Source organism: Candoia aspera, chromosome 9, assembly GCF_035149785.1.
Source record: "Candoia aspera isolate rCanAsp1 chromosome 9, rCanAsp1.hap2, whole genome shotgun sequence".
Lineage (NCBI taxonomy): Eukaryota > Metazoa > Chordata > Lepidosauria > Squamata > Boidae > Candoia > Candoia aspera.
The window spans coordinates 5,851,802-6,428,517 of record NC_086161.1 but is presented as its reverse complement, the minus strand read 5'-3'; the positions used below and the strand labels follow the sequence as shown (position 1 = coordinate 6,428,517).

The window sequence follows — 576,716 nt, the reverse complement described above, 5'->3', positions numbered from 1 at the left end:
CATCTGGGAAATGAGGAGTTAGCCCGTCAATGTTGCAGTCTGGGAAAAACAGCTCACTGAGACTCTGCCTTAATAAATTCACTCATAAGTGGAGGGGGAGTTCTGCTTATTCACTATCCAAGATTGTTCATCCTAATCCCTGATTTCTTGCCACTGAACCTGATTAATGAAATGCCATGTGAATCCTGCTTCCATGGTCGTGGTCTGCTGTTAGAGACAGAAGGATTTTTGGTAAGGGTTTCTCATTATTCGCTTCTCCTTTCTGCCTATGCAGAAATCTGAAAAAGTGGGCATCGTCTACACAGTTTAAAAAGTGCTACTTGGCACGTATGAACTGCATATGTCATGCCAATGAAGTGAGCATACCCATGCTGTGTGACTGGGCCTGCTAGTCACTCTGAGAAAACTTAGAATTCTGAAACTCCACCTACTGCCCATTAGAAATTTTCCACATTCCCCTCTGGGTTCGAGCTTCTGATTTTCTCGGAGCATTTTCACCTTTAAGCAACTCTTTGCAGCTACTGAGCCTAAGAGCTCATTAAGAAGAAAGACTTAACAAATAAGTGGGGTTCTGCAGCTTTTTTTCAGAGATTCCCTTAAGAATTAAGGACACACCACAGAGAGAGGGGACAAAAGTGAACTGATTAAGCCCTTAACTGAAAATGTGAGTAGTGTCCTCATAACTTCGTTGGAACGCAGCTTCCACTTCCCTCCACAGTCCTCCAGATTTTTCACTCTGACCCTCTTTCTAAACCGACCACTCAATAGTCCAGATATTGAGCAATTGCTTATATTTCACAGCAAGGCACCAGTAATACACCAGAGAAGATCCCTGGAGGTAGCACAGCCTGGAGTTGACTGCTAAAGCATTTCAATTATTTACATCTTTCACAGTGCCTCCTGTTCCTTCAGCTTCTATTCCTGTAAATCACGTTCTTCCTCCCTCCTCTCCTCTCCTCCCCCATCTCTTGGGCTGCCCTAAACAAGACATTTATGGGTCAAGTATGGATTGTTTCTCTCTCACGTCTACAGCGATGCAGTGAAAGACTGTCAAAGCACAAGTGACTTTTCTTTTTCTCTTCCTGGGTGAGACTTCCTGGCAATTTTGACAGCAAGGTCTGAAAAACTTTGAATGGTTTACTGCAAATGTTTTGGCAGAAGGATCCTCAGCTGCCACTCAAAAGGAAGAAGAAAAAGAAGATGGCCCTTACTCTTCAACATTTCACACATGAAACAAAGGCTCACTCTTGAGTAATTTTAACAGTCTCATTCTCACTCCACTGCCTGTGCTTGCTTCCTGATTTCCCACTTTGGTACGAATTACTGAACACTTTTGCTCATCTAACTGCAACACTTCCCAGTTTCTGCCTCTCCACTCCACCCACGGCCACAAGCTGAACTTTCCACGGAATGAGCCATCCGCTTGTTCTCCCTCCAGGATAAATTCAGCACAGTCAACAGCATAAGGGAGAAAGAGACTTGTGACATTTATTTATTTTGTTGATTGATTTGATTTCTATACCACCCATCTCAACAAGTGACTCTGGCAGCGCACAATCTTAAAAAAAATAGAACAATTGAAACAATACTAATATATATATATATATATATATATATATATATATATATATATATATAGTCGCTGACTAAACTATTGCCATAGATGCTAATATAGCCGAGGAACAGGGCCCTTAACACACTCGGGGCCCCAGGCCCTGGCACATAACCAGGTCTTCACAGTCTTATGGAAGACCAACAGGGTCAGAGTCATCCTGATCTTGGGAGGGAGAATGTTCCAGAGGGCAGGTGCTACGGTAGAGAAGGCATGCCTCCAAGACCCGTAGCATCTACCTAGTCTTCTTACATTAATGCACTATGTTCAGTCACCTTTAACTCAACAAAGTGTACCTTTGTTGTTGTTGTCGCTTCTCATACATAATGATTTTGGTGAATTCATGCATTCTCATCACTTACCTCCCTGAAGAGTAAGTCTTTCCCTGTGCCTGCACAGACAATTGTTAAAAGCAGAGGAGCACAGCTGATTAAACAAAAGTGGCAACCTTCATTCAAGCCCACTTTGTTGATGGCCTCACACTGGCTTGCCTTATATGTGACTTCCCCACCTATCCACCTACCCATATACCCAAGTAAAAGTGGCCCATTATTCAGATCCTCATTTCCTGTCTCTGTTACTTGGCTGGCTTTATCTACGGCTGAGTAATACTAAGCAAAATAAATTATTCACTGTGTTTGTCAATCAGTGGATAGACTATTCACAGATTACACCCCACTTATTCCATTTCTCCTGCTCATTTTTCTGAATGCAAAAGACTGAAGGAACAGCTCTCATTCTCTCAATTAAAAAAAGAAGAAGAAGATTAAATGGAACAAGCTCACCATTAAGAATGAAGGTTGTTTTCTGTCTACAAAGGAAGAGGTTTGATGATGCTGGATGTGTCAGGAATAAAACTTTCCCCATAACCCTGTTGAAAGGAGTGTTGTGAAGAATTTTCTCCTCCTCCCACCCTCTCCTCCAGTCTGAAGAAAGAGAAATTGGTTTTTGAAGTTTCCTTCAGAACAAAAGCAACTTTGGGTGAAGTCCACAGAAGAGAGGTATGGTGTTCCTGCACTTACTGAAGATAACTGATGGACTGAGGGAACTACTAATTCACTGTGGACCAGACTTGTTCTGTGTCTTGCTATTTACAGAAATGGAATCAGCTGTTTCTACCTTAACATAACCACTTCTTAACACGGATTACTTTGTAGGGCTGTAAAGGCCTTTCAAGGGGTACTTTGCTTTGAGAAAGCTTCAGAACAAACTGGCCATTGAAGCAAATGTTCTTGATACATTAAGGAGGTGGAATGACTCACTTCCATGGGGTATTTTTGTCACATCAAGGTGGAGTGGCAAAGCTGTACAAGGGAAAGCATCACATTGCACCAAATCAGCTGTGATCCACTTGGTTCTGGTATCTTCATAGCTATTTGTCCTCATTTAGTTTTATTACCATTAGTATTAGACACTATTGTTTTTTAAAAAAGTACTGGTTATGTTAAAGCTGAAGGGGGAGAGCAAAAGAAGAAAACAGCTATACAGGATGTTGTTGGCTATAAAAGAGATGGTGTGACCTAGGAGACACATGGGAGTAAGTTGCAGAAAATGGGAGAAAATTGGAGGAAACTGATTTTAGTTAACATGAAGAGAAATTCCCCGATGAACAGGTCAGCAAGGGAACTAGTGTGTGTGTGTGTGTGGGGGGTGACCTTAACTCTCTTTTGCTGGAGACTTTCAAGCAAAGATATGAAGGCCTGCCATGAGCTAAGTCTTCTGACTAGCCCTGGGTTGAATTGGTCATCTGTCTCTCTCAATCTCTGTGCCCATCTTTCCTTTTCTCTCAGTGTGAATAGAAACAGCCTGAGATCTAGGGATTTGCTGTACAAATCTAACTGCTTTTCTGTAGACATTTGCGGTAAATAAAGATTGTTTCCTCATGTAGTAATTCTCCGATGTTATTGGTATGCAATATATGACCTGACAAAACAAATCTTACCTCTACAGAAGTTCACTCAGTTTCTGAGTTCACAGAATGCATGTGTGTGACCAGCCCTGCAATATATGTGAAATTCAGAATGGGCAAGAGATGAGTTTTAGTGGTCAATAAAGTCACACAGGAGGGATGGGAGAAATAATAAGATTTGGAGAAGCAGCACTGCTTCGCAGAACCACATGGACTTTGATCGCTGTAGGGAAGTATTGCTCAGCTATGGACAAGTGAGGTGATTCGCCTCCATCATTCCAGCTGAAGTATCAAGAGGACCACTCTTCTTTCACTGAATCTCCCTCCCTCCCTCTCTCTCTCTCTCTCTCTCTCTCTCTCTTTTTAATGAAAATGCTGGATACCCAAGTTCTTTTCCAGCAGTCAGGAAGCTCTGCTGAGGCACCTAGTAGGCTGCTTTGCAAAACCACATCCAGATTTTGCATGGGCCTAATAAATAAACCACCCTTCCATAAAGGAAAACAACTTCAGCTGCCAGGGCAAGAAAATTTGTGGGCCTATCATTGTGGTGAACATTAGTGGATGCACATGAATGCATTTGACTGCAACATAGTACAAATATGGTTTTAAAGGAGAGAGGAAGCCTGGTCTAACAAAACAAATAGTGCACTTAGAAGGAACAAAAACCTATTGGAGGCTTAATCGCCATCTATTAAACATAAATCAACACAAAGGTAAACCACCAGGAAGAAGAAAGATACGTCAGTTTGGGGATTAAAGCACAAAAGGAATATAATATTTACTCAGTAAATTAAGGTACTTATACGGAATGAGTTATTACCATTCAAGTACTTCGCCTTACCCAGATCATTCATGTCATTGTTACACAGTTTGCACAATGCAAAAATCACTCCCATTTGCTAAATTAAGTGGACAATGGGTTCCCCCCCACCTTTTCCCCCCAAAGCACATCGAAGTGGGAACACATGCACCCCAATACTTTGTTTGTTGACTCCAAAATACAGTAATTTCACTGGGAGCTGGTAGGGCTTATTTCAGTTATTACAACCCGTGTATTTGTGAAGAACCTTCAATATTTTTGGCATTTCAGAGAGCCAAAGATTCATGAAAAGGGAAAATTGAGGGAGGTGAAAAGGAGGGAGAAATGGCAGCCACGCTTTCAGAGCATTAAGAGGAATAAGGACAAGTGTCCTCCAGGTCAGAGCAAATTCAGGCAAGACATGGTTCTCAGTATCTACAGGCTATAATGGTTCTGTATGAGTTCCAGGAAGCATCTCTTGATATCATTTGCTAAGAAATATGAAAGAGGTGCTCATGTTGTCTATGGGATCTTCCCACAGATATCAACTCAGCTGCAGTGGGAGCAGAATGATGGACTAGATAAACTAATTTGATCCATTTAGACCATGGTTGCTCAACCAGGTTCTGTGGAAGCCTAGGGTTCTGCAAGAGGTTACTAGGGGTAACCTGGAAGATCACAACTTGTTTAAAAAATTATTTCAGATTTGGGCATTCACATTAAAGAGGTCAGTTTCATTCTTTATTTTTAGTTTAAGAACACTGTTAGTGCATCTATACAGGCCTACCCATGAAACGAACATAATAATTTTGTACCTTCTGGCCTATATTTGACCCTGAATGTGCAGGGGTTCCCCAAGGCCTGAAAAATATTTCAAGGGTTCCTCCAGGATCAAAAGCTTGAGAAAGGCTGACTTAGACTGATCATATCTTCTACCTCAGTGTGCATCACTAGGATTCCACTGTCATTGGGACTATTCCCCTTCCCCACAGAAAAACTGGGCAAAAGTGTACAGTAAAAAGAATTTCAACACAATTTATAAACTCATATTTCATAGGCAGATGCTTCAAACATCTGGTGCCAGCATATGGGCACAGAAATATCAATCAGGAAAAAAAAGGTCAGACTGCACATTTTCTTAACAAAAGCCCACCATTTCCTTTGTTTAATATGATTCCTGTTTTCTTAACGTCAGGGCCAGTTTTCCCTCCCCAGGCTCACCCCCTTGGTGGATTTTTTCGATCCACACGCTTGTCACTTTTTGAGGTGACGGTAGTGTTCTTCTCAACTTTGCTAAGTCAAATTGCATTCCAATTTTGTTCTGCTGTACTAAATGTCGTTGCAATCAAAGAGCAAATATAATTTAACTGCCATTTGAGTCTTCCTACAGGTTCTCAGCTGTTCACTCTATAACCGCACCCCGGAAAGCTGCCTGCAAGTTGAGCTACAGTAGAAGAGAAAAACACAGTCACAGTACCAATCTCACTCACAAATGTTCTGCGGTCATGGTTCAAAGCAATTAGAATGTCACAATGAAAATATAGTGGGAGGAAATAGCAGACAAGCCAACTCTGTTGGGGAGAGAAAACTTACTGAATGATGGAGGGGAGAATTATGAAAGTGAAGTGAAACTTTGTTTCACAAAGCCCCAAAGTTCAATGACTCTGGCCTTTCAGACATTTATTATTTGCTTGTTTGCTTGCTTGCTTTTGGATCCTTGGTTAAACTAAGCAGACAGTTTAGCCTGAAGGTGACAACTGGGGAAGGCAATGGCAAACCACCCCAACATAGTCTGCCAAGAAAACGTCGTGAAAGCAGCATCTCCCCATAAGGTCAGACATGACTTGGTGCTTGCACAGGGGACCTTTCACTTTTTTTCACATGTGAGAATTTGATTTGATTTGATTTGATTTTTTTTGGAGTCACTTAACAAAGCTTCTATTGAGCATTTCACATGCTGGGTGAAAACTGGATGGATAAAAGAGTGGGGAAGGTTTCTCAGCACCTAAAGAGAACAAAAAATGGAGCACTTTCTTCTAATTCAGTTAATGGTGGACAGTATAATCACAATCTGATGGAATCTGTATTTTATTAGCCATTTTTGCCCACGGTGCTAAACCAGAATGTTGGCCAGCAGAGAAAGCTAGCCCACTACGTTTTGGTTTAAGCAAAGATTGCTCACTTCCAAAAGCTAGTGTTTCTCTCTGGCTTCACAGTTTATTCATTCATAGAAACATTTCTCAACCCCCATCAGATCTAACAAACCTTTCCCGAAATAGTTCGCAATGCACACTTAGTAAAATCATCAAAATAAAACTAATCTTAATAGAAGACAGAGATTGAGAAGCAATTGCAATAGCATAACTAAATATAATCAAAGTCCTGATCCCTTATAATAACTGCAATTATTGTTAAAATAAAGTCTGTTTTGTTGGGCAGCAGAGAAAGCTACCAGAGACTTCGACAAACACCAATAACCATGTAACTAACTGAAATAGTACCTAACGCGAGGGAATCAAGTTTTCTATTACAGCATGATTCCCTTGTGTTAGGTACTATTTCAAGGGGGGGGGGAAACAACTTAAGTAATAATTCATGGCTACTAACTTGTGTTATTTCTTTTATTGAAGAAGGAAAGAAGTTAAATTTCAATCTTTTCCTAGTTGAGGTAAAAGATGAGATCTGGCACCCTCTTGCTGTAGTAGAAGATGGGGGACAAAGGATGCAGCTTTCAAGTTGGCTGTTGACAGGGGCCATAATTTTTTTGCCTACCAGCAATACAGTTGTAGAACTGTCATTAAAAAAAAATCACAAAAAAGAAAAAAGAAAATAAAAATATATAGAAAAACATATTTTTGCACCAAACAAGAATTTGGTGTAATAGTGTAACAGTAGGACAAGAATCCAGCGATTCTCTGGTATTAACACGGTGCTTCCAGTACAGAAGTTGGCATTAACAAGCAGGTCATCTTCCAAATCTCCTAAGACTTTATAATGCCAAATATTCTCACCGAATGGAGTTCCAACTATTTGCATCTGGACACTTAGTGCTTTGCCAATCGGTTTTGAAACATTAGAGAGCCCCCAAGATTAAAGCATCTTTTCCCTCACAGAAAAAGAAAAGGTCTAGAAGGTTGTAAGTATGGGTCAGGATTTTTCTTAAAAAATATATTCTGGGTGACTTGTCTGAGATTCCAGATCACAACCTATGGTCTATCTAAAGCGGAGGAAGCAGAGGAATGAAATAATATTTTACCTGATGGTGACAGGCTAGGATAGTAAGCAGTGGTGAGTTTAAGTGAACAATACTCAAAAACCTACCATAGCATTTTTATCTGGATCTGTTTCCAAATATATTTAGTTCATATTTAATTTATACTTAGTTGATACAGCCCTCTAACAGATTCTCTGTCTTGCTTTCCATATAATGAGCTGCTCTACATATAATGTATTTTGTGTTATATGCAGAAGCCCCTGTGAGTCTGACCCAATTCTTATTCCTGGGAGCTCTTTTTTCTTCCTCCTCTTCCTGCACAATCAGGAACAGAAATAAACCATGATAAATGTATAGATGTCTTTACATACAGACCAGGAACTGGCCTTTAAAATGAACTCTAACTTTTTAAAAGATTTATAAACCATAGTTTGAAATTAGCTTATTTTCAATGGTTTGGTTCAGCTGACCTGAAGTCACCCATTTTCAGCATTCACACAATGCACTGAACCATAAACGAACCAAGCACCACAGAAAACGAACCAAGATGAATGCTAAACTTAGCCTGTTGGATATGTCAACAAGTGCCCCACCTGTTGTAACTCAGGCAGCTATTGGATAACAATTCACATATTTTGGGCTTTGTGGCTGCAACCTTCTTACGTTCCCCCCCTTTCCCTTTCTTTTGGATTGGTAGAACTGTCCATGCCATTTGGTGACATTCACCATCACTAAATAAACTTACAAATTAAACTTGAATGACAAGAGGACACAATCTCTTATTAATTGATTCCTGCTTACAGGCAGGTTTTCTCGAGCACAGTTGGAATTCTCCCTTGGTGGCTCAGTTGCTTGGATGACCCCAGGATCTTTGCTCAGAAGCTAATTGCTGAACTTCCTCACTGTTGCTTTTCCAACTTTCCCCTTACTTTCAACCAAACTACAGCTGTCTTAAGAAAGAAAAGAAGAAGTAAAGACCCCAGTACAATGCAATTGTTAAGGCAGAACTTTTTAAAAAGCCAGCTGAGATCTTTTCAGCAGGTCGCAGACACTGAAACACACTGTAGGTGTGTTTCATACAGCAGGAAATCAGATACAGCCAGTCTGATTTGCAGTTATACAACACTAAGGCGCTGTGCTCACCAGATATAATGCTAAGTGAAGGAACATGAAGAATCATTCCCAAGTTCCTGATCCCTTTTCTATATGGAGATGCAGATATCAGTTTCAGCAGCCAAGCAGACAGTGCAGCTACTGGGAACGGCTTGAATCAAGGGGAATCCTTAGTGCTGAATGGGGCAGTGTGTCTGTCACGTTCTGACTTTCTGGGAAAGTTTTTGCATAGTCAATGCTCCGAACAAACAGTCACATCTGTAATTCAAGGCTCAGCCAGTAGTCAACATTTTCAGTTTCCAGCAGGGAAGGAAATAGTTCCCCGCAGCTATGGATGAAAAGGCAATAGGTTTACACTGAAACACAATGTTGAGAGGAACCCCAGAAGATCATCGAGACTATGCAGGAAATCTGCTACTAGAATTCTCTTGATAGATGGCCATGCTGGCTCACGAGGAGCACTGCAAAATGGAGATTATCTTGCTCCAGGGCAAACTGTTTAGTTGAGAAACAGCTTGTTGGAAACAGATTATTCCTAATATTTATCCAGATTCTCCCCCTCCCCCCCTTTTCTTTTTGGTAATTTGATTGTAGTGTCTCAACTCTTATTTCAGGATTTCTAAACAACTGTTTTGATTCCCTCCCCAATCCCCCCTGCCAAATTTGCCCAAATTTGTGGGTGGGGTCTGGTGAGTGTCAAAGCCACTGTCCTGAATGAAATCCAGAGCATCCAGGCAGGAACTGCATACACTAGACGGCACAACCAAGTAGCTGGCACTGTGTACAGGAACATCTGCACAGCGTATGGGCTGGACAAGTCCAAGTCCAGATGGGAGATTCCACAGAAGGTCATGGGGAATAACGGGGGCTTCCAGATCCTGATGGACAGTCAGGTAGTGGACAATCAACCAGACGTTGTAGTAGACAAGGATGAGAGGACTGTGGTGGTGATAGATGTAGTGGTGCCAAGTGACAGCAGCATCAGGAAAAAGGAGGATGAGAAGCTGGAGAAGTGCCAGGGCTTGAAGGAGGAACTAGAGAGGATGTGGAAAGTGTGGGCCAAAGTGGTCCCAGGGGTGGTAGGGGCAGTTGGGGCTGTGACCCCCAAGCTGGGAGAGTGGGAGATCCTGGGAGCAACATCAGACTTCTCTGTCCAGAAGAGTGCAGTGCTAGGAACAGCCAAGATACTGTGCAGAACCCTCAAACAGGTAGAGGACCCGAGGTTGCAGAAGACACATGCCACCCATGTGTGTGTGTGTGTGTGTGTGTGTGTATGAATATATGATTGTAAGACCAAAATAGGGGTGAGGGAAGATGGATGGGTGGATGGATATTAGATTGTAAGATCAAGGATAGGGACTGCCCTCAACTTTTAAGATGCACAGGGACATAATAAGAGTCAAACAGAAAACCTTGGGAAACCCTCAAATTCTGAGAGTTCAAATTCATTATAAAGGGGGAAAACTATGCACTTCAATATGTAAAGATCTACTTTCCTAAACTGCATCCAAGTTGATAGATTTCTGATTAATCCATTTCTCTGCTGAACCTTTAATAAGTACCAGTCAAGTTCCCTGTTGCCTGCCAACCACCTCCAAAGGTTCCCAAGAAGCACTTTTTCTGAGTAGCAGATTAGAAACAGCACAGATGGCATCTCAGAAGCATGGCAGCATGTCCACCAGTCACGGCCTGGCACCCACCCGTTCTATGCAAATGTCATGCAAATTGTGTGGGTTGTGTATAAAGACATTATGCAAATCAACAGTTCCCCCCACCCCCAAACTCCAATTCATGATATATTTCTACTAATATGAACTCCTGGCTAGCAAAAGAGAAGCTTGTTAGAAGCTTGCTTTTGAAGCAGAAGTAAAAAAAAGAGAAAAGAAAAACTCTCCTTGGAGTTGGGCTCCTGGATACTTCCTGGATAATTACAGCTTTTCAGCAGCAATACAGAAGAGATTCGCCATCACTTTCTTCCAGGAGATAGATAGATGAACAGATAGATTTTCCAATCTATCCAACTTCCCATTCAAATACTAACCATGCCTGACTCTGCTTAGTTTCCAACTCCAGACAAGGTCCTCCAGATGCCACCCCCACATACTCCAAATGATCTTTCTTTCATGAAAGAAAGATCATTTGGATTATATGAACTTTGATTTACCGGGATATCGTGAAACCTGGGTATAAGGCAATATCCAATTATTTGGATTTCAAACGGTTCTGTGTCATTAATTAAGCTATGTTAAGTCCTGCCTAAATTTTCAAGTATAGGTTTTCACCATCCCAGCTCCAGCCAATTTTACTTGAAGCATATAGGTGAAGAATATAGACTATTAGTATGAATACGCACTTGGGTTTACTAATGCTGTGGTGTGGAATCTGCTTCCCACACTATTAGAAAAGGAGGCAGCATGTCAATGCTAAAAATCTGAGTTTCCATCCCAAGCATATTTCAGTCCAGAATTTTCATTTCATGTATTGATTTCCTAGTATATGCTTTTTAAAAATTACATCCTCATAAAAGGAAGCATTCAAATCCACCAAGCAAACAACACTGTTTCTAAAAGACAAACATTGAAATAAAATAAAACTTAGAAAATCTCAACAGTAGTAGCTGAAATAAGGGAATGAGGGTGGAAATAAAAATAAATAAAAGGAGGTGAAATAAAATCCATCACTATTGCTTAAGTTCCTCATTTTTTAAAATAAACAACAACAACAACAACAATAATAATAATAATTTCTCAGGCAGAGACAATCCCACACTCCCTGTAACTACTTCTGCTGTGACATATCTGAGTTTAACCATCAATGGGCTGCAACTCCTAATCAGCACCAGATTTTATTTATGCCAATTGTGAATGTGGCTTGGAAAATATGAATGAAAGTGGAGGATATATATGCATGGGCTGCCTAATTCCCAGCATTCCTGATCAGCTTGCCATGCCAAGTCGGGATGCTTTTGGCTCATGAGTATGCTTGCTCATCCCAACAGACTAGCCCCAGATCAAGTCGCACTGCTCAGGGTATTGATGCAGACTTGAACTCTGGTGTTTCTCTTTTTCTTTGCAAAGCAGAGTGTTGTTCTGTTCAACCAAATCCACCCCCAAGTCTCACTGTACGTCGGGGTCTGGGGAAAAACCAAAATGCAGACAGTTGCATTACTCACAGGGTGTTTGTTTCAGCTATAAATGTCCTAGCTTGAGCTACTCTGTGTTTTTATCTTCTCTGCCAAACCCAAACTTTCTTCTCTTTGATTTCAAAGCTTGAAGAGAAGGGCAATTCACAGCAAGTATTTTATGCACTTCTACAGTTTGGGGGATTCTGCTGTTCCTACCTGCTGTGGCTCTGTCTCACAGGAAGTCCACCTCTGCTTGCCCATCAGCTTGATGGGCCTCCTTCTCCCTCAATGGAGAATTCCTTTCTTTTTTTGCCATCTAGGAAACACTTCCTTTATAGAAAGTTCTGCTTTTAAATTAAACAGTCTCAATGTTAAACCAAACAGGGGCAATGATGGTGGTGGTTGTGATGGTGGTGAATGTAGGTCAAGAAGCAGCAGGGGTTCTCCTGATGAGAAGCAGATTATCTGTCCTTTTCCCCAGCTTCCATACAGCAGCTCTATTAGTGTGGTGGTGGGGGGGAGCATTCAGAACTAAATCTGATGATGGCTGAAATGGTCTAACTTCTGTCGTTATTTTGCCTGGCCAAGAATTCCATGCATCCCCCCCTCCCCAAATTGTGAACTTATCTCTTTACCACATTGTTCATCTCATGCTTTTGCTCCCTCTTGCTTGGGGGTGGGGGGTGGGTTTAACATCTTTTGGAAAACGTTGCTGTAAAACAGATTGAAAAATGGATCTGGAAACCAACTAAAATGCATTTTCTAAGGGCTGGCCTATGTCCAGATCCCGTAATTACATTTTGCTTTTCCCATTATTGCTCCACAGCTTCAGCAGGATAAATGCATGAGTCATTAATTTTTCAGACCTACTGTGTAAATGTAACAAACTCGATAGGAGTAGAGGATTTGTTTCCTCTTGGCTTCAGGCATCTGACAACAAAATTGAAATGGGCATAGCTTGGCCCTTCATTCCTTCACTGTGTTTTGTTTTGTTTTTCTTTTTTTCCTTGCAGCTGCATTTATTTGTTGTTGCTGGGAAGTGGCTTCCCTTGGAAATGTTTGGACAAGGTACCAAAACAAATAACATGTTGCATCACCCCCCCTGCAAATTTCTTCCTTTGCACCAGTGGTACATTCTTAGAAATTAGATCAAATTAAATGATAGGTTCAGCTCTAATTTTGCCCCTAATTTTGCCCCTAACTTTGCACGCTTCTTCAAGCATGAGAAGTGTGCTTAAGTGTGTAAGCCCCACTCCGTTTTGCTTCCTGCAAAGCCATCTAAAAATTGTGTTCAAAGGCTCCTTCCAACCTAGCTTCTTTATGCACAATGATCGCTGAGATTTAATTTCTTCCTGGCTTGGACTGGTGATCTACAGACCTTCTTTATGGATTGATACAGAACCAATAAAGGCATTTCATTCCAGTTTGACAAAACACTGCAATTCTTTAAAAGTTTGGTTTTGTGGGGGAGAAAGGAAAAAAATTCTAATTTAAAAAAAAAAAAAGTGTAGGATGTCTAAAGCTTCATTAAGAAGGCATCTGGGAGTAAAGGCAAAGGAAGAAAATGAAGCAAATGAAGTGGAGGCAGTAACCTTTACATAACCACACAGAGATCTGTCTTCATTCACACCCTTGCAGCAAGCCGTCTGCCAGGGAAATGGTTGTCTTGAATATATTCCATTTTGGGTGGCAGCCTTTGTCAGGTCTGGACGGATACTATTATTATTATTATTATTATTATTATTATTATTATTTCCTGAATTTCAAATTTAGTTCTACCCCATCACACTCCTAGCTTGACATAGCCCAGAAGTGGGGGAAGAAAAGTAAACACAAATACTGCAAAAGAATTCTCCCACCCTTATTCATCAGCTGAAGGCCATCCAGATTTAATTTATTTATTTATATATATATATATATGAAAGAAAGGGGCAGGGGCAGAGATATAAAAGAAAGAAATAATCACAATATGTTTAAATTATTCCTGGATTGTTGAAAAAATAGCTAAAGGTAGCAGTAACCCCTCTCCTTTTCTTTTTTTTTTAACTGATTGGTTGATTGATTACGCATCATCCAGTAGATATCAACTCTTAGTGACCACAAAGATTTAATTTAATTTATTCAATGGAGGCACACCCAACTCCAGACTAACTCTGCATGGTGTACAATAAAACCAAACAAGATAGGAAAATACAATATAATAGCATTGTTTAAAACAAAGGAATAAGAAAGGAGTAGAAAACAAGAACAGAGGGTGAGTTTGGCTAATCACACCCACACACCTAACCATGTTTGACAGCCCCAACCACCCTAACCCATCACTGGCCATATCACTGCATTCTTGACCTTCTCAAAGTTGATCTGTTCCCAACCTGGCCATTTAGGTCTTCCAACGATGCCACATCACCACTGTAATTGAGTCCACTTTGCTGGTGGTTGTCTTCTTCTCTTTACTGACACCTTTCCCAACATTATGCATTTCTCAGTGGAGCTGGGTATTCCAAAATATAATAATTTGAGCCTGATTGCTTGTACCTTGAGTGAGAATGCTGGATTGATTTGTTCTGTGATCCATTTAGTTTTTTTCTGGGTTGAACCATATATTCTCAAGAGTGTTCTCCAACACAAAGTTCAAAAGCATCAATATACTTTCCGGCTTCTTCAAAGTCCAATTTTTCCTTCCATAGAGTGACACTGAGAAAACCATTGACTACATAAATCTGATATTTGTAAATATAGACACATCACATCTTCTGAATATCTTTCCCAAGGCCCTCATTACTACTCTATCAAGAGCTGGTCTGTGGCGTATTTCTTGATGTCTGGTTCCTTTACTGTTGATAGTTGATCTCCACCATTTCATTATCTTCACTGTCACTTTTAAGGTTAGTTGCTGTACCTGCTGTCGTTAGTTTGGTCTCTTTTATACTAAATCTTCTTAGTCCCATTCGCTGTGTTCCTTGACTTTCATTACCACAGCTTGCAGATCATTTGCGTTTTCAGCTAGCAGAGTGCAGTCATAAACATAGTGCAAATGATTAATGTTTCTTCCTCCAGTTTTAAACCCACACTCACCTTCTTCCAATCCAGCCTCTCTCAATATATACTCAGCATATAGGCTGAAGAAATAGGGAAAGAACGTACAGCTTTGTCTCACTCCTTTGCCAAACTGAAGCCATGTTCTGAATGGACTGTGGCTTCTAATACTGCGGATACATTTTCAATGAGGACAATGAGATCTTCTAGGATTCCCATTTTCCTAGGGACGTTCCACAGCTTGACAAGGTTAACAGAACCGAATGCCCTTCTACAATAAATGAAGCACATATGGACTTCTTTTTGGTATTCTTTGGGTTTCTCAATTATCCAGCGTGGACGCGGTGGCGCTGTGGGTTAAACCGCTGAGCTGTCGATCGGAAGGTCGGCGGTTCGAAACCGCGCAGCCGGGTGAGCTCCCGTTGCTCGTCCCAGCTCCTGCACACCAAGCAGTTCGAAAACATGCAAATGTGAGTAGATTAATTGGTACCGCTTCGGCGGGAAGGTAACGGCGTTCCGTGAGTCATGCTGGCCACATGACCCGGAAGTGTCCTATGGACAACGCCGGCTCCAAGGCTTTGAAACGGAGATGAGCACCGCCCCCTAGAGTCGGACACGACTGGACTTTACGTCAAGGGAAACCTTTACCTTTACTACCAACAATAATGTCTTTTGTTTCTCAGCCTTTTCTAAAACCAGCTTGAACATCTGGCATCTCCCTTTCCATGTAATGTTCTAATCTGCATTAGATGATCCTAAACATTCCTTCACTAGCATGTGAAATTAAGGGCATTATACAATAGTTTGCATGCTCTGTTAAGTCTCTTTTCTTTGCTATTTGTATGTAGCTTGACCTCTTCCAATCTGTTGGCCTGGCCACTAATTCATCTTCCAGATTTGCTGGTATAATTTGGTTGAAGCTTTACTGATTCTTTTTCTGTTAATTGCTGTATTTCTGCAAATATTTTATCAATTTCTATAACCTTCCAACTTAGTAATGACTGGAGTGTTGGTCTAATTTCATCTTCTAGTACTAGAGGTTCTTGTATGTATGAAATAGCTTCTATAGTGTCTTGGATGTTGACATCTCTAGTATATAAAATTTCCATCTTTGTTTGATCTTGTTTTTGTTACTATCTGTCCACTGACATTCTTTAGCATATAGGTACGAGGCTGAAACCTCCTTCTGAGTTGAGATCTTTTGGAAGACTGTCCTTGTTTTTTTCATGTCCATTTCCCTCTTTGATGGTGTTATAGATATGGTTGTAATACTGCTTCTTCTCTCTTCTATCAGATCTCTGAAATTCTTTGTTAAGTTCCTTTCTGAGATATTTGTCTTTATTGGCTTTGGCTTCTTTTCTTGGCAATTCTACCATCTGTCCTGACATCCAGTTTGCTTTCTTCTGTTTCTTGGTCTTTGACAGTCTCTTTTCACATTCATCCATAACAGCTTATTTGGTTTTGTTTTCCATTAGGAAATGACAAAAGGGGAACTGCTGTGATATAGTTCATTCTATATCTTGGTCCAGGAACATCAGGAATTCTAGTTACATGAACAGACTAGCAACACAGATACTTCTTAAGCTAATGCCATCAATTTTAGATCCTTGACCAAAGAGTTGATAGAGGAAAAAGATATGGACTCAACCTTCCTACAGCATATGGACCTTTAGAGCAGCACAGGTTGGACCTCCATGACTGTAGCAGGGCCCATACTCTAAACCAGGGGTGCTCCTGAAAAAAATTGAATACTCTGCCCCCCAAGTCCTCCACACAATTGTCACCAAATACTTAATATTTCATTTAACATATTTTATTTACTTCTTATTGCCTTTCTCTTGAACACTCAAGGTGGGGGGGGTGGTGGTAGTAAGGTTTTCCTTTAATTTTATCTGCATAGCAGCAGCAGCAGGTCTGAGAGGTATGTTGAGTTGAAGGAGATTGTAACTGGCCCAAAGCCCCCCAGGGAATTCTGTGGTTGAGGACACATTTGAACCTGGATCCTTGGTTCAAGACCAACAGCTTAAAGAGAAGACTGAATAGTCTCATTAATTATAGTTAATTAAATGTAGATGTACATGAAATGAAATCAAATTTAGTTTCCCCCCTAGTTGCACACAATTTCCCAAGTGTACCTCTAATATACCATTCAAAAGCCAACAGTGTTTTTGCCTCAGAAAAGGTTCCATACCCTTGTTCTAAAATAAAATGAAAAAAAATAAATAAATACCAGAAAGAAATAGGGGAAGAATATTAAGGATGTACACTAAAACTAATGGGCAAAATGCAAATATCTGAAATGCTGAAAAAAAGAAAGGGGGGGAGCACTATCTAAAAGTCCAAAGTTACAGGGTTATAATATAATCCTACATACTATAATTATGGTATTAGCAGCCACAAAGTAGTTACATCTATTAAGAGTTGGTCTAACCTGGATGCCCGCTTGTTCTTTATTTCTAAAAAAAAAATTGTTGGAAAAGAAGGGGAAATGTTCAGAGGAAATTTATCGCATATAGATTCATGAGCTTCAATCATAAAATTTCTGGGATAATTTTTTTCATAACTATAGAAGAAATATCTTACATTCATCATCCTGAATTTGGTGTAAGGATCCCGTTTCCTAATGGAATGAGGCATTTATGCATAGAATTCATACAAAACACTCTTGACTCATTATTTTGGATTACGTGTCATTAGTATGCATTAACAAAGTCTTTCAATGGTTTTGTGAAGCCCTCTTATCCCTCTTTATTCCAGTTTTCTGATATTCCTCTGTATCAACATGTGGCAGTGTAATTTGAATGGAAAGGTTGTAGCTCCATAGTAGAATATTGCCTTTGCATGCAGAAGATCCAAAGTTAAATTTCCAGCACCTTCAGATAGGGTGAGAAAGCTCCATCTTGGATTCCTTAGGATCCATTATGGGTAGGGACTTGATTTCTCTTGGAAAGATGGACAATGGTCTGATAAGATGGACATGACAGTACAGCATGCCCCATTGGTTGTAGTATGCACGTACACATATTCCAACTACTGAAGTAGATCCAACATCCTTTGTTTTGGGGAAAAACTGTAATAAACTCTACTGCTCTATATCTAAAACATTAACTGATGACAATGCTGGTGGAGAATTTTGGGCGCTCTGGTTCCACCACACTGGGAAGTCCCAGTTTGGCCCAAAGTCTCTCACTTGATAAAGATAACTTTGATCTCCCTACAGTTCCAGCAGAAGCCAGTTAGAGTTCTGCATCTCTGAGAAGTCCTTGAAAATGCAAGATTCTAGATGAAAGAGAGAAAAGAGGCAACCCCACAGGGGGGAATCATCTGTGGTAGCAAACCTATGAAGTAGATAACAGCTCTTTGCCAATACAGGACTAGCTAGCTTACCAAAAAGAAAAGGTGTGTGTAGGGGCAGGTTGTCAGGAAAGGCTCTGGGTAAATAGTTGTGTTTTCCTGTGAAATTGCAGAAAGGTGACCAGCAGTATTTGCTGTGCCCACTTTTTAATAATAAAGGACAGCCTAAAACCATATTGTAAGTGACTACCAAGATTAGTAACTTCTTCCAATTTAAGGGACAAATGCCAAACTCAGTTGCAGATAAAGAATTGGTTAGACAACATTGGTATGCTCTGAGTCCCATCACTCAGTATCATCTGATGGGACCCAGGAAGCAGACCTTCTCCATCACTGTGCCTTCCCTCTGAAACTGCATCCCCCAAAAGATGTGTATGTCTCCTACCCTGCATTAATTGGAAAAGTTTGCTTAAAACATGGCTTTCCTCACAGGCCTTTGGTTAGAGTGAGTGGTGAGTCTCTTACAGTTTTTTTTTTCCCCTCCCCACATTGAGTTGGATGGTTTTCTCTTCCAGACATCTGCTGTAAGCTGCCCAGAGTCATCATGGATTTGGGCAGCCTTATGAATCAAATAAATAAATAACTGGAAAACAATATTGTCTATCAGACTTCCCCAACCTGACCACTCTTCAGTTGTGTGAGTTCAACTCCTAGAATTTCCCAAGAATGTATGGACCTTGCTGAGAATTCTAGGCATTGAATTCTCTACACACCAAAGAATATATGACTGAGGAAAGTTGATGTAGGTGAAAGACAAGGGAGACAATATTGATGGGGCAATATGTAGCATCCAAGACTGGTGAATCAAATGTGCTTTTCTCTTAAACATGCTGTGCCTCCTTCCTCCTTTCCCTTGGATTAAAAAAACACATACTCCTGTGGGCCTGTTTTTGGGCTCCTGCCAGGAGCTGTATTAACTCCCACTTAGGGAACAAATGAAAATCAAAAGTAAAAAATTCAACAGACAATACAGTTAAAAGAGGTATTGATTTGCAGTGGCTGGACGCATCAAAGATGGTGAGAAAGTTCAGCTTCCATGCTACTTCTTCCTCAAAGTAAGAACACTTTGACAGTGGAACCATTTATGAAGGGAGAAGTTGAACATCAGCACCAAAGGGAACTGTACTGAATGTGTACAAGTAGAGATCTGATAGGCATTTTTTGTGGATGCTCTAATTTTATCCCTGAGCTGAGCAGTGGATTAGACCCAGTGGCCTAAATGGGTTATTCCAACTCTAGGATTCTACACATGTGCTGAATTCACTCCTTAGTTGCCAATCATATAAATGTATGGGTGCTATTTAGTTTTGCAAGAGAAAGGAGCTGAGACTCATTGCATATACCCTGTGAATTTTGCTTCCTTCCTTCCTTCCTTCCTTCCTTCCTTCCTTCCTTCCTTCCTTCCTTCCTTCCTTCCTTCCTTCCTTCCTTCCTTCCTTCCTTCCTTCCTTCCTTCCTTCCTTCCTTCCTTCCTCATAGAATCCACACATTAGAAGAGAGCTTTTGGGCTGACACTTGAAGATCCATTTTTGCCCACTATGGAGAAAGGCTTCCCTTGTTGAACATGCCTGAGATTTGTAAGCTCTACATATTCATGCATGGGTAGAGCCTATGAAGGTAGCCTCAGTTCTGTGAACAATAATCCAGGAAAAAAATAAATGGAAATTCACCATGGGATTGAAGTCTGGGCAGTACAATGTTGTGCCTAAGGCAGATGTACTGTTCCTATGAACTTATCTGGGGATGACATAACAGGGCCATTCAGTTCTTTCAAACACCTATTCATACAACAGGCCAACACACCTCTTCTGGTACCATCTACAGCTGCCTGAAGTTGGGCAGTTGTTAGAATTCATACCAATATTTTTGAAATTATTTTTGAAGGTTACATACCAGTGGTGTGTGGTTTGACTGGTAAGAAAAGCACACAATTTTCTCTCTTTTTGTCATCTCAGCTTGTCTCCCACACTATCTTTTCTCACCCCCCTGTCTCTGCCAGTGGGTTGCTAAAGGGGGGAGAAATCACTCTTGCCAGAAAAAACTGGCCATATACAGAGGACTTTGAGTTTAAAACCTCTGTGAAATTTTGTTCAAGGCTGCTGGCCTCTTGAGGTGTATCTTGCCTTCTTCATTTTTATAATGGCTTTTTTTGTTATCAAAATGTTGGATATGTGCTTAAAAATTCTTCCAAACACCCTATAGAAGAGGCTTCTCTAGACTTTTTTGAGGCCAGTAAATACATGTAGAATTTCAGAACATTCTGTGTCCAGTCACTAAACGGCTGCCAGAAAGACAAACTTATGAAAGTGCTTTATATCTGCTTTCAGCTTCCCTCCATCCAGTATATTCTCAATAACCCATATTTATATTTTCAAGGCAGTGGGGCACACTTCTAAACAAAGTACTAATTTGCAGCCACCAACTATTTTCAAAGAATGTCTTATGGCAGTGTTTCTCAACCTTACCAACTTTAAGAGGTGTGGACTTCAACTCCTAGAATCCCCCAGCCAGCATTTCTCAGCCTGGCCTACAGGATGCCCAGAGGCATTCTTTGAAATAATACTAGAAGCTAGCTCTTTTTTTCACATATGCTAGCTCTATTGTTGTTGTTATTGAAGCAAGTAAATAAAATGTGGTGAGCCAAAGACCTACATAAGTGAAGTTCTTTCCAAGAAATCCTGGGAATTTCTATGTTCATCTTACATTATTCCATCACAACATGCTTCACCACATTGCTCTCAGAAATAGTTTGGAATTCTAACTTATGAAATTTCCTATTTAATGCCTTCCAACATTAAAACAATTAAGGGATTTTAGCAAGTATAGAAAAAAAAAAATCTTCCTTCCACTTGGTTAAACTTAAAAAAAACCCATAATCTTCAGAAGAAAGAGACTTTCAGGTATTCTGAACAGTAAAACTGGAATGACTCTTTAGTTTCTAATCTTCATGAATCTTTCCTCCTTCTGCTTTAGTTTTTGCAAGCAAATGTATACACTTCCTCCTTTTCTGATCTACAGTTGTGATCTACAAATGTGCCCACTTACAAAAGATGAAGCAACGACATTTAAAAGAATATGGAGAAAAACAACTTTGTTATAGAGATTCACAGAAGAGGTAGTTTCCCTAAACCTGAAAATTAGGTTTGCAATAAATTCCTGTCCCCATAAAACCTTAGAAGAACCCAGGCAAAACTTTCTTGGTGTTACTATAAAAGGCAGGGCACATGGAGGACTTGGGGTGAGATAGGAGCTGGAGAATGACTTAGTTGTAACATGCTGGATTTAAACTTAACTCAGCCAGCCTTTTATTAACTGTGGCCTTCTCCTTTGACTGATCATTAGCATAAGCCCCATTAATCAAATAATTATTCTCCTTTTCCAAAATAGGCAATACTTTACCTTTTGAAAGTGCTTAACTTTCCATTGAGAAGTCAATGGATCAAGGGGGAAATATAACCATGGTGGATTCTTAGCATCAAGGGTTTTGAGCAGCTCTACCCTTCCATGCATACAATGGCATCTAGCCCCATGTCAAGAGATCTTGAACACTTGATGTCCTCACCACTGAGACACCACCGTTAAGATAACCTTGCCAAGGGGGGATATTCCAGGAAGAAAAAACTGTTTGAAGAAAAAATTGTCTTCAACCAGGTCTGAAGACAGAAATATATGTTCTGCTTTTCCACCGACATATCAATAAATGTCTTTCAACTTTCAACCCAGTTTGTTGTAGTCTTTTAAAGAGACAGATTGATTTACCAGCCACAAGCTATTTCTTTGTTATTTATCTTGGGAGGATCGATGCCTCGTTACCCCCACCATCCAAAGCCACAAAAGGGATGGATCCCAATGGAGCTTGTAAGGCATCACTTCCAATTTATTATGCTTGATATTATCATTTTCTTTCCAGCACCACTAACTTAAGTAAAATAGAAATATAAAGGCAGGAATAAGATTTTTTTGTAAGGATGGGAAAAAAAGATGAGTTTTTTTTTTTTTTTCTTAAATAGTAATCCAAAGTGAAAAGTAGCCAATAGCATATGGAGCTATTCTGGGTAACGTCTCCATAGGAACAGTAATAATAGGAAGTTATTTAGAGGGTTATTGTTTAAAGTCAATTAATAGAGTAGGTTTAACCAATTAATTGGCTTAAATGTCTCCCTATTGAAGAATGCAGTCATACAGGGTTATGCATACCACAGTGATCAACAAATTAAATAAATGTGTATTTTACATGAAAGAAACCCAATGTTTGTACCATTAAAAGTTTAATATTTTAGTATTTGATTATTTTTCCTACTTTTTTATTTGTGTGTGGTGTGTGTTCCAGTGTAGACTCCTGGAAACTGCCTGGACAAGTCCCTGAAGTTTTCTTGGCAAAATTTTGGAAATCGCTTACCATTGCCTTCCTAAGGCTGAGAGAGAGGGACTGGCTCAAGGCCACCTAGCTGGCTTTGGGCCTAAGGTGGGACTCAACTCCTGATCTCCCAGTCTCTAACCTGACTCTCTTCACAACAAGCTTGCTCTCTTTGTATTGTCTTAGGGAATAGCAAAGCTGTACACAATGACTTCCTTCCTTCCTTCCTTCCTTCCTTCCTTCCTTCCTTCCTTCCTTCCTTCCTTCCTTCCTTCCTTCCTTCCTTCCTTCCTTCCTTCCTTCCTTCCTTCCTTCCTTCCTTCCTTCCTTCCTTCCTTCCTTCCTTCCTTCCTTCCTTCCTTCCTTCCTTCCTTCCTTCCTTCCTTCCTTCCTTCCTTCCTTCCTTCCTTCCTTCCTTCCTTCCTTCCTGTAATCCCTGGAAATCCTGGCACATTTTACCCTCCAGTGTCATTTTGAGACTCTCTTGGGTGTTCTTAGGGCTACCAAGCCTGAGCTGCAAAACGCAGAGATACGATTTTCCAAAAAGAAAAACAAAAGAAAAACAAGATTCTCAAGCTCCATCAAAATGCTCCAATTCCCTGACCAGCCCATTTTTTTCACACTCCCCCCATCTGTATTTCACTTTGCATAATGAAAAGATCATGCAGTATTTTTGTCACAGTGTTAGTAAAACATAAAGAATACTGTTTTCATGTAGCAGTTTATGGGAAGTGTATGTAGGTGGCAATGCTACTAGAAAAAACAATATATTTTGTTTTCTAAGCCTGTTATATCTTCAGAGTATCTCTGCTGAGCCTTTGACAGGATACAGAAATCTCAACACACTGAACAGCAGGTTCAGAGGGTACTTTAGTCACATTGCAAAGGACTGTAACATAGAGGGAGGGAGAGAGGGAGGGAGGGAGGGAGAGAGGGAGGGAGGGAGAGAGATTAGATAGATACATGAGATAGAAGGATAGGATGGACGGATGGACGGATGGATGGATGATAGAAAGATCTTTCACATGGTGTCACTGCACAGCTCCAGAATCAGCTCTGCATCTGGATGATATTAAAACTTCATCTGCCTTTGGCAGCTGAGCCAATTCACTTCTAATTCAGCTATGGGCATTTGGAACTATAGGAAATTTAGCCTTCATTTTTAAGAAAGCTGTGGTTCTGTTTGCAGCAGTTGATTTCCCCACTAGCAGGAATTCCTGTCTTGATTCATCTCCCAGCTCCTTGGCTTCAACTGCCTGGGACCAGCTACTCAGGTCTTCCAAGGGGAAAAAGGACTCATTGGCTTTGCAGGTCTCCCTCTTAGGAATTGCTTGGCTTTGTGGGGTACAGTTCAGACAGATGCATAAAATATGAAGCGTATGGTATGGTATGTGTGGAAGCAACTCATTTTATTTCCCCTTTGTGTGACATGGAGTTGAGGGAACCTTAGTTATTACAGGACCAACAGCAACTTGGAGCAGAACCGGGGTTTTGCTCCTTGTTCTCGGTGTTTCACAAATCATTTTCAAAGTGCTTTGGGAAAGAGAAGCAGTGGCGGGATAATGGTGCCCTATATTTCATTTCTTCTTTTGTAGTTAAATCAGATTCTGTAGCAAAATACCAGGCACACATGTAACCTTTGACTTTTCCTACCAGCTACTCCAGTGGCAAAGATCAACCAACTTACCAGCTTGCTACTGGAAATGCCAGACTCTTCCAGCAAGGTGACTGAATTAACTCTAATGTATTCAATTTCCAGGAAGACGTTTGACACAATTTTTCCGACAGCCACAGAGATTAATGCATCAGCCGACAGCAATTTTTTTACTGCAGCCAATAAGTCAGTCCTGATGCAATTTTGCTGCTTTTTCTTCCCTTTCCCCTCTTGCCCAAATTCTTAATATTCCTCAATGTCATTCTGTTCAAATAGCAAATCAGATAGTTAGCAGGCTCATCAGAGAAGAGTTACCTGGGGTGGGACAGGGGGAGAGGCATTGAACCTTCAATTCCTCAATTCTTTCTGGAAGCTGGGTTTAGAGATGTTCTTACTAAAAATTGACTGGGAGAAGCCAGATGAGAACAGCTAGTTAATTATGCTTCCATTTAACATCCCTGCCTTCACCCATGCCAGCTTTCACAGGCATCAAAAATCAAATTGAAATGCAGGTAAAATAATTTCATCTTCAGAAGCTATATATTCCTGTAAAATCTTCCTAATCCAGCTTTTGCTTCATAAGTGGGCTGGATGGAGGGGGAAAAGGAAATCACAATCTTAATAGAGTTAGCAAAACCATTAGATAGGAGTGGTTTTTAGAGGTCCAGGAAACATGAAGTGTGGGTGGTAGTGAGAGATCCAGGAAAGTGCTGGCTGGTACCCGGAACAGCACTTCATGATTTCTTGCTCCTTGTGGACAAAATGGGTAGCATTTAAGACTGCTTCTAGGCAAAAGCAACATGGGAAGTCCCAGAATTGGGATGTATAGAAGGGTTTACACCTCCATATCTCCTCCCCCTCCCCTCCCCTCCCCTCCCCACTACTCTGTTTTGTCACCTGCCCTGTGGAACACTATTCCCCAAATACCCACTTGGCCCCAACCTGTTGGCCTTTCATAAAGTGTTAAAGACCTGGATGTTCCATAGGTATTTGGTCTGGGTGGTTGAGTAAGCCCAGTTGGCTGTCTGGTTCGTTGGTTGTTAGTTGCTGTCTTAGCAATGGAAGTGGAATGTTTTTTCTTCTGACTTCAGGCATCAGGTATATTACTGTTTTTCTGTATATTGTTTAAGCTGCAGGTTATAATTTGGGGGGAGGGGTAGGGCAACCTCATAAATGGTTTCAATAAAGAAATGAATTTGCAATCAATGACAAGCTTACAATAAAATCTGCACCCTAAAAATGAATTATTGTATACATGACTTTATGCACTGCGAGTGATACTACCAGATTTTAAGCTTTTTTTTTTAATTAACTTTTGAGTCAATGTTGACTCCTGGCGACTGCCTAGACAAGTCCCTGCAGTTTTCTTGGCAAGATTTCAGAAGTGGTTTGCCATTGCCTCCTTCCTAGGGCTGAGAGGGAGGGACTGGCCCAAGGTCACCCAGCCAGCTTTCTTGCTTAAGGCGGGACTAGAACTCTCATACCACACCTGATTGGCTCTTGGGCTGAGAGAGGGGGACTGGCCCAAGGTCACCCAACTAACTTCTGTGCCTAAGGCAGGACTAGAACTCACAGTCTCTCGGTTTCTAGCCTGGTGCCTTCACCTGTACACTAAACAGCTTGATTGATGTTAATTCAAATTGCCTCTCTTAATTTGAAACAGTTTTAATAATCAAAATATGAAATATAAATTTGGGTGTTTTATTTGCCAAGTCTGAGACAAATAAAATATTCTGCAAACTTTAGAGTTCTTCCCCCCATTTGGAGGAGGAGGAGGAGGGTTTCCATGACATACAGACTATATTTACTTGCAATCTTGAAACAATGTGGAAGGATATGACAGATACTTAACCTAGGCTCTATCCAGTTCTGAAAAGATAATCCCTCTCCTCTTTTTTGAATGTGAAAGATGGTGTTGGATTGCTACAGTTGATTCTGAGACAACCAATTTGCACAGTGCACAGATGAAATAACACCAATAACACCGTTAGGGCCCTGCTCCGCACAATCTGGAGAGCCGTTCCGTTAAGACCTCTTGGCAATTGTTTTATTGCTTTTGATCACCTTCTTTAGTTTACTATCTTCTTGTGCTTTATATTTTACATGGTTTCGGGATTGTTCCAATGTGCAAATTGTTCTGGGGCTGCTTTGAAGAGAAAGGTGAGATATAGATTTTATTCTGAATAAATGAGATCCATCAGTTTACAGCACCTGCACTTCCTTTTTTCCCTGTGGTAAACTGAGCCTGAAGTAGCTCACAGCTTCAGCATGAACAACTGGAGGGTATAAAATATTTTAAAATATAACAAAAACAATTCTAAACAAAGCATGAGCAATTCTTTTCCAGGATGTATTAATAAAGAACTAAGTCAGCAAAGCAACTCTTTACAGCAAGATTGGTTTCCCTAAAGTGAGAGTTTGAGCTTTGCCAGCATTCTTGTCACAAGACTTATACCTCTTCTGATATCTCCAAAACCTCCCAAAAATTTATTTCCCTCCTCCTTCTACATTGTGCTAGCTTGGCATTGCTCTTAATGTTATTTAGAAAGGCCAAGGACCAGAGTGGGTGAGGTGGTGATGCAAAGTGGGCAGAGGTATGTCAAAAACAAAGGTAGAGCCAGAATCTTCCCCCTTTCCTTGAATTGGGGGGGGGGGAGAGAGAAAAGCCATTTTCCCTCTCCCTCTCCCTCTCCCTCCCTTCCTCCCTTCCTTCCTTCTCCCCCCTCCTCAACTTCTATTACAGCTTTCATGTTACCCACTTCAAACAATGCTGATTTTCAAGGTGAATCTTGAAACCTGCAAGAAAGGGAACTAGAGTCTCCTGTGATCTTGGGATCTCATCTTGCCTCCTCTGTTATAGTGGGTCTGACATCTCCAATAGTTATTAACCACTAGCTCCTAAAAGATACTGCAATCCATTAAACAATTAAGTTCAACTAAAGGGTAACTAGAGAAAGCATATATTTTTACCCAATGCAGTATAATACCGTTATGAAAACAGTATAATCTATGCTCCTGAACTTCATAGCCCACATAAGAGGTGTAGGTATTTATCTACGCATTCATCCATCCACTTATGCGTTCTGACAGGAGGAAAACATTATAATAATTGCCAACTCATTACTTTCTCACTGACATGATTGCAGAAATTCATTGTTTATGAAATAAAGAATGGGAAATACAGAAATGGAAAGTACAAACATACCTTTATTGCTCATCCCATCTTGATTTTCCTAGGTATCACATGAGTGATAAAGTTGAAGGGTTGTTTGCTTTGGATTGGATCTGGTAATGATCCTTCCAGAGTTGCTGGGAAAGATCTATCTATAGATCACTGAACTACTTACAAAGGCAACTCGAGGGGTTTCTGCCTTATATCGTACATCCCATATAAGATCCAGACTGAAGTATCTCAAAATAACTTCCATTGAAGATATACGAATATTTTATTTATTTATTTATTTTATTTTTAACCCACCTTTATTATTTTTATAAATAACTCAAGGCAGCAAATATACGTAATACTCCTTCCTCCTCCTCTTTTCCCCACAACAGCAACCCTGTGAGGTGAGTTGGGCTGAGAGGGAGGGACTGGCCCAAGGTCACCCAGCTGGCTTTCATGCCTAAGGCGGGACTAGAACTCTCCTACCACACCTGATTGGCTCTTGGGCTGAGAGGGAGGGACTGGCCCAAGGTCAACCAGCTGGCTTTCATGCCTAAGGCGGGACTAGAACTCTCCTACCACACCTGATTGGCTCTTGGGCTGAGAGGGAGGGACTGGCCCAAGGTCACCCAGCTGGCTTTCATGCCTAAGGCGGGACTAGAACTCTCATATCACACCTGATTGGCTCTTGGGCTGAGAGGGAGGGACCGGCCCAAGGTCACCCAGCCAGCATTCATGCCTAAGGCGGGACTAGAATTCCCAGTCTCCTGGTTTCTAGCCCAGCATCTTAACCACTAGACCAAACTGGCTCTAACTGAAATTCCTCTACAAATACAACTTCAAGAAAATGCAAGAGTGCTTCAAAAACAATGAGTAAGAAAATCTGAAATCTGCACAAGCAGCATGCCAACACTTCAATTCCTGTTTTGAAATTTTATTTAAACCTTGTTGATAATGTAAGACCATATTTAAAAATTGCTATATATTTCTGATCTTTGGTAGCTTCACCCTGGAGACAGATATTTGGTCAGCTAAACCACAGAAATAAGATCACCATTGATATAAAATCATCAACTATCAGGACCATCATGTCCATCTTTTCTAGGCTTTGGATTACAGATATGTTAGGTATACTGGCTAAGAATAAGAGAATTTAATATATCTTGAGGATGCCAGCTTGGGGAATGCTGCCCTACAGAGGCTGGCAATGGACCTCCAGATTTCAGACTCAAGCATTTCCCATTTACCAGGGAAAACTAGGGATTCATACTGGGACATTCTTAACCCCTATCTCTTGTTTCTTCTGTTTTGTCCATAATGAACTTTCTATGAGCTAGAAAAGTAGTTTTCATCTAAAAGAGGGTTGATCCAATAAAATGCTAAGTTCTTTTTCCTGTGAAGCCATGAAGAGGCTCTTCGTTCTTCCTGGGAGATACTTCTTAGTGCAAAGCCAAGGAATTGCAAGTGGGGTGGGGGGAGAAGCAGTGGGTGATGAAGACAGAGGAGGAGGTAGTTCAATTATTTAGAAGTGTCACATTGAATTTATTTATCCTGATGCTGCAAATAAAAAATAATGACAACGATGCCCAGACTGCTGATTTAATACAATACTGGTGAGTCTCCTAGCAGCTAGTGGCTGAGGAGTAGTTGGGGATCATCTGAGAATCTTAATTGGGTTAACTCTTTTTAGCACCACCACCAAACAACAGGAGAGAAAATAAATATGTAAATAAAAAAGGACCCCCTGACTTGCTTCCACACAGTTAAATCTCTTCTCTATAAAGGCATCTATTAGCAGCTGAGTTTCTCTTTGCACCTAGGATAAATCTGCTATCAAAAGGTGGAATCAAAATAGCTAGCATAGTAAATGAACTAACGCTGCAGGGGTGGATTAAGCTAGAATCCCCAGAGACAAACCCTTCCTTTTTTTAATGCCCAAACAGAACAAGCATGAATGGAGAAGGGAGAGAAGATACTGAACTATGAATAGGGACGATGTATTGTTGAGTTCCACTGAACATGGTTTAGATTCACGCTGAAACATATGAACCTCAAATAAGCAGCCATAAGTATATAGAGAAGACAGAAGACACTCAGAAAACTTAGGGAGCCTATTTTTTCTGAGGTAAACAATATAACCACCTGATCAAATTAGGCCAGTTCAAAATCATGCACAAAGAACCTTCTAGATTATCAGTTCTGGCAACTTCTAAGCAACTTCCACTCCCAGAATTCCCCAGCCAGCAGGCCGTATCTGAAAACTCTGGGAGTAGAAATTGCCAGGACTGAGAATCACTGCTCTAGAGAAAGTTTCTCAGTATGGGGTCAATCTGCACAGATTCAACAGGATTTTAAAAGTAAATTATAAGAAAGGGGTACCGATAGATAGACAGACAGACAGACAGACAGAACCTTATTTATGTTTCATTAGCAAGAAAATAGGATGTTCAAGTTGGGGACAAGTTTACAGACAATTAGAGGCATCAATTGGAGGGAATGACAAAATGGGTGTCACACTGTCATGTTGTGAACTCTGCCTCTTTTGTGCAAGCATCACAATGTTACATACAGTCATGAACACAAGGGACAGAGCTTACATTGTGAGGTCACAACACCCACTTCATCCTTTTGACAAAAATCACTGGATTCTGCAAATGCCTCTGTGGTCATGCACTTCTTAAGTAACGAGGTGGCCATGGTTTCTGTGTGAATTTCTGCCTTTCATTACACAATTCACCTCACTAAATCTCAAGGATAGACATCTCAAGGGAACTTTCTCCTGGGCTTTTTCAGAGAGTAGGTGTCTGAATACTTGTCACCAGGGTCTGATTTTATGATGTGATTGGAGAAATGTCCACCCAATTTCTCTGCCTGCTAATTTGGTGGCAAATTTTGAAAGGCCATTTGTACCAACACCTGAATCAGCATTGAAATTAGGAAGAACTGATTCATAGAAAGCAGTTGGTGCTGGTGATTGAGAGCTTAGGCCTCCTACAATCTTGATGAGACTTTGATGCTATATCTTGTTACAAATTCCTGACTTCACTCATATGCACAGCCTGGAGCTGAAAAGCATGGACTTTGGCCTTGAGATGTCCCCAGGCAAGCTGATCATATCTTTGTATCATCTAAAACCACTGTAGCAAGAGATACCCATTAGAGAGAAGCGTGTTGTAGACAATGAGTCTTTTTCACTAATGAATTATAGAGCTACCCACCCATCCTATGGTGCCACAAACACTGAGAAGTAGAGCTTCTCAGTGCAGAAATGCCAGTTTTATCAACCTCATCTGCCACCTTTCAGCAAAAGAGAAATGCAAAGCAAGGTGTCTATTAAGACATGAGAAAGGGAAAGAAAACTGTGCTGGCTTTAAATTGCAGTGGGTATGAGATAGAACTGCACTTCCATGTTAACAGAGGACAGTGAACTGCTTAAAGTGACTTAATTCTAGAATGCAATGAAGATGCTAATCAAGCCATGCTGTTGGCAGACAGCTGTGGCTCTGTTCCCATTTTCACTCAACCATGGTACAAAGATGAACTGGCACTATCTGTTTCAGCTATGTCCCCATGGTGTTGCCTTTATCTTGCTCCCAGCTCATGCATGGACAGGCTTAAGTCACCCTTGGCTCTAATGGTGTTAAAGTAGTTTTGTTTTTTGTTTTCCCTCTTATTCCAACACTGTCCAGGGCAACCTTGGAGTATGGAAAATCTGTTAGACTTTATCATCTAGCATCTTGGAGTGAAGGCAGGAAACTGCTAGTGATTGGAAGCGAAGGCAATAGAGACAGGGTGGGGATCATTAAGGAAACAGCTAGTAGTTTTGTGAAGTCCAAAGAACAGGCGGACAACACTGTAACTTGGTAGTATGGAAAAACTCAGTGAAAATGAGTTGATCACCATCAAGGATGCAGTGCAAGAGAAAAGAATAAACAGCAGCCCCCTTTCCCCCAAAACATATGTAACATGAAATAATAATTTTACTCACTATTGTATCTAACGTGCAATAAATTTAATGTAATTCCTAAAGGCCAACAGATTTCCTTTCATGCTATCTTCTTCTTCTTTTGTAATAAAAAAAGTCTTTTTACAGTTTGAGAATTATGCTTTAATTAGCATAACATTTAAATTAGCAAATGGAATCTTAATTAGCCGAGGAAATAGACTTTTGTTGGAGTAGCTTGCTAAAGCAAATAAATTATCTTCCCTCTTTCAAGAGCCATTTGCTTATGGCACGTTAAATGGCCTGGTATACCATAAACAATTTGAGACAAGGATAAGTAATTAAATTAGAGAACATGCTGGCAAAACTACCTGCTCTCAAATGATGCAGAGTGCAGCAGGAAACTGAAACCCCCTTGTGGAAGGGACTGAACCCTTTTCTTCTGCCATGATACAATATTATCTATATCAGATGTGCACAAGATGCAGTTCATGGACCCAAGCACAGCCAAATGGTAGCAGGCTGAGTGTGACAGCTGGCTCCAAGCAATCCACTTGATGCAGTCTGTCCCATCTTTACTAAAGAGATAAGGCTCCCTCCCTTTACACAGAAAGCACATTAGAAAGAAAAAAGCTTTCTGCCCTAATCTGCCTATATATAGCTTCTCATCTGAAAATAGAGTACTTGCTGGAATTCTTGTGTTAGTAGTGCAACTGTTCTGCTGCATTTTAATAAATCATACTAATCAGAACTACTTCAGCAAAGGATCATTACCTTGTCGTGGTGCTGGAGCTTGAGCACCTCAATGATGCCATGAGCTAAACCGTGAAGGGCCACCCAAGACGGGAAGGTCACGACAGAGAGGTCAGACTAAACGCGACCCCTGGGGAAGGTAATGGCAACCCACCCCAGTATTCTTGCCGTGAAAACTCAATGGATCAGTACAACCAGAGATATGTCGGTATACCATCGGAAGATGAGACCCCCAGGTTGGAAGATGGTCAAAATGCTACTGGGGAGGAACAGAGGATGAGCTCAACTAGCCCCAGATGTGATGACGCAGCTAGCTCAAAGCCGAAAGGACGGCTAGTGGCCGACGGTGCTGGTGGTGAATGGCGAATCCGATGTTCTAAGGATCAACACACCATTGGAACCTGGAATGTAAGATCTATGAGCCAGGGCAAATTGGATGTGGTTATTGGTGAGATGTCAACATTAAAGATAGACATTCTGGGCGTCAGTGAACCGAAATGGACTGGAATGGGCCACTTCACATCAAATGACCACCAGATCTACTACTGTGGACAAGAGGACCACAGAAGAAATGGAGTAGCCTTCATAATTAATAGTAAAGTAGCTAAAGCAGTGCTTGGATACAACCCAAAAAACGACAGAATGATCTCAATTCGAATTCAGGGCAAGCCATCTAACATCACAGTGATCCAAATATACGCCCCAACCACAAATGCTGAAGAAGCTGAAGTAGAGCAGTTCTATGAGGATCTGCAGCACCTACTGGACAACACGCCTAAAAGTGATGTTATTTTCATCACAGGAGACTGGAATGCTAAGGTGGGCAGTCAAATGACACCTCGAATTACAGGTAAGTATGGCCTGGGAGAACAAAATGAAGCAGGACATAGGCTGATAGAATTTTGCCAAGACAATTCACTCTGCATAACAAACACTCTCTTCCAACAACCTAAGAGACGGCTTTATACATGGACTTCACCAGATGGACAACACCGAAATCAGATTGATTACATCCTTTGCAGCCAAAGGTGGCGGACATCTGTATAGTCAGTAAAAACAAGACCCGGAGCTGACTGTAGTTCAGATCACGAACTTCTTGCACAATTTATGATCAGACTAAAGAGATTAGGGACGACCCACAGATCAGCTAGATATGAGCTCACTAATATTCCTAAGGAATATGCAGTGGAGGTGAAGAATAGATTTAAGGGACTGGACTTAGTAGATAGGGTCCTGGAAGAACTCTGGACAGAAGATTGCAACATTGTTCAGGAGGCGGCAACAAAGTACATCCCAAAGAAAGAGAAAACCAAGAAGGCAAAAAGGCTGCCTGCTGAGACACTAGAAGTAGCCCAAGAAAGAAGGAAAGCAAAAGGCAACAGTGATAGGGGGAGATATGCCCAATTAAATGCAAAATTCCAGAGGTTAGCCAGAAGAGATAAGGAATTATTTTTAAACAAGCAATGCGCGGAAGTGGAAGAAGACAATAGAATAGGAAGGACAAGAGACCTCTTCCAGAAAATTAGAAACATTGGAGGTAAATTCCAGGCCAAAATGGGTATGATCAAAAACAAAGATGGCAAGGACCTAACAGAAGAAGAAGAGATCAAGAAAATGTGGCAAGAATATACAGAAGACCTGTATAGGAAGGATAACAATATCGGGGATAGCTTTGACGGTGTGGTCGGTGAGCTAGAGCCAGACATCCTGAAGAGTGAGGTTGAGTGGGCCTTAAGAAGCATTGCTAATAACAAGGCAACAGGAGACGATGGCATCTCAGCTGAACTGTTCAAAATCTTGCAAGATGATGCTGTCAAGGTAATGCATGCTATATGCCAGCAAATTTGGAAAACACAAGAATGGCCATCAGATTGGAAAAAATCAACTTATATCCCCATACCAAAAAAGGGAAACACTAAAGAATGTTCAAACTATCGAACAGTGGCACTCATTTCACATGCCAGTAAGGTAATGCTCAAGATCCTGCAAGGTAGACTTCAGCAGTTCATGGAGCGAGAATTGCCAGATGTACAAGCTGGGTTTAAAAAAGGCAGAGGAACTAGAGACCAAATTGCCAATATCCGCTGGATAATGGAAAAAGCCAGGGAGTTTCAGAAAAACATCTATTTCTGCTTTATTGACTATTCTAAAGCCTTTGACTGTGTGGACCATAACAAATTGTGGCAAGTTCTTAGTGGTATGGGGATACCAAGTCATCTTGTCTGCCTCCTGAAGAATCTGTATAATGACCAAGTAGCAACAGTAAGAACAGACCACAGAACAACGGACTGGTTTAAGATTGGGAAAGGAGTACGGCAGGGCTGTATACTCTCACCCTACCTATTCAACTTGTACGCAGAACACATCATGTGACAAGCTGGCCTTGAGGAATCCAAGGCTGGAGTTAAAATCTCTGGAAGAAACATTAACAATCTCAGATATGCAGATGATACCACTTTGATGGCTGAAAGTGAAGAGGAACTGAAGAGCCTTATGACGAAGGTGAAAGAAGAAAGTGCAAAAGCTGGTTTGCAGCTAAACCTCAACAAAACCAAGATGATGGCAACCAGCTTGATTGATAACTGGCAAATAGAGGGAGAAAATGTAGAAGCAGTGAAAGACTTTGTATTCCTAGGTGCAAAGATTACTGCAGATGCTGACTGCAGTCAGGAAATCAGAAGACGCTTAATCCTTGGAAGAAGAGCAATGACAAATCTCGATAAAATAGTTAAGAGCAGAGACATCACACTGACAACAAAGGCCCGCATAGTTAAAGCAATGGTGTTCCCTGTAGTAACATATGGCTGCGAGAGCTGGACCATAAGGAAAGCTGAGCGAAGGAAGATCGATGCTTTTGAACTGTGGTGTTGGAGGAAAATTCTGAGAGTGCCTTGGACTGCAAGAAGATCAAACCAATCCATCCTCCAGGAAATAAAGCCAGACTGCTCACTTGAGGGAATGATATTAAAGGCAAAACTGAAATACTTTGGCCACATAATGAGAAGACAGGACACCCTGGAGAAGATGCTGATGCTAGGGAGAGTGGAAGGCAAAAGGAAGAGGGGCCGACCAAGGGCAAGATGGATGGATGATATTCTAGAGGTGACGGACTCGTCCCTGGGGGAGCTGGGGGTGTTGACGACCGATAGGAAGCTCTGGCGTGGGCTGGTCCATGAAGTCATGAAGAGTTGGAAGCGACTAAACGAATAAACAACAAAATCAGAACTGAGGGAGTCTTTTTTTTCCTGGTATTGACTATTTCTGGTCCAGGTTGCCACCATAATTCTGACATCAGATGCTTGGTTGTCTTCTGAGTTTGGTTGTCCCACTGGAAGCAAGAAAAGAAGTTTTCAGCTAAAACTTTGTTTGTGATACGCAATGCCCAGTGGAGAGATCCTCCTGCCTTTGTTCTAGCAATTTTCATTCCATTTCCTGAAAGGAAATTCAGAAATTCATTCAAAGGATACACACACACACACATACCAGAGCAATTTTTATGGTTGGAGCATGGTATTCTTCCACTTATTTTGTCCTGCTTTTCATGATGTTTTTTTCAGTAGCAATGTTGCTCTCACAACTAAAAGGCAGCCTTGTCCTTGAGAAATCATAGGAGAATTGATCTTTCTCCTGGAGAAAGTTGGTGAAATTATCTACTTGATTTCTCAAAAGATCCAGATGTGGTGGACATTTTCAAAACACCATTTGAGCATTATGCTCTTTGCATAATGAAGGGATATGATAATTTTTAGAGTATCAAAACAAATGTAGACCACTAGCCATGTCTTTTGGCCTTCCCAAGTGACCTCTCTGGCTTGCAGAGCCAGATTTATTGAGCACCTTACCTGGGTCAATCACATAAGGGTTAGGAACTCTGTTTAATTAGCCACATCATATGCATGACTACTGTCAAGCCAAATATTTTAATTACAATATTAAAGCAGCTTTCTCCAAACTTGGTACCCTTCAGATGTGCCTTCACATTCTGTCATTCTTAACAATGGTCATACTGGCTGAAAGATTCTGGAATTAGAAGTCCAGGCAACTGAAGAACAAGCACAAGGGGGAAAACTTTGTTACAGTGAAACAAGGGTACAGAGTGAGGGTGGGGCACTACCACATCAGTAAAATAGGTAAATATCAAGTCAGTCACTTGGTATAAAGTTATGGAATCATCCCTCACTCAACTGAGCATTGATTGTCTCAGTTTTCTGGCACCATTGCCTACTAAATCTTGTACTTAAAGAGTTGCCCTGCTAAGTAGCTATTGCTAGCCTGGCATGCTTCTGAATTCAGCTCTCTCTTCATGGTCTCTAGAAGCTTAATTTGTAAATATAGGTTAAATGTACTGTATATTGTCTCAAGTGCAACCATCAAAATGTGCCATTATTTCATACTCTGGAGATGCTGCAACATATACTATTCTGCAAAAACACATTTTCACAAACATGTATTTTTTTTAATCAGTAGAATGCAAAGTAATTCTTGAAACTAGTAGAGTAAATGCTTCCCTGCATTAAATGTAGTCATTCCAATTCTTGGACTCTTATGTGGTACTAACAGGTCTTTCCATATCTACTGGACACATCCAGGAAAGGGTTTAAATAAAAATGAAACTTTCCCTAGATGTTCTTTGTTGTTCTTGACAATAAAAAAATGGATCTGTAAAGCACTGCATGGACATACTGTAGTAATGAATTGAATAAAAGTCAACATACTGAAACTCAATCCAGGTGATGCCCAAATGAATGGTATTCGATCTACTTCCCCACTAAGGAATCAGGTTCGGAATTTCAGGATTTTCTTGCACTGAACACTTTTACTGGAAACATCAACATCACCTTTTATTACATTAGGCTGGTTTATCAAATTGGTCTGATCCATCAGTTTAATCTGAATCATCAATCCAGTTCAGAAAGTCAGTAATGGATATTTGATGGAGTCACTTTCCAGTTTTCAAATCAAAGCTTCACACAGCCACAATAATTGTATTGTGCTACAGGTTGTCCAACTACATAGTTTTTGGCCCAGTTCAAGGGGGTGGCATAGACCTTTAAAGTCCTGAATGATTTGGGCAGATTGCTTGAAATATGTCCCATGTTCTAAATCTACTTAGTGCTTAAGGTCCTCTTTGGAGGCCCTCATCCAGGGGTACTGGCCCAACTCTTTCCCAAAAAAAGTTGCTATAGAAAGGATCTTTTCAGTAATAACTTTCTCAGAAAGAGAGATCCCATAGTGTTCACCAACGGTCTTTTCAGTGCCATGTGGAGATCACTATACCTTCTCAAGATTCTATAATACTAACAGCATTAGTTGTTTTTAGATTCCTTGCACTTACATTAACACACATTATTTTTGTGTTTGTAGCTTGTTTTACTTTAAGTTTTAATGGTGATATGGTTTTTATTTTTCCTCCAATAGCCCAGAGAAACTTGGTCATTGGGTGGCGTATAAATAATGTAAATAAATAAATAAATGTCCAAGTGGATCAGGATTCAATACAGTCATAAAGCATTCAGGTTGGAAACTTAGCATTTACAGTGGCCATCTACTCTATTCTGTTCCAGCCAGGGAGCAATAAAATTTTAATGTCTCCCAGTGGATCGATTTGGAAAAGATGAAGATGCTATAAATCCAACACAGCGCTTATATGGAGCTTAAAAACAAACTATTCCAATCACACTTAGCAAAGCCATCCGGCCCTTTCACAAGACTGGGTGAGGTAGGGACAAATAGAAGGTGAAGAGGGAGGGGTGAGGGTAATCACTGGAGGAGGATAAAAGGGATAATCAAGAATACTTAACAAAGGTATGATGAATATAGTATCCATCCTTGCAATGAAACAGCAAAGCAATGCATTAATCCACAGTCAAACTGTTCAAGAAGGGCAATGCTGAAAAGCTGCACCAAATTTTCATTAAAATCCTGCTACATTATTGAATCAGACATTATATGTTTGTTTGTTTGTTTGTTTGTTTGTTTGTTCGTCCATCCATCCATCCAGCCAGCCAGCCAGCCAGCCAGCCAGCCAGCCAGCCAGCCAGCCAGTTTCGTCTTTCTGCCCCACTTTTTCCTTGGAGAGCTAAAGGCATCTTACAGGGGTCTTTCCTCATTTTATGCCCACAAAAACCCTGTGAGGTTTGACTGAGAGAAACCCATTCTGAGGCTCATTTTTTCTCACCATTTTTCTCACAATTTCTTATGTTTACTCAAAAGTTCTACTACTGTTGTTCTCTCTCTGTCTCTCTGTCTCTGTCATACACACCTAGATTTTGTTCACACATTGCACTAAGCCATACATGAGGCTTGCTGGCTTTTATTTAACATATTATGCAACTGAATCGTTATGACTTTAAACCATGGTTTAGGATGTGTGCACCCAGGCCACAATGGCTTATTCAAAAAGCTATAATTAAAAGAAGCTATTACCTAGCATAATGTATGAGCCAGTCATCGTGGCTTATTAAACAATAATTGTTAAACAAATCATGGCTTAATGTAATTGAGTTATAAATAAAAAGGTGGGATGATGATGATGATGATGATGATGATGATGATGATGATGATGATGATGATGATATAAAGGTAAAGATAACCACAAAAAGGAAAAAAAATTCTTGGGATTACAGTAACAATTGAGCAACACATCTCAACGGCAAAGAATATGGAGCTATTCAAAAAAAGGAAGAACAGCTAGCTAATTGTTTAGTCCACCACATTTTCTCATTCTTACTCTTATAGGTGATAATACACAACGTTCCAGAATTCTACACCTAAAATACTGTATGCAAAACAGCTGCACTTAAATAAAATGCAAAGGTTAATGTTTTATTTCCAGTGACTGTTTGGAATTAATCTGCCACAAATGTGAACAGACCTGAGGATTTTAACCACTCTTCAGGAGAATCTGTCCTCTGAATCCGATTATACTTGAATTACTATGCAACTCTTCCATACAAACACAAAATATTTAGAGGGTTCGTACTGAGATGATTACTATCATATTTACTAAGATTGTCCTCATCCAGACTCTTAATACTTAGACGCCAAATGTTATGTGTTAGTTGTATTCTCTAGGGTTGATTCTTATGAAATGTTTATGACTTTGAGAGAGAGCTTTCCATGAGCATGACGAAAACAAGGGGAAAATATTCTCATCAAATGACATTTTTGTCATTAATGACATTGCGTCCTCCAGACAGATGTGCTTTGGGGAAATCAAAACAATGAGCTATGAATGAATCAGAGAAGTAACAAGACCCTCTCTACAAAAGGTGTAGAGAGGACTAGGAAGACAGATTTTATTATTATTTATACAGCAATTTAAGGAAGACAATGGGACAGAAAGAAGGGGAGGACAGAAAACTTTAATTCTGACCATGGGAATTCATGCAAATTGCATTGTACTGCATCTGACCAATGGTCCAGATGAAATTCATTGGTTTGGTCCAGTGCTTTAGCTCACGGATTGACTATTTTGAATCTCCCACCCTTTTAAAGGTTTTGTTTTTAAAGGTTAACATGTATTTCTGCAAAGTTTCCCCATTAATATTTTATTCTTCTGGCTTGGTGGTGTTATGCTGGCTCTGTAAGCAACAGCATGCACAGTATGACTACCAGAAATTATTTGTCTCAACACCTGAATAATCACACCTTTTCTGCCCTGATTTATATACCCATCTTCTTGACATCCCGGGCCATGGTTTCAACAGTGGCAAAAGTTCTTGGAAAGCTTGCCTGGATTCTTAACACTTTCATCCAGAAGGCCTGATAGCATCTTCCTCATTTTCTACTTGCATAGCTGCTGAATTTGCTGACAAAAGGCTACTATGCATCAGCTCCTACTTGTCAATGATGGATATAGATATACTACTGGGGAAGGAAAAAATATTACATTCTAGTACAACAGCTCAGATTTTAGCAACAGATAATGCCCATCATCATATTATAGCAGCCTCACCTAATCCAGATTTATCTGAATTTCAGTCTTAAGATTTCCCTGGATGCTGTGCTGGCTGGGATTTCTGGAAGCCACAACTCTACACTTCTATGGGGTGTCAACCTGGCAATCATTTTACAGCATTCAGTATTTGCCAGCAAAAAGAGAAGCTTGTCAGCCTGCCACCTCACCAATGGACAGAAGATTGAAGAGAGCCAACTGCAATAGTATAGACTTCACAAGGATCTGGTTATGGCTGGAAAAGCCTCCTGCCTGAAATCTTGGAGAACCACTGCCTAATAGTGAGGAGAAGACATCTGCAAATTTTGTGGTCTCCAAATTTCTCAATCTACAAATCCTGCCAATCCAAACAAACATGGTCCATGGTCAGAGCTGATGAGATTTGTAAGCAAAAACAGGTTGAGGAAGACTGGTATAAATTGTGAGTCAATGCTGTGCCATAATATAAGAATGTGTTGCTGGTCACCCAAAACTCACCTGGGTTGAATCTGGTTAAGACTTGGATGGGAGACTACCAGGACCACAGGCTAGACTGAGAAATTAAGAAAAAGAATCCCAGAAGAAGGCAAAGTCAAACCATTTCCATATTGCTGCCAAGAAAAGTATATGGATGTGTCCAAAGTTAATCTTGACTTGAGTGAAACTTTTCTTTTACCTTTGGGTTCTCCTCTGCTGCCTTCAATGTTCTGGGTCATCTGTTTTAAGTATCATGACAGGCAACATTTCTCAAGGCCAACTTTCCTTATTCCACACTACACCATATTATCTGTGGTACCAGATGTTGGGTGGTGTGTTATTCAGTCCTTTCAAAATGATGAAGGAAGGAAGGAAGGAAGGAAGGAAGGAAGGAAGGAAGGAAGGAAGGAAGGAAGGAAGGAAGGAAGGAAGGAAGGACAACATTCACGCCAATATTTTAGCTGCAGAGGTTATATCCCAGTAGCTGCTGGAAGACTGAAATACAAAATCACCTTCCCCACTAGGGAGTTTGTAAATGAAAAGAAAAATGCTGTGTTCTATAGCAGAGAAACTATCTACATCTTGGTTTAGCCCAATTATCTCTGAGATACTGCTTGGTGTACGGGGGCAGAGCTGGGGCTTACTGTCACTCTGAATGGTCTATGTCCTGCTGCCCTAACCAGTAGAACTAGCTTTGGAATGTTGTCCTCCACTGGGCCAGTTCCTTTCTTGTTGCATTTACATGGTACATGTCTGGAACAAATTAAATGCCAACCAACTTATCTTCCTCTCCTGTAGCATTCCATCAACTGCAGAGACAAACATGACCCCTTTCACCCACCCCTCATCTCTCATTTTGATGGTGATGATGATGATGATGATGATGATGATGATGATGATTTCTTCTCCTCTTCTTCCTCTGCAAGAATGCATGGAATCTGTTCATTTTTGTTTTCAGTTCCTTATATATTAGCACTGCATGTGTCATGGATCTACCTATAAAACAGGGTAGGGAAACAGGTTTACAATTTTCATGAAACAGGTCACCTGCAATTATGCATCACATTCTGTTCAAACGATGGGCATCAGTGCAATTTTGAATCACAGCTGCACAGTGCAGATACCTTAATTGTGCATCACCCTTTCTTTTCAAGCATAAACCTGAATTAACAGAGTTCTGAAACGTAAATTGTGCATTGCATTTCAAATTAAGTCATTGCATTATTATTATTACTACTACTACTACTATTACAATTAGTATTATCACTGCTCCAGATTCAGCAATAACATCCCTGTTATGGAAAACGAATGTATAGTAGCAGATCATGTGTTTTTCATTTCAGGCATAGAACAATATTGATACTAGTGGAATCCCAACGTTTCCATCTCTTTAGGGGGTTTTCTTCTGCCTCTTTTTCTCTTTGACAGTTCAATTTCATTGCCTTTTTTTTCCCCCTTCTGTTCATGCCCAGAATATCATTTCTTCTTTTCTCTTCAGTACCATCACCCATCTTGCAGAGGGGAAAAATTCTTTGACTTGCAATTCCCTGCTGTCCACTGCACTTCGCAAGGCCCTCTAAAGGGCTGGATAATTAAGCAGATCTTTACAATCTTTGCTTGATTATTAATAGATCCCTGTATTTTTCTAGGAGTGGCAGCTGCATGTGCTGCAGAAAAAGGGAAGAACTGTAAGGGCAAACCAGTGCCCTCAGCATGTAATTTTAAGCAAGTAAATACATCCAAGACAGTCACTTAATATTAGGGAAACAGAGAGGAATAGATATTTAAGCATCCATCTATATATAACGGCTCTACATCAATTTGGCAAGTCTTTATTTAGTCCCAATTCTATCCCATCCAATTTCAGTACCATCTTCCATTTAAAAAAAAAATGAATCATGCAAATTTGCATGTGTTTTTCAGATGCAGTTTTTCCTAACATGTACTTTGTATTCATCTCTTCCTAATTTATCTATTTTTGTATATTTGAGCTGAAAACTGTGTCACAACATTCAGAGAGGAGTACAGTATAAAAGATAGCTCTATGACAGTCTACATATTAGTCTGGGAATTAATGCATATTAATCTGGGAACTAGAGGGGCAGGCAAAACAGAATTCTGCCTATTTTTTAGGAGAGAGGAAGCAGCAGAGAAATAAAACATTTTGCAAAACTGCTAGTTGGATATGATGTATTGCAAGGCAAGCCAGATTTGTTTAGCAGGCTAGAGAACTTTTAAAAAATGGAACACAACTGAAAGAGATTGGTCCCAGAGGATGAGTAACAGGCTATTTAAAATACCATAAGAAAAGAAAAAAGAAAATGCTGTGGAGGCATTGTTGCAGCTCAGTTTGCAAGCTGTACAAAAAGTTTAAGCATGGAAAGGAACAGCCTTGGATACTGCTCTGCTACGCATATAAGAAGCCAGCTATATCCAGAAGAAAAGGCAATGCTTCTGATGAGAAGGCTGAAATTTCAGGGTCTCACTTGCTGCAGAATGTCCAAGAAAGGAGGAGGAGAGATGAGGAGCAGAAAACAGAAACAAGCTTTTGAAAGGGAAATATAATCACTCATCATTTACCATCAATTGCAACAGGGGCTGACATCTAGCTCACCATGGCTGATCTCAAGAAAGCTAAGCAGAGTTGGACACAGTTCATATTTCAGGGAAAGCCTTCCAGGACATTCCAAAGACATAGCAAGAATGGAAATAAAACACACACACACCACAACCCTGGAGGAAGGCAATGGGAAACCACTTGAACATTTTTGCCAGAATGACAAGATGGCCATCACCCCAAAGTCACCAGGAATTAAGCTCACTCAAAGAGTTCACCTGTTATTATCATAAGGCTGTAGGTCAACCAGAACACAGTAAGCAGCTTCTGCTGCAGGAAGCATTGGTTCTGCAAGCCAATCTACTTTTTTTTTCTTTCCCTAACAGCAATTTTGCCATAGACTATTTCTACTAAAGCAGAGATGTTCCTTATATATGTAGGCAGGATATAAATACCTTGACTTTTAGAACACCAATGCTATTCTAGGTGGATCAGAAAATCTTAACAAATATTCTGCTGATGTGAAATAACCTCAACTAATTTTCTTGGCAGGCAACTGTAAAAAAAAAAAAAAAAAGATTCATGAGCTGACTGCAAAGCTGTCCAGAACAGAATTTCTCCCCATATGTTTCAGAAGGTTTTGACTCAAAGCAACTTTGGGGATAAGGAACCCCAATGAGTCAACCAGTATCAAGAAAGCCTTGTCATTCCTCACCCTTAGTTTGGGGAGTTTTCAACAGGGCCAACAAAGAGATTATTTAGAATAAAAATAAAGAATGACCCAAAAATGCAGTATAAGCAATTGAGTTCTACAAACACTTAAATCATCTTGATACCTATGAGATGTTAGTATATTTGATTATATCTGAATTCCTCCATAATCATCTTGGTACTCTGATAATCAGAGATGTGAAGGCCTGTTACTCACTATAGGTGATCAACATGATTACTCAATACAAATGTTGGAGTAATGCCTCAGAAAAGATTTGGGAATCAAGATGCTACTAAAACATATACATTAATAAAAAGGGGAAAGATTGGTATCTCCTCATTCCTCTTATTTTTATATAAATAGAACAAGAGCATGTGGGAATTATTTCTGGCAGACAGTGAAACTTGGAGGAGTTGGAGAACAGCAGTACATTTTTTTTAAAAAAAGAGAGAGAATTTACTCAACAATACAGAAGTCCACACCAATACTGACCCAATGGCTATAGAGCTGCATGAGTGATGATAAGAAAAATAGTTAGGAAAATTTAGTTACATTGGATTAGTGGGGAATGAATCTCCCCAGGTCCTTTCTTGAAAAAGTACAGTCTATATGCTACAGGCTGTTCTAATGAGAGGTAATAATTGAATTTGTTTCCATTTAATTTGGAGGGCCTTTAATTAAAAGCCAGGCCTGTGTGTGCAGAGAGATAAAGCTGAGCACACAAGACTGGGGGTAATTTGGGTGCCAAATGCAATAATTAATTGTAAATGTGGAAGTCAGGAGACAGGCCCTATCTCCCTACAATCAGCGAGCGGCACTGGCCATCCAAATGGAATAGGCTCACGAGCAACAGAAATGCTTAAGTGATTTTTGAAGCCTTAATAGCAATTATACAGTAGTGTGGAGGTTAATTTGCAGAGTTCATTAATCAGGGAAATAAACAAGTCAGCGATCGCAAAGTAAGAGGGGAGTCTGGCAAACTGAACTGCAGCGGGAGGGGGGAGAGAGAAGGAATTAGTGGTGGGTTCCACAGCGGTGACTAAGTGGAAACAGAACTGACAGAATTGATTTGCAGTCCTTACACTAGCGTCACTCAGATCATGTTTCAGGTCTCAATGCCTGCTAATTCCTTATATAGGAGCAGTGGATCTTAAATGTTTTAAGGAACTGGAGACTGATAATAAAGTGTGACAGATCCAGACTCCCCTTCCTGCTTATAAACCATTCCTCTACACCAGGGTTTCTCAACCAGGGTTCTGTGGCACCCTAGGGTTCCACCAGAGGTCACTAGGGGTTCCCTGGGAGATCACAATTTATTTAAAAAATTATTTCAAATTCGGGCAACTTCACATTAAAGAGGTAAGTTTCATTATTCTTAGTTTAAGAACACTGTCAATGCATGTATACAGGCCTATGCATGAAACAAATATATTAAGTTTGTAACTTCTGGCCTATATTTGAGCCTGAATGTGCAGGGTTCCCTGAGGCCTGAAAAATAGTTCAAAGGTTCCTTCAGGGTCAAAATGTTGAGAAAGGCTGCTCTAAACAAAGGACATTTGGATGTGGTAAAGCATGCCCAAGCCAAAATCTTCTTGCCTCCATAATCCCAGATTGATTTTCCTATGAATCATCTTTTTGCTAAATAGGTACTGTAGGAAGAATCACCTGGAAGATCCTTGGCTGGATCCCTCAAGGCTTTGACAGGCCTGCTTCCTTTCTTGAAAGTTACATCCCCTAGCACAGGGGTCCCCAACTCCCAGGCTGTGGACCGGTACCGGTCCTCGGCCTGTTAGGAACCGGGCCACACAGCAGGAGGTGAGCGGTGGGCAAGTGAACAAATTTATAGCCTGAGTATTTACAGCCGCTCCCCATCACTTACATGACCGCCTGAGCTCCGCCTCCTGTCAGAGGAAGCAAGCCCATTGGCTGCAATCTCCAAACAGCATGAAGAAAAAAGAATAAAAGGTCCGGAAAAAGAGGAAGTGCTTGAATCATCCTGAAACCATCCCTCCCCCCGACACCAGTCCATGGAAAAATTGTCTTCTACGAAACCGGTCCCTGGTGCCAAAAAGGTTGGGAACCGCTGCCCTAGCAAACTTCACTGAATGAACAGGCTTGGCTTTTGGGAGACTGGTGGGTAGTAAAGTATACAGTACCTTATTGTGAATTCCCTGAAATTGGCTAATAAGGATCTTCAAACCTCAGGATTCCTAATGAATTTGGGTTCCTAAGTCTGGTAACTTTTAGTTAGCCAAGTTTATGTTCTATTTTCTATTCTAAAGCCTTTGACTGTGTGGACCATAACAAATTGTGGCAAGTTCTTAGCAGTATGGGGATACCAAGTCATCTTGTCTGCCTCCTGAGGAATCTGTATAACAACCAAGTAGCAATGGTAAGAACAGACCACAGAACAACGGATTACTGCAGATGCTGACTGCAGTCAGGAAATCAGAAGACGCTTAATCCTTGGGAGAAGAGCAATGACAAATCTCGATAAAATAGTCAAGAGCAGAGACATCACACTGACAACAAAGGTCAGCATAGTTAAAGCAATGGTGTTCCCCATAGTAAGATATGGCTGCGAGAGCTGGACCATAACGAAGGCTGAGAGAAGGAAGATCGATGCTTTTGAACTGTGGTGTTGGAGGAAAATTCTGAGAGTGCCTTGGACTGCAAGAAGATCAAACCAGTCCATCCTCCAGGAAATAAAGCCAGACTGCTCACTTGAGGAAATGATATTAAAGGCAAAACTGAAATACTTTGGCCACATAATGAGAAGACAGGACACCCTGGAGAAGATGCTGATGCTAGGGAGAGTGGAAGGCAAAAGGAAGAGGGGCCGACCAAGGGCAAGATGGATGGATGATATTCTAGAGGTGATGGATTCATCCCTGGGGGAGCTGGGGGTGTTGACGACCAACAGGAAGCTCTGGCGTGGACTGTTCCATGAAGTCACAAAGAGTCAAAAGCGACTGGATGAATAAACAACCAAAAATGTTCTATTTTATTTTAAGGCCATTCTGACTCCTCTGTGCTGGATTCTTTAATAAATGTACAGCACTGGAAACTGGGGTTGACTGAATCTTTTCTGACTATCCTTGTAGTCAAAAAAGTGAGAGAGGCCCATGTGCTGGGTTGTTGGGTATGTATGCTTATCTGGTTCTTAAAGTGAGGAAAGGAACATTCAAGAAAAAAGATCTGTTCTTCTCTGGTGGTACAATCCTTAGTCCTGATGAAGTTTTTAAAGGTTAATAAAATAACTCCAAGCACCTAACAACAATCTTGCAAAGTAGAAGCATGAACCAAAAAGAAACTTGCACATTAAGCTTAATTACATTCAGAAAAGAATTCAGTCTTCACACAGTAGTTAGATGAAGAGGGGAGAAAAAAAAGTAGCTTACATTTATACAGTAGATCTGGATACAAGTAGCTTCATAGTAGAAAGCACTTATTCATCACTGGTTCTTCATAGACACTTTCTATGGAAATAGAAAGTCTGTGTGTAAGCGAGATGAGAGGACGAGAGCTGCATTCTGCAGCACCTCCTGCTTGCAGGTGTGCCCAAGAGGTAGTGGAGATTGTTAATCCCCAAACCCAAGGAGGAGGAGGAAGTGGAAATCAGGTGACCCATGTGACATCCCACAAGCACAATAGAGATGTGCTTACCAGAAAGACCCCCTTATGCTTATGAGACAATGCTGAGTTGACCCCTGATAATTCCAACAAGTCCTAGATGTTATGCTGAATTTTAATAATTGTTGTAAACCACAGGACCACTAGCAGCATATATATTGGGCCTCACAGTTTACCCTATCATGCAAGGAGTTAATGTTGGAGGTGCAGATTGTCCCCCATGTTGTTGCATAAAGCAAGTGTGGGGTATAGTGTAGCAAGTTGGCCTCGAAAACAGAGAACCCTGCCTTCACATCATTTCTCCTGCCATACTTGTTTTATACAATAAACCAGCAAAGTCTGCTATCTCATTAATTAGGGAAATCTTTTGAGCCAAAAGTTATTTTAATCAATTCAGTTAACTGATTAATCATCTAATCACTGCAACTGAGAAAAATCTTCTTTTTTGAAAAGGGAAAAAAAAGCTAAAAAGGGAAAATATATTTCTAAACACCTGCTGAGATTGATGTCTGGATTTGGATCCATGCACCCACCACCATCTTTTCCTTCTGGTGGCAGTTTTCTTATTTCTGGACTCAAAGCTCCACTTACAAAATCACAGAATGTAGATTTATGCATTGGATAGTTTGCTCTGTTGATTCAGAAAATAAGACCTCATCCAATGGGTAGGGAGGGAGGAGAAACATTATTTGTTTATTCATTTACTGAATTTGGAATTTCTGAAAAATGCAATTATCTGTTTGTATTCAGAATTGTTTTCTGAATGTTTACAATGATTGCAATGTCATCTTCAAATAAAATATATTAAAATCCACATATCAGGCAAATGGGATGAAACAAACAATGAGAAGCTAAGTAATTTCTCACAATCTTACTAAAAAGTTCAAATTCCCCCAAAAATTTCAGCTAAGCATTGAGAAGAATTTCCTTATGGCATTTTCTTGGAGGACAGCTCAAGAAAGTGCTCTTGAAGTAGGTCCAGAGATATGAAGATACATATTCACTTCCCATTAAAAAAAAAAACCATTTATGATGATCACTAGGTATATAGGAGCACAATTTTCTATTGACATGATCTCTGTCCCACTTCTAATTCACTGCCAAGTAACTTCTGAAATCTCAAAGATATATTTGAATATTTCTAATAGTCCTTTGATTTTTCCTCCTTGACCCTCCTTTTTAGGTTAACTCTTAATCTCTCTGTAGTCATCCCAAGGCAATAATGAAAATAACCAAAATAGATATGGGATAATTTTGCTGGCCCAGCTGAAGCCAACAAGTAATCACAGTTGTGGTCATACACTTAATCATGCCAGTAGAAGGTGTAGGGGCTGTATTCATATCACACCCTAAATTCAGTTCTGAACCTAGTTAGGTTGTGTGTAGATGTGCAAAAAGGTTTCAGATAATCTACCTTCTTCTAGAATGCGGTGAAGTTGGTCTACCACCACTGTCCCAACACCTCCCTGTCAAGTTGGAGACTGGGTGATAGTTATCAAAAACTGCTGGATTTAGCTGAATTTTCCAATGCTGAAATGTCATCTTTTTTTCCTTTGTAAGCATAGATTTTTATTTATTTATTTGTCACATTTGTATGGCTGCCTATCTCATGTAGTGACTCAGAGCAGCATACATAATAAAACAAGACAAATAAAAACCATTAAAAGCAACCAATTTTAATTAAAAAGCTAATAACAGAATAACAAAATAAAAGACACAATGGTGGAAAAGCATTCAGTTAACAATCATACAGCCATCTAGAAGGCTCCACTCTATCATGGGATCCCCAAGTTAGTTGGCAGAACCATGTTTTAAGGGCCTTCCAGAAGGCCAACAGGGTTGAAGCCAGCCTCACCTGGGGAGAAATGATGTTCCACAGGGTGGAGGCCACAGCAGAAAAGGCTTTCCTCCTAGGTTCCGCCTGACAAAATTCCCTGGCTGACAGGACCCACAACATGCCTCTCCTGCTGGACCCAATGGGGTGGGTAGATGTAACTGAGGAGAGGCAGTCCCTCAAAAAACCTGGTCCCATGCCATTTTCCCTTGTTTCTTCTGTATTATAACTGAAGTAAGGTTTCACTTAGCAACCTCCTCTCTCATAGTCGTAACTATCATATTGATATGGTTTACACCTTGTTCTAAAATCTGGTTAATTTAATCATAGTTTATTGAATAATCCAAAATTGGTTGGGATCACTTAACATGCTAAATTATAAGCACTGGCTAGCAGTCCAGAATAGCTGGGTTCACAGATCGTATTAAGCCATGATTTGGTTTGTTTGGGGCTTAGCATGTTGTATAAATGCATCCCCTATGTAATCTTTCTCTGTCTCCAGTTCTATAACAGTGTATCCTTCAAGGCACAAAACAGATTCTGTTCTTTCTCTTCTCACTCCATGTCTAGACATTGATAGCTCTCCTAGCCTTAAACTTTTCTGCCTACTTGAACTGTGCTTAATTAAACATTGTAATTAAGGCTTACAAGAATGATTGCACCTGTCAGCCTGTAAAAAGAAGGCTAATAGAAGTCCCATTTATCCAGTGCAATTTATCTGGTCCACATATGTATGGCTGGGTACTGTATGCTGACAGAAGCAATGGGCAGTTAGGTCCTTAGCTTACACATGACTTCAATTGGGTTTTGCAGACAGTGATATCCTACAAAAAGATATCAAGATTTGTCCAAGCTCAACTGGAAGCTTGAAATGAGGGGGTAATATATATTCAAGGGATGCAAAATTTGCACATACAGGTAGAGCATATAGGAAAAAGACATGCCTTAAAATGTTCTATGTAAGTAAGATAGCAACAGCAGGATTAAGTTATCCGATAAGACCTCATTAAAATTCCAATTTTACAGTCTGAAGAAATGGATTCTATTGAAACCAGAATGAATTTGTCCAATATAAAACCCACATACATCAGGAAGAAGTCAGGCCTTCTAAGAAAAGAAAGTTCTCAATTTTTTAATAAGCTAATGAGAAGAGGCCAGGCAGATTTGCCTCAGGTGTGAGTTTCATAGAGGAATAGGTTGAGAAATGACTAGACCAGACCAGGAAAGCTGGAAGATATTAAAAAGCCAACATAACCCCAAAACATTCTTGGAGGAATCGGGTACTGCTCATTGTCAACAAGTTCAATCACCTGAGCCCAGTAGTAGAGGAAAGGGTTGGTAGAAACCTGAAGTTGGATTGATCCATGTAGGCCATCAAGTTCAACCCCTGCTGAGTTCAGGAATCTAAATGAAGGAATCCTTGATAGATGACTTTCAAGCATCAACTTCAATGCTTGAAGTGAATGGAATTTGCTGCACAACTTCTCCCCCATCCCCAACAAACCTTTATAAATCATCATCAATCATCATCATCATCACCATCACTCTGACGTGCTGTGAATTCCCTGCTCAAACTCGGCCCAGTGCTTCATTTCCACAAATCTGCATTTGGCCTCACCCAAACCATTCAAATATTCATTGTTGAGGGAACCACCAGCTTTTCAGCATTTAATAACAATTGCAAGTTAAAATCCTATCACACCTTTTCTCTTGTTCTGAAGCCCTCTGAGAACAAAGCATTTGTTGCTGAGTAAAATATTTAACAACCTAAAGAATATGTATATTCACCTCAAGCTACATGAGCAGAGAAAGCAGACACAGAAATTTAGAACTGTTTTAATCAGAGCCTTGAACTGCAAATCCTGAGAGAGGGAAAACATATTTATTATTAAGAATTACTTGATAATTTATTTGTTTTAAATTCCTGGGATTTTTTAGAAATGTTTTTTCCTAAATATATTTAATTACTAATGTTAAGTGTCTCAGAAGAGAACAATTGGTAAGCCAGTGGGTCTGCAGGTACCTTTAAATGGGTCTTAAAATTTCATAACCATTTTTTTTCCTACTAGGAGAAAAGGAAGAATTTTGCTCTCCACAAATTCTGCTTCATGCAGGAGCTAAGCAGAAGGAAAGGGCCAGTTTTAGATGTAGGACAAATTCCTACATCTGCTTATCATTAGAACTTTCTCCTTGATGTGCTACATTTTCATGGGAACCATCATACAGAGCAGAATCTCCCCCCTCCCCCCGCTCAAGTTCCTCATTCAATTTGATGCAAGTGAATGTCATTTTGACTTTTCTATCCAAAGAGAATGTTGGTGAAATTCTCAGGGGTAGCTTGGGGTGATCTTGCCTGGGTTACAAAGTGACAAAGAGATATATGTGAAGGTCCTGCCTTTCACTGCCAAATCCTCTTTCCAGAAGTTTGCAGCCTCCCATCCTCTCATCCAGTTTCAGGGAAAGACTTCAGGAGGAAACAACTTCTCCCATCTTGCTCTCTCACATTTTCAAGTGAGAACAGGGATAGCCAGGGAGACCAGAAAATGATGGAGGGCTGTATCACAGCACACACTACCTCCAGCAGCAGCCCCATCTTTTCTCCCTTCCAGCCACAGTAATCACCAAATGAAATTCTCTAAGCAACCTGAGAATCAGGAAACAAGTCATCTGGAAATTGCACAGCAGATTTCAGCATACAGGTAGTCCTTGCTTAACAACCACAATCGAGACCAGAATTTTGCTTGCTAAGCAAAGTGGTCATTAAGCAAATCTGACCTGATTTGATGACCTTTTTTGAAGCAGTCGTTAAGTGAATCACCATGGGAGTTAAGCAAACCACATGGTTGTTAAGCGAGTCACATGGTTCCCCACTGATTTTGCTTGCCAGAAGTCAGTCGGGAAGATCAAAAATGGCAATCACACGACCACCAGACACTGCGATGGTCATAAATGCGAGCCGGTTGCCAAGTGCCCAGGTCGTGATCACGTGACCGCAGGGACACTATGACAGTTGTAAGTGTGGGTACCAGTCATAAGTCTGAACCATCACTAAACGAATGGCTGTTAAGAGAGGACTACCTGTAATATTATATTGAATATCTTACAAAGAGAGAATTTAAGCTTTTGAACCCCCATAGACAAATCAGGTCATACAATGGGTCCCCCAACCTTATTCAGAAGGTTTCTTCTGTGTTGGATTAGAATTGAGGAGAGAAGGGAACTCCATTTTATCCATGTGCTAACAACTGATGGAGCAGAGCTCTAGGACTAACCTACCTCTCTCTCTTGGCTCAAGCATCAGAGACAGGAGACAGCCCATTTATACACTAACAAATATATGCTTTTACGGCAAGTCCAGATTTTTTTTTACTTTGTTCCCAAGAAAGAATATAACCTCCTATGGTGAAGGATTTTTTTAGAACACACAAAAAGAAAAAGAAAGCTACTCGATATTTGGCAAAACGTCTATAGCAAGAATTCAGTGTACGAAGAAATGTTTTCTGCAACCACCAGGACTCATACCATGATACCCATAACCCCCAGTAGTGCCCCCATTGGGACCATTGCTGGAGGGCACCAGTGAGGAAAGTTGCAGCTGAAACTATTGCCTGCATGATGAAAAGTTTACTGCCCTGTCCTTCCTCTTATAGTCCAGATTTTACCAAGATATAAGTCCAGTTGCAAAATGTAGGCATAGAAATTTCAGCCTTGCTGAGCAAGATTGCAGGCTTGACTTCTCCATTAGCTTAAATAAAAGCAACCATTCAAAATTGCTTGAGACTCATTACAGTGTATGTTTAAATTCTTTACAACACATATATACACATTTTCCGAAACTATGGTTAGAATATATTTTTAACGACACTGAACAGAATCTATTTTCTTCTACTGAGCAGGGGGGAAAAAGAAAACTTGCTTTCTGAAAGGAAAAGGAAAGGGGAAAAATGAGCTATTGATTTTGCTTAGGGCCAGAATAAAATATTGTTGGAGTGGGTGTTGAAAATCCCCAGCCACAGATTATTTCTAGAGTGGCAGGCTTCAGTAAAGAAGCTGCATTTTTGCCCCTGGTGAAATAAAACAAAATAAATGAAAGATGGGGTTCATTTTTTATCTGCCTTGCTTTTTCCTTTATATTTCATCTCTATAGTGGATTTAGCCAGAATTTAACAAAAGTTCCTCCATCTCCTTCCCACCAGTTAGTGTCACCTAAGGGCCAAATTTTCTTCAGATGTCTTTATGTGATATATGAACTCAGCCTTTTGCACATGTATGTGAATTAAGGCTTGTTGAACTCAATGAAACTGCTAGTTCATAGCTGTGCACTGGAACACTAAAGAGTTCGTTTTTTTTAGAATTCACTCAAAGTGGAGTGAAGTCTCCTCCATAATTTACAAGGAGTTTTATCTTTAAAAAATAGTTTAGTTGCTGGAATTCATGTAACCCAACCCTTCTCATTTCAATAAATCTTGCTAAAGAGAACTCTATGAGATTATGCTTGGGAAAGAATCACTTTTGGCAGCTGCCAAAGAGCCTGATAGAAAACAAAACTGTATTTGGTCATGCTACTCAGAACTGTCCATCTTGACCAGCAGTGGAGTCAGGATTTCATACAACCATCTTTCTCAGTTTTACCTGAAAGTTGAAATCTTGATACTTTTTCTATGATATCTACCACTACCTAAGAATACAGCCTCAGTCCCATCAATTCTAGTGGAAAATTAACTTACCCTCTCTATTCACTGAGACTTCAAAGCAAATCTCTTTTGGCTGGAGTATGTTTAATGTTAAGAAAATCCTTTTCCAACTTGCCTTGCATTTATGAAGGTAGAGGAGCAGGATTTTATAGTTAACGTCCATGCTGTCTAGATGATTTGGATTTCCATCAACCCAGGCAAAGCATCAAATTGCAAAGGATTATAGGAGTTGAAGTTCACAGGGATAGAGTGGCCCATCGGGGATTCTATTCTAAACATGGCTACCAGATCTGGGCTGTGAAATTCCAGAATGTCGCTAAATGGCAGCAAAGAGTTATGAAATTTTCTGTATCTGACTGTTGCTATCTAGTGAACATCTGGATTTTGGCAGCCCAGATCTGATAATCATATCATTGATGGCCTAAGCAAAAGTGGAGAGCCAGCTTTGTGCAGCGGTTGAGGTGCCAGGATAGAAATTGGGAGACTGTTAGTTATACTCCAGCCTTAGGCATGAAGCCAACTGGGTGACCTTGGGCCAGTTGCTCTCTCTCAGCCCTAGGAAGGAGGCAAGGGCGAACCACTTGCAAAATCTTGCCAAGGAAACTTCAGGGACTTGTCCAGGTAGTTGCCCCAAGTCAACACTGACTTGAAGGCACACACACAAAAAGTGTCTCTACAGATCCAATTAACTATTTCAGGAATGTTAACAATGTGACAGTGGCGAAAATCTCCCTCTTGAGTCCTCCCAGAGCAATAGACTGAAGTGTAGAATGATTAAAAGAGCAAGATAATCCATTGCAGAAGACACTGCCAAAGTCTAGCAACAGGGGACATGCCTGCTGAACACTAATTGGCTGCAGCTCCTGAGCTATGCCCACCACTGCTTTCCTAGCCAGTGAGGAAGGGAATGTTGGCACAAAGAAGCCTTGGCACAACTCTCTTGGCATGAAGGCTTGTGGGATCTCATGCTGGGCTAGAAGCGAGCGTGAATTTTGTAATAGACTGATCTGAATTTGTTCAGGAGACTAATCTCAATCATCACCACCATCATCATCACCATCATGGTCCTTGACCTAGTTAGGCTGACCATAGGCTGTCCAATTTTGTTAGTGACTGACTAGAGCAAATGTGTTGTGTGAATCAGCCGTTGTGCCTTCAGTAAAGTAAATTTCCCCCCTCCCCTTGGAGCAGAAGACTCTTAGCCATATGGGTAGCTTTTAAACACAGGTTTAACCCAAGTAGCTTAGTTTCCAGGGCATTTGCCTTGGGCTTCAAAATACACAAGCCACAGAAATGTATTTATGGATCCAGGAGGTTATGGGAAAGAATGGCACAGCGTTCACACAAACCTATGAACATTCATCAAAAATACATTTCCTCTACCTGGGTTTAATCCTCCCTGCCCTATTATTAGCTGATAGACTGCACTTTATCAATGTGTCATGGTTTGTTGTATCTGTATAAGTTTCCAGATCCTTAATCATCTTTCCAAACAGTCAGAAAATTAATTGTCATTTAAATGCATAAGCAATTTCTTTCCAATTGCTTGCGTGTGCATTCTCTCCCCCCTCTCTCTCTCACTGCGCTTAGGCTGGTGAGCAAAAATAATATTTGCTTTAAACACAAATCATCTCTTTATAAATACAGAACAAGCAAGACTTTTTTCCCAACTGAATGAGAAGCCAGATGGCTTTTCTACCCCTGAAGGGGTTTCACTCTGCAACGTTATGTTTTGCAACTGAAACATGACACATTTGGACTCCAGCCACCCTAGGTACATGCCTTCTCCTATTTTTATTTCCAATTGCTTAGTTTTATGCCTATATTTAGACAATAACATCCCAAACAGGCTAAACCTCATCCAGACCACTTAACACATGGCACAATAAATACCTCCATCAGTAGCCTCACACCTGAATGAGAAGTAAAGAGGCATGCTGAAAGAATTCTTCAGCACAGAAGCCAAAGCAAAATCTGATTGCACATAGATCCAGAGGTGCATGAAGAAGACACCCTTATACAGGTAGTCCTCGACTTAACACCACAATTGGGACCAGAATTTCTGTTGTCAGTCACTGCAATCATTAGTTGAGTCACCATATGACCAGACCCGATTTTACAACTATTTTAACAATGGCTGTTAAGCAAATCACAGATCATTAAGCGAATCCAGCTTCCCCAATGGAAACCAGCAGAAAAGGTTGCAAATCATGATCACATGACCGCAGGATGCTGCAACTGGTCATAAATGTGAGCTGGTTGCCAAGCCCCTGAACTGCAATCATGTGACCACAGGGGTGGTACAGCGGTCATAACTGCAAGTACAGGTCATAAAACACTTTTCCTGAGGCTGTTGTAACTTTGAACTGTCAAACGAACAGTCGTAAGTCAAGGACTACCTGTACCTTTTTCCAAGTGACTTCTGCATTTAGTTCTTTACTTCCAAATGAAAATGAAAGAACCCAGTGCCTGCTCTGAATCCTTAATGTGACTAAATCTTCCTTGCTACTCAGTTTTAGTCATACACTGCTTAGAATTACAGATCTTTAATCCTCAAATCCTTCCCAGACCCCTCAACACATGCCAGCATGAGCGATCCATTGCTCTTGCATTAAAGACCTTTGGAGAATAGCCTCCACGGCATAACATCTCATTCCTTGCTTTTTTTTTTTAAAGGAACCCATCTTATGCTGGGTCAAAACTGTTGGGTCCTTCTAGTTCAGTGTCAACTCTGCTTAGAGAAGTCAATCTGATGCCCTCCAGATGTTTTGAACATCAATTCCAGTGAGCCCCAACCAATGGTAAGGAGCTGTGGGAAGCTGTAATCCTAAGCATCTGGAGAGCACTAAGTTTCCTATCCTTACTATACACATAACAGCAATACTTCACCAGAGTTTCAAATGAAAGCCTTTGCTTGTTCCCAAATCAATAGCTGCCACTTGTGCTATACTGATCAAAGACAGGCAAAGCTTTGAACAAAACTGGATTTCTCTTCTGGACAGCTATGCTTAGAACTTGGCATATATCCACCTTTTGTGTTTTTGATAGCACTTATAAACACTGGGCTAAAAGGCAGAAGGCCTGAAGGATAAAGCAAACTACTACCTGATTCTCTGAGTCATCTTTCTCAGCATCCAGTGGGCAGGAAAGAGTGATGTGATATGTTTTGTGAGGTTTTTACAATCCATCTACAGCATGACTCATCAAGGACAAAATAGGAAGCAAGAGGTGATGAGTCAAATCCAAGTTAACTTTGCCTCTGAGAAAGAAATTGGTTTCTCCTCCACGAAGCCCTTCATTATCCAAACACAGTGAGATCCAAGAAGATCACCCCTGCCTTGTGTCTCCTATACAGCAACAGGTAGTTGCTGCAGATTCCTGAAGGATATATTCTATATGTTGTGTTTTGTCTCCTGCACTTCATGCTTACCACCATATCAGATTTGCTAGAAGAGGTAAGGAAGGAAAGATCAGGATGACTGGGAACAAGTTTAACACCATTGCTTGACATGCTGAGATTCGGCTGGACCAAACCCAACCCATCCAATGTTAGTTAGTTGCTTGACATGCTAAGGCACATCTTTCCCCAACCTTGCAGCAATTGCCTGAGTTGGCAAGTACTTCTGGGAACTGAAGCCCACATATCTGCAGGTGTTACTGTACAGAGTGAGAGAAAGGGTCTAAAAATGTACTACAGCTTCTCAGCCAGCCCCACTCACAAGAGTGAGCACTCCAGAGCATAGCCACCCAGCTGGTCTCAGATATATTTACTAGGGGTAGCAAGAAGGAAGAATAAATGGAAGGAAATGCCTCTATTCCTCCAGAGCACAGGGAAGGCAAAGGTGACACTGAACTAAGTTGTAATGAGGCAACATGGCATCTTCAGAGGAACTGGCTCAACCAAGACAATCCTGAAACCCACCCCATGGTGGAAATCAGGCAAGAGTTGTGATCCATGGTGGAAATCAGGCAAGAGTTGTGATTGGCTGAGATGCTGGGAATTTGGGGACACCTTGAAGAGACAGCCAAGATGGGGAAAAAGAGATTGCGCCTAGGGGCCCAATAGCTACCAACTATAAATTCCAAGAGCAACTGTAATTCATTAGTTAAGATTGGCAGACTTTAGAGAGATGCTTAATTTTGGAATGTTTTGGTATCACTGCCAAACAGCCAGCACTGGACAGATCATGTTATGTTGAAGTTAAAAGTGCAAGTGAAATGCTTGTTGCAAATTGAGGCAGGAATGGAAAGAATAGGTGGAGGTCAGCTGTAACTCTGCTACTTGTGTTCACGATAAATAAAGCCTACTTCATCATCTTCAGTTGCCTCTCTTCTTTTCTCAGAAAAGGATGGGACCCAATTAACCACAGCAACAAGGGGCCAACCAGTGCTTTGCCAGGTTCTCCCAGTACCTGCTATACGTTGGCCATTTGGCTGCTGTTCTCTGGTATTGCCCAGCTCTGTCATCTCTCTCACCACTACTTATGGTCTCAGCAAAGAAAATAATCCTTAGTGCAGTAATTGAGGAGCTCAATTACCATCAGTAACTAGTTGGAACCAGATTCCACAGATCAATAAAAAACCTTCTGTAGAATCCAGACCCTGTGGTATTGGATGCCCCATTGGAAGACCTGAACGGACCAGGTTAGAGACAAATCATTCTGGAGAAATTCTACCTAAGTGGTCGCTAAGAGTCAACACCAAGTTGAGGTACGTAGGCATTATCCTAATCATCTGTGGCATCAGGCAAGTTCTGAGTCCTTTAGTACTTCTTCTGGCCTTTGCTTCTGGAACCTGGACTATATCAAAAACTGCCAATTGTCTCAAAGTAGACATCTGACCATCAGCCAATGTAGAGAATAAGGAAGATGACCTTGATGGAAATATGCAAGAACTGATACCAAAGTAAAAAGGGCTGAAAGATTTTATTTTAAGACAAAAGAAATGAGGTAACATTTTCAAGTGGCTCAGACAGACACCTCTCTAATTCACTGAACTATAAGAAGGAGGAGGAGGAACAGCACAATCAGACTTGCAAGATCCTGTTATTATAGCCAATCTAAATAAAAATCATTTTAGCCTTCCTGTGGAATTGATTTCCTGGTTCGGTCTACCTAGTGGAGCTGACAGCCAGCCGACCCTGCTTCTTCTTTTTTGAAGGAATCCCACTGATAGTTCAATAAATTGCAAAAGATCAGAAGAAGCCCATCTATGTTAGTATACATCATACACTCCCTAATAGCTTGCTAATAATAATGTATGTTATACCACAGCAAGGCTTTTAATCTGTTGTCTAGTCTGGGAGTCAGGTATATCTAATAAAGCTTAATCGATAGAAAATGATTGTGCAAAAACAACCCACACACACATACATACACATTTTTGGCTTCATAGAGGAATATGACACCGTCACTGCATGCACCCTGGGGGTTTGGGGGGAGAAATGCAAGTGTTGTCAACTATAATCAGGTAAGAGCATCATGATCTGCCCCTGGTGAATTCAAGATATAAACAGATAATCAGGACAATAAATAAGAGGGGAGCAAGAGAGCCTGGTAGAAGCCAAAGGACAGATAGAATTCACTGGCAGAAGAAGCCCTTGATTTTGCACGTTTCTGCAGGAGAAACATTATTTTCTCTCTTTCTGATCTCTTTTTTTTCCCCCATAGGGTTCCTCCCTCCCTGCAGATGGATTCCTCTCATTTTGTTCCTTCATTCTTCCCTCCAATATCAAACAGTACACAAATCTGTACCTACAACAGTTCAAGCTGTCAGGAGGACTACTGAGGTCACTAATCACCAGCAGGAACCTGGGCTATCTCTACCACGCAGCAGTGAAAGGGAAGAGAAACAACCTGGAATTGTGCGCAAAGACAGGATCCTCCCCCCAGTATGGCCTCTTCCAGGGAGCTGAGCTGCCGTGTTCAGAGCCTTCATCTCCTTCCCTCTATCCATCTTTCTCCATCTTCATTTGGTTAAGAAAATCAAAGACATCCGTTTCCAACTGAAATCTCAGGACTGATAAATCATGCCAGTTCCATTTTCCCCCAATTCCTGAGCTTTTGAAAATTTCAATCTTTTCATCTTGTTTAGGAAGAACTTTGGAAATTTTGCTCAGAAAACAAACTGAAATGAAATCTTCCCAAAGAGACCTTGAATTTCACTGAAGGTGACAGTGTAATGGCAAAATCCAACAGTCATTGTCATCCCTATAGACCAGTGTTTCTCAACCTTGGCAATTTTAAGATGTGTGGCTGGCTGGGGAATTCTGGCAGTTGAAGTCCACACATCTTAAAATTGCCAAGGTTGAGAAAAACTGCTATAGACAGCTGGTCCATTTTTTGTTTTGTTTTTTAAGCTTAATGTTTAGCTACTCTATCCCCTTTCATTCCTTATTCCAATACTGTAAACCTGTTGCTTCTTGGTTTTGTCTGATTAAACACCATAGGTGTGGACTTAAAGATATGGATTTGTGTGTGGGGTGCCTGCTTTCGTGTCACTCTTGACTTCTTACAACTGTGTGGTCAAGTCCACATCTTGGAAACATTTTCAGAAGTGGTTTAGCATTGCCTTCTGCCTAAAGCTGAGAGAGTGTATGTGTGTGTGTGTGACTGGCCCAAAGTCATCCAGATGGCTTCTGTGCCTAAACCAGGATTAGGACTCACCAACCCCACTTTTAATCTAGCATCTCTAACCAGCAGACCATACTGGCTTTTCTGAAGAAAAATACAACATGACAATTTAATAGGGCTGATGTACAAGCAGGATTTGGTAATTTCCTGTCCACCTACTGAGGGTCCCAATAAATCTGATTTGCCACCTGCAGCCTAACTACTTAGGCAGATGTTAATACTCTACTCCCTCTAAGCTGGGGTGGGGGGAAATGGCTGGTTTTAAAGAACTTGCAAGAGGTAATGAAAGAGTAAGGTTTCTCAGCTGTTGGTGCTATGAACTCAATTAAGCATACTTTGAGAGAAAGGGGTGTGTATATATTAGGTCTTAATTAAGTACTGTTAATTATAATCTATGTGATGTGCTTACTGCTTATCTGATAATTATGAGAAAGCCAATTTTGGCTGGTGGCTTGTGACTAATTAAGTAGAATTAGTAATAATAATTATAGATTTAATTTTTGTTTACAATTATGTGTGAAGAGGGCAAACTTGCTTAACTGGGTTGGGTGGGGTTGGGTGGGGCAGAACAAGAACACAAAAAGAGATCAGCTAAAAAAAAATCATTTGGAAAAGGCAGAACCACTTGGAAGTGGTGAGCATGGCTGGGTTTGCACAGCACACTGAACTTGGTTCCTCAGTTACCCCATTGTCACAGTTTGCACAATGCTTGGCATTACAAACTGTTTGGATTTGTACCATATGATAACCCACCCACCTCAAAATGTAACCAAAGATGAACAGTAACCAAGCTTAGCATATTGTGTGAATGAATCCCCAAGGTTTGTCATTGACTTGGGTGTTGTGTGAACACAGCCTGTATGTGCCTGTGCTTCTATCCATCCATCCACCATGATTACAGGCTAAGTCTCCTTCAAGCTGAACTGGAGTCTTGTGGTACACATGAACCCTACACACACACACCACACATTCATTCATTCATTCATTCATTCATTCATTCATTCATTCATATGGAAGCAGTTTGTTATAACTTCCTTCTGATATGTTTGACTTTCCAGTCTAGCCTGCACCCAGGAGTCTCCTAGTGGTCTCCCATTCTCCAGTTGTGCTTAGCCCTCATGCCAGAGACTCATATGTAACATTGATGCTCTTGCCATCCCATGATTTCTGCTACTATAACATATATGTTCTGTCAGTATGATTTACCCTACCCTGAAATAACATTTTCTAAACCTATGTTGTGCCATACAAGGTTATAATGGCACCATTTTCACTAGTAGTTGAAAGAAAACCCTATCCCACAATGTAAGGTGGTTCTGATCAACTTTGTGATAAATCTCAGAGTTTTAGACAATTTTTGGCAAAGGCAGAGGTGGAGATGTGATGGCAGTGCTTGGCCAGAGGTAGGAAAGAAAAAAGACATACGCATTGAGTAAAGCCCGTCTTTACAGTTGGCATTTACAATTTGTTTTAATGACAGCTAGCACTTGCTGATTCTAAAAAGCACTGCCTTTTTAAAAATGAGATTCCTATGTGCCTAGAAATCCTCAGAATTTCTTCTCCCCCGCTTTGTGTCACATTCCAGATGTGTGTAACCAGAGGCAAACAGAAAACTTATGTCAAGTTAGACTGTATATGCCAATCAAACCCTCTGAGGATATCAGGCAGTTTTCTTCTTAACCTTTGCAGCCGAAGACGCCAAGAACTGGCCTGAGATATCCTTGGTGGAATGCCGATGTTCTAGCTTTCCTCCCTGACTTCCAGATCTAAACTTCCTCAACCCCCCTCCAGCATGTACAATGCACACAGCCTAATTTTTAAGCAAACCAATAAAAAAATTGTCACAACCCTTTTCCACCTATCAGATTGCACTTTCCATGCAGAATCATTAAAGCATCCAGATGCACATTCCTCTGTTGAACGTAAACCCATTTCTTCATGCAAACTGTAACATACTAACCAAGGATGCTGCTAAAGGGTCTCTCCACTGGCAGTAACAGGAATCTTGCATGGCCAATGCTCAGAAGGAGGTCCAAGCTTGTATCTGTGTGATCTCTGTGTCTATGGAAACCCATCAATAACAAGTTTGACTAAGATGCCATCCTGGAATCAGCATTCTCCCCAGCTCCCCCATCGCTTGTATCCTGAAGCTGAATCTTCTTTTGATTTGTTGTAAACAGTAGCACTTCAATTTCTTTTAGGATGAAGCAGACAGTTTGCAGTTCCCAAGCAGAACTCACTGTGCTGTTTAAAATCAATAGCAAATATAGCAGTGGATCTAACAGCCATGGTTGGCCTTCGGTGCAGGCCTCTGACAGGCCCCCATACCCTGTTTTCCCAACTAAATAGAAAAAGACACCAATACACATGGTTATGACCTAAATGTGGTTTGTTTCTATATGTCTGTTGATGGCTGATTTGTTGGAATGCCAAGCTTCCAGGAAATCCCTAGCATTTATGGATTTAGCTTGTTCTAGAATGCTCACAGTTTCCCAACTGAAACCACGGCTGAGTCTGTCCAGGTGTTGTGAGATTAAGGAGTTTTCATTGTGCCTTTTGACTGCTAGTTGGTGTTCATGGATGCGCTCTGCTAGTCTTCTGCCTACCTGTCCTACATAGTGGCTGCTACAGTCCTTACACGGTATGTTGTAGATGACCCGTTTTTTTTTTCTTCAGTTTTTTTTTAAATATACTGTACAATTTTTCTTCAACACACAACGTAAGGACTGTAACAGCCTTACTACCAAATAAGAAAACAAGTAACCAACATAAGTAAACCAAGTAACTACCATGGAGAAACCCATACCCCCATCAACACTGGCAGGGCAAGCTACTATATATAAATGGGGAGCAAACTCCACACTCACCAGTGCTGATGATGTTACCTAGTTGGGTCATGAAACGTCTGCCAGCCAACCACCAAGCTCAGAGAGCACAAGGACTCCACAATTCCACTCTGAGCTACAGATATTCTCTTCTATTGGATACAGCAAGATGCTGACTTTTAGAGAAATCATTATTCCTTTCCTTAAAAAGCTGGAAACCATTCCATTTCAGCTTAAGGCCCAGTCTGATTATATTAGAGTTGTTGTTGTTGTTTTAAAGTGAATTATTTCATATTTCCAAGTCACAGTAGAGTAATGAGCATGGCAAATGTGGAAGGAGCGGATAGCATGGACTCTGAGCGGTTAGAAGGAATCCCAATTCCAATAACACTGCATGCATTCAAATTATAGCTACAGCAACTTTGCTTCTTTCCCCAAAGATATCCCGCTGGTGATGCCATTTCAGCCTGTATTCTAAAAGCACATTTGGTTGCATTATTTAAGAGCAGGGAGAAGCGGGACTCAGCAAATTAGCTGACTCATACATTTGTGGTGCTGGATTTATTTTCTCCCTTTCCCTCAACCCCAATTTAATTGTTTCACTTCCTATCCCATAGTACTCGAAGGATGAAAGGCACACGTATCAGTTTTATGCACAAAGCTGTTTCCTCCTTGACATTTGAGGCAGAAAAGCTCAGCCGGATGGACCCCACTCCTGACGTACAAAGGTGTTTGCTGTTGTTTTTTTTGAGGGAGGCAGTATCACCTCACTCTTATTAATGCTTAGAATCTGTACACTGAAGCATGAATCAAGTAATTCATCTTTAATGCACATGCTAATAGGTAAGTACATGCATATTTAAGTGTTGCCCTTCACCTCCCAAGGATGCTCAGTTCCACTTTGTTTCATGTATGCAGCAGGGTAATGTCTGCTGGACCATCAGCATTCACAGCCACTTATTATGGGAAGGGAGAAGATGCTGAAAGGGTTTAGAAACTTGGATTTTGTTGTTCCTTTCAACACTTTTGCAAGGCAGTCGGTTTGGGTTGCGTGGAGGGAAAATTCCTCTAACTCCTCTTCATCTGAATGTATTCCTGCCATCCTTGTGCATCAAGCATCAACACAGCATGCTGCACTTTGCCATGTAGCATAAACAAAAGCACAAAACACAGGAACCTGTCTGATTCACTTTCAACTGAAATTTTAGTAGGAGGAAAAAATACAGAGGAGAAAAAGAGAGGCGAGGATTACAAAAGGTGACAAGCAAATAATAAGGTTTGGTATTATTTATCTAATTAGTAAGTTGGATGGCTTTTTGGAGCCACTCTAGATTGACTAAACATTGTTCAGCATCAGAAAATCCCTAATGTACCATCTGCTATATAATGGTGTAACAGAACCAGAATACTGCAATTTTTCAGGGACTAAAAGAGATCTTCATTTCATGCGCAGCAGCCTGATGTAATAAATTATCAGAAATGTAGATCTGAGGAGCCTTGACTGCACTGAAATAAAAGGCTCACCAATATGTGCCAGTTAGTGAATCCACATAGCTAAGAAAAGGTATGAAAACTAGGGATGTGCAAACTGTTTTGGCCTGTGCAGGGAATCTTCTTAAGGAGCCAGTTATGTCTAGATGAATATTCAACACTCCAGTTTGGTGGTATTTCAGATGTCCAAATCCAATCAGATTAATTTTCTGAACTGATTTGAAGGTTTAGTTCAAAGTTGACCTGCCAACTTGATCTGGATGTGTGAATCTGACCCAATTCACATCCCGCTAACTATATCTTCCTGGTCCTTATGTGCTCCCCAGTTTGGATCCTTTCTTAGTTGCTCAGTTTTGAGTCTTGGCTCAGTTCTTGGCAGCAGTCTCTGAGAATTAGTCCACCAAATCTTACATTTTCTGACCTTCCCCATCCACAAACTGCAGACACCACTGGCTCTCATTAGGGCTATGCAGTGCTTTGGATTCAAGGGAAAAAGATCTGGAGATTTGACTTCAGAGTGAACAAGGGCACTCATGTAACACCTGGTTGCAGCTCCTTAAAGCAGCTGTGTCTTTTGTGTGATGTGTTTGGCTAAAGAGCTGCAGACCAGAAGTTATGTTTGTCCCTGGGCACTTTGAAGTACCTTCTGCCTTGAAAGTCAGAGTCCTGCAGTGTCCTATCTCTAGCTCTGTCACAGCCCTGACATGTTTAACTAATGCTGCACAAAGGGTCATGAAAGAAATATACATAATAGTGATGAGTGTTTCAGTTCCTAAATAGACAGACACACACACACAGTACCAGTTTCATAACTAACAATGATTAATTAATTGTGTGCCATCAAGTTGGTGTTGACTCTAAGTGACCACATAGATAGGTTTTCTCTAGGAGTACCTAACCCCAACTTCATCCTTCAGGTCTTCCAATGCTGCCCCCATCATCCCTGTAATTGAGTCCATGCACCTTGTTGCTGGTCATCCTCTTTTTCTCTTTCCTTCCACCTTTCCCAGCATCAGAGCCTTCTCTAGAAAGCTGGGTCTTTACATAATGAGTCCAAAGTAGGATCATTTGAGCCTGGTAATTTGTGCCTCAGGGGAGAACTCTTGACTGATTGATTTGGTGATACATTTGTTTGTTTTCTTGGCTATCCATGGTATTCTCAGGAGCCTCACAACTCACAAGTGTCTCCATCAGCTTCCTTGAGGTATGAATAAAGGATGTTGGAATTTTTCATTTTAACATGTTAAATGAAAAAAACCCAATTTGCTCTTTCCAGATTATGTGGGCTATAACATAACTGCCAAAGGCATTCAGAAGAGGGTCAAGGGATGAAATGTATGTCACAGTGCCACAACATGACCTCTGCCTCTTATGTGGGTACATCACTATGACACAAGTACAAAAGGGCAATGCATCTGTTGCAATGTCACAATGGATAATTTAACATTTTGGCTTTTGGGGAAGAAATAGTGAACTGAAGATGGCTCCGCTGAGAGCAGAGCCCATGACCGCAGTGGAATAGGGAGGGACCAGCTCTTCAGGATTCCTCTCTGGACAAGGAGAGGGTTTGGGATTGCCCACAAGTGACCTGAATAACTTTCCTATATTGGATTTACAAAAGAGGCTTGTTAAAATTTTGAAGAATTTTGTGAGAAGGGACAAAGAAAAAATGAAAAGAAATAAAGTTCTAGAGCATTATTTGAAAGGACTAAAGATCAAAATGGTTTAAAGTAAAAGGAAGGAATATAAAGCTGGTTTATTTCTTCAAGGTTAAAATAGATATGTTGTTATTTCTGGTAACCCTTAATGGACTTTTGCTGATCAGGACTAAACAACAAGTTTTTTAAGGATTTGTTTATAGATAAGAGATGAAACATGGGGAGATGAGATCATTTATTGTATTTTAAAAGAAGGTAATAAGTTACTAAAATTGTTTATACTTGTTGTTATGAAGGGTGAAGTCAGTTCTTTATATATTTCTTTTCTTTACTATATCCTTATTTTTTTCTTTTCTATTTTTCTTTCTATTTTTTATTCTTTTTATTTTCCTTAATTTGTATTAGTTTTTTTTTAATCTTTTAAATTGTAATCTTTAACAAAATTACTTTAAAAAATATTATTTATCATTTTGGCCCTACTTTTGTTAGGAACAGACACATATGAGAGATACTTTTTAGATTCCGTGCCTCTAGATTTTAGGAGAGGGACGCGGTGGCGCTGCGGGTTAAACCGCTGAGCTGTCGATCGGAAGGTCGGCGGTTCGAAACCGCGCGGCGGGGTGAGCTCCCGTTGCTCGTCCCAGCTTCTGCACACCAAGCAGTTCGAAAACATGCAAATGTGAGTAGATTAATTGGTACCGCTTCGGCGGGAAGGTAACGGCGTTCCGTGAGTCATGCTGGCCACATGACCCGGAAGTGTCCTATGGACAACGCCGGCTCCAAGGCTTTGAAACGGAGATGAGCACCGCCCCCTAGAGTCGGACACGACTGGACTTTACGTCAAGGGAAACCTTTACCTTTACCTTAGATTTTAGGATGCTGATTTCAGCTCAATAATCACATACAATGCAGTGCACATAAGGAAAGGATAACAAATGTATGCTTTGTTGCTGTTTTAGACACCATTAACAGACAGAGTGGATTTATGATGGACTAAACATAAAAAACAAATGCTTCAGTTAAGGCTCAAATGCCATATAATTCCTCCATAATGCCTTGCCAATCAAGGTGATCTTGCTTGCTTCATCTTGAAAAAGGTATGGGAGACACTTAGCATTTTTTTTTTTTTGCCCGGCTGTTTGCCCTGTACACTTAAAAGAAAAAACACACACACACACACATTCTCTCAAATTTTCAAAAGAGCTCAGTAGAATCTTTGGAGGTAAATATATTCTCTGCATTCATGTATATCCCTCACAGGACGTGGAGGAAAATATAGATTCTATCTAATTGCATCACATTGCTAAATGAGCCACAAGGAATTATTTGATTTGGAGGGGTGAGAGAAAATGCCCACGTCTTTAAGAAGAGAGCCACAGCATTGGAAGAGGCTAGGCTGATGTCTGCTTCACTTTCTTGGAAAGAGAAGGCTATCAGCTCAGAACAGCTGACACCTTTAGCTCAAATCCATTAATCCTCTTTATTAAACCTGGGTCACCTCTGAATCCCAGCAAATTAACCAGCATCTCCCCATTGCAAGTACATCTAGAAGAATCACCCTGTACAGTGCCGGTAATTTTCATGGACAAGGGCTTTGGGGTCAAAGGGCTTCCTCAACTCTATTCTCTGCTTTTGTCAATTTAAAAATGAACAACCACTTCCACTTGTATACATTACGAGAGAGACCGTACGGGGACCTGGCATGCAGCAGCATCTCTCAAACCTACAGAAGGGCACAGGGTTTGGCAGGCAGTTTTTTCTCATTAAAGATTTTGGCAGGTGCCAAACAGCAGAGCTGAAGTTCGGGAGGGCAAGAGGTTGAGAAACGAGGGAGAAAGGGAAGGCTGGGGTGACCCATTTATGGGCCTAGCCTCTGCATGGATCCAGGAGGAGCGGCCAAGATCAATCTCGCTCTTTAAATTCCTTCTGTCCCTTTAGATGAATCTGCCAGCAGCTCAAATGTTCAGCAGTGCCACCAAAGCCACCCTTTCCACGCCAGGAATGTCGCAGATGTTAGTAATGAGTTGCAAACACATAGCACTCAGCAGGGTGAGCATGGTATGGTCCCAGGTTTTTAAGTGTGGAGGAGAGCTTCAATCACACCATTGTGGCCACCATCTTGATTTTTGGGACCATTCCCTGTAGACAACCCTGGTGGTCTTTGAACCAGCACGAATGAGGGAGAGAGACAGGTGGCTCTTTGGCTGAGACTCACTGCCAGCTATCTCAATCTCCATTTGCTCAGCCCAATATCCATACCCTATATTTACAGTGAACATACGTCCTTTATTGTAAAGGACAGCCCTCGATTTCAGAAAGCTCTCCTTTAGATTTATCTGTTTTTTCAAAAACTCGCTTTTGTCCTTTATTTTGGTTATTTAACATTTGCCATACTACTTAATGCACAGTCTTTCACCTTCATGCAAAAAATATGGAAATCAAATTGTCTTTTTAAAATAAATGTACATGTCCTGTTTGATTTTAGATATTTTTTATTAGACTATGCGTTTTTGTAAAGTTTTTCTTTGTTTTGCTCTTGAATGTTCCTTTGTAAAGCAAAGTTATAAACATAAACAATGGAATTGCTTTATCCTTGTGCACCTCTTTCAGATTTGCCCCTTTTTCAGGTTTGTCCTTTATTTTTTCCAAGAAAATATAGTTACTGTACCTATATTCATACCATAACAAGAGTTGATTTGTAACAATAGAGAGACACACACATGCAGTATTAACATTTCCTGGACCGAGAGGCCCTTCAAACAGTCACTCATGCCCTGGTCATCTTCCATATAGACTACTGTAATGTGCTTTACGTGGGGCTACCCTTGAAGAGTATCTGGAAGCTTCAGGTGGTCCCAAGGTTTGCACACATAACACCTTTGTTGCATGAGCTGCACTGGGTCCCAGTCTGCTTCCAGGTCCAATTCAAGGTGTTGGTTATTACCTTTAAAGCCCTACATGGCATGGGACCAGGTTATCTGAGGAACTGTCTCGTCCCAATTGCATTGACCCGCCCCACCCAGCCCTGCAGGGAGGGCATGTTACGGACCCCATCCATAAAAGAATTCCATCTCGCGGGGTCCTGAAAGCGTGCCTTCTCCCAGTAGCTCCCGCCCTTTGGAACATCCTTCCCCCAGAGGTGAGACAGGCCCCCTCGCTCCTGGACTTCCGCAAAAGATTAAAGACCTGGTTTTGCCAGCAGACTTGGAATGGGAGGGGGAATAGCCATACCTGGGGATGGCTAGTGTCCTAGAGTGACTTCAGATGAACCTATTACACTCATGGACTGATAAGAACTCTAGGCCATCTAGATTCCATTACCTTCTTATTTTATTGTATTTATTGTAATTGTTTTGATTTTTAACTCTATTTTCTTGTAAACCACCCAGAGTCCCTCCTTGTGAGGGAGATGGGCGGTGATAAAATTTGATAAACAAACAAACAAACAACATCTGAAGGTTCAGATGGAGGTTTAGGGGAGGACAAGGGTTCTCCTCAGTCTGCAGCGCAGAAATGCTCAAACTAGCCCCCCCCCCACCCCCAAAATAAAATCTTGGGTGCAGCTTGCAAACCTCCAACAGTTGTCAGCAACTTTTAAGTGTAAATGTGGCAACAGGAGATACGTAGGAATCAAGCAGTTGCTGGGGGATGGTGGGGGCAGGATAATCATATTATATTTCACGTTAATTAAATGTTGATGGAATTGCAATCAAATGGGGCTTCAAGATGGGCCCCACCCAATAGTTTGGAGGGTGTGGACTCTAGCAAGTCATGCAAAGGAAGCATGGTCCTTAGACTGAGAAGGAGTTGTGGGCCCTGTTCTGATGCTATCTTTCTGTACCCTTTGGTGGGGGCTACTGCTGTACCAAAATCTGCCTTGCAATTTGTCAAACATTTTCTTTCCCTACCAAAGAGGTTTCCAGTTTGTCAGCCTCATTCTCAACTGCTTGAGAACTTCTTCTGTATTCCTCTTGGTGGGGTTTTTGAGCTGACTTGATTGTTAGAGGTAGAGAATCATGGTATTCTTGTTATTTTTGGTGACACGCTTCCCCATCTGAAAAAGACCCTTGGGAGATGTTTGCACCCAACATCTTCCCTTGGGATTGAAATGTGGGAAACCAAAGAAGCTGCAGATGGTTGGAGAGCTGCGTAGTGAATGACAGGATATTCACACATACCCTTGGGGCACCTCATCACTAAGTAATTTAATAAGTTCTCCTTTGGGGAAAAGTTAATGGTATATTCTCTTCATTAAAATGAATGAGAACCGGTAAGAAAAAAATGTTGAAGAAGATTGTAGCATGGCACTAGCTCAGATCACTGCAAGCTGTTCTTCGGTGGAAGAAGTTTTTGTCAGTGTCCCCCACCACCAGCAAAAAAATAATAATCCCCATTCCAATAAATTGGCTGCAGCAGGTAAGGAGTTCAGAATGGCTCAGCCCATCAGCTTTGCTGAGATACCATCTCTGGCTATTCCACTACTTCAAAAAGTTTTCAGTCCAATTTAATAGACGAATCTTGCCACTCTAGGAACCAGTATTCAGATGTTCTTGTTTTCCTTTCCCCTCCCCAGTGTTTTTCCCTCTGTGCATCTTTTTCAGTGACGTAATATCCGCTGCTGGGGGCAGCTTTTCAGCTGCATTTGTGGGTGGGTGATAATTCCTTTGAAGGACAATCTGTGATGGCTCCCTATTTATTGTCACCTTCTCTGCATGACTGCAGCAACCAATTTCAAGTTATAAATTTGGGGATCTGAGTTATTTCCAGTTCTATACCTGGTCAGATTTTCATTTTGCAATGCGGCAGCTTTGCAGAGTTTGTGTGAAGCTTAATTCCCACTGGGTGGGTGGGGAGACCCTCCCAGCTTCAAGGCAGAGCTGCAGCATCCTGATCTTAGTGCTCATCTATTTTGGAATATATTCCCTTCTCCTGCACTTCAGCAACCTGCCGTTAGAACAGCTGGAAAAGGCATCTGTTGAAAAAATACCAACATACTGTCATTTTCAAGAGTTTTGAAGTGCTGACCCAAAGGCATCCGTTTAGCCAAGAAGCCTTGTTTGTTTGTTTGTTTTGATTTGCTTTTTTTTCCTTTGGCAAATGGAAAGATAAGGGGGGGGGCATTAGCAATGTATTTTTCCCCTTTTTGTAGAGGGATGAAGAGCTCTGCTCCAAAATCTGGGGACCATTTCCCCAGTCAGTAAGAGGGTAAGCAATGATTATCTCGTAGGGAGTTCCTCTGTCAGCCTTGTGAGGTAGTCTAGACAAGAAGCACACCCAGGTGAACTAACTCTACTTTATTGTAAGGTTACATTAACAGAATCTTGCAAATCTGAAAGAACATCTCTCCCCCGTCACCTTTACAGCTCAAGAAACCAGGGAGGGTCCCTTCTGAGACACTTGCCACACCCACATTCCTTCTGTGATCTCAGCTGCTGCTTATCCAATAATTCCCCTGACTGTGGCTCTTTCCCCTGTCTCCCAAGGTCATTCCCACCTACTGTCATGTTCCCCGTTCAAACATTCTCAGAACATCTGATTGGACTTGCATGCATGAATGGAGTTAACACATGTTGGGACTTGTGAGTCAGCAGAACTGGGAGGGGGAACATGCCAGGAGTGTGAAAACATCTTGTTTGGATTATCGCTGGTATCCAAGGTCAAGCTGCTGAGCTGTTGAAGACACCTGAATGAAGCTTCTCGGCCTTTTGGCTAAGATCAAGTGTAGTGTGTGTGTTAGCAAATAAAGAACTGAAGTCTGGATGGATTGAGTCTTCATCATTCTTGGGCTGGCCCTGACAATTGTGTTGTTCACTTAAGGCAGCAAAATCTCTGAGACTGGCCCTTTTTGCATGGATGGGGAGAGATGCTAAGCTAAGCAAGCATGGCCACCACTAAACAAAAGTCTATTATAATGTGTATCTCTCATGAATCAATGTAATATTTTATATTAAATCAGTAAAACACAAAATATGATGTAATCTGGATATTGTATCAGGTGAGCATTTGCATGCATGCTCAGTTTTGCCAAAGCAAGAAAGTAATAACCACAACGCTTCAATAAGAGAATACACCGATAATATCAAAAGTAGGAACAGCCTCTAAGAACTTGTGGCACGCTGGGGAGCAAATTACCGCAACGTGCCATTCAACAGTCATCCATATCGTTTATTAATCTTTTCTTTTTCCTTGCCTATGAGTTATATACAGTAGATTTTATTGGGTTACAGGCGATGTATTTTGGGAACATAATTTATATTTCTCCCACTCATTTGAGTAGGATACTCTTGGCGGGGCAAAGTCTGAAGAACTGGACAGACAGACATAAATACACTCAGGGGTGTCTGGAGACGGGCAGTGAAAAAAGTCAAGGTGGTGACCACAATGGTGCAATTGAAGTTCCACTTGCATGGGTTGTGTGTGCAATGCACATAAAGAACAAGCAGAGCTTCAATCTCACCACAGTGCTTGCCCTCTGGACTTGGTTGACCACTCCCTGTGTACACTCCTCAATGCATTTTTAAAAATGTCCTTGGGGAAAAATAGAGTTTAAGAGAAGAGAGAGAAAGTATGGTTGAATATAGTTGTCACTTACTGACCACAACTGGGACCAGCAACTCCATCACTAAGCAACACAGTTGTAAAGTGAAACATCACAGGACTGCGCCAACTTACATCAGTTCTGGCTGTGGTTGTTAAGTGTGACGTCATATGACCGTGATTTGTGACTTCATGCCAGCTTCCCCATTGTCTTCGTTTGTTGGGAGCTGGCTGCCAAAGTCCCAAATGGCAATCATGTGAATGTGAGATGCTGTGAAAGTCATAAATGCATGCCAGTTGCCAAGCACCGGAATCACGATCACATGACTGCAGTGATGCTGTGATGGCCACAGGTTCGAGGACCAGTCATCAATCTCCTTTTTCAGCACTGTTGTAACTTCAAGACAGTAAAGCAGAAGGGGAGATTAGAAGAAGCTGTTCCCTTCCCTTCCACTGTCGCATTTCGTCCTCTCTCAGCTGCCATTTAGCAACTCCCCCAAAGTTTCTGGCAACTGGATATAAGTACAATAACTTTCAGGACCGTGCCTCAAATCCTACTGCCGGTCTTCCATTCCCCTCCCCTTTTCTTTGAATGTCACGCCATTTAGACTGTGAACTTAAAGGAAGGGAGTGCCAGGCGATGGATCTTGGTAAGCTTTTTCTGTTTGCTTGCTTGCTTGTTTGTTTTGTAAAGAGGTAGGCTAAAAACAAAAGCATGTGGAAAAAGACCAGGGTGGGGGGGAAAAAAAGGACTTAGAGTGTACACAAGCAAAACCAGCTAGAAAACAGAAGGTTCCCATCTCTCCGGAAGACCTTCAAACTTCTCTTTCAGCCCTTCAGTAAGGGCTAGAAAATTCCCCAATGCCTGGCATTTGCTTAACTGTCAAAGAACAAGCTTCCTGCTGATTTCTCTTACTCCGAGATAAATCACAAGGCTCTTTGCCTGCCGTCTTCTCTTCCCCAAGAAAGAGTGAAGTGGGAAAGGGAACGCAGGCTCCATTCTCCGTTCTCTGGGAAACTGACATAAGCTTAAAGCGGAATCATTTAAATCAGGGCATTAAGGAAGACACGCCCTGCATTCCGGACACACTGGCTTTTCTGCAAAGCCCAAAAGGCCTTGGTTGCAGGCATGTGGACTAGGGGCAGGAAGGCCTTCTCATCCTACTTGCTAAATCTCCCCTCTTCCTGTCAGCTTGTTTCACAGCTTCACTTTTCTTATCACTTTTGCTCTTTTGTGCAGTCTGAGTCCCACCGGGACCCTCTGGCCACAGCTGCTCAAGGCCCAGCCAGGTCACCAAGTTCCTCCCTCCACCAACCAGATAAAAGAACTGGCATCCGGCTCTGTGCCCTCATTTCCAATGGAAACGGTGTCTCCTTGGATGCAGGATGAAGGTCCGGGTGGGCCCTTCCTCTGCAAGCTGTGCAGCAAAGCCACCAACACCTCCCCACACCGAGGCCCAGAAGGGAGAGAATGAGCCAAAACCTGCATCGCCCTCTGTCTGCCTCAAAACAATTTCCACTCTTTTTAATTCAATTCATCTCCACCTGACCCTAGCAAGGTTGGGATTTGTAGATGCTTCTCTTCAAGCATAGCACCAATTACCAAGGTGTGAGAATGGAAGGGTTCCAATTTAGCAAGGCGAGCCAGGAAACGAAGAAGACTTGGCTGAACTCTCTTTCAAAGGCAGCCTCCTTTCAAACGAGCTGCAGTTCTGCCATACAATGATGGCAGAGTCCACTTGTGGAATTCCTAACAGTGGGGTGGCTTTATCAAAAGGAGGCAGGCTAATCCACGGAGGCTCTGGGCCATGGCAAGAAAAAAAATATTTATTTATTTATTTATATTTTTTATCCTGCCTTTATTATCTTTATAAATAACTCAAGGCGGCGAACATACTGAATACTCCTTCCTCCTCCTTTTTTCCCCACAACAGCAACCCTGTGAGGTGGGTTGGGCTGAGAGAGAGGGACTGGCCCCAGCTGGCTTTCATGCCTAAGGTGGGACTAGAACTCTCTTACTATGCCTGATTGGCTCCTGGGCTGAGAGAGAGGGACTGGCCCAAGGTCTCCCAGCTGGCTTACATGCCTAAGGTAGGACTATAACTCATAGACTCCTAGTTTCTAGCCCATTGCCTTAACCACTAGACCAAACCGGCTCTCCATCCATGAAATGAAATGAAATGAAATGAAGCATCCATGGTCAGGGGCAGGGTACCTGCAGCAGCAGAGGGTGGGGTCCTTTAATAAATCAGAAAGATTATTCTTTTCATTTTAAAGCCATGCTGCAATCTGCCTAGCACGTTCTCAAAAGTTCTCTTCCTTTGCAAAACTGGCTTCTGGTTGTGGTGGTTCTTTTCAGAGGGCATGGGAATTTCTTTCACATTTGGGGGGTCTGGGGGGTTTGGATTTCTATTGTTGGAGAAGGCAAAGGGGGCCACAGCTGGTCTTGCCCCATACTTCCCAACTGAAAAACTCCATGGCAGAAATGGTCTCTGAGGCTTTCCCTCTGGACTGAATGAAAACATGAGATTTTAGAAGCACCGGGGGCTGCCAGAAAGAGGAATGTTCAATGAAAGGCAGGAGATTCAAACCAACACCCTGGTCATCTCATCACTAAATAAGTACCACACAGCCCACCCTCCACCTTTGAGAATGTCCCCCAATCCTCTTCTCCTTGGCAAGACAGTTTGAAAGCAAATGAAAGGAGAACAGATGGAAAACCAACCAGAGTTGTTTTGAACCTGGGTGGTGCCAAAATTGAAATAAATAAACAAACACAAATAAATAAATACCATCCAGAGGAATTCATTTCTGCATGTCCACCCCTGAAAATCATCTGAAGGGTCACTTTTGGGGAAATAATGGTAGATCAGCTAAGCCTTGATATGTTTCAGAAGAACATCAAGTGGGTTGTGACGAAGGAGTTAGCCGAAGGAGAGAAACATCATGGACCGAAAAGTTCCATAATGGATTATTGGAAGGTTTTTCTCTGCATCTTTCTCATTGAAGGGCTTTTTTTTTTTAATGTAGAGTGAAGCCATCCAGGTACCCTTTGGCTGCCTTTTTAAACACATTCTGAAAAGTCTCCAAGGTGACTTTTAGGGTATAGTAAGAGATGGTGAGGGATGCGGTGGCACTGCAGGTTAAACCGCTGAGCTGCTGAGCTTGCTGATTGGAAGGTCGGCGGTTCGAATCCGCATGACGGGTGAGCTCCCATTGCTAGTCCCAGCTCCTGCCAACCTAGCAGTTCGAAAACATGCAAATGTGAGTAGATTAATAGGTACCGCTTCAGCGGGCAGGTAACGGCGTTCTGTTTAGTCATGCCAGCCACATGACCATGGAAGTGTCTACGGACAAACGCCGGCTCTTCGGCTTTGAAACAGAGATGAGCACCACCCCCTAGAGTTGGACATGGCTGGACTTAATGTCAAGGGAAACCTTTACCTTTACTAAGAGATGGTGATGGTGATGGTGATGGTGATGTTGCTGCTGCTGCTGCTGCTGCTGCTGCTGCTGATGATGATGATGATGAAGATGATGATTTTAGTATGAGTTTTTATGTATGTTTGCTGTTTTATGTAACTCTGTTGTTTTTCATCTCTCTGTTACAGTATTTTTATTACAAAGTGGGGTAGTACTGTTTTATTCTCTCAGCAGCCTTGTAATATAATGCAGTCTTTTTTTTTCCCATGGAAGTTTGGTAGAAGCCTATAAAATAATGCATTATTCTCCACACTATGAGTAGGAGGAGAAGAGACCCCGAATCCTGCCTCCAGCCACAGGATACCTTTGGATGAAAACAGCTGATTCACGAGTTGGTGTGTGAGCTGCATTTTGAGTTGCAACTGAGGACAAGAAGCTCATAGAAGGGGCTGCAAATCATAGAAAGGGCTGCAAATCCTTCCCCTCCCCCTGCACCATATGGAAAGTTGAAAGGATAATTTAGCATTTGCATTTTCAATTCCCTATATAGCAGACCTCAGGGTTCATCACATTTTCTACCTTATTGCATGGGGGGGGGGGGAAAGATTTATTAGTGAGAGATCATTCATATTTGAATGACACCTCTGTGCAGTTGTGTGTTTTAAATCCATGTGATACTAGGGTTCCTGAACTTCAGTATCTTTTTTTTATATTTCCCCTCTGTCCCATTTCTCTTTTGTTCATCCATTCTCACAAATACTTAACTAGGAGGAAAGTCCTTCTGAACTCTGCAGAATGTATTCCTGACTAAATACTGTATAGATAAAATTATACTGTTACTGGTTGTTGTACACAATAGTTTTGTTTTTGTTTTTTTGGTCTTCCTCCATATCCTGCCTTTCTGCCCATAGGACATTCAAGATTTTTGTTAATTGTTTCTAAAGTGCCATGAATCTGCATTGGTTCAGTAGAATGAATGAATGGATGGATGGATGGATGGATGGATGGATGGATGGATGAATGGATGAATGAATGGGCTAGAAGCTGACCTTTTACCTCTGGGGAGCTAAAGTCTGGAAGAAAGACAGGTGGGTCATCAAGCTATCTCCATTGTTCCTTGATTTAAAAATGCCATCAATTAATACAAAAAAAACCCCTCAATAAGGAAATAAAATGTGTCCTTACATACAACTAAACACTTACATTCTTTGCAACAGGGTTAGCAGCCCAAACCTTCTTCTGAAAATGGAGCAATAACATGCAAGCTGGACCTCAGCTTAAGGAGAACAGGGTACATTCTCCCCCTTGCTGCAGATGGTTGGATGCAGATAGGCCAGGCCAACAAGCAAAGGAAGCAGCTGGCCACAACTGGAGCTTCAATTAGAACCAAGCCCTATTTGTACAACCAAGCCATTTACTCTCCTTTTACAGCGTGACCTTCTTTCCTTGGGCAACTTGAAAGCTTCGATATTTCTTTTAATGGAACGAGTTATGGGCATACCTTTTATAAAAATGAAGATATCTACATTTTAAGGGCTAATCATCGTGACACCTCCTTTCTCCAGCCCAGTTGCAGCCCCAGCTTTCACCACCCACAATTGTTCTAACTTGGTAAACAGCCAGGTTTGTCCTCTCCATTGCTGAGATGCCTTTGACACTAATTGCTGTATGAAATGTGTGCACAACTGGCGACATCTTATTAAAAGTGAAATATATTAGGCTGTCTACTTATTGCTTCTTTATAAAGATGAACTATTCCAACTACACAGAAAGGCTGGCACAGAAATTGAGTAGCCAGCTTCCAAGCATCCATCCACCACCCTGACTCAAAAGTGAAGCTCATATTTGCTTAAGAGGACAAATGCTTTCACTTCATTAAATTGGATGGCACATCCTGCTCCTGAGCCTGGAGGCTGAGCGAAGATGGAGTTATGAGAGTTTCTTCTCTCCACCTCTTCCATGGATTTGTTTCTTTGGTTTGGACTCTCTCTCCTCCTTGGAAATTGTCTCTTGCCATAACAAGGAAGGATAGCCAGTAAAAACAAGAGTCTGCAAACTTTTCGGGCCAAGGGATATGTTTGGCTTTTGAGGGGCTTGCTGGCAAAACACAACACAACTTGTGCTTAGTTCCCAGCATCCACACTTGCTAAGCCCTTGGACTAAAGCCTGAACCAACAGATGGAGCTGGATCAGATCATCCTGGTACAGATGAACAAAACTCCCTTGAATAAAACATGCACCTTCTAGCAAGACTCTCATAAAAAAATTAAAAGTTGCCTCCATTCCACCAAACCAACCTCATGGTATTATTCTAGGTGGAACTCTGTTGCAACTCTAGTTGTTGCAAGCTTCTTGTAGCCCTGCTTCCTTGCTCTCCATTTATTCTCTGGATCCTGGATCCTGAAGTCCGCACACTCTTTCCCCAAACCAGGTTTGGTTCTTCCATAGGTGAAATGCCATTTTTTTCAATCAACTATGTTGCAGGAGGTATTAGCCACCCCCCACCCCATCTCCCAATGCTGTTTCCTATCTGGCATAACCTTTTTGTAAAGGAAAAAGAAAAGCGCTTTTATTCCTGAAAAAGCCAGCAGAATCCTGCCTAGATATTGTGCTGGAAGGTGTTTTATCAATGTAGGATGCTGGCTGTATGCTGATAGGATGCAGAAGGCCAGGTGAATGGGTGGGAAGAGACAGATAGAAAAATGCCACAAGGAGAAGAATGGCCTCCCTGACAGCTTTTGCTTTTTTTCCCCCTAGCTATCAAAGCTTCTTTGGCTTCAGGGTTCTGACATCTGATTAATTATATCAAGTTCACCCATTCAGTTCTAGCTTTTTATCCTCAGAATATGTTACCAATGAGCTAAGCCCTCTAAGGAGCTCAATCTGCAAAATAGCATTGCCTGGTTCTGGAGAACCAGAAGACAACAGAGGTAATGGTTACATACTATCATCACCATCATCATCACCATCATCGCCACTGCCACTACTAATCTGTCAGGCATCTTTACTAGTCCAGCAATACTAAATGGCTGAAGCCAAGTGACAATTTTGTGACCAAATTAAATTGGCCAACATAAAGACAAAATGTCACTGGTCTCCTTTGAAGCTATAGCATTCAGGTCTATGTGAATATGTGTATGGAAAGTAGATAACACCAATAGAATGGAAGCATCGGGAACCTGAATCTACTTCCTACATGTGATAGGGGTAGGTGAGCTATGTGCCATTGCCAAATTGTGAAATCCTAGAGTTGTAAGGCACTACTTAAGTCATCAAATCCAACTTTCTTTTCATTAATACAGTTTAGAGCATCTTGACAGAGGACAGACAACTCTTTTTGAACACATTGAAGGAAGGGTAGATCACCCTTTCTCTGGGGAGTTGGTTCTACCATTGTACTGCTCTTATGGTTTGGAACTATTTTTCATTTCCTACCAGTCAGTTGGAAACTTCCTTCTTGTAAATTGCACCCATTCTTACAAGTCCTTCACTCTGGAACAAGAGGTCCTGCCTTTCTTCTGCATGTTTCACCAAAAGAACATGTTCATGCTGTTAGGGTGTTTCAGAGATACTACCATCCACTTTCTGCACTTGAAACCATAACATAATTTGCAATAATATCTGTAGCTCAGGGTTGAAGTGGGGAGTCCTTGGTGCTCTCTGAGCTTTGTTGGTTGCTTGCGGATGTTTCATTACCCAACTAGATATCATCAGTGCAAGTGAGTGTGGGGTTTGCTGCCTGTTTATATATAGTAACTTGCCCTGCTAGTTTTGGCTTTTTTCCTCAGGAAACCACACTCCCATTCCCACTGATTCATAATATGGTCTATTTTGGGGCATAGCCTGATTTCTGAAACACAATACCTGGGTTTTCCAAACCCAACAATTTGCATTTTTTAAATGATGGATTGCATCACTCAATTAGAAAAAGATAGATCTTGGTGTATGACTAACATGCAGTTTGCATACAGGAAGTGAGAAATGTGTTAAAATACACACTGAACAAACTAAAGCCTGGTTTTCAGCTGTCATACAATCCCCATCATCAAGAATCACCAAGTCACTCTCTGGAGATTCCTACAGCTGTACCAAAGATGCTTCAACTCTGAGCCATGACAGCCAAACAGATCAGACATCTCTTTCAAACCTTTAATATGTAGTATTACCATGCTACCCCCTTTCTTCTTGGTAAGCCATCTTTATTGATCCTTAAATCACAGCCCAGACAGGTTTTGTAAATTTCTAAAAAATGCCTGGGAGTTTGCCATTCTGTCAATTTAAATTCTTGATCCTGACTGGGGGCATCAAAAGGAAAGTTCCCAGACCCTGTCTCCTCTCACTGGGGCTATCACTGCTCAACACTCTGGTGACCATCATTAGCATCATAGACAGAGAAGCTGGGCATAGGGCATGTGAGAAGATCCACATCCAGTCCTGGGCAGAGTTTCTCAGATCTGGAAGGGAGTTTGAAATAGTGCTCATTACCCAAGTTCCAGGGCTCCATATCCAGAAGCAAGATACATTTGTGTCTCAGTATGCTTATTATTCCTCATTTCTTATTGATTGATATTTGGTGTGGATGGCATCAAGTCCACTGCACATACACATACTTTATATGCTTACCTCTTATGCTCTATTAATGTGTATACTATATATACTATATGCCACATATTAATGCAATGTGAGGTTGTAGATACTGATATTATTATTATTTATAGCTCTCTGTATCTATTTCATACACACACACACACATACACACACACACACACACACACACATCCCTCTGAAGTGACCTATTTTGGGAAGGTTGAAATTTATTTATTTGTTTGTTTGTTTAAAACTTTTATATGGCTGCCCATCTAATACCAAACTGTGGGCAGCTCACAACCAAAAGATAAAACATCATCTATATAATAATTATAATTATACATACACACACACACACACACACACACACACCAGAAGTATTAAAACCAAAACAAAACAAAGCCTGGCACCAGAGCTAAACTTTCACATGCAGTGCAAAACAAGTTCCTTTCATCCATCTCACTCTGTCCCAGCACTTGGGGGAAAAGTCAGGTCTTAAGTGCTTTTCGGAAGGCCAGGAGAGTGGGGGCCCTCTGAACTTCAGGAGGAAGGGTGTTCCATAGGGCAGGAGCTCCCACGGAAAAGGCACGCTTCCTAAATCCCATAAGATGGCAGCATTTGAAGGTGGGGGCTAGGAGCATGCCCATCCTATCCAATCTGGGTAGGGTGGGCAGGCAGTGTCCTTAGGGAGAGGCAGTCCCACAGATAACCTGGTCCCATGCCATATAGGGCTTTAAAGGTAATAACTAGCACCTTGAATTGCACCTGGAAGGAAACTGGGAGCCAACAGGGATGTAACATGGGTAAACCTAGGGGGAATCCATCACTGTGTGTGCCACCGCGTTCTAGACCAGTTGCAACTTCTGGGTGGTCTTCAAGAGCAGCCCCATGTAAAGCGCATTGCAGTAATCCAAATGGGAAGTGACTGAGGCACAAGTGACCATGAGCAGGTAACCACGTTGGCGTAGATGCACACCCAATAATTCAAGCACTCCCCAGCTCATTGATTCCACTGTGGGAAGCCTTGTATAACTACAGTGACCATATTTTCTTGGAAAAAATAAAGGACAAGTCTGAGAAAGGGGCAAATCTGAAAGAGGTTCATAAGGATTAAAATATATGTGTATTGCTTATGTTTGTAACTTTGCTTTACAAAGGAATATTCAAGAACAAAACCAAGAAAAGAAATAATTGAGTAAATCTATGCATAACCCAATTTTATGTATATTGGCACTGGACCAATTGTCCCCAGAATGTGTGATGGAAGTTTACACACAGTGGAAGATGGGCTTTGTCTTCCTTATTTTCATTTTCTGCTGTGGAAGTTGAAGGAAAGCTTCTTCTGATGTTAGATGTTGCAGCATCTCATGGTGTTGCTCTGTAGTATTTGCCTATGTGAAAGACTACTTCATGTTGTATGCATCATGCACATTGCTGCACCTCTTGGACAGCAATGGAAATGTTTGCATAAGAAGTAAAGGTCCCTCTGGCCTTACGTAACTCAGGAAGCATAACTCAACATACCTTTTGCTCGTTTCTAACAGAACCTTCTCAGGGTCATGTGAGGAACATTGTTTTGGTTAAGTGAACCAACAAGACAAGATGCAAAAGGAACCAACAGGGTGGGGAAAAAACACAGAGGGGAGGAACATCCAAGCAATGAATCTACCACAGATCTCCTTAGAAAACCACTGACTTTATTACCCAGACAACTATTTGCATAGAGAAAAAAAGCCACCCTCGAAAGCCTTTGCAAGATCTTATTTATGACAAAGCAGATATGAAAGCCTGAAGAGTTCTCTCCCCTCCCTTTCCTCCTGTCAAATATTATAATCATCTTCTTGCCTGCTGTACAATCAAAGCCTGGCCTATATTCCCTGGCGCTCCTGCCATACGCTACATGCATAGCAACAAGTAAGAGAAACAAAAGGCCGAAGTAAACAGCCAAGGGAGAAGACAGAAATGGTTGGCAAGTGGACAACGGGGGAACGTTTCAAGGCAGTTGCAGACGGGGGCAGGTGGGGGGGGGAGTAAGGCCCCTCTTCCGCTTTGCCACTCACCCCATTTCTACTCCAACTTCTTTCTTGAACGCCCCGTGCAAAATGTTCCTTTTCTATCTCGCGGTGAAAACACTACCCAGATGCATGTACACACCAAAAGAAATTTGCTCTGGCAATTTTCCCAGTAGAAATGTCAATGGTTCTGCCTTTCCCTGCATTCTGCTGCCACAGAGCTTACAAACAGAGCCAACCCTGATTTTCTTGTTTGATAAGAAATATTTCATTTAGATTTTTTTTTCTTTAGCTTTGCAGCAGTGCTTTTGCTTCCAATGAACCATCCTGGCCTCCTGTTGTCATTGTTTGCTATAGCGTATTTATCTTATTTGTAAATTTGCTGCCGCTTTCGCAAAAAGAACCCATGAGAAGAGAACAGCCCCGTGTCCGTCCTCCATAGAGCTGATCCAATTCAAATTAGCCTTGACAAACTCAAGCTCCTGGACCTTGCAAAAAACTTGGGCATCTTATTTTCCTCTGCTGCTTTAACAGAGATCAATCATAGCTGGAGAACTGTGGATCAGTAAATATCCGATTACTAAATCCTCCTAATATGATCTAATACGATCCGGTTGATTTATTTGCAGTTTTTTTTTTAAAGTGTGAAAATGTTTTTTCCCTGTTTTTTCCTAACATAAGGAATTCCTTTATGTATCTTCTTTATGTATCTTCTTACAGTTTAGGAATCTCTCAGTGAAACTGCCCAGGAACCTCTTCTACATGATGCAAGTTCCCCAATTTCATCCATTGGCACATAGAATTTCCCTGATGCAGACTTCTTACAGGTAGCCTCATGGTAAAGTTGTAACTACTACTGTTTGTACAAACATCCAGTAATGTATCTCTTTTTCAGACGGTTTGTTAAATGATTTTTGTTATTGTTATTATTTGAGACTAGCTAGACTTTATTTGATGTTCGTGTTTGTTGCTGCAGGGATCCAGGGGGAGTGGAATGTCAAAATCCATTCAAAATGGAAGCCAGGCATGACATTTATTTTTAACATTTATTTTAACAAATAACTAACTGAAGTGAGAACTGTAACTGAATCAGCACAAGCTCCGGAAGGAGGAAGCTAAGTAGGCAACCTCAAGATTGCAACCAAATCAGGGCTCGCAATTTCAGCTGAATGGTTCCTTCTGCAGAGATCAAGCTTGGCTGATCTAAAAAGGCAAAGCAGTCTCAAATCTGGTTAATCCTGGGAAGGAAGGCTATCAAAAACTACCCGAGAGTTGTAAGCTGGTCTTGGAAATAGAAACATATACATATCCCAGAAGGTGGTAATGGCAATCCACTTGCATATTGCAGCCAAGAAAACTATACGATTGTGTCCATAAAGTCCTCCAGATTTGAGCTCAACTCAAATGAGGCTTTACCTTTTCCACTCGACCCTGTGAAAAAGATGCCAGTGACTTGTTGAATATTAAAATTCCATTTTCTCCTTTTCAGAAATGCAAGCTGCTAACCCTTTTTGTGGCTTGGTGGAATTGAATGTAAGCAAACAACTGAAAATGAAATCTTCACGCCAATTCTTTCTTTGTATTTGTATATATGAAAGTACCAGGACTCCGCCATGAGCTGACAAAAGCTTCTTTTTCATTTGTGAGAATAAAAGACTTTAGAATAAAAGCATTAAGTATATAGCACAATAAATTCAACATCCCCCTGACATCCACCATATTCATGAACATGACATATTAATTATATTAGTCACCTAAATATTTAAAGCGGCTTGTTCAGCCCACAGTCTATTTCTGCAAGTTGTCAATTCATGCAATTTTTCTGAAGTGCAGAAAAGTTTCTTCCAGTTTACCCCACCCCCGGTGAAAAACAAGTTCAGAACTTGAGGTCAGTTTTATGGTGGTCCAGATTTATCCCCATGAGAGCAGTTGGGACAACAATATTTTTCTAAGCTTATATACCAGACTTTAACAGAAGAGTCTGAGCCAGTTTGGTGCAGTGGTTAAGGCACCAGGCTAGAAACTGGGAGACTATGAGTTCTAGTCTTGCCTCAGGAACAAAGCCAGCTAGGTGACCTTGGGCCAGTCACTCTCTCTATCAAGAAGGAGGTAATGGCAAACCACTTCTGAAGAACATTGCCAAGAAAACTGTAGGGACTTGTCCAGGCAGTCTCCAAGTATCGGACATGATTGAACAGATTTAAAAAAAAAACAGCAGAGTTGCTTGCCCATTTTCTCAACACTAGAAGTTTCCAAGGAATGTCTGCATTGTAGACAGGAGAGTGGGCTTCATGTCCAATGCATTTCCTAAACTTTTAGAAAGGCATGGAAAAGCCCTTGAAGCCTGTCTTGTCTGTACCCAAAATGGAACAAACATGTTCCAGATACATATACATGGGTTTTGCACCTCCTCAGATGTCATGATATTCTGATACCCAGCAACTGATAAAAGAAGATGAATCTATGGAGCATGGGCAGGGATGAATATAATGTTGTCTTATTAACTACCAAAGGTAGTGTGACCAAAAAGAACTGATAACCCTGAAAGTGATGGCCTTTGCAAAATGTGCCCCAGAGCTGGTTAAGGTGGAATTGGTTTTTCATTTAACTAATGCTGTACCCAAAATGATGACACAAAATCAGAGCTGCATGTGTATCAAATACAATGTGTACTCTTCCCCTGAGTTACTTCAATATAAAATTCCCACCCTGACATTAGCATAAATATCTTATTTAGCAATGTTACTATTTACATGGTTACTGTAGCATTCAGCAAGGCCCCATTTCAGTTTCAGCACATCTACCTTTCGAGATCCTATAGCAGGTCCTAGGAAAAATCCTGAACAGCAACTGCCATGAGAAGAGATAACTCTGTGCTAGCTGAATGAATAGTCCTGCATGCAATAGATGTTTTTATGTACCAGGTAATGATGCATGTGCAAGTATGAATGAGAAAGAGGGGGGGGGGAGGGAGAGAGGGAGGGAGAGAGAAGGACCCATAATAACTTGATTAATCACCACGCTCAGAACATTTGTATGATCTCAAAACAACTCATAAACTCAAGGAACTAGTTTCTTAAGGGGAAAGGTGACAAGCATTGGAACCCAGGGGACTTGCCCTACTCAGAAGAATAATGGTAACACAGTAGACAGAAATCAGAGTTGAAGATCAGCCTTAGCATCTTCAAAGGGTGGCACAAACCACTAATTAATCCCAGCAAGGCGGGGGAAGCATTGTGGCAAAGTTGTGGGCTACGATTGTCACTGTGCCAATCAAAAGTGCTGCCACAGTGACAGCTGAGAGCATTTGCTTTTTCAGCTTCATGAGCTCACAAATCCCAAAACAACTAAGATGAAGCAGAAATCTTCTTGAAAAGGCATAAGCTGAATTCTCACAGGACCTGGATTTGACCTATAAAAGGAACCATCACTTGGGTCCTCCTATGTACTTTAGAGACATTCTCTGTCTCCCTGGTGTGTCATCAAACCTGTTATAATCACCTAAAGTATAGGCTCTACAGCATCTTTCCAGATGTGTTGGGACTGCAACTCCCAGATGTTGCCCATACTGATTGGGAATTCTGGGAGTTGCAGTCCCATCACATCTGGAAAGTAGCAGGTTGGAAAAGGCTGTTATTAAGTCAAGAAAAGCTTCCAGATGGGAAGGGATGCACATTTGAATGGGCCCACTCAGAATCAAGATTCCTCCTGCCTCTTAGGCGTCACCTGGAGAAGGCATGAAAATGCCAGTGGCATGGGAAGGGAGAGGATAGCTTTTCTGTGTGGCTAGGGCTTCTCAAATCACTCTGACTTTGGATGAGAGGTAGGAACAAAGTCCATGAGAGTCCCCATTCCCACGTGACAGAGATAGGCAGGCTGCCAAATCCATCTGTACCTTCTGCTTAGGAAGAAGAGCACATTTGGTCTCTTTGTAGCCTTTGCAAAGAAAATCGCTATGCTGATTTAATTCTTAGTTCAATGTTGAGTTTCAATGGGATGTTTCTTCTCCCAGATGAGATTTTCAAATTGGGGGCTCATATTAGCCCCAGCTGGCTGTTGATGATTGTTCCCCTTTTGTTACAGCTTAGTCAGAGAGCCATTGTAATGTAGAAGCTAAGAGATTAGATTATAACAGGTCCAGAAGCTTACTGCCTGACTTTAGGCCAATATCTATACTTCACCCCAATCTAGAACTCAGAACTGCTGTTATGAATGGAAAAAAAAAAAGATGTGTTATGTGTGCCATCTTGCAAGCCTGGAGGAAACACAGAATATAAATCTAATGAAAGATAGATAGATAGATAGATAGATAGATAGATAGATAGATAGATAGATAGATAGATAGATATGAATGATTGACCATGTGGATGTCAGTCTTACCAGATAGACCAGATGGGAAACATGACCAGATGAGCTAATTCTACCTTATTGTAAGGCTACATTAACAGAATATTGCAAGTCTGAAAGTACAATCCCCTCCCATCTCCTTTATTGCCTGAGAAACTAGGGAGGGTCCCTTCTGAGCCTCTTGCCCTGCCCACTATCCAGCTGTGGACTATCCCCTCTCTTATCTGACCATTCCCTAGGCAGCGTCTCTGGGCCCTGTCTCCCTAGGTCATTCCCACATGCCATTACAGTGGACATTGAAAATACAGAATAACTATTTAGTCCATCTTGGTCAAGCTGGCAATGATATTATGAAGACTATTACAGTGTGGATGTATTACTATTAAAATTCAGTTGTCCAGAGTAGAGTAACTAGTAGGAGACAGCTAGCAAGGTGCAAAGCAGTTTTCAAGAAAATCGTCACAAACATGCCTTTTACTAGAGGGGATAAGAGTTGCCACCACTGCTCAGATGTACATTTTCCGATGTTTGGGAAGCACCAACTAGGATCACACATCATTCTAAACCATAACTGTAGGTTGTCTGATGTGTGAAAACAGTTGCTATGGTTTGTTCCATAATCCCTATTTCAACTAAACTTCTGTTTGCTGTGATATGTGAAGCCAGCTACTCTGTCTAGTTAAGTTCTAGGAGAAATTTGACATCAGGGCCTTAGACTTTACTCCCCCAACGTTGCTGGGGCAGTTCTCAAAACTAAGCCCTTATTGGCCTTGCATTTTCTGTACTGCAGTGACATCTGCTTAATGGCCAAGAAGGGGACTGCACTTTATTAAGCTGGTTGGTCCAGGAGAAGGGTAGCTGACTCTGAAACATTGTTTTTCCTAGAGCATTTCTATACTAGGACTCTGTACATGTTTTGTATGCAACTCCAGGCTTCCATGATCTCAAGAGGTCAGCTGTGTTTGAGAGCGAAGTCAAATTATTTCTCGCTCAATTGCACTCATGTGTAAATGCAATAAAACAAGTTAGTTTGTTGAAATACCGCAGCTCACTAAAGCTGGTAGGTGATTCTTTTCTCCATTTGCAGGTTCCTGAACTTCAGGTCTTTGAAAAGGAAAGGTGGCTCCAGGAATGTCCTCAAAGTGTGGTCAGAAATGTCAAGATGGTTGCCATGATGATGCAATTGAAACTCCACCTGTTTTTTTATGTCCATCACACATTAAAAAAAACAACAACCAAGCAGAGCTTTGATCGCAGCATTGTGGCTATTTTGACCTTTTTTCTTTTTTCTTCTTACCATGCTCTGCAGACACCCCTAAGTGTCTTGATAACCTTTTAGTTGTCTTTCATAAAAAGCCATTTGGACTTTTTACACGTGACCCAACTAACGAATGCAACATGAAGTAAGGATGTGGCAGGGGAAGGAGAGGGGAGGAGGAAACATGCAATTTATTTTATTTCCTATTTGTGAGGAGTATAAATGAAGGGATTTCTATAATGGCACATTCTGCATTCCCTCAAGATAGAGAAGTGATTGGTTCGCTGCTTGTGCCAACATTTTGAGGTCTACACATTTGACAATGATCTCAGATGATCTTTAGCTTTTGAGGGGCTACGAAGTGGAAGTACTGGTGGTGTAGGAATTTCAGAGCTTGGTTTCCCAATTCAAGTAAATGGCCCTTGCAGGAAGGTATTGAACAGCTCTAGGTTATCTGTTCTAGAACATGACTTACCAACCTATTCTCAACAATTGTCACTTAATAAAGTCACTTCCAGACCTTGCTCAAGCAGCTCTTCGGAAGAGGGCAAAATGCTAAATAAATAGTTTGTTGTTCTGTATACAAGCTATCACACTACAAATTAAGACTATTCTCTGTATTCTAACCATGGTCTTTCAAGAAAGTTGTAGCATTTGAAACCTCAGTTATTGGAATTCTCTGCCTTTCCCTGGCATTAGTTCTGAACATATCGTTTGTAACTGTATGGCACTTTTTTCTGGATTTATCTGCACAACTGGGAATCTGTTGCTGATTATGGTGACATAAAAATAAAATCAATCAATCAGTTATAAAAATAAAGTAAAATAGAATGCCAAATGGGCTCGCACAATCTTTTCTTCCCAAAGGATGCTCTGTTGCTGTTTGTTGGTTTGTATCTGGAAGCTTTTTCTCTATATATTGAGGTAGAGAGAAGAATCTAAACCCAGTCCTTCCCCTGCACAGCAATAATGGTACATTCCAATAAAGGTTCTACTACATGTTTTTTTTTTTTTTTTCTGAAAGTCAAAGTGGCATTTGAAAAAGAGAGTTGAGTTGAATATCCACACCCAAGATCTGTATGAAGATCTGGGAGTGGCATATGACCTTCTGCTTACTATCTCCATCCCATCAGAGTTTAGCCTGCAAGCTTCCTTGAATAAGGACCTCTTTGCCCTGCTGTTATTTTTGCCTATGTTAACTCCAATGTTTTGCATCTCTGTAGCAGAATAGCACATTATTATTATGCCAGAAACAGATTTATAGCTGAAAGTGATTATTCTTCTCCAGATGACTTATGAAACAAACCACACCGACTCTGCAAAGGTAGGCCTTAAATGGGAAGTATTAGGAATCAACCTGGCTGGAGGGAGAATCCTTTCCTAACATCTGTTTGAGTATTACATGGCTGTACAGAAGAATTGTAAATCAACAGCAGAATGCAAATTAGGCCTAACTAAATGGACTCCCATTTTGCTGTCTCACTCATGAGTAGTGATGGGGTGGGGTGAGGATTGCTTTGAGGAAGTGTGTCAATGGATATTATACACCATCCAGTAATGCTTCTTGAACTCTTCATTTTTCTGGAGCCATGAAATGGATGGCTGAAGATAAGAGCAAAACAACTAACCTAATTCCATCTGCACATTCCTCTTCGTATTTGGCCAAAAATATGCATTAGAGAACTTTAAACCCATTGCAGGGTGCACTGTTTGCTTGCCAGAGGTTCCCAGTACAATCCTTGGTGTGTTCAGCCAAGGAGGATCAGCTAGCAAATGGTGGCAAAGAAAACCATGAAGGTACCCAAGGGTTGGCTCTGGATGTGTATTACCCTGAGTGTCCTTCTTTGCTGGAGTTCCTTGGTGTTACGTGTAGTGTTTGGAAGACATCTGAGGTTGTCACTGTAACATCCTGGGTCTATAAATGTGGGAGCCAGAAACCACTGAAATGTATATGTTTGAGCACTGGATCTCTCTATGTTTCTTGAAGCACCTTCACCACTGACAACTAGCTTGCTAAAGATACTGTCATTTCATATCCTGAACCAACCTCCTCCACTTTTCCAAATGGAAGAACCTGTCAACAACATACCTGCCTTGACAGGGTTTATCTCACTTACATATGGTACTGGAGAGATAAAACAAGAAAACTAGTTACAAGAGAGTCATCCCCTGGAATTATAAGGATTGAAGCTCAGATGTTCAGATTTTTGCCTTGTTCTCACAGCTTTGCTGCTCTTCACAAGTCCTTCTTTGCCTCTCCCGCCACCAGAAAGATTTCGCCTGGAAAAATCTCCTGCTGTAGCCATCTCTTTCCCTGAAAGATTTCTCAACAAGAAAAGATTTAGCCTCCGATTTTTCCAAGACAGAAACCTCTCTGCCTTCACAAACCTGCCGTGCAAGATGCTTCCTGTGACCAAGGAGGTTAAGGTTTCATTATTACATTAACCTTTCAGGTTTTTAGATTCTGCAGAAGTAAATTGTCAGAGAGAAAAAGATGAGGTCCTTTTGAAAGGTGGGGGGGGGAGTTAAAAACATCACCCAAACAGAAAAGGAAGATAATTAATAACCAAGGAATGACAAGGGGAGGGAAAGACCACAAAGATGCTGTTAAGGTTAACAATAATTTTGTGATGGTATTTTCTACCTGAAATGTCAGATTTCCTTCATTCTTTTTTTTAAAATCTATTTCCTTTTTACTTCATTCACCCCTACCAAACCTCCAGATGTGACTTAAGAAAAAAAGGAAAGATCAGTTGTTGAGTATCCTGTGGGAAGTTCACAACTAAGAGAAGACTTTCTCCAACCTGGCCCTTTCCAGAAGGCTGAGCATTCTGGGACCTCCAGTCCCAATACAATATGTGAGTGGAGAGAACTGTAGTTGTATCATGCTTGGGTGGCACCAGGTGCCAGAAAAGGTGACTCAGGACAGATTCTCTGAATCATACATTCTTCTAGATTGGCAGTAAGTAAGAGTTGGCTCTCCTACTAACTTTCTGTTTAAGATTACAAGTTTGCATTGACAAGAATGCTCCATTTGCAAGTTTGGAAGTATTCAAAAAGTATCAATAATGCAGTGATCCTGACAAACAGCCCTATAGAATTGGCTACTAATTTAATATCCCCCTCACTTTACAGAGGGAAGAGATGAGGCTGAAGCCATGGGGAATCCATGGTTGAAACAAGATTTGAATCAGCAGGTTTCCAGCTCATAGCTTCTACACATTGATCAGGCAAATACCAGGTGAATCTTCTATTTGCTATTGGTCAACATGCAAGTTAAAAAAGAGTTGAACCTTGCATTTCAAGATGCATATGTACATAGGTAAATCATGAAATAAATGTGATGCTGGGTAGAAAACACAGAAGTGAAAGAGTCCCAACAATTTCATTTATTCAATATTATTTTCCAGGATTCTAAAAGCAGCAGGTTGCAATTCTTCACCCAGGGCTACAAAGCCCCTCCTTCCAAATAATCATATTTTAAGATTGGGGTGGGGGAAGGAGGAAAATGCAGTTTTCAAAATCTCCTAAACCAGAGTTTTTCAGATGACTTGGATGGTCACAGAATTTCATTTACCTTCATGACACCAACCTTACAGGGCCTTTTGTGTGGTTTTTGAAATAGGATTACTCTGGTTTAGGAGAAGGCTTGTGATCAAGAGGGGAATAAGTCTTCAACGATATTCTATCATGCAAGAGTTGGGCTGTTTTGACCACAGCCAGTTGAAAAACTGGAAGGACCCCTTATGCCAAACCAAGTTCTCTTCATCTCCCCATTGGGACTTAAGTGCTGGGCAACATTTTTCTCAAAGAATAGATATAATGATTTAGAATACTAAATATATGTCTGTCCCAGTCCTGGGCTCTTATTCCTGCATTCTCATTGCCGGTGAGATCTCAATGTGTGGAGAAAGTTCTTATTTTCATTTGGTTTTAATCTGCTTTTACACATCCAGTCGATCGTTCATCTCATCCCTCCACACTCTGGTGAAAATCGTAAGGTACACAGATGGCACCTTTTTTACGGTCCTAACTCCATGTCTTATGTCCTCCCTCTGAGAACCACAAACACCGGGGTCCACTCTTGCGCCAAGAAGTCCCTATGGCGTTGAGCAAGACAGACAGACTAAGAAACATTATGGGAGTTTGTTTATGCATCTGTCTCAAAATGCAATGTGTATCAAGTTCCATATTGCCAAAGTGAGGATGGGAAGCAATCCGTGTCAGTCTGTTCAAGCTCCATGTTCCAGTTCCAAACTCCTGGGCAGACAGCCCTTTAAACACACTCAGCTTAGCAAGACCAAATGCAACTCCTTTCTGCCAACCAACCCTTTTGCCCACAACGACAACTCCCCCACCCCGTCCCATCCTACCCCACCCATTTTATATTGGGACAGATGTCCAGATGTGTATTCAACTCTGCACACTGCCTGCCTGTCCGTGGAAACTCCTAAAGACAGCCAGTTAGAGATGAGTTTACAATACACCAATCCAGACCCGGCTTTGCGGTAAAAGGGCTTCCAACAAGGCGAGCGAGGAAAGAGGAATGTCCTAAGGGCAAGGAAATCCAGACACTCGAGTTTGGATTTTGACGCTGCAGCCGCTGAGTCCCAGACAGGTTTCAGCATTCACCCATCCATTCTGGATGGCTTTGGGGGAGGGGGAGGGCGGCAGTGGAGGTTGGACCCCCTCTCCCCTGCTGCGGTCATCACTGTATCGAAGCCAAATGTTCGGGCATCCCCCGAGGAAGGAACCTTGTTTTCTTTTCTCTCTCTTTTTTTTAATATTAGGGAGCAAAAGAAGGAAATATGAGGGGGTTCTGAACTTAGGGAGCAGGGTGCTTTGCTAGGGAAGCTGGTGTTGAAACAGGAGGAGAAGGAAAAGAGAGAGCAGAGGTGTGATGGGGAGGGACTTCTCCCCCAAATCCTCTCTTTGCAGACCCACACAGACGAGTGTGACTGGAAAACATAAACCCAGGAAGAGGCACCTTCTTTCCTTTGCGCTACCTAGGAGCAGCTGCCGTCCAATGCCACCAAGGTTATGGTCCGCCCCCCCACCCCCGCCTGCCCCAAAGCAGAACCTGTGCAGGAAAAAGCAGCTGTCTTGAAACCACTGCCGCCACCAGAACTGGTCATCTCTCTGCGGTGATTTCCTCCCCCCACCCCCGCAAACCTGGCTGTCATCACGCACACATCTGGGCAAGAGCATCAGGTCCTCAGCAAAAAGGCTAAAGTGTTCCCTTTCGCATCACTCCCGGCTGGACCGTTTTTGCCCATCCCCTAGAGAGATCCACGGGTGGAGGCTCCCCTCTCTGCGTGACATACCTGGAAGGAAGAGCAGGGCAGTGGTGGCCGTGAAGACGATCCAGCAGACGGGCTGATACATCTTTGGGGAGGGGGGAGGGTGCCGAGCTGCAGTTGTCTGGAGCTGCCGGGCTCGCTGTTTTCCTCCGTGCTGAATTCTGAGTAGGTTTAAATCCAAGGTTTGCAGGGGGAGGGAGAGTGAGCGAGTTAGTGAGCTAGAAGGAGCGAAGGAGAGAGATGGGGACAGGCAACGTCTCTGATTTTTCTCCCCCCTCCCCTCTCTCTTTCCCCTCTCCCTCTCTTTCCACCCTGCACATAACACACTAGCAAGAGAAACCTTAGCCCCGGCATAACCAGGCTGTACGGGGGAAGCTGAGTAGACCTCCTACCAGGCATTCATTGGTTCCAATCTCTGAGTGACACGCTGGTTCTTGCAAGGTTTTGGACAGCCCTGAAAGTTCAACTCAAGGGAGCCAACGGCTCCTTGAATGGCCTCGCGGGTGCTCTTCTTCTTTTCAAAGTCCCCCACCCCACCCCCAAGCAGGGCTTCTCAAGGGAGTGACCCAATGGGGGGAGGGGTGTGCAAGGAAGACCAAATCTCTGGCCAGGATGGGTACTGAGGCCAGCAGCACTGAGGAAGGGAGGAAGGAAGGAAGGAAGGGAGGGAGGGAGGGAGGGAGGGAGGAAGGAAGGAAGGAAGGAAGGAAGGAAGGAAGGAAGGAAGGAAGGAAGGAAGGAAGGAAGGAAGGAAGGAAGGAAGGAAAGTGGGGCTGTGCATTGGATGGTTGTTTCTGCTTGTTCTCTCTCTCCCCCTACACACACACATTCAAACGCAGAGAGAGGATGCTGGAGATGCTGCTTCCAGTTAGATGTCACAGAAGAATGCAACTTGTTGAAGGTGCAAATGCGCTGCCAGGCATGTTTGGCTGCAGACTGCATGCCAGTTCCCTGTTTATTGGTCCAGCTTTTCATCATGCCCCTGGCAATGCAATCAAGATTATATTTTGCATGAAGCCCTTTGAAATTAGGAAAGGGTAGGCTCTATTGGGGGAAAAAAGATGCTCAAAGTCTCTACACATGGAGGAATGCGTGCCTCAATTTTGAAGGAACATGCAGATCCAGCACCAGAAAGAGGCTGCTTTCAATGCCTTCATCTGGACTCCATTTTCTCTCCATCTTTCTAAAATGGAGATACATTTGACCTAGAACTCTACTGGAGGAGATAATATTGATTGTACTCCAGATGATTCATTGCGATCCAATGCCTAGCCTGCTTGATCGCACCAACAATACACTTCAGTTGTTTTGTGTTCTGTTCCTTTCTATTGCGAAGACTGTGTCATCCAAATAAAACTGGTGATGAAAATGGGATGAACGGATGCTGAATATATTTGGTTGGATTAGGTTGGAAAATAACCCAAGTACAATTTGTACCATGGTTGTTGAGTAAGCCACAACTGACTGGGTTTTCACAACACACTTAGCCAAAAGAACAAGGAAAGAATCCAAATGTATTAGCTGTATTCATAAAACTTTATTCATCAGGCCAGTTAAAGACCTACTACCTCTTTTGCCTAACATGCTAAACTTGGTTCTTGTTAATCTTGGTGAGAAGGAAAGTGTTGAGTAAACCTAAGCCCCCTTGTGATTCAATGTATTATGTGAATCCAGAAAATGGATCAGTTCAGTAACCAGGTTAAATGTGCTGTTTGAAAAGTCTTTTTGGCTCACCCTGCTGTACAAATCCAGCCACTGTGCACAACCTGTTCCCTCCTGTTCCAAGTGGATTGGACCATCCAGCAACATCCATAGCAAATTGTAAAGCACCTCACGAGCAAGTTCATAAAGATGCCAGTCTGCAAACACCGCCATTGTATGGATCTTCCATGGTTTCAGCTTTCCTTCAGATGGTATTTTGTCAACAAGCCAAAATATGTTGGCTTCATTTGGGTTTAATAACTTATGTACACCTAGCCACCATGGTTTGAAAATCCTGATTTATGCCTTAGCATAATGCCTGAACCCAGCTAGTTATAGCTTATTCAGCAAATCATAGTTAAAACAAACAGTAGCAGGGCACGATATGTGTATCAAATGTCTGAAACAGACCATCCTTTTCACACATGTGGGTATAAACCAGAATTTTTACTACATGTTTTTTTAGAGTTAATAAAAGACTTATAGAAAGTTAAGACACAACACTTATGCTTATGTACTATTTCACTTTGCCATAATCAAGAAATATGGTCTATAAATATTTGTAAGAACTGGATTCCATTTTTTAAACTATATGAGGCATAAGCTGGAGAGCAGAATAGGAAAGTATTTAATTTGTTATAGAACTTCTAGATAATGCAGTGCTGAAATATTACCCTGTTACATTTCTATTGAGTGTTCATACAACTTATGCTAATATAAAATCAATTATTAAAACAGGAAAGCAGACAAAACAGTAACCCTATTTGATTTCTGTTTGGCATAGATCCTTTGAGCCCAATGAAGATATTACATGCTGTCTCCAGTTTGCAAACGATTGTCATAATTTAGTTTTTGACAGTTAGAGATATACCAGTTCTTCCTACCCAATGCTCCTGATCCAAGCTTAGCTAATTAGCAAAAAGCTTCCTTGAAAATGCAAAGTGCATCTGGAGCAAGGCTCATGATGGGCTGCACTGGAGAGAGACTCAAGCTGAGCTACAGGATGGAAAGAGAAAGCTCTTCAGAATCAGATTTAGGAGTGAGAGCCTTGCGTGGAGCCCAGCAGCCCTAATTATGCGCTCCTTTTGGGGGGGAAATGATATCATGATCATCTGAAGGGCTGCTATGAAAAATCCTTGTGATATCCCACCAACAAAACCACTCACATTCCAGAGGAGTTCAATATTGCCAATGGAGATGGACATTGGACTCCAGCTGGACATTGCCAGTGGAGATGACTGGGATTTCATTCTGTGAAGTGATCTAGGATCACTTTGAGCCTGTGAGCCATGAGGAAGCAGATAGGGTTCTCTGGAGAGTCAGTTCCACTATTTCTAATTGGATCCCTGTCCCTCATGATTGGATAAAGCCTTCCATAAGTTGATAGGAAGTTGGATTTAGGCTTCCTTGAATGAAAGGATGTTTTATTGCCTCTTGTATTAGTAAGTGGGGATAATCTTGGGAGATAGGGCAACAACACCCAACCGAGGGAACAGTCAGATAAAAGGCAGCTTAGCCTGCAGCAGGAATGTGGGCAGAGCAAGAGGCTCATAAGAGTCCCTCCCTAGTTTTGGGGCTGTAATGGGGGGAAGATTTGTACTTTCAGACTTGCAAGATGCTGTTAATGTAACCTTACAATAAAGTAGAATTAGCTAATCTGGTCATGTTTCCTGTCTGGTCTACCTTGTAAGGCTGACATCAGTCTGAAAGAGGTAGTAGTGTGCACTGTGCTGGAGAAGCCCTCATTTAATCTGACTGTTCTGGATAATTTTAAACCTGTCTCTAACATTCTGTTTTAAGGAAAGGATTTCAGTTATATTGACCACCAGTGCATGACCTGTTTCATCCTTATTGGAAATCATCAGATGTATGTACCCAGATCTTATTCTACATGGTTTAAACCCTCTACTGGGAGTTAAACTCATGGACCTTTGTGTTTTAGATGACTATATACAATGCATTAGTTTTAGGAGTTATTCAGATCCTAGTGCTTTTCCTGTTACAGGAAGAGATATATAGAATCTATCAGAATGGTATAAACAGTCCACCTTCCCTTAAGCTATTGGAGAGAAAGATTTATAAGTACTACAGGGTATTGTAATGTTCCAACTTAAAAAGAGAGAGAGAGAGAGAGAAGAAGCAGATATCAGGTGATAGGAAATGTCTCTGCCTGCAATCAGTTGAGTATTGGCTGGCTTCACACACATGACACTATGCCATGGTTTGTTTTATCATGGTTTCTTGAATTCACCCCAAATGCTAAGCCTGACTTAAATAAACTTTGTGGCTTAGGAGCTATATGGACCAGAGCAGAGGCTTTTGGATTTAATTTGTAGATTAGATAGATAGATAGATAGATAGATAGATAGATAGATAGATAGATGGAATGACAGCAAAAATGCTGTAAAGCTGTGATCCATTGTGGCTTAGCATGTTCCATGAATCAAGCTTACAGAACCAGGGTTGTGAAGCTGCTGTTTTGGATCAGCAGCTTAGAAAGACCATGGGTTATCAGGAAAGGCTTAGCCTTTGCAGGCGTCCTGTGGTCCTTGGAAGTGGCATTACCACTGGGAGTCAAAGGACAGAATTGGGTCACAAAGAGAGAGACACAATACCAAGCTTTGTGCTTGTGCACAGATACAGAGAAGGAGAAACTGAGGCTCATCTTGCTTGAGTTTTCTTTATTCTTTTGCTCTCTTCTTCCCATGTTAAATTGAGGTAAACCATCTTGACCCTCAGTTTCTTCTCAGCCTTTGAGAGAACCATTGCACAAGGAGATAGGAATTGGTTGCCAAGTGGCTTCATGGGCCACTCAAGATGTTGGTTATTATCACCCTGTTTTCCTCATCTCCCATGCTGCCAGGCACCCATACCATCAAAACTAGCATGTAACAGCCAAAGCATTTTATAGTCTAGAACGACAACAAAAGAACAATTATTATGCAACTTTAAACACTTACCAAACAATTTTATTTGATAAAATTTGCCGATCATCAAAAGTTCTATACTGTCAATCCATCACATCTCCAACAAGTGAGGTTTTTTTGTTTAAGGAAAAAAATCCAATGGAATTCCCTGCCACGTTATCTGCTGTAGCAACCGAAAGAGCTTTATATAGAGTCAGATACAGAGACCATATTGATCAATGATTTTAGTGACAGTAATTAAACAGAATTTCCATAATCAAAACTAGCATGCATTTGAATCCATGTTGCTGGAGAGGGACAAGATTGAAAGAATGAACTTTTCAACCCTTTTTCCAAGTTTCCCACAGGCATACAGTATATTGGTCATCCTTAGCATATTCTCACACTTCAAACCCAGGATTTTTTCTTTGTACCTGGAAAGAAACGCCTTCAGGAAGCAGCATGTTCATGGCCAAATTGATGTCCACAGAGAATCCCCTTTACATGTTTTCAAAAGACAGGAGGAGAGCTATAGGGATATATAATAATATGCATTTCACTGATGCAGCTTCATAGGACAATGGCAGCAGGAGATATTTGTTTTTGTTTTTGCTTTCCTAGAGGGAAAAGCATCCAAAATGCATATTTAATCTGATAGGCAGCCTCGGTTCTAAGATGGTCTGCTGAATACATTTTAATACAAGAAGGGTGGGGTTTTTTTTCCTTTCACTTTTTGCATGTATGCATGCATACACACGCACACACGGACACACTGCCCAGATGAATATTTACCAGTGGAATCATTTCAAGCTTTTGGGGAAAATGGCAGACAGTCTTAAGTCTTCTTGAAAGGAAGAGATACTTTTTTTATCCTTTCCAACCCAACAGAATTTTGGAAAGAAATTACGTAAAAGAGGCCCAGGACGCTCTCTGTCAGCAGGATAGTTTTCAGGAAACAGAGCAGGACTAAATATAGTTTTGGGGGTACAGGATGAGAGAAGCAACCAGAAAGATGGAGTTCCAAAATGGGCTGGATCCAGATAAGGGCTGCAAAGAAAAACATTTTTGGAAAAAAACAGTGCAGGAGGAGAAGCACTTGGATGGTGGTTCCAAATGCTACTGATTCTTCTGTTCTAAGCTCTTTCCCTCCTCCCCATTCCAGCCACATGGCCGAGAATATTCAAATGTTGTTCAGCTACTGCCCCCAGAATCAGCAATCTGGTGCACAGTCACAGCAATAACATTCAGCTAGTCCCCAAGTCCAACTGCCAAGAAATATGTTACCAATATCTCTAGGTGCAAGACACCAGCTTTGTCCATGGAGGCAGATGCAGGCTGAATAAACCAGGACACTCCAGCATGGTGTCTAGTCATAAGTAAAAGATGTAGAAACAACCATTGTCTCTAGCAAATAACAAAGAGCTCCTGTTACTTTCTCGCCTTTTCAAAGACCCCCTTTCTAGCTGCTCTGGTGATTGTTAATATAAAGACCACTACCCCTCTCAAGGTCCCCACCACTTAGTCTTTGGCTCAGCTGCTGCTCCAGCCTTCACTCTTCTGTTCCTCAAAGATGGCCCTCTCCAAGCCTGTTGCTCAGGACTAGGGGCCAGAGCTGAGGCGTTCGTGGGAAATGCAGGCCTCCAGACTGGGTCTCCCTTCAGTCAGTCTGAAATCGGCATTTCAACAGGGACTGCATCTTCGCTTTCAGATGGTGAAGGTGATGGGAGCTGGTGGCAATTGCAATGCAACAAAACCTTGAAAACCAGTTGCTCTGACTTGTGGAATATAGACCAAGGATCAGTAACTGACAGCCATTATAGACAACCGAATCCTTCCTGGCCTTCTCACTGCAAACCCAAATGGAATAAAAATGGGGAGATACCAGAGGCTGGCCAGAGGTTCTGGAGGCTGCAGTCTCAACGCATGTGGAAGCTGTTTGAGTCATTGCTGGGTTCCCAAGCAGTAAAAGTGGTAAATCTCATCTCTTTTGTGTTAGTCAAACAACAATAATTTAGAAACTATAATAATAACAACAGCAGCTCTTCAAATAATAGTATTTGAACAGTGATCAACCACTTACCCACTGAGGTCATCAGTTCTTGAGATAGGTTCATTCCTTCTCTCTCTTCACTTCTCTGCCCATCAGTGTGTCTGTCTCTCCTTCTCTTCGTGAAAAGCTACCCTTTTCTCCTTGGCGTCTTGTTAGAATGTGAATACAGCATCTATTGATTTGCATTTCATACGAGTCAAAGAAAAGCATCTTTTAAAAAAAAAAAAAAGGTTCTCCAATTTTTTAAAAAAAATCTTTTAAATCTTGTCCAATTCTTGGAGACTGCCTGGACAAGTCCCTGCAGTTTTCTTGGCAAGGTTTTGCAGAAGTGGTTTGCCATTGCCTCCTTCCTAGGGCTGAGAGGGAGGGACTGGCCCAAGGTGGCTTTGTGCCTAAGGTGAGACTAGAACTCACAGTCTCCCGGTTTCAGCCTGGTGCCTTCACCATGACATCAAATTGGCTCTTCTCCAAATTTACAAATTACCTGAAGGATAAATAGAACAAAGTGTGGGTGATGGCCGGGCAAGGCAGATGTGTTGCTACTCAGTTAGCAGGCCCCAGTCACTTCCAGTCAAACCATTGTTTGGGTAGGAAGCTTTTGAAAACAAGATGGGTTTGGGTAGGAAGCTTTTGCAAAAAATATGGGTTTGGGTAGGAAGCTTTTGCAAAAAAAAAAACACTGGTTGTGTTTTCAGAACACATCAAATCATGGTTTACATTAACCCACCTGATTGGCTTTGCATGCCACGTGGAACGATAAACTAACAGCCTGAGCACAACAGAGCCAAACAGATTGTAGGCTGGAGTGTTGTGTGTAAACATGAATACATACACAGAAAGGAAGAGTGCGTGCCTCAATTGCCATAACTGAAAGACTAACCTCTTGAACAATTCTAGAATTTCTAGCAGGCCTAGCAAAGGGGAGATCTGCATGCAGATTAATGCAAACAGATTAGACAAGAAGGAAATAAAAGCTCTAACCAGGATATAATGCTCTTAAACGCTTTCAATACTGGCACTCTGAGACATGAACAATATACTGAGGTGTATCTTCTCCTGCATTTCAACCTCCTTCTTTATCCTCTTCAGCTGCTAAAAAGTCCTTAATCCTTTCTTACAGTCAAATGACTTGTTCTCTGAGCAATATTTTTTCACTCTACAATGTGCCTCATTCCTTTTGCATTGAAGAATTTGGTTTGTGTTTTCTTGCTTTCTTTGCTTTGCCTCTTCACATGATATTATTTCCCTGCCAGCTTTCATTCAGCTAGAGGAAGAGAAAAGAATTACTTCAGAAAATAATTCAAAGGAGAAAAGAACTTTAGAGAAGCTCAAATGTATATAAGGTGGATTTTTACATTTATTTTGTTGCACGATGGATAAAGGATGCACACAAATGTCTTACAGCTGCATCTCTCCAATGGTCTGAAGCTGTTCAAGCTTGCCATACTTCCATTAAATTCCCAAGAAAAATATCAAATGGAACTTTTTCATAAGCAGCAGTAATGTTTCTGTTCAACAAGAGTGTTGCCCTGGAGAAATGGTTGGAAAGATTCTCCTTCCACTGTCAACATTCAGAAAAAAAAAATCATCCACCCAGTTCCTCTAGCCACAGCTTAGTTAAGAGTTTGGAAAGATCAGCTCTAAACTAGTTTTTGGGACTCCTTTCATCTTCTGGCATGGCTGTGCAAATCCTCTCAAGCTATAGTTGGTTAATTCATGAATAGGGTTAGATAGAGCAACCATGAGCCAAGGAAAAGAAGAGGAATTTTAGTTGAATGGGAGGGGGCCTTGCATTGTACATATGGACCAAGATTTTGATTTAAAGGTGCTGCTGAAGTTTCTTGGCAGACATGAACTCCCAGTGGAACAGCAAAGAATCTTATCCGGTTCATCAGATGAAGACAGAAGTTTTTTTTTTTTTTTGAAGCTATCATGATAGAAAGGAGAAATAAAGAGGGGGTTCTTGATGTGATGGAAACCTGTTTTCTCATGCCTGTTGCCTGTGAAGCTCACATCTTCATTCCAAATACCCAGAAAATAAGCAAAGTGAAAATTAATGATTGCAAAGTCTTTTGCAAAACCAGTTCTTGCAGGCCCTAGAACCCACAGTGTTACAACAGGAAGGAAGAACTTGAATTTCCTTGCAAATGGGCTACATTTTTCTCTCTCTCTAAACATAGAGAAAGAAAGAAAAACCTGTTTCACCCATCAAGCTTTATTGTGGTTTCTTTGTTTCCAGCTTTTGGCTTAGCATTATATGTAAACCACATCATCATGGCTTGTTCAGCCAATCATATTTTAAATCACCCTACTTAGTATGATGTGTGAATGCAGTCATTGTGTCTAAACGTAACTACAGCTTATTGAAGTGATGCAGCTTCAAACCAGTACCTTGAAGTAGTGCTTTAACAAGTATTTGAATGAGAGACCCCGGATTGATCCTAGATTCCAGAGGCATCTCTTTTGTTGTATAAACAGTTAACATGCTGGATCCCAAATCATATATCCCTTCCCTAAAACAACAACAAAACATTGGTATTTCTTTACTGGGAAGGTCCTTCTTTAGCACTTTAATGGTTGACTATCTTTTTCTAATTCCCTTAATAACCTTCTGCATCTCATCATCCAGCTTTATTTCTATAACTAGGCCTGAGTTCACCAACCATCTAGCATCAGCTGGCCAATTTATGGTTCAGTAGCCCTGTTCTCATGTCACACAGATTGTTTGGGGTGGGGGAAAGGGATAACGTGTAATTGAAGTCAATGATGATCCAGCTAGTTAACCTTATGGGTGTACGTTTTAGGTCCAAAGAAGCCCAGTCTTATCTCCTTGGAGAACCAAGGAGAAAACCACACCCCCACCAAAACTGCATGTAAACAGGGAGCAAACTCCACACTCTCACACACTGATGATGTTACCTAGTTGGGTAATGAAATGTCTGCAAGCAAACAGCCAACCCCACAGAGCACCAAGAACTCCACTGGGAAGTCAAAAAAAAAAAAAAAAAACATTCTGGAAAAAGGCAGTGGTAAACTACTTCCATAATGCAGCCAAAAAATTAAATGTCCTTGTCCATGAGGTCACCAGAAATTGATCTTGACTTGAAGAGGACTTTACCTTTGTGCTTCTTGCTTCTGCCCAGCAAGTATTTTTTCCATATGCTGCATGATCATCTCTTATATGGTACATCTCTTAATACATCTCTTAAAACGGTATTGCATGCTATTTAGAATGTGCTGTGCTGTGCCATGCCATCTGCTCCTACACTGCATGTTTCACACATTCTGGCCAATTGGGAGATCCTGTAATTTTATCTCTCCTTATATTTTATGTGTTATGTAATCAGGGCATGAAACAAAAATTGGAGCCAGTGAATTTTTTTTTAAAGGGGGGGGGGGTTATGTCTATGGGGTGGAGGAGAGGCAAGACGTTCAAAAGAGAGCACCAAGCTTTTGCTGGGTAACATTTTTTGAGAAGGAGCATATGAATGGCAGAGCAAGAATTCCTCAATTTTAATTAAATGGCAGTTTACTGTATAGTTTTCATATGTTGGCTGCTGCAGCAATGCCCTTGATTTTCAAGAGTTGTGCATGGAGGGCTGCAGGGGCATAAATAAATAAAAGGTGAAATATTGCAAATCCCTGACCTACAAAGAAAAGTTTTCTCATGAAATTGGATTGGCCAAGAAACAGAAAGTTATTCAGTATGGCCACATATGTGTTGGTGAATTTTCCAGTAAGAAAATTAAGTTTCTCCAACCAGACAAACTTCTGCATCAGGGTAAATGGGTTTCACTGACCTACTTAAAGTTTGCAAAAGGAATATTTATTAAGTACACCCAAACTGAAGAATTAACCCTTTCTAGTAAACTTTCCTTCCAACCCATGAATTCTGTAGTAAAATAATCTGGGCAGAATAAATTAGCACAGCTTTGGCACCCGAATCCATGGACTGGTGGTACAAAATGTGAGGCTGTTTCCTGGGTTCCAATATTCCTTTTCTCCCTGTAGGAGTACAACCAAGCTCTCTTCTCAGGTCCATTGGTGGCCAATTTCATTATCTCTCTTTGGACTGCCAATTTCCCCTGCATTGTAAAACAAACAAACATAATAAAGGTGGGAGAATATGAATGAATGAATGAATGAATGAATGAATGAATGAATGAATGAATGAAGAAAAGCCCTGATTGGAAAACCTCCCCCCTGCCAAAAAAAATAATTGAGCCCCTCCAGTCACCAATCAACTACAATTCCCAGCATACCTCACTGTTGTCTATGTGGGGTGGGATTGCTGGGAGTTGTTTAGAGGGTTCTGGCCTCCCCATTGCTCAAGAACTTCCCCAAGCTAGAAAATAGAAGCTGCAAACATCAGAGTCATGATAAAGATTTTATTTAGATCAGCTCAATTAACAAGTATGTGAGCAAAGCAGAAAGAATTTGTAATTACTATTGATTTTATGCTGGAGGTGGTAGTCTGAAGACTACTCTAATGGCCAACAACATAAAACCAATAGATAGATGGACTGCAGGGAACAGATACTCTGTTCACCAATTTACAATGACAGGCTTTCAGATGTTGAAAAATGAAGTTGGTTTGAAGGGATGAAAGGATTCCGAATATCAAACCCCAAAATTGGTAGGTCAAACTGGGTGACCTTGCACCAGTCCCTTTCTTGCACCCTGACCTACCTCACGAGATTGCTTTGGAGGCAAAACTAGGGAAGACACCCTTCACATACACCAAACTGAATTCCCAGAGGAGAGGTGACATTTAAATGCAATAAATAGATGAATAAACAAGATATGCTAAGAAGTAGTTAAAGCCAATGAGCTGTATAGCACAAATGTTTCAACTCATAGAAATGGTAAAGCTGTAGGCAACAACAACAAAAAAAGGTGATATTTTATTTTATTTTTACAGGGGAGAAGCTGGTAATCTCTTTATTGAATGTTGAAAATGTAAGCAAAATATTGATGTTCATTTCTACAACAGCTTCTAAGCACTGTAATATTTCTTTGGCAATTTATTTTTGTTTCTTATGAGCGGGGCAAAATGCTTACGAAGCAAACCGGCTGCTGCAGCAAAGAGTGTCCTGCTGGAATACAACAGCTACAGTGGAAAAAGGATACTTTAAAAAAAGTGTTTCATCCAAGGAGAGTTCCCATTAAAAATCACACAACCCAAAATAAATTCAGTCTGAAATCAATAGGAAGGGCTTTGCTCTTTATTCAGTATCTTATAAGGAAGCGCCTTGGACTGCAAGATCAAACCGGTCCATCCTCCAGGAAATAAAGCCAGACTGCTCACTTGAGGGAACAATATTAAAGGCAAAACTGAAATACTTTGGCCACATAATGAGAAGACAGGACACCCTGGAGAAGATGCTGATGCTAGGGAGAGTGGAGGGCAAAAGGAAGAGGGACCGACCAAGTGCAAGGTGGATGGATGACATTCTAGAGGTGACGGACTCGTCCCTGGGGGAGCTGGGGGTGTTGACGACCGACAGGAGGCTCTGGCGTGGGCTGGTCCATGAAGTCACAAAGAGTTGGAGGTGACTGAACGAATAAACAACAACAAAATTTTACAAGGAAAGGAAGGGGCTTCTGGTATACTGGGTTCACAGCTGCCCCTGCCCAATTTCCAGATCATCAGAATGGCATTTCTACTTATGAGCTTTCCACAAGTGCTGCTAGTGTCCTAAGATCAGTGATCTCCCCATTCCAGCAAACCTCTCTGCACTGTTAGAAGGGCTTATTGTCTTGATCTTCTACCTAACAAATCTAGGGATTCGGGTGAGGCTGTTAAACTTTTTTATTTCTAAGACTAATGGACAAAAGTGAGGACCCACTAGTTATTCTTCCTTTGAAATGTTGCCTAAGAACAACATCTAAAGAGGAGCAACAAGGTGTTTTGTTTTGTTCCCCTGTCAGTAAAACTTGGCTTATAAGTGGAGTTAATGTGAATCAGTTGGAAGAGTTGGCAGTTGAGACCCAATGAGTTAACAATTCAGGTTTATTTCCATTTCATTTCATTTCCCTTGGAATTAAGTCTTCTTCTCTGTGCTTTGTTAGCTTCCTCTGGAAAAATTAAACGGTAACCCCAGTTGAGATGCATAGCTATATACAAAGCAGTATGTACATAACACACAGATCATAAAACAAACAGAAGTAAACAAGCCTGGATATCATTTTCTAAAGCACAAAGCATCACAAGTGCATAATTGATCAAAGGGGAAAAAAATAAGGCTAGGTATACAAAATAAGTTTCTTTCTTTTGTTGCTTGATGTTCAAAGAACTTCTTTTGTTTGTTTGTTTCTATTGCTTCTAAAAAATATATTTTCCATCCCAAAGGAATTAGCATGCTTGATGAGACGACTAGCAAATTCAGTTTGTGATACAGAACTCTGCTGTGCAGCAGTCAGAATAGAACTTACTGAAAGTTTCTGAAGTTTTAGGATGACAAATGGAACAAAGTTTCAATGTTTTTCCTCAGCTTAACTTAATTTCCTCCAATTTCTATATTAGTGTGCACTTTTGTTCTGAGTTGCTGTGGAATGAACTACACTAGGGAAGAACAATCCATGCTACCTAAACCCAAATTTAGGTACAAATCCTAGAGTAGTAATGCTTATTGAAACAGAAGGGAAGTAGGAAGGAAAGTAATTATGTAGAGAGTTTAGCTTAGATAAATTCATTTCTAATTTTAATATAACTTTAAGAAAATATAAATTAATTTGATTTCATTTTGTCCAACTACCTTTGAAGTTCCTAGCATTCCACTCAAAGTTGAAGTATGATCCATAGATAGATAGATGATAGATGATAGATAGATAGATAGATAATGATCGATAGATGATCGATAGATGATCAATAGATGATCGATAGATAGAAAGATGATCGATAGATGATCGATAGATGATAGATAGATAGATAGATAGATAGATAGATAGATAGATAGATAGATAGATAGATAGATAGATAGATGATCGATAGATGATCATAGATGATAGATAGATAGATAGATAGATAGATAGATAGATAGATAGATAGATAGATAGATGGATGGATGGATGGATGGATGGATGGATGGATGGATGGATGGATGGATGGATGGATGATAGATAGAGTCTTGCTATATACTCTTACTTAATAAACATGCATAGGACTGAACTGTAATAAGCAAACAGTGAAGCAAGATCACTGCATCAAGAGGCAAGGTTCACACTGTCATAAGCCACAATGTAGTCTGTTTGATTTTGGCTTAGCATTTTTGTCAACCTTAACATATTGTGATTTATAAACTATAGTTGACTGCTTAGTATGTTGGGCAAATCCTGGCATGTGGAGTCTATTTATGGGGAAACAAGCTATGATGGAGTGATGTGTGATCCAGGATTATGAGTCCCTTGCTCTGAATAAGCCATATCCCTAATTCCATCTACTGGACAAAAACTAGCAGCTAACAGTTAAGCAGAGAGGTCATTACCAGCCAGATTTCACTGACCTTTCATACTTAGTTATTTTTCTCTCCAAGTTTATTACGGCTCCTGTCTCTGGTGCACTGCTTTTTAAAATTCTCTGCATAATTAGCCTGGCTTCAAACCTGGATGGAAAGCCTTGGAATTGAACGGCTGTTGCAAAGTTCACTGTTGTTCTGCCACTGATCTTATCAAGGCAGCAGTTGTCACCCAACTGCTTGAAAATTTCTATTTCCTTTGTAGCAAACACCTTACTTTCCACCACCACCTGTCAGGCCCAGCCCAAGAACGACGAAGAATCAATCCAGCCGCACTTCAATTTTTTATTTGCTCACACCGTATAGACAGAATCTTGCCAGACTGAAGCTGCTCTACTTAACTGGGGAGGAAATAATTTGGGAAGGCTCTAGGAAGGGGCTATTCTGAACCTCTTAGTTTTCTAACAATCACTTCCTGGACTGTGTCTCCTCTTATCTCTTCCGCCTTCTTGGAATGTGCTCCCTCCTTCTTGAGAACCAGCAGAACTACCAAAATCCACCACACCATTTCTTTCCCCAACATTAAAAAAAACAAAAATGCCTGGGAAACAACTGAAGGGAGATACCCTGCTAAACATACATTTTAATTTTTTTAATCTCCAGTAGTTCTAAGTGCGGAATATCACGGACAGAGCATCATTTTTTTATTGCTTTATTTAGAGACAGAAACGGAGAAGAAGTTCACTTGGCTAAATATTCTCACATTCTTGCCTGATGGATAGAAGGTTCTTAAAACTTGAATGCATGTAATGTTTTTATAAAAATTTTAGTGGTACTAAAAGAGCCTCAAGTTGATGTTGGATAAAATCTGCTCAGTGTTCATGTATCAACTTTCTTCCTGTGAATTTGCAAATAAATCAAGTATTGCAAACCCAGTGGATTATTCCAATGCAGTCTCAGCCCCCCAGGTAATCCATTGTTCCTGGAACTTCTCACTACTCAGGTTAATACAGAATATGCAACATATGCAATACATACATCCATGGAAAACTTCTGTTCCTGAACTATAAAACCCCCAACAACAGTTTCTTAACCTTTGATTTATAAACCAAAGCCTCTATACTTTCCAACTAGGATGAGAAAGAGGAATCAACTTGATACTTCCTTATCTTAAATAATAATAAGCTCAAACACCTACTCACATGGTAATCCAAAGAGATTCATTCTCCATAATTGTTCCTCAACTTCATGTACAGCTTGAGGAATAATGGCTGCACAAGTCCCATAAACATCTGATCACAATCTGTGAGTTACAGAGCAAACTCTCAGAGATAATTGTGCAGACTCAAAATGATAAACATGTCAAGATTATGATTTCTTCTCCTTAAAAAAAATGAAAAGAACATGCAATTGGAAAGGCTGTGCTTTGGGAGCCCCACTCATATTCCCATGATCAATCTTCTAAATTGGTTTAGAATTTGAATGTGTTCATATTTATGGGTACTATACTAAGCCAGGCGAGATGTAACAGCCTGGGATAACGCAGGCATTCTTTCTTTCATACTACAGTCTCTAGAAGTGTTTCCAAATTCACACAGAAGGCATTTTGCTTGAGAGAAATGTACAGTGAGTCTTAAAAAGGGTAGATTCCTATACACTTATTCCTGTGAATCACAGAAAAATAGCTTTCAACTTGGAAAAAGATTTTTGGACCTTCTGGAAATCCCTTAAAACTTAGTTATGTCAACAGGCCTGGGGATTGCAAGGGAAAGGTGGTTTGGTTAGATGGCTTCATCATTTATAATCTGATGCTCTCTCTTAGTCTTTTATAATAATATTAATTTTATGTACTTTTGAATGTTTTTAAAATTGTTTTTATGGTTGTTTTGTATGCTGCCTAGAGTCACATTGCATGAGATGGGCGGCCATATAAATATGACAAATGAAATACATACATACATACATACATACATACATATCCAAGTCCCAAATCTTTCAATGAGAATGTCTCTGATTATTGGCTCCCCACCTATTTAAAAATTTCCAACTTGACAGACACTTTCTTCCTAAAAGTTTTTTCCTCTTGAAACGTTAAACTGTTTCTCCTTGCACTGCATTTCGCTGAATATCGCCGCCCAGAGGCACTTGTTGAGATGCAAATTGAGTAAGTAAGTAAATAAATAAATAATGCAATAAATTGCTTCCTTGTAATTTCTCCTTATTCCAACCCGCTGTATGGGAGGTGCCCCCACCACAAAAAAAGTCCCTACTCTCAAAGACTTTGCTCTTGTAACCAAGGGGAAGATGAATCTGTGCATCATATCCCTTTGTTTTGCTTTGTTTTGATAAGGACTCTCAAGCCTTTATTATAACATCTATTTTAAGTAATTCCCCAAACAGGGAGATTGAATTTTATATCTGTTATCTTTCAGTGGATCAACATAAAAACTATATTCTGTGCTATTGCCCTTGGTTGTTAGAAGGTTGAGTAATTTTAAGAGCCTTTGGGGGCTGTCCTGTGGATGTAAGTATTGGTTGAATGTTTGCCATTCAATATAATTATGTATCTAATAATGGCTGCAGGTCAAAGGTCAGTAATCAACACATTACTTAGTTAACCATTTTAGTTTCATTATCTGCATTGCCAAAGGTTTGGTGAACCCTGTCCCTTTAGTAGCACTAGAACATAGTGAAATGCCTCCAATTCCGCAATTCCCATTACAGTACTTTTATCTTCATGCCAATATAAATTCCAGGGTTTTATTTCTTCAACCCTTATCAAGTTACAAGAGGGGAGCCAGTTGGACAATCCAGGTGAAGTACATAGTTGGATTCAGGAGTGTCCTTATGATCAAAAGTCAACATGATGGCCATCACCACGCAATCAAAGTCCCCCTTTTTACAAGTGTTTCATGTAAAAAAGGGTGAGCCTTCAATTGTGTGGTTGGGGCTGCCATCTTGATGTTTTTTTACCCCCCGCCCTCCAAGGATACCCCTGGGTGGCTTCTAATAAGTAGCTGGATGGACTTCTTGGTATACTGGAATCCAACCCTACCATCATATAACCTAGAGTGTCTAGGAACAAGAGAGGATAAACTTCAAATTGGGGGATTATTGAATGTTTTATATCAACATCTCTATTCTTACAATACTACATTCCAAATTCAGAACTCTTTGGCTTCTCTTGCACTCATTCCAGTGACACTTTATATCTAGGGAATAGTTATGAAACTGGGTTGTGCAACTTGCATGTTTTTCAGGCAAGAAAAAGTGTTGGTGAGAAGCACCTGATCCCTTCCACAACCCTACAGGGAACTCCCTATACTTATCCAAAAACTGTACCAACTGTTCATTGAGTGGAGGTACACAGATTTCTCTGTACAGTCCCACCAGTGGAGATGAGGACATGTGGATGCCATAGAAGCTATAGAAAAGGTAATTTGAATGGGCCTTAGGAGATACCCACAGGGGAAAAAGAATGGCAAAATATATTAGGTGGGCTTTCAGCATGTTGCTTTCACTGAGGCTTCCCTCCTTCCATCTTCTCCCCCTTCAGCCTGCAAGAATTCCCCAGAAGATTTCCAGGTGGAAGCCAAATTTGTTGAACTGTGAAAAGAAATAACGAGTCTGTGACAACTCAGTTCCCTGGGGAGCAAGAAAGGGGGCAAAGAAATTTATAGAAATAAATACTCCTTGTGAAATGAGCCTGAAACTGGAGTTCTCCATGTTTAGGTCATCACATCCCAGCATGCAGAGTTAGGTTCGGTTTCCTGCCATCATTACCATGCATGGGAGGACTTGATAAGCAAAGGATGTTTCATGTAGGTTTTGGTCATGGGGGAAAAAGACAGTGGGAGGAACCCCATCTTCAAGAGTATCTTGTAGAGCAAACAGAAAATCCTTTTCTAAGAACAATACACTTATATGGACCTTTGAATTCGCCCTAGGCTGACCCAGGATATTGCTATGTATAGTTTTTAGCATAGTTTCTAACCGGTTGTAACTCTCCAAGGTACTCAGTTGAGTTTCTTCTCAGCCCTGCTGGTTAAGATCTGTTTTTGACGTCAGATCTCAGGGACTGCTTGCAAACAGAGGCACAACATTTAAACAACAAGTCAAAAGGATTTAAGTATCCAATAGAAGTGAATACATACAGTATATATAGCTCAAGGTTGAACTGTGGAGTCCTTGGTGCTCTCTGAGCCTTGTTGTTTTCTTGCAGACATTTCATTACCTGGCTTGGTAACATCCTCAGGTGGAAATGTGGGACTGTATAAAGCAGCTGCACAGCTCCTGAAGATTATGTGGTGCTTTTGTTAGGAGTCTTGCTACTAGGAACTTTGTGAAGATGACAAGGAGGCTGTCCAGGTGCTCCAGTGGTGCAGGAAGAGACAGCTTCCCTGCCACATTCATTTTCTCCCATACAGCTTAGAGTAGCCCTTTCTGAATGGGAAATTCTTCCCGGATAGCCATGCATGCTCTCCCTTAGCAGCTTTGCAGGCAGTGGTGATTCAGAAAGAGGAAAAAGCATGAGAGCAAGTGAAAGAGAGATGGAGAGGACAAGACAGGAGGAGTGAGAGAAAAGGTGGGAACAGTGGAGCTCTGCATAATCTTCAGGGGCTTTGCAGCTGCTTCATATGGTACCACATTTCCACCTGATGGTGTTACCTAGTTGGGTAATGAAATGTCTGCAAGCAAACAACCAAGCTCAGAAAGCACCAAGGACTCCCCAGGATTTAAGTATGTCACCATTCATTCCAGAATTGAGGATTGCAGGATAAAGCTTATCACAACCAATTACAGCTATCTTTACAATTTCATATCCTTAAACAACTGTTATGCTAGTGTGCTTTATCATCTTACCTTTGGCAATTCTGGAGGGCACAGACTGTTAATGTACCTTTCTCCAAGCACCCCTGTTTTTGCCAAGGGGACAAAGAAGAGATGGTAGATGTCCTGCCCTACTCCTCTGATAGAGACATCCATCTCATTACATTATGCCTATTTTAATAAAAATGCCAGGGAGGCAAGATCAATTTTTCATATCTTTCCTTTTATCATTACCAACAGTTTCTCAAAAATTGGCCAAGTTGAGCACAACTGTTATCACTGCTTGCTAAAGTGAATTCATGTATTTTAACTCTTCTTTGTTGGATATATTAAATGTTTGTGTGTGTGTATTGTCTGTCTGGAGTACTCTAAGATTGTAATACTGTATTCATATAAACAAAGCTATACCACTGACCCTGTTTGCATAATAGGTTTAACTGAATTCAAATATAGTAGAAGCACTCTAGCAAACTCATTGCAAGGGAGGAGTGGGGAGAGAAAGTTAGTTTTCCAAGCTAAGCCCCAATCAGCTGTGTTGTATGAACAGACATGAGGGGTGTTGAAGGACTAACTTTCTCATCCAGCTGCCAAAACAGAGTTGAAGTCCTAGATTGGCCCTGGAAGATCTTCCATAGACACCCTGTCTTCTATTCATTTTTTGCTTTTCCCAGTCCCAGTCACGTGGGGTGTGGAAAATGAATGGGGTGAGTTAAACCCTCCCTAATTCTGTCAATGGGGTGCTGTCCCTTATTTGGCTACTTTTTTTCCCCCCTCTGGAGATGGAAAAGGAAGGAAGTGGTGGTCTCCCAGCTTCCTTTGTGGTGGTTGGAAGGACACAAAATGGAACTTGTCCTTGACCATAGTGTCCTTGATGGTGCATGAGACTGTTAAGGGAATTACCTAAGAGAGCAACTGACCTAGTCAATTGTATTGTACAGGACCCCAGAATGTCACCATTTTGCTGGAAGCAAAACCAGATTTCACAGCAGGGCAAAAACTAGCATCAAAATCCACTAGCATAAGTCTTTCTCCTTTAAAAATTGTCCCAGACACCAGCATTTAGAAGACCTTATCTTGGGGAAATCTGCATTTTAAAAGCCTGTAGCAAAGGACATTTCTCCTATGTAGAAATTTTAAATTTAACAAAATTTAGAGGCAACTCTGTACATCAGAACCTTTGAAATGTAACTTGGACAGGAGATGTCTCATAAAACTTTGTCCCCCTCTTCCGCAGATCCACAAGCAGCATTGCTTCAATGGAAACCCAGGTTCAGTTCTTGTGCATCCAAAGCATGAAAAATGATCTGTATGGTTTCACTTTTTTTTTCTTTTTCTTTTTCTTGTATAGATAATCACAAGGGGGATGCCTTGTCTCTTTAACCCCAATACAAATTCAATTATCTCAGCAAGAGGACTAATGAGAAGTCACCAGTTTTCCCCAGGATCCTCTACTGTGGCAACAGTCAGCCAACTCAGGTCAACATTCTGGAAGTTTTCAGCAAGAGCTATTTGGGGCAAAAAACAAGAGGTCTCTGCTCAGCTTTGGTATGTCATCTCCATAGATATGGTATTGTAAGAAAACCTCCAGCAGCAGGTTAAACTGTCTTAGGGGAAGTCAACTGTGGGACATCAGACTTGAATAGTGTACCATTTGTTTCTCTGCATCCTCTCCACAACCATCTATAACATTCAACCTCCTGTTGTCACTGGAGACTTGTCTTCTAGTTGGACACTATTGTGAACACAAGCAAGAACTATGTGCCAGCAAGCATGTGAGTGCCACACATGGGGAGTGGGGGGCAGTGTGCCAAGGCAACAGAAAGAGACCTGAGGACTCTTGTTCTGTCCAAGATCTACATCACACATTCTTTGATTCCACTGACACAGAGGGATCCTTTGTGCAACAGAATCACAGAAGGATTTTTATGCTTAACAGAAAACTAAGGCCTAGAAACAATCTCACCTCCCATTCAGGGCTTGTGAAAGACAAGCTTTCCCAAGGTTAGACAAAGCCAGGAAAAGAAACATTCAGGTTTGGCAGAGCCCTGCGAGTTTGAACTTTAAAAAAAAAAATGCCAACACTGGAGCCAACTGAAAGTCATCCAATACTCAGCTCACTTGAGAGTTTCATAAGTCTTGCTCAGGTGGGCTTTTAAACCAAACCAACCATACACTGCTCTCCCTCTAGAGAGAGTGAGAAAGGGAGAGGAGAGGAGAGAGGAACATGGCAGAGAAAAACAGCAGAGTCTGGAGGCTGAATTTACAGAGTTGGAGACAGTCAAAGAAGGAGTCAGGAATAATTCCAATATACAGAAGGAAGAGGCAGATTGAGGGAACAAAGGCACCAATAACCAGAGAGGCTTCTGCTCCTGAAAGATATTAAATGCTAGCAGACACCCTGGAGATCTGTCTTGACTCTTAATAGATATGGCATGAGCTTTGCTAAAGCTACTCTCCTCCTATTTCCTAGAAAAGATTTTTGCTCAAACATCCCCAGGCGGTTCAGGTTTGTGGGTGCTTGGAAGAGAGAAATGCATGGAGCAAGTCAAGTCAAAGGAAGCCAGATGCCAGCTATGGGCTACCTCAGGTTGGGTTTCATGGCCATGCAGCTGTGATGGGAGGCAAAGGGGAGGAATGTCATCTTTTAACATTGAAGAAGGGGAAAATATAAAAGCCTGCAACTAGGAGCAAGCATTACTCACCCTTCTGTGATCCATAAGCAAAATTGGTTTGCAGTCTGAGAAGCCCATACTGATAGGAGTTGCTCACCGTGAGACAGCCTGAAGGAATTTCAGCTTCAGTGTATGGTTTGTCCTTTTTCTTTAGGTGGTCGATAAGTGGGCATAGGAAAGAGGGGAAACTCTTGATGAAACCTGAATAGTTAGGGTGGAGAAGTATAGGTTTTCTACCACTGCAGCTTCAGCAGAGGGGTGCAACACAACAGACTCACTCCATATGGCTCCTGCTTGTAACTGCTTGTAGAAATTCCTACCAGTTGTAGTCCAAAGAAGAGTTGGAGAGAGAGTGTAGTAGAATGTGAGAACGACCTTGGAGGGCGGGGGCAGGGGGGAAAGGTGCTGCCTGAGGAGTGATCAGATAAAAAGGGGAGGAGCCCACAACCGAGTAACGGGCAGAGAAAGAAACTTAGAAAGGATCCGCCATAACTTTTCAGGTGGTAAAAAGAGGCGGTGGGAGATATGTACTTTCAGACTCGCACGACTGATGTTAGCCATCCCAGGTAACCCAGACAGACAGGAAACACGGCCAGATGAGCTACTTCTACTTTATTGTTAGGCTACATTAACAGAATCTTGCAAGTCTGAAAATACAAACTTGTATAGTGAGATGGGTGGTGTATACATTTGAATGAATAAATAAATAAATAAATTTACCCACAGAAAAGAGGGTAAAACTGTGAAAGTTAGTCAAAAGGAAAAAAAGACCTAACACTAGGTCATGCTGCCTCCAAAACAAGGAGCAGCTAGAAATTTTATCTCCCACCCAAAAGAGAGTTGCTTCTAGCTCTTCGTGTAGAGCAGGTGGGAGAAAGGGGCACAAGAAATGTGCCTCTCCAAGTCTTCTTTGGACTACAAAGAAGGGAGAGACCCTTGCATTGCCCAAACCAGACCAAACCCTATAAGCAAAGCCATGAAAACACCACATTTGTCAGAATCTTAAAACCCACTTCCTTCTCCCCCAAAGACACTTTGGTTCTTCTCAAGCTCAGAAGCAACCAAACATGGTTAAAAGGCCGAGGAAGGAGGAGGCAGGCTGGCTGGCTGGCTGGCTGGCTGGCTTTTTCCTCCCCCCCGCTCCCTCCCCCCCCCCCCAGAGGGCCCCCAATTGCCCCTAGCAGGTTGATCAGCAGCCTAGTTTGCCTGCCATGAGATGTAAAATACAGGCTTCACTTCCAGAGCAGATGCTGCTGCTAAGAAGCAGTTAGACACTTGAGCTGACAGCTTTGGAACTGGCATCCTTTTGAAAGGAAGTGGCACTTATCACACATACACACACACTGTCACACACACCCACTGGCCCTGATGGTTGCAATCTTTTTCTCTTATCCCTGTGTTTTATAGCTGCCTGCTTGGCAACACCTTGCAGAAATACGATCACATGGTTTGCCCAGAAGCTCTGCAACATGTTGGGGTAAAGTTGACATTCGAGGGATACAGAATAGAGGAACCCTTCTGACTTGCTCCAAAATTTACAGGCATCCTTTCTGTCTCCTGCAGTCTGAATGGCAGAAGCTGGGGACTCAGTGTGATAACTACCCCGTGCAAAATGCGTGGTCTGCATTGAGCTAAGGCCCTCTCCTTGCCAGTGGCAACTGGGAAGAAAAACACATTCACTTTTATCCCCAGGAATAAATCAATCTGAACTGAATGGGTCCTTTTGGCTTCTAGTTGGCTCCAGGTGACTTCTATTCAGCTCATGTTTCCATTTTAAAGCTGCTCCATATGCCAATGGATTTCATACCTTTTGTAGCTACCTAAATTATTCCAAAATGCTTCCTATTGATCAGTAAATGTAATCCCCTATTCACTACATCTGGTATTCATCCATGCACTGAGAACTGAATCACCCCCTCAACTTTGTTTTGAGGGCTATGAAGCCCATAGGATTTCAGGGAAAGTTTATTTAGATGGCCTGGTTTTGGGCTTCCCATCTAATAACTTGACTTCTTGGACTTTAGGATTTTATGAGACTGAATTTGCATATACTGTACCACAGCTACTGACTGCACAGATCTAGCTAACTAATACACAATCACCACAATGTTTTGTATCCATCATTTCTAGGGGTGTGCAAAAGCCCCTTTCCTTTCCTCTCCTCTCCTCTCCTTTCCTTCCAATCAAATTGGGAAAATCAAGTCACTCAATTTTCCAAATTGATATGGACTGCTGAAGTGGATTAATGATCCAAATTGAATCAGTGGGTTTGAATCAGATCAGAGCTGATTTGTACATTCTTGTTTATTTCTTCCTAAGACATCTTTGACATTTTCTGGATAAGAAGCTCCAAAATCAACTTGAAATTGCACCTGGACTCAAAGGTGTGATAGCAGTTCTTCATAGAAAGTAGCTGATCAAATTTAAAATTCACCTTTCCGTCTTCTTTCATGGATACCCTGCCCTACTTAGATTTGCCTAACCTTGCTGTGAATATGCAAATCTCATCCTATCCAACCAGATTTTCAGGAAGCCCTCCTTTTTTGTAGCTCAGAAACAGGATCAGCTGGCATTAGCAAAACTGTACCTTAGCAAAGATGGCTAAACAAAGGAGAACCCTGAAGGTTTAGAAGCAAACGCCTAGCATCCTGCTCTCAGCATGCCAATAAATCCACCTTTTAAGAGAAAATTCATTAATGTACAATTAGAGCAGAGGCTATCAACAGAATCCATAAGGCATAAGTCATATCCTTCTTCCCAGCCTCTTCTTCTCTCACGCAACCTGCTAACTAGTGTCACTTTTATGAGGACCTACAGGCATAGACTATTTGGTCAGCCCCTTTTTTGCACAGGAATGCAGGCAGAGATTTGCATACAGTATGGGTGCTGTGAAGCAGAGATGGAGCTGAGCAGATTTATAATGCTCCAAGAAGCAGCAACAGAAGAAGAGGAGGAGGAGAAGGGAAAGATTTCATAGCAGTCCAATTTCTGCAGCAGAGAGATTTCAACCAGGGCCATGAAGATGTACTGACTTTGTGTTACTGCTGGCGAAATTTGAAAGGTTATGGATGGATTAGCCATTTCATCTACTCATAGAAATGAAAGATGAATTGGAAAGCAGATCTTCTTCATCTCTACCTCATCCCCAAATCATCAAAAACTATTATTATCTTCCAGAGTTAGTATCTGGACTTGTATAGCTCCTCTTCCCTCCCCAGATTCATTGTAGGTAAATGTTTTAGCAACCCATGTTTGGCTGATGGGTAAGATTACATTGCTGCAAATAAATAAATCTATACATTGGCAGCATTCACATGAGATGTTAAACCCTGAACCCAGATTATCAAAACACAGCTGCTCTGTTCATATATAATCATAAGATATAATGCCCAAACCAATAAACCAAATTATGTATTAACATAATGACCCAATTCACACAGCATGCTCAGAGAATGGGAAGTATGTTAGAGCCAGTGTGGTACAGTGGTTATAGTGTTGGACTAGGACTTGGTAGACCCAGGTTCAAGTCCACCATAAACCATATGGTGACTTTGTGCTAATCACTTCTTCTCCACCCAGCCCATTTCACCAGCTTGTCATTGCAAGGAAAAGTTGGAAGGGAGGGTGTTCTACACACTACTTGAGTGGAAAGGCAAGATACAAATCTAATCTATAAATAACTCAACATACCCAACACCTTTTTTGGCCCCACCCATCGTAATGTGCAAACTCAATCCTAATGAGACAAAATTACATTACTATCTCAAGTCCTACCTAAGAAATATGTAGTAATCCCTCCCTGAGTCATGATATCTGCAGGCTATACATTTCCACATCTGCCATATCACTGGCTGCTGGCACTGGAAATAAAATGAACCACATGAACAGTTAAGTGTGGAGAAAGAATACATCTGCAAGGAAGAACATCAAGTCATGGCTGCCAATGCTGCTTTGGAGATCCAAGACCCTGCAGCTGCAGAAATAAGATTCTATGTGATGCTTACAAGTCAAATACCTGGTCAAGGGTTCTAAACTGTTCAGCACAGTTTAGGTCATTTCTTCTTCTTTTCAAGCATACAGCAATCATATCCACTGGAAAAAAATCTTTATGTAATTATACCCTTTTTGTGCCTTGTAGTTTTTGGTCCTCTGAACTCCCTCTTCCTCTGCTTTTTTCTTAAGCACTACAGATCTGTTGAGCCAAAAAAAAAAAAAAAAGCAGAAAGGAAAAATTGACAAGGAACTCAAAACTAAAGGCATTATTGACTGCAGATAAGTAATTCCAAGAATGTCAGGCACCCTTGTTCAAACTGTTTTGGGAGCATTGTTCTATAATTTTGATTACTTTCCCAGTCAATCATCAAATAGAGTTAGCTGTGAATACACAAGCTGAAGAACTTAAATGGGGCTTCAGTGTCTGCAAGAGGTAGCTAATCCACATGATGTGTTAATGCAGTTTTCCTCAATCAGATGTCCTCCAAATATGCTGGATTTCCACTCCTCCAATTCCCAGACAGCCAAAAAAAAAACTCTGCACATCTGGAGAGCAGCAGGTTGGGAAAGGCTAGTATAATGAAAATTTGGAACTGTGTAGAATGGAGATCTGGACCCAAGCAAACAGCGAACAGTGGTGTTCAAGTCTAAGAGAAGATATGACCAGAGAGAACCAACTGCATTTCAAGTTTCCAAGGATCATGTTCCATGCACCTCCCTTTTCAAGACTGACTGAGCTATTCAGCAGACTCCCTGGCTTGGGGCACATGTCACCGTAAGCCATATTTGACTTTGACTTAGACTGTTATGTGAACCCTGACATTGTGATTTAAAAACCATCATGGTTAAGTTCATTTTTGAGGCCAAGCGCCACACTTCATCTTTGAGTGCAATGCTGCATGAATCCTATAATCTCAGTTTGCCTATCTTTAGTTTCAGTTGATATGTGAACCCAGGCTTGTTCAATAAACAGTGGTTAGACAAGTTAGCATAGTGTATAAATCTAAAGAATTTGAGAGCAGTATCCCAATGCTGATATGGATATAACTGATGGATTAGAACAGAGGTGAAAAGGATGTGGGTTCTTGGATTTATTTGTATGTTTTATTAAAATCTAAGCATTCATCAAACCAGTGACAGATACAAATAGCATACATTTATAATTAAAGTACAGGGTACATATGAGTACATTCAGAGTCTACAGTTTTATTTTCAGTGCCAAGGTTAAAATGAGTTCCCAGGAGAATTAACAAGCCAACTTCTGCACCGCAGACATTAATGGGTATGCAGGGATTCAAATCCAGACCGTTTTAGGGTAAGCACTCAAAGCCTTCTACATGGATAGACTAACTTTTTTAAAAAAATTATTCTATATTCATTTTTTAAAAAATCAAAATCTCAGATTGGGTTTATGAAGAAGAGTATGGTAATTTTCTAGAATAGGAACCAAACCATGTTCTCATACTCTGATATCCTGCAGTCTCTTGGCTTAGCAGAATGTGGAACAAGATCTCTTAGACCACTAGAGAATAAATTGACCTAGGATGAGACATATCAAAAATGGGCATGATTTTATATTAGTGAAGGTTTATAGATACATGATAATGTTAATGAATGCAAGGAGCTAACACAAGCACACACCAAAAATCTGTGGTATAATGATACATAAACAATTCACCATATTTACTAATCCACATTCATGCAACATCACACCCCACATAAGATCCACTTTTCAAACACTTGAAAGGATGTAGAAGTATGAGCTATTTTAACAAGATACAGTCATCCCAAATGTATCAGTGTCAAATATATACTTCCTTATAAGTGATCTCTCTCTGTCTCTCTTTTTGATATATTTTCTTTTAGTAATGATGTTTTAAATATATATATATATATATATCACATCATTATGGAAAGAAAAGAAAAGACAGATGTAATTCAAGTAAAAAGCTCAGAAATCTCAAGGGTCTGAAAATAACTTAAAGCGAACCATGAATAAGGATCGGAGACAAAGCTCACAGTGATATCAGCAGGCATAAAGGATTCAAGATAAGAATCTAAATCCCTGCTTGTATCTTTGGACAATCATAAGGGGTGGGGTTGAGTAAAAATGGGGAGATTAGTGACAGTAAAGAATACATATAGCTTATCCTGTGGACAGACACTGTGTAACCACAAAGGTCACATACAGAAATATGCAGGCACTCACCAAAAGCATCTATTATGTCCTGTTCAATGAGCCTGTGCTGTGTGCCCATGAGATCTGATGAAAGAGTCTGTTAATTAAATAACTAACAGTATGGAGCTTTGCTTTTTTTTAAAAAAAAAACGGTTCCCTGCTTTTACCTGCACAGAAAAAAATACTCTGTATGAGATGAAGCAGGAAGCCACCTCATTTACTTATTTATTGATAAATAATTTCAACTTTTATGGCTGCCTGTTCATACAGGAGCCTGGGTGGCTAACAAGGGTTAAAAGCAGTATAAGAATTAAAACAAAAGTCCAACAGCCATACTGGGGCAGGTGGGGGAAAACATAATTCCACCTCCCTCACCTTTGCTGATGGGTGCCCCATGTTTAAGGCCAGTACTTGCAGAAAGAGCCAGACCTTCAGCATTCTTTTGAAGGTAGACTGGGTTGGGGCTGTGCAGTTCTTGGCAACGGGATAGTGGTGAATGTTGTTCCAGTGGGCATATCTCTTCCATACTGAAGACTTCTGGACTTTTCTTGTACAGCGATCTTTTCTGAATGTGAAGGAAGATTCCGTGATGCTTCCTCTACAGGCTTCCCTTCTCCACAAGGAAGAAGATTACCTGTCTCCTTAAATGAAGTCTCTTTCCCATCTTCTCCTACATGGAGAAGACAATTCCTATATTTCCATTTTCCATTTTCCCTCTAAGAATAAGAAATGAATCACCTAAAGCCAACCATCCCAGGAGCCTAACACCATGATTTTGGCACTGATTAATTATGAGGCTCGTAAGGTTGATAGCGGTTAAGGTGCTGGGCTAGAAACCAGGAGTCTGCGAGTTCTAGTCCCACCTTAGGCATGAAAACCAGCTGGGTGACCTTGGGCCAGTCACTGTTCTCAGCCCAACTTACCTCACAGGGTTGCTGTTGTGGGGAAAATAGGAAGAGGCAGGAGTATTAGCTATGGTGTCTGCCTTGAGTTATTTATAAAAATAATAAAAGTGGGATAAAAATAAAAAAATAAAAAATAAAGATGCACACATTCATCTTTTTAACTGGAAACTTGGTTAGTTGTTTGCTATTTTATAACCTCTCATTTATTTACAAATCATCGTTTTATGCTTTGACAGATAATCAGCTCACTTAGAAATAGAATCATCTCACACAGGCCATTATTCGGCTTGACTTATGACAGAGGTGAGCACAGCATGTTTGCTGAAAAAGATGTATATACAAACTGAACCTATAAGTGGACACTTGGTAACATTTATGGATTGTGATTCTAGCAATATGCAGAAAAATAAAAGATGATGATTGATGATGATGATGATGATGATTTAAACAGTAAGATTAGCTTGAATGACAACTCACCATGTTCAGTATAAATAAACCTTTTTCTAACAAAATGCATTATGGAAAAACGTATCTTTGGGTTTTCATCTTGATTCTAGAGAACCAGGGAAACAGCTTCATTGCAAGGTGATGTCATCAATGCTGCTCTCTTCAGCTCTGTACTGGGTCTTCTTTCATCATCTCTTAAAAGGAAAGGATAACAATCCTTAGGACAATGTCTTAGGGACAAATGATTTAGCAGACCTTTGTCTATCTAAGCAGGGTTCAAAACAGCGATATAACTATTGTAGTCGTATGGTGCACAGTATGGGCCTGTGTGAGGAACTGAACGCCAAGGCTAGTGAAGCAATGCAATTTCAAAACCTGCCTTGGAAGTAAAAAAAAAAGAAAGAAAAAGAGGGGGGAGTGATGTAAGAGCAGAAAGCTAATGTATCATTCTACACTAATGAGGAAGCAAAATCATAATCCTTCAGGGATGGAGAAGATGCTAATGGTAAGTTATGGACTTTTCCACAGTTATATTATCCCATTGCAAACCATTATTGAGTCATTAGGATGCACGTAATATTTCTGCTGCTGATATTTGGGTTAATAAACCTGCTTAGCTAAATGAAAAAGTATGGGTGAGGTTTCCTTGAATGGTATTGTCCATATAAAACTGGCAGCTTGTTTGGATAATAAAATTCATAAAATGTGATGTTTATTTTCCCCTGCCTGTACTCAGAACATCATTTCTTTTAAATGAGATCTTCCTCCTCCCCATCTCCTGCACACCTGTAATTTCTTACTTCTGATGTCTGTAACTCAGGAGCACATTTGCTTGTGCTCTGATGTGGAATCTCCCAAGTCATAAGATGAAAACCAACATCTAGAGACCAGATTTCTATTCATCAGGAAGCTGAATTTCCCTCTGTCTCTAGTTATTTCTACATGTAGTTTGCTACTTAGTTCCCTTTCATTTCTGTAGTGTGTGATAGGCATCTATGGAACCCCCCTGAGAAATGGTGCTGATTAAAAAAAAAATCAAAATGTTTTGCCATCTTGGAAATGACTTCCTCTGGGTTTACTCTGCAATTTCCTAGGCAGCAAGATTCAGTGACAGTATAAAAATACAGGAATGCTGAAATCTATAGGCTCTTAGATGAAAAGAGATTAACAGAAAAATGTAACTTGCTGGGAACCGTAAAGTTAGTAAGATGGCATAGCAAGAGTCCTCTGCCAAATTATTTACATGAGTAAACCAAGTTCAGTCTGAAATCATCATTTTTAGAAGCTTATCTTCCAGCATTAATGGCAGAACTAAAGGACAATTGCAGTGCTGCCCTTTGGTTATCCCATGCTAAAGATACCATAAAGGCCACCTGATCATTTTGTGTGAAGGATTTGATCGTTCCACAGATCTTTTCAGTGGGTTACTGGCCACCTTCAATACTCAAGTCTTTGAGGTCTTTGCTATCCTGTGAAGTCTGCCATAAAAAAGTTTTGTAGCTGAGGCAAACCTCAAATAATCCCATTACTCATATTCTCAAGATTTGGAATTCTTCTTTCCCAGTGTCATTATGTGATTGTGGCATTATGGATATATGGTCAGATCTCAACAGAGCGTGGAAATGTGACTGGATGAGTGTAGTTCAGACTGTGCAAGAGATGTGATATTTCTGGATCAGGATACAGGACAAATGTTTCACATGTGAGCGAGAAGGGGGAAATTTTGCTTACACAATATTTTTCTAGCTTCCTACCAGACACGCAAGTCACTTTTATATTCAGGTAACTTAATGCCTCTGCTACACACACATAGATTAGATCTTGTTCTTACTGGTATGGGACACTGCCTTTGAGAATATCAAAAGCAGCTCTAAGCCTGCAGTGCCTCTTCATCCTTAACCAAAAGGACAAAGATTGAGTGAAGTATGACAGAAAAGAAAGATATTTTCCTCCGACAAGGCAAGGGAATTATCTCCCTTAATAAACAGGGCAGCCAAGGAGAATATATAATAAGTCACTTTTATGTACATCCTTGAAATGAGCAGAGGAACTCCTGGGGAATGCAGGAAGACATTTTGAGAATGGTGGAATGGGAAGAAGCTGTAGACAAAGGGAAAATAAAGGCCTGCAGTGGCCATGGAAAATAATGTTAACTCTCTTCATTTTCAGGAAGATCCAGACCAAAATAGCAATGGGGGTGGTATGACCAGCCATCAGAATTGTTGGGGCCAAAGCAGGGCTTGCATGGTTGTAAGTGGGAGGAAAAAGGAAGAGGGACTGAGTGAAATACACAAGCCCTCCCCCCTTTTGAATCCTTTTGATCTTGCCTCCATTTTCCTTTTTACAAATACCAGCCAAGGGAGCATCCCAGAAGCTAAAGAGTTGAGGCCAACAAGCAAGAATTCCACAGATCTGACCACCATGTATAGTTGGCCACAGTCATTCATTAGATTCAGGTGACCCTGGAAACTGGAAAAGTGAATTTTTGCTTTCCGCTCCCGTGTACTATAAATATGCATTCATCCAGGTTCTGAACCAAGCTTCCGCCTCTAACCATGACTTTTTATTACACACAGGTTCACATGGGCTTTCTTCCAAGAAGTCCCTGGACTGCATGGTAAGGCAAATGAAGTAGCATAGCCACCACTCCAGTCTCAGGAGAATGCAGTAGGTCAATCTTGGTGAATTCTGTACAAAATGTTTGCTTTGGAGACAGCAGTAACAACTTCTGTTTTGGAAAGGGGCTCCTTGGAGTTCTAGTTCCTGCAAAACATCCTATGAGGACTGGAACTCAAGGGAAGTGATGTCTTGAAATAGAATGTGTAATTATCACTTGTGAGACTTGTCAAAATGCTCTTGAGCAGAGTCTTTGAAGAAGCACTCTTCCTGCAGACTACAGTATAAAATGGAGTTCCAATTTGACTATGAACCAATAATCCCTCTCCTTTACTTTTACTTTTTCTTTTCTTTTTTTTTTCTTCTTCTTGCCCAGTTTCCTACTTCTTCCCCCACCCCCTTGGCTTCTTGATCAAAAAGCAATATTGTAGGCCACGTTTCTTGAAGAGAGATCCAAAGTCCAACCTTCTCTTCTTTTTAGGGATTTATGAAAACCCATGAGCATATTGCTAGAAAGAAAAACAGGAGTCATCTACAACATACAGTGTAAGGACTGTAGCAGCCACTATGTAGGACAGACAGGCAGAAGACTAGCAGAACGCATCTGTGAACACCAGCTAGCAGTCAGAAGACACGATGAAAACTCCTTAATCTCACAAGACATGGGCAGACTTAACCATAGTTTCAACTGGGAAACTGTGAGCATCCTAGACCAACCCAAATTTAAAAATGCTAGGGAATTCCTGGAAGCTTGGCATTCAGACAAATCGGCCATCAACAGACACATAGAAACAAACCATATTTACACACCATTCAAAAGAGAAAATGAAAAAGCTAAGATGGAAACAAAAAGACCAGAACACATCCTCTCCAGCAGCCAACACCCAGATAAACAGGGATGAACACCAGACAAACAATCAGGCAGAAAACAAGACCCTGACTGAGGAAATACCAAAGAGAAAACCACACCCCCACCAACACAGGAAGGACAAGCTACTGTATATAAACAAGGAACAAACTCCATACTCCCACACACTGATGATGTTACCTAGTTGGGTAATGAAACATTTGCAAGCAAACAACCAAGATCAGAGAGCACCAAGAACTCCACAGCTACATTTATGCCATTTTAATCTTGCCTAGATTTCTTTACATGTTTCTGTCTGGGTGAAATTCTTGTACAGTGGTGGTTCCTTATGGTTCACTGCATTGTGCAAACTCATAGAATGAATTAATTCAGTAACTGAGATAACTGGGTTATGTGAATACAGCCAGCGCACGTGAGAGTAAGTGTGTGTGCGTGTGGGGGGGTTGCTTTTACACAGTAAACAAATGCAAGTGATAATGGCCTGAGATTGCAAAATAGGCTGTATAACTTCAATTGGGGGAGTTCAGCTGGGAAAGTTTTTAAAAATTGCCCCACGGTAAATGCAGATTTCTTCCTTATGTGATAATTATTGCTGGAAGAGAGATTTAAAAAATGGGGGGAAGAATTCAGAAACTGGCATCCTATATTCTATAGGCTAACAAGCTACAGTTCACTCCAGAGATGTCTCCAAAGGAGGTCAAAAAAGTCAATAAGGTAGTTGCAATTGTGGGTTTGAAGCACCATCCCTTTTTTACATGCAACTCTGAGATGGTTTTCTTCCTCGTTCCTCCTTCTTCTAAGCTCCTTATCTGATCTGCACATTCAACACTGTACCTGACATGCTTTACGTCTTTTTTTCTAAAAACATGAACTGCTGATGCTCCTATAAAGATCTCTGGTGACTGACAGCCTAATGGTCCTTTCTTTTTCTTTCCTTGTGCAGCTGCAGCTTGAAAAATGAAATAAATTTAGCTCCTTAAGCATCCCTGCTGCTCTGTTACACATCATGTCTCTTTCACCAACCATGAGTTGTAGGGTAGAAGACAAGGGGTGCAATTCAACCAGTTAGTAACTCCCAATGAAAAATAAAAGCATGGGATTTCAGTTGAATCTATATTTTGTTCCCTGTTTGCTTGATTGGACTTAAGTACAATGTTGATCCTGTTTTGAGCTGGACTTAAAAGATGAAATTGCTATAAAAGGTCCTAGGGTGGCCTGTTGATATAGTGTAAAGCAGCTTCCCTTTATGGATGATCCATTCAATACTAAAATGGGAATTCTACTGAACCCCATTGAAATGAAGTTGCCTTTAGAGCATGACCATATTACTCCATAATAGTATAAGACAGCCTTTTCTGTCATGGATCCCACCTTGTGGAACATCCTCCTCCTGGAGATCAGATTGCCCCAACCCTGCTGCTGACCATGAAAACCTGGTTTGTCCAACAGGCATGGGGACTCAAGAGTGTGGTACAGCCTGTGCAGTGGCTGAATTGATGATTATTGATAGGTGTGACTACCTTGGCTATCGATCTTGTAATTTTTATTGTTCTTAGATCATTGTATTGTTTGTGTGTGTGTGCATGTGTGTGTATACTGTATATATATTTAATTGTTTGTGAGCCACCCAGGGTCATGTGTTTGAGATGGGCGGCTGTATAAATTGGATAAATAAATAGGTGTACTTGTTTGGAAATAGCATGATATGTGGATATGGGAATTGTATTTTATTAACCCAGATACAGGGTTTAGCTATGGGATGAGTCTAACTGGAGAACTGGAATCAGGCTAGTGGAACCTGGCTTTCACAAGCCACAGCTGAGAGGTTCATCCTACCTTTACCGAGACAAAGAGAGGACAGTGCTGAAAGCAAGCAAAATTGTGCTGCTGCAGACATTGCTGTTGAAAACCATTTTGATTAGCCTGAAGATTAGTTGTCGCTTGGGAAGGCTGCTGCTTGCCTGGTGAATTTAACCCTTTCTAACCCTGTTTTGCAATGCTTAAACGGGGCTTTCCTTCTCTGCCCAATACCTCTTCCCCTTGCCTAATCTCAATCCTTGTAATATATCACGTCTCCCCCTGCAAGGTATCATGTCTGTTTCACCAACCATAAGATATATGGGAGATGTTAAGAAGTATAAATCAACCAGTTAATAGCTCCCAGTAAAAGTAGCTTCCCCCATTTCTCCTTCCCTTTCCTTTGCTTCTCAATGCACCTTCCAGCCTGTTTTTTTTTCCCCTTCCTTGTTGCAGTTTCTGCTGGAAGCATGAAGAGGAGTCTGTATCTATGTGTGTGTGTGGTAGGTGTATGTATGTGTGTATTTTGTAAAAGTGATTTCTGAGCGAGAGAATGGTTGGAATATGTAGATGAAGGATCAGTTAATTTTATAAATGGGGTACTTATTTTACAGGCAATTAATTTTAATTAGTAGTTATTCATTCGATAAATATAATTTCTTTTTCCTTTCTTCCTTTTTTAACCTGGTGTTCTCCTTCCCCCCCCCTTTTGGAATACATCTTCTTGCATATACATATATCTGCACACTCATCTATAAAGGTGTCACCTGCACATATTTATTGGCGGTGGGGGGAATGTTCAGCATTGGTTTCAGCTCCGTTAGCCATCCTGGGCTGGCAAGGGGGAAAGACAGGATTGCAGAGGACTTTGGGCTGTTCATAATTTTCTTTTATATCTATGCTTCCTTTTTGTATGTTAAATGTTACATTGTTAACCATTTTTCCCTGAATCTTCCTCCCCAAGAGATTCCACTGTCTTTTTTTTTTTTTTAATATATAGGGACCATTCATGCATGCCATAGCCTCTATGCATCATGTGTCACTGCATCTGGAAAGTATTTTTTTCCCCTGAATGTGAAAATCATCTCCTAGGTGAATTCCCACCTGGTAACATCTAATGAAGGTCCATCTGTTCTTCAGTGTTGTCTGGCAGTCTATCTTGTTCTTTACCCTATATCAATGTTTCTCAACCTTGGCAACTTTAAGACGGGTGGACTCCAATTCCCAGAATTCCCCAACCAGCCATGCTGGCTGGGGAACTCTGGGAGTTGGAGTCCACCCGTCTTAAAGTTGCCAAGGTTGAGAAACACTGCTCTATATAGTATGAGAAGCTCTGGAGATCTTCCACTGTGAGTGGAAACATTGTCCAAGCAAAACCATTGCAAGTGGAATTTTGATTTGCTGCAACCTAACTGCAAGCAGCCAAGTCTTCTCCTCTCTCCCTCCATTGATGTGAACAGCACACCAAGGGATGATCTGGGACTTTGCACTGTAACTTTCCCTTTCTCAGATTTAATGTGGGTGTCAGAGTGAGAATCACAAGAACAGGAACCTATTAAGAACCTTGTGGGAAGAACAACATTGGGAGGGATGGAATAGAGTTGAGTCAGTCACTTGCATCATCCTCTTTGTGTTCTCGTCTCCACCAAGCAAAATTCTGGGTTGTCCCCCTCCCTTCTGATCACGCCACTTGCTTCCCCTGCATTCTCAGTTCCAGGCATTATTTCTCAGTGGGAATGAAGTGAAAATGATGCCTAGGTTTTCTCTTGTCACAATAATCTGTACTGGGAAAACCCGACTGGCTACAATTTCTCAGTTATCATTTGAACAGAAAGCAGAGTCTTGCTCTTGACATACATGTCAGTTTGCACATAGGTTGTATAGTTACAAAGTAACTTTGTAATATTCAGAAGCCTAAAGGACTATCGGAGCTGTCTGTGATGGGCACGATACTTGTTAGTTGTTGTGATTTTAATTTGTCACTTTTTTTTTAACTGATGGTTAGTTAGTAGTCTGCCCATTCCTCCAATCATTTTATTCCAAATGAGTTCAGCTGAATACATTTCATGCTTCTTCATAGCATTTCATGTTGTGTTGCCAACCAACACAACATGGATAGTTGTAACCCTCATAACTCAACCCCTCCTTTTTTAAAAAATGATGAGCATTACTTACTGTAGATTATTCTCTTTTTTTCCTTTTCTAGCTCCCAAGTCTAGTTCTACTACAAACAAAATGGACAAAAATAGCATGAATAGCTTCCTGAATCAAATACAGGTAAATTGTACTCTAAGAAATATAATCACTAAGAAACTTAGAAACTAATAATGTGGTTAATAATCACTAAGAAACTAATAATAATGTGGTTAATAATAATGTGGTTAATAATCTAATTAAAACTAATAATAATGTGGTTAATAATCACTAAGAAACTAAGCAACTAAACAAGCTTAGTTTCTTAGTGATTGTAATCACTAAGAAGCTTAGTGATTACAATCACTAAGAAACTAAGCTTGTTTAGACCAGGTCCGTAAGCTAAAACTTGATTCTCTACTTCTTTTTACAGGGCCAATTAAAGATCTGCTGTGACCCCCTGTCATGTAGTGGCCATTCAAAGATGTGCATCCTAGCAGTTCTTGAAATATTGTGGAGGATCTTGGGACATCATTCTGAGACTGCATACTGTGGGTAGCTCCTCACATTGCATTAAGTCCAGAGTTGCTTCAATCAAGATCTTTTGTCTGGTTTGCACAATTTAGCAAGGCATAAACCAACAAATCTCAGATGGTTTAGCATATGGTCAGCCATGCTTTTTGTGGCCAGGCACCACTATGTGGTTTTGCATGATGATGCAAAATTAATTATTAATAATTAATAATTATAATAACTACTAAAACAACAACAATAACAGGCAGCAATTTCCTGAGAAGAGTTCAGTGTGCTCCCAAGATTTTGCGTAGTTATCCTAAAACCCCACAAGATTTCAATGATAGTGTGAGATTGTGATGCCCTTGCATGAGATAAGAACATTGAAATTTCATCAGATTTGTGGGTTGTGTGTGTGTGTGTGTGTGTGTGAGAGAGAGAGAGAGAGAGAGAGAGAGAGAGAAAGAAAGAATATATATGTGTGTGTGACTGTCTGTTTATAGATATTATAACCACCAATCCACCCACAGATTCATGCAGAAACAGAATACCGTTGATTTTCAAATGAATATGCAGTAATATGGATTGGAAATGAGTCTGTTTGTTCATGTGTAATATCAAACTCTTGTTAACCCCCAAGATAGTTACATGAAACAGATATTACCTGGCTTGCCAAGAAAAATTACAGCACTTAGTGAAAGCTAAAGTGATTTTAAATAATATTCACAACTTAAAAAGTGCCTCTTGGATGCATACAATTTATGCTTGGATTGGCATCTGGCTACACTAATGCCTCTTCACACATTGGATGCATCTATCTGTCTATCTGTCTATCTGTCTATCTATCCTAGACACAAATACACACAACAGATAGAGATTGGTCTGGGTGTAATGGTTGCCTATTCTAAAACACCATCAGACTCATAAGTAGGAATTCAGAGATATCTGATTTATTAAAGAATAGCATGCAGGATTGCAAAGAAAGCTGAGAATGATGAAAGCACACCAAATTCAAACTAAAAACCCTCAGTGCAAATGAAATCCCTCCCCCCGTAGAATCTTCCCAAGTCCACAATCCCAGGTGCTCCTAACGGTTTCTGATGGTCTGCGGGAAAAGTCCTTGAGCAGAGAACAAAACCCAAACACATTCCATTGTCCTGATTTCACATACAGAGCTTGGTACAAGGTCTCACAGCAGCTCCCTCCCAAACAGAAACGCGCGTCAGCACCATGGCATGTGAAACATTATGATGTATAAACTACATTGAATCAGTGAACATGACACTGGGTGAAACCAGAGCAATTAATCAATATAGCAATTGCTAGATTCTTGCAGAACCAAATTCCATCACTAACAAAATCAGTGTCCTTCAAAAGCCTCCAAATCAGCTAAATTTAAAATATACCAATGGTAGCATATCTGCACACCTTCACAAAAGGGCCTTTATCCCAACTGCTCCACCGCATTTCAGCCAACATCATGTCATCTAATGGGAGCATGGGAAGCCAAGAAAGCTGGAAGATAGGAGATATTCAATGAAGGCTGTGCAAAGCATTGAAAGTGTGCTTTGTGTTGGTGATGCTTCAAGTGAAGTTCCCCTTCAGAGCTCTTCACAAACTCTCCCCACACCAGAAAGGGGGGATGCATTGTTCCTCTTTGTGTCACTCCTAGACCTCATCAGGCAATTCCAATAGCCAGAAGAGGCTTCAGTAATCTGCCATAGAGTGATGTGAAGAGCCTCAGTGTGGCAGAATCTATTGTCTTCCTCCTTCAATGAAGCAACTACACCCATCTCTGTGGCATGCCTTGTGCAGCTATCTTGCATTGGCCTAACTGAAACACACCCTTGGCCACCTCATAACAAAACTAAGTGAATTCAAGAGCACCACATTTTGAAAAAAGAATTATGTGTATTTTTCCCCCTCTCCTTAGATAGAAATTTCAAAAGCAAATCTGCTTTCATCAATTTAAGTGGTTAAAAAAAAGCAGGAAGATCTCTTTTTTCTGCACCACACTAAAATCTGTATGAGAATTGAGCTGAGGAATAAACTGGAAACAGATGGAATTTAGATACTTAAATATGTTCTCATCTCTCCCGATCCATAAAAAGATTGGACGCTGGGTTTTCCCGGTTTCACAGTGCTTTTTGTTTAATAACAGGACTACTTAATTGCTGGAGAATTGTCTAGCCATGAAACAGTGAACCACTTTCATAATTTGTTTTTCAGCCATGGCATCATCTTCATCCTTATCTGGTACCTACCACTCTTTGAAAGACCTAAATGTACTCATAAACCAGAAAGAGAAAGGTCAATACAGGGGCCACCCCAAGAAGTGGAAATGGAAGGGGGAAAAGAGGAGAAAGCTACAGCAGCTAGAAGAATCAAATCCAGAAGACATCACCATGATGGAGAAAATAAATTGCAGGCTAGAAAAGGGGAAGGGTCAAGCTGATAATAGTTGAACATTTTAAGGATCAGATTGGGAGGGGTTGAAACTGGGTGGTGGAGAAAAGGAAGAAAAACAATAAGGAAAATGGTTAGGGGAAAAGAGAAAAGATTAATTTGGACATAGTCCACCAAACAGTTATGATTTAATCAGAAAAATGTGCTTTGTGTGATGATTCCAGTTCCTTCTCCTGCTACTGTTAGCCATGTGAGGTAGTCCAGACAAGAGACACAATTGGGAGTACTAACTCCATCTGTTTTGTAAGGTTACATTAATAGAATCTTGCAAGACTGAAAGTATTTCTCCTTCCCTTTCCTTTTACTTTCCAGAAAACTAGGGAGGGTCCCTTCTGAAAAATTTATCAAACCCTCCCTCCTACTGTGGGCTGAAATATCTTTTACATGACAGTTGTTCAGTCTGCAGCTCTTCCTTCTGTCTCCCAAGGTCATTCCCACAGACCATTACAGCTGCAGTCTGGAATTAATTGATAAGTTTTGTGATAACAATATCCTCATTTGACTACTACAGTATGACTGCTTCTCTCCTCCCATCTCCCTGCCTCAGTTATTGTCCTAACTACCAGGAAACACACTGAGACAATGAACTGGTCTCTAATATTTATTACTAGTACTTAACAAGAATCCTAACAAACTGAAGAAGCGTGGGAAAAACCCAGACATATAACCCCCAAGGGTTAAGGCGGTCCCGATCTGTGTCTCTTTGAATGGCTGACCAATTCCTCAGTGCTACGCATGCGCTTGACAGTCTGGGTGGGAGCCCCCTGCTCGCCATCCTTACTCATGACAGTTATTACTTTATTCTTTTTCCCTTTCTTCCTTTGCATGAAGGTCCTTACCTTATAGATTCTTCAGTGCTAGGATCCCTGGGGATGACAAGTTTTCCTCTAGGGATTTGGTAGAAATTGGATGTCCTGGAGAAATTATGTTTACTGGGGTCCTTTTTGTGTGTGTCTCTGTCATGGTAATCACTCATAAAACAGGAACAAAGGAGGCTGAAAGAGAACATTGTTTGCCCCCCACAGCTATAATCAGGTAAGGGAGAAGATCTATTTGTAGCCAAATGCCATTGATGAAACAAGACAAGAAAGAAAAAGTGAGTGTATTAGAGGTGTGAAGTTGTAATGCTCACCTTGTATTAGAAACAAGTATTATGAATCAACATGATTTGTAAGAAAACAAGCAGAGAATTACGAATCTCCATAACATCAGTATCTAGGGACAACAGGTTTGTGGTTTGACTAATATAAACCAGATTTCTTTTAAAGTCTGGAGCACTTCATGCATGAATGATGCTTTGCAAAAGACTTGTATGATTCAGATAGACTCTGAAATAAATAGTCTGTAGGGAACCTAGATGAGTATTAATAATTGAATTAGTAAATTTTCTCATTTATGCTTATTCCAAGAACAATGTCAAAGCTTGCTAATATGCCACCACAACCATTAAGGTGCTGCATTTTTTGTAGCAGCTAAAGAAAAAGACGCGGTGGCGCTGCGGGTTAAACCGCTGAGCTGTCGATCGGAAGGTCGGCGGTTCGAAACCGCGCAGCGGGGTGAGCTCCCGTTGCTAGTCCCAGCTCCTGCTCACCTAGCAGTTCGAAAACATGCAAATGTGAGTAGATCAATAGGTACCGCTTCGGCGGGAAGGTAACGGCGTTCCGAGTCGTCATGCTGGCCACATGACCCGGAAGTGTCTATGACAACGCCGGCTCCAAGGCTTAGAAACGGAGATGAGCACCGCCCCCTAGAGTCGGATTCGACTGGACTTTACGTCAAGGGAAACCTTTACCTTTTAAAGAAAAAGAAAGAAAGTCTTGCTGGTTTTGTTTACCTTGAGGAAATGGTGGAAAATGGACTTTTGAAAATAATTTCCAATGATAATTAGAAGTGTGATGAACTCCCCAGGTAACTGGCTCTACAGTTGTGTAAGGTCCCCCCCCCCCCTAGCATTCAACATGAATTTGCTTTACTGTAACTTAAATCAATTATTCCATGTCCTGTACTGTGGAAGGAGAATGGGCTATGACCTCTACATCACTGGTCAATAATCTTTTCCAGGGCTAAAGAGAAACTACATTTTGTTGAACCTTAATTGTGTTTCTTGTTTTATGTATAAACAGTCCAAAGACTTGCAGAGGGTAGTGTTGTTTTATTTTGTGGTGGAAGGGGCAACGATTTCTTAAACTCCCTTATCTTTAAAACAAAAAGCAAAACAAAAGTTTATCATTTGCTGTCATTTATTTTACAAGGCTAAATATTTTCCAAAATTAATTCTAACAATTGGGAGGAGGAAGAGGAGGAGGAAGGGGGGCGATATTATTTTCCTTGGCTGATGTCCTGCACTTTGTTCAGCTCCAAGGAAAAAAAAAATGGAAGAGAAGTCTTCCATTTAGTCATCAGGAAACATGGAGGGATGGTGTTATAAACAGATATAATCTTTTTGTCTTCTTAATATTATCTTGCTGATAAATCAATGGCCTAAATATGGCACAAGGAAGCAAATGCCAGATAGACAGGGCAAATGATGCTTAGTCTGGTAGAGAAAAAAGTTTGCAATTGGTACTTTTCATTTGAGCTAAAAGGAAACTCATCAACAGCGAATTTCAACTAATACCAGTATCAAGCACAGTTTGGCAGAGGAAATTGCTGCCCTGTGTGGTTATCTGGATTTTTACAGCCCAAAGTGATTAATTTTGTAGACTGAATATACTGTATTCATTTTACTTGTTTTATTCCAGGCATTGCTGATTTCTGATCATAATAAAGTCTTGTTCTTGATTTTTGCATCCAAGTATGGTAGCCCAGGGGGATGGGGGGGGTCACTACTTTCTTGGTTACTGTCTCTTTAAAGGAAATTTTTAATTTCTGCTTTTTGGATTCTTTTTTCAATTAAAAATAATGGTTGCTTTTGTTGACTTGATTCCTCATTTTCCTCACTTTTATCAACAAGATTTGAGACCCCTGTGTTTTCTTGTTTTCAAATCATTGTCAAGTTACCATGAAAAACTTGAAACTAAAAAGTCTCATATAATCCTGAGATTCCCTGAGGAGCATCCAAGAGACAAAACACTTCCTCTCTTTAATCAAAGGCAGAAGAATGCTGCTGGGGAAGATACTTCCCCTTGCAAATCTCCCTATTGCAAGCAAGAACATTTCTACAAGCCTTGCTGCCCTCCAATCTTTGAAGAAGATGGTTTGGATTTATAGGATTCAATGCCATGCAAGTTCCTTAACATGTTCTCCAACCAGCAGAAAAATTGCACCAACTGGTGTCATTCATTTCCCTCCCAGTCATACCAATAAGATGTAGAGGGTGTATATCTAGACTGATTAAGAAAACAATAAGAACAAAACAAATAGCCGCTTCCCACATACTTGAAGGATAGATCTGGGCTAGTCATCAGAACAGCTTCTTGATGTCTGAAACAGACATTCTCCAAAGGTTTCAGATAACTTTGATTTGAAGTATTTAAGAAGATCCAGCAGTGATGAGCTTCCAGGCTAATAGGCTGTGGTCTAATTTTGGTATCCTGACATTCCCAGGGACATTTACTTACTTACTTACTTACTTACTTACTTACTTACTTACTTACTTACTTTATATAGCACCCCCCCATCTCAGACCAGTGACTGACAATAATAAAAACAATCAAACAATTAAAACCATACCAAAAATTAAATATACATACAGCCAAGAGATCTTAAAAACCATCGGTGTTAGCACAACCATGTAATGGGGTCCTTCACACACTCGGGGTCCCAGGCCTGGGCACAAAGCCAGGCCTTCAAGGCCTTCCGGAAAGCCAGTGGGTTTGGGGCCCTCTCTCAGGAAGGTGTTCCAGAGGGCAGGCACCACAGCAGGAAAGGCAGGTCTCCTGGTCCCCGCCAGCCAATATTCCTTGGCTTTTGGGACCCGGAGCATGCCCATCCTGCCAGACCAGATTGGATGGGTAGAAACAACTGGGGGAAGATGGTCCCTCAGGTAACCTGCTCCCAAGCCATGAAGGGCTTTAAAGGTGACCACCAGCACCTTGAATTGCACCTGGAAACACACCAGCACCCAATGCAGCTCCCAAAGCAGTGGTGTTACATGTGCAGAGTAGCCAACACTATTTACAACCTGGGCAGCTGCCTTCTGCATCAGCTGAAGCTTCCAAATGCTCTTCAAGGGCAGCCCCAGGTAGAGCGCATTGCAGTAATCCAGATGGGAGGTCACGAGGGCATGAGTGACAGTGAGTAGAGCCTCCCGGTCCAGGAATGGGTGCAACTGGTACACAACACGAAGGTGTGCAAAGGCCTTCCTAGTCACGGCTGCCACCTGCTCTTCCAGCAGGATCCGTGACTCCAGGAGGACCCCAGATTGTGCACCGGGTCCATCTGGGGCAGTGCCACCCTGTCCAGGACCAAAGATGGAAAAACCTTGGTACTGGGAGGCCCAAACACCCAAAGCCACTCAGTCTTGTTTGGGTTGAGCCAGAGCCCATTGCGCCCCATCCAGGCCCCTACAGCCTCCAGGCACTAGGACAGGACATCTACGGCATCACTCAGTCTTTTAGGTCTGATTGCCATCACAGGTTTTGTTACATGAAAGTAGGATGGCTTTTTCCCTAGTAGAACACAGACTTACTTCTTACTCTGGAATTCCCAACTAACTCTTATTAGTATTATTCATATTCTGGAACACTGTCAACCCTTTCTAGTTCCCATGCTTTGGGCTTGGTTTAGCTGACTGTAGATTCTCCTTCCTTTTCTCTAATACTTGTCCCCAATATTTTAACTGAGGTTGGTGTGCTGACTTCTGATAGGGAGTGGACAAAAGAGCAAAAATATCTAAATACTTGGATAACATTTTTTTAAAGGAAAATATAGCAAGGGAAGAATGGGTTTTATTTCCGTCTTATGTTTATCCATTTCATCTTCCCCTTTAAAAATAGATCCTCTTTCAGCTCATAATCAGAACAGCCTTTCTGAATCTTGAGTTTGGGAAACCAAACTCCTCTTGCTTTTTGGGAGTGGGGATGGGGGTGGGCAGGAGATTTAAGGATGCATGCCAAAAATATTCTAAAACTAAGATGGAGCCAGGAGCCTACTTTTCAGTTTTGCAAACTCTCTAATAGAACAATTGAACGGTCTAGCTGTTTTTTTTTAATCCCCCTTGTCAGTTTTGTCAATACACCTATTATTAATGGATGTTTCTAAAGTAATACAGTGGTGGTTATGTCTTTTGCTTATGTTTTTCATTTTAAAAATCAATACGGTTGTAAGCAAATGAATAAATAAAGGATGGAACCTTGCCAATACAGCCTGTTTCCACATGAACCCATTTAACCTCCTGAGCTCTTTCAAAATGTTTCAGGGTAGCTATGGATAATACCAATTAGAACCCAATGTTTGCCAAGAATGCCAGAAACGTTAACAAATTATTCATTGCCTGGAACAGGGTAGCATCTGGTGGATTAAGAAAGAGCTTGGCTTATGCCTGAGGAAGTGGATAAATTCTTCTATAAAACCTATTGGTTCTGACCCTTCAGCCTTTTGGACTGCAAAAGATTTATCAGTGAACTTGGAATTTTGAGGTCTACCATCCATAAAGTTAAATTATCCAAAATCAAAAGAATGAAAGAGAGAGGAAAAGAAATATACTCCTGTTATGACTTAGCTCAGAACTACTGTGATCCAACTCACATGTCACATGTGCTCTGTTTGGTGAATGTGACCAACATTACAAGTGGGTTTCAAGATGGAAAACCAAGATAAGGATTCCTAATGAAGGATCTGTTTCCAAACAGAGTAAAAGGGGTTTCTGCAGGGTATGGTCAAAAAAGTCAAGATGACAGCCATGACAGTCTGGCTGAAGCTACACACATAAAGAATGGGTGGAGCTTCAATTACAGTACAACATCATGGTCGCCATCTTAACTTTTTTGACCATACCCCGTGGACACTCTTGGGTGTGTTTGTTCACTCTACATGATTTCTGCACTATCCAAAGTCAATTTGTGAGAAAGTAAGCATGTTTCTGTGTCCTAAAATAGAATGAGCATAAAAATCTCACACCCCTAGAAAATCATGTTGGCTTCTAATGTGGAGACATGACTTCAACATTGTCCTACATTTTTGCACAAGACTAACTGTCCTTCCCTCTTCTGTGCTCTGAACTATGCTGGCAGCCAAAAGCATGACAATGTGCTGGTTAACAGGTTTCCTAAGAAAGCTTCTTCAACTCTATTAAGCAATATGGGCCTAGATCCATGATCACTGGTTTGATCCACAGTAGCAGGCCTACCTCTGTAAGTTGTTAGGAGCTTCTTATTCTACCAGAACAATATTTTTCCCCCACCAAGGGAGGATTTGCATTCTGTCAGTTCCTTTCTCAAGGACAATGAACAGAATTGGGAAATTTGACAAAAGCAGATGGCTATGTTATATTTTGTATTAAAAATGCTTACTTGCCTGCCTCTGTCTGTAGATGTATTAGTAAGACTGGAGATGGGAGATATTTTCTGTGAATTATTATATTCCAAACAACAATATTTCAGCATCTTTCAGTGCTCAAGGTTCTTGTCACAGCTCTGGACTGTAGTTGTCAGGCCTTTAACCTACATCCCTGTTGTTCTTTCTCACTTCTCCTATAAAGATCTTTGATTGACAGATCTGAAAAATGAAGTCCTGGGTATAGTCAGAAAACAATATCAACATTCAGGGATAATCCATTCACTGGGGTGTGGGGGAGAGTTCTATTTTTCCTCTCTGTCTAAACCAGGAAGAAAATGTGTTATGATAACTTAGGGAATATACCGCCCAGAGTCCCTCTTTTGGGGGAGATGGGCAGTAATTAAATTTGAATAATAGATAGATAGATAGATAGATAGATAGATAGATAGATAGATAGATAGATAGATAGATAGATAAAACATCTTTCTCCTCCTTTTTTTATTAACTAAATACCAAAAAACAAAGAAGAAGAATAGACAAAATTATAAAAGAAGGGGAAAAAGAAACAAAACATACAGGGCATATATTCACAGACATACAATAAATATTTCAATAAATAGAAGCCATAATTCATTACAGTCTTCCATAGCTAATCTCTACTAGCCAATTCTGCAGACCACTGAATAGTTCATTTGTTTGTCTATCCAATGCTGAACAATAATTCTTTGGGCTATAGGTTTTCTTTGTCCAGATGTCAACTCCCATGTGATAAATTTCAAAAGAATAAAAACTTCTGAAAATATTAAATCTCAAACGTGAATTGAAGCATGTAGTAACTTTTTTTCCCCAAATGGAAAATACAGTTGAATAAAGCATTAATTTCACTGCATCTCCAGCAACATAAACGCAAAAAGGTCCTTTCTAAAACATTTTTTTCTTGTTGAGAAAGATGTAATCTAAAAGTTTTGAGGTGTTTTTTAACCTCTCTTCTTTTTTAGCAGTTAAACAAACCAAAAAGGAAAAGCAAAGAGAAAAGAAAAAGATACATATGTATACAAAAATGAGAGCTGTAAAAGATTTGGGGGAAAAAAGAATTTTCAAAAAAAGCAAAACAAACCAAAATATTTTTTAAAGAAATTATAAAAAGGGCATTCCAATAGCCCCCCTGTCTTTCTTAATCATTGTTACATGAGCTTTCTTGGGCAATATATACTGTTATAAGCACACTTGAAAAATTGATGTTTTCTTTATCTGGATTTGTGGCTTCTGCCCTCAAAGGTGCATTTACTAGAAGATATAGGACACTCTGGAATCTAGATTGAATCTTATATTAATTGAAAAAAAAAATGTTCATACCCAGAGACTTTGGTGTCTGGGTTCTGAAGATTGTCCAAAGAGCTGATTCTAAAATGTCTGTTCATATTTCCATGACCTTGGAATCCAATTGGGATTGTCATTTATGAATGAACTAGCACAGATCAAATATCATAGACAGAACTCTTCCATATCATTTCAAGAGATGCTTCCTAACTTCTCTTCATTGACATTTCAACCTAGAAGTTTGCAATCTAAATTACCTGGCCTGAATTCCAAAGACGAACATATATTTTTGAAGTATTCTATTGTTCCTTCCATTTTTGTTTCCAAACTTGGCCAGAATGCAGTCCTCAACTCTCAGTTCCCTTGCAAAAACATTAGTGATGTATAGAAACACATAAATTAAACCATGAAAGTAGTTTTGATGAGATTCATCTCCTTTCCCAGGACATCCAAATCAGGTGTGTGTAACTGTTATTTTTAAAAATGTGTTTGTTTGTTTGTTTATTTGTATACAAGAATAGCAAGCTTTGCCACCATAACATAAGTAGGAAAACTGAAGCTATCTTGTGGCCTGCAGATGGAATGATATTTACTCTGTTGACTGATAAATGAGATAGTAGAGACTTTGTGACCTGTTGAGGATGAAAAGTCTAACTACTAGAATTGGGAGTAAATTATTAAGATTCCTTTTGTGTGAATTTTTACCTATAAGCCATAGCAAGTAGGGATATTGGTAAAAACATTCATGCACACACATACAGAGACACAAAAGCATGTTGATGCAATCATTTGCAAGAGCAAAATAAAACTGTTGAATTACTATGTAAGCTTCTATTAATTCAGTTTTTTTTTTTAAAAAGATGCGAGTGAATTAAAGGGACTTAGAGCAGCTTATTAATATCTAAATATTAATTTTGATATCCTCCTAATTAACTTGAAAATCTAGATTCCTGGGCAAGGCAGAGTGAATTCACAGGACAAAAAGAAACAAAATGTGTCTGTTGAGCAGGGAGGGGAATCCTATAATCAATAATCATCTCAAAATTATTGGGTTGGAGCCAAAGTCAGTCATGCTTAAAGTACACTTAGTCACTGGAACTTAGCTTAGACAATATTTATTTTTCCCACTGATTTCAGTTCTAGCTATATATCTAATCTGGATTATCCAATGAAGTTAGGATCCAGCTGGGGATATGATTTTTTTTAATGAATTGACATACTCAGGTGCAAGTCGTTGATCAAATGATAACATTTCTAATTTCTTAACCAATACTGGACAGAGAAGCTTGCATCCTTGAAAATCAAATGGGCTTACGTACCTCACTTTCTGAAAAGTTATTTGTATTAACCAAACATTTAGTGAAGCATAAAACCTGGTGATGAGTTTAGTGGTTTCACTTAAGCAGAGTTGCTTCCATTTATGGTGCAACATCGATCTTTCTGGAGAAGATGTGGCTCACTCTGCTGACATGCTGTCCTTCAGCCATAGATAATTTATAACCTGTTGAGGAAAGTGGCTAACTGATGAAGCCATCTGCCCACAGAAGTAGGAGTTCTGATTGATTTACTCCCAATTCTAGTAGTTAGACTTTTCATCCTCAACAGGTCACAAAGTCTCTACTATCTCATTTATCAGTCAACAGAGTAAATATCATTCCATCTGCAGGCCACAAGATAGCTTCAGTTTTCCTACTTATGTTATGGTGGCAAAGCTTGCTATTCTTGTATACAAACAAACAAACAAACAAACACATTTTTAAAAATAACAGTTACACACACCTGATTTGGATGTCCTGGGAAAGGAGATGAATTGGTTGTATCCAACAAGTTGTAGGAATGAGGTGGGATTCATGTATTTGATTTCATTTAAACCACTAGAATAGCCCTTCAAAATCTATCTTGTAAATAAGGACAAGCAACTGCTCAATCTAGAATATCCAATATTTGCAGACTACTAACAAAATTTGAGATTCTTTTAATGTTCTCATGTTGCCCACAGAAACCCTAATCTATTGACAACTGTCATGGAATGTAGATCTTAGAGAGAGATTTTAAATCCTCTAAATTTAACCTCTCTAAACTTAATTCAAATGAGGAATCTAGTATAATAGCATATTTACAATCATTTACCTATACCAAGTGCTATTCCGATGCTGTTCCAGAATCAGTTTGGGCTTGGGGCTGAAAATAATTCTGCATTCCTGATTCAGTGCTTAAAAGTTTTGATATCAACAGTACTCAAGTATTGCAGTAGCTCTTAATTTTCTTCCAAGGGTATTTGGGCACCAGTGAAAAATTTAAAAGATTTTAGCCTAATACAGAAGCAGTTATAACAGAAGGGAAAGCCTCTTAGCTCTAGCCAGCAAACTAATGCACACCCAGAGAAATTTTACTTATTCAAATTTCAGGTGTATTACTTTTTTTCCTTTGTGTACATTTACAGAAATCTGCTGGTTCCCAGTTGTGCAACTACCAATTTCTTTGCAACCATAAGGACAGCCATCCAGTTTTATTGAGCAGGATACTTCTTTGTGACAGCATTTTCATTCCCATCTCCTTTTATTTTCCATCAAAAATCAGTGAGAGTTTTCACTGTTAATTTTCCATGTTTTCTTGTTAATTTTTGGTAGGCTCCACAGCTGAAAAAGGGAAGCTAGGTTATGCAGAGCAAGCGAGCAAATGCAGAAGTGACAGCAATGAAAGAAACGAAAAGACTGATCTGCTATGCTTTTTAAAAAATAAGAAGGTATGGAGAACTTTCAAGGGCCAAACCATATTGCATCGTGGGAAGGTTCTTAAATGACCAATGAAGCTAAATTTAGACAAACAGGGTAATGAGCAGGGCGTTGAAAAGTAAGTCTTACAGAAAGGAATTAGCCTTAGCAGAAGACAACAGAAGGGGCATCCACACATCCACACATCCACAAGAGGTAATACTCATCTCAGAATACAGTTAAACAATAACTGTTTTAAAGTGCAGAAAGGGAAACTCAGTGAATATTAGGAAAAAGTCCCTTATGGTCAGAACAGTTAGCAGGGAAAAAAAAGAAAATTGCTACCAGGGTGGTGGATTTCCCAGGATGTGATCAAGCAAAGGCTGGACATTTTAGTTTGGATGGTTGAATGTGGATTCCTGCACTGAGATGGGGACTGGTGGATACTCCCAGATTTGGGATTCTGTGATGCTAGCACAGTGCTCTCACCATGATCTGGCCTTCTCCTTCTTGCTGCAGCTTCCTAGCTTCTTCCAGAAAGCTAACAAGCAGAGAACAGAAATATCTTAGCCTTCCTCCCCCCATTTTCAACTTAAAACTTTAACAAGAAAAAGATCAGCACTGAACATTACGCCAGAAAGAGCTCATGGGCAGGGGGGAGCAAAGAAGAGAGATGTTCTTGCTAGCATCTCAGAGACAAATGAAGGGAGCTGAAAAGGAATGGCTTTGTTAGCCCTAATTGCCACTTGAGTGCCTAACCTGTGTCTCTGCACAAGCTCTCTTCATGTACGAGTTGTAAGTTCGAGCCCTGAATGGGCAAGGTTTGTTATCAGTGAGCAGTTTACAGCCCTTGGGCTGTGCATTAATTAAATGGCTTTTGTGTGCAGGCTCACTTATTAGTATGCCTCTCCTTTAATCACCAACTCTTCAGCCACCACGACAATCTATAAATCTCCTCAAATATGAAATAATGAAGTGGAATGGTTCAATTTATTACAATATAATAAGTCAGGATAATATAGGAGTAGACAGGGTGGCTCTGCAGCTGCCTCCATGCTGGGATCTGTCACTTTTCATTACCCATGGCAATGGTGGAGACAGAAGGGCAGGAGAACCTCCCTGTTGGATGTTGTTTCATGCTGGAAGGCAATTGTCAGCTTTGCCAGATGTACCAGACAGGGAACAGGACCAGGTGAGCTAATTCTACTTTATTGTTAGGCTGCATTAACAGAATCTTGCAAGTCTGATAGTACAATTCTCCCTTTACAACCCAAGAAACTAGAGAGGGTCCCTTCTGAGCCTCTTTCTCCACCCATTGTGTAGCTGCAGGCTATGCCCTCTCTTACCTGATCATTCCCTAGGCAGCATCTCTTCACCCCATCTCCCAAGGTCATTCCCACATACCGTTACAGCAGTCCAGCACTTACTGGATTTGGTTTAATTCAGATGAGAAATTATTGGAGATACATGATATTTTTTCCCCCTGCAATGCTTGACTCGTTCACAAATATACAAGCAGAACAGAACAAGAGGAAAACTGCAAGCATTTCCACCAAGCAGCAAATCATCTGCCCAGGACAGATTGCCCACCAAGAGGCTCTCCACACTCAAGGAGCCTTCAGTCAACTCAGAACAAAGTCACAGATTTTTTAAAGTCATCGTTTGTTGACCAAGCCACAATGGAAGTTCTCACAGAACATGCTAAGCCAAAACTAACTCCAAGTGTATGGTATAGTGTGACACAAGAACCTAGTTACAACGTGTGTGCCTTTCACAATGGCTTTTCAAAATTGCAAATTCCTGTTTAGAACAGAATCATAAAATCACAGAGCTGGAAGGGGTCACTAAGTCCAACTCCTGGTGAGCCGTACGAGGGATGCAACTTAAAGTACCCCAAACAGAAGGCTGCCCAGTCTTTGCTTGAACACACCAAGGAAGAGGGTAGCAGTTGTTTCTACTATCAAATGGATTTTACCATTAGGGTTGGGTTTTTTTTCCTAATATTCACTGGAATTTACCTACCTATAAATAAAATCCATCATTTCCTGTTTGGAGCAACAGAGAGCAAGCCTTGATCTTCTATGAAACAACCCTTCAGATACTTGAAACATGTTACCATACCCCCTCTAGTTTCTCTGAACCATTCATAAAGTTTGGTGCCCAAAACAGGGTACAATACAAAGATGAATTTAGACCAAGTATTTACAAACCATTCTACCCTATTTATTGAAAGAGAAATTGGAGAAAACCCATTCTCTAGGAGGAGAAATTTCCTAGCAGTTTTTCAGGTCTGGGGTTCACAATGAGCAGTGAGAGCAACACAGCTTCTATTTATCTTCTTACTGAAAGTGGTAATGGTAACAGCCAAGTTGGCAGCTTGACCGTATTTTATATCCTGCACATAGACAACACTAAACTTCATTCTACAGCTTTTTTGTGCGTGTGTGGTACATGCATAACTGGTGGAGAGTATTGCAGTGCACTTCTGCAAACTGTCCACCATGTTTTCAAGAAAGAGAGAAAAAGAAAAATGGTAGAAATTATCTTGTGAGACACTTCTACTCACATAGCATTCACAAAGAATATTTCCTTGTGTGCTTCTCCCCAGCTGGAGGATCATCACCTTTCCATGCTCTGACGAATAACTAATTCCAACTAAGAGGTCCCCATCTCCCTCCTGAACAATTATCTCCTCTTGGCCAACTGCTCCAGGCTATTAACCTGGCAATCTGCCAGTGGTGTGACCATATATATTGTTGTTGTTGTTTATTCGTTTAGTCGCTTCCGACTCTTCATGACTTCATGGACCAGCCCACACCAGAGCTTCCTGTCGGTCGTCAACATGCCCAGCTCCCCCAGGGACGAGTCCGTCACCTCTAGAATATCATCTATCCATCTTGCCCTTGGTCGGCCCCTCTTCCTTTTGCCCTCCACTCTCAGCATCTTCTCCAGGGTGTCCTGTCTTCTCATTATGTGGCCAAAGTATTTCAGTTTTGCCTTTAATATCATTCCCTCAAGTGAGCAGTCTGGCTTTATTTCCTGGAGGATGGACTGGTTTGATCTTCTTGCAGTCCAAGGCATGCTCAGAATTTTCCTCCAACACCACAGTTCAAAAGCATCGATCTTCCTTCTCTCAGCCTTCCTTATGGTCCAGCTCTCGCAGCCATATGTTACTACAGGGAACACCATTGCCTTAACTATGCGGACCTTTGTTGTCAGTGTGATGTCTCTGCTCTTAAATATTTTATCGAGATTTGTCATTGCTCTTCTCCCAAGGATTAAACATCTTCTGATTTCCTGACTGCAGTCAGCATCTGCAGTAATCTTCGCACCTAGAAATACAAAGTCTTTCACTGCTTCTACATTTTCTCGCTCTATTTGCCAGTTATCAATCAAGCTGGTTGCCATAATCCTGGTTTTTTTGAGGTTTAGCTGCAAGCCAGCTTTTGCACTTTCTTCTTTCACCTTCATCATAAGGCTCCTCAGTTCCTCTTCGCTTTCAGCCATCAAAGTGGTATCATCTGCATATCTGAGATTGTTAATGTTTCTTCCAGAGATTTTAACTCCAGCCTTGGATTCCTCAAGCCCAGCATGTCGCATGATGTGTTCTGTGTACAAGTTGAATAGGTAGGGTGAGAGTATACAGCCCTGCCGTACTCCTTTCCCAATCTTAAACCAGTCCGTTGTTCCGTGGTCTGTTCTTACTGTTGCTACTTGGTCGTTATACAGATTCTTCAGGAGGCAGACAAGATGACTTGGTATCCCCATACCACTAAGAACTTGCCACAATTTGTTATGGTCCACACTGTCAAAGGCTTTAGAATAGTCAATAAAACAGAAATAGATGTTTTTCTGAAACTCCCTGGCTTTTTCCATTATCCAGCAGATATTGGCAATTTGGTCCCTAGTTCCTTTGCCTTTTCTAAACCCAGCTTGTTCATCTGGCAATTCTCGCTCCATGAATTGCTGAAGTCTACCTTGCAGGATCTTGAGCATTACCTTACTGGCATGTGAAATGAGTGCCACTGTTCGATAGTTTGAATATTCTTTCGTGTTTCCCTTTTTTGGTATGGGGATATAAGTTGTTTTTTTCCAATCTGATGGCCATTCTTGTGTTTTCCAAATTTGCTGGCATATAGCATGCATTACCTTGACAGCATCATCTTGCAAGATTTTGAACAGTTCAGCTGGGATGCCGTCATCTCCTGCTGCCTTGTTATTAGCAATGCATCTTAAGGCCCACTCAACCTCACTCTTCAGGATGTCTGGCTCTAGCTCACTGATGACACCGTCAAAGCTATCCCCGATATTGTTATCCTTCCTATACAGGTCTTCTGTATATTCTTGTCACCTTTTCTTGATCTCTTCTTCTTCTGTTAGGTCCTTGCCATCTTTGTTTTTGATCATACCCATTTTTACCTGGAATTTACCTCCAATGTTCCTAATTTTCTGGAAGAGGTCTCTTGTCCTTCCTATTCTATTGTCTTCTTCCACTTCCACACATTGCTTGTTTAAAAATAATTCCTTATCTCTTCTGGCTAACCTCTGGAATTTTGCATTTAATTGGGCATATCTCCCCCTATCACTGTTGCCTTTTGCTTTCCTTCTTTCTTGGGCTACTTCTAGTGTCTCAGCAGACAGCCATTTTGCCTTCTTGGTTTTCTCTTTCTTTGGGATGTATTTTGTTGCCACCTCCTGAGCAATGTTGCGAACTTCTGTCCATAGTTCTTCCGGGACCCTATCTACTAAGTCCAGTCCCTTAAATCTATTCTTCACCTCCACTGCATATTCCTTAGGAATATTAGTGAGCTCATATCTAGCTGATCTGTGGGTCTTCCCTAATCTATTTTGTCTGATCCTAAATTGTGCATTAAGAAGTTCGTGATCTGAACTACAGTCAGCTCCAGGCCTGTTTTTACCGACTGTATAGATGTCCGCCACCTTTGGCTGCAAAGGATGTAGTCAATCTGATTTCGGTGTTGTCCATCTGGGGAGGTCCATGTATAAAGCTGTCTCTTAGGTTGCTGGAAGAGAGTGTTTGTTATGCAGAGTGAGTTGTCTTGGCAAAATTCTATCAGCCTATGTCCTGCTTCATTTTGTTCTCCCAGGCCATGCTTACCTGTAATTCCAGGTGTCATTTGACTGCCCACCTTAGCATTCCAGTCTCCTGTGATGAAAATAACATCTCTTTTAGGCGTGTTGTCCATTAGGTGCTGCAGATCCTCATAGAACTGCTCTACTTCAGCTTCTTCAGCATCTGTGGTTGGGGTGTATATTTGGATCACTGTGATGTTAGATGGCTTGCCCTGAATTCAAATTGAGATCATTCTATCGTTTTTTGGATTGTATCCAAGCACTGCTTTAGCCACTTTATGATTAATTATGAAGGTTACTCCATTTCTTCTGTGGTCCTCTTGTCCACAGTAGTAGATCTGGTGGTCATTTGATGTGAAGTGGCCCATTCCAGTCCATTTCAGTTCACTGACGCCCAAAATGTCTATCTTTAATCTTGACATCTCACCAATAACCACATCCAATTTGCCCTGGCTCATAGATCTTACATTCCAGGTTCCAGTGGTGTGTTGATCCTTAGAACATCGGATTCGCCGTTCACCACCAGCACCATCAGTCGCTAGCCGTCCTTTCAGCTTTGAGCTAGCTGCATCATCACGTCTGGGGCTAGTTGAACTCATCCTCTGTTCCTCCCCAGTAGCATTTTGACCATCTTCCGACCTGGGGGTCTCATCTTCTGATGGTATACCGACATATCTCTGGTTGTACTGATCCATTTAGTTTTCACGGCAAGAATACTGGGGTGGGTTGCCATTACCTTCCCCAGGGATCGCATTTAGTCTGACCTCTCTGTCATGACCTTCCCATCTTGGGTGGCCCTTCATGGTTTAGCTCATGGCATCATTGAGGTGCTCAAGCTCCAGCACCACGACAAGGTAACAATCCTTTGCTGAAGACCATATATATTAACAACAAATAAATTACAATGGCTTTTGTTCAGCCTGGACCTTGGTCTGTGCAAATGTACAGATGGGCATCACTGAAGTCCAGTGTGAGATTAATTCTCTGCAAGCCTTTGGTTGGGTACAAGGGCAGTTTATCTGGGCGACTGGGGTGAAGGCACAGCTAGCCCACCCCACCTCTATGCATTCCTGACTACCTCTCAGATGTCAGCAAATTCATGACAGAAACCTGAACTGTAATTTGTAAGCATGTTCAGCTGAATGCATATATAGGACTCCTGTGACAAATATGCCAACAAAGGGAGATATTTTGCTAGTGGATCACATCAGGATGGGGGTATATTGAGTACCAAGCTTACCTATGTATCCCAGTTGTCTGAAAGAGGCAACCCATGTGATGTGTTAATGCAGATTTCCCCAGTCACTAACTGAACTAACATGAATGCAAAAGCCTACAAGGGTCTATCTCACAAATCTACAAGGGAAAAACTGACTGCCCAAAGTCAACCAATGGACTTCATAGGTGTTCTGAACCCAAGGATTCTGACTGATTGCCCTGCACTAAAACTGTATCCTCAGCTACATTTTTGATTACTGAGCAGATGCCATCATTTTACTCCTCCCTGTCAAAAATTGCATGCAGGCCTTTAAAACAAGCATCATGGTCATCAGTTCAATCAATTCCAAAGCAACTGCCATTTGGGGTTTGCACAGAGTTCTGTCCATTTTACTGTAGATTGCAAAGTCCAGCTTTTGTCCATCCAAAATAGCTGTTTAGCTTTTGGATGACATGGTAAAGCATGAAACTTAGTTAAATGGCTGTGTGCTGGAGGAGCTAAAATGATGGCTCTGGAGCCCCCTTTAACTGAGTTTAACAGCTAAGGAGTGTCATCCAAATAAAACCTGACTTCCCATATAAATTGCTCAGACACATGGCAAAGCAATAATTTATCATCAACTTGCATCCATCCATTGAATCTAGATCGGTAGATGAGCCTCACTCCTGAGTTGCAGCAAACGTTTCCTTAAAGGAAGCTTGGCATGAGGAACAAATTACAATAAAATATGCATACATTAATTCCCTTTCTGCATGAATATATACATTGAGTGCCAGATTCAACATTAATCTATTAAGAGACCAGCACATTCAAGAGGTTATTGCCAGAATATCTGCCCAAATGATATTACTGTGGGCACCAGCCAGATTGCAGCTTTCATATCTATTAAATGGTAAACACCATCTTCCATAATTCCCGCTATTAAAAACAGCTTTAAAAGAAATCCAAACTCATTTTGCTGCAAGCACAGGAGTCTCACTGACTATTTTTAAAAGCTTTTTTTTTCCTCCATGCATTTGTTTGACTTTAAAGCCTTTCACCCAAAATAAGAAGCTTTGGAGAGTCCAGATTTATTAAAGCCATGAACAGGGATACAACTGCTTCATTTTATGTCTGTCATTATTAGAAGTTCCCATGAAGGGGTAAAGAAAGAAAAAAAAGAAAGAAATAATTATTCCATCTGTCACACTCAACATTCCTGACAAATCACCTGGGAAAACAGCCCTGGATTTAAAGATCCCATGGTATTACAGCATCTAAGTGAAGGAAAGTGTTTATTTTTCTAGTAATTCTATTGAAGAGTTCTGGACTGATATTTTCCTGTTAGGAGAGAGTAAAACTGCAGGTTTGGCAGGACATAGGTTCCTGAGAAAGGCATAGAAGATGGAGAATCTGGAAAAAGGTCTACCTAGAAACAAACAGTTCCTCAACCCATTTTCTTCATGTTCCCAAGATTCAACTGACAGCTTCAGATCTCTGGGATGGGGATGGGAAACTGGTGACCTCAGGTGTTCAGGCCACAACTTTGATAAACATCAGCCAGCCAGCATGGCTAATGGTTAAAAATTATGGGGGCCGTGATACACATTTTCTAGAGAAAAGAATATGTTCATCCTACCTTAGGACATATTCTTCATTTTTGGATGAAAATAAATAAAAGTTCAAATTGACTTCCTGAAGTCTTAAGCTATGAAAACAGGATAAATTGTTACATGTTTACAAGGATTAAAATAGAAGCAAAACACCCACCATTGCAAATTACTGCAAGGCATTGAATCCTCATGACCTCTACAGCGAAAGGGAACTACTCATACAGACAATGGCAAGGTTTTCCTGGTAGACCCATTGATTAAAAATGTGCATTTAAATTAAACTGAGATTGCATGCTGCTCTTCTCTGAAATAAACCTACATAGATTTTGTTCAGAGTATCTTGCCCTAGTCAAACTCAGTGACCCATACTTCCACCTACTTCTGAACATGGTTCAGAGGATCATTAGAACATCCGTTGCAATTGGTGATCACTGACCCAAGTTTTTCTTCGGTCAGAGAGATCCAGCAAGATCATGAAGGACATGTAAGTGAGTCTTCAAGGTTTAATGTCAGAGTGGCAGCAGGTTATCAAAATGGATAGGGTCTTCTGCTCTGGGTAATAGGATTTAACCATGTTAATTATTGACTGGTGTGTTTGTGTGTGTGTGTTGATGTCTATGTGGGATGCCTATTAATTCTGAAGAGAGTTATTACAAGCCAACCATGAGGAAAGCCACATATCACATTATGAAGTTGTTCACTAACTATTGACTTAGCCAATGTATACTGTATTAAGTTTTGTTTTTTCTTTTAATCTTTACTTGGGTTATTAAAATTCTTTATGGCATTGTTATTTTTTTCCCTTAACCATTATGGTTTATTTAAATTCTGGAATCCATATGGTGTATATGATGGTAATCACTTGCATTTTTTCAATTAAAGGTAAAAAAGCAAAACAAAAACTCAGAGACAAGTAAATCTATTCTCTCCATTGACTGCTTTATTGATTAAAATGAATGTCTGAATTGAGACTAGCGAACCATGAAAAGCAATCTGTCTTATATAGGTAACAGATCGTTAGGAAGTCATTGTGCTGAAGCAAGAATAGCTCTCTGTATGTAAATATAGTAAGGCTACACTAAATCTTTGACCATGAATATTTTCTTGATGAAAAGAGAGGGATGATCAGGACAGTGAACAATTTCCCTAATTCTGTTCCTGTTTTGTTTACAAAGCAGTGTATCTGTGCCAGTCTCTCCAATCAGCACTTTTAGTACCAAATTTACGGGAAGACAGTAATGCTTAAGAAATTAAGTATTGGTGAATTCTAATTTAAATTAACATTGTCTGCACCTCCTAAATTTATATGCAGAGACGATAGCTACCTCCAGTAATTTTTGCTTTTCTTAAAAATAGTCCCCAGCCCCAGCTAAATCAAAACATGTTAAAATCTGTGTGGCATCTATCATTTAAATACATATTGAAAGGTGGGTTTTCTTTCATGTTAGATTCATAGGGAAGCAAAACAGAATAAATTGAACACACTGAAATTGAAGGGACACATGCAAAAATTGCATTCACCTCCCAAAATGAGGGTATCTTTCTCAAGCAAACTCAATCAATCAGGGATCCTACGACCAAGTAGCAATGGTAAGAACAGACCACAGAACAATGGACTGGTTTAAGATTGGGAAAGGAGTACGGCAGGGCTGTATACTCTCACCCTACCTGTTCAACTTGTACACAGAATACATCATGCGACAAGCTGGCCTTGAGGAATCCAAGACTGGAGTTAAAATTGCTGGAGGAAACATTAACAATCTCAGATATGCAGATGATACCAGTTTGATGGCTGAAAGCGAAGAGGAACTGAGAAGCCTTATGATGAAGGTGAAAGAAGAAAGTGCAAAAGCTGGCTTGCAACTAAACCTCAAAAAGACCAAGATTATGGCAACCAGCTTGATTGATAACTGGCAAATAGAGCGAGAAAATGTAGAAGCAGTGAAAGACTTTGTATTTCTAGGTGCAAATATTACTGCAGATGCTGACTGCAGTCAGGAAATCAGAAGACGCTTAATCCTTGGGAGAAGAGCAATGACAAATCTCAATAAAATAGTTAAGGGCAGAGACATCACACTGACAACAAAAGTCTGCATAGTTAAAGCAATGGTATTCCCAGTAGTGACATATGGCTGCGAGAGCTGGACCATAAGGAAGGCTGAGAGAAGGAAGATCGATGCTTTTGAACTGTGGTGTTGGAGGAAAATTCTGAGTGGCTTGGACTGCAAGAAGATCCAACCAGTCCATCCTCCAGGAAATAAAGCCAGACTGCTCACTGGAGGGAATGATATTAAAGGCAAAACTGAAATACTTTGGCCACATAATGAGAAGACAGGACACCCTGGAGAAGGTGCTGATACTAGGGAGAGTGAAGGGCAAAAGGAAGAGGGGCCGACCAAGGGCAAGGTGGATGGATGATATTCTAGAGGTGACGGACTCGTCCCTGGGGGAGCTGGGAGTGTTGACCACCGACAGGAAGCTCTGGCGTGGGCTGGTCCATGAAGTCACGAAGAGTCAGAAGTGACTGAATGAAGAAACAACAAAAAACTAGTCACGCTATGATAACATAACATCTTGCAGTCTGTTACATGACAGCATCACAGAATTAGAACAAAGCTAGAGAAATATATTCTCATTTCACATGGGCTGGAAGCTGGTTGCCCATTTAAGTGAGGGAGTACTATGTGCCTGTTTCAAAGCAAGACAAGCCATGTTCCAGATCAGCAATTTTTTCTGGAGGGTCTCAGCTGCAACTGGAGAGCAGAAACTAAGTAGGGGAAAAGAGCCAATGGTAGTAATCAGAAATAGGCAATTCTTCATGATGTTGCCCATGTATTAAAAACAAACATTGCTTCTGGAGGCTACCTGGGATAGTGTGGCGGGGCTGGTCCTTTGGATCAGTTGATAATCCAGGTGGTCTTTGCCTATCTTTGATGGAAATCTTAGTGACTGCCAGGCTGGCTATATAAACCAGCGTATCACTGGTACAAGGTATAAAGCACAAGAGACTGGTGGAAAGAAACATAATGCCCAGAATCGTGTGCCTACCAACAATCAATTACAAAGACAGCCTTTGTTGCACAGAGCAAGTAGGCAAATCTATTGATCCCTTGCCATTTTAGTAATATGATGTGTCAGTGTTTAACAACCTTACCACCTACTTGGCACTGTCTAGATGTGATGAAGTGAAACCTCGCTAACCACCGGCTGTTTTCTGGGGTGATGTGAGGAGGGACACACTGAATAAAGGCCAACACAGTATAATGTCTGTGGTCTTGTTGATGATGTTTTGTTTTGTTTCTTTTCGTGGACTGTTTTTTTTTTTTTTTGACTTCTAGATTCCCAAGTGATGAATAATGGTGGAGTGGGCAAACCCAGTATGTTCTTTTTGAGTGTTTTAGCCAGCACCAGGTTAGGATTCCTCTTGATTGTCCCTTAGGCAGCTGCATGATGATGATGCACAAGAAAGGTTCCTTGTCATCAATGGGCATTTTTTTTTTGGTTTGTTTGTTTTGTTTTGGTCAACAGTCTGAACCCAAAACAAGCAAAATGGAACAAATGATCTTTCCTTCCCTGACCCTCTTGCTTCTCTTCACTCCAGACTTTATACTGAGCGATCACATGTAGTGATTAATTGTGCTGAGGTACAGTATAGAATTGCCAGCTTGGGTGTAGTATGTCTTTTTAATTGTACCTTCCTCTGAAGCATCTGCTTCCTGAAACTGTCAGATGGTAAGAAGACTGAAACCAAGATCCAAGCTGCATCTTGCATTGAGACCTGCATAAACTTTCCCTAAATATAATTGTATTTTTTTATTTCTAATGTTGAAGTATGAATGCCATTTTTTTGTCAATTTACATGCCAAAACTGGTATTAATAAGCTCAGTAAAACCCTGAGATTTGCTGGAGGGAAGGAAGGATAGAAAAAGTACCTAGATTCCAAATAATGTGTAGTCCAGTTTATAAATAGTGCTATAGAGGATTGGATATTCTGAAGTCACATCTGAGGCAACATGAAAGAATATACAACTCTGTTATTCCAAACTTCACATTTTGGAAGGAAATCCATTTCACCTGGTTTCAAACAGTAGGCAACCCTGCAGTTAATTTATTCATCTCTGGAAAGGGAATTGAGATGAGAGATAGGATTTAACTGTCCTTGTATAATAGCTTTCCACACTGGATTATCATAAAGTAGAATGGTGCTGAAGGTCTCCATTTGGACCTTGAAACCATCCTGGGATTGGGGAAAAGGAAGAACTTCTGGATCAGAGACTCTATTATTCTTTCACGCTAGCTTTATACATTTCCTCTTGTCCTTTTAACTTAATAATAATTTAATACTAACTTAATTTAATGTATCAATTAATATTAATTTGCATTTCTTTAAAAAAGGCATGTTCCATTGAGTCATTTTCAACTCTTAGGGACCACGTAGATAGATTTTCTCCATGACAATCTATCCCTTTCAGGAATTATATCACAAAATTCAGACATGCAAAATCCTACCTGCATGCTCTTCTACAAGATCTATCATAACTCTCTGCATCGGAATCCATAAAGATCATAACTCGTCAACCACATCTACTCCTGAGCTCATGGAAATCTAATTTTATTTGTAGTTAGAGATACCCAAATGCTCCAAAGTACTTCTTAGCCTGGCTTAGTATTTATGGGCCACTCATGCTATTCATGCAGAATAGCCCAGATTAAATACCTTGCTTCTCCAGATATAGGTGGGAAAATTCCTGTTCTTGTTATGCTGTGTGTGTTGTGTTGTTATAAACCATCATAATCTAGGCATACTCACTTAGGCAAACACAAGTCTGTCCCAATCAGGCAACTTCTTATGTTCCTAATTTGCCTTTTAAAAGTCGTTTTTTAAAATCCATTGCTTTTCTTATGATCTATCAGGATCAGGACCTTCCCTTATCAAGGTGGTTTCACTCAGGCTAGGAGGAAAAAACTTTTATCATGCAGTCCTATGCATTCCTCCAGAAGAAATTGAAGACCCGGTTCTGCTGCCTTGCCTGGGATGGGGAGGGTAACAGCTCCACCTGGGGGTGGTTGGCGCCATAGCACCCCCTATTGATTGGGATTCCATCTCCTCTTGGATTTTATAGTTATTATCTTATTTATGTTTTTAAACTGTGACTGCGGCTTAGATGTTTTTACTGTCCTTTTTATTGTAAACCACCCAGAGTCCCCCATTGGGGAAGAGGGGTGGTAATATAAATCTAATAAATAATAATAATATAATAATAATAATAATAATAATAATAATAATTACAAGCAAGTCCCACTGTGGAGTCCTTGGTGCTCTCTGAGCTTGGTTGCTTGCTTGCAGACATTTCGTGACCTGACTAGGGAACATCATCAGTGCTAGTGAGTGTGGGACTTGCTCCCTCTTTATATACAGTAGCTTGCCCTGCTAGTCTCACTGTGTTCAGCTGAGCTTACTTCTATATAATTATATACTAAAATGCCACTATACCCTGTCTTGAGGAAGGCTGAAGAGGGATTAAGCTGAACATCTTATTCCAGAGAAGCTCTGAAAAAAAATGAGCATCGCTTCCTCACTCCCCATTTTTTCTTGCTTTTGAGAAGTCCTACTCAGCTCCTGAAAAATAAACATAGACTATTGGTCCTGACGGAATACTGCAAAAAGTACCTTAACCCACTGCCGTTTATTATTTTTCTTTCCTTCCTTTTATTTGCTTTTGAGATTTATTATCAGTAGCTTATGAAATAAACTGCAGCTGCCAATTAATATTTCCCAGTCATAGGCAGAACAGCAGGAGCTGACAAAACTACATATTGCCATACTTGCCGTAAAGTTATCATTATTCAGTCAACTGTAGCTTATTACTCACAGTAACTGGAGTTTGTTGTTGTTACAGCAAAAGATTGTCTTTTGTTTTCCCCATCCTCCACTGACTATGTTAGGGAATATTATTCAGTACTGAATATGAATATATATAGAGAGAGAGGGAGAGAATATATGAATGAGTATGGTTCCCTATGGAATCTGTCCAATGCTGCCGAGTCATTTGTCTTACAAGTAATCATGAAATAGCTAATCTCTGACTAATGTACCATAAATCACGTACATGATGCATTGCTTATGAGCCCCTCCCCAAATCCACACATACTGTAACCCCCAAATGAACAAAAAAGATGGGACTGTCACGTTTCCCACTTCAGTGCAACAACATTTAAAGTCTAATTCACTCATTGCCCTCTTGTCAAGGAGCAGGCTGCTTCAGGATGTGAAAAGGTGGTCCTCCTTTGCATATTTACACAGCATAAAGTCCCATTATTCTCAACAGCACTTACTCACAGTCTCTTTCCTTTGTGCTGAAGACTCATCCTTCACAGGATGAAGTATCTCCAATAAAGACAGTTGCTATCCATAAAATTGGCAATAGCTGCAACATTCCATAAAGTTTCACTCCTCCTGCACCTTCACGGAGATCAAGATGCCACCACTTGCTGGCTCAGTAGGTCACCTGTTAAGACTTCAGATCTGGCTTCTGCAAGATCCATTAGCAATAACCTCTGCTCTCTTGCCTGTCTTCTGAGAAGATGAAACAAACATAAAGTACGGCAGCAAGAAGATGTATAGCCCCTGTTCATCCACCTACTGAATTTATGACTGAGTTCATACAACCTCTGAGCCATACATGGTCTGCTTGTTTATGCATTTTATGTGTTGCACAAACTCAGTCATTGTTAACCAAAGTTTATGGTTATATGATGTGAATCCAGCCAATCATGATTTAGGAAGCCATGGTTTGTCACGTTACATGAACACAGCTTCTCTCCGGTATATGAAGTGGCAGGGGTGGTGAGAAGGAGGCACAGCAGGAAAGTTACTAAGGTTACACCCCAATGGCTATTTACTCCATCGCAGTGGCATGCACCTCTGATTAAAGTGACTGTTTGGCTGTAGTCCTGTGTATATTTAATCTAAGTTAAAACCCCACACATACTGTGGTCGGGTCTACTGTGGAGTAGACAGGCACAAAAATGCATTCAAATGAGATTTGATCAAGGCACTTTTCAACTGATAGCCCAGACTTTTGTCTTGTGTGCCTGGCCAGCAACTTTCTAATCTGGAATGCTTAATTGAGCTTACTCCCTTGGATTCTCTCCATATAAGTCTTGACAATGACAAGGAACTGGCTTACAACCACTGTTCAGTTTTAATTCTGTGAATTACCATCAGATATGCTCAGAAGTAGTGGCTCATACTCGTGATGTCATCTTAATATTCAGGAAAAGTCATGCCAGCTCCACCAACAGGAGAGACCCATGGTTTGTCTTGGCTTCAAAGGGGGCATACATGTGTGCTGTGAATTTACAACCACATATGAAATGGACGGTGCAAGTAATTGCACAATCTCAGCTCCAGGTAGAATAGCTGGACATGTGAGTTACAACAACTAGCTAGTTAGCTGTTGTGATTTTGAAAAACTTCTAACTGAAGTTGCATATAGAAAAAAAGACAGGGCATAAATCCAGATGGGCTTGGTAGCATCCCAGCCTCATCCTCCTTTTGCACTTCCTTCTCTGTTCTTATTTTTTAAGAGTCACAAGGAATGTATATTTATGTCTCTGCCTCCCTTCAGAATGGAGGATCCATTTCCTTACCTGCCCTTACCTCAGATCTTAATTTTGGAAAATCACGAATATGTTATTTCACAGATTTATTACATTCTCTTCCCACTTCTTCCTTCAGGCTGCTTTTAAGGCAATCATCTTTTTTTTTTTTTTAACAAATCACTCAGAAAATTAAAAACAATTCAGAAAAGTAAAACCACAACAGCAAATAAAACATACACTGTAGCTTAAAAGACTGGCAATGTCTGCCAGAATTAAAAGCAAGGACGTGTTCATCTGGCAGACAAATTGGATTGATATAAGTTCCAGTGAATTTCTCTGAGGTGGGCATTCTAAAGTTAGGGTACCATGTTAAGAAGTTCCATATTCTGTTATTACCAATGCTATTATGGATAGTCTCAAATGAAGATCTTAGTGACCAGAAAAAAACTGATATGGGTGAATATTTGTCAGGCCCCTATATTGGTTATTCCAAATATGGGGTTGGGCTTCAGGGATGTTTCCAAATGGAAGGTACATTGAACTATCAATCCAAAGTTGTTGTGGAAACATTCCAGCTTTTCTTCTCAATTCAACCTTCCTTTCCAATAAGAAAAAAGAAGAGGGTGAGGAAATGCAGGGAAGTTACAAGAGGGTTGTTAGAAAGGGAAATTGCAGTAACATTGGGCGAATGACTCAGGAGGAATGACATGATGAAAATATGACAAGTGTAAAGAACAATGAACAAAGGGAGTCATGAAATCAGCCTCCTCAAGGCAGCTGTGAATTAAGAGGAGCCTTTTTATATCAATGAGATTTCCTCAATTTGCCACTGGTGCAAAATGGTGGGGCTGTTTTCAAGGCATCAGCATTTTACATGTAGAAATCTTCCTTTCTTGGAGCCAATTCATCCTACTTGAAATAGCTTTTCAATGTTTTAACTGTTTTTAACTCAAGTAGCATGTTTGATTGGCTGATTGATTATGTGCCATGGAGTCATTTTCAACTCCTAGTGACAGCATAGATTTTCTCCATGGCAATCTATCTGTAACCTGTTCTTTCAAGTCTCCCAATGGTGCCCTCATCACCACTGTAACTAAGTCTGTCCCTCTTGTTGACCTGATCATCTTCTTCTTCTCTTTCCTTCCACCTTTCCCAGCATTAGAGCCTTTTCCAGAGAGCTGAGTCTTCACATAATGTGTCCAAAGTAGGATCATTTAAGTCTGGTCATTTGTGCCTCAAGTGAGAACTCTGGGTTGAATTGTTCAGTGATCCTTTGGAAGCATGCCAAGAGATCCAATGATTCAATCATTGTTCTCTGTTAACTTCTCCAAGCCGGCACTGAAAAATTTTAAGGGGAGCTAAAGTTTGGATAAAGAGGCTGGTAAAAATCTGTCAGTATACAGTTCTCTTACTGCTTGGAGGCAAAGGATCTGCTAAACAATCATTCTGGCATTTTAATGACTTGGTCTACCAGCAAGAGTGCATTTGATTCTGACAAAAAGCAGACAACTAGAACAAGTTGCCATTTAAGAAAAGAGATACATGTCTCCCTTCCTTTCTCCTCCTCACTTGTCAGTGAAGTTTATTAATGGAGGAGGATGAAGAGACTAAAGTGAATCTGATGAAATCTGCTGGTTTGTTTACGTTTTATTGGGTGCCTTCAAGGGAAAAAAAAGTCCATTTACAACAAGACAGTAGCAGTTCCTCTCCTGAGGAGCTGAAAGGAACTATCTTTCAAAGCACCCTCCAGATAAGGATCTTAAAATACCGAAGGCTCAACAATTGATCAACACTGCAACCACTGTGTTCAGAGTATATTTTCCATATGCTGCAGATTTAATCTAACATAATAATTATACCTCTTTTCAGGAAACATAGAAAAGCATTGTTGAAAAGGGAAAGGAAAACAAAGCAATTTGGAATCTGTAACTCATCATTTTGACACTTCTCCAAATTATAATTGCCAGGATACTTTAAGGACATCATGGTTATAGAACCAAAAATGCACAAAGACAGCTCCCCACTGGAGATCAATGAGCGACCTGCTGTTGCTCAGCAAGGATTGTTGACCCACAACTGTCTAATAATAGATAGAAGTGTGGTTGCTTTAAAAAGTAGCCTAGGGTTTAAAGAAGATATGGGATCACTCTGGCAATACTTCTTAGCTTTCTAGGCCTTTTCCAATATTTTTCAGTAGACGTAATTGCAATATTCATATAGAAATTATTGAATATCCAGCAAAGTGAATAGATACTTTTTTAGCATGGCAGAGAAAACGGGGGAAAATAAAATATAGGACTGTCAAGAAAAATAGTATCCAATATGAATCTCTTTCCTTTACCTCCATTGTCTAAATCCAATAATCTTAAATTAGATTTATGTAGTATAGTCAAATGCACCCAGAAAAGTCTTTCCCCAAGAGGACTTCTTGGAGAAAAGTCTGGCTCAACTTTTGATCCATCAAGTTAATCATCATCTATCACCCCTGTCTGGTGGCTGCCCATATGCTGTACAATACCATCTCTCCTTCTTTTGCATCCTTAAGCAGACAGTAAAAAGAGAAGGCTATTATTACTGATGGCTATTCCACAAGGTCAGTGGCTAAGTGTAGCTTGCTGGAGTGGTAGGTATGGTTAAGCCTGCCTGTTCTGGTGAACAAAATTCTCAATCAGTCAGAAAACACATTGGGTGGCCTAAAGGAAATCATTATCTTTCAACCGAACACAGTTGTCATTGGAAGGATAAATGACAGAGGAACTGTAAAGAATGTTTCAGCATTGGAGGAAAAATGCCGAAGAAATGATAAATAATATGACAATGATAAAGTCAATTGCCAGTTTTGGATAGCAGTTAACTGAAGCATATGTTCCAAAACAAATCAAAGCAACTGAGTAGTGCAACATCGTGGATGGTATTATTGGCATAATGATGAAAGCAGAAAAGCTAGCATGAAAAGCTTAGCCTAGAAAGCTAGCAGACTTTAAGCCCATTCTTAGGCTTAAGAAGAGTTTCACTTGGTTGCAATAGTCTGGTAAGGCATCAGAACCAAATTTAGATTCAGCACAATCTGGGGTTGAAACCTCTAGGAGGGACTGTGGTTCAGTGGCAGAGCATAAGCTTTGCATGTAAAAGATCCCAGATTTAGTCTTTAGAATTCACTGTTACAGTAAACAGTACTGAGCCAAACAGAAAAATGGTAAGACTTTATTTAAGGCAGTTTCCTACGTTCATATATGCTTACAACTGAAGAAAAGCCTATCCGGATCAGACCAAGGGCTCAAGTAAAGCATCTTTTATGATTTCATAGTGGCCAGCTGAGGCTTCCAGGAAGCTTCTAAACAAGTCATTAAAGCCATAATTCTCTGTTTCCCAAAATCTGGCATTCAGAATGGCATTTTTTTTCTGAATCTATGGTTCTGCACAGTACTCACAATTCATGGTCATGAGTAGATCTATGACTGGCCATGACTGCATCCAAAGAATTCATTTTGTCTTGTCCCAAACCATGTTTTTTTCTTCTGTCCACACTCAAAATCCACCCACACAATACTTTTAGGCTTGCCATCTATGGAAATTAAAAATAAAATCTGGCCTTTTGATAGGGCTTGGAGATGGACCTCCATAGTCAGGGCAGTGAAAAGAGTGATTGCCATTATGAAGACTGTGGGAAGAAATTACCCTGAGTGTCATATGCTAGGAAGGGCAGTGGTGCTAACTTCTTGGCCTTATGTCCCTCGTTGGCTCAATTTCTGGCCTCCTAAATTATTCTGTTCCTTGAGGTATGATGGCTAAGTCTATCCCACTATTTGTGATGGGGTTTCAACTAACAAACTGGCAAATGAATGCAGAATTGGAAATATCTTTGGTTAGCCCTGATAACAGTGGGTACTTGCATATCCAGAAGATCAGCCATTTCTGAATGAAAGCAAGGAAACCATTCCATCTGGTAGTGCTGGAATTCTGTCTAGTTAGGAAACTGTGAGATATCTATAAACTAGCTGACAAGCTGGCAGGAAACTTTGAAGATTAGCTGTCTACCTACATTGGGAAATGTATAACTAAGACACATTTAAGAGTATAAATTAAAGAGTATGGAACTATCTTGCTGTGGAGAATGTGGATCCTCCAGAGGTGTAAGAGAAGAGGCTGGACAGCCATTTCTTGAAGACAGCTTAACTGGTTTTCCTGCACATTGCACAGGGCTCAAGAGAATACTCAAAATTCATTCCAACTCGGCAATGCTATAATTCTGTGATAATTTTAAAATAAGTTTTCTACGTGCACTTTTAAACAAAAACACACCTAAATACAGAAACAAGACTGACTATAAGTGAACACAGGCGAAAGTGTTACAAAGTGGAACAAAGCTAACTCATTATACAAATGCATATAGATAGATAAATATTCCCCACAACACTTCTTTTTTTAGCCTTTATCCTATTATCTTCTAAGCTACAACAGTCTGTTAAAACAAACAAACAAGCAAGGTTCTTTTATATGTGTTACTGATTTATTTCAAACTAATTTCCCTCCACTATCCATTTTCATTCCATTTTGTCTATTATTCAACTTTTAATATTTTGGCAATTGCATTATTTAGATGCAGCTTTGTAAAGTATGTATTGGAATGTAGCTAGAATAAAAGATGTTCTTTTCTGGAAACTGAAAAAATAATTGGATAATCTCCCTGTTTTGCCAAATTAAGATGCATTTAACAGCCATCAAACATTTCACAACTGGCAGGAGGATCGGGGGATGTACAAAATCCACCCTGTTGAAAATAGATCACCAGAGGGAACTTGGCTGTTTGTAATTTCATGACACATGGGAAAAAACTGATTTGGGCTCAGTCAAAACCTCTTTCTATTTCAATAATGGATGCTTGACCTTTTAAGAGTACACACGCACACACACACATACACTCTTGATGTTAATTTAACTAATTTATTTAATATATTTGGATATAATTTTTTTTAAAATGTGGAAGAAAGAACTTTTTCTAGAGCCAATCTTGAATTCTCCTCCTTTGTTTTTTTGTTGTGACAAGAAGAATTTAAACAGTGCACGAAGACAAATCAAGAGGAGAAAATATCAATACAAATTATTTTAATCAAGCCATACACCCTTGCAGCTTTAGTTGAAAACTCAACATCTATTTTCATAACAACATCTTCAGCATGGAATATTGAGTCCATTGTTCTCTGAACTAAAAATGGCTGATTGGCTTTCTGATTGCTGATAACATGCTTAAGTACACACAGTTGGAGAGGGATCTGCAACTACGTTGTGCAGTAGAACCTCATATCCTTGTCAGAATGAAGCTGTTTAAAGCCCCATGCCAAACAGAATTAGAAGGAATCTGAAAACACAAACAAGAGAGAACATGGCTTCTGGAATCTCTTTGGACCCTTCTAACAGGCTGAAGAGGAGATGTCTGCAATTTTTTCTGTATAATGTAGTAACACATCACATCTCTGTGTTGAGTTTGTGGGTGTGTGTGTGTGCGCGTGTGTGCTGGGAAGTACAGGGTGGGCTGCATATGCTCACCCTCCCCTCTAGGTTACAAGAGGCAGCAGCATTCCAAGTGGTTGGCCAGCTACCTCGCCCATAAGAATGCATTAGGGCAGTGTTTCTCAACCTCGGCAACTTTAAGATGTGCAGACGTCAACTCCCAGAATTCCCCAGCCAGCATGCTGGCTGGGGAATTCTGGGAATTGACGCCTGCACATCTTAAACTTGCTGAAGTTGAGAAACACTGAATTAGGGGATCTGAGGGGGATTTTTTCCCTCCAGCCCCAGTCAGATCCAGCCAGTTCTGAACTCAATTTTTCTTTTACCAACTTGTCCCGTCACCCAAATGTGGTCCTGTTCCATTCCCTTGAGTTGGAAGAAGTAAAAACTGCTTCCAGTTCTGCTATGCACTAAGTAGAAATGCCATTTCTCCGAGGTTTGAATGGCATACTTAACCACTGATAAAACATCGACAGTGCTTAAGGAGCTAAACATCAAGGGTGAAAGAGCATGGTGCACAAGTGTATTCAATGTATACCCCACCTTTTCTGTCCAAAAGGCAATCATTAGCATTCACATTAACTAACATAGAAGCACTCTCACTGTGTGTGTGATTTATTTTTTGTTTGTTCAAATCATATTTAAACTCCCTTTGTTGCCCAGCATTTGGGAATCTCTGTTTTATGGAAACCACTTGATCTTTTGCTCAGTGGCTTAGCCCTGGTCCAACCTTAAGTTGATGTATCAACTTACAAATCACTGCTCATGGCAACATTCACAAAAGGGATAAATCTGTACTGTTGATAAACCACAACACCTAGGGAAGACCTTGTTACAGACCCAGCAACCAAACAGAAGCAAATGCAGGGAGGGCTTTAGCTTTCTGTAGAAATGAGAGGAAGCAAGGAAGCCCGCAATCTCTTAATTTCCCTCTGAAGAGCATTTCCGAGAGCTTAATGGCACAGATAGGATGACATCCTTATGTAACTCTAGATGTGCCTCTAAGATGCTAACTCTTCTTTAAGAACATGTTTTCCCAGTACAGCCTTGCCTTTGTTGCATCCCCTTATCTATACAGATGGGGGGGGGAAGCCCCATGTGAAGGGCAGCTTGCATGACAGAGTGACCTTGGCTGAACCAGGACAGCCCATCTGCAGAACCTGGGAAGCACCCTCCTGTAACTGCTTTGAGGCAGAAGTGAAAGACTAGCAAGAGCACCAGAGAGAGTGATCAAGCACGTCGGAGTGAAAGTGAGAGTGGGCTGAGTGAGAGAGACAAGGGTGATAAGCAAGATCAATAAAATGATGGTAGCTGATGGAATGCATGTCTGTGTGAGAGAGAGATGGGTAAGTGCAAGTTGAGACCAGTTTCTTTTTGGTTTGTTTGTTTTTTTGTGGTGGGGGAGAAAGCAAGGGCATGAGGGGTGTTAGAGAAAGAAATATGAGCAAGATAAGCCAAGGGAGGGGGAGGGGGAGGGGGAGGGGAGAGAAAGAAAGAAAGGAAATGGGAGGAGAGAAGGCAGGCAGACAGGCACATGTATGTATCTGTGATTTGGCACAGTCCATTTTGCATCATGGCCCCATCTCTTGTAGCCATTTGACTCTGCCCCCTCCCCTTCAAATGCAGTTCCCCAGAAACCACCAAGTCCCATTCCTGCTATAAAAGAGCTGGTGCAGTAGCACAGAAGAAAAAGGCACAGTGGTGCAAAGCACAAATGCTACTATTTGCAAGGGAGTGTTAAGCTGATCAGTCAATTCTAAGCAGAAAGATAAATGCTTTCTCTTCCAGTAGCAATTGACACACCATGGATACATCTGCAGGTAAAACAAATTCCTGGCTGAAGCCTTTCCGGTTTGCCATTTCCAGCCCAGCAGGGAGGTAAATTAAACACCGACTACGTAAGCCAGGGAACCTGACAGGTTGCTGGTAAAAATGGAACAGCGAGGGCCAGGGACCCTGTCCTCTTCCTGCCTCGTTCCTGCCAACCTAAAAAGTTGCAGCATCAATGCAAATTTCATCTATGTACTATGTACTATCAGAGAAGTGGAAAATTGGCCCTTCTGCTATTGCGCTGCAGAAGGCAAAAGCAGGCAAGCTGTGTTGTCTATTACGAAAGATGTACTGAAATGTTCCATGCTTAATTAATCAAGGCGGTTCTATAATCACTTTTCTACATGTGGCATTGGAAAGAGTAAGGTTTCGTTTTCTACTCCCTCCTTCATTTGCACGCGCGCTCTCTCTCTCTATACACACACACACACACACACACATACACACTCTTAATGAGCTCCTGCTACCAGTCTGACATTTGGAAATTTAATCAGGAGGTGGCCTTGTTGAACTGGGGAGCATCTTTTAGGTGGCATCATTTGTCTGCATGTTTCTTGATCCATGATTAACAAAGGAGGGTCAAGAACCTCATTCAAATCAGCAGATATTAATGAGTTGCCAATGACAATGCAATTCCTACAGAACTCTGCTCAACTGATGCCATCCATGCAACCGGGGGTTGGGGGGGTGGGGTGGGGCCAAAGGAAGGGAGGCGATGGAGCTAATGATGATTAATGCAGTGGTGTGGAAGAGCTGGGGATAAAGAAAATAATCTGCCTCTTCTTTGCAAAGTGTCATTCAGAGGTCTAATTGGACAAAAGAATAGGCCATTGTCTTTGGATCAGATGTCTCTGCAGCTACCTCTGCTGCAGGGTACCGAAAGAGGGTTGGCAGAATGGCAAAGAGCGAAAAACAGCCCTGCGAAATGATTGCACAGAACAGAGAAGAACAGAGAGATTAGCCAAGAGAGGTGTGGAATTCAGGTTCTCTTATTTATTTGCTTTTTCCTGATTAATGGCTGGCAATGGGAAAACAACCCAAAGTAATACATGAAAGGAGAAAAAAAATGTGGATCATATGCCCTTCTGGCTAATGAAACATTTTGCATGGTAAAGGAGTCAAATGTGATGTTCACCAGTCACATCCAGTCAGGTGAGTTCATTCCCTGTACACGGAGGCTCTTTGTGGGGGGAGAAATACATAAGCCAGCCTCTTGGGCTACCCATTTCCAAAGGAAGGGGCTACTTAAGAGCCCAGCAGAGGGATGGGTCTGTATTTGTCCCCTCCTCCCTAAAGGAATCCCCAGACTGATGTATCTCCACAGCAATTCTACCTGTGAGAAGTCATTTGAAGAGAATTGCTGATGACATGTTTCAAAAGTGGGATCTTTGAAAAGGCCTGGTTAGTGGCTTACCTACACACTGCAGATAACTGACCCATGGGAGGGAAAAAAATACAACCCAGAAGGGTGGTAAATTATGGCAACACATTCTGGGTGCAGCAGAGCCCCATCTTAAAATCTGGGCTTACTCTCAATTAGGCCAGCAACAGCAGCTAGCGGTGACTGAGACGATGGTTAGAAAAGAGGCCTTTACGCTTAGCAGGTCTGCAAACAGTCATTCCTTGATTATGTGGTTTACTCACAAGGAGGCTGGGATTTTCCATCAGCACAATGTGGTTGTACAAGGTTTATTAGTGCTTTAAAAACCTATACAACCTCTTTGACCAGATGCAAAAGTGGGGGGAAAATAGAAAATGCATACGTTTGCTACAGAACACAGTATGCCTCCTTTAATTCTCAGAGGAAAGACCCCTTATTCTCTCCAGGATAGAGAATAATGCTGGCTGGGGAATTCTGGGAGTTGAAGTCCACACGTCTTAGAGTCACCATGGTTGAGAAGCACTGCTTTTTAGAGAACATCCTGTCTTGACATACTGGGTTGTTTGCTAAATTTATATTCTGTTCTTTATAATGAATCACAGAATAGCTTACAGAGAAAAATAAAAAGGTAAAATGTAAACACTGATCAAGCTGCTATTGAAACCCTCTATTTTCATCAAAAGTCAACTATTCTAAATCATTCAGCAAGGGAAGATTCAGAGGCCTCCCCATCCTATGTCAAGAAGAGTAAAAAAAATATGTGAAAAGGCGTATCTTAAATAATCAGCAGAACTTTGCAAAAATGCAGCTTCAAAGTTCCATAAGGAGGGTGCCAACACAAAAAAGGCCTTGGTTTACATCTTCATTCCTCAGTCACTGCCATAGCCAGTTCATGAAAAGACACACAAATACACAGACACACACACACACACAATCTCCAAGACTGAGCAGATACATATCAGGAGAAGTGAGATATCCCAACCTGTATTTCAGCTTCAATTCATTTGGGGTGTTACAAATCAGCAGCAAGACCTTGAATTCCACACAAAATTGCATAAATGGCTACCACAGACCATGAAAAGTGAGTGTTTTGGAAGTTCATAGGTGCAACCTGATTGTTCCCCAGTAACTAGTTGGCAGAGATCTCTATCATTTTAAGCTTCTGAATTGCCTTCAAGGCCGCACCACACTGAATGTGTTACAGCAGTTGTCAAAACATGAGGGCAGTAAGATACAAGTCCCTGTGATCAGCCTATCATCCACTACACAAGAAAGATCACAATGGCTTTTGCAGGCTTTGTACTGCCCATCCTGTATGACACTTAGCGAATTATACCTAAGGAGCAAGGTTCTTGCAAATGTCTCTTTAGCCATTTTATTAAAAGGGAAAAGGTGAAACAGTGTTAGATACAACTTGTCTACTAAATACTTTCCCTTTTAAAATCCCATTTATCTTTGAGTTTCCTAGAGTGAAGCCTTCCTTATTCCCTTGGTAACCACATTTACCACGTAAGGGAGGAATCTCCAGATGTTGCAGTGTTTTCAAAAACTCCTCATCTTTCCAAGACTTGGAGATTACCATTACAACCCCTTTGGATAACTTCAATTAGTCATGATGGCAAGACTCAAATTGCAACAGCCACAATTGATTTCATGTATCCCTCAAATGCCTAGGGCATTCATTGTAGCTGGATGGCAGATTGTTTGTGAATACAGTAGTTCACTTTACCATCCCCACTATCAACTAAAATTGCTCAGTAGAACTTCTACAGTAATTTCTAGGAAGGCTCATGCGAACACTCCTGGGCACCACCACATCTATCTCTGCCCTCCTCCAGATACTCTGTCCTCCCTCATCTTGCCAGGAAAGATACCTCTGCTAATCTGGGGAGAAGAAGAGTTCCAAGCAATGAGACACTGGCTGTGTGTTGATCTGGTCAATTGGCATCACTCTATGCACTTGAAGTTGCTCCTGATCATAACTCACATTGGCTCAATTCATATAACATCTAGGCTCAAATTACTTTGGCTCAGCACATTGCAAAAATCCAGCCACTGTCTTAGCAAGTTGGGTGGCTATACAAATGTTTTAATTAAATAAAATACATAAAGTTGCATGAAATAGGTCTTCATCTTCTGCTACTGTCCTGGGTTTGTTTCACATTGCATGTTGCATTAACACAGCAACCATGATTTAGAGTTGAGGACTTTGAATGGATGTAGCCTCCCTGAGACTTCTGCCATCTGTTCTTGTGCTCATTTAGCTTGCTACATCATTTAAGAAAGCCAAAAGGATCCTGCTTCCATAGCACTGAAGGAAAGCCCTGGTGTGCAATTGATGATCCTACCCATTTCTCCCTTCCTCACCAAAGACTCTACCCCCATCATGTGAAAAACTGCTAGGTGACTGTATTTCAAACTGGACAATGCCTATCATGAGAAGCTCAACATGTCTGGGCTGAGTTTGTCCTTCCAGCCCAATATCCATCCCTTCCATTCTTTTCTCTGTCAAATGGAAAGCAATCTGGAAAACTCAACAGCTTCTTACTGATTATATAGTCAAGTAGATCAGACCAATGGGCTCAGCAACAGATTTCACACCATCACTAATAATACAGGTAGTCCTCACTTAACGACCATTCATTTAGTGATAGTACAGAATTACGACAGTGCTGAAAAAAAGTCTTGTGACCAGTCCTCACACTTATAACCATCACAGCATCCCCACGGTCACGTGATCACAATCTGAGCTGGTTCGCATTTACTTGGCAACTGGTTCACATCTATAACCATAGCAGCATCCCACAGTCATGTGACCACCATTTTCAACCTTCCCAGCTGGCTTCTGGCAAGCAAAATCAATGGGGAACCATGTGACTCACTTAACAACCATGTGGTTCACTTTACAAGCATGGGGATTTGCATACAATCGGGTCAGATTTGCTTAATGACTGCTTTGCTTAGCAACTGAAAGTCTGGTCCCAACTGTGGTTGTTAAGTGAGGACAACCTGTATATGTTGAAAAAAACCCTGGAGAAGCATGCCACTGGGCATCACTCATACCTCAGAGAATTTGGAGCAACAAGGAAAGCTGTGTGTTCCACTGTTTCATGCCCTCTGGGTAGCCCTCCTTCCCAAAGCGCTTTGAGCCTTCCTGCATATAATATTGATTGATTAATATTTGTTTAAGTACTGTACTTCTGCCACTTTGCTGTTTTGCATCTGGTGGCAGATTTTTTTTTTTTTGCCTTAAGTCACACTGCTGAATGAAGAAAAATGGGGTGGGGTTCCCTCTCTCCTTGCTAAGTGGGGGAAGAGAGATGCCTTGCAGGTGATTCTGCTAGCAAGCAAAAAGGCAAAGATATGCAGGGGTTCATCTTAACAGCATGGGGCTCATGTTCATCAACATCTCCCGGACCCAAAGAGATTCTGTGGATAATCCTAAGAACAAATTCAAGCAAAGAGGGAACAGCTTAGCATATTGTTTCAAAATAGCAATGCTGGAATAATAAGGTAGTGGTTTCAGATTAAATTGCCTACAAAACTCTGAAATTAGAGGAACAGAGCAAAATTCTTTATGGTTGCCAATAGGTTTCTGGCTGCAATTCCAGGTGCTGGTTTTTGCCTTTAAAACCCTATGGGACTTGGCATCCTGATGCTTGCAAAACTGCCTCCACAGAGAAGAACTACTTAAAGGCCCTACCTTACATGAAATTAAATTGCCTACAAAAATCTGAAATTAGAGGAACAGAGCAAGATTCTTTGTGGTTGCCAATAGATTGCAGATGGTCCCCACTAACCATGGGGACCTAACACGTCTTCTCAGTTATGACCCCCACATTATGAAACAGCTTGCCTTCTGGGGTCCAAGGAGATCCTACTGGGCTCTTCTTTTATAAGGCTTCTGATGAACTTTTGGTACAGAGGAGGCACCTGGATTAGCTTGATAGGTGGATTGCAGTTAGATTTTAGTTGTATTTTTTATTTCCTTGCTACAGTATTTTGCTTGTTTGCAAACTGCCCTGAGTCCACAAGTGGATGGTCTACAAGTGACTAAATAAATAACCGCAAGCGCCAGTGCACCGGTTCAGTTTGGAGATTTAATTCAAAGGCCATTCAGTCCAATCCCTGAATTGTATCAACTTTCTGAAACAACCTTCCAAATTGAAGTTCTGTGACTTCTTGGAATGAAGGTTTCCCACTTCTGGCCATTAAACGCTTAGGAATTTATTGCCTTTATTACCTGTCACTGAGATTTAAGGGACAACCAAAAGCTGATTCCAATAAATAAATAAGTAAACGAACAAACAAATAAACACCTGATTCAAGTGTAGGGAATGACCTCCAAGCCATGGAAAGTGAGAATAAGAGCTACTAAAAAACTGGATGGATTAAGAGCAAACATTGCAGTTATGATCCTGGGAAAAGAAAGGACCATTGCAATGAAAGCCAGAGGAACTGACATTTTCCTGGATGAGATGTGGAGGTGTAGGTAATGGGCTGCTACTACCATGTCCCAAACGCCTTCTCTGCTACCTGGCCCACCTCTCCAACTGCTTGCACTATGTCAGAGAGAGTTGAAGGATCCTGGGAGAGTCCTCATTAAGCTAATGGAGTGCTAAAATCTGCTTGCAGGAGAGAAGGTGCGGGTGGGGGGAGGCTTGGCAGTGCCGCCTCATTTGCTGAAAGGAAGATCATTACGAAGAAGGGTGACAGGATCACAGAGATAGAGAGAGTGTGTAGGGCTGCCAGATGCTTGGGGAGAAACACAGTACAAAAAGCTCCCCACCCCACCCCCCACCCCCCCGTAGTCAGATTGATACAGAGGCTTACTGCCCAGGGAAGATAGACAGGCTTAACAGCTTCTAGAATTTAAATTAAACAATTAAAGAATAAATTAGCCAAGCTTTAAGGCTTTGCTTGCACCCCTTTCTCTGCCTTTGATCCTAAACAGAGCTCCAGTGAGCCAAGGAGATGATGCTGGGGAAGTTGGAGAAGCCCATTGCCCTTACTTACTTATTTACTTACCTACTTAGCATGATCCCCCATGAAGTAGAGCAGTGTCAAGCTCAACCTGCTGCCCTTAGACCCAAGAACTAATTCCACGCCTATCTCAGCCTCATCTCAAACCTCCTCTCCAGGAGATCAATAGAGGACATTGATAAGAGAGGTCTTTCCCTTTACTGCTGCTTGGGCAAAAGGCAGAAAAAAAGCTGGCCAAAAGAGAAGAAAAGATGATGTCCTTCCACTTTGGCCATAGCTGGCTTCCTCGGTGCTCACTTCCTGTGCCCCTCAACAGAATGGGGAATATCCATGGAAAAAAGGGCTACACACCTCTACAGTTTGGACCAGAATTGGAGAGAGAAGGATTCGCTTTCCCTCTTAGCCATGAAACTAACTGGATGGCCTTGGGCAACTGAACAGTTTTTAGGTTAACCTAACTTCCTGGGTTGTTGGGAAGAAAGCTGTGTGTGATGGGGAAAGGGCTCTGTGGCTACCTCAAGCTCCTACAGAATGAATGAATGAAATGAAGATTTCTCACACTCCTTCTTGAAACAGGAGGATGTTTTCCATCATGGCATATTCCTCTGGTTTTGCTCCCAGCAGTAGCCAGTGACATAAGAGGGGTCAGAAAAATACAGCACTATGGTAAGACACAGAATACCTTGCCTTCTATATTACAATAAGCAGGGAGGCTGATCACACACCTACAGCTTTTGAACCATGCCATTGTGTAAGACACATTGTTTTTTTCTTTTTCCCTTTTTCTTCCTTCCCTATATTTTTATTATTATTATTTTTATCCCGCCTTTATTATTTTTATAAATAACTCAAGGCGGCAAACATACCTAATGCTCCATCCTCCTCCTATTTTCCCCACAGCTACAACCTTGTGAGGTGAATTGGGCTGAGAGGGGGACTGGCCCAAGGTTATCCAGCCAGCTTTCATGCCTAAGGTGGGATTGCTTCTTTAAAAAACAAAAAATAAATTGATCCAGAGGATTTTATAAAAATGTGCAACCTTAGAATTTCTTCCCACTTGTCACCAAACCAGATGGAAAAACATGGATTTTCCATAATTCCTTTTTTCTTTTTCAGACTCTTTTCTCTAAGCAGCATCATGTTTGAAGGATTAGCTGTCAAAGGACCAGTTCAATACCACATTATTAGTTTCTATTTTTGATGAGAGCTCCCTTACCTGCCTTTTAACTCTTCAAGCAAAAAGGGGAAAAAAATGGAAAAAAGAAAAGAAAAAGGGAAGCATCTCTTTAAAGTATCATTCTAGGCTGAAAATGCATTGCACAAGAAACTTTTTTAAAGCAAAGTGTTTAAATGCTTTCAAGAGACCTCTTAGCTTCCTGCCCCCTGAAGATTCCAACTTACCAAAGAATACACTTATCCTTCCTTTCCTTAAAGGAAAAAAAAAGATTTTATCTATAATGGTTCCATAGCTTAGGTGTTTCTCACACACATCCATAGTGTGACTTCAAAAAATACACTGACATAGCCAATTTATTTTTAACAATAACCCAAACAAGCTTGACATTAAAAGATCCAGGATTCTGTGTCTCTGAGTATTTTATTATTGGTGGTAGAAAATGCCTTTTTCCCCAGAGTTACTACATGCTGTTTTTACCTTCCTACTGGCAGCTGGGAAGAAAGACAGACCTACAGAGTGACAAAGATGCACTTGCTAGATTGACAATGGTAGAGTTTTGTGCAGGTGGAGGCAAGTTGTGGGCACCGATGTTTTTGCTCTTCAATAGTGTTAGCACCATTTGCCCTACAAGAGTAGAAAAGAAAAACAGCTAAAGCAACAGGCAATGAAAACTCAGTGACCTCATTTATTGGAGCAGCAACAGTGACGTTCCCTTTTAGATAAAGTCATCTGAAGCTCACAGGAAAGAAAAGGTTAATCAGTTACCACGATGCTCTAAGCAATTAGTGGTCTAGATGGGCCAGTGCCAGGAGCTATGGGACATGATTTGCAAAGCGTGGGGATGAAACAACATGCCACGATGGGGCATTAAATACAAGAGGATCTACAGTTGAAGATTTTCACTTCACACCCTATAAACATCCGCATCTGGGATCTTCATCAGATGCCACCAAGTGCATTTCTGCCACCTGTCTCATCTTAATCGATTGCCAGGTCTATCAATTTCATTTTTGCCAGATTTCTTACCAATTTCAGTTTTCCTCAGGTATTTACTTATTTGTGAAACATATAGGCCGGCCCAGCTCTGTTACAACTCTGGGCAGCTTAGAAAATTCAACAGTAAACAGAAAGAAATACATCACCGAATAAAGACAAAGTCCAGAAAAAGCCATCTACTATTCAAAAGACTGAAACACCACAGAAGTGATCTGTCACCCCCACTAACCCAAGACTGGGGGTAGAGCCAGTTTTTAGAGGTTAATTTTAATAGGCCTAGGGTGGGAGCAGTAGGAATCTCAAAGGGGAGGGGGGTGTCAGAGGGTTGGCACCATTAGGGAGAAGGCCCACTTCTTGGATCCCACCAGGTGACATGCTGACTCTGTCAGAATATATGGGGCAGGCAGAAACTATTGCAGATAGGTGGCCCCTCAAAAGAGCAGGCTGTATGTCATGATGAGCTTTATAGGGGACAACCAGTGACTTGAACTGCATCCAGAAGCCTACTAATAACCACTGCCACTCACAGAGCAAGAGTGTTACACAAGCGTGGCACAGGATGCCCATAATTGCCATCCTGCTGCATTCTGGGCCAGCTGCAGCTTCTGAGTGGTCTTCAAGGGCAGACCCTTGTAAAACACATTTCAACAGTCCAAATGTGAGGTGACTAATTCATGAGTGTTTGTCTTAAGGATCTCCCAGTTTATAAATGCAGCAGAAAAACTGGCAGGTGTATTTGATATATTTCTGGGCATGCTGCCCATATATTTGTGAATTCTGTTTGCAAGCCATTTATTCCAGAAGAAAATCCATGTTTAAGAACTGTGTTTCTCCTACAGATCCACTTTGTGCTTATTCCCCTCCCTCCTTTGTATATCTAGAGCTAGGTTTAGGCAACATATTCCTATGTTGACTTAAAGTTGGAAGAGACTCTATTCCAACTCCCTATTCAATGCAGCGTCCATTAGAGCATCCCATTCAGATGACTATCCAACATTTGTCTGAAGACCCGCTCTTTAACTTATGATTTAAATGCCCACATGTACAACACAATAGCCTTTGTGTATAGGCTGGTAGCGCAGGGTTGCTGCTCTTGAGGAGAAACGATCTCCTCGAAAAACAATTAAGTTGCAGGCATGCCCAGAAGTTGCTTTTCTGGAACAAAAAAAAAGCAGAACAGACAATCCACAGCTTAGAAACGGCACTTCGATCCAAACTTCATCAAAGCAAAACATTTCTTTGAAGTGTTGCACAGCCCTAATAGGTAGATCTGAAAAGTTTACCTTTAATGAACTTTTAAAATCTGCAAGGTGAAGAAACAAAAGAGACTGAAACAAGTACGAATGGAATAGGAATTGTGTTACACCACTTAAATGATTAGCAAGTGGATGGACCAGGTGTGCTTTTGGCATTCCACATACAACACCAGGTAAGAAACCTACCAAGTCCTTCTCCAGTTAAGAATGCAGTCTCAATTATTTAAATGTTTAAAAAAGAAGGCAAATAAATAAGTTCCATAATCAAAACACCTATAGACATTCTTGTATATTTTATTCATAAAGTCTAGAAGGAGATCTTGATTGGGGTCTTATTTCAGAAAATGGGCAGGAAGAAGTATGGACAAGGTAATGAAAGGGACCAAAATGAAAAGCCAGTGTTGACTTAATCTGCATTTAAAATAAATTAAAATAAATACAGTAGGTATGATTATTCCCCATGGATTTAATCATTCTCCTTTTTCTAACAACGCAAATTATGATTTGGTGGCAACATTATATTTGGAGAGGCCCCGAGTCCATAACTAAGGCCTGAGGGGTGAGATGTCAGATTGCAAACCCCTGCATGATTAGAAGGCAGGCAATAGAACTGGGTGTCTGCCCATGTCTGATTTTTTTTAAAAAAATGCCTTCCATATTGCATCACAGTAGTCCAGCATTATAGAGATGTGGACGATAGTCAGTTAGCCTGCATTCCTGAGAAAATGGAAGGGTCTTGTTCCAATCAGAACAGTTGAAAAGATCTTGGCCACCACCCGACCCTCTTTTTCAGGGTGCAGAATGAATTAAGTAGCATCCTGAAGCTGAGATATTTAGGAGATTAAAAGTAGGACAAATCGATAGGCTGGTGCCCAGCCAAGGAGAGAGGAAAGGGCAGGAAGAGCTCTATGGTTGAGACCTGCCTTCATGCATTATAGATGACACTGAGGACAGGCTGGAGAAACTTAGGATGTTCGCTCTGAAGAAAAAAGACTTAAGTGAGATATGATAGGCCCATAAAGGAAAGCCACAGGGGAAATGGTGAAGAGCTTTTTTTTCCCAAAGCCACAGAAGTGGAACCAGAAATAATAGGTATAAGCTGCAGCTATTTAGAGTTCTTTAAATATAAGGAAAAACTTTCTTATGGTAGGAGCTGTCCAACAGTGGAACCATCTGACTACAGCTAAAGTTCTCCATCTTTGAGGTTTTTAAGAAAAGGCTGGGCAACCGTTCCTCATGGATGGTTTAACTGATTATCCTTTTGAAGGACTGGATTAGATGCCCCTTGTGGTCCCTTCCAAATTCACAATTCAAGATAAATGTATGACAGGACCTCCTTGTGATCCAGCATTGATTTGGACAATGGGGTTGTTGTTGTTGTTAGCTTCCGTTGAGTCATTTACAACTCATGGTGACCCTATCTATAACAGAACGAAATGCTGTTTGGTCTTGTGTTATAGGCCTGATTGTTCCAATGTTTGCATCCATTATTCTGGTAATTGTATCATTCCGTCGCAATGAAGGACAATGGAGTACCATTCCAAAATTGCCCAGCCGTGGTTTCCAGTCAAGGGTGAGAAAGACTAAACACCATTTTTTACTCCTGCAAGTAATCACTGCCAGAACTTCAGCTTGAATGAAAACACTTTCAAGATCAGAAACCTACAGAGATCATTTCATTAAAAAAAAAAAAAAAACAGCCATTCCAGCCTCTTTAAGCCAGTCACATCACCTGCTTCTTCACTCTATGAAAATATAAAGGAAAAGAAAGGAAAGCATTCTAACTTCATATTCATGCCAACAAAGGAACCACACAGACAAAACAGGTAACTAAATGAGCTTTCAGTAAAATTGCTGTATTTCAAATACACGTAGATGCAACCAAAGACAAAACGATGAAAACTTAATTGACTAAATCAGACGTGACACTAAACACTGAATATATTATTCAAGTAAATGGAATCTTGCCCATCAAAATGTTTCTAATATATTATTACACATCAAAAAGACTATTACTGTATTTTTAAAAAGGGGGGGAGGGAGGAATGCAAATAATGCTTTCCTCAAAGCCCCAGCTGATTTAAAAGAAAGTATTTATTAGGTATTTTCTGCTCCAACACACCTGGATAATCATGTGGCTGATCAAAAAACTTGCTGAGGTATGGAGATCAAATGCAGACATAACAATGGACACTGGTAGAAACAATAATTAATTTTAGAGGGGTTTATTTTATATGGGAGGGGTGGGGGGGAGAGGCAGGGACTTTTAATAGACAAAGACCAGATGGTACAGTGTGTGAATGACTGTTATAAGAAAAATATTTCTGTTTATGGTTTGGCTGCTGTTCTAAAATTCTGCTCATTTGTATAAGGAACTTTATTTGAGAAACAATTTGAATGCAGGAAGAAGAAATCCTTCAAAATTCAGTTGACAAGTCTTCAACAAAAGAACGTCTTGGACTCAGGATTTCTCTAGGACAGTATTTCTCAACCTTGGCAACTTTAAGATGTCTGGACTTCAACTCCCAGAATTCCCCAGCCAGCTATGAGAATTTCAGTCTCTTTTTAAACTGGATTTCCAATTCCCCTTCCCATTTCAAACCCCAGACAGGGCAATCCTATCACCAAATTACTACATGAACAGGCTGAAAGCATCTCTCTCATTTTTCCAAACAAAGGTGCACCATTAAATCAGACTGAACCCCCTCCAATTAGTGGATGCTGTCCTTGAGTGTTTATCTCTGTGTTTTTTCTCCAGCTTCTTCCCGTGGAGTCAGAAGGTTTATTGCAAAATAGTCTTCTATTTTTAAGCACTGAGCATTGCTACAGAAACAGCAACACGAGGTGCATAAAGACTGTCAGACCTTCAAGATAGACCCAGCCAGGAAAACAGAGTCCACAGGAAATATTTGAACATCAGTTCATTGATATAGATCAGTGTTTCTCAAACTGGAAAACTTCAAGATGCGTGGACTTCAACTCCCAGCATGCTGGCTGGGGAATTCTGGGAGTTGCAGTCCACGCATCTTAAAGTTGCCAGGTTTGAGAAACACTGATATAGGTGATAGTGACCGAATATTGAAAGCCTGGCAGCATTTTCCCTCTTTCCCTCCTATACAAAGGCAGTGTCTAAGTTTCTTTCTCATGTTCTCTTCTCTTCCTGGGATTCAGTCGTGTTTTGCTGACTGCCTCATTCTTTGTCGAAAGCCATCATCTCTGTGGTTCTCTATACAGACTTAGGAATCTCTAGAAGGGACATTTGCTCACAAGTCCTGCTATTCTGGCCTGAGTTCCAGAAACTGAGACCAGTAAAGGGGTCACAATGCAAAGGATAGGGACATCAATGGCATGTATGTTGAGAAGCACCCAAAATACATTCTTAAAATCTTTTTGTTTTAACAGAGGGGGATACAGCAGGATTTATGTTTTGGCATGAAAGTGAGCAGATGGGATGAGGCCTTCCTTGTTTGCTGATTAGCCAGGAAGGGAAAGTTCTGATTGGCTATCGGTTCTCTGCAGGTGCCCTAAATGTGCAAGGAAGTAAAAATGTCCATTACCATCCTGCTTTGTTTTCACTGTAAAATCAAACAACTCAGAAGACACAGCAAGCAGACTGTGCTCTGCAGATTAGTAGGGCAGACCATACAACTGAGGAATACAATTTTCTGCCCTGCCTTTTGTGGGTGAAATAATATCATTTCTGACTTAACGGACTTTGCTTGCTACTAGTATGCCAAGCAGGTGCATTTTGTCCTGTTGTAAAACGATAAACCCCTATTGCATATATTATATAATACAAGCGTTATTTGCTTTTTCATCCTTGCTCTAAAGTTTCACATTAGTTCCCCAATCCAAATCACATTTAAGCAAAGGAACAACAAAAATGCAAATCAGATATAATGCCCAAGCAATTAAACTACAGAAACAACACCCCCTCTCCCCCCCACAAAAAAAGGCAGTGGGGATCAGAATTACAAATTTAACAAGTGGGAGAGGTTCATATTATAAATGTTCCTCTATTAGATGATTCTGTTAGTCCATTAGAGAGATCCTAGCATTTAGAAAACAGCTAGATGGGCTTACTCCTCTGATAAAATCATCTGAGGCCCTTCCCAGGCATGCTTGCTGATTAGGTGCTTTAAAAAAAAAAAAGTTAGAAAAAGAATAGTTGTAGGAGGAGAAATGGGCTGGGTGTGAATAGCAGAAGTCATAGCATTACCCAGCCACCACTGAAGTGAGAGAAATCCAGTCCTTGTTAGTGTTACTTTGGCACAATGATGGTTAAATGTTCAGAAGGATACATAGCTAACTAACTAAGCCATAGTGTTAAGTGACCTATAGTAAGGAGAATTGTGGAACACTCGAAAGACTGAAAACTATCTGCGGAATAGCATGAAACGATACCTGGGCAAGGTTTTTGGAAGTGGTGTACTCTACAGGAGAAGGAGTAAAGGCTTGGATTGTGGTTATAAGCAATAGTTCAACCCAATGGAAACTCAATTTGGATATAAATTAGTTCACTGTCCTTTTCAGTCCTTGTTCTTATTAACAGCAATGAAACATTTGACACCTAGAGATTTTTCTTAGAAGGTATATGGCAAACTGCAAAGAGAGCCATGATTAGTTTGAATTTAGCTGGGAGCAAAGAGTAGCTAGAAAATGCACAAATAGGAACATGGCAGCAGCAACTAGGATGAATACTACAAACAAAGATTTAATAAAGTGTTTAAAATATGCAGATAAGTTTAACAAAAAGGCCTTGGGCTCTCAATTACATCAATTACATTCTAATTACTGACAGTGCCATCAAGAGCTTTTCAAAACCCACATCTCTTCTTAAAAGTATCTGTCAGACTGGCTTATTTGGAATAAGAAGATTACATTAGTATGCAAGATTGAATTATTGCTCTTAACTCCCTGCAGAAGGGAACCTTGCTGAGAAATTGGTCTTAGAAACCAAAAGCAAATCCACCTCTTAATATATACTTGCAGATTTACTGGACATTGTAGGCCATTGCTGAAGAACTTTAAGACAGAGTAGGCCACACAACATACTTAACCATGGTTTGTTCAATCATAGCTCGGTTAATAAACCACAAGGTTAGCACACTTTAAGCCCTAAACTTTATTTTACAAACTACAATAGGTTGGGTTCAGACAACATGCTAAGCCAAAGCCAAGCCAAACAAATGTCTTAGGGTGTTGTGTGAAGTAGGCTATGATCTGAAGCCAGCCTGTTTCAATAACCCACCAAAAAGATACTTGCAGAGGATGTTGTGAGTCATTTTGGACTGAGGCTGTGGAAGTCTCCAAAGGTCCACTCAACCTTCATGGAAGCGTCCCAGACAAATTCTGCAGGGTTTCAATTCTTGCAGCAAACAAGAGAAGGAAATGTGGGTCAGAAAGGAATCAAAGGCACATGTTTAACCTGGTTGCACATTTCATAGAAGGATTAAATAAGAGCAGTAATGTTATAAATTATTGGAAGAAGGTGAATCTATTTCCAAATCAGTAAACAGGAATGAGAATATGAAAGCTGCAAGCCTCTGTCTTCATCCTTTCAAAGAGTCTGCAGCTGTCTCCTACTGAGTGGGACCATCTGTGAACAGGACTCTCTTCTAATTAATCATGTCTTCTTCAACCTCTAGTCAGAGAAGCCCAGAGCTGGCAGATAAAATACTGCAGGAGCTAATCAAGGTTGGAAGCCTTGGAATTAAAGGATAGAAAAAAAATACATGGAAAACAGCAAGGGTCTTTAGGCAATAGGCTACAATTATTTTACTACCATGCTAAGCCTTGGTCCCTGAGCAAATTTTGTCCCCATCCAGCCTATTTGATCTGTTCTTATCTTTGCTGTCCTTTCTTTCCAACTGCCTTTTTCTCCATAGGTGGCTACTTAACTTGTTTCATCGCATGCAATGCTTTCATAAGCTAAGTTGTGCATGCAATGTTCATCATTTAAAAACCTCTCCAAATATTTCCAGTTAAAACTGATGGGGAAGTTTACTTGATTGGGTTTAAGACCCAAGGAAAGGTAGAAGATCCACTGGACACACCAAAGATGCTTTTTGTATATGTCACAGCAGCAGCAGCAGCAGACAAGAGCAGGAAAAACAGTCCGGTTTAACTCACTGGATGGTGTCCAGTGTGAAGAAAATGAGCAAATTCCATCCTTCTTAACTTCTGGCTTCTCAGCAAAGGTGACAAGAAAAGAAGGAGTATGTCAAAAAACTTTGAGCACTGAGGGCAAACTCAAATAGGATACAATGCTTCACAAGCCTGCTTCTCAAGCTGAAAAGCCTCCAAACTCTTTCTTATGTCATTTCTTCACTGAACCTTTTCCCTGCCTTTCAGCCGCCTCAATTCAGCCATGTTACACAAGGACTAAAATGGAGCATCAGCCAAACAAGAACTATGAAATAAATGGTTGGTCAGGCAAATGGCTATCTAGGAGTGTTTTGATTGCGTTCACAGGCTGGATGTCTAGATGCAATGAGCTTCTCAGAGCCTGGGAAGGAGGATCTTCAAAATAGCAGTTTGCAAATATTACAAGGATAGATCATCTTCACATTTTTCATTTATCAAGAACATGGATTGCCACCGCCTTGGTGCATCAGTTAGCAAGAATATCAAGAAAGGTGTGTCTTAATGAACTTAGAAATAAACTGGATGCTAAAGTCAATATATCCAGGTGCAAGGATTTCTGTAAATTCCTTTGTCCTTTTCAATAAATCTAGATAAAGAAGAGTCTGAGAATCTTGCTTTTTAGTTGTAAGTGGCTGATAAGCACCTGATTCAAGGATTGGCATAATTAAGTAGCTGCCAACAACCCTTAAGAAGGTTTACTGACAGAGACATCTCTTTCCTTTTCAACTGCCACTTGATTGGCTTGGGAATGATGTGTAGAGTTGCTTTCGTAAAGAAAAGGATGTATCTCCTTTCCTGAACTCTTTAGGTCAAGGTTCACTTTCCAAAGCGCTCCAACCTTTTTGAAAACAGGAATGACAATGTCATCTTCTGGAGCATAAGGGGCAACTAAAGGACCCTTTCTTGCTCAGGTAAGAGAGTACAGTGATTACCAAACTTTCATCTCATAGATTTGTTGATGACTGATTAGCATAAAGGTATTCAAATGATAAAGAAAGAAGAGATTGAAGTCTTCTTCCTTTTTGCTGATGTTGTACCTACTTTTTCCTGTCCAGGAGAGTTAGGCAACTGTACTCCCAAAGACTAAATGAAATCAATCCATTCCTGTTTTCTCTCTCTCTACAACACCCAAGCACATAAAATGGGCTGCAGTGTTTATTCTCACTCATTCTGCCACCCCACCCCAGTGCCACACTTAACATGTTGTTGTTTATTCGTTTAGTCGCTTCCGACTCTTCGTGACTTCATGGACCAGCCCACGCCAGAGCTTCCTGTCGGTCGTCAACATCCCCAGCTCCCCCAGGGACGAGTCCGTCACCTCTAGAATACTTAACTTAACATAAGAGGACTCAAAGCTCTTTTGCAGCCTAATAAAAAGCGCAATTATTCCAAGTGGCAGAGCATTCCCTGGCTTCCTGTCAAGGGGCATTGTCCTTCTGAAAGGAGCAGTACTGGAGGTACAGTGCCTAGAACTATCATGACACCCCTCAAGAAGAACCCAAGGAAGAGCCCCCCCGCCCCATTTTACATCTGGTTTGCATGAACTAGACTGAACCAGCTAGAGAACATCTCTAATGCTACCAGTTGAAACAAAACCATTCTTGGCAAAGCATGTGCATTTCAGATGAAAAGTCAAAGGCTGCCTTTCAACTGGCTGCAAACCTTCAGTGAAAACTCAATGTATTTTGCAAACTAAACCCATGGAAGTGGATGTAAGAACCATGCAGTTCAGTGAGGTTTATCTCCAAAGATTTATGCATAGCCCAGCGATCAGGCTCTGTACGTGTATGAGAGTTTCTTTGTAGCTGATTTGGTTTGGTTGGCTCCATAACACAATTGTGTGATCAACAAAGTATTGGCTCCTTTGGAAATACAGTAAATAAGAGAGTAGCAGAATAAGCATATGTATAATGGCTGGGTGTGGCATTAGGATCTCCTTAGCGGCAAGGCTCAGGGAGCTATTGTGATGAATCCTGCATCAGTGCTCAGCCCACCAGTTACAGAGAGGGAGGGAGGGATTTCTCCATGCCTTTGTGGGAGGGGGCACTTTCACCCCTCCCTGAAATCAGTGAGTGTCAGCCTTCCCAGGTAAACCATACAGGAAACACAACTGGATGAGCTATCTCTACTTTATTGTTAGGCTACATTAACAGAATCTTGCAAGTCTGAAAGTACAAATCTCCCACCATCCCTTTTTACTGCTTGATCAGTTAGGGCAGATCCTTTCTAAGTTTCTTTCTCTGCCTGTTACTCACTTGTGGACACCTCCCCCTTTAATCAAATTGTTCCCTAGGCAGCATCTTTCCCTGATCCTATTCCAAAGTCGTTCTCACATTCCATTACAGTGAGGTACCTCTGACTGCATTTTTAGGCACCTGTTGAAGGCCTACTTGTTCACCCAAAACTTGCCTATGTCAATACTGTATGAATAGTTTTTTATTTCATTGTTTTATTTATATATTTGTCTAATTTATATAGCTGCCCATCTCACAAAGCCAGTGACTCTGGGTGCTGTACAACAGAGCTAAAACAATAAATACCTAAAACCATTATCATTATTAATTATTTTTTTAAAAAATTAAAAACTAGAAAGCAGAGCTAATACAAAAATTAGTAGATGAGGGGAATTTAATAATGGAGCCAGCCCACTAGTTTACCTGTCCCCTGAGGTTCCCAGGCCTGCTGGCATAACCAGATCTTGGGGGACCTTTGAAGCTCAGGAGTGATGAGGCCAACCTCACTTCAGGGGGGAGAAGTGTTGGAATTATCAGGGGTCAACTCAGCATTGTCTCACAAGCATAGTAAGAGGGTCTCTCTAGCAAGATGTATCTCTATTGTGCTTGTGGGATGTCATGTGGGTCACCTGATTTTCTCTTCCTCCTTCTTCTTGGGCTTGGGGATTAACAGTCTCCATTACCTCATGGGCAGACATGCAAGCAGGAGGTGCTGCAGGAATGCAGCCCTCCCCCCACCAGACTTTCTATTCCACATAGAAAGTGTCTACAAAGAACCAGTGATGATTAAGTGCTTTCTACTATGAATCTACTTGTATCCAGATCTACTGAATAAAAGTAAGCTATCTTTATTTTTCTTCATCTAACTACAGTGTGAAGACTGAATTTATTTCTGAACATAAGCTTAATGTGCAAGTTCCCTTTTGGTTCACACTTCTACTCTGCAAGATTGCTGTTAGCTGCTTGGAGTTCTTTTATTAACCTTTAAAATCTCCATCAAAAAGATTGCACAACTTGGTTCCACATTTTCCTTTTCCCCACCCTTTTTTACCATTAAATGCCACTTGCACCTAACCATAGTACAAACACACCTTGGAAGCATTTTTTGTCTGTCATGTCTCCATGAATTATCTTTCATCTCATTGCCAGTCCATGAGTAAAACAGGTTTAAGTCACCTTTAGCTCTTCTGGTGTTTAAAAAGTAGGCTTTCCCCCTTATTGCAACACCATCCAAGGGTAGCCTTAGGGTGCATAAAATCTGTTTGGCTTTCCCACTTTTTATCTCAGAGGGAAGTCAGAGGACTGTGGTGACTTGAAACTGAGGCAATAGATGCAGGATAAGGATCAGCAACATGAACAGCCAATTTCATGCCAGTAGAGTTTTCTGCCAACTCAATAATGGGTGGGGAGCATTTCAGCTTGGCAGGAGGAAAGCCCTTTAGCTGGCTTCCAGCTCAGCAGCTTCTTGTGTTAACTTCTTTAAGCAGAACTAATTGTCATGTAACTTTTTATTTTTGCATCATTTAACTATCCTGGCCTCCATCTTCTGCATGCCAACTATCTGCTCCACTGTATCTTTCAGAGTTACCAACATTGTCTCAAGCAAAGGCATGTTGCTGAGCAATGATGTTGGAGTCTGAAGGTCACTGTTACCCATCTGAGTCACTCCTGGATGTCTATAGGAGAAGGGTGACACATAGCCCATCTGCTCCTCATGAAAACCTCGATGCTTGCAATCCTTGTTTGCTTACTGCCCTTGGGGAATATCCGTTTCTCTCAGGTTTCCATTTATGCTGTTCCTTAGTTCCACAGCATAAACTCCAGGTGCCTTGTGTGTCCGTATTATGACAGAGTGCCCTTCCAACGCTGAGTAGAATCATAGCATTGCTCTAATTTTACAAGCTGCATTTCAGGAACATAGACTTTGCCCTGTCCTGGGCTATAGATCCTTAGTCTATCTAGCCTAAAACTTCAGCAACTGACCAGCAATAGATTTTCAGAATTTTTTCCACCATATCTGAAGTTAGTGGGATGTAACCATGGGACCTTCAGCATGCAGGGCAGGTGCTCTGTCAATGCACCCCTTCTTGTCCAAGTCACAATAGGAGGGGCACAGTCAGCTAAAGGGTCAGAATGTAGCCTAACACTACCCTATCATCTTTATTTTAGTTCTAGATTGAGCAAATCAGGGTGGGTAGGTGGGTTTCAATACAATTAAGGCAAAGCAGCTCTTTTGCTCCTTTTCTCTCTACTTCTCTTGCCACCCACTACTGAATTTTACATTATAAACAATCCATCTTTGGATGGAGATTATGAAATAAGAACAAGAAAAGAAATCTAGCAGAAGTCTTAGTCACTGAGCAGCATTCCTGCCCAGTGCAATCTTCCTTCTGCCTGTAGCCATTTCCTTGCTGGTAATGTATGGTACCTTCTCCCATCATCCAACCATCATTGTGCCAGGACAGACGTAATGAGGACAAGCTTTCCATCCTCACAAGAACAGCTGGATGATGGTAAAAGATATTATATGTCACTAGTGTGCCCTGACCCACCAGTCCGTATAGTTTTTACCAGGGTGTTGTGCGGTGCTTTGGAAAAGCCCAATGTAAGCACCTGTCTCCAACTCTTTAAAGCAGTCGCATCTTCTCCCATTATCAGTTTGCTGCCTCTGCAGCTGCCCTGTGATAGAAATAACTACAGGCAGAAGAAAGATTTCATTACACGGGGTTGCTTCTGATGGAACAGACACTTTTCCTGTGCCACTGCATCAAAAAGTTGTTACCATCAAAAACTTCACCTGCTCCCTTTTTCTTTTCCTGCTAGCTATATCAGGTGCTGGAATAGTCTGGTAAAGAAACTCCCTCACAGGCATGCACAGTTTTAATTAGTTTGCAAATGTATTTTCTTTTGCTAGCAACATTAGATTCTTCTCCCCTGAAGGTCACTGAACTGGCTGTTTTGCAAGCTTAGAAGGAACTCTCCTCTGTTCCACTAGACTGTCCCCATTGCCAGCAACTGATTTCACGAAAAGCTTTTCTCCTTCTGCTCTCTTTTAAAAGTGAAGATTGGTTTTTAAATTATGCCCTCCTGAAAGCTTGCAGCTGGGGAGTACAACTAGGCTGGTTTTATAACAGAACTTTGCACAGAGAGTATTTCCTGGCTAGAAAACGTTCTCCCCATTGCCCATGCCTTATGGTGGCCTCTGCACCCAATAACCAAGAGGTCTTCCTCAACCTGGTTCCTTCCAATTTTTTGGGACTGTTGTGTGCACACACCAGGCTGAGATGGGAAAGCCCGCAGTGTGGATTTCATAATCTGCACAGCACATTCTGGGGAAGGCATTTCTACAGAGAGAGTACACAAACATGGACAACTAAGGAGAAATAGATGTTAAAGTATCTTCCTTTCAAGGATAAATAAAGAGCTTGAGGCTTAGCCATTTACAGGAGAGAAGGTGTGAACAAATGGAAGGAGGGAATGCTGATGCTGATAAAATTGTGAAGATATGGAGAGAATGGGTAGAGATGTATTTTCTTTCTGCCTTTCTCATAATGGCAAATTGCAGCAAGTTGGGCAACTGGATGGATGGGACGTTAGAGGAGAACACACACACAAACATGTTCAAATGAAATTTGCTCTCACCAGTTGGGTGGGAAGTTCATATTTCATATTTAACAGTGAACTTCTCTAATTCTGTCTGGTCAATTCCTGAACTGAAAATTATCATTCAAAGTTCTCTATTCTCCAACTTTTTCATTGCCTGGAAGCATGGAGATCCATTTGATCTGGTCACCCTCCTAAATGGATTCTATGTGCCATGGATGAAAAATAAACATACTGACATTCCTTGAAAGACTGATGGAAAGCGTGAGGCTATATGATTGACAATTTCCCAGCCTGCTTTATTAAATCCCAGCGCCTATTGATACAAACTTAGGAACTTTTCCTACAGCAGTAAAGATATCCCTGGCTCAGTTTTTGGAAAGCTGTATCTACCTGCCAAAAATAAAATTAATTTCCTGCTTCCATGTCAAGGAGTTGGAACAGATACAAAATCTGTGTTTAGAAGCTAAGTAAAGCAGGGGAAAAGGACCAACATTACCATTAAAATGACTTCCTAATTATAAAAGTACTGCACACTTTTCTCAGTTACTCATGCTCAAGTTGTAATCTTGGACTTCAGGCAACTCAACAAACTGTCAGGTGACAAATCCTGGGGCTTGTCTCAGGAATTACACTAGAAAACAATGGCATAACATTTCTCTTACTTCCAATATATCCTACCATATCCATGATCTGTACAGCCCCCTGCCAAGCACATCAGAATATGTACAATGAAATTAAGTGCATATTTCATTGTTGCCCATTCTTGATTCCACCTCTCTCTTCTTCCTCTGTTGTCTCCTCACTGTGAAAATTTAGGCTGCAAGCTTTTCAGTGCAGTGATGTGTCTTTGATCAGTGCAGTGATGTGGACATTTTCTGATTAAAAATGTTCACTTTTGAACAGAAATCCAAAGGAATGACTTGGTATTGCCGCTAAAAGCATCTGGGTTCAACTAAGTAGAAGAAGGCATAAAAACAACACTGTTTTGGTGTCCAGCCTGGAAGAAGTTATAGCTAATGTTTTCCAAAAAATAAACTGCAGGGATTTAAAGAAGTAGTGGTGATGAGTGACTTTAGTTATCTTGACATTTGTTGGGAAACTAATTCTGCCAAGGTGCTGGGAAATCTCTTACTGACTTACTGCTTCTTTCAGAAGTGGAAGAAAGCACAAGACCATACTTGACTTAATAATAACCAGAAGGGAAGTCCTGGAAAAAGAGTCAAGATTGCATACACAAGGAATTCTGATCATATAATGCTAGAAACCTTGATATGAGTGGGAATTAAAGCTGAAGGTGATGTAATGCATAACATGGATTTTAATAAACCCAGAGGAAAGATGAGTCAGATACAGAGCAGGAGAAGATAAATGAGAAAGAGTCTAAGATGGGTAGGTAAAGGTAAAGGTTTCCCTTGACGTAAAGTCCAGTCGTGTCCGACTCTAGGGGGCGGTGCTCATCTCCGTTTCAAAGCCTTGGAGCCGGCGTTGTCCATAGGACACTTCCGGGTCATGTGGCCAGCATGACCACATGGAACGCCGTTACCTTCCCGCCGAAGCGGTACCAATTAATCTACTCACATTTGCATGTTTTCGAACTGCTAGGTGAGCAGGAGCTGGGACGAGCAACGGGAGCTCACCCCGCCGCGCGGTTTCGAACCGCCGACCTTCCGATCGACAGCTCAGCGGTTTAACCCGCAGCGCCACTGCGTCCCTCTAAGATGGGTGGGAGATCCTAAAAATAAGCTATTAGAAGTATGATCACAATTCCAACCACAACAAAAAAACACTGAAAGACAGCAGAAGATGAGAATGTAGTTGCACAGAAAACTTAGTGAAGATCTGAAAACAAAACAAATTAGAAAGGACACAAACTGGTGATGGAGAGAGCAAGGGGTCACCAAGAAAGAGGACATGTGAGGTAGATACAGTTCTATAAAGCTTTTTTCAAAAGCTGAAGCTCAGAATGAGCTGAAGTTTGTGAAGATGTTAAAACTACTGGGAAAAAGGCTTCTTCGGATAGGTTGAAAATAAAAGGAAGAGAAAAGAAATCATCTACCAGCTGCTCTGTGAAGATGGCAGAAGTGTAACAGATAACAAAGAAAAGGCAGAACTGTTTAACTCCTATTTGGCTCTGTCTTCTTAGAGACAAGAATACAAATTCCATCGCGCAAGAACCAGTTGAAGGAGCAGGATCCCAGCGAGATCTTGATGAAAACATGGTCAGGAAATATCTATTAGATTCATGAGTTCAGATCTCCCATCCCCTGCTTTTTTAAACATGTCTTTCCTGGTGTTTTAACTTACTCTAATAAGATTTTTGAAAGGTGAAGTTCCCTCAAGTCAAGCTCAGCTCCTGGTGACTTCCTGAATACATCTATGCCATTTTCTTGACAACCGTATTTGCATTTACCACTGCCTTCTCCTGGGATTTTATGGACTTCCCAGGCCTAGTCTGCAGTCCCAAGATTTCCTGGTGATCTCCCAACCAAGCATTAACTAGATCCCAGCCTTGTTTAGCTTTCTCACCGTCAGCCTCATTGGTTAAGGACTGCCACCTGCTACAGTCGCAATTCCACTCTACAGTTAATGTAAAAGCAGACCCTGAATTTTGCTTGTCTTGCAGTGACACAGTGGCCACACTGTCAGATTATGAATCTCTGCCCCTTTGCAGAATTAATTTCAGGCAAACCTATAGCAAAACTGGCAGCTTCAACAATAGCAATGATGTGCTATCTAGGAGAAGAAAAATCAGCACCAAGATGCCTCCACCTTGCAGTTTATTTCTCTTTTGCTGAACTGGTCCTTGCTTACTGCTTCTGAATGCCATACTTTCTTAATATATGCACACCCATCATTGATGGTGCACCGTCACTTGCAACATCTGTACTACCACCGTCATCTTTTTCCAGAGTTAGAACGAAGTTGATAGCCAAGTCATTCCCTATCTGGGATAACAACAGGACAGAACCATTTAATCACTTTTCCTGCTTCTGTCAGTTGGATCTGAAATCCCCCCCAGGACAACTCCAAAAAGCAATGTGTGATAAATTTGATCCCTAAGATCAGAGGCAGGAGGCTGGGTGAGGACTTACCATTTGCATGCATTCATCTCAGATTTATTAAATATTTAAAGTCACTACATAGATCTAAAGAGCAGGGTTATTTATTTTTTTGCGGGAGATGATCAATCACGGGTGTTCTCAAAGGAAACCAGTCCTTTAGCTACTCATCTGATTGCATCAGCCCTATCCTAGTTCCCCTGTCAGGGCAGTGCTTAATATTTCATCAGCACTGCTTGTAGGCAAAGTAGGATGGGAAAGGTGATTTCCTGATGGAATAGCTATTTGTTGTGCAGATTATTTAGCAATTTGGATTGAGGAGGATGGGGAAGGAAGAGAAAAATTACCTTATCCCAGCTATGTTCTCTCTCACACTCACTCTTTTTGAAAGCCTAAGCAGATTTGCTTTACAAATACTGAATTTGCCAGAAAAAGTGAAGGTTGCTTAGTTTTTTGCAATCATATATTATCAGTAGCTTTCAGCACCCCCAAATGAGCAGAGCTACTTGGCTTCCTTGAATTATTAACCAATCCAAATTTAGTATTGTCATGGTCACCATGAGGCTAATGGTATTTCAGCTAAGATCAAAAGCATGATTCCCCTCCCTGTGTCAAAGTGATGAAAGACACCAACATGGCTGGTCTCCTAGAGTTGTTGGCAAACTCCAGAAAGTAGGAGTGATAGCTGTAGTTTGGACATCTGTTTACCCCACCCCCAGGCTATTTTTAGAGGTTGGGGACATTTGCCCAGATTTCAAAAACAGTTTCAAGATAAGATATAGCAGAGACAAGAGACTATTGTATTCAGATGACTTGAAACTATGCTTCTCAACTGGTTATCTCACAATCCCGCCCCCCAAGAAGCTCTGTGATGGCATTCAATTGCACAAAGAATCAAACAGTCCTTTGCACCCTCCTATCATAGGTCCATGCACTAAGTCCCCCAAAACAGAGAGTTGTAGTGAAGGCAATCTGGTTTGCATGTAAAAGGAGTATCAGGGATGTAAAGAAACTCATTCTGGGAAGAGGAACTGCTTCTTCCTCCTCCTCCTCCTCCTCTTTTCCCCGTTTGTTTTAGAAATTATTTGTGAGGAACAGATATTTTGGGTGAATGGAGCACCCATGCATATATTTAGTAATGAAGTGCCAAGAAATATTCATGAATGTCCTTCCTCTGAGCTTTGGCTTCCCTGACTTTCTATCAAACAGTTAAATCCCAAGAGAAGCTCTCAGAAGACAATTATTTCAAGAAGATTTTTTTTTTTTTAACAGTATGCTCACTCCAGCAGATGTTGACCCATCTGAGGAACCATGGTGAAGTGACACGGTCTGAGAATAGAAAGTGTTTGTTCCCTTGTAACTGGCTCCCTTGGTAACAGTCTTCTAGAAGAAGTGAGGGCTGAACTCTTCAAGGTAAGTTGTGGGATGTGCTTGTTCACCATCTTTGTTATGTTTTTATTTTGTACTATTACTGTTCTTGTTGGCTCTTACCACCAAGGAAATTTAATTGTATTTTACCTGTCTGTAAACTGTTGAGAGACTGAATGGTTTGGTAGTATATACAAGGAATAAATAGATAAATAATCTTGCCAGCACAAAGGGGAAAGTCCTTGCAAAAGTCATATAAATTTCTTAAATAAATAAATAAAATGGTTGTCAAACTTCTCCTGGAAAAAAAATTCAGAGGAATCTTTCATCAAATGTCTATTCCTCAAAATAAAGAATTTTGAAGTTACATCAGTGCCCCCTTCTAAAAGGAAATAAGAGGTCAGCTGGATATAAAATTTATCTAGAAAAGGGCTTCTGCCATTATGACAGAAAATCATGCCTGGATGTTCATCCCTTTGGCTTCAGAAATGCTTCTTCCTCTTCCTGATCATCTTTATCATCCAGGAGTGGACTAAAATCTTAAGGGTTAGGGTTCTCTTTCTTTCTTCTTCCTTCTCTTCCTTCTTCCTTCTTTCTTCTCATCTTCCTTCTCATCTTCTTTCTCTAGTTCCTTTCTGCCATATCTGCCATAAGTCATGCTACAAATTGGCACAACCATGCTAAACTTTTTAGATGTCTCATAAGTCTATGAAAAGGGCCGCAACTCACTTTATCACATGACTGTAGTTATCAGAAAATGCACATTGCCTTCAAAGAGATCATATGTTTTTTCAAGACCCCTTGGCTGGGTTTGCACAAGATGTTAGGATAAGCTAAAAAGAGCTTGGGTAGATGGTATTTTAGTATGCTGTGGAAACTCAAGCCATATCCTAGCATTTGGTATGAACCAGGTCATCACATTAAGCCATTACAGGTTTTAATTGTTTGAGTATAGTATATTGTGAAACACAGCAATTATGTTTGTTTCAACTGCCATCCAAGATGGTGGATAGACCACCAAGTCTGAATAAGCTTTATACAAAGATCAGGGCATACAGTAATTCCAAGGCAGACAGCATATGCTTAAGGGTTGGTTTGGGCTGAATTATCCTATCCCACACTATGTAGACATTCGTCCTTGGCAGAAACAGCCCATATTTGTCAGAGCCTCAAGGTTGAGATTTCAGTGCTCACACTCACAGACAAGGAAACGTTATCAAAACTCCCATTGCTCACACATTTGCTAAAACCAAATCATGCACAAAATCATCAGTACTGACCTTGTTCCAGGTTTCTTGCACTGAGCAATGACAATAAGGAGCCAATTTCAGGAGATTCATGGCTAATCTAGACATGGTACATCTTTCCATTAGATACTCCTTTCTGTAATGGTGGTAAGTGCCATATAAAGGGAAAATACTGTATGTCACAAGACACACCATCGTGAGCATTAGTGCACTGATGCAGTCTGAACAGGACTTTCTTCTGTTCTCTCTATGTAGCTCTCCAGAGCAGGACAAAATGCCTTTTAAGTTAAGGTGGGATTACTCCAGTAATCTCTTTTGTGTGCCTGGCCTAATTGAACAGTTATAGTCAGACTAAGCAGGGCAGGTGTTATGAGACCAGAGACAGGTAATCATGTTATTTTTGGCATGACTGAGCTTGGCAGTATAATAAGAAAGAAAATGGGAGACTGGAAAAAAAAGCAAGGAAGGAGGAGAGGGAGAGAAGATGATGCAGAAGTTATTCCAGAGCATGGTTAAAGAATGTGGTGGGGCTGCTGGAGATTTTCGATAAGGACAGGTAATTCCCACCACATACTCTTTGGTAGAAAAAGGAGTTAATATATCTCTCCCTGTTTATGTGGAATAAATGATATTTGCAACGAGATCATCAGCAACAAGATTTTTCGTTAACCCCAATTGAAGAACCAAAAGTTAGCATGGGAATTGCTGAGAATTCTGGAGTTGAACTGCACATATATGAAGAGTATGCAGACCAGTCTACAATTCTAGGTAGAGACTGTTTGATCATCAAGGAGCAACCTTCCTAGCTTGCCTTCTGGTGATCGTTTTGTGACTGACTGTAACTACTATGGCAGACAATTTGTGATTAGGTGCTTTCAGAATCCCAAATGCACCTAAAAGCTACAAATGTTTGCATGTCCCAAAAGTGGATGTGAGACACATGCCATACTTTCTGCTTATGTAAATGGAGGTCATGAGGACTCCAGTGTTGATTGGAACCACAAAGATCGTGATGAGTAAACTCCTCTTATACCCAGCCACACACAGTAAAATCAAGCAACTTTTTCTCACTGTAACACAAAAGATGATATTCAATTGCTCCATACTGCACAAGTATAGCAATTCTTGAGTTGCAACACAGCAAATGCTGGTTTAGATGCTCAAAAGTGCTCCTCAGGAATGGTGACATTTAAAAAAGGAGATAAAAACCTGTTCACTTGATGAAAAGTGGTATAGCATTTGGAATTGTCATTCTTTAATCCCAAAATATCTGTAATACAGCCATCTTACTGCATTTTCATTTGTGTTTGCTATGACATTAGCAAAAAGTATGAAAAACAAGAAAGACCAATAAAGATTAATCAGATGAGACCAGGAAAGAGAAATATCTGTTTATGCCCAGCCTGAAGCAAAGAATCTTTTGCAGAATAATCAACAGACTTTGATAAAGTACAATAGGGGAAGGGAAGGGAAGGGAAGGGAAGGGAAGGGAAGGGAAGGGAAGGGGGCAAGCAAGCTAGGGTGTGAGAATTAATATACCAGATATCTTGGTGGACTTTAATTGCAAGTATAAATGAAACATCTGTTCACTGTATTGTACATATGCTCGCTATGCTTACCTGAAGTGAACTGAAGTCACTGGCTTCCCACTGCATTCTAACTGTATACAAAAAGACAAAGAAGATGTCATTGCATATTAAAATCAGTGTGTGTGTGTGTGTGTGTATGTATACAGTATATATCCTTGCATCTACTGTTTTGATTCTGTGCCTGGATTGCCAAACACTGCTGGATTGTTCAAAACAGCATTAACTGAGTGTTAATGAGCTGTCAGATCCACTTCCCACTGTCCTTATTATTGGATGTCAGAGTCCCAGTGATGTCCCAATTAAGGAGAACTTAAATGCTATTTAATAATACCATGGCTGTATAGTAAACTTTCCCCTTGGTATTTTCCAACTCATTTATCGGGAGATTTCCATTATCAGTATTCTGATTACATAGCACGGAGCTCTCTGGAAAATTCAGACTCTGCAGGGATATGTACAAGATTTTTTTATTTTTTAATGGAAGCATCCCATCTAGCTTAGATTGATTGCTATTGGAGGAGACATAGTCGAGGTTCCTTTGCATTTTGTGAAGCATTTTCTTCACATTTTGTGCAAAAGGTTTTGTCTTTTCAAAGGACAAGACACTTTCAGTGCAATTCTCAGAGATGGAGCACAGTATTCTTGTACTTTCTTAAGTTACATAGCAGCTGTGAAAAAGAAAGAAAGAGGAAGGAAAGAAGGAAGGAAGGAAAGAAGGAAGGGAGGGAGGGAGGGAGGGAGGTAATGTATGTCCTGATTTGCACTGTACAATCGTCTCTCCAGCAACCTGAAGCCTCTCTGACTCCTCATACTTTCCAGAAACACCACAAAAGATTAATATGGAAGCCTGCCTCTGAACCTTGGAGTGGTGGAGAGGTTATATAATTATCACATCTACAGTAGTTATCACATCTATCCCTGATACATCTCTCTCTTCCTTGGAGAACTTTAGCAAGGGATTTTCTTCTAACGCAAAAAAATACCATTAGGAAATACTGGCAAGCTGAGCTCCACATGGGCAGGAAACAGTACTGGGAACCAGAAGACAATGAGACCTTGAGAAGTAAGTAGAGTGGAAGCAACCAGAGACAGCATAAGGAATTGACTTTGAGCAGCACAGCTCCAAGATATTGCCCTAGAAAATTATGAATAGGAAGGAAAAGGCAGGGACCGATCAGAGTGCTGAATATTGATGGTGAATCTGCAGCTTTTCAAATATTGATGAACTACAGCTCCTATCATCCTTCAGCTTCCAGATGTGTTGATCAAGCCCAACTACTGCACCCAAGGGCCATGCTGGTTGGGAATGGTGGGGATTGTAGCAAAGAATCTCTGGCAAAATAATTAACAGACTTTAATAAAGCACAATAAGTGTAGGTCAAAATTAAGTAGGCTTAGAAAGGGCCTACAGCGGCTCACCTAGCAGATCTAAAACTTCCTCAATTCATGTCCCATGGCTTAGGGCTGCCCACTACCTGGTAAGTTATAATGAGATTTTTGTTACAACTGTTTGTAAGCTGATGTGAAGATCAGGCAATTGTAACTGGATAAATACAGTTAATCAAGTAATAATTAAGTGTATTGTCTGAACATAGCCTGCTACTAAAGGGTGCAAAATTCCTAGGTTAAATTGGCTACAATTGTTCATTCATCCTTACATCTGAAGCAAAATGTTCTTTGCTCCAACACAAAGAAGATGGCTGGAGAAAAAGGCCATCTCCTTTCAAGGCCACCTCCTTTGGGGTAGTTTTGCTGTCCCTTTTGCATCCTCACATGACAGACTATCTTCCTCCTTCCATTCTGTCTTCATCTTCCAATCTTCAGAAAATGCATTCATGCAGAAGATCTCCCTAATTGCAATTGCTGGCATTCCAACTCTTGATTTGCTTGCTTTCTTTTTTTCTGGCAGAGGGACCAAGCAATCATCAGTTGTAATTATTCCAGAACTTGTCACAGATGGAATTCTGAGGTTCTCAGCCTTGAAACAGAATTCATTATTCAAATTTCAGTTCTGGCCTTCTGTAGGGTGCTTTGAATAGACTCATGACTCAATTGAAGTAGAGAAAGCATCTCCAAAATTATGCAGAATTTGTTGCAATTGAATCAGCTCCATTGCCCTATCTTGTGTTTCTATTTCCTATTAGCAAAACCACCTATGCTCTCAATGGAACAGTTTACTGGGACCACTTCCTACAGTTGCATACCAAACTGGTGTTTGGCTCTGAAGAGGAAATGATAGAAAATCAGAGACCCAAATATGTGCATTTTTTTAAATATCCATTGTGACATTCCATTTCATAGCATACATTCTCTGTGAATAGATTATGTCTGCATGAAGACTTTTTGAACCTCCTTGCATTGTCAGAAATTTTAGAATATTGAAGAGCATAAGGACAGGACCTACTAAGCCATAAATCATGGTTCATAAATCATAAAAATTGGGCTCACCAATAGGCAAACCCAAACAAACTACTGTGTGCTTTAGTTTAATGTGTGAATTCAGTCAAGAGCAGACTTCATCTAATGATGGTGGGTGGTGGTGCTGGTGGTGATGGGCACACCATGAATTTCCATGGCTAAGTGTGGGCTTGGACCTGGTATTTCCTTGCCCCTAGTTCAGTAACCTAAGAATGATCTCTATTTAGACACACAAATACAGTATCATACCTAGTTTAGGCTTGAGCATCTATAGAAACAGGACTTGCAGCTAAATGCTGCTACTCCTATCTGGAATGCCAACCAGCCAATCCAACCATGCCCTTTTCATCACCCCCATTCACATCAGCCAATATTCCATAATTCTTGAGCATGCTCACTCCTCCTTCCAGGATTTTATGAAGGAAGTTTTGTCTGTAATTGCCAAAGTTCCCCTACACACATTCTCCTGTGCAGAAATGATGCCATTTGGGCTTTAGAAGGACTGGCATCTGGAGAGTTATGTTGGCTATTGAATATGAAGCAGATGGAGCTGAATGAGACTGGGTGGATACAACTTGCCTAAGATTGCTCAATGAACCACAGCAACAGTGAAATCCAAACAGGTGAACTTCTCCCAATGGAGAACAATGGAGTGGTCTGCTTGCCAGCAGACTGCCGATACAAGCTCCCCAAACAGGTGGGAGACATTGAAATGGTAGGTGCAAATACCCTGGCAAGATTAAGTAGGGAGCAGTTGCTGAAGTCAATCACCTTGGAAAGTGTTCAGTGCACAGTCCTGACTATTGGCATTGCAAACTAGATGGGGAAGGGGAGGATCAACCAAGCAGAAGCTGATACCTGGCCCAGGAAGCCAGAAGCCATGCAGCAAAGCTGGTGGCTGGATTCAAGGAGACAACATATATCCCTTCTGCTACTTAATAATGGCCAGCTTTGCCTTGCAGGCTTCAACCTTAGAGCTGTATAAATGCTTTCAGCTTGCTCACGGAGCCTGTCAGAGGCAGCTTGCTGCCTATTCATAATCAAGCAAAGCATCAAATGGCTCCAACTCAACTCAGCTTTGGAAGTGGGTTTATCAAGCTCAATCCAAAAGAGATTTAAATGGGTTTATGCTTAGGGAAGACTCGCTTTAGACTGGAGAAAACCAGAGTCAAGGGGATGGGTGGTGCAAAACTGTATCATTCTATCAGGGACTCTTTTGGTCAAGGATCAGGAAGCAAGACTGTTTATCCACACTTTTAGTAGCAGGCACAGGGTTGCCACTTCAATTAAACTGCCACCTACTCGTGATGAATACTGGAGCTTCATGGGCTGTTAATTACTCAAGCTGAAAAAAAGACCCAAAGAATCACCAAATCCAATTACGAATTAATATATCTCTGCAGCAAACACTATGGGACAATTTTGCTTTGGAGTGGACTGGCCTCCACTTTGTGACAGGTTTGGAAGGGGCTTCAAACTTCTATTTCTAGAGGACCTTTAGAGGTTCCTTAGTCTTTTTTTAATAAAATGCTGGTAGGTTTTAAAGACTTGATAGGTTAGATTTGATTATATGTGGATCATTGTAGGTCACTTAGAACCACAAAATTGGAGTCGTAGAATTAGGCTGACCACACGTCCCGTTTTGAATGGGACAGTCCCATTTTTTTAACATTTCCAGACCATCCCGTCAGTTTAATATAAATGTCCATTTTGTCCCGTTTTCTTAAAAACCTTACTAAAATTTGAAATTTCCTGCAAACCTGTCAGAATGCAGTCTGACTTCGAGGGGAAGGAGGGGGAGCTCAGCAGAAATGGCGGGAAAAAAGCCACGGAGCTCAACCCAGCAGGAAACCTAAAAAGAAAAAAAACAGGATCAGCTGATAGGCGGTGATCAAAGCAAGCCGATTGGCTCCTGCCTTGAAAGGGCGGGAAGAAAAGAACGTAAAAGCACGGCCAGAGGAGGAACGGCTTGTCGGGGACAACCATTCACTAGACTCTCCAGCCCAGCCTTGCCTCTCACAAAGGAAGGAATCCGAAGATTCCCAGCCCAAGAAAACCGGAGAAGTTCCTGCCTGTTGCTCAGCCCTGCCCCGTTTTGCCATCCCAATGTCCCGTTTTTGTCTCAAGGAAATATGGTCAGCCTATGTAGAATATACATTTCAAGGTAAACAAACAAGGATGGCCTAGAAGGAACCTTCCAAGTCAAAAGGCACTGTGATGACATCTGAAAGCAAATGGGCAAAGCAAGGCATCTTGTTGCTTCTGCCAAGAAGTCCCACTGCGCCAGTGGGTTGCAGAACTGCTGGCACAGTTCCATTTGACACCTTTGTGAGGGAGGAACTGGATTGGCCATAGCCTTTGTGCATTTAATTGGCATTAAAGTTTAAAGAGCAGATTACCGAAAGCAATCACAGAGAATCCACTTGTCTATATTTCACAACAGCTCGCAAGCAGTTTGATATTTACTGTCAGCTGGCATTTAATTACAGCGCCAGATTCAGAGAATATAATTGACAGAATGCCGAGGACTAATTCTTGCAAAAGGGATGTTTTAGCCATGCTGCAATGTGCTGGCTAATTGATGAAAACTTCCCTTTTTTCACACAAAGCAAGGAGATTTGCTAGCTCCCTCTTACAACCTCTTTCCTCAAACATTGGCCCTGTTCCCACAATATGCTAAATAAGTCAATGAGGGGCTAATATGTTGTGGGAATCCACCAAAAACATTAATTGACCCAATGAACTAATCCCCACAGGGTTACATTTAACTTGAAACAGACCAGTTGTTCATAGGGCTAAACTAACTCCACCCAATCAGTCATGTTGTAAGAATACTTATAGTCAACTGACCTTTTTGGCATACATAGTCCTCCAAAAAAAAAAAGGCTGGAGAGGAGCATGTTCCCAACATTTATTGGCTGCAGTATTCAAGTCATATATACTGCTGCTGGTCTGACCAGGAAGGGAGTAGTGAAATCATGAAGACTTCCATTTTGGGACTCTGCATTCCCTCTGTTGGTATGCCTGTGTGTCACCAAAATCATTAGAAATTAGATTTGACTAGTTGGCTAATGTAGTGGGAACACAAGATCAGTTAGAAGTACAACAAAGAACTCTTGGATGACTGCTTGTCAAGCTTCAGAAGAGAAAATGGAAACATTCAGAGCATGGAGAGATGGTTGGCTGCCCTCTGTGGTGCTACTCAGATGCAATATAGGCATTGCAGTAGCAAGCAAGGTGGAACTTCAGTGGGCTTCATTCAAGGGAACCTGTGAGGCACCTGCTTTACCATAATTCTACTTATGTCAAATTCAAATGAAAATTTAAGGAGGATGGTTTGACCTAGAAGTTTCTGGAATCACACCTCAGTGCTAGCCCTGGTATAGTCTGATTCTGGCTTTGCATGTTAAGTAAACGCAACCCGTAATGGTTTATTCAATAAATTGCAGTTAGGCAAACCATGATATGACATAGAAGCTAAGCTGTGTGATGAACAGATACAGATGTGGATTAAAAGCTGTTCCACAGGCTGCCTTGGAAAGGAGTCCCCAGCAAGCACAATGATGTCAAAATAATGACACGTGCCATGAGATTTTCATGCAAATGATATAATGACACAGGTACCAAAGTCACATCATCTTCATGATGAGCTATGATGCATGTATCATTATTTGCTTCTCTCCTGTTTTCTGGAAATGGTGGGGCAATGCTATTTTTCTTTCTTAAAATATGTGATAGACCACATGCTGTGAAACCTTGAGCCTGTTCTCGAAGGAATGGTTTTGCTCACACACAGACATCTGCAAACCAGTGGCCATTTATTATTGGCAGTCAAACATTTTTGCTCCTCTTTAGTCCCCTGACAGCAGGCCCCTTGGTCATGGGAAGAATTTGCTTTCCGGGACATTCCTTCTGCATTGGAGAAGCTAACTCCTCATCATGCCTTTGCCTTTGAAATCTGATTTCCAAACTGCTTTTCATGCACTCTTCTATGGCAATAGCTGGAAATTCTTACAAATCCAACAGAGGGTAAATTGGCAGAGGTTATGTCAAAACGTTATCCTGAAGGCATCATGTATGATGTGCCTTCACTTTGCAGACTGTTACAAGGTTTAATACAACTCTAATCTGAAAACCACAACTTTGCTCTTTGTGGGTAAGGATCCCAGATTGGAAACTGAATTCCAAACAACAGAACTAGATTTTGTGAGTTGGCAAAGGGTAGGGAAGTAATGACCCGTTGTGCAAGTATATCTGAACATAAAGAGCACAAACAATGATACAAATCTTCCTTAGGTTCCGTAGGGAAATCTGCCTCTTGAATGTAGAATAAAGATTTCACCCAAGTTCTGTTGTGAGTCACTGCAACAATGACCAATTTGCTTTTGTTAGACATGGCTCGGAATGTCTCTGTTTTGGAAAGGGGGAGACTGTGGGTAAAAACGGAGAGTCTTTCATTTTGCCTACAAGCCACTTGCTTGTTTCATGCAATGCACATGTGGTGATTGTCAAGTTTAGCTATTGTCAAATGTCAGAGAGATGGTGATTCTTTAAAACAAAAGAGGAATGCTGGCCATCACTTCACGGAGAAGAACTGACCTGCCTTAGCAACAGGCTAGCCAAATGATTTCATTGCCCTATTTGAAGCCGCCTTTTTTACTAAAATACCCAGAAAATACTATTAGCAAGTCATCAGAAAAGGAAAACAATCGAGTCTTTTACAGAGCTGAGGGTTAATAAAATATGGTAATGGGAGAAGCAATAAAAGGGCAAGAGACACAACGCTTGTGCTTCACTGGGGCCAGAAAAATACAAAATATAAATGAACCCGAAGGTGTTTGCACAGCAAATGTCCCTAGTGGTACCTTAATAACTACAAATAGAGAAACCATTAAGGTTTAAATATAGCTTTGGGGAAGGGCATAATTGACAATCAATTGATTAGAGCAAAGATTTGATTGAGAACATTGATGCTGGCACACTGTTTAGATTTCTGTCAGCAGCTTTGTAAAACTGGAGCTGCAGATTGAAGACTGTGATTTAATTTCTGCCATCTTGAGCCTCTGTTTAAAATTTGGAAGGGCATTTGAAAGAGAAAATTGAAAAGGAAAACAAGGTGTTGGGGGTGGGGGGTCTTTTTCTTTTTTTCTTTTTCTAGCTGTTGACGACATTGGGTAGTATGCACATATGGTGAACACTCGATGCAACGCAAAAACCTACGTAGGAGAGAAAAGAAGGGCTCGGACACATAGGATATTTTAAACTGGGGGGCAGATCAAATGGGTGGATTATGGACTGTACATTTCTCTAGGGAATGGAGAAATTCTCAAAGAGTAGCACAGAACTCCACTTTCGCTAGGGGCTTCTTGCACCTCCAGTGTGGCAACCGAAGTTTTATTCCCTCTCATCCAAATCCAGTCTTTGTGAATTGCATTTGTGAGCATACAAATGATCCTGTTCCATCCAGCCATTGATCCAGTTAAACCTCCTTTCTGATGGGTCTGGTTGCACACAGTCACATTAATCACCACTTGGAGGAAAGAGTCCCGCTGGTTGTCTCACTTGCTTCTGGTGATTGTCATATTTCATCAGCCCTCACACTTGGGTTATGGAAGTCTTCATGGCATCACCAGCCTCTTCACCACTGGGCAGATAGCAGCAGTAGATGTGGCTTCATCACTGCAGCCAATCATTGCTGGGAAGCTTAATTCACACAGCCAGTCTTGACCACAGGTTTGGAAACAAATTATCTCCCCTTTGCATCTGTTCTCTCTCCAGCTTTGTTTCTTGGAAGATTCAGTATGCCCGATTAGTCAATTGTCTGTGTTTAGATGTTCCCCCAACATGATTGTCTGGGTAGAATTCATTTAAAGCTGCAAATGACTGTACAGAATGTAGTCTGCATTGCCAGGTCTTCACAGTGAGTTCTTGCTTTTTCCCTCCTTTCTCTACCTTTATTTCTTGAAGGACTTGGCATGACCAATGAGTCAATTGACTGGGTTCAGGTATTCCCACAACGTGATTGACCGGATGGCCTTAGTTTAATCATCTGAATGGCTGGATCAATTAACTCCTTTTTGGGTCCCCACAACAGACAACATACTCCTCACAACACATTACCTTCTCACTGAGCCAGTTAAATGTATTGTGGGGATGGGGCCATTGTGTTGCCTTATCTCTGAACTGTTTCTTTCATTCTGTTAATTCCACGTTTTAGACTATGAACATTGTTGTTGAAATGTCATTAGTCACAATCAGACAGATGGGTCAACAGAGTTGAAGTTTGCAGACAAACAAAAATGAAGGTGAGGGAAGGATCTTGTGGCAAGGCACACATGCACTCACACAAATCAAGGCCACAGCATGCAGATTATTGTGAGAACAGAGATGAGGTGAGATTAATAGCTGGAGAAATGAATAAGGACTCCTCCTTGTCTGAACATCTTATTGCAGGTCTCACTCTGTATGTTCCATTAAAACTGTATATTCCATTAACCTGGCCTCATTGACAGGAATGAGTGTTCCACCAGCAGAACAAGAAGAATATTTATCTGTTGACTAATTTTAATTCTACACTTGTGGGAGCAGGTGGCATATTGTTAGGCAACTGAATTATAACTGTGGTAGACATTCTGCCAAAATCTACAACAGAAACAGCAGGCAAAGGGGCTGTTAAGTTGTGCCCACTTGTATACATACGGAGGGTCATTCATGGAAGTGAGCACATTTTGAGAGAGAGGTAGTGTAAACGCCTTTCGGCTGGAATAAAGTAGGCAACAGGGTTTTCACCTAAACGTCCTTCTAAAAACAGATGTGGATTTTTTTTCCTGAATGTTTTGTACATCATTTCATAGAGTGCCCTGCTCTTCACCTGCATCGCAGCCAGCCAGACGCATGAAAGTGCAACCTCCCAATCTTTGAGCCAATAAAAAAATAACAGGGCATAAAATTTGCTCTCCCGGGTGCTATGCCCTCTTCTACCACAGAAACTAGGCTGCTGACTGTTTTAATGCAGGACATGTTAAAGAAAGTGATCAATGGAATCCCCAGCTCCATTTCCCTTCCCCACAGGCATTACCTGCTGATGGGAAAAGAAAGCACCAACCACCCTTCCTCATGTGAGGTGGTGTCATGAGCACTGATGGTGAGCAGGAGGGGGCCTCTATCCAGGGGGGAAAACGTATGTGTAGTAGCGAGAATTTGAGCTGTCATTCAAAGAGACACAGAACAGACCCGCCTTGACTTTTGGGGTTTATCTGTATGAGTTTTCTCACGCTTCTTCAGTTTGTTAGGATTTTCTGTCTAATGTAGCAGTAATAAAACACTAGAGACCTATTCCTTGTCTCGGCATGGTTCCTGCTTTTTAGGAAAGGTGGGGCAGGAACAGGCAAATGTTGGCAGGCACCGGAAAGAACATCTACAGTCTCCTGCTAATTTGTCTGACAGGTGGCTTCTTGAAAGAGCATTAGACCCAGGTCAAAAAATAATCTGTCTGACAGGGTGCAACTACAGAGGGAGGGAACTGAAGTGAGCAGAGTGATAAGTCATAAATTAGCTCCACTTCTGTCCTCATGGACAATATCACTTGGAATAGCCCACAGATGGCCAAGGAGCCAGAACAGAGAAGGCAAAATGGCAGTGACCACCATTGAAATAATAAAAACCTTAAAAGGAAACTTTGATCACTACGAACCCCTTGTAGGCAAAAACTGGGAACCCTGCAGCACATCCAACAGTGATAGAATCAGCAGCACACATCAGGCAGAACCCACCTTTGCCTTCTGTGCAATCCAGGACTAGTACTTTCTCAGGAAAGACCTGGTCCTGTTTTTAAATACATCTTGGCACTCTTTCAGAAGAGCACTGAACCCATGTTTGAAGAATAGGTCTAGTACTCTTTCAGGAAAACAGTATTGATGCTTCTGATGTTGGGTCATCAAATCAAGTCCGTGTTGACACTTAGCAACCACATAGACAGATTTTCTCCAGGATGATCTGTCCCCAGCCTGGTCCTTCAGATCTTCCAATGGTGCACTCATCACCACTATAATTGAGTCCATCTACCTTCTGCTGCTTGTCCTCTTTTTATTTAATTTTTATCCCACCTTTATTATTTTTATAAATAACTCAAGGCAGCGAACATACCTAATACTCCTTCCTCCTCCTATTTTCCCCACAACAACAACCCTGTGAGGTGGGCTGGGCTGAGAGAGAGGGACTGGCCCAAGGTCACCCAGTCGGCTTTCATGCCTGAGGTAGGACCAGAACTCACAGACTCCTGGTTTCTAGCCCAGCACCTTCACCACTAGACCAAACTGGCTCCCCTTTCTTTCCACCTTTCCCAGCATTATAGACTTCTCAGGAGAATTGAGTCTTTGCATAATGTGTCCAAGATATAATAATTTGAGCCTGGTCAAGTGAAAACTTTGGACTGATTTGTCTGGGGAGGGGGGATGCATTGTATTCTTGAGAGTCTTCTCTATCACCAAAGTTCAAAAGTGTCAACACTCTTTCTATCCTCCTTCTTCAAAGAACACTAAACTCCTTTTTTATAAGGAACCAATCTAAGACCTGACATATACTTCAGAAAGTGCCAGCCAGGCATTATGAAGGCAGATGCCAGCAACTGGAGGGAGGAGGAATGCCCACTGCAGGCTTAAATGGCCATTAGGAGCTGGCAGATCCCACATCGGCAACCATACTGTTGATGAAGTCTGCTACATCATAACCCCTTCAAGAACTGTATTGTAGAAAAAGAAAAAACAGTAACTTTGGAAGAGCTACAGTTTGCTGTGGACCGAAGATGATGCAAAGGCAATGGTAAGAGGACACAACATAAAAAAAAAAAAATCCTGGGCATGTTTGTGCTGTAGTTGAGAGGCTGTTTGATGATCTTCTTATCAAGCTAAAGAGCTCAGAACATCCTTTCAATTACAAAATACAGTAGAACTAGCTGAACTTTGCAACAAAGAAAACCGTGCAATTTTTCAGCTTTCTTCCATTATTATGCAGTCAAACTTCAGCTCTAAATCTTCCATCCATATCAACCATGATATTTTATTAATTTCTTTTCTTATTGTTCCCACCCCAACCCAAAGCTAGATAGCAAACGAAGAGAGTTATACTAAACTCCCACATCAGAGTCAAGTTCCCGGTGGTTTTCCCACTTAGTGGTATCATGATCAGAAAGCGCTGGGCCCCAAAGTCTTGTCTTAAGACTTGAAAGCCATTTTCAGCCAAAATTCTCTGTAAACAAACAGAAGATCTTTACAAGTGAAAAACAGTCATCCACAAAGGTTGAAAAGGAGGAGAGAGCATAGCCAGGAATAGAATTCTGGTTTGGGGAATTCAGAAGTTACATTTAGAAAACAATAGAATAGAACATAATAAACCAATGTGGTTAAATATTCATGTAGAATCTCTATATTAAAAGAGACACCCCTCCTAAGAGGAATCAGACAAAGACACTAAGTTAACTGAATTTGTGAAAGCCAGTTAGTAAATAATATGTATACAGAAAAATGTTATTATATACATTTATGCAGGAAGGGAAGACAGCACAGGGATTGGCAAAATTCATCCTCCTCCTCTTCATCAAAACAAGTGCATCCTCCACCTTGGATATATTCTGTCTCTGCCTGTCCCTCTCTTTTCCCCAGTATCTCTGAAAAACTTTGAAGGGTCAAGGTGATCAATTGGTTAGGTTTATTCCAAGCTTTCAAAGATACATCTTTAAAAATCACTGGATTAGCAATTGGAGGTGATTGGTATTATTTTGTAGGTCATAAAGAAACAGCCTTCAGCAAAGAATCATTAACTTGTCACGGTGCTGGAGCTTGAGCACCTCAGTGATGCCATGAGCTAAACCATGAAGGGCCACCCAAGACGGGAAGGTCATGACAGAGACGTCAGACTAAATGCGATCCCTGGGGAAGGTAATGGCAACCCACCCCAGTATTCTTGCTGTGAAAACTAAATGGATCAGTACAACCAGAGATATGTTGGTATACCATCGGAAGATGAGACCCCCAGGTCGGAAGATGGTCAAAATGCTACTGGGGAGGAACAGAGGATGAGTTCAACTAGCCCCAGACGTGACGACGCAGCTAGCTCAAAGCCGAAAGGACGGCTAGCAGCTGACGGTGCTGGTGGTGAACGGCGAATCTGATGTTCTAAGGATCAACACACCATTGGAACCTGGAATGTAAGATCTATGAGCCAGGGCAAATTGGATGTGGTTATTGGTGAGATGTCAAGATTAAAGATAGACATTTTGGGCGTCAGTGAACTGAAATGGACTGGAATGGGCCACTTCACATCAAATGACCACCAGATCTACTACTGTGGACAAGAGGACCACAGAAGAAATGGAGTAGCCTTCATAATAGTCAAGTGGCTAAAGCAGTGCTTGGATACAATCCAAAAAATGATAGAATGATCTCAATTCGAATTCAGGGCAAGCCATCTAACATCACAGTGATCCAAATATACGCCCCAACCACAGATGCTGAAGAAGCTGAAGTAGAGCAGTTCTATGAGGATCTGCAGCACCTACTGGACAACACGCCTAAAAGAGATGTTATTTTCATCACAGGAGACTGGAATGCTAAGGTGGTCAGTCAAATGACACCTGGAATTCAGATTGACTACGTCCTTTGCAGCCAAAGGTGGCGGACATCTATACAGTCAGTAAAAACAAGACCTGGAGCTGACTGTAGTTCAGCTCACGAACTTCTTATTGCACAATTTAGGATCAGACTAAAGAGATTAGGGAAGACCCACAGATCAGCTAGATATGAGCTCACTAATATTCCTAAGGAATATGCAGTGGAGGTGAAGAATCGATTTAAGGGACTGGACTTAGTAGATAGGGTCCCGGAAGAACTCTGGACAGAAGTTCGCAACATTGTTCAGGAGGCGGCAACAAAATACATCCCAAAGAAAGAGAAAACCAAGAAGGCAAAGTGGCTGTCTGCTGAGACACTAGAAGTAGCCCAAGAAAGAAGAAAAGCAAAAGGCAACAGTGATAGGGGGAGATATGCCCAATTAAATGCAAAATTCCAGAGGTTAGCCAGAAGAGATAAGGAATTATTTTTAAACAAGCAATGCATGGAAGTGGAAGAAGACAATAGAATAGAAAGGACAAGAGACCTCTTCCAGAAAATTAGAAACATGGGAGGTAAATTCCAGGTAAAAATGGGTATGATCAAAAACAAAGATGGCAAGGACCTAACAGAAGAAGAAGAGATCAAGAAAAGGTGACAAGAATATTCAGAAGACCTGTATAGGAAGGATAACAATATCGGGGATAGCTTTGACAGTGTGGTCAGTGAGCTAGAGCCAGACATCCTGAAGAGTGAGGTTGAGTGGGCCTTAAGAAGCATTGCTAATAACAAGGCAGCAGAAGACGACGGCATCCCAGCTGAACTGTTCAAAATCTTGCAAGATGCTGCTGCCAAGGTAATGCATGCTATATGCCAGCAAATTTGGAAAACAGAAGAATGGCCATCAGACTGGAAAAAATCAACTTATATCCCCATACCAAAAAAGCGAAACACTAAAGCATGTTCAAACTATCGAACAGTGGCACTCATTTCACATGCCAGTAAGGTAATGCTCAAGATCCTGCAAAGTAGACTTCAGCAATTCATGGAGCGAGAATTGCCAGATGTACAAGCTGGGTTTAGAAAAGGCAGAGGAACTAGGGACCAAATTGCCAATGTCCGCTGGATAATGGAAAAAGCCAGGGAGTTTCAGAAAAACATCTATTTCTGTTTTATTGACTATTCTAAAGCCTTTGACTGTGTGGACCATAACAAATTGTGGCAAGTTCTTAGTGGTATGGGGATACCAAGTCATCTTGCCTGCCTCCTGAAGAACTGTATAACGACCAAGTAGCAACAGTAAGAACAGACCACGGAACAATGGACTGGTTTAAGTTTGGGAAAGGAGTACGGCAGGGCTGAATCCTCTCACCCTACCTATTCAACTTGTACACAGAACACATCATGTGACATGCTGGGCTTGAGGAATCCAAGGCTGGAGTTAAAATCGCTGGAAGAAACATTAACAATCTCAGATATGCAGATGATACCACTTTGATGGCTGAAAGCGAAGAGGAACTGAGGAGCCTTATGATGAAGGTGAAAGAAGAAAGTGCAAAAGCTGGTTTGCAGCTAAACCTCAAAAAAACCAAGATTATGGCAACCAGCTTGATTGATAACTGGCAAATAGAGGGAGAAAATGTAGAGGCAGTGAAAGACTTTGTATTTCTAGGTGCGAAGATTACTGCAGATGCTGACTGCAGTCAGGCAATCAGAAGATGCTTAATCCTTGGGAGAAGAGCAATGACCAATCTCGATAAAATAGTTAAGAGCAGAGACATCACGCTGACAACAAAGGTCTGCATAGTTAAAGCAATGGTGTTCCCCATAGTAACATATGGCTGCGAGAGCTGGACCATAAGGAAGGCTGAGAGAAGGAAGATCGATGCTTTTGAACTGTGGTGTTGGAGGAAAATCCTGAGAGTGTCTTGGACTGCAAGAAGATCAAACCAGTCCATCCTCCAGGAAATAAAGCCAGACTGCTCACTTGAGGGAATGATATTAAAGGCAAAACTGAAATACTTTGGCCACAGAATGAGAAGACAGGACACCCTGGAGAAGATGCTGATGCTGGGGAGGTAAAGGTAAAGGGAGAGTGGAGGGCAAAAGGAAGAGGGGCCGACCAAGGGCAAGGTGGATGGATGATATTCTAGAGGTGACGGACTCATCCCTGGGGGAGCTGGGGGTGTTGACGACCAACAGGAAGCTCTGGTGTGGGCTGGTCCATGAAGTCACGAAGAGTTGGAAGCGACTGAATGAAGAAACAACAAAACAAAGAAACAGCAAGTTCTACTGAGAGAATGTTTTTCAGCAAACGTCAGTTTCACCAAAGTCTAAGATGCTGCCTTCAGCAATGTGGTTCACTTTAAGCTGAACATGGTGCATAAACCCAGCCCGTGGCTTCTAAACCATGGTTTTCAGCTCAGCATGTTGTGGAAACCTAGCCAATCATAGTTTATTCATGATTAAAACATAGCTTAATGTGAGGTAGAAAGTAAGCCAATGATTGGCTCTACCAATGTTGCAGGAAGAAGCTTACATGACTGAACCAGTTCCAGATCACCAGCCTTCACTCAGGTGCTCTGAAGAGAGGTCAATGTGCCCATCTTTATCCAGGAACACGTTTATTTCCAGTCCTCTCTTTCTGACCAAATGGCCCTCTTCCTTTTATCTTTTGGCAATAATTTGGGGAAAAATTATTGCATTTCTTCATGCATCAGAGATCATCTCTGGAATGAAAACCTTGGAATCAGTAGAGAGATCTATGCTGTCTGTGACCCAAATACAGTAAGTCTTACTGCAGCACTATAAAATGTGCCATTTCCTAAAGCATACATTGCCAACTGTATGGATTTTTTCCCTCCCCGAACTACTGGATAAAGAATTTCAAGGGCATAGTGCAGTGATGGCAGTTAAATTTGAAGCTGGTGGGGCCACTCTGGCTCTTTGTCATACCACTGTAACACAGATACTTTCTGTGGCAGTTCCTACACCTTTGGATAATGAGAAGCTCTTCAAGGTTCAAAGGCTAATAGTGTGACATCTGTAGGAATGTAGGACATATCCAACTGCTATCACTTGAGTCCACTGCCCCAGCTCACCTAGTTTTACAGTACTTTTACCATGGTTCATTATATCATTCATAACTGGGAAGTACTTCTAATGCCCAGAAACGTAATGCAGATACTATTTTCAGTATTGAACACCGGTTCCCATATTTCTCAAAGACACACTACACACAAATACAAAAATGTAGACACACCACTAGACACAATTTTGCCTTTCTGCAGCTGTATTTTGAAGATGGGACTCTGCATCAGCCCCCAACATCCCCTTACCGCTGTCCCTAAACCTCACAGCAGATCAATCTTCATTTACAAAGAAAGGTTGCCCAGCATTCTTCTAATGGGCAAGCATGTCTTTTTATTACTGTCTTTTTATTAAAATCATTCATGTGCTATATCATTTGCTTTTCCAGTGACAACATTCCCAAGGCTATAAATACTATTTTTGTTATCTGCTCCTTAATGGCATCTACTGCAACAATGAGCACACAGTACAGAAGTTCATTTTCAATAGCTGTGGTTGCACAGTTGCCATTTCCAAACATTCTTCCATGAAATTCACCTGGATTTGAGGATGATTTTGGTTTATCACACCCCTTAAAGCAAGTCTGAAAACACTACAGAATTTTATCTACTCAACTGCAAAATACATGGCAATTCTTTCCAACCTTTTGGATTTCATTTTGGTAAGCATAGTTAATCTGCTGTGAATATTCAGTTGTCCCCCAAATTTTCAATTGCATTGCAGGGTCTATGTGGTTCATACTCTGCTCATCTTCTCCTTTGCATTCAGATGCTTCAAGCTGGCCACACCTGCAGTGTCTGGCTTCATTCCAAAAGACCACCAGGAAAAGAAAGGAAAGGAATTCCCAAGGGGGCATTTTTAATAGGGCCACTTTGCTTTGGAGTACCATGCATTTGTGCATCTACATGTCTATCCAGTACCTTTTTATGAGGTCTATAGATCAGGCTCATGACATCCTAATAATTTGACATGCAGCTTTTCCTGATAGATCAGTCTTGCTGGAGTTGATGTACAGAATTCATAGCTTTTCTTCCCCTTAAGAAAACAAGCCTATTTTTACTCCATTGCTACCTAGATTAATAATACAGATGCCTCTGGAGGTGATTTCTCTTAGAGGACTGGATCAGGCTTCCTGTTATAACAGCCAAATGGGTCCCGCCCCTGGTTTAATATTGGGAGAGGGAAATCCAGGAGAAATAGCTTCAGCAGAGGTTTGCAACTTTTAACTGAAACCCAGGTGAAAGGAAAAGCTTCACCTTGAATTCTATGCACTGGTTGAAGACCCTCCTTTTCTTCCAAGAAAGGGAAAGAGAATCATCTGGTCTTCCAAACTGTGTGTTTCTTCCCAATATTTCTCTTGGGTTCTTTGAGGATGGTCCTGCCTTCGCAAGGGAAAAGTAACCAAGCAGAGGGATTTGAAAGAGTATCAAAAGGGCCAGCCCTGCCCCACAGTACACTCTGCCATTGCGTTTTATAACATTGCCTGAACATCCCTTTGCTCCAAATTGCTACTGATCGCACATTTGCTAACTCATCAGTGTCCATGGGACTGTTCTGCCCAAAGGGGGCCCAAGACAATAGAAATGCCATATTGTATTGTATTGTATTGTATTGTATTGAGAAGATGGATTGTACTAAAATGTACAACGTTGAGAAGATGGAGCAAGGAATACATGCCATGTAACTCGTAATCTGATGGTCCTTTCCTCTGCCAGCAAGATCCCAGATTCAGGATTCAGGCTTGAGAGAAGCAATGGAAAAACCCAACTGAACTAGGATTAAGTAGTCAGCAGTGATTAAGATCATACAGAAGTCTTTGTTTAATTTGTTTAATACAAATGTTCCTCTTTTATCTCTGTTTTATTTGCTGGTTAAAGGCTGTAATAAAATGGATATATCTAGCTATCTGTTTTTTGTTTTTTTCTTCTTGAGAGGGCCTGGCTCCATTTAGCCCTAAATAGAAACTTCCACTGATATATTTCTTACTTTCCTGGATTTGGTTTCCACTGGGAGGAGATCACTGGAGAACTCTTGATCTTTTGAAGTATTTGAGTTTATTTATTATCTCACTAGACTGCCATGTAACCCCAATTATTTACAAGTATATAGGATGAGCACATCACTAAACTGTTATTTAGATAAGAACACCCACAAGGTCTTTCTCTGCCTATAGGCTAGCCCTTCCCTAGGGTATATATTTTGTAATTATTGCCTTTTCTATGCATTTCTCTGGCTTCTGGGTTGGCAGCTGGGTGATCAGCTAATGATTTTCAAGTAGCAAGTTTTGCCCAGGTGCCCCAGCTGCTAACCCCTACATTAAAATTGGCTGAAAGCAAGTAGTAGCACTTAGCCAAGCTTCACTGATTTCAAAAAACTAAGCAGTGACTATCTCAATTAATACTTGGATGGATACTTTGCCATTAAGAAAGCAAAGAGTTGTAAGCTAGAGTAGAAAGTCCCCCCCCCCAAAAAAAAAAACCATCTGGAGGAAGACAATAGCAAATGAATTCCATGTTCTTGCCAAGAAAACCACCCAGATGTGCCCATGAAGTCATGTGGTCAAAGTCAACTCAGAGGCATTATCTTCACTTTGATTTAAAATCATTTTAACTGACAACTCCATTAAAAGTTGCTTCTCTGACAACATGAGGCTCCAGAACGAAAATAGAAGCACTAAATAGCAAAAGGATGCAAGTAAGTTTAGATTCACTCCCCGCCCCACAAAATGCCAATTAAGCTTTTCTTCTCCTTTCCTTCTTTAAGCAGCATATGGGTTAGGTAAATTTTAGTTCAGTAACCTATAGCAGCCTGTGCAACAGAGAGAAGGCTGGTTAAAAATAGCATTTTAAAAAACCGCAAGACTGTGTCTCTTTCAATCTGGGAGAGAAAGCAAAATGAGTTGAATATGAAACTTTTTCAGGAAGCAAGTTGCATAGCTCCTTTGCACTCTAATAAATGAAAATTCCTATCGACACCATGACAGGCAGCTGGGAGATGGCGTTTCTCACGGCAGCAGTACAAGAAAGTGAGGATTTACAAAATTGCGCAATAACTGGTTGAACTACTTGGTCCAAAGTCTCCATAATTTTAGAACATCTGCAGCCCTACCATGCTCTTCTTTTTAATATTGTTTCCTACAAGAGGTTGGCGACCATCAGTGCCATTTGTCCTTCTGATGTTACTGTCCAAAACAGGGACATTGTACTTGGGCCAAACCATGCACAGAGATTCTTCAGCCAGGATGTGCAATATTTTCCAGTGCCACATTTCTCCTAATTTTTTCCTTGTGTAGTTAATTGAAATAATTGATCTTTCTTGTTATATAGTATGTGTCCTAAATATTCTAATTTCCTTCTTATGACAATTTTCAATTCTTTGGAGGGCTGGTGGGACAAAAGATTAAAACTGATCTTTGGAACTTTTTGGGCGGAAGGTATGTGACTTGCTGTTGAGTGACAAACTAACCACTATGCACATACATTGTTTGTACTAAGTGGGAACAATTGGGATAGTCATGGCTGCAATCCTCTTCTTCATTGTTTAGCAAAGCATTCATGTCTGAGTCGAAGCCATGCCATACGGATGCTTAAAGTCCAAAAGAAAAGGCAATGTTTATTATGGAAGTTACGTGGCTTGATTGAAAGCTTTCATCTTGGAGCTTTCTGTCCCGAGAGAGGATAAAAGGAGATGGAAGAATTAATGTTCTGCTCTTTCTTTCTTTAGGAAGCAGGCTGAAAGGGAGGGTCTAAGAGTATCAGTCTTGTTCCTACAATGCCTTTTACCCAGACACTAACCCAGTTAAATCTCCTGTTGGTACTGGAAGCACACACTAACTGGGTCAGAAGTCATCATTTCAGAAATGATTTAGGAGTCTCCATCTGCTTGCAGGAAGTTTATGGAATTTCAAATAAGTAGAATAGGGCCATTGTGTAGAAGTCTATCCAGGATTATGAGGAGGAAGAGGGAAATCTGTTGTCTCCTTTACAATGGAATTCTACCTTATCATCAACCAGGGTGCAGAAGGTACAGTTTCGCTTCCCATAACTTAATTTCCAAATTAAGGAGGATTAAAGATGGAATTATTTTGTTAGCTAACTGGGGAGTCATTTTCCTCCTCTCCCCCCACCTGCCCTGCCTTCAGACACCACAATGGTTGTTCCCTTGGAACAGAATGGCCCAACTCAAACAACAGGATCCCTGATGCCTCTGCTCAGAAAAGCAAGTTAGCATTTGTGAGCAGCTAGAAAGTGTGCCAGGGCACTAGACAATTTCTTCAATGGGAGCAGATTATTCATTCAGGCAAATAGAAGTGCCATCATCCCAAGCTCAGCTGAGCTCAGCTCCAAAATATTTTGAAAGACCTGTCAAGTTCCAGTGAAGTATGTGAGCTGAGCCACAACAGGGAAGAGCTGGTTTAACTGTTCTCCTAGAAATCTTGGGCTGAAGAAGACAAGGAAAAGTAAGGAGGAGACCTGAGCCACTTGCCCAACACAAATAATTCAGTGAAGGTGGTAGAGATCAACAGTCAAAGACAGAAATGAATTGAAAGGGTACTTTGCTTCTATGGCAGCAAAGTCCAGAATAAAAAGTCCTTTTTTTTTTCTTCAGAAGGAGAAGCTAGTGCAGAAAGCACTGATTTGCTAACATGATGGCTGTCCCCAAATACTGTACTTTTTCTGCATTTCCCCCCCCCCAAACAATCTCATTCCGTTGTATGGACAAAAGGGGAAGAAAAGTCTAATTATATGTCTGTGGGTTGGATGATGGCTTTTGCTTTCATGCAGGCAGCTAATCTCTCTAACAGACTGCAGCTTCCTTTGCCTCCCACATTTCAGTTCTATCCCAAGTATGGGCATGGGTAGGATTGTTCAATGGTCAGCGCAAGTGGTGGCTCCCATGTTTGGTGAATGCACCAAGCTTGCCAGGCACCATTTTTCACACACACACATGAGCCAGTCTGTTTGCACTAATGGCAAACCAGTTTGGGTAGGCAAAAACATGCTTTTTTTTTTCCTAGACTAGGAAAAGCAGGTAGTCAAGGGGGTTTCAGAGGGATGCAGGACAGAGAAAGCAAGAGAAAGACATCTTCTGCTATCTTAGAAGGATAATATGGGCTCAATCTCATCAGTAAAAGAAATCCTAAAGACTATGAGAATGAATAATAAGAAAAAAGGATCGTGTTCTGAAGGGGAAAAAGCGCCGTCGGGAAATTACTCCGAGGATTTTGGCATGGTATTGAAAAGTGTAGCGCAGGGGGGCTATGTCTGGGCTGCTGGAAATGCAGGCTAAGCTGCCCTCCCGACTATTTTCCTGATGAGCCTTCCTTCCTGCAAAGCTGAAGAGGGTGCCTTTCTCTTGCAGTAGCTGAATTGAACGCAAGGGCAGAGCCGATATCCATAAATCAGCATATTACTCATTTTCCAGCATTACTGCCTGACAGCTGTTACAAGAGCACATTGTTACAAACTGTCAGGCGGTGAAGCATGGAGCTTTTTACAACATATGTTGACTTTTATCTAATGTTGTTTCATAATTAGCCCCAGGGAGTTGGAATCTGGGCATCCGACTGGTTGTATGATCTCGGCTAACCTTTGCTTCTACCGGGAGAAAGTTAAAGCCAGGAAAGGAGGAAACTCCAAGACAGAGAGAGACACTGTTTTCCTTAGCATCTCTATCACTGCAACTGTGCCTCAGTAGTTTCTCATGTTTCTTCCCCGATGCCTCAGCAAAGTTGGACGCTGTTGCAAGAAAAGCCTAGAAGAGCTGACGTGGCACCATCCTTCCTGAGCCCAGGTCTGAAAGCTGAGAACTGACAGTGCAATTCCGAACAGCCACACACATCTACAATGATCCCCACATTCTTCTTGTCCAGATTTACGTTTGCATTTGGGGGGTGGTTTAGTATTTATGTATAAAATATATCTCCCACAGGTTCAGTGATGATAGATATGGAGATGAGAGAGATGAGAAAAAGAGGGAGTGTGTGTGTGTGTGTGTGTGTGTGTGTGTGTTTGGGTATTCTGAAAGGACAGTACGTTATTGCTGTTGTTGTTGTTACATTATTATTGTTGGTCACACACTCAGCCAGATGTTTAGACTGGATTTGGCAGTTTTGTCCAATTATCAAGTCCTTCCCAAGGACCTGGGACTGGCAGATGTTGCTGTTTAACAATATTAAAGGTATTGTCGCAGAATGAAAGCTGTTCCAACTAAAGCTGCCTTTTGCAATGGACTGATGGTGGTTTTGTCATTGCCGATGATGTTCAAGAGGTGCTCCAGATGGAACTGCACCCAAGGCACCTATTATTATTGGTACTATCTTTGCTTCCTTTCGCCACAGTCATTCTACCTCTATTTGCAGGTCTTTATGTTTTGTGATTTTCTCCAGTTCTATCATTGTCGTCGTCATCATCATCATCATCATCATTTTGTTGCTGTTGTTATTGATGAGGAGATGTGCTTCTAGGATATGGCAGGGAAGTTCCCAAGACATGACTGCTATCACATCTGTAATTACCTGGGTATAAGCTCCCCCAAACTCACTGAAGTTACTTCTCAAAGCATACGCTAAGTCTAAGGTCTGCAGGCAGCTAAAATGCAGCCTTTCACTTTTGATTGAAAATGCAAATATTACAGTTGCTGCTGAAATAGGCAAAGCATTCCAAAAAAGAAAAGGAAAGAGAAACCAAACGCTCCTTGCTCCTCATTCGGGGGACTTCTCTTCTCTGAATCAAATCCTTATTTATCTTTTCATTTACATGGCAGCGCAAAGAAGGCCACTGGCCCAGCATGTGTGTGTGTGTGTGTGTGTGTGTGTGATGCAGAATAAGCCGACTTGATTTGATCAGGCAGAAACTCACATCCCTGTTCTTCTATGTTATGCTACCCTGGAGCAGATTGTGCCTTGGTAAAACTCACCCACAAACATCATTTTGGCTCTTTCTTTGCACACATTTATGAATCCCTAGATCTACACATTAAAAAAAAAAAAAAGACTAGAAAGCTGTGAACCACATATCACTGAATTCTGAATAATTTCATAAGCTCTTTCCTTGACATCAGAACGTGGAAGCTGTGTTTACAGTGCAGGACACAATAAACCTACAGAATTGAAAAATCTGCCCCACTTCTTAAAAAGTAGCAAAGCTGCTTCCATTACTGTCTTGCTGAATGTGGTGTAATCTTTCCACAGCACTGGAGAAAAAGCTGCAGGGAGGGTTACACGTTCCTCCAATCTGAGCAACTCTCTTCCCCCAACTTTAGGATTTCTCAAGGCCAGTGGGAAGCATCTTTTCAAAAAAACACCGGTGTTCTGCAAATGCATGCCTTCCCCCCACCCCCACCCCTGATTCTAGGCTGCTCTTGTCTGTGAAATTCTCTTGTGGATCAAACATCTGCTAACTGAGAATAACGACAGCCACCTCGTTCATTTCAACAAGCAGGCATGACAATTTCTCGTCAACCAGCAGTTCCGCTGCTGTGCACACCCAGTCGTGGCTCACAAGCTGATACAGTCGATAAGCTCCCTCGTCTGCTTCCCTCATCCCTGAGAGCAATTAGAAAGGGATGATGATGGTGTCCCAGGTAGTTTTGCTCTAACAGAACCAGGCAGCTGTGTGCTCTGATGGTGGCACTGTGGATGTGTCCTAATACTCTTCCCTCCAGCAGTTCCAAGCAGCAAACATATTGCCCGCTGTGTAATGTGTGTAGGTTGCCTTCACCGGCCTCAATTTAAGAAATCTTATTGCCCCCTCAAAAATGTCAACTTCTACAGGGCTATAGCTGTGTTGTTAAGTAGAAAGGATCAACAGGACAGAGCAACCTGTTCCTGCTTCCATACAGGCAGAGGAGAAGGTAGAAGACAAGTACAACAAGGTTAGGCTTTCTGGGTAAGGCAAAAAAGGAACTTCTGTTCCAGAACAGTGTTTTTGATATGAGCTAAGCAGGATGTCCATAAGCCCACAAATAATGGAATAGATGGTTCTCCACTTATTGACCCCAGCGCTTAGTAATCGAACGAAGAAAGGAATGGCTCTCTACATCAGGAGATACAATGTAGGACTACAATCCCCAGGCAGTCCCAAAAGGATTCTCTGAAAAACAAGCTTCCTTGTACAAAAGGAAGGAAACATGAACTGTATTTGACCATTAACCAAAAAGATGGTGGTCCACACCAAGCAGATCTGTGTTATAAGAAGTATTGTAGCACAGCAGGTTTGGACTGTACTTTGCCAATAAGGCTGAATATTCTGTGTTATTAGACTTTGAAGAAGCAGGATAGAAAGAGTATTGACACTTTTGAACTTTGGTATTGGAGAAGACTCCTGAGAATACCATGGGCAGCCAGGAAAACAATCAAATGGATCATCAGAGAAATCAACCTAGAGTTCTCACTTGTATAAATAACCAGGCTCAAAGTATCCTATTTCAGACATATTATGCAAAGACCTAGCTCTCTGGAGAAAGCTCTGATGCTGGGAAAGGTGGAAGGAAAGAGAAGAAAAGGATGACCAGCAGTGAAGTGGATGGACTCAGTTACAATAGTAATGGATGACCATTGGAAGACCTGAAATACCAGATTAGGGACAGATCACCATGGAGACAATCTATCTGTATGGTCACTAAGAATCGATACATACTCACATAATCAATGAATCAATCAATTTGGGGGTGCAGAACCCAACTCCCCAGTTAAAATTTCCAGTAAAGAAAAGTAAAGTTACCCCTGAACCAAGCTTGACTTTTGATGACAATGTGGACACAACAGGTAGTCTTCTTGCTAATAGAAGTGGGTTACCACTGCCTTCTTCTAGGATATTTTTTTGATTTCTCAGTCTAGCCTATCATCCTTACATTCCCTGATAGACTCCTGTCCAAGTCTTAAACAGGCTTAACCCTCTTAGCATCCAAGCCCAGAGAAGATCAGCCAGATATTAACATTTGCTGAGACCGGGAGAGAAAACAGCTATTGAAATAATATTAGGCTGGGTCCAGATGGACCTTGTAACGTGCAACGCAGAAAATGAGTTGTACAAGTTTATGGAGCCTTCAGTTGACACCGTATTTCTACAGTGAGCAGCCAATGTTTTATCTTCATTTTGTCCATTTCTTATCCAAGCAGGGATAATCTGTTCAGCTACAAAGGCCCAAAATAGAAGTACCATTTCTTAATATTAGAGATGCTCTGCGGTGCCTAATTCCCCCAGTTGTTTTGTGCGTTGGCTTCTTCACCAGCGAAGGTTTCAGTCATTTTTCTCCTCTCTCTTGTGCACCCTGATGTTCCAGGGATCCCACAAGATGGATTCCATGCTGACAAACCTAACTTTCCCTCCTCAGGAATCCCCATCCTTTTCCTTGGCCGGGAGAAGCAAATTGTGCTTTAAAATTTCCAGCCTCGTCAGCCTATGACTCCAGCTGTGCACGAGAACAGATGAGGACGTGAGAAACCAGGCGGCACACAGCTGGACCTTCCAATTCCAAGAAGGGGCTTTCCAGGGCCAGCTGTTCTAAAGCCATCTGCTGCCAGATTGGCCAAGCAGGGTGGCTAGAAGGACGGCTGAGATTTCTATTCAAGCTTGAGCTACATGGTGGCCAGGACAGGATGCACTGTCGATGGAAGGGACTGGAGCTGGCTGCTGCACAGCAGCTTCTGTGGAGAGAACAGAAAATCAGCTTTTAGTGCTGGTAGAAAAAAAGCCCTGAAATATATTAAAAGCACAAGAAAGGGAGGAGCTAAGCACAGCACTAGCAGTGCCTGAAGGTTTCATGTTTCTGTCCCCCGGAGCTCGAAGGAAGGCTGGAAAAATTCAGAGTATAACAGCATTGCTGGATCTGACTATAAGACTCCCCTAGTCCTGCATTTCCTTCCCCCATAAACCAAAGGGAAGGTCCAGGTGGTTGCATAGCCATCCTGACTCCTAGGCGTTGCTAGCTGTACCTCTCCTCTTTTAAAACCATCCAAACGGAGGACCGCTGCTACGTTCTGTGGCAGGGAGTTCCACAGATTAACTGCACACTGGGAAAAGAGATTCCTCTTTTGGGTAGTCTTGCATCTCCACCCTCCCCCACCCCGTGTGGTGTCATTGGATGACTCTTGGCCCCAAACTGTGTTAGAAGACTGAAGGTTAACTGCTGGCTGTTCAATCCCAACTTTTCTGGAATTCTGTTCCCCTGAGGGCCAGTTCAGAGAGGGGGTGTGCTTTTAAGCACACCCTTGCTTTCATAGACCACACAACATCCCAAATTATTCTGGAAGGTTTCCAAAAGAGCCAGGGGAGGGGATAAGCTTTCCACACCCCCAGCCTTACCTCCTGATCATCCTTAAATGCAAGCATGGGCTTGTGTGTTTTGCAAGGAAATTAATAGCACACCAAAATAAATATAGTGTGATCTTTTCTTTTTTCATTTTCTTTTTTCTGGAACTGGCTGGCTGGTCGCAGCAGCCAGCCCTGTTTGGTTTCCCAACAGCAGCTGCATAATTCATAAACTCCTGACTAATACACAAATTCTCCCTCTCCCCACAGGCCGTCCCAGGCAAGCTGGTGTAGCTCTTGACGAGGCACCACAAAGTTGAGGGAGCACAACAGGAAACATGAAAGCCTGTTGGCTGAGCCTTAATTGTGAATTATGCAAAGCCCTCTGCTCATGCATTAAACAGGAAGCTCTGACACGCGCCTACATGGATGTCGTCGCTCAGGCATTGGACTTGTTTATATGTTCTGCTCCAGTGAATCTGAACTATAGATCTCTACTTAACAGTTACATCCTCATTTTCTTAGAAGCAAAAAAAAAAGGGGGGGGGAGGGGGAATATATTCCTAGCTCTGCCAATATATTCTTAGATTTCTCCCCAGCTGACTGCAGAAAGCTTCACCTCCATAGGCTTTAGTCTCCATGGGAAAAGCCTCACTTGATGGCAGTCATTGCTCTGACTTCAGATGCTAGCAAGCAGGGCAGGAAGGGGGAGAGAGAAGGACATGTTTGCCCATGGTTTGACTCTCTAGGGAAGAGTTTTACAATTTGTTACCGATCCCCTGTTAGCTAAACAAACATGTAGCTGAAAAATGGGGAAGAATTTCCAGGAGGCAAAAAAATAGGTATCTGGAAGGATGTTCCCCAACAAACATCTCCCAGAAAGTAGAAATCTAGGCTGGCAAGAAGGAAGAAGAGGGTTGGGTAACAGCTGACTTCTTTTGTTGAATGACGTTCCAACAGGAATAGAGCATTTTGCATAGAGGGGGGTTCAGAATCTGATCCCCACCTGCTTCTCCCTTTGCTATTGCAGGATCCTTCCTCCCCTGGAAGCTGTAGTCCAACTCCTCTTGAAAACACAAAGCTGGGTACCAAAAGATGTTTTTATCACATGGATTTAACATCTAGTACCCCTGGATGTGAAGCCCTGTCTAGTAGACTCTATGGATGACCCTTGCCCAAAGCTCCTTGACCTTTTTGCTTTCCTAACCAGAGTTCAAGCAGCATTTAGTCACTAAATAACTATCATTTTTAGTTTCCTAGAACATTCTTCCATAAAAGGTAAAGCCTCATTTGAGCTGAGCTTCAGGAGGGCTTCCCAACCCCAAATTAGAAAAGTATTATGCTCTGAATTCAGTTGTCACCTGCAGCAGCTCTAGCAGAGAGAGGAAGAGAAGGAACACAGGGACCATTCAAGGTGTAGCTGAAGGCCCCACCATTTGGGGCTCACCCACTTTTTCAGGGGGTTTGAATTTTAATGAATTACTAGAGCCTGTTGGTGTTTTGTCTTTCCTCTTTCCTCTTTATTTTCCTTTTGTGTTGTGTCCCTTAAACAGCATGTCTGGAGGCGGGAAGAGCTTGCTTTTTTTAATATTTTTAAGATGTTTTGGAAGCCAAAGAAGATGTACTTCGAACAGGTGTTGGTTTTGTTCTTTGAGATCAAATTAAGATAATGGTCCTTTCTCACTGGAATTCAACTTAATTATTCATTGCAATTCATAATGAGCAGGATGGCTTACCTTCTGGACACCTTGCAAATCCTGTCTTCCAGGATTGCCAGATTCATATCCCACCCTTCCAAGAGACCATCATTTCTACTCTTAAATCTAACAGACCATCACTATAATCAGATGAGACTCAATCCATTGTGGTTTCTGCCTCTTCAGCTAGTTCTCACTCTCTCTGTTAATAAGATCTGGGTTACGCATTTTTGCTCTGACTTGCTGTGTAAGATTGAGCTTCTTGCAAATTTCATAGGACTTATTTGCATTCCACCAATCTGGGCACATATTATTCTATGCTGGTTATTAAGTAGCCAATTTCTTGCTTTTGTTGAAATTACTTGATCCTGAAACAAATGGAGAAAGGGATGGGGTAGAAAACACTGGCAGGCACCAGGAGTCAAGACTGACTCAAAGGCAACAACAACAGTAACAACAACAAAAAAGATGGTGGCCAAGAGGTAGCTCAACCCCCATAATGATTCGTATTTTTGCAGCCCTTAGCAAAACTTGAGGGTGAGTTTGGTGTAGTGGTGAAGGCACCAGGCTAGAAACCAGGAGACCGGGAGTTCTAGCCCTGCCTTGGGCACAAAGCCAGCTGGGTGACCTTGGGCCAGTCACATTCTCTCAGCCCTAGGAAGGAGGCAATGGCAAACCACTTCTGAAATCTTGCCAAGAAAACTTCAGGGACCTGTCCAGGCAGTCACCAGAAGTCAAAAACTGGCTCGAAGGCACCAAAAAAAAAAAAAAAAGGAGGGAGCTAAGCAATCTCAGCTTCCTTTGTTGCAGCACCTGGGGTTTCCTCCAAATTTCAGTGGTATGGTTTTCTACTATTTTGAAGTGAGAAATCCATGAAATTTGTATGTCGATGCAAGTCATGAATGCCTGACCACAGTTGAAACAACACTCTTTCCCCTCCCCCCAATGGGGAAAAGATGGGAAAAGATGGAAAATCCCTCCCTGCCCATAACCATGACTTGACCCTGCCCACTTTTCTCCACTGTTCCATGATTGCGACCTTTGTTGGCCTTGTAACTGAGCTTAGCCCCAACACCATGCATCCCACAAATACAAAATTCACAGGCATTTTCTTCTCCTTTGGAAAAATAAATAAGGAAAAGCAATGAATTTTCCCTTGAATGAGAATTGATGTAGGAACTATCACCAGAGAAAAACTTGGCATGGTGCTGAGTCCAACACTTCAGCACTTCCCAAACACCAACTGCATAGGCAGTTTTTCCATTTCGCCCAGCAGCCCAGCCAGTTCCGCCATATTTCTAAGCAAGCAAGCAAACCAGCCTAGAGTTAAGCTATGTGACAACTCATTCTGACAGTAAAGCAAAGTGAGGAAGCTCCTCCGAAGGCACCGGGAGTGGGGTGCGATGTATTCTGAGGAAAATCAAGCAAACCATTTAGTTACTTATTGTTCACATTTATATGGCCGCCTGTCTCACTTGAGGTGACTCTGGGCAGCATACAACAATGAGACAAAAACGACAAATGCATAAGAACAATCCTTATAAAAAATGAAAACGATTATTAAAAAATATTATCACAAAACTATAAAAGCACTATAAAATATACCAACCCTGCAGAGACAGCAAGAACTTCAATCATAGTGGAGCCATCTAAGAATGTCTCCCATTCCCAAAGGCCCCCAGGCCTGACAACACAACCACGTCTTGACGGACTTCCTAAACGATAGCAGGGAAGGATCAAGCCTAATTTCTGGAGGGAGAATGTTCGACAAGGAGGGGACCACGGCAGAGGAGGCCTGCCTCCTGGGACCCACTAAATGCACATGCCTGGCAGATGGAACCCATGACATGCCTTCTCTGCTTGATTTAATGGGATGGACTGTCAGGTCCAGCCTGAGAACGTCAGAGAATCAATCCAGCCGCACTTCAGTTCTTTATTTGCTTACACCATACAGACAGAATCTTGCCAGACTGAAGCTACTCTACCTAATCTAAGGGGAAATAACCTGGGAATGCTCTAGGGCGGGGCTACTCTGAACCCCTTAGTTTTCCTACTTTCCATTTCTGGACTGTGTCTCCTTGTATCTTGTCCTCCTCCTTGGAATGTGCTCCCTCCTTCCTGAGAACCAGCAGCATTACTGAAATCCACCGCATTGCTTCCTCCTTCAGAGACACATTCCATAACGTGGGCTGATGTAATCGGGGAGAGGCGGTCCCTCAGATATCCCAGCCCATGCCATGAAGGGCCTTAAAGGGCAAAACCAGCACCTTGAATTGGACCCGGAAGCAAACTGGCAGCCAATGCAGCTCGCAAAGCAGATATGTAATATATGCTCTTCTAGGCAGGGCCACAACTAGGGGGGGGGGGCAACTGGGGCATGTGCCCCATGCACCACGCTGGTGGGGTGCCAAAATGAGTGCGGGGGGGCACCAAAATGGGCACGGAATCCATGTTTGCCCCGGGTGACACAGACCCTAGTTGTGGCCCTGCTTCTAGGGGCACACATAACTGCCCATGCCACTGCATTCTGCACCAGTTGAACCTTCCAGATACTCTTCAAGGGCAGCCCCAGATAGAGTGCATTACAATAATCCAATCTGGAGGTGACTAAGGCATGAGTGACAGCAGAAGAAAGACTCGATGTTTCTACATCTAGGAAAGTCTTGCAAGCATCCAGCCTGCTTTTAACTTTCTGTCTCAGGTGTTTCCAATCCAGGAAAAAAGTTTTCCAGCTGCATTTGCAGACTGAATAAACCAGCCTGTTGATTCTTTGTAGGAAAGGGCACATGAATGCCACAAAACAATAATCTTTTCCCCTATTTTGTCAGCCACGAGCATCAAAGCCCAAGATTGGGTATTTTTTAAAACAGTGGATTTTAGGTATTTCTTTTCTTTAAAAGGCCGGCGCGAGGCTAGCTGCAAAATAAGAAACCTTGAGGGGACAAATGGGGTGGGTGGAAAAAGCCTTGTGGGTTTTAAGAGAGATTAGGCCAAATTTAGTTTTGTCTTAAGCCACTAAAGACTCATAAAAGCTCCACTGAAGGCTGGTGAGCCTCAGAAAACCCCACAGGGCTTAGGGAAGAAAAGTCAATTTAAAAGACCAAAGCCTTGCTTAAAGAGTTAGCAAGGTTTTTGCTCAAGTTGAAAAGTCACAAGGGCATTTCCTGATTGTAGGAAAACGGGACAAAACTTTGAAAAGCAGTTGGGTAAACATACAGCATGTTCATCACTTTTTGAATATGTTATTCTCTTAACTTTTATGCTGCACTGGTGCTTTTTCACTAATTTTATTGCTGCTTATTTTTCTACTTATCTCTGTCTATCTATCCATCTATCTATCTAACCTTACTGCTGTTTTTATTTAAATTTTAAAGGGTGGTTTTCTAACCTCTGTAAGTTTCCTTGGGAAGACATCATGAAAGGGGAAAAACCATTTTAAGAAAATTGATTGATTTTGCGCCATCAAGTTGATGTTGATTCTTAGCAACCACAAAGATAGGTTTTCTCCAGGAGTATCTGTCCCTACCCTGGCCACTGTAACTGAGTCAGGATAATTTGAGCCTGGTCATATGTGTTTCAAGTGAGAACTGTCATGAGTAAGGATGGCGAGCAGGGGGCTCCCATCCAGACTGTCAAGCACATGCGTAGCACTGATGAATTGTTCAGCCATTCAAAGAGACACAGATCGGGACCGCCTTAACCTTTGGGGTTTATATGTCTGGGTTTTCCCACGCTTCTTCAGTTTGTTAGGATTCCTGTTAAGTACTAGCAATAAATATTAGAGACCAGTTCCATGTCTCAGTGTGTTTCCTGGTTGTTAGGACAAGAACTCTCGATTGATCTGTTCTAGGATCCGCTTGTTTCTTGGCTATCCATGGTCTTCTCAGGAGTTTTCTCCAACACTAAAGTTCAAAAGGGTCAATACTCTTCCTATCCTGATTCTTTAAAATCCAACTTTTGCTTCCATAGAGTGTCAGAGGGAATACCATTGCATTGGCTTGCACAATTCTGATCTTTGTAGGAATAGACGCATCACAATATCTGAACAGCTTTTCTAAGGCCTTTATGGCTGCTCTACCGAGTGCAGGTCTGCAGCGTATTTCTTGACTGCTTATTTCTTTACCCCTGAAATATTTTTTACAATAAAATAAACTTTTTAATATTTTACAATAAAGTAAAGTAAAAGCAACTCACAGCTGCTCCACTCCACTCCACAAGCTGACCACAACATTGTTCCTGTGGTTTACTCACAAGGATCAGCTGTCCAGAGTACAAGTGGGTTATCCCACAATCTCTCCTTGATATGGAGAGATTTTGCCAGCGAGCACCTGCCCTCTGGCCGGTATCCTCAGCCATAATACCAACTCTGCTCCCTTGGAGACGTCTGGTCCACCATAATCCCCACCGGAAGCTGATTTTTCTCTGTTTTTGGGTTATTCTTAGCTCAGTTTCTTGTCCTTTTAGTTTAATATTATCAATAGAATGTTGTACCCATACATAGAAAGTAATCAAAATTGATATTTTCTGTGTGTTGTTAGATAATTTCAGTTTTGCTTTGTTTTTGTCCTTGTTTTTGTGCTGGTGGTTGACTGAAATAAAGGATTGATTGATTGATATCAGAAATTTCAATCAAGTTGCTGTTTACCTAATTCAATCTTGAGCAGTGGTCGAGAATTCCCCTCTCCCTGCCAACACACATTTATTATTTATTTTTCAAATTTCTATCACCACCCATCTCTCCCAAAAAGGGGACTCTGGGCAGTTTACAATAAAATCACAATTAAAACGTATAAATTACACATGTCTTTAACTTAAAATGGAGAAAGCCTTGTGCTGCTGTAATGAACAGTAGGAATAACCTTGAGGAACAGGAGGAAGACAATGGTGAGATAAAAGAAATTTGAGTCCGAGGCAGAAATGTAATTTGGGAAAGCATCTTCAGACCTGACCCTCCTTATTTCTCACAAAGATAAAGGAAGGGAAGAGGGAATTGCAAGATGCTGCTAATATAACGTTATAATAAAAGTAGCATTAGCATTCATAACATTTTTTTTTAATCTAGTCTACCTCAAAGGGCTGACAGCTGCTCACAAGAACCAAAGCTTCCCCCTTGGGTTGCTGCTGGCTGCATTTCCTGCACTGCCTTGGACATGCCATCATCCCCGACCCCATTTCTCTAAAGGCATTTCAGGAAGCGCAACTGGCATTAATATTTGGAGGCAATATTGTACTTCTTGGAATGGGAGGGATTTTTAAAAATGATTTAAGTGATAAATATTCTGCCCTCATGCAAGGTTTAGTAAGTTAAGTACAACTCCACCCTGAAACATGAAAAGAAATTTCTCTCCCCAGCTTGAGAAATAGAGTCCAGGACTCATTTTTACACAGGAGAAACCTTTTCCAAGCAACTGGCAAAGGTGAGGATTTCCACCCATTTTGCTTTTAATATTATTTACCTGATTGCACCAGACTGCACTGAGTCCCATTCCAGAATCCAGTACCATAAATGTATGGTGTTTGTTGTAAATTATGTTGCCTTAATAGGTAGATTTCAAAGCTAACAGGACAATGGGACTGCATCTGAGAACATGAAATTCAGTCTGTTACAAAAATTGCGGGCATTCGTTTTGATAAGGAAAAAAAAGCTCCTCTCACTTGCTTTAATTCCCTTAGCTTTTGATTGCCTAATGAAGCCTAAATTCATTCTATTAGTTCATCGCAGCTTTGGTTTATTTCATTAAACTTTGTTATAAAAACTTCTCGTTTGCTTTATCAAAGCAAGGGAGACAAAGCTAATCAAGATTATTTCAGCTTGCTGAAACAAGTAAGCTTAGCAGGTGAAACCAAGGGTTTCCTTCAGAACAGGAAGAGGGGAAAATAGATTGTCCTACCTGCTTCAGACAGTAGAGAAGCAGGAATAGAATCAATCACAGGCATTTTTTTTTTCCTGAATGCATGAATCTACCAGAGACTGAGCAAATTGGCAACAAATGATGACAGGGAAACTTTTTTCCTGTCTGGACCACATTTGGCATTCTAACAGCCTATTACAAGTCAGGCTACCATAATGAACACAGGAGTCCAAGATAAGCCATAATGATGTCATGTGTATTATAAAATCATTGTGTAAATCACATGACGATGTCATAATGCTCATATTCAGTTTCCAGGAGTCTGAATCTTAACCTCTTTTCCTTTCAATTAAATCTGACTCATGAGAATCTGTGAGTGTTTTTGGTTGCGAGTGGCTACGAGGGGGTTGGATCAGACCAAAAGAGGCCCAAAGTGTTTTGGATCTCATTTGCTATACTGGCCAACCAGAATCAATGCTTCCCATTAATTGGGCCAATCCCATTCTTGCTGCTTAGAATCTCAGGATTACAACCCATCATGAACCAAAAAGTAAAAATCTCCACCAACAGCTATTGATTTAGCTGAGCATTGGAGACACAAGAAGAAACTTGGCCGAGGAAAGTAGGAAAAGAAAGCAGGGTTGGTCAGTCCCACTGATGACAAACCAAGAGAGAACTTCACATTCATCGGAGGCCAAGCTGCGAGGTGAGCTGGCACAGAAATTCTTCCCTTTTTCTCTCCTGCAACTTTTCCAGATTTTTTCTGCCACCAGCTAGACTGTCCTTGGCAGCTTTCGTTGTGATGCATTGAATGTTTGTTTTAAAACTGAGCTTATTGAATATAGATCACCATTATTGAGTTTTCTATATTTTATGTGATATTAAATATTGTTCTATTCTCATGTAAATGACTTCAAGCTTAAGGAAAGCAGCATAAAAGCGTCCTAAATGAATCAATGCACATAACGTTTTAAAACTCCAAAGCTGGCAAAATATATTGAGTCACTGGAGAAGAATTGCTGCCTGTCCTCCCTAAACACGGAAATCTAAAAATGTGGAGAATGGACCTGGTATTTTTCTTCTTGGAGACATGGAAGTTCTACAAAAATGCATGGTTTTGACATGACTCCCAGGCTAAACTGTAACACTTGCCTACTTTCTTAAGATTAAACTAAGCACAGTTTCTCTGGATGGTCTCAAAAATCTGTTAAAAATGGCTACTGCAATGAGAAAAAAATCATGCTTTGCCCATGCTCAGATGTAGAAGTGCAGATAGGACTTAGCATATAGTTGTGAATATTGCATGTCCCAGTTGTGAAAATGCAGTTCTTGCCAGAGATATCCTGGCTTGAATGTTGCTCTAAGTTTAATATAAATGCCTCCTAGTATTTATCCATCTATCTATCTGATTATGTTTAAATCCTATATAGGACTGAAGTCAGAGTGGGTCCAGTGGGTAGACCATCATCCAACTGATTCACCTGTCATGAGTACGGATGGTGAGCAGGAGGGGGGCCCTATCCAGGGGGGAAAATGCATGCGTAGTTTAGAGACTTTGAACTGTCCTTCAAAGAAAGCCAGAACAGACCCGCCTTGACTTTTGGGGTTTATCTGTCTGGGTTTTCCCATGTTTCTTCAGTTTGGTAGGATTTTCTGTCTACAATAGCAGAAATAAAACACTAGAGACTTCTTCCTCATCTCAGCGTGGTTCTTGCTTAGTCAGGACATCACCCTTTCATTTAACAGTTTTTGTTTAAAGAATAGCATGTTCATTTCAGAATAAGGAAAAAAAATCTGATTTAAAATAAAGTGTTGGTGACCAGAGATACAAAGGAAACCCAGCAGAGAGAAAAATGAGTTTCAGTCTTTATTTTCTTGAGGTGTCTTCATGAGGCCTAGAAACTCTAAATCCTTCAGATGTGATGGGCTGAAATTAACTTGCCAGAAAGAAAGGAAATGATGAATTGTTGCTTGGCCCTCTCCAACATCTCAAGACATGTTGAACTTCAACACTCGTACTGGTGAGAATGGTGAGTGCTGAAAGCAACACATCTGGAGGGCACCAGGTTGGGGATTGCCCTGTGAGAGGTGTTTTCTTTTGTTTCTGGAAAGTTAATTACGTTCTTCGGTCTAGTTGCCATGCCTACAGTCCTGATAGTCAACAAAAAGTCTGCTTTTCAACTGGGCACTGATATTTTAAAGATATGCCCATCACGTCCATATTAAAAAAAAAAAATCCATCTCACAAGCTGGGCAGAATCTTGTTTTTTATCCACACAACAGCTTCCCCCCTCAGAAAGAACTCCACTTGCATTTAGACCCAGGCAGAGGAGGAGGAGGACAATTACAGAATAATACAAAAAATCAGCCAGGGAACTTTGCTTGGGCAGTGAGGAGGGGCGATTGGAGAAGTTTGCCGGAGCCAAGGAGGAAATTTAATTAAAGATGGCACCCGAGCTTGGCAAGGGATGTTGATGGCCATAGAATATAAAACACGATTCCTACTCTGAGATCAGAAGGCAATATTAATAAACCTGTGGAGTGGGAATGGCAGAATCAGACGGTAATATTGATAAAATGCAAAGCAAAGACAAAACACCAAGGGAATATTGGATGGCAGCATTGATAAAAATGTAATAGGGGCCATATCAGTAGCAGCTGACACATCCAACTTTTGGCGGCCTGCTGGAGCTGTCTCTGCTATCATTCAGGAAGGAGGCCACCTCTCCCTAGAATAAGCGGTGAGTGCATGGACAGAGTTCTAAAACAATTCCCATTATTCCCAGATGCCGGGCATCTGTCCTGGAATACCTGTATCCTAGGTGGATCTTGAGAGGAAAATCCTCTGAGTCTCTGTGTGGTGTGGTAAGTACTACTAACATGTGAGGAAGTCCTAGAAAATGGTTTGGGGAAGCAAGAAGAATATAATCTTCTAGGTTTGATTAAATGCATGCATTTTTTTAAAAAAATCTTGGTCCTGATGTCAGGGGAACACATCAGCAGCTCTGAAGCACAACCAGTGGGAGCTATCCTACATTAAAATCAAAACTGCTCACATTAGAACGGTCTTGTCTGCCTTGTTGCAGGAAGGTAAACAGGATCAGTGGTCCCACCCAGCTTAGTGGCATTAAAAACATATTTATTATGAGATTTATACCTCACCTTTCTTCTTAGAGACTACCGGCAGGTACGTGTCTCCCTTCAGTAGCTTCATGACATCTACGCTATGAGATTGGTTGGACTTAGAAGCTGTGATTTGTTCAATCTTCATGGCCAAGTCTGAAACTGAATCTTACCTCCCTGGTACCAGTCTAGTATCCTCATCACTACACCAGTTGATCCCTTGTTGGCCCTTTGATCAAAAAATATCTCGGAACCTCCATAGAAAAAGCAGGGTATCTTGACACTATCAACTTACTCACTAGGCCCCGCCCCTGCAGCTGCCTGAGTCTCTAAGCAAGTCCCCTAACCCTGCCCCAACTGCTGGACTCCACCCTTTGTCTTAGCCTGTGTCATGAGTAAGGATGGCGAGCAGGGGGCTCCCATCCAGACTGTCAAGCGCATGCGTAGCACTGAGGAATTGGGCAGCCATTCAAAGAGACACAGATCAGGCCCGCCTTAGCCTTTGGGGTTTATATGTCTGGGTTTTTCCCACGCGTATTCAGTTTGTTAGGATTCCTGTTATGTACAAGCAATAAAACATTAGAGACCAGTTCCTTGTCTCAGCGTGGTTCCTGGCTGTTAGGACAGCCTGCCTCAGTATCCCAATATGTCTTTCCAAGAGCTGGCAAAGCTGTGATTTTCAGCCTTAAATCATAATTTGTTTCACCAAGCATGCAAACCCAAAACCAAGAAAGCATATTATGGCTTTGCACAATGTATCATTTTGGTTTAAATGTCATCATGGGGAACAGGGTGCTGATTCTACCTAGAGTTCCTGAATGAAATAATGGAGGTTCCCAGCTTTTCATCCAGCCCTTGTGGCTCTGTCTTTAGTAGGAGCTGCATGTGCAGAGAGCCATGAACAAATGCAAGCATTTATTCCTGTGCTTTCTCTGCTGGTTTGTGGCACTCGATTTGGGCTGTCCTTATTTCTTTTCAGGTCAGTTGGCAATCCTAGAGAGTTGATGAGAATTTGATGAAATGGCCTTTCCCCAACAAGGCCTGCATCTCAAACTATTCCCAGTCAGATTGAGGCAAGAGATTGAAAAGACCACCAATTCTCATTGGAAACAGGCTCTTAAAACCGTCAAATGTGCAAATACAGTTTTAAATTCTAGGTTGCTTCCACCACCGCTTAGAAAATGGGATGCCTTAAGCCAAGCATTAAGGGGTGTGAAGGCATCTGCTAAGTGGCTGTTGTTGCACAAGTAGTGGCAGAAGTTCAGGCAGTGGAATGTCTGTGACCAAAGTACCAATTGGGTAGAGGGTTGCAATGGGTTATTGGCCGGGGAGGGAATAAAAGCAGACTGGAGAAATCTACCAGACTTTTTTGGAAGATGCTCAACTGGCAGAAAAGCCATTCAGGGTTACACAATGGCGCCATCTGATGTTGCCAACAGACACTGGCCTGAGCTTTTATAAAGGTGGACCTTTTACAATGGGGAGGAGGGATTAATCCAAACTTGCCCTGAACACCAGTCCCTTTGCTGTGACAATTTTGTTTATTTTGCCTACAATTGAGACATTTCTATCCCACATTTCCAGCTAAAAGCTGCTGAGAGCAGATTGCTCTCTAAAGCACAACAGAGAACACACACACACACACACACCCCATAATAAAGTTGCCACGGAACTGAACACAATCAAAGTGGTGCGGCAATGAAATAGCAACGACGACAAAGGGCAGCAGGCAACAGCAGAAGATAAGTGCCCATAATGAAAGTCCGATGACATTTTCCGATGCCTAGTCTGACATTTTTTAAGTATATATAGGGAGAGGAATTGTTTTGAGAGAAGAAATACCATGGATAATGAATGCTTTCCAGTTTACCTATTTTCCTGCTCTAAAACCATCATAATATTTTTCCCCAGAAGAAGATAGCCTTCCAGGTATAAAACAATCTAACTTGATGGCATATAACACTGCTTTGCTTTGGCTGGGTTCACACATTGTGCCAAGGTAGGATTTGCTTAACCATGGTTACTTGAGAATTGAGTATGGTTTGTAGAATAAAACACCATTAACTGGCTTCAGACATTACACTCAGTGGCCATGATGGCTTATAAACCACTACGGGCAAGAATCATACAGTACAACATGCTATACAAAACTAAGTAAAAGACATGTCAGGTGGTCCAGATGCTACCTTCTCCAACATTGTATCCTCCAGACTACAGTTCCCCAAACCCTGAGCTTTGTTGGGTTTGGGATAGTAGTCTTGGCCCCTTGGTGAGAAGCTAATTTGGGGGGGCTTGTCTTCTTGCAGCTCTGCAGGGTCTTAAGCAGAAACTGAGATCCTCTGTGTTGGCAGTATGGAGATCACTTGCCCCTGGCAGCCTTCCTTTTTCTATCACCTTGACTCTGTGGTTAGAGTGGTCATTGTGGAGTGAATTCATCTCAGGCCACGGTGTAAGCTTTGAAAGAACTTCAGGAAGTCTGTAGGGTTCTCCACTGGCTCTCTTCATAGGGTTTGAAAGAGCAAAGAGTCATTCTGAGAAAGCTTGCTTTTTTCCAGTACAGTAGAAGAGGTTGCTGTCCTGTAACATGGGTTGATGAAAGAGCCAAGGGCCATTCCTGCCAACAAAAATACGAAGAATGGGAGAAACAGTTTCTTGCCTTAGAAAACAGAGGATTATCCTTCTCATAATCCCAGTTCTGCAACCTGCCAAACTTCTGAACTTCTGCTGTGTTCCACTTCAGTTCAAGTGCAATCCTTCCCCATTTCCATTTTCCTATAATCCTTGGAGAAAGCAGACAATTGGGCCGATTGCCTCCTTCTGATCCCTTCCAGGACTCTTCTGTCTTATTCCCAACCCCTCTTGGCATTGACTTTATACATTAGCTGCCCTCAATTCTCCTCTGGCATTCCCTGAGAGAATAAATATACCGCCCAGGTGGGAAAGGCATCCAAGCAAAAAAGACTGCAACTGCTTTAGGGATCTCTCTCTCTCTCTCTCTCTCTCTCTGTGTGTGTGTGTGTGTGTGTCAGAGAGAAAGAGAGAGGGAGAGAGAGAAATTTAAGCATGAAGTCAAAGGCAATAATGGTCTTGTTGGAGCCACAACTTTCCCACCAATCAATAATTCACTGTATGTACTGTATTTGCATGTATGCCTTGGGCAACTGTGTGCCTTTGGCAGGCAGTGGAGTCTCCCTTCAGGAATCAACCCATTCAGCCTCTCCTGGTCAGATGCATGACTTCAGCTTCTCAGTTCTCAGACTGGCAGGTGGTGGGCATAGAACTAATGAATACTGATAAAGCACCTGAGGGATTTTACTACTAGTCATATTCTATGGACTTCACTTGATGCAACCCTGCCTGAAATGATTTCTTCCTGGCCCAGCATTTCAGCTGCATCTTGGGTTCAAGAGGATGACCTTTCATTCTGGAAAGAATAGGGGGGTTAAAGGGAACGGGGCATTCAGCTGCATTCTTTCCAAGACAATTGCCCCAGAGTGTACCCAAAAAAAGAAAAAAAGCTCTCACTTTGGCCTCCCATTATACCAATTCAGAACATTACCAGTCTAGCCCAGGAGTGAATATTTTGTGTCATCTTGAGGGCAACTCCCAGACTTTAATGAAAGTCAAGAGCCCTGTTCCAAAAGTAGGTATGGCCAGAAAGTACTGGGGAGGCTCAAGAGTTTAAAGTTGTTGTAAGGTCTTGCTCCTGGAAACCTAACCAAAATGCCAGGAGCTAGCTAGCTAGCTAAATAAATAAATAAACAAACAAACAAATAGCTAGCTAGCTAGCTAGCTTTCTAGGGTATTGTGTTCATCATGTTACTTCCAAGTAGTTGAGAATGACCAGCAGAGGCCTTCTAGGATTGCAAAGTGGAGTTTTTCAAGGCCAACCTGGACCTGTGGGAGATCAAACCTGGGGCATGCAGAGTTGGTGCTCTGCTGTTGAGCTGCAGGTGTTTCACATTTGTTTGAGTGGCATGGATTAGGTCATTTTACATAAGAATTCACAAACATATCAAATTGTCCAACTTTTGCCATAGCAGCCATGTCCCTGCTTTCTACCTTAACCCCATCTGCAGGACATGGGCTGGGGTCCTTCTCCTTCTCCCCTCTAACAAAGGGATCAACTACAAATACACAGGAACAGGAACATCAACACTTCGAGCTCCTCTGCATCAGGGAGGACCATGTGACCTTTGCTTCTCAGCCAGAATGTCCCACAGGCAAACTCTGCTTTTCCTGACAGGCACTTTGGTCAGTATTCCACAGAAGCTGTTCACAGCCTTGTGGAACTTGTGACCCCAAAAATATCTTGATTAGTGTTTCTTTTCAGCCCCATTTACTTATGCAAATGCTCTGGTCATGGCTGAGCTGGCACATCTTGGCCACTTACTTTCCATTAATTCAGCACAAAAATTGACGATGCCTGGAATACAGGTGGAGCTGCCATGTCACTTTTCCATAATCATGCAGGGAACAAAGCTCCTATTGAACTAGTTAATGACTTCTCTTCTTCCCCACCGATGCAAATAGGATTCTGCAAACACTGAGAACACTACCATCCAGCAATGTAGCAGCAAGACAGGGGTGCCAACTTTCGTTACTACCCCTGCTCCTGTGCCACAGCTTGATCATCAGACACTAGCAAGTGAGAATAATATGTATCTCTATGCAAGGAGATTTTCCTGCAAATTTCTGCTAATCAAGCTGCACTTAATGTTTTTATTCTTGTCTAATGGCAAGCCTAGATGTTCAGCTAACTAAAAGTGTATATAAAGCAATAGTTATTATGATGTGGCTTCACACAACATTGCCCCAGATGATGAGGATGATCACACTTTATACTAAGAAGGGGGGAAAAAAACATTGATAGAGGATTCAGTGAAAAGCAAGCTGGATATAGCAAATGAATAAAATGTTTCCAGGCCTCTGAGTCTTTAAAAAAAAAGTCCTCCATATGTATCTATATTGAGTGTAGTAATTAAATGTTTCAGAGTGTCCTGTTTCAGGACCTAAAGCCAGTAATAAAACACTTTCAAGGAGTTGTCTGATGAAAATGTACAAAATTCAGAGTCTTATCTTACCAACACAAGAGAACTGTTTCCAGTTCAAAAGCTGGGATAGCAAAACAAATCTCCATTGCTAAACCAATGGGATTATACCATGGATAGCTAGAGAAATCCAAATCCAAAGTAGGAGAGTCCAAGGAATGGAGAAATCAGGGTTCGCACTTCACAAGATGGCAGGCTGGATGGTGGTGGCTGAAGAGTGGAGTCAAGGCATTGGAGGTTTATAGCATTGGTTAGCAGTACTTGCCTTGTCCCTTTCTTCCCTTGAACCAGCCTTGGCCACCATGGGCAACCTCCAGATATGCAGACTAACTCCAGAATTCCGAACAATTTCTGCTGGCTGGTGAATTCTGGGATCTGAAGCCCAGACATCCAAATGCATCCAAATTGGAAATGGCAGACTCTGACCATAAGTAACTTTGCTGCACAGTTGTATTAAGAGCCCTGCCTGGGAACTGTATAAAGCCCAAATAAATGCCAGTTAAGTTGCATAACCATTTAAGGGAAGCTGGCTATATATTGACCATTCGCCCAAAGGCTCAGATAATATGCTTAACCAGCTCAGTTAAAATGCTAACAACTGAATTTCCACAACATGCTAAGCATGTTTCACTTTTGGGTGTTAGCCAGTTGTATAAACCCAACCCATTTAATTGGTGTACATTTACAAACCCAGAATATGAGTTCATGGGTTCAGATTAAACTTTGTTAATGGAGCCACAGAAAGTGGAAGAATCATGAACAATCTCAGGCCTCTGGCAGAACAAGGGACCATCAGAGTCCCTAAAAGTTCATTAGGAGACCTAAAGACTAACATTCAACAAGGAGATCATTGTCCAGCACATGTCCGTGGTCAGCTGAAGCCTTGAAAAGGCTGGTTGGGCTAGGTGATACTTTAGCACTACACCATCACCATTGCTTAAAGATTGTATACCTTTTTCAGAAACCCCATAGTCCTGCATGGCTGAGGAACAGCAGAAGCTATGGGAAGGGTATCTTCTGAGCTATCCTAAAGACTGAGATATACCCTCAGTCTGGGATGGCACAAAAGGGATGCCAAAGGTTTCCCTTGTACTGAGTTAAATTGAGGTTCATAATCAACTCTTTGGAGTCTTTCTGATCTGATGGCCTGGGGATATGACACCTGCATCCTGTGAAGGGGCCCATCTTGTTTCAGTTCATGGCTTCATCTTTGCCCCCACATTCTTCTTCTGCCAGTTCAGAAGAGATGTCAGCAGTAGATTCTCTCATCTACTCTAAGAATACTCCTGCCCTGAAAAAATGTGAAAGGTGTTTGGGCAATGCAATGATTTGGGTTAGTATTGAGAATTCTGATGTTCTGAAATAGATAGATTCTAGAATGCAAGACACTCCTCAAGACAAACTCCATCTGCCACTGTTATCCCTTAGTTGTTGGTTCGTATGAACATAGACCACCCTCTGGTGGAATTTTTGTGCAAGACCTGCTAGGCACCTGAAGAATCACAAGAACATCATCAACACTTGCCTCAAACACCCACTTTAATTAATTGTTTTATCTTTAAAAGAAAAAAAAAGGAGAAATCTGACTTTTGGAAAGCATTTTTAACATTAGGAAGTTTTATTCATAGTTCAAAGTGTACACAACCCAGTGTTTATAATAACCAAGGCAAAATAACATAAACCAAGATTGTCCCAGGCTTCATGCTGTTTGGCTAGCGATTTCAAGAAACCTGAATTTTTCACAGAGCAGCTGGGGAGAGAAAAGGATGGAGCAGCAATGGACCTCTCTCCCCTCAAGCACCACAAAATCAAAGGAGCACTTTGGAATGAAAAAAGCAAAATGGGAGATGGTCAGTGAGGAAGAATCCCAATCTACATAAGAAAACGTCAGGTGCCACTGCTTGGTGACCCACCGGGCAATGGTTTTACTGAGTTGATCAAGACAAATATCAAAGAAACAGTCCCAAGGTCTGAAAACTGTGGGTTCCCGATTCTACAAAGTTCTACCCATAACGCCCATAAATGTGCTGTAGTGGTTAAGGTGTTGGACTAGGACAGGAAAATTCAGGTTCTAGTCCACCTTCAGCCACAGAAGCTCCCTGCATGACTTTGGACTAGTCCCTGTCTCTCTTCCTCAGCCCACCTACCTCATATGGTTGCTATGAGGAGAAATAAGAAGAGGAATGCTACATACATTGCCTTTAGCTCCTGAATGAAAGGTGGGATATAAATCTAATATATACATACTGTACATAAATAAATACTGCTCATCTGCCATTTGTTTCAAACTTCATTCATAGTACTGCCCCCTTCAGATTATGTCCAGGTTTTGAAGTCTGATCTCAATCAGGGAAGCTCTTGGGTTTCAGGATTTGTGTGTTTTTTGGGGGGGTGGGGGGTGGGGAGGAGGTTTGAACCACAATGGTCAAGTTTTAGAAGCCATGGAAGCAAATGATGATTCGCAAACCATAGTAAAGAAGGCAGTTTATCCATCACAAATTATGGCTGATGTTTAAACACTGCAATACATCACATATGAGACTGAATTAACAACTTTTCTGGGTATGTGCAATGCTAATTCTCCTTCTGGAAAAGCAAAGCTAGATTAAAGCTGACTGCTGTATGAATACAGCTGCTAGATCTCTAATTGACCTTGCTTCATACGTTGTGCAAACACAGCCTCTTACTGTAGAAGTCTTCCTAATGTGAGGCTCTCCAGGTAGGTGGGGTGTGGCTAAAACTCACACAGTTCCATGCTGTACGGCCAGTGACTTTCCCAGGGAAATAGTCCAGACAGATCTGATTCGCCTCTCCCATCCTTAGTTTTTACAGCTCTCTTGAAACAGATAACTAACAACACAATGCAGATACCCTGCAAGGTATCTGATGTCCTGATGGTGGACTGGGGGCAGCCAAGGGAGGAAAATGCAGAGGACAAGTGCCTCACCTAGTTGTGTCTAAATTGTGGATATTGAGACATGGAGGTCAGTGTCAGATGGGCTGTACTCAGAATCCGAACCTGCCTGGAACATCACTCTGGAGACGCTGAAAGGTAATGAAGTGCGGTTAGCATGGGAACAATGTCCTACCAAACTGAAACACGGGCAGAGTAATTAGGACCCAATGTTTGTATGCATAAGCAGTGAAATGATCGCAGACAATATTTGTCCTGACAAGCAGGAACCACACCGAGACAAGGAATAGGTCTCTAGTGTTTTATTACTGCTACAGTAGACAGAAAATCCTAACAAACTGAAGAAGCATGAGGAAACCCAGACAGATAAACCCCAAAAGTCAAGGTGGGTCTGTTCTGTGTCTCTTTGAATGGCTGCTCAACTCCTCACTACTACGCATGTGTTTTCCCCCCTGGATAGGGGCCCCCTCCTGCTCACCATCAGTGCTCATGACAATATTTGGTCTAATCCAACCACTTTGTTCCAACTGAGTCTCACCTGTTCCTCACTTTATCCAGCCTCTCTTGCATTGCATCCTTCCTCATATCACTTGTAACACGATATACTCGAGTTTGGCTGAAAAACGTTCAGGAGTTAATCAGTATTAAAATGAGCTTTAGTTCCATACAGTAGAAGAGCCACCAAAGTATAAAATCAGCTTCTAAAAGGCTTTCTAAAAAAATTTCTCCAGAGTCCTAATCTAGGTAATATTATCTTTTCAAACATTCATTTATTTTTATTCATTTATATAAAAAGATCTGGAAAATATTGGCCAATGACCATACCATTTGTGTTTTGTTCACTTTGTCCTACTGATTTTTTTTTCCGCAGAACATATTGCATATCAGAGGTCTAAAAACCCACACCGATATTCTATCTTTGCCTTCCCAATATGTGTTCCTAAATTTATTTATTGGTACATTTATATACCACTTCCTTCCACAAAGGACTTAAGGTGCTTATAGTTAGAAAAGAGCAAGCCAATATAATAATAATAATAATTGTAATAATAGTAATAGTAATGATAATGATAATTCGTGTAACCCAGCTCTTGGATCATCAGCACCTATATGCCCTGCAGAACAATGCAGTTTTTAAGACCTTCCAGAGACCCAGGAATTTGGAGGTATTCATCTCATAAGACAGGGTATTCCATAGAGTGGAGGTTATTCTCAAATGCATGTTTTTATATTCCTTTTGATGTGAAATTTGAGCTGAGAGCATCATCACAAAAGGACTATATCTGAAGAATCACTGCATTCCATCTGCACATCAGTCTAGGATGGGCAGATTGGGTGAAAGAACCATTCCTAATGTTGAACATGTTTGGCTTATAGCTGACTTCAAAGTTTAGTCTGCCCTAATTTTTTAATCATCCTTTCCACTTGTCATGAAAGAATAGCGATAGGCATTAGCTTTCACCTCCAACGCATAAACTGAATCCTCATTCTGTCCTCCAGCAAATCCTGACTGGAACTGCAGGAAAGTTTAATGTCAGACATACTTGAAAAGTCCTACAAAGAGAGAGAAAGAAAGAAAGAAAGAAAGAAAGAAAGAAAGAAAGAAAGAAAGAAAGAAAGAAAGAAAGAAAGAAAGAAAGAAAGAATCAGTCTGGTTATTGGTATTGGAAATGTTGGCCAATCTGCAGAGAGAGAGAAAGAGATGATATTGATATAGATATACACTCATCTCAGGATGGCAAACAATAATCTCCCTTCTTCTAATTTATTCCCATAATATCCCCCTAAAGGGGGGTTGATCTGTAAACTTGTGAGCTGAATGTGAACTTGAACCTGAGAGTCTCCATCACAGCTGTCATTTTCCAAAATAGTAACTCTAGCATACTAGCTATCTAATTATGCCGTAGATGTGAATATATAGTGTCAATATACAGGCTTTCTACCTCATATTTATGTGAGTGGGTGTATTTGAATGCACAGCATTCAGACTTTGCAAACAAGCCTTTATTTTACTTTTGGGGGGGGGAAAACCATTAAGGATGAGCCATATTTAACGGATTGTCTAATTCATATCCAAACAAACCTTGCTATGATAAAGAGAAAAGCTCTTGGTAGGGATTCAGCATGTATATATCTTTCTGTAGCCAAAACTGAGAAATGCAATGACATTCACCTCCTGGAGGCCGGAATGATCCTTGCACACAAGGAACAAAGGCAGAAACAATGTCATCTAAAGTTTCTATAAAGACTTATGGGCCTAACAGTTAGCACCAGCCTTTCTCAACCTTTTGACCCTGGAGGAACCCTTGAAATATTTTTCAGGTCTTGGGGAACCCCTGCACATTCAGGCTCAACTATAGGCCAGAAATTCCAGAATTATTATATTTTTGTCATGGGTAGGCCTGTATATATGTATTAACCATGTTCTTAAACTAAAAATAAAGAACGAAATTTACCTCTTTAATGTGAAGTCACCCAAATCTGAAATAATTTTTAATAAATCCTGGTCTCCCAGGGAGCCCCTAGTGACCTCTTGTGGAACCCTAGGATGCCACAGAACCCTGGTTGAGAAACCCTGGTTAGCACACTAGTAAAAAGTGAGCTTCCTTAAACTTCTTTCCCTCTATGTTCTTCCCTAGTGCTTGGAAATCAGAACAGCACAACAGACTTTTCTCAGGTGCTGGTAAGTTGGGAAGTGTAGTCTTGCCAAGTAGATAAGGACCCTACATTTCCCAGCATGTAGCAAGCTATCACATGCTGTTCTAAGGATCAGGAATAAGGAAGGGGAGAGAGGAAATTATTTTCCTCTAGATCTTTGCAACAGCAGGCACTGCAGCTGGAAAAGGGACTGAACTGATGGGACAGGAAGCAATTAGAATTTCCCTCTGGCTCAGATTTCAGGTTGAATTGGAGAAGAACGATCAGCAAGTGCCTGAGTAGAACTACCGCAGTGCTTTAGCATTTTTCAAATTCCGAACTAGAACATCAGAAAGATCTGTGACACCTCCACAGAGACTAGTTGTTGCAAGCTGCACACCAGCTACAGTGTACCTTTTATATTCTTCCTTGTCTTTTATCACCTCACACTTTTAACTGAAGGCAAATTGGGGACAAATTCCTTGATAAGAAAAAGCAATTTGCTGGTTGCTCTACCAACCACCATCCATTCAATTACATACCATAGTTCTCATCCTTGCTGGCCTCCTGTCTTCAAATTTTTCCCACGGTTCTGGTTTGGACCGTGCTGCTGCTACATCTTGGCCAACTGAAGGAAAGGCTCTGATGTCAGATCTCATTTCAGTCTTAAAGTCTGTTCTGTTTTCTGATTTCTGCCTAAAGATCTTTGCAGCCTCATCTTCAACCTGGGGAGAATACGAGAAGAGACACAAAGGCCAGTGCTTTGTCCCAACAAATTACTATACAGCGAAACAAAGTCCATCAAGAGAAAACATTAAGGATGGACAAAGCATTACTAAGTAATCCAGAAACCTGTAGTTTGGATACATGAATATGCATTTATTTTCCAACTGTCCCTTCCCACTGGCCGGTGTACAATACCTGGACAGCACTCAGTCTAAATGCCACCTTCACTCCAAAAACTGCTATGCACCTCTGTTTCAGATAAAAAATCCTAAGCCTTCAAGTAGATCAGCATTCATCACCACTGAAATATGTAGATATACTGCATCAAACCAATTTTGGCCAGTGCTCCCAAGTAGACTGAGAAATTAAAATCATCATCATCATCATCATCATCATCATCATCATCCCAGAAGACAACAGTGTCAATACAACCACTTTCTTATGGTTGCCAAGAAAACAACATGGGTATGTCCATGTAGACACTGAAAGTCAAGCTTATGTATCAGGTTCTTCTTATATCATCCTTGTTCTGGATGGGAATCTCTCACATATTGGCTAGATGGTCTGCTTTTTCAGGATCAGTCACTTACCTTTCTTAGCCAATGCTCCAGTACAGTCACAATCTCAGGTTCAACTACAGTATCATCCTTAAAGAAAAAAGGTGGCGGGGTGAGGAAAGCATTTAATAGAGAATCTTGTGATCCATCTTAATTTCCTCTCCAGGCTCAACCCACCCACTTGCTCTGGGGGCCAAACACCAACAGCTGTCCTTACTGGATATTTCCCAGATGGAAAAGGGCGTCTAGAAGCTCTGCGGAAGACAATAAATGCTGTCCATGTGGTAATGATCATCCCAACTCACGCTTACAGTCCAGGGAAGTCAGATCCCCGGATCCACAGTTTTTGCTTGGTATAAAGTACTTCTGGACCCTTCAAGTGAGAATTATGATTCTGGTCACCAGACCTGCCCTATGCCAGCAAAAGACATTGCCTAGGAAACTGTGATGTCATAATAGAATGGAGAAGTATGGATACACATTGGCTGGGATGGTGGCTTGATCTTTTGAATACTGAATATTCCTTTCCAGGAGTAGAGGCATTGAGTGATGCAAAATAAACATTTAGGTCTTTTGTTGATCTGGTCAAATCTTAGAAGGAATATAACACAAAGCTGAACAAAGCCGAAACTGGTTCCCTTCTCATCCCAGAATGTAAGATACAGAATAATGGATTTAAATTACAAGAAAGAAGAATCCAGTTGAGTACAAAATGATAAAACAAAACTGCTTTGTAATGGCAAGATCAGTTTTTCCATGGAACCAGTTACAAAGGGAGAAAATGGAGCCCAAGTTGTCATGGATGCTTTCATCTGGATTTCCACCTTGAGCAAGAGGTTGGATGTGAGGGTCTACATGGACCTTCCCAGCACCGGAATCCAGTGATTCTAAAATGTTGCATTTTTATAAAAGAAGAAAGGAAAAAAAAATTATGTAGCATATGAAACTGTCCTATTATTTTTGTAACACTTTAAAACAGAAAAAGCTACCCTCCCTCCCTCCCTCCCTGATGTTTTTAGTTTTCCTCCCCAGTGGCCAAAAGCTGGGTATTTATGTAAAGATGTTCCATGGATGTGGGTGAGGATAGGAGTAGGTTGAGGTTCTTTGACCTGAAAGAGCCCCTTTTTGCAAAAAATAATAAAAAAATAGAAAAAAGAATTTCAAGTGCTTGTGGGTTTCATAAGCCTACCAAAGGTTTATTACATCTCTTTTCACAGACTTCCCACTGAAAATTGCAACCCTGCTATTGTTTGATTTGCAACTGAGTGTTGGTGATGCCACAAAAGAGGAGTAAGGAAACAAGGAAGGGTCTGATACTGCATGTTGACCACTCCTACTCTAAGGAGAAGTTGCTCCTTCCATCCCTGTTCCATACAGGTGAAGGGGTTGCCATCAAATATAGCTCACCTGGAGAAGACATCTGTCACTTGTGTTCATATAGTCTTTTCATGCTCCAAAGAACTAGTGGATTCCACAGACTCTAGGAAAGTCACAATGACATGTCAAAGTAGTGCTGGGAAAGTGTGTTTTTCCATTGCCGTGCTGCTGGAGACAAAGGTATTTTTACTGAGAGTCTTTGGGTATCAAAGCTGACTTGCTGCAAAGTAGATTTTAATCTGATAGTGCTGTGATTTCTCATTTGGATGTTTGTTTTATTTTTAATGGTGTTTTTAGTGGACGATCTTATGTGCATTTCATGCTTTAAGTTCATTTATAAAATTAGAACGCTGGCATTCGATCCGCTTTAATGCTTCACATTCAGTTATAAAATTATAAGGGTAATTTGATCTGCTTTAATGTTCTAATGCCTTCAATTATAAAATGATAACACCATCATGTGAGCATCAGAAATGTTGTGTTGTTTCAATTCAATTACACAAATATAATGACACCATTTTGATTTGCTGCCGTGGGTCAGTAGGAGGTAGAGCCAGTCCAAAGAAGATGGAGCTTCCCCTTCCCCAATCTGCCCCCGCCCCCAAGTCTGCGTGGGGCTTCTTTCTCAATTGATCAATGCTCTGTTCTTTTTGACCCCCCTTGAATGCCTGCAACAGCATTCAAACTAACTACTTTCCCACAGCTTACTAATCAATTATCCATGTTCTGTCCACTCTTTCTTCCATAACTATTTATATATTTAATTCACAGCATTTATAGACACCTCAACCTGGCCAAGTACAGGTGAAGTACATGAGCAACAATGTAGCAAGTATCTTCATAGTTACATGTTTGCAACTGTCAATAAACATTGGAACCCCTTGGGGAAAAGTCCAGGTGTCCATCCTATAGAAATAATCAGATGGATGAATTATAATTCTGCAGGAAGACTGATTGGGAAGATTATGCAGCATTCATTCTCTTCTGCCATATTTTATGTAAATGCTTCTGACTTGCAATAGGTCCTTTTTTTTTTTTTAACAAAAGCCAGCCTTGCATGTGCTTGTATTTGGTTTATATGTGTAGCATATAGGACTTAGTTATTTCAGAGTGGAAATTTGAATGTGTCTCCAGTTCATATCCTACATGCTCACCACCACAATGTCATATGGGATAATACTTAACAACAACAACACACCCAAAGAAATGTAAAATTTAATGCACCAGGATATATTTTTTTGCAAATGTTTATTTATATCAAAATACAAAAACACTTCTGAAGCAGAGTAATGTTACATGTGGAGCAATTAAATGATTTTTTTTTTGTAATCAATTCCAAAGTCCATCATTCTCCTATAGAATGGCAGGTTTAACATAACATAGCAACACTGCCATAATTTTCATTACAGGGTACAAATCTCTTTTTCTTGAAAGAAAGAAAGAAAGAAAGAAAGAAAGAAAGAAAGAAAGAAAGAAAGAAAGAAAGAAAATAATAAAATGAAAAGCAGGGGGTGAAAGTAAATTTATGAACATGCAATGTTACTGAAGGTGGATTTGCTGATTAGGCTTGTAAAATACCAGCAGGTGGAAGGGTTAAGGGCAAGCCATCCACTTTTAAGGCAGGGGATCATGTGTTTTAATTAACTGGCAATGTTCCAAATGCCCAAAGGGACTAACATCAGCAGTAGAGAAAGTGGATTTATTGCTTAGAAGAATCCCCCAAACTGGATGTGGCCACTAAAAGCCAAGTGTGATAACTTTGAGGAAGGACAAAAAGCCCCTCCACCCCCCAAGATAAACCAAGGAACTTGGCAGAAGACATGGTCTACAATGACTTTGGCCACATGAGGTACATCCTCTAATCTGGCCACATTGGGAGATAGAAGACCAAAGGCTCAAACTGAACCAACATTGCTGGATATTATTACATCTGTTCTGGTTCTGTCACTCTCAGAACCAAACATGTTCCTTAGTGTTTGGACTATTTTTTCATAGGGTCCTGGAGAAGCAGCTAATGAACTTGAGTAATGCCACTGTATTTCTCAAAAATTAGATGGCAAACATATCACATGCTAAACCTTGGTTTATTTGACCACGATTTGTTGAATAAACCACACTGAATGGGTTGGCATGTGGTTTATAAACCACAATGGCTGGAATCAATGGCCATGTAACTATTGAGCTTGGTGGGACAGTGGTAGAATCTGAGAGGAGCTGTACCAACCTTCCCCAACGTGCTGCCACTAGTTACATTGGCATTACCATTAGGCTTCTCTTGGTTGACAAGGCAAAATGCTGCAAGAATAAATTTTCCAGGATATAAAGGCTCGCATATAAAGCCACTACCAAATTGCCACAACTGCAGTGTATCAGTTGTGAGTTCTGTTTATACCACAGTTGACACTGACATTTCTTGCATCACTTTTCCCACCTCTTCTGCATTAATGGCCAGAAGTGATTCCCTTCTGAATGCAAGATACAGTTTCTATCTGCTGCTTGTTTGAGTAATGGCCTGATCTCCTGTTTGGCTGTTTCTTTTTGGCTGTGTGAGATCTAACTCTCACCAGAACATGAAGGTTCTACCCAGCATGCTAGCTGGCAATCTTGAATTCTCAATTCAAATCATCTAGGAAGCACTAAGTTGGGGAAAGTTGACCTTCTGCTTCCCAGAGTCCCATTTGCTGCAAGCCACCTCCAATGCACTGCTTTGTATTTGTAGTGCAGACACACCACATTCTGGTCCTTCTCTTCTTAAGAGCATTGGGAAAGAAAAGCATGAAGGAAGCAAATAAAGCAGAGCTTCCACTCTTGTGATGCACCTTCACCTGCCTATTCTCTCCCCCAAGCAAAATTAATTAGCACCAAGTCATGGGGGCAATTCCTTTCGCATCACTTGCTATAAATACTGGGCAGGTAAGAGGGATCAGAGACACGGAACCAAAGCAAACCATATGTTGGATGTCTAATTCGGCACCTCTGAACTTAAGCTCTTGGACTCCTGAAAAAGAGCAAGGGAGAATGCCAGCAGCCAGGAAGTTGAGGGTGTGTACTACGAAGAGCTATTTTGGATGGTCAAGGGAAGAGGCAAGAGAGAAAGTGGGCATGTGAATAAGGGGATTAGATATGCACCCACCTCATTCAGGGATTGAAACTAAGTCTCTCCGCTTGGAAGTGCAAGGAGGGGAAGCAAAAATAACTTGCACTTTCTGTCTACAGCCCTCTGCTGAACATTGGAAGTGCTTCCTCTCTTTCCAAAGAAGGGAGGCTAACAGGTCCCAAGTCCAGCTTCTAATCCAAACTCCTTTCCTTGCTGGTATTTTACTGGCCTTCACACAATGGAGGCAGAGAACAACAATGCATTTATAGATAATCTTGCACATTAAATCTTGTATAAGGCTTTGGTACAGCACCATTGTATCTTGGATTTTTTTTTTTTTGGAAACTTTACAGGAAAAAAAAAACATACTGAAAAATAGGGTTACTTTTCAAGCTGTTTTCCTTTCAGACGTCTGAAGTTTAAATTACCGCTCTAAATGCCACCCTGGCCTACGCTGAACTATATTCACCTGTGCAATTTTTAAAATCCTAATAAAAAATCAACTGTTACAAGTTTTATACATTAGTCTGACAGTTAAGGGTGGAATTGTTGGAGTGTGCCAGTCATGAATCAGCACACATTCCCACCTACTTGTAGTAACTTTTTTTTTTTTTTACAAAAATGAAGAACAAAACCATAAAGGAAGTAGTGTGGGGAATTAAGTTTCCACTTTATTGTTTTTATTGATTTTTAAAGTCATCCCCTCCTCCCCCATTCCCCCCACCCATGGCTACTGTTGAAACAGCACCAAAAAGCACCTTAATATGAGTTATACATTGTAATACTCAACATTCAAGAAATGGAATTGAGGTTGCATGGCCTTCAAGGGTTAAAGTCAGTTAAATTCAATAGGCAAGACTTAAAAAATACATTTGAATGATTCAACAAAAATCTTTAAAAACATAAGTAATAGCACCTTACGGAAAGTCCAGGAGTTTGGACACACAAGAAGACCAAGTGGTTCTTTAGAACTTTGAGATATGTAAGGACAAAGTCCCCACCATATGATATAAGACAGTGAGAAAAGATGTTGATTGTAGCTTTCTTTCTATAAAGATATAGTTTGTCTCTTCTGTTGCTGTAACTGAATGCAAATTACTTCCAGAAAAGATCTCCTCTACTACTAATGCAGTTCTACAGCTTTTTCCATCAATGGGAAAGACCATATTGGTATGTCAATCCAAGTCTTGACCTAGAATGGAATGTGCTCACACAACTCTTTCTGAAAAAAAAACTCCAACCTAAAGACAAGTCTTTGTTTTACTGGTGACACAGCTGGGGCTCAGGAATAAGACAATTCCCACCAGAATCCCCGCTTATCTTTGCCTGCACTGGGAGGCTTTGCATTTACAACGTATTTGATGGAATATAAGAGAATGAAACCATAGAGCACTCAGAAGGGGCAACCCACAGATTTGGTTGAGTCTTCAGACATTGTGAGTGAGACTTTATATGAACAACTGGATCAATCCTGTGAGGCTCAACCTGAACATTTAAGGGTCATTTCCATCTCAGCTATTGCTGTCCCATTAAATTCATTTTTTAACATTATTATTTAATCTCATGGGAAAGACATCGCAAAAGCGATGCTTCTTGAGATGGAAGTCTGGATGATAGAGAGCAACCAGAAGAGAGAAAATTAGGCTTCTCTGAAGTTTATTCTCCCAAATGCTATCAGGATGTGGTGGTAAACAGGATGCTGGCTGTTTTGTGTTTGGCATTTAAAAAGCTTAACATTATTACTGCTAAAAGTGTGCTTTGCAAAGGTTTGTGATATTTATTTCCTTCCTGGCATTAAAGAGCAGGCCACAAAGACAAATCCAGTAGACAATTTGAATGGAAGATTCCCATGCTCCAAAGCTCAGGTAATGGGGCAGCATAAAGCCCTTTTCCAATGTCATATAGAAGCAAAATTCTTCTCACAAGTAGAGATTCCTACCATCCCTGCAGCAAAAGCCACACTGAACAAAATATCTAACTGAGAAGCTCTGTCTTCCTGTATTAATGGATGAATATGTTGGGAAGGAAGTGGAAGAGAAAAGAAATGGAAAGCTAAACTCCAAAGCTAAAGGAAAGCACCCTGTTGAACTCTTGACATAGCTTGTACATGTTGTATAACAGTACTCTCCTCCTATACAGCCACACTCTATTAGTGGCCTGTCTGGTCTTTGGCCCTGGGGATAGGAATTGTTTTTGCAGGAATACAAAGATAATAGGGCTTCCAGCTTTTCCTGCAAGCTTTGCTACTCAAGCTTAGTTCACACTCCATGCTAAGTCATCGTTTGCTTAACTACAGCTTCTTGAATAAGCCATAGTTGCCAAGTCATACATATGTGGGTTTAGATAACGAACCACACAGACCACATCATGGCTTAGCACAATTACAAACCCACCTGAGGGTCTCCTAAAGATGTACCCCACAGTATGCATGGATAGATGTACCGCAGTGATGTAGTGAGTATAGAGGATGGCTTTGAAGGACAGAGGGGAGATCCACTGCATGGGTCTTCCCTCTGTCTTTCAAGGCCCTCCTCTATATTCGCCACAAGTGATGTTTTCAAGTATACAGAGACAATATCCTAAGACTAGCCATTCAGCAGTGTAGGAAACTATGCTACCTTCACTTATCTAAACTTCTATACAGACTGCTTACTGAATGGGTGCAGCCCCCACCAGTCCCTCCCCCACAAAAGCAAACAGCAAATCAAGAACGGAAGTTCATGGGCTTCCACCAAAAGGTAAGAAGTCACAAGCTCGAGTAAGTTTTTGCTACCCTTGCTTTCAATCCCAGTAACTACACCTTTATCCTTGAAGTTGGTACTCCGGTGTAACCCATGCTGAACTTTCTAATACTATGTTGAGTGCACCCTCTAATCTCAAACTATTTAACTGCATTGACGCAGTTAGGCAGTATTTGTTAATTTTATATGCTGCTAACTACGTAGAGACTCATGGAATTCAAGGCATTGCCATGAACAACAAGTTCTTCCCAGTCCAGTAAGGTACTTTTGGGTGGTACCAGTTAAAACAGGTTGTGGACTCTCCCCATCCCCCTGAAATAAGAGAACAAGATGGAAGAAGGAAGTGTTAAAACAGCATCATCTAGAAGCCCCACAATATTTTCTGAGTGAGGCAGGGCACTGCATGGTTCAAGTCTCACTTGGAAGCACCCTTCAAGAATGAAAGGCAACAGGATTTGGAAAGTTTTCAGACCCTGATAAGGGTGGAGATAAGCTAATTCTAAAACATGTCACTTGTTTTATTCCCATTCCTACTGCAGTTGTGCAAGAGAATTTAACTCTTTGCCAGGAGGACTATCACTTACACTTCCTGCATCAATGCCTTTTGGGAAGTTTGGAAGAAGATTCAGCTGAACATCATCTTTCTCTGAGTTGGGAAAAACTGTCCTAGAGCTACTGGTAAGAAGTGAAGATTCCTTCTGGCCATGAAGTGGAAGCTTCATTCCAGCACCTCACGCAGTTAGGAACACAATGTAGTCCTGGATTATAATACTGAAAGAAAACGGCACACACTCATCCAAGTTACAGAAGACAGGTGACGGTTTGCATCACCTAAGTTGTTATTCCTACCACCCCTTAGAAACCGCTTTCCCACTTCCCTCCCCTCCCCACTAGCATTTCTCTAAACTACCCATAATAATAATAATATAATAATAATAATATAAAATGCATTTCATAAGTTGCACCATCTGCAGGACTGTGGCTATTTACACCCACCTGCCAAATGCCACCATTTTATTCCACCAACTCAGGCATTCTTCCGAAACCGTTGGCCCCAACAGTAGAAAACAAAACTCTGTCCTCCAGGCTATGCCTCCCCATCCTCTTTGTCACCTTGACACATTCTCCCCTCTCCCTCTTGATGCAACAAGCAAGTAGCCACTGTGCAGAAGAGTGGCAGTGCTGACAGAGGCAAGGAGAGCACCAGTAACAAGAATATCTGGAAGGAAAGGGGGGAATTGTTGGGTGGCAGGTGAGGTGCCTCCACCAACATGCAATCATCTGCCTTACAGGTTATTTTTGCATTTCCCCTGGAGCAGCTGTTTAGCTGGTGAACTTTGAGAGTTGATCGGCTCAGATTTTCAAAAGGCCAGTGGAAACACCCCAGCATAGTAGGGACACAGGAGAGCAGCACCAAGCTTGGATCCATGCAGTCCTTGTGTACAGAAGGGGCTGGTGCCTGCTGTACAGCTCTTCTCATGGTCTGCAAACATCATTCAGCATTTCAGAGGAATTGCACAATCCATTTTAATTATGCCAATTAAAGCACATGGTTTTGTATGATACCCTCCTTTGAAGGGTCACAGATGTGCACAAGATATTGGTACCTCTCTCTGATCACTGGAAACCTTGAAGGCCAAGATTTTACCAGACATTCCTTACACACTTCCTAGTTTACCTTTGAACTCTAGCAGCAAGAAATGTATGCAACTATTTCAAATGCCTACATACCAAAGCTCCCTTCAAAAAGTTCACACAGCACATTCTGTGTGTCCTTTATAAGGGACTCTTAAGGATATACTTTGCAGTACTGATCTACTCCAGTGTCTACCAAAGACACCTTGTCCTTAATATTCAAAACTCATCCTAAAATGTAAAATGATGTAACTTCTAGAATTAGTCAAGCCTGGATAATAAAATAAAATAAATAAAAATAAAATAAAATAAAATAGTAAAATTAGTCAGGAAGTGGAAGCGTTAAGTGCCAACACATTTTTTAAATTAAAAAAGAATGCTTAGTTTGCTCTTTATTTTTTTTTATCGTTAATAACTTTGCTGAACTTTTAAACATCTATTTACTTGCTATCTTTTTAAATAGTCTTTTTCATCCTCTATGCCCAACCCCCCACCCCACATTTAAAATAGAAATCAAATTTATCTTTATATACTTTTATATACAACACAGTTCTGGAATACCTAAGGAGCACATATTCCAGAGTTTGAACAGAAAATGGGATTCCTCTGACGACAATTCCTCTAAGGTGTTGTTTCTGTCACCCAAGGATATCTATTTTTATAAGGACCAAAGGACTCCAAAAGACTTCCTTTGACCTAGTGAAAGTCTACAGTCATTGTTGAACTTCTATATCAGCTTTATGTCTCTCACACAATCAGGACTTGCCCCAAAGAATCCTGGGAACTCTAGTTCTAGTAAAAGTCCTTTTCCTCTCAGAATTCCACTCCCTGGCATAGCCTGGGGAGAGGAAATATCCATTAAAGTGGAATGGAAGGCTCCCACAACCAAGATACCCTTATTTTCATCTATGCAAAACTGTTAAGGTTGGTAGACTGGTGGAGAAAGAGCTACAGAGCTCTGCATGGAGAAGATTCCAACTTCATTTCCCATAAGGCTGGGGGAGAATCATGCCTGAAAAGCAAGTAGAAACTGCTGGGCAAGATAGAACAAGAGAATGACATAACTTCTTACAGGAAGAAGACAGGAGTCCCCCTTTTTAATTTCTGTTGATACGATATTGGAAATAGCTTTGTTAATATGGTGTTCACACTTGCTCTATTACCACCCAACACTGATTTAAGTCAAAATATTTGGCCAAGCGAAACGTCACCCCACATTACTCACATAATTTGTGCCCAGAAGTTCCCGACATGTGGCATTTTAAAGCTATTTTAAACTGATGCTTCCCATTTGGGACAGTTTCCAGAAGCCCTGCCCTCCAATCGACCAGTTCTTTGTTAAATACTCTATGCTCACAATACCTGATTCCCTATCCCCTTTGCTCAAAATTGCTTTCCACCTCTTTATCTTTGCTTCTGTTTTACCTCACTGCTCACAGCTCTTCTACATCATGCATGTACAAAACTGCCAGAGCCCTCAGGATTTGAGTTACAAGAAGCATCTCCCCTGCATACATCTGGAAATAACCTAGAATGTCCACCTGTGTGAGATTCAGGTGGCTGTCAGGTGAAAAAACTAAGAAATTAAAAGTTCTTGAAAAGCTTGAGTTTTTATGGAGATGATGGAGGTAAGGATGATATGACTGAAGTCATACTGGAGGTAGCAGCTAATGTTCTGAAACTCCTCTATTTCTAGATTTTTCCTGACCTCTAATTAAACCACTTGATAAGTTTTCTCCAAGAAGCACTGCTGTTAGCAGAAAAGTTTCCAAAACTCCTCATTTTTAAAGCGAACCTTCTCATACCAAAAGATCTCCACTCAGCTAGTCTTAGGGTCAGCGCAACCCAATTAAAGCAGCCAGCTGTGATTTGATTCCTGTCTTAATTTATCACCTTTGATACATATACCTGCATCCCCAACTATATTTTCTTCTTCAGGAACTGCATTTCACAGATAGTCTTTGTAATTGAGCCAATTTCAAAGAATGTACCAACTTGGACCTGCTTGAAAACTACTAACTTCAAAGATCCACTAGGGACCATCCAACCTCTAAAGATTAGATTTTCAAAACAATTCTCAAAGTAGTACTGGCAAGCACAGTAACGGTTGGTGTTCTCATCAGTAACAAAGTTCATGGCCAGCATTCAAGGATGTTCCTCCTCGTGCAACTGCATGAACCCACAATTGTAATGGAAACAACAGGCATTGGTGGATTAAGGGGAGGAGAAAACCACTTTTCCTCAGGACCAAAATGATAGTTGGTCTTGTATGCTTAAGAAAAGAAGGATCTGGTAACAGTGTATTGCCCAACTGATTACAGGGAACACCTTAATTGATAAATAGAGGTCTTGGTCATCTGCTAAGTAAGCTATGAAGTCTTTAAGATGGTGTCATGGACACTCAAGCCAGATTCTCCACCTCCCATTTGAAGAAAGGCCAGTGAACCATGCCATCAGTGACAATCTCTTACCATCTGCAAAATGTCAAAAGGCACAATGTGAGTGGATACAGTTTGGGTCAATAAATTCCTACTGTTATATTAGGAATCCCAAGGTCTAGTGTGCATGTTTAATAACCACAAGGAAAGAGCCAGCTGTCCTGGAGACAAACTTTAGCTGTATTTAACATCTGAAGCAGAGCTGCTCTCAAGTAAAAGGAGAAGTAAAATTACCAAGGAGAATCCTTCTCCGCCAAAAAGTCTAAAAAGATCTAGTGAAATGATTCCAGGAAGTTGTCATGACTGTGTCATAATAAAGCTATGAATTCCATAAGATGAACACCCTCATTTCCCTACTCCTGGTTATCTTCATGCACCTAGATGTGAAAGCTACTTGGAGTCTTCCAGAAACCTGGAAATAGGAAAACTGGATCTGTGCAGACACTGCAGTATCTTTCTTATCTCCTTCAGCTCACTAACAAATCAATTTTGCCTGTCTGATGTTCACAGCTCAATGGGTTTAAAACTTCTCTGAACCAGCCCATTGCTCCAAATAATCCTCTGCAGATGTTGGCAGTAAATCACAATGAACTTCAAGTACAGACTAACACAGAGGGTCCAATTCTCACCTCTAAGAGGACTGTTTACATCTTTCAAAAAGAGGTGGATCCCATGTCCTGTTCCCATGCACATAAATATTTTCTGCAACCACATCTAACATCTCTTTTATTTTTCTTTGTATATAGCTATATAGTTCTTATATGCATTCCTTTTTTAAAAAACTCTTTGAAACACACACACACACACACATACAAAAACCAGAATGGCCAAGTTCTGGGCTGGAGCCTAGCAAATAAAACAATTTCTATTAGCTTGATTTGGAATTGCAAGCTTTGATCCAAGATGGACAATCAGCACCAATAACTGCACTCAAAGCATTCAAGTGACGCAAACCTCAAGACCTTTAGCATACAGGCAAAAAGATGCAATTGGTTTAGCTGTTTAGCACTTCTGAGAATGCACACGTATGGCTGACGAGTGAGTCATAGCAGTTCCCTTGGAGGTGGGTATTATTTGTGTAGGAAAAACCCGTATTGCTCTTGCTGGTCCATATGAAATTTTTATTAACACAGCACTGAAATGTCACCAAAACAAAACCTAAAAACAACCTCAAATACTACGCTTTCTTCCTTCATTTACCGTAATTCAAGGGACACTGAAGCCAAATGTAACCTTGTTCCAATATAGCGCAACAGCAAAATTCCTTTTCATTTCAGTGCAATTCAACAGGGCCAGTGCACTCCAGAGCAGCAAAAGCAGCTGTCAGCTTTCTGTGACATTAGTTAATCAGCAGTTTAACCCCAAAATCTTGGAACTCGATTAACAGGAAACACTTAGCGTCTTAAAAACTAAAATTCCTCATGTGCTTTAAGGGAAGCTGTAGCCGTTAAATGCAAATTTGAAATGAATGCAAATGTGTCAGATGATTACAGCCTTTGCAGTTTTGAGAATGGCAGTAAAAATGTTAAATGGGAGTAAAAGGGACCATAGAAAAAACTGGCCAAATCATTAAAACAGCAACACTACTAACAGCTAGGCAAAAATCTTCGCTTTGGGAGTTAGCATTCTGCAAAGCTATTTCATCAATAACAATCTCAGAGCTTTCCATATACTGTGACCACATGCACATCCAAGAAAAAATATCAGACATCCAAGAAAGTGGACATGCAACATTCAGCATCACTGTCAGCGCAATCCTGATTTAGTGATTTTGAGATCGGTTGGAAGTACAGAGGCTCAGACGAGATTCCCTGAAAGTTGCCTTCTACCACTGATCCTCCCTTTCAGTGCACAAGTACAAAACTAACATGTTCTTGAGGGACAGGATGACCAGGGCCCTCAGCAGACCTGACTCAATTGCCCTCTGCTCTTCACCCTGACTCTGAATATTCTGAAAAATTCCAGGATTTTTCAGCAGATGTTGAGAAGCAACAGTTGATAAGAGAGAAGAGAGCAGAGACATGGCATGACTGACTTGACGCACCTTTTCCTGCAACATGCCATGACATTGTCTTATAGGATCCATGTGCATACCTTAGAACAGCTTTTCCCATCCTGGCGCCCTTCAGATGTGATGGAGTTCAGTTCTCACAATCCCTCAGTCAGCATGGCCAAAGTTGCTTTGATTATACCCCACCAGACTACCTGCTCAAAAGTGCAGGACTCCATGCAAACACACAACATTTAAAATGTCTGAAAGCTCCTTCATTTGTCCTATATTTTTCCATTTATGGATTGCTTTTGTATTTTAAATTAGCAATTTGTTTAAAAAAATAACCCTTCCTGGTTTTAATTCTCTAGAAACACCCTGCATACGACTGCTGTAAAATACAGAGATATGCCATCATAACTACTAATCTCAAAACATTAGACCCACCTTGATCATCTTGCCATACCTGCATTAGGAAACAGTAATTGTCAATGTCTAGCAGTGCTCTAAACACACCATGCTAAGCTATGATTCATTTTAACCATATTAGGATGATGACAGTATGCTATAAAGACCTAGTTACTAGATAATACTAAGGAATAAACCATGGTTTACAAACCACATTGGCCTGGATTACACAACATACTATTCCTAGACCAATAAACCACCTCATGGCTTTCCACAGTGTATCAGTCCAACTGCAGAAAGCCTTCCCATCATCATTTCAAGGACTCTGGGGGTGGAGTGCCTTTTTCTAAGCCTGCACAGTTTGTAACTTGCCTCACTCAATTCATTCAATGCATCCTAGAGTTTGAAAGGTGGAGTCGCAGTGCTGAGCTTGATTGTTTGCAGACATTTAATTACCCAACTAGGTAACATCATCAGTGCGAGGGAAGGTGGGGTTTGCTCCCTGTTTACATGCAGTTTTGGATGTAACCTCCAAGGAGGTTCTCCTCCAAGGAGAAAACCACACCCCCACCAACACTGGCAGGGCAAGCTACTGCATATAAACAGGGAGCAAACCTCACACTCCCTTGCAATGATGCTGTTGCCTACTTGGGTAATGAAACGTCTACAAACAAACAACCAAGCTCAGAGAGCACCAAGGACTCCACAGTTCAGCTACAGATATTCTCTTCTATTGGAAGTTTGAGACATGTTTAGCACTCTGTCTTGCATTTTGCACTCCAGGTCAAGAAGAGGAAACAGACATGAAGATTTTCAGGGCCATGGTACATAATCAGTGGATTATATCTGGCTTGACAAATATTGATAAGCCATTTAAACTTTGGGCATGGAGTAATAGTATAATTACATTTCCCTTTCCATTCTCAACAAATGAGAGAAGACATCTCATTTAGAGACTGGAGTTAAACACATTCTTGCTGCCGGTGTTTCGTATTTTTTATTTATTTATTTTCTTCATCGGATTTCTATCCCACCTTTCCTCCAGGAGTTTAAGGTAACACAAAAAGTACTCTCACTTCCAATTTTTCACAACCACAACAACCCTGTGAGGTAGGTTGGGCTAAAAAGTCATTCAGTGAGCTTCCACGATGGAGGATGGATTGGAACCCATGTCTTCTCAGTTCTAGATCCAACCTCATTACCAATGCACTGTACTGGCATTTTTGCTTTACCCTTTAAAACATTTTTTGAAGTAAAACTACCTTAAGGTATAATACTCCTGATCACCCTTTCGACTAAACTAAATGGGCCTATCCAAAGCCCCCCTTCCCCAAAATAAATAAATAAAAGCAACTGCGATCAACGATCTCTACTTAAAACTAAAGTAGAAAAGTTAAAAAAGAAATATTCAACATTGCTTGGAAATAGCTAAAAGTACTGAATCCCAGAGATTCCACAGAAGGATAGTGGGGAAAACCTGGGGTGCAGATTGGACCAAATCCAACCCAAATCATTTCTGATGATGGGGATTTCTGAATCCATTCCATTTGGAAAATTGATTCAGTTCACAGGAATTGAGCCTTTGCATGCCTTCTCAAATGGCCTGCTTGATTCAGGGGCAGCCAAATTCGAATTCCCCCTTTGATCTAAATTGACCACTTGACTCTAAAATCCAAAATGGAAGGGACTAGTGATCAAATAATTAATTTTTAAATGAGAAATCAAACATAATCTACCCCAACCTTCCAGAATCATCACTTTGTCTGTTACAAAGTGGGTCATCTTAGCTTTGAGCAACTTGGATGTCAACCCCACCCCACCCCACCCCAATCCAATATGCTGCCTTTGAAATAAACCCTTTGAGAAACAGGGGTGGCTTTTTAAAAAAAGCAAAAACAGGAACAAATCATACAGAAGGTTAGGCTGTTTGCCCATTTATCCCTCACAGTTTTAACTGTATTTGGTAAATGTACAGTTTTGGGGGGGAGAAAAAAACCATGCACATATTCAACTGAGCATGTTCTAATACATATGGTGATACAAATTAGCAGAGAAAGAAACAATGCTGTCCTTCAAATGAAGGGGTCCTCAAAATCTCCTACCCTTCTATCATTGTTGAGATAGTTTATAAGAATCCATTTGTACCCTGAGGATAGGGCATGGAAGTAAATAAATAAATATGCCTTTAAAAAAAAACCTTAGGATTAGTATCAGTTGAAACAATAGTCTCACTATCTTCCTATGTCTGCTGGACAATTGGTGTTAAAATCAGTCCAGGCTTTAAGGGGTCAAAGCATAGATTAAGGGTACCAAAAATAATGTTGAAATCCTGCTATTTGTAGGAGCTGATTTACCATTAGAATTATTAGTGTAAAAGCCCCCACTGTGCTCCAAAGGGGTTGAACGAGGCTGAATTCCTGCTAGAAGGTCTGTCCTGTGGCTTGCTAGCTGAGTTACAAATAAGACATTGCTCCCTCAACCATGGTTTATTGAATAAACCATCACCAGCTGAGTTCCAGGACTCATTCTCTTCCTCTTCTCCTTCCACATCATCAGAGGACTCACACAAACAGAACATGAATGGTTGAAGAAGACTCCCACCATGTTATACACTGGGCAGCCAACCAGTTGGTGGGAATATAATTTTCTATGTAAATATATGCATGAAGTCACACTTTCATAAAGCAAAGTCCTAGCTGAATAACGAAAACTTGACTAGTCAAACTCTTGGCCTGAGAATCCAAAATTTAACTCTCTGGAAGATAATGCCACCAAGATAAGCAGGATTTTTTAGCAAAACACATAAGGGACTGGATAGCAAATATCCCATCAGAGGAACAAAACCCTGGATATATTTTTGGTTCTCATCCCTAGGAAGATTTTTTTATTTATTTATATACATAGATACATGCGAGTCAGTGTGGAACAGTAGTCAAGGTCTGGACTAGGACAGGGGTCACCCAGATTCTAATCCTCCCTCAGGCATGGAAGACAGATGACTTTGGGTCGTTCTCTCTCCCTCTCTCCCTCTCTCTCGCCCCCCTAGACTGAGAAGACAAAAAACCTTTAGACATCAACCCACACTTGACCAGCATGGTAGATTACAGTCCACAACCTTGAAGAAGCCTTCATCCTGCAGTGGATTGATTTGGGTTGCTGTTAATAATTATATAACTACAGCCATTCATATCCCAAATCTTCAACTTTACAAAATGCTTTAATTATAGACGGAAACGCTGAGGCATAGGCTGGGCGTGTGTTAAGTAGTACCAGTGATGTATTAAGTAGTACCAAGAAAAAGAGTCTATTCATGTCAACTCCTGCACATCACCCACATTCAAACCTATACTAGCCTGCCTCTTTAATGGAAGCTTGTGCAGGTGGCATCTTAAACCTGATGGTATAAAGCTGAAGATAAAGAACACATTCTAATAAGGAAACCAAGATGCCTCCTTCAACCCACCCCACAATGTATTGCTTTGGGCGGTTTAAAACCAGGGTTTCTGTCTCACCTGTCCCATCTCCTAGCAACCCTCAATCCATCTACCCATGTTACTGTCCATTCCACCAACCTCTCAGTAAGACTGCATGTGAGAGGAAGAAGGCTTCTATAAATGACCTCAGTGAAAGACAAAAGATGCATCTGCATTATAAACTGATACTGATTTTATGCCAATGCCATTGTCATAAACCTCCCTGCAACTGGTTGAAGTTGACTGACACTGTAGCCCTTCAGGGAAGTAGGAGCTACTTCAATCGATGGGTAGTATAGATCTTCTCTAAAAGAAGCCTCCTTCTATAGAAGATCATTTCTGATCATATCAGAGGCTACCATGAAAAAAAAAAAACAATTGCCATTAATTCTGCATCCTCAAATGACTTTTGGGGCTTTGTTTGGATAGTTTAAAACCAGGGTTCTTGGAACTTGAACTTGGAAAGAGTTCTGCAGACTGCTTTCCTCTCTAGTCAACCTTGGATGATCCTGAAAAGCTAAGCAGGGTCAGGCCTGGTTAATACTAGGACATCCCAGGGCTTTGGGCTAGATTGGGAATTGAAAGAAAAAAGAAAAGTCCTAGGAAGCAATGCAAAATCCCTTCTGTATTGCTGTCAAGAAAACTAGAGGAACATGCTTATAATAGAACTTGACCTCTGCTTGAAGGAAACATTATCATTACTTATGCCAAGCTGCCCAACAAGCAAATCTAAATATTAAATACAAGGAGCACTTCAAAATAAATTTAACTAAAAACTAGAAGTTCTAGTTAGGTATGTTCAAGGCTATAGAAAGAATCTATGCACCATTGTACCCCATTGATATAATCATCTTGTTAGATGGGTCCAAGCAACAATATGTACTCTACAAAACCAAGCACAGTCTCCTTGCCACGCATGATGGATTTATCATGTGTAAGAAGCAATGCGGGGACTTAACTGATTTCCGTGGTTCATTATGTTTTGCTCCTGACGTCCTTCTCAGAAATTCACAATAATATCTCTAATCCTCCTCACCACCCTTCACTTGATTCTCTGAACAATCCTATAGGATAAACTCAACTAAGCTAGTTTGGTGATGATACAGAAAAACAACTGAATATTTGCAAAATTCAATTTTTCACAATAATTGTCTCCAAATGTTGAATTCTAGAAGAACAGAAATAAAATGAAGTATTGTAAGGACCAGCCTTCAGACCAAGATGAGAGAGAAGGAAAACAAAACTAAAATTGGAGTTAGAAGCAAGATGCAGACATTACAGTGCCAGAAAGACATGTGGAATTTGGTTTCACTAGCTGCTACTTGAAGTAAGTTCTGTACTGAGCCATGGAAGATTAAAAGATTATTTTCTAAACTCTCTTTTCTGCTGTGTTTTTGCTACTTCTTTAATTTTGCCCAAGCTCATACTCACAGCAAAGTAATCTGATAGCATCTGAAGGCTACAGAATGAATTGTATCTACTTAGACTGCAAGCAGCAATTGTTTCGCTTCTTTTTAAAGCAGTACAGGAAGTCCTCGCTTAACAACCACAACTGGGACTGGAATTTTGGTTGCTAAGCAAAGCAGTCATTATGGGAATCCAACCGATTTTACCACCTTTTTGTGGTGGTCGTTAAGCAAATCACCGCAGCTGTTAAGTGAACCATGTGGTCATTAAGCAAATCCCATGGTTCCCCATTGATTTTGCTTGCCAGAAGCCAGCCAGGAAGGTCAAAAATGGTGATGATGTGACCACAGGATGCTGCGACAGTCATAAATGTGAAGTGGTTGCCAAGCGCCCAAATTGTGTTCATGTGACCTTGGAAGATGCTGTGATGGCCATAAGTGTGAGCACCAGTTGTAAGTCGTTTTTTTCAGCACTGTCGTAAGTCCAAAACATCACTAAACGAATGGTTGTTAAGGGAAGACTACCTGTAGCCCTTGCAAGTAGTTCTAACTTTCCTCTTCACTGAGCTCAATCTGTGCTGACAACTTATTTTGTCGAGAAAGGTTCCCAAATATTGTCCCATAACCTTACTCAATGCTATAATCCTTTATTCTAGCTCGGGCTGAGCCCCCTCATTCCGTTGTTCTTGTAGATGAACACTGCACTTATTTTATTATGTGGTCAGGAAAAACAAAGATTGGAAATGAGAGAAATCCTTGGTTAAGCATAGACAAAAAAGTTTTTAAGAACTCCTTATTTCAGCAGAGCTAATGCAATGATGCTTTATAGTGAAGAGACGAGATTTTTTTTTTAAAGGTGTACTACAGTACAGATACAAGCATAGCATAATTAGCATCTTAAAAGAAGCCCATCTAAACCTAAAATTTGCCAGAAAGCACGATTTGGGATGTAAGCTATCTGGCCATTTAAAACAAAACAAACAAACAAACAAACTGCCATTTTCTCATCTAGTCTGAAAAAAAGTCTTTCAGGTTTTCTTTCCCCCAGTGTAAATTAAGAAGGTGTCCACAGATGATTGAACTGTGTAAAATACAATGCCTAGTTCTTCATCCAGCAGATAAGAAAGTCGACTATACATTGTATATTCACTCAGAATATTCAGACATCAAAGAGGTATGACAGTTGAAACAAGCAGACTTTTTTTTTTCTTGATATGTTTGGATAATTTCTCCATTATGATTCTTATAACACACCAATAAATAAAAACAGGTCATAAACGTCATAAATCTCAGCTCAAAATCTTGGTAATTTTGCTGCATCCAGTGGTATTCCAACCAACTCTCTCAACTGATGCCATGTCCTCACTCTCTAGCGAGTTCTAAAGAAGCACTACATAAATGCACACTGTCTCTTGCTTTTATGAATTCTTTTTCATATATATGAATACAGAAATATCTCATATATATGAATAAATAATTTTGGAGAACCAGGTTCGCACAATTTTATCAATTGTATTCCCCTTCCAGAATGTATACAAGCTGAAGCTACAGTACAGAGCAGGTGGTTGCCCAGTTCTTACAAAAAGTGATTCCCTGCTCCTAGCTCTTCATTGCCTGTCTCTGCAAGAGATCCAAAAAAAGCTTGAAAAGGGGATGAGGAGGGTTAAATTGAGATATTTGCTTTTTGCCTTCCCACTAGTTCATTTAGGATATCTCCTTTCCTCGTGGATTACATTAGAGAAGAAGGTGTAGGAGATGTAAGTAGCTCCTCACAATGGTCAAAGACTTCACCCTGGATTTTCTCATCTCACACACCACACCAGTGTCACACATATCATGTGCTCATCACCCCCATACCACAAATTGGAGCCCACATTCTGCAAGTCTCAGCCACACCAACCTGTGCTTCAGCTTCTCCTTCCCCACATTTGACCACAGAGATATCTACAACCCTTTTTCTCCCCACTTCCCACTTCCCTGGCTGGTGCTTTCTAAAGTAAGGTTGCATGCCCACTGGAATCATCATGGTCTACATTGTTGAGAATGGCTGTCTGGTCTTCAGGAACCTGCCGGTGGCAGAGGTCATCCTTCAGTGCGGAGAGGCGGGCAAAGGGGTCCTGGCGAGCGTGTCTCTTCTTTTTGCGGAGACAGACAGCTTCGTCAGGCCACAGTACCTGAGAGTTAGGATGTTGTTGAACCTGGGAGGCAGAACCATCTGAAGAAGAAAGCAAAGAGGAAAGAGGAAGGGGTTGGTGAATCTCTGGTACCAGGATTATGAAAGGACATTAAGAGTTTGCATTTATCTATTTAAGCCAACAAAAAGCATCTCAACATCACCGTAAATCAATACACACGCACAACCTAAGATATCACCAAGGTGCAGCTATATTAGCTAATGAGAAGCTTGATCTGTAGAAATAATGAAAAGGAATGCCCAGAAATGGTGTTGGTGTTGGGGAAGGTGATGATGGTTTTAACACTCATACCAACATGGTGAAAAAAGCAGTTCTGGCAATTGCAGCAAGATGGATAAGCCTTATATATAGACATAAGTAAAAAAAAAAAGAATAATTTGAAAGAGGAGGAACCAGGAAAAGTTATTGAGGAACAGGGGTAAAAGGGAAGATGGACTACGAAAAGCACAGGACTGATTTTAAAGACAGAAACCCATAGGAAACTGAAAATACTGGCTGTAGGAATTGAGGTAAGGAGAGCTAGAAGCTAGTTTAGGCCTAAGGCAGTTTTCTCCAGCTGACAACTGCCAGATCGATGGACCACCTCATCAAATGCTAAAGCCAGCATGGCCATTGCTAAGAAATCTGAGAGCTGAGGTCCACCCATCTACAAGGCGCCCAGGATGCAGAAGGGTGGCCAAAAGAATGGAGGCAAAATTCAGGGAGATGTTTCCATTCTGAAGAACCAAAACAGAGGGTAACCAGGCAATCTCTTTTATGGGTTGCACCCAAGGCAATGTAGCCATGTTCAGGCCCACAGAGAGAGGCAATTCCCATTACAAGTCATTGACTTCAATGAGCATTGTGCCAGGTAGGGGAAAGGCAGTGGGAGAGGCAGGGAAGCAATCCACCGGGAGTCTTGGGTTCCTCGCACTCACTGATTTGTTTTTTGGATTTCGACTTTTTTGGCTTCTTAATCCGTTGGTATTTCAGAGCTTCGAGCCTCTCAGGTGCGGCAGCGTTCCGGGTTGGAGATGAACGTTTTCTAGAAAGACAAAGCAGAAAGCGCCATCAGTGGCCCCCTGCCCTATTCTTTCTTGAGGGAGGGTCTCTCTGCTGGCAAAGAGGGCACTTCAACCTCCACCTGGTCTGCCATGGGGAAGGAAAAGAAGATGATGACAATCTTAGCAGGATGGAAGCCAAATCCACCCATCACACTCTGTGCTAAAGGTGAAGGTACTGTCTTACCTCCTTGATTTTTTTTTCTCCCCACCACCAGCCCTGCGTCCCAAGGGAACCCCAACCGATGCTGCCCTTCCTTTTGCTGGCAATCTGCACCTTCCTGCTCTCATGATCAAAATCACTTAGGTCGAACCAGGCAAAGGTTATAGAAAGGACACTAGGCCTATTGTTGACATGAGCAGAATCAACCTCTTGAAAATGGCTGAATTACACTAAAACAGGAAGAAAACAAAGGAAAACTAAGGCTGAGGCTCTGGGCCTAAAACATCTGCACTATTAAACAGAGAAATAGAAGAGGAGGAGGAGGGAGGAGGAGGAGGAGGAGGAGGAGGAGGAGGAGGAGGAGGAGGAGAAGAAGAAGAAGAAGAAGAAGAAGAAGAAGAAGAAGAAGAAGAAGAAGAAGAAGAAGGAGGAGGAGGAGGAGGAGGAGGAGGAGGAGGAGGAGGAGAAGAAGGAGAAGGAGAAGAAGGAGAAGGAGAAGGAGAAGAAGGAGGAGAAGAAGAAGGAGAAGAAGGAGGAGAAGAAGGAGAAGAAGGAGGAGAAGAAGAAGAAGGAGAAGAAGAAGAAGGAGGAGAAGAAGAAGGAGAAGAAGAAGGAGAAGAAGAAGAAGGAGAAGAAGAAGAAGAAGGAGGAGAAGAAGAAGGAGAAGAAGAAGGAGAAGGAGAAGAAGAAGGAGAAGAAGAAGGGTTAAAGTGGTAGTTTCTATGCTGGTTTAAGGCACTTGTTTTTGCTAGTTACAAGAGTGAACACCTTTAAGAAGGGCTCATGTAGGGGTTGGAACAGATTTTAAAAAGTCTAGCAAGAACAGATGCATTCATAATAACACATCCCAAAAAAGGGGGGAGGAGGGGAGTTTCCATTGAGAAGGGACCCTTAAGTTTCCAAAATGGTGCCAATATACATTTGCATCCTCTATGCATTTGCAAGTGTTAGCCATACTCATCACATGCAACATAGTACACAGGTCAAATAAAGAAGACTCTTACAAGTTGCCTTCAAAGGTTGAAAACAGCAGATCTACAGACTAACATTAAATAGGTTTTGCAGTAAAATATGTGTACAAACAACTGTGTTTTCACACTTCAACCTCTCTGTGGGCAACCACAACTCAAGACCCAGCTGATGGGTTTGCCACAGGCAATGCCACTGAATTAGTGTAGCTAGAACACACATTATCTAGAAACTGTAATAACAGCCCAAACTTGCTTAAGTCCATCTGCAGCTGTAGAACTTAACCAGCTACCTTCTTCATTAGAAGCAAGGTTCATGGCTTTTCTTTAACTCAACACACATATGCACAATCTATTATTTACACTCAGGCTGTAGGCCCATGACTGAAAAAGTGTGCCATGTTCTTCTGCCACATGGTGGTTCCTACTTACCCAGCCCTCCAGGCCAGGATCTGATGAGTTGAGAAAATGTCATTTATATGGGGAGGATGAAATCAATGCCCTTCCAATTATAGTAGTGCCACAGCTAGCCAAAGAGGAAGTTGCCTACATGCACCTTACCCAACTTCCTCGCCCCTGTTTAGAGAAAGAAGGTAGATCTTATGTGTAACAGTGGGGAGGTAGAAATTGATGTGAGAGAAGGGAAGCAAAGAACACGCCTCCCAGGTCAGATCAAGATACGTTCACACTACATGCTAAATTTGGCTAATGTTAATCATAGTTTTGCTTTGTTCACTTTCTGGCTTGCTTTCGGTAGCCTGATGTGCAAACCCAGTCTGTGTTTCTGGGTTAAATGGGTTAAGCAGTAATCAGGCTAAGCATGTCGTAGGAACCCAGCTATTGAGATTTCACAGCGAGGAAAGGTTAAAACCTCCATAAAAAGTACCTTCCCATAGACTTGGTTGGGGCCTCTTATAATTGAGCACTTTTAAAACTAGAGATTTTCCTTCATAGAGGACTTGGAGCCATCTTCAAACACCAAGAAGCACCTAACATTCAACTTTCAAGATGTTGAGACCCCAGTTTGGGAAGTCACAAAAAGGACAAGAGAAAGACCCCACTGAGCCCTCTGTAATTGAGCTAGAACATAGGAAGACCTAGAATCCAACAATCTCAGAGCCTTTCTAGTTCTATTATGCAGGATGTCCAATTCAACTTTAACCCCCCAATCAGTTTGGAGAAAAAATAACCTGATTCAAACATATGTGTTGATCCGGAACAAGCAATTTGATTTGGACCTATTCAAAAAAGATGTCTACAAGTCTGGGAAACATAAAATTGGTCCAAACAGTCTACGGCATTAAACAGTCATGCAAGCTTAATATTTCTTGAACTGAATTCTTCTGCATGCAGAAGCCATCTATAGCCAGGCTTTCATGCAATGGATTCTTAAATTTTCAACCTTTGAGAATTTCTGGAGGACTGTTGATGTTCCAAAAGACCAGAGGAGAACATAGTCATTCACATCTTCAAAAAGGGAAGAATGAGAATGTAAGAAACTACACCTGTGATTTTAATGTCTATGCTGGGCAAGGTCTTTGATCAGATTATAAGCAGCATGTTTGTAAGTACTTTGATAGGCATGCTGCAATTAACAGGATCCTGTTAATTAATTGCCCAAACACATTTTCTCAAACTAACTTTCTCTCCTCCTGTGATAGAGTTACTAGTTTAGTATATCAGGGGCATGGCATTGACATAGTATAACTGGACCTCAGAAGAATGCTGCATGATATTCTTCTTAATAAAATGATAAAATATGCACTACTGTTAGATGGACTCACAGTTGGCTGAATGACTGCCCCCAAAGAATGCTCAGTGAGGGCTCCAGATCAGCTAAAGGGAAGTATCAAGTGAACTGCCAAAGGACTCTGTCCTGGGCTCTGTGCTGTTCAACATTTTTAATAAGGATAGAATGAAGGAGTTGAGGGGACACTTACGAAGTTTGCAGATGACACAAAGCTGGGAGGGGTGGCTAATACTAATAATAACGAAGAACAGAAGATTAAAAAAGATCCAGATAGACTTGAGCAGCAGGCTGAAATGAATAGGATGGGAGACAGCTAAAGCTTTGCATCTAGGTTGAAAAAAAATGTAAGGGACAAATATAGATGGAAAAGACCTCGCTTGGCAGTAGTACATGTGAAAGAGAGCTGGGTGTCCTTGTCAACCACAAGTTAAACTCAGGGGTGTCTAAAGGGGAAGAGTCAACAGTGTCAAAATGGTGGGCATGACCATATGACTGACCTCATCCCCTTTTAACATGCACTGCACACATCACACATACAGTACGTAAAAAAGGCAGGGCTTCAATCATCTAGTTACGCCCATCATTTTGATATTACTGACACACACACAGAGGCACTCACACCCCACAGACATCCTTGAAGCAGCTGCTAAAAAAGAAAATGCTATCCTAGTCCTAGGAAGTCCAGATCACAGAATGGAATTGTTCCAGACTTTGGTCTGGTTGGATTCCATTTGGGCTAGTATTTCCAGTTCAAGTTGGAGGACCTTACAGGAGGGCTGCTAAGATGATCAAGGGACGGGAAACCAAGTCCTACAAAGGAATGATTGAAGGATCTTTGTATGTTAGCCTACCAAAAAGCCAACTGAGGATACGATCGCAGTCTTCAAATATCTAAAAAAAAGAGTAAGACTTAGTCTCTATTCCCCCAGAGGGCATGACCAGGACCAATGGGTTAAAAATAAAAGAATACCTACTGTTCAATATCTCCAAAACAAAATTGAAAGATGCGAGAGAACTATATAAAGAATGTCTCAGAATAAATACAGTGAAGTTTCAATTTAACAGACCTGTTAGTGGACCTCAGATGCAATAAATGAATTCCATTTTATGCATACACATAGCACATAAAACACACGTGTAAGATCACATTTGAATGCAACGAAGATTCAGCTTTAACCCTTCTCCTTCATTAATATATTTAACTGAAGTTTTAATCTAGGTCTTGGACAAGGGAATGTGAAGCCACTTCAATCATTTCAGGGAGCATTTTTGCTTCCCTGGGGAAAAAAAAAAAAAAAGACTGCATCGTCAGGATATCTATCCTGCAAATGAGTAAATTATTATTGTAGGACATCTACCTTCCAGACAGATAAATCATGTTTTACGAAGGACAAGATTTTCTTACCCAATTCACAATAGGCTGGCTATTGTGCTATAGCTACTATAAATTTCATTTATGGCTACTTTCTGGAATACATACCAAAAAAAAAAATTCTCCAAGAATTTTATGTTAGCACTGAAAATACAAAAGGACAGTGCTGCATCATATAAAAACAGTAAACCAACACAAATAAAAACATAGATGGAAATATATAGCCAAGGTAAACATCAAATCATTGTTTGTCATTCTATTTATTTGCAATAGTTGTTGGCTTCCAGTGGCCTACACTGTGAATCTCTTTGATACTGCTTCCCATTCTCTGCTACTGGTCTAATGTTAAATCCTTCCCTTATTTCCTACTGCAATCCCACTCAATCCCAGTTTAGAACTCCTCTGCTACATTTCACTGATAACTCTCAGAAAGATGCTGTTCCTCCTGATAATAATTGATGACAAAGGAAACTAGGCCACTCAGAAAATGCATTTGCATTTGTATCCTGAATATTTGTTGCCTCCCTTCTTAGAATCACAACACTTCAATTACACGTAGGTATTTGTACGATCTACACCCACTTGTTCTTTCTTTGAACCGCAAGTCTTTCTAGGAGCAAATGAAGGAGTCACAATGTTTGAAAACTCTCAAACATTCCTATCATGTACAGACAGCCCACTGAAACTAAACAAGTTTTTCAAGAGAGAACAAGAAGAGAGGGAAGCAGCATTACCACGATGCAATCAAAATTAAGACTGGTCATATAGAAGTGTCTTTCTGGGGGAGATACAAATCTTCCTAGACCAGAATTCCTGTTTCCAACATCTTCTATCAAATGCCACTGAAAAATCACAAGCAGAACTTGAAGGAGACAGTGGTTTCTGTGTATCCCTTTCATTTGCTGTTAAGCTGGAAACTAATCACAGAAGTTCCGTTTATAGAATTTAGGACTTCTAGTTCTTATAGATGTGTCTCTGACAAACTTGTCTAATGTAACATTAACAGGGAAATGTTACCAACCCATCAGCTGTAAGGTCTACACCATAATTAGGTTTGACTTCTTAGTGTGTGATGGCATTCCCATTGCAAAAATGAGCAGGACCTGCACCAAATGTTGTAACACTTTACAGGATAACCATTTCATCATGGGAGACTTTTTTCATGGACCTCAATGTAATTTATCATCTGAAAATTTGAATACACAATCCAGCATCATCCAGAGTTGTGTGATTACTCTCATGGCCTTTTACCATTGGCCAAACTGGCTGGACTTCTAGGAATTATACTTCAAAACTAGAAGACAACAGATGGCTTTTTCTTTCTTCTTAGTCCCTAAACACAGGATATTTTAACAAGTAAATAGCTTAGACTATACATTCAGGAGAAAGAAATGTATTTGCTGTTGAATACTGTTTGCCAGCTTGCTCCCCTCCAGAGATGCAGATCTTCAACTCCCTGTGTTTTAGAAACACTGAATATAAATCAAGTGCAGCAGTTTAAAAAAAAGATGATTGAAAGCCTATGAAATATTGTGAGAATATTGATTCTAATTAGAATTAGAAGTAAGCAATTTATAGGAGGAAAAAAACAGTGATTTGTATTTTTGAGACCAGCACATTTATTTGCATATAATTCCCCTACATCAGAGGGGTGGATTCAAGTGCAATGCTTGGAGGAAGCTCTTTAATTTTAAGTGTTTCCACAGCTGTTCATTCCTTGCTTGTCAAGTGATGGAAGATTTGCTCCAGATGGGATAGAGTCACGCTCTTTCTCACTGGGATGGGGAACTATGTTTTCTTCCTCTTTCTTTGTGCTCATACCATGCCAAACAGTATCTACTCACTTGATTGTGCCAGAACAAAACAAAAACTTCCTTGCATTTACAGACCATACCAGTCCCTGGTTGCACGTTCTGTGTGTCATATGGCAAGATCTAAAACAAGATTTTGATCCCAGAGTCTGTAGAATTGAGTCTTCCCAATTATCAGTTTGCCAATCAGCCAGCAGAGGGGGCATGAAGGAGGTACTTGCAAGAGAAGGAAGACTAGACTGCTTTGCACACACCCCACCCCATTTCTGTGGCTCTTCACCAGAAGAGCCTGGACACAGGAAAAGGAAAAAACCCAGAAAAGGAAGCATCACTCGCTTTTTCTCTCTGGCACAGTGGTCTTGAATCACGCTGAAATAAAAGGTTCTATTCATCTGCAAAGCCGTCCATCAGGAGATTATGTCTACAGGTAGTCCTCGACTTACGACCATTCATTTAACAACCATTCAAAGTTATGATGGCACTGGGAAAAGTGACTCGTGACTGGTCCTCGCACTTACAACCATTGCAGCATTCCCTGTGGTCACGTGATCAAAATTCAGGCACTTGGCAACCAACATGTATTTATGACAGTTGCAGCATCCTGGGGTCATATGATCGCCATTTGCGACCTTCCCAGGGGGCTTCTGATGAGCAAAGTCAATGGGGGAAACTGGATTCGCTTAATGATCGCAGCAAAAAAGGTCATAAAATCAGGCACGAATCACTTAATCACCATATGGCTTAGTAACAGCAGTTCCAGTCCCAATTGTGGTCATAAGTCGAGGACTACCCCTATATAAACACAAACACTAAACCAGATCTCCTAACAGCATTCACAATCCCATTGAGCTTGGTTTGTTCTTTTGGGACAAACTAGCTGTTCCATTAGTTTATTGTGCACAATTTTGTGCCAATCCAGAAAATGGGAGAACTCAATAACTAGGCTGAACCTGTTATAGGAACCAGCCATTCTCTTTTTGCATTTTCTTTTCGAGCCAGAAGTTGGAAGGGATGGAGAGAAGATGCACACTCTTTGACCTCAGAAGAGAAATTAGGTTGCAGAAGGAAACAAGCATGGAATTACCTTGGAAAAGCAGCTTTCCCAGCATTACAGCCTCTTATATTTTAACACCTTTGAGAATGCAGAGACCACCACTCTTAGAAAGGACTGGCAGCTACCTCCATAGTCAGACAGCAGCTACCACTTGGGAAGTACGGTTGCATAGCAATGGGCAAGCTGGATCGATGAGAGATGCTAAAGAAAACAGCGAGGATTCCTGCCCCACCCCGGACACACACACCACAAAGCATTGTGCTACTGCCGGGCCCGATCCACCACAACCAGCACTAGCAGTGCAATGAGAGGAGGAGGAGAAGCTGAGAAAGAGCAGAGCGCGCCCCAGAGAAAGGCACCCCTTCCCCAGGTTTGCGGGATCAGCACAACTCGCCTACACAATGGATTTTCACCATGCTGGCAGAAGAGAGATGGAAGAGGAGAGGTGGAAGAGGAGAGAAGGGGAGAGAAGGGCTCACCGTGGCGTGAGAAAAGAGAGAGGAGGGGGGAGAGAACGAGGGCAAAACATAATAAAGAAGAGTCACAAACCAAAAAAGGAATTAACAAAGCACTCAGACAAGAGAACTCACAATTTCTCCAAGCCAGAGCAAGTGTGAAAGGCATGCAGAGGCCTGACAACAAAGACAGCCTTTAAAGGGGAAAACTGGTTACTTCCAAAAAAAGAGACAGACAGACAAGGATCCTCATACTCCAAAGAAATACACCGGAGGGACAATGGTTCAGGGCACATACAAGGTCTTGCCAGCCCCACCGGGGATCCTCTAAGGAGAGGAGCAGAGGGGCCATCCCGGGCCAGAGACAAATACACAGGAACAGAGAGCAGCGGGCGAGGTAGAGGGATCTCCACCAACTTCCTTTGTGGCTTTGGGGTTTCCTGCTGCTGCAATGCAACCAGTGGGGAGCAGAGGAGCCCTGCTCTGGCTTGGTGCATGCTGGCAGCAAGTTGGGCCTCGGCACAGATTCTGTGGAAGGTTGCAAAAAAAGAGAAGAAGATGGAACTGGGCCCCAAATTCTGCTTTCTGAGAAGCGCAGCTTTCCCATTTAAGAAAAGACAAGTTTCTGACCTTATGGATGGTACGGGTTTTTGAACCTGTATCAGCTGAGTTCCCTGTTATGGGACTGAGAGGCAGGTAAGTAATAATTCCAGCAGTTACAGCAGGATGCTGGTGTCCTGTTCCTGAAACAGAAGCAAAGCTGGAATACAGGTAGTCTTCGTTCTGCAACTGCCTCATTTAGTGACCCTTCACAGTTACAACAGTGATGAAAAAGTAACCGAGACCAATCCTCGCATTTACGACCTTCACAGGTCTGTAAAGCAAAGGAAAGCTGAAGTCATATTGTAAGCACTGTGGCGGGTTCACTGAGTGACTGCTTTGCTTAACAACTGAGTTGCTGGTCCTAACTGGGCTGCTAAACAAGGACTACCTGTAACAGGAGAGAATAAAATACATGTGCAAGGTTTTATTCACCTGACCTAATGTGTGAGCTGGTGAGAAAAGGCAACTCCCCTTGATGCAAAATCTGACTCTGTGTGTGTGTGTGTCTGTGCATTATATGTACCCAGTAAGCCTGAATAAAACATGAACTTTAATAAATATATGCATTTACTGCATGTATTTATATGCTGAGCATCTCAAGTTTATCTGAGCAACTCCAGTTAAAACCTGGTGATGTTCAAATGTGCTGAACATCAGACCCTGTAACCCTCAGTCAGAGTGGCCTTTGGCAGTGCTGGCTGGGGATTATGGGAGCTGAAGTCCTGCATGGTACAAGGCTGGGGAAGGCAGAATGAAGAGGTTCTAGTAGCAGGTGATGGGAAGATGGCAGAGATCCTGGGATCCAGTTTAGCCTCTGTAACTTACAGGTCAATAGGAAAATCATCTGCTACAGCACCTCCTTATGAATTATTTCCCCTTAACTTGTGGGTTCCTACAATGAAGCCAGCCTAGGAACCCAGCATAGAGGCCTGCCAACCAATTGTTTCAGTCCTTGGCAGGCCAACATACAGAGAAAACTGTGGGGGACCTACTGAGTGATACATTAGCTAGATTTGACATAAATTATCTAGGGCTTATCTATTGCTCACCTGCATGATATATAACCTAAATCCTGTTTTTGCACCCTTCCTTCTGGGAACATCCTTTTTTTTTTTTGCTAATTTTCATACAAAGAGACATCCAGAAATGTGCCGGGCAGTGTTTCAAAAGCCTGTCCAAATTGCTTTGCGTCCCACATGGCAGGAGAGGAATTTGTTTGCGTCCCTTTCTGGCACAGGAACTGAAGCTTTGACAGAAACTGCATGAGCTCTCTCTTTCTTCCGCGTTTATGGCTTCATAAAACAAGGGGAAGGGAAGGGAGAACTAAAAAGATGTTTTACTAGCCTGGTTATAAACCAATGACAACTTCACAAACCCAACTCATAAAAGAACCATTTAGTCTGAGGGGTGTGTGTGTATGTTTTAATGGGCCCTCTTAAAACAAACCAGAATGAACAAAGGATGTGACACAAAGTATCCTCCCCTCTTGTTTAGAAGCACTGATTAAAGGTACTCAGTGCAACTACCATTTGCAATCTTTCAACTGTTTGGGGCAGAAGAACTCTGCAGTCAGAACTCTTGACCAATTGCCATGGAAGGCTGGTGGTTTAGGATTTCATCAAAGGCCCACTAAATTTTTAGTGCTTCATGAATGGGTGACTTTCAGTGGCCACTTTGGCACTTTCTAAACAGAAGAAAAGTAGGGTCCTAGTTCATCTCTGTGAAAGCCACAGCAAGGAGAGTTGCCATTTCCTACCTTTAATAGTCCCAACGCAGTGCTCACAGATTAAAATTTCTATTCACTTCAAGGAGTAAAGTGTTAGTAACACCTAATGAAGCATCATTGCTAGAAAAAATAAATTGGTGGGGAGAACAGGGAGATACATTTCTGCTTGAGATGTGGCAGGGGCAGTGAGCCCGTTGGCCTACATCTTCCTGCAGCGCAATGCCCCAGTTAATTTGTGGCTCTGAAGATTTTTAAGAAGTAGATTCAACCATGGCTGTGCTTTTTTTTTTTCCCCCTTGTAACCTGGATATGTCAGTCAGCCATTTCTGTGGAACAGCACTTGTTTGAAATCAGTTTGCAAAATGTATGGCTTGCACTGATGGCTTTAGACAGATAAGCTACATTTTATGGTCGACTCTGTTGCTAAAGACGTCACACATCCTGCAGATTCCACAATGTAAAATTCCCCCTGGAATCAGGGAAGGTGAATCCGTGTCCATCCAAATGACAACTCCAAGCATCCCTTCCCACTGGCCATACTGGGTAGAACTGCAAGGGGTTGACATTCAGCAGCATCTAGAGGGCCACAGTGACATAGAAGCAAACTTCTACACCAGAAGAAGCTTCTCCTACATTCTCCAAATCCAGGGCAAAAGTTGGCAACTTCCATTCCAAAACTATATCCATCTTTGCTCATCCATTAAAAAAAAAATCTGCTCGTCTGGGACTAGTCGCTATTTCCTCTCCTTTCAAGCCTACTTCCTTGAGTATTACTAGGAGCTTATGTAAAGGTTGTAGAGAAGTTTTTACAAAGTAGAAATCTTTGTAAGAATTTTCTACCCAAAAAGTCTTATTTTATACAAGAGCGCAAAAACATTTCTACCCTGAGACATCCCATTCTTCTCACCCTACCAGAAATGTTCCTTCAAAACAGAACATTTTGATAGTGAGGTTCTGATAGAATAAAAAGTTTCAAAGTATGATTGTTTAAGGACAGAGCTGGGCATTTCAGGGTGGGAATATTTCAAGTTCAACATGAGGTTTTTTTTTTCCCCTTTTCCTTTCCCCTCCCTTTTGGTGGAACTCTATTTGACAATTAGCCATTATTGATTATTTTCAGCTACAATGCCTACAACAACACATGCATAGGGTAATTATGCATAAGCCAAATTATGTAAACATTGTTAAGTTTTTTTTGGGGGGGGGTTCTAAACATGTAGGGTTTTTTTTTTTCTTCTATTGTATTTTTTTTCCTGTCCTTGTATGTTGGTGGTGAAGGGTGGACTCCTTAACAGTTCATAAGCTGTCATCCCTGCTCTGCAAATTGGTTTCAACAAAAAGAGACATAATGTAGAAGGGAGGAACCCAAAAGCCACAAAGGTTGTGTGTGCAATAGTTTGTCCTAGTTTTTGCAATTCCTTATTCCCCTTTAAAGGAAAAGAAAAAAAAAACCAAATAAATAAATAAATGTTATTAGGGGAAGCCCCTCTCACGTCCCCTCCCGTATCCCTCTGCCCAACCAATCCCAAAGCCCCAGCACCATCCTTCCAGACATTGATCACCCTTACCTATTGAGCTGAGGAGTAGCTTGTCTCGACAACACTGCCCAGATAGCTGAGATTAATCAAAAACAAAGCAGTTATCAACATCCGCACGGAGCCAAGCTCCACAAGACATCAGCAAGTCAAAAGGGGAGGGGAAAATCAAAGGAAAAGTGAGGGGGGAAAGAAACCAAGAGACAAACGAACAAACGAACAAACATTGCTGGAGAAAGTAAGGGGGGAAGAAAGGATAGCTAAAGTGTAGACAGCTTCGTAATCTGTGCAACAGGGTTCTGGCACAAAGCTCCTATCCACGCTATGGACTGGTTCGCCCACTGCAATTTTTTATCAGGTCAGTACTCAACCCTTCTTCCCAGAGGATCCTGGGAATTGTAGTTCCGTCAGGAGAAAAACAGCTCCCATCATCAAAGAGGATCTCATGCCATCATTAAAGAGCAGTGAATTGCCCTTTACCGCTAAGGAAGGCCCACATAAATTTTTACTTGTGAAGCTATCAGTGCAGATGTGAGCACAGGAGTGGGGAAAGAAGCCCCAGATTAGTTCAGTGCTTCCAAAAATTTAACTACAATTCCCATAATTCTTTGGGGGGAGCCATGATCACTGAAGGGACATGAAAGCAAATATAATCTTCATGGCACAGTCGTGCTTTTTAACAAAGGCCCAGGGAAACCCTATGCCCTCCAGATATCACTGGACAGTATTTCCCATTGTTCCTGACCACTGGGGTTGGGGCTAATAGGAGGCCAAAAATCAACAAGATCTGGAAGGTCATGTGTTCCCCACCCTTGCATTAGGGCAGCCTTCCCCATCTTGGGTGCTGATGTGTGGACTTCAGCCTCCAGAAGCTCCTCAGCTAAGGTGGCTTTACTGAGAATCCTGAAATTCGTACATCTGGGGGAGACAGCATCAGAAAGTGACATTTTTCCTGCTAATGGGCTTTGGTGTGATCTTGGATCCGCGAGGATGAGGTCCATCTTTCCCAAGGTGAGAGGTGGCTTTCACCGTTTTTTCTTTGTTTGCTTTCAAAGACCAAGAGACTGCTCTGTCCTTTTGTGCACACACATCTCTCTTTTCCTATAGGATGAATCTCCTGAAAGCAGCATCCCATAAGTGTGCTGATTGGGTTCTTTAATGAGTTAGGAGCTTCCAGGCACCAGAGAGTGTAGATGGAATGGCAGGAGAGGGAGCACTGCAAGGAGCATGAAAGCCACCCTCCCCTGCTTTGCTTGTAGTGCTGCAACTTCTGCTCCCGCAAACTTAGCAGTGGCAACCCATGCTTGTTCCCATCACAAGCAGACCACACCTTCTGTAACCTCCCATCCCTTACTTTCCCTTTCTGTTGCCCCCTCCTAGTCCAAATGGCACAACGCCCCACTCGTTTCCAGAAGGCCCAGGGGATCCAAAGGGAAGAGCAGGGGGTCCAACTCCACTACATCAAGAATCAAAACAAAAAGCTGCTTCAACAAAGACCACCAAGATGGGAAGTACTGCCATCAGACAGAGGTGCAGAGGAGAGAAGGAAGAGATAGAAAGAAAGAACACTTTGCCTGGTGCAACGCTGGTCCCTGGAAAACCAGCTGCTGGAGAGAAGACCAGCTCCAATCACCTTTCATGGTCAGGATCCGAGAATGCTGATTTCAGTGTGTTTGGGTTGAGGTGGGTTGGGTTGGGGCTGTAGGTTGACTTTGGATTTTAGGTTTCCCCCTCTCCTGACAAGTTCTTCAGGGACTAAAGTCCTGTTTGCCTGCCTGGCCCAAAGCCGGGGGCAGAGCTTGCCGCCCCCTTTTGGAGATGAGGATGGTATGTGGCTTGGGTAGCCTTGTTTCAATCGTGGAGGATGGCCAACCCTCTTGGGAGGGGGAAAAGGATGTGAAGAAGGCAGAAAGGAGGCTTTAACGTCCCAGGAAAGCAAACAGCCAGGAACTAGAAGAGGAAAGTATCAGTAATGTCTAGAGTTCATTCACCCCAGTCCTCCCAAAACCTCCCCCCGTCCTCCCCCCAAAAACTCCTGAATCTGGAATGTTATTAACTCTGTTCATCCCAGCCCTCAGCCCCCAAGCCAGAAGCAAGCTCGGAGCAGGATTTCCAATGGAAGGATGGGGGGTGGAAAGAGGTGGGAGTTTCAGGCAACAAGCAATGCAGAACCGCAACTAACTCAAAGGCATGGCACCCCGCCGGTCTAACCTGCTGAGCTGAGCAACGACAGGCAAGGGTGCTGCCCCAACAGTGCAAACTGGACTTTTGGAATGGGTCATCTCCCAAAAAGGTGCTGCAGGGTATCTAGATCCACTCTAAGGACTCCGTTGATGGTGGCTGGGGAAAGGCTTTGGGGAAGGGCTGGGAGCAGGTTAGGCGGGAGGGAAAGAAGGGCTGGGTAAAAAGGAAGGCAGGTAAATTCCACTTGCACGTGCACACCCTTACCCTGAACTGGTTGTCGGTGTCAGCTCTGGCCTATGGATTTCCTCCCCAGTCCTCCTTGGCGAGGAGATCTGTCCGAAGACGTCCATGGATTCCATGGGCAGGGAGGGGCAGTGGGAGGGGGGGAAGCTGGTGGCCAAAGAGGTGAAGGCCATCGTTGGTCGGAAGCTGGGGCTCCCTCCACGACTGCTTGGGGCAGGAGAACCAGTGGACGGCGTCGACTTGCGTGAGAAGCTGACTGCTGCCGGGGGCTGCAGGGTGATCTCCGATATTTCTGCCTGCTGGATGAGGCCGGGTCGTGGTCTGGCGCGGGCAGTCAGCTCTGGCGAGCTGGTGCGGGAACTGAGGGGGCTTTGAGTCAGGGGTGAAAGCCTGGAAGGTTGCAACACCACCTGATGTAAACTGGGCTCCACCCTCCTGGCTTGCCGAGGGCTTGGCCGAGGTCTTGGCTGTGGGTCATACCACCTTGTGTCTAGGCCAAATGTGCTTGTGCTGCTGTGGCCGACTGGCTCGGGCGGCCCGTGGTAAGGCAACACTGGTATTCCCATGCCTTGACTGGTATGTCTTAGCTGCCCTTGGCTCACCATCGGTTGCATAGGTTTGTCCTGCCATTTGGGGGTGGTGGTGGTGGTGGTGGGCATCACGGAAGGTTGGCTCCTGCTGGGTGACTTGCCAGCCCAACTCTTGGGTGCCTCCAGAGCCAGAATGCCAGGATAGGACACAGGAACCTGGAGGGAGGAAGGCGGAGGTCCCCTCAGAAGACTGGCCTGTGGCTGCCCGCTCTCAGACATTTCACATGGATGGAGCTGGTGAGGAAAGAGGATGGGCGAGGACTCCAGGCCACTGAAAGGGAACTCCGCCCTGCCCCATGGCTCAGGGGACCGGCCCCCTGTTGGAGTCTGGGTCAGGGGCAGTGTGCTGTTGGAAGCATTCTCTCCATTCTCCTCAGGGATGGTGGGGTGGCCAAAAGGTCCTTCTGGATGCAAAGGAGGGGAGGACATGACGGAGCTGAGAGGGCTCACCTCTGGCATGTAGAAAGGTGGAGGGTCCATCTCTCCGGGGCTGCTGCTGCTGAGGTAACCATAATACAGGCCGTGGTGGAAGGGCCGGGGGCCTGGAGGCCGGGCCTGACCAGTGGCTTGGAGGACCCCTGCTCCCTCCAGACCCCGATGGAATCTGGGACTGTATGCTGGTGGCTGCAGATAAGACTCCTGGCTGGAAGAAAGAGGGGTCAACTGGGACTTGAGGGCCACCACGGAGGGAGGCATCACAAGGTCATCATTTTCTTCATCAGATTGGCGGAACTCGGGGTACATGTCTGTCTCCTCCACAAAAGGGAAGCCTTCGATCCGGCGGGACTTGAGCGAGGGCTCCATCTCTGAAGGGTCCATGACAAAGCGGCCATCTGGCCCACGGCTGATGAGCTCGATGGGGGTGGTGGCCTCGGCTTCAGCTTCAGCTTTGGAAACACTGTACTTCTTGCTGCTGATAGCCCGCTTGGTCCTCTTGTAAAGAGACAGCTCCTTCTCCTTGCTAGGGCTGAGCATGCGCTTGCCAGCTGGACCTTGGTCATCAGAGGACTCCGAAGGGGGCCGTAGAGTCCGGATGCTCTCAGGACTCACCTTGCCAGAAGACAGCCTAGGGAGCAGGAATGAAAGAAAGGGGGAAGATCTTGGGCGAGGAATAGCACCACCTGAAAAATATCTCAACCAGCTTCAGGACACGAAAATATGACTTAGGGCTGTACAAATCATTCACAGAGGAGCTCCAGACAGAGAGTTGTATCAAGGTTGTACATGGCTTTAGGATGATTCAAAGCACTGAGGCAACAAGGTTTTCCTGAAGGTTGACCCGCCATTTTGAGGAGGGCCTTCCCAGGTCATTTGTATATACCCTGCACACAATAACTGCACCTGCGCATACTTTTTTGAGGGGAGGCAATGATAGCAATTTTCCCCAGCTTTGCGTATGGAGGACAACCGATCCACAGCCTTCCTTCAGGGCAATAATGTACCGGTCAACATATACTCCTGAGAGTGTTACAAAGTCAAGGAACAAGTAGACCGTGATGATTTTTTTTCCAAATTCTAACCATGAATGTCAGGCTTGGAAGGCAGACTCATTAAAGCACCAAGGATGTCAACAATTCGCACAAGAACGAGATCTAACTAAGATCTCTTTAAGTTCTTAGGACTGCAGGATCAGCTTTTCTCCTCTGGGCACCAGTTTTCTATGAGCATGAGTAGCTTGAGGTGAAGTACAGAAACAGCATGGACCCTCACCACCTCCAGCCTCAAAGTCAGGAGAAACAGCCTCTGATTTTGCTGCAGTTCAGGCTCTGAAAACCTCAACTAAAGCCAATCATATTCTGTTTGCTTTACCTCACCAAGCGTATAGATTCTGCGTGACTGTCTGGAAGATCTGTGTGTTGGAGCTCCAGGCGTTAGGAGAACACCAGACTGCAGAAGGGTGAGGGCCCCTTTTGGCTAACCATCCAGCAAATTACAGTTTCTGCGCTCACAATGCAAAATACTTACGGAGACTCTAGACTCTTCCTGCAGTGGGTTATAGAGAGAGGTGGGTCTGCAAAGCAATGAAAAGAAGAGGGTGGGGAAAGATCGTTACAGATCCATCAGTGAGAAACTACCTTCCTTAAATGTTCAGCCCTAATAGAATAAGGAACTGTGTTTCGTTGCTGGGAAGTTGTCAGTCACTTTGCAAAGAAAGATTCAGAGTACTTCTGAAAGACCATTTCTACTTCCTTCCCACACCAAGGAAAAGAGGGTTTTTCTCACGCATCACTTCACAGGAGGAACAATTCCTCTTCATAAAACCAAACCTTCTTTCAGGTGTGCAGATCCCACCCACAGATGAACCACTTTGTGGACAACTAAGCCAGAATCTTTCCCCCTGACTTGCAGCATTTACAGAGGAGGGCTTTACGAATGTTTATAAATAGGGCTGATAAATAAATCTTCGGTATTTACAGAGGTGGCATGCATTTATTCATTTATTTATTATGTGTAAGTAAATATAAACATTGCTGCGCCCACTCATAGAGGCATCCACAAGCAGGTTGCCAAGTAAATGGTATTGCAGAGCCATTGAGAGATTGCAGGGAGGCTGGGAAGGAGTGGAGGGGTAACTAGATCTAAATGATCAAGGGAGAGAAGGCGAGCCGGTTGGCATCCGTATCTCATAAATGACAACGCCAGCCAGGGAGCAAGAAATCCGGTAAGCGTATCAAAGATTCAGAGAAACCCCATCTTAGTTAAATGACTACACATGAGTTTCCGGGAGTCTGCTTCTACCCCAGCCTGGCATTACAGAGACCGTACTGAGGCCTGTGTAGCTTTTTCTGTCTTTTTCTCCAGTGGTGTGGGGATGAACCCGGGTTGACATTAATGTTCTTTTTCTGAGTCTTTCTTTATCTGCATGGCTTAACTAAATACAGGTAGACCTTGCTTAGCTACCACAAACGGGACTGGGATTTCAGTTGCTAAGCAAAGCAGTCATTAAGTGAATCTGACCCAATTTTACAACCTTTCTGTGGTGGTCGTTAAGCGAATCGTTGCAGGTGTTATGCAAACCACATGGTTGTTAAGTGAATCATGGGGTCCCTCATTGATTTTGCTTGCCAGAAGCTGGCTGGGAAGGTCAAAAAGGGCGATCACGTGACCACCGGGATGCTGCGACGGTCATAAATGCGAACCCGTTGCCAAGTGCCCAAGTCATGATCACATGACCTCAGGGATATTGCAATGTGAGGACCAGTCGTGAGTCAGTTTTTTCAGCACTATTGTAAGTCTGAACCATCACTAAAGGGATGGCTGTTAAGCGAGGACTATGTAAGAACCGACACCCTTCAGGTCACGAAAACTCTTTGGATTCTTGCTTGCTCTAGGTCGTCTTGAGACAGGTTGGATGCAAACCCATCTCTCTGTCAGTTGGTTCCTTGCTGCCTCCTCATCTTCATCCTCATTCAGTTGGTTCTGAAGTTCCCACATCTTCTTCCAACACTAAAATTGACTGGGTGCTCTCTGGGGTAGGAGCTTTTCGAACCAGGCGACTAACTAATCCATCCACTGCCTCTTTAAGGCTGGACACCATATCTGCCACCCCCTGCATCTCCTGTTCTAGTCGGGTGAGGCGTCTGTCATTCATCAGCTCCCGGCTTTTGGCTTCCTGCTGAAAGGTGCACCATCTCGCTGGAGTCCTTTCCATTCCATCTCCAACTCCAAAGGTCCAGCTGAGTTTGGGTTTCCGAATTAGCTCCTTCTCTAAAAGGTCATCCAATTCTGGGGAAGGGGGTCAACTCACTTGCTGCTTTCTGACCTTCAGCTTGGCTTTTTCTTTCGCCTTTCCCCCTTGGACCTTCGCCCCTCGACCTCTCATGGTCAACGAAGTCCCCGCGAAAGTCCCTGGGACCTCTTCTTCCTCTGCTGCCACTTCTGGCTTGGTTTGATTGGTACCCTCCATTCCGTCAAAGGATGACTCGGGAGAGCTGGTAGCTTAACTTTCCTCAAGAGAATGCAACTTCTCCCAGTAAAGTCAAAGTTTGGTACAATGGCAGCTTTATGTAAGAACTGCCACTGTTAGTCCCAATAATGACCTGACTCATGCACAGTTGAAATATGCAGAATTCAGATTTATTGAGAATGTGTACAGATCAAGAGAAAAGCTGTGATTGAAGATTCCTGCCTAACCTACCTAATTAAAAGTTAGCAGACACCCTGCTAGCCCCTTACATCTCTTCCCACCTAATTCCAATAGTCAGGCATGCCAAGCACAGATGTCTCTGCTGGTATGACCTTGACTTTCCCCCTTAGCCCAAACAGAATAGTTTCACGCTCCTTGGTGTTCCTCCTCCCAACTGGTTCTTGACACATGTTGCCTCATCATGGCAGTCAAACACGATCAGACAATTCAGCCATCGTTTGATTGTGGAGTCTGACAGACTACTTGTATGAGCCTTTTCTGCAGCATGAAATAACTTTTCCAGAAAGAGGCTTATCTCCTCATCTACAGTTTGAGAATTACAGTTTACTCCAGCCTCAGTTTTGCACCACTTACATTTAGGGTGTTTGAGATTTTCTTTGGATAGTACCTCAAAGACAGCGAGAGGGTTAACCAGCAAAATCAGCAGGAAGGGCCTCACCTTTTTTGCGTTTGAGTTTCCGTTTGCGCTGCTTGTTGACAAAACAGGCCGCCAACGTGCTGAAAAGAATGGCGGCGGCGAGGAAACAAATCGTGGCAACAATGCCCGCCAGCACCGGACGTGCCAATCCTTCATCGGTCAGATCTGGCTGCGGAAATATGTCTGGGTGGAAAAGAAAGTAGGAGAAGTGGTTAGAATTAAGGTTTGGACATGTCTGCAGTGATGCGTGACAGCCCCTCTAGACTGGGAAATCAACTCCACAGGAAGGCTAAAAGTACTTTTATTGAGATTGGCTATAATCAAAGAACCTTGCAAGTCTGACTGTGCTGCACGTCCTCCCCCTTCTTATACTCCAGTGAATTAGTGAGGTGTTCATCTGAGCCACTTCCAAATGTTATCTCTTTTCTCCGGACTTAAAAAATGCTTCAGCCTCTTTTGCCCAGGTAGTAGTTCCTGCATATTTCCATCAAGGTCATCTTGCTTACTCTTTACACACAAGAGACAATGGGAGGTTGTAACTTGCTCCAAAAGAGGAGCAGGAAGTACCTTGGGGGTGGGGGGTGGGGGCTTTCAACCATCCCATGTGTGGGAACGGTTGCTCACTCTGAAAAGTTTTAAATAGATTTGGACAAAATTCATGACTTCAACCACCTCTGGAGGTAGAAGAGTGCTTCGGTGCTACTCTTGAAGGCAAAGATATTCTTAGCACAAATGTTTTCATGAATTGTTTGTCCATATTATCAGTTGCATGAATTGTGATCCTCAGCTGGTATGCAGATATTCCTAGTTGTGCACAAGCTCCTGAATACAAATAATCCTATCAGTGGCTGCATTCCCTCAGAGATTATTATTCGTATTTTGGGTTCATGGTGTTAATTTAGTTTAAATAGTAGCAAAAGGGTGGAGAATTTCCTAGAGGCACCTGCAGGAGGGGAGGGTTAAAGGGGGACACATTACATGAGCAACATCACACCGTTGTGCATCAAGCATCATCCCACGCATGTACAAAAGGGCAAAATGAAGCTACTTTTGTCCTTTTGATGAAAACATCAGACCCTGCAGATATCTCTGCTACTAAGAGTGGAGAACAGCCTTCAAAATGCTAGCAAATGCTGCAAAGTGAACGTTTTAAAACACGGCCACCAGGGGGAGGCCCCGCAGTGATTCACAGCACCGGAAATCAGAAGCCAATGGAAGAGCCTTCCTCGGGACTGATGGCTCCCACTTTGCTGGGGGGATCTTAGCCTATGCGCTCTCAGAATCATTTCTTCAACTTGTATCCTCTTCACCACCTGACTGGACTACTGCAACACATTCTTCATGGGGCTGCTCTTGGAAACGATCCAGAAGCCACTGCTGATACCAAATTCAGTGGCAAGTCTATTGGCAGAATAATTCCACCAAAACAGAATTCCACCAATATTAAAGTTGTTGCAGGTGTTGGTTGCTACCTCTAGACCCCTAAATGGCACAGCACCAGGATATATCAGGGAATACATGGCATATGGCTGGGTTACTTGAAATACCACCTTCTCCCAAGAACATCTGCCTACCCTATAGGCTCCAACGGGCATGCTCCAGGCATACTCCCACAGGTGCCTTTTTTAAAAACTTGTCATCTTATGGAACCTAGGAAGCATGCCTTTTCTGCAGTTGCTCCTGTTATCTGGAATGATCTCCCCCGATATATGACAGGCCCCAACTCTGCTCAGTTTTAGGAAGGTGGTGAAGACCTGGCTCTTTACCCCAAAACTGGGGGCACTTGAGTAAGAATCCCTTTCTGGTTGTTCTGTTATGTTGCTTGGGCATCATTTTATATTCTGAATTTTATATTTATATATTGTTGATGTTTAATGCTGTATGATTGGGGATGGGGTGGGGTTATTGTTTTGTTATTTATACTGTATGTTACCCAGAGTCACAGTATGAGTTGGGTGGCCTTATATATCTTATTAATAAATCATAAGAAATTAATAATATATTGCCAGTATTCAATCTGTCCACAAAGTCCAGTCACCTAGAAAGGGCCAATGGAAAGTTTATTCTCTGCAAAGTACACATGGGATAGCTTTCTCTGTAGCAACCCCCAGTTTGGGGCACACCCCTCTGCCAGAAAAATGTGCAAACTGTAATTCTGCAAGCAAGCTAAATCTTTTTTATTTCACCATGTCTCCACCCCAGCTGACAGATCGCAGGTGTTTATCTTGGGGTTTGATTCTGAATGTTTCTGTTTTCAATACTGATTTTAAGTTTTTTATTGTGATAGTCTTTTTCATTGTTTTGACGTTATACCCCACTCATAGTCCTTTGGGGCTGGGAGGAGTTCAAAGTGCTGTAAACAAATAAGTAACAAGGAACATCATTGATCAACCAAAAGTCAATATGTCATCACAAGATAGAAGCAATAGAAACACCCTCCATTCTGATTTCAGCCAAGGAAACAGATCACTAACACAACTCTTATAACAAGGGTAATATAAAACCTTCTCGGTTCCCAAATTCCTGACTATATATATAATCACGTGTTCCTGGGGGGAAATGGTAAACAAGCATCTCAGGAGTGTGTCATAGAATATAGGTTTTTCATGTGCTTCTTTCTCCCTATTTATAGCCAAAGACTGCATGCTTCCTTGTGAACAATATTTCAGAGGGGGCTTTACAATGCCCAGATAATAAGTGTTGGAGGATGCGGGGAGGGTTGCTTTGTGGCCTTGTGTGATATGAAAAGCCAGAACAGCTTCAGGCAGACTTGATACATCTCATTCACACAAGCACACTTGCCAAGAAGAATATCCTTGCCAGAACATTCTAGCATAGGGAACACATCACAAACATGGATACATGCCCAAGTTTCCTGTAAGGAGGGAAGGCTGGAGGGTAGAGTTGAAAATTCTTTAAAAATGGAAGGAGACAATGGCAATTTACTTCTGTATCACTGCCAAAAAACCCTAATCCACCTAGTCACTAGGATTTGACTTTGACTTGATAGAACTTTATAACAGGACAAGTGATAGGTCAGTAACATTCCACTTGTTTTGATCTAACGTGAAGTGTTTATGAAATCACTGAAATAAAACCAATGGGCAATGTATTGTCAGACTTAAACAAACACCAAATATTTGTCTGTCTATCTGGAACCCGCCAGTGAAATTCTCTTCTTTTATCCCTATCAACAAACAGATGGGAAATAAAGTGTGTTCCAAGTTAGGAGGAAGATGGGGAGATAAAATCTCTTGATTGAAGAATCTTTTTAATCTCTGGGGGATCATGACAAAGGAGTCCCTGTTCCTAGAGATGAATGAGATTCTCAGAACTTGATTAGATTCAGAAGGCAAAACACCTGCCTGCCAAGGCAAGAAAAATCATTGCTTACCTGTGCTAGAGACTCCAGCAATATTGCTGGGTTCACTAATTAGACCTTGCATGACAGCCAAAATTCGGAACTCATACCACGTGTCCTAGAACATGAAACATGCATGGGTCATTAGTCTCAATTACGGTGACAAATGATTCCCAAGGGGGTGGGGGGGGAGAAGGAAGAGGGTGAAAAAATTCCTTATAACCATACTGAGTTGAGCTACCAGTATTAAGTAGAACGGCCTTATTCAGCTGGCCACCCTCCGGATGTGCTGGCACTACAAAGCCTAGAGTTCCCCAACAGTATGGCCGAAAGCAATCCGCAACTGAAATGGAGAATTCCAGGTTCAAGGAGGCAGAAGCAGAGTCCGTAAGCTGCTATCTTTGTAGCAAATCCAAATAGCCCATTTTTCACCGGGGTCCAAACTCTAGGACCTCTGAGAAGGTGACGTGCAGCATGAAGCTGCTCACTACAGTTCAACTGCAATCCTCTGTGCTCCTACATGAAAACAAGTCCTACTAACTCAATAGATTTACTTCTGAACAGGGTTGCAGTAAACGCTTTTCCCTGTGGATCCATTCAAGCATGCATTCATGTTAGTTGATTATTCATTAATTCACTTTCTGATTTACTTATAATGTTATTTATACCCTGCCCTTCTGCCTTGAAAAGAGTCCCGTAGGCAGCTTCTAACATTAAATATACATGATGTACTATCACCAACATAATCACAAAAGATAACAGGACATGTTCAAGCAGCACAGATGAATTATACAAAAGCAAAGGTCAAATCCTAAGAGAACCAAGATGACTTAATATCACTGCTCCCACAAGATTATTTAAAACTAAGAAATGAGGTTGGGGGGGGAGAACAAAAGAGGAAGTGGGAGGGGACTGCTTGAATGGTTTTTCTTACAGACACTTTTTTTTTTTCTTTCTGGTTCTTTCTTTTTTAATTTTTATTTTTTTTAATTGTTATATTAAATCTCATCTTTTGAATTCTCACTTCAACCCTTACCTCAGTGTTAAGCTTATGCAACAGCAATAACAATATTATTTTTTTAAAAAAATCAATAACATGGATACAGTAAGTTAGGGATTAAACTGCTATATAGGTAATTATATTATGTATTTTATTCCTTTCCACTTTTTTTCTGCTTTGTTTTTCTTGTTGCTTTTTATTTAACTAATCAAAATTTAAAATATGGAAAAAATATCATTTGAGCCAAACAGTCGAATTCTTTTGGATGGATAATTTTATTTTTCAGTTATCTGGTATAGTTCATTCACACGTGGAAGATAGCATATTTTTTAACATGGGGTTCTTAACTTTTTTGTTCTTAACCTTTCAACAGTCTGACGATGCCTGGGAAGCACAAAACAAAATACACAGATATAGATTGTATTACAAAGGAAACCAATTACGCTCGAAAATAGTTATCAAATTATTAAAAAATAACAAATATGTAATATAGCAATTTAAATGCATCTTCATTAATCCATTAAATCAATAACAAGACAATACCCTTTTTAGAGTTGGATAGTTTTAGATGGTGAGATTTGCTGAAGTTAACAAACATTTGTAGAGTCCTGAGGCCATAAACTACTTTGTTGCCTACAAATATTATTGAATGAAAAGTTTCAGTTGCAGGTTAGGAAGTTGTACTTTCCCGTCCAAGTTCAAGGATCCCCTGAAATCTATCCATGGAGCCCCAAGGTATCTGAGGACCCCAAGCTAGCATCCTCTGCTCTAGTGATTCAGTTCTAAACATCTATGTGTGAATGAACGGTCCCATTCACATCAAGGTTCCGTTCAGTAAAGCCTGGATTTTCTAATAATGATGATCATCTTGCAAGAAAGAGTGGGATGCATTGCACTGTGATCCTCTTGTCACTGTTTTTGCCCAGATCTACCAAAGCATTGCATTGACAAGGTAGCCCTGCCAGGAGAACCTACATGAAAGAGCCTCTGTTTCCTTCAACATCTATACTTTGAACATGCAGGTTTGCCCATTTCCCACCAAACCTACTTTTATCCATAAGCCTGATGGAAACTTCAGAAGACCTCCAAAACTTCCCAACCTCTCAATTGGTCCAGTTAAGGTATTGCCCTGAAACAGCCATTCCCAACCTGGCTGTTGGGGAATCTCATTGTGTTGCGGCTATAGTTCCCCAAATTCCCAGCTTTTGTTCCCAGCAAGTTGGAATGTGAGGAATCACATCAAGCTTATGTTTGTCCTGTCCCATCAAGGCATACAAACATTGCTGAGGGTGATAGGGCTAAAGTCCAAAGGTTAGAGAAAAGGTACTCACCATATTCCCAGAGTTTCCACTGACCTGAGTCAAATCCTTGGCAAAAAAATCACTGTCGCTCCCTAAAATGGCATCATCCAAAATCTCCCATCTTTCTCCAATCCGAAACTCCATGATATACCGGTCAATTGGAAAGCTGTGATTAGCTGGAAGAAGCCATGACAACAGAACCCCTTGCTGTGTCCGATTAGCTGTTAGGCACCTTGGTGGAGTGACCAGCACCAGGGGTTCTGGTGTAGTGACAGGGAATGCTGAGGATATTGTTTTCAACAAAAATAAAGAAGAGAAGGAGGGAAAAATTAAACATTTTATGGACACATGTTGGGTGGGAAAGGACTGCATTAATAGCATTAATTTCTAGTTCTGGAGGACACATTTGCAGACATTGTTGGCTGCCATTCTTTTAACCGGATCCCTCTCTGTGGCCTAATGAAAAACTGAACAACTTCTGAGCCAAAAGCCCTTCTCGACAGATTGTCAGGCCACTATTGATAAGAACAGAATCACATATTTTTAACTTTTTAAGGTAGACACCACTGTAAAACTGTAGTGGAAATCCTACAATTCAGGCTTTAACACTTTAAAAAATTAAAGTCTCCTCCAATTCTCCTTGTCTCCAAAAAAAAAGACCCGCCACAGTTCACACCAGTGTCCCCCACTGCAGCCCTTAGGGTCTCTGGCATCCAGCCACCAAAAGGTTGCCCATCTTCTGGAATGTCCTTCTCTGGAATTTCTGACTCCCTTTCCTCTTCCATTCAGATCCTTCTCCAATCCTCCCTTCTTTGTGACCTCTTTGACTTAGTTTGCTTATTGTAAGTGGCCCTGGGAAAATGTGGTTTTGGAGAGTGGCAGACAAAGTCTCAAAGTAGAATAAAATAAACAGAGATATCTTCATCCCACTTTTTCTCCAGGGGCTTAAGACAGCCTACCCAGCACATACCTTCCTCTATTTGTTCTAGCACAACAATCCGTTGAGGCAAGTTGGGCCAAGAAGTGCTAATGGCCCCAAATCACCCTGTGAACTTCCATTCTGAAGGTGGCCTTGAACCTGCATCTCTGGTACTAATCCAGCACCTTAATCACTGCATCACATCGGCTTTTTGTTCCCCATGTCACCACTGTTCTATGTGTCCCTTTCCACCCAGCATCTGCTGCTTAAGACAGTTGTTTCTCTCTCCCCAATGGTAAAAGGGGCCTGCTCAGATTATTTTGTGATGTGCTGTGAACAAATGCTGTGCCCGCTGCATATGTGAATAATAATTCCAAATATGGCAATAGGGAAGAAGGAAACTGATTCGTCAGAAAGAAGAACAGAAGTAAGTATTTGTACAAGCTACCGTTCTGTGAATAGGACAACAGGAGGTTCCATTTCTCTTCTGAATCACACCCATTCAACCATACTGGGAGTGGTCCAGATGTTTTCTGGAAATTAATCCTTCATCCCAAAATAATGCTATGTCAGGAACACCATGAGCAGCTTCAAATTCTGGACTACTAATTTCTGGAAAATTACTGGGCCATGCCAAGAACTCTGAAATGTTTCATTCCTGGAACAGTAGGTTTTGCACATGACCTGCCTAGAAATTTGCTGAATAGGTAAAAGGAAACAAGGATGGTGGGAAGCATTTATCCCAAGGGCTCACCTAAAGTATTTACAGTGACCACCTCACTGAAGGAGCTTGTGCCCAGTTTATTTTGGGCCAAGACACTGAACTGGTAGGCAGTCTCTGGTTCTAGGTTATCCACGAGCAACCAACTGGGGCCAGTCGGTACTGGAAGAGAGAGCCAATCATGAGGTCCAAACTGTGCCCTCTTCATCCTAGAGAGACAGAAGAAAAACAATCCAAGGAGCAGGTTCTTCAGAGGGAAAGAATCCAAGAGGGGGAAAATAAAAACAGAAAGAAAGAGAAGGCAGAAGAGAGATGGAAAGGGATAAAAAAGGAGATAATTTCTTAATGAACAATGGACTTGTTTGGGGAATGGTCCTGATGGTAACCAGGATCCTATTTAACCACACACAGAGAGACATATACACACCAAGATTTTAAAAAATTGCACCAATATAATCTAAATTCCAGGATGAGAAAAACTGTATTCGGTGACCTGAATAGCCCATCCCATTTGCATGTCGATTTCAGTCTGCATCACTTGATTCTACATCACTTGATTACAGGGAACAAGGGGAAAAGAACAAAAAAGGAAATCTTGTCCTCAACATCCTCCAGCATCACGCCTCTTATTTTGGCTTTCGCCTAATGCCATTTAGACATGTGCCACCCACACTCTGTCAAATGCTTTTTTTAAAAAATCTGGATTAGATACTTGGCTATTTAAAAAAAAATGGAATCTCAAGTGGGTACAAAGGTGTAGCCTGAGGCTTTTCTACTTCCTCACATATAATAACTCTGGGTTTTGACATCACAAGGTCCACGCCCTATATCCATACAAGTTGTTGAGTTGCAACTGTAGGAGAATGAATCCAGTTTTTGCTTGTTATCTGGAACCCAAGCACAGACCTTGCTCTTCAAAGGGCATGACTAACGAAACGATGAAAGCCACAAACAGTGAAATAATGACCAGAAAATTTATGTCTGCACACCAGCCATCCTGCTGCCCATTGGTATCTCACCATAAACTCCTGATTATTTGACAGGACATGTGTAAACATTCTTTAGGGGTGACTCTCTTCACAGCATAGCACCAGCTCAGCTGACAGACACACAAGTGGAGCCCAGGATGACTCATACAGTATGTCCTCAGCACAGCGGCCAAATTAACCGCTGAGCTAACTGTTGCCTTTGGTCACGCTCACCTGTGAAACCGCTTCAGCAACAGTGATGTCCAAGTTACAATTTCATTCGTTCTGGCCCCAGCCCAGGCCAAGGCCACTGAAGGTAAAACATTGAAACAACCGAACGGGGATTGCCAATTTACTTGGAAATGTTCTTTGGCTCTGTAAATGCTACAGAAGACCTAACACAGCTGCTGTTGAACAGAAATTCTTGAGGGCTGCAAGAGCGAGAGTTTTTAAAAGAACCAGAAAAGAATTCAGGTAAAAGCTGAGCAATGAAAAGGACTGAACAGCAGCATGGAGGAAAGGGTTGGGCACCGTATCCTGCTCAAGAACCATTCCAAGGCATGCCAGGGGCCAAACATCTCCAATTAAAGCGGGGGAGCTACTTTAAATACAAAGTGAACTAAAACAGAATTAGATGCAATCATCACAACCCCTTCCCATATATATGTAAGAGTGTCTGATTTCTTCCACATTAAAAATGACAACTGTGGTCAGGACTCAGGTTTTTGAAGGGCCACATGTCAAACAAAGGGATCTCAAGAACGGTGTTAATTTCAAATCCTTGAAATTAAAGCCCAGATGGACCAGCTCTGGTAGCCTTAAAACTGTAGTTCTTCCAGGAGATGGAATAAAATGGTCTTTCTGGCATAACTTCTCCTTGGAAAGGCTATCCTTCTGGCCTCATTTTTGTCAGGGAAGCATCTGGGAGGTAAACGACTACTATTCCCACTCTTAACTCCAGGTCACCCATCCCTGCCTACACAGCTTCTTCTTCCTGGCCACTACCTTCAGCTGTGTAACTGAACACTTACTAGATACACAAACACTATCAATTTCTCCAGACCTCCCTTGACTCTCTTCTCTCTTCTCTTGCCTGAACTGCCTTTTGGGACCAAAATTTGGCCCTGACCCATAATTTTCACCTAGGTTTTTTGTTAGATACCATGGAGACATTTCTACATGTGACACCACCAGTTGAGATCTACACATGTTCTAGGCTGCACTCTCATCTCAGGGAATGCTACTGTGAACCTCAGCAGCCCTGACTGATGCTCTGCAAGAAATAAGCACCCTCTCCAGGCCCCATGAACCTGAGATAGACTGTGACAGACTGAGAGTCGGTCTGGAACCAACTCCCTAAAAATAGAAGAACCCCAAAGGAACATTTCCCTCAGCACCTTTAAAACAAGCAAACCCATCTTACATCCCAAACCCAGCTTAAACACCAGTGCTGCTACCAGGAAGATCTACATCTAACAACATCATGTGTCTGCCCAAGCAAAAAGGCACAAATTTCATTTTTAAAGCACATTAACTTGGGGGGAAACAGTTAATGAAGTTATTCCAAATTTTTCAATAGTACAATAGAAATCAATCACCAAGGAAGTTGGCAGGAATCTGGAGAAGGTTTTCCTCCATCATCAGACATGGAATCTTATGAAAGGCTGGAAATCACTCCTTTCTCAAGGACATTTTAATCACAGAGATGGTGATTACTTTTTGTCTTCAAAACCTAATTCCTTAACAACGAGGCTGGAGTTTTCTCCTTTTCTCTCTCTCATTTCTTACCTCCTTCTTCCCTTCATTTTGTCCTTCCACACAATTGCACAGTCCTTATTTTTTTGATTGATTGATTATGTATCATCAAGTCATTTTCGGCTTCTAGTAACCACATAGCTAGATTTTCTCCAAGACAATGTATCCCTAACCTGTTCTTTCAAGTCTCCCAATCGTGCACTCACCACCACTGTAACTGAGTCCATCCACCCCACCCAAATTTCCTTCCCTCCTTCCAAAAATCAAAACAGTTCATTATTATTAGACTTGCATATCTAATATTTAAGTTACCAGTGGACTTCATCTGGTCAAATGAGGTGAGGAGAAGGCACAGAGACAGAAAGAGGACAGAAAAATAGGAGGAAAATAGGCAACACCATACAGAAGGCCATGGACATATCCTTACAGCCAACTGAGAGAACATCAATCAGATTAGAGGCAAACTGGCCACACTACTTGTACCACCTCCACCAAAGGAGATTTGCTGCAGCAGTAAGGATTGGAAATGGCAATATAAATCCAATGTCTTATCTAACTCGCCCACTGCTGTCTAACTTAACTAGCAGCAATGTTCTAAGTTCTCATGCTAGTGAAATCTTCTGGCTCACCTGCTACTACCTAAATAATAAAAATAATATGCCCCCAAATCTAGGGGAATCTATGCTCTGTCCTTTGGGATCTTTTCCATAGAAGCTGGTTTGTTTGCACATACATCATTTGATTAATCAACACCAAAAGGACTTGTGAACTGACTCAAGGAGTGTAATTTAGAGAAAAGTGAATGGACTTTCCACTGTAAGGAATAATCTATGTAGTTTCTGGATTTTTTTTTTTCCTTTTCAGAAGAACCCCAGCAAAATGCCTTCAGGCCTACAATTGGATTGCTATTTTGACAGCATTCCAGATGCAGGAATAATTTTATTGGAAAGATAAATTTTGAACTCTGCTGGAATGCCCTATATCTATTTCTATAAAACCTGGGCAGCTATTTTAGAATACTGAAAAATATTGCATAAGTGGTCCAGATACCTTTTGGGCACAACAACTCTTTCACACTTCCGTGTCACTCTTTGATGCTTCAGGTGGGATGTGAAGTGTGAGCCAACCATCAATTTTCTACTGAGATGTGATTTCTAAAATTAAACCCCTACCAAGCAAGAATCTGGACAAGGTAGAGTTGTGATTAGGAAGGGAAAGTTTTCAATCCAAAATGGATATTGGCATCTGCAGCCTTCCAGATTGTGCTAGACCTAGATGTATGGAGGGATGTAAATATTCTGAAGCACAGATTTGGTCTGCCATATTTTAGAGGTAAAATACAAAGTGCACCCTGATGAACATATTGGCCACAAGCCTGAACTCTTAGCAAATATTGATATTGGTAGCCTCAGAAGACAGCTTCTAAATGACAATTTCTTCCAAATCACAAGAAGGTAGATGTGAAGAGCTACATCACCATACAAAACTTGGCACACCAGCTTTTTCCAGCTGGTGCTTTCTAGATATGTTGAGAGTGTGTTTTGTTGAGGAAGACTGGGTTACATACAGTGATATATAGGATGTATAGCATACTAACCAACTGGACAGTCGGTTAGTACAACACAGTAGACTAAGCTAAAATAGGTTTTTGGATAAGCACATGGTAGAAATCCAGCTGTGTTCTTAGCTGTTGTATGAATCAAACCATCAAGGGATGCCATACTATAGTTCATTTGGGCACAGCACATCACATGCGTACAGCACTGTTAACTCAGATTTAGAAATCAGCATGTTGTGTAAACCCAACCATTGTGTTTAGGGCCGCAACTGGGGGGCGGGGGGCAAACGGGGCATGTGCCCCGGGTGCCGCGCTGGGGTGTGTGTGCCAAAATGTGTGCTGAGGGGTCACCAAAATGGGCGTGGAATCCCTGTTTGCTCGGGGTGACACAGACCCTAGTTGCGGCCCTGATTGTGTTTGAAGGCTTGTTAGGTCTCACTTACTTGAGACCACAGGTCTGAAGAGGCAATCAAGCCCCTGACGGACCACAGATATATGGCTGGTGGGGTGCATTCAGTTTAGTGAACTGTGGGACACTTCTTTTTTGTTTTGCTTCCTTGCAGAGGAAGAATGGATCAGGACTGGATCTGTATCATAAAGGAGCTGGGAAGGAGGAAGATAATAGTTAACACTTTACCTCCCCACCAGTCCCTCTGTGGCTGCTGTTTCCCCAGGAACGTAAGCTGCTGTTTTGATTACAGGTGAGGGTAACTATGGAAGCCAATGTAAACCCGTTGTCTTTCCATGATACAAATCCTGATTTGGATATTCCTGAAGGATCCTATTTAATTGAAAATTGAGCACATGAGGTCCAAGCAAGCATCTGATGTGATAAAATGATCTATTTGGAAATCCCATGAATAGTAATCTGGGTTCCAGCATGGAAGAAAAGCAAGATGTAAATGTCACTGATCATCTCTTCATGATGGGGGAAGTCACCTCAGGAAGGGATAGGCAAAGCCCTATTCCGTATACCATAAATGTCAACCAGTCAAGATCCAGGGTGCAAAAATCTCCTTTCTCAGAAGAGATACATGTGTACTGCTGCTGCTGCACAAGAGCACAATCAACATTCAAGAGAACTTAGTCTGAGAAGGGCAAGGCCTCAAGTCTACTCTTCACTCTGGCCAGCTGGGAAAGAAAAGAAGCAGAAAGCAAAGCATGCTGGGATGACTCACAGAGGGCCGTACCAAACTGAGAATGTCTGTTCATATCCGCCATCATAACCAGGTTCCCAGGAAATGTTGGCTGAGGTCATGGAAACAGCAACACGGATGTTACTTGGAGCATGGGGACTTGTACCTGAAAACAAGGAGAAAGGAATTAGGAAATCAAGATTAATGCAACAGAGTTTAAACTAGGGTGAAAGAAAGGAGGCACCAAATGAATTTCCCTTTCAAATGTAGATCACTGGAGAGCCCTAACATTTCCATGCTTATTATTTGATAAAATAAAAGGTATCAAGAAACCTGCAGGAAGGGATATGGAACCAATGTGGAAAGCAACCAGGATCTCATTCAGTTGAAATGGACTTTCATTGAAAAGAACAAAACAACTTGATTGATAACAAACACAGTCAAATATACTATCAGTATATTTCAATGGAAGTTCTCCAGATAGTGTTTTCTCTTTCACTGGGAAGCTACTCCTAATAGCAGAATGATCCAGGGGAAAAAGAGCAGAATCATAAGCAGGAAGGAACTGGGGAGATTTAATTGAAAGTGAGAGACAGGAGCCTAGAAAATGCTGTTGCACACAAAATGCTTTTCTGTACTGCCCAACTTTTTCCTCCAGTTAGTTATGGCACCTGCCCTGTGGAATGACCTCCCCACAGAGATTTGACTGGCCCCAACCCTGTTAGCTTTCAAGAAGGATTTGAAGACTTCAGGCTTTAGGGTGAGGAAGGTCAGGATCTTAGGAGAGCATGTCCTGAGAGGTGAAGTCCCTGTTATGCCCTGACCTGTGTGATTTGTTCTTATTATTGACTTTTGTTGTGGTTTTGGGGAAACCATCATCTGTTTTTATGATTGTATACTACACAGAATCACATTTTTGTGCATTGAGTACCCATATACATCTTTACATTAAAAAAAAATCTGTAGCAGAAGTGTCACAAGTGTCCATAGCCCTCCCCAATGTCCAACTTGTTGGTCATGCCAACAATGCTTCCCAGCATCCTCATACCTACCGATGACTGTCAGATGAGTGCTCGCCGTGATGCTTGTGACAATGTTGGTAGCAACGCATTCCCACTCTCCGTGGTCGTCCTTACTGAGAGATCGGAACTGGAGGCTTCCACTGGGAAGGGTGGTATGCCTACTTCTACTAGGCTTCCCTACCTTGGTCAAACAAGAGAGAAGGCCCAGGGAAGGAAGGAGAGAGGGGTGGGGTGGGGGGAACACACACACATACAACTCAGAGACATGTTGCAAAAACCTGGGCATAGGGTGCTATTGTCTGCTGGGGAATGGGAGGTGATCCTGGACAGAGAAACTCCAAAGCCACGGGATGGGGTGCAGTCATGGGCCAAAGAGGCAGAGGAAGATGGGCCCCCACAAAGTGATTTGGGTAAGTACGACAGGGACAGCAAGAGTTGTATAAAGCAGAAGCTGCCATAGATGGCTTGCAAAGATGAGGGAATGGGCCAATGTAGGGCAAGGAAGCTATTGCCCTGATCTGGGTGGGCAACCTGTGGCCACCAGGTCACATATTCCTTGCTCCCCCAGCAACCTTTTTCTGCCCCCTGAGCCTTCCAGAATTGCTAGAGCCCAAATTTCAGACCATTTTTGGTCTGGAAAGATTGGGGGAGGTTCAAAGAGGAAAAGAAGTGCCTTGAGTCCTGCAGAGGCTTCTGTCCTTTTAAAAGTAAAAAAGGTTGGCAGTGATGGAGCATAACTACATCTGTCATGTCCCCTGCAGCCACCAGACAGGGCCACATAAGTCTCCTAAGCTCTAGAAGTCAGGAGGGAGGGATGAATGTCCATTTTATAACTAGCTCAGCTACATCATAACCTGAAATTGGATCAAGATCCGTTGAATTTCTAAGGCTTCCAGCTCCAGGTACGCTCAGAATTTTAATCTCAGAAAGGAGATTTTTGTTAGCCTCACTCACAGAAGTCCAATTATCCACCTCCTTTTGAATTGGTGGGAATGCTGGGAAGCCAAGAAGCTTAGACACCTGATCAGTAACTTGTGCAAACTTCCAAATTGATTCTGAAGAAGTGCTTTGGATCTTGGGCGAGCACAGAATCTCTCTGCTATTCATGGAAGCAGCCTGCTGGTCTCTCCCATGTGCTTCTTCTGAATCATTCTTGAAGCAAGCAGTTCCAGTAGATATTCAGGCTTAAATCACTCTTTCACCGCTTTAGGACAGCAGAGGGAGCTATTGCTTCTCTTCAGTAGGTTAATATCGGTTTACTTGATGAAGTCAGGTGGCTCCTCTAGGGTTCAAAGGCAACATCTTTCCCATCAGAGGACTGGCCTAGGATGCTATACAGGCTTACACTTTTCCTGAGACAATAGTTTTGCCACAATGGCAAATGGAAAGAGATTTCCTTCTCCTTCCACCACTGACTCTGGCCAGGTCTATTTATTTATTTATTGACAATAAAGGGATCCAAAAGGTGAAGAGAATAAGGACTTCAATGGGTCCCAGTCTGGAACTACAAGCGTAAGTGGAAACTTTAAAAAAGCAGCCCAGCACTGAATACAAACCAAGAACTACAGAAGAAAGAAGCCCACAAAGCCTGCAAGATCAAGGTCAAACACTTGAAACTCACTGGATGACTTTGAACCTCTCCTTGTGTCTTCTGCTAGACTTTCTCACAAATTGGCTCCATTTGCATGAATACGGTCTCATTGGTGAACTCCACCATGATTTGCTCAATCCAATTTATGCTGGACTTCCACTCCCATCATCATTCCCAACTCTGGGAGATGAAGACCAAGGCAAGCTGAGGTTGACATCACAGGGAGGGGGAAGAAGTGGGCTCAGCTCCCCCCAGATGCCAGGATCTCCTTCCCTCTTCAGTTCCCTGATGAAGTCCTAATGTGCTGCAATACATCTCGGACAAAAATCACAGTCCAGTAGGAGGAAGAGCCTGGCCCTGCCCTGGAAAACTCAGAGAAGGACTCTGAGGGCGGATGAGGGGCTGTGATTGCTTTGGGATCCTCCAAAGTCCCAACTACACTTCCTACAGTTCCTACATGCTTCCTGCCAAGGAGATGGGTTTCCCCCACCCACTTTGTAAGACAGGGCGACAGTGGTACAGCCCGAAGCAAAGCAGCTAACCTGCAGTTTGCTCTTACCGGGACAAAGTGTGGCTTCTCTGTCTGCAATACTCATCAAAAGCCAAAGGCCCTGCAGATTGTTCTGGCAGGCCGGGTACCTTTCTCCAAGTGATGACAGGAAAGGGGTCTCCTGCTGCAGCACAGGGAATCAAGAGCTCCCTCCCTGCCTCTTGTCTGTACTCCCAGCCTGGTAGCACCGTGAAATAGGGTGGGTCCTGTGAAGCCAGAAGGGAGGGGCAGTTGGGAGGAAAGGAAAAACAAACAACAATTACTGTCCAATGTCTCTGTGCTGGAATGTGGGGAAGACCTTGGGAGACAGGGCCAGAAGACGCTGCCAGGGAATGGTCAGATAAGAGACAGCAGAGCCCACAGCTGGATAGTGGGTGTGGCAAGAGTTTCAGAAGGGACCCTCCCTAGTTTCTCAGGCTGTAAAGGAGACTGCAGGGAGGGGGGATAATTATACTTTCAGACTTGCAAGATTCTGTCAATGAAACTTTACAATAAAGTAGAATTAGCTCACCTGGTTGTGATTCCTGTCTGGTTTACCCCATGAGGCTGCCTTCAATCTTGCAACTCTGAAAATACAAATCTCCCCCCTCCCCGCAGTCTCCTTTACAGCCTGAGAAACTAGGGAGGGTCCCCTTCTGAGCCTCTTGCCCTTCCCACTATCCAGCTGTGGGCTCTGCTATCTCTTATCTGACCTTTCCCTGGGCAGCGTCTCCGGGCCCAGTCTCCCAAGGTCTTCCCCACATTCCATTACGGTCTCTCACTGAAAACCTAGAGCTGTCAGCTAACTGCAGCCTTTTCAGCCACGTACTGAGTTTGTCCAAAGCCAGTTGGTGGACAAATAATACTGACTTCCAAGCCCTGACCCATCTAAATGCATGGATAAGGGGCAGCACAATGCTTTCTATGTGTGCATTTCCCTTTCTTTCAAGCATGCACACTTCCCTACTCAAACTTCGCCCCTTGCACGAGCACACTCTTCACTCACATGATTTACACACTATTCTCATACCTGTACTCACAAATGTGCACAGACCACGCTAATATAATCGTTGATCAACATTACGAAAATTGCCATCCTTCTTTTCTATAAAAGACCTCCCCCCATCATGCTTCTTCACCATCGATCAAGTAAGCTTGATGCACTGACTTTTCCAGTGAACAGTTAGAATATTTGCACATATTCCATATCACATCAGCAACAGAGATCCTTCTAAAAGAGAACTTCACGCCAACCAAAATCACAGTTTTGTTTTGAAGGAACAGGCGTTAATGTTTACTGCAATTTAGGCAATCTCAGTTTTGCTCTGTAAACTGCAGTATCTTCCCCCTCGCAGGATGAGAGCATTGTAACACACCAGACCTACCACTCCAAGTTACACCTTGCACAGGGCAAATCTGCGCACTTTGCTAGTACGCGTGCATGCATGCACATATTCACACACCAAACAGGAATACATCAACCAGTGAAATACCTTCAGTACCAATCGGGCAGGGGGTGATTGGCCCATAGTACCCAGGGCATTATAAGGCACGCAGGTGTATGTGCCAAGAGCTTCTTCTGTTGCTTCTTCTATTCGAATTGAACCATCTTCCAGAAGACTCCAGCCTGAATACTGCCAAAGCAATGGAAGAAATTAGATTTTTGCAGACTTGAGTTTCACAGAATAAAGATGTCTGGCTGGGGCAGGGAAATAGTACCTAATATCAAAACCCTTTGGAGAGGCTGAAATATTCTGGTCCAGAAAATATCCATGTTTAAATGATCATAGCTATTGCTTGGACCAGAATAACTCAACCTCCCCCTGGGTTTTGATACAATGCTTTTGATTTGTTGATAGGTGTCCCTCTAGTATTATTTGCAACAAAGCTATCAACCCATATAGCCTTCCCCCCCGCCACCGCCACCCCCAGCTTTTTCTTTAACACCATTCAGTCACAATGGTTATGATTTCAGGAGGAAGACAGGTGGATAGTCTTCTCTCTAGCACACCTAGAGAGAACTTTCAGCACAAAACAAATACACAAAATTCTAGTATTCCTTGGTGGTCTCTCATCCAAATACTAATCAGCCCCAACCCTGTGAAAAAGCCAGACAGGATCAGCCAGAAGCAGCACCTGCTGAGACAGTATGCACAATGACTTGTTTGTAGACTTGGGCATAAAGCAAACCAACAAAGGCCCTTCAATTGATTTAATTGGCTTTACAGCCAAGATATATTCTAGAGGTGACGGACTCGTCCCTGGGGGAGCTGGGGGTGTTGACGACCGACAGGAAGCTCTGGCGTGGGCTGGTCCATGAAGTCACGAAGAGTCGGAAGCGACTAAACGAATAAACAACAACAACAGCCAAGATACAAAATTATCTGAACTGGCTCATGATTTTGGATAAGCCTGGCTTCCGCATGCAACTGTTTATTCCTAAAGAAGCTGCCCAGGACTGCAGACAAAACAAGATCTATTTTCTTTCCAACTAGCCAGCTATCCAGGACCAGTGCAAGATAATTCTAGCCTGTAAAGCCCGAAACAGTTTGGGACCGTGATTTTTAAAGGACCACTTGCACTCTTGCAAACTTGCTCATGTCTGCTACCATACCTTCCTGTAAGATTAATTTGGATGGCAGATGTAAAATTTAGGGCCTTTTCAGAGTTGGCCCCAAGTTATGGAGAATCTTTCAGAATTCCTTGGAGGCCCTCTCGTAAGATCCATTTTAATTGGCTGGTTTCTACCAGGCAGGGAATAGTCGAGCAAGCAACTATTAATTCATCAAAGATGAATGCTCAGATGAAGAACGAATACTGAGGCTGGGGCCATCCAAGTGACTAGTGATCAGGGACTGGTTCTTGGAAGGTCAGTTGATAGAGTGTTCCGAACTAATCCTGTAGCCTACCTGGTGCTCTTAAAACCAAAACTTCAAGTTTACATGCTTAGGCTGGGAACCACAGCAGTGAGAACAAAGGAGGCAAAGTGCTGGAGATATGGTGGAGAAGGTTGCTCAACCCCAAGCTTGCTTAATTAGAGAGCTTTGAGAAAACTCTCCATTACCTTGTTTATAGTTCCACCCAAAGCAGTTTGGTAGATACCTTACTACAGAAAAGTGGAAAGCAAGTTTGGCAATCAATCTAGATTTATCAGTGCAGAAATGTATGCTGCAAGTGGCAGCCCCTTTATGGAGGGAAAAAAGAGAAGGGAATAATGGTCTGGCCAAATATTAGGCTGTATAAATAATCATTGATTTCAATGGGTGAATAAAGCATGTGAAGAAATCTCTTGGGTATAAATTAATGAGCTTTAGAGCTCTGATTTGACTTTCTCTTTTAAACTAGACCAGCTCTGCTGAAGATGAAAGGCACAGCAGTGAATGAGCCTCTATTTAAAACAAGGTATCATCTTTAAACCATGAATATTTAAAGAAAATGCTAAATATTGAGTTTGTTTAAATATTTAGAAGTATGAAGTTCTCAACAGGAATTTTAAACCAAGATAATAGCAGGATGAAGTCTCATTAAAGAGGATCTTTTAACTACTAATAAATAATTTCATGGCCCATAAATTGGGGGCATCTTTTACCAGGTAAGTTGCCCATCTATGAACCTGATTAATCAAACAACAATCCTTCCAATAAAGAAATACAATGAATGAGATTTATTCCAAGCAAGTGAATGATGGATTATGGCTCAGATTTTGCCTCCCTGAACCAGGAATCATCACTCTCAATTCAGCAGACTGCAGTGATTAAAGATAGTATGATTTAAATTCATTTATGAAAGATATAGGGTGATCTTGACCCGGTCCCTCTCTTTGCACCAACCAACTTGCAAGGTAGCGGTGAAGATGAAAAGAGGAGAGACCCTTTTGCATCAAATCTTGAGCTTTCTGGAGGAAGGAGAGGAGAAAAATGAAATCAACATTTGCAATTCGGAAAAAAAAAATCCATGCATACCTTTTCAATGTGCAAAGGGCGTCCATCTTTGTTCCACTTGACCAAGGAAACAGGTGGTTCAGCTTCAACAGGGCAGCGGATGTATCCGTGTATCCCCACCGGAACATATAAAATAGGTGGCATGTTTACTACCCTGGCAGGATCTGAAGTGGAAGCAATCAGAAGTTATGAAGAAGTGTAATCATTTCTTTTTGAAACATCTGGCCTTTTTCTGTCTCACTTCCAGACTGGTTGAGACACATGTATTTCTACTGTAGCCGCCCCAAAGCAAGGGATGGGAAAGCAATAGTAACATTTTTTAATGGCCTCCAAAGCCCATATGCTAATTTAGTAATGTTCATTACTGCCACCAAAGACTATTATGTTCAGACTCATTATCTCTTCTAAATCCATTAGAATATCACTTAGCATCTGCATGAAGCTTCAGGCATGAAAACCATATTTCCCCTATCTGCACTTAGCAATAAGAAATATACTTGGGGGCTGGAAAATAGCAATGTCTACACACTTGCTCACCTCCATGATCAATACTAAACTATTTAGCCTTGCTTTAAAAATGTTTTTACAAAAAATGTTTCCCACATAGATGCAAAGGCTTAGCAGGTGCAAAGCCTTCCGTGAAAACAGGAGGGGTAGAAAACTATTTAAAATTAATGCTGGGGTACAGGACAAACAGATGCCCATTTTGGCACGCTCCCTTAAGAATGGGCTAGAGTGATTTTTAAAGTAAACTTGAAGATTCCAGGCTTGGCAAAACTATAAAGACAGAGAAAGATTTTAAAAAGCAATCCAAATCCAACTAGTAATTTGGGGTGTAATCCATTTAAGGTGCTACAACTGCTTCCCATAAAAATGAAAATTCAACCTGAAATTTGAGGAGTCCTCAGGAGAAATATAGAAGATACTTTTAAAGGCCAGTCCATCTTCATCCTTGACTGGCACCCCATAGAGGCCTCAAAGCACACAGGAGGTTGTAAATTAGTAAACTAGAGCCAGTTTGATCTGTTGGTGAAGGCTCCAGGCTAGAAACCAGGAGTCTGTGAGTTCTAGTCCTGCCTTAGACATGAGAGCCTGCTGGGTGACCCTGGGCCAGTCCCTCTCTCTCAGCCCAAGAGCCAATCAGGCGTGGTATGAGAGTTCTAGTCCCGCCTTAGGCATGAGAGCCTGCTGGGTGACCTTGGGCCAGTCCCTCTCTCTCAGCCCAAGAGCCAATCAGGCGTGGTAGGAGAGTTCTAGTCCTGCCTTAGACATGAGAGCCTGCTGGGTGACCCTGGGCCAGTCCCTCTCTCTCAGCCCAAGAGCCAATCAGGCGTGGTATGAGAGTTCTAGTCCCGCCTGAGTCATGAAAGCCGGCTGGGTGACCTTGGGCCAGTCCTTCTCTCTCAGCCCAACTCACCTCACAGGGTAGTTGTGGGGAAAATAGGAGGAGGAAGGAGGATTAGGTCTGTTCTCCCCCTTGAGTTATTTATAAAGGTAATAAAGGCGAGATTAAAAAAATAATAATAAATAAAAATAAATTCAAATCCAGGATGACCCTATCATCCTAGTGGGTCCATGTCCTTGTTCCTAAACTGAAATAGGTATGTTCTTTCTTACTCCTCACTCCTGACAGCTATCCATTTCTGCTACTTAACCATTCGTTTTGTCAAACTAGGTAAACAGAGAGAACATAGATAGTAACTTTGCTTGCATCCTCCTCTTTCTAATCTCATGACAAAATTGGAATTCCACTTTCATTTCCTTTCACTTCTCCCTTTTCCTGGAGTTATGCGAGGGAGGCAGAGAAAGAAAAAAGGAAAAGGAAGAGGCAGAAGAGAGAAAGAAAAGAAATAAAATAATTTCCTTAAACATATAATAAAATAAATCCCAGAAGCAAATGAAGACTGTATAATCAGATAGCGTTGCTAAGAATTTGGGATTGCTTACATTTGCATTGATCATGGAATAAAAAAGTACATTAAAATCTGGCTTGCTCATGTTTTGTTTCTTTAAAGTTTCATACATGATGGCCTGCCAAAGACAGAATTTGAAAGAAAACGAACATACTACGGAGATATTAAAGACACACTCTATGTACAGTAATGCACACCCAATTCCAATATCCAATCATCCCAAACAGACTGAAAAATCATGGGAAAGGTACTGAAAGCATCGTTCAATAGCCACGTCCATTTAAAACAGGATATAGTCAGAGAGATCAGGGCAGACAAAGGGATTATATACCGATGCAGTTCATCATTGCAGCAGGACATGCAAGGATATATTGGGTTTTCCTTTGTTTGATTTAACTTCTGCCAAAAACCACATCAGAAGATGAACTGCACACAGCTAATAAGCAATAGCTTCCCAAAAGTGTTCACCAGATCAGAAACACTGGGATGACACAAATAATAAAATAAAAGCTGTTGGGCGTTGGGTCAAGCAAAACCCAGCAGGTCTATCGATGAGCAGGTGCCTCTGAAGTCCCTGTATAGGCAGTCCTTCTTTAGCAACCACAATTGTGACCAGCGACTTGGTCATTAAGCAGAGCAGTTGCTACATGAAACATCACAATTTTATGAACTTCATTCAGCTTTTCTTTGCTTTACAGTTCTGCAAAGGTCATAAATGCGGGGACTGGTCACAAAGTTACTTTTTCATCACACTTTAACTGAGAACAGTCACTAAACAAGGTAGTTGCTAAACGAGGACTACCTGGAATTTACCCACACTCTATTCTCCATTCTCTGGATGACACCAAGCCAACCCTCTTCTCCCAACCTCCTTCAAAGGTCAAGGGAAGGCTTTGCAGGTATGCCACCAGCTGCGCTTTCCAGATCAATCAGGTACTCTTCCACGCAGCCCCATTAATGCATTGCCCTTTTCTGTTCCCCTTGGAAAATACACTCACATTGCACAGTCAGATAGGCAGAGGCCGAAGGTGATCGGCCAAGGCTGTTGCTTGGAATGCAAGTGTATTTGCCGGCGTCTTCAGGCTTGACTCGAAAGATGATCAGCGTCCCATCAATCAGGATCCGTACTCTTAGTTTGAGGTCACTGTAAGTGGATGAGAACAAGGAGAGAAGCGGGCAGGTATCTGAGAGCAGTGCAGATATCAAACCAGACATTGTTTAATATTAAGTCTCTCCTTGATTATGCAACTTTCTGTGAATAAGGGGCTCCATTCATCTTTCTCTACTGCAGCCTTTCCCAGTCTGATGGCCCTCATACCGCAGCAGACTGGAAATAACGGGCACTGGCCCAATGCTTTCACTAAGCTAAACTCCCACTCTTGATTTCCATAAAATAATTAATATTTGCCATGTGGAAGGAAGGGCGAATTCAAACTGGACCAAAGTGCTGGTGAAAGGGTCCTACTTTATCGTTTTTCTATTTAACACCCCCCCCCCAGCAAAACCAGGAGGTATTTGCTCTGCAAGTAAACACCTTACATATACTAGGTGGGTACCTGAAAATGTTCCTCCTCTGTGGTAATTACAACTTTGGAAAAAGTCTCCAATCTGATGCCAACATCTAATAATGGATTTCCCATGTTGTGTCCAGTCAGTATCTTGACCTCAGAAGATTCTTAATGGGGACCCATTTTTCTTTCTCATCCTAACTTACTTTATAGGATCATTGCAAGGTTAACTGGGGAAGTTAGTCAAATGGAACAAACCAGGGATACAAAGGCAATAGCAGCTAAGTCCATGCTGGGTCATGCACTCCACTATCTGAGCCAATGGGGACCACCATGGAGGATGATTAGTTCTTAGGACTGAGGAAATAGCCTGAAGTATTGGCCTCTTCTGGGCACACCACCATGGGCATCTGGGGGCGGGGGTGGTGAAGGGAAAAGCGACATCATGCACATCCTTATGTTATCACCCAACGGAAGTGATTTTCAGATACTTTGCACAATGACATTGTGGTGTGCATGACGTCATCATGGCTCTTACCTATGACTACCCATGCATACACCACAGGTTTATGAGAAAGCAGCTGCTCAATCGTTCATGATTCTATGTTAGGATCCTACAAGTCAGTGAAACAGCTCCTTCACTGCCCACCTTTGACAACTACAGCATGAAGAATTCTCTTGAGCCTTGCCCCAAGACAATCTTGGGAACCTCAGTAACCTTCGGATAGCCAGTGCCAAACATGTCCCTTGCAGGGTTCCTTGGCCATCCTTGCTCAACTTGATGGGAAATAAATTGTTTGGGTATTATTTTTTACAAAAAGAAGAGGAAGGATAAGAAATAACAGTAGTAATAGTAGTATGGTGGTAACAGCAACAACAGTCTCCTTGTGTGGTCTGGAGGCTTCTGGCACTTACTTAGTTATAAGGGTAGGTGGATCTTCTACCTTTCACCATCCAGCCCTCTCCCCACCATCTGCAACCACCCAAGATTACCACAGTTGCATTACATCTCAACACCCCATGACCGTTTTCCAAATCAGGAAGCACAGGCAGCCAGGGAGCAGAGGGATGGAAAGGTGAGGAGCTGGAAGGCAGAAACTAGTTTGTTTGCTGGTGAGGAAAGCTTTCCAACATTTTCCACAGGGTGACAGGCAGTTTTGAGATTTGCCAGGTTAGTCTGTATGAAGACAATTGCATGGCTTAAAGACCAGGAAAAGAGAGGAGAGAATCACTCAAATCTCCATTTCCACCCCAATTTTCAATGATATCCCTGTGTGGGATCAGGTGGAACCACATGAGGGAAACACCTGAGATCTAGGTCTGAACTCACTTCTTAAAGTACACATTGTCCTCTTCCCAGTACCAAGTATAGGTCAGGTTGCCTGGATATGCTTCCGCCTGGCAGGTGAACATTGCATCTTGGGAGATGTTAACGGTGATGTTCTCTGGGGGGGAAACGATAAAAGGGGGTCCTGTGGGAAAGCAAGAAACAAACAGTTACCTCAGCAGGTGAAAAGGGGAGATGAGCTCATAAGCAGAAGCCTGCATGGCAAAGCAGAGTTCATGCAAAGATCAGTTGCACCATCCTGTGGGGATCTAGGCACCCAACATTTCCCTGTGGGCTGAAGCCCAACTCTTCAGCTATACTACTAGGAATACCAGGAGCTGAATCCTCAACACATGGGGGGGAGGGTAACAGATGGAGTAGGAAATAAGGAACAGAATGTGGCTCAGTTAATTAATCACTCAAGGGTAACACACAAGTTTTGCTTAGGACTGCAAAAATATGGACCGCTATGGGGGTTGAGCTACCTCTTGGCTGCCATCTTTTGTTGTTGTCATTGTTGTTGCCTCTGAGTCAGTGTTGACTCCTGGCAACTGCCTGGACAAGTCCCTGTAGTTTTCTTGGCAAGATTTTGGAAGTGGCTTGCCCTTGCCTCCTTCCTAGGGCTGAGAGAAAGGGTGACTGGCCCAAGGTCACCCAGCTGGCTTTGTGTCTAAGGCCAGACTAGAACTCTCCTGGTTTCTAGCCTAGTGCCTTTAACCACTACACCAAACTGCTCCCTTGCCATCTATTGGTCATTCATATTTTTGCAGCCCTTTGCTTTGCTGGCAAGGGAACTGAGCTTCAGCCCCAGACTCCTGGGCTTGATCGAAACACACCGCTGGATCAATCGCTGCCTGAGACCAGCAGATCTGCTGCCCATTAGAGTAGAAAACACCGGACTATAACTTGTTTACTGAATCTATATCCTATCATTGTGGTCAAAGGGACATGCCAAGCCTCTTGTCTTATAAAGTAGAAACGAAGAGGCAAACATATGAAAAGTTTCATTAAAAAAAACCCTTAAATGCAAATCATAAAAGCCTTACCATCATTCAATCATATTGACAAAGTCTTGCTTGATCTGAGACTGCATCCTGGTGACCTCGTGGATATGTAGTTTATTTGGTAGCAATCTGGTTCACCTTTGTCCTCTCCCAGCATGACTGTTTTCAGCTCCAGTCCCCCTTACATCCAAGTATTAACTCTCAGCTAAAGTTAAGTAGGTGTTGCTACCCATCTGGGCCTTAATATTTAAGGCTGGCAAAGCATGGAGCCACCCTTAAAGGCTACTGTATTCTCTGCCTAGTTCCTTAGTCTCTGCTCCAACAGCAAGCATGCTACACATACAGAACCCCCCAGGACTTTTCTGTCCCACCATTACCTTGAACAAGCAAACGGGTTGTGTGCACAGCCTCTCCCTGGATGCTGTACGCCCGGCAGGTGTAAGCACCCCTGTCATTGCGACTGATGGATGTCACCGTCAGACTCCCATCAGTAACCTGAAAAAGCCAAAGGCCACTTCAGTGCAAGTTCAGTGCACAAAAACCCAAGTTGGACTATCCAAGAGACAGTATTAACGAAATCTCTGGGTCTTTTTTTCTGCACAGACAGCAGCTTGTCCGACCCACAGCAGGGAGTGGCAAAGTTACATGCTCCTCCCTAGCCTGTGGCATGTGCAGGGGAGTTACACATGCCTTTTAGGAAGGTGCATGCATTAAACCTAAGGCTGCATTTAAACCACACTGTAGCTTGGCCTGCACATTGACATCCCTTGCTACTTTTGCAAATCATTCTGGGTCAGGGAACAGAATCACACTCTGTCAGAAACTGTAGGTGTGGGAATAAAAGGAGGAAAAAAGGCACAAGGAGATCTTTAGAAAGGACCCTCTCTACTCTGTATGGAAACCCAGCAGATCCATTCAGATCACTGCCTTGATCCGCCACATCCTGCAGGCACAGATACGTCAAGGAGAACAGTAGTTTGTCCAAAAGGCACGCATAGAAATGGACTTCATTGGGACTTCCAATCACACAAAGCCAATTAAGGACAAGGTACACCGCTGTATTTCTTTGCAGCGGTCATAACTGTAATTAAGAAGAATTGCCAGGCACCAGATAAAAGCCCTTGGAAACATTGATCTGATCTAGAGGCTTCCTGCTAGCCTCTTGTAACTCAGACACAATGAAGTTGCATAACGGGTTAGATCAATCACCCATCTACCCCAGAATTCTACTGCGCTTATTATCATTATTAAGCAGCAGGTATTGCTCAAGATGTCAGACTCAGACTGTTCTTCATTCTCCTATCAGACATTTTGGGGAAGTGGTGGACTGAACACGGTGCCTCAGGGTATACAAAGATTGTCGATCATCGTTCCAAGACACAAACCTACCCGGTATTTGTTGTTGTCACCCAAAAGTTCTCCCTCTTTGAGCCAGGTGACAGTTGGCTTAGGGTTTCCAAAGGCCATGCAAGTTAGAGTAATGCTGCCGCCTTCCTTTGCCTCTACGTATTGGGGGGGAGTTTCTGTGAAGGTGGGGGGAGCTGCCAAGATGATGGGAAGGAAGGAAAAGAAACAGATATTACAACCATTTGGTACTCGGCTGCGTGGTTCAAAGACACAAACACAAATTCACTCTGAATCTGCCACCCTAGCCTGCAAAACACTGGGATCCACGTTCTCTGCACGCTGAACATGGCTCAGTCTCCCACACCCAAAGTGGGCCATACTGAATCACCTTTCCTAACATGATGCCCTCCAGACCTCTGAAGACTGTTAGGGGTATCTCCTTTCCAACCACCCATTTCCTGCCTTAAAGCCTTTCTAATTTCACCACTGCTTGGGATGGAAGGAGATACGCCTTTGCTTCCCGTTTTAAAATGAGCCACCCTATCTACACTCAGTAGTATGTAACCCATCCTTTTGTTGTCAGGTTTCAGATGTTAGAAGGCACATTCCTCCAAACAAGAACAGAAGCGCCTTAGGGGGAAAGCTTAGGGAAAGAATGCACCCAAAACTGTGGACAAAAAAGGAATACCAATTCTCTCTAGGTTTTTTTTTTTTTTTTTTTAATATAAAGGAGAAAATGGGGAGAACAGGCAAGGTGGAATTGTCGTAACCACCCCTACGAGAGGTCTGTGCAACCAGTAGCTTGCTTTGCTTTTTAGTTGGTTAGTGGACTCAGGAAGACCTCCTTCCTGCAGGAAATCCTGAATCATTTTGTATGCATGTGTACCATTATTTCTGTGTTGACTCCTGGTGACTGCCTGGACTAGTTTTCTTAACTAGATTTTCAGAACTGGCTTAACCTTACCTTCTTTTTCCTAGGGCTGAGAAAGACGGACTGGCCCAAAGTCCCCCAGTTGGCTTGGTGCCTAAAGCAGAACTAGAACTCACAGTCTCCCAGTTGGCTTTGTGCCTAAAGCGGAACTAGAACTCACAGTCTCCCAGTTTGTACCTTGGTGTCTTGACCACTACACCAAACTGGCTCTCCCCAAGCCATCTGCAGGCCCGGAATTCATCAGAAGTAACAGAACCTTCATCACACCTGCCCAAAACGAGCATCATAGCCCCTGACCATCCTGAAGCATCAAACACACAAAAACTGGAGGGTGTGCCCTAAAATTAGCCAAATTCCCCCACATTTGAAACCCAAACAACTTGAATCAAAAGCAAGACCTTTATCTATATAGAACCCCATGCAAAACCTTGAATAATTAAACCATGGTTCAGCAATTTCATAAGAGAGCTGCACTCTGAACTGTTGTTTTTTTAATGGAAGAATGATATCATTGCCACTGGTGAAACATGAGGACAGAAAATCCTCACTGAACTTGTCTTTTTCCCCCTTGATTTTGGATAATTTGACTAAATATTCAAAGGAACTTTGCTCATATAAAAGATGGAGGATTTCAGGCCTCACCACACTGGCCACTTAACCTGCCTATTAGAAGGAGACTATCAAAAGACACAGAGCCATGCCCATGCAGATACTAACCTCCCTTTTGATTAAACAAGCTCTTGCAAATTATAATATAAGCTTAATTGTAAGTAGCTACTGCATCCAATTTTCTAGGAAGACATTTCTGCAACATCAGCTGAAAAAGAACTGATTCCTGAAAGCAAAACATAGTTCATTTTCTTAAAGCCCGTGTAATTCGTTCCAGGAAGAAGAAATGGCATATTGCTTTGGGGAAAAGAAATCTTTAGGAATAACCACATTCATATTGTATTGTTGTACCTAGAGGACTGAGGATACAGTGAGATGCTTAAGAACCCAGAAAGTAATGTGGAATAGCATATGCAGAATAATGTGAAATCAGCCAAGATCAGGAAATTTCTAGAGATGTGACATTATAGCATGGGTAGGTGAGATGGTGCCTGCCAGACCCTATGGATTTCACCTCCCTTCTATTCAAACCAGCAGGGCCAAAGGCAAGCAACTGGGGGAGCCATAGTTCTAAATATTTGGGCTACAATAAAAGAATGAAGCAAATATCTTTACTTGTAGCTTCCAGTATGAATTTGAGTTGCTGCTGAATTGCATCTAAGTGATTTCCACAGCAGAAGTTTTCTGGGTGGAGTAAACACATTTTCTCCGGAGGACTAGAATCCACCAAACTGTGGATTGGCACAATTTGCAGTAAGACCACATTAGTCTTCTCTGGAGGGGCCTTGAGGCAACTGAAAATCCAGTACCAAATCAGCAAAACAGCAGAGCAAAAAGAGTTCTGAATCTTTTCCTCGGCCTTCCTATTAGGGACGCTCTCCGAGTGGTAGGTCAATGTTTTCTGGAGGGCACCACAGGAGGAGCGGCAACGGAGCCAACTCTAGATTTCCTGCACTGCAAAATCACAAGACACTAAAGGGCATGTTCCTCACAGCAATGTTGTACTGGAATTTCAAGCCAGCAACTTTGTCACAAGAAGAGAAGCACAGGGCAATTCCTTCAGTGAAGTTTCATGCTTTACTGCTTAATTCCTGACAGTGTGTAAGGGACAGAAGAGGGGAATGGTAACCAGCCTTTGTAAGGCAGCTAAGCATTCTGTCTACTGCTCCTTCCTATTACAGAGCTTCATGTATGAAAACACCGTGAGATGGCCATGAGACAGCCAACATGGCTAATAATTATGGATCAGCAACATCTGGAGAGCTGTAAGTGGCTTGCGTTGTGTTGGTAACACCCATATCCCTGGCTGTAAGTCCCTCTGAACACACTGGGACTTATATTCAAATTCATATGCAAAGGAGTACACTGTAAGCAGGCAAAATGAAAACAAAAATCAACGTATTCTTTCTCCTAGCGTGGCCTCACCAAGACAGAGCTGGGCCCTTTTTTATAATAAATTGAGGGAGGGCCACCATGGACTTGGCAATTTTGCTACTGTAAATGGCAAACCATGGCGAGCTAATTCTATTTTACTAATTAGAGGAGAAGGGGGAAAGTCTTCCATTTCAATGATTGGCAACCATTAGAAACCTTCTTAGTTTTTAAATACAGTATAAAGTTATGGAATTCCAGCCACCTGAGCATGCTATCCCTGGAGGAAATCCACAAGACTGGTTTCATTGCTTGTGATCCATTATGTTTCCACAATGCAGCTAGACGGGTGGATTTCACGTCCTCTGTGCTGCACTCTTTTAGCTAGCATCTACCCAGCGGGGAAAGTGTTAAACAAAATATTTTTTCCAGTTGCTCTGAATGTGATTTGAGCATTGCAAGGTCTTCTCTCTCCTCCTCTCTGAAATACATGTACATCTATACACAGGACTTGCTTCCAAGAAGCTGAAGGTGGCGTCATTTTCATTTGCCTCCTCAAGGCTTTCCGCACTCACTCTCAGATTTGCATTCCTAATCACTTACTCTATATTAAATAACACGGTGGCCCTGAATCTACAATCAAGTCATCATTCCGGTGGTAAGCATTGACCTACTTAACGTCGGATGTGTAACAGCATCACAACTGATGCATGCAGAAGAAGTCAGGTGCAGGTCTATACGTCAAGAATTGCTCTCCAGATATTGCCAATCTACAGCTTCTCATAACCACAGCCAACATGGCTAATAATTATGGATCAGCAACATCTGGAGAGCTGTAAGTGGCTTGCGTTGTGTTGGTAACACCCATATCCCTGGCTGTAAGTCCCTCTGAACACACTGGGACTTATATTCAAATTCATATGCAAAGGAGTACACTGTAAGCAGGCAAAATGAAAACAAAAACCAACGTATTCTTTCTGCTAGCACGTTCTCACCATGACAGAGCTGGGCATTTTCAGAGGGGCACAATTTTAAAATAAATTGAGGGAGGCCCACTATGGACTTGGCAATTTTGCTACTGTAAATGGCAAACCATCAAATTTCCACAATGCAATCCTGCAAGGTTCTAGAGGACACACACACAAAAAGGGTTGTTTGGCCCATAAGTCACCCCCATCTTGGAAATCATGTGGATCAATAGCTATTAGCCTTGATGGCAGCGTGACTGCCTCTGAAGGCCATCTGTTGGGAGATGAGTGGACTTCCTTGTGCAGTTGGTGGGCCACTGTGAGAACAGACTGCTGGATTCAATGGGCCAAGATCTGATTCATTAAGCCATGGCTTATGTACTTATGACTGAGACCTTTTAAAAGTATTAAGGGATGGCTCCAGGCCTTCATATACAGAATATATAAGAAGCCTGTGGAGGCAACCAAACATCTGAATATGCTCATTAACAACAGGGGAAGTGGAGGAGAAAGAAGAGGACAAAGGAAGCAACGACTTAGCTCTTCCTTTCACAACGCCATCCTTGGGCCATTCTCTTTCAAGCTCTCAAATGAGTCACAGGTAATGTTCTGTTTTTTGCAAAGAGGAGTAAGAGACTCAGCTAGTTAGATCAAAAATAAAAATGGAGCCTTAGGTGTCCTTAGGGGGTGTTTAAAGCAACCCCCTGGCCTCAGCTTCATCTAGACAGTGGTCCTGAGCTTTGCAACTGCTTAAAGGTTAAAACTGCAACAAAGAACATGCTATGCTCCTGTGAGCATGCCTAATACTTCAAAAAATGCATATTAAAGGATGCTCCGTTGAGTGCAAGGCTCTTATTAAAAGTTAACGACCAAGTCACTCATTTTCCAGCAGTGCTGTTGTTCTTACTGTTCCCAGGAAGGGACTTAAGTTAGACACGGAGCATGCCCATCATTCTTTCCTCCCCTTTTTAGAATCACTGATCTCCCCAAACTTTGATGAGACCCATTAATGAAGTCACGCCTGGTGCATATTTATTAAGACTATGGCTAAGTAAGATACACTGGGACAACCGCCATTTTCCTAGATAGTTACTTGCAAAAGCATGCTATGAACTCTTATTATAGACTCATCCCTGCCATAATCAGCCGTTTCTGTTATTCTCATAGCAGCTTTCTTTCTCTTCTCACCATTCAGCACCCTACGGGTGAAGACTCAACTCCAGTCCCCTGCAAATTGTCTCCATCTGTACAAGATCAATTTCATAATTTCCTAGGTGTCTTATCACCTGTTTGTACCTTCCAATATCTTTTCAGTGGATGCTACCTCACTCCATAGAAGTAGACACTGGTGCTGAAATAAACATTTTGCCCACTGTTGGCTATTTTGACTCAACTTCAGGTGCTTCAGCAATGCCTTGAATCAGAAACATCTGCCTTTGATGCCCCTTGCTCCTGGATCTGCTGGACACAGCATGTGGTAGAAATTCCTTTTGAGGAATAAGACAAGGAGATGTTTCTAAAGCCTAAAAATAGGTCTGGCCATACACACAACTTTCCCCAGATATCCATTCTCTGTGTGAGAGATTTTGCAGAGAAACAGCACAGACTCTAGATGGAAACAACCAACAGGTGAGAGAGGGGTTTGTTAGTAGTTTATATTATAAATAGCACCTCAGTCACAGGTGCAAGGACCCCAGGAAGAAGAGAGTCATAACCTTCAAAGAGACTCTGCTTCATGAACTTATTATTAAAGAGGGCTGGAGTTCTTATTGCCATTGCCAAGATTCAGTACCTAATGCCTAATTTTTGCAAAAAAACCCTCCTTATTAAAGTCTGTATGAGTCTTACTTCCCTAATCATCCCCTGCAGTATTGGCCTTGACACACTGAAGGACTTCACTGGAACCTATTTGACTCCTCACCAATTCCGTCAACTGTGTTCTATGCAGCATCGCTCGAATTGCAGAGCTCCATCAGAAGTCAAGGAAGGACTTAAACCCTCTTTGGAATTACCCATCTGCTGCCAAGGAGCTTTCCATGGTCACGTCCACCTTGCTTTCAGCCCTAATCTGTGACCCATCATTATGTACCTGCTCACCCAATCTGGTGCCATTACCTCTGTGATTTGGTGGAGACCAGCATCCTAGATCTTCCAACAACAACTGCCATCCAGGTTTGCCTCCCTGGATGACCTCATAAAAAAAAACAAAAAAGGAGAAGCAACTGAAAGCAGAGGGGACAAGAGGTAGTGGGCAAGACATATTTATGGAAGATTCTTTGCTCTCCAGAAGGACATTCTCCCATATCATTCTCATAAATGCACCCCTTCTCACTTGAGCCTCAGAAAAGGGATTTAGTAGCTGGGTTACAGGAAAATTACAGCCTCCTGTGATCTACTCTATAAATGTCAATTTGATTCAGAGTTTAAGTAGCCATTCAGTGTTACTGTACAGACATTTCCTTGGGAGACAGAGCACTTATATATCAAGCCCAGAGAACTGTGTGTAATTCATAACTCATAACTCATTTTTATTGTTTTTCTCCTTTCTTTGTTGCCAGAGAAATATCAGCAAACAGATGACAAACTCAACACAACACACCCCTGCTTTTGGTGCCATCCTATCTTACTTCACTTTTGCTTGCTTGCTAGCCAATTTACAAAAATAGAGATTTTTTTTTTAATGGTAATGTAGAATATTCTCAAGTCCTTTTGAGTGTGGGCTGTTCTGAGCAAGAAGGGGAAAGGGTTGGGTCCTTTGCAGATTGTGCAATGTTAATGCCTGGGAGAGGAAGAGATACTAGAACCCTGAATGGAGAAGTTGGGAAGGTGCCTTCTTCTACATGCTTGCTGAGCTAGCATTTCCAGCATCCCAGCCAATGGTGGGTGAGCCTGGGAAAGGTGGCACAGCAACATCTAGAAACACACAACCTTCATATCCCTAAGTTAACAGCTGGGTGCCAAGGAGAGAGTGTAAAATATATAGCTAGTGTGTTGGTGCCATATTCTTATCCAAAGGCATTCTTACAAGAAAGCAGTATTAAGAAGACAGACAACAATGATTAATCCAAATTCATTGTTAGGTGGGCTTGTTTTAGGAAGCCAACAATGGCGAGGTGCTTGGAAGAACAGGAAAAATCCTGTGATGAACTTGCTGACACCTCACTAAACATTTTGCAGGCTACCAATGTCCAGAAAAGAGAATTCCAGGAAAGATAAAGATCTCATACACACCATTGACGGTGAGGTGCACCCAGCTGCCATTATGGAAAGTGTCGTACTGCTGATCCAACATGAGTACTTTGCATTCGTACCAGCCCTGGTCCTCGGAGCGAACCTGTTCGATGCGTAGAGAGGCCTTGTCGTGTAGGCTAGCACGGCCTGGAAGAAAGCAGCGAAGAAGAGAAGTCAACGGAGATAGAAAGAGAATATCCGTTACTCTGCAGAGTTTAACAATAATACTGTCAATAAGCTACATAGGACATTCAGAGTAAATCTTATCCCAGAGTCTGCCAGAACTGAAAACTTGTGGGACATTTGAGGACAAAAGGATGCCAAGGACTCAGGCATGGAAAGTATACCAGCTGGAGACTTTCTTTGGCTCAACAGGAAGCCCATAACATGCTTCCCACAATTCAAGCACACATGCATCAGATTTGCCTATCGGTTCAAACAGCCCTTCTTCTCTGACAACTGGTTAAACACTGCCTTTCTATTAAAAACTCTGTTGGCACAAATTCCTACAGCTGTCAGTATCTGATTGCCAATTCTTCGAAGTCTCTATAGCAAGCATGGGCACTTATGAGCTTCAAGATACAGACATGTGTTCTCAAGGAGAAAAAAGTCAAGATGTTGTCAGGTCAGGTTCAAATCCTGGCTACATCCAAGAAGTTTCCTTTTACAGTGTTATAGAAGTGGTGTGCCATGTATAAATCTAACTGGAAGAATGCCAAACTGGAGGCATTTTTAAAATGAGTGTGTCCATCACTGTTTCTGCTTTGTCTAGCTTAAAAAAAAAACTTGTATTCCTGGAAAAAGATACCTTGTATCTCAATATGGCATCAAGCAGGGAGAAAGAAGAGACTATGTGAAGCCAATTTGTTGGGAAGGATTGAGATATCACAGCCTGATATTTCTTCCCTCCTTCCTTTTCAAGAGAGGGCCCATGTGTCTTCAAACCAGATGATTCCCCAGGAACAGGCAAAAGGTGAAGCAAGAAAGGAAGAGGAAAACAGAGGGCACTCAGAGTGACCAGCCTCATGATCACTGCCTCCCCCAAAATGGGAGAAAATGAATTCTCCCCTCCAAAGAAAATATTTACATATATCATTTTATAGGTATTTCAAAATTTAAAGAGAAAAAAAATCTCATCCTAGTGAGGAAAACCAGGAGCAGGTGACCAGATGCCAGCTTGGTCTGTTCATTGTTGATGGCCAACATCACTGTTGATGGCCAGCATCAAGCTTCCTGCATTCCCTTCTTATGATTCTTTAAACCAGGCATGAGACAGACAACCTTCCAACTACAGGGATATTATGGGAGAATCCTAGACATCCAAAGAGTCCCAGTCACTTACACCTCGCCACAGAGCAAGTCACTTCTGAGATCAGAGAAAAAAAAATCTCCAGCCAACCTCCATCACTAAATTCTGCTGGATTTAGAGGTAGCCTAGAAAAATCATCTGCTTGTATCCTCTCTGCAAACCTGCCATTCAACCATCTGAGGGATGCAGGGAGCTGCGGTTTTTCACAATCACAATCTGATCTAATAGGCTAATTAGTATTCCTGGATTGGAGTCAGGAATGCACTTGACAGCTTGGGGCCTTAGCAGACAGATAGTCAAGCACATGGTCATAGCAGATGCAAAGCCAGAAGGTGGTTAGAGAACAGCCTTCAGCTCCAGAGATACCAGCAGGCAAGACAGTGCTTACAATCACCTTTGCCACCAGGACCTGTTGAAAGACAGAGTTCAGTATAGGTCCCATCACAAGACTAGAAAGTCTGAAGATTCAGAGGCAGGTGACAACTGCAAAGACAAATGCTCCCAAGGTGAAGGGACTTTTTACCATCTTTGGTGGACTTGTGGGAAGGCTAAGAAATTCTGGGAGCAAATATGTATTACGATTCAACATATTCTTAAAGTGGATACACAGATGAAACCAGGGCTATTCCTTTTGGGCTTGATGGACCAACAGTTTGAGAAACAATATGGGACTTTGTTCTTCTATACGATAGCAGCAGCAAGACTTTTATATGCACAAAGATGGAAAGATGCACAAATTCCCACAAGGGAAGAATGGATGGCGAAATTAATGGAGTTGGTGCAAATGGCAAAACTGACAGCACTGATAAGAGAAAATACCGTGACTGGATTTGCTTCTATCTGGAAACTGCTTTTGGACTATTTGCTGGTAACGGGAAAAAATGAAGTGTTGATTTTGGGCTTTGATGATTAAATGGTTTGGTTTTATAGAAATGATGTTAGCCAAGGTTTAATTAATGGTAACGGATTAAATTTGTATAATACATATTTATATCTGTGTTGGAGAAAGTCCCCTTCTTCTTATATTTTCCTGCTGGTTTTGCACTTCCTTCGTTTTTCTTTTTTCTTTAGCTCTATATTGAAGCTTTTCTGTACTCTGTATTTTGTATCTTAACTTTACTTTGAAATTCTAACAAAGTTCTTATTAAAAAAAAAACAAATGCAAAGACAGGCTGGGAGGCACATTCCTAAAAGCCATATTGTTCACGTGAAGCTATGACAGTTGAGTTCCCACCATGGTTCCAAGATTCTTTGGATTCTGTATCTTTTTTTTTAACTCACCAGCATATTCTGGATCCACATGGGGAGGGTAGAACCCAAACTTTATGAAGATGGGGATAGGAACACCAAATTTGAACCACTCTACCACATACGGAGGGGGTTGGCCCGTCAGTGGATGGATTACGTCGCATCCCAGGATCACACTCTCACGAGCACGGGCTGTCACAAACGCAGGTTCCTCTCTTAAACCGTGGGCACCTGGAAGAAAAGAAGGGGCCAAGGGGGAAAGGGGAAAAAAATCAATATTTTGCCCCAAGCCTTGAAAAAAATCTATATTAGGACTACAGTTACGCCCAACAGTTGTGCCTGCACCATGCATATACATCAGTTACAAACTTAGCAGTTACAGCGGTAAAACCTGCTCAGCATGGTTAATGTTAACCTGGTTTAGATTTGGGGTGGCTTCAAATGCACCAACTCAGTCTATCTGGTTAGTTTAGGGCTTAATGTGCCATCCTGGAAGATGGATTAGGCCAGTAACCAGGTTAATCTGGAACCCCGGTCACGGAGATGCTGACAGCAGTCGGCCCAACTTACCTAGGACTGAAGAATTTTTCAAATGGCCAAACTGATCATAGCTGGAGGTTTGGGGAAAGAATTGGCTGGTCAAGGAAGCAAAAAGAAAAAAGAAAAAGCACCCTTAGCTAAACCTGGCAGGAAACCTGGGTTGGCCATTCCTTTTTTTCCAGTATCTTCATTTTGCTTAAGGGCTAACAACCAAGCCACGTTGTCCCTGCTTAACAACTCATATCCACTCTATCAAGGTCATGTTCGGAAAGCTCTTGAATGTCCTTTTCCTAACTGGGAGCCGTCACAGATGCTTTGTGGAGCCCTTTCATTATTCTCCCCTACAGACTCCATTTACTCCCCTACAAACAGCAGGTTAGGCTTCAAGGTGACTCTGACGGTTCGGGAACAGAAGCAGGAAGAAAGAGAATGCCAAGTGAGAGGGGTGAAAAGCCCCTGCATTTGTAGGAAAATGCACTTTGTTAGTGTAGGAAACAGAGATTTATAAAGAAGGCAAGATGTGGGATTCTATTCCAGGCATGGAGTAGACATCTCTGAAGCCCCCCACCCTCGGGGAGGTTTGCCTCCGCCTAAGCTTATACAGGCAGATTCAGGCATTTGCACACAGCCTTTCAGCATAGCTCCAAGGTGACTTTCTTGCAGGTCTTCCCTACCTCCACCCCCTTCTCTCTCTCCTGCTCGTTCTGGAAAAAAGAAACGGGGGAGGAGGGAACCAGCAACAGCCATGTGGCTTCTCCTTTCTTATTCTTCCCTGAACCTCTTTGCCTCCCCTAATAATACCTACAGGGAGTGGCTTTCCTCATGAAGGCATCCATTCATAAACGGATTTGCTTTCCGAGCCAATCTCTGACAATGCATGCCAAAAAATTCCTGGGATGGGCCTTTGATGGGGAAATCGCTGACACCCACCAGACTGCAGTCAAAGAGCTGACAGCACTGATCAAATAGCCGAGTGGTCCATTTCAGCCTCTCCCTCCCAGGATTCCCTCCAGAGCCTGGAATCCTACCTCTGTACACCTGAAGCAAAATCCGCAATTGGGTTTCCCTTCATTGAGATGCTGGAATCAGATCTCCGTTTGTGTTTCCAGCGTGTGAAGGCACGAGGCTCCCAGATCATCCAGTGCTATAGCCTTCCACAAGCTGTTGAATCTCAGCTGGTAAGAGACCCCAGAAGTTGCAGGTCAGCAACATCTGAGGACCAAAGGCCACCCAGCCAATCCAGTGGGATCAGGCAGGGTGTCAAGGATCAGACCCACAGAATGGTAAACCTGTTTGTTAAAATACAGAGTCCAGAGATTCTTCTGCAGAGAAGCAAACCAGATGTGATCCTGCTGGTTTATTGGGAGAAGCTGAGCCACCTAACCTTTGAAGAACTACACGCTAGCTGGGTTTGCCAGGTGAGGTTAAAACTGGCGTACTCATTCATGGCTCGGCTGCAGAAACTCAGATGTTATCATCACCCATTGTGCAAATCAGGTCGTAACACAAAGACACAACCTGGTTTCTTTGCCTGCACGTGTCAACACTGTCACCGTGTTCTGCTAACCCAGAAGCAGGGCTTAGCACACTGCAGAAAGCTCTGACAAACTGGCCGATAACATTTTAGCTAGCATATTAGGTAAACCCTAAACTGAGTAAAGCATGGGTAAATGTGTCTTGGGAACACAGCCACTGATGTGGTGTCCATCAGAACCATCAAACATCTGGGGGGAAGGTACAGGTTTTTGATTCCTTGACAACAATTGCCACCCCCCCCCAATAAATGAATGGCAGCCAGTTCCCCAGACTATTGACCACCATGTACATGATGGATGTATGCAAAACACTAACATTTATCTCGACAGATTTCAGGGTCTTCGAGCTGGACTTCTAATGACCCTTTCCCAATCAGCAGTTAACCTTTCCCATTTCCAACTGCAATCGGCAGCAAGGTTTGCTTCTGGCTTCTCCAGACCAGCAATAAAGTATCTTCAAAAAGATAAAGAAGTGATCTTCTCCCGCCCCCCCCCCCCGCATCCTCCCCGCTGGGCTGTTGCTGATTGGCCCAGAATGACATCACCATTTTTTCCACAACAGGAGTCTAGTCTGCCAGCAGGTCTATTTTTGGCACCCACGAGACAGGCATTAACCAGCAACTCGCTCCGATGGGGCCACGCAAGCTTACATCCCTCCGGGATGGGACGGAGAAAGGACAGGTGGGAATGCCCAGAGAAACCGTATTCCAGCTTGCACCTCCCAACTCCGCCCCGTACGCAGCACACACAGACGCTGCTTTCTCTCCCTGCTGCTTGGGAGAGATAGATGGTGAAGCTATGCTGAGAAAGAGGCTGCCAGCGGGGAGGAAAAGCAGGGGAGGAAAGCAGGGAGGGAATTGAGATGCCAATGGTCCTGCCGGGACTGTTGGAGGAAAGACCCAGAGAGAGGAGCATGCACAGGCATGTGCCAGTTCAGGGGTGCCACCTCTCAGCACCCACCTCAGCCAAACTCTCCACTCATGCCACTGCGCCACTACACACTTTCTGCCTACCCCTTGATGCACCTCATTATCACTGCATTTGCAATGTGGCTGACAGCCTTCCACCAGCCCTCAGCAGAGGAAATGGCTTTGGGTTGCTGGCTCCCTTCTCTTCTCCTGGCCAACCACAGAAGGACACAAGTCCCTGAGATTGACCCACCCCTGATGGAGGTCAGGGAAAGAGAAGAACAAAAACTCCTACTTTTCCGTAAGGCAGCCCAACTGTTCTGCCTTACAGCCAACTTCCAGCCCAAGGTAAATCCATCTCAAAATCCCCCCACAACTCAAAAAAAAACATTTGGACTGTCCCTCCAGTCAACCTCAGGAACCCAAGAATCAAAGCTTCACTTCAGCAGTCTTAGTGGTGTTTCCCAAGACCCACTTACAGAATTCCATCCTGCTAATGCTGAGCCCAAACTTCCCCGAAGAGGAACCTTTAGGTATTGTTTATGGAGGGTTTGCTGATTAACTTGAGGAAACCAATGAGCTGTTGGATCAATGCTGGGAAGAATGGTGACAGCCCAGGCTGTATTTTTGGCACCACACAAAGCAAATTGTCCACATGTGTTAGCTAGTTTCATGTTTCCTGGCTGCAGCATGGAAGACTGGTGCTGGTCCAAGTCATCTCCACTATGAAGTCATTGCAGCATTCCCCCCAAGATGGAACTGGAGGCCTGCCAGCAAGCAAAAGACTTGATGCACTTTGGCAAAATCTGCAGTTCTCTTATCTCCTGATGGGCACCAAGACCACCCTTTCTCCTTGAAGGCTTTCTAGTTGCAAGACAGACAGACAGGCACAGCAGAGGGCAAAGAGAAGGCAACAGATAACGAAGAAGTCACACAAAGGATGTCTGGCCAGCCCTGGAGTCCCACTTGAGGTTGTAAAGTCTGGGAACAATAGAAGAGAATATATGCAGCTCAGGGTTGAACTGTGGAGTCCTTGGTGCTCTCTGAGCTTGGCTGCACTAATGATGTTACCTAGTCAGGTAATGAAATGTCTGCAAGCAAACAACCAAGCTCAGAGAGCACCAGCTCTGGGATCTAACCTATCTAACTTAAGTCATCAGCAATGAAAATGCCCCAGCAGATATCTTCCCTCAGGACTGAATGGAAATGTGGAAAGGCTGCAGATCTCTAGAAAGGGGACTTTATAATGAAAGACATGACATTCACACCCACCCTTCATTCACTTCATTATTAAATCACTCCAAGCATATCCAATTCCACCCATAGCTTGCAATATATCAATAGCAAGTTCTCTTTGTGTTAAACTGAAAGATAACTGGGGGAGGGGAATATTCAGAGCTTCTCTAGCCAGCATTGGTGCTTTATGCACCAATCTGTCCCTCCCCCGATTTATCGCATGGGTCATATTTGTAGTCGTGTTAGCCTACAACCTTTGCAAATGGCCACTTCTGCTCACCCTTTATCCCAGCTGGCCCCAGTGGCCGGGTGTCCATTAATGAAAAGTTGTACACCCCTTCCCCAATTTTAGCTGAACAGAGGAAATGCCCTGGAGGTTAACTTGGAAATCACATTTCTCAGCAGGCCATCAATCTAGATGTCTCATTGATCACAGCCAACCTTTCACCAGAAACCCCATCTCTCCAAGCAACCAGCAAGTGTAAAAGTTGCTCTCAACTAGATTGTATTTCGAGACCCTTCCTTGTGGGGTCTGCTGACAGGAGGGATGCCAGTAATTCAGTCTCAATGCAACCATTTAATGATTTCTCAGCGCACACACAAGTGTCTAACCACATGAGATTCTTGTCTGCCTGAAATCGACAACACAGTGGACAACTAGACGAGCTTGGTCGCATGGGAATATGCCTGGCAATCTTGTAAGTCTCAGGTAAAAATCCATTCTAGCCTTGGAGTGACCTTAAGTGCTCTTTATTCCATTTCTTGCTGGAGTGGATACAGATGTCTGCAATTGTTTGACAAGATATGGAACAATTTGTTTCCAGGAATTAATGCAAAAGTTAAGTGGTACCGGAAAGGAGAAATATGGACAAGCTTAAAACTGGGAACTCTCAGCCCCAGGATAGTCCAGAGAGCACTCCTGAGGAGGGCTAGCACAGTAGCTTCTGATGCAGGATCATCTGCAGAAGAGTTTCTTGACCACTGCATGGGTCTCATGTACTGTGCCTCCTGTGGAGAAGAAACCACTCAGTCAAGAACCAGTATAGAATAATGGTTAAAAGGCCTGTTTAGGACTAGAGAGACTCAATATTCAAATCCCTACTCACTAATGAAGTTTCCTGGGGACTGTAGAGCAGTGTCTTTCACTCCCCTCCCTCCCTAACCTCAGGAAGACATAATGGCAAGCGACCATGTGCACCACTCTGAACTGCTCAGAGGAAAATAAGATATATCAAAAGATCTACACTGGTTTCCAGTGGCTTTCCGATTTAAAGTGCTGGTGTTAAGCTTTGCAGCCTGAAATGGCTTTAGGGCCTGATCCTCTGAATTCAGGGACTTGCCTGGCCATTAGGTTCTGCAGGAAAGGCCCATCTGAAGATGCTTTAATGGAAAGAGAACCATCTATCTGGTATACAGAAAGGGACATTCTGGATCCATCCCAAGCTATGGAGTGAACTTACTTAGGCAGAAAATAAATTGAGTAAAGAAATCATAGTGCATAATACTTAATTAGATCCACAATACAACACTGGTGCATATTTTCCCTTTCTAGAGTTGTTGTCATCCTTTGACTGATTAAGAAAGCCTTCATGAGAAGACCAGTATATGAGAGAAAGCTTTCCTGAGCTTCTCTGCAGTGCCATCAGTTGTCTTCTCCTACTTCTGAACAAGGAGGGTCCAGTAAAACTGTCACTAATGTGATTTTTTTATCCCTGGAAGTTCTGGTCACCAAAGAGGACAGGCATGTCTGCATCCTTCAACACCAGAACAACCTTCCTTGACTCAAATGCAGTCAAAAACATGCCTCTGCCAATACACTCTGCAACTTATTGCCAGCTACTTTATTTTCTTCTGACATCTCCTTCATCCAAAGACCGTTTCTAGTTTCAGATCTACAGCCTCCCATTTCTGCCCTAACCTACAAATTGATTTAAATATGCATTTTTTTTCTCACACACTTACAAGCAGAGTACCTCTCAAGAGACTTTTTTGTTGCATTTTGTCATAACAAACATGCATTCTTGCCTGCATCTGGGGAGCTGAAAGCTGCATGGAATTTGGCAACATCCAAAACCCAAAGAGTATATGCCTTTCAAGCCACCATGTATTTCTGGAAATTTTATTTATTTATTTAGCACTTTTTTTCCACCATCCATCTCAAACACGACTCTGGGAGGAACACTTTAGTTTTGTTCGAACTGTGGGCTTCCAATATTTTTACCTGTTCTTCATTTCCAAATCTTTGATACGTTGTCCTTCCCAAAAAACTCTCCAAACCAGTGTTTCTCAAACTTGGCAACTATACGATGCGTGGACTTCAGCTTCCAGAATTCCCCAGCCATGGGAGTTGAAGTCATCACAACTTAAAATTTCCAAGTTTGAGAGACACTGCTCTAAACCAACAGACCTCAGCACATCTAGAATGCTCTAGGGATGCAGTGCCCATTATATGAAACTCTTTCTTCTTGTCTCTCTGAAATTGTTGCTTAAGGATTTCACCAGCTAGTCCTACATCCTTGTATTTTGGAGAAGGAAAGTGTCATGGAGCGTATTCTCTTTCTCCATGCCAAGTACTGTTTTATAATCTCTATCATGCACGACCATCAGTTTTCCCTAGATTTTCCTCTAAAACTAGAAAGCTGTGTCTGTCACCACAGGCATGACATCACTCTCCTAACTGCAAATTATAATCTTCCTGATTGACGTCAAAGATATTTCCCCTAGAAATCCATCTGCAATGCGAGGCAGTCATTTCAGCCCTAGCTAACTGCATAAGCTACTCAGGATTTCATTAAAAGGAAGGAACAGGGAGAGAATAAATGCCGCAATGGACTTAACTTGTTCAGGAATCAGCCGATGCTATTTTTAACCAGAGGGACAAGATTTGGAAGATGGGTGATAATGAACATGAAAGCATCCTTCAAATGCCAAATGGTCACAGCTGGTGTTACAGAATTAGCAAGTTTCTGGGGCAGATGGCACAGCTTCAAGCAAGCCCAAGTCCAGTGCTAATTCTTAGTAACAAAATGCCCACTGTACCCATGGTCACCAAGAGGGGGCTTGGGGCCCACTCATTTGTGCTCCAACTTCCAAACTAGGACAGGCCCTGGCTGTGACAGATCTAGCAATCTGGTTATAAAAAGATCTGCTTTAACCAAGCAGGAGCAATTGAGATAACAAGATAGACCCAAGTTTCATCTTGCATGGTATGTTCAGGACACAGAGATACATCTGGCATTGGAATGGCACACTCCTTGAGGAAGGAAGGTGCAGGATAGACTCTCTGTGTGGTTTCTTCTGCACGGAATGCTAAACTTAATTTGAATGCCACTGAATTAATTGGTTACCTTTCATATCATCACACCCCTTCCCATCACACTGAAAGTGACTATTTGGTGAGCAGTGTTGAGAAAAGCTCAGGATTACAAGCAGCCCCTTAAAACCTCAACTCAAGCAGCTCGGCTTCAGTGGAGCATTTCTTCCAACAGAGTCAAGAACCAATGTGCATGTGTGTGTGTGAGTGTGCAAGGAGAGATTGCATCCAAGGGGATCCAAAGTACTGAAATGCAATTCAAGGCCAACCCATTCTCCTCCCTCCGCAGCTCCCGGCTTCCCTCTGCAAAAAGGCAAAATCACCTTCTCTTTCTTTCCCTCCTGTCTTTCCCACTCCAACTTGATTTGCATGCCAGTTACCTGATGGCTTAAAAGAGAGAAGGGGTGAAAATGGTGTGTCCCACTCCACCATCTGTTTAGATCAGTGTTTCTCAACCGTGGCAACTTTAAGATGTCTGTGTGTGGACTTCAGCTCCCATGACTGGGGAATTCTGGGAGTTGAAGTCCACACATCTTAAAGTTGCCAAGGTTGAGAAACATTGGTTTAGATCCTGCAAATTCATTGGTGGAAACACATACCACGAATTGGAGAGCTGGCACATGCAGGTCACATCCATCTTGAAGTGGAGAGATGCTGCCTTTCCTTCCTCTCCTCTTTTCCACAGCCCCCCTTCAGGAAATAGTCCCTGGTGCAAAATACAGGCCATACAAGTAATTGCTTTGGCAGCAATTAAGCAGATGTTTGAGTTATAGTGGGGGGAGGAGGAAGAGGGGGTGGAGGAAAAGGGGGTCATCATGCCCTGGACAGTTTCTCAAGAGGCATCAGGCTACTAGCACCAGCTTTTATATTGCTTACTAATTTGCTGTTGCTTATGTTGACCAAACAGATTGAAAAGCATGTTAACTTGGAAGCTCTTTCTACAATTCAGAGACCATGGCTAAGAGGACTTTTGCTCAGCCTCGTATGCTGCACCAGTTGCAGCCTAACCTGCAACAGATGCACTAAGGATAGTCACTCATGCCCTTGGTATCTCTCATTTAGATTACTGCAATTCACTCTAAGTAAGGCCACCTAGAGACATCTGCTGGTCCAAAAGTCAACAACCCACATGCTTACCACTTTTGGTACTGCTGTAGGACACTGTTGCTGCACAAGATGCATTGGCTACCAGTAGGGTTTTGAGTCCAATTCAAGGTGCTTGGATCTTCTTGGAGCTCTTAAAGGCTCAGGGACTGGATATCGAATAGTTCACCTTTCCCTGAAAAAATCTGCCCACCTGACTGGGACAGACGAACACCTGCTTAGGGTCTTCACCTATCACAAGGTGAACCAGGATGGGTGTGACAGGAGGGGACCTGACGGCAGCATTCCCTGTAGGGGTCTGCCTTCTATGGAACAACAATAAGTAAGGTGTGCACTCTTATGGCCTTCCAGAAAGCTGTTAAGACCTGTTCCCCCCCCCACACACACACACACGCACACACACTAAGGCCCTTTTGGGTTTGATTCTGGGACATCAATATAAGTCTTAGTTTTATTATATTTATATATTGTTTATATTTTATAGCATTGTAGTATTATTATGGTATTTTATAACTTATATGACAAGCATCGTCCCAACATGAGATGGATGGTGAAGAAATATGATAAATAAATAAATAAGCCATCTAGAGTCCAATTGATTGAGGCAGGGTGTACATTTCACAAATACATAATAAGCAAATATTAATGCTTGCTGTCTTGAAGCAATGATCATGCAAACTTGGAGGAGTTTTCATTAAGGAAGGTTTTTTCCCTGTTTCTTCACTTGTTGAGTTCCTGAATAAATTCATTTTGTAAAAAAGTACTACAGTTTAAAATGCTCAAGGGAGACAGAAGCAGAAATAAAATCACTGATTTACAACTAGTCTATCTTGTTGGTCTTTCAGCTGTTTCCTGAACAATAGTGCATACCACATGATTGGTGATAAATAATTACAACTTCCTGGCTTTTAGATAACTATCACCTGCAACCCAATTTACTCAGAAGTTCCTAGAAAACATTCCCAGGAACATTCTCTTGTATGGAAAGGATTGACTTGAGGAGGACAGTTTGAATATGCAACTCACAGGTCTTTTCTCTTCACCATTATCACATTTTTTAAATATATAGATTTCTGCAGACATGTAAAAAAAGCTAATTAAGATCAGGTACTTACTACAGTCATTTATGTCTACTAATATTCCCAGAGAACAAACTGAAGTAATGAAACTGACAAGTAAGTTAGATCATTTCAGAATGTTCTACCTGAGAATGCCCTTGAAGCTTCTTCAGAAACTTCAGCAGATGCAAGAAGGCACCAACTATCTATCAACAGACCTGTCATATTCAACCTTCTCCAACCCGGTTTCTTCAAAATCTGTTGGACTACAATCCCGTAACTCCTCGGAAAAGCAGTTTAGGTATATTTATCACATCAGGCATGTGAAAGTTGAGATGAGTGTTTTCCTACTCATTAATTATTGAATGTTTAATTTCATATTTGTCAACGTTTTAAATTACATTCATTGTATATAGCACCTATGTTGAATAATAATTGTTGTTATTATTATTAATGATAATAATGAATGAGCTACAGTCCAATAATGAGTAAGCTGTGCCACCCTATGAGCTAAATTGCCCAGTATTTTTTTAGTTTCACGGATGGTAATTACAGGCAAAATTCTGTTTTTTCCATGAGACGGAAAGAAAAGTACCCATGCTGTTTTGTCAAAAGAGTCATAAATATTCATAATTTGCTACAACAACAAATACAATACATGACCTATTACATCATTTATAATGCTTAAATCAGGAATCAACTACCCCCTCCCATGATTTTCTATTTTATTTAGAAAAAAAACAGACTTCAATTCAGAGTATTCAAAAAGAAGGTCACTAATTTATATTTAAGAAAAGAGGAGAGTATTCAAGACTTCTTCGTGTATGTTCAGTTCACGTTTCATTTTAAGCCAGATGTCTTTTTAGAATGATACAGTTAATTGATTTTTTTCAACCTAGTTTTCAAAAAATGGTTAGTAGAGAGATCTATTTTTACCTGTTTTGTTGAACTTAGCACCCTAAATGGAGTTGCAAAAGGCCAGAAGTGCAAATGTGTTTGGGGAAAGTCTGCCAAGACAATTCTTCAATGCAAGAGAATGAAAAGGTGTTTGTTTTTTCTTTCCTTCTTCTTTCCCCCGTGAGAACTTGGGCTACACCTGAATAAGCATCATCTTCAGAGGCATCCTTTTCCATCACCCTGGAACCCCAGGAAACAGGGTCTCTAGAAGTGTCTTGCATGCAAAAACAATCATGCATCCACCTGGAATTTCATTCAAGGCTACTAGAGAAGTTCAAAACCCATCTAATAGCACAGAGAGCATTCTGCTCCAATAGGCAACAAGGCTTGCTGGGCAGGAGGGCTGGCAATGGTGGCTTCTACAAGGGGGTGTCAACATTTGTTTAAATGGTGAATGCAGCGCTGCAACTGAAGCTCTACCTGTACAAATGGGACACACATACAATGGGTACAGCGGGGTGGAGCTTTGTGGCACCACATCCCATTTTGCAAATTTGGAACACACACACCCAGGATTGCCCATGGCTGGGGAGACACCACCCAACCCCAATGAAGACACAAGGCTTGGTTTGCATATCTCATTAAGACATTAAGAGCTCTGGCTCTTGCAGGTATAAAACTAATCACTGCATTTCTCCTTAACAATTAGAGTGTTGGATAGGCTGACCATATTTTCTTGAGACAAAAACAGGACATTGGCATGGCAAAACGGGCAGGGCTGGGCGATGGGCTGGATCGGGCAGGAACTTCTCCGGTTTTCTTGGGCTGGGAATCTTTGTATTCCTTCGTTTGCGAGAGGCAAGGCTGGGCTGGAGAGTCTAGTGAGCAGTTGTCCCCGACAAGCCATTCCTCCTCTGGCCGTGCTTTTACGTTCTTTTCTTCCCGCTGTTTCAAGGCAGGAGCCGCTGATCCTGTTTTTTCCTTTTTAGGTTTCCTGCCAGGTTGAGCTCTGTGGCTTTTTTCCCGCCATTTCTGCTGAGCTCCCCCTCCTTCCCCTCAAAGTCAGACTGCATTCTGTCAGGTTTGTGGGAACATTCAAATTTTTAAGTAAGGTTTTTAAGAAAATGGGACAAAATGGACATTTATATTAAAAAGACGGGACGGTCTGGAAATGTTAAAAGAAGGGACTGTCCCGTTCAAAACGGGATGTGTGGTCAGCCTAGCGTTGGACAAATACATCCAGTTTTACCTTATTCAGCAACCCTATCTCTGTCTCTGCCATCCTGAGCTCCTTCCAAACCACCAATCACTTTCTGAGTTCACACATCCTGCTCAGACATAATGGGGTTTATTCAGTTTGTCTTAATATGTCATGCGAACCCAGTCATGCTGGCTTTTAAACTATGATATATGGTTCAGCATGCTGTGTCAATCCACACAATAAACCACAGTTAGATAAGATCTACCAAGATCTATCTATATACCTACCTACCAATCTACCTACCTACCTTCTAGACCTGCATGGTCACCCATCTTAAAAACACAACTCTGGGTCGCTACAACAGTTATATAAAACCAAATATCATAAACAATAAAAACAGAAACAAAAACCTGGTGCCATAGCCCATCTTCTTCAGCGCAGCCAACCCCTCTAAATTCCACCTTCTTGGGGGAACAGCCAGCTCTTCACAGCTTTGTAGAAGGTTAAGAGGGTGAGGGGTCTGTTGGATCTCAAGAGGAAGGGTGTTCCATAGGGCAGGGACTGCCACAGAAAAGGCACTATGACCTTGGTCACAGGGGCATCCCATCTTTTCCTATTTGCTGCCCCAGATGTATTTCTTAGAAGTCCCAAGCGGCTGAAATTCTTCAAGCTGAAGTCAGATACATTTTTGAAGGCACCCAGATGTGAAAGGCTCATGGTATGATTAATAGCAAGAAGAGAAAGAAGCTGGTGAAAAAACTAGTCATAGCATATTATGACACACCCTTAATTTATCTTCCTGAGATGCTGACTGCATTCACAAATCTTAGTTTTTTGAATAAATCAAATCTGGCTGCATTCCCATAGGATGCAAAAACATACATGGTTTAAAAACTGCCATGACTGGATTCTCACAAAGCACTAAGCCCAAATCAAGAATTGCCTTAGCAGAATATCTGAATCCAGGAAAGGGGATAAGCAACTTCAAACAAAAAGAGGAAGGGTCCATTTCTCAGCTGTTGAACCTCAAAGAGAAGCTGTTAAACTTCACCAGTCTGGTTCCCAATTCTAAACTAGATCTCACTTCACAGACAGAAAAATCTCCAGAGTCATCAGCTTCCAGATATGGAGGTCCCCGAGAGATCTCATAAATGCAATTAGATTGTTAGACCTGTTCAAGATTTCCTTGTAGACCCGCCACCATGACCTGCCAAAGTTTGCAGGCTGGTGGGGGCAGCATTGCAAAAGCTGATATACTGCCTCTGAAAATGGACATTTCATGCAGCTCAGAAAACTACCCAAGTGGAATGATGTTTAAAAGGCCAGCTAAGGGAGCAGCCACTGGCACAATTCATGGTCATGAGTGAAGTCCATGCTTTCCAAGGTACTTTCTCTCATGGAGATGTGAGACGAAAAGAACCATCAAAGCTGCTCAGGAAGAAGCTGGGGAGCTGAAAGTTTTCCATTCTGTGGATCACACAGCCCATCATTAGTCAAATCTGATTGGTGGCAGCACTGCTGGCCAGCTGTGGGGCACTGTTCAACCAATTAGAAACTGCACAATTAGCTATGCAGTCATGTGCAAAAGGAAACTGACTTGAATCTGGAGGCTTCATACGCTGTGTCACCAAAAACAGAACTGTCACCTTGCCCAGAGGAGGCTGCATTCATGACCTATACGAGCTTTCTTTGCCTTCCTCTGGCAACCTCCCTCAACAGAAACCAACAGCTCTGCAGGTCCAGGAGCAATGACCTTTCGTATTCTGCTTCTGCTTCTTGGGCTTTGCAAAGCAGCCCCTGGGGAGGGGAGGGGAGGGGGTTGAGGCAGGTCTTTGATGCGCTGCTCCTGCTTTTAAAGCCTGGCAGAATGACTGATGGAGCAATGTGCAGAGGGCAAATGGTCTGCCTCAAGGTCATACCATCAGAGGTACAGAAAAGGGAGCCACAGCATGGAAAATACTGTTAAGAGAAGGGAAAGTGTTGTGATTCCAGCATTGTCTCAACACCATGCAGGAAGAAGACATATCCTCCTTCACAGAGCGGTAAAGGACAAAAGTGCCTTCCATTTTGTTCAGTAAGCCCAAACAATTGTGCTGGTGTCTTTGGCTCTCTGGAGTGGCCACATGTTTCTGGAGCAGCCTCTCCCTCCTTTGGATCCCCAGATGTTGTTGGAATACAATTACCATCATCCCTGACTATGATGACTGAGGATGCTGTGCCCTGTGCCATTAACTGGCAGGATCCTGGGTTATGGAAGGACAGCATACTGATGAATGAGCAGAAAGAAGGTGGGTGTTCAGATGGAACATATGCACATGCATGAGCGTCTGCAGGGAGGGAAAAATGATCTCACATGTACCATGATATCATCACCAGTCATGGCATCATTACATGTCATGACATAAACTTCATACTGTATGTCATTCACATGAAATGTTGCAAATTGCACCATTTGCAGAAAGGCATCATGATATCCATGAAATTATTGTAGGCAGTTCCAGATGCCTGGAATGCATATATACACATATATGCACATAAACACAGACAGAAGCTGTCTTTACCCCTTATGCTAAATCACAGTTTTCTGAATAAGCCAACATTAGCTGGATTCAGAGAATGTACTACAACTGTTGGGTTCACATAGTATATTAAGCCAAGATCAAACAAATCACAAGATGGACTGTGAACACAGCTACTGTGGTTCACAAGCCATGGTTTACAGTTCAGAGCTATCTGTAAATTAGGCCACTATAGTTTTTCAAGAATCCATGACTTTCAAATCTGGCTTTGCAGAATGTGTGAATGTAGCCAATGTCTGAAATAAGAAGCTATATTAACAGCTCACATTTGGCAGGTCACTTAAGTCCTGAAAGCTGCTATTGCACATCAAAGTAATCTTGGATAGAGTTAACTGTTGTCAGTGTGGAGTTTTCTTTTCTTTTCTTTTCTTTTCTGGAGTTTGTGGGGGCGGGTGGCATGTTATACTAACCCAGCACTTTGGATCCCCTGTAAATGAAATGTATTGTGCAAAGCCAGATAATGGATTGGTTCAATAAGTGGTTTAAATGTGTTGTGTGAGCACCAAGACTGAAGATGCAGCCCTATGTTTCTGAGCCCTTATCTACCATTTTAATCATTATACTTTTCTGGGCTCACAAAACAGCCTAAAGCAGCATCAAGTCTTGTCAACAAGCTTTGGGCAGTTATGGTTCTCCCCCACTCCCTCCTCTCACCAAAGACACACACACACACTCACACACACACATACAGAGAGAGAGAGACTTTGATTGGGCCTGAAAAGTAATCCAAAGGAATCAGATTAATCTAGCCTCCCTAGTGAAGCAGACAGATTCACATTCTCTTCAATCCCAAGAGAAGTCACTGGGGGAACACAGCCAATCCCTATTTATTATAACTATATAATGTTATTCATTATAACAACGTGGCACCCACTGCCTCACCTACCTTTCTACTGAACCAATTTCCCTTTTTAAGCCCAGTATAGTCTTTTTCCTCTTTTTCCTCTAGGGAGAATGGATGATGATGATGATGATGATGATGATGATGATGATGATGATGATGATGATGATCCTCTTTCTGCTTAGGACCCCTTGCCTTCTCCTTTCTTTTCCTCCATAGTGGAGCTTTCATAAACCAGAAACTTGGTTTTTCAACAGAACTAAAGATGAAATTCTCAAGATATTTGAGACTGTAGGCTCTAGGGGCTAAAGATGATCCTGCATGGAGAAACTACCTCTGACCTCTGGAGTTCCTTAACTGGCTGCTAGAAGACAACAGGAAGCACCTGGACAAGACGACCCACACTGCTTCCATGATGCAGGGCACCTCTTTGGCACAAAGCACAGTACCTTGAACAGGCCTACTATCTTGGACTCAACAAAGGACATGAATCAGGATGTCCATTTCAAATTCTACTCCAGCAGAATTAAATCCTTCTCTGTAGAGTCTGTCTTTTTTTGTTCTTCCATGACACTCTGGGACAATGCATACACAAAGCCAGGCTGCTTAATCCAAATACATGAACTGGTTTCCTATGGCAACTAAACATCACCCCCTGGTGAACAGGCAAATAACGTTTTGCAAGCCAATAAATTGGGGAGGATGTTAGGGCCAAATTTCATAAACATCTGCACTGCCTAAATTAAACATGGCAGCATCTGGGGGATGGAGCGCCTTTTGGCCTATCCCCACCACAGAAGCATTTAGAACAATGCTTCTTCACCACGATGCCAGCAAAAAGACAGGATTAAGAAGTGGGATGGGGTGCACACCTTGCGAAGGAGCACAGCTTTCCCCAAACTGCAGATTCAGATGTGCACCCATCACCGCATTCTGCACTACGTCCATAGCTGAATCACAGCAGAAATCTTGTCCTGCCCAACACCCAGCCCACTACACAGGAAGCATTGCTCTAGCTGCCTGGATCAAAGAAAAGACATGTCTTCTCCCCTCGATTCCTTCAGGATAAGTCAGAACGAGAGGGGTTTCCCCATGACATCTTCGCAGATCCAAACCTGATTAGCTACATGGCCCTGTGACATCATCATGCTTGGAATGTTTGAACAGATGGGCAGAGAAAATTCCTCTTTTTAGAACTGAGAAACAGCAATAAAGCAGCATCAGGTAGAGGCAGATGCTTCAGAAGAAGTCAAAAAGGGCCTATAGTGAGATGGCCTTGAAACAAATATTTAAAAACTGTTACGTAAACAACAAGGATGAAAGCATTCCTTAAATTCTGGGAATAGAGATGGTATCAAGAAGACACTCAGGTTTGGCCCTTCCCTGGCTCACTGGGGAATAAGAGGGAGGGGAGGAAAAGCACAATCAGACTTTGAAGTTCCTGTTATTATACCCTACCAATAAAGTGTGGTTCTAGTCTTCCTGGAGAGTTGATTTTCAGGTCAGGTCTAACCCCTGGGACTGACAGGGCCTCATTCACATCACACAGAATCATAGAGTTGGAAATGACTGTACAGGTCATCTAAACCAACCTCCTGCTAAACTCTGGTATGGATTAGGGCAGGGTTCCTCAACCGTGGCAGCTCTAAGCAGTGCGGACTTCAACTCCCAGAATTCTGGGAGTTGAAGTCCGCACAGCTAAGAGCTGCCAAGGTTGAGGAACCCTGGCTTAGGGCATTGTTTGAACTCAACCTGTTTGTCTCTCTAAGCAGTCCCGAGTGGACAAACTTCCCATGTCTGTGCTTCAGCCTCCAACCAGCTATGATTGAACTTCCTATTTGGGAAGTATGCCAAGAAGGTTCCCAATACCCACCCATCTGCATCTACAAATACACAAGCCCATTTCATAGCACAAGGGCAGGGTGACGTTTCTGCTCTTTTCAAGCAGCAGATGTGGTTAAAATGACCAGTACCAGTATATGGAAGCCATTCAGTTTTTTTGTTTTTTTGTTTTTCCAAGAAGACCCTCCTTCTGAGACTGGTGGATATGGAAGGCTTATTCATTCTCTGGGAATAAGAACTCCACCCATTCTCCCAGTATTTGCTATTTGGTACTATCGGCATATGAAAATAGAGACATCCAATCTACGAGATGCATTGACTCTAGGAGGAAAAAAAAAACAGAAGCTGTTCTTGCATGCAACTTGCATACTGCTCTTCTCCAGGTCCTGTCTTCCCAACAACCCTTCAGAACCATAAGATGGTAATATATCAAAGCTTGGGGAAAAAATGGAAATAAAAGTCAGGCTTCACATGTTATAGATGCATTTCATGTTGAAAGTGACATTTGTGAAACAAACTTTCCAACAGTGGGCCTTCTTATTCTCAGTCCTGATTTTTGCCAGGGTTGGCAACTCCCAAACTCTTCCAGCTAAAGAAAAGAAGAACTATGATACATGATCCAACCCAGGCCCCTGGAGTTCAGCATAACTTCCCTCTTCTGGGGGGAGATGGCAAAATTTGAAAATCAAATAAATAAATAAATAACCACAAACAGCCCAAAACAAGGGCAAAATACCTCCCCACCAATAATGTCATCTTTCCATCACTTTTAGCATCTGGTACACAGATATTGCTGCTACCTGTGGTGTCCCCATCAAGCCAGGCTTGGCAAACCTAGCAGGCTCCAGCTGCCTCCAACAGCCTTACTGCATTGATGGGAATTGTAGTTCAAGGCATCTGGAGGCTGTCGAGTCAGCCGACACTGCATGACATGATTCATAGCTGCAGACAGAATGTTCTACTCTGTAGCCCTGGCCAATAAACTAGGGGAGGGGAGATCCAATTATGGGATGTGCAAGACTGCAAGTGGGTTATGTTGCATTGGCTTCACAAGAGTAATTCACCACCTTGTTTCTAGTGCTCTAATGCCTGTGTTCATGGAACATCAGCACCCTAATTTGAGGGAAGGGAGAGAGGGAAAAGCAAGGCAGAGGAGAGCTGTTGGATCTTGATCACTGAATAGCTGTGGTGCAATGCTGAAAAGAAGCAGAGTAGAACCCAGAGAGTCAGAATAGACCCTCTTGCCCAGATTGATTGTATTGCAAGGAGCCATTTAAGTCATCAAGTCCAACCCCATCTGGCTTGGTGTCCTTTCCTACACAACCCAGAGAACCATTAACCTGAAGCTACATTGTCCAGCCTTGTATAGCTGAGAAGAAAACGGTGTGGTCCTCTAATATTGCTGAATTATATTCCCCTTTCCCAAGATCTCTTCATTAGCAGGCTGGGACTAAGCCAAGTCTTTTCATCAGAGCTGCAGTGACCCCCACCACCACTGCAGGTGACCAGCCCTTAAAGGTCCAGCTGTTTAATACAAGAACCTTCACTTTCCTTAATTATTAGTACCTCGGTACTGTATCCTAATTCCAAGCACAGGTGGGGAACCAACAGCCAAACGAATGTAGCTGGACTACAATCCATCATTCCAATGACTGGATTCACTAATTGAGACTGACATCTGGTGGAATTCACTGACATCTGAAAGGCCAACAGTTCCTCTTCCATGGTTTAAGTCAAGCTTTATTCATAAGGGGAGGTAAGATCACAGGGGGGGGAAATGACATAGTGCAATTTGGGGACTTAGGCTATCCAAGGGTTATTCCCCCCAGAGTAAGGATTCCTTGCAATAAAGAACAGCGCATTAGGAGAAAGCCAGCTCATTCTCTGTTGCGCAACTGAGTTCTCCACCTCCATAAGAAAGCCTGCCAAGCTGAATTTCCTCACCACCCCCTGCAGTCTGAAGTATTTCAGTTAATTTGACCTCCACGTTGCTACTTCATTCTGTTGCACACATGTTGACCGGACCTGTAATGCGGGAACGCCAAGTGTAGCTTGACAAGGAAGATCCCTACTCCACATGCAAATGTAAGAGGTGCTTAGCAACCAGAAAATAAACGACGCTGGAGAAATGCAATTAAATTAATGGAATGTGAACACTGTTGTGGGAAATTTGTTTGGAGAGCGTATTTGCTAAGCGTGGAAATGTAGACTGAATACCATTGCATATGCATAACTGCGCTTTCGCAAAATTGTTAAGGATCTAATTCCCTTCTGGGGAGACGGAGGCTGCCAAGAGGACCACAGTCCAAACCAAGCCAGATTTGCATCACACAGGTGAACAACGACCCCTGGTCACCTCCGGTGAGCAAAATCATATCCCAGTGACCAGGCAAAAGAGCAGAGTGACTAAAACTGCACAAATGAATTTAATAAATCACAGCAAAGGTTTGTTTTGCCAAACTGGGCATATAAAAATCCATAAAGCAGGTGTGCCGTCTTCCAGAGTGGAAGCAAGCTCTTGCTCTTCCACCATCGCCTAGACCAGCCAAGAACCGCTCAGCCCCAGCTTCGCCACTCCCTCTCTCGAGTTAATCTCTTAAAAGGGCTATCCCAGAGTCCTTGAGAGCATTCTTAGCAGCAATGCACGACTGCCTTCTGCAAGCTTCCCTTTCATAAACTCCTTCAGCTGGGGAGGTCATTCGCCACAGGATTTGCCTGTTCATCCCACGCCCAGAGAAATTCTAGCTTAGCTTCTCCTCACTTTCCCTGTGCATCCCATACAAGAAAGGTCTTTTTCAAAAGCCAGATGCTGTCCAGAACTCCTGAAGGGCTTCACCGGGACCCCCAACCGGACCACCGCATGGCACATGTTTTATGCCCCAAGCTTTACAGAAACTGATTCACCCTCATTTCCACCACTGCGTGGGAAGGAATGCATCTTTGATCAGCATTTCCTCCTCACAAAGCATCCAGCCAGAATTCCATAAGGAAACTTGGAGTCTTCCAGTTTCCATAAGTATCTATAAATCTGGTTCCTGACTAGCTGTACTTGGGTTATTAGTAGTGGTATACAGTTCCTAGTATCTTGATATCCCAAATCACCTCTGTGCCCCCAGATGAATACAGTGGAAGACTAACTGCTGGTCTTTATTTTTCTTGTATTTTTTTTTTCCCAAGAGAAAATCCAGAGCAAGCCTATACTTTCCCTGATCTCAACTCTGCCTGGCAAAAGTTTCCCAAGTGCGACACGCATGCTGCATGAGAAGCACGGATGATCCTGAAACCTGGGCAGCAGCAGGGCTGTTTCGTAAATTAATATTCCACACGAACCGCACGTAGAGAAATCTTGCACGATAACCCACTCCTACTTGCTTCAGATAAAATGCACTCGTCACTATCCCACGTCATTTCTACTGGGTATCTCCGGCACAGTTTTTGCCAACCTTACTCTGAACGCGTGTGGGTCGGGTCGTAGGGAAATCGCGAAATAAAATAAAGGAAGGCGAGAAAAAGGAAACCCCTTACGCTGCATATTAGCCATTCAGAAAAGTCTGCAATTAGGAAGGGAAAAAAAGGCTGGCATCTCTGCATTCTCTTCTCTTTCCCTCCCATTAATTTGAAAAACTGCCCCAAGCCGAGCGCTCTTTCCGAGCATCCCCTCGCTCCTTTCCTGCCCCCAACCCCGAACCGCAGGAGCAGGAGAAAAAAACAGGCTGCGGCGCCTTGCCCCCCTTGGCAAGTTTCCGCCAAGCCACCCCTCGGGCTCCCTTCCTCGCCCGCAGGGGAACCTCCTGCCGCGAAAAGGCGACTTCTCCCGCCCCTCCGGCCCAGACCCCCGACCCCATCTCCCACAGATCGAGGGACCGGCGGGAGTGCCCACTCCCCGGGAAGAGAACGCGGGGCAGCGACCCAAGCGCTTAGGGTCGGAGCTGCTCCTGGGCACCCGGGGCAAGCCCGGAGCGCCGCTGCAGAGGGAGCGGCGGGGGAGCCGCCGCCGTGCACTTCGACTCACCTTGAGCGGCTACGAGTCCCCGGGCGCTGCTGATCACACTTGCTATCAAAGTGGCCACATACCAAATCATAGTACTACCGACCAGCGAGCAGGGGCGTCATCCTTAGCTGCGAAGCGCCCTTTCCTTCGCCGCGCAGAGCCCGGGCTGAGTGCAGTCCGCGCGCTCATGCCCTCCTCCCCAGCCCGACGCCCGGCTGCCTCCCCGCCGCGGCTCTCGCCATCCTCCCGCCGCGCTCGCTCGCCGCTCGCCTCGCCCAGCCCAGCCACCTGCGCGGCTCGCGACAGCCGGAGCGCTCAGCCCCGCAGGCTTCTCCCGGCGCGCAGCCTAGCCTGGGCCATGCCAGCTTCGCTTTTTTCTCCACTCCGGCGACGCCCCCGCCGGCGTCCGATTGGCCGGCCGGGAAGGGGGGGCGGGTCCCGATTGGCTGACGGCTCTGACAGCCTCGGCCCGAGTGGGAGGGGGCGAGCTCGGCGGCCCCCTCCCCCGTGCCAAGGTGGGTTGGAGCGTGCAAGGCAACAGAGCCGCAGAATCATGCGCAATGCCACGGCGAAGGCAGGGATCGCTTTCGCTCTTTCCTCACCCTGCCCCAGTCGTTCCCCCCACCACCACCCCGCTTACACTGCATGGCCAGTTCTCCAACAGGAGGATGCTCCGGGACCAGGAGGAAGAGCGGTTGGGGGCCGGGAGGAGGGGGAAGGGAGGAGGGGGAGGAGGAAGGGGGCTGGCCGGGTGCAGCGCATTCATCACGGGAGATCTCCGCAGAGCTTCCCGCTGCAGCTGGTGCGGAGGAGAAGGGAGGGGACGGGCAGGGAGGGAAGCACCCCCCACCCACCCCCAATCCCCCCCTCCCCGCACGGGAGCCTTTTCCCTTGACTTCGCGGCTTCCCATTATCCTGAGGTTTCGCTGGGTCCGCGATGGGATGGTGGCCCGCTCCGCTTTGCCCGGCCCCGGTTCCTGCTCCTGCAGCTGAAGCTATGGGCCGCCCCCTTTCCTTCCCCCCGATCTCCCCCCCCCCCCCGCCCCACCGATCTCCTATCAGCAGCCTCCGGTCCCTGTCCAGCAACGGCCCGCAGAAGGAGGAGGCTTCGTGCAGGCTTGGATGTCATGTTTTCTACAAAGGGGAAATGGAGGCAGCCTCCGGCAGTTGGAGGGCGACTGTGAAGCACGTCGGCGGAATCTTCGCGGGCGGGGCTGCGGCGAACGCCGGGCTGCGCATGAGGCCCGCCTGGTGGTGATGACAAGCCGGGCGCGGAAGAGGGCGAGAGGGCACTGTTGGGTCTGAGCTGGTTTTTGCGTGAGCACCCACCTTCCCGTGAAATCGAGTGAAGAGGGGTGCAGAGGGCCACTGGCGGTGCCAAGGTCCCCAAGAACTGCCAGCAAGTCCCTTAGTGGAATAAAAGAGGGCCCTTGGAGACTTCTTCAGGAGGCCAGCTAAAGGACTGTAGGTTCATGCAACCCGCCCCCCCAACCCGGGTTTGATGAAACACAGCCTTGTTCCTATGCTTTGATGCCCAGATGAACTGTACTGTGACCCACTCTGCTGGTCTGCTTCACACAAACTGCTAAGACCGGGTAGACTGCAAAGTGCTGAGTTCCTGAAGCACCCTGAAGTTCAGACAACCCAGCTCCATTTTAACCTAGTTTAATGAGCTACCCAACTCCAACCCCTGTGTATTTTCAGAGATCTCACCTGCTCTTCCAATTTTATAGCTCCCTTCTGTTTATTTTTTTTATGCTCTAGAGAGGAAAGCATTGCAGGGAACAGGAAGGAAGTCTTGGGAAAACCATCATCATCATCCTCGCTAACCATTAAAGTTGACTAAATATGAAGGATGTGGTTTCTATACCATCAAAAGATTGGTAGAAGAAAGTTGGGGAGAAAACCTTTTTGATGAAAGACACCATAGGGACTTTTTACAGCATAGGGAATTTTGGCTGTCCAGATGTTGTGAAGTAGAATTCCCAGCATCCCTTGCTATTAGCTATACAGATTAGGGCCACAGGCAATTAAGGTTGAGCACCATCTGGGGGACAAGTTAATCATCTCTGATCTGACCTGCAAGTGATGTCATATTCATTCTCTTTCTCCCTCTCCCTCTCCCTTTCCCTCTCCCTCTCCCTCCTCTCCCTCTCCCTCTCCCTCCCCCTCTCCCTCTCCCTCTCCCTCTCCCTCTCCCTCTCCCTCTCCCTCTCCCTCTCTCTCTGTCACACACACACACACACACATACACACAGTCCTGGAGTCTCCTGCTGAGTGGAAACTGAGAAGAAATGAATAGCTGTCTAAAACAGGGTTTCTCAACCTCAGCAACTTGAAGTTGTGTGGACTTCAACTCCCAGAATCCCCCAGTCATCATGCTCTAAAGGGATGGTGGCATTCATTTCCAGCCAATCTTTATAGACAGACATAACTCATTGCAAAGTTAAGACAATTCAAGCCCTCCTCTTGTCTCATGAGGCAAAATGCATACAGAATTGAGGGGTTTCTTTGACTAGAGCATAAAACAAGGTGGCAAAATGCCTGCAATTAATTATTTCAGTTAATGTGTGGAAATGCCATGGAATAGACTTCTGCGTGTTCAGTGACACTGCAGTGTATAATGTCATCATCAGCACAAGCTACAGAGGGATTTCATGGGGTTTCTTGCATGCAAATACTTGCACATTTGCACATTTTAAAAAATGGACTAGTATCCTTAGAAGGCCATCAATTACTGGGGTCACACATTTTGCTAAGCTGAGGGGTCTTTTTCAGTGTTTTATCAAAGATACAGGAACTGGTTGGGTTTGTACCAGCTGTGAAACATGAATTCTAAACAACAGTGGCCAATAAAGTAAATAAAAATAAAATACAGTAATAGGTTACAAGCAACAAAACTTCATAGACCATGCAAAGCTAAAAGCAAAGTACATTATGGCTAAGAGTGATATGTGTTTGGGAGACACAGCCTGAATTTGTCATGGTAACACAGACCAAGGACAAGTGGAGGGACCTTAGCTCACTGAGAAAACACATTTTGCTGCAAAGGCTTTACGTTCAACCAAAATATCTGGACTTCAGATTCAGTTCCTGACCTTAAATGTATCATGTAGCTGGTCAAGAACTTCTATCAAACAGAAGCAGGAAACACTGGACTAGAGAAACAGAAGAGAACAGCCAAAAGTTGAGAGTTTAGCCTCAGTTATTGGACTACACATCCCATCCCCCATAATCATTGATCATACTGGTTGAGGTCCATGGCAGTTTAGACTTCCAAAACATTTGGAAGGCACCAGCATGGGGGGAAAAGACTGATTTTAGGACTATCTCAACTTTTCTGATCATTGGAGATGTTCTTTACTCTATATTATATCATATCATATCATATCATATCGATTTGATATTATTAAATGTAAACATCAGAATCCTCATTGCATCTCATATCCCTGCATTAGAAAGACCTTGAGCTAATCAATACCATTATCATATCCTATATATATATATATATATATATATATATATATATATATATAATTTTCTCTTTTCTTTTTCTCCTCCTCCCTTTTTTCCTTTTTCTTCTCTCTTCTTCTCTTTTTTGTATTGTAAGATATTATTGCTTGTATGTAATTTTATGTTTATTTAAATAAATTAATAAAAATTCATTTAAAAAAAATTTTTTTTTTAAATACCATTATCATATCCTATACTTAAGCTCTAGGAAGAGGCAAACACTACCCCTGCCCCTGCCCAGAGAAAGATTCATATTCACATTTCCAATTCAGCATCTAAAAGAATTGGGAGGTGGGGGCTACAGCCCCTATCCATGGGATCAAAATAAGACAAAGGATTCCACCTGCTGACAATAAATCTGAGGCCGACCAACCTTTTAGTTGAGTATCTTGGTCTCAAATTGTTTATAATCTGCTTTTCTCTTTGCCAGAAAAGAAAAGGAGGAGGAGGGATGTGGAAAGCACTGAGTCAGCTCTTAATCCCAAGATTTGAAATGAAAGCTTGCAAATTCCCTCCCAATGTCTTGATCTTCCACAGCTCAATGGGATTTTCCTCCTGAATTGTTTTTTTGTTTTTTTTTAAAGGAAAGAACTGCCTTGACTCCTGGTCCTACATATGTTCTCTCCTGAAGGGTTGGGGATGAATGGAATTAGCCCAGTGCAGAAACGGAGTTTATCTAAAGAGACTGCAGCTTTGTGGAGGAAGTAATTTAAAATCCAGGACAATTACAATGATATTATTTTAGATTCAAAACTTCATATTCTCCTTCTTTTAAGGGTGGTCTTGTACTTTACTTCAGTAATTTTAAAACATAATAAATGAATCCTGCTACATTTTAGAATTTCTCCTGCTCACTTTGTTGCCTAGGGATGGCTACTTGTCCTAAAACCTTTCCAAATTCAGTTCTGGCCCATTTTTGCATCTGTCTATGGTGCTATGATTTGTTTAATCATTATTTATTGACTAAACTGAAACTGGCAGGGTTGCACAGCTCACTATGTCATAGACCATGATTTACATACCATGGTGACTGGGTTAACACAACTCACTAAGCTACATGAAGCTTCAATATGATGTGTGAGACCAGGCCAAAGTCTCCTCTGAAAATTCCCTGGATGGTATAAGCCCTAACTGCACCATGCATTTTGCCTTATTATTGTGACCTGTCCTAAAACATCTACCTGATGAACCTATCTGATAAGTGTGAGCATATATGAACCATATACTGTATGATAACACTCAAACCATATATGCTAAGGCCCTCACAAACGTTGATCATGGGAAGTGTCACTTGACACTGAAGGATTCCTTTGTCATAGTCTGCTCATCCAGACTAACGTTAGGAACCCAAAATGCATCTATCAGCTGGAATTCTGGAAGACACCCAAAGGCCGCAAATGATATTTTTATTTTACTCTCTTGCAGCTCCCCCACCTCTTCCTTGCCTAGATATTCTATGGTGGATCACCGACAAACTGCCACAGCTAGCTTGAGGGCAGAAGGTAATTTTGAGCTCCACTGTCAGGACGGCCCACCTGTAAAGACAAAGAGGGGAGGGCTTTAAAACAGCGAATAACATGGTACCCCAAGCAGAATGGGTCAGTTGAATCACACTAGCAATTGTTAGTACATCTTCCAACATGTTGCATTAGTCATCAATCCACAATAGACTCCCTTGCAGAACAACTCTGGGATTGGATGGCTGCAGTTGTCTGTCATCTCTTATTAACCTCCTGTATAAAATCAGCTCGGGTGATGCAGGCCTCCTGTCTTACCCTACCAATTACTTTCCCAGCCAAACCTTTACTGAAATCACACCTGCCCGCATGTGCACACTGTCTTCTGTCTCAATATCCTTGAGGCTGTCTTCTGCAGAATGTGATCAAATGCCTCCAGGAGACAAGTTTCTAAGGAAGGGAGTGGGTTGAAATAGACCCTTGGCTTGATGCTGTAGACCAAGTTCCCAACATCTTATACACACACACACACACACACAGAGAGAGAGAGAGAGAGAGAGAGAGGGAGAGAGGGAGAGATACCAGATGAAATGGGCTTGCAGGCTTGATCCAGCTATATCTTGGGGTTTTAATTATTCTTTTACATAAACAAATGTTCATGTAGGATTCCACACTTTCTCCCATCATATTTCCCTGGCCAAGAAAAAAAACACCATCATGAAATCAGAGATCATATCTATAACCCATACAACAACGATTATAGTTTCTGGCTGTCACCCCAGATATCATTGGAGAGGAGAATGTGTGGCATACTATTCCAGTATAGTGGTATGTAGTGAATGCTGGGAGTTGTAATTCAGTCCCAACTCAGCAACATCATCAATATAAGAAAGACCACAAAGAGTGTCAGTTAGTTTTCTTGTACTCCAAGACAACAAGCAGTTTGAGTATCTTTCAAGAAAAATCCAGCTAGAGTTTAGGAACACAAAGCAGGAATGTCAACCCTGAAGAGACAGAAAGTGGTTTCTTTCCAAACTCAATTCTGGCCCATTTTTGCATCTGTCTATGGGGCTATGATTTGTTTAATCATGATTTATTGACTAAACTGCAACTGGCAGGGTTGCACAACATACTAGTTCAGTGTTTCTCAACCTTGGCAACTTTAAGATGTGGACTTCAACTCCCAGAATTCTCCAGCCAGCCATGTTGTAGAATTCTGGGAGTTGAAGTCCACACATCTTAAAGTTGCCAAGGTTGAGAAACACTGCACTAAGTCATAGACCATGATTTACATACCAAGATGACCGGGTTAACACAACTCATTAAGCTACATTATGCTTCAGCATGATGTGTGAGACCAGTCAAAGTCTCCTCTGAAAATGTTCTGGATGGTATGAGCCCTAATTGCACCATACATTTTGCCTTATTATTATGACTATTGTTGCTGCTGTTATTATTATTATGCTTTTATTTATCAAGGATTAACACAGTACAGTGAACAAACAAAATGAATTCTATCTTTGGTATTCTTTAGAAATTTAAATTCCACCTAGAAACCTGGGAATTATTTGAGTAACACCACCACCACTACAACCATCATCTTGATTCCAGTTACTTAGCATTTTATCCCAGAATGAGCCAGTTTTAAAATATAGTATGCTTCTGGGACAACTCCTGACCAACATAACAACTCCTTATTAACAACTCCTTTTATTGTATAATTCATGAGATGGTGATTTAAAAATGTGCTTCAGAGCTGAACATTGTTCATTTTTCTTGTAGAATTGCTGTTTTATAGAAGTGAAGATATAGGAATTACAGTGATTACTTACTACTACTACTGCTACTACTACTATGTATTCCCTCTGTGGAGAGGGAAGTTACAGATTCCCAGAATCCTTTGTGACAGCTAGGAAGAATATAAAAGTGGATGCCATAAGGTAGACCCATCCATCCATCCATCCATCCATCCATCCATCCATCCATCCATCGCTGGTACATATTGGTAAGTAAATTGATCCAGGGAGGAATCATTAGATTGGATATGATGGTGAACCTGGAGAAAGTATCCTATTTTGTAGCTGCGTATTGTAAGCCTGCATAGTTACATCAATACCACATTGGTTCTGTTCTCATGACACACTTAACTGAAGCATTGGAGATGACAGGATTTTCACCCTAGTCCTGCTATTTCACAAAGCCATGGGATTTCCTGAAATTCAGGCCTGGTTCATTTGGCCATTGCTTTGTTTTGCTTTTGCACATGGCATGTGTGAAGACACTGATGTTTATAAACCACAGACTGAACTGGTTGGACCAATCATAACCCATGATAAGGCAGTTTCCCAGGAAATAGACAACTGCCAACATATGTGCTGTTTTTGGCACAAGCCCCCATCCAAATGATTGATGCTGATTTCCAATAAAGAACCACAGGAAGAAGGTGAAGCATTCAAATCCCAAACTCCAAAAAGTGTGCTTCGATTCATTGGTTTGATTCATACGTGGTGCAATGGTTGTTTTCTTGATTCTGGTTCATCACATTATGTGGTAGCTCATGGTTAAGGCCACAGATTGATTAGACTGATCTCTGAATCCATTGATTATAGACCAGTGGTGGTTAGACCAATGCTTTTTAATGCAATGCTGGTTCATACAGACCTGAATTGAATGCTAGGGTTGTGGGGAAGAAATTCATTTTTAAAGCTTCAGAATCAGATAAAAAGTTGATTTCTATAGAAAAGTACATGCATGGTTTTCATTATCATTATCACCATCTGATAATGGCTGCACTTAGGAGTAATCTGGAACTAGGACATGAACTAAATTGACTTAATTGGATTTAAACATTAATTTTATTTATTTATTTATTTATATTTCAAATTTCTGTCATCACCCATCTCCCCAAAGGGGGACTCTGGGCAGTTTCCAGCACAATAAACAACAAAACCATAAAACATAGATTGCAATACAAAATATCATTATAAATAGATAAATATTCGACCCTTGTGGCAAAAAGTTCTCATTCAATGGGGAGGGCACTATGGCACCAACCACCCCCAGGAAGAGCTATTGCCCTTCCCATCCCAAGCAAGGTATATTAATAATAATAATAATAATTGCATTACTTATTGATTAATAATATTAATTGTATTAATTAATAATAATTGTATATTATTAATTAAATGCAGTGGATACCATTACTTCAAGTGCATATAATTCTTTCTCTCTTCTGCACATTAACCGGTACAGTTGTATTACAACTTAACCCACTAGTTTTGTAAAATTAGAAGGTCTATAATCTGGATCTCCTCGGCTAGAAAAGCAGGACCATGGACAGCTCACGGGGCACTTTCACACCTTAACCTGTAAGCAACAACTTTTCTAAAACAACATCACTTCTACAGTGATCCTTGAAACTTGCGAATCTTTCTTTGCCGCATGATCTTCTTTTCCCCAAGATAAAACTTGCACATGGAGACAATCAGGGGAAGAAGGAAACTAGGAATGTTTTAAACGAGTGAAGTTGAAACGTCTGGGTTGTTTGGGGATTGGGAACCCAATCCCCAAACAGAAAAGTTATTGATTTATTTATTTCTATTATTGCATTTGTTCTTGCTTTAATGTTTTTTACTTATGCACCACCCAGAGTTGTTGGAAGTTGGGTGGCATATAAATTTAATAAAATAAATAAATATGACACTGCTGAAAAAAACAAAAAAAACAAAGCCAGCCATGAAAATGGGCAACCTGAACACCTCTCTCTCTCTCTCTCTCCTACAAAGTGGCTGCAGACACAACTTGCAAGGAAAAACCAGTGACTGCAGAAAGCTTCACTCTGTCCCTCCCACTGTTGTCTTTTTCCTCCAATTCCTTACTTCAAGGAGCTTTTTCTAGGGAAAGTAATAATTCCATAGCTGACAACCTTGGCATTGGGATAGTCTGGAGATAGGGTTGTAGGATATAGAAATAAATAAATAAACCTACCTACCTACCTACCTACCCTGGGTGTGTTCACACAGTATGTTTAGTCAAGCCAGGACTTGTTAGGTGTTTGTTGTGGTTTAATGTGTTGTATGAACCCAGTTTGGTTAATTAAAGGTTCAATCTATTGTGTATACATATCCAGTGAATGAGTTAATTTAGTAAACAGATTGTATTGTGGCTGTGAATACATGATCTTGTGGTCTGTGAACACAGTTTTCAACCTGTAAGACATCCTGATGTTTTGCAAGAAATGAAAAGATCAGACCAGATTTTTCAGAATCCTATCACTCCCCAGTACTTACACCAGCTCACGTGTGGGGATGAAGAAGGGCAGTGGGGAAGAAAAGAAGGCAAATAGCACACGTGAAATCACTGGAGGTCTTCTCTGGTCTGGATGGACCCTTCACCAAATTAGGTGTTTTTCCCCACCTCAGCAGCATTCTTCTGAAAGCGTACAGAAAGATAATAAATGTTTACTCCTCTCAGCAGCTGAAGCAAAAATTTAGCCCAAGAGACAGGCTTAACTTAGCATCTAATATATTTGAGCAATTACAAGACAAAACCAAACTGCATCATTTCCCCCCATGACTACCCCACATTTTTACCTGGCAGGCAAGCTGCTCATCTTTGTACATAATATCTGCAATATCTCAGAGCAATGGTACAAAATATGCCATGGCTGCTCCTCACCTCTGTTGGTACCCTTCTCTGGAAGAGCTGGAGAATTGGAAAGCCACTTTGCTAGTGGGAGTCTTCAAACCTGCCATGAAATCCATACATCACATATTACATTATATAAAATGCATGTATGTTCTGCTCCTTGGAGCTCATTCCTTCTGACACTTGCTAATGAAGCACGACCACACATTATGGATTGGGTCACTCTAAAGATGTGTCTCCCTGCATTTTGTAAGATGGGACAACTGGAAAAAAAGTTTAGCATCCTATTAATGGAACCATTGTTTCACTGGAATTAAAAAACGTCTCTCTCTCTATAGAAAATTAAAACAGGGCTGTAAAAAGGGGAATGGATTTGCCATCCTAATCTCAGCATTATATGACTTTCATACAGTAATCCTGTGCACCAGGGTGGCCATGACAGAGGCGATCTCCAATGCTTTGTATGTAATTGTGGATCATTATTTAGCATTTTTAATGCATTATCATGGCTGGCTGATCTTGCTAACTCCAAAAAACATAATTACAGTCACACCTAATTAATACTCGTAGGGGAAACAACTAGGAAATCCCAGTGCTGAACGTTAAACTGGAAAGTTAAAAAAAAATAGAATACAATAGAATAAAAATAATAGAACAGAAAGTTTTAAAAAACAGAATTTTTGTTTAAATGCGGAAATGGTGAAATTGACTTATCAGGGATAAGACAAGAACTTTTATAAAAGACTGGAAACCTCTTATGGACTTTTGGCTGAAAATGGAAAAAAATGAATTGGTGATTGATGGATTTACTGCTTAAAAGGTGTTGGATATGGGAAGAAAAGAACCATGTTGTCACTCTGAAGAGGGAGGAGAGATAATGAGTTTGTTTGTAACTGCTGTAAAGAAGGTTCTTTGTACATCTTTTCTTTTCTTTTCTTTTCTTCTACCTGTACTCTTTTCTTATTCTTTTATCTTTTATCTCTCTTTTTTCTTAATTTCACTCTATATAATTTCATGTTTACCTTTTAACTTATATGAAATTTTTAAATAAAATTATGTTAAAAGAAGAAGAGAGGAGTACCAGATTGCAGTCTTCCTTCACTGACAAAGCTGTGACAGCCGTCCTGGTGAAAGATGTACACCATGCCATTGGGTTCTTTTATACTAGCCGTTTTCAGCAATGGCAAAAGAATGCAGCTGTTTAACAGAAATGAGTGGCTAATTTGTCCCCATTAGCTCATATCTGAAGACTCCCCTCATTCTCTCTTGTTGTCCTCCTCCATTTCCCCTGGATTTTTCCAATCCCTCCATTCCTTATCCCTTCCTCCTGCATCATTTCTCTTTTTCTGAGTCTTATCTGTGTTCTTCCAATTTCTCTCCTTCACTCTCTCCATTCACTAGGAAAAAGAAAATGCCACTACAGCATCAACCACTGGCCATGAGATAAAGTAGTGTGTCTCATTTTGCTTGAAGCATTCTCAGTTATGAATTTAGAGCACCTAACCCAGAGGAAGCATTAGTAGAAATTCCAATGGTAGATTAGGAAAATAGCTCAGAGTATTTTGCACATCTCAGAATTTTACTCCAGGTGAAACTTCAATAAATGTGAAGGCTTTCTCCAAGACAATTGATAGGAAGATACCTTTTGCTCACAATGATTGCTTTAAAAAGAAACAGGAGCTGTTTCAAATGCCTTGACCTTCAGAACAATTGCTGGTATCATAAACTCTGATATAAAAAGCCAGTGTGGTGTAATAGTCAAGCTTTTGGACTGGGACTAAAGAGACGCCTATTAAGTGCCCATTGAACTATGGAGCTCACTCAATGACCTTTGGCCAGGTCGCTATTTCTCAACTCAACCTATCTGGAAGGTTTCATTGTTGTATAAGTAAAATGAGGGGTGATTCAGATGTTCATCATCTTGAGCTCCAAGAAGAAAAGTGGAATGTCAAGGAGAGAGAGAGACGGTAGATGAGAGACGATAGACGACAGATAGAGATGACAGAGATAGATGGAGATGAAGATGGAGGAGAGAGAGAGAGAGATGGCTGAAGCCATGAAACGATTGGTCAGATGTTAGCTTTTTGCTTCCTCCACCACACTGTGTCCTGTCCTTAAGAAAGACGTATAAGCAATTCTAGTTGAGTCCCTCAGTCCCAAACAGTACAGCATCATGTAACATATGGATTCAGTTGGCCCTAAAGGGCTGGTCAGGTGCCTCTTCTGGATCTACTGTTCTCCTGATCAGGAAACTGTCAAATCCAGGACAAGAGCAGCAGCACCCACTACCTTGAGACACTAGAGTAGGCTCTGAAACACCATGAAAAGAAAGTTAAGAAAATGATTTGGAAAGGGGGGGACTTCTTTTTACAGGGGAAGAAAAAGTTGAAGAAATTGGGAAATGGCTGCTTCTGTATCAAAGTCCATATTGCATTTTTTATTGTGAGGACAGCGGGACATATTATATAAATTTATTTAATAAATAAATAAATCCTAGCACATCCAGAGAGAGCAGAATTGGTTTGATTCACACAACACACGAAACCATCAGCTACATTCAGCAAACCACAGTGAGTGGGCTGGGCTCACGTACTACCCTGAGTCCAAACCAAACCACCTTACGGCTTAGTGTGATGTCTGCACCTAAAGATCTATCTGTGGTTACTTCAATAAACCATGGTAAAGCCATTATTAACTGAGATGTGGGGGTCAAGGTACTGATCCCTGCAGTTCACGACTCTCTTCATTGAAATCACCAACCCGATATTCTCTGAATCTGCTGCACTGCAGCATCCAGTGCCCTGTTTGCTAAGTGGCCCTGTTGGGTGAGGATTATGGAGGTGATTAGCCAACACCTTTGAAGGTTGTCATTTTGTCAAAGGCAAGTTTTCATTGAAAAGTGTGCAATGTCCAGACAGACCATCTTTCCTAGCCCCCCCCCCCCACTTCCTGAAGATGCTGGGACTAGGCTAGTGGAAGTCTTCTAGCAATGCAGTAACGTTGTGCATCCAGATTTAACCTCCCCCACCCACCCACCCACCCCAAAAAGCAAAAGTGGATAATGTAAGTTGAAATATGTACATTCCAGTGAAACATTAAAACAAGAAACAGTATTTTCTACCTTGCCAAGCAGGGACCTCACTCGATCCTGCTATCAGCAAGTCTTTTATCTGGAGGTTCCAAGGCTTTCACACCATGGCTCTTCTCCCCATCAGCTTTTCTTCTTCCTACTTCAGTATCCTAAGATCCCACCACTGACGGGAGCAGAGCCATAGTTCAGGGGCAGAGCACTGGACTAAAATAACTTCCCTGCCCCCATTATGCATTGTAGATGAGGATGTTGGTGGACAGCCTGCTAAGCAGATGTACTGTGGGGGAATGAGGGGTGGTCTCCCACAGATTCTGTTTTTTTTAAATCTTTTTAAGAGTATACTGTTTTAATCACTTCTGTTGTTATTGTTGTTGGTTTGTATCGGGATTAGTTGGTTTGTTTTTGTATTTTCAACTTCATAAGCCACTCAGAATCACAGAAGTGAGATGGGTGGCTATATACATTTAACCAATAAATAGATAGAACGGTATATCCACCAACAGTTGCAAAAAAATAATGATGCAGAAATGTGAAAAGCAGATAGATTGCGAACTAAGAGACCGGAGAGAGAAATCCAGTTATGCTCATAGGTGACATTCCATCCTGACTTCACTGGCTGACACACACCAGGAAGGAGAGAAAAACCCATTTCTGTCAAATTAATAACAATCCCGTTGGCTGTTGATTTCATTAATAAGCACAGACACAGATATAGGCTTGGAGAAGGGCCGCGTTTGCTACATCAGTTGCCCTTCTAATTGCTCTGTACTTGCCGTGGCGGCAGGCCCATCAACCAAATTAGCATTGATTCATCGCTCCTTCCCAATCGATTTCATTGACCCAGACTTCAGGAAGACGAATTCATGCCTGCACCTTCGCAAGTGGACTGCAGTTCCTGTGTTTTAGCAGTTGCGTGCAAATCCCTCCTCTTGTCGGCAACTCAGAAAAGATGCAAAAAGGGAGAGTGGATGATGCCATAGAAACTAGGAGGGGTCTTCCCCGAGCTGCCATCTTACTCGGTGGCCTTGAAAAAAACTGGGTTTCCATAAGGATGTTTGTGGCATCAGCTCTTCTGGAGTTTGAGGTCTTACTGTATCAGTTAGCCGTTATTTTTCTGAAGGGACATTTCCAAACTTCTAGAAGCCAAGAAGGAAGATGATAATTCCTGCTCTTTTTCCTTTACAAATATAAACAACAACAACAAATATTAATTCTTCCCCTTTGACAGTGGTTTATGATCTGGTTCACACCTTGCACTAAATCATGTTTTCTTTAACCACAGTTTATTAAATAAGCCAAGATGGCAAGAGAACCATAAGACATAAGCTGTGCTTTATTTATAGTTGCCACCACACAACACAACACACAAACCGAAACCAAGAAAAAAGCTTTTCTAGCTCCAAACTCTAGCTTGTTTGAATAATAATAATAATAATAATAATAATAATAATATCCATTATCTATTATGCATGTATGTTCTGTGAGATCCTTTAGGTCCATCTGATGTGGTGTGAGAGAGATTTCAGAGTTTGGGCCATGAGTAAAACCTGTTCAGCAATACAGACACTTTAGAAAAAAAGACTATGAATCTCTCAGAACAATTTAAAAACAAAGCTGAATGGATCCATTCATCTAAACCTTTTTCAGTAGATGCTTCTCATCTGTTATTGTTTATTTTATTTTATTTTATTTTATTTATTTTCTATCCTGCCTTTATTATTTTTATAAATAACTCAAGGTGCGGCCACCATAGCTAATATTCCTTCCTCCTCCTATTTTCCCCACAACAATCCTGTGAGGTTTGTTGGGCTGAGGGGGAGTGACTGGCCCAAGGTCACCCAGCAGGCTTTTGTGCCTAAGGCGGGACTAGAACTCTCCTACCACGCCTGATTGGCTCTTGGGTTGAGAGAGAGGGACTGCCCAGGGTCACCCAGCCGGCTTTCATGCCTAAGGCGGGACTAGAACTCTCCTACCACGCCTGATTGGCTCTTGGGGTGAGAGAGAGCGACTGGCCCAAGGTCACCCAGCCGGCTTTCATGCCTAAGGCAGCACTAGAACTCACAGTCTCCTGGTTTCTAGCCTGTTGCCATAACCACTACAACTTAGCCCAAACCCTATTTTTTAAGACCCAGTCTCTTTGCAAATTAAAATGTGAATAAGTATATGAGGAAGCAGATAATCTGGTGTTCTACTTCTTGATTACAAGGATTTCAAAGCTTATGCCATGTAAAGATTTAGTAGAAACTGTTAGGAGTAAAAAGCATGCAAACTCATTATTATGTGCTCAATTGTGTTTGTATCATTGGCAATGGAGATGGCAATGCTAAAAAATAAACAGGAAAAAAAGTGGAAAGAGCTACAATAGGTGAGCACAAAAGTCTTGGAAGCCTCTAAGCTGGTCAAGTAGACCTCTCAAGAACCACTACAGGAGAGATACAGGTTTCTGTTGAAGCCTTGTTACAATTTCAGTCCAGAAAAAAATAAAAATCCACTAGTAGAATATGGATATTCCCCAACTTAATGTTCCATCTGGTCTTAGCCTAGACTATTTCCTGGATGCTCATGTGAAAGGCATAAGATGGACCTAGCTCCTGCGGACCCTGCACAGGTTGGCTTCTTCTTTCTGTGTGGTTATGTCAGGTGGAAAGACTTCCACAGTTTTGCAACCAGAGTGGACTAAGGAGATAAGCTGTAGGATCCCACTGTCCAGTCTCTCCCCCCAATAACAATCCAGAGATGTCCATTGATAGGGTCAGTGGTCAACATCTCAGCATCGAAGCTTGAGAAGATGGGGGCAGGTAGGTCTATAGTTACAGAAGCTTCTTCCTGAGAAATTCATATGGTGTCCTTAGATCATGAAGTCCATGGCCTAAAGACCTCTAGTTGCACCACTGGAACTTTGGATGATTGCATAGGCCTCTTTCTAGTAGGCACTAGTGATATTTGCAGGAATGCTTGTTCTGAAAAGTGTCATTTTATACTGTTTAGTATATTTTATGCTGTGGTTTTTCCACTCCCAAAGAGAACAGGTCATGGCAGTCACTGCAGAAGGGCACCAGTGCTGTGTCCCTCAGTGCTGGCTGGTGTCACTGTGATATATAGCATTGCTCTGTCGGTATCCTTTTCCTTCACACACCTAACAAAAACACCCTATTCTATGCAGAACGATGTAAAAAGAGGAATAAATGATGTAAAATAAAAACATGTAATGCAAGTTTGCTCAGTTTTGCCTGACTGAGACAGGGTGTGGAATTCAACTTTAGACCTGAGTTTGGATTGCTGGGTTGCATCATTTAATCAACCCAAACATGGAATTTGTATGGTCCTGTAAATCCCAAAGCAAACTTCCTGTGCAATCCTATCAGTGACTGTAGAGACTGATGATTTGGTCTGAGTTCTTCTCACAAGCAGAAGAAGTAGGAAGCCTGTCTATGGACTATACCACTCCAGGCTGTGGGGGAGATCTAGATAACGATATACTACAGCATAGTAAATACATATTGCTCCCTCTGCAATGAGGTATGATCTTGCTAGACTTAAATCCTTCTCCATGTCATCCAGTTGATGTGCTTATTTGCATAACAACTTGGGTCTAGGATAGCAAGATGTACTTCATACCAGGGATGACCTTAGCACTTGATCTGCTGCTTGTGAAAACTAAGTCACAAAATCCCACCATCGTTGTATTGAAATCAAAAGGGCTGCCTGATTCACTGTCCCAGCTAGATCTTTAGAACCAGCCTACAGGCCTCTCCTAGTTTTGTTAACATGCACTTTTCTGATCTGGGGAGATTGACTTGCAGTTCCCAGCAGAAGGAGATGTGAACATATTTCTGCACCTACTTCTGTAGACAGCTGGGAGCTGTTTGCAAGATGCTTCAGTGTAAAAGTTGGTGGAGATGTGGCACTTGTTCCGGAGGTGGCAGCAATCAGCATGCTAAGGGAAAGTATGGGAGAAATGTGGCTACATCTGAAAGCAGGGACAGAAATGGTTGGTGATACCTCCCCAACGTTTGTGGACATTTATTTATTTGATTTCTATAGCCACTCATCTCAACAAGTGACCCTGCTTCCCATTAATTTGCTGATCATATCCATATACCTGCTTTGTTCCCATTTGTTAACTTTCTGGGATTGCCAGGAACATCCTATCATCAACTGTGATAACTAATGGTAGGTTCACATGTTGTACTAAGCCATGATTTGCAGTAAAAAGGTATCTTCCTAGGAATGCTGGGTTTTGCAGTTCCTCGACATTTGGATGCCACAACTGGTTAATCCCTGAAATACATCACGATAAACTGGATCTGTATGACAGTCTAATCTCAAGCCAAATAAACCACATTTTGGAGTAGCGCAGTATTAGAACTCAGTTACTGAATCCTTCACCTCCCAAGGGAACAGACTTCTGAAGGGTAGATAATGATGGATGGTCATTTTTATGACCTCCTTCTAAGGTTCCAAGAAGCATATGGATATCTTCTGTTGGAAATTGAAATGATAAGCTAAAAAATTGACTGGAGGCCATGTAGAGAGTGCCAGGGAGAGTGGAACCCATGAAGAGGGAATTCCACTCCAGGACTTCCTTCTTCTTTTTTTCAGTACCAGAGCAAGAATGTGTCTGCTGAAACACTCTGGCAACGAAGAGATTTCCTTGCTTAAGCAAGTGAAAACCCCACTGTTTGTAACAGATATAATCATTAGAGGCGGTCCAAGAATGAAGAAAAATAATGAGGTGGAAGCAAGGTGCCATTTTCCCTATCTTTGGTAGAGTTCCTTCCGTAAGAACATCTTTAAGCAGCAGAATTGCAACACTGTTGTGCATGTTTGCCTGAAAGATGGCAATGGCCATTCAGCACATTTATACACCATTCAAAAGAGGTGATAAAAAACCTAGGAAGGAAACAGAAAGACTACAACACATCCCCTCCAGCAGCCCACATTCAGATAAGCAGGGATCGGCTCCAGACAAACAATCAGGCAGAAAAAATTAATCTATCAAGGAACAACCAAGGAGGAAATTTTGCTTGTCGGAAGCTGGCAGTGAAGGTCGCAAATGGCAATCACGTGACCAGGGGGATGCTGCAACAGTGTGAGGACCCATCGTAAATCCCCCTCATTCAGTGCCAACATAACTTCAGTCACTGAACAAGTGGTCGTTCAGTGAGGATTGCCTGTAAAAACAGCAAACCTCATACTAACTTGCACGGATGATGTTACCTAGCTGTGTAATGAAGTGTCTACAAGCAAACACCCAAGCTCAGACAGCACCAGGAACTCCACAATGACCATTCAGCTATGCGAAGGTCACACATGGAAGCTGAGAGCATTTCTGCACATGGGACTGTTTCAGCCCAAAGCAGGCACCATAGAAGTCAGGGGAACCTATTTCCATGTAATGCGGTGCATAGGGTCACCACCCTGCTGACACGTTGTCAGCGCTTTCCGGGCAGGCCAAGTCCAGAAATAGAGGGGGATTCCAGGAGTAGTAAAGTACTGTGGTGATGGCTGAAAGCGAGGAGGAACTGGGGGGCCTTATGATGAAGGTGAAAGAAGAAAGTGCCAAAGCTGGCTTGCAACTAAACCTCAAAAAAACCAGGATTATGGCAACCAGCTTGATTGATAACTGGCAAATAGAGGGAGAAAATGTAGAAGCAGTGAAAGACTTTGTATTCCTAGGTGCGAAGATTACTGCAGATGCTGACTGCAGTCAGGAAATCAGAAGACGCTTAATCCTTGGGAGAAGAGCAATGACAAATCTCGATAAAATAGTTAAGAGCAGAGACATCACACCGACAACAAAGGCCCGCATAGTTAAAGCAATGGTGTTCCCCGTAGTAACATATGGCTGCGAGAGCTGGACCATAAGGAAAGCTGAGCGAAGGAAGATCGATGCTTTTGAACTGTGGTGTTGGAGGAAAATTCTGAGAGTGCCTTGGACTGCAAGAAGATCCAACCAGTCCATCCTCCAGGAAATCAAGCCAGACTGCTCACTTGAGGGAACGATATTAAAGGCAAAACTGAAATACTTTGGCCACACAATGAGAAGACAGGACAGCCTGGAGAAGATGCTGATGCTAGGGAGAGCGGAAGGCAAAAGGAAGAGGGGCCGACCAAGGGCAAGGTGGATGGATGATATTCTAGAGGTGATGGACTCGTCCCTGGGGGAGCTGGGGGTGTCGACGACCGACAGGAAGCTCTGGCGTGGGCTAGTCCATGAAGTCATGAAGAGTCGGAAGCGACTAAACGAATAAACAACAACAAAGTACTGTAGTAAAGTAACAGCCTCTGGAAAGCCTCCCTAGCTTTCTTGCTGTCCCATCTTGTACAACAAAATCAAGGTGGGATTATTTTGAGTTTCTTTCTCACACTTCCCTCTCACCCAGATCTATGTAATCTCTTTTCTAAGTCCCTCCTTAATGGCTTGCTCCTTTCTTCCTTATCCCCAAGGTCAGCTCCACATTCCTCCACACATGCAAAGCCCTGTTTTGTGCCGCTTCAGAGGGCAAGTGTGTGCATTGCCCTGCTACGCTTCAAAATGCCCCTGATGAAGCTTGGGCCCCAACCCTGATCTCCTCTCGGAGTCGCTTGCTGCTGTACCCACATTGCCAAAGGAAAACATCAGGGCCGAATATCAAGTCTGTATAATATCTACAAAGCAAAGATGACTCCTAGGAGCGAATCCACTGCTATCTGTTTGTCATTCTGTGGTGGGACATGTTCTCTGGCTGTGGTGACAGAAAAAAAAAAGAAATCAAATTTAGGCAGGTAAGAATATATATCCATTACTACAATACTTCCTTACTCCTGGAATCCGTCTCTGTTTCTTGACCCAGCCCAACTTGAAAGGGCTGACGACTTGTCAGCTGGACAGTGATCCTATGTACCATGTTCAGGTTCCCCTGAATTCTAGGATGCCTACTTTTGATTGAAACTGTCCCATGTCTAGAAATGCGCTCAGCTTACACAGAGGAATATCTAGGGAAAACACAGAGGACTGTTTCCTCTATGGAAAACATAGGGGAACTTTTTTGACAAAACAGGGATGTTGTTTGCAACGGTGGTCTTCAGCTCAAATCAGCTGGAGATCTCTAGTTTAATCTGCAGATTCCAGACAGCAAGTTTGGTGTCTTGGTTAAGGTGCCGAACTAGAAACCAGGACACCATGGTTTCTAGTCCTCCCTTCTTAGGCATAAAAGCCATTGGGGTGACTTTGGGTCAGTCTCTCCCTCTCAGAACAACCTACCTCACAGGGTTGTTGCTATGTTTGCCACCTTGAGTTGTACAAAATAAAGGTGGCATATCAATCTAATAATAAGTAATAAAATTCCCATAGTGAAAAAAACAGGATAGGAAGAGTATTGAAACTTTTGAACTTTGGTGTTGGAGAAAACTCCTAAGAATAGCATGGAGAGCCAAGAAAACAAACAGATGGATCACTGAACAAATCAACCCAAAGTTCTTCCTTGAGGCACAAATGATCCTACTTCAGACACATTATGCAAAGACCCAGCTGTCTGGAGGAGGCTCTAATGCCGGGAAAGGTGGAAGGAAGAAGAAGAAGAGGACAACCAGCAGCAAGGTGGATGTATTCTGGTTCAGTGGTGATGAGTGCACCATTGGAAGAGTTGAAGGACCAGGTTAGGGACAGATCATCAAGGAGAAAATCTATCTTTGTGGTTGCAAAGAATCAGCACCAACTTGATGCCACATCATCAATCAAAAAATTATATAAACTGATAGAATCCAGATATCAACATTTAACACCTGGCCATATCCTTCAAACCATAGCAAAGGCCAATTAGCTTCCATCCTTCTCTCTCTCTCCTTCTCTCTCTCTCTCTGCAAAAAGCTAGGTGGGCTTCTCCTTCATAACGAGTGACCTACTGAATCAACAATACAACTTAATAATGAAAATGTTTCCTCCAGCATTGAATTAAGCATTATTAATCCGTAATGGTGAGGATCACTGATTAAGAGGAAGGCAGTTACCATTAAACTGGGTGAGGCAGAGGTGATTAAGAGAGAGTTTGACAGGGTGAGCTGGCATCTGCTAAGGCTGGGCACTGGGGAAGGGAGGGAAGGGATGGCTGGGGTGGTGTGCTGAAATGCCTCTTTCAAACACTGGTGCTTTTCAGGCTGGAATCAGCTTGGAGGAAGAAAACACACAGTCTATGATCTTAGCAGTCATCTTCCTTCTCCCAAACTGATTGCCTTTTCTTGGGGACTGTCTTTTAGAAACATGGCTTACAAGATGCTAGAATTGCCGTTCCTCAGGACTGACCCTCACCTTCCCCATCATATACATGCCTGCAATTCACATATTCCTCTACATTCTATTGCACGTGTGTGTCCATTTTAATATTCTGTACATCATAACTAGAAATCCTGCACCTGGCAAAGTCTATGTGAAGCAGTTGCTGCATTGTTGTAGGGTAATTATGTTTTGCTAGCATCTTTTTAACGAACAGAACCAGCTAACATAGCGAAGGAACTTGTCTCCAGTATCCAGAAACTAGAAACATTTCTCTTATTTCAGCCAAAGTTGACTTTCTTTTTGACTTTCGCCCCATCCACCCCCCTTCATGAAACCCTAATTCACATCTAGACCAAGACCTTTGGTAATTTATTTTCTGGGGTTGCACAAAACCATACACTAACCCAAGAGGCTGGATTGTGTGACATCTTAACCCAGTTCGTTATTGCTACTGAATCATAGCATGTTTTGCAAATGCAGCCATTAGATGTGTGACTGACTCAGGAAAGGGTGTTCTGCAAAGCAGGTTAAACATCTTGTGACAGGTGTGAAGCAGGCCCCCTAGCGTGCTCTAAAACTTCTCCTGTAGGCTCACCCAAGACTTACTAGGCAGGGGGGGGAAAAAAACAGCTGATGGGGAAGTCAAATTACTTTCATTGTCCAACAGGGAAAGTCTGGTTCTAGGGGTCAGAGGGAACTCTAATCCAGATGAGATCAAAGTACCAAGCACCTCTATTTGGAATTGGGGCTGCAGAAGAACGGCCCTTCCATCTGAGGTTTCCAAAGAGACAACAGATTCATCTGGCTTCCACCTCCCCTAAGTAATTCATTTGGCCCACAGATGCCAGAGGAGCCTCTCTCCCTTGCAGGAAAGATTCTGAGCTGGGGACAGGGGGCTGATGATTACCCAGGGCAGGGGACTGGATTAGAGAGCCCAGCTGTCAGAGGGAAAAGAGAAGCAGTATCTTTTTGCTGGCACACTCTCTAACTTTCTTGTTCTCTTCCTCCATCCCTCTTTCACAGAGGACTCACGCATGTGCACGCACACACAAGCTAATAAAATAGCCAGGCGGTACAATGAAATCAGCAGACAAATGGGAAAAGGAGGCAGAAAAGTGGAGCGGGGCGGGGCGGGGGGAGCTGAAGATGGGAAAACTTAATTATTCTGCTCTATGCCAAGAGAAAACATGAGATAACTGAGAAAGAGATGCCTAGTCCCCACTCACTGCACTGAGCCAGAAGAGTTCACACACACACACACACACACACTTTTAGGAGATTACAACACAATTACAGCAAACTGGCAATCTGAGAGCTGTTGTGTGTGTTGCAGTTTCTGTCTTACCTGGAAGGAGCATCTCTGCAGGAAAACCTGCATGTAGGCTTATGATCACAGCTGTGTAGGCTTGCATGGGGTGGGGGGTGGGGGGTGGGGGTGGGGGAAGCACGTGTCCCAGACTTTCAAGGGAACTACTGTCTGTGCATCTTTCAGTAAGGTACTGATTGGGGCATCCCTAGGCAAACATGTTTTTTCAATAGGCATTTCATGCCAAAGAGGAAGAGGAAAGTGGCTGAGCAGAGATGGACAACAGGATCGAAGTGGTAGTTTTCAAACCAAGACATTCCACACTAGCCAAGCTAGAGTACAAGATGGTTCCACAGGTCCCATACAGGAATTGATGGGATTCCCTTCTTAATGGGAGCCCCCAACATATCTGAAGGCAACAGCTTAGTTTAAAACATCAACTCTATTGACCAAAGGAATGGTCAAGGGGCACAGTGGGAATAAAAGCATCCAGGGGATTGGTGCTGCTTCTCTGCTTCTGTCCACCAAAATCTGCCACTTAAGGATTAATGGTAGGGCTGGCCCTGCTTGGGGAAAGATCTACCCTTTCCTTTTCCAGAGGACTGAAAAAGAGGATCCCAGGATTGTAGGTGTATTTCTTTCTGGTTTACCTATTTTTGCCCTGAGCTAATTTTTTCCACCTAATTCTAAGATTAGCAGGAGGCTACGGATCAGGCTTGACTGGTACATTTATGGAGAGATCCTCCAATGAATAAGCCAGAGAAAACAGGGGCTTGGATAGTTCCCAATGAGTGTTGCTGACCAAGGTTCAGCATTTTTAAGACAGACAAAGGAAGGTTGCTGTTTCAGCAACCCTGTAAGGCAACATGAGGCTTCTATTTAGGCAGGTAAGCTCTGCATTCTGGTCAGCTCAACCCTCTTTGCCATGTGGATGGTGAAAAGGATGGTTGAAGAGCCCCCAGATATAAGGATAGTGGAAAGGCTGTGTCCTGTCCTCTGGCCCAGAAGATTTTCAGGATAGAACAGATGGCCTTGCCTCACTAAAGTCTTCTACTGCATGCAAAAGTCCATGACACTTCCTACAATGCTGATAACAGCTGCTGTGTGCATGAAAAAAAAATGTAGGGTGCTGTGTCTAAAATGTCATAGTACACTAATGCACTTTTGTATGATTCAGTTGAAATAGCCCAAGTTATTAAGGAAGCATGCATCTATGTGTTAAGCACAAGTAGAAAGAGAGAAAAAGAAAGCTGGACATGATTTGCCCTTCTACAATTAATCTGGAGTGCAGACAGTACTAATCAGGTTTCATTGAACTAAGACTGGACTGTTTGATCTGATTTAGTGGCTGGGTTTAGAAAGTTCCCAACCCCATTTTAGTCTGGTCTAGTGTGTTGCATGAAGTCAGCCTTATAATTTGAAGAAGGTACAAGAAAGATTTCAGGTTCCTTGAGGGCTGTTAGACAAATAATGCTCAGTGGCTAATGACATCTTTTATACGTTGCTTTGACATTCTCTTGCTGTTGGATTATCAGAAAAGGGCCTCTCCAAAGCAGCGAATGGACTGCATTCACACGATATCCCTACTCAGAGTTAACTTAACCATGATTTCCTCACCAGGGCTGTGCAAAGTTCAAAGGTGGAGATTGGATTCAAAGGCAGTTTGGACAAATCTCAAAACTGATTTTCCAAATTGGAAAATTGGACAGTTCAGATCCTGCAAAGTGAACACCTTTAAAATGATCTGATAACTAGAAGAGCATTTGCACATGCTTAAAAGCCCATTTTTTCAAATCCATTTGAGAAATTGAACCAACCAGATGCAATGCTTTGAATCAAAACAGTTTTCCTAGTTGTTTTTAATAGGTGAATCAGGTCAAATCAACAATCCAGTTTGGTGACTCAAAGATGAATGGAGCTGATCTGCATTTCCCTGAAATTCAATTAATTAATTAATTGAGTTTGTTTAATACCATGTTGGACTGAATGAGATTGGGTCAGCCGAGGTCCAGTGAGTCACTGAACTTGAGCATTCACTGGGAAGGCACCTTAACCCCAAGAAACTTATTATTTGTACTTTGTACAGAATACACAAAATCAGAATCTATGGCCCTCTGCCTGGATGTTTTTTCTTTTCTTTTCCTTTCCTTTCCTTTCCTTTTCCAGATTAAGAAGGTGTAACTGAGAAATTACTACAGCAGGTCGCAGTGTTTACCAACCATGGATGAACTAAGAGAGCTAAGCAGGATCAGACCTGGTTAGTACTCAAGTGGAAGACTACTAGGAGATCCAAGACTGTTATGGACTTGACTGGGAGTTAAAAAATTTCTTGGAAGAAGGCAGTGGCAAATTACCTTCCTGCTGCTGCTATGAAAACTACCCAGACATGTCCATATCCCCACTAGCAGCACTAAATTTGACTCAAAGGAAATTTTGCTTTAACTGACAAATGCATTATCAGAACAATCCTCCCACACACAAAAGCTGGAAGTCACCCCATCCAATATTGAAATTCCTTTTCTTCATAGATCGATACTGTTAGGATTCATCAAGCCACCCAAGTGATCCTCAACACAAGTCCTTCCCTACATCTACCCCCTCTCCTGACATACACACACAAAGTTATCCTGGAAATGTGGTTCAGCATTAGGGATTTACTCTGATGATCCCCATAATCCTCAGCCTTGATTACCAAGCCTCCAAATCCTATTAGCATTTTTGATGTTATATTAATCCCATTTTCATGATCTCATCATTATTGGGGTTTACCTTTGAATTCCCAGCTCCATTCTTTGGAGAGTGATTTGAATGATAGGTTGTTACATCCCACTCCCCCAAGCTTGAGGAACCAGAACAACTTCTAAGGGGTCTTATTCACTGGCAGCATTCCAAAGGGTGATGATTTAGATATGCTGACTATAATTCTTCCATGCCCAGAAACTTTCTTACATAGACATGGTAGGAGGAGAGCCTTGTTAATCTGCAGTAGCCAAAAGTCAGGAGTCCAGTAGCAGTTTTTCAGACCAACAAAGTTATGGCGTTTAATATTTGTTAGTCTTAGAAGTTGGAGGAACATTCTGAGAGTGCCTTGGACTGCAAGAAGATCAAACCAGTCCATACTGCAGGAAATAAAGCCAGACTGCTCACTTGAGGGAATATTAAAGGCAAAACTGAAATACTTTGGCCACATAATGAGAAGACAGGACACCCTGGAGAAGATCCTGATGCTAGGGAGAGTGGAGGGCAAAAGGAAGAGGGGCCAACCAAGTGCAAGGTGGATGGATGATATTCTAGAGGTGACGGACTCGTCCCTGGGGGAGCTGGGGGTGTTGACGACTGACAGGAAGCTCTGGCGTGGGCTGGTCCATGAAGTCACGAAGAGTCGGAAGCGACTGAACGAATAAACAACAAGTCTTAGAAGGTACCACCAGACTCATCATGGTTTTTTTCTTACACAGAATGCAACCATTTTTCTGGCCAGAAACAACGAACCTTAGATTTTGCTAACCAAATTTTCCTTTGCATTTCCAGGGGACATAAAAGTTCCACTTGGACAACTGATATTTCACATCAGAAGTATTACAAACTGGATGACATTTTGAGATTATACTACTGGGGAGATTGAGAGAAGCTGGACTCAATGACCCTTGAGTACAATCTGTGACTGAGGGGATGGTGGATGCCCATCTGGAAGCTGAAAAGAGAGACTGAATGCAAGAACTGGGTTCTAGAAAAAAGGCAACATATCTGGAGGGCACCGAGCAGTGGAAAATTATTGCAATATTTGTTGGCTTCAGAATTCTACCACCTTGTTCTACATAATGTGAAAATAAAGCCCTACAGAATCCTGGGAAAGAGCCATTCCACCACCCTTTGTTTTCCAGATGAAATATACCTCCAGCGCTCAGGGTTGCTGTGTTCTGACTCTGAAATGACACGGGGAGAAACCTGGCATTTGAGCTATATCTCCTAAACACTGACATTTTGAGATTTGTTATTATTAAGTGAATAATGACCCAAATTAATAATCACAGTATTAATGTGATTTGAGCAAGTTTTGCCTCGTAAGGCACCCTGTGCTTTCATTTTAGAAGCGGGGGTTCTTTCATCTCTGCTTTTCTGTGACCTGCATCACATGCATTTCTAAGAATGGGCTAAATGCTAAGGCAGATGAAGAGCCTTTTGCTACATGGATTGTGCTCAATGGCAAGAACAGAAGCAGCTCTACTCCAGCCCTATTTAATTGGCCACACTCAAAACCCACTTGCCTCCAGTTCACCAGGTGAGTGCTTTTCCTTCAATTAACTAATTCACAATTAACTAATTTACAGTTAACTAAAAGCTGTTTTCTTGGCACTTTTCTCAACCTTTTCACGGGAAGGCAAAGTGCTTAAATCTCTCTCCTTTCCCTTCCCAAAAGGGAAAGAAGGAAGGACTTTTGCTGGGACCGTGAGCTGAGTTAAAACAAAACTCGCCCCTGAGCTGTGCAATTTGCTTGCAGACTGAAGTCCTGTATGATCTTTTGGGAGGTTATGGTGGGGGCAGCACCCCTAAAGGCAGGTGGGACATAAAAAGAAAAGAGGATGGAAATGGATTCTATTGAAATTGCATGGCAATTGCACCAAATCAATTAAGCACAATTAATATTACTTCCCATGCATTTAGTAATTTTCCCCTTTCCTCACTTTAGAAGCTACAGTTTGCTGAGAATTTTAGAAGGGGGTCTAGACTGCTTAACAGGTCTCTCCAAAAAGGTTGACATGGCCTCATGCTGTTCACCACGCCATGGTTTGCCCCAACATCCCTGTGCAGATTTCTGCTATGACTTCACTATTTATGGTATCATCCATGACCTCCATTTCTGCACATTAGTGGTGGATTTGCTTTTAGCTTCTTGAGATGACTTAAAGTCAAGCAGGTTCAGATAGCAGCTTGGGAGTCTAGGAAGAAAACTGTGTCCTGTTGCACGCCACGCTTACGCTGAGACAGACATCTCTATCTTTAGTAGACTATAAATGTATTCCGCAGCAAAAACAAAAATGGGTTTTTGGCACAGAGGATTATGAATATTACAAAACAAAATGTGTTGTTTTTAAGATGTTTTTATAACCCAAGTTAATTTGTCTCTCACACATCAAGACTAGGAAACGGAAGCTGTCCTAAAGCGGAAGAGAGCAGTTTGCAATTACTGTATTCCCCGCACCCTTAGAAGAGAGAGAGAGAAGAAAAGAAATATGTGTCAAAAATTTGGCAGAAAAGTACTGGGCACAATCCAGCAGGATCCTTTCTAGCAGAAAGCAGATTGATATGAATGGGGATTGTACACAAGCTTTTTAACAAAAACAAAGATGAGGAAGTACAACGGGGTAAAAGAATCACCCAGCTAGGTGGCAAGACTTAACCAACCTCACTTGATCCTGGAAAAACTAAATGGGGTTAGATCTGGTTTATATTTGGGAGATCACCAGGAGATCCCAGGGCTGCAGGCTAAACAGGGAAGATGAAAACTAAAGATCCTGGAAAAGGGCAGCAGCAAACTACACTGGTGTTGTTGCCAAGAAAACTACACTGCTCTGCCCATGAAGCTAACAGGAGATGAACTCAAAGGAGTCTTTATCTGATATTGTATTAGGCATGCTTTGGAGAAAGGACAGAGAAAACTCTACTTTTCTACCCATAAGGCAGGAGTTTGCTACGGCTTTCATACACTATCACCGAAGGAAGGACAGGGCATCAGCTCAAGGGAAGATACAGGCTGGGTTCACACAACATCCTTCACCAGATCAGAGAAAGACTGAGCTGCCTCATCTGGTAAACATTCAAGGTCTTCACCCCTTTCCCACCTCACCACTGGAGGAAGAATGTTCCGTAGGGTGGGGGCCACAGCAGAGAAGGCTCTCTTCCTGGGCCCCACCAACTGACGTTCTATCATAGACGGGGTCCATAGCATGCCTCCTCTGCCTGGCCGGGTGGAACGGATTGATGGAATGTTGTCAGGAGCAAGCCTTTATGCAAACATGCAGAACCCAGAAAATGGGTGACTTCCATCTCCTTGTTATCTGATTGCAGCTGCAGTTTGCGGTCTCTGTTCTCTCCCAGAGTCTTCAATTGCCTTGGGAAACCTGTCATAAAGGAGTCTCTCTCTGCTACAAGCAGCTGATCCCTTCTGCGTGGAGACTGATACAAAGGACAGGCTAATGTGTATGTTCCTACTTGCCCTGAAAGCTGGTGGACTGTGATGGCTTTTCATGCATTCTGAAGAAAACTTGAAGCTGTTTCAGAGAGGGAGTTCACTTTCCAGTGTTGTCCTCGACGTGTGTGAATGAGACTTTCTCCCCTAACTTCCTCCTCCTGCACTACAATTGAATGGCTAAGTAGACCTTGTATGCTTAGCCAGATCCAAACAAGCTACTTTATAGCTTAGCATGGATAGTGGCTTAATCAACAAAGGATGGCTAGGTAGGCAAACTGTAGCTTAGCATGTTCTGGGAAGCTAGCCACTGCAAGCATTGGAAGCCAGGATCGACCTTTAGAGAAAGTGCTTTGGTGGATGTACCTTGTTAAGAAAGCGAGACAACACATCTTCTCCAATTCTTTTTTCTGCAGCTATTGAAGAGAGAGAGAAATAATCTCGGTTGGCAGATGGTGCAAATTTCAATTCATGCATTAGAGGAGAAGAGTTGGCATCTAAGGTCTTGATGCATTCTGAATAGCTGCGCAAAATAGTTACAGCTGGTGTGTCTGTGTGTGTGTGGTTTGGAAATGAATCCCATTCCTTGAAAGATTGTCTTCCCCATTCAGAACAGGTACACAATGTGCAATGAATGCTGACAGCATGTGATGAGAAGTCCACAGCTCAAATTAAAGAAACTCTCCACCCTGGAGAGAAGCTTGCTATGAGTTCTTTCAAAGCTGCCCTGGTTTGAAGAACTCTCTGGAGAGAAAATAAACTGCACTTACATTCACTTAAAATGCTTCTTTAAAAGTGAAATGTTACAGGGGAAGAGGTTCTTACCCAGGAACTTGGCTGGTGAAATCAGGGAAGTCCAACTACCTTACATTCTTCCTTCATGTCTGAAAACAGGATATTCATACAACTATCACTTCAAAGGAGAGCATCCAAAGGTAGGTCCTCTGAGAAAGGAAAAGCTGTACAAAATGACTTTGGAAGACTACATGGACATTTCAATGAAGGCCCAGTGCAATGGCTACCTTGTTGCACTCTATATGGGGCTGCCCTTGAAGCTACAGCTGGTTCAAAATGCAGCGGTGTGAGCAGTAATGGGCACGTGTTGGCATGCCCATGTGTCACCACTGCTATGTGAGCTGCATTCGTTGCCAGTTGGCTTCCAAGTGCAATTCAAGGTGCTGGTCATCACCTATAAAGATCTGCATGGCATGGGGCCTGAATATCTGAGGGACTACTTATCTCCAACTGTTTCTGCCCACCTGGTATGTTCCAGCAGACTGGTCCAGCAGATTGGTGCTCCAGGTCCCCTCCATTAAACATTGTCATCTCGTGGGACCAAGGAAATCTGCTTTCTCTGTTAACGTCCCCACCCTCTGGAAGAGCATCCCCCAGAGATAAGGATAGCACCTTCTCTCCCAGGGTTCCAGAAAGCTTTTAAAACCTGGCTTCGGTCCCAGGCCTGGGGTTAGTGCACTGTATTGGGGGGTGGGGGCTGTTTTGTTTTGTTTGATTTGTGTTGTTTTTTAGATTATTTTAGTCCAGGTTGTCTGTGTGGTTTTATGTTTTATCTGCTTTTATGGATTTTTTTTTTATTTTTTGGTTCTGTACGTCACCCAGAACCCATCAGAGCTGGGCAGCTATAATAAATTTAAATGAATAAATATCGTAGCAGGCAATTAAAATTGTTTCTTTGGTTTTCTCTGTTTCCATTTATTCTTCACTCACATGCTTACAGGCATGCCCGCAAACAGGTGGGTGGAGGAAAGACGTGACCACAGCAGTTTTACACACCATTTGATGCAGGAGGGGCTATTAGCTGGAATGCATAGAGAAAGAGAAGGACAAGGTTGCTGCAAGAACTTCTGGGTTGCACCATTCGGGCCTTGAGGCAGCCTTCCCTCTCCTGGCATGAAAGCTAAAATGCTACGTCAAAATAATTTTCTCACAAGGACTCATCTGTTTAATCATCACCATGTTAATGACTAAATCCATCAATGGATGGTCTTGTCATTAAGGATCCATTGCTGAAATGCATTACAAGTAGAAAATGAAGACTAAAGTTTCTACATAGGGAGGGATGTGCTCTACAGAACATTCAAATGCTTCCTCCTGTTCTGAGAAGAACATAAGCCTGATTCTGCTAGAGGTGTTGGTGCCCACTAGTTTGGTCAACTTAATGGTGTGTTCTGAGCTTTGAGACTTCACAAAAGGACCTGTTAAGGAGGTTTCCCTGAATTCAGCTTTCCCCCAGGACTTACACTTTCCCTTCCATGAGATACCTATTCAACTTTTCACATACTACAAATGCAGCTGATTGGCTAAGAGCTCAATCAGTTAGGGTTCTTATGATCAGGCAACTGAGACTTCTTCAAGGGAGCAATGGTCCTAAAGAAAGCATGCAGAACAGGCAATGCACCATCAGAACATGCCTAAACCTAGGGCATCTGATTAAAGTTCATTGGTGGTGGTGAGGGACTTCTAATCTTTGTTCAGCCATGGAATCAGCACAACAAGAAGCTCTTGACTGTGTACCATGAAGCTCTTCCGAAGCTGAATTATGGGGTTAAGGAGGCATCTCTTCTTGAACTCTTGTTCAGATGCTTCTGGGGCTGATCCCCATGCTTGCTCCCCTCCAGTATTTGCAGTTTGCCTTCTTGTTACAGACAAATTTCCCAACTTGCTGTTTGAAAACAGTCATTTGTCTGCAATTATTTCTCAGGTTGGGAGGGGGGGAATAGATCATCTCTTTCCCTCTGCTGCAATGCTGTACGAGGGTCTCTCTGATGCTGCATTGCTGGGGTAGAGAATGTGGGCAAGGATAGTTGGAAAGACACAGAGATTGAGAGGATGGGCACTGGGAAAATCTCTCCCCCCACATCCCTCCCAGGAAGAATCATGTCCTTTCTGCCAGAGCTATCACTCTTGGTTTATTGTGCTGGAATTCCATCTGCTCATCTTTAATCTGTCCTATGGTTTAGTTAGACTAATTGGACAGAAAACAGCTTCCAGTGTTTTCAGCCGAACAAGGAGTTCCTCATGTGGTGTCTAAGCCCATTAATGGGACAGAAAATAAATAACACGTGCATGACATTCATCCTTAGTTTCAGAATTAAAAACCTCCACTGCACAGAGGTCTCTGCAGAGCAACGAGGGACATTCTTACTCTGGGGCTGGAAAAACATCCATTCTAACCTTTTAAAATGTTCATTGTGGGTGACTGCAATTCCACGGTGAACCTGGAGAAGACCTTCTAGCATTGGTAATCTAGGCAACTTCTCTTGAAATGACACCATACCCTAGATTTGCTGTAAAAACTGGCTGGGATCCTCACTGCTTATGCTAAAGATGCATCTATGGAATCATAGATGACAAGGACCTTAAAGATCCTCTAATCCAGCGTTTTTCAACCTCAGCAACATTCAGATCTGTGAATTCAACTCCCAGAATTCCCCAGCCTATGCATATTGAAGTCCACACATCTTAAAATTGCTGAGGTTGAGAAACACTGCTCTAATCCATGGGTGGACAGCAGATGGGAATTATAACTCCCATCAGATGCATAGCTCATGATAAGGGGTTGGAGGAATGTCAAAAATGTCTGGGTGTCACCCGTTGACCTACCCTTGCCTCTCGGTGCAGAAGATATGTCCATCCAGTCTCTCCTGAAAAACTTCCAACAAAGAAGAGTCTGACACCTTCCAAAACTGTTTCTCTGCCTACAGTTTACACCATTTACAAGTCCTTCCTAACATACAGTCCATTGCAACTTGCTTCCATTTCTGCCATAAATGACTGCAAAGGTAGCAGTCCCCGAGGTTCCACGTTCCATGAGTTTCAGCCAGCATGGCCAATAGTCATGGATGACAGGGACTGCAATTCAGCGCCTGCTGGAAGGCTACAGTTTCCCCACCCTTGTCTATAACATTACAGAGGACGCAGAGCCACCCAACTCCACTTTGGGCCCATCATGTTCTGCCTGCTGGTATTGGGCTACAAAATGATTGGTTTCTTTTTTGTTTTTTTGTTTTTTTTGGGGGGGGGTTGCAAACTTTTCTTGGTGCCCACTTGGTTTTGTCACAGCTGAAACTTATTCTCGACTTCAATCTGATGAGTCGTTCAAAGAGCCTACAAACTCTTAATCAGCACTACGTGTGTGGTAGCATTCCTTCACTAGATTCATCATCACCAATTAACACTTCTAAGGAAAAAAAACAAGGACAGTGGGAGAATATGCTGACAGCCTGCCCCCTCCTCCCTAGCCTGATTGACAGGTTTGCCTCCAGAACACACTCCTACCCCTCCGACAGTCCCAGATCTGCTGCTCACACTCAACACACTTGCTTCGTCACCTCTAAACTTCCTCCCTGCTCAGCTGCCCTCACCTTGCTCAAAAGCCTGAGCAAAGCTGATTCAGCATGCTTCCCCTGCCCGATCCCTGCTACAGCAGACCTTTCTGTCACATGAACAAAACCTGAGAGTGGGAAGGAGGGGACGATGGGTAAGATGATTCTGCTGGCAGCTGGAAGAACTTCTGAAGTAGCACAAAGGAGTGATTTTTTGACTAAGCACATTTTGTCATCGACAGCTGAGTGCACTCCCCTGGCAATGACTAAGAGGGCCTTTTTCACTCTGCATCTTTAGAAGATCTTCATGGAGCTCTTCCACAGGCAGCTGGAGTTGTGCAGTCATGCCGGCATCTTCCCTAAGCACAGAGGAAAAGGGTCTGATATGCTGCAAGGTTAGAAGAAGAGAAGGGATTAAACCGGGATTTAGCTTTCTCTGCACCTCAGCATTTTTGTCCTCAGTCTTCTTGAGGTGGGCAAGAATAACAAAAGCAAAGTCTGCTGCTCACACTAGTCTTTGACTCTGATCCAGAAAAAGGATACATAAGTGACTGTGGGTAACACACCAACTATACTAGGTAGATGGTCCTTCTTCACCGGTTTGGTTAGCCTCCTTGCAAATCCAGCCACAGCATGCAAAGATAGGACATAACCCTCAGAGATCAGAAACTGCAAGAAAGCAGAAGTAAAGCAAACAACTCCAGTTTGTAACTCAAGTAATGGAGTTTAAGGAATCTGATAGACAAGGGCTGAACAGCAGCAGAAAAATTGTTTACTCTTCTTTTATGTCACAACCTTCAAAGGGTCTACTTAGTGTTAGCTGTTGTACATTAAAGGGACTATTTAGGAGTAGGAACTTAACCTGGGTTAGATCTGTAACATCTTACGAACCTTTCCTTGCAAGCAAATGTTCCCGTATTTCTCAATTCCTTGGGTTTGAATCTTCAGTTACCTGCATTCCCAGGAGTTTGCCTGCTGTTGGTTTGGGCGCTGCTTCCTTGGAGGGCTTCATTGGTTCTGCTTTGTCTTCAGACGATTCTGTCATCAGGTCCAGGGCCGCCAAGGTGTCAGCATTTCTTCTTTTTGTGGCTTCCTCTCTGGTGTCATCCCGGAGCAGCCAAGCCAATGTACTGCGATGCATCCGTGATTCAAAAGCCTGAAATATTCCGAGAGGTGGTTGTCATGAGTGCCGTTGAGCTGAAGTCATCAGCGCAATGGCACACATGACAATAGCAAGGAAATAGGTGAAGGGGCTCAAGATAAGTAGCCATCAACCCACAACGACTAACGGCCAACAAACAATAACTAAACGGATCACGGAGCACACCCAAGCCATTAGCGCCAATACATCGGAGATCGCCCAGCTGAGAGCAATCACCAGAGGAATAGAAAACCTGATGATGGGCGACCCCGGAACCCCTCACCCACCGGCAGGGCAACGTATTGGACAAAGGGGGGTGACGTGACCGCGAGTGAGGGGGCGCTGACCGGCGCGGGGTATTTAAACCCCGCACCGGCGCGCTCCTGTCACTCTCAGCTTTTTTCTTCCGACGCTGTAACTGCGCTGTGAATAAATCAGAGCCTGATCCACGAACCAGTGTCTGAGTCTTATTCAGAGGCAGGCAGCGCATGACATAAAGCTGAGAGTCATAAACTCAGCCTCGCCGAGCCCCACCGGACGACAACGAGCCGCGGGAGGAGTAGACGGCGAGAAGACCAGCAAGATGAGGCCGGAGCGGCGCGGGCAAGGAGGGCGAGCCGCGCGGCAAGAGACAGAGGAGGACCGACCAAGGCCAGAGGCACCGCGGACTCCCGGAGCCATGGACGCCCACCCCACCCGACCAGAGCCTCAGCTCCAACCCCAAGGGGAGATGGCGACGGAGGCAACCCGACCGCAGGAGGGAGCAGCACGACTTCCGAAACCAGCGGAGGACCCCGCGCCCCACATCGCACCCCAGCAACGGGCGTGGAGCGACAGCCCAACGGCGGTCAACACGGAGGAGGACGATGGAGACACCCAGCAGACGGCGGAGGAAGCGGACCCGCGGCAGAGGGAGGAGGAACCCCGCCGGCAACCCACCCCCGAGGACGCGCCAGCGGAACCGGCCCCAGCGGCGGCGCGGGCTGTGGACGAGGAGGCACGAGCTGAACTCGCGGCCATGTGGGCTCAACTGACGGAACTCCGGACCATGCTCCAGTCGCTTATGCCCCCCGCGCCACCCAACGACGTCCCCGCACAGGCCCACACCCCGAGCGAAGCACCGAACCCCCACGGGCCAGCGGAGGGTCAGCAGACGGCACAGGCGGACGACACCACAGACCGGGAAGCGAGAGGCAGGGCCGCGCAAAACGCCCGGGCCCCAAAGGACTTCCCCATCTTCTTCGATGGGACCCCCACGAAACTCTCGTTCTTTGTCACGAACGCTAGGGAGTTCATGGGGAGGCACGGACACTCCTACGACTCCGAGGCCGACAAGATCGCCGCCGTGGCGATCAAACTCCAAGACAGGGCGGCGGACTGGTACGTCCAACTGTACGAGTCCAGCTCCCCCGCCCTCGCCACCTTCCCTGCTTTCATCAATGAGATGAAAAACTACTTCGAAGACCCCCTAGCCAAAGTAAGGGCGAAAAGCGCACTCCAAAGACTTAAACAGGGCACACGCACGGTCCCTGACTACGCCCTGGAGTTCAAAGCCCTCGCGGGGAAGGTCAGCGACTGGTCCGAGACCACCCTGCTGGAAATGTTCAAAAGGGGGCTCAACCACGACGTTCTCCAATGGGCCCTCTACCGCGACGACCCAGAAACGCTACACGGGTGGATCCACCTTGCGGGGAAAGCCGAACACGCACACCGCACCTTCCTCATGACAACCACGGAAGACACAAACTATGCCGGAAAAAAGGTACCCGCACCACACGTGGGGATGGCCGGCCCCATATACCCAAAAAAGAAATTCAACCGGGAGCCCTGCGGGAGGTGTGGCAAATTAGGGCACAAGACGGTGGATTGCTTCGCCAACCGACCGCCGACCAGCGCGCCCAAACCCACCCCGAAAATTAGCCCCAAACCACTCAACCTGGGGCCGCCCCCTCACCGCTGAATGACCGTGGCCACAGCGACACCAGAGGAAGGCTGGGACGCTTACTGGGGGGAAGAGGATAACGCAGACCCCGAACAGCCGGCGGGAAAAGCTCCCCGCCTGCCCTGAAACGCGTGGCGAGGCAGGCGGTGGGACAGCAGCGCGGACCACCTCGATGGAACGACGAAAGCCCCGTAATAATGGCAGCAATCAAACTTTCTGCCGGCAATGGAGCCACCACGGCCGCGGCACTAGTGGACTCGGGGTGCTCAAAAAACCTCATCCACCCCGACCTAGTCGCCAAACTCGACCTCCGCTGCTTCCCCCTCCCCACGCCGCTGGCATTCCACCAGCTGGATGGCTCCACAGCGGGAGGGAAACCAGCCACGCTACAAACCGAGCCGGTCACCCTGCAAATGGGCACGCACACCGAGCGCACATCGTTCGTCGTCACGCACATCGGACGGCCCATTGCAGTCCTGGGGATGCCATGGCTCGCGACAAACAACCCGCGGATCAACTGGGAGACCCGCACCTTCACATTCGGCGACGGCGAGTATCGAGCACCAGTTCCAGCGGGCAGAACCAACCCCACTGTAGGACGAGCGGAGGCGACCACACAAGACAACGCCGCTACCACCGCAGACCTACCGGAACAATACGCCGACTTCTCCGAGGTCTTCGGAGAGGCAGAAGCTGACCAACTACCCCCCCACCGCAAGACGGATTGCCGGATCGACCTACTGCCCGACGTCCCCTTACCTAGACCAAAGATCTACTCGATGACCCCGAAGGAGATGGCAACCCTCCGGGAGTTCATTGATAAAAACCTTGACAGGGGATTCATAGAGCCAGCATGCTCACCGGTCGGAGCCCCCGTCTTATTCCGGGAGAAGAAAGATGGCACCCTACGGCTCTGCACCGACTACCGGGGCCTAAACGCGGCTTCCCTGTCCAACAAATACCCCTTACCCCTGGTGAAGGACATGCTCGCCCACCTGTCCACGGGCAAAGTCTTTTCCAAACTGGACCTTCGCGAGGCGTACTATCGCATCAGAATCAGGGAAGGGGACGAATGGAAGACGGCGTTCAACTGCCCCCTAGGCACCTTCCAGTACAAAGTACTGCCCTTCGGACTCGCGGGGGCCCCTGGGGTGTTCATGCAGCTCATCAATGAGGTACTGCATGAACATCTGTTCAAAGGGGTCCTGGTCTACATCGACGACATCCTCATTTACACAAAAACGCACGAGGAACATGTGACCCTAGTCAGGCAAGTCCTCGACAAGCTCAGAAGGGCGCAGCTCTATGCCAAGCCTACAAAGTGTGAGTTTCACAAAGAGCGCCTAGACTACCTGGGGTACCGAATCTCCGGGGACGGCATCGAAATGGACCCCGCAAAAGTCGAAGCGGTGCTAAACCGGGAGCGCCCCCGCAACAGACGCCAACTACAGAGCTTCCTCGGATTCGCGAATTTTTACAGGTCATTCGCCCGGGGGTTCGCAGAGATAGCCCTCCCCCTAACGGACCTCCTCAAAACCAAAGGGGTGGGGGACACCCGACGCGCCAAGAACCCAGGCACAGTGCTGAATTGGACTCCCGCGTGCCAGACCGCATTCAACAAGCTGAAAGCGCTGTTCACTACGGAGCCAATCCTCGCGCACCCGGACCCAGAACGGCCATTCGTGGTCCAAGCCGACGCCTCAGACTTCTCCCTGGGAGCCATCCTGCTACAGAAAGACCCCACGGGACTCCTGAAACCATGCGCCTACCTGTCAAGGAAGTTCTCCGAGACAGAAAGGCGATGGCACGTCTGGGAGAAAGAAGCCTTCGCGGTGAAATCAGCGCTAGAGACATGGCGACACCTACTCGAGGGAGCCACCCAGCCATTCGAGGTCTGGACTGACCACCGGAACCTCGAGGCCCTACGAACGCCTAGACGCCTTAGCCCAAAACAGGTCCGATGGGCCCAATTCTTCAGCCGCTTTAATTTCCAGCTGAAGTTCATGCCGGGCAAAAAGAACTTCCTGGCCGACGCCCTCTCCCGACTGCCCCAAGACGAAGAGCCCGCCCCAGACACCATTGGGACGGTCCTATCCGCCTCGCAACTGGGGATGGCCGTGACCACCCGAAGCGGCGCGCGGAGGCAGCTCGACTCTACGGCGCAGCCGACGGCGGGACAACCGGCGACCGGAAGAAGCCAACCGCAACTACCAGGGGGAATGCGCACGGACCTCGCCGCCGCCCTCAAAACCGACCCCTGGTTCCTGGCAAACCCCAACAAGGTAACGATGGCACAGGACCTGGCATGGGGGGAAGGCAGAATCTACGTCCCGGACTCGCAACGCCAGGCGATCTTGCATAGGTCACACGACGCCAAACAAGCGGGACACTTTGGGTTCCTCAAGACCCTACACCTAACACGGCGTCAATTCTGGTGGCCCGCGCTCAGGCGAGACGTAAAAGCCTACGTGGCGTCCTGCCCAACGTGCGCTAGGGCCAAACGGGCACCAGGCAAACCCGCGGGGCTATTACAACGGGTGGCAGAACCCTCCCGCCCATGGGAGGAAATCTCTATGGATTTTATAGTGGACCTCCCACCCAGCCAGAAGAAAACAGCCATTTGGGTGGTGAAGGACTACTTCTCAAAGCAGGCCCACTTCATCCCCTGCGCGTCGGTCCCATCCTCACAACAGCTAGCCAAACTCTTCCTCATCCACGTGTACAGGCTACACGGATGTCCCGCACGTGTGGTGACCGACAGGGGCACACAGTTCACCTCCAAATTCTGGCGGGCCTTCCTAAAGCTGACGGGGACCCAACAGGCCCTATCTACGGCTTGGCACCCCCAGACGGACGGAGCCACAGAGGTTCTTAATGCCACCTTAAGAGCAATTCATACGATCATATACTAACTACCACCAAGACGACTGGGCTGAACTGCTCCCGTTCGCCGAAGTCGCATACAACAACGCCGTCCACACGAGCACGGGGAAAACTCCGTTTGAAGTAGTCTCGGGGCGCGACTTCGTCCCCATACCGGAGCTACCTCAACCCCCGGAACCCCAGGTGGACGCTAGCGACTGGGGACGGAAGATCGCGGAAGCATGGCCAGTAATCACGGCGGCGCTGAAGGATGCACAGGCAGCCTACAAAGAGCAGGCCGACAAGCACCGGCGCCAACAACTGACGTTCCAAGCGGGGGATATGGCCTACCTATCCACCAAGTTCCTAAAGTCAACCCAACCCTCGAAAAAACTGGGGCCTAAGTACATCGGGCCGTTCCGAGTCACGCAAATAGTGAACCCGGTAGCAATACGCTTGGACCTGCCACACAACCTACGGAGACTCCACCCGGTGTTCCACACCAGACTCCTGAAACCGGCAACCACCTCCCGATGGCACCCAAGCACGCCACAGCCCGCACCGCTGATGATCGACGGGCAACACCACTTCGAGATAAGGGACATTCTCGACTCCCGCAAGCAACGAGGAACTCTACACTATCTGGTCAGGTGGAAACACTTCCCCCACCCGGAATGGGTGGCGGCGCACAACGTTAACACGCCTGACCTAACCAGAGCATTTCACCGGGCATACCCCGACAAGCCACAACCAAGGTCAGCAAGCCAAACCCCCCCCCCGCAGGCCCCCCCGCCTCCCGTGCCCCAAGGGAAAGGGCCCCCCCAAGCCCGCGACTTGGGTGGACCTCCCCCCCCCGGGACTCACTCCCCCCGCCCCGGGCCCACGAGGTGATGACAAGCGTTCGCCAGCACCCTCCCCCCGCCCCCCCGGCCGCGGGGGAGTGGCAAGCAAGTCAACAGGGCAACCTGGGGGCAACGCCCAGGAGATACAACAAAGGCGACGCACTTTAAATTGAAAAAAAAAAGAAGGGCCCTACCTGGAGCTGATAAGCACCCGACCAGCCACGCCTCTCTCCTCGCCGAACTGAGCCAAACAAACAGGGTGTGGCTGGAGCATGCGCACGCCAGGACGGGACCCGGGCATGCGCACCATGGACACACCCTGGGAAGGCACGTGGTAGAGGGAGGGGCAAAGGGAGGGGCGACAACTACTCCGGCGGGAATTTCAAAAAAAAAAAAAAAAAAAGTGCCGTTTGACAGCTCCACCGAAAAAAAAAAAAAAAAAACCAGAAAACCGGGGGGGAGCACTATTCGGAAAGGGGGCAGTATGTCATGAGTGCCGTTGAGCTGAAGTCATCAGCGCAATGGCACACATGACAATAGCAAGGAAATAGGTGAAGGGGCTCAAGATAAGTAGCCATCAACCCACAACGACTAACGGCCAACAAACAATAACTAAACGGATCACGGAGCACACCCAAGCCATCAGCGCCAATACATCGGAGATCGCCCAGCTGAGAGCAATCACCAGAGGAATAGAAAACCTGATGATGGGCGACCCCGGAACCCCTCACCCACCGGCAGGGCAACGTATTGGACAAAGGGGGGTGACGTGACCGCGAGCGAGGGGGCGCTGACCGGCGCGGGGTATTTAAACCCCGCACCGGCGCGCTCCTGTCACTCTCAGCTTTTTTCTTCCGATGCTGTAACTGCGCTGTGAATAAATCAGAGCCTGATCCACGAACCAGTGTCTGAGTCTTATTCAGAGGCAGGCAGCGCATGACAGTGGTTTTCACACTTTTGAACTTGAAAGTCATGCCTGATTCAGAATCACGGTCATAATTGGCACTGTGGAGTCACAGCAAAGAAGTTATTGCAGTGTTTCTGAGCTAACCAATGTCCTTGAAAACTTGGGTTTGCAGAAAGGGATAGAGATACATCTGCGACCTCGCACAGGTAAATATGTTGTGTACTGATATGCACACAGATTTGGCCATGGAAGAAATAATTCCAAGAACAGGTTCATCTGCAGCATGCTTGATATATGTAGCTTTGTTAATTTTAGGGGTACGTGAAGGCGTGCATGAGTCTGTGCTCAGTCAACAAATAGGCATCCACGCACATACTACAGTAGGGAGGAATTGGGCTCAGGTCGATCTTCTGCAAGCGCAGATTACTGGGAATCAGCCAGCGTGTGGAAACACTTTTGTCGACCGGTTCCCATGGAAACACTATCCCTATAAAAATACTCTATAGCACTTACTTTAAAAAGTAACTAATTGAGGTGCGAAGGGTTGACACCAGTCGGAATTTATTCCCTGTGAGCTGCTGACGAGGACAGTGAGAGCTTCTGGGTAATTAGAAGTGGCACTGGGTTGTTTAAGAGATGTTGACAAGCTACATTTTTGGTAGGGAAGAAAAGGGGAATTGAGCTGGTCCTCATACCTATGTATCTGGGAGGTTGAGTAGCGCTAGAATCCCACCATCAGCTCACCTTCACTCACCCATGGTCAGCCTTGCTCTCCCCTCTCCTCTCCCCCCATGTCCTTCTCTTTGACGTCTACCCCATGGTTAACATTCAATATGGCAGCTTCCTTGGAGAAGACAACCATTTCAACTGGGTTTTTTTTTCTTGCTTGTACTATATTGTACACTATTTTATTATTATTGTACAGTACACACACTGAAGATACTACTGAGGTTTATATTATGGCTGCCAAACGGTTCAATTAAACAGCTAACCAGGTCTGGGCAAGCTGAAAAGCTGTTCTTGATGAACTGGGCAGTTTTGCATGTTTGAGTGGCTTTGGTAAAGCAAAGATATTCACCTGATCATTTTCTCTCCCTCCCTAGCAACTGATGGGCTTCTCCACTGTTCTAAAAATAAAGTGATGTCTTTGGTTTCTGCTTATCAGTTTATGTGAATCCAGTCCTTATGGTCTGTATGCCATGTTTTAGGAATTGAGGTGATGTATGAACCCAACCGTTTGTGCTTTATTCGATGAGACGTGTGAACTCAGGCATACAACCCATTGGGCCACGTAGCCCATTATCATCAACAACATCTGTCCAAGGTTTGGGCAGCCTTGCTGGAGAATGCCAGGAACTGACCCTGAACCCCACCGATTGTGAAGTAGAGGTCTATCCTGAGCTACAGCTATTCCCCAACCATGAGGAAAGGGAAAGCTGCTTTCTACCAAACCAACCCATTCCTGACTGGAATTTCAAGGTGTGCACCAGGTTCTTGCAAGATGGAAAGACTCAGTTACACTAGGAAGAGTATACCATTGGAAGAGCTGAAGGACCAGATTAGGGACAGATTCTCATGGAGAAAATCTACGTGGTCACTCAGAGCCAACAATAACTTGATGGCACATAATCAGCACCATCATTCTTAACACTGAGCCTGACTCAGCAACCTCAGCCTGGATAGACTTCTTAGTACCTGAAGAGCCAAGTGCTTCCTGCACCATCCTGTCTGTAGAGGAAGAGCATCAAGCAGGGCCCACCACAATCCAGGCCATGTCCCCTTAATCTTCATTCTTTCAACTAGAGAGCTAGATCAACAGGGAGTTGTCAGGAACCTTTTTTCACCTATGTCATTTCTTTTTCAATCCTCAGGCCTACTTTGGAAGACCAAGGAACCAGCACTGTAATATCCTCTCCTTCCCAACTTAGGGGACTCAAAAACTTGGGAAGATGCTATTTTCCACCCGTGAACACTACTTTGTATTTTTGCACTTCCCTCTGCCTAATGACAGAGCCAGCATAGGCTGTAGCGAAACTCTTTACATGCACCAGCGTGTAACACCACCCACCCTCATCTCCTGCCTTGCTATACAAGATCTGGTTGTGTCTTGCTTCAGTGAGGGATATTGCATGAATAATGCAGCCCAAGACTAGCCTCCTCTCTCATTCTTTCTTTTCATCTTTTACTCCCTTAGCATCAGAAATCCTGCAATATCTCCAGTCAGTCAACTGTGGAGAGGGGGTGAATGTTTGTCTCATGCCCTCTCGCCCACACAGCAGATGGCAGCCTCTCACTTTGGGGAGATGTACACACATATGCACGCACATACATATGCACATTCTGTTATTTTTACACCTTGTCTTCCTCCAATCCCAGCATGAAAAGATAACAGCTTGTGCTGAATATTAGCAAGAGATGAAGAAAAATGTTAATTCATCACCTGAGAAAGACACAAGAAAGACTCACACATTCCACAACTCCCGCACAACCATTGGATCCCAGGAATATCGCTTGCTTTCTGATAAGGGTTGGTTGTAGCTAAATGCACCTTTCCTCAACTTTTATGGGCACATGAGGTGGGTGGGAGGAGGGAACACAGACCTTCAGCACGTGGAGGGACTGCAGTGTGAGAGATGCCTGTTGGTTGCAGCATGCCTCTAACCCCATCATAGGGTACCAAGGCAGCTGAGCAGGTGGGCTGCAGGGAATCGTGGTCAGCGAAAGCAGTGGGAAAGCTTGGCATCCCTCCCACCAAAGCCCCTTCTGGGGGCTGCATTTCTTCTCTCCTAAAAGCAGTACAGTATTTAAGGCCCTTTGCACTTGGGGAAGCAGGGAAAGCTCACAGCAAAAGCACTGAAATTAGTTAGGATTCTTTGGGTATTGGCTAAAGTCTGCCAGTGGATTCCTTGATGATAACATTGGCACTAGCTAGTCAGGGCTGCCCTAAACCAACTTAAGCTGCCGTTGTTTTCTCATCGCTTGATACTGGAGACTTGTACTGAATGAAAAGAAGGCAGTGACCCCATTGCCCTACAAATGCTTGAGAATCTCCACCCAACAAAAACAGAGCTTGTGACCTTTGTATCAGGTGCTGTGGACCGCAGCAAACCACGTGCCTTTTCAGCCAGCCTTTAACTGCCCGATGGTCTGGAAAGGCCCCAGGCAAACCATGGTTTGGATTCCCTGAGCAAATGGGCCAGGGAAGCAGAACGTGCTCAAGGACAGCCTAACCAGGAGGACAGCAACTACTGATGTGTCTCAAATCCTGCATATTAACAGAAGCAATGCAGGAATTCTCTCCAATGGCGCTTAATAAAATCATTAACATGCCTGAAAAGGAGCCAGGGAAATAGTTCCTGAGTCGCAATGCGCAGTGTCAGAGTCTTTTCACGCTCGGCAGACAAGGCAGCTGAGCAATTGCTGTGATTAGCTGTGAATGCCTTGCCATACCATTGGAACTTGGAACTGATGGAGATTTCTGATTTCATATACTTCTTCCAGCTCTTAGGGCGAGGCTGCCTTATAACCTGAAGCCTAAACTGAGGCTTTAGTACCCCAGTAGCATTAGCTCCTATTAGGATGGATCACTAAAACCATTTAGATAAAATGCAGGGTTGAAGCTCCAGAAATGGGTATATTTGCTAGAAGTCCAAATAAGGCAGTCATGTAAAAAAAAAAGAAGAAAAACTGTTCCAGATTCCTAAAGAAAGTTTCTTTTGCAACCCCTTTTGCAGAAGAAGTTAGTAGAATTCTGGACTGCTGCATGTTTAGTTTCCAAATAAGGGAGAACCTTCGCTCCTTCTTTTCTTTAATCCACTGGTGTCTGTGCGGTTGAATCTGCATGTAGCTAATCTGTGCACCATGGAAGAAAATTAAGGGCAGCTTATTCTATATGTATGAGTCGATTACAAGCATGGAACTTTTTTTCATAAAGGAGCATTCACAAAGATGAAACACACCCCTCTTCTATTTCTTTCTGAACTTCAGTAAAAATTTAGAACCTCAAACTATGTAATGGTTTAAACAGTAGTGAGTCTTGGCCAGAGATGAATCCCTGAACTCCACCGACACCAAAAGGGGTTCAGATTTCTTTGGGGGGTATCTAGAAAGAAGCTTAACACCCCTAGCCCCCCATTTTCCACCACTTTGGATGAACAAAGAGAAATTGTGGGCTAACTTAATGCACAGGCTAATGACCATCTGGTATATCTGCTACATGGAACCTTTGTATGTTAACCTTTGTGTCCCACTAGAGGAAACTCTGAGGAACCACCTCTCTCCAATTATCTCTACGCATCTCATCATATCTGGCAGAAGGGACATCAATGAAAAAATCTCATCTGATGGGACCCAGGAGGTGTGCCTTTTCTGCAGCCAAGCCTGCCCTCTGGAACACCATTCCTTCTGAGATTAGACTAACCCCAACCCTGCTGGCCTTTCATAAAGCCATTAAGACTTTGCTTTTCTCTCAGGCATGGGAATCACAAGAGCCTATGTGTTAAATGTTTGTTGTTGATTGGTTGGTTTATCCATGATGCTTGATACTTTTATTTATTGCAACCTATAATTGCATTGGTGTTTATTGTGTTGGCCCTCCAGAGTTGCTTATGTGAGATGAGTGGCCATATACATCTAGTAAATAAATAAATTTAAAAAATAAACTTTGCTGAGGACTTCCTTGGCCCAAGAGTCAGCAAGAAATGACCTGGTTTACACATCACACTAAGCCATGATTTTTTTTTTCAAATATACCACTATTGCCATCATGTAGGGCACTAAGCTAAAGAACATGGTTTGTAAACCACAGTGGCTGAGTTTGCACAATCCACTAGGATAACACCAAGCAAACTACCTTGTGCTTTAACACAATGTGTCAAATCAAAGCCAACATGAAGGCCAACATTAGATTTCTAGAATGTGCGTGTAAGCTCTAATTGCACCGTACTTCCTTGCCTCTGAATAACTGCCAGGAGGAAGGTTAAATGGGCTTCATTTTCATAACTAATATGAATTGAGGTAACATTAGTAAAACATTTTGATGAATTCACACCAAAGCAAACTCTTACCTGCATTCATGTGTTGTCCTAAGCCACAGCTTACCATTTATTGAATAACTCACAGCTAAGGCCCCACAACAGGCTAAGCCATCCATGATCATCTACAGACAACAACAGTTGGATCCACACATTGCATGGGAACCCAGCCCATTAAAATGGGACTCCTTTCACCCTTCATTGGTGCATTGCCCCAGGTTGCTCAGAGTTAAGATTCTACAGCAACCCTCTGGATAATGGGATGGCCAGGCATTTCGGAACATGATGAATGAAGTGGAGGAGGAGGACTTTCAATCTTCTGGGATGATTCTCTGAAAAGAAGGGGGAGGGAATCAAAGAAGTCTTCTATAATGCACTGTGTGTAACCAAGCTATGGCAGCAAAGGAGCCTTGCCAAGATATGAAGAGTTCCTTGTGCTGAGAAGAAAGTGGGGAAGAGATTATACCTAAAACCTCAAGAAGAGGAAGGAGGGTGTTACAAAGGCCCTTCTGAGCCTCCCAGGGGGTGAAAAGGAGATCTTGGACTTTGCAAAGATAGGAGATGACCCCCAGTCCCAATAGCTCTTTAATGCTCAGGTGGTGTGGCGGCATAGCTGCTGGCCATATTTGCAGAAGGCTGACAGCTTCCCCTTTATTTTCTCTCTTTTGCTAGTTTAGGATTAATGGATCTTGAACACATACTGTGCACTGCACACCCAAGAGATGGAAGGCTTTCTGAAGCCCAGAGAACAGAAGAGAGCAAAAAAGGCAGGGGACCAAGGGGAAGCTTTGAAAACATTTCACCCACAAATGCCAGTGAAATGAAATGGGAAGGAGTGGCATGCTGAAAAATATGTCAGTATTAACACTGTGGATATAGCAGACTTGGGAAAAAGAAAGGGGTATGGGAAGAGATCTCTCTTGTGCTGTGTTTTTTACATCTCATTTGTTTATTCATTTCAATATCTCATAGGCTGATTTGGCATCTTCTTGCAGATTGATGGAAGAAGGCAGCATCTGTGGTTTCCCTTAATTTGCCAGGACTGGTGGAAACCAGCATGGCTGGGTTGCAAGGCATACTATATCATGGTTTATACCTCTATACCTGTATCATGGTCTATATCTATGCCACTGATTTTACATGACACTGAAGTGTAACCTAACTGCATGGGTCTCACATAATGCGAGCTAAATTGGGGTTGCCTAGCTTGTCATTCACCTCTTGCAAATTCAAACAATGGGAAAAAGTGGGTAAATAATAGGTGCCCTCTTGAAAGGGGTCTGAATGTCTTGACTTGGTAAAGAATATGGTGGTTAAAAGATCAGAACAGATTGAATAAATCAGGGTTCATATATTCATTCAGCTGTGAGATTCACCAGATGACACTGGACTGGAATTTTATTACCTGCCCTAACTCACAAGCTGGGTCCATTCTGGTTTGGGTCAGACAGCTAAGCTGAGCTAAGCCAAGCAAGCCTATGCTTTAGTGTAATGTATGAATCCAGCTATTATCACTGAGCCCAACTTGCCTCAAAGGGTTATTAGGAGTATAAAATAAGAGAGGGAGAACCATGGAGACTACCCTGGGCTCCTTTGGAAAAGCCCAGGATTTCAATATTTTTATTAATCAGGGCTAGTGTAAAGTCAGTAAAAGGATGAATGACACACATGGTTGGAAGAGAAATTGGAGTGAAAAATTAGCATAATGGCAAAGAGAGCTGAAGAATGCAATTAATTAAAGAATAGCATTTTGCTGAAAATATCTTCATCGTCTTTATGCTATGCTCATTCACTTTAAGAAATAGCTGTCAAAATGGCTTTTCTTTGCAGTAAATGCTCATGCACTAAACTCCTCCATTGGTTGCTAAACTATCCCATTTTGTTTGAACAATATGTTGAATCTTAAACTAACCAGATGGGCAGAATTCACTCAGAACATGACAATCTACCCCACCCCACTCCCCCAAAAACCCTACCTAACCAAAGTTAAAGTAATTCATCTTAGCATGCTCTGGGAATACAGTGCCTCATTAATAGACCTCATTAAGCATGTGATAAGAAGACAGCTAATGTCTTTCAAAGGAGAACACTGTAATAAAATACTCGGAGGTGGGTTTCTAAAATATACATTAAATAGAAGGCAGCCATCAGCAGGGCTGCAGATTTGAGCTGCAAAAGACAGTTGACCACTAGATTGTGCCAAGAGATACAGAAAATGCCAATTTATTGCTGCCATCTCAAGGTCATCTGGCTTTTTAAAGCTCACATCTGGTAGCCCTACTACAGATAAATGTCTTACTTCTGGACTTTGCAACCTCTCCATCAATCCCCAATTCAAATAGGGACATTGTAAGCAAATTCTTCCTGTGTAGCTTCACCCAATCAGCCACCTTGCACCACAAACTAACCCAGCCCCTTTCAGCCTAGCATGCTGTGCAGACCTGTTGTTTGTCTAACCATGGTTGGTTGAGTAACCTGTAATGGACTGGGCTTATATCACTTATTAAACCGTAAACTAGGGATTGCAAATCACTACTGGGTTTATGGGATATGTGAAGCCACATGTGTTGAGTGAACCAGCCAAAAAAATGCATCAGTTTTGGAAAATGGTAAGCCAGTTTGTGGGGTGCAGCAGAATAAATGTTTCAGAGCCAATAAGTATTGTTTGCTTGCATTTCTGAATTCCAGGCTTTATGCTACATAGATCTCAGAGCTCTAAAGCCTCTTACATGTGCATGTATGAGCATCTGAGAGTCCACTAAGCTTGCGTCTGCAGCAAAGAGGGGCCCCTTAACTCCCTCTGTAAAGCTGTTAGTTAGATGAGTGGAAGAAAGTCCAGGAGCAGAGAGAAGAGTGATAATTAAGATTTAGTACCACAGTGTGGTCTTGAAGGAGTAAATGTGGTTTTCTGGAGTTTGCATCCGCTTTCAAATAGGGTTTGGTTAGTCTGTGATCCTCTATAGGGGGAGAACCCAAAAAATTCATTACACCATCAGAAGAATTTAGTCAAGGTTAAAGCTCATGGAAGTTGGTACATCGTGCGAATGTATTCACCAGGTTTTTAACTACCCTAGTTAAGCATATTGAATTAGCCCAATTGCTTGAATACAACACACTCAACCATAAACCAATTTCCTGGATTAGGTTTGTACAGACACACCGAGCCACCAAGTAGACAAGCACATTTTAGTGTAGGTGTTCTGCTAACTCTGTTCTGCTTTTGTCTACTGCTTTGTAGAATCATGTTCCATGATGGCAGCTTCAGAACAGTGACTGGGGACACTGATCAAATACAGAAGGGCTTTTGTTGTTTATGCCTACACTGGAGAAGAGAGATTCAGCTCTATGAAGAGAAGACCCTTCTGGCTTTCTGTAAGGCCTTGAAGTCCTGGTTTTGTTATTCAGCCTGGGGCCCTGACTGAGTCCTTCTTATGGTTATGTTAATTGTTGGTTAGTTTTTTTTTTATCTCAGCTGCTGTGTATGTTACTTATTATTTTGTTATAATGTTTTTTATCTTGTTTTTATTCACTGTTAGCCACTCAGAGTCATAATTTGAGATGGGCAGCTGTATAAATTGAATGAATGAATGAATGGTAAACTCTCTTTTTGGCTGTCTGTGTATCCTATCCTGTTTTTCTATCCAGGCACATTGAAGTCCCAAGGCTTTAGGCTAGACTGGGAAAATAAAAAAATAAAATAAAATCCTGGAAAACAGACAATGGCAAACCAAATCTGCACTGCTGCCAAGAAAACCATTTGAGTGTGTCCATGAAGTCACCAGGATTCAGGGTCAACTTGAGTGAGTCTTTGTTGTTGTTGCTGTTGATTAGAGGCTCAGAAGTGGGGATTTCTGCTTGCCTGTTAGCTAAAAATGAAAGAAAAGAATAACAAAAAGAAAAGAAAAGAAAGGGTGGGGGAGTGAGAAATGGAAGAGGACTAGTTAAAGAGACAGATGGACAGGAGTGAGAACATAAGTTAACTGTGAGGAATCAGATAAGCAGCAGCAGGCTTGGAACAGACAGGCATGCATATGTTCCAGAGTAGACAGCTCTTCTGTGTAACCATCATGTCTGTCATTCTTTTTGAGCCCTTGTAGACCCCATCTCGGGAGAGTTTCCTAGTCACAAATGATTTTGGAACTGGCTTCTACTGAATGTCGATGATCATTTCTTGAGGGTGGCAGGGAGGTGCTGGTCTCCTCCCCTTCTTCCATTCCCTTCTTTCCCTTGCACAGTTCCAAACAAACACCAGAACCCCCCTCAACACACTAAGCCAGGATTTATTTAACCATGGTTAACAAAACAAACCACAATTGGCTGGGCTCGCACAACGTGGCAGACCAAAACCAAGTAAACCACAGTGGGTTTATTTCTCTATCTAGCTCAATATTGTCAACTGTACTGGGCATTCCTTATGGCAGAGATCTGCCCCGTTGAATAGGAGGAAGCAAGTATGACATTTGGGACCATTTCCATGTGAAGCCAAGAGTGTTGAGCTTCCCTATAAACTCTCACATCTTCTCCCACCCCACAGAATTTTAGGTCCAAATCCATTCCTTTCTACATATGCTACAAGATATGGAAGCTAGGGAGCTATTGGTTAAGATGAGTTGAAGCCAGGATTTGAGGTGGCAGAGTATAGCGTTATGCCATGGCTGTTCCCAGACTGATACAGATTCAGAACACCATGCAAACAGCCAGCTGCAGACCTCTCTGTTATCCGCGAAGAGACCTACCTCCTCACTGGTTCATAGGAAGGCTGTGAGAAAGAGGAAGAGAGAGTCTCCACTGTAATGTACATGGAATATATTGGTTTTACCCGAAAATGCAAAAGATCTGCAAACCCTTTTAGTTGGTAATGAAAGTCAAGGAGCACAGTGAAAAAAATGAGACTAAAATTAAATACAAAGAAGACCAAACTGATGACAACAGGTGGAACAACCAGCCTTAGACCTGACAATGAAGAGACCGAAGCGGTGGATAGCTTCTGCCTTTTAGGATCAACCATCAACAGAAGAGGAACAAGCAGTCAAGAAATACACCACAGGCTAGCACTTGGTAGAACAGCCATGAAGGCCTTGGAAAAGATATTCAGATGCCATGATGTGTCTACAGCTACAAAGATCAGAATCATGCAAGCTGTGATATTCCCTGTGACGCTCTATGGAAGTGAAAGTTGGACCTTCAAGAAGCAAGATAAGAAGAGTATTGAAGCTTTTGAACTTTGGTGTTGGAGAAGACTCTGGAGAACAGCATGGACAGTCAAGAAAATGAACAAATGGATCATCAAGCAAATCAGCCCAGAGTTCCTAGCTCTCTGGAAAAGGCTCTAATGCTGGGAAAGGAGAAGAGGACAACCAGCAGCAAAGTGGATAAACTCGGTTACAGCAGCGATGGCTGCACCATTAGAAGACTGAAGGACCAAATTAGGGACAGATCATCATGAAGGAAGTCTGTCTATGTAGTCACTAAGAACCAACAATGACTCGATGGCACATAATCAGCAATCGATCAATTCGGAAAGAGGTCAGTGCTGCAAGGACATCTACATGGTCATCAACGTCAGGCATGACAAGGCAATTGAGGCTCTGCCTGTCGTGAGTATGGATTGTGAGCAGGAGGGGGCCCCTAACCAGGGAGGAAAACGGATGTATAGTTTAGAGGCTTTGAACTGTCCTTCAAAGAAACTCAGAGCAGACCAACCTTGAGTTTTGGGGTTTATCTGTCTGGGTTTCCCACGCTCCTTCAGTTTGGTAGGATTTTCTGTCTACTAGAGCAGTTAATAAACACTAGAGACTATTTTCTTGTCTCAGCGTGGTTTTTTGCTTCAGTCAGGACACTGCCCCTTTTTAAAGTATGTTTCATGCATCACACACACACACAAAGCGACAGGGCTTCAATTGCCCAGTCATACCTGCCATTCTGACATAGTTGATGATCCCAGCAGACAGCCTGAATTACTACAAGTCTTGCAGCCTTGTCCCATTCATTTCAATAAATCCTGCTAAAGAGAACTCTGAGAATTTTGCTTAGAAAGAACTGCTTTTGGTTTGAGGTGCCTGCCAAGAGTCTGACACAAGAAGTGGTTTCCAGAAGATGGGAATCAGCATCATGAAGCCCTAAATCGTTGCTAATAAGTTGAGCCATAAAGGCAAGTAGAAGAAGTTGGCAACATCATTACACTACCTTCAGCACGCTATTTTGCTTAGCTGAGTGTAACAAGGAATCTATGAATGTGCATAATTGGAATAATCAATACAGCTTTCAAATGTTTATAGGGGACAACATCTGTTCTTTCTGGATTCTCTCCATGCACAATTCTTTAATAGGTGCATAATGTATATACCATTCTACCAGCCAAAGTACTGATCTACAAGTTCCCTTGTTAGATTTAAAATAGCAGCAACAGCTAAGTTTCTCTGATAGCACTGGGTAACTTTAACCCTTGTCAAAAGGTGTTTCACTTCACACAGTCAAGTGCATCTGGTATTACTTTTGATGCAGGATATGTGGGTATGAATGAATAAAGCCCCTTGAACAGGAGTTTCACATTAACTTAAGAATGGAGCAATCTAATCACTAAAGATTAGCAGTACATCAGGGGTTTTGTGAATAATGCAATCAGGAGCATAATCCGGAGTGCTTCTGATCAACTTCTATTTCCAAAGCCTATTGCCTTATAGCAGTGTTTTTCAAACTTGGCAACTTTAAGATGGGTAAACTTCAACTCCCAGAATTCCCTGGCCAGAATTCTCCAGCCAGAATTCTGGGAATTGAAGTCCACCCATCTTAAAGTTGCCAAGTTTGAAAAACACTGCCTTAAAACAACCAGAAGGGCAGTTCTCTCTTATCTGATTTTTTTTTTTTCCTTTTCTCGATTTCTTTGGTCCTGAAATACATTCTGGCCAGAATGTTTAATTGTTATATCTTGTTCTGAATTGGGTGGGGTAGGATGTATAACTGAGCAATGGGTTTTGTTTGTTTGTTTTGTTCTGTTTTATTCCTGCTGTACTTTTTTATTTGTTTCTCATTTTTATCATTGTTACCCACCTTGGGGAAATATTTCAGACTGAATGGGTTAGGTTTAAACGTATCAAATAATTTCTTTGTTTTTCAATCCCAGTTATTCAGCAAGGGCTTCAGAGGCTTAGAATCCTTTATACTGTGAAATCCCTTTGAACCATTTTGTACATTCTCTCATACAGCCTGAAAACTTTGAGAGGTGCAAATGGAGGGAAGAAGTGACAGTGTTAAACTTCTCATTTATCAATTGCTATTTTATTTTGAGATTTGTGTTTTTGCTACCTTGGTGGTTGAGTTAGGCTGTTTTAGATTCTGGATTATTATTTTATTTGTGAAGGGAGAGAGGATGCTCCATAAATCTGGTAGGGCAGGAAATCTGGAAGATTGAGGTTACTTGCAATAGGTTACCAAATGTATCTGACTTCCAATACTCTATCAATAGCATTTATAAAAACGCTTTCAATGCAATGTTTTTTCAACTGTTGAAAATATGCTTTCAGGAGGAGCCATGGGTGTGATATTTGAAAGGAGAGAGGAGGTCATTTTGCAGCTGAAAAAGAATTCCCGATTATGAGGATGCTAAAAATCTGTTCATTCTTTTTCAAGATGATTGTGTGTTTTGATCTATTTCAGCAGAGGACAAGCCAGGCTAGCTATTTTTGGGGGGCTGCATATCACCCCACTTCCTCTCACTAAAGTTTGAAACAGAAAAAAAAAATGCACATGTTAAAGGGAAATTCTGCAGGATTTTAGTATAGTAGAATCAATGGCATATGAAGTCAAATGGATAAAAGGGAAATTACAAACAATTTCTAACCCTTTTAAAAAAAAATATGCTATGTCCCCAGTTGTGTAGGCGGTTTTGTTTTGTTTTTTCTCCTTTTAAATGACAGAGAAATAGAAATGCTTTTGAGTATCGCAAGCATATTATCACTGAGCCTCTTTAGATTAGCTCAAGCAGCTGATGACCAGGGACCAAAAAAAAAAAAAATGACCAAAGAATTCTCAGCAGAATAGAGAGACCCTCAAAAGTCCTTGAATCTTGCAATGCAGATCTTCCCTGCTAATTAAACATAGTCTAATTCAGAGGCTCTGCAAGCTGTGATGTCATCAGTAAGACTGGAGGATAAATGTGTTTGATGCGTACATTGGGGAGGTTGAAATTTGCTGGCTGAAGGCATGCCACCTAGTTTTATATTTATAAACCTTATTCAATCCTTCTGGGGACTTTTCAGAACTTGGTTGTGGGACTGGAGAAAGGAAGGGAGTTAATTAATGCTACTGGGAGCTTTTGAGAATTCTGAGAAGCCCATAGATTATCATATGGTTTTGGTTTGGCTTAGCATATTCAGAGAAGCATAAGATTGGAAGGTATCTTGAGACCTTCTGGTCCAACCCCCTGTCCAGTGCAGGAATCTTCATACCATCCCAGACACATTGAAAATGTTCAGTGATGGAACACCCATGACTTCTGAAGGCAGGCTGTCATGTGAGCCCAGCCAGCTGCAGTTCATTCAGCAAACCATGGTACAAAGCAACATGTGCAGATAATGAAGTCTGCCATATAGGCTGAGTTCCAATATCATCCTGAGACATATTAGTTTACCAACCACCATGGTTGAGTTTATGTAATGTAGCAAGCCAAAACCAAGCACATTACAATATGGGTTAGCACCATGGATAAACCTAGTCTCTTGGGCCACCAAGGCTACTATTATCTACTCTGAGGATGGGAACCTGTCCATCTGAGATCCTCTTAAACGCCAACAGTAAGATTTGAAGCCAAAAATTTTTGCATGCAAGAAAGCATGGATTCTGCCCTGATGCTATGAGCTTCTCCTCAGAAATATTTCTGAAGGCATTTTATAAATGGCCATAATTTCAGAAAGGCAGTAGTGTCTAGCTGCTGAAGGAAAAACAAAATATCTTTGGGGATCAACGAGTGTCCCCCTCTTTGGGGGGAGATGGGCGGTAATAGAAATTAGAATAATACGTAAATAAAAAAATCATAACAACTTACTATTTTACTGTATCATAAACTTTCCCTGGAAAGAGAGTGCTTTGTCAGAGGCAAAAAAAACCCCAAAAATGATTTACAGTTTGGTGCATAGAGGGAAAGGAAGAAAGTCTGCTAACAGTTCATCCCTCCTCTGCTGTCACTGAAATGCAGACCTCTGTTAATCTGGGGAGAAGGACCACCAGTGTTGCAGGACTCCAGAAGGGAGACTCAAACCCCATCTACAAGTTGCCAGCTTGTAAAGTCCTACGTTTTGAGCAGCTGCTTTAAGGTTGTCTCCTTCCTTCGCGGGTCAATGGCTTCCTAACATTTCTCCATCAGGTGATGAAAGCCTAATGAAATTTGATCCCCCCAAGCAGTTCTGCTCAAAGCATCGGGTTCCCCACCCACCCCAAGAAAGGAAGGAAAAAAAGGACAGCTGTTCTTCTGTGTCTTGCATTGAATAAAGTGGGCGGGGGAGAGAGGAGAAATCATACTGGCTTAAGATGCATCACCTAACAGGTGGCCTGCTCAGATTTCCGAGGGTGAGCTGGCAAAGTTGCCGAGCTGGCAAACCTACACTCTATTTAAAGAGTACCTTTCTTATGCCACAGTATGGAGATCTTGTACTCATAGCCATACTTGCCCAGAATAATAAACAGGGGGGATGAAGGGAACAGAGAAGACGGGAAGATGGAACAGAGGCTCAGATTCACATGATGCATTTCTCCGATGGGGCCTGCTGCGTTTAGAAATTTGGCTTTCCAGCTTCCAGGGAAATGTTTGGATCCACATTAATTGCAATGGATACAGGTCCAACTGTACAAAAAAGAGGATGAAGAGCTTGCATTCCCAATGCTGAACATCTTCTAAGAGGGAGTCAGTGCCTCCAGGTAGAAAATGTGAATTGTCGAACTTATTTCCTGTCTTTCCAACAAGAACTCCAGGCAGCATACAGAGCACTCTTTCCTCCTATTTGTCCACACAACAACAACCCTGTGAGATAGATTGGGCCAGGAAAGAGTGTCTTGTCTAATGCCACCCAGTAAGCTTCTGTGGCTGAGGCTGGACTTGAATCACCATCTCCTTGATCTTAGTCCAACACCTTCACCACTCCACACAGTGGCTTTCTTTCTCCTACTTCCTTGTCCTCCCTTGCCAATCTATAGAGTCAAACCACTGGGCTGGCTGCCATTGGTCATTTGCCAGACCTTCATTGAAAGAACATCAGTGGCAAATTGCACAGATAGGCAGCTGTATCTCCAATTGTTTTCAGAGCAGACATGTGGAAGCCACTCTGAATGGTGACCCCTTGTAAGCCATGACGCCACAAAAGACGTAGAGAAAAATAGGTCAGGCTGGGACATGAGGATGCAGGATCAGAAGCAGAGCAGGAGACTTGGCAATGATTCAGATGGTTACCAAAACAGCATTGCCAAGGGCCGATATTTCACAAATACTGCTTCTCTCTGATTAAAAGTAAATGTTTATATCATCTACGTCCACTGTGGGTACAGGGGGACCAGAGGGAAAACTCAGGCAGAACTTGACAATGCTGTCTGTTGACTTGGGTTCACACAACATGGGGGATGAAAATGTGATTGGCTAGATTGTGGCTCTGTGGCTTGTCCACCCAAAAGCTTAATCAGATCAATGAAAGCTTGTAGCTGCACTCACACAACATGCTGAGCTAGGATAGTGTTAATATTGGTTACATTTTTGGAACAGTTTGGCGTATTATATGAACCCAGCCCATTCAGTTAGTTTCTGGTTCCATTTTTGTGTATGTGTTTGCTAAATATCTATTCTATCTTTCTTCAGTGAGTTTAAGGAGATGTACATTGCATGCCTTCATCCAGCTTTTCATGCCTCAATGCTTGCTTTCAACATATTGTTCAATAACTCCAACCCCTCAGTAGGCCATGTCAGTAGCCAGGTTAAGCGTGTTGTTTGAATCCAGCTGCTGCATTGTAGGAACTTATGCAGTTGTATGCACATAGGCCATTGAATGTGATAAACCATGGTTGAGTAAACTATGACTTAGTCTGTTACACTAGCCCGATGATTCAGATTGTTCTGTCTAAACAAGTACAGTCAATAGTCTTTGACTTCTCCCATTGCACTAAGCCCTGATTTAACTATGATTTATTCAATAAATCACAACTGCCTACGTTCATACAAATGCTAACTCATAAACCATGTTTGGAAATCACAACGGCTAAGTTCACATAACATTCTCAGCCTCGAACTGCATTATGGGTTAGTCTGTTCAGTGAACCGGCCACCACTGTCAGATTCAGGCTGGTGTTTCCAACACTTCCTAGAAATGCCAAAGAGTGAAAATGGGACATTCTGAACGCAAAGCAGGTGCTTTTTCACTGAGCTGTGGGCCAGAACTGAAATTAACTGCTCTGAGGGTCAGGGTGGAATTGGCTTCCAGCTGATTCATGAACTTCTCCCAAGGTGCCTTAAAACAAATGAACAAAAAAACCAGCCATCAACTCTACTTAAAGCATAGGTCACTCTCCTTCCTGAGCATAGCTACAACCTTTGGGTCCTCCATTCCTTCCCACTGCTATTCCCAAAACCATCCCTTGTGAACGGAAGGGGGCAAGCCCTCTCTCCTTGGATCCTCCTGGGCCATGAGAAGCAGAGCAAGGGTTGGACTGCAGAGAGCCTTGGTTCTCCATCCCAGCGGCTGCCCTGCAAGTGCCCTCTTTGGCAAAGCACTTCTCCCAGCTGCTGGGATGGGATGGGAGGGCTGCGCATCTCCGGAGCAATGGAAAGCTGCCAGAGAAACAGCAGACAATGGTGAGCAGTGTCAAGGATGGGCTCCCTCAGCCAAGCACTTGCTCTGGCTTCTTGTCAAGCTTATAAATAGATGAGCTGGTCATGGCTTTATTGACTGCAAAGAAGAAACCTCAAGCTCCTTCAATGGAGCATTTCAGAGGCACACACAGCCACGTGGCTTCCTTCAGCCTTGCCCTTCTTGTCCCCAATTGTTCTGGGACCCAGCTCCGAGCCCCAGTTCTTCCAGCCAAGAGAGTTTCTTGTCCTCCTGACAGGCTTGTCACCTTTTTTCTGGAACTTCAGGGTTTGCACCTCGTTGGGAACTGGGGTCTTCATTCATGCTATTGTAACACTGTTATATTGTCTGAACCTTAAGGTAACTACTGCTCTTATTTTTGCTTTCAGACTCTGCTTGAAATCTTCCTAGAAGTACTGTCAACCTCGGACTGCATGGCTCGTTTAACTCTGGCTTGCTGAATACCCCACCGTTGATTAAGGAAACCATGGTTTGCATACCATAATGGCTGGGCTCACACAACATGCAAAGTCAAACATTTTATGGTGTGATGAAATCTGTGAATTCAGCATCCCTCCCTCCCTCCCTCCCTCCCTCCCTCCCTCACAGACTAGATAATCACAACCAAAAGGCCAGGGTCTTCTGGACTTCTTAACACCCCTGCACAAAGATAGTAGGACTCAGATCCCCCTCTTGGACAGGATACTCACTTGATCCCATGCACCTTACCTACTTCCAAAACACTGATGCCATTATTCTGCCTTATTAAGCTGCCCTCTCTGGATAAGTAGAGAAGAACCAGGATTTAGGGAATGCCTTAATATAAGGTGCAGCTTGGCACATCTCCAGATATCTACATTTCTCAAGACTTGGCCCAGCCAACTGGTCACTGGTGCTGTCACGGAAACCAGTTCATGCAATGACTTTCATTTCCCTTCTTCCCATTAGGGAGAGCTGCGGTGCCTCCTTCCATCTGCAATCCTTGCCATCCACAAAAGATTGAACAAAACGGGATCTATTAAATGCTCAGAAAGGGAGGGAGGATTGAAAACTGCTTGCAAGGTCTGTTGCTCCTGTCCTGAAGCTCTATTTGCAGGAGAAATACAGCTTACTACCAGCCAATCGATTGCCATTAATAAAGTTAGAATTTTAGCAAGTTGAATGGATAGAGAAGTACAAATGACAGAAAGTGCAGTGGACTTTAAATGAGTTGGATGCTAGGCCTCTGATTTCCAGGAATCTCTGAAAGCTTTCTGGTGTCTGGTAGGTCAGCTGGTTCTGCTTCTTGCCAGTAGAAGCTTCAGGTCAGGTGGGACTGAGCATTCTTTGTCTTGTTACCAAAATCAGGGGTATAAAAATGCACCAAATGGGCATGGCAAGATACTCCTTGAAAAAAAAAACACCCAAAGTTTTAATTATTAAACTTCAATACGCTTGGAACCATATGCCTAGTCTAGAAAATCCACATTCAAGTGGTGAAACCTGGTATGTTTCTAGGCCTCAGTGGTTCTGATAACAAGCTTGGAACCAAGAGACGGGTTGGGGCTGGGGGATAGATATTAAAGACTTTTAATCTATATGTAGGTTTTTCTTGAATCTGAAACATCTGCTCTGGTACAGAATTATTTCCTCTCCTCAGTAGCCCGTTTTTTACATCTTTCCCCAAATTCTTTATTCTGTAAATTCAAGCAGTGGTGGTAAGCTACAGAAGAGGGCAGTTTTTCAGTGGTGATATTTTGTTTAAATATTTTGCAAGCAAGTTTTGTTTCTGCAATTGAAGAATGATCGCTTTGAGGGGCAAAAAGTATTGTTAGCTGCCTACAAATAAGAAGGCAGTTTTTGTATGGCGCTTTGCACACCATTTTCTGTAAAAGAACAACGGGGCAAAGGGATGGAATGGCTAATGAATGGGTTTCAGTTTGGAAAATTTCCACTAAATACTAGGAGAAACTCCCTAGAAAAGAGAGCTCTTTAGGAAGGGAACCTCTTGACAAACAATCATGAGGGTTTTTAAAAATTATTTATTTACTTGCTTATTTAAGCCCAAACTGCCAGGGATTCTGCAGTTGTATCCTGGCACAGATTTTGCCTTGAGCAAAGGGCTTGGTCTGTACAATTTTCAGGTTCACTTCCAGCTTGATTCTTCTATGATTCTGGGAAAAAAACCACGACTTGTGTTAAAGAAATACACAAGTTCAGCCACTCCCATTTTAGCTGAATTGTGCCCCATGTGGCTTCCTAAAAACAGTAGCTACAGCGCTGTCACAAAAGATAAGGGGTAGAATTCCCTTCCCTTCTTAGTGCTGCTTACACATTGGATCCATTTCTGCTCAACTACAGAGGGAAGGACGGAAGGACGGATGGATGGCCCTGGGAAAGTTATTGGAAGGTCTCTATTTCAGCTCCCATATTCTCCAGAGAGGACACTTGTCAGATTCACAGGATAACCTTTGCTAGTCCATAGTCACAACGCCGGCAAGACAATTTGGTGGCCTTTTAGGAGCTTATTGTCTCAATTGTCCTCTCTCACACAGTCATTTATGAATATATAACGGACATATTCCTTTCGATGCCACATTCAGTTCCTTAAAGAAAGGGAAAACCACCAATGGCATAAATCAGAGATGGCCTTTTTACTGTTGGGATAACCGTTTAATTCCAGGGGCTGTTCTCGTGGGAAGATGGAGTCCATGCACCTCAAGAGTGAATGCCTGCTCCTTGCTTGGGCCAACTGTGGTTGCATTCTTACAAAAGTGATGGTGTCCCTATTGGCTTGGAATTTGTGTAGATGAGCTATGTAGGATACACTTGAGGATGCACATTTGAGAAGCCAGGGGGCCTTAAATTCCCAGCACTAAAGGACCAATGAATGAAGATGCACCTTACCCAACATATGTTCTTTGGCCAGCTCCAGGTATTTTCTCTCCAGAGTTTTATCAAGCCACATTGAAAAGAAGAATGCACATGCCTAGTCATTGGTGTGATTCATATGCCCATCACGTCTGTAACAAATAATGATAATTTTGGATTGGAGAGGGGGAAGAAATACACCCCAGAGAGTAGTAAATCTGGGGGCAAGCCAATAGGATAAATCCATACTGTGAAGAAAGTAGAACATTATCTAGCTCCTTAATCAGCTGGAGGGTATCTCTCTGCAGTCCATCTTTCAACTCATTTTTGGAGTTAATCCAAAGGCATTGCACCTACTCAAATTCATACAACACCTGAACTGAGTGCTTCATTTTTCCAGGCTGATCCAATAGAGTTCTTCCTATCCTCTTATTTTAAAGGTGAAATAGAATAAAACTCATTTTACAGAAAGGCACAGGAGAGGCAGTTGTCCTTCTGATGGACTATGTGTGATTTTGTATTAAGAAGAGGTCTTACATCCACAGCTTATAGAACCTAACTCCTATCAGATGCCTTGGACATCAGTGCCCATCACTCCTGACTAGCACAACTAGAAAATTAGGGATTTTCTACCAGCTCTGTGTTAGAAGTCCTGGCAAACCCAGCATTCCTCATTAGCGTGTAAATTGAGTTTGTCCCAGGATGCAACTCTCTGTGCTGTTGAGGAAGCTGTTTGTTGCCACTCCCACTTCCTCTCTCTCTTTCTTCCTTCTTCCACCAGGAGCAAAGCACACAGCATGCTTTGCCTCCTGCTCTATCTTGGGCCTAAAGCCATGTGGCTGCCGCTTTCTTCCACACAGCTCTTAGCAGCTATAGGGCTAAGAGATCACTAAGTATAGTTAAAGAACAGAAGAAACAAGGAGCATCATTTTTCCGCCAGAGTTGGATGTAACTGAACCAACAATAAAGTCACTAAGAATCTTTTTACTTATCTTAAACCTACTTTGTCTAAGCATGTAATTCGTCATGCTTGGGAGGGCTGAGTGTGTAAGATCAATAACCTGTGTTTCTCTAACATGCTCATTAAACCTATTTAAGATAATATTCTTTTCCTGTGCGCAGCTTCTCCGCTGTGTTATACTCTGCTCTATTCAGTGGTCCTAGCTGTCCACCACTAATGGCTTCACTCTGGAGATTCCCAGACTGGGGGAGATAGCCTTATAGTGATGTTACATACACACACAATTGCACACAGTCACAGGGACATGCTAAAGAGTGGAAATGTTCTTTTAGGAGTTTGTTCCAGCTCATTTAAAACCAGCAATCAGCATTTATTCAGAAACTCCATATCTCCAAGGACTTAGTAAGCATTGATTTGAAAATCTTCTCCAATGGCTCGGGCCAAAGATGGGAGATAGTTCAATAGGTCACAGCAGACTTGCACACACAGAACACACTGACTTTTATAACAAATACCTGGCATGGGATTCAGAAAAGAAAAGCAGAGCTATTTTTGCCCAGCAGAGCTGGCTGTAGCAAAAGATCTATCAGGAAAAAAAAAAAAATAAAAGGAAAGCAAAGTCAAGTCAAGTAAAAACAGAGCCAACTAAAGATCTGAAGTGGTAGAATAACTGAACTACTTTAAACTTCAATGGGATTGAACTTTCTCTCCCTCTCTCTGTGTATGTGTGTTTGTGTGTATACACACACACACACACACACTCATACATACTGTATATATATATAAAATTGGAAGAAGCAAAAATAGCATAAATTGCAAGTGAATTATATAGCAATCTCCCTAATTCACTGTCTTTTTACTTGCAGGATTTTTCTGTACGGAGAACAGTAAATGGCCCTGGAATTATTATAGACAAGAAACAAATATTTATTTACTATATTCTGTTGTTCATTTGGTTTGGGCTTAAAATGTTGGGTGAGCCAAGCCGGTGGGGTTTTTAAACCAAAGTTTGTGGTTTAGCATCTTGGGCAAATCTGACCAGCTGTAAGGCTAAGAGATCTGGGTTGCAAAGATTAAGCTAACCACTAGGTGGCAGCAAAGAATTCTGAGAGGTCACTCTCTCCTGCCATCTAGTGGGCATCTTGTAGCCCTGGTTTATTCAACATGGTTAAATAAACCCTGTCTTAGCATGAAGTGTGAACCCAACTGTTGTCTTTACAGGCTAGCAGAAATTCCTCAAGGTGCTGAGCAGGAATCTTTCCAAACCTTACATGGAAAGGCCTGAATATTGAACCTGAAACTCTGCACATGCAATGCCTGCACTCTGTTCTGGAGCTGCAAATCCTGTTTCTTTCCATTTGTATTCCGTCATGATGTGATTCTTGGCTTGCTCTCTTTCTCCTGTGCAGGCCACTGCTTCTGGAAAACAGGGAGGAAAAACAAGTTCGACTATGAGCTGATCTTCCAGCCAGACAGGTACCGGAAGATTCATATCTATGCTTCACTGCCTTGCAGTAAGTCACTGTTCTTCAACCTTGGCAACTTTAAGATGTGTGGACTTCAACTCCCAGAATTCCCCAGCCAGCATGTTATTGACTTCTAAATTGTGATCAACCCACCTGCTTAGAACCAATCACCTGCTTCCTGAGGAATGGAGGGCCAAAAGAGAAGAAGCAGATCAGCCTTGTCTCCAGATACTTTGAACGTCTGTGCCCATAATCCCCACCAGAAGCCCAAAACACCTGGAGATCCACAGGTGGAGGAAATACATGAAAAGTTAGGCATCCAGTAGTCAAGATTCTTTGGCCAGATTGGCGGAGGAGAGGATGAGTAACTTCCTGGTCTTTGGAAGGGAGGGGAGAACAATTTGTTTGCATGCCTGTGTGTGTGTGTGTGTGTGTTTTAACATCACTTGGCATTTTCTGTGATCCCCTTATAGAAATTAGAAGTTACTGAATAGCCTCCCCCATCAGAGGAAAGGTAGGGAGTTACGTAGGAAGGCGAAGATGAGAAAAGAACAAGTGAAGAAGAGGGCGGCTTTGGGGGGCTAAAAATAAGTAGGTTTGTTGCTTGAATTATAGTGGGTTGTGGGGAAATCTGGCTGGTCCTAAAGTAGCACAGGGAGAAAGCTTGAATTGTTTCATTCGTTAATGGTTTGTGGATTCTTATCCACAAATGTTTGCTATTCTCAGGCAGAGATTGTGACATGATCCACCTCCAGATCCTGTCTTCTGGCAAGTCAATAGCTGCATTCATGCGAACTGAAAAATAATAATAATAATAATAATAATAATAATAATAATAATAATAATAGTTGTATGCCACCCAGAGTAACTTCTGGTGAGATGGGTGGCTATATAAAATTGCTAGATGGATAGATGGATGTAGACCCTTACCAGATAGAGTTTTTACAAGATTCCATCCCATGAGATTAATTTACAACTTGAAAGCCAAACCAGTGAACATACAGTAATAACTGAGACCCAACCAAATGCAACAATCTAAATCTACTGCTAGCGAAACACGCATACAATTGCCCATTGCTTCCCTGTGTGTCAGCTCTTCTAGGTAGGCCAAGTTAAGAAACTGGCTCAGCAGAGATTCCAGGAATGCTCTTTAGTGGGTTAAAGTAGAAAAGCAGAATCTTGAATGCCCGTCCAAGTTTCTCTCTGTCGCATCTCATGCTAAACAAAATCAAGGTAGAGTTGCTTTGAGTTCTTACTCACTCTTCCCACTTTCTCAGGACCAGGTAATTTTTCTGCAAGCCCCACCACTACCACCCACTTAATGGCTTGCTCATTCTTCCCTTATCCCCAAGGTCAGCTCAATCTTCCTTTAGGTAAAGGTAAAGGTTTCCCTTGACGTAAAGTCCAGTTGTGTCCGACTCTAGGGGGCGGTGCTCATCTCCGTTTCTAAGCCTTGGAGCCGGCGTTGTCATAGACACTTCCGGGTCATGTGGCCAGCATGACGACTCGGAACGCCGTTACCTTCCCGCCGAAGCGGTACCTATTGATCTACTCACATTTGCATGTTTTCGAACTGCTAGGTGAGCAGGAGCTGGGACTAGCAACGGGAGCTCACCCCGCCGCGCGGTTTCGAACCGCCGACCTTCCGATCGGCAGCTCAGCGGTTTAACCCACAGCGCCACCGCGTCCCTAATCTTCCTTTACACTCGTGTTTTTCAAACTTGGCAACTTTAAAGTTTTAAAGTTTAAATTAAACTTTAAAGATTAAGAATTTCCTGCTCTTTAATTCTGACCCTCCACCCCACAAAGTATCTGACGGTATTTGTTTTCAAGAATTCAAACACTGACCTTCATTCTCTTACACAGAGTGTTTCTTGAAAACTGGCAAAGATCTATAGATTTTTATTTTTCGTTCCAGAAAGGCAACTACATTGTTCTATTTCACTCTTTCCATCTTTCTGTGGTTTGTTACCTTTACTTTTCCCATGTTATATTCTTGGTTTTTTTTCTCTCTCTCCTTTTAAGCCTCCTTTCTCATCAGAAGTATCCACAGGGTAAGGTCAAACAAGTCAAGACGGTAGCCATGATGGTGCAATTGAAGTTGCATCTTTTTTATGTGCTTTCCCATTTTGACTTTTTTGACCACTTCCTGCTTCCTGTTCTTTTCCTGATGTTCTGGATGCCATTCTTGGAAACTCAGTTTAATATCAGCCTTTGAGCTTTATAGACAAGGAGGGATGGGTGGGTATCACCTGCTCATTAATTTATGGCCAACTGGAAAGTCCAAAATCTTCTTGCTCTGGTTTTGATTAACAAGGGTGGCTGTTGCTTTTTGGCCAACAACCCCCACCAGACCATCATATCATGGTTAATGGACTTCCTGCTTGGGAATGGGTGGGACAGTTGAACACTTGCAAACATTCTGTTTCCAATTGTTACTTGCACCCTTCAATTTTTTTCTTGCATTCTGGCCTCAAAATCACAGCTGCTTACTTCTGGGAATCCTCATTATCCATCAGAAATAAACAAATTCTTCACCTTCTCTTGCACATTACCATGAATGCTGTTCCCAAGTCAATGGATGTTTATACATCCTGCTATACCATAAACCATTGTTTACAAACCACCATGCTGAAGCCCAAACCAAGGATAGCACAATTCAGCTGAGTGTGTGGTATGAAGCAGGCTATTGCATTAAGCCATAATGCAATTTGCTTGTTTTCCTTCACCAAGCTGACGGCACCTAGCTGCTGTGTGCAAAATCTTAATGCATTCCTTCACTCAGATTAATTGAATGGTGAATTAACCAAATTCTAACCATCAAAGCTCAACATCTCCCAGTTGACACAGACAAGGGAATCTAGGACATTCCAACCACAGCTTGGCTAACAGTGTTGTCACCTCCAGGACACTGTTCCGAGAAGTCTGCGCTCCACCCCTATCTACTGTCAAGAAATCTGCTGCAGATAAGCATCCTTTAAGACACACCAGCAGCACCAACACTTTATTAGCCCTCCCAACAGACAAGACGCTTTCTTGAACCAGGGTCTCCCAGTGTGATAAACTTGGCTTTTTATCACCTGGGGCAAGTCCAGGTAATTGCTCCTCTACATCCTCCCTCCCTTCCCTGTCCCAGTGCTTCTAGAGATGCCTTCACCTTTTGGAGGTTGCAAATGCACCCAGAGGAGGCAGCCAACCCACCCCAAAGTGGAGGTGGACAGATATGACTCAGGCTGGATGATAAGGAAGATCAGAGGCAGAGAAGAAGCACGAGCCAAGGGCTGCAGCATCAGAGAAGAGGGTGCAAGGGGTGGGGGTGAGCAGATGTTAAAAAAAAAGTGCTGCTGCCCTTCAGGCCTACACTGTCTCCCCTCCTTTCCTAGATCCCCATTAGTCATACCACTCCAGCTGGAGATGGTGGGAAGGCATCCCCTTTCTTCTTCCGCCTCCAAAAAATGGTGACTCACCCCAAAAAGGAAACAAAAAACAAAGTTTGCAATGAGACCTCCAAGCCCAGATAATCTGCAGCAGAGTCATTTTTCCCCTTGGCTGTACAGGACAGAAGGAAGTACCCTTTTAAAAAGAAGAAGAGATCAGAGAGGAAGGATTCCGCAAGCAATTCCATTGGGAAAAGGGGTGGGGGGACCAGAGCATTATTCGGGATTATAATTGGGGGGAAATATGACCTGCCTTTCTCCTTCTGGTCCACAGGAACATAACACGGCTGCTGTCTACTTGTACACACGGGCTGGGCTGGTGCTCCTGCCCCGTCCGGCAATGTTTGACCCAGATTGGTTTCAAGTGTTCCCCTGTCCCCCCACTGATTCCTTTCCAGCCTTACATTTTTTTTTTCTTTTCAGCATTCACATCCCTTTGAAATCCTGCTTAGTAGCAGACATGTATGTTAATGCAATACAATCCCGCACCCCGGGGGGGTTCTGTTTCTTCTTTCTTGGGGCAAAAGTCAACTGCCCCCCCATCCCACCCCCATTTCCATGCTTGCACCAATGTTCTTCTGAGTCACTCCCAAAGAGACGGAAAAGGGGGATTGCCTGCAATGCTTTGGGGGGGGGGAGAGTGGGGAATCTGCCTGCTCCTGCCTCCCCCCTCTGTTTCAACGAATAGCAGAAGCAAGGATGACATCATGTCTCCTCCCCCTCGAAGGAGCTTTCCGCACTGTTCTGGCTGAAACCTGCTTGACACTGGAGCAGTTGCTCCCCGCATTTGGCTGAGCAGCAGCCTTTTGGTTTTAGCATTTCTCTTGGTCTGAAACAGGAGCATTTGAAAGACTGATCCAAAGGTCTGAAATATACAGCTCTGGAAAGAATATATACTCTATATACATGTATTTTCAAGGGGTTTTTTTCCCTGTCTCCATTCGACCAACTCATGTTTTAGATTCGAAGGTCAGTGGAAGACCAATCTGATCTTTTGCATGGTGCAAAGGACCATGGGCAAGGATGGTACGTATGTGAGAAACGCCGGGAAAGGAGCCTAGGGTTAGGCTGAATGAATGAACTCCAAGCAAGTGGGTCAACAGCAGCACAAAACCACAAGCTATGATTAACAAGCCCACCTCGGTTAATTTCCCATAGCATCCTCAATCACCAACAAACAAAGCACATTGCAAATGAATGAGGTCTCCCAACTGGAGAATTCATGACCTATGTTATCTTGATTGTTCGTGTCTTAACATGTGATATGAAGCCAGCCATGAAAAGATCACACATATGACCCTCAATCTATTGAGGGATATGCAGTGAGCAACTGAAAATGGGTTGGCTATTGCCAAGCCCCACAAAGCTGGCAAGCTCAAGAAGTGAGAACCACACAGATTTCAGAGAGGCATCTTTAATGCTAATCAGAGTAAAAACAAATTCTTGAAAACTGTAGAAGTAAGACTTATAGCAAGCCAAAATTTTCTTCTCACAGCCCCCACATGGGGCTGTGCTGCCATTATTTGCAGCCCCTGAACTCACAGTCTCTTAAATCTGCCCCTAACCTTTCCCCATCTGAGATGGGACCACAAATTTTTGGAGTCATAGTCCAGTTCACGCTGGATGGCACCAAGCTAATATATCTGCAGATTTCTTTTTTTTCTTCTTTTTCTAACTGTCCCTGGAGGGGAAGGAAGACCATTGTTATCTTCAAAGAGAGCCTGTCTCTGGCATGATTCTCCAATTGTGCCTCACTCTGTCCTCCTTTCTGATCCAGAAAACTGGTGAGCAGAAATAACATCAAGTGAAGAAGCAGCTTGGGATCCATCACAACAAAAGGTGCTAGGCCTGGCTCTAATTATATCACTCAGAACCACACAGAAATGGGGCAAGAAGTAGCTGCAGCTTCTTAACACAATTTTGGGGGCAGCTTCTCTACTGGGGTCTGTGATAGCCATACAGTATAATCTACATCCCGAAGGCAGTTGTATCTTTGAAGTACAGTTAGAGGACACTATCCAGGCCAAGTTCAGAGTAAAGAGAAAGTACCTTAGAAAAGTGGAGCAGGAGACCAGAAGTTGGACAGCAGAACATAGCTGGATGGAAGACTAAGAAATACAAAAACCAATATTTTCACTGCTATGGTAAGGTCTATCATATTCTTCACATGATAGCAATTCGTTCTAAATTTGCATCTACTCATATAAACAAACACCTGAAAATATTGTTCAAATCTGTCTCCTCTTTTGCATGTGCATTCTCTCTCTCTCTGTCTCCCCCCACTCCTCTCTCTGCAACAGAAAAGCTACCAAATTCAATGGCAGAGACAGAATGGAACTGCTGAGGAACACTTGAGCAATCCAGGAGCATCACAAACTTGTCTATAGGGGCTCAGTGGCACACCTCCTCCTCCATGTCACAACTGAACATCTCTTATGCCTGCATTCCTCCACCCCCTATGTGTCTGTGCTCTCAACCACCTAAAATTCAGCCACAGCAAATCATTTACCAACAGGTCCCATGATGTGGAGTCTTGATCATGCAACACATTAACTTGTAAAGCAATGTGCTTGGTTTTGGCTTTCTGTGTGGCACGAACCCAGGCTTTGTGAACTGTAAACCATGGTGTATGCATTAGCATGCTGGCTGAACTTAGCCCCTTGTGGCTTGTTCACTAAATCACAATTAAGCCAATAGTGGCTTCCTGCATTTCACCTTGTTCTTTCCTACAAGCAGGGACAGCAGCTGAACGTGACATCTTTTGCATGAAAACATAAGCTTTTGCTGAATCTCCTTCCATTACTAGGTTTGGATTTTATCATGGTTCATTGCAGATAACTGTAATGAACTGTAACTCCACTTCTTTCAAAGTCACAGCCTGGGAGCTATATCAAAGCCATGCTGCAGCATTAATGCACACTGCATCACCCCTCCTGGGTCTGCATCTTTGGGTGGGGGGAAGCATTAATCCATTTCCTGACTGGCTGCCCACTTTCTCTCCCCTTCCCTCAATGAGAAAAATAGCCTTGCTCTAGTATCTAAAAAGAATTTTCCAGGGATTTTAATTGGCAGCTGTAAGGTGGATTTTGAATGTGTTAAGATCACAGCCAGGTTCTTTTCCAGTGCAAAGATTTCAGTAACCTGGGTGGGAAGCAGTTGCGATGTTCACACCTTGCCAAGGGAAGGTCAAAGACATTTTGCCTGCTTTGGAAGGATCTGCAAAATTCTGTGGTTCCTTCTGCTTCGCCCTGGCACTCAGCTTTAGAAAGATTGGTTTCTACATGGATTGGTCGCAGCTCTCCAGGATTCCCAAGAGTTTGGATGGGTGGGGAGTGCAGTATTGAAGCAGGTTTCAGTTTTGTTTTTTGGCTTTTGGCATGCAACATAAATAGCTTTCTGTAAACACATCTTTTTTTAGAAAAATAAAAATAATGGTATTAATTGTGTAGCCAGCCATTTGAGTTTCTCTAAGGTTGGCTAGGATTTTCTATGTGAATAATCCTACCTTCCTTTCCCTGATGGTAGAGACAACTTTGAAATTGGATCTCCTTTCCCCCCACCTTTAGGAGTTGATAGATGACAGATGGATGGGATGGGATCTCTGCCTGGCTCATAGCAGCCTTCCCCCTCTACCATTCTCTGGATGGGTTGAGTTTCAGTTCCCAGAATCCATGAAGTTGAACCCATCTGGAGGCACAAGGTTAGAGGACAGTGGGCTAGACAAGGAAAGAATGCCAACAGGGAGAATAACTGAGCTCTACTTGCCAACATATTCTTCAATCTCCAGAAGATTCTGGAGAATGCCAGATGTCTAGGTGTGTTTCTCCTAAAAGCAAATGCTCAGGCTACATCACCAGCCAGCAGCGCCAAGTAGTATGCACTAGGGAATAGAGTGTTTCTTAGAAACCACTGACTTTATTTGAGGCCAGTGAAAAACACGCAAGCCCTGTGGTATGTCTACTATGCAGTCAGATCTACTTGTCTACCCAGCACTATCAAGTTCTCCAAGACTTGACCTCTGGATGATCATAGTTTCCAGGAACTTTGGCTGAAAACCTACTGAGGCTGCTCCAATGCATGTTGTTACTTTTCTTTCCCTTGTCCACTATACAAGGTTGGGAGAAGAATGGAAAGTTGGACTGGTCCTGGAACTGGACAGAGTGAGGCCGCTGCTTAAAGCACCTGGAACAGGTTTGTTTGTTTGTTTGTTTGTTTATCAAATTTGTCACAGGTTCAGAGAAGGGCAACCAGAATGATTGGAACTGGAAGCAAAAGCTTTGCAGAGTATGCTTAATGTTGAGGAAAGATGACTGAGGAGGGGATATGATAGGACTTTACAATGCATTTTCTATGTGAGCGGTATCACACAGAAAATGGCTGCAACTTGTGACAGGTCATTGCAGGATATGAAAGAAGGGACTAAACTTGCAGAATGGCTTATTCCATTTGAACATTAAAAAAAAAAATCGTCTTAGCGGTACAACCAATTTGACAATGGACCGAATTACCTGTGCTAGTGGTGGGATCCGCATCACTGAACGTGTTCAGGCAGAAGCTACACAGCCATCTGTCAAGGGTGGTTTAAGTTGGATTCCTGCATTGAGCAGAAGGTTGAACCATCATTTCAATGGCCTCTTCCAATTCTAAGATTCAAGGGTGGCCAATGATGCATACTGGCTGCTGTTGCCTTTTTATTGCCAAGAAGGAGGCACATACGATATTTTGTGCCTTATGGGCCAAAATTACCTGGATGACTTTGTGCATTATGACTGTAAGTCTGAATCTAGGGGAGGAGTGCCAATATTTCACTCAAGTGCTCTTATCGCTTCCTTATATATCTCAGAATTGAGCTGGCAACCCCCTGGTCCAGTCCAGGGCTGTTTCACTGTGCAGGAAGGAAAAAAAAAAAAAAGATTAGGTACAGTGTGTTACTGTCCAAATCACCAGAGGAGAATACTGTTGGCAGCCTTCATTACCATCTTCTGATCAAATTAGCTTTCTGAGCTTTTCTTCAAAGAACTTAGGCTGCCCTTGGAAGAATGGAAACCTAGAAATCTAACTGGACTGCTTCCCATAGATGTCGGGACATTTTGATGTATGCACTGATCCACACACACACGCACACAATCCTTCGATTTACTGATGCAACTAATAAACGTGGCCTCCACCTAGCGGTTCAATCCTATTACAACTTGCTTCTCCAAGCCAGGATATTGGAAAGTAAGTCTCTGAGCTCTTAATTCTTTGACTGAGCTAGAAAACAGGTGAAACGACGGTCAGAGAGATGCAATGACTTTGCCAAGCTATCTGGAGTCCGTAGACCTTAGCCCTGTCCATAATATCAGCTTCTGCTCCAGAGCACGATGTGAAGACTCTGGATTGATTCAATGGCTTCCAGTTGGATTGGTTGCTCCAGGTCGCTTTGATACTTCACTCAGAAAACGGGATTCAAAGGGGTCATTTGCCTTTGCACCAAACCTTTGGACTGAATATTTGTACAGCCCTAATGTATTTTACTTTGATTTTTTGCCCCAAACAGATCCAAGATTGATAATCATTACATTATGATCTGGTTACTCTTCCTATACAGTTGATTCCTTAGACAACTCAACCGCGCACAGAGGGGGACACGGAGATACTTTCATCAGAGACTCTGTAACTCATACAATTCTCCGCCTGAAGACGGGGGTGGTTCAGAGGATCTGGTTCCAAAGCCTTTTGGATGCAGGACAACTGATAGACCATACGTGATTAATAATACAAGCACGTATTACTGTGCTACCCAGGACATGGTTACAATAGTAACAATTCTCTGGCCCAGCTTGATTGCAGAGCAAATTCTAGCAGAAGGAGGTCACTAATCCAGGGCCACGTTTCAGTGCTGAGGATACAGAAGAATAGCATTCTTGTACAATAAATGCTCTTGCCGAGACAGACCCAAAAAAGTACTGCAGGAGTAGTTACCTGTTGTAGAGGAGATGAACATAGCAGGTGAGCTTTAGCTTCAGATGTGTTACTTATGCAATGCCCACAATGTCTCCTGGGCCAGCCAAGTCCCCTTTAAGCTGTCCAGATGCTGGCGCCTTGCTAAGACTTGCAGATGAGCTAATAAAAACTGGGGAGCAATTTTCCTCATTTCTCCTGCATCGCAACCCCCTGAGAAGGCAGAATTTTTTTTTTTTTTAAAGCAGCTGTATAGAAGATCTATCTCTCATCTAACAGCTAATAGGAACACGACAAAAAGGAGGAAAAGATGTTAACAAATGGTCATAAATCAACCTCTTTCCTGGCCTTCTGCCATCCCTGTAAATTTAAGCAGTTTCTGAAGATAACACAAAGGGGCATAGTCTGAGGTTGCACGACTGGATGAAGGTGTCCAAACTGTGGGTCTGTTCCCAGAACTGCCCCCAACTGCACCAAAGTTACATGGGGTGGAACGTACAGTACTAATTGCATGGATTTGATTTCATTGTAATTAAATGTGAATTAAAATAGTTTAAATTGTGTTTGTGTCCCCTCCTCTTTTTTCCCCCAAACTGCTGATCCCCTGAAGGATCCCCGAATGCCAGGTGTGAACCTTGGCCTGGAAAAAAATTATGCAACTATAAGAGGCATAGAAATTGCCTCCCCCGCTAAATTTCCAGAAATGCTAAGGAATTATGGAATCTTAGGTCCAGTCCTGAAGAATCTACATATCCTTGCAAAACCAGGATAACTTATGCAAACTTCCAAAATGGCAAAATCAGTTATGTGCAAAAAGGTGTCCAATGGATCATGGGCTTCAGGTTTTGTGGCCCAGTAAAGAACAACCATTGTTAATAGTGTCAGTTGGCAGAGTTGGTTTCAATCTTTCCCAGCGTTGTATTCTCCAGAAATGTTGAGTTGCAACTTCTTCCTCCAGTCACCATCCAGTAAAACACCAGGCTGGGGTAAAACCAGTTTTCTGGAAGGCATGTTGGTAGAATCATCTTTGAAACAGACCAAAATATCAAAGAACAACAGTAATCAGAAACTGGATTGCAGTCTTCCACAGATTTATATCATAAGGACATGGCACTCATTGAGAAATTGACCACTGACTGATGTTAGCATAACCTTCAGGACAGTCTTTCCCAACCTTGGGTTCTCTGGATATGCATGGACTCCAATCTCCAGAATTCTTAGCAAAGACACATTTGGGACTGATTGGAAAGGCTACTCCAGAAGGCCCCATCTACAGTACTGGTGGAGCAAAGAGATTCTAGAACATGGCCAGAGAGGAAGTCCCTCTCATGCAGAAGGAGGGCAAGAGAACATGATTTTTCAATTGATGGAAAACAGTCCCAGACAGCTGCTCTTATGGGTTTGACAGTGATACAATGATAAACACACAGGGAATAGGAGCTGACAAGGAAAGTAAGAGATGCCATAATTAAGCTGAATGAAGCTGTCACTTACTGTAAACATTACTCAGGGGCTGATGGAGGGTGATGGACACAACCCATTGTGTTGATCAAGGTGGTAATTTGCTTCTGGGTTTCAAGAGGGGAAGGAGAGAGGCCCATCTGCAGATACATCTCAGCTCTTTCTTTCACCTCTGTCCCACCTGTCTCAGCATTACAGAAGAATACAGTGGCAGGAGCTCTTTGGATTTCAATAGAAATCAGATGAAGATTGAACAGAGGTTGGGGATTGAATATAGGGCCTTCTACTTTGGTGAAGCACATGCTGAGCCAATGAGCTATAAGTCATGCCTGTCAACTCTGTAAAAATGGGCCAAGGGATCTTGAATGTGCAGCCTGCATGGGAATACAGCTGCCCTGGACTAGGATAGCCCTGCTTCTCACTAATGCTTGAAGAAGCCAGATGCTGTCAAAGAAGAGCAGCCATTGAGAGCATTTTGGAGATTTGGGGAATGATAGTGGGCAGATCAAGAGGCTCAGAAGGGACCTTTCCTAGTTTCCCCAGCTGTAAAAGAGAAGGGGGGAAATTGTGCTTTCAGACTTGCAAGATTCTGTTAAGTAGCTTTACACTAAAGTAGAATTAGCTATTCTGGTCGTGTTTCCTATTTGGTCTACCTGGTAAGGTTGACATCAGTCTTGCCAGTCTGAAAATACAATTCTCCTGCCATCTCCTTTACAGCCCGAGAAACTAGGGAGGGTCCCTTCTGAGCCTCTTGCCCCATCCACTATCCAGCTGTGGGCTAAGCTGTCTCTTATCTGTCCGTTCCCTAGGCAGTATCTTTTCGGTCAGTCTCCCAAGGTCTTTCCCCAATACCATTACAGATAGTCATTTCTAAGCACTAATCGGATCTTGTGGTGGCCAACAAGATTAACCCTTACGCCCCCTTTCACTTCCTGCAGAATGCTTGAGTGTTTGGACTGTTGTGTAAGATGCAGGCATGGGATGATTTTCCTAGTATTGATGGAAGAAGCTTTCTCAGCTGAGTTTTGCCTTTCATGCAGGTGTTAAAGGCATGGGGCTGTGGGTGGGGAAGTGTTAATCTCTCTGAACAGCTTTGACTAATGTTTCCATCATGTCCGTGCAAACCTTTCCTTCAGGAAAGGTCTTCTGACAAGTCTTGATGAATCCAGAACTTTCAGTTGTAATAACTGGAGAGGAAATGAGTTGTTCTACACAACAAAGAGGGTAGGTTTAAAGTTCCCCGGGCTTTGGATTTCATACCTTTCCATGTGGCAATGAAGATAAACAGCAAATTTGGTAATAACAATAACAATAACAACAGACAGTAATAGGAGAATATGTATTGCAAACAAAGTTTACATCCCTGCCTGACAATCTGCACCTGGAAAACGTGGTAGGCGGCCCTACACAGTCTGGGAACATGGCCCATCATTTGCACATGATCTTACATAGTTCACCAGCATTACATTCCATCTCTTTTGTAAAGAAGGCTAAAAACGTTGGAAAACTTTGATTTATAATGCTTTGGTAATCTTGAAGGTAAATGTCCCAAGAGGGACTTCCTCTGGAATATTTTTTATTTTAGCATTTATTTTTACAAAATTTAGAGCCTGCCTCAATCCTGATTGAAGCAGGGTAGAGTACAATGAAGTCAACAAATAAAATAAAATAAAACTAAAAACACATACCCCACCTCCCCCAAAATCTGCTGTGCTGCCTTATCATGGCAGGGGAGGGGAGCAAAGAACATTGGGAGTGTGTGCCAGGAGTATACATTCCCAACAGGGTCACCCAAGGCATGAAGGTGATGCCAGCTGCCCAGCTGAAGCAAGCAGGCACCTCTATTGGGCAGCAGCAATATAGGAAGATGCCAGAGGCGGATGATCACTTTAGTGGCAATGCCAAAGGCATCAATTCATACTGTGCGGGAGAAGGCAATGGTAGACCACTCCTGTATTTTTATCAAGAAAACCGCATGGATAGAAAATATAAAATGATTGACGATACAGTGCCAGATGATGGGCCCCTCAGGTCAGATGGCTCTCAACATGCTACTGAGAATCTCTTGGACTCCTAATGGTGTTTATGACATGGTTAGATTAAAGCCTTCAGGACATCTGGTTGCTGATGTCGCCGTACCGGAAAAGAAAATGCAAAGCCGCAAAGATTTAACAATGTAATAATGCATTCAATAATAATGTTAATAATATTAAATAATTAAGCAATGTTAAATAATTTTAATCATACATTTAATAACGGAAATCAACGATTTCAGGTAGTACATGAAGTGCACAATTCTCTTAATCCAAGGGCCATCTGCTTCCCTGGAATAAACATTCTGCTGTTCGTATCTGGAGTAGATTCCTTTGCATCAGGCCAGAGAGAGGATAGAAATCGTATCTAAATGCTTTAAATGTTAGTGTTTTTAAAAATGCTTTCAACACAAGGCTAGTAAGCCACTTAGTCATCCCTCTTTTGACAGGAAGGAAGGAAGGAGCTTCACTGCTTCAGAGTAGAACAACATGAATGACAAGAGAATGAGCAGGCCACATGGGGGAGCATTAAGGCTGACAAGCTGAAATATACCAGCAAGGCTGAGATGTCTTAATAAGACTCAGATTTCTCATAGAGTCATAGAATTGTGGAGTTGGAAGGAAACACACAAACCCTCTAGTCCAACCCTTCTGTGTTCAGGGAAATAAACTAGACGATCCCCATAAGCGGCTGTCCAGCGTTTTCTTAAAACCTTCACAGCTGGAGAATCCATCACTTCTGTAAACTCCCAAAATTCTTCCACTGTTGTATAGACCTTACTTTACAAAGGTTTTCCTTATATTCAAAGAAAATCTAGGTAGCTGCAATGTGTAGCCATTATTGCTCTCTATTATGTTTGAATAATGACATTTCACTGGTTAGTGTCTTGATGGTAGGCTTAATGGCTGAATCCTAGATGTTAAATTTCAACTTCTGGGGAGCACTGGTGAAAGACGGAATCCACAGTTCCCATAGTTGGCTGCTGTATGACACAAAAGAGAGATCTCAATGAGATCTTGGCTGGATTCCATCACTGGGGCTCTCCTGATGTCAGCCTGGTCTCCTTCATAAGCAGGCCAAAGTCTTGGAAGCAGATTGCAACATGCAGGCAGGCTAATTTAAGTAAAAGTTATGGTTTAGATAAGTGATTCCAATTTAGGGTTGTAAAGTCAATATCAGCTTTTCCAGTTGGGTCCAAAAACTTGTGGTGAGGCTCAACAGAAGTTCTGCCACTTGGTATTCACCAGGGCTTTTCTCCCCACTAGCTAAACTGTCTCCAAAACAGATATAGCAAATCAGAAATGTCTGCAAGTCTACAGAGCTGTCCAAAACTCTCCACCAAATTCTTACAGAAAGAAAGAGGATGGACAATTTCTCCCAATTTCTCCAGAGGGAGGAGAAATTCTCCAGTCATTTCTCAAGGTCAGGATTCCCCTTCAGTGGTACCATTGTTGAAAAAGCCCCCTAAGAGGAGTCCCCTCATGAGTTCTTTCCATGGCATTCAGCAGAAAATATGGGAGTCAGGGATCTTGGAGATTGCTGCAGAGGAACAATGATGAAAGACAGGACATTCATATACTTCTTTGGGCCACCTTGTCATATACACAAGGGCATCACATCCAGCCATAAGAATGTTTCTAAAATCCTCTTTTCCAGTGAAAGGGTTCCTAAAGTATAGTCTCCATCTACTGAACAAGAATTGGTAGAGAGCTCAAGGTTTGATGAAATAGTACAATAGGGGAGTTATGGCATGTGGTTCTGCCCATATATTGTCCAGGTCCAGGAAGGTCAACTCAAATATTTCCTTTGTTGGTTTATTTTCCTACTGTTTGTTGTTCTGAGCTGAGCTTCCAAGGGGTAGGGAGTGATGCCATCCATATCACTTAGCCAAAGCTTTGAAAAGGGAGAGGGTTCACTATACACAGCAGTCAGGTTGACATGAGTGTGTGCTTGTATGCGCATATGGGTACCTCTTTTCTCCCCACTCTCTGGAAGGATTATTTTGGATGGATTCCACCCCTTTGGACAGTCCAACTCCTTTTTAGCTTTGAACTGGCACTTCTAACAGGTGAAAGTGAAATTTGGGGGAACCTTTGTTTCGTATTTTCATAGGGTTTGGTTTGACTGTGTTTTGGTTTGTGCCATCATTTGTTCTTTGCTTTTATCCTTGTATTATTTTATTGTTCTATGTGGTTTTTATCTGTGAACTGCCCAGGGTCATGAGGGAGTCAGGCATGCAATCAATCAATCAATCAATCAATCAACAAAATTTCAGTTGCCGGGATGTCAGTGGAGGCAACCTAGGAAAGTTACTATTCTTAAGTGGGTTATTAATCACCCTGTATATGCAGAGTTATGTGTATTCTGTTTTTAATCAAGTTATCAAAACATCTTGCAGGAGAAGATTAAAGGTAAAGCACCCTAAAAATAAGAGGTGAGAGAGCAGGGTTAAAAGCAACAGAAATCAGACAGTTGAATAAAGCTACCATATTGGATCGTTTTCAAAGGAAGGCCAGCCAATGCAAAGATGAAACATACAAAAATATTCACACTGTCCTTATGATCTCCTTCTGAGGTGTGCAGGTTTCCCCAGCTTGGGGAGCTCCAATTATTCAGACTAAGTCTGCAACTAGACTTTGGCATCTGCCAACACAATGGCTGCTGAAAATCCTGGGGTACAGACTGTAGAAATACTGTGTGCTCAGGCTGGGTATGAGTGATCTTTGTTAAGTACAGAAATTCAGATTGAAATCCCAGATAAATGGCTGACTAGGTTCCCCTTGAACACTCCTAATATAATAAGTCCCCCCCCAAATCTAGTTTCATAGTTGAGGCAACCTCCTCTCCCCTTGTATTTTGACATTCCAAGCAACCGGGCATGTATTCCTGCTACAATTGATCTTCATTTCATTTCATTTTTTTTTCTTATGACCCACCTCTCCAGATGCTTGTTTCCTATGGCAAACTGGAGAGCTTCATTGTGAATTCTGGGCTGGTGTCAAGGAGTACCTGTTAATCATCATTGCTAAGGCTCATTAGCTGGGTAGCCATGGCTCTGGGGCTGTGCACTTATGAAGGAGGCTCCACCTTTGGTTCTTAAGCCGGCACTTGGGTGGTGGGAGGCTGCTGGTTGGTCCTGGAGATGTAGAAACAACTGCAGCAGTCAGCTTGAGAGGTGAAGTATTCATTTTGGAAGAAACAAAAATGTTCCTGTGCATCACTGTGTGCCAAGAATAATATGGCCTACAATGAAAGGGAAATTGATGGGAGAAAAGAAGAAACAGGGTGAGTAGGAAGGGAATGCAGGCACTGTTTGTTTTGGGAGATAAAGGCTCATCAGGGACTTTTGGAGGGGGGCGTTGAAAGAGGAGAGGCCTGCCTGCCTGCCTGCCTGCCTGCCTCCTTCCTTCCTTCCTTCCTTCCTTCCTTCCTTCCTTCCTTCCTTCCTTCCTTCCTTCCTTCCTTCCTTCCTTCCTTCCTCAATTCCTCCCTCCCTTCCTTCCTTCCTTCCTTCCTTCCTTCATTCTTTCATGCCCTTCAACTTGACAAATGCAAAATCAGATCAACAAATAAAAAGCAAATAAAAATATATCAAAAAGCAATTCATGCAACAGAGCACAGATTAGGATGGTATACAACCATGCCATTCAAAAACCAGGGATAAAATTTAAAAAGGCTTTACTGACCCCAGAAACATACATCTCCTCCATCATACTCAACTGAATTTCCTCTCCTGGAGTGATAAGATCAGATCAGATCTTAGTAACAATAACAATAATGATGAAGATGCTTGGAAGAAAAATCAAGGCCCCAGACTGCTAATGTTTGAAAGTTCAGAGGCTTTGGATAAAATCCATGACACAGTGTCTTCTACTGCCTGATTTTAATATGCTGTAACATTATGGTTTTAATGCTTCTGCCATTTAATGCTTTTTAATCCTATATTGTTATGCTTTTTGGAATTATGGTTATAATGGAAAGCAAAGAGCAAATTTAACCATAAATCCATCAACAAGCGGAGCCTAAACTGGATCTCCAGCTCATGAAAGAGATTGGAATAACCATCCCTAACTAGCACCTTTTCCATATGCTAGATGGTAACACCTATAAATCACATCCAGCTTGATTATTGGTACTGTAGTCCAACATATTTGCTGCCCTTGAAAGTTTTACTTTTCAATTGTTTAAACAAGATGTATCATCCTTTTGCTTCCTTTCTTACTTAGCTGAGGGAGAGCCGTTTCTTCCTGTGATCTGAACAGATATTTCATACTAAACAATATCTGCTCTGGTGAATCAGGCAGCATACAGATTTTGTAATAAAATGAAGATTAAAAAAAAAAGAGTTATGTGTATTCCTTAGAACTGGGCTTCTCATCACTCCAGATTCAAACTTCTGCCATGAACTAGCTTTCAGGAGACCTTGTTGAAAGATGCAGGATTTTATATCTTGGCCTGATCCCAGGTTGGACTGTCTGGAAAGCATTTTTCTTATCAAAGCATGATATGTAAGAAAATTCAGGAAATGGACAGAGAATTTTGCATGGGTGGGTTTATTTCCCAGTAAGATCAAGAAATTAAACTCACCCTGTCTATCTTCTTCACTTAACAGGGTGTAACAGCTAATAGTTTACCAATCTCTATCATTGTTGCCATCTTTCAGGTTTTATCACCAGTTTGCTATGAAATACTTTGTAGAATAAAGCCAAGAATTTTAAACCCAGGGGTGGGAAGATGTATTTTCTTATTGACCCTACTGGTCCACTGAAATCAAATAGCTCATTATGCAAGGCAGTCTCATCTTAGTCTCCTAATAGATTACAAGATGCAGAATTCCCAATTACTATAGCCATTAGGATGAGGGTTCCTATAGTCTGTGGCAGATTGGAAAAGACTGGTGTAAAGGATATCTCAGACAAATACTAAAGCATTTTCAGTGGGCCCTTTCATCCAGACAACTTCAGCTACTGTCAGTACTTGATTGGGGAAATGAGAAGTCTGTTTGCAAGAGAGGAGATAAGCAAAGGCAGATGGAAAATGGAGCTATATTGTCTCAATAAAATTCAGCTGTAAAACAATGTAGGGAGCCTAGACTATCACAATGTAGATCAGACAGCAAAATCTAGCCTTTTGGCACTAAAAATCTTTTCTATAGTATTGTAAGGGACAGTTACAATAATTCTCTATTGATACATGAAAGTGAGCCCTTATTTTTCATATGCATCTGGATTAAATTATTACTTTTAGGATATTGCAGCGATATTTATATTTTGAATCGTTACTTAAAGTGAATTCAACCATACTTCATCACTTGTTGCATATATATTTATAAATGATGTGAAAATGCTCTTTTTCCCAGGTTTACTTCTCATAAACAAAATTCAGGGGTGTCCGGAGTATGGCCAAAACAGTCAAGATGGTGGCCACAACGGTGTGTGTCACACATAAAAAATGTGTGCATTGCCCATAAAAGATGGACAATGCTTTGATCATACCATCATGGGTGCCATCTTGACTATTTTGACCATACCCTACAGACAGCCCTGCAAATGTTTGAGGATGGGCTTTGCTATTGCTTCAATAATGTGGAAGAGAATGACTGACCCAGAAACTTTATTATGAGTGTGTGTGTGTTTGTAAGTGTCTATGTATGTGTGTGTGTGTGTATGTATATATATATGAAGGAAATCATTAAATGGATGTTGTCTTATGGGGAAGTTGATTTAGAAATACACAAACACACACACACACACACATACACACACAGTTCTTTTTTACATAAGGGGAAGGATTGCATTAGTGATTTGTATATGTGCTAATGGAAGGATTTACAGAAATAATGTGATCTTGGTTTGATATAGAGTAAGGGATTAAGGAAATTGCTGTATATTCTTGCTGTTGAAAGCCAGAAGTCACCTCTGTATGTAATCCTTAAAATTCTTTTTTCCTGTTTCACACTCTTTTAGTTTTCTTTTTTTTTTTGTAGCTTTTTTGCTTTTTTGCAGTTTTTATCTTTGTTTCAAACTTAATAAAATTCTTATTAAAAAAAAATAGAGAATATATGTATATAGGAAGAGAGAGGACCAAGAACATATGTCTCAGTATTCTGGTTCTGAAGTTTACCAGGACATCTCCAAAATCATCTATCTGACGATATAATCAGTAAGTCCAGTCTGAGATGTTTTCCATCTTTCTTTTTTCATGTTTCTGTAAAGTAGATCTATCTGTGCAGTGACAAAAGCCAGGAATGTTGTTAGTGAAAATTCTCAGCTATTTTGTTAGATCTTAATCATGTAAACATCCAGATCTAATGTGGTTTTTTCCCCACTGCTCTGAGTACAGACAGTGTATCTTTCAGGCCCACACATATCCAAGACTGGCATAGTTTGCAATCATAAGCCAGCCTTGTAAGGATATGACCTCTTAGGATTTTCTTTCTTGAATTAGCTCAGAGCTCTTAACCTTTGACTTCTGTTTGCAGCCCCTAACTTCCCACCGTTGATAAGCAATCAACAGCGCACATTTAAGGACCAGTTTGTTTACATTCAGGTGTCACACAACTCCCAAAGACAGTCTATATGTATATTTAGAACAATGGTGAAGAACTATTTTCAATCCAAGAGCAAGATTTGTTTATATAAAGCCTTCTGAAAGCCGTATGTCCATGATATGTCGTTCCAGAATCAGCTTGCCCCATATTCTTTGTCCAACATGCAAGTTTATTGGATCTCATACCAGTTTTGAAATGTATTTCTTGATTTATCACATCTTTGTTCTGTCTATTCCATGACAACCCAACATTATTTATTATTAGGTTTATTTTTCTATTGATTATGTGCCATCAAGGCGGTGTCGACTCTTAGCAACCACATAGATAGATCTTCTTCTTGTCCTTCAAGTCTTCCAACGGTGCTGTTGGGTTCTGTGGTTGAGCAGGAAGCTGAACCTGAATCACCCTAATTGTGGTCCAGCACTTCAGTCAAAATGGTTTCAAACATTTTGCAACAAATCTGCAGGAATTAATCACGATTTTGATTATTTACGTGTTTTGGGTTAACTAATGGTCTTTACTGACATATTTGTTTTCATCCTGTTACTGTTTGCCTGTGCTTTAAAATTAACATTGTGTGACTTACTATTGAATCCTTTCTGTAAATAATGGAACAAAAAGTTCTAAGCTGAAGTAACTTTACCTGTGATTTGAAGAAGCCTTAGTGAGCTGCTTCAGGGAACATTAAGTCATAACAGAAAGACCCAAACAGTGCATAACTCCCCAAATTACATTATGACTTAATACCATGCATAAATCCAATAATTATCACAACATGCTTAACCATGCTGGGTGTAATGGAATGTGGGGAAGACCTTGGGAGACTGGGTAAAGAGACGCTGCCAAGGGAACAGGCAGATAGAAGATAGCATAGTCTGCAGCTGGATAGTGAGCAGGGCAAGAGGCTCAGAAGGGACCCTCCCTAGTTTCTAGGGCTGTCAAGGAGGCTGCGGGGAGTGGGGAGAATTGTACTATCAGACTTGCAAGATTCTGTCAATGTAGCTTTACAATAAAGTAGAATTAACTAATCTGGTTGTGACCGAATTTCCCACAGGGTGAAATTCACAGGGGCCCTTAGGAAACAGGCTGACTTTGGTGAGGGTTAAACTAGGTGAGCTTTGAGGGGAGGTTGCAAGGATTCTGTCAATTCAAAGAAATCCGTTAATTCGGTAGCCAGTTTAACTGAGCTGTGTACATGCAACTTTCCACTGGGTGAAAAGCCTCACACGAGGATCACGTTCACGAAGCTTCAGAAATCTTGGTGGGGAGGCTCTGCCAGCATACAGGCTCTCCCGGCACGGCCGTTTCATCAGTTAATTGAGCTTCACTTCGCCCTGGCGACCGCGCCTGCCCCAGCGCCCTCCCCGCATCCTCTCCCGGGTTCCATCCCGGCCACGCGGCTGGGGATGCGGTTGCCGCGGCAACGGAGCCCAGCATCTCCGGTCTCCTAGCAACCGCCGCTCTCCGGCTCCCTCCGGCCTGCCCCGCTCCCTCCCTCTCTCCTCCCACCCGGCGCTGGGATCAAGCCAGGCGGGGAATGCGCAAGCTCGGCCCGGCGAGACGGCCGCCTTAAGTCCCAGGTCCATCTGCATCATGGCGCTCTGGCGGCGGGCGCTGCTGCTCCTCCTGCTCCGTGAGTCTCGGCCGGCGGCGCGGGGGTGGGCGGCGGACGGGGACCTCGCGATCCGGGATCCGCGGGCGAGGGAAGGAGGGGAGCTGGACCGAACGGGGAACCCGGGAGTGGTCTTTGCAAGCGGGGACCGCGCTTGGGAGGGAGACAAGGGGGAGGGGGTTATTGCTTTCCTCGTCCAGCAGCCCCCTCCCCGGCTAACCCCATTGTTTTCAGCATCCGCGAGTTGCGAACTTGGGCGGCGCGTGGCTCTGTAGGACTGGCTCCGGTGAGTTTTCTCCCTTCCCATCATCCTTGGGCAGAGGGTTCCTGAAACAATAGGCGCTATTCTGCTCTCCGAGGGTTGGAGGGTTTGTGTGCGTGTGTGTGTGTGTGTGTGAAGCCGCGCCATACAAGGGGGAAGGAAGCTTAACTACAGCATCATGGGCAGGGGGAATGGAGGGTGGCTACAGGGAAGGGGAAAATAAAAAGTTTTGGCTCTCCTTAAGCCAAGGCCTAAACGAAGGTTGTGAGTTGTGAGATCCTGATTCCAGAAACGAAAGGGGCTCACTTGAGAACAATAATATTGTGGGGTGCCTGACTCAGAAGTATCTCCTAAGTAGGAGCTGCCTTACACACACACACACACACACACACACAGTGCAGCTGTTAAATGATAAAGTTGGATAATGTCCTTGTGAGGTTCTCCCCAGGCTGTGCAAAATGCATGCTCTTGTGCAGAAAGAAAGGAAGGAGGATGTAGGGGTGTGATATGCCCTTTCCTGCTTCCTGCCCAACCATGTTTGTTTACTGTATATATAGTACAGTGGCAAAATAATTTGAAGGAATCCTCCCCCGCCCCGCCTTTTATTCCCCTTTTCTGTAACTTTGGGGTATGCATGAAAAGGGTGAAGGAATGGGTGAATGAAGAAGAAAGACTGATTCCTTTTAATTATTTTCTTATTTTCTCTCCCATCTGCCTTTTCAAGAGCCCCAGATGGTTTGTGGAAGGCCTTTTTTGATGCTTGTATCAGCAGCCTCATGAAGTAGTGCTAAGCGACAGGAACTGGCCCAAAGTCACCCAGGTCTCACTTCTGTATTCTAGGTGTGACCCTGTGTTGGCTACTACAAGAACAGCTGGCATACGGAACACATTTGCTTTATTCAAACTATTTGGGGGAGTTGAATAAAGCAAAGCCAGATAAAACAACAGAGTGGAAATGTTACTTTGAACTCAGCAACCTTTCCTCCATCTGTATGTAATTCAGAATATGCACATATACTGTATAACACTTGGATTACATAAAGAGGTTAATATGTGTGTGTATTCATTTTCCCTCAGTGGTTTGCTTTCTTCATCATCTTTGCAGGAGACTGCCTTTGCTCCTGCCCCGTTATTTGAAACATTGATTTTCTCACATCATTTAAGTGCCTCCTTGCTTATCTCAAGGAGGAGAGAATTAGGAATGTGCAACTTGGCCCGCTCAGCAGAGTTGATACTGGATCCTTTTCACTTGGCAACAGAGACACCCATTGTTCTGAGGGCCCCATGCAAATGTTGGCAGCTTTAATTGCAAAAACATTTGCTAATTCCATTCATGAATGAGTTAGGACTTGCTTGTCCTTCGGCTATTAATAAAGGCCCAGGGAGGGCAGCCTGGGTGGGTTTTGGTTTTTGGGAGTGCTCAGCTAACATATGCTGCTTCTACCCCAGCAGTGTGTATACTGCTGAGTAAACACAACAGTAGATTAGAGTAATGCTGTGATTTGGAATTTCTCAATTCTAAATTGTATGTGCATCACAGAAATAGTACAGACTGCCTGAGTGTCTCTGGCAGTGAGCGCACACTTACATATTTCCGTGCAAAATATACAGATAACTGTGTGATTGATCACAATCTCCCACAGCTTTCTTTCCCTATCAACGTGATGATTTGGGGGAATGGGAGATGAATTTTATTATTTACTTAAGCATTGATTCAATTTTGTGGCCGCATGACTCCCCAGCGACTCTGAACGGCTTACTATTAAAAAATTTAAAAGAAAACATGGCACCATGAAGCGATCCTCTGGTGCCTCAACACAAATTTAGACTTTTTTGAAATGTTGATTCCAGTTCTTGCCTCACCCTACTAATCCAGAACTTATTTGCATGGCTGTCCTAAGGCAGGCACAAAAGGCAGCATCTTCTGAGTCAGCGTGCGAGGGAATGGTGGCAAAATCCTGAGGACTAGAGAAATGTTCTTTTTTCCTTTTTCTTCTTTTAATTCTTCCAGCATGCCAATTAATAGAACAACTTCCCATCCAGAGGACTTACTGTCTAATTTTGAGTTGGCGTCGCACACGGCAGACAATATTCCTAACCGCCCCACCAAATATATTTTGTCAGTACAGATTTTTACCCACTTCTAATGTCTTCCTAAGCAAAATTTGCAGGGCTGGTTTTAATAACCACCACCACCACCCACTTAGTGGTCTGGGACTTAAATGTTACGTCTGATATGAACCTCACCTACCCCTCCTGCTTCAGGGCAGTTCTTGAAAACAGACAGCTTTGCAGTGGTGTGGGATTTTTTTCACAGATGCCTTACCCAGGCCCAGCACAAGTGATCCTTTAGGCATCAGGTTAAAACTTTTCTAATCTCCCAGGTCTTTGATGGCAACCCACAGAGATTTGCCTATTAATTTCATGGCTTCTGCTTGTCTGCTGTTATTATTGGCTTCGGCTTTTATGACTGCTTGCTGTGATATTTTAGGGTTGTTTTAACTGAGCTGTTAGCTGCTTGAACACCCAGTCTAGCGATAAGGCAAGGCATCTATGGTTTTTAAAATAGAGCAAATGTGTTTTGATATGATCAGGGGAGAGATGAAGAGGAAAGAGGAAAGCTTTGGTACAAGCAATTAAAAATTAATTGAAGTTTGCTTATACTGTTTTTTCTCCTACCAGCCGAAAAAAGCGTTTTACGGTAATAAAATCAATGGAACGTAGCATCAGAGAACCCTATGCGTAGGCCGATGAGAACAGTGAAAGCCAGGGGGCAACACAAGAGTCCTGTGTTCAGTATCAGACATGACAAATCTGCTTTTGGGTGGCTGAGTTTGGAGGGAATAACCCTTAACTGGTCTTCCCAATCGTTCTTTTAAATCCACTGATTCTAAGGATGGTGGGAGTCCCCTCCAATCTTGATGCAATGAAAAAGTGAGAGTAAAAGTAGATAAAAATGAAAGGAACCAAGTAAATTTTTAGAAACTCCTTGCTGAAAATGATTTCTGGTTTTCAGCCTGTCCTCTCTTAGGGTTTAAACCAGTGTTTCTCAACCTTGGCAACTTTAAGATGTGTGGACTTCAACTCCCAGAATTCCCCAGCCAGCATGGCTGGCTGAGGAATTCTGAGAGTTGAAGTGCACTCATCTTAAAGTTGCTGAAGTTGAGAAACACTGGTTTAAACAATCCTTGATTATTGCTGGAGCTGTAGTTTGCATTTAGGATGCCAATCCTAATTCACACAGGCTTTTGGTTATGGGGGGTGAAGCCCCTTTGGAGTAAATGTGTGTATGTTTTGTTGTCCAGCTTCGCAATTTTTTTTTGCTCCTTTATTTTTATTGTTACATGGTTTTATTGTTACTTTTTTTCTGTGTTTTTTCACTTTGGGAACCGGCCACTGCAGTTGGGCAGTGTACAAATTTAATAAATGAATAAATAAATCCAATGCACTGCATACATCACTGCATACGATGGAATGTGTTTCCAAGTCAACAGGCGTAGGATGGTGCATCCGGCTTCAGATATCTTGATCATTCTTAGTTTTTCACAACTGCAACAATGATCTCTTAAACTGAAAAATTAGTTACTCACTCAAGACGGTTTGTTCCAGCACTGGCATGGAAAGGGGGTCTGTAACCTGCTCTCCTGGGTTCAGTCTCAGCAGATGGTAGCATCTAAGGAAATATGGCCTTGGAAGCCAAGCAGGGTCCAACCTGTTTAATAAGGGGATGGGAGACCACTAGGAAGTCCCGAGCAGTAGGCAAGCAAAGAACATCCTAGAAGAAGCCGAAGGAAATCGCTTCTGTAGTGTTGCCAAGACAACTGCATGAATATGTGCACACAGTTACCAAGCATCTTTTCACCTTAAAAGTGTCCCTACCTTTCTCCCCCATGGTCAAATCCAACCATGCACCCCTTTCATTATGATGCTAATTTCTTAAGAACATCACCTGCTCCTCCAGACAACCTCCTCAGGGGACAGGATTCCTAGTGGGCTGTATCCCCCTCAAATAGCTGAGAGTCTTGGGATTCTCTGAAGACCCAAATAGGTTTTGTGTCCACAAAAGCCTTTTTGTAGCATTCTCATCGGAATATCTCTAGACAATCCCCTCATTTTACAGAGATCCAGCTGTCCCTCGAGGAAACAAGTGCTCCAAAGCAGCTGTCCACGCTTGGGGTCTACTGCTTTTTCTGGCCTTGTGGATTTTGCCTGCTAGACTCCTAAATTGGAAAGGGGAGTGTGAAGGGCAGGAATACGACGAAGTGCCAAAAGCTGCATAACTGTTGGGTGATAAAAGGGCCCAGGGTTGGGCCTGAATTGGCTGCTTCGAATGGCATTCCAAGGCAAGGTGTGAAGTTTCTCCTGGAGTAGTAAATAAGCCTGAGTTTGTCACATTGTAAGGGATGAATTTTCCCTCACGCCCACTTTGTAGCTGTGGCAAAGAATGTGTGATATTAGCAAGCTGTCCCTGGGCATCTACTACAAGTGGTTTTGTTTATTATGTAAATGGCTTTGAGTTCATGGAGATATGTGTGTGCATCTGTGCCAAGTCTTTGCATGTGCCTGGAGAAGCAAAGTTAAAGGACCCTTCATTGAACTTGGCTTTCTTTCTGTGATGGGATCTTTTCCTTCTGTCCCTCCCCAGACTAATGTTGGGCTTTGCGGATCTTGCTCACAGTTGTACGCCCTCTTGACAATCGCACATCACTTCTGATGTCAATGATGGGTAAGGATTGGGGTGGTGCAGAAGTTTGATCTGTGAGTTTTTGAAGTTCTGAAGGAATTTCTCCTAGTTCTGTGTGGATTGTTTAAGGTCAACCTTCTGTCAATTTGGCTCTTTGCTTTGCCAGATCCAGATCCAAAATTTTCCAAGGTTCTGTCCCGGGCAACTTTGTACACATGTATTCGGAGCTGCAGGTGGGAACAGCTTCCCCAACTTGGCACCTTCTAGAAGAGTTGGACTACACCAGCCATCATTCCCACCTAGCAACCATAGTGGCTGGGATGGTCATGGTCATTTTGGTCAACCTTCTGGAAGACACCAGCTTGGGGACGGTGTTGGCCACTGGCTTTTCTCAAGAGAAAGGATTGCAAAGTTTACTCCTTGGAGAGATGGATTTTATCAGGGAAAAGGGGAATGTTTTTCCAGCTCTTAGAGTTGCTTCCTGATTTTGTCCTCTCTGGCTCTGCTCCAGGTTCTTAGCGTCAACCCCATGGCTGCCTGAAAACCAACTTAATGGATCAGGGAAGTCCTGTATTTCAGAAGAACCTGGGGTATTTCTTAGCGGGCACATTCTGTTAATGCAGGACACGTTGGTGGAGTTTCTCGGCAATCACTGCTGTGTCCTGTAGACTGATCAGGAACAACAGAAAGCACCCATGTTCTTCTTCCCTATTTTAGACAAAATGAAAACAATCCAGGGTTACTCATCTTCCACTTGAGTCACTCCTGCTAAGCTGCTAAATTCTCTGCAACACAGTTCGGGGAAAAAACAACAGGGTCTTACAACAATAAGGGAGTGCGGAGAACTAACATTTGCTTCCTAGCAAATTCTGACCCTTCTCTTGGCATTCTGTGTCATCGTTACCCTCCACCCCTGCCCCGCTGGCTTTCCTACATTTATTTGTGTATGCGTGTGTGCCGAGGCAGAAATGGATGTTGTTGTAGATTCAAAAGTCCTGTTTCACAGCTGATCGCACTCCTGCCTGCCTAGGAATTCGTGCAAACATTTTCTAAAGCAGGGATGAGCTGCAGTGTAGGACAAAGAGTGAAAAAACCTGTAAGTGCTGATTCAGAATGCCGTTCCTTCCTTGTTACGAAAAACGTCCTCCTGGATTGTAGGAGGGTTGGGGAAAAAGAGATCTCTGAATCTTTTTATCCTTTCTTTCATACTTTAAACCTTGAACGCTTTCTGGAAAGGTATTGGACGTTGCCGTCCATGAAGCAAAGAGGCCAAAAATGCAGAGAATGCAATGGCCCAAAATGAGTTAATGTGGGTACATTCTCAGTCACAGTTGAAAACATGGAAGGTGCATTTCTGCGGGAGGAAAATGAATGCCCTGATTGTCTGAACAGACAGTAACAGATTTTTATTAAAGTTTGCCATTGTTTCTCTTTGCAGAAGAAGGGAGGCCCTACCATTTGGGCTGTGTTGGTGGTGGAGCCAATAAAATAATTAGAGGGTTAATGTGATTTAATCATAGCTACCTCGATCAGGTTCAGGGTAGTGTTTGCTTAAGTGAAGAGCTCCCAGGGAACGGTCTTTCTAGCAGACATTAATCTGATAGGCATGTAGCCTGCACAAGATCAAATTATATCCTTGATTAATTCAAGCTGTTCATTGGCAAAATAGACCATCTCTACTTTTGTCATTGATGCGAAATCCCTTTTGTCCGTTGTGATGGATGAAGGTAATCCCCAGGGCCTTCTGGGGATTAGGAGCAGAGTTTCAAATATGTTTTTTTTTTAAATTTAAGGAGGAGATTTCTTTTGCCCTTTTCCTCCAGAAGCTCAAGGGAACTTATCTAGGGGGTCTCCATATTACCTTCTCAAGAGTAACCCTGTGAAGTGGGTCTCCCCAGTGGTAGTCCAACATCTTAATCACCACCCCACATTAGCCTTAGGAGACCCCATAGTGAAAAGGCATGAGAGGTGGCAATGCTCTTTAGAGACAGAGGAAGTGGTTCCCAGATGTCCTACAAAAATAAATCTGGGTGGGACATCTGTTAATTTTCAGGTCATCATACTAAAGAGAGAGAAAAAAAATCGCTTGCCTGTTTGTGCAGCAGAAGGCTGAAAAAGCTGCAGGGCAATACTACCAAATTAATGTTCCTTGCAGGATTGGAAATATATTTGGGTTGTACTATCAGAGGGGCATTAAAAAGCATTAATGTATGCATTTTAAAGTCTTCATTTTTCCACATTTGCATTTCTGGACAGAACAGTCTCCTGTTCCAAGGCTTCCAAAATAGGAAAAAAAAATCCTCTAAAAGATAAGAGCCTTCTTTTACTCAGTACCCACAAACAATGCTTTCTTTGCTATAGATTTCATGAAGATTAGCTTTGCTCAGCTTCCTGATTCTTCTCTCCCAGAGAATTAGGCGATCATGCAACATTTGGAAATAAATTCCATTCCTCTCCCCTGCCCCGCCACCCTTTCTTTTTCTGCTTGGTTTCTAATAAAAGAAGGTGGTGCAAAAATCCTCTCCCGTTTTATTTAAGTCATTAATAAGTTGCATGTGTTTGATTTGTGCCTGGCCTTCCTACTCCAGCGAATATTCAACGTGCCTTGCCAGAATTTTAAAAATCCCTAAAGTGAAAAATAAATGAAAAATGAAGGCTCACATTGATTAACAGCACAAAGGCAAAAGAAAGATGTCTTTGCAGACGCATGGAGCAGGGGGATCAAGGCAATAAACTCAGCTTGGAAGAAATATGAGGAGAAGGCTTCCATAGACTCAGAGTAGGGAAAGAGGGAAAATGAACAACAACCACTTTTGGGGGGCAAGTGGGGGGTTTGCCTTGGACTGTCGCCTTGTCTAAGTGGCTTGCTCTGTCACTTTGAGGTGCTCCTAAGCAGCCCCTCTCAACCTTTTGACCCTGGACAAACCCTTAAAATATTTTTCAGGCCTCAAACGTAGGCCAGAAGCTACAAAATTATTATATTTGTTTCATGGGTAGGCCTGTACAGATGCATTAGCAGTGTTCTTAAACTAAAAATAAAGAATGAAACTTACAAATTCTTTAATGTGAAGTTGCCCAAATTTGAAATGATTCTTTAAATAAACAGTGATCCCCCAGGGAACCCCCTAGTGACCTCTCGCAGAACCCTAGGGTGCCACAGAGCCCTGGCTGAGAAACCCTATGCTAAAGTATTGTGTTTTTAATAAGAACAACAGACCAGAGCACTTTCCTGTGTCCAACAGAAACCAGGATTCCTACCTCTGGCCAAGACAAAGGCACAGATCTGATATTGCTGCATAGTCCTAAGTGGGACATCACTGTCATACAGGACCTGTGCAATCCCTTGTACAACAAAAAGTATTTGAAAGTAGTTCTTCCTGCCCACCTTTTCTCCTCTGGCTATGCCCTCTCCCTGGTGCAAATTAGCCTTTTCTGGATAAGTGAAGGTGTAGAGTTGAGTCATCTGTCTCTAGTTCTCTGGGTGAGATGGAATGATGTCTCATCATCTGCGTAAATGATGAGAAACATGCCAGAAGTTATTGAATTCCAAGGGATGGTTCGGTAACATCTAGAGGGCTACAGATTCCCCATTTATAGGCTAAATTGAACAAAAGCAGAATGGAAGAGCTGGGAGGGGGAAGTGGGTGGGGGTCCAGTTATGTCTGTGCTTCACTGTACTCTTAGGAGGACTGTAGATGTAATAGAAAGAATAACCTTGAGGGACAGGAGGAAGATCTGCAGCCCAGGCAACCGTCAGATAAAAGAAATCTGAGGCCAGGGCGGAAATGTAATTTGAGAAAGCGTCTCAGACAGGACTCTCCCTAGTTCTCTTGAAGATAAAGAGGGGTGAGGGAGGCGCATTCAGACTTGCAAGGTTCTGTTACTATAACCTCATAATAAAAGTAGTATTAGCTTGGGTGACTTGGGTTTCTAAGTCTGGTCTGCTTTGGAGGGCTAACAGTGGCATATCTCTGCACACAGCTATTCCTTTCGTGATGCACAAGGGCTGTCTGGCTGGGCAGATGAAGAAAACGGGAACCATGGAATTCTGATGTTAATTGGACCCAGTGGCCAACTTTTAGGTTGATAGTTCTCGAGTGATATGGCATCACGGCCCCCTAAAATCATAAATGAATTTGTGTCACCACCCCCACCCCCCTGAGAATAAAGCTAAGGATTTCATTAGAATTCAGATCAGGCAAGGAAGGCATCTGCCACTTTTACGGATTAAATTTTAGTCCCTGTTTTCACAGGGGTTCTCAAGCTTTGCCATACAGCAGCTACCCACCACAAGCAAAATAAGGAACGAAGTCTGGAGTCAGTTGGCACTCCTTTTTCAGTTGTGCAAACCGGATCCAATAGAAACAAAAATGATAACCCCCCCTAAATTCCCTGTAAATCCCAGGGAGGATCTAATCATTTGACCCTACCTTTGATGAAACACCCAGGTTTTTCTGCAAAACAGAAGAAGAGAGAATCTGCCTGACTGGAAAAAAAAAAGTTGTTTGGTTAACTCAGCCGCAGTTAAAATTAGCATTTCAGAATAAACTCTTCCTTCACACTAGCAAACCAGCGGTGCCTATTTTTATCTTGGCAGCCTTCTCAAGATACAGATAATTACCTCCTCGCTGCTTTCCTCTAGATCCAGATGACCTGGGAAACATTTCTTAAACATCTATGCCTCAGTCTTTAGACTCTCATTATTTGCAGCTCAGCTCTGAGGGACTAGAACTTCCAAATCCAGCAGCACTCTACCTGCAAGTGGCTGATGCTAGGGGGTCACCAACTGGGGAGTTGTTTCCAGACTGACTTTGTAAAGGAGGAGGGGTGTCTGTTGGCTCCAGAAGGGAAACAGAAAGAGGGGTCACTCTTTGATGCTGCAGATGGTCTGAGCCAGCAGAGGCAGTTCTTGCATTCTTAATCTCTGCATTTCAACCAGTGGTGCAAAAATGGGTAATGCAAAGCGAACGTGGTTTTATTTGCCTCTTCAGAGCTCGTACCAACCAAAGCCCTCTAGGCTAAACGGGCATTTTAAAACCAACATTGCTGTGTCTGTAGATTTCGGAGCGAGATTAGCCTGGGAAAGAGTTCATAATTGGGTCCTTAACCGTAGGAGAATGAGGAGCTGGTCCCGCAGTTGTTTTAAGAACACATGCCGCGCTAGTCGTGCTAAAGATAATTACAAAGGGAGAGAAATGTTTGCTTGACTCAGGCAGCTGAGTAAAAACTCAGCAATTGCTGCTACGCCTTGGAAGCCTTGGGTGTGGAGGAAAAGTTTGGAAAAGCATTTTTTCTTGTTGCCAAGAAAATGCAAAGCCTAATTAGTGCTCAAAAGCCCAAAAGGATCTACTGTACTGAGGCTGTGCTTGACCCATCCTACAAGACGAAGAGCTGTGTTGATGTTCAGAGGGTCCCCTGCTCTCCGGCCAAACTATTTAGGAATATTTGGGATGGCCGCAGAGTTCACAACTTGCTGGAGTTGCTTTGGCTTTGATTTAACGCGTTTGGGGACCACGACTCATCCCGAGTGGAACACAGCCAGGCACAATGCCGCAGTTTCCGAATCAAGAAACTTTTAGCTGATGCCAATTTATTTACTAACATTTGGTCTCTCCAAATGGGGGTGGTGGTGGTAGTGGTGAGGAGACCAAGGCTACTAGAAAAACTAGGTGGCATTGGACTTAGTTTACAGCTGGGGAGGAGTTCTTGGGCTATTTCTCTGTGGCTGTTCTACTCCTTTATGAGACCATCCCATTCTTCCCCAATTTCTTGAATGGTGTGCCCTCCAAGCCCCATGGGTCAGCCAGCCTCCCTAACACACCCTAAAAGTCTGTTTATCTCCAGAGAGGGATGATCTTACAGCATAAATAAATCCTTGCTCCTGCAGAGAAGTTATTATTATCATCTCACGTGGCTGCTGAAGAAGCAGTTTGCACGGTGCCTACCTGCAGGCAGGCTAAGGGCCTTCTCTTTCCTTCCCCCTTATGCGGATTCTTACGCAGGCGCATGTCTTTGAAGCTCGTGTATGTATTTGATGCCAGCCACGGGCAGGGCTTGCTCGTCCCTTCTCCCTGTGGAGATTCTTTCTTTCATCTTTGAGGCTCAAGCTCCCTTGTCCCTTCTCTAAATTGCCCCTGGGGATTTAATAGGCTTTGCTTTGCTCCCCACAAGCGGAGGGGGAAGGGAAGGGGAGGAGAAGTCCTTTGAAGTCCTTAAGAAAGAAAAAAGAAAAGGAGAAGATTCCCACTCTCTTATAAAAGTAAAAAAGCAGGTCCGGGCTTCTGTTGCATCTTGCAGAGCACATACCGTGTGGCTCTTCCCTGCCTATTGAGCTACAATGTCATTTCTTCTTATGTGTGGTTCTTCTCCTTGGGGCTGGCTAGCTGGGCCGGGGCGGGGGAGTGTGCATGCATTATTATTCATTCATGCAGAAATCTTATAGATGTGCATCAAAGGTCAGCTTAATCAGAGAGGTCGTTCGGGGTTGGTGTGCTTTTTGCACTTGGAACCCATCAGATCTCTTTTTTGGCAGCAAACGAATTGGGCTAAAGTCACCATCTAAAGCAGCCTTTCTCAAAGGGTGATCCAAGGACCCTGGGGGGGGAGGGTCCCCCGAGACCCTCTCGGGGCTCCGCGAAATCACAATTATTTGCCAGACGCTGAAGATACTTGCAAAAATTCAAATCCTGGTTATTGTTTTTTATTTCTTTTAAAAAATAGGGCTTTTTCCTGAAGAATACTTTGTGTTAATATCTGATGGGTTTCATATGGTGGTTTTGACATGATTCAATCAATCCATATTCTACGAATGCGTCAGTTTCAATTTTTAATACGGTGAATGTCGATAAATATAACCCTTGCAAACCAAAGCTCCTGGGGGGTCCTCCAAAATTTTTAAAAGTGGGGAGGGGTCCTAAGCAAAAAGTTTAAGAAGCACTGATCTAAAGAATGCTTAGTATCCCATGAGTCCTTGTCCTTGGCAAGTATTGGCAAGGCTTCGTGACATCACGAGCCTCCTGCCTGTTGGCCAGGCAGGCAGGGGAAGGCGGGTTTGACCGCCACAGCCTATCAGGGTTTAGAACGTATGATCTGCTTTGCCAGGCCTTGGCAGCGTGTCCAGTGACGGGAGCGATCTGCTTTTTCAGCTGACTGTGGTTAGAGGTTCCCACAACTTAACTCTCTGAAGTTAGCTTAACTCTGAGTTCGTTTGGGGCTGAATTAATTAAACGCTGTTCGGTCTTCCTGCAGAACACTTTTCTCCTCTTAGCCCACTTCTCAGTGCTGTGCAATCAGGGACCGGCATTTTCCAAGAGGGGCACAGCCTGATTTGCTGTAAATCAGCCACCGCAGATGGAAAAACAACATAAATCAAACCGAAATGTTTCTTTTAAAAAAGCCTTGGGAGGGTCTGTTGCATTAGGGCAGTGTTTCTCAGCCTTGGCCACTTTAAGATGTGTGGACTTGGACTCCCAGAATTCCCCAGCCAGCATAGCTGGCTGGGGAATTCTGGGAGTCCAAGTTCACACATCTTAAAATGGCCAAGGCTGAGAAACACTGCATTAGGCACTCAGTGAGTAAGACACTCAGTACAAAGCACAGGTTATAAGTCCCTTAAGTTTTATTGCCATTCTTTTTATATAGAGTCCCTTTTCTGGGGAGGTGGGCGGTGACAAATTCGATAAATAAACAAACAAACAAATAAATAAGGAATACATTTTATATGAAATATGAAATATTTTATATTTTATATGAATGTAAAAAAGAGAAGCTGAGGACTAAGGCGTTTGCAGGAGCGGGGTATCGGCATGAATGCATTTAGCATTCACCAGTTTGACCCTGGGTGGGTTGGAGCCAGGTCGTACATTCCCAGCGCGCTCTGAATGTGTTGGAGTTGTCGTGAGCCACCTTGAGGGTAGGTCAGCTTGCATTAGCTCCCTGTCTGTAATGCGACTGTGCTTTCCAGGGCGGTGCCCTCTGGCAAGAGGCTTCCACGTCCGTCCAGAGGCATTCTGAATACGACAGCTTTGTCCGTTTGCTTGGGGTTGCATTGAAAATAGGAGTATTAGGGATGCTCAATGCCTTGAGTTATGTATATATTTAAAAAGGCAAGGTAAAAATACGATAATATATTATGCTTTATAATATAATAATGTAACATAATAATAAAAGGAAGAATAATAATACAAATAAAAGCATAAGAGAGTCTGCCCAGGATCAGATGAGTTCAGACATGCCATGTCTCTGGAAAAGTAGAAGAAAAGTGGGGTTCGCTTTGACCTTATGTGTTTCGTTTCGTTTCATTTCGTTTCCTGTGTCTGTCTGTCTGTCTGTCTGTCTGTCTGTCTGTCTATCTATCTATCTATCTATCATCTCTGGAAAAGTAGAACCAAAGTGAGGTTCAGCTTGACCTTATGTAGTTTCATTTCTCTCCCTCTCTCTCTCTCAATCTATATATGGATATATATTCTGCATTTTCTGCTTCTCTCCAGAATGGTTCAGCTTGGCCTTGTATCCCAGAGTGGGCTTCTCAGCACTTGAGATGCATCAAATAAAGAAATTTATTGGCTGAAGCTCCTCTGTCTATACTTGGGTGTTAAAAAGTCTTTGTCCTGTTCAGTGTTTAGGGAATGATTCACTGGCCCAGCCAAAGTTCCCATTGTTTCAGTTCTTCAACCTTTCAAAACCGGACCAAATTGATAATTTGGCTGCCTGGATCTTTGGATGTATTTCAGAAAGATTGGAAACCTTCTTTAATAAAGCTGACCCATCGGTGGAACTGGGTGTGAGCAGATGCTGAGACTGGTGGTTGGTAAACTTACTATAGATGGTAGGGCTGTTTTGGGGGGGGGGGATTTTAATTAGGAAAATTAGAGGTGTGGCGATCAAGTTGACTAAGTGAGGATTTCATGGCTGTGTGTAATTTTTACTGTGATTGTAAGTATATCGTGGTGTATATTGATTTTACTGCTTTTGTGTATTTTTAACAGTGAGCTTTAAAATGTTAATTTGGATTGTGGCAGCAGAGCACATCATAAACAAACTGTGTGTGTGTTTGTTCCCACCAGGAATCTGCAGGGTTGTTTAGAATTTGCTACAGGTTAGTTGATCAGTTCTCAGCAGGTCTCAGCATCGGAAATCTGAAATCTCAGATTTCTCTGGGATGGGAAACTAAACCACGTTGTGCTCTTTCTTGGATGGGAGATTTCCAGGGGCTGCCCGAGTTGTGGGCTACCCTGGGGAGTCCAAAAAAAAAAATCTGGAAAAAAGGCAATAGCAACCCAGTCAGTATTATTACCAGGAAAAGCAGAAGTTGAGCGTGACTCAAAGACGACTTGAATTCACTTTTGAATTCCTCATCGGGCTACTGGGCATTTGTTGCCATTCTGTTTGGCCTCGACGGGTTGCGGAAAGAGGTCCTTGAATGCTGATAGAGGAGAGAGTATCTGGCACATTTGGAAAATAGCAGGCTAAAAATAGAGGCAGAGAGAAGAAATTGCTCCAGGATTAAAGGAATCTGCCTTCTTAGCTAAATGCTTTGGTTTTGACTTGGCTTTGGGCGGGGGGGGGGGGGGCTGTTTTTAACTCTTCCCCTGCCAACATAATTCACAAGACTTTGGGCAGGGAATGCATTCCTATTTTAAGGAGAGGAGGATCGACACCCTCTTAAATAAGAAATGCTTACATCTTCTGAAGTTCAGTATGCAGGAACTAGGATCCCCCCTCCCCAAGTATGTCAAAATAACCCCACCTTACCCTGCCTCACCCTGCTGATTCTTCTTTTGGGTTTTCTTGGCATGAATATCTCTTTTGCAGTTTTTTTCCGCCACCCCCCCCCCCCACCAAGGGAAAGGTATCTGGGAATGGCTTAGTTTTTCTTTGTTCCTTTTGTTCAGCCAAAGAATGCACTACATTATCCTTAAAAAGAAGGCGTGTGTGTCCAGGGTGAGAATTTAGAAAGGATTTCGGCCAAGGAGGGATGAAAGATCAGTTGTTTGAATTCTCCCTATTTTGGCTTACAATTCCTCACAGGCTTATTGTAATCAGATGTCTTTCCGATTAATATTTTTTTCACAGTTTCACCAGAGTAATTGGGAAGTAAGGAAACAAGATACCATTTTAGCCCAAGATACTGGCTAAAAATGTACAGTAGTGCCTTTTCATTATTCCTTGGAATTCAGTTAGAAGTTGCTAAATACTCACAATTATTGTTCTTGGGCTAAAGGTACTTCCCTTCTTGTATTTGGCAATACCAAAGAATTTCTTTAGCCCCGGAAGGTGCCAGTTAAAACTTCCAATGTGTTTGACCCTTTGGAGTAAAGAAATATAAAGAAAGATAGCATCTTTTGGAGTCTACCCCAGCTAGAGAAGCCAGAAAGAGATTCAAGTTCACCCATATCCCTAGCTTGCTTGATTTCCCTGATCTGTAGTTCAGAGGGTGGTGTAATGCATGTGAGAACCAGCCCTGGGTTGGGGTAGTCAGGGCTACTGACAATATTCAGTTTTTAGGCATTAGAGCAGTGTTTCTAATGCAGTGTTTCTCAACCATGGCAACTTTAAGGTGTGTGGCCAGTTTTGTTGGGGGATTCTGGGACTTGAAGTCCACACATCTTCAAGTTGGCCACAGTTGAGAAACACTGCATTAGAAGACTGAGTACAAAGATGAGAAATGGCCCTTTTGAACGCAAACCACTGTTAGGTATCAGAAGGATGCAGTGAAATAAGGGTGTACAGTTTTTGTGGATGTGTTTGTATGCAAGAAAATGGGCACTGTCCTCCAGATTCCACCTCTCGGGCAGAATGCTACAGTGTATTTCAAAGGGAAGTACTGTATGGAGAAATGATGTGTTCATATATGATTACACACACACACACCCCGGGAAAGACACAGTAAAACCCATTGTCTACCTCCATGGTAGAATTTCCTGTCCCTAATCTTTGCCATCTGCTCCATCCTTCCTGGTTTCTGCCAGCAGCATTGTCAAAGCTAGGGAAGCGGAGGGCAGGAGATTGAGACTTACAAAGAGAGAGAGAAAGAGGAAAATTAAATAAAATTCAGACAATGCAAATTGCTGATGCTCCTCTTTCCGCTTAAAAGGAGGTGCCACTGACAAGTCTGATGAAAGCTGTTTACTGGGGCTGTTCCCTGCGTGCCTCTGGACAGCCGCGGTTACAACCCTTGTGATTATCGGTGGCACCCCCAGCAACAGAAGCCTTGCAAGCTTTTTAATTTCAGAAAATCATAGAAGAACGCTGCGGCCGGGCTGGCGCATCATGCAAATCCATGGTATGCTCCCGGGCCATAGTTGGCTGGATGCCATGGTCTGTGGGAATGACCTTGGGAGACGGGAGGGAGAGCTACAGACTGGACCACCAGTGTGTGGAAGATATCTCAGTCCACAGAAGGAGTTGGCCAGGGAATTCTGGGAGTTGACATCTACCCGTCTTAAAGTTGCCAAGAGTGAGAAGCACTGGAGTAAAAGGAAAAGGGGGGGGGGGGAAACACTTGCAGTCTTACAAGATTCCTTTAATGTAATCTTACAGTAAAGATAAAAGCTAGTATTCATGTTGGGCTGCTTCTCTGCCCTACCTCGAAGGGCTGGCACTGGGTTCGCATCCTCCTTGGTGAACACTGCAGAGAGGGTTTGCAGAACCATGCATGCTATGGCCTAGGGCAGGGGGTGGAAGCATGGGGGGGCAATCCTGTTCTCCAGAAACAACCGCTTGCATGGGGTCATCCTGTCCTTCCATGCTGCTTGCCTTCCTCTGCAAATCCCCTTCCTATATTAGGAGGGTAGAATGTGGCAAGGGGTCATCTCCGTCCTGGCTCAGGAACAGGAAGTGTGTTTTTGACTGTGTCCTGCTACTAACCTCTAGGTGATACACGAAGTGCCAGTGGAGGCATCCTGTAATGCAGTGTTTCTCTAGCTCAGCAACTTTAAGACATGTGGACTTCAAGTTGAAGACTTAAAGTTGCTGAGCTTGAGAAACATTGCTGTCCTGGATCCACTACAGGAACTGGTCCCTGAAATGTTCCTACAAAACATTTGAATCGCAACAAATTTAGTTCCTGCCCTGTTTCCTAAATGACTATTTTGTGCTAATTTGATTTTGCCACAAATGCAGCCCCGGCCCACCCCGAGCCTGATTAGTTAAACCAGTGCTTCCCAAACTTTTTCCTTCATTACCCGAAAAAGCTTATCAGAAAATCCATTTTACCCAATGTAGGTAAAACACTTTAAGTCAATTTAATGGGTTCATGTGTCGTTACCCAAAGAAAAAACACTTTTACCCAATTACCCAGGTTTGGGAAGCATTGAGTTAAAAGCTCCAAAGCATTATGTGGCTGCCTTCCTAACCAGGTCAGATCACATCTAGCCTATGAAAACTCACACACGAAGTTAATTTGGGGGGGCAGCTTAGCATGTGTGTGAACTCAATGGGGGCCATACAATCTGTGAAGTCAGAAAATTTACTTATGGAATGACCAGCTTAACCTGTATGTTCATCATGACAATTAGTCCAGGGAAAAGGCGGCCTCTGGGTGAGATGTGCGAAATACGAAGAAGACAGTCGCTCTCTGTGGGGAGCCTCCATTGCAGCATCTTTGTAAAAATGTGACAAAATGTTCAGAGGGATTACTAACTGGCCCCTGTGCTTTTCCTGCTCACCAGGTTTTTGCTTTAATTAAGCAAAGGGAAAGACACACACACACCCCGATTCCGGCTTTGAAAATGTTAAACCTGGATATGCAGATCAAGCTGCCCAGGGATACAAGGATTTAACTTCTGCTGTGTACAACTTTGGGATTACCAAGCAGGGGCCATCAATAAGGCTGAGGACTAGTTTTGCTGAAACTATGGTCCTCCAGATGCTGCGGAGTGCAGTTTCCAGCATCCCTAGTCGGTATGGCTTTGGGGCAGAAGCTGAGGGTTGCAATTCAGCAGCATCTGAACAGCCACCCCACCCCTGCCCTTCATCGCCTTTCTTGTAACTAGGCTGGCACTGTTTCTGAAAGTCTGTGTGTGAAACAGCTGCTTGGCAGGCAGCAAATCAGCAGGTGAAGCCTGCAGGCAGGGATTGAGAGCAGCTTTCCCTGTTCATTTCTGTTTATGTGGCTTCAGTATAGAATATATACAGTTATTTGCAAAAATAAAAAAGGCGGGATTAAAAAACCTAGAAAAAGGGGGATGCAATTCTCAAGACAATTTTAGGAAGAGCAAAAATGATCACCAAGTGGTATACTTTCCACTCATTTCCTACTAGTGCAGCTTTGTTGCCAAGCTAGCACTGATCTGACCCGATCTAGTTTAATCACATTTAATCATCGGGAAGCCTTCCATGTTTCTTAACCTGCCTCTTGTTTGTTTGTTTCTTAGGCTACAGAATCTTGGCGATAGAGCTGATCTCTAAAAATATGAATCCCGTGGTGGAGGAATTTCGACGTAAGTGTGGGGGAACAAAAGAGCGCTACCGAATCCTACTTGTGTCTTGCATGGCATCCTCCTCCACACCAGCCCAAAGCCACGTTGGCTGGAAGTCATGGGGGTTGAAATCCAGGAACATCAGGAAGGCACAGAGTTGTTCTGCCTTGACCTGTATCACCACTTTGCCCTGTGACGTCTGTTGTGTGTCTTCCCTGCTGCAGGGGCTGAACTTTCCTGCATTATTTCTACCACCAAAACAGCCAATCCCAGAATCGAGTGGAAGAAAATTGCCGGCGGAGCCACAACTTACGTGTATTTTGACGGCAAGATGCAGGGTAGGAAACACCCTCGGGCTTCAGATTTGTACCGGGAGGGGGGCCCTAAGAATTGGGAGCAGTTGTAGAAGGGGTGGCGGTGGGGACCTGGTGCTGGGTTTCTTTCCCCCGCTTGCCTAAAATCATCTGAGCTCTGCCCTGGAGGGTTATTTCGCTGTGGACCAAAACTAGGATGCATCTGTCGATCAACCAGCATCTTCGGGTACTGGGACCTTCAGGCTGCATCATGTCTCCTGTGCTTCTGGTCCATCCTTAGGAGAGTGGGTAAACCGCGCCCAACTCAGCAGCAGGACGTCGCTGATCATTCATAATGTCACCCGGGCTGATAAAGGTATCTACCGGTGTGAGGTGGTAGCCCCTGATGATGCAAACCTGGGTGCAGAAATCAACGTTAACCTGACCGTTCATGGTATGTTGCTCGATGATCTTGCATGGAACCTTAAGAAGGTGTGCCTGTTTCCATTATATAGGAACCCAGGGAAGAAAGCAAGTCTTGAGTGTGTGTGTGCGTGCGTGCGTGCGTGCATGCACGCGATGGCCTCAGGATGCTGATAAAATGGCTTAACTCTAAACGTGGTGGGTTTCAGCCACAAAACAACCTCCTTCCAAGGTGGTCTATAACAAGCTGTAACCAATGTAATTAAATGCTTTACTAACATCCCAAGTCTTGGTCTTGCACGCTTCCTTCTCCTTTTCTCCCCTCTGGCTGTGTGTGTGCGTGTGTACCTGACAGAATTTCACCTGGTCCCCAGAGAAGGAATACATGGTAATCCACATTGCTGGTTTATGCAAAGTCAGGCCCTCTGCTGAGTTCAATGCTCCCTGCTTTTAAGCAGCAGACTCTCTCCAACAACTCGCGGGTGGGGGCGTGTTCCCAGCCCCTAGTTGGATTCTTTTTATCGCGGACTTTCCAAAACCTTGTGTGTATGTGCTTTGCGTTGTATAGCTTTTGCTACTGAACTAGACTAACTACTGGACTGAGTGGTCCTCAGTGAAATTAATACTGTATACCTGCTTACTACTGTATGCTTGCCCTGCAAATTCGTTACAGGTAGTCTTCAACTTACGCCTACAATTGGTCCTGGAATGTCCATCGCTAAGCGATGCAGTTGTAAGGGAATCATATGATTCCCTATTGATTTTGCTTGTCAGGAGCCAGCTGGGAAGGTTGCAACTGGCGATCACGTGACCCCGGGATGCTGCAATGGTTGTAAATACATGCGGTTGCCGGGCACCCGAATTTTGATCACGTGACCGCAGGGATGCTGCAATGGTTGTAAGTGCGAGGACTGGTCACAAGTCACTTTTTCCAGTGCTGTTGTAACTTTGAATGGTCATTAAACGAATGGTTATAAGTTGAGGACTACCTGTATCTGTTCAGCTGGATGTCTAACTCCCAGGCTATGAATGAGGATAATGAATAATCCACTACTAGTATGAAAAGCATTCTAATTTTCCCTAGTTGAGGGTGATTTACATTCTGTCTGATTTTTCTTTCTTGGGATTGCAGACTGTTGAATAGGAGGTTTTCATGAAGGTACGACTGTGATTGTGTACCCAGTAAATCATGGTTGAGCTGACGTGCATGAATAAAGAGAAGCTGCCAAGAATCTTGAACCCAGATATTCTCCTATATGCCTGGAAGATGTTAGCAGGATGTGGCTCGGCTTTCTCTGAATGTTGGTCCTTCATGACGCCTGGAGCAAGGGTTGTGGGTTTATAATAAACTCTGTTTTAACCAGCTTGATCATGAAGCTACCGTTGGACATTGGCCTGTTTTGGAGCCCACCGGAGTTTGCTACAAACCACAATCCCAGATCTGTATACTCGAAAGGCGAGCCTTAGAGAAAATAGAATTAAAAGCTGCCCAAATGGTCCTGGCTGTATAGAGAAGATGGGAGAATGTAGCATGTTAATGCAAGGCTGACATCAATTTCTTGCTGCTTGCCTAGGTTGCATTAAATCATGGTTTAACAGGATGCGCAGAGAGGTCTGGCCAGCTGAGTGTGGGAAGAGCCTGCTTCTGAGCCACCTTGGGGCCAACGCTCACTCCTTGCAGTGATAAACCTAGGAGGTCAGGGGTTTTGAGGGCCAACTTGATACGATCCCTAGGATTGTCCATTGTTAGAGTGAGGCGTGTAGCTTTGGCTGCTCTCTCAGGAAGCGAGGGACCAAGTCTGGTTCAGGGAGCGTGCATATTCCGTACATGCATGATATTGCTGTGTTTCCAACTCTCCCAAATGCCCTTCTCCAAAGCTGGCTCAGAAGCAACCCTCTCTGTTCAACACCAAAGGACACTAAAACCTGAGAGTGGGTGATGCTGGAAATTATCCACCCGTCGGATTTGCATCATGGCCCTCCATTTTTCTTACAGTGAAACCAGTGGCCCCCAAGTGCCGGGTGCCCCAGTCTGTCCCCGTGGGGAAACCAGCCACCCTCCACTGCCAGGAAAAGGAAGGGTTCCCGGAGCCAACCTACAGCTGGTATCGTAATGATGAAACGCTGCCCCTTGATTCCAGATCCAGTTCTAAGTTCCAGAACTCTTCCTTTACAGTGGACCCCAAAACAGGCATGTTGGTAAGTCTTGGGTGAGAACAGGAGGAGGTGGGTGGATTTCCTTATTTGGGGAACAGGTGATCTTGGTTCAGCTGGCCTTCGCCATATTCACTGTCATGGGTATACATGCTCACTCGATTAGTCTCCGTTAAGGCTTTGGTTTGGTGGACCGAGAGGAGAGAACTAAAGCTTGACAATGGGGTGCAGGGTTAGTGTACCCCCTTTAGATGCCTAAGGTCTCATGCCCCATTGTCTCAAGAGATGCTAAATTGACTATTATTATTATTATTATTATTATTATTATTATTATTATTATTATTTTATTGAATTTTTAGCTGTTTTATTGTGAACCGCCCAGAGTCCCCCGTATGAGGGAGATGGGTGGTGATAAAAATACAATAAATAAATAAGTAAGTAAGTAAGTAAGAGCACTGGAACACTCAACATTATCAGGACAGCATTGTTGATGGTGCTGGAAGAGAGTCCTGTCTCTGCCCCCAAGCCTTGCACTGCCAGATGTTAATCTAACCAGTGTTTTTCAAACTTGGCAACTTTGAGAACTGTGGACTTCAACTCCCAGAATTCCCCACCCAGCATGCTTGCAGCCTTGTTCTAAGTTAGGAGTGTAATATTTTTCATAACATCCTTTATCACGTTTCAACATTTTCAGTTTATCCTATAAAACCAATAGACATAACTGCCTGCAGAATATTGCGTAATAGTTCATTTTAGTGTGCAAGAGAGGCTGAAAGTTCAAATCCAAAAACCAATCAGTGCTACAAATTAAAGAGCTGGCTCATTTTCAGATGTAAATGGTAAGGGAAGTGACTTCTCTGGGCTTGTAAAAGGCATTCTTGTTTTGCCAAGGAAATGAGGTTTCCTATCTCTGCTGTAGAACTGTTTACAGCTTTAAAAATGGCATGAATTTTAAAATTCTTTTTTCTTTTTTAATTTTTAATCATTTAAATTTTATTTTTAATTAAATCTGATTTAAAATTAAAATTTAATGAATTTAAAATTAATTTAAAAAAATAAATCAGAATTTTGAACTCTGAGAATTTTTAAAATTCTTAGCAGCCTAACCATCATTTGGCTCTGCCAGCTGGGAATTCAGGAAGTTGCAATCCCATATAGAAACTTCTCCTTAAACAACTTGAGAGCTCTAATCTAATTCCTGGGAAGGGTAAGGAAGGGTTTTGTCCATTCCTTTTCTACATCTGACATAAACAGTGCAATAAACCATTAGGACTTAGAGCAAAATACCCTTTGCTTGGATTGCACAGCAAAGGGGAGATCTGAGCAGCACCTGCCTTGATGTGCCCTTTAGTTGATCTTCTGTGCAAAATGTAGCCAAGTTCATTCTTGGCATGTGTTCTGCCAACCTCACCATCTCCCTTGCTAGCTGTGGCTTATATTTTTCCAAGGAAGAGATTTGGGGCAGGTTGTCTGCATGCAGAAATTGGAGACTGGGTCCTCCAAGGGAGTGGTTAGCTTGTTGGCCTTTCAGAAGGCCTTGAAGACCTGGCTAACTGTCTGGGCCTGGGGTCCCGAGTGTGTGATGGGCCCTCTTTCCTGGGTATATTGACATTGATGGATTATAGTACCTCTTGGCTGCTATTTGTATTTAATTTCTTTTTTGGGGGGGGGTATTGTATTTAACTATTTTAATTATTTTTATGATTGTTCGCCCCCCACAGTCACTGGTTTGAGATTGGGCGGCCATACCAATTGAATGAAAGAATAGATAGATAGATAGATAGATAGATAGATAGATAGATAGATAGATAGATAGATAGATAAAAATGCAGGCCTTGGGCAAGGTTGGCATCTTTTCATGATTGATACGCTGCAGGAAGAACAACAGAATTGCTGGGTCATTGCTGAGGCTTTTGAAATTCCATACTCTGTTGGCTGGTAGAGCATGCCATGATCTCTGCCAACCAGCCTGGGCATTTTGTTGCCTTCACGTCACCTTTTCATTCTTTCTAGGAGCGATCTTGTAAGTGTGGTGTGTTTGGGAGAAGGAGAGTAAGGGTGCAATTATTATTATGTGACCATTGTTCATTATTATTAATTAGAATTTATTATAGCTGCCCACTTCACTCTGGGCCAGTTACAAAATGCAAAAAACAATAAAAACAGGTAAAAACATACCACACCACGGGCAGCCTGGACAGAAAAAACACCACAACAATAACAAACCACACCAGCCCACCCCCACCCCCCAAGGCCCATTAAACTCAGGCCTGAGACCAAAGCCAGATTTTAATCTCACCTCTGACCCCCTCCCTGTCCCCTGAACCATCCAGGGGGAAATTGACTATGCAGTGGGGTGTGTTGAAGGAGGGAATATCTGGCTGATTGGCCAGGACCCTCAGCCTGTTTGGAGGAAGGATAAATTGCTATATTTGGTTGTAGGTTTTATTTATAGCTTCTAACTGTGCAGAAAGGGGATGTGAGGATGTGGTCACGTGCTAATAGAACTTGGGAATTCAGAAGGGGAAGAATATTCTGGCCAGTACTGGTTTATGTGCATGATGCTGTCCAGGGAATCAGAGGCCCATCCTTAATGGGCTTCCGACTGGTCATTCCATACAGCAGGAGCAAACAAAGGCAGAGCAGGGAGGAAGAGATGGCTGTCTTTGTAGGAAACATATGGAAACCTAGCACGAGAAAAAGTCTAGGCTTCAGCTGTTCTTTCCTCTATGTCTTAGGGCTGTCTCTTTCCCTTCCCTTTTTTAAAAAAAAAAATTGCAAGAAGCTTTCAGACACACAACGCATGCTTCCTTCCCAAGCTGCGTTCCAAAATGGCCCGGTTTCCTGCAGGTGGGGCCTGTATTGGGGAACCGACCCCCCCCTCCCGAGTGCCCAGGAAACTCACCATAATTCTCCTTGTTGCAGGTCTTTGTCGAAGTGCAGAAAGGAGACTCTGGCCGCTACAGCTGCAGAGCAATGAATGCGGTTGGCGAAGCCTGGTGCGAAGGAATAGAAATGGAAGTCTGTGAGTAGGAAGGCAAAGCTCTCACGTCAGGCGGTGGGGTGTGCAGCGTTCTGTTCGGCCTACTGGTAGTCCTCACTTAATGACCCTAATAGGGACCGGAATTTCCATCGCTAAGCCAAGCGGTTGTTAGGTGAAACATCACATGACTGTACTGCTGCAATGGCTGTTCTGGCAGTCCTGGTTGCGGTCGTTAGGCCAGGACCATTGTTAGGTGAGGACCTCACGCTCCTCCTGCCCTGCTGCGCTCGCCTCCACTTCAACTCCCCCCGCCCACCTATCTCCCCCCCATCTCTGCCCGCTTGGCTGCCCTGTGCTCCGCCACCCCTGTTGGCCTGTGCGCAGCCAGCAGCTGTCTTGCAAAGGGCCAGGTTGGGCGCACCTCGTCAGCAGCAAAGGTCAGCTGAGAGCGGTGGCGTGCAGGGTGGCATGGGTGCAGGGTGGAGTGCAGGGCGGCACAATGCAGGGCAGCCAAAAGGGCAGAGATGAGGAGGGGGAGATAGGTGGGTGAGGGGAGTTGAAGCCCACCCTGCAGTCATAAATGCGGGCGGGCTGCCAAGTGCCCAAATTTGGATCATGCGACCACGGGGATGCTGTGATGGCCAGAACTACGAGGCCCCGTTGTAAGTACCATTTGTTCAGTGCCGTTGTAACTTCGAATGGTTGTTGAACAAATGGTCGTTAAGCAAGGACTACCTGTATACAGCCAAGCTGGGCTGGGTGGCGTTTCTTTCACGGAGCCCTGCCAGGCCGTGCCTGAGAACAAACCAGAAAGCATTAAGGTTCTGGTGAGACCAGCTCCTACAAGATGACGTTCCAGAGTAGCAGAGCAAGGTGAGGCCAAGCATGGATTGCGAGGAGCAATGACAAAAACCTCTGATGAAAAATACAAGGCAAGGGATAGCGTCTTGTACGATTTAGGGCTGGCGTCTCTTTTTCCTTTGCTATCTGGAGTTGTCTCTGGGGGAGCCCAGCCGGTCTTTGGGACTAGAAGGGGCCCAAAGAGTTTCTGCTGTGGAAAGAGGCTTCGGTCAGTCGATGGGATCACGAAGCCAGAACACTCCTGTAAGTGGAGCATGTAGGAAGGGGGACGTGGACACTGACGCTCCTCCCCCTTCTCCAGATGACCTTAATATTGTCGGGATCGTGATTGGAGTATTGGTGGTGCTGGTCGTTCTGACCCTGATTACAGTGGGGATCTGCTGTGCCTACAGGAACGGTTTACTTGTCCACCACAAACAAAATGGAAACAGGTACCATTTCATTGTCTAGCGCTGGGCATATGAACGAAAGGGAAGTACATATGCACGTAACAGGGTATAATATTCCTCTTGTGCTAGTCATAATAAGGAAAAGGGGACAACAGAGAAGAAGAATGGGCCATGGCAAATCATGTTATAAACAGAACCACTCCAAAAGGGTTGACTGTGTTGCTCAGAAGTCTTCTCCCCTGCCTGAGCAAGCTTCCCCCCCACCTTTATCTTCATCCCTCTTTAGTAGAAAAGGTCTGGAAGCTGTTCGGAAGTGGCTAGAAATGCAACAAATTCAGTCTGGTTGGAAGGGGACCAAAGGAGGCAGGATGCATGTTACTAATCCTGCACTTCTGTAGGCAATTGAGGGAGGATTATAGAGGGCCGAGAAAATTCTTCACTGGGATTTTTATGCCACTTTAGCAGCACCATTGCAGGTTTGACTGTTGGCTTTGGCAAATAATAATGATGATGATGATGATGATGATGATTGAATTTACTGGCATTGGGCAAGCAACCTGGATGCCCAGATTTTCAAAATTTCTCTTTCTTTGTATCTGCTGGATGAAGGGAAGGGAGGCCTGTCCCTTGGACCGGCAGCCTTAAGTAGCAAAGCCAAGGTAGCAGTTGGCTTCAGAATTAGCTGTAACAGGAAATGACACTTCAGGAAGAGGAAGAGCATGCCAATAACGAGGAGCGATAACTCTTCTGTTTTAAGTTATTTGGCTGATTCAGGCTTTGGAGCTGGTGGTTGTCTGAGATCTTCCATGCTCTCTGCAAAACTGGAATTGCAAGGAATTCCGATTTGGCTGTCTCCAGATGACTTTCTCTGTAACTTTAGAAGATCAGCAGAGAAGAGCCCCCCAAATCACATGCAGGAAACCCTTGATTTTACAGACCACAGTTCAGTGGCTCTTGGATGTAGCAGGCCAAATCTGAAATTTAGGCAATCCTGGACTTTGCCCCAAGCAGCAGACAAGGTCGGTTGTTTGGCAAATTCATCTGGATGTCCTTTGCACATGTTACGTACATTGTACACATTTTTAATGCCTTGTACGTATTTGATGTATGTATTTGATGTGTGTTTTACCTTGATTGCATATATTTTATGCACGTGTAGACTCATGTTGGGCTCCAACTCATCCCCTTTCCCCCTTAGTCCATGAAATCAATGGGTTGTTGTAATTATTTTTTTGACACCATAGAATCAAAGTTGGAAGCAACCATTTAGATCAGTGTTTCTCAACCTTGGCAGCTTGAAGATGTGTGGACTTCAACTCCCAGAATTCTGGGAGTTGAAGTCCACACATCTTCAAGCTGCCAAGGTTGAGAAGCCCTGGTTTAGAACATGGAATCCAACCTGATCCTTATTAGAAGAGGGGAAATCATGCCTTCTTAAACCCAGAAGAGTTACCTTTTTCCCCCATGGTAAAGCTGTTGTAGGTGCAGATCTGCAAAGGGCAGGCTATATTTTAAGCCCAGGGAGGCAGGATATAGCTCAGAGAAGCAGCCAGGGAGACAAGAGGTCTCAGCGAGTCTGCATCCGTGAGTAGACAAGACCACAGAGAGTCTGTATCTCCAAGGAGGAGATACAGACTTGTCTTCAGCTGACACGTCCCAACTAAACGATGCCTTCCCTTCCCAGCTACAAGACTCCAACGAAGCCAGATGGCGTGAACTATATTCACACAGATGAGGAGGTAAGGGGTCTTATTAGACCAAAGGACAATGGATGTATTCACATGAATGATTATCTCCCCCCTCCCCAAGGAAATAAAATAGATAAAGAGCTATGCCAGAGCCCAACGCTACCAGGTGGTTACAGCTTCATTGCTTTGGGGGTAAATGTTGGGTAGGATTTTGGATTTTATTCCCAAAAAGGTGCTTTGGAGCATGCTGCGCTTGCATGTGCACTTCTGCAGAAGGACCTATCTCTCATTCTCAGGAAAAGATGCAGGAGATGCAGTGGCTTTAATGAGCAGCAGACAGTTGCTACCGTCATGTCACTGCATACTCTAAAATATCTTTTTGGAATCAGATCCAAAGCATTGCTCAGCTTAACTAAGGATGCAGCTTCTCCAGAAAGATTCGCGAAGGGTCTGCCATTCCCAACCAGGAATGGAGTGCTGGTTGACACCACCTCATTCTGAGTCCAAGGGAAGGAGAATCTAGGAGCGCCCAAGGGAGGAACAAGGGTAGAGGCTGTGGCTGGGTTCAAACATTGGGCTATGGTTTGGCTTGCTTAACCAGGGTTACCCCAATAAACAAGAAGAGGCTAGATTGATTCCTTACAATTTACAAAATATTGCATGTGGATTCATATAATACACTAAGCTAAAATGAAACCAACTGCACAAGGGTTTAGTGCGATATGTCAACCCAGAGTTCACAAAAAGTATTTGTGGGCCCTCCAGAAGCTGGAGAAATGGAACTCCCCACCACCTTGGCCATTGGCCGAGTGAGCTGGTCTGCCCGAAGTTGTTGGGTGACAGCTCCTGTACCCACTTTCATTCCAGAAGAGTTCGGTTTTATTTGGGTCAAGCGAAGGAGGGAGGTGCGCACAAACACACACCCTTAACAAGCTGCTCTGTGTCTTCACTCCAGGGTGACTTTAGACACAAGTCCTCCTTTGTGATATGAAACAGCAGAGACATTTGGATTTTGCCCAGCGGCGAGAGCGGAGCGCAGAAAACCTTCTCCAATCCCTTGCGCATGAGGCGATAACTGATGTGTGTGTGGATGTGTTCCTTTTTACTCCTTTCAAAACCATTTACAGGCACACAGGTGCACCTGCCTGATTTTTTTACTCTTTTGTCGTTGCCAAAGTCAAACCCCCGTTTTTAACAGCCAAACTGCCGTCTTCCACTCTAGAAGCGACCGTTGCAAACACCGCCCTCTCTCCAGGTGGCAAGGAGAGCACCTCTTCAACCTTTGGCAGGAGGAAACGATTCTGGGAAATCATTTCCGTAAAATCTCTGGGGATCACTTCTGTGCCACCCAAGGTTGCAGAGCTGCCTCTTACACTATTGCGCCAACGTAGCATCAAAACATCCTTCTGCACACTGAGCATCTGATCACTCTCATCTGCTTCATGCAGTCTTGCTCATTGGATGCCCTTTCCCATTCCAACCTCTGCATGCCAAACATCTCTTTGGGTAGCTAAGTAACAACAACAACAACAACAAGCCAAACTCTGACTTCTTGATGTGGTACCTAAGACCGAAGACAGAATTTTTCTACTGTTCCTATTCTTTCGTTTGTAGAATTCTGCAGTCTAATTTTTTTTTTTTGGCAAAGATATATTTTGATTACTTTTTTAAAAAACATCGTTTTTTTTTAATTTAAAATGTAAATAGGTTGGTAGGCCAAACAGTGTTAATTGTAATAATGTAGTAACTTTATAGGGGGTTCTATTCACACTTTCCAGTACTGATTCAAACCATATCAGTATTAACCAAAAGTACAGAAGGCTCAGTGGTGGAAAACAGCAGGGACAAAACATCTGTTGCTTTCGTGGGGAAAGCAATTTAATACTTATCTTCTCCCTGCAGAACAATACGGGCAGGATAGAGACTTGTCCAACTAGTAACAGGAACCTAAAGGGAAGCCCTCGGGTACGTTGCAGCAAATTGCTTTGTAAGTTGAAGGGAGTTTGTGATATGACAAGATGCTCAAAAGAGAAACGCCCACATTTTTTCAGGGGTGCAAAAGTCATTGAGTTCTAAATCTTGGATGTGCCCTTTGAGTCCTGGGGAGGGTAAAAACGTACAGCCGTTGTCAAATGAAGCTCTGCAGTTTAGCCAGTCAAAAATGGAGGAGAGTGGGCTTTTCCACATCATCTCCCTTTTAGACCATCCCGCTTACAGCTCGTGAAAACACTTCACTTGTCTATTACAGAAAAAGAGAAAGAAAAGAGAATGGAGTGTAATTAAATCCACAGTTGGTTCTCTCTCTCTCTCTCTCTTTCTCAGTTTCCTGTTCAAGTCACAATGGGAGCTGCCAACTTATCTGGCTATAAGCAAGCAATTCCTAGCTTTTCTCATGGCAGCTGGGCCCTCCTGTGTAAGATATACGGCAAGGATCAAACAATTTGCTGTGATGGAAAAAGTGGCGTTTCTTTCCAAAAACGTGGTACATTTTTAGAGATGTTTGCTTCAGCCTTCAAGTTCATAGTCTTAATTCTGGACATGGACGGTATTTTTTATTACCTAAGAGGACGTAGGACTCCTAGTATGGATTTGTTGGTCTTCTGTATTAACCTGCCTTAGAATATCCAACACTGGATTGCTTTGGTTTCTCTGTTTTTAAGGAAGTTGAGAAGAGAGGTCATTGGTGCATTTTATTTCTGTCCAACAGCTTTGATTCCTGTCCTTTCAGGGTAAAGTGGCGGTAAATTTAAGGCGGCGGGGGGGGGGAGCTGTAACAATGTGCCCCAACCCTGCCATCTTGTTTTGATTTTAACCGTGGCTACCTCGGCATTTGACCAAAGTCAGGCTTTTATCCACTGCCAAAATGATTTTCTCCCTGTCAGCTTTATTTGGGATAGAATAGGGTTGCCTTCTGGGTCAAAATGGCTGTCCCTTCTGCCTTAGTACATTCACTAACCCTTTTTGAGGCTGCCTCTCTGACACCCAAGTGAGCAGAAAAGCCTTGAATATTTAGTTGAGAATGAAGAATCAAGACCTCTTGCCTTCGAGATACGTCTACGCTGTTACACACCTAACCTGGATTAATTGGTATGGTTTGCAACCAGGGCAGGTTAGAAGTCCAAGTAGATTAAATCTAACGGATGGCCCATCCTCTTTGCAAAACTGAGTGTTTAATATTAGATAGCAGTTTAAAGGAGTTCCAATTCTCAGGCTTCAGGAGGTACAAAATTCAGTTGAACAGCAGGAGTAGGAACTCTGGCCATGGTGTTTTGGGCCAGGCTGAAGTCAAGTAGGTCAGCTCAATTCCTTGGGTACCCATCATGCTGCAGTGTAATCTTCCCATTTTGCTTGGGAGTGACCCTGTTCATCTCTCCGGTCTTGAGTTCTACCCAAGGCTGAATACAATAGAATGGCAGAATACTTGGATGAGTTATCTATTGCTGGTGAGCCCCAGTTCCTAGAAGTCCTGGTGAGCAAGGTCAGTAGTGAGATAAGCTGGGAGCTGTCACTCGGCATCGTTTGGCAGTGAAGCGCACGGGCACCCCTTGGCATGTAATAATTTAGCACCTATGGGGGAAGTACTTCAGGGTTTGAAGTGCCAGTTCATTACCTGAAGAGGTTTTTCATGTACCATAGGAACCTAAACAGGTTGGTAATTTAAGGTAGTATAATTTGTTATTCAAACACTCAATCTGTGCCAGAGTTGGCATGGCTCATTAATATATTTGTTACTTTAATGAAAAGGGAGTAATGAATTTCAGATCCTAGAAAGGACTATTAGTGGCAAGGGATGAGTCAATTAAAATTTCTTCCACTGAAGTCAGGTCCATTAATCCTGGTTAAATTTGTAACAGACACAAATGCTTAGAGTTACTTCTTAAAAACCAGTTGTCTTGTTCTAGTTAGAAACTTTGCCTCCAAAGAATTATAATCTTTTTGGGTCTCAAAAATGCACCAGTGGAGTCTCTCTTAACAAATAGGTCTCCGCAAAACACATTGTAAATACTTGACCAGTTTGTACTAATGTATTGCATTTAACTTTGCTGAGAATGTTTTACATAAATATATATATATATAAAAGTCGTTCTGGACAGTCTTTGTGGTGACGGAGGTGGTGAGGACCCCTGCATGGGGGATGGCAGGTTATAAAGTGCTGCAGGCTTACATTGTTTGCAAATCGATGAAGTTCAGTTACTCCTGCAGCTACCTAGTAGTTATGTTCTTGTCCTTGTCTACAGGCTTCTGGACAGTAGTTAAGAATGTTCAAATATTTACTCACAATCCTTATGGGATGAGAACCAGGTCTCACTAGGCCTCTTAAGCCAAACTGATACACACAACCAAAGGAAGCAGCACACACAGGTTCAGTTCATGTCCATTTCTGTCCTGGCGTTCAGTTTTGATTGCGTGCTATAGGGGAAGCGAAAACTCAAGGACTGCAACATCTGATAGCAGAGATATACCTCCAAGTGGACATCACGTAACAGACTTGGGAGGCATCCAGTCCTTGAGTCTATTTCACTTTGACCATTGCTTTCATCAGCAGATTGGGTCTAGGTGGATTTATTATTCACATTTCTGTTACTGCCCATCTCCCCCCAAACGGGGGACTCTTTTGTTTGTTTGTTCTGGCATATCTTCATGGACTGCAAAGGACTTTGCAAAGGACTGCAAAGATATGAAATAAATAAGTGTTGAAGCGCATAAAACCGGTCATGTCACTAGAAGGAAAAATAACAAAACTTAGTTACTTCGGTCATGCCATGAGATCAACATCGTTGGAGAAAGACGTTATGGTTGGAACAGTCAGTGGCAAAAGACGATGAGGACGCCAAAGAACACGCTGGTTGGATGTAATCAAAGCAGACACAGGCCAAAATATAAAGCAACTGAAAGAAGCTATACAAGATCGGAAATCACGGAGAGAGCTGGCTTATGGAATCGCCAAGGGTTGGATATGACTGAATGGATAATTCGATTTGATCTTCACATGCCTTGTCCTGCCTTCTAGTGATAATGATGGACTATGTGGTGGACAGTATGCGTGTATGTGGATGGATGGAATTGGCTCTCATTTGCAGGTTACCAACTGATGAAGCTACAGTGCAAGGGAGACATTGTTGAAGGTTTGCAGCATATGCATTCCTCTTTGAAGGATATTATGTACCCTTATAAGTAGCAGCATGGTTGACCATGGTCTATTTTTTTGCCTGGCTGAATTTTTTTTAAAAAAGGGAAGAAGAAAAGATTTAAGAACCGTCTCCAGACAGCTAAACCCTCAAAAAAACCCCAAACAACTGAAAATTGAGACATTTGATCAGTTAAAGCATGAATAGTTGTGACAGCAGTTTGTTCCCTTTCCTTTAAACAATAAATTCTAGCCACATGGAGGAAAGATAACATTTCTCCAACTTCTGTATGATCATCTTTCACCAGTGGAGGCTCAGCGAAGGGTAAATCTATCAAACCCAAGAAATCACCACCAAATCTTCAGTGGCTCTTAGGACAAGCCAGTGTCAAAAAGCTTCAATCCTTTTAAATTGTTCCTTTGAAAAGCAAAGTAGAGGGAAGACGGGGCAATCACTAGGAAAGTTTTCAAGCTGTATGTTAATAATTATAACTGGATTATTGATAAAAGACACTTTCCCTTGCACATATTTGTCAACCAGGTCAATGTTCTTCAATTAAAGATGGTCCTTGTGTAAAGGAATTATTTTTTCCAAGTCCTATTGACATTTCCAGAGACTTGGAAAAGGTAGATTGGCTTCCAAGGGCTTATGATGGTTTCAGAATTTTCCTACTTTAAATGTACAATACATGTCAAATTGAAAAAGAAAGAAAGAAATAAAAACAGTACAGCCAAGTCATGGCTTTTGAGACTTTAGCTTTAAATTATTGCTGCCAGAAATGAAACACCGGGCTAATTCCAATTTAACTGCATGCAAAGCAGAATATAGCTGGTGATACCAGGGAGCTTGACAAGATGCTCTTGAAAGAAGGATTAATCCTAAAGAGCCTATAAAATGGTTTGTACATAAAGACTCCCTGAGGAACTCTGAAGGACCAACAAGCTGAAAACCTGCAAAAAATGAAAGACTTGGTGCAGCCTTCATAATGCCGGACTAGAGAACTAGCCTTCTGTACTATGATTTCCTTTATAATTCTTCTAACTGGAGATTGTATGAGTTAAATCCAGCATTTACAGAGTGCTTTGATTTCCATTCAAAAACATGTCTTGGACCACCACGCAACTCAATTTCTGGGATCCCCCCTCAACATCCCCCCATAACTGGAAACATTTCTGAAGCCAGATTCTCACAAATTCGTCAATGTCATTAGACAAGCAGTTGCCACTGGACATTGTGCTCTTTACCAGTGAGATAAACCAAAGAATGAAAGGATAAAAGCAACAGAAAGCCGTGCAGTTTTGACTCCGAGCAAGGGGTGGCATTTGGAATTGGTAAAAGTATTTATTCTGTAATATAGTAGAATTAAGAACATGGCATGAACATAATAAATAACCCTCACACCTGGGCTATACATTCACATAGTTGTTCACATGTGATGATGGTTTAAGCTAAGCTCTTTTTCCAAGAGAAGTTTTCTCCTGGAAATCTTTTGGATTCAGTTCTTCAAAGGTTTTGTCTGTGGACAGTGATGCTACAGGCACACTCAGCCTTTCTTTTTTCTACAGGAGAAAGTTTGGATCCAGTTCCCAGGAGATTCTGAGACTGCAATAGGTCTCTCTCTTTTTTGGCTGTGTGCTCATTTTCATGGGGAGAGATCATAATGGGGATCCAACCACAGTGTGAAATTTCCACATGCAATTCTTCCAGAAGAACCATCCCCAAGTTCATTCCCATGTTTGCATGGTCTGGCCTAGACCTATGGAATGTTGCCTTTCTTCCGTATGACCTTACAACCACCATCCCTCAACAGACACAAAGCAAGGATGTGAATTAAGCTTAGTGCTAGGTGTTGGCTGCATTAGGGAAGAGGTAGGGCATCATGCTGCATGTCACTAGTCAGAGCAAGTCACAGACTTATAGCTTCATTGACCTCCATCAATACAATTATTCCAGATGACATCCAGGTATCAAACAAACGATAGGGCCCTGCCCTAGCTATGCAGCAATTAGTAGAATTAGTTCTACTTGCAGTCACAAATAGATTATTTATAGCACACCAGTTTTAAAAGCAAGCAAGCTTGACATAGCAAGAATAAAAATACAGTTAGGAAGCACTAATCAGTGATATTCCAAAAGGTTCTGATGGTGTGGAAGGTAAGCTACGAACATGATTCTGCTTCTACACATCACGCTGGGAGCAAAGCATTCATTTCGTTGGTTGCCGGGGAGTTCTACGGCAGGATCTCCTCAGCCCTATACTTGATGGGCTGCTTCCCCTTCCTGGAGAATTCACCTTCCACTGTGGAGGCTGGGACAATCTGCAAGATGGTGCAGAAAATGAGTAAAACAACGAATAAAACCAGAGTAGGTTCCAAGAGAACCAGCAGAGATCCACTGTATTCTAAAACTAGGGGCGTAAGATGGCCAAAATGTGCATAAAGTTGGGGTGACAAGAACTGAGGTAGAGGGAGGCTTCCTGGTTTATTTTTTAAACGGAGAACTCTTATTTTTATTGAGAATGCTGCAAAACTGCTCTGGGTTCCAAAAGGGCTCTTACGTATGCGGATGGTTCTGTTTATTTAAGGACAACAGTAGATGTTACGTGCAAAGGAATAATATTTGTATACCTAGTGCCTGCTTGTAATCTAGTAGGTTTCTTTAAAGATTAAGGAGCTGGGTTCACCTCTACAATTCCGCTCCCTTTAGAAGTCCTGTTAAGAAGAAACATTCCCCACTTCTGGAATGCTGCTGCTATATTTGTTAACCCATCAGTTGGGCGAGGCGAATGTTTGCCCCGCCCCAGAAAAACTAGCATTCAAAGGAGAAATCTCTCAGATTACTTTTCTCACAGTCTGATCTTCTTATATATGGGAAAGCTTTTTTTTTTTTTTAAAGGTGCGGGGATCTTGAGACGTTAAAGTTGCAGTGAAAAAGCCCATTATGCAAGTCTTCAAAACATATCCCAGCTTTGAGATGTAAGGTATTTGGAAAGCATCCTATTGAACTCTACTTCATCAGAATGGTGGAGGCATGATTTCTCTTTCATGAATGGGACTCTCCAGCTCTGAACATCGGTGCAGCCATATTCAACAGTACCCCTTCTGCCAATGACACCTGGAGCAGCACATTCATTTGTGGTCTATGTTGTCCTGAGAGCTGGGGTAGGGTAGTGTTCAAGGTGTGAGAATAAATTTGGGTAGAAGTCGCTTAAATTAGCCACCCTTTGGCCACCCTGATCATGGGGAAGAAGAGCAGGACACACAGGCATGTACAGGTTACAAGACAGTTGTGGTCCAGATCAGTTATACTCACGGCTTATCTGGTGATGCCAAGCAAACGATCTGGCTCTGTGAAGCCTCTGATTCCTGTCTGACTGCAGAAGGAACAGAAGAGAGATTAGCAGGGTTGCCTCCTCTGGGCTTAGTTTTTCAAAAAATAGAGTAACGAAACAGGAATCCACATGCCTCGAGCAGACGCCGGTGTGAGGGTCAGGCTAATGTGGCTGACCCCAGCTCCAAAGGTCACGTTGTTAATCGACTCTGGAAAAACAAAATGTACAACCTTTAGTACAAGCTAAACAGAAGCTTACGGAAAGCTCAAAATTTATTAAATTTATACCTGGCCTTTTCACCAGTGAATAATACTTAAGCAGCTAACAGTAATAAAGGGTGGGGGGGAAAAGTTAAACCCACATTTAAGTAAGATTATGACATATTAATCTGACAGCCAGTTCGGTGTAGTGATGAAGGCACCAGGCTAGAAACCGGGAGACTCTGAGTTCTAGTCCTGCCTTAGGTGCAAAGCCAGATGGGTGACCTTAGGCCAGTCCCTCTCTCTCAGCCCTAGGAAGGAGGCAACAGCAAACCAGTTCTGAGAAACCTTGTCAAGAAAGCTGCAGGGACTCGTCCAGGCAGTCTGTGAGAATCAGACATTACTGAACGGATTAAAAAAAAAAAGACATATTAATAAATCAAGGCAGCACTGGGGATCAGGCTTGTCCAGAACAGCAACAGATGAAAAACTGGCCATGGCAAAAGCTCGCAATTCCAAATATGCGCAGTTGCCCCATCTAACCTTGTACTATTAGGCAAAACTAGGTGAGAACCTGTACTTGCAAACCACCGTTGGCTGACTGTGCCCACTCTGTGCCTCTTGACCAGTTTTGCTCTCAGCTGCTACCCTAGAGATGGTCAGTCTTTTTTCCAACCACAAGGGATGTGGCCAGTGACGTTTTGATCTCACCACGGTGGATGGGGTTGAAATTTTCAGATCAGCTGTTTTCGGTGAGCTTTAAGGGACAAAATTAGGGCATGTGGGTTCACTTCTAAAATCCCCATCCCAAACAGGAAAAATTAACATTTCCTAAAAATCTGAGCCCCGCTCATTCTGGGGTCCACAAACAGCATGCTGTGTGTTGCATGCAGCTAGGAGTTGCTCCTTTTGATCTAGGCAAGAAGGCAAGGATAGTTGGCACCAAACCTATGAGACAGAGGCAGAACAGACCAGCAGCTTTGAAAATGGCCGTTAAATAAAAACAAGACAGGATGGGACAGGGGGGAAATCAGCTCCCGTTCCAGACAGAGACCTTTGAGCCAGAGGAACCTCAAAAGAGGCCGATTCAGGCAATGATAATGCAATACACAGCTTATGTTGCTACTTGGATGAAAAACTGAAATTTTATGCTTTGGCCCACAGTGGGATTAACAGCCAGCCTCTTCCTCTACTTGAACAGACAACAGTACAAGGTGCTGGGTGGGAAGTAAGGCACAATCTTGGCAGGTGTGGCTTCCCAAGAGATTTTGCAAAGGGGACATTGCAAATGGCAGCTGAACCTTTCAGCGCAGCCAAGTTAGAGAAGAATGATGAATCAGAAAGATGTCTGCATTCTACTGACTTGCTGCTTGAAATGGCATGTTGCTAAAGGCCCAGAAAGGACTGCTCCTTGCCACCTTTCCATTTACTGGTAAATATATCACAGATCTCCAGAAATGTGGGACTGCAGCTTCATTAATCCTGCAGAAGGCCAGCATTTCTGAAGGGCAGAAGACAGATCAAAGCTAGATCCTTCTGCCCATGGTTACGTACTCCACCATCAGCCTCTGAACATCCAAAAGTGCAGGCTCCTCTTTGGCTTCATCCGAATTTGAAGATATGGCCTCAGCCACTGCAGCTTATATATGCACGTGCTCGATGGTTTCAAATGCTCTTCTAATATTACGCCTACATCGTGAATTGCTTTAGGATACCAGGAGAGCTGTCGACTTGGGGGCAAAATTCAGGACAAGCTTTTTAAAGCTTATTCTTGAAAACGTCAAGCTCCCAAGCTTGTGAGGCTCCAAAAAGTGACTATAAGCAATGCTGACTGAAAAGATACCCAGTAATGCATCTTTGCATGACAGTGCCAATATCCACCTTGTTTGTCCCTTTTGAACTCGCTGTCAGTGGCATCAAGACATTGGCATGCTTGTTTGGGAAGGCAACACTTGAACTAAGAGTCTCTCCAGAGCAGTCCAGCTGCCCTCTCTCCGAGCAAGAACACTTTGAAACAAAAATAGGTTTTTTTAGAAACTTACTTTCGGGAGTACTGATTGCGCGGCCTTCCAGGGGTACGTTGGTTCCGGAAGACCGTTGGTTTAAGCTGCAAAAGGAGGCTAAGAGGGAGGAAAAAGAGGGGGGCAATGTTAGCCACAGGAAATGTCTGCAGTGAGGCACAACTGGACCCTCCATGTCAGCCCAGTTCCCCAGCTATCTACAGCAAGCTATTTATGGGCTGGGGAACAGCCTACCTTTATCGCTTTGCCCGATCCCCAGAGAATCAGGCCTGGTCCCCAAGCTCCTGCTGCGCTGTGTCTTAGCGGCCTCCATAGCTTGTTTAGCAGAGTTGAGCATGGCAAAAGTATTCAGGGACAAATTCCTACGAGGGGAACAAGTGGCACGTGGCTGGCGTTTTCGTCCCAACCCTGTGAGCTTTAAACGTCCCCCACTGAGCACTGCATGACGCTGGTCACCTTTGTGTTGTTGGATAAAGGTGCCAGCTGGCTTGCGTGTGCACTTGATTTTTTCCGTGCCTGTACTCAGACAAGCCCAGGATCAGCCACAATCTTATCCAAACCAAGAGAGGGTATGAAACGCCCAGTTTAAAACAGTTAAGAGTCTTTTAGTGAAATGCATGCCGAAAAGGAAGGAAAGAGTTCCAGAGCTGTACCTGAGTCTGTGCTTCGTGACTTCTGGCCTGGGCACTGTAAACATAGCAAGCCCCGACAGAGGAGATCGCAAAGCTGGAGAGCTGCTTTGGGTAACTGGAGAAGCCTCATCTATTTGATCCCTAGGATGTGCAGTTCTCTCCAAGGTAGGTGGCTATTATTTAAAGGAGAAAACAGAGAGGTGCTTAAACTCCACTGCAATATCAGCCTCCTTTGCATCTCTGCAAAGGAAGCCAGGTTTATGGTCAACCTGGAGAAGAACTCTCTCTAGTCACCCTGTAGTTCAAGGGACAACAAGCGCCCTGCACTAAATAGAGAATTTTGAACACCCCTCCCATCTTCATCTGAGAGAATGATGATCACAACTCCTACAGGAAGGCTTAATGCGGAAAGCAGCATAAAACCTACCAAGCCAAAGTAAAAACATGTAAGGTATCGTGGCTGAAATCTAACCTTTCCAAAGTTGGAGGTCTCTAGCTGAATTGGAGCACAACTCCCATAATTCCCATAACATGCTGGCTGGAAATTACAAAACCAATAGAAGAGAGTATCTGTAGCTCAGGGTTGAACTGTGGAGTCCCTGGTGCCCTCTGAGCTTGGATGTTTCTTTGCAGACGTTTCATTACCTGAATAGGTAACATCAGCAGTGCGAGGGAGGGTGGGGTTTGCTTCCTGTTTTTATGCAGTAGGTTGCCCTGTCAGTGTTGGTGGGGGTGTGGTTTTCTCCCTGGTAGTTCAATACCCTAATCAAGGAGCTACCAAGGAGAAAACCACAGCCCCACCAAAACCGGCAGGGCAAGCTACTATATATAAACAGGGAGCAAACCCCACACACACTAGCATTGATGATGTTACCTAGTTGAGTAATGAAATGTCTGCAAGCAAACAGCCAAGCTCAGAGAGCACCAAGGACTTCACAGTTACAAAAAACTGTAGTCTAATACGTTTGGGAGAAGGGGGAATCAAAAGCTGCTATAACCAGATGTGCCAAACCCAGTTGCTCTGCCCTCTCAGCAGCTGCTTCCTGCGCCAGCCGACCTGCTTTGGCTTCAGCAGAAACATCCTTCAGACTCAACAGCTGCTTGCTGCAACACACTGCATTGCCCCTCTTCGCTTCATGCAGAAGTAGTTGCTTGTCAGCAGCCTGTCTGGCGTGGCTTAAGAAGGAGCTCCCTAGGACTTTACAACAGCCAAAGTGGAAATCAGTACCTGCCTTGCCACCAGAGCACTGGGGCCTTCATGATCTACGGACAGCTCCCGGCCTTGCTCAGCCTCCCTGCCCAGCTGCTCCTCGTACTTCTTCATATCATACTCCAACTCAGCTGCCAGCTGCTTGTCCGTGGCAAAGAACTCTTTGATTTCATTGCGATAGTCTTGCATGACCTCCTGGAGAAAAGCAGACAGTGTTGGGGATGGCAGAGTAGTCTGCTGTCTGGGCTTTGTTGATGGCCTTTGGGTTAATCTCAGGGTCCCCCCACGGCAGCTGACAATATGATTCCCAGCTCTCAGGAACAGTAAGTAACCCACATCCAGGTTTTGACGAAAGAGTCAACAAACACAGGAGAAGCCTGGGAACGGTTTGCCTATTAGAAATGGAAGACCGACTTTCACAGTCAGACTCTAATAAGGCAGTGTTTTTCAAACTTGGCAACTCTAAGATGTGTGGACTTCAGTGCTGGCTGGGGAATTCTGGGACTTGAAGTCCACACATCTTAAAGTTGCCAAGTTTGAAAAACACTGCTCTAAGGGATCCTCTTGGCTAAGTCAAGATTGGCCATCTCTACACTTGGCTTGCTGCCATGTCCTTCCCCTGACGCCCCCATGGTTTTTCTACTTTTCAGATCCCAGTCATCATGTTACTTTCCAAATAGGTGGAACGTGAAATGTCACAATACCGCCCACCCTCCAGATGGGGCAGCGATACTCAACACGAACAACAGAAATGCTTCAGGAAGGCGCTGCCCCGACTCAAATTTTAATGGCATATCCTGATTGAGAAAGGTTACCTGGAGGTAGTTCATGAGGTCTCTCAGTGCTGGAAGTTTCTCTTGCTCCAACAAGGTCTTCAATGAAGTAATGATGGGAATGACATTTTCTATAAAATTATTCTTTTGAACCTATGGTTTAGATTGAGCAGAAAGAGGCACACTTAGGTGAAGAGGGCTGTCCGCGCAAAACAGCGGAGAGGCCAGGAGCATGAAAGCCTTCCTAGGGATGGGAGCAACTTTTGGCACCTAAGAACATTTTGTGCATGGTTACTTGTAGCACTACCAGGACTGAACAATCCCAGCTGCCCAGGCTCCTAAAAGATCAGTGCTGCCCCCTTCTGCCAGGACTGAAAATAGGCTGCTCCTATCACCTTGTGAGTGGGTCCACCTTTCCAGAAGCTGGTGCTGAAGCAATTTTACTGCTCCTTTAGAGCTCCTTTGGATGCTCTCCTGTGCTACTTACAGCAGATGGGTAGTAAAGTTCATTTTGTCAGAATGAAATGAACCCCTGTTGAATCTGACTGCCAGCATAACCAGAACTCTCCGGTGGATTAAACTGGAGCTCTGCAGAAGTCATGTTGCTTTGTAGGAAGCAAGATGGGAAGTGTGGAGACTCTTCCCACTGAAAGCAATTTGCAAGTGTCTTGCTCTGGAGTAAGTAAAAGGAGCAACCTACTCCTGGGTAGCACTAATTGTAACACTAACTTGTGAAATGAGCTTCTTCTGGGCCACCTGCATGACAGCGTTGGCCATGGCCAATTCATCTTCCTCTGGCTGGATGTCTTCCTCTGGTCTGGATCTCATGGCTGACAGTTTGATCTCCTTGCAGCTCAAGATCTTAAAGGTATCCGAGAGCAGCTCGCTGGCTTCCGTATCGAGAGGGAGGACCCCATCCACAAAGCAGGCTACAATCAAGTTTGGAGAAAGGAGAGGATAGGAGCATCCAGATGTTTTAGCAGGAAGTTACTCTCCTACACAAGGAACATGCAATCTGACAGCGATGCATGTTCTTAGAGAGAAAGGCCCATCCATGCAGCAGGATGAGGCAATCGCCATAGGTGATTGACCTTTGGTGTTTCAAATGGACAACAAATTGTTAGTTATTTAATTTCATAAAGCTGCGTTTTGAAAGGTACCCAGATCAACTAGGTCGTTGACTTGGGGATGAAACCTATACAATTTGCAACTCCATTTCAGGAAGCCAAATGCCTTGGGCAGCCTTGCTCTTACTTCAGCCACGCAAGAGGAGATCACGTTAGGAGAGTTATCAGTAGCTAAGATGGACCTCCCAGCTCTTACTTTGAGCAATCCCACAGCTAGGCATAGTTCCTATCTGCAAAACAGGGCAGTTTTGGAAAGGCCTTATTTTACAGAGGTATCTTTGGGTTTAAACTTTGAAGCTGCAGCCATACCCAGGACATTCAGGCTAATTTTTGAGGTGATGTTGAATCGCTGTTCATCAGTAAAATGTTCCAGGAGAAACCTGTAAATCTGCATCCGGGGGCCTTTCTTGCCTTTGCCCTTCAGGGAAAAGAGGTTCTTCTCCCTGTTGCAAGTGAACAAAATCCATGAGGGAGGTGGAGTGTGCAAAGGCGCACAAAGAGCCACCCCCAGGTTCACTCAGGGTCAGAAATGGGCACCTGGGGATTGCAAGGAGCCATGGGGAAAACACACCTAACATCTTGACAATTGCTCCTGAGGCTCTCCCCCACCCAGTTGCTCTGATGCAACCACCACTTGTAGTTCTTCATAGGACGGCAGGAGAGAATAATTAAATGCATGGGAAGGAAGCATATTCAGTGCATTAAATTCCATTCCAGTTCAACTGAATGTAGGCTTTATCCTGGCCCCACCATTTCTTAGAGCAGTCTTTCTCAACCTTGGCAACTTCAAGCCGTGTGGACTTCAACACAGTTCGTCTTGGGAAACAGACACTCATTATAGGCTGCATGTGTGTGTGGGGGGGTCGATAGCTGTATTTGCAGTGGAGGATGGTTATAAGGGGAAGAAGATCTAAGGGTGCACTATAGCAGCAATGTGGCAGGACCTAAGCCAGACTTCTTCTGCCTGGGGTCTTGACCACCAACAGTCAGCTCTAAGCCAAACTGCACCAGCTGTCTGTTGGTCTGTTCTGCCTTAGATTTTTAACCAAGGCCTATATCTGGGTCATGCTGCCAAGCACCCGAACTGCAATCACGTGACCGCAGGGGTGGTACGACGGTCGTAAGTGCGAGTTTAGGTTGTAAAGCACTTTTTCTGAGGCTGTCATAACTTTGAACCATTGTGAAACGGACAGCTGTAAATTGAGGACTATCTGTACTTGGGACTGGCCTTTATTTGTAAAAAGTAAACTCCCTGGAACATTACCCAGCAGCTGATAGGGAGAAGGAAGCAACAAAGTGGGTCTCAGCCGTAAGCAGTTCATGCTCATAGTGACATGAATGTAATTTCACAGACCTCTCGCTCTGGGGAAATTTGTTGTACTTCTCATGTTTGTCGTAGCCGTTGAAATGAAAGATGCATTCGATGAAGTGCTGAGAAAACATGACTGGATTCCTCTTGAGCAGGAGGTGCACCAAGCAGAACTTGGCAAAGCTGTGGAGGCCAAGAAAACAAGAGCTTTTGGGAAAAAACCATGCCCGCCTGAGATAACACTTGCTTCTTAAAAAGCAGGGATGTTGGCAACTATGAAGCTCTCCAAGATACAAAATGGAGAGCACCATGAGAATCACAGCTTTTGTTTTTTTAAGAGGAAGTTCCCAGCCAGAAAGTGGTAAAGGATCAGAAGCCTGAAAAATGGCAGGTAAGGGTATGAAGGACAGTGGAGGGATGAAGCCAGGTTGCAAGGAACGAAGGGGCAAAGCAAACTTTACCCTTCATATGCCTCAGTGTGCAAATTTGCTCCATTTGCACAACATAGAAGTCAGGGAATCCAGTATCACTGGACATTTTGCTGTGAAACACTGATCTTAGCATCGTTTGCATAATGGGCAGCCACTTAATTTTTCCCATGAAACATCAACTAAGATGCTTGCACAATACTAAGAGGGAATGACACCCGGTTGAGTGACACAGAAGCAGCAAAACCAACACTGTGAAATACGAGGTCTTTCCTTTCTCAGACTATAGTCTTCCCCAGTGATTGCCTTGCTTAAAATGTCACGTTTACGAAACATACAGCCTATTTTGGTGCCATTCCCTTACCCCGAACTCTTTAGAAAAGCTTTCAGGGCCATCCTACAATTTTGCTTCTAATTATAATCCAAAATAATTAAAGGGAGAAATAATTCAATAGAACAGTAAACACCGTCAGTAATTACAACGTTTGAGATAATTAACTAGCAGCCACTCACAATAACTAAACCTTATTAAGGAGAATAGGTCTACTTGCCTTGAGTCTGAACTTGGAACCTCAATATTTAGGAAGGGTTTTTTTTTAAAGCAAATGAATATTTCCCCCACCCCCACCCCAATATGTGAAAAATATTCCTGTTCACAGCTGGGTAGCTTTTACATAAAGCATAGATGAGCTCCTTGCTAGAGACTTAACCTAATTATATAAACAAGATTTCTGGAGTGATGGTGGAGAATCTCCAAGAGGAAAAGCAAAACAGAGTACGAAAGTCAGAAAATAAAATCCCATCTGATTAAATGTTAATGCGTAATTAAACATATGGAATCTATCGGCCCAAGATATGGCAACAGTGATTAACCTTATGGGGAATTAGAACATCCAAAGCTATCAGCCGTGGTCACCATACATTCAGAGCCAGGTCATCAGAAAATGGGTTGTTGGTCCAAGCAAAGGGGAAAAGGGTGAGGAAGGGGATACTTCTAATGCAGAAGCAACTGGACAACCGATCTCAAAATTATTAGAGTACTGCATTTTCTTGCCAGGAAAGCTAGAAGCCATCTTGTATTTACTGAGCATAAGGAAAGGGAGCCAGGTGAGGTTTTTCTGTGTAGTCCTTCCTTTTTATTTTTTGCAGCGGTCATCTTCCTTGAGTGAATATGGCAAATGAACTCTGGCCCGGGAAGGCAGTTCTTAGTGTTGCATAGAGGCAGCATGTCCTCATTTAAAGAGCTACTTGATGGCAGATGATCTTGGTTATCATTATTGGCATATTCTCAAGAGGTATCAACAATGGCTTTTTTCCAAAGCGGTACTAAGGATCACTTCCAAGAAGGCATTGTCAGCCTTCCAAGGTAAAACAGACACGAAACATGACCAGATGAGCTAATTCTACTTTATTGTAAGGCTGTATAAATGGAACCTTGCAAGTCTGAAGGTACAAATCTCCTGCCCTCCCTATTTACCACCTGAGTAGTTAGGGTGGGTCCTTTCTTTTTCCTTCTCTGGCCGTTCCTCAGTTGTGGGCTCCTCCCTCTTCTAAGTGATTGTTCCCTGGGCGGCCTCTCTTCCCCCTCCTCTTCCAAGGTCACCCTCACATTCCATCACAGGCATTTCCCTTAAAAAGGGATACAGAGTATTTCCCTTACCTAAAAGGAGTATGGAAATGCAATCCCCATACCCCCATATTTGTTTTGACATAAATATTCCTGTTTGAGATGTTAGCAGTAGGGTTTCTACGTTTTTTCAACATAAGAGCTCTCCCAAACAGGAGGAAACTGGCATTAAATTTATAGGAAATGAGCTTTTAGAGTGGTATACTGTCCAGAGTTGTTACCTCGGGGACAGTACAGACATTTTGCTAATAAGCAAGTAAAGACATCACAGCCCACTGACTCGGCAACTAAGTCCTGAGCCAGGGGTGTAGTGGTTAAAGCAGTGTTTCTCAACCTTGGCAACTTTCAACAAGCTCTGCTGGCTGGGGAACTCTGGGAGTTGAAGTCCACATATCTTAAAGTGGCCAAGGTTGAGAAACACTGGGTTAAAGTGCTGGACTAAGGCTGGGGGGCTCTTTGGGTGATCTTGGGCCAGTCAACTCTCTCTCACCGAACGGAGCCTCATGCATCTTGCCCTGAGCTCCTGAATGTAAGCGATATGCAAATCAAATCAACCAACAGCAAGCAAGCCTTGAAATTAGTCTGGAAAACCAGAATGTGCAAGTCCTACCATCCTTGACCTTCATCTGGCCACGATGTAAAATGAAATGCCAGATGAGTATGTCCTTAATGAATAAACAGTGCTCTGCATTTCCATCGGGCATTCCTTTAAAAACAGTGGCAAATGTCATTGTGGAAGATGCATGTTTCTCCTCCTCCTGTAAACACCATCCTGTACAGGATCCAGAACTATTGTTTTTACTTATATGCAAGTTTACATGATTGACTGAAAGTCATACCAGTAGTTGTCTAGTGTTTGTTTAAAGAACAATCCCAAGCATAAATAAAGCAGCCAGTGTCAACGGATACTACTCTTTAAACAAACACACAAGACTAAACTAGATTTTGGCCTAGCAAATCCCGATGAACAATATAATGCTGTACTTCCCCCTGCTGGAAAGGCTTGGGACAAGACTATCCTAAATTCAGGCACTGCAGGGAAGACAAAGTTAGCTGGCTCTCTATATCACCATCATTTTAAAAGAATCGTTTGCTTCTTAAGAGCTGGTCCCAGTCTTACCAATACCTCTATAGAAGAGTTCTTAGGAATTCATCTTAAGAAACCGGAAGGGAAGGGGAGGGGAGGGGAGGGGAGGGGAGGGGAGGGGAGGGGAGGGGAAGGGAAGGTCTGCCTTTTCTAGGATCATAATGCATGCAAGGCTTAAAAGAGAATTAAAGAAAAAAAGAAAAAGAAAAAAAAAACCAAGACCTATATTGTCTTGTTTTTGATATTCTGAATCCTATCCTCACAAGCCTCTAAGACCAGAAATTAAGGTTTTCAAACAAGCCAGCAAATCTTCTTGGGATGATGAATTTGTCATCCTGTGTTTTGGGGGTTGTGAATGCTAAAGCCAGCTGGGTGACTTTGGGCCACTCTCTTTCAGCCCAACCTACCTCACAGGTGGGGAAAATAGGAGGCAGGAGTATTAATGTGTTTGGTGGCCCCTTGAGCTACATATAAAAAAGGTGGGATAAAAATGTCATTGTCATCATTATCATCGCCATCATGAAGTAAAGGACCTAATATTTCTTTCTAAAGACTAGCTGAGTGGCAAAAGACCTAGTCAGAATCTTCTCCTTTCTCCCAGATTTCAAAGGGAATGGAAGCAGCACCAAGCTTTGAACTCTACTAGCTTCCAAACGATGTTCCTTACCTGGCAATTTCTGGGTTGGGATCCACCAGGACACTGACAAATCTGAAGAAGAGGGAGCCTTTCCATTTCACAAATTCTTCCTAATCAAATCAAAACAGTTAGCCCTTTGGATGAGAAAATATGGATACTGTCTCCACCAAAAAGTACATTTGCTCAAAGCTCCTAACATCCCCCCAAACTCTTGGATCTCTCCCTTTTCTGCAGTTTCTGAGGTCAGGGTCATTTTCAGGGATGGCACATGGAAGTCAACTAGACAGTGACAGTCCCAAGTCCACGCCAGGGAAAGTGAACTGCACTTTGTTTTGTTTCTAATGAAAATGTAGCGCGCTGCGCTCAGAAACCGAAAGCGGGGCACCCCCAGTTTGGACAACGAAGAAGCTTGATCCCCCTCCTGATTATCCTGCTTTTCCTCACCTGCAAGAGATTAGTGAGGAGTATGAGCGTCTGCTTCCGTATGAATGCCTCTGAATCCTTCAGGCATGTGGCAATATCTGGAATATACCTGTCCACTATGGCGGTGTAGCGGATGCAGAGATCACACATCACGATCACCACGTTGTTGCGGACCGCCACATCCTTGGACACCTCCAGCTCACGAGCCAAGGCTGCAATGCACTTCTTTGCCAGGTCCTCGTGCTGCAGGCACAGCTTTCCTATCGTACAGGAAAGAGCAAAGGAAGAAGGTCGAGGTTCTTATGGGTTTGGAAATGGCAGAGAGTGGAAACCAGACAACCTTGGGACAGATTCGCTCGAAGACAATCAGAGTTCTATTTGACTGCTAAGCTCAGGGCTCTTGGGCCACTATCTTCCTCCTGACCACTCCACGTCACTGGATTTCCAAATGTCACTATATGCTTAAGGCTGCCTTTGGCAAGACTTTGCTATTGTAGAGAAAACCTTCAGCAGTTTTGTGAGAACTTTATTTCTCTCCCATCTCCATCTATAGACTATTAAAACTCTCATGTCTGTCTGATACTTTGTAACCTTCAACTGGGAGAAACGGTGCATCGTAGGGAGACAATTTTTGAACCAAGGTATCTCAAATGGGCTAAATGAGTCCAAAATCCAGGACCCGTGACTCCTGTGGAATAGAAATTTGGCAAATTTTATAAAACATTTTATGACATAAAAACGATCATAAAACATTTTATGACATAATACAAAATGTCATAAAATGTTTCCTGTGGTCAACTCCTGATGTTTGACGGTGGTATACAGTTCAACATTGGCTGCTTTCAAGGTAGATACATCTTTCCCTGAATTTTAAAGAACTTTTCCAGTACATTAAAAGCTCTGCCATTGTTGAAGGCATTGAGGAATCCGGTAAGGAAATACCTCTGAAAATGATGACCCAATGGGTCGCTGGTTGTCTAGTATTCCCCAAAGGAGGAGGCAATCATTAAATCCATCCCATTCCCCTGCGGCCACTTGTCTTATTGCTCCATTCCACCTTCTCTGATGCCCAGCAAGGGGTTCCCTGCCATACTGCTGGCAGGGGGAGAGAAAGACATGATGCTTCAAGCTCCCTTCCAAGAAAGATGGTGCTGACATCTTCAAAGACACCATTGATAAGATTCGTGTTATTTCATGTTTGGGGAGGAATAAGGTATCATTAGCTGAACTAAATTTGCTTTTCTTAAAAAAACAAACAAACTAAGAATCAAACCACCAAACCCAGAATGTCTCTTTCTATTGTCGTTTTGTCCACTTCATGTTTAGCATGGAGTCAGATGAAATGGAAATACAGGGGATACAAGTTTAAAATATACAAACATGGTATGTCAGTGGATTTTAGGGAACGGCAAAGAAAAGAAGGGAGGGCATATGGCAAGCCTTCTTCCCCACCCACCCTCCCTGCTCCAAAATATACCTAGGTGTCCTACCTAGAGTAATGAATGCATGTGCTCGGACAGTAGAAGGCATCACGGACCCTCGGAATTGAGACAATGGTTGAGATACTGGGAGATCCTCATTATCCGCAGGGCTGGACACTAGAAACACCACATGCCAAATCAGAAGAGCTGTCAAGGAGGAGATTCCCTCTGCAATGTAGCCAGCCAGAGGAGGAGGAAATGCTTACGCTGTTCCATGTTGTCAGGACTAGCCAAGATGGATTGTATCAGCAAGAAGATGCGTTTTTCCACTTTGGCTGGGCACAACTGCGCAATCTCACCCAAGGTGAAGAGATGCCTTACCTACCAAATGAAGCAGTGCCATAGAGCAGAAAGAGAACCCCAAGTTGGTGTTACAATGCCATTTTGTCAAAGCCTAGCTGAGAGGTGTTGAACTTGACATCTCTTTTATTAAGGCTTCCAGGTGGCTGGCTAAACCCAAAAGTTTCATGTTCAGAGTTTAGCAATTGACACCCACACACCCTCTGGTTTTATTTACCAAGACATCCTCTTGTAGCTGCTCCATTCCATACTCTTGGAGGACTATTTTTGAGATATAACGCTCACAGGTGGCTAAAAGATCTCCACACAGGTTGTTCAGCAGCTCCTGTCCAAACATGACATGGGTGAAATTTGATTTAATGTTTGCTAAGTTAACATAGCAACCTTCCCCAGGGTCACACTTCTTTGTGGCTAGGAGGATGCTATGTCCATAACAGATTAAGTTATCCAGCCTAGGTCTGGTGTGATCTTCCACCCAATCAGTGTAGATATGAACAGGCCCTTTTCCGTTCAACAGAGATCCCTTTTGTAATGCAAGTGATCAAATCAGGGACCCATGAGATGCTGCCGAACCACAATTCCCAGCAGCCCTGGACCTAGTGAGAAATGCTGAGAGTTGGACTTCAGCAAGAGCTGAAGAGCCTCCAGGAAATAAGAGCCACTATTCTTCCAGGAGCAATACCATCTGGAAAAGAATGACACCCACTGTTTTGAAAAAGATCTAGTGAGTCTCACTGTCAGGGGAACTGGCAAAGAAAATCACGCTGCGTCGTAGCTGCAACGCTAGTTACTTTATTGGTCATGCCACATACAGAATCTTGCCAGACTAAAGGTTCCGTAACTGAGCTACAGGGAAAAATACTCTTGGGAATCTAGGGCGGTGCTAGTCTAACTTTCTTCCTTGCCCCCCCCCCCGCACTCTCTCCAAGCTGTACAAGCTCTGAGAACGCTTATCTGCCTGGAATGTGCTCTCTACTCCCTCAGCTCCGAGCTCCATCACACTCACCAGCACCTCCTCTGGGGCATCTGTGATGGCCTGGCTAAGTTTCTGTAGAGTTTCAATAGCTGGGCTGATAACCTCCAAAGGACACTGGAAGTCCTGCAGCCAACATTTGAGTTCATCTGCAAAAGGAGGGCAAACTCTAAGAATTAATTGGTGTTGCAGCACGTAGACACTGCTCCCCTCCTCCCGCAAAGAAGAGTTCACATGATAGGCCTCTACCCTCCCAAAGGATTGTTCAATGGTCCCTCACTCATTAGCCTGCTCTGGATGCTGCTAGGCAGATGTTTTGCAACACTTCCAATCACACTGAGGATGTGCACCATGGTCTCCATGTTGGCTTCATGCTGTCTGGAAAGTTGAGAAGAATGAAGTGATGTTACAACTCCTCACCCATGAATGACAGCAGCTAGATCCACATGTCACATTGTGCCATGGCTCATTTGACTCTGAGTCATAAACCAGTGGCTGGGGTCAACATGCTAGGCCAAACCCAGAGGACCACTGGGTGGCTTGAGTATAATATGTAACTCCAGCCATATTGACCACTCCCACTTTTGTGCAAGATTTAACTCGCCTTCTGATGCTGTCCCAGGCATCAATTATTTTAGAATAGTCCAACTTGGATGAGGAACCAGCCACTTTTGCCAGCAACATCCAAGCAGCAGCAGCACGCTCTGTTTCAGTATGGGAGATGATGCCATTAATGAATGAAGAGGAGAATTTGTTCTTCCTGGCCAAAATGTGGAAAGCTTTGCTTAAATAACGGCTGAAAGAGAGAACAATCAATTACAAGGGCCTTTTTTGATTATGTAAATGGAAGTGTCATTGAATTTCACTACTGCTGAAAAGCCAAACTCCTTTAGCTGCCGTTTGTTTTGCCCAAACAGAAAAACTGCAACCTCTTTTAACTAATATATATGAAATGTTGATTAGGTTACATAATGAGGCTAGCTTATTGTAATAAATCCTAATTTCTGTTACCCAAAGTTTAGGGCTCAGAGTCTACTATGGTTAACTTAAAACAAAGGCAGAAGCTGTTTTTAATCTCCTCTCTGGACCACAACGGATGGAGCAGAGAACCACCTAGGTTCCTTTCTGTACCCATAGATTGTCATAGCCACTCCCTCTTCCAAGTAACATGCAACACTCATCCCATCTGTTTTTCAGATTACCCAAAAGATTCATAAAAGCAGATTTTGAAACCTGAGGGTCTTAAAGAAAACTAATTTTGGCACATCAAAAGGTTTCTACACATTTTTAATGACTAAAGAAAATTTGGATTTAGTTCCTTCATCTTGCTCATGTGTTACCCATCTCCCTTTAAACTCCCAAAATCTTATTTCTGTGCCAAAACGTGTCTTCCTCCCATATACATTTCATCCTGTCTCAAAATAGGAAGAAAAATATGAAATGATTACGAAAGCTCACAGGCAATGTAAAAACTCCAAGTATATCATCCATGGGCCAAAATTAGGATTTGTGATGGTATCATAAATTTTAACATGACATGTTCTATTTCAGAAACTGTTACATGCTATTGACTAATAAACAGATGCTGTTTTTAATCAGCATATGTTCTTGTCATTCCAGAAGCTGCACCTCACCCCTCATTTTGCTTCCTGTAAAGTCTGAAAAAAGAGACAACAGAAGAAATGCTTATAGCTGTGGGCAAGAAAATGTGCTAAGTGCCGTAACAAAGAACGTTCTATGAATGATGGAGGGATATTTCTAAATAGCATTCAGCCATCTTTGTTGTTTAACACAAACACCTGAAGAGTGAAGCTCAACCTTTAGTGACAGTTTTCTCCTCCTTTTCCAATTACAGAACTTGCTTTTTGATAAAAGTTCATGGTTAAACCAAGGACAACTTGCACAAGAGATAGCAGTGGTTGCCAATCTGGCTGGCTTGAGTAGTGCCCAGGTAAGTGGCAGAACCTGGCATTTGACCTTGGAAGTTTAGCAAAATCTTCCCTGGTTAGTTCTTGAATGGGGGGAATCATCTGGAAATTCCAGAGATGTAGGCGTGTTTGTGTTGTTTAGTTGGTAACTCCTAATTATCTGTTCTGGAATGAAATTATGAAGAGCACAAAGTCTTGTTCGCTGAGTAATAAAAGCTCAATAAGCCAACAGTCCAAGTGTTAAGATCTCCTTGAGGATAGACTTGAATCCCAAGGGTTAGAAGCATTTTGTTCCAATGGGAACTACCCTGTAATAGTTCATATTACACCACACACTTTCAAATAGATAAATATTTGGGTCTGACTCAATACCATGGGATAGCTCTTACTAGAGCAAGATTTGAGCAACTAGATTCTATGGTCAAATAGGGACGATTTCACCAAGCGCCTTACCTTGAGAGGACATGTGTTTGTGGAGCACCCGAAGTAGAAGACATTGCACACATCCTGTTTAACTGCCAACTACACGCCCCAGCAAGGGCTCAGTACCTTCAGACATTACTTGACAGAACCACGTACTGGGACCGTAACAAACGACTGTGTTACTTCCTCCAGGGCACAAATACATGTGTGGTCAACAGAACTGTTAAGTTTAGAGTTAGGGCTGTCCAACTGAGAACACAATTTATAGAACATGTTGGGGTGGCATGTAAAGGTGATGAATTCACCTAAACTCACATTGTCTCTGTATTTTATTACTCATTTTACTGTACCTTGCATTTTTATCTCACAGTTTAATCTCTATTTTACCCTACTGTATTTTATCGTACTTTATCTTACCATAGTATATTTTATCTAATCCTACTGTATTTTAGCTATTTCATGGTATCATATTTTATATCTTTTATCTTATAGTGGCTGATGCCCAACTTTCTGATACGGTCATTTGACTAATCAATAAAGTCATTCATTCATTGATTGATATTACACCAGGTATAGAGGGACATAAAGAAGAGCAACTGCCTGGTAAGACACCATGCTTTTTTTCTTTTCCCAGCAGACCTTTATCCCTGCATAGAAACTTATTTTCACCAACACGGGTCACTGATCTCTCATGGGCCAACATTCTCACTGTCTCCTGCAAGAGGATGATTGTGTCCAAGATTACAGGAGAGGGTTCTAGATGCAGTCAGATGCAAGAAACCCTACCTTAGCTCTTGACTCTCTTTCGTGAGCAACATCAGGAGATCCCAGGCCAGCACTTGGTTTTTGTCTCGATGAGTGAATTTATTGCAGGGCTTAATTTGCTGAAGCAAGACAGTGTCAACGCATTCCAAGACTCTCTCCTGCACAGAGGTCTCACAGTCCGTAATGACAGGGATGACTCCCATGAGCCAGGCCTTCTGCATCAGAACGCTCTTTGGCTGAGACTGTAATAAGGAGAGGCGTTGTTAGGAAGTTTAGCGGAGGGGCTTGGTGGCCTCTCAGATGCTGAGATGTCAATAGCAAGCAGCCAACAATTCTGCAAAGGACCAGCTGAAGCCTTCTTAAGAGCCATGATGGACCAGGCCAAGGCCTCATCTATTCAACAGACCGGGAGCCTACAGAAAAACTACAGCAGGTATCTTCTTATACCAGGATTGAGTCATACATCTCTGGAAGTAAGAACCATTATAAGTAGAGGTCATCAATAGTTTTGATTCATTCATTCATCCATTCAATCAATCAATCAGTTTATATGGCTGCCCATCTCACGCACATGACTCTGGGCAGTGTGCAACTTCAGAATAAAAATATACACAACTACTAAACTGAACTTTAAAAATAAAACACACACAAAATAAAAATACACAGCAGCTGGAGAAACATAAAAGGCTTTCAACATAGCCAGGAAATGGGGCTCTGTTACACACCCGGGGCCCCAGGCCCCAAGGATTTGTATAATCCCCAGGATTTGGAGGAACTGAGGGTTGAGAAGGGGTCAAGGGTACCACTTTACCAGTAAGAGATCTGTAACAGACTGCAGCGCTAACTTCCTCACAGAGATAGCAGGATCACGACACCGATCCTGGAGAGTGGCCAGGTCTTCTGAGGTACACGGAACCACGTTGTGTTTCAAAATGCTTGTCAACACCTGGACATCAGGCAACATATGGAAATATGTGGAAATGGGAAAGAGGTAAACATGGCAAGTTCATCCCAGCAGCACCCATTCCTGATACAAATACAGTGAGTTGAAAAAGCTAATCTTGGAATTCAACTCAGAGCAGGAGACATAACTCAGAGTCCCCTTTGGGAGATGGGCGGTGATAAATTTGATTAATAAATAAAAAATAAATAAAATAAAAATGAATGACAAAACGACAGAGAGTATGCCATGACAATTCTGGGGCCCAATGGTATATGTTATGAGGGAAAGAAAAAAACAAGGACTTTTGTGATATGCTATGGAACATAATGGCGAGGTATAACAGATGCAGAGGGACCAGAATCCACTTTATTTGCCCCAGAAATGACTTCCACAGCAAGTGAATGGCCTATGCAGAAGTTATCATCATCAGAAGAAATAATGGGAAATCCCATCCAGTGGAAGGTGTCATAGACTTCCCACAGAACAGTTCGTGGGGGCACGTTTTCTGTGGAGTACAATATATATGGATCACAGGAACTCTGAGCCAAAGAAATTGAACCTCTATATTGTCATCATCATCATCATCACCTCCTCCACCACCATCATCTTGGGACTCCAAGCATTACAGGAAGCATGGTGGCAAGGTGATGATGCCACCGAACTGGGCAGGGCTCATATTTTCAACTCTGCTTTATATGGCTTGGAAATCTGGATCTTTTATTTTCACAGAAAAGCGTAACACGATGCACTAGTTTTAGAGATTAAATTGACACACCCTCTGTTTCTTGACAACTGTCATGTACAAGGAGGTGGGGGGAGCTGAACCAAGGGCACAAACTACAGAAACCTACAATATTCAGTGCAACCAGGATTTTGTGCAGTTTTGCATTCACGTGTGTGCTGATTCATTACTCTGCCATCCAAATTCATTATACCACTATAAATATTCTAAACATGAGGGTTTAAATGTTTAAAAGTGATTTATTCAAGCTTACATATTTCATTACATGGTAATAAATCTCTCAGAGGGAGAGCAAGTATTTGCCCAAGTTAAGGTCACATTTCACAATCATTTCTCATTCACTGTCACTTCCAGGGACAGGAACTCTCAGCACCATTCTTAATACCAATATAGAACAATTGGGCTGATTTAGACATAGGGCCCATGATGACTCTGGTATGAATTATACACCATTAGTTGCAAAGTAAGGGGTAGATGAAGAGCGGGCACAAAGGAGGAGGATCACAATAATGAAAGAACATCTGCATTTCACAGAAATTCCAGATTTAATCTCTAGCAGGTGCTTCAAACATTGACCCTACCCTGCTCAATAGCAGCTGAAGTCAGAATATTGCAAAGGGAAAAAGGTGGGGTGGAGCCACAGCCATTGAACTGAGATACCTGTCTCCAATTAGCTGACCAAGGGACCACAAATAGGTATAAAGGTAGTTCTCGACTTATGACCACAACTGGGACCAGAACTTTCATTGCTAAGAGAGGTGGTTGTTAAGTGAGTCACGCCTGATTTTACAACCTTTTTTGCCACGGTTGTTATGTGAATCACTATGGCCATTAAGTGCATCATGTGGTTGTTAAGCAAATCCAGCTTCCACCATTGACTTTGCTTGTCGGAAGCCAGCTGGGAAGGTCACAAATGGCGATCACATGACCGTGGGACGCTGTGACACTGATCTAAAGACTGTAACCTCTCACAGACTTTCATGTTCTGTTACGTGATGTTACTTTTAAAGACTGCTTTTAAAAAGCTTGGCATGGGCAGAAGCAGAAGAAATTAGATACCTACCTGGAGGGCAGATTTCCTCACGTTGGTCTTTTCATCAATAGCTCTATGTCTCAGGATGATCATGATTTCTTTTCCTGTTGGGTTTGGGGGAGGAGGTGAGAATTTGAAAAACTGCAGTATGTTCAGCCAAGCACAAGAATTTAATATTTACAGAGAGACAGCGTGGGCAACTTCCAACCCTAGAACCTAATTTTCCAAGCTGTTTACAAATTAATAGTTCAAACCTCTGGCAAAAAAACACACCCGTTCCTAGGTATGGCTTTTTCATATTTTTCAAATTTGGGATGTTGGACAGCTCCTGTGTCTCCAGACTTGGATCTCTTCTTCATTCTTTTTCAAACCTTCCCTTCCTAAGTTCCTCCTCCTACTGCCTTTCCTCAACCTTCTAATGTTGTTTCTTTTAAACCAAAATTAAAACTGCACAGAAAATTACCCCCCCCCTTTTTTTTCCCTTTTAAAGACAATACAGGCAAAGGAAAAGGTACAGCTAATTATAAATCCAGCATACCATCAAACTCAGTGGAGTCACGTTCATTGCTCATTTCAATGGTCTTGAAGGTTGGGAAAGTCTTCAGCTGATGGCTGGTACGGCCTTTAAAAGAACCCCCTCTCAGTAAGTTATTTCAGAAAATCAAGAAGCATGGCAAGCAGATTTATTACCCAAATGAGTTGCGCAGGGATTATCCAACTAGGGAAGATTCTCAAAGATATAGGTACAAATAGGATGCTGCAACATCAGAAACAAGACTTGATGGGATGCTGCATCATTACGCTGCTACAGTGACAAAATATCATACACCTTTAGGGGAAAGATGTAAAGGCGTGAAAACGGTTGGAGAAGAAAAAGATGAAGATGCAAGGGATCATTTATTGCACCACCTACCACATTATTTCAAATTATGCTATATTTACCCAAGGAGATCTGTGAGTGATTAAATAAAAAAGAAGAGTCTCAACAGATACTCCCATAATGATTATAAACTCAGCCAAGTTCCTACTTTTTCCAATTTCCAAAAGATATTTAATGATGCCCAATTCTAAAATGGCTCTCCTGAAGATCATAAAACCCAGGATAGGCTTCTAGGGAAGAAAGCAATTGCTCAAACAAGCTGATCACAGACTCTTAGAGATCTCCTCTTTCCACCAGGAAATATTTCTAACAGGCTCAAACACTGGGCAAAGGACAGGACAGCATGACGACTGGTCTTTTAGCAGACTACTTTGTTTACCTTCCATATTGGTTAGGAATGTTTCAGCAGGAGTGTTTGGATCCATGACTGAAGAACAAGCTGCTGCAGTGGGAGACAAACGAAAAGGATTAACCCTACTTTACAAACTTAACTCCCTACGAGAGTTGTACACCAGAGCAGTGGGAAGCTTTGAAGCCCTTCATGGCATGGAGCTGGATTATTTGAGGGACCACCTCTCCCCGATGACATCTGCCCATCCCATCAGGTCCAACAGAAGAGGTATGTTGGGGATCTCATCTGCCAAGGAGCTACAACGGACGGGACCAGGAGGTGGGTCTTTTCTGCCGTGGTACCTGCCCTGTAGAACATGGTCCCCTCTGAGGTGAGACTGGCCCCATCTCTGCCAACCTCCTGGAAGTTCCTCAAAACTTGGCTGTGTCAACAGGCTTGAGGGTCTCAAGGGAGTGGTGATCTGATGAGGTGGCTACATTATTAGTAACATCTAATACTCTCTCCTAGCCTTTTAATAATAATATTAATGTTTTTAATTGTAGAATGTTTCTCAATATTATTTTATTTTATTGTATGCTGCCCAGAGTCATGCTTTGTGAGATGGGCAGCCATACCAATATGTATGTATGTATGTATGTATGTATGTATGTATGTATGTATGTCTCAAATTTGAACTACCGCCCATCTCCCCCCAAGGAAGGACTCTGATGATAGATAGATAGATAGATAGATAGATAGATAGATAGATAGATAGATAGAAAGAATAAAAGCTAGAACCTGCTAAGGTAAAAAGGATGGCTCTCATCTTCATTTAATTAACAGTTGAAGAATCCCAACAACTCACATTGCTCTGGAACCGCAATACAATATGTGGCAGTTGTGTTTTTTGCAGTCTTTCCTGGGATTGCGTGTGTTATATGGTTACATTGTAACTCTCCCTTTCTTATTGCCATGCAAGGATGGGGATCACACTCTTCTGAGACAAAACCAACCGGCTACCTATGATGGCTCACTACAGTGTATGAACACAAGACAACAGGAAACATTCTGCAACATACTGACTAGTTCCTGTTTCCTGTGATTGTTTCACAATTAAGGATTCTAATCCAGGCCTGGTGAATCAGCATTTGAGTATCTAGCTCAACATTTCAGTAGACCTAGCTTCTTCCATCTCCACCCTCATACTTACTGCCATGCAACAGTTCCTGGATGTCCTGTACATTTGGTACTTTTTTTTCCAGACACTGGGCAAAGCTTGAAAGTGCTTTACTGCGAACGGTGGGTGCTTTGTCTGAACACCGGGCAAAGATCATGACCTGGATCAGGAACTTGTGTTTCAGAAACACCTGCTGCTCCTCAGCCAAAATGGTGTCCTGATCCCGTTCTGGATGCTCCAACAAAGCTAAGGCCACATCGAGTGCAAATACTCTATAGGAAATCTGTTAGGGAAGAAGGTAAGATGTTGCATAGCTTAGGGGCCTATCAGCAAAAGGGCAAATTCTGTCAGCTGCAGAATCCACTTTGGTACATGTTGAGTGTCTTGGATGGTGTTGGCAACCCCAAAGGGGCAACGGGTTCATTTCTTCACCTTGTTATTGCGTGAGTATCCATACAGCCAAGCAATGAAGCTGGCATGCTCAGCACAAGGGAGTTTGTACAGCAACTGTGACAAAGACAGTGCAGCGTATGTCCGGTATTCAGATTTATCAGAAACCTGGAATGAAAAGCAATAAAGGAAATGATCAAATTTAGTTGGAGTTACGTGATCTATCACAGTGACTTCAACATACTGAGCTAGTTACTGGATACTGACACACAGGTACAACTGATCCAGGGGAGAGGGCCCGGGTGAGATGGCCACTTCAAATGAACCCCTGTCTTGGATTAGTACAGTGGAGAAAAGGAGAACCCTGCAAATACAGGTAGTCCTCGACTTACGACCATTCATTTAGCAACCTTTCAAAGTTACAACGGTGCTGAAAAAGTAACTCGCAACCTGTCCTCGCACTTACGACCATCACAGAGTCCCTGTAGTCACATGATCAAAATTCAGGCACTTGGCAACCGGCGTGTATTTATGGTTGCAGCATCCCGGGGCCACAAGATCGGCATTTGCAACCTTTCCAGCCAGCTTCTGACAAGCAAAGTTAATGGGGGAAGCCAAATTTGCTTAACAACCACATGATTCACTTAACGACCACGCAAAAAAGGTGATAGAATTAGGCATGACTCACTTAATGACTGCCTCACTTAGCAACAGAAGTTCCGGTCCCAATTGTGGTCGTCAATTGAGGACTACCTGTAGTAGTCACAGTGATGTAAGAAGTGATGGCACACAGTGTTTGATATCAAAAGAGCTACAAAGAGAAATTCAAAAGCTACAGAGCCCTGTTTGGTGTTTTCTTTTTCTTTCTTTTTGGAGGGGGGAGCGTCTTGCCTCACGTATATGAAAATGCAAGCTCTAAAACCAAGACCCAAATTCAGAATCTGAAGTCAGCAAGGAGCAAACCTTGGGAGAAGTCCAAGTAAAACCTGCAACTGGTCAAACTTCTCGAACATCTACTCCAGGTCATTAGTTGTCAGCTGACTGCCATTTTAAAGAAAATTGGCCTCCTTTCTCCCAAATTGACAGGTCTGGCACTGCTCACAGAAGTGCAAAGATCACACCTTACCTTGACACAAATATGCTGCAGTAAGATTCTCAGTACAGGGAAGGCCATTTCTTTCAGTTCTTCTGTCAGAAAGCTAGAAGGGGATACACAAATTATTGGTTGCTGGGGGACAGGAAGCCCTGTTCACTTGTCAGGACAAGCTTTGGTTTTTGCAAGCTTTCTGAGGTTGTGCATGTGCATTTGAAGCTGCATCAGATAGACTCAAACCTACAGATCAAATCAAGTGAGACAGAGACCACCTTTTCCCAGGCTGAGGCCACACTTGGCCTCTGAGTGGCAACCAGACAGGACCACATGCTGCAAAGGCAGCAGGGTCAAGACCACTTCCCTCCCTGTGATAATAAAACATGTAGCTGGAAAGCAAGAGGAATCGTATGTTCAAGTTTGCAGTCCTCCAGGTTCCAGAAACTGAAATGCCAACTGCGTGGAAAAGCGTGAAGCCTGTTCCCCTCCACGGGGCTGATGATCTGAGCATTCAAGATTATTTGCACGCAGGGAGAGCATTAAAGATATCAAGGGGTGGGGTGGGTGGGAGAGCGACAATTCACAAAAGCAGTTCTGTGCAGACGCAGAAGAAGAAAAGGAGCCAGATGGAGATCTACCTGATAAACCTGACGGCCAGGTTCCTTGCATCAATGACCTGAGATGGGATGGCAAGAGAGACGCTTCTGGACTCCTCTCTGCCAGGCAGCATCAGGATGACCTTGAGAAGCTGACGGAAGACATGGCGCAAACTCTGGGAAAGGAAGGGGAGCGAAAAATGGGAGACGTGGGCAGCTGGCCTGCTTTGCGCATCCGCCTTTTCCCAAGAAAATCAGCACATTCCCCTTTACTTCAAGGGTGTTTCAGAACTGCTCTTCCTTTATTTTGCTTGGGTGAATTGCATGGGCTTATGGGAGCCTTTCGGGGCAATGTACCTCCCAGCTTAATCAATACTGGCTTGTGCAAAAGTAACAAAACAGTAACAAAAAACTACCTATCTCAGTTAAATTAGCAGTTTTGCTACAACAAACAGGAGACGTATAGCACACTATCTGGTTTATTTAGCCTCTTTTAGAATGCTTTGTATGGCAAGCTTCAGTTGGCATGCTATGCCTCCTCCACTGTTTTTCAACAAAAAAGAGGGAGAAAAAGAGAAAAACATGTCCCACTTTTCTAGCTCAGTTCTTGTTTGATATCCCCATCTCTAAACAAATGCATCTCCACCCCCCCAGTATGAAGGAACACTTTATAGAGAGAACATTTTGCAAAAGGAACATCTGTTTAAAAAAATGCAAACAATTCTGCCTTTGGAGGCATCTGTGGGGAACTCAAGGAAAGAGTTTTTGGAAGTTTTGTTTTAGTTGAAGTCAAAAGATTACAAAAGTGCTTCTGGAAAATTAGCCAAAAAATCTCCCTGTTTGTAAAACACCCCAAGCCAAGCATGTGCAACAGTATTAAAGCTCCATCTAGCAGGGAAACCAAAGAACTGTTTGTAGGATTTTTGGCTTGGAAAGAGATTGAAAAAATTGGCAAAAAAATCTTCCCACAGAACCGGCTCCCTGATAACCCCAGACACCATGAGATTGGGGGGGGGGGGGGAAGGATGGGGGCAGAAGGTCCAACACAGAACTAACCCAGTTCAGATTTAACAGGGTTTCTCTACTGGGTCACCTTTCAGACAGTGGCAATCTGCTTTTAAATTAGTACCCAGATCTCTTGCAAGAGACTGCTGGCTCTCCTTAGCCACTTCCATAGAGAGGACAGTTTTACAGGTCCACACCTTTAGAATCGCACAAAGGAGCAGAGGACAATATGTATGAATGCAATCTTTACCTTATCTCCTAGGCTATGAAGTGGGGAACACAACAGTCGCAGGCCAAAGTAGGCAAGCTCTGAGACATACTTGGCTCGGTAAACAGTCCTGTATCCAAAGAAAAAGTTCTCTGTTGGATCTATTTTATAACATAGAGTAAATATTTGCAGCTTAAGTCTATTATCTGCAGGGAAGGAAAATTCAATTTCACTTGCATATTACTGAATTCATACCATCAACACCCATTCTGCATCATACATTCACAATCTAATATTAAGATTCCAGAGCAAAAAACTCACGTCATATCTAAAGGCTTGAAGTCTTGTGTACAGGGCTCAAAACTTGTTAAATTAACAAAGATCTGCAAGAAAATAAGTCAAAATAAATTTTCCTCAAAGAGAAGAGGGAAATTATCCCACAGATGCTCCCTTATAATCCCAAGTATTGTGGGATTCTATGGCTGTGGAATTCTGGGAGTTGAAGTCCACACATCTTACAGTTGCCAAGGTTGAGGAACGCTGATCTCATTACTAGCACAGAATGTGTCCTGCTACTTTTGCAAAGAGGTTTCAGTCACCTGAATACACGTCTGCACGCACTGTGGCCTCTCTTTCAGAGAAATCTTGGAAAAAAGCCTCAGAAGATTTTTCAGGAGAAGGAAGAGGGCCTCGCGGATTTGAAGCAGCTCATGGGCTGAGAAATAAATCTCTTCTTCCTGAATGTCTTCCTCTTCAAAGATATTGTCCATCTAGAATGGTGGAAAAGGACCATAGATTAGCTAAACAAGGTTGAGAAATGGCAGCTTCCTGGTTTTGTCAGGCAGCAATTCTCATTAATAGGGCCGCTAAGAATGGGCACTGAACAACTTCTGGGGTCAGGTACGGCCCGTCCTTTTGATAGAAGACAGATGGGCACCTGTTGGCTTGCAAGTCAAGAAGTGAGAGGTCTGGCCTTCAGCTGCTCTGTTGAACTTTGGAATACACCAGGACAAATCAACCAAGCAGAAGAAAACAGAAGTCCAACAGGTGTGAAAGACAAATGTTTTGATACCAGTTTATCGTAAACCCAAACTATAGATTTGCAGCACTTGGCAGGATACGCTTACCAGCCTCTTAAGAGCAAGCTCTAGGATTTTAATGCATAAATAACAATAGTAAGACTGACACTCCGAGTGACCTCAGCTTTATAAAACAGGCACTCCATACTAGAGGGACTGCAGCCATTCTTAAGGTTGTGGGGGGTGGGGGTGGAATGTAAAACTTTTGGCAAGGGACATTAAAAATAAAAATTAAAAAATTACCAGAGTGTTTTCATTCCTTGCTGGCTTCCCCTTCTTTTTATCACCCATCAAGTTTTTACTCTGTTTCTTTTTCCTTTTTCGGGGCAAATCCGACTCCTCAGGCCAACATTTAGACAGGGTTTGAAGGCATTTCTCAAACATCACTGGATGGAATACCCGGTTGGCTATGCTGCCTGCCAAAAAGACCATTTGCATATTAAGGGAATGCTACTTTTATACCATAGCAACTATGGCCAATCGGAGCAGCAAAGAAGTGGAAACGTGGAACTGTCAGATGCCTTGCAGCCCTGCAGCCCTCTGCCAGATACCTTCCAAAGACCCTATTTTTGCTTTCTCATCTATCTCTCCGCCCCACCACCACTCTCTTCAATAGCATTTATGTTCACAACAGCGTTGCTTGGTAGGTTAGGATGAGAAAAAATGACTGGCCACAGATAAATGAGAACTCGAACACAACTCTCCCTTGGTGTGGAGATGTTATGACTATATAGGGTTTCTGTTACAGCCTCTCTGCATTACAGTACTAAGGCAGACATTGTTCTTCACTTCAGATCCTAATGAACAGATAGTGGCTTAAGGAAGCTTTGCAAAGTTCATACCTGTTACTAGTCAAGATTTTGTTTTTCTAAGACTGCCCTACCCACTCCACATGTGTCTAAAAGCCATTCTCAACCTTTTGACCCGGGAGGAACTCTTGACATCTTTTTCAGGCCTTGGGGAACCCCTGCACATTCAGGCTCAAATATAGACCAGAAGTTCCAAAATTATTCTATTTGTTTCATGGGTAGGCCAGTAGATGCAGTCACAGTGTTCGTAAACTAAAAAATGAAACTTACCTCTTCAATGTGAAGTTGCCCGAGTTTGAAATAATTTTTTAAATAAATCGTAAGCTCCCAGAGAACCTCTAGTGACCTCTTTTGGAACCCTGGGGTTCCACAGAACCCTGGTTGGGAAACCCTGGTCTAAATCAATCACATTTATGGGTCCTAAGGACAGCATACATGGGAGGGAGGAGAAATTCCATTGCTGTACAAGCTCCCTTGGTTGATTGCCTGAAGTTTATTCCTAATCATCACAGACTGTAGAACTACCACCATCGATGGAGCTGAGTTTCAATGCTACCTTGTTGAGATGTCCATGAAAAACACAGGTCAAAGCACGACATGAGCAGCTCACTGACATACCAGGAATTTCAACTAATATAAAATACAATCCAGCTGCATGGAGGGCAAACAGTCGTTGTTGTGTGTTGGCCTTTCTGTTCTGGGCTTCTTGGACAAAGTGATACAACACAGCAACCAGAGTGTTAAGGGAGAGGTTGTTTTCCACCAACAGGGGCCAGATGCTCTGAAAAAAAAGGAGAACAATCTGATAGCAGGTTAACACAATGTCACTGCGGTGTCAGGAGATCAAGACCCACCTTGGAGCTGAGAGAGTCTCCTGAATTTTAAGAGGAAAAGCACTGCTAGTTTACCTTCCCATCAGTATGTCTGGTTTAACAAAAATCAGACACTGTCGTACTTCTCACCTTGTCAGCCTTCCTCTCCTACCATGTGACATGAGGGCCTGGTTTAGAATATCTCCCATTCTTTCCTCAAACTTCACCATACTGGCACAAGAGAGATGATGGATGAGGTGCGCCCTAGGAAGGCTCACTTGTCCTAGTCTACTAACTGAAGAGCTCCAACAAGCTTTTTTAGAACAGCAGTATTTACGAGTGTTGTCAAACCCCTGGCTTAAAGGAATCATTATCTATAGCCTCTTTCAGGCAAAAGAATAATTTATTTATTAAATTTGATGATATAGATAGATAGATAGATAGATAGATAGATAGATAGATAGATAGAAACATGTTTTCTCCTAGATTGTCTTTTGGTGGATAATCTAAGACCCTTAACCCTGACAGACCCTACAGGTAGTCCTCAACTTACAACCATTCATTTAGTGACCATTCGAAGTTACATCAGCACTTACAAGTAATTTACAATTGGTCCTTGCACTTATGACCGTCGCAGCGTCCCTGTCGTCATGGAGTCAAAATTCAGGCGCTTGGCAACTGGCATGTATGTATCTATGACAGTTGCAGCATCCCAGGGTCACATATTCGCCATTTGCAACCTTCCCAGCTGGCTTCTGACAAGCAAAGTCAATGAGGGAAGCTGGATTTGTTTAACAACCACATGATTCACTTAATGACCACGGCAAAAAAGGTTGTAAAATCGGGCATGACTCACTTAACCGCCTCACTTAGCGACTGAAGTTCTAGTCCCAATTGTGGTCATAAGTCGAGGACTACCTGTACACGTTATACATGGACTAAAAAATCCAGTTTTGTTGCAGTAGTATTTTTCATTTAAATTACTGCCCAGGTAAGTATATCTCAGTGTAAGATTAGGGCATATGTTGTTAAATATCTTCCCACCATTCTCCTGCCTAATTAAGACTTAAAATTACAGACATTATAAAGATGACAATTGCTCCTTACTTCAGTGGTCTCATGGTCATCTGCACCAAATGGGCAGAGCGCCTTGTAAAGCTGAACGAAAGCATCCATGCCATCATCTGTTATCAAGCTCTCTATCCTGGAATCCAAAGGCTCGGTTTCAGTGAAGTCTAGTTCCCAAACAGTGTCAACCCAGGCTGAAAAGAGGAAATATATGAATATTTAAAACATATCAAGGATGTAGGCCTCCATCAATAATAAAACGAAAAGACTGCTAAGGTTCAAAAGGACATGTCACTCTTCCCCTCCTCTTTTGGAACCTAAGATACAACCTCCAGCTGGGCCTTCGGTTCCCCCAACACATTTGGCTTGTGATGTTTAAGAGAGGATTTAATTGCTTTAATGTTCTTATTTTTTACTGCTTGCATTTCGGTTTAATAATTACGATATAACCTGCTTCATGATAATTAGAGGAAGAGCGATATACAAATTTTAAAAATAATAATACACAGTAAGATTTCTTGTTAAAAATAACAACAAAAAACCCCCTCTCCTTTAAGTGAGACTAAATCTGTGATTCACTAGCAGTTCAGAGGAAAAAATTACCACCCTTCGCTATGTCATTATCTTTTTAAACGTCTGTGGAATTGCAAGAAGAAAAAAGCCTGAAGCATAAATTAGATCGTCTTATTAAAACTAATGATGGTATGTCCGCTTCTGCAGTTCCAGGGTAAATATTGAAACAGGTTTCTATTTATAAATTGCCAGCGCTGAGAAAAATAGTCCTCCTCTTTTAAGCTACAATTCAATCGGGCAAGCAGGATTTTGCAAGGCACGAAGCAGATAGGCAATTGTAGCTTAGCTTACTCCGTCATTTTAAGGTGTGTATGACTCATGAGGATTTAAAAGAGTGCCAAATGGAATTTAAATTTGCCAAATCTGTAATGCCTTTTACCCCACTTGCAAAAAATAGTAATTTCAGAGAACATCATAATTCATGCTTTGTTCAGTAAGACAGATCCTTGGAGCTATGTATAGTACACTGGGACTCCTTCGTGTTATTTCCTTGGGTTTGTTGATTGTTTTGGATTGTCAAATGCAAACTGAGCATCTCGATGCCCCCAATTTCAGACTCTGGGTTTAGAAAAAAAAAACAGAACTGCAGGTCTTATAATACTGGTGGTAATCAAACATTTAAAAACACAAGGACCTTAAAAGCTTCAGTAATTGGCATGGGGTGCTCTTACCCTCAAGCATCGCTTAATGAAATCGCTTTTATAGGAAGTTATGAAATTTACCAAGACACTGAGAAATTAAAGGAAGGATAATCAGTACAGGTTAACAACTAAAGTCTAGTGTAACAGGAATCCTCTAAATATTTTTCTTTAACTTCCTTTGTATTTATTGTAAAACACCTTGAATCCTAGGAAGCAAGCAATACATACATACATATACGTACATAGAAAACAAAATAAATATCTTCCCATTTTAATTGGGAAACTCATTTATTTATTTGCCATAATCCATGTGGACTCCTAGCAGGTTACAACTGTAAAAACAGCAGGAAAACCCCAAATACTTTTTCCTACCTTCCCGATGGCTATCAGGGAGGATCCTAACTCAGCCTTAAGAGAAAGGCTATTCCACAGCATGTGGACTGCAGCAGAAAACCACTGCTTGTAGGCTACTGTCCCCTTCACTTTTCAGTAATGGGGGACCGTCAGTCGGTGTCATCAAGCAACATACAGTGAATGAGTTGATTCTATGCAAAGAACGCAGCCCTGCAATTACTTAGGAGCTAAACCATGTAGGGTTTTATAAGCTAAAACAAGGACTTTGAATTGCACCTGGAAACCTATTGCACCTATTAGTGACCAATGCATGGCGATGGCTGTTCTCATTTGCCAACAATGTGAGCGGCTGCATTTTGCACCAACTGCACTTTCTGAGCAGTCTTCAAAGGCAGCCCCACGTAGAGCACATTACAGTAGACCAGTCAGGTGGGGATAACAGCTTGATTTACTGTTGCTGTTTGATGCATCAGAGTAATATGTTTTTGCTTGGATATCTTTGGCTATGCTGTTTCAAGAAACCTGCAATTATTTCAGGGAACCTAAACCCACAGGAGACGTTTGCAAAACAATCTCTTGAAAGACCTGTTGATTAGCATGAAATTGTTTTATTCATTTGCATCTTGGTAATGAGCAAATTGCACCACTAAAGTTCAAATAGGTGAGCATTTTTAAATAAGAGACACTTGTTTGAACTATCTTTTTCTGTCAAACTTCACCCCCATATAAATTGTAGATACAGTAGGGATTATTGTAACACCCTCCTCCATCTGATATGAACAATGGGGTGAGGGGGGAAGGACAATTAATAACTTGACATTACAATTTTAAATGTCACCAGGCTACCAGTTTTAATTGACCCACACACACCCAATTACGGTAATAAAAATACGGGAACCATATTACAAAATTAGCTCCACCCTCCCATCATGTAACATTGCAACATGGCATCAAACATGCAACAATAAGACTGGTATTTGCTCTATTAATTTTTTAAAAATCCTATGCACTGACGGTGTTATATTATTAGATGTCTTCTTTCTAGCCTCCCAAGTTCCTGACTGAATTACTGACTCACATAAGACCTCACAGAAATAAGAACTCATAAAGTTCACATACCAGAGCTCAAGTTTTGCATATATTTTAGAATCCTTGTCCTTAATCCCACACAAGGTACCACTTTTCCCAATCAAGGCTCTTAAAAAGTCCAGTTTTGAAGAGTAGCATACACATTTTTAAGGCTAATGGGCATGTCAAAATACAGACAGTCCTTGCTTAACAACCACAATAGGGACTGGTACTTTGGTTGCTAAGCAAAGCAGTCATTAAGTGAATCTTACCTTTTTTTGTGGCGGTTGTTAAGCAAATCACTGCGGGCGTTAAGCAAACCACATGGTCATTAATGAATCACATGGTTCACCACTGATTTTGTTTGCCAGAAGCTGGCTGGGAAGGTTGAAGACGGCAATCACATAACCACAGGACACTGTGATGGTCATAAATGCAAACAGATTGCCAAGCACCCAAATTGTGATCATGTGACTGCTGTGACAGCCGTAACTGTGAGGACCAGTCACAAATCGGGTTTTTCAGCAATGTTGTAAGTCCAAACCATCACTAAATAAATGGTTATTAAGTGAAGACTACCTGTACATTCTTCGGTGGAAGTTTTAGAGCAAAGTACTGTACCCTAGAAACTGAGTTTCTGCATATTGTTTTTGCATCTGTTTAACTTATATAGTAAATATATTTTAAGAATAGTGTAATTGGAAGAGATGACAGCTAGAATCAAACCTGGAAGTCAGTCCAGTTCAGAAGTCAAAATTAAAACAATCTGAAAAATGCAGATCATACTATAGCTAAAGCATCCTTAGTGAATGTTCATTTTAGTGTAGCATTCATTCTTTTTATTTGGTTTGTGTTTCTACTGAAGTGCAGTACCAGAACTGCTTTTCCCTCACAATAACCTATGAAGTAGGTTGGGCTGAGAAAGAGGGACCACCTCAACATCACCAGTGAGTTTCTGTGACTGGGGAAGGACTAGTAGCTGGGTCTCCTTACCCCTAGTCCCTTTCCACTGAAGCAGAGAAGTGACAGGGAGAGCAAAAATAAGGAAAGTAGTGTTATATTGCAAGCTCCAGGGACTGGGTTACTCACGGGACCGTCCCTCCCCAGTTGTTTCTACCCATCCTACAGTCTGGCAGGAGGGAATACTTCTAGTCTTGTTGGTTGGCAGGGCGCAGGAGAGCCTTTTCTGCCATGGCACCCGCCCTGTAGAACATCATTCCACCTGAAATTAGACTGGCCCTGACCCTGTTGGCCTTTTGTAACCTGAAAACTTGGTTTTGTGCCCAGCCCTGGGTACATGATAGAAACCATCTCTTGGCTTTGCTGATGGTTGTTTCTTATCGTGCTCAGCTGCAATGTGTGTGTTTTTTTGTATTGTGTATTTTGCGTATTTCATTGTAAGCTGGCTAGAATGACATATGTGAGATGGGTGGCTATATAAATGGAAAAAATGCATGAATAAATAAGCTCCACCTCTTTCATATGTGTAAGTGACATCATGGCACACATGCAAAAGGGATGAGTCTTACGCCATGATGCTGCTGTTGTCATTAGCCCTCTCTTGGGATGTTCCTGAGTGGTCAATCCTTTTGTTTCCAGGGTGGATGGTGGGTGGGAGAAGTGAAGAGGAAATTAAGCCTATAGAGCAGTGTTTCTCAACCTTGGCAACTTTAAGGTGTGTGGACTTCAATTCCCAGAATTCCCCAGTCAGCGTGAATTGAAGCCCACACATCTTAAAGTTGTCAAGGTTGAGAAACACTGCTATAGAAAAAGGCGATGACACTGAGATAAGAGATCATGAAATAAGGCCATTTTTGTGACAAGGATCAGAAGAGCTGAAAGAATTGTTGTTCCAAGGTAAGGTGCAGCTGTGAAAGTTGGACATTATGAAAGAGAGAAAGAAAGAACACATACACCTTCAAATGAGAGATTTGGAAACTGGGATTAAGAATCGGATGAACTGCCTGAAGAGCCAATCAGACAGTTCTGGATCAAACCAAGATTGATGGCTTCCTTGCTTTCAGCAAGCAGAAACTCATACTTTGGGCAGGTGATGCAGTGGACTAGAAAACAAGAATTACGCTTGGCAAGGCTGAGGGAGGTAAAAGAGGAAGGCAACAGATAAAATGGATGAATGGGATCTACTGGATTCATTCAGAAGGAGCGTAATCTCAGTAAATTGCAAAGAATCCTAATCTTACTGGATTATCAAGATGCTTTGCAAGGTCAAGGGAAGAAAAAGGGAGAGATAAGTGAAAAAGTGGAGGGACACCATCGGAGACAATGCAGGAACATCATCGGGAGACCTACAGGTTATTACTAGGATCAGGTCAAATGGAAAGCATTTGAACACTTGACAATAAACCCAACTCAGGGACATCTAATTAACTATATTGCCGTATCTCCTTCAAGTCGATCCTGAATACTGGTAACTTCAGGGCCACGCAGGTTTGTTGTTGTTTTGGCAGGCTTATGGAAGTGGTTGGCTGTCCCATTTTCCCTTCTCAGTCTAGCCTGAGCTCCCAGGGTCGATCCCCTTCTGGTCTCCCATCCTAGGACAAAGCATCTGAATCCACAGTGGATAGGCTGCTCCACACCCTGTGATCTCCTGGCGGTCTCCCATCCAAGGAAAAGCAAGGTCCGAGCTGGGTTAGCCGCCCAGCCCGATCATTGGAACTGATTTTCGCACGTCTCCCCAGCCCAGATCCGACCCCCACAGCTCACCTCGGGGGACGCCCCGGAGTCCCCAGCGCTCCACCGCGCGCCCGAAGCGCTCCCTCACCGCCATCGCCGCCGCCGCCGCGCAGCTCAACCCCCGCCGCTGCCTTTGAACCGGCCAATCGCCGCGCTCGCTCCCCGTCAGCCAATCCCCGCCGGCCGGGGGACGCCGGGACGGCTGCCTCGCGGCGCGCCTGCGCGGCAGGGGTGGGAAGGGGCGTTCCCGCGAAGGCGAGGCCTGAGGGGAAGGCCGCATGCGCCGTGCGAGGGCGCTCCGAGAGGCGCCGCCTCCCGCTCTACCCCCAGGGCTGGAGCAGCGCAGCGCATGCGCGGTGCCAGATCCCTGGACCGGGACGCGGCGCGAGCTCCGCCAGCCGAGCAGCCGGCGCAGCCCGGGCGAAGGAGCGGAGGAGGCGGCCGGCTGCCGCAGCGGCGGGCTGCCATCATCGCGTGGAAGAAAGCCGGCCCGGGCGCTCTGGCGAGGCGCGGCTTTGCATTGGACCCCGCTGCCTGCGGCCTTCCTGCCGCCGCCGCCTTGCTCCCCGCCGCCGCAAGGAGCAACGCCCCCGTGCAGACCCTCCTCCCCCCTCTCCCTCCGCTGTGCGGAGCATCCTTTTCCAGCCGCATTTGCTGAAGCCGAGCAAACGGTGGCCCGGGTTTTCCTGCCTCCCGGCCGCCGTCGTTGCATGCCTCCGTGCCAGCTCTCCCCGGGCGCCTCGGCTGCAGCGCCGCACCTCCTCCCCGGCTGCGAGCGGCGCCCTCTCCCCTTCGCGCGCCCACCTCCCTTGCCTTGGCGACCGGGCGGCGCGCCGTTCCTGGCCCCCGCCTCTCCCTTGCAGCTGGCATCGCGCTTCGTGGTCCTCTCCGCCGCCTGGAGCCCCCTTTACGCCTCCCTCTCCGAAGGCTCGGGCGGCCAGCGGGTCTCTTCGTGCACCGAGCCTTTGCTCGCCGCGAGAGCTTAGTCACTTGCAGCCTCAGCGCTGCCCTTCGCTCCGGGCTGCGTCCCCGTCCCGCGCGCTTCAGCATCCCCGTCCTCCCCGCTTTCCTCCTGTGGTCAAGCGAAGCCAGGTTGCCCCTGGGGCTGCGCCAGCGCCTTCACACGATTGGGCATTCCTGGGCAGTGCCCGCTTTCCCTGCCTTGGGGGGCGCCTTGGAGCTCTTGGAGGTGTTGCCCGCGCCCTCCCCCCCGCCAGCGTTGAGATGAGCTTCTTTGGGTTCGGACAGAGCGCGGAGTTGGAGCTGGTCCTGAGCGATGCCGAGAGCAGGCGCCGGGCGGAACATAAGACAGAGGAAGGCAAGAAGGAGAAATACTTCCTTTTCTATGATGGCGAAACCGTTTCCGGGAGGGTCATCTTAACGCTCAAGCACCCAAACAAACGCCTGGAACATCAGGGCATCAAGGTGGAATTCATTGGGCAAATTGGTAAGATGGGTTAGCCCAGGCTGGGTACCGTAACACCGTAGGAGGGGAATTAATCTGCAGGCCCTCGGTCCCTTTGCCCCTTACCACAGGTGCATGCGATACACAGAAACTCCATGCGTGGTGATGCTATATTTCAGTGTACCGCAGGCCGCGTGGAAGTACAGGGAGTCCTCATTCAGCAACTGCCTTGCAGTTACGACGGTGATGAAAAAGCGACTTTATGACCAATCCTCGCATTTATGACCGTCGCAGGTCTGTAAAGCAAAGGAAAGCTGAAGTCAGATCGTAAGCACATCGCAGTTTCGCTTAGCGACTGTTTCGCTTAATGACCGAGTTGCCGGTCCCAATGACTCAATGATTTCTGTGGTTTAATTTTGTGTGAGGATTGCCTGCATGGTGAGTTTTGATGGTTAGGGCTAGTCTTAAAGTCATTTTATAGAGGGAATTGCTTTCTGGATTAATGTTTTTAAAAAATGCTGTTGGCATATTTACATTTATATAGGCATATTTAGGCTTTCTTATGTATATACTACCTACATTTAGAGTTATGGGTACTGTTGGGGTATTCTTATATTTTCAGGTAGTCCTTGACTTAAAACCATTCATTTAGTGATCGTTTAACATTACAACAGTTGCAGCATCCTGCGGTCATGTGACCCCTCTTTGCGACCTTCCCAGCCAGCTTCCGACAAGCAAAGTCAATGGGGAAGCCGGCAGAGAAGGTTGCAAGTTGCAGTCACGTGATGTCTCACTTAACGACTGTGCAAAAAAGGTTGTAAAATGGGGTATGGTCATGTGATGCCTCACTTAGCTGCACTACTTAGTGATGGAAATTCAGATCCCAATTACCGCCATTAAGTGAGGACTACCTGTACCCATTTTCGAAGCCCATCAGTGTGTGCTTTTTGGTCTCAGATTTGAATGTTTATACCAAGTACCTATTACCTTGAAAATACCAGCTGGCATTTTTGAATTTTACACATACCCTGAGTGCAAAATTGCTGAACTTTTCCCAGTAAATTTTTCTTTACCTGTTCTTTTTATCAGTGAGAACCTGACCTCAGCAGGATCTCTGTTTGATTCTACTTCACCCTTCCAGATAGAATATCTAAACATCTTAACTGGGCAACAGTAAATGGCTATCAATGGCTTAGATGGTGGATATGTGTTGTTTTGGGGAAAGTCATAGCTCAACATAGAGCATGTGTCTTGGTGGTCCAGGGTTTAAAGCCTGTCCGTCCCACTTAAAAGAAGAACAGGTGACAGGTGATGGGAAAGAATTCTGCTGCAAATTTCAGAAATTGGTTGCTAGTTCAAATTGATCAAGATAGATGGAACAGCAGTGATTCTTTTCTGACAGTAACCAAAAATTCTGAGCTGTTCAAATCAATGAATCACACAAGGTTAGGTTTCAGTGTGCAAGCAACCTTTACTTAAAGCTTGCTTTATTAAAATGCTGAGTATTTTAAGATACGATAGCTCAGTTGCCTTTGACTTCCTTTGCTTTATTTACACAGCTCTTTGGATTCCCAGAGAAAACGGTGTATAGGTACACAGAGAGCAACCATGGGCATTGCCTTAAATCAAAATACCTATTTTCTTTTTTGTGAAATGCTGGCTCTTCGGCTTTGAAACAGAGATGAGCACTGCCCCTAGAGTCGGACACAACTGGACTTAATGTCAAGGAAAACCTTTACCTTTAAGCCATTTTTACATACCAGCTTTGAATTGCATCCCTTGCCAGGACCTACTCTGTAGTTGTTCCTGGCATTACTAGCTGATTTTGTGTGACGTTGCAGAGAACTAACCCTGGAAAAATATCAGCAGAATAAAATAGTTTGTAGTGGAAAGTTTTCTCCAAAATATTCTGGTTTTTTTTTCCACCCCCCCATGGTTTCTCAAAGGGGTGGGGGTGCCATGATATTAAGTATCATTTTTAATAGAGTATATTGCTTCTAGAATTGTACTACGACCGAGGGAACCATCATGAATTTGTGTCGCTGGTGAAAGATTTGGCCCGTCCTGGTGAGTTCACCCAGTCGCAGACCTTTGACTTTGAATTCACCCACGTTGAGAAACCGTATGAATCCTACACTGGGCAGAATGTGAAGCTAAGGTGAGTTCCATTCTCACTAGTGGGTTTCTCTGCTCAAATCTTTCTTCTTCTTCTTTTTTTTTCTCCCCCAGTAGATAAACCTATTTGGAGGCATCTTAACCCACCTTTCCCCCTTTCACAGGTATTTCCTCCGTGCCACTGTGAGTCGCAGATTGAACGACGTGGTGAAAGAGATGGATATCGTGGTGCACACACTGAGCACGTATCCAGAGCTTAACTCCTCCATTAAGATGGAGGTGGGGATTGAAGATTGCCTGCACATTGAGTTTGAGTACAATAAATCCAAGTAAGTCACTTGTCCTGCACCTCCTGGGGATCTGGTGGGCACCCATCTTTTGGATGTGTGGGTCTTACGTGTGGTGGTGTGGCCAAGGAATTATTCCCTCCTCCTTCAGCCTGCTGTGCTTTGTATGTGCTGGACTTGAGGTCCTACATTTGCTAGTAACATAATCATCCATACCAACTATGGATAATAGGAGTTGGAATCCAGGGTACCAGATTGGGATTGGGTGAAGCCATATTAGGTCAAGGGAGATCTATTATAAAAGACATCCTTGAATAAAGCAGTTCCCAAGTGGTGGGGTACCATGCCCAGGAAATCCATCTGTTCTTTACATTCATTGCTGCTTATCATCCTTTTTCTTCCACCCCCAGTTTATTTTAGGTTTAATTGACAGTTGATTAGTTGTTTGGATAGTTCCTTCCCTTCTTCCTTTCCCACTATTACTTATGCAAAACTTTGGATTCATAGTGAAAATGGTGTAGAGGCTTCCAGATTGTTGGAGTACAACATCCATCGAGCCCAATACTTCTAGGCTGGAGAAGTCCTAGTTTTATTGGCCTGTCCCTTTATATATTTGTTTTTTTCCAGTGACATTAAATGCCTGTTGTGAGCCCTTTGGGATTAAGAAAAAAGATAATTGCAGCAATATGACTCTGGTAACTTCCCGAGCCAATCGTTCTGTTTTGGTCCAATATCATTTTTAGAGTTGTGAATGTGGAGAAGTTGGAAGAGCGCTTACATTCCATATGCAGCCTTGAGCTCCTGCAGGAAAGAAGGATGCAGATCCAGCAAAAGATTAAAATAAGGCCTGTGAAGGGAAAGAGTTCTTGGGTCCATTGGCCTCATTCCCTGTTGATCTACCATCTCTTCCAGGTATCACTTAAAAGACGTGATCGTAGGGAAGATCTACTTCCTCCTTGTCCGGATCAAGATCAAACACATGGAGATTGACATCATCAAGAGGGAAACCACAGGCACGGGGCCCAATGTTTACCATGAAAATGACACCATTGCCAAATATGAGATCATGGATGGCGCCCCGGTGAGAGGTGAGGTGGACGAGCTGCTTCCGTGGGGGACCTTTCAAGGGCTCTGTGGCCAGTGGTGGGGGGAGAGAAAGCCACACCCCACGTTTCACTTCTGTCCATCCTTATGTCTTGTTTGTGGCACACTCCAGGAGCATAGGAGGCAGGAGGATTAGGTACGTTTGCCGCCTAGAGTTGTATATGTTAAAAAAATGTTATGTATAAAATGTAATGTAATAGAGGTAGATAAAATATAAAATAAAGAAAACAACCATAACATAATAAATAAATAAATAATAAAATTAAAACAAAATAAAAATCTATATTTAAAATTTTATATTTAAGATTTTACTATTATAATCAGAATTCTTATTAAACTTACATATTAAAAACGAATACATAATAAAATTGAAAGAAAACCAAAGTAAAATAAATAATAATGAAATTAAAAGAAAGCCAATAAAAATAAAATAATAAATAATAAAATAAAAATAAAATTTATTTATTTTTATATATATATATATGTATATGTAAGAAAAAATAAAGGCAGGATAAAAATATAATTGTCGTCATCGTCATCTGTTGGAAACCTGCATTGTGCTTCCTTTGCAGGAGAATCCATCCCCATTCGGCTCTTCTTGGCTGGTTATGAACTGACGCCCACCATGAGGGATATCAATAAGAAGTTCTCGGTGCGCTATTACCTCAATCTGGTGCTAATTGACGAGGAGGAACGGCGTTATTTTAAACAGCAGGTGAGAAAACTGAATTCTGTTTGGGTGGATTTGGGCAGGAGTGAAATCCCAGGGCAGGGAATTCCCAAAGCTGGTGGTTCCAGATGTGTTGCCTTAGAACACTGTTTCTCAACCTGAGCAATTTTAAGCTGGGTAGACTTCAACTCCCAGAATTCCGCAGCCAGCTGGCTGGGGAATTCTGGGAGTTGAGGTTCACCCAGCTTAAAAGTTGCTCAGGTTGAGGAACACTGACCTACAACACCCAGTGTGCCCAATACTATTAGGTTGGAGAAATCAGGTTTAAAACAAAGTGGGTCTCCCATATCCTTAAGATCCAAAAGGCAGATCTCTTTAAGAAACTGCTATCGCATAGTTTGTTCTGAGCACCAGCTTTTTTGAGTTTCAGCTCATCTTGGATTTGCTTGTTTTTCTTGATCCATCATAAACCTTAGGTTTATTTAAATTAGAATAAACAGAGGCAGCTGCTTCCCTCCACTTAGCTGTTTGGAACAGTGAGCAGAACGTGCCCTGTTGTGCCCATTGTCATAACAAAATGCGTATTTACGCCGGAGTGGCCTTCCTTTGGGCTGGCAAAGTAGTGCTGTACTCATGGAGGGAGCGAGGAACAGAAGATCATCCCACAAAATGATGGTGTCCCAAGCAAGACCTTGGGAGCGAGATTGCAGAAACCTCACAAGATCTGGAATCTTGCACTAAAACTTGGGGGGTGGGGTATCTATACCTATTTGCAGAGAGTACAGAAGATAACCTTTAGGAGATTCAGGTAGTCCTCATTTAGCGACTGCCTCATACAGCAACCATTCACAGTTACAACGTTGAAACAGTAAGTTTGCAATCAATCCTCGTATTTACAACCTTCGCAGGTCTGTAAAGCAAAGGAAAGCTGAAGTCAGATCATAAGGAGTTTCACTGAGCGACTGCTTCACTTAACAACCAATTTGCTGGTCCCAATTGTGGTCGCTAAGTGAGGACTACCTGTTTCTAGGAAATGTTACCTAGGGAAACAGGGGCTGAAACATTTGTTAAGTCCAGAGCAATGCAATAACATTTGGAAGCAGCTCGGCAGATGCCTCCCTGATTCACCAGGGTACAAGAAGGAGGAGAGGTCCAGCACAATCAGACTTGCAAAGTTCTCTTATTATTCTCAATCTCAATAAAACTAGTTTTACCCTTTCTATGGAGATGATTTCCTGTTCAGAGTTTGGTGGGGTTGTCCATGCGTTCACTGCGCGGCATATTCCGGTTTCATGCACAATGAGGCCTCCGGCGCACAAGCCTTCCCCCTCCCCAGACTTTTCAGCACCTCTGGGGGCCAGTAACAATGACAGCAACAAGCCTCTGTTGGGCTGCAAGTGGCGTATTCTTGATTAACTGGTGCAGCCCGTTTGACGGCGTCCCATCTTCTCCTTTTGGGCACAGGAGGTGGTGTTGTGGCGCAAGGGCGACATTGTGAGGAAAAGCATGTCCCACCAGGCTGCCATTGCTTCTCAGCGCTTCGAAGGAACACCCTCCCAGACAGAGAGCAGGATGCTCAGCCAGCCGTCAGAGAACAACGGGCGCCAGTGAGGGCCCTTGGAGTAGCCCCGGACGGGGAAGGGGAACCTAGAGCGCATCTTCACCAGAAACTTGCAAACACAAAATTATCTGTCAGGTTGTGTGTGTACGTGTGTGTTTTCTTTGTCTTTTCTCTTGAGGACCAGCGGTTTTCAGGATGGGGAAGGGGGGTTGGCACACATTGTGGGAATATGGCTGTTTCTCTCTACCTTCAGTATTTGTGGATAAGCTGCAAGGGCAGATCTGATGAGTTTCTTAACGTTGTATTGGAAGAGGACCGTGGAAAATCCTTTTGTTTTGTTTTTCTTAAGAGTGTCCCAGTTTCTCTCTCCGGGAAGCCATGTGCTTCAGCATGTCTGTGCATCCAGCGAGGTTCAACAATGCATTTTGCGATCACATGTGAATATATCATGGGTCCAACATTCCCCAGACTTCTGATGGCTGAGGCACATGGGCAGCCACGGGCTGTGTGTTTGTGTGTAGAAGCGGCACACATTCTCATGTCATCACCCAAATGATGCAAGTTGCATAATTCCCGTCCTTTGCACGACGGGGTCATGTTGTGCATGACGTCGTCCTGGCTTGTACCAGATGCTGAGAAGTCAGTCTGTTTTGGTTCTGGTTTTTTTTTAAAGCTGGTAAGCACAGTTTGTTCCTAAAGGTTTTATTTCTAAGGGTTTTATCCCTTAAAGAAGGTGAAAAGAAGAACAACCTGCCTTTGGAGGTGATAGCATTATGTTTCTGTATGAATCACTGTTCGAAACGCACCTCCTGAATGGAAGAAATAGAGTACGGAGCACCGTGACTGGCAGACCAGTATGTCAACTAGGAGGTGGAGGAAATGGCCGAACCATACAGGGAGGCAACGGGGAAACTCCTTGGAACAGTTTTCTTGCTGTAGATTCTGACACACGCCTGGCAAGTTTCTGTCTTAAATCTTTCAGGTTTGTTAGCACTATTGGGTGAAAACAATTCTGCACAGCAGTGCGCCCTAGACTGCAGAGAGGGGGTGAAGAAGGAAATCCAGCCCAAACATCTTTGCTTAAACTGAGGTGACTGAAACACACGCTCCTTGCGTCTGTCAAAGTCATCTTTTTAAGCCCTGTCAGATGCTCTTCTTCTCCCCCGATTCCCAAGAATTCTGTTGCTTCTCCCACTCTTGGTGCACCTGCTCCTAAAACGTATGTGTGTGTGTTGTGATAAAACAGAAGAACCACCTACCGCCACCCCGGAGGAGTTCCTCTGCTGCATCTCTGCCTGATATGCTGTTCTGAATTTGTTTCCTGCTGGGACAGCGTGCCTCTGCGTGGAACATCTGGTTGCTCTTGTGCAGAAAAGTTGCTTTTGGAGGAAGATAGCTGAAACAATCGATCATGGACAGAATTGTCTTCTCTGAAAAACGGGACATCAGCCACCTAACTTAGCAACGTTGCCGGACAGTTGATCGCTTCCTTGAGCACGTTGCCCCCCTCTCCCTCCTGCCTGGCCCCAGGACTTTTACTTTGCTTCTGAGATCGTTCAGGCTAGGAAGATCTACGGTGAGTGGCCCGCAGAAGAGACCCATCACCGTTCAGCTAAGGCTGAGTTCAGGTGCCACTCTCCAAACAGAGAAAGTATCCAACTTTAAAGTTTAGCTGAAGATACCGGTGTACGGAGTGACCTGGGTGTGTCTTAGCAGAGCTCAGGCTGTGTTTTCCTGTTTGTTTTTTCCTCTTCAAAATTAATTAAGGACAGTCTTGTCTGATTCTTATTCCCCAGCCCCATTTTGTGATAAATAATGCACTTTCTGCTCTAGCGGTAGATTGAAATCACTGATGATTGTTTGCAAATATTCTTGAAGTGTGTGAAATCAATCTACGGTTGCTCCCGTTTCTGTCTCATTCAGCAGCATGGTAAATACTGTCCTGGTCCATCTTTGGACTTCAGCACTTTTAGGACTCCCCCGCCCTCCCCTTTTTTTTGGTGGTGGTTCTCTTAAATCAGGGTGGATTGTCTGGGGCTGTGTGAGGCTTCAGTTCCCTTTGTTTGCATCACCAGAGTTCAGCAGCAAAGCTCTGAAAAACAGGTGTGACTTCTACCAATTTGGGGAAAGAACAAAATAGTTGGGTTAAGGCTGCTGCTAAGCTGAACGCATCTCAGTTGTCTTTTGTTTTAAAAAAAAAAGTTAGTCTCTAAAATGGTTGCCTGATTCTGCCATAGAGGATGGGAATTAGAATTGTGAACTTTTCCTTCCTCCAGAAAGGAAGGGAAAGTATTATACTACTTGCTGTGCTTTTAAACTACTTGCGGTATGCAATTTGGATATAAACTGAATAAATAACTGAAAGGTAAGTAGCCAATTGTTTTAAGAATTCTGGACCGGTCTTATTCCTGGTCACCTAAGTTTCTATGAGGTGTCTGCGAAAACATGGAAAGATACAACCGTCTCACTTTTCGTTTTACAGTAAAGCCAGATTTCTAGCCACCGTGGACGTCGAGATCTAAAGTTTGTGGGCCACGCCCTGCTCAAATTTCAGAAGTACCCGTTTGACAGGAAGAATTCCAGTGGTTCCCTTTCCCTCTTGGCCAGAAAAGTGAGAATTGGTTCTGCAGAAACGTAAGAAACTTAGGGCCTCCGGGACACCCCTTTGCCTAGTCAGCAATTTGGGGAGGTATCTCAGGCTTTCCGGAACTGACTGCTCCAAGTATAGGACGCTTATTCTGAACTGGGAATGCTTTCAGAATGATCGAAACCGCCCATTTTCATACTCAGACTGGCATTAGGAGAGAGAAGGTAAAGTATTCATTGTCAGGAAGGTAGATTTCATAGATAGGCATTGTTCTTGTAAGCCAGTTTGGTTTAAAGGTGGCTTCTTGAGCAAGAGAGAGCATGCTAAGACATAAACTGTGTGTAAATCACAGTGTCCAAGTTCATCTTTCACAATGAGCCGACATCAAGCCAACCACAAAATGACTTGGTGCACTGTGTGAATCTGGCCATGGTGCCTTGTAAATCGTAGTTATGGATTAGCATTATGTGTGAATTGAGCCACTGTAGCCTAATTATAGTAGCCATGGCTAATAGACTAACCAGGCAGATAAACCTTAATCAAAATGAACCTTGGTTAACGTAAACCATGGCTTAGTACAGTAGTGCACATCAGAGGCCAAAATGTCATGGAATTCCTGAAACCTTGAGAGTTGAGAATGTTCTCAAAAGCTGTCGCTCATTCAGGGTGGTTAATATGAAGAAGAGGAAACACTATCAGTTAGTTGGGGAACGATCTTACTAACTGTATTTAATTTTATTCTATTTAAATTAAATATGTATATATTTTTACCCTGGCCCCACCAGCGTCTTTGTTCTGGCTCTGCCTACTTTTTGCAGGATGGACCCGTGTCCAACCCTTGCAAAAGGTTGTGCACCCTTGCCTTGGTGTAATGTTTGAGTCCAACCAGGAAGTCACTCAGTTGGGAAGCCAAGGTGTCTTGTGCACTGAGTCTATTTGAGAGAGACACACCATACAAGCCTTCTCTGAGGATACTTTCCCACCCTTCTAAGATTTCATTAGGAAGGGTGAAGATGGAAGCTTTTATGAATAGTACCACCATTTTCCCTGGGCTGAAGCAAGAGAAAGATTTATGGAAAACATATTATCCTAAGCTTCCCTTACTCTTTCTGAGATTCTTCAGCTGCAGCATCATTGCCAAGCCAGAATGATGGCAGAACTATCCCGTCATTTCTCTGAGAACTTTACCACTTGGTGACTGTTCATCTGTTCTTTCCAGTTCAGAAGAAAATCAGGTTGTCAAAAAGATGCAGATAACCTTAGCTGATAGTCCAGGATGCTTTCAGCTCACTTATTAGGACCACAGAGACATCAACTTGCCTGGAAATGTGTTTTTTTATTAAAAAACAAAAAGTTCAAAAACAGCTGTTTTCTGCCTTCTGAAGGCAACTGTGTGTGATGGGTCTATAGTGGACTTCGAAAGAACCATTCATCCTATGTACTTGTATTCTATACGACAGCGTGGTTCGGAAATGTTATTTCAAAGCTGCTGAGGAAATAAACTTGCTCCTCTTATTTACCTTCTCCAGCCGTAGGAGAGAAAGTTGGAAAACTTTTAGAAGTGAAATTCAACTACTAGGTTGGTCCTCTGAGCCAGTGAAATGGAGATGTAGATACATTTGGTTATTCCACAGAAAAGCAAAAGGGGGAAAAACCAGGAGAGGGGTGGAGGACCCGTTTCTTGAGAAGCATTTTGAGTGTTCCTCAAAAACATCTTCCTTGTTGCTTCCAATCACAAAGTTACTTCGAGGTGTGCTATAGGGATGGGTGCATGGTCTTTCCATTCCCCCCCCTCCAGCAATCTGCCCACGAACTTGCAATGTCAAATGGTTGATTTCTAATTATGAAAAATACTGTGTTGGCTGACATAACAATTTGTTCGGCTGTGATGGAGAACATCGCGGTCTCCAATCTTGTGCCCTGCAGGTGTGTTGGACCTCAACTCCCAGTAGCCTTAGCTGGCAGACCAGGTGGAAATCTGGAAATCCAGTGCATTTGGCAGGCAGCCAGTTGGGGGAAACTGCCATATCCCTCCACTTCTGGTGATTCCTTTCCTCGAACTCTGTTTCTACCAAGCCATCTTAGCAGTGTTTATTTCACATCAGCTCCAGCACGAGAAAAGTCTCCTAGTTTGTCTCCAACTTGGGAGAACACAGACAAAAAGTTGTGTGAGGAACAATGTAGGGAGTCCCTAATAATCAGGCTGCCTTTCTAGGGGGGAAAAAAAATCCATGGGGAAAGGGGATCTACTGTTAAGCTGTGCAACATGTAAATTTTAAGCTTGTACATTGTTTACATGTTTAACCCATTGTCTTTTAAATGTTTGTATTTTAAAAAGGATGGGAAGTTTTCTTTTGACGCCAATTAAAAAGGGGCTGTTCTTGCCTTTTAAAAGTTAGGCGCTATTGTGTCTTTTTTCTCCCAATTGCACAATTAGGGTTTTATTTTAAGCATGCCTTTAGAGCAGGGTTTCTCAGGCTTAGCAACTTTTAAGATGTGTGGATTTCAACTCCCAGAGTTCCCCATGCTGGGTGGGGAATTCTGGCAGTTGAAGTCCACACATCTTAAAGTTGCTGAGGCTGAGAAACAGACACCTCCACCTTGCAACAGTGCCTTGAAGTGCAGGATTTTATTGGAAGGAGCCAGACTTCTTATGCTCAGAGGTTTCCTGGTGATTTCCTCAGCACTTATCATGAGAATTGATACTCCATCTTGCCTTGCCTCCTTAAGGCAGTTTTGCATTTTAAAGACTGCTAACGGAGCCTCAGTCTGCAAGGCACCACAATATGGAGTTAGAAACGAGATGCACAAACCTATCCTAGTTGGTTCCTTGGTTTTCCAGACTTGTATCCATCCCTTCCTGTTTCTACATCACTTTACGTCATCTTTATTCCACATTAGAAATCATTTGCATTTTTGCACAGACATGTTTCTGTGTACCAGGTGTGGCTCAATCCTGGCACTTTCTACAATATGTGCATTAGGGGATTTTTTGCACGTAATCTAAAGGTGCTTCATTGGAAAACCTGGAGCAGCCAAACACAAATGAGCTCATTATTAATTTGGTCATTAAGTGCAAGCTAGTTTCAGGGCCTGGAGAACACTGGGTTTTTTTCTCCCTGGAAAATAAAATTTTTTTAAAAAAACTTACTAAAAAACCATTTATTCAGAAAAAGGTTACATTGCAAACAAAAAGGGACCAATGTAAATTGAACAGTCAACTGTCATGCTCTTTACCCTTGATACGGCTTTGAAAGGAAGTGGCTTTAAAATCAGCTGCCATTCATTTTTTCTCCTTTTCAAGGCTCAAAATGAATTCAAATTCCTCTGAAAAGAAGAGAGAAAAGTCAGCCAGGGCCCTCTGCTCTACTTAGCTACAGAGCTTTTATTAACCCCTAGTTTATGGCTTAGCGCTGTGTGCAAACCAGAGCTAATCACGAGGTGCCAACCCAGCCTTTGATTCCCTCGACCAGTCCCTACCGGCGGTGACGGGCTGGACGGACAACCTCGGTCTCGTGAATAGAGCCATCTCTTTCAGAGGGCCTCCTGAGTCCTGGTGGGCTTGGTGATGAGCTTTGAGTTCTGCTAGAGGGATGAATCGCTGGGTCATCCGCACAAATTGGATATCGACCTACAAGCACAAGGGAAGGGCGTCGGTGGGATGAAGGAATTGGCACCGTCCCTCCCCGGAGCCGAGTCCCACAGTAGAGTTACGTAAGAGTTGGTTTCCCAACTGAAAAGGATTCAGGGGTCCATTCCGTAAACCAGTGTTTTTCAACCTTGGCAACGCTGAGATGCCATGCTGGCTGGGGAATTCTGGGAGTTGAAGTCCACCCATCTTAAAGTGGCCAGGGTTGAAAAACCACTGCTGCAAATAGTTGTAAACTTCCCTGCTGGTTCGTAGGAAGGCTGTAAGAAAATCAGTCTCTGCCTAACATCCACAGAGATGAGGAACCATCATATAAACTGTGTGATGGTGCTAAGAGTGCTGAACGAGTGGTTGAAGCTGGGACTATGGGATCAGTACTATTTGCCATCTCAATGTGAATATCAAACTGAATATTGCACCAAGACACAGTTTGCTGTCAGGCTTGGGAAAGACGAGGCGGGACTGAATGAGGGAAGGCCCTTGGGAAAGAACAGGTCCCAGATGAAACCCTCCTTACCATGGACCATTTTGGGTTATCCTTTGCGCTGGAAGCATCATAATGTGGATTACTTTTTTCAAATTGGGTGTGATCCGGGTAGGCCTCCTTCACAACCTAGGAGGGAAGGAGAAAGAGGATCTCAGTTGCCGCAGCCCTAGAGCAGAAAACGTCCTTCGTCCCAAACGGGGATCGCAGCGACATCTACAAGGCCCACCCACAATTTCCACATTTTACAGGTCAACATTTAACCTTACATTCTGCACATCAAGCCAATCTTCAGCCCAGCGGCGGTTCTTTTCCAGAACGGTGGGCACGTTTCAAACTTTGCACTCACCTTGATGATACCAGCAATCCCAGGATACTTGCAATTACTATGGTAGAAAAAAGCTGCTTGTCCAACTTTCATATCCCTCAGGAAATTCCGTGCCTGCCGAAGGAGGAGAGGGGATTTCCTGCTTCCATGTGTGCAGGAAGCAAGCCACGCTGGAGTCTGCATTGCTCCAATTTTAGAAATGAGGACATTAGCAAAAGATGCAATTGTAATGAGTGATCATAATGAACTTTGACTTAGCAAACCAGGCTGCTTTCCCACATCCTGCTAAACCATGTTTTAGGGCAACCACAGTTTGTTTGGTAAATGGAAAATGGCTGGGTTGACATCTCATTGTAAAATGGTTTGGCTTTGCCTTGGCCCAAACTCAACCAATTGTGGCTTACGCAGAAGTAAAGTACAAGAGATTAAAATTCATGGAATACTAGAGCAGGCCTTAACCGCTCCCTTACCAGGCTCTGATCTAAAAGCAAATTATCTAGAAACTGAGTAATTTCAAATCGATCCAATTCAAGGTGTTTCACTTATTCCTCACCATACTTTTTGCAGGGGGGAAAAAAAGAAAAAGAGGTTTCCAAACAGATTAAATCTCATCTGTGGTTTCCCATTTTGTAAATTAAAAAAAAACCTATCAAGAAATATATATTCTACAGCTGTCTTACCTGATAATTCCTGACTCCATCCCAACAAGCTGTTTGATTAGGCTGAGCTTTTAAGTCTTCAATGCCAAACTGGTTAATGAAATAGCAACATCACATTATTCTGTATGCTGTAGCTATTTTCTCCCATAAAATATTACTTTAAATAGTTTAAATTAAACATCAAAGAAAATATATCAACAAACAAGAAGACAAAGGGAGAATAAAAAGTAAAATATAAATGAATGAACAAGGATTAAGAAATGCTTTGGAGGATATAATCTTTCAGTGTTACATAAATTAGCTGTAAATAACAATGTATTGTATTGGCTTAGAGAGCCAGTTTGGTGTAGTGGTTAAGACACTGGGCTAGGAACCGGGAGACCGTGAGTTCTAATCCTGCCTTAAGCACAAAGCCAGCTGGGTGACCTTGGGCCAGTCACCCTCTCTCAGCCCTAGGAAGGAGGCAATGGCAAACCACTTTCAAAAAATCTTGCCAAGAAAACTGCAGGGACTTGTCAAGGCAGTCTCTGAGAATTGGACACAATTGAACAGATTGAATATATATACACACACACACACACACAGAGTATACAGCGTGTTTGTGTATGTTTATGTGTGTGTGTGTATTTAAGAGACTATTTTTGTTTCTGTTAAAGTGGGATTGAGATTATTTTCTAAAGCAAAGGATGAGATTTAACTTCTGATATCTTAAGAACCAGCAAACCAATTTTCAGCTTTTGCATTTCTAGAGCCCATCCAGCAGGGACCATTCAAGTTAGGGATGCCTTTTGCGGTTTCAAGCCCACATTCTCCACCGAGTCATAAAATTAAAAGAAAACAACCTGCTCACCTTCACATCTACTCCCTTTTGAAACCTACTCTCCGGTTCAGATTTCATAAGCCAGTGAGTATAAACCTCCTTGCTCTTCTCTTCAACCCCTGCATGTCCTTTCAAGCTTTTTCCAGGCTTCCTCAATCCAGAACTGGTTAACTTGGATCCCTTCTCCTTCTGGATCTCAGTCTTGGCCAATTTAGGCTGTTTGGCAGCTTAAGGGGACAAAACCAGAACAACAACTATTGACTAGATTTTATTAAGCCAGGGAAAAATCAACCCCAAGTGAAATGGCCATGAAGGAACAAGGGCTCATCTGGAAAACCATCACATATATTTTTGTTTTCTGGAAGCAGACCTCCCACTTTCTCTCAAGAGGTTTCTGGAGGGTTATTTTTAAATACGCGTTTTTCACTTGATGTTTGTAAGATGCGCTTATAATTGGTAGGGCTGCTCTGATGTCATGGAATGTATGGGAACATTCCAGCTGCTCTAAATGAAGGTGGTAGCTACGGAGGATCAGCCACACCTCTTCTGCGTGGAAAATAAACAGCAAGCATGACTGGGAATGGAAGAAAAACAGGGCTGGGCTGTTAGATCGTGCTGCACGCTGGAAAATAGGAATGGTTTAAGGAGAAGCATACTGCTGGAAAATGAAACGTGGAAAATGTGCTTAAGGGGAAACAGAGGCAAGAGGGAAACAGGTTCAATTCATGTTGCATCTTTAGTTAAATTGTCCATGATCTAAGTAAGCCTCCAACTGGATGTCTTGACCCACCATTGCTGGGCTAGCTGCTGTATCTGGAAGACCCCCAAGTTGGTGATCTACAGTAATCTGCAGCAACAGCCCTTGAGTGGCTTCAGTTATTCCATTAATTGCTCTTGAGCATGTAGATCAGCGTCTCTCAATCTTGGCAGCTTTCAGATGTGTGGACTTCAACTCCCAGAATTCCCCTGCCAGCCCCCATGCTGGCTAGGGAATTCTGGGAGTTGAAGTCCACACATCTGAAAGCTGCCAAGGTTGAGAAACACGGGTGTAGACCAAGAAGCACTATTGGGCTAAGTCCTGAGGGCAGGCTTTCTTTCCCGCTTCTAAGCCACAAGAAGAAATCCGAGTCCAAGAAGAAGAACACTTCCGCTGTGCCAACTGACCTGTCCAGGCCGGTTGGCCTCTTTTCTTGCCACGGGAAGGCATTCTTCTGTCACTGGGAAGTAGATTGGGCACCTGTAAAAAAACTTCACACGTGAATCGGGGGAAACACCCAGCATGGGACCCTGAGCAACTGGTTTCGATTCTAGAAAAGGTTCAGGTTTCATTTCCTTTTCAACTTGCTAGCCCTCATGGCTGTGAAGACAGACCTGCCTGGATGTAGGAGACCAACACATGCGGGAAATGCAGAGTCCAGAAGACGTGTGTATCTGTGTGTGTGTATACACACACATATACCCTCATACAGACACAAAGTAACAATACAACGGAGATCTTAATATTAAGCAATTCGTTCAAAACTGGAACTCATTATATAACTAGTGCTTTGAGGTGAATTGCAGTGGTTCTTTTTTTTCATGTTATGCTTAGCCTTGGATGAAAAGTCAAAGGATCTGATGTTTGTAATACTGACATCTAAACTGCAGCGGATGCTGATAGAATTTTTACTTTTCTCTTTTTATCTCCCAGTACCTTAAGCTTTCCAAATAATGTGCATAATGTTTAATCGTATTACCTAAAGATGCCTGCGTTGAAATCATAAAATGTATCAAGATTTATCACATTAAAATAAAGGGGGGGGGAAGAGGGAGAGGAAGGGGGGGAGGAAGGAAGGAGAGAGAGAGACAGACAAGCTTAATGCATTCGGTCGGGAAGGGGCTTCCCGCATAGTAAGTGGTCGAAAAGCAATTGCAAGAAGGAGAAGGGGAAATTGCGCCATGACCTGCTCCGCTCCTCCGTCTTCAGCAGCCGCCTCCCCTTTCCCAGCACGGCTGCAGAGAGCGAACGAGGCCCGCGCCTGGGCGGGCGATCCTGCCTCTGCGAAGCCGCAGCTGTGCCTTTAAGACCAGCCCCTTCCCTTCAACCAATCAGCAAGCCCCGGCCTCGAGAAGCCGACACTAGAACTCCCAGAAAGCATAGCCGCTCTTCGCGAGCGCTTTCGGGGCTGGTAGTCTTCGGGAAGGGTCTTCCAGAAAGAGGATGGAGAGCCGGCGGAAGGGGCGCGGACTTCGACACCCACAAGGCCATGCGGCCGCCCTAGCCGCAGAGGGAGGCTGGAGCAGCTTGCCATGGCTTGGAGAGGCTGTTTTAGGTTGGGGGTCCGGCTGCGGGGTCCTGGGCCGAAGCAAGCCTGGGGGCGCAGAGGGGTTGCCTCCTGCATAGACCGTAAGGCGTTGTGGAGAAAGATGGGGTGGACTGGCGGGGGCGGGGGCGGGATAAGGGCGGAAAGGGTAACCCCGCGACCGTCCTTGGCTTTTAACGAAGTATGCCAAAGTTGCCTTGCCTGGTGCGGCGGGCGGAAATCCAACAGGTCATGCTTTCAGCTGGATAGAAATGCCCTGCTGCAGCCTTTTCCCTAAGCGGGCGTCCCGCTGGTTGAGTTAGATTGCAGTTCCCATCATCCGTAGACCGCACTGGTGGGAGTTGTAGCCCCCAACATTGGAGGGCGTCAGCTTGGGGAAGGGTGCTTGGGCCGGGAGGAAGGCCCTCTTCGCTTGAATGTGCCCGGATGGGGCAAAGATGCTGGACAGCTGTCAGCCCTGCTTTGGGGGGTGACGGAGGCCAGCTTTCATCCGCTGACATCCTCCCAGCAGGAAAGACCCCTGTGATTGTTTCAGGCACTTCTGCCTGCTTTGAGCCGATGGAAAAAGCTGGGCAGGAGGGGGCAGTCAGCCTTTCTTGGCATGGGAGGACTTCACCTGTTGAATTTTGGCTGAAAGCGGGAAGGTTAACTCTGAGGTCCTCGTTCCAGAAGGTACCTTTGGGAAGGGTTGAGCGAGCCGTTAAGGGGAGATGTGCAGAAGAGAATTCCCAGCCCTGGAAAGCGGGAAGCATGAGAAAAAAACTCCAAGTAACCATGAGATGGGACGGAGAGAAACCTGGGCAGGCTTTTGAGATTCGGTTCTTCCATCTTACTCCAGGACAGACCATCCTTGGGATCCCTGTCCTGCCTGTCTCTGGCCCTGGCCTACCTTGAAGGGTTGGCATTTATTGAATAAATCAGAGCGTGCATGGTGCACCCAGCCATAAACCGTGGCTGGGTTGGTGCAACAAGCAAAGTCGGAACAGAACCGTGGTTGGAAGATTATGTAAATTGGACTTAGCACTGACCTCTCTGCAGAACATCCATGGCCCAAGCCAGCCTTAATAGCAGTGTTTCTCAACCTTGGCAACTTTAAGGTAGGTGGACTTTAACTCCCAGAATTCTGGGAGTTGAAGTCCACCTACCTTAAAGTTGTCAAGGTTGAGAAACACTGCTTTATAGGCTCCTGCCTTGTGTGAACAAGCCATGTTAGTGTGGGAAACAGGCTGGGACAGGAGAGCAGAGAGGTCAGCAAGGCTCAAAAGCTTTGTGTGGGATCCGGAACAGAAGCTGGAGAAGGGAATTCAGAGTGGAATCGAATGGACGGACCAAAGGAATGGATGGGGTGAAGGAGCCAATGGGGATTTGGGGTTTCTCTGCCCCCCCATTTCCCTCCCTGCTTTCTACCTTGCAAGCTGATTCTCTTCCTGGTTTCTCAGCTGCTGTGGGTCTGACGGAAGAACAGAAGGAGTTTCAAAAAGTGGCCTTCGACTTTGCTGCCAGAGAGATGGCCCCGCACATGGCAGAGTGGGACGAAAAGGTGAGAGGCTGCAAAGATGCCGGCTTCAGCAGCAGAGCATAAATGGGCAGGGGAACTGCCGGCCCCTCTTTTCTGTTGCCAACTGCTGCCTCGCTAGGAAATCAAGCTGATGATCGTACTATTTGATTAATGTGTCGCCTCTACCAAGGTCAACGGTTAACCAGCCAGAAATTCTTTTCTTGAGCCAGTTCGTTAAAAAGGAAGACTTTGCTTGGCATGAAAATAGTCTCCCAACTAAATCTCTGGGATGGGAGTAGCAACAGTGGGACCTGGAAAAGGGATCCCATTATAAATACTGGAGACTTGCTGCCTGTAATGAACAGCCCTGAGCACACTTGGCCTCTTCTGGGCCTGGTGATGCTACAGATGGCTTGCCTGGAGCTAATGGGATCCAGCAGTCAAGGAAAAATGCCCCGCAGGTTGTGATGACACAAACAAGTCTATGTTCGTTCCTTGGCAAAAAGATGCAAGCTGATTGCTAGTGCCTCGGGGGATGTTTTTCATTGGCCACCCTAGTCCACAGCTTTGGGATTTCTTAGTGGTCTCCTATCCAAGCACGGACCATGTCCGTCCATGCTTATTTTCTTCAAGATCAGTCAAGGTCAACCAGGTGACAGTGGGTGCTACAATTCTAGTTCAACAAGGCTGATATAGCTAATACTAAGCTCAGTCAGTAAATATTCTTACTCAGTACAAGGCAACTTCCTTTATTCTTAGGTTACTGCAACACCAAGGATCTGAAAAAAAACGGGAGGGGGATTGTTTTATGCTCCAGATATTGCTCTTATCTGCACTTCTGCAGTACCAGGAGGGCCTCGATTTGCCTTTGGTTTCTATACAGGTATCCTCAACTTATGACCACAATTGGGACTGGAACTTCCATTGTAAGTCGTCGAGGTTGTAAATCAGGTCACATGACCAGACCTGATTTTATAACCTTTTTATGTTGGTCGTTAAGCGAATCACAGCTTAAGTGAATAACTGTGGTCATTAAGTGAATCCAGCTTCCCTAATGGGCGTTTTTTTGCCAGAAAGTGGCAAAAAAGTCACAAAATGTGATCACGTGACTGTGGGATGCTGCAGCCGGTCATAAATGAGAGCCAGTTGCCAAGCGCCCAAAATGTGATCGTGTGACTGCGGGAGCGTGGCGCAACACTCTGCGATGCTCGGAAGTGCTTTATAAGTTGCAAAGCACCCATTCTGAGGCCAGCATAACTTCAGACCGTTATTAAACGAATGGTTGTAAGTCGAGGACTACCTGTAGAGGCTTTCCCTCCCAGGGAGGGAAGTTCTTGATAAACTTTTCCAATAACAGTTTATAATTTCAACTGAAATGTTTCTTCAAAGATGCTTTTAAGAAACATTTGTAAGGTTGCAAAGTGATGGAAGCTAGCCCTGGTAACGCTCTTCTGGCAGACACGATCCCATCTCCCTCTCGCCTTCGGCTTTAACAGGAACTGTTCCCCGTGGAAACTCTCCGGAAAGCAGCCCAGCTGGGTTTTGGGGGCATCTACGTGAAGCCAGACGTGGGGGGCTCTGGACTGTCTCGGCTCGACACCTCCATCATCTTTGAGGCTCTGTCAACAGGCTGCGTCAGCACCACGGCTTACCTCAGCATCCACAAGTGAGTTTCTGCCGCGGCGTCTGTGACCCATCTCCGAGCTGGTGCCTTCTAGGTGGGTCCAGCAGCTTGGGGCTGCCCCGTTGGGGCTGGGGGTCCACGTTTATAATTGGCGGCTTGGGTTCTGTCCCTCTGCTGCAGCATGTGCGCTTGGATGATCGACACCTTCGGGAACGAGGAACAGAGACGTAGGTTCTGCCCTTCCCTTTGCAGCATGGAAAAGTTTGCCTCCTACTGCTTGACAGAGCCAGGTGAGACGTCTGTGCTAAAGGAGACACGCGTGTGCACGCACACAGAGAAACGCAATCTGGATTTAGATCTAGATCTAAGCAGTATTTCTTACAATCCAGCAAGGAAAACCAGAATGATCATCCCTCAGCTTTCAGATGGAGGGTGACAGCGGTGAAACCGAGGATAAGAGAATCTCTTTGGGGTGAAGCTTTGAACTCATGGGTGACGAGAAAGAAAAGGGGAAACTGAGCAGGAATTGCCTAATAGGAATGTTCTGAATTATAAATGGGACCCTTTCTCGCCAGGAAGTGGGAGCGATGCTGCTTCGTTGCTCACTTCGGCCAAGAAGCATGGCAACGTGTACGTCCTCAATGGCTCCAAGGTACCACTTCCCCACTCTCTGAAACACTTAGGACTGAGCTGTTAAGGAAAGTTCATAGCCCACTTTGTCCTAGGATATTTTTCCAGCTGTTGAAAGACACCCCGCCCTACTTTGGACAAATCCTCCAGAAAACTCATCCTGGAGGCTGCCTTTATTTTCCAAGGACGTTCCCATGCACCCAATGCTGTCAATCACCAATTTCCAGAAGAACCTTCTCCTTCTCCTTGCCTTGTTATAGGACTCTGAAAGATGACTTTTCTCCTCTTTCTGGGAAGGGCAGTTTCAGATTTGGTCTCTTGAAGAAGGCAGGATCCCTTCCCAGGGAGCCATTCTGTTGGGGCGTGGAACCTTGGAGGGCATTTCCATTTGGCACCCACATCTGGAGCCCAACAATAGATGGGAAGTTGGAGTGATGTTTACAGGTTTGACCGAAACCCAGAGTTGTTGGCTGCTATAAACGTGATGGCGGAGGAGAGATCAGGTCGATGCACTAAAATGTGCTGAAATGACTTGCAAGAAGAGTTAGAAGAAAGCACAGGCTAGCATTGCTGTACGGCAGTGTTTCTCAACCTTGGCAACTTTAAGATATGTGGAGTTCAACTCCCAGAATTCCCTAGCCAGCATGAGGTGAAGTCCATGCATCGTAAGGTTGCCAAGACTGAGAAACTCTGCTGTACAGGTAGTCCTCGCTTAATGACCATTTACTTAGTGAGAGTTCAGACTTATGACAGTGCTGAAAAAACCAACTTACAACCAGTCCTCACGCTTACGACCATCGCAGCATGATTGCCATTTTCAATCTTCCTAGCCAGCTTCCAGCAAGAAAAATCAATGGGGAACCGTGTGAGTTGCTTAACGGCCATGTGGTTCATTTAACAACTGCATGGTTCACTTAACAGCCGCTGCGATTTGCTTAACAACCGCTGCAAAAAAGGTCGCAAAATTGGGTCAAATTCATTTAATGACCGCTTAGCAACAGAAATTCTTGGCCCAGTTGTGGTTGTTAAGCGAGGACTACCTGTATGGTTTGACTGCTTACAAACAACAAATCTGAAGAAGTCTGGTAGCATCTTTTCCAGCTAACCCATTTATTAAAAGGCACTTGCTTTTGTGAGCTGCGGCTTAGACCTTTTTATAAATAGGTTAGTTGGAAAAGTCGCTACCGGACGCTTTCTGACGTTTTGCTACCAGAAAAACTAACCCCACTCTCCTCCACAATGCCTGCCTTTCCTCTCCCAGGCTTTCATCAGCGGTGGTGGCGACACTGACCTGTACGTGGTGATGTGCCGTACCAGCGGGCCAGGTCCTAAGGGCATCTCCTGCCTGGTGCTGGAGAAAGGCACCCCTGGGCTGAGCTTTGGCAAAAAGGAGAAGAAAGTAAGCACTCGAGAACGGGCAGGCTCCTGCGTGCTCTGCCTTGGGCGGGGGGCATGTGGAGCATAAAGGGGGTGCCTGGTTTCCCTGCAGGTGGGCTGGAACTCGCAACCGACGCGGGCTGTCATGTTCGAAGACTGCGCCGTTCCGGTAGCCAACCAGCTGGGAGGGGACGGGCAGGGCTTCAACATCGCCATGCAGGGCCTCAACGGGGGCAGAATTAACATTGGTAAGAAAGGCGGAGATGGGCAACCAACCCACGCCGGGCGGAATCTGTGATTCAGAGCCTGCGTTTGGTTTCTTCTCCAGCGTCCTGTTCCTTGGGGGCTGCCCACGCCTCGATCCTCCTGGCTCAGGAGCATCTTAACATCCGCAAGCAGTTTGGGGAGCCCTTAGCTACCAATCAGGTGTGTTCTTCTGGAGTCCCATGGTGCTGCAACCTCTCCTTCTCCAACGGAGCAATTGGCTGGTACTCTCTTGTCCTGTCCCACTGAGTCACATGCTGGGGACACCACATACTGCTGCTGCCACCTCTGATCCTCCCCTTTACTGAAAATATTTCTAGGGATGCAAACAAGGGTGGGGGTGTTTGTACAGGTCGTCCTTGTTTACCAACTGCCTTGTACAGCAAACGTTCGCAGTTACGACAGTGACGAGAAAGTAACTTTGCGACCAGTCCTCGCATTTACGACCTTCACGTGTCTGTAAAGCAAAGGAAAGCTGAAGTCAGATCATAAGCAGAGTCGTGGTTTCACTTAGCAACTGCTTCACTTAATGACTGAGTTGCAGGTCCCAATTGTGGTTGCTAAAGGAGGACTACTTGTATGGGCATGCAAATGCTTTACTGCTGAACAATAGCAACTGCAGGGAGGATCTTTCAAAACTTGTTCCCCACCCCCGCCCTTGGGTTACGCTATGGGGCAGGCCTCTTTGAGTTGGGGAGATGTGGTTGGATCGGTGTTTCTCAACCTTTGCAACTTTAAGATGTGCGGACTTCGACCTCCAGAATTCCCCAGCCAGCATGGGCATAGGGTGTGGTTTGTGCTGTCTGCTGTCTGGAGTTCACCATTTCTGGTTTAGGGAAATGTGTGAGCCCAGCCAGTTGTGGCTTTCTCAACAAACCATCATTAATCATAGTTTAATGGAATGTGTGAGCGCTGCTAGAGAGTTACATCCTAGGAAAAGCATTTACCTGCTTCCTGTTTCTCTTTGTCAGTACCTCCAGTTCCAGCTGGCTCAGATGGCAACGCGCTTGGTGGCAGCCCGTCTGATGGTGCGTAACGCTGCCCGGGCCCTGCAGGAGCAGCGGAACGATGCTGTAGCTCTGTGCTCCATGGCCAAGCTCTTTGCTACCGACGAGTGCTTTGCGGTAGGTGAAATCCCTCTGCGGTCAATCTTCGTTTCTTTCCTTGAAATGAAACCTACAGGTTGGACTGCAAGGTTTCCAGTCAAGGATGAACATCGTGAGATTCTTTCTGTTTGTGCTCCCCTCTCCAAAAGAGCCCAGAATGTTCATTAAAAAAAAAAGAGTGCGCCCTCAAAAAATCATTTGAATTGTTGTCCTACAAATTCCTGTGCAAAGCGGTCTGATTTCACTTGTCCTTTTAAGGTAGACAAAGTAGAGGCCAGTTTCACATTCCTTGGGAAAGCATTTTTTAATTATGGATCTTTCTCCTGCTGCTGCATTGTTAGCCAGTCCCAGGAAGTGGCTACCAGCAGGGCCTTCCCCCCCTGATCTTAGTGCAAAAGTTGGCTAGTTTGGGAAAAATGATCTGCTTCTATGCTGGTCTTTGACCATAATAAAGATTTGTTTGTTTGTTTGATGTACCTCGTTTTAGGTAAGCATCTTAACAAGCAGCAAGATTGTTACTGCCATCTGCTGGTTTTGTTTGTTGTTGTTGTTTTCCATGTAGTAGAAGAAAAAAATCCACCTGGACAAGTCAATGCATTTTATTGATCCAAGTCCTAGGAGCTGTTGTGTAGCAGTGACCTCATTTGGCCACTAGAGGGCAGTCTTGCACTTCCATTCAGAACTGCCAACTCTCAAAGATCTGAAACAGGTGGCTGCCCAGAGGTTGTGAACTGCAACTCCCAGAATTCCTGACCATTGTTCATCCAGAATAGGATTCAGGAACATCTGGACAGTCATCGGTTCCCCATTTCTGAAAAAAACATTTGGAAAAAGATTCCCTGTGTTACTCATATACAGGTAGTCCTTGACTTATGACCACAACTGGGACTGGAACTTCCATCACTAAGTGATGTGGTTGTAAAGTGAGTCATGCCAATTTTACGACCTTCTTTGCCGCAGTCATTAAGCAAATCACTGTGATTGTTAAGCAAATCCAACTTCCCCCATTGACTTTGCTTGTCGGAAGCCCCCCGGGAAGGTCACAAATGTCAATCATGTGATTCCAGGATGTTGCAACTATTGTAAATGTGTGCCGATTGCCAAGCACCTGAATTTTGATCACTTGACCGTGGGGACACTGCAACAATCGTACATGTGAGGATCAGTTGTAAGTCACTTTTTTCAGTGCCGTCGTAACTTTGAATGGTTATCAAATGAATGGTCGTAAGTTGAGGACTACCCGTACACACTTAAAACAACAATATCCAACAGTTGGGCTATATGCATTGCAGAATTGTAGGGATTAGATTCTTACAGCTTCATTTTCAGCTTTGACAGTCTCGGTGTGCTTTCCCTTCCAACGTTTCTAAACCCTGGCCTGCTCTTCTGGGAAAGGCAAGGATTTTCTTGCTCCTGAGATGGCACTGGGTTCCTCCTCTTCTTTGTAGATCTGCAATCAAGCTCTGCAGATGCACGGAGGCTACGGCTACCTGAAGGATTATGCTGTGCAACAGTTTGTGCGAGACATCCGGGTGCACCAGATTCTGGAAGGTACGCTGTCAGGCAGTGCCTAGGCACTTGGTGGCTGCTGCTCACACACAGGTGCTGTTGGTTGGGTTGACGCAGCCACTGCCACTCCTGGCCTGTGGTCTGGATCTTGCTGGTGTGCGCAGAGTCAAGTTAAATGCAACCTGCGCCATATGTGGGATTGATGGCCCAGCGGCTACGCTCAGCTCCCTCTCAAGTCCTTAGTGCATCAGCTTGTTTGTGTGGCTTGAGGAAGCATGCATTAAAACTGCCACTGCTAGCCCCCCCCCCCCCGCCCCACATATATACAGAGCGTAGCAAAAGTCAGGCCCCATGGGCCAACAGACAGTCTGAAGGAGATCATCCCATCAGAATTTCTGAGTATCTGAGAAAACGTTACTGCACTTAGGAACTTGGCGTACTTACGAGTTTACTGTGTTTACTTACCCGTACTTAGGAATTTACTGTTACTGTACTTAGGTCATGCATCAAACAAGCAAGGAACTGTTTAGAAGAAAATCTGAACGTTTAATTTACAGTATACACTAAATCAATGTTCCTCAACCTTGGCAAGTTTAAGACACGTGGACTTCAACTCCCAGAATTTCCCAGCCAATTCCCCGTGGCTGGCTAGGGAATTCTGGGAGTTGAAGTCCACACGTCTTAAAGTTGCCAAGGTGAGAAACACTACTAAACTGTCCATGGGGCCTGCCCTTGTCTATGCGGCCTGCCCTTTGGGACACCCTGTATATTTCCCTACAGCTTTAAGCTGGTGCTGCCTGCACAGTAGTTGGGTTTGTAAGTTACAATAAGCTATGATTTATGCATCATTTATGGAAGACATTCGTTAGATCTGCACACTGTATGAAACCCCAAGTCATGGTTTACACTCTGCTATGCCTGGGTTCATGCATCGACAATGAGTCATCAAGTCAGCATCAACTTTTAGCAACCTGGTGGGTAGATCCCAGAAAGACATCCTCAATGTGGCCCTGTCATAAATGAATCCATCCACTTTGCTGCTGGCCATCCCCTTCCTGGTTTTCCTTCCACTTTCCCAAGCATTATGGACTCCTCTGGGGAACCGGATCTGTGCGTGATGTGTCAAAAAGACGGTAAGTGCTGCAGGCGGGAATTTTGGCTTGGTGTAATGCGAATGAACAACCATTTGTGAAGGCAGCCCTGGGTAGACTCTGCCAAGAAGATTCGAGAGCTGGCAAGCAAGCTCAGTTTCTTAGGATGCTAAATTGGGATTCCCTGTTCTTCTGGTACCTATCCTGCACCCCTGCCATTCTGCAATTTGGTAACAAACATATCTCTGTTTTTGGCTTTGCGGACTGCAGGGACCAACGAAATCATGAAGATGATCATAGCCAGAAGTCTGCTACAGGCATAAGAGTCCGGAGCCTGTCATCAACCAGTGTGTTCCAGCTGCTACAAGGTGACAGCAGGCTGGGAATTTGAGACGGGGCCAAATTTTCCCAGCCCGGCTCCTTAAACCTAGCTTTTGTGATGGGCACAGCCTGGCAGGGCTGCCAAGGCATGGCTAGGGCAGGGTGGTCTCAATGGAGCCTTTTGTCCTTGGAATGCCAATGTTGACCCTCTGCGGCTGAATCCCAGCACGAGTGCAAATTCCTCCGCGTTGGAGCCCTGCATCAGGCTTCATCGTGATGGGTTCCCGTATCCCAGCTTCTCCTGGGAAGAACTGGATCCATTCTGGATTGAGCCTAGGCTGGGGATCCTGTTCGTGTTCTTATTGAAACATACCTCTCTCCAGAGAAAGGGGTTTGTTTTCCCCAAAGAAAACAAAAATCTCTTTTTTCAGTCAAGGGACAGAACAGGGAGAGAAAACCTTGCAACGCACCTAGAAAGTCACTCCCCATTCTCAGCACTGATGGTGGGAACCCAATTTTTAATTTTTTGCCACTGTGTTAGTTGGCAACAGAAAAGCCTGTTCCCGGGGAACGGGATTAAAGACGACCGTTTCCCTTAAGCCAGTAGCTTAAGTGGGACTGCTGATTATTTCCTTCTCTTCCTAATATTGGAATCAATAAACGCATCGTGATTTCTATCTTTCCGCTTCTGCTCATTTTTGGTTTGTTGGGGAAGAAGTTTTCATCCCACCCTTGTAAAAGAGAGTGGGACTTTGAATGGACTGTTATGGCCACCCTCTTGACTTTTTTGACCACCCCCCCCCACGGACACTCCTGGAAGGCTGGGATTTTGATGGCGGCTTTGCAGCGCTCGAGTCTTCCGAGATGGGAGGGGAGTACCAGACATGGCTATCAATACAGCACTAAACCACGGTGATCGCAGAGGGGGAGGTCTGGGCGGGGCTTGGTCTTTGACCCAGATTTGCCAACGGGCTGCCTGTGTCAATACATCTGCCACCCTGGGGCTGAATCAGTAGAAAGGGCGCGGCCCCAAAGACAGGGAGAAATTGCTCCCTGGAGAAAACGAACAAAGGCGGGAGGAACATCTTGAACAGAAGCTGCAGAACGACTCGGACCTGCAGCGTCGGCACGTGTCTTTGCCGGACATTGGCCGCATTCACACGTTAAGCTTCATGCGGGTTCACTTCCCTTAGGTTTTTTTTTTTTTTTTTGTCGTTTTGAGGGAATCCAACCGACGGGGTTCCGGGTCCAGGTCAGTGGACGGTTGCGCAAACCCGGGAGAGGGTTTTTTGTGTGTTTTCAGCCAGACTGGGAAGGGCAGGGAAGGAAGAGCAGAGTCGCTAGCTTTGTCCTTGCAGGGACGGTCCCGCTGGCCAATGTCCGGCAGCGCCCCCAACAGGGATCCTGATCATGTGCAGAGCGCCCCGCCGGGCGACAGGTGAAGGAGCGGGGCAGGGCGCCGGAGCGGCGGGCGCGCCGGCCAATCGGCGCGAGGGGCCGGGTCCCGCCCCGCGCCGCGGAGCTCCCGCCTCCCCCGCCGGCGGCCAATGGCGGCGCCGCGCCGCGCCCGCCCTCCTCCAATGGGAGGCGCCTCCGCCCGCAACGGGGCGCCGATGCGTGGGAGCCGGAGTGCAGGGCGACGGATGGGACGGGACGGGCGTCCTGCGGCCATGTGGAGCTGCGCGGGGCGCCGTCGCCGCCGGCTCCTGGCGGGCCTCTTCCTGCTGCTCCTGGCGGCCGTCGTGATGCGCAGGTGAGGCGAGCGCGCGCGGCGAGGGGCGTGGCCCGGAGTCTCTGCCGGGAGGCCCCGCCCCCGAGGCCGCGCTCTGGCCCCGCCCCCGGGACCCTCCTGCTCCCCCGGCCACTACAAAGCCCATCTCCTCCGGCCAGGAGGGCCTCGGGCTCCCTGCCTCGCCTCGGGGTCCTCTTCCCCAGCGGCCGGGGCTCCCCTTCCATCACCCGCGCACGAAGCTCTTGCCCCCCGGTTCTCTCTCTCGGGCTGCAGCTCCCCTCATCCCCAGCCTCCACCCTCCTCTCTTAGGCCGGGTGCCCCGCAGGGGTGCTGGGACTGCTGCCCCCATAATCCCCTAGCCGTTCCCTTGCCGACGTGTCCTCGACAGGGCCCATCATCCACAGCCCACCTGGCCAGGGCAGGAAAGTAGCGCGTGGGAAGGACGACTCCGCCACCCCCACCGCCACCCCCACCGCCCTTAGGAGAGCCCGCCTGCTTGCAAGGGGGACCCTCCGTCTCCTGCACAAACTTTGCCGGAAAATAAACTTCCAACCCCGCCCCCCCGCACGTGGCTGTGCCTTAATGCAGATTTTCTCCGCCCCCCAAAAAAGTTCCTTTCTTCCTTCCTTCCTTCCTTCCTTCTCAAGCGCCTCGGAGTTTGCCTTTGCATCCCATCCCCGCCGGGTGGGCGTAAAAGTGCGCACTGAGCCCTTGGCGCCGAGAGAGAGTCCGAAAGAGAGGGAGGGCGCGTGCACCGCGTGACATCTGTCTATTTTGGGTGGCCTCCCTCTCTCCCAGCCCCGCACCTGCTCTTTTAGGGACAGTCCCACGGAACGGTTTTGCAGGCATGCAAGCTGCCTTTCCCAGATAATGACTTAATGTGTTAATTGCGGGGAGCTTGTTATTTGTGTTCTGTTGACCTTCTGTCGCCCGGGCGGTGCGTTTCACAGCACAAATAAGCAACAGCTGCATCAGTTGAAAAATTGGACAAGCTGGTGCACGGTGCACCTTTTAAAGTGGCGTTATTATTAATAATAGATTTTCATCCTGCTTTTTTTATTTATTTATATGTCTATATTTATATCTTATCTATCTATATCTATATATCAACGCGGCGGACATACCTCATACACTTGCCTCCTGTTTCCCCCACAGCAACAACCCTGTGAGGTGGGTTGGGCTGAGAAAGAATGACTGGCCGGTACATTTTCCGTACTTCTGCGTGTCTCCCTGTTGCATGGACTGTGCTGTGTGCCTCATCAGCCATTCCCTTAGATAAACCTGGTATTGTTTTACAAATAAGCTCATACACTCTGCTGAGAGTGAAAATGTTCTCGTGTTGGTTGCAAAGGAAGGGAAGCCTCGGTCTCACCAGGGCTAACTCCATGGCAGTTTTCTGCTGTGAGGTAAAGGAGGGACCCTGGTGGATCTGAACATGCAGAAACAGCAGCATGCACTCCTCCAGTGCTTGTACTGTAGCAACATTCATGCAGGTCTCATCGTAACACTGCTGTGTAAATACCCAGGGCGCGCCAGATGATTTTACAGCACCCTGTTGCTTTCAGACACCAACCCTGCTACAACCTACGGTGTCGTCAGGTTCTCTGCAGCAGCGCTTTAAATTCGTCGGATGATCACTTCTGGCTTATGCTTGGGGCTCAGCAGTATAAACTAGGTTCACTGTGGTCCTTGTTTGTCATGTTGGGGTGCTTTGAAATTTAATAGAAATAGTTTCCCGCTTGCTAACATTTCATGCTAGTTTCTCACTTTTTATAGCTTTTATATTCCATGTATGTATCTTTTATACCCTCTAGCTTTTTATAACTCCTTTTAAATGTTCGTGTTTTTTATATCTTTTATATGTGCTTCCTTGCAAGGACTGTATACTACCCCCTTATGCCAGTTTGTAGCCATAGTAAAGATTGATTTGATTTGATAAAGGAAGGAGAAAGCAACTCAGCCTGCTCATTTGCTTGCAAGCTGCTAAACAAAAGACTAATTTTGGTGGCTGCCTCTCTGCTGATATTTTGAAGCTCTATATCTTCTAATAGATCTTTTCTAGAGCTGAGCAGCAGATACATTAGGATTAGCTCTGTGTGTTTTAAATTGTGTTTTAATTATTTCCTTCCCCTGTGGCCACCCTCCAAATAGAGGGAGGCAGTAGCATTAAATCTTCTGCTAAAAATGAGTATCTTCCCCAATCAGTGAAGTGCAGACCAAGTGAAGTGCAGACCAATTACCTTCCTGGTAATTCTGAATTTGTTGTCAAATTAGTTTCACCTTGACTTCCACATGGAGATATCAATTTGTGTGCTTCCTTTGTTGTTGTTGTTTTTAAATACAAGAAACACAGAAGAATAGTCTGGCCTATTGGGACCACAAAAATTTACTAGCATGAAAGAATGGGATCATGTCTACCTTCCAGCCTCAATTCATCACAGGCACGTGAAAATTATTCTCACCAAGTGACCAGTAGTTGATTAGATAATTAGTGGGGGAAATGCATTCATATGGGTGAATATCCCTTTCAAAGCTATAAAATATAGGTAGATTTTAACTGCAGAGAATGAACCTTCTGTTCTCTCAATATTTTGGAACACAGCTACCATCATCCCTTGCTACTAACCTGCTGGCTAGGGTAGATGGGAGTTGGAGTCCCAACAGATTGGAAGAATGCAGTTTGCCACCTGCTGCCCTGTTATTACCCACAGTGGTGCATCCTTATGAATTGGATTTTTCTCCTAGTTCCTGGCTCGGCTAGTGATACATGCACACATACCTCTGGATGTGGATCAGGACAATTGAAGTGCTGCATGTGTGAGAAAGCACTATTTTAGTTTTGTTCCAATTTGCTTATGTTCCTGCTTGCTGATGTATCCTCTTCCAAGGAAGAATGCCCTTCTAAAGTCATGGCCGTACTTAGCTGTGTCCCTGTCTTAAAGCTGGATAACAAGCAAAGCCCTGAAGTCAGTGGGGAGAAGTGTTTGAGAAGTCCTTTTATTAGAAAGTGTATTGCGTTAAGCTTAAGGACTTAATTAAAACTTAAGGTCGTGTTAGGCCTTTGGAAGTAGCGACTTCTGCAAAATAATAGATTATAGTGCTTTGGATTTGATTTGAAAGAGGTGCTTTTGAAACACGTTTGCAGATTTAACATTAACCTTCAGCTGGTTAAAGCAGCCATGTCTTTTCCCCGGAATGGACATTCGGAGAAACTTACGTGCTGTGTTCTTCTGTTTGGTTTGGCTATTTTTATGTACACAACCAGGCAGTATTTGTTAATGTGTAAAAAACACCCAAACCCTGATGAACTTTGTCAATTTACAGTATATGTTAAGGATATGTTGTATTATATTTTCATAGCCTGGTTCATGAGCTTGGTTACTTCCGCGAAAGAAGGAATGGAAGTTCTTATTGGGTTAAACTGAGCAAGTGATGCAAATTGCATTTGGAGAAAGATCAAAGATGACTGGAAAAAAAAGTGATGTCTCTAAATTGGCATCTTCAGACAGACTGTGAGAATGTTCATGAGGGTATGTTGCATTTAATTTGGAAAAGTTGAAATTGGGAACACTGAAATGCCTAGGGGAAGCACGAGAGAGAAGGAATGCGTGTGTGTCTCTACCGTGCTGAATCAATCAATCCCTAGGGAAGATTTTCCCTGGCAGTTCTTCAGGTGAAAGGAGGATGGCAGAGAGCAATGCCATGTCGAGCTGGATATGATTTAAAGACTTTAAATAAGCAGTGCAAATAAGATAGCCATTCCTTGTCTATCATAAAAAGTAATGGGCAAAGAAAGACACTGCTGATGCTGTAAATCAGTTCTGTGTTGGGCTAATGGAAGCATGTATGACCTTGGTGCTTATAGGTGGAAGAGATAAATATGTATATATTAAGTTCTTTGATAGGTGACAGACCTCTATCAGTCATTCCATATCTTGGGTCTAACCTGTCTATGATGCCTCCATTTTTGAAGCTGTGTCCTGCTACCACATTACATTTCTGGTTCGGGTGGAGTGTTTTTTAACGCTTTTTGCAATACCTGGGAATCCTACAGACCTTGAAAGATAGGAAACCATGTACAAATATTATTAACGGTTGGGTTGGCAACCTGGCTCAAAATTAGCTCAGACCAGAGTAGCCCAACATGTTCAAAATGGGCCGAGTGTTGGGTAAAAGGAGAACAGCTCTTGAGTGAAAATTGTTCTTCTAGTTCATCCATCCAGGACTTTTTTTTAATCCATTCAGTTGGGGCTGATTCTCAGAGACTGCCTAGACAAGGCCCTGCAGTTTTCTTGGCAAGGTTTTTCCGAAGTGGTTTGCCATTGCCTCCTTCCAAGGGCTGAGAGAGGGTGGCTGCCCCAAGGTCCCCCAGCTGGCTTTGTGCCTAAGGCGGGACTAGGACTCACAGTCTCTCGGTTTCTAGCCTGGTGCTTTCATTACTACACCAGACTGGCTCCAGAACTTAGCTGTACCATATTGCATTCAGGATTCCTTTTCTAGGTATTTGTCATGTTCACTGTTCCAATGTTGCTGGTACATCGTAACGTTTCGCATGTCATTTGGCTGATGCATGTTTCGTCTGGGAGGGGAGGAGGATTCCATCTCGTGGGATTGTTATATATTAGCAGCTGGATTGGAATGTGTTTGGGTTATCTTGTGTGTTCAAGGTTCCTTTCCCAGGACATCAGCAGAAATGGTTACCAGCACCTGTGGGGGGGGGGAGTTTGCAACGGCAGGGTGAGGGGAGGGATTACGTTTGCGCCAAGGGTTTTTAGTTTGTGTTTGGCGCGCTTTTACTCATTCTCAGCTTTCTCTGTATTTGCATACTATTCTTTAATAAATCAGATATCATTAAGTTCCTGCTTGTGAGTCTGAGTCTATTAGAGTAGGCAATCACTACATAAAGCTGAGATTCCAAAAAAATTTTCCGTTAGCCCCTTTCCAGATTTATTTTGTGAGGGAGAAGTGCTAGCGATGAGCAAACCAAATCCCCAAACCGAGGAATCGAGCGAGGGGGAACCCGACTCCACAGTGATAAGAACGGAGAGAGTCCCTCCTTGAGAGCCCTCAGAAGTTCGAGAGAGGTCGAGCTCCAGCCTAGGAAAAGAGGAGGTTGGAGGTAAAAGAGCCCCTGAACCAACCGGCGAGTCATCAGCCGAGCTGCTCACCTGGGATGAAACACAGGGATCCCTACCAGGGACATCCAAAACGTCTTGGAAGCAGCGATACCTGATGTCCCCAACCGTGGTGAGGCAGGAGGGAAAGGAGAATTCCCAAACCCCTGATTGTATAAAACTGGTAGAGGCCAAATTGGAGTCACTAGAATTTATGTTCCATAAAATGTCCATGGACTGGGGTCCCCGGGAGAGGAGGAGAGAGGAGTCCAGTAATAGGTATTCGACCCCTTCTTTGCCCCCACCTTCCCCGGGGGAAAGGAGTAGGACCCGGCACAGAGAGGAAGTAAGAGCGCCGAGGGTGAGAATTTCAAGGTCCCCTCCTCGTGAGCGGAGCTCCCTAGGGGCTAAGAGGAAGCCCGACCGACCAGCTGTGGCGAAGGGACCGCCCGGAGTGGGGGTTAAGGACTTTACCATTAAATTTGATGGAGATCCAACTAAGCTATCGTTCTTCCTTACCAATGCAAGGAGTTATATGGATGAATGGGAACAGTGTTTCCGCTCAGAAAGAGCCAAGATTAATGCCATTGCCACTAAGCTCAAGGGGCGAGCTGCCGATTGGTATGTGCAGTTATGTCAATTGGATGCCCCTGAGCTGGAGGAGTTCGAAGAATTCCTGTGGGTGTTGAAACTACACTTTGAAGACCCGTTAGCTAAAGAAAGGGCAAAACGGACATTGAGGGAGCTGTGCCAGGGGCCACGATCGGTGGCAGATTACGCTCTGGAATTTAAGGCTCTGGCTGGGAAAGTTGAGGATTGGTCCCAATCCACCTTAATAGAACTTTTTAAGGATGGTCTGAATACGGAGGTCCTGAGGTGGTCGCTTGGCAGGGACGACCCAGATACCCTGTATGAATGGATACAGCTGGCAGGGAAGGCTGAGCATGCCCATGAGACTTTTGCTCACCGGAAGGTGATGAGATATGCTGGGCTCAGGAAGGGTTCCCGCACTGCTGCACCCACTGGAAAGACCAGTCAACGTGCCTGGGAAGAGGAGAGAGGGCGCCGCTATGCGAAAGGACAATGCCTCTGATGTGGGAAGGAAGGTCACCGAGCGGCGGCGTGCCCGAAGGGAAAGACTGATGATCGTCCAGGAAAGTCGTCGGGGAAATCTCCCTCTTCACCCAGGAAAATGAAGGCAGCCATGGCTGAAACTGAAGCGGAGGAGATTCCTTACTTCGGGGACGAGGGGGAGCCCGATCTACTCCAGCCGGTGGGAAACGCCAGCCACCTGCTTTAAAGAGCGCCTCTGGGCAGGTGGTGGAGGAGGGGCGCGACCATATTTTGGTGAGTGGCAACTATCCTACACTGACAGTGAAAGTGAAGCTAGACTCCCGCACAAGAACCGTTGAAGTTTGGGCATTGATCGATTCAGGGTGTTCGCGTTGCTTGATGCACCCTGACGTGGTGGCTGCTTTGGAGTTACCCAGCTTTCCACTAAAACGTCCCATGATTTTTACCCAACTGGATGGTTCTACAGCAGGGGGGAAGCCAGACACCCATTCCACGGGCATGGTGGCGTTGCAAATGGGCAGCCACTGTGAGGGGCTGCCGTTTGTAGTGGCGCCTGTGGGGGGTCCCTTAGTCATTCTGGGGATTCCTTGGTTGGTCCAACAAAACCCATATATAAATTGGGTGCACAGGACTTTGACTTTTGGGGATGGTTTCTATCAAGCCCCTGGGGAGGACAACGCTCCGCAGGCTGCAGTGGGGAGGGCGGCGGCAGCAACCCCGCATTTTGCTGTCACCCCACTGGAGGGCTTGCTGGAGCAATACCAAAGCTTTGCGGATGTGTTTAGTGAGAAGGAAGTGGACCAACTTCCACCTCATCGAAAAACTGACTGTGCGATAGAGTTGGTCCCCGACGCGCAACTGCCCAAACCAAAAATCTGTGCCATGACGCAAAAGGAGCTGGCGGCGTTGCGGGAGTTTGTGGACAAAAACTTGGCCAGGGGTTTTAATGAACAAGCAAATTCACCAGTGGGCGCCCCCGTCTTGTTTCAAGCAAAGAAGGATGGGACATTGAGACTTTGTACAGATTACCGCGGATTAAATGCGGTCTCGATATTAAACAAATATCCTCTGCCAATAATAAAAGACATGTTAGCACATCTGGCTAAGGGGAAAATCTTCTCTAAGCTGGATTTGAGGGAAGCCTATTTCCATATCCGCATACAGGAGGGGGATGAGTGGAAGACTGCTTTCAATTGTCCTCTGGGTTCTTTTCAGTACAAGGTTTTGCCTTTTGGGTTGGCGGGGGCACAAGGGGTGTTCATGCAATTGATCAATGAAGTGTTACATGAACATTTGTTCAAGGGTGTACTGGTCTATTTGGATGATGTTTTAATTTATACTGAAACGGAGGAGGAACATGAGCACTTGGTGAAACAGGTGCTTAGCAAACTGAGAAAGGCTGAGCTTTATGCTAAACTTTCTAAGTGTGAATTTCATCAGACTCAGCTTGACTACCTGGGGTACAGGATCTCTGACAAGGGCATTGAAATGGATCCTGCGAAGATTCAAGCTATTTTGGGGTGGGAGCGCCCACGTACCCGCAGGCAGCTCCAAAGTTTTCTTGGCTTTTCCAACTATTACCGCCAGTTCATCCAAGGGTTCGCAGAAATTGCATTGCCTCTGACTGATTTGTTACGTACGAAGGGGTTGGGGGACACACGCAAGGTGAAGAACCCGGGGGCATTGCTCAATTGGACACCTGAATGCCAGTTGGCTTTCGACAAACTCAAAAGCCTGTTCACTGCTGAACCCATTTTGCAACACCCTGATCCCACTAGACCCTTTGTGGTTCAAGTGGATGCTTCCGATTTCTCAATTGGAGCGCTCTTGCTGCAAGCGGATGCTGCTGGCCACCTGAAGCCCTGTGCGTATCTGTCCCGGAAATTTTCCGAGACGGAAAGGCGATGGCATGTTTGCGAAAAAGAAGCTTTTGCAGTCAAGGCTGCTTTGGAGGCTTGGCGCCACCTCTTAAAGGGGGCTAAATGTCCTTTTGAGGTTTGGACTGACCATAAAAATTTGGAAGCGCTCAGCACGCCCTGTAAGCTCAGTCCTAAGCAGATCCGCTGGGCTCAATTTTTCAGTCGCTTTGACTAAGTTGAAGTTCATTCCAGGCACGAAAAACTTCCTGGCTGATGCGCTTTCCCGCCTGCCCCAGGATTTGGTCCAGGCACCTGACGTTGTGGGTACGGTGTGGACAGCACCCCAATTGGGGTTGCAAGCTGTCACACGCAGTCAGACTCGTGCACAGCTGCCCCCAGCGTCGGTTTCACCGGCTGGGGGAAGAACGCCAATTCCCTCTCAATTGCAACAACAGTTTCTGCTAGAGCTGAAATCTGACACTTGGTTGCAAGCGAATAGAGACAATGTTACATTTGACAGAGGCTTTGCTTGGAAGCAGAACCGCCTCTATGTCCCTGACAGTTTGCGAAGGGAAATTTTGATTAGGTCTCATGATGATAAAGTGGCTGGTCATTTTGGGTTTGTCAAAACCTTACACCTCGTGCGCCGCCAATTCTGGTGGCCCACATTGAGACGTGATGTAAAAAGTTATGTTGCTTCTTGTCCTGTCTGTGCCATGTCTAAATGGAAGGGGGGCAAACCGCAATGGCTGCTTCAGCCGGTGACCAGCCCCTCCCGTCCTTGGGAGGAGGTTTCCGTGGATTTCATTGTGGATTTGCCTCCTAGTCAGAGAAAGACTGTGATTTGGGTGGTGAAGGACTACTTTTCTAAGCAAGCCCATTTTATTCCATGTGCTTCCATTCCATCTGCGCAGCAATTGGCCCGCCTTTTTCTAGTCCACATCTACCGGATTCACGGGAGCCCCTCCCGCTTGATCACGGACCACGGAACACAGTTTATTTCCAATTTTGGAGGGCATTTTTGAAGCTGGTGGGCAGCAAGCAAGCGTTGTCCACTGCGTCGCATCCGGAGACTGACGGATCTACGGAGGCTCTTAATTCGACCCTGGAGCAATTTTTGCGGGCATTTGTCAACTATCAGCAGGACAATTGGGTTGATCTGCTGCCTTTTGCTGAGGTGGCTTATAATAACGCTGTCCATCAGAGCACGGGGCACACCCCTTTCCGTACTGTCTTTGGCCAGGACTTTGTTCCCATTCCTGACTTGCCTCAGCCCTCCACACAGCCCTCCTCCGCTTCTGATAGGGATGCTCACCTGGCTGATTTGTGGCCGGTAATTCAACAGGCGTTGGCTGATGCCCAATCTGCCTATAAACTGCATGCTGATAAGCGACGAGCCCTTCAACCTGCTTTTAAAGTTGGTGATAAGGTCTACCTTTCCACAAAGTTCCTTAAATCCTCTCAGCCCTCAAAGAAGTTGGCTCCTAAGTTTGTTGGTCCTTTTCCCATTGTGGGAGTTGTGAACCCTGTCACGTTTAAACTCGATTTGCCACACAATCTAAAGCGTTTACATCCTGTTTTTCATTGCAGCTTGCTCAAGCCTGTCAACCACTCCGATCATTGGCATCCGCAACCCCCACCTCCTGCTCCGATCATGATTGACGGACAGCAACATTTTGAGGTGAAGGAGGTCCTTGATTCTCACAGACTTCGTGGCACCCTGCAGTACCTCATTCGGTGGAAACACTTTCCCCACCCTGAGTGGGTGTCTGCCCGTGATGTACAATCTCCTCTTTTAGTTCGCCGCTTTCATCCAGCTTATCCTCTCAAACCTGCTCCTTAATGCTTTTTGGGGGGCGGTATGTCATGTTCACCATTCCAATGTTCCTGGTACATCGTAACGTTTCGCATGTCATTTGGCTGATGCGTGTTTCGTCTGGGAGGGGAGGAGGATTCCATCTCATGGGATTGTTATATGTTAGCAGCTGGATTGGAATGTGTTTGGGTTATCTCGTGTGTTCAAGGTTCCTTTCCCAGGACATCAGCAGAAACGGTTACCAGCACCTGGGGGGGGGGGGGAGTTTGCAACGGCCAGGCAAGGGAAGGGATTACGTTTGCGCCGAGGGTTTTTAGTTTGTATTTGGCGCGCTTTTACTCATTCTCAGCTTTCTCTGTATTTGCATACTATTCTTTAATAAAACAGATATCATTAAGTTCCTGCTTGTGAGCCTGAGTCTATTAGAGTAGGCAATCATTACAGTATTATTGCCATTTCCTACATATTCTTTCAGAAACTTATTGCTACGATGTGGTATGGAGGTAAGGTTGTGGGGTCAACCATTGCAACTTTTACACCTAGTTTCTTTGATGCTGTATCAGAACGTTTATGTCCTTAAACTTGCCTGTCACCTATCCCTTTTTACCAACCACCTTTTTCTAGACCTTCTGCTGTCATGAGCCATGCTTCCTCACCTTAAACTATGATTTGTCTACCAACCCCTGTGAATCCCCCTAGAAATTGTCTTCATGCATTGTTCTTAGTCCTCTGTGGTAGAGCAGGGTTTCCCAACCTGGGCAACTTCCAGATGTGGGGACTTCGACGCCCAGAGTTCCCCAGCCAGAAAGGGCAGTGCCGAGAAACTCTGGAGCCAGAAGTCCACACATCTGGACGTTGCTCAAGTTACTGTAGAGCTTAGCCTGTTTAGCGTGAGGTCCCAGGATCTGGGAAGTTCAAGGAAGCAACACATGGGATTCTTTTAACAGGGTCACCTCCTTGTTTTTTGACTTCCTTCTCAGGACCTGCTGCACATCACTTCCCTAGAGAGCTGTTCCTATATCAGAGGACTAAGACATTAATGGTAGAAATACCTTTCCAGGAACGATAACACAGTTCAAGTTCTGTTTAGCAGTTATGGTGAGCAGTGTTTTCACCAGCTTGATGATCAGATGGACAAACTCCCCAGTTAAAACTTGTCTCCATCGCACTGTTACATAGATAAGCTAGCATTCTCCATTCCTAGTGTTCTTACATGGCTGCTGCCGTGGCTTTAGGTAATAATAATAATAATAATAATAATAATACAAGCTTCTTGAAGAATATAAAAACCCACAGACAGCCTGTATGAAATCCTTTGGATTATGGCCATTTTTATACAGTTCCTGTAAATAGGCGGATGCCAGAGATCATACTCTTTTTCTTCTGGTGTGGTTTTATCCCATGAAAGGGGTGGGAGGGAAGTAAAGTGTTTTGTTGGTTAAGGAAATAGAGCATGGCAGAATTCCGGATTCTCTATGCCTCCTTGTGTTTGCTTCTTGTTTGAAAACACAGCTTGGTGCTGCCAGAATTCAGCTGCAGACTGTTTGGAACATTTTAAACATTTATGCCTGAAAACCGTGTCTGCGTTCACACACCTGCAGAGACCCATCATTTAGAAACTTCCCATTTTCCACTGTCTGCTAGTTTTCTTGTTCAGGGTTGTCAAGTCTCTGTTGAAGACGTCCTCCTGCAAGGGGTGTGTGTGTGCGTGTGCGTTTTAATAGATCCAGGATAACACAGGTGGCATTGCAACCGATAAGCTGAAGGAGAATCTGTAAGGGTAAAGTAATAGAAGCAGAAGGCAAATACAAAAATCCTTTGGAAGAATAAAAAGAGAGGCAGAAGGGGAGAGGTTAGAGCGCTGCTCCATGAAATGGGTTAAAGGTAGCAGGGAAGGGGTAAATAACGGAGCAGGAAGAAACGATGTGAAAACTGTGAAGAAGGAATTTAATTAGCCCTCAGCAAATTCTTCTGTTGCAGAGAGTTAATCCCATAATCACAGCAAGGACACTGCCCACTGGAAAAGAAATAATTCTAGGAAAGTTTTCCCCAACCAGTGATCTCCTGATGTTTGGGCTACAACTTGCATCAACTGTAGCCAAAAGTCAGGGGCATGAAAAATTCTACTTGGACTGAGTCCTAAATTCGGTTCTTCCTCTCCCATCTGGGTCACTCGGTTACCGGCCTTTCAGTTGAATTTGTCTTGCTGGATTGTTCTTGTGAGGGAAGATGCTGCAGAGTATCCTAAACTCTTTGAGCAGTGTTTCTGTCATGAGTAAGGATGGCGAGCAGGGGGCTCCCATCCAGACTGTTAAGCGCATGCATAGCACTGAGGAATTGGGCAGCCATTCAAAGAGACACAGATCGGGACCGCCTTAACCTTTGTGGTTTATATGTCGGGGTTTTTCCCACGCTTCTTCAGTTTGTTAGGATTCCTGTTAAGTACTAGCAATAAAACATTAGAGACCAGTTCCTTGTCTCAGCGTGTTTCCTGGCTGTTAGGACAGTTTCTCAACCTTGGCCACTTTAAGGTGGGTGGACTTCAACTCCCAGAATTCCCCAGCCAGCAGAGGATAAAGGTAAGGTTGATTGCAATAAAGATAAGGTTGGTTGATTCCTTGGATGGTAGGTAAGTTCTGGAAGGCCGATCTAGTACTTTTAAATCTGTAACCAGGAGGCAGCTTTTCAAGGAGAAAGACTCCTTCCTTGCTTTTTTCCAGAAATGTTGGTGCTTTATTTACATAAAATAATGTTTTGATAAGGAAGAACAGTCTCACCTGCAGAGGAGAGTGTTGCCCAAGAGCAGATTTTCCACACCAGTGAGAACAATCGCTACCTATTCATGGGAGACCTATCCTCCTCATTGTCTGTTCCTCTTCCTTCATGGTCTTCCTAATATTTATTTTATTTTTTATTTTTTCAAGTTTTGATCAATTATCATATTGTTGATGTGGACGAGTGGGTCAGATGCTGATGGTAATTTCTTGCCTCTGCTGTGCTCCTGCTGTCTTCCCGCCACCCTTCCCATTCAGGTTTAATTTGACCAGTATAATTCCCATGCGATTCTGGGGCAGAGTGCTGGGCTTGCAGGCCAAGGACTCGCAGTTCCTACTGGAGGAGAAGCCATTTCGCATCCTTGGCGGCTCGGTGCACTATTTCCGTGTCCCCCGGGAATATTGGAGGGACCGCTTGCTCAAGATGAAGGCGTGCGGCTTGAACACCCTCACAACGTAAGTGTTGCTCTTTCTCTTGGCTCGCTCCGCTTTGTCCCACTGTAACTGCTGACTCCGTTAGAATAACAGGAGATGCTGGCTCCCCCCCACCCCTAGTGTATCTAACTCACGGTTTCGTCCAGCTCTCTTGCATTTCCGACAGGGGTTGTTCCTGTCCCTCCCAGCAGATGCGAGGAGCTGGACTCAGTACCTTTTGTACGTAAAACCTACCACCAAGCTCCATTTCTGGCCTAACTATGTAGATTCAGGCACCGTTTCATGCTGTGGTGCACAATATGCTTCATCACACAGACCCAGACTCTTGCAAATAGTCAGGTCTTGTGGTGAATTTTGGAAAGGAAAGAAGGGAGGGCATCTGTTGTACAGAACCAACCAACCAAGAGGAGACTGTAAAGGTAGGGATGCCCGAAGCATGCCATCCTTTATTCAGATACAGAGTGGAATGATTCACATATTTGTGATCAAGTAGAGTGGATCTTCTTTCAAATGATCTAACTCCATCACTCTTTCCCCCTTACCATGTCAAGGAAGGACTGCTTTTCTCTCTAAAGATTGGTGCCTTGCTGGGGAATTTTGAAATGACCATGTGAAATCAGGCCTAGGACCACCGCTGGCCCTGAGGCCATTGTATTATTATTGTTATTATTATTATTATTATTATTAGCAGCTTTTGAGTTAGTCTCTGCAGTTTTCTTAGCAACATTTTTGGAAGTGATTTTCCATTGTTGTCGTCTTAGGGCTGAGAAAGAGTAACCAGTCCAAAGTCATCCAGCTGGCTTCATGCCTAAAGCTCACCTAGAACTCACAGTCACCTGGTTTCTAGCCTGGTGTCTTTAACCACTGCACCAAACTAGCTCTCTGTCCTTTATTTAGGGGATGTTTGTTCACTTTGTCTTCCAGGTATGTTCCATGGAATCTTCATGAGGCAGTGAGGGGGACATTTGACTTCAGTGGAAACTTGGATCTGCAGTATGTATCAGGGGGGTCTTACATTTTCTTCAAAAAAAAAAATCTAGCAACCTAAAAATACATTTTCTTTCTTCTGATAACAAACTTACATATACTGAATTTCTCATTTTTATACAATACTGGGAAAAAGAGATGTTTACAGAAGTAAAAATTGGGGGGGATGGTTTGAGTTGGTAATCAGAAATACAGTAGGTTTTTGTGCTACTGATTGTAATAAAAGCTATAGGGGGAGGAAGCATTATGTATGCTGCTTTATGATATATAAATAAAGGTAGAATATAAATAAATCTAGCTATCTGTCTGTATGTCTATCAGCACAAGATCCTGATGGATAGAGAGAAAGAGCTGTTTTTGAGCCCTGATAGCTATAACGTTTGCAAACTGTGTAACAATATCAACAGAATTTAGTTGGCAGGAAAATCTCATGGGTCACTTTTAATAATCCCTACATTCTATAGCTTGGCCAGGCAATCTCTGTTGAAAAAAAAAAAGACTTATTTTATACTCAGTGTTTTCTTCCTCATCCACTGTCAATAAGGCTTGTCTGGAGTTGACTAGAATTATATGAAAGGGGCTGAAATTGTGACTCAGGAACAGGAGATGACACATGCCAAATTTTCTCCACTGGAGAGGGGCGACTCAGGATTCAGGTTTTATCTACCCCAGATACTATTTCTTGTATTAGCCAGTTGGGGATGGTTGCAGAGGGTGTATATAACCCAGTGACAATTTAGCATCTTTGGAGACCCAGTAAAGGCTTGAGTTTTTCTTGAAAATGTTCATCAAACTGGAGTTTGCACTGCACTGGCCAAAGGGTGCTTCTCTGGCCGTGCCCAGGTTCTGAGTGACCCTGGAATAGCTTGGAGTCTTGGTTAAGAGCTAATGCAGTTGTTTTACAAATATACTGAAGGCTCTTTCCTTCTCTAAACATTGTATCTCTTTGCACTGATGTGATATAATAAAACACTGAATAAAAATGACCCCTGGGCTTGCTTGCATTTCTATACATACGCCACAGTTCCTACCTGTTTGGTTAGGTCAGTGTTTTTCAAACTTGGCAACTTTAAGATATGTGGACTTAAAGATGTATGGACATGCTGGCTGGGGAGTTCTGGGAGTTGAAGTCCACACATCTTAAAGTTGCCAAGTTTGAAAAACACTGGGTTAAGCGTTTCCAAGTTATCTGCTGATCCTCTGCTGGAGACAGAACGCTGGCTCAGATGAGAAAAGAGGGATTGCTTATATGCCAAAATGCAAGAAGACCTTTTAATGGCACTCGAACTGCAGAGGTCTTTGGACAACAGGAGGTAGTTGTGCAGGATGAGGGGATAAAGGAAAGCCACGTTGGAGAGAAATTGAACGGTGTCCTTTGGAATGGAAAAAACAAGCAGGAGATTCTCATGTTGCTTTGAAGCAACCACCTAAACAATTTGCTCTAGTTGACCAGTTTATATTGCATTATTCTCTTTCTCTCTCTCTGTTGTTCGGGCTTTTATTACTATCAATGTGGGATCTGAAAGCTGGTTTTTGCAGCTTCCTTTGCTAAATTTGAGGTTGCTTTGCCCTTGCACTGGTGTTGCTGTTTCACATTTGCTTCTCTAGGGCTTTTCTTAGGACAGCAGAAGAAGTTGGGCTATGGGTGATTCTGCGCCCTGGACCATATATCTGCTCTGAGTGGGACCTTGGTGGCCTGCCCAGGTAAGTCTGAATGATTTTGACTTCCACATAAAATGTTACTCCTTACTGGGTCTGCGGTTTTCATTTTATAATGTCCACTTCTGAGGACATAAATCTAATAATTAGAGTATAAGCAGAATGGAGATGCTGGGACATATTAAGTACAGACGCAGAAAAGTAGAAGGTAAGAGTCCAGGGAAAGTTCAGCAGTCATTCCTTTGCAGTGGACTTTGCAGTGGTTATAAAATGTTATTTTATTTTAAATGTTCCTTGTAATAGGCTATTTCTTATGAACTGAAATGTATTCCATCTGCATAGCAATTTGTGCTGTGTATACCTTCTGATGTTGCAGCCTCAGTATAAGTTGCAACTCCTAGGCTGGAGAAGCCTGGTTCAAAAAGTTGGGGAAATTTCCCTGCAGATTAGAATTCTGTATTGCAATGTCAGTCTCTTCCTTCAAGTCCCCCCCCCCCCACCTTTTGCAGGCTTAGCAAACTTTTATGCTCCCTCTTCTTTGTGACAACCATCTAGATACTTAAAATTAGCTAACGGTCACGCTTAACCTATTTGTTCTACAGAACTTGGCTGGGTTAATAGATATTCTCTCTGCCTGGGGATTAGGATTTTGAATCTGATTCTTCTTTCCTGACCCCGCTTTCCCTCCGTCCCCAGGAATCAGTGGAAATGATGGTAAGAAAGGTCTCCCTGCTCCACCCCAGTCAGAAAACAGCTCCTCCACAGAAAACAGTTTCTGTCTGACACCCACTGTCTGCTCCTTTGGGACAGAAGTCCTGGCCAAATTCCCCACAGAAATATTTATCTCTCTCTCAAAGAAAGTCAACCATCTTGTTCAATGCAAGCTCCTCATTCCTTGGTTTAGATTCTTAGAGAAGGTGGATCAGTGAAGCCTTGCCTTCTTTTAAAATTCTCTCTTTTACACTCCTGAGTTGCACCCAAGCAGCATTGTTACCCCTGCATTTCTAAGACTTGTAAGCAGGACAGGAAGGTGGCCTGATGAATGGAGAAGGACAAGTTATCTCAGGAATTAGAAGCGCTGTCATCAAAGCCGTGGAGATGGAGAACGAAGAAAGGAGGAGAGAACAATAGACAAGCTTAGGCAGGGTGGCGGGAGTGAGAACTAGCCTGATGTCAGAGTGTTTTTCTTGCCACCAGGAATAAAAGGAACATTTGTTCCTTCTGCATTCAGTTATTCAGTGTAAAAGCATTTTATTCCATCCTTCCATCCACTCCCTCCCATCTCACATATTTCACATAAAAGCGGATAACATTTTCAAGAGAATGATTCAGACATCTAACTGGAGAGAGCATAAATAAGGCACGTTGGTTCACTCTAGGCATGAAAAGTAGTGTCTGAGCCCAAGTGCCTTGATTTCTGGTCTTCTTTTCAGAGCAAGTGGGGCAAACTCAGGCTGGGACTTGGGTGAGGAACTCACCCGTAGAAAGAAAGGGAGGTGTCCTTGAGCACTCTGTCTGGATCCAGTCACAGGCAGCACGGAAGTGCCAGTGCCAGTTCAAGTCTAAACCTGCAACCTGCAAGCCAGATGTTTGCTCTGAAGTGGACGCGAGGGTTCACTTCCAACACCAAGGAGTGGCATTCCAATTCTGGACTCTCCACAAAGTTCTGCATGAAGGAATGTGCTCAAAGACCCCTAGGGAAGCCTTCCTCCACCCAGGGGCCCTCCACCCTTTTGGGTTGCCATCGGGACGTCAGTTGCATCCCAGAACATCTGGAGGTGTAAGTTGGGGGAGGCTGCCCTAAGGCCCTCTTTGCCCGTTCCACATGTGATAGGTGATTGACTCAGCTGTGCAAAAAACATCAGCTTGATGGTAAACTGCAGGTAGGAAGCCATGATCTTTGACTGTGACAGTCTATATATAGATGACTTGTCCCATTGTGAAAAATTCCAGTGAAGCAGCCCTTAGTTAGACTGGGAATTTAACCCATGCTGGCTGATTTTACATGACTTCGGCTTATTCTCCAGATACCTCCATCATCCTTCCCATTTACCAGAATGAATTGCTGACTTCCTCAGATGCGCCTTTCAAGCATCCTCTTTTATTCTCCTTCCCTCATTTCATTTCTTCCCTGTGGGGACCTCATGTTGATGCCATGCCCTGAAGCAATACCCTTGATGAGTACAGCGTCATCCCTGAAAATGCTTCCTGGTTACTAGATCACGGGGGACTTTCTGACACTCACCAGTCCTGCCTATTTATTTTTCTCTGCTTGTCTTTTCCACCAGAGGCTTAGTCTCTCTAGAGAATTTTAGCTCAGCTAGAGTTTTTGCCTCTCTCTTAACCTTCCCCATCTTCTCTCTCCTCTTTGCAGTGAACTGACTTGAGTTGGTTTTCTCCAGTTTCCGTGCAGTTGCATGTTTTAAACATTTAAGATATTTAAACCTGCAATTTGAGACAGGGTTAGAGATGGGGAAAAACACGCATTGCATTTTGGTGCAAACCTATGTAATTTGGACTTGTATTCAAGGCAAATGCAGTCTGAGGCAAAAACCTCCCCTTTTCAAGTTCAGAAATCACAGAAGGTGTATAAATATTAACGAAAAGTACACTTGGCCATTTCTCTGGGAAAAAGTACACACAAAAGTGTATTGTATTAGGGAGAGTTTAGAAAACACGTACCTTAGGAAAAGTGGATAGAAAAATGATTGTATGGCACATGTTAGAACTGTCCAAGAAGAAAAAATAGATGTATATGAATATTTTAATGAACTTCTTTAAGCTTTTAAAAGTGATTTAAAACCAAGCTAAATGGCCAGTCTGCTCCAGCTCATTTATTTCAAGCCTGCTTAAGAGGGAGAGGAAAAAAAGGCAAAAAGTGCCAGCAGTCATGACTTCTTTATCTTTTCCTATTTTAATTATTCTGATTATCTTCCTTCCTAGCTGGTTGCTCCAGGACCCTGAAATGCAGCTGAGGACAACCTATAAGGGCTTCACTGAGGCTGTAGATTCTTACTTTGATCATCTGATGCCTGAGGTGGTCCATCTTCAGGTAAAAAACGTTACACGGTTTGTTTGTTTGTTTGTTTGTTCCTGGAGTTTCTTTTCTTTTTTTTTAAACCACATGATCTTTATCTCACCAAAATCGGAAACAAGATAGATGCTGCCCTGCCCAATACCCCGCCCACCCCAGCTTGGCTTTATTTGTTTCTAGGCCTTCCTGGGATGCTGCCAACTGTTTCCCTATATCCTAAGCATCTTGCAAGTGGAATACTAGTTGGTAAGGAGAAGGCAGAGAATGTATTTTGTGTTTTTCAACATTTCTGCCTCCTGAAAGTGTTCTTGACCCAGAGGGAACCCTTGGTTTCCCACTTCTGTGTTCTGGTGAGGTTCAGAGCCTTTTCTAAGTTGCTTCTAAAGTGGAACTTCAGACCAAACCGCCGAGGGACTAGGCAAAACTGCACACCCTCCTCCACTCCATAAATCTTCCGAAATACAGTAATTGGATCTGTCACCTGCATTCCATTTGCTTATGTTCTCTTCTTCTCTTTCTCCTCACAGTACAAGAACGGAGGACCAATCATTGCCATGCAGGTGGAGAATGAATACGGCTCCTATGCCCAAGACCAAAATTACATGGCCTACATAAAGCAGGTAAAGTTATCCCTCTGCCCCTTTTGAACTTAAAAAAAACTTCCTGCTGCTACAGGTCACACAGAGGCAAAACAAGCACACAGAGTACCACAGAAGGGGAGCTGAGACATTCAAGAGCTGATCTGATTTATCCCACTGGACAGCACATGGAGTAATGCATGCCAATTGCAGGGAGGGAGATGCTGGTTAAATGGTGGGAAGAAATATTTTATTATTATTTTATATATTTTATTTATTTTATTAATTTATTGGCTGCCCAACTCCAAAGTTCCCAAGAGCAGTAGAGCCAATTCATGGGGGCGTCCTCTGCTCTGGATGTGTTCGGGTGACGGTTAGACAGCCGTCTGTCGGGGGTGCTTTAATTTGGGAACGGGTTGGACTCAGTGGTTCCTTCTGTCTCTAGGACACAGCGATCCCTTGTTAAGGAGGTTCCTGTGCTCTCTTGTGAAAAGGAAGAGGTCTCTCCGCTCTTCTAAAACAAGCAGCTTGAAAATCATGAAACAAACATTTGGCCCTGCAGAAAGATTTGGAGCCTCGTTTGCCGTAGATTATTTTGCAAACCAGACTGAAGCTGCCCGGTAAACCCCAGTAATCTGAAGCTCAGGCAGAGACCGGCTAATTTGATTAATGTCTCCTTCTGTCATCTCATCCAGCAGAGAACTTTGCACAAGTCCAGCCTGTGTCCTGGGCAGGCAGGTGCTGAGAGATGATCAGTTTTAGCTTGGCAAATCCTCCTCAAGCTGCACCCTCTTCCCTTAAGGGGTGGAAATGCTTTGCTGCTGCAGAGGGATAAATGCCAGGGGCTACCTGGCTGCTTTGCACTATAGTGTCTCAGAAACAATGGTAGTCTGGAGTGTATGAGACCTTTCCTCCCTCCTTCCCCACCACTCAATCCTCCAAGGTAACTACTTGCCAATTTTCTACTTTGCCACAAGATTGTTTGGTCTCTCTGATACCGTGGCTGCAACTGAAATAATACAACAATACAATGGCCTATTAATAATCATCACTTTTACTCAGCCACTAACCCCTTCAGTACTAGCTTGCAATCTTTACCAGCTGTCCTAAAGAACCTGATAGATTCCATCAGCAACCTTAAAGAGACCTGATACCTTAGTCCATTTAATGCCTCCAAAGCTCCCTTCTGTTAAATATCCTATTTACAAGTCTTTGCCTACGTTCAGCTCTCCTGCTGCACAATTTGTGAATCATGGCTTCTTAGCGTGCAAATGAATCTGTCTCCAAAAAGAAGGCTCCTCCTCCTTGCTCACGCTTTTTACAGATCTTTCTGGCCATTCTCAAAATACAAAGTGCAAATCACCCTTCTGATGCAAACCTGGGCCTTTAGCAAGGCTCTTCCCGACCTGCGAAGATGGCTTGTTCTAAAAGGCTACTGGAGAATTGGTGGGGTTGGTCCTGGCCTAAGTCACCTCCTCTCTTCAGTTTGACTCTTGTCAGGCATTCGGTTAAAGGAGCCACATAGCAATCTTGTATTTCCCCTCCATGGTGTTACAATTGTCTGCAGTGGTGGGAAGAAGAAAAAAATATTTTGGAGGTGTAATACTGATACTGCTTGTGATCCCTTCCACAATTCCACCTCTCACCGTCGGGATGATTCTCTGTTATTCCTATTCCCCAATAAAGTCTAAATGGGATACTAATCCTCTCACCTTTAGTATTACCAAGTTTTCTTTCTAGTTGTTCAAGTTGGGCTATAAAAATCTTGACCACTACAAAATACAGAGATGTCTCTGCAGCTGTCCTGGGGCTGTCTGAAATTTTGCAGCCCAGATCTGTAGCCCTAGTATACATTTATGGTACATGCTTCTGAAATTAACATAAAAAGGACGCATGAGGCCCAGTCTCCTCTAGAATGTTTGGCAGGGAATCATGAGGCCTCTGGATTGACCAGGGCTACTATCAGGAGTATCAGCAGATGTTTTCCTGCTGTAGCCTTGGCTCCAGCATCTCTTGATCCTTGTAACATCTGGGTCAGAATCCCGTTGGTCCTGAAAGAATAACTCCCCTTAAGCCTTGGTTTGTTCCTGACACTGGCTTCTTCCAGGATATCAGACCTGAACTCCAGCGTGGTAATCATTCTTTTTCGCAGGCCCTGCTGAACAGGAAGGTGGTGGAATTATTGGTGACCTCGGATAATAAAGATGGCCTGTCCGCCGGCTTTGTACACGGAGGTACGTTGTGGTATTCTGGGAAGGGATGGCTGGAGCAAAGCTGTGGTCAAGATAAAAAAAATGTGCCGGTGCACCACATATCTGCCACGATTTTGCAAAAGAGTAGTGTGGGGGTTTTGGGTAAGAGCATGTGAATAATCAGCAGTGCTGTAAAGCATTTGTATGCAATGGAAAGCTTTTGAAGTTAGTTCTCTATTTAGGGGTCAAAGTGTTTGTACTCAAGGATTTTTTGAATTTGTGGCTCTCCTAAGAGATATTCTGAGATACGACCTTTCACACATGATGCTTAAGGGCTGCCTATTTTACACTCTTGTTTGCCCCTAATTTTCTGTATCCCACTGTCTAGCTTTACCCCAGCTTTGCTTCTCCCAGGCCCCTCTCTGGCTTTCATGTTCTTTGGCCATTGGTTGTTAGCCTTTTTTTTTACAAAATTGCAAAATTGATCTCATGCATTCATTTTAGGTGACCTGTGTAATCTCTGGTTTTTAAAGACATTCTCCTTCTCCTTCCTCCTCTGGAGGAAAACAGATCGTTAAAAAAAGATGCAGTCTTGTGAAAAAATAAATAGGCTCAGCCTTCCTTATCACCTGCTTTTATGAGAGCAGAGAAAAAATTCCAGAGGGTGTAAACACAAGACCTCTAGGATCCCAACAGGATGGTCTAGAAATCTTTAGAACTGTATTCCCATCTAGTGGTTGACTTTCGATTAAAAATATGGTTGATTGGCTAGAATTTAAAGAACTTAATTTGTCTTGTTTTGTTTTGCTTTGCCAAATAAAGCCTCTAGTCCTGCTGGTGGTAGGACAGATTTGTGAGCCTAACGAGGAGATTGGGTATATAATGCTTAGAATTGCTAGACTGTTCTAGATTTGTCTGCTTCCGCCAATGGTTTCTGACACCCCGTTGCTGTGTCCATTTTTCTTTACTTTATGGGGACTGCATGTGAAGGATGAGTGCATAATTTATATGGTTCCAGAATGGGTGCATGTGTGTGTCTTTGCCTGCCGATTTATTAAAAGTATTTTCATTCCATTAGTATGCTTCAGGCAACTAACTCAATCAGATGTGCAGAAAGAACTTCACTAAACCTCATCAAAATGATAAGATTAATTCTGAGCATCTTAACGATGACGTGTCACGGTGCTCTGATAGAAAATTAGAAGCTTGCCCCTCTGCAGTAGCAGAGCGGTGGCCAAACCAGAGGCCGAAATGGTCAGAAGCAGCAGTAGGTATGGCCGAAGAAGATATGATCAGTTCTTTCCTTGGCTGATGTGGCCCATCTTTATCTGTTGGAAACGGGGGTTCCTGCAGCTCTCAGCCCCAATTCAAAAGCCTTCCACAAGCAATCAGGTCACATTTTTGCATAAGCTCAGAGCTACCCCCACTTCCCTAGTCCTTTTGCTGAGGACCAACATGTAGAGATTATAGGTTTTCACTTGTTGCAGCATTAAATTTCATGATTGGGCTACGTGATTCAAATGAAATAGCCGAGAAATTTACTTTTTAGATAGTCCATGTTGCTCACTTTACAGTTAAAGCTCCGTGGCAGGTTCAGTCCAGATTCAGGATTAACGGTAGTGCTTGAAACATGGCTGGAGACTGAGATAACAGTTGGGTGGGATAAAGGCTAGAAGACTGGGAACAGGAAGGATTAAATGCAGCACAGGCTAAGCATTTTGGAAGAAAGGTTCTTTCAGTGTGCTGCAACGCTTCAAATAAGAGCCTGTTAATAATAATAAAAAGGAATAATGTCTTCATGGAATACATGCAGCATCTGTGACCTCTGCATTCTTTAGCAGGGAAGTGCCCTCTGTATGGGTACGAGCCTCAAACTCATCAATTAAAATCTAGGGAGAGTTTCATGGCAAGAACAAAGACCCTTGAGCAGGGTTCCTCAACCTTGGCAACTCCAAGCTGTGCGGACTTCAACTCCCAGAATTCCCCAGCCAGCTTTGCTTTGCTGGCTGGGGAATTCTGGGAGTTGAAGTCCGCACAGCTTGGAGTTGCCAAGGTTGAGGAACCCTGCTCTTGAGGGCATGCAAGAGCAAAACCGAATTGGAAGTTGGAGGAGAAAAATCACTGACCAAGGAATAGTCCCAGAGGAGAATATGGCTGAGGGATTTGACCTCCTTTATGTTATTTGGAGGACTCTGAACGGGTTGAGGGTAGGAGTGCCTAAGTGTTAGACTAATATGCTCAAGTGTGGGTTGCTGATAGATAATAACGCATTGTGTGAATGTGGAGAGATACAGAATTCAGCCCACCTGCTGACCTGCTGATTATTACCAATAGCATGCACTGAAAATGACTTGTTTTTGGTCAATGACAAAGCCAAGAAGGTGGCATCATATTGGCAGCTTAAGGTGTGATCTGGATACGAAAGAAGCAGAAGCAGCAGGGAAGCTGAAATCCTTAAAATTTCCCAGGATATTGTGTGATGGGCGAGAATGTCTTTTTGGGTTTTGAAAATAAAGCCCCCTTGGCTTACACAGAGGGCACTTATTCTCCACCCTTCTAGTTCATCCTTGCTTTGTTAAATGGGACCTTACAAACACAAGGGCTTGGTTCAATGTGAACAGGCAGAACTGACAGAGAAGGGCACATTCAGAAGTTCAAACTAGAAGGTAGTAGGCCATAACAAGGCGGTTCTTGAGATGGATGTGTTGACCAGCTGCACAGAACATCTGTGCGTCAGCATCTCCTCCTTTCTAAGGAAATTGCCAAATCGCAGCATCCTACCTGAGCCTCTTTCCAAAGGCTTAGTACAGAACATATAATTTCCTCAAATTAATCTTTTGCACAATCCAGTGTTGAGCTTCTACTTGCTTGAAGGAAAGCAGAACCGCCTGCAATTCCTGCATTAATAAAACTCAAGCATTCATAAATGCTTCCAGTTGCATTTGCCCTTTTGAAATGCAAGCATGGAGGACACCATCTGTCCCTGGAGAAGGCTGGCCACCTGGGCCATTGCCTTTGGATGTTTCTTCTCCTCCTCCTGTAAGCTGCAGCCATTCCCTGCTATGACCATGTGGAGTCGCGCTCTCCCTTCTAGTGATAGGGACAATGGAGGCGGGGGAGCATTTGAGCCTTGTTCTGTGCTTCTGCATGAATGTGTTTACTGCCTGCAAGCGCTCGCTCGCTCGCTCATCCTCTTGCTGGGAGTTGTCTGTTCTGGCGGACTTGTATGATGAGAACGCCTTGATCCCAGCTCCTGCTTCAGATGTCACAACAATCTGCTCATTAGAGTCAACATGTCAAGTAATCAGGAATGTGGAATAACTAGGGCCCTGAGTGATGCGATGACAACCGCAGAAGAGGCAAGGTGGCTGTGAGAATGCACAAAGAGTGAATAAAAGGCAGGCTTGGAAAAGGAAAGAAGGGAGGGTGTTTGGCTGCTGGCTGTTGCTCACAAGGAGAAAATGCCATCTTGGCCGGTTTGGGTGCAGTTCTCCCTCTGCTGCTTGTCCAATTAACCTTTGAGAGTCCAGGAGGATTTCTGAATCCTGGCTTTTATATCCGTGGTGCATCAGGTCTTCCTTTTGGAAGGAACTAAGCTTCTAGTCCTTCTGGCCGATTAAAAGTAGTGCTTCTGTGCTGCACTAGTGTTGTTCGGAATGAATCCTGCTGTCTGCATCTGCCTAAAACCAAAAATAATGTATTTCCCAAGTAGGATTCTCACAGTCTCTTTAGCAAGACCCATTATGAAGATCGGGATGGGGTTAGAAGAATTCTGGCAACTACAGAATTTCCTATCTACAGTCAATATAACCCAAAGTACTTTAAGGTGTTTTTTTTTTCTACTGCCTTTCCATGAGCTGTTGAATTGGAGGGTCTCTTCCTTGCTAATGAAGGAGCTTGCAGATGATGGTTTATATAACTGCATCCTGAATCCGCATCAGTCTGGGAATTGACTGTTGGATCTGCTTTATTTTATTTATTTGTTTGTTTGTTTCTCGCGTTTCTTCACCGCCCATCGCACCAAGCAACTCTGGGCAGTTTACAATTCAATTATGAGAGGGACCATCTAATCCCGTGCAGTACAAATCCAACTGGGAGGGCCTCTGTATAATCTTCAACCTTGATTTATAGCCCTGTTTTCTTCCAGCTGGGAGAAAACCAATGAGGACTCAAATGGGATCTCTCAGCCACATCTCTAGCGGGAAGTTTCTCTGAGTTGCTCCCTGTGTCTGTTCCATGACAAGTATGTCATGGAGGGACGGCTTGAACATGTGAATCCATTGTTCCTGGTTGCATCAAAGATGGGGCTTTCTTGGAAATACTCTGTGATAGTTTTTGTCAAAGTGTGCCTTGATGCAGGTATAAAGGATCCCTCAGCGGAGGCATCAAGCCAAGGCTGAGAGCTGCCTTCTGAATTGACTCTTATTGTAGCCTGGTTGACATTTTTCTCTTCTGTCCCTTTTCCCTCTTTCTCAATAGCCTTGGCCACTATTAACTTTCAGAAGTTGGAGCCGAAACTCTTGTCCTCCCTCAGTGAAATACAGGTAAAGAGGACGCTTCCTGAGGTCAGACCTCACGTTCTAATACTCTTGTTACATGTTTTATGGTCCGAAAAACGGGAGGGCGCCGAGCACAAGAGAGCCAGGTTTCTGGTTCATGAAACTGTATTCGCCGCTGCCTTCCAAACGTAAATCCTTTACAGGTTTCCTTGGGGTCTATTTTCTGCATCCCCAAAATAAAAAAGGTCATTTGAGACCAATAATTGGCCACTGCCCAACTGTGCCCCAAAGAACTTATATCCAGACAGGGTTGGCTTCAGTAAACATATTTATTTTACGTGCTGGAGGAGGACTGCCTTTATCCTTCTTGTCAACAATCAGTAAATAACCAACTGAAAAGCTGGTTGATTTCTCTCTTGGTGCAGGATCTGGAGGTGAAGAATGTGTAAAAGCTGTTTCCTTTCTCATTGAATCACTATCCCCATGTTCTGTGTTCATTTTTTTTTTCTGCTCTTCACCCGGGAAGTCTTTCAGAACGGCTTATATCAGTAAAACTAGATAGTTCTCGGCCTGTAGGCTTGGATTCTAAAAGACGCAGCATTCAAGGAAGAAGAGATGGGAAGGAAGCAGGAAAAAAATGCAAATTCAAGCACCAGTTAATCTATCAGAATGGTATATACCAGTGTTTCTCAACCTTGCAACTTCAAGCTGTGTGGACTTCAATTCCCAGAATTCTGGGAGTTGAAGTCCACACAGCTTGAAGTTGCCAAGGTTGAGAAACACTGGTATGTACAGTCCACCTTCCCTTAAATCAGAGAGACAGATATACAGCTGTTGCATTGTGTTTTATGTGCCTCCTGGTGGTCAGTGTAACTGCTACATTTCTTGTGATGACCAGCTGGAATGGAAATAAAAATAGGGAGAAGAGTCCCCCCCACCACTTGTTCCTGCTGCAGCCCAACCAAGGAAATATAATACCCAAACTGAAAATATGCAAGTAAGAGCTGGCAGCTTGATATCCATTGAGTGAAGCAGTACAAGAAATAAATAAATGAGAATGATTCAGAAATCGATTAAAAGCCAGTCTGCTAGAATAGAATGGCTCCTAAGCTGGAGACTTTCTTCCCTTTCTCTACTATTTGGAGATCAGATGTGGGTGAGCTGTGTTCTCCTTATGCATAGGAGAAACAGTCTGGAGAAGTCCAGAAATAGCAATGGAAGATTGGCCAATCTTTGACATCCTTCATCATCACAGATCAAGGGATTTACATGTAGCTTACCGGGGGTTCACCATGACATCCTCCCCTCCGTATTCTGGTTTTATGGCACGCATGGAACATAAAGCAACAAAACAGACTTAAGTTCATACAACATGCTAGATTAGAATGCAGTCAAGTAGTTTGTGGCTCATGGTGTCATGGTGTCCAATCATTGTGCTGTGAGGCATTAAATCATGTGTTTTCACAACACACATTTTCACATGCTGGCCAGAGAATTCTGGGAGTTGAAGTCCACATATCTTAAAGTTGCTAAGGTTGAGAAATATTGCAATATGCTATATAATGTGGTGTTTCAGTATGCTATTTAATGTGTTTCCTTTCCTTTTGGGAAATGGGGAGGGTGGTGTCTTAAATAACTCAGGGAAGGGTGAGGATTGACATTCAGTGCTAGAACACATTCTTTGCATTTGGTTTTTGTTGTGTAGGGTTGCGAAAGATTCCAGATTAAACCTTGACAAGCCTATGGAAATAATTGCAGATCAGCTTTCCCTAAAGTTGGCTGGGAATTGTAGAAACTGTAGTCTCCAATATTTCTGGAAACCACATGATTGGCAGAAGCTTAGACTAACAGTTCTGCTGTGTGGGTGTGTTCCAACATTTTCAATGGATCTTCAGGCAAGGCCTTTGTGAAAAACGCTTGGCCGCTGCAGCTCCTGTTCCTTTGCAGAAACGGTCCCGGGAGATTACTCTGAGAGGAGCTAGGCCAATGTGTTCATGTTGCATAGCTATAAGTTCTGATGCTTCTGTTGGAACAATAGCTCAGTAGCTGACTTCCCCAAAAGTTGTAGGTTTGGTCTCCAGCTTCAGATTGGAGTGACAGAGGTACAAGAAATATGGTTTAGGGTATTGGAAAGCCACAGGTAATCTGAGCTGTACATCTGTAAAGAATGAAGCCAGTGAGGCAGGAACCAGAAATTCCCAGATCAAGCAAAACCATTATGTCACATTGAGCTTGTGCTTACTAGTCCAAGGCTGTGAAGAGGATGGCCCAATTTCCATTGATTCAAAAGGGCAAGAAGGAGAGGCCCAGAATTTAAACCTTGGAGCAATCAGTAGACACGTTTATAAGCTTTAAGTTCTCGGTATTGCACTAGTAGATTTCTGTATACATGGTTTAATTCTTGTTTACAATAAAGGAACTCCTTTAGCGATGTCGGTTCTGAGAGCTTCTGCTACAAGAAGTTCCGGAATGCAGAGTTAAATGGGCGCAGAGTCAAAACGTATTGCATTGCTTGACATCGTCCTAGGCTTCAAGCTTGTGGCTTCCTAAGAGAGAACTCCAAAAGAGACCATGCTTTTAGCTGGTGTGTTTGCCCTTTTTCAGAAAGACATGCCAGTGATGGTGATGGAGTACTGGACCGGTTGGTTTGATAGTTGGGGAGGACCTCATAACATCTTTGATGCGGATGGTAAGTTACCATTCTGCCCTGTTTGCTGGTGCAGTTTCTTTTCTGCCTGTCTTCGTGGCCTTCTGCCCTGTTTCTTTATTCTAATTATCATTCCCAGCTCAAAATTAGAAGCAGATGTAGTCGCATGGCATGACTTTGTGTTATCAAAGGTAACGTTGGCTTATATGTTAAATGCGTATATTCTTAAGCTGGTTATTGCCAAGCACCAAAGTAAAGTTTGAACAGGTTTGCTTATTTATTTATCAAATTTTATCGCCGCCCATCTCCCTCCCAAGAAGGGACTTCTCCCAAGGTTGTTATTCTCCCCTCTTATGTACACTTCAACTTTCTGAGATCGCAAGGCCATTTTGGTAGCAGTGCCTCAGCTGCGGGCTTCTCCTCTTGTCTTTGCCAGGCACTGAATTGGATTTGTTTTTCAAGTGCCCGGGGGAAAGAAACCATACATTTATTTTTAATGTTTTCAAGCTTTTAATTTCTCCTAAGGTTTTATGGCTCCTTTAAATATAGCCAGTTGCCCCTTTATTGTTCAGATATTTCAGTTTGTTTAATTCAAGCTGTCAAGGGAAACCTAGAGCGTCTTGCACTGAAAAATGGATGGCAGAACAAAAATTCAACAACGTAATTTTAATTTTCTATATGAATGTATAAACCAAGGAGGGAAAGTCGTATTGTTTTTCCCAAGAAGAATGGCCTGTTTTTTGTGTCCTTTGCTCTAGGAGTTGTAATCACTGAATAAGAATAAAAGACTGAGTGCAAAGTAAGTAGAAGTCATTCAGTGAGAGTTACTTTCAGGCATTTATTTTTTAATTCAATCTTGGGGCCACCTGACTCTCAATTAAAAGGAAGCAACATATATCACAAAATGGATACAGCTGACCAGTGCTTATCACAAAAAGCTGCAAGTCCTAGGGAATCGACAGCTATCCTGGGAAGACAACCATGTTTCTAACATTGGCAGTACAGGTCTATAGGGGGATGTCATTCCAGAGGGCAAGCATAAGCTGGGCTTGACAAAGCAAAGCCCCATTTTCAACATTATGTGTGAGCCCAGCTCATGCCTGCCCTTGGGAAGGAGGGTTTGCTGATTCTTCTTTAAAATGGTGTAACACTGAAGGTACTTGTAAGAGAATGTGAGAAAGACCTTGAGAGACAGGGAGAAGAGATGCTGCCTAGGGAATGGTCAGATAAGAGAGGGCATAGCCCACAGCCACTTAATGGATGGAGAAAGAGGCTCAGAAGGGACCCTCCCTAATTTCTCAGTCTGTAAAAGAGACAGTGGGAGATTTGTACTTTCAGACTTGCAAGATTCTGTTAATGTAGCCTTAGAGTAAAGTAGAATTAGCTCATCTGGTCGTGTTTCCTGGTCTACCTGGGAAGGTTGACAGTGCTAGAATCGGCTGTAGAGACCCACGCTCAGCACTCCAGTTCAGCATAGGGGTTCACTGAGTGATTTTGGATCACTCGTCCTCAGCCCAGCTTATCTCCCAGGGTTCTTGTTGTGAGGATAAAATGAGGAGAGCTCTCCACATACAACACCTTGGGTTTCCCAGGAAAAGGTAAGTTATGAAGTAAAATGGTAATATAGCAAGAATAGCATCTTGCACTTGCCAGCTCCACGCTACACTAGAACCTTTGCTTCCCTCTGCAGAGATGGTGGAAAGGGTTGAAGCTGTCATTAGATCAGGAGCATCCATCAATTTGTACATGTTCCACGGTGGCACCAATTTTGGCTTCATGAACGGCGCTCTGCATTTTGATGAGTACAAGTCAACCATCACCAGCTACGGTAAGGTTATATTGGCCGATTTGGCCTGGCTTGCAAGGGACGCTGGCAGGTCAAGGCAGAACAGACAGGTTAGTTCCCAGCTAGGAGAATGCTCGGAATGGAACAGTCCCAGTTTGATTTAGCCAAGTTACAGGAGTTTTGTACAACAACCAGTGTGGTGTCACTGATGCCTTGTTGAAATGAAAGTCAAAAGGGGAATGAGGAACAGTTTCAAATCTCCACTGAGCCCCATTGCTTCTAGGGATGACAGGAATTGCTCCAGCATAGCGCCTGGGTTTGTACAGTGTGTTAAGAGTGAGCTAAACATTGGATTGGGTTGTTGTTATGACGGGAACCAGCCATTGTCTTCTAATGTGGTATGAATCAGGCCATCACAGTAAGCCATAATGTGCTTCATTCTTGCAAGCATAGGCTGTTACGGGAAAATAAGACTTGTGTTTTGTTAACCAGGTTTAGGATTTAGCATGTTATCTGTTATCCTTCTGGATAGCTTCTAGTACGATCTGAAGAGAAACCAGAGTCTAGTTGATGTAATGCTGGATTACAGTTCTGGGTTGGCTAAACTAAGAATCTGCTAAAGTATAAACTGTCTCAGATGTCCTTTTTCTTACTTGGTTCTGCAAAAATCCGAGCGAGGGTTTACTGGTCACCAACTTTCCTTATGAGGTTAAAAACTTCAGGAGCCACCTTGCACCAATTTGGATTAGCCTGGTGTTGTCTGACTGAGAATGGCTTTCCATGTTTGGGAAGTATTTTTTCACCCCACCTGCCCTCTCTTCCTTTTAAGAGAAAGACCAGGGAGTGAAGCAAAGATCTTTGAATGCTAAATTGCCGAATTAGGATTCTTTAAGGTTCTTTCCCCCAAAAGTCAGCCTATAAGTATGTGGCTGGACTTCTATATCATCTTTTATTTGGTTACTAAATGAACCCATTTTTTTAGGTTCTGATAATTCACACTGAACCATGAACTGACCAACTGGCCTGATGGGAATAGTACCTTAAACCCCCTTAAACAGCACCTTTAACCCCAGTTAAAACTATCCAAGCTTAGCGTGTTGTGAGAATGCCAACTTTGGGATTGTTCCTAGACTGGTTAAGTGGGTTGTGTGAGCCCAGCCTGTGTCTGTATGTTACGTTCTTGTAGTGATTTCCATGACATGCACCCAGAAAGTATGCTGGCTATGCTTTCCTGCTGGACCCAATGTTGTTTTTTTCCTCTCCCTGCCCTACTTTTGTTTTTGCAGACTATGATGCTGTGCTGACTGAGTCTGGAGATTACACTGCCAAGTACTTCAAACTGCGCAATCTTTTTTCCAGAATCCTGGGTAATTACATCAGTGCAGTAGAAGCTTCTCTGCCTTCTCTAAATGCTGGTGGGGACCACAGAAACACAGCTTGAAAACTGGTTGGCCCTGGTGTGTGTGCTGGATCCCTCCTGCTCCTCATGCAGCTGCATTCTGTTGATTAGCTGAGGCTGCTTCCTGAAGTATGAGGAAAGGGTGAAAAGGGGAGGTAGGAGTTTTGTTACGGAAATGGCCCTTCAGGGCAGTAAAGATCGTGTGAGCCCTAATAACAACATTGGTAGACTTAAAGCAAATGCTGATTGGAAAGAGAGGCAGGGGTGGGGAAGGCAGGCAGGCAGGCAGGCTTTGTACATCCTCTCTTTTTTCTTCCTTTCTTCCTCCCCTGTCCTTTTCTTTCTTTCCAAGACTCTCACTGGGCAGTAAATACCACCTTTCATCTCCTTCACCGGTCTGTAGGGAAGCATTTTCTTTGATTCTTTGAAGAGGCTGTTCCAGAGCAGGCCAAAATAAAGTCTCTTTTGAGTCAAGCTCTACTCTGGATGACTTTATGGGTGAATTCCTGAATTTTCTTGGTAGTACAGTAGAAGTGTTTCGCCACTGCCTTCCTCCAGGGTGTTTTGTTTTGTTTTTTCCAACTTACCAGTCTAGCCAGCAGCCCTGACGTTTCCACCATTAAGCATTAACCAGGTCTGACCATGCTTAGCTTTTGGAGTCAGCTAGGTCCTACCCCCTGGCGGAGCATTTGGTGCAGAGACCAAAGACAGGTTCTGCAGCACTGAACGGAAGCAGCTCCTTTAGTTTAAGAGCCTCCCATTTGGGACTGGGTATGTTAAGCATGTCGTGTTCCACTGGCAGAAGGGTAAAAGATGCAATTGCCGGTTGGTTGGTTGAACGTGGACTTAGGCTGGGGAGATGGCATTGCATTCTTTGCTTAAGCAGCCAGGTATCTTGAGCCAGTGTTGGCCTCCCTGTTCATTCTTTGGTTGTTTGACTCAGGGCCATGAGGCTGCCCCTGCAGTGACTATCTCACTCGGAGATATGGGGCAGCCATTCCAGAAATGGCCGCTTTCTTTCTGTCAAAGTTTCCGCAGGAAAGCGCTTGTCAGGCTTTCTGGAGCAGACAGCAGATCCAGCGTCTTGGGGCAGGCGAGGCATTGGGCCCAGGATGGCCAGGGCATCTCTGTGGCCATGTTTTCCTACATGCTCCCTCAGGATATTCCTCAGCCATTACACATGTGGGGCCAAAAGGGCAGGGAAGGAGGAAGAGCTGGAGATTAGGGGCTCATCTCTCTCAAATGCCCCACACCTCGAGTCAGCCCTGTTTTTTATACCCACATATGGACCGCAGCAAAGCTAAGTACGGGTAGTCCCCAACTTACAACCATTTGTTTAGCGACCGTTTGAGGTTATGATGGTGCTGAAAAAGTGACTTGCGACTGGTCCTCACACTTATGACCGTCGCAGCATCCCTGTGGTCATCTGATCAAAATTCAGGTGCTTGGCAACCAGGATGTATTTACAATGGTTGCAGCTTCCCAGGGTCACATGATCATCATTTGTGACCTTCCCAGCTGGCTTTTGACAGCAAAATCAATGGGGAAAGCTGGATTCGCTTAACACCCGTGGCAAAAAAGGTTTTAAAATTGGGTGTGACTCACTTAATGACCACCTCACTTAGCGACAGAAGTTCTGATCCCAATTGTGGTTGTAAGTTTCTCAACCTGTAAGGCTATCAGAATAATGAAAGGGGATGCCCCAAACACACTTTTGGGGAAATAAAAGTGTTCTGGGCAGCATCAAAGCCCCCAAATGCTTGAAGAATTTGTTACTTCTCTTAGTTAACTCAGATGTTCCAAACAGGCTCTTATCAAGCCAATAACGATTTTGGGAAATTGAGAAATTTCTCCATCAATACAGTGCTTGAACTCAACCAAGTTCTTTCTTTCCTTTTGCAAAGAGACTCCTCTCCCTCCGCTCCCTGTAGTTTTACATAAAGCATCGTACGGGGCAATCCTGATGCAGCAGTATATCTCGCTGTGGGAATTGTTGCCGTCATTGATAGAGGTAAGTCATCCTCCAGGGAGGAATGTTCTCAGATTGTAATGATGGGACTGTGAACAAACCACACATCATGGCCCGGGTCATCCTTAAGGATCTCAGAATAAATCTAGGTGTATGGATATTCCTGGGCTTTGAAGCTGCTGGGGTGAGATTGATCGATAAGATGCATCCTTCAAATGGAACCACTATATTTATACGCAAGTATCTCGTGCGGGGTGCGCGACTTACATTGCTTGATAAGACATTTGCAAGGTTAAACGTGCATGTCTGAACAAGTCCGCAGTCCTCATTCAGGTCTGTCCTTTAATCCCTTTCTGCAGCAAGCAGAAGGAAAATTCTACATCCCGGATAGATGATTTTGTGTGACATTTGGGAAAACAACTAGCCTAGGTTTTGTTTTTTTTAAATTGTGCAATGTTCAACATAGCACAAACGCTGCCTCTCAGCCAGGCGTTTCAGAAGAAAGAATCGGGTTGATCGTTTTAGCTCCTGCAAACAAGCACTTGATGCCACAGCCTGCCTAATGCTTTGTTTGGTGCCTGTAGCATTTGCATGTGTGAATCGATCACAGATCTTCAGGTGACAAGGGATTAAGGCAGGCCTGTGTGTAAGCATGAAGCCATACATTAGCCGAGCCTTTGATGCGATTTGACCTCTGTTGATCTGAACGAAGTGATCCATATAGATTTGAATCTTCCCATCAGAAGAAGAGGTGTTATGAACACATTCACACGAAAGCAAACCCTACTTTACGTTACCCCATTTATATTTTTATTCTTTGCTTTTGTGTCCTTATCATTTTGTTACCTTATTATCGAGATGCGTCTTTCATGAACCCATTACGGAAAAAAATATATATTTCTTAGCAGTTGCTGTTAGGATCCTGTTCTGATTTCTGTTCTGCAGCCTGTGAAGTCAGAATACCCCATTAACATGGAGAATCTGCCAGTCAATAATGGCAACGGACAGGCTTTTGGCTACACCCTCTATGAGACTCTCATCCTTGGCGGAGGAACACTGTATTTCCATGATTACATCCGAGACCGAGCACAGGTAAAGGTGGATGTGCAAGAGTTAGATTACTATCTTCTTCTGGAGGGTCAGGGAGGGGAAAGCTGGTTAGATCTTAGTTAATTCATAGGTTACCGTTGGATCAAGGTTGACTTTCTTGGAGTTAACATGTGTTGAATCTCTGGTGACCCAATGTAAGGGCTGAATCTGGTGAGGTGGGAATCTCTGCTGCTCACACCAGAGAACATTTGCATTTATATCCCCCTGCAATCCAAACTGACGATTGAATTTGGATTGCAGTGGTTCTGTCTGTTTCTTGACGGCTTCCTAAAATTGAAAGCGATTCTTTTCCAAACATGATTCTCATGGAGTCTCTTTAGGAAGGTGTATTGAGAAGAAAGTGATGGGGTGACAAGAATTCCAGCAACCCAACGATTTCCCTTCTCAAACCAAGGTCTCCTGAGCGTGGAGACGTCTTTATTTCCTTTCTAACTGCCTTGTGAACCGGTGGGTCTTTTCACTGATAACAAAGGAACTTGAAGGTAGTTGTTTCCCTAATAGTCTCTTGAATTTTATCAGTCTGGGAATCAGCAGTTATAAGCTGATAAACAAGAGGCAGATGGCAGAAACCTTCAGGTCCAAGACATGAGCTGCTTCACAGACATTGACTTGAAATAGTGAGAAGAGACCCAGGATTTAAACCTAGGACTGACATAAATAAACATAATATTTCTTTGTATGTATGGCTTCCTAGTTACCTTCAATCAGTCTATTCGTCTAGGATTTGGGGGTCTTTGTGGGGATATGGAGTGGGGGATAGTTTTATTTGCACTACCTGCCATGAAGCCTTGACACCCACTACTTTTTATCTTGGTGTCCCTCTCCTTCATGGATCCCAAGCTATTCCACTTTGGACCCAGGTGAAACCATGCTGACGGGACAGGTCTAAGAGCGGGCAGCTGATGCCTCTGAAAACAGCCTCCTCAATACAGTTCCCCAAAGAGGTGGCCTTTCCTTCCTGATCAGTCCCAAGATTTTGATCTCCAAAGATATGCTGAAAACAGAGATTTCTCCTGAGTTTTGTGATCTGTCCTCCATGAATGTGCCTAAACAAGCCTCCTCCAGTTTCAGATTCTCCAGTTGTGTTGGACTTCAGTTCCCATAACCCCCAGTTGTTCAAGTCATTTGGCCCTAAGAAACATTACACGCACAATCTCCAGTTGAGTTCAGAAGTTTGGTATTTCGTATGGACTAAACATGTCTAAACCCTTTTTCTAAAAGACCACCCCTGAGCTGTTGAGGGACCTTGGGGATCCATTGAGCTTAGTTTGAATGCTAACCATCTCCTGAAGCTTTAAAAATATAGGGAAAGGTTTGGTGTTACAGTGTACACAATACTGTTAAAAGTAGAAAATATTTGTCTTTTTATGGGACAATTGGATGGCCATGACCTGCTAACCACTGAGGCTGAGTAATCTAGGTTTTTTTTTTAAATTAATTTTCCCTCATTCTCTTTGTTTCTATAATCTGTTTAAATGATTATAATAATACGACTAAAATCAGTGCTTGGAACAGAATCCCACAGTTGGAATTCTCACCAGGTACTTGTGCTCCCCTCTAGTTACAGTCTCTAAATCCTCCTTTAATCTCCTGACGTTTGTGAAAGTTACAAGAGGCCTTGTCTGTTTTTTTTTTGTTTTTTTTCCTGCAGGTGTTTGTTAATACTCAATATATTGGTCACCTTGATTACAACATACAGGAACTCTCCATTCCTAACAGACAGGTGAGCAGTCAGAAAAAGCAGTTGGAATTGCAGACAAAAGAGTTTTAGTTTTTTAACCTTATTTTACCTTTTTAAGCCAAGGTTCTCGGTGCCAGTGAAAATCTTCGCTGCCAGGTAGTTCAGATTATTCAGGAAGCACGATTCAGACCTGTGCTAGAATAAAATATCTCTGTAGAATGAGTTCTTGAAGGCTGCAAGAGTAAGCTACAATTCACTAGCTCACATGTCCCCATCTCTAATTATTCTTGTCCCCAAAACTAATTAGCTAAAAGTTTGCTGCTTGGTTTACTGATTAAAACGCCCTGAATTTGACTAAAACCAAGATACGATAGCACCACATCCTAGTCCCTAAGCACGAAGAGATGTGCAATATAAAAAAATAATCAAATGATGAAATAGTTAATTTGTGCACCAGCTGAGCTGTCAGTCTTGCCCATTTCCTTTGTTTGATTGTTTCATCCATTGATCCATTTATTTGATATCCAGTTGGGTCTTTGATTCCCTTTTCCACCATAAAACCGCTCTGGAGCCATTGGGATGGGGAGGGGGCAGACCTTCCATGCAATGCATGGTGAGCTTCTGTTCTGACCTTAAAGAATATTAGTTTTGGGAGAGGGAGTGGGCATGCAGAGCTGGGATGAAGACAGATGTAGCAGTTGTTACTAGGAGGATGAAGACAGTTTACTTACTGTGTTAGTACGATGTTCTCTGTTAGGATGAAGACAGTTTATTACTGTGCCTTGGCAATGCCTTCACTGAGATCGGTTGGATAAGTAGTATCTCTGTCTTCTCTCTAAACTGCGGAGTAGGTGCTGTTCCTAGGCAGGGTTAAGCCCAGGGCTTCTCTGCATACCCAGATTTCTGCATCCATCTGTGCTTCCTTTTTCTCAGATTCAGTTCTTCCCTTTCTTATTCCTTTCAGGGATATAGACAGCTCCAAATCTTAGTAGAGAACTGTGGGCGAGTAAACTATGGGCTTAATCTGAACAACCAGCGGAAAGGTGGGTTGTGCTCTTTTCTGCTCTGATTATTTCAATCCTCAGTGCAGTGTTTCACGACACGGAGTTTTGCCTGTGCTGTACACACCATGCTTTAAAACAGTAACGTTAAAATTCTGAACCCAGAAAGTTGTATGAATACAACAGACACCAGAGAGGGTGTTTCACAGAAAAACCCGAGCAAACAGGTTGCAGAAAAATGGATTGAAGTTCCAGGAAGACATTCCAGTAGAATGTCATGAAGAAAAGTCTAATAATGAGAGCCACTTGGCAGCAGAATCAGTGACTCATGGAGATGGGGCCTCCCCTTCTTGAATAGTTGAAGCGAAGGCTAGACATCAGTCTCCCAGGAACCCTAAATTTTGATTTCCTGCAAATTTGGATCCCTGCAAACTCTAGGAGAAAGTGGACTCCGTGGCCCATTCCAGTTACCACGCTGGACCAGATTCAAGACGAAGCAGATTAGAATCAACACCAAAATGGCCCATGGAGGGCTGAAAGGATGAGGACAGACTCTGTCCTTTGAAGGTTAACAAAGAACAAACCAGAGAGTCTGCCTCAGCCAGGATTCCTCCACAGAAAAGGCTCTTGGAAATAATATGTCTTAATTAAGCCCTTATTCTGTGTTGTAGATAGTTGGCGGTTGCTCGTTTCAAAAACCTGTAAAGTAAGTAGTAGGCATAACTTGGTTTGCTATTTCACTCCTCTGGATCTCCTCACTTACTACTCGGTCAGGTGTAACGTTTGCAGCTAGCTCTGGAAACTGATGAGTAGGAGCCAGGAGACCAGAACCTCTTTTTCCAGTTGGGGACTTGGGTGCAGCTTGGATCATGATGCCGGATTTGGTGTATCTTTGTTCGGAGTGCGTGACTACACTGTCCCTTGCCTCGTTCTGCTTAAGACATGAAACCCCTTGGTTGTTGGTCTTCTCCGTGTTCTTTTTGGATCCTGTGGATTGAGCTGGACCAAGTAGCAGATCTGTGGAAACCCTGGCTAACTTGGCTCCATCTTGAGAAGCAGGGGATTTGGGGATGTTCTTTCTTTGACTTGGCGTTTCAGCAACTAGAGCTTTCTTTTCAGGCACTTACGCTCAAATCTGTTAACCCCAAAATGCTGAGGGTGGCTTGGAGAATTCTGGAAGAAGGCAAGGATTGGGATGCAAAGAACTGGAGCAGAAACCTATTCCCACCTTTGTGCTTTCCCAGTTGTCCCATATCAGATAGTTTTCAGAACCACACAGAGTTTCTGAAGCTATTTAAGAAGTGGCGTAACCGCTGTTTAAAGGGCAGGAAAAGGAAAATTAAAATTCTTCCCTGGGCAAGCTTAAGCCTTTAGGTTCGAGAAATGTTTTGGTTCTATTTTATTTACTTGTAGTTTTATTTGCATTTGATTTGTTTGCTTATTTGATTGATTTAGACACTGCCTGACTCCACCTAACCCTGGGCTGACAAATAACAACATAAAAACCAATATAAACCCAGACCAAGATGGGATCCGGGCACAATTTACAGACAGAAACAAAAATAGCAGACAAGGAGCCCCATCCGTCTCACCCCAGGGCCTGGGAGAAGAGGCAGGTCTTCAAGGCTTTATGGGACACCAGCAGGGTGGGAGCTACATGGATTTCAGGGGACGGGGATCTCATTCCCAAGGGCAGGTGCCTCAACATATATGTTGATCTGATGCTTCTAAAATTTATTGCATTTCAGGAGCAGAACTAACATGGCATATGGCCAGCAATTTTTTTCCCCCTCCCTTGGGGGAAAAGAGAAGAGAACAGAAATTCCCTTTGCTCTGGAGCTATTGCAGCGGTGGGAGCAAAACAGCCCCCAAGTGCAGGGTGGGCCATTTCTCAGCCTTTGTGAACAAGGATTGTGTGGGCCCCCATTCCACTGAGAATGGCTGTGGTTCCTGGCAGCTCGCCCTTCCTCCCCTTTGAAAGGCCAGTTCGTCAGCCTTGTTGCTGCTCTGCCCAGCATTTACTTTTGTTTCTCTTGCAGGCTTAATTGGTGACGTCTTTTTCAACAAAACCTCCTTGAGAAACTTCAAGATTTACAGCCTTGAGATGAAACCCAGCTTCATGGAAAGGTTTGCTTAGTGAATCTAGACAACAGCACCCCCGCCCCTGCTTTTTTGCTGTAGTTGTTTGTTTTCCTCCATCCTTCGTTTACTGAAAATCCATTTGGCTGAGGTCCAAACCCTAGTTAGCAGCTCCACCTGCCAGCAATCTGGCAAAGACTTGGGCTGGTAGTTCTCAAACGTGCAGAGCCCTGCAGCAGCCCTCCGGAGCAGTGCCCCTTTTTCAATACAGGTTCCCATTCTCATGCAAACTGGCACCACCGGCACTGATAATGCTTTGACAGATAAAACCAGAACAGCAAGAATGCCTCTTGTCACGCAGGATCGTAGGAGAGGTGGTCATTTCCGGAGTATAAGTTCCAAGACTAGTAAAGCTTTCAAGGTGAAGATCAGCACTCTGGACTGGGCCTCTTGTAGCTGACCAAGAACAAGCCGAGGGGGCTTGTGGCTGGGGGTCACATGCAGCATCATCCTGTGCAAGCTGAAGCTTCAAGCAGTGCAAGAATGGTGGGTGGGTTCGACGTGGTGGCTCATTCATTCGGCAGGTCCTAGGGCAGAAATGCCTTCGTTTAAGATTAGCTGTGGTAGGCCAGACCGATGGTCTACTGAGTCCAGCATTGTCAGGGTGTACTCCACGTATAGAGAATTTTACTGTGTGGACGAGGGAACGCCAAGGCCGTTGCACAGCTGAGAGCGCCAAGTGATTAGCTCAGAAGGATCATGAGATGAAATTGCCAGCACTGTAAGTGACTCAGCAGCTATCACTGTATGTATAAGTAGTATGGGATGAACAAGCCTGTTGGGTGGTGTTGAGTGTTACTGTGTGAAGGACATATTGCTGGTAAGAATTAGCTTGTATATAGATGTATATAGTAAGGACTGTAACTCGTTAAAGTACCAGACTCTGGGCTGATTTCTTCCAGTGCCACTCAAGGATTGCAATACTAGCGCTACCCTGACAAGCATCTTGCACCCCACCTGGGAAGTTTGCAAGCAGAATAGGCAGCCGGGAGCTTTCTCTTGCCCTCCTGTTCTCCTGAGGCACTGGGTGCTACCGATAGGCAGAAGAAAAGTGCTTTTGCATCAGGCCAGAGGTCCATCTGGCGCACCCCGAATGTGGTTGCTCCTCAGCATTTGGAATTCATTGGTGTATAGCCTTGGAATAAAGAGGTTCTGCTTATCAGTCATGGGTCACAGCCAGGGATAAAAATCCCTTCTCTCCTCTCCTCTTCCATGCATTCATTGACCACTGAAACCAGTTGTCCCAACTGCATGTTTTATAGTAGCAATGATGTGGTGTGTGTGGGAGCCCTTTCTTTTTTTTCCTTTGCTTTAATGGAGGCTGACAATCTCAAGCACTAAGTGTTGACTTCCAGGGTTATTCCAGGCTCCAAGACCAGACATAAATCTGGTTGTGTTTGGGTTGGGGGGTGGGGGGAAGCAATAGGGTGACTTGGAGAAAGATCTCTGCATCCTCTGCTTCTCCCATGTTCAACAGCAACCCCATTTGTAGACTTGGGCTTCAGCAATCTATTGTTTTCCCCAATTTTAAAACATCCCACGGACATCAAAGCGCAACTTCCTTTATTCTGCAAGAGCACCTAGGTTTGTGTGTGGGAAACCTTGTGTTTTCGTCTTTAATCACAAACAAACTTTAACAGCTGTGCGGACTCCTTCTGGAAAATGAGATTTATGCTATCAGGCTACAAGGAAATGCTGGGTTGCGTTTTTTTCCCCCCAAAACAGTTTTTTGAGGATGAACATGATTGTTTACCTAACATTTTGAGGTGTTCGCAGTTGCTTACTGCCAGTGCAAAAGAGTGAGATGGCAAGAAGAGAAAAAGAGAGTTTTGCAGGAATGAAAGCTAGCCTCACTGCATGCCTGGTTGTTGCTGGGTGCCAAAGGCAGCTGCCATTCCTTTGACTGGGCCATACCGGTCCTTTTCTGTACATCTGAGGGGCTTCCTTATGCCTTGCAGTTGTCAACAGGCCCTAGAAAGTTCTTGTGGCCCTTTAATGTTGGGTTCCTTCCTTGGGACTGTTTTTCCTAAAGAAATGTATGCAGGGAGATTCTGCTTCCTACGGACAAGAAATGAGGATGTTAAGAGCCGTTTAGGCAATCAGCAGAGCGGAGTGATTCATATCCAGAGCAGAGTCTAAGTTGTTGTTGAAAATTCCATGCATGTGGAAGACTAACAGGTCTATAAGAAGCAGTCTTGCTAGTCCTCTAAGGGATGGGCTTTTCTTTTGTTAACGTTTAGAAGAAATGGCTTAGGGGCTAAGCATGAAGGGTCGCACATATTCCCAGTGCACTTTTTCTACTCCATGTCCAAGTAGCTGCCAACCATAACAAGGTGAGAATTATCGTCTTGTGTTTTGTTTAGTTATTTGCATGCTGCCCAGTCAGTACGGTCTCTTGGTGGTTCTCTTAGAGCAGTGAAGGCTGGGTGTTGCGACTCTTATCCCTGATGAAGTCAGTTGCACTCCACTGGAATGAACGGACAGCAAGGTGCTCTTAGTGCCATGCAGAGAAAGGACTCAGTAAGGCAGTTGGCTTGCATCTGAGCTCCCAAGATCGGCATAAACTTCTGGCTGCGTTGCAATTCCAAAACATCTTAGTTTCATGATGTCAGCAAGTATAATGGTACCATAATATCTGGAAATGCAGATTAGGTTGTGGATGATCAATTTACACAGATTCTCTGTGTGCTTTGCCAACTATCATTTTTTTTCACTAGTGTAGCACCAGCTAGGGAAATAACTAAGTGAGGAAAACTACTTTGGCTACTAAAATACAAGTAACATATCCCTTCCTGGTTGTCATTTCTGTCTGTCTGTCTGTCTGTCTGTCTGTCTTTTTTTTTTTTTTTTTTGCATCTTTTGCAAAAGAAACGTAGTTGGGGGATAAAAAAGGTCCACCAGAGGTGCCCAGAAATACTCTTGGGAGCACAGCTTTTACTGAAGAAGCACAAAAGCTTTGCTCAGCATATCCCAAGCTTAGGAAGAAAGATCCCATTTGATGTCCAAAGCTGCCTCGTGTCGTGATCTTGACCTCCACAACCAGGCTATGGGATCCATTTGGAATTTTAGATCTTTGGGTTACGAGTGAACACGGTTCTCACCTAGGGTTCTGCTGAACTGGGACCTTACTTATAGTAGCATTTCCTAGTTCCCCAGTTCTACCTTAAGCATATCAATAAGAAGCTGTTCATTGGATTGGGGCTTTGGGGTTGGTTACATATATGTTGCCTCCAAACAGGTATAGCCCCTTTTTATTAGGGAAATAGACACAGCCCTGGAGAAATGAAATGGTTTAGATGGAATCTGAAGTGATGTTCTTCCTTGCACACAGAAGAAACACAACTGCCCAGCATTGCTTCTTACAGTTGGAAATGGTGACAGTTACGGCATTTGGGTTTTGGAAGGAGGGAAAATGGGCAGAAGCATTGTCTCTATTTTAGAATCCCATTTCTTTAAAGGTGGTGCTGTAGGTCTTCCACAGACCCCCTTGTTACCCTATGTAATTTCTACCCCAGTAATAACTTGGAGGCTTCGTCAGAAGGGGTCAGATATGACAGAAGAAGGGAAAGGAAAAAGGCATTGGGAAATTATCTCTCCTAGATAATAAGATTAATATTGGCTTTATTGGGCTGGGTGTCTCTTAATTTTTCATATCAATGTTTCCTCCTCTCTGAAATACCTAACGTAATTCTATAACCCATTCTCTGGATGGATTTTGTGCTTGGGTGGAATGCTGTGTTGGGAAAATGTCTCATTATTGCTTCCTGATTACAGGCTGCAGTAATTTTTGTCTTTCTGTACAGGATTCCAGCCACCCTGGTGGCGGTGGGAGCTTCAAGGGGAGGCTGGTGGGGGAGGGAAAGGGAAGTACTGGTACTAGTACTAGAGGGCTCTGACTTGATAATAGCAATCACAAAGGTAAGCACTTCAAAGCTATAATAGCTGGGAAGGACCCTTGAGGCCATCAGGTTGTGCCTCCTGTTGTGTACAGAAATCCAAATAAATGCAAGCTTGGCAAAACGACTGTTCTGGTCTCTCCTTCCTCTCAAAAATCCCTGTACCATTCGAAGAGTCTATTCTAATGCAGTTTTACTCCTCAGATTCAGCCCAATTTTGCATTCTTTGTTTTCAGGCACTCCTCTCTTGTTTCCAAACAGTTGAAATTTGTTGTCAGATGGGATGATGATTGGAAAACCAATTCACAGAACAGATGCGTAAAAGGTCCACAGAACCATAAAATGACACAATTGCAAAAGTTAGAAGGAGCCGTTAGGCAATTAAATTCAGCCCACGGCTTAGCACAGGAATCTGAAGCACACCTGTCAGATGGCTGTCTAAACGCACCTTGAAGATATCTATGAAGCGGAGTCCACCATCTCTGTGGGTCACTGGTTACATTGTTGACCTGTTCTTGGAAGTTCTTCCAACGTTCAGAAATTGGATTTTTCAATGGGTTCTTTAGTTTATGTAGTCAGGTTTTCAACTATCCAGGTGGAAGAACCTCAATTTCTGAAGTAGAGTTTGACTCAATAACTGATGAATTATGTGCAAGATGTCTATGAAAGTATACTCTAGAGAAAACTGCTGGAGAGGGGGAAGGGGAAGGAAATGCATGCATTACCCAATAAGCAAGACCTAGCTACATCCAAATTGATTGGGAATGATGATGGGTTTTTCTCCTGGAGATCCCTTTGAGGAAGCATCCCTTTCTTTCTCCCCCAGTCTGCGTGGAGCCTCTCCTTGGAGTGCCATCCCTGACAGCGCCGTGGGTCCTGCATTCTTCCGGGGATCCCTGCAAGTACAATATATGCCTCAGGATACTTTCCTGAAGCTCGAGGTAAGTTGTCGATTATTTTTCAGAGCCATAAGAAGAGATGTGTGGATGTAGGAGAACCTGCCCATGATTGTGTTGAACCACAGGTGGTGTATTATGGTACTAGAGGCAGCAGAGGCTAACTTGCACCCCTACTCTGTAGAGTTATACAAATCAGAATATAAGTATGATTGGATATAGCAAAATAATTGATTGGTTATACACACTTCATGTGTTGAGTGAGGTCAGTGAGAGAATTAGGGCAGAGCTATGTGGTAGTGGGGGCAGCACGGCAGAAAATGGTGCATTTGAGACAATATTTCATGAACATAGTTTGCTTCTAGGGAGTTACTTTTATGGGATCCTTTTATACTGGCCTCTGCTGGCTTCTAGTATCTTTTTTCCAGCTTTATCAACATTCTTAGCCTTCTAAAGTTTTATGGATTCTTTCTCAATCACTGTGAAGGTCATTAGAGATAAGTTTTTTGTTGTGTTTCACTTGTCCAAACCGGCAATATACTTTCTCCTACATAGAGATAGGTGCTAGGACAGGAAGGGAACACAAACCCACTTCATTGGCAAAGATCCCGGGGCCCTGCAGTCATACAAGAATGATTCCTTTAGGTTAGCAGGAACTTTCATTTGTCCTCATACAACATCATGGGTTGGGAAATTGACATGAGAGCCTGTAGCTGGCTTGAACATGCCTTGTGTTCATCATTCAGAAGGACTGTCAACACAGTTCTGTCTGGATTTAAGCCTGCATCATAGATGAAACTGCCATAATTGCGCATCATTTCGTGTGGCCTATCGGCATTCTATGGAGGCAGGGATTGGGAGAGAGGAAACAATTGGACGACAAATTCTATATTTTAAGTTAGTTTTCTTTCCGCATAGTTGAGATTGATCTACTGTTTAGTTAGATGCAATGTGTTGATGATGGTCTAAAAGGTGTGCTTCACTCAGAATACTTACTTCTAATAATGAATGTGCATTTGTCTTTCTCCCCCCCCCTCCTCCTCCTCCTCCAGTTTTTGCAGCAGGAATAGAAAAATATGTGCAGGACCTCTAGGCCCACTGCAGTGTTTTCTTAAACTTGGCATATTGGGTGTGATTCTCAGAACATTTCATTATTAAGGAACAATAGTTACCTGTAAGAGCGCTAGATACATTGTGGAATGCCTACATCTTGCACCCTTGTAGTGTGATGCCTTTTTTGTTTCTCAGGGCTGGGAAAAGGGAGTTGTATTTGTCAATGGTCAGAACCTTGGTCGCTACTGGAACATTGGTCCTCAGGAAACACTCTACCTCCCAGGAACATGGCTCCAACAAGGGTTCAATGAAGTGAGTTGCTTGATTTGAATCACATTCTCTTTCTTTTCATGTCTCTGAGTATACCCAGAGTCCATCAGATGTGTCATAAACTAGGTAAAGGTAAAGGTTTCCCTTGACATTAAGTCCAGTCGTGTCCGACTCTAGGGGGCGGTGCTCATCTCCGTTTCAAAGCCGAAGAGCCGGCATTTGTCCGTAGACACTTGCTCCGTGGTCATGTGGCCGGCATGACTAAACAGAACGCCGTTACCTGCCCGCCGAAGCGGTACCTATTAATCTACTCACATTTGCATGTTTTCGAACTGCTAGGTTGGCAGTGTCATAAACTACCTTGGCATAAAATGGTGCACTTTCCAAGTAAGCCTTTAGCACTTTTTGACTTTCAGGTTTCATTCTGAGAGGGCTTCAGTTTGAAAAACTAAGCCTTTAAACCCGCCTTTCTCAACCTTTTGTCCCTGGAGGAACCCTTGAAATATTGTTCAGGCCTGGGGGAACCCCTGCACATTCAGGCTCAACTATAGGCCAGAAATTCCAGAATAATTATATTCGTTTCATGGGTAGGTCTGTATATATGCATCAACAGTGTTCTTAAACTAAAAATAAAGAATGAAACTTGCCTCTTTAATGTGAAGTTGCCTGAATTTGAAATATTTTTTTAAATAAATCATGGTCTCCCAAGGAAACCCTAGTGACCTCTCGTGGAACCCTAGGGTTCCACGGAACCCTGGTGGAGAAACCCTGCTTTAAACATATACACATTAACACACACACACACACACAAGACATTATGGCATGTAAATAGTGTTTGTGTGAGCAACTAGTATGTGCATTTCTGTATAGACCTTTAAGAACAAATAAGCACTGTTGTTGAAGTAGTATGAAATCTACTTAAGATGGGAAAAACAACAAACTAAAACTGAAATACTTGTCATTCATCACCCATAAGTAAACTTCCTCTTGACTCTATGGATGTATGTTTCATTTATTCAGGGGTGTGCAGAATTGACAAAAAAAAATGTATTCTTTCATCTGAGCAAGGTTGTTCCTTTTCTTCTTGTTTCTTCTCCAGATCATTGTGTTTGAAGAGCATCTTGGAGGCCGTATCATCCATTCCACAGATTTGGCCTTCTTGGGAAGGGTTCAGTACGTGGTCTGAGCTCTTCCTGATTGCTCCACCTCTACTGGTAGTAATGGTTAAGGTTATGCTTCTTAACTGATTGTGGGAGTCCAAAGTGTCTGGATGCAGACCTTCCTCCCTCTCATTGTGAAAACTATCCTTATATTTTCTAGTTATGGGTGGCGTTTGGGCAGTGAAGGCCCACCTTGTGAGTTAATTTAGGAGGTTGACTAAGAGTTCGTGAAGAAAGAAAGAAACCCAGATAGCTAGGAATGTTCTCCTAAAGGAATTCAACTTTACTACTGGTTCTCTTGTCCTGTAACACTAAATGCTAAGGACCTGACAAGGGAATGAATGTGCAGAAGCCGTCAGGGATCGACTGGATTTAAACAGCTGATCTGCAATGGTTTGACTTGAATCAGCCTTTGTGTTTGTGGCTGGAAAAGGAACATTCCCTTTTGCACCTCTAGTAGTCAGTGACAGGGCTTTTAAGGCCATTGAAGCTGCCAGTCTTAGGTACCTGATTTGGTCATGAGACAGGCTGTGAAGGAGTGTAATTTTTACACCTTTGCATTAATTTAGCCGTTAAATCCAGATCTTTATGGTTATAGAAAGACACTAGGAACACCAAGTTTGGGCACTTAATGCCAGCAACTGATGGGGAGTTCCATGCAAGCCATATGGAAATGAATGGAGATTGCATTTTGGTGACATGTAGTGGATTTGGGGGGCTTGGAGTTGGGCTTCATGCAAGCTACACAGAACACCTGTAACATCCGAAGGCCCTTGCCACGTGGATTGCTCTTGCAGCTCTCCCCAACACCACCACAAGTTCTTGCGGTCACAAATAATAAGGTGTGAGTGCTGGGCCAGGGGGGTGGGGTGGGGATGTACGTCTGCATCAAGACTTCACATGCGCTAACCTGGCGCTAAACTTTAGAAGCACCACCTCGAGCAGTCACAGGCAGGAGAAAGCTGCAATGCCAGCCCCTACTTGTATAGACCCCACCCCCAAAGACAAACTAAAAACGGTGCTGTTTCAGAAAATAAATACGTCCAGCAAAACAAAACCTTCACATAATGTTACCCAACTATGTTGGGATTCCGTGCAGTATGCATCAGACATCTCCAACACGGTGCCCCCTGAGTGTATTGGGACTGCAGCTCTTGGAATGCCCAGCCACTGTGCCTTTCTAGAATGGACCACATAGGGGACATTTGTCCCCGTCCATACAGAGGCTCCACTCTGGAGATAATCCTCAGATCATGACTGTCTGTGTTGAGGCTCAACTCAGCCATGTCTCCTGCTTCTGCTGGAGGTTCATCCTGAGAGAGGATGGTCTGCTTCTGTGCATTTTTGAAAGGAGGGACTGGATCTGTTTTAAAAATGACCCTTTTCAAGCTTCTAAAAAAGGGAAAAGGGAGCATAGATCCTTTCCCCAGTGTGATGCCCTCCAGTGTTTTGAGGTACAACATCTTTGATCCCAGAAGGCCAGTGGATGATGGATCTTGTATCCCCAACCTTGAGGGAAGCACAGGGTGGAAGAAGCTGGTGTAAGCAATAAACTTCCGTCTCTGTATCCTAATTTCTTTTTCTCCTTTCAGCGTTAGTCAAGACCTCCGTTTCCCTTTTGGAGCCAAATGCTGTAATAGCTGTGGGCATAACTGGTGTCCGATGTCCTCCTAGAACTCACCTGCAATTGGTTGCGTATTGCAGGCACACCCAGACCCACCCACCCACCCAAAGCAAATTTGCTTTTCTAGGCATTGCTCAGGTCAGCCGTCAAGGTACAATTTAGTCATAATTCTGCCCCCCCCCCTTTATAGTATGGCCCTCTAGCAATTGCAGTCACCAGAGATGTTGAGGGGCTTCTGGCTGTTAAAATAAAAACATGGAGAATAGTGCAGCTGTAAAAAGAGAAGCTGGGGATGGGGGGGAAAGGGGTACGCCCCTTCCACCTGTTCTGTGCTCTGCAATTCACATGCATCCTGGTATCAAAAAATGTGAAGCTTCTGTCGCCTCCCGAGCTCACAGCCTGCCATCCGCCGTGTGCTTCTTTGCAAAAATGGGAGGAAATCAGGATGAATCATTGTGATTTTCTCTTTTGTCTATGATTTACTGCAGCCTGGCAGAGTTGTAGTCATAAAATGGAGGAGGGAGGGGGGGAGACACACCAGCGGAAGAAATTGCAATTGGAAAGAAGTGCTGCACCAAAGTTATTTTTTAAAAAAAAAATGAATGAATGAATAACTGCCTCTCAATTCCCCTTTAATCAAAGGTTAGGCTGGTGTTTTGTTTTGAAAGCCTGTGTCTAAATTCTGTATTGTTGGATGCGAATTTTACTCAAATGCTGTTCTCTCTCCCCACCGACAGTAACCGAGTTTTTGAGTTTTTTCATAAAGTCGTATTAAGGCCCAGTTGGTTTGTTGGTTGGTTTTTTTCCTGTGACTGGTTTGCTAAACATTGGTATAAATGGAAAAAGAAAAAAGAAAATATGTCTCTATTATTATTATTTATTGTTACCGTTATCATTTCCCCTATCACAAGAGGCCTGCCATTAGTCCCAAGCACTATTTGAGTCCATGCTGCATAAGCATCTTTCTCACTCAAGTTAAAGATTAAAAAAATAACTCTATTTTTTGCTGTACAAGATTACATTCCTTTCCTTTCAGCCAGAAGATAGAATTGTGCTTTGTATTTTAAAATTTATATATATCTAAAGGAAAGCCAAAAATAGTGTGTCGGTTACTGAGGGGGGGGGGAGAAAAGATCAGGATCCAGTATTAAGAGGCAGTTTTTAAAAAGAAATCTTGGCTGCCATAATTGATGGTTCTGTCTTTGATCTGTTCAGCAGGAGATCAATGTCAGCAAGAGGCACGGATGCTGGCTTTCCTTAAACCTCTCCCCTCCATCTTCATGTGTGGCTTTAAACACATGGGAGGGCATAGCGTGGTTTAATTAATTTCTGCTCTGCTGAAGTTTTGGCTATTACTCCAGAGCAGGACAGAATCGGAAGACAGCAGCATCACTCTTAGCAGCAGGCTCATGCATATCCCTCATTATGCAATCCTCAGATCTTTGAATCCACATCATTTCGGTACGTACCACGAAAATAGCACTCGTTAGTAGTCCAGGGCGTGTAGCCGGGTATCATGTTTTGATATTCATTCCCTTCTGTATCGTTTCTTCCATGCATCAGTTTGCCTTTTGCTCAGAATAAACTGAAAGAACTGTGCCACTGAATTTCAGGCCC

At 43.0% G+C, this 576,716-nt stretch overlaps 7 protein-coding genes across 8 annotated transcripts; 4 read left to right on the top strand and 3 right to left on the bottom strand.

The window, feature by feature from the left end:
* Positions 1-265,138: 265,138 nt before the first annotated feature.
* Positions 265,139-343,405, bottom strand: IGSF9B (immunoglobulin superfamily member 9B). Its single transcript, XM_063311275.1, has 20 exons — positions 343,220-343,405; positions 322,187-322,384; positions 319,597-319,743; positions 312,529-312,680; positions 311,517-311,634; positions 310,139-310,280; positions 308,299-308,444; positions 305,409-305,551; positions 302,940-303,080; positions 301,557-301,673; positions 299,357-299,507; positions 298,347-298,470; positions 292,921-293,096; positions 291,302-291,528; positions 288,980-289,064; positions 285,607-285,768; positions 282,986-283,031; positions 280,452-282,086; positions 266,444-266,550; positions 265,139-265,546 (listed from the first exon to the last, which is right to left on the bottom strand). Exons 1-20 carry the CDS (start codon positions 343,287-343,289, stop codon positions 265,323-265,325), a joined length of 4,311 nt encoding a protein of 1,436 aa, XP_063167345.1. The 5' UTR covers positions 343,290-343,405; the 3' UTR covers positions 265,139-265,322.
* Positions 269,118-525,391, top strand: ACAD8 (acyl-CoA dehydrogenase family member 8). Of its 2 annotated transcripts, XM_063311278.1 has the most exons (12): positions 269,118-269,121; positions 515,266-515,378; positions 516,735-516,835; positions 518,290-518,459; positions 518,598-518,707; positions 518,993-519,069; positions 520,309-520,446; positions 520,537-520,672; positions 520,753-520,850; positions 521,660-521,812; positions 523,243-523,345; positions 524,665-525,391. In XM_063311278.1, the coding sequence occupies exons 2-12, from the start codon at positions 515,282-515,284 to the stop codon at positions 524,715-524,717; spliced, it is 1,236 nt and encodes a 411-aa protein (XP_063167348.1). In that variant the 5' UTR covers positions 269,118-269,121; positions 515,266-515,281; the 3' UTR covers positions 524,718-525,391. The 2 variants fall into 2 exon arrangements, with proteins under 2 accessions (XP_063167348.1, XP_063167349.1); XM_063311279.1 differs by lacking the exons at positions 269,118-269,121; positions 520,537-520,672; positions 520,753-520,850 and having other exon boundaries at positions 515,147-515,378.
* Positions 426,771-458,097, top strand: JAM3 (junctional adhesion molecule 3). The gene is made up of 9 exons (XM_063311034.1): positions 426,771-426,889; positions 445,191-445,256; positions 445,460-445,573; positions 445,830-445,982; positions 447,948-448,150; positions 451,031-451,130; positions 452,251-452,380; positions 454,023-454,077; positions 454,982-458,097. Exons 1-9 carry the CDS (start codon positions 426,850-426,852, stop codon positions 455,015-455,017), a joined length of 897 nt encoding a protein of 298 aa, XP_063167104.1. The 5' UTR covers positions 426,771-426,849; the 3' UTR covers positions 455,018-458,097.
* NCAPD3 (non-SMC condensin II complex subunit D3) lies at positions 460,513-490,894 on the bottom strand. Its single transcript, XM_063310976.1, has 33 exons — positions 490,732-490,894; positions 489,548-489,720; positions 488,825-488,995; positions 488,547-488,608; positions 488,268-488,355; positions 487,055-487,188; positions 486,453-486,525; positions 485,369-485,494; positions 484,970-485,219; positions 483,808-483,870; positions 483,087-483,170; positions 482,579-482,652; positions 480,642-480,776; positions 479,852-480,072; positions 477,315-477,510; positions 476,995-477,088; positions 476,748-476,863; positions 475,959-476,066; positions 475,648-475,762; positions 475,451-475,558; positions 473,982-474,220; positions 473,568-473,647; positions 469,804-469,941; positions 468,759-468,892; positions 468,052-468,251; positions 467,365-467,475; positions 466,568-466,744; positions 465,361-465,512; positions 464,942-465,069; positions 464,729-464,806; positions 462,616-462,694; positions 462,468-462,524; positions 460,513-461,473 (listed from the first exon to the last, which is right to left on the bottom strand). Exons 2-33 carry the CDS (start codon positions 489,686-489,688, stop codon positions 461,362-461,364), a joined length of 4,044 nt encoding a protein of 1,347 aa, XP_063167046.1. The 5' UTR covers positions 489,689-489,720; positions 490,732-490,894; the 3' UTR covers positions 460,513-461,361.
* VPS26B (VPS26 retromer complex component B) lies at positions 498,452-509,450 on the top strand. Its single transcript, XM_063311277.1, has 6 exons — positions 498,452-498,770; positions 500,730-500,886; positions 501,008-501,172; positions 502,043-502,218; positions 502,807-502,949; positions 504,369-509,450. Exons 1-6 carry the CDS (start codon positions 498,548-498,550, stop codon positions 504,513-504,515), a joined length of 1,011 nt encoding a protein of 336 aa, XP_063167347.1. The 5' UTR covers positions 498,452-498,547; the 3' UTR covers positions 504,516-509,450.
* THYN1 (thymocyte nuclear protein 1) lies at positions 510,205-515,031 on the bottom strand. Its single transcript, XM_063311281.1, has 8 exons — positions 514,936-515,031; positions 514,157-514,229; positions 513,023-513,219; positions 512,194-512,262; positions 511,535-511,627; positions 511,219-511,314; positions 510,533-510,683; positions 510,205-510,379 (listed from the first exon to the last, which is right to left on the bottom strand). The coding sequence occupies exons 2-8, from the start codon at positions 514,197-514,199 to the stop codon at positions 510,336-510,338; spliced, it is 693 nt and encodes a 230-aa protein (XP_063167351.1). The 5' UTR covers positions 514,200-514,229; positions 514,936-515,031; the 3' UTR covers positions 510,205-510,335.
* Positions 525,392-526,364: 973 nt separating the features above from the next.
* On the top strand, positions 526,365-576,098 carry LOC134502505 (beta-galactosidase-1-like protein 2). Its single transcript, XM_063310873.1, has 19 exons — positions 526,365-526,468; positions 539,343-539,540; positions 540,444-540,512; positions 542,115-542,210; positions 545,109-545,217; positions 545,727-545,819; positions 547,930-548,011; positions 552,449-552,513; positions 555,073-555,157; positions 556,806-556,943; positions 558,188-558,268; positions 560,205-560,311; positions 561,215-561,361; positions 563,031-563,102; positions 564,025-564,103; positions 566,101-566,188; positions 570,923-571,037; positions 572,241-572,357; positions 573,415-576,098. The coding sequence occupies exons 1-19, from the start codon at positions 526,386-526,388 to the stop codon at positions 573,499-573,501; spliced, it is 1,911 nt and encodes a 636-aa protein (XP_063166943.1). The 5' UTR covers positions 526,365-526,385; the 3' UTR covers positions 573,502-576,098.
* Positions 576,099-576,716: the final 618 nt, after the last annotated feature.

Coding starts and splice junctions, on each gene's coding strand:
- VPS26B (XM_063311277.1), top strand. CDS start 498,548: ATGAGCTTCTTTGGGTTCGGACAGAGCGCGGAGTTGGAGCTGGTCCTG. Junction 498,771..500,729: donor GGAATTCATTGGGCAAATTG/GTAAGATGGGTT, acceptor TATTGCTTCTAG/AATTGTACTACGACCGAGGG. Junction 502,950..504,368: donor GGCGTTATTTTAAACAGCAG/GTGAGAAAACTG, acceptor TTTTGGGCACAG/GAGGTGGTGTTGTGGCGCAA.
- THYN1 (XM_063311281.1), bottom strand. CDS start 514,199: ATGCCTTCCCGTGGCAAGAAAAGAGGCCAACCGGCCTGGACAG. Junction 512,263..513,022: donor AAAAGGGAGTAGATGTGAAG/GTGAGCAGGTTG, acceptor TTCATTAACCAG/TTTGGCATTGAAGACTTAAA. Junction 511,315..511,534: donor GGATTGCTGGTATCATCAAG/GTGAGTGCAAAG, acceptor CTTCCCTCCTAG/GTTGTGAAGGAGGCCTACCC.
- IGSF9B (XM_063311275.1), bottom strand. CDS start 343,289: ATGATTTGGTATGTGGCCACTTTGATAGCAAGTGTGATCAGCAGCGCC. Junction 293,097..298,346: donor TCAGTTTGGTACGGCCCTCT/GTGAGTCATCCC, acceptor CTGTCTCTCTAG/GATGAAGAGGGCACAGTTTG. Junction 265,547..266,443: donor GAAATCCAAAAAACAAATCA/GTGAGTGCGAGG, acceptor TTTCTTCTTCAG/ATGGTTCTGCCTCCCAGGTT.
- ACAD8 (XM_063311278.1), top strand. CDS start 515,282: ATGGCTTGGAGAGGCTGTTTTAGGTTGGGGGTCCGGCTGCGGGGTCCT. Junction 521,813..523,242: donor CTACCGACGAGTGCTTTGCG/GTAGGTGAAATC, acceptor TCTTCTTTGTAG/ATCTGCAATCAAGCTCTGCA. Junction 523,346..524,664: donor GGTGCACCAGATTCTGGAAG/GTACGCTGTCAG, acceptor TGCGGACTGCAG/GGACCAACGAAATCATGAAG.
- NCAPD3 (XM_063310976.1), bottom strand. CDS start 489,688: ATGTTTGAGAAATGCCTTCAAACCCTGTCTAAATGTTGGCCTGAGGAG. Junction 480,073..480,641: donor CTGTTACAGATCTCTTACTG/GTAAAGTGGTAC, acceptor TCCTTATTACAG/TCTCAGCCAAAGAGCGTTCT. Junction 473,648..473,981: donor TCCTCACTAATCTCTTGCAG/GTGAGGAAAAGC, acceptor TGATTTGATTAG/GAAGAATTTGTGAAATGGAA.
- LOC134502505 (XM_063310873.1), top strand. CDS start 526,386: ATGTGGAGCTGCGCGGGGCGCCGTCGCCGCCGGCTCCTGGCGGGCCTC. Junction 539,541..540,443: donor GGCTTGAACACCCTCACAAC/GTAAGTGTTGCT, acceptor TTTGTCTTCCAG/GTATGTTCCATGGAATCTTC. Junction 566,189..570,922: donor AAACCCAGCTTCATGGAAAG/GTTTGCTTAGTG, acceptor TTTCTCCCCCAG/TCTGCGTGGAGCCTCTCCTT.
- JAM3 (XM_063311034.1), top strand. CDS start 426,850: ATGGCGCTCTGGCGGCGGGCGCTGCTGCTCCTCCTGCTCC. Junction 448,151..451,030: donor ACCCCAAAACAGGCATGTTG/GTAAGTCTTGGG, acceptor TCCTTGTTGCAG/GTCTTTGTCGAAGTGCAGAA. Junction 451,131..452,250: donor AGGAATAGAAATGGAAGTCT/GTGAGTAGGAAG, acceptor CCCCTTCTCCAG/ATGACCTTAATATTGTCGGG.